The sequence below is a fragment of the Schistocerca nitens genome, chromosome 2 (genome assembly GCF_023898315.1).
Source record: "Schistocerca nitens isolate TAMUIC-IGC-003100 chromosome 2, iqSchNite1.1, whole genome shotgun sequence".
NCBI lineage: Eukaryota > Metazoa > Arthropoda > Insecta > Orthoptera > Acrididae > Schistocerca > Schistocerca nitens.
The window spans coordinates 397,458,909-398,035,624 of NC_064615.1; the positions used below are offsets into that span (position 1 = coordinate 397,458,909).

The 576,716-nt window shown below is 40.4% G+C and overlaps 4 protein-coding genes and 1 non-coding gene across 8 annotated transcripts; 3 read left to right on the forward strand and 2 right to left on the reverse strand.

The window, feature by feature from the left end:
• Positions 1-30,661: 30,661 nt before the first annotated feature.
• On the reverse strand, positions 30,662-215,553 carry LOC126236246 (DNA polymerase delta catalytic subunit). 4 transcript variants are annotated; one of them, XM_049945391.1, is made up of 19 exons: positions 215,362-215,553; positions 195,336-195,450; positions 154,506-154,617; positions 154,225-154,397; positions 133,965-134,227; positions 90,104-90,318; positions 85,313-85,479; positions 85,021-85,166; positions 84,845-84,944; positions 79,548-79,684; positions 78,970-79,135; positions 54,600-54,808; positions 50,182-50,443; positions 49,365-49,460; positions 48,969-49,279; positions 48,344-48,593; positions 38,392-38,521; positions 32,525-32,789; positions 30,662-30,859 (listed from the first exon to the last, which is right to left on the reverse strand). In XM_049945391.1, the coding sequence occupies exons 1-19, from the start codon at positions 215,424-215,426 to the stop codon at positions 30,763-30,765; spliced, it is 3,279 nt and encodes a 1,092-aa protein (XP_049801348.1). In that variant the 5' UTR covers positions 215,427-215,553; the 3' UTR covers positions 30,662-30,762. The 4 variants fall into 4 exon arrangements, with proteins under 4 accessions (XP_049801348.1, XP_049801349.1, XP_049801350.1 ...); XM_049945392.1 differs by lacking the exons at positions 195,336-195,450; positions 215,362-215,553 and adding an exon at positions 155,111-155,224; XM_049945393.1 differs by lacking the exons at positions 195,336-195,450; positions 215,362-215,553 and adding an exon at positions 154,851-154,887.
• A 272-nt stretch (positions 215,554-215,825) lies between these two features.
• On the forward strand, positions 215,826-302,249 carry LOC126235047 (uncharacterized). Its single transcript, XM_049943783.1, has 7 exons — positions 215,826-215,878; positions 216,400-216,526; positions 232,716-232,844; positions 262,274-262,338; positions 264,996-265,056; positions 291,223-291,381; positions 302,051-302,249. The coding sequence occupies exons 1-7, from the start codon at positions 215,863-215,865 to the stop codon at positions 302,247-302,249; spliced, it is 756 nt and encodes a 251-aa protein (XP_049799740.1). The 5' UTR covers positions 215,826-215,862.
• Trnai-aau (transfer RNA isoleucine (anticodon AAU)) lies at positions 294,014-294,086 on the forward strand. Its single transcript has one exon. It is a non-coding gene; the product is annotated as a tRNA-Ile (tRNA).
• Positions 302,250-302,357: 108 nt separating the features above from the next.
• On the forward strand, positions 302,358-469,279 carry LOC126234423 (uncharacterized). The gene is made up of 16 exons (XM_049943114.1): positions 302,358-302,540; positions 327,048-327,128; positions 347,124-347,258; positions 351,858-351,917; positions 357,491-357,582; positions 371,743-371,800; positions 377,336-377,422; positions 377,508-377,551; positions 389,585-389,916; positions 425,814-425,899; positions 425,973-426,049; positions 438,426-438,462; positions 439,379-439,431; positions 442,911-442,947; positions 452,551-452,603; positions 467,600-469,279. Exons 1-16 carry the CDS (start codon positions 302,478-302,480, stop codon positions 467,850-467,852), a joined length of 1,548 nt encoding a protein of 515 aa, XP_049799071.1. The 5' UTR covers positions 302,358-302,477; the 3' UTR covers positions 467,853-469,279.
• A 29,707-nt stretch (positions 469,280-498,986) lies between these two features.
• On the reverse strand, positions 498,987-556,743 carry LOC126236247 (aurora kinase B-like). The gene is made up of 7 exons (XM_049945396.1): positions 556,593-556,743; positions 556,398-556,471; positions 551,229-551,420; positions 541,706-541,840; positions 539,602-539,760; positions 538,970-539,201; positions 498,987-499,251 (listed from the first exon to the last, which is right to left on the reverse strand). Exons 1-7 carry the CDS (start codon positions 556,629-556,631, stop codon positions 499,165-499,167), a joined length of 918 nt encoding a protein of 305 aa, XP_049801353.1. The 5' UTR covers positions 556,632-556,743; the 3' UTR covers positions 498,987-499,164.
• Positions 556,744-576,716: the final 19,973 nt, after the last annotated feature.

Below are 576,716 nucleotides of genomic sequence, written 5' to 3' on the forward strand. Positions count from 1 at the left end.
GACCTGCCTGACATTGGAGTTCCCAATAACTAAAAAGCCTTTCCCTCACATGCCTGTTTGGACCTTGCTGAAGGAGCGGCCTCTACCCTGGCAGAAGGTGCATTCCGATCTGGCTCAGCCCCCCCCCCCCCCCCCCCAGCATCAGTTAACACACTGAATCTATAAGCAAAGTGCATGGGATCTGTCAGGAGCCCCTGCACATCTAGTACAGCAGAGGCAGCCCCAGACACAACCACACCTCAAGGTGGCGCTCTGGAGCTTGTTGACTGTGGCCAACAAAGCGTCCAGTTGCCGTCTGGACTGTGGCCAACTCCTCATGCATCCGCACACAATGGACACAGTCCCTATCCATCTAGCTAATAGCTGATTAACTATCAGAAACTTAAGTAAACCTACTGCCACACAAGGTTAACAGCTACACTCTAGTTGGCCGAAAGGACACTCAACAACGAAAAACAATAAAAATATATGGTAGAAGCTAGATCTAGTGCTTATTTTCCTGCTAGTGGCTATCTAATAATTACTAAAGAATAAGACTAAACTGCTAGGGGATATCTAGTGAATATTATTAACAAATTAAACAGTAATCTATGGTAAGCTACACCTACTGATTATCCCTCATGTTTATAATGCAAACGAGCTTTTATGTACATGCGAAAATGACCTAATAAAACTATAAAAACTGCTACCTTAAATGTACCGAGGCTTAATGACACTAATAAACATAAATACTGAGTATGGATATAATAGAGGGAAACATTCCACGTGGGAAAAAATATATCTAAAAACAAAGATGATGTGACTTACCAAATGAAAGCGCTGGCACGTCAATAGACACACAAACAAACACAAACATACACACAAAATTCTAGCTTTCGCAACCAACGGTTGCCTCGTCAGGATAGAGGGAAGGAGAGGGAAAGACGAAAGGATTTGGGTTTTAAGGGAGAGGGTAAGGAGTCATTCCAATCCCGGGAGCGGAAAGACTTACCTTAGGGAGAAAAAAGGACGGGTATACACTCGCACACACACACACATATCCATCCACACATATACAGACACAAGCAGACATATACCGAGGCAAAGAGGTTGGGCAACCTCTTTGGGTTTTAAGGGAGAGGGTAAGGAGTCATTCCAATCCCGGGAGTGGAAAGACTTACCTTAGGGGGAAAAAAGGACGGGTATACACCACGCACACACACACATATCCACCCACACATATACAGACACAAGCAGACATATACCGAGGCAAAGAGGTTGGGCAACCTCTTTGCCTCTGTATATGTCTGCTTGTGTCTTTGTGTCTGTATATGTGTGGATGGATGTGTGTGTGTGTGTGTGTGTGTGTGTGTGTGTGTGTGTGTGTGTGTGTGTGTGTGAGTGTATACCCGTCCTTTTTTCCCCCTAAGGTAAGTCTTTCCGCTCCCAGGATTGGAATGACTCCTTACCCTCTCCCTTAAAACCCAAATCCTTTCGTCTTTCCCTCTCCTTCCCTCTTTCCTGACGAGGCAACTATTGGTTGCAAAAGCTAGAATTTTGTGTGTATGTTTGTGTTTGTTTGTGTGTCTATCGACGTGCCAGCGCTTTCGTTTGGTAAGTCACATCATCTTTGTTTTTAGATATAAATACTGAGTATTGTACACTGACAGATGCAGGTGCAAAACAAAACCTTTCAGAATGTAAAGCACAAATACGAACTCTACTTTATAGGAACTGATGGCTTACAGTACATGATCACTAAAGCCCACAACAAGCTAAGGTTGGTTCAAATGGCTCTGAGCACTATGGGACTCAACTGCTGAGGTCATTAGTCCCCTAGAACTTAGAACTAGTTAAACCTAACTAACCTAAGGACATCACAAACATCCATGCCCGAGGCAGGATTCGAACCTGCGACCGTAGCGGTCTTGCGGTTCCAGACTGCAGCGCCTTTAACCGCACGGCCACTTCGGCCGGCCAACAAGCTAAGGGATTTAAGCCTACAGCAAGGTGAGTTTCAGCTTTCTGCTAACTAAACTGTATGTAAGAAGAGCTCAGAAGTTGTATTGTAACACTGATTTACTCGGATATTGTAGTGTAACACTAATTTACCACGTATTTTACGTTTGCTTAACTGTTGACAGTCGCAGGTTGCGCTAATCAAACGTATACAAGGGAGGTTAGAATTAACTGTCACTATCACTTTTCCTAATAAAACATATAAAAACTGCTACCTTCAGTGCATCGGGTCTAAATGACACTAATAAACATGAATACTCGGTATTGTACACTAATTTAAACTGATTAACCCTCGAATTTATAATGTGAATAAATGTTTACGTACACGCTAAAAATGACCTAATAAAAGGTATAAAAACTGCTACCTTCAATGTATCGAGTCTAAATGACACTAATGAATGTAAATACTGAGTATTGTGCAGTGACTTAATTGATAATCAAGTGTATTTAACGTCAGTTAAGAATGTAAGCAAATGTTTGCATGCACATGAAGCTGTCCTAAACAGAAACTTCACTTACCTTATTCAGACACAAATAAAACTGAAACCTTCAATTTATTATGTCTATCTGACACTAATGCAGGTAAATATTATAGAATATACAGAAAAAAACGATTAATTACTAGCTAAATTACTTATCTTATAACACAGCAAGCAAAAAGCCCTCATAGTCGATGTCAAGGCTGTTACCAAAACAGCAAATCTCATCTACCACTTAGTGTTTCATTCCCTAATCTACACTACTGGCCATTAAAATTGCTACCTCTCGAAGATGACTTGCTACAGAGGCGAAATTTAACTGACAGGAAGAAGATGCTGTGATATGCAAATGATTAGCTTTTCAGAGCATTCACACAAGGTTGGCGCTGGTGGCGACACCTACAATGTGCTGACATGAGGAAAGTTTCCAACCGATATCTCATACACAAGCAGCAGTTGACCAGCGTTGCCTGGTGAAACGTTGTTGTGATGACTTGGAAGGAGGAGAAATGCATACCATCACGTTTTCGGCTTTGATAAAGGCTGGATTGTAGCCTATTGCGATTGCGGTTTATCGTATTGCAACATTGCTGCTCACGTTGGTTGAGATCCAATGACTGTTAGCAGAATATGGAATCAGTGGGTTCAGGAGGGTATTACGGAATGCTGTGCTGGATCCCAACGGCCTCGTATCACTAGCAGTCGAGATGACAGGCATCTCATCCGCATGGCATGCAGCCACATCTCCATCCCTGAGTCAACAGATGGGGACGTTTGCAAGACAACAACCATCTGCACGAACAGTTCGAAGACGTTTGCAGCAGCATGCACTGTCAGCTCGGAGACCATGGCTGCGGTTACGCTTGACAATGCATCACAGACAGGAGCGCCTGCGATTGTGTACTCAACGACGAACCTGGATGCACGAATGGCAAATCGTCATTTTTTCGGATGAATCCCGGTTCTGTTTACAGCATCATGAAGTCGCATTCCTGTTTGGCGACATCGCGGTGAACGCACATTGGAAGCGAGTATTCGTCATCACCATGCTGGTGTATCACCTGGCGTGATGGTATGGGCTGCCATTGGTTACAAGTCTTGGTCACCACTTGTTCGCATTGACAGCACTTTGAACAGTGGACGTTACATTTCAGATCTGTTACGACCCGTGGCTCTACCCTTCATTTTAGCAGGATAATGTACTACCGTATGTTGCAGGTCCGGTATGGGCCTTTCTGGATACAGAAAATGCTAGACTGCTGCCCCGGCCAGCACATTCTTCAGATCTCTCACCAATTGAATACGTCTGGTCAATGGTGGCTGAGCAACTGGCTCGTCACAGTATGCCAGTCACTACTCTTGATGAACTGTGGTATCGTGTTGAAGCTGCATGGGCAGCTGTACCTGTACACGTAATCCAAGCTCTGTTTGACTCATCAATGCCCAGGCGTATCAAGGCCGTTATTATGGACAGAGGTGGTTGTTCTGGGTACTGATTTCTCAGGATCTATGCACCCAAACTAAGTGAAAATGTAATCAGATGTCAGTTCTAGTATAATATATTTGTCCAATGGATACCCGTTTATCATCTACATTTCTTCTTGGTGTAGCAATTTTAATGGCCAGTAGTGTAATTCCGTCAGTATTGCCTGATTTAGTTTAGTTTGCATTCCCTTACCCTCATTGATATTCATATTATAACCTCCTTCCAAGGCACTATCCAATTAGTTCAACTGAACTACAAGGACTTCGCCATTTCTAGTAGAATTACAATGTTTTCATTCCTTCTTCCTGGACTTCAGTCCCTTCTGCATTTCCTGCTTGCTCGATGTGCAAATCAGATAACATAGGGTATATAGGCTCACTACCTTCTCAACTAATGCTTCTTGTTCCTGCGTACTGCACTACATGTCAGCGTAAAACGTATCACCAGTTAGTGTCCAAAGTGACAACACACAAGCCTCTGGCATGTTTTAGCATTTATATTCATGATTGCTATTGGTTTGAAACTCGCTACAGCAAGGTGCCATCCATTTTATCCAAGTAACTCCAGTAACAGATCTGACTGACGCAGTGCAGAGTCAGCCACTGTGTGACTTGACATTGCAGATATGCTACAAAATAGCATTACGTATTACAACAGCATGTATAAAGAATTTAAAGATTTAATTGGCAGTGACAGAGCAAAAAACTACAATGATATGTGAACAACAAATTAAATTCTACATCTACATCTACATCTATACTCCGCTAGCCACCTTACGGTGTGTGGCGGAGGGTACTTATTGTACCACTATCTGATCCCCTCTTCCCTGTTCCATTCACGAATTGTGCGTGGGAAGAACGACTGCTTGTAATTGATGGGTTATTACATCAACAACATCATATATTACTGTGAAGTACTTTGCAGTCGATGGGCATGCTTGGAACGATTTTTTGAGTTAATATCTGCTATTGCTGAGTTTCTGAAGGGGGAAAAAAGGCAGAAATCAAAATTAGGTCACTGCAGACCTCATTTAGTGGACTTGACTGCACACTTTATAACGCCTAAGTGGTGCTGGCTACAAAAAAAATTTATTCCATCCAACTTCAGTTGGGCAAACAAAAGAAAAAAAAACCTTGTTACATACATACAGTAAATACACAAAGAAAAATCATACATTTCTTCCAAAACATTTTCCAAAAAGAAGCATCTACACATCATTTACTTTAAGAATAACAGGTTTATCATAAAACAGGTATAGCATTCTGTAGAAAATCAAATATGCACGTACAAAAACATACATTAGCAAAACACAAAAACATCCTACATCGTACATTTAATTAATAGCAAAAACAAAACTTTTGTTCTAGAGAAGCACATAAACATACTAGTAGCTTTAATTTTTACTGCCCTCGTGTCATTACCGGACAGTAAGTTTTTGAAAAATCATAACAAATACACACCATTAATCAAGAATAATTCAGTTTATTTTGCTGCCTGCAATAGCACTCGGCAGTCCATGTATATAAACATTTAGATACACAGAAACACAATTTTGAGTAAGAACACCAAGAGAACACTTTCTGTATTAACACACTGCCCCATCATCTAGGTTTGGCAGTTCGTGATCACTTATCAACTCCTGGCCCCACATTGGCAAGTCCTTTGGCTACTGCTCACATAGCAGTTTGGGTAGTTCTCTGCTTCAGAACTACTTTACTTTTCACTAGTTTGGTTTGTTGCCCAATAACACATTTTTGGATGTTTTATTCCATTTTAGTACTGCAGTACTTTTATCACTGCAGTCTCCATTTCATCATTTCCAGTAAACATTACACATTTGGTACAATATATCTTTTTATATTATACAGAATCTGAAACTTAAACACACATATTAGACATTGGTAACAAAAAACATTTCTTTTCAAATGACATCGGGTAGCATACACATCATAAATCTGTGAATTTAAATTTCATATTTGGGGTTAAGTCAAGATTAAGTTTTTTTCTATTCATTTGTCATTGCACATATCAACTCAGAAAATCATTTTATATTTTATAGCAAGTGATTTCTATCAACTTCTGTGGTTTAGAGAAAGGAACATCTCACTTCTAACTCGTACACATATAGTAGGTACATTTCCCCTGCTTTTGACATAAATATTTTTCGTCACAATTTTTATACAAAAACTTTGTGACATAACTTATATTAGAGTATCCATTTAAACTCTTTTACACCTTTCTGCTAAGAACTTCAGTCATTCATTTCCATTACATGTTTCTACTTATCATTACAGTACCCACTTTACTTACAACATGTTTAGTCATTTTCTAGTGAGCCCATATTACTTATCCACATCCCTATCCACAAACAATTACTGTATTTTGCATTTATTTACCACATTCCTTTACCATACACACATCTCCTTATTCTGTTATCTATTCTGAAAGGGAAGAAGGAAAGATGACAGCAAAGTTCTGACTGATAGAGAGGAAGAGTGACAACACGAAAAGAAAAGGAAATAGTATTGTCAATAACTCGGGTACCTGGTGTTCGTCAGACACCTAGCATTACATAGAGTGCAATGCCCTCTGAGGATTTGACCTCTTCTAGTTATTCGTTTCTGTGGATATACAGTTTTAAGTCAACAATGTTCCTAACTCCCACAGGTTTCCTTGCTCTAGGGTACACAAGGAAATAGGCATTACACTTCAAATGGTCCATTGTAAATGTATTTAAATTTAGAAATTTCATTATTAATTTCACTTGATTTTTCATGTGTTTTCACCAGAATGTAGTCACCAATTTTAAATTTAGTTGTTTTGAGGCTCTTATCATGCCTTTTAGATCTAGCAGCCGCTTTCTCTTTCATTCTTTTCCTAACTAATTCTTTTTTTCTCATGCAAGTTAATCCCTACAACAAGTTCGGGTTACTAAAATTTGTTTTCACTGATTTCTAGACATCATCTTCATTCTGATAAAATTGCATATTCTTACAAATTTGTTCAATTCTCTTTCTACCTGGAACTTCTTTGATATATCTCATGTGAAACTTGCCATTTTCATTACAGTCTTTCGGTAGGTTGTTCATACTCTCTGGCAACTGAGACAAAGCATCAACCACATGATTTTCACTGGCTTTGATATACAAAATTTCATAATCAAGTACAGGGCCCATCGACTTAATCTGCCGGTAAGGTGACAGTCTTTCAAGAAAGTTAAGGCTCTATGGTCAGTATGGATAATGGTTTTGTGTCCCCATAAATAATTTCGGAATTTCTTTAAGCCCCAAATAATGGCTAAAGCTTCTTTCTCTTAAATAGTGTAATTTTTCTCATATTTAGTCAGAGTTCTACTAGCAAAAGCTATAGTTCTATGTTTCGTTTTCCCAGATTCTGCACTTTCTTGAAAGATTTCGATACCAATCCCATATGCACTACTGTCTGTGATCATGTGGAATGGTTCACTTAAAATAGGATGATGTAAACTATTTTCCCTTATTAATTCAGTTTTCAAGCCTTCAAAGTCTCTTTGATATTCAGGCGTCCAAACATATGCACTGTTTTTCTTTAGCAAACTATTCAAATGTGGGCTATTAAAAGCTTGTCCCTTTGCAAATTTACGATAAAACCCACAAAGACCAAGAAATGCTTTTAACTGTTTTCTGTTCTTAGATGGAGGACACTTTTCAATTGCATTTAAGGGCACTTTTCAATTGCATTTAGCTTTTCTGGGTCCTTGCCAATACCAGCTGTAGTAATTATGTGTCCTAAAAACTTAATTTCCTGTTTTACAAATTCAGATTTCTTCAATTTCAAAGTCATTCCCCCTGCTTGAAGAGCAACGAGAGTTTTATTCGACAGCTCACAATGTTCTTCTTAACTCTCAGTGGCAATCAACAAACCATCTACATAAACAGTTAATCTAGCACAAAGTTCTTTACCTAACAGAGAATATAATGCTCTTATAGAAACTGAAACGGGTACAACTTTATACTGATAGCACTTTCCTGCAAACAAGCATGCTGTATATTTCCGGGAATCTTTGTGTAATGGGATTTGCCAGTATCCCACGGTGAGGTCAAGACTAGTTAAGTACTTTACATTATGGAATTTTTGCAATAGATCATCCAAATTTTCTGGCCTGTCTACTTCTCTCCTGACAATCTTGTTCAGTGTTCGTGCGTCAATAACAACTCGCACGCCACCGTCTTTCTCATTTACTATAATAAGCGGACTATTATATTCACTATTGCTTCTTTCGATCACTCCCCATTCTAACATTTTGTCAATCTCAGCCTGTACCGCTTCTTTCTTAGCTATTGGCACTGCATAGGGTCTTACAAAGAATGGTTTGTGTTCAATTGCATCTATACAGTATTCAAGGCTCTTGACAACACTTGGTTTATCAGAGAAAACTTTCCTGTTATTATTCAAAATGGCAATTAAATCATTTTCACCCTGTATGTTGTCATCTTCTGCAAATTTAATTTCCAATGTATTAGGCTCCCTATTAATTTTAACAATCACATTACCACAATCTAAAAATACTTTTTCTTTGTCCAGCCAATCAATTCCCAAAATCATTTCAGCACGTAATTCAGGCCCCACTAAAAAGTCATGTTCAAATTTTTGCCCTTGTATTTCAAATTCAATCAGTACTTGTTTCCAAATGGGTTTACTGGACTTGCCAGCAGCTCCTACAACTTCACTCCACTCACATACATTATTACTAACCGGGCTTACTTGAAATATGGTCAAAAAATGATTCTGCTATAGCACTAATTTGGGATCCTGTATCCAAAAGTACTTGCAAATCAATATTATAAACATTAATGGGGATAATTCTTTCTCCTCCTGTTCTTCCCACAACAAATCCTGTTCGACCATAACGTCCTTCCATGAAATGTTACCTACTGATTTCTGCTGTACATCTGGTGATTTTTTAGGTTTCTTGACCTCTATGTTTTTAGAGATCTTAAACAGTTCTTGTCCCACTATATTTTTATCAGGTAGTTCTTCTGATTTCTGTAATTCAACTTCTTTCATAACATTAAGTAAAACTTGTCCCAGTGTAGTATCATCCAGTGGCTGTTTCGGTTACGTATTCTGGACTTTGTTTTGAAAAGATGTCATTCATTCTTTCATATCCTGTTTTAGTAAACGTTTACTCACTTTTGTCTACCTCTGAGAATTCATCTTCATCTGAATTTACAGACTCCTCCTCATCTGAGCTATCACTATTCTCTTCCTCATCATCACACTTGAGCAAGAATGCAACTTTTAGACAGTGGGGCAATTCATCAATAGATGTTTTTGTCATTTCAGTTTTTTGATCGTTTTCTGTATACTGCATTTGGTTGAAATATTTGGGCACTTCTGTGGTATCGCTTCGTATAACATCAGCTTTAATTTCATACTTTGTATAATCATCATATACTTTGATAATCTTCATTACACCTTCCTCCCCACTATTTTTTACAAAGGATTGTGTGAAATTCCTACCTGATTTCATTTGGCCTGTCCATGACGACATATTTCCTATTACTCCCCTTTACCTCATTTTCCTCTTTTATTATTTTTGCACACATATTTTGCATGGCACATCCTGCCTTCCTTCCATTTCTACTCAACACAGTCTCCTCTACCTTTACGTCTTTTTCCTTATTTACATCACTGGCAGCACAAATGTTTTCTTTTCTAATAATATCTTCCTGCGTCCTTTTATTCCTCAGTAATGTTATTTTTCGTATGATTCTGCTTTCGGATAACCTTTGTTGTATAACCTATTAGTTTTGTTCTTAGTTCTGCACTCATTTACTATTGAAACTGGATTACTGAAATGTCTGGTACCACCTATCATGCCTCCCCCCCCCCTCCCCCTCCCCTACAGCAGTCATCTTCTTCGCATGTCGGCCATTTGTTGACTTCGTCGAGTGCAATGTACGGTGCTGCCTGGATTGCAAGCGGCAGCTGTCTGACTCGCCGCCAGATTCCAGCCTGCGCGCGCCACTGTCTATTACTCCACGCGCTTTAACTAACGCAATACTTTTACTCTTAGTGCCCCACTAATTGCATTCATCACACTCAAAATTCCTAAATGATTTTTTTTTGCTTCGGGCCTAAAACCGCCCTCCATGTGAATCTGGCCCTTAACACACGGTTTTTAGTTTTCCAAATTGTCTCTTGTTTTGAAAATTCCGCAGTATGAATCCTCTGCTGCAGGATGCAAAATTGCCTCTTCCCCTGCCACGACCACTCTGTATCATGTTTCCGAGAAACCTGTCGTTTTCTGTCCCCTGGTTTTCTCACAATCGGTTATTATTATTTGGATGAGACTCAAGATTTCCTCGCCAGTGATCTTCGTCCTCTACCCTTTCCAAGAATGCAGAAAAATTTCTATGGCTACTTCCGACATATCGTTTAGAATCCTCAGGCAGTTTCTTCCAAAGTTCCCAGACGGTTTCAGATTCAGTTCGTCTGGTTTTCAAGTGAATTAGTTTTTGGCGCAAAGATTCACAAAATTCTTTCATAGTTTGTCTACGTCTAATGTCATACAACCTGGCCAGTATGAATTCGCGACACAAATGGTCTTGTTTCTGTTCTGACCAATATTCGTTGATGAATTTCTGTTTAAATTCTTCAAAAGACATCTGATTTGTGTCCAAGTTTAGTCCCCACCTTTTCGCGACACCTGTTAAAGCACTAATCATAATATTGATCTTTTCCTGATCTGTCAAATATTCAGGGAAATTCCTTTCGCAATTCTTTATGAAATCAAGGGGGTGCCAACCATTATACCTTTTGGCAGGGTCGAATTTTTCTTCACCCTCTAAGATTTTACTGTAAACTACTTTCTCAGTAATATGATTAGGATTTTCTCTGAATTTCTTTTCCCAGTCATTCACTTGGTATTGGATTTAGGAGGTTCTGTGTTCACACTTCTTTTTGCAAGTGGCAATCTGTTTGGACAGTTCCCTGCCTGTTTCTGTCACTGACTGTTTAATATATGCAAACTCGGTGTTGCATTCTGTTAATATTTCGGATTCAATACCGTCCACTTTGTTAATAACTAATGGCTCTACTTGATCTTGAATTTTTAGCATTCCTGAATCAAATCTTTCATTAATGTCATCGATCTGTTTTTGTACATTGGCAATATTACCACTGATGACATTAATTTCACTTTTAAGGTTTCTGATCTCATTACTCACTGTGCCTACCCTTGAGTTGACCCCTTCAATTTGTTTACTGAGTTTGGTCCCTTGCATTTCGATCTGCTTACTCTGTGTTTGTTCAAGAGTCCTAATTTGATTACATTGTGTTTTAATTCGGTTATTAATGTCACTTCCTTGTGCTGCAATTTGGGGCAGACAGCATTTTGAACAAATCTGTCATATTTGGTGCCCTTTCACTTTTCGATTCTGTCGCATTTCAATTCTGCTTCCCTTTTTACTTTTGGTGAGTCAAACATGTCTCTTGCCTCATTCGCATAACCAATCTCTTCAATAACATCGTCTGTCTTATCTTGTTTAGTACGAGCAATATTCATGGCTTGGATCTGTACATTTACGTTAGAGTGAAATTCTATGTACTTTAGTTTGTGCCGTGGATTCATTTTGAGTTTCTTGTCCATTCTAGTTACTATTATATTAAGACATCTTTCACTTTCAATCTTAGCTAACTTCTTACTATTTATTCCTTCAAATTGATTGCAAGTTTGTGCCGCTGGACGTTTTATGTTCACTTCACTTATGTAAAACACTTAATACTTATGTTTTTTTCCAGTCTCTAGCTGTAAAATCAACAAATGTTCTTGGTTTGCTACGAACCATGCCCCAACAGAACAAATAGTCCTGTACTCTGCACTGTTTGTGTACTGATACTATATTTATAACCAATTATGGTATTTAGATGCTGTATAGTGTTACCCCCAGTGAGGATTTTTGCAAAATTGACTGTGAAATGCCTAAAGGGTTTTGCTTATGGGGCATGAAATTGAAGTTACGTAAACACACTGAAGGCAACTTGTCCAATTTAAAAACTGTTTTAACTAATCAAACTAGCTCAGGTGCAATAGAATACGGTTGCCAGCATATTTAGTCATAGAAATGTGTAACATTTCCTTTAAAGAAAAAGTAAACAGTCTTAGTGGAAAAACACAGCCTATACTTCTTTCCCACAAAAGTGCAATGAACCCAATCACAAACAAAAAAAAGTGGTAAAGTGGATACTAACAGTTATTGTAAAACATGCCTGTCCTCCCAAACACAAAAGACACTGTTACACTCATCAATTTTAAATACTTTGTCAAACCTGAGTAACTTCATCAACACAACAAATGCAAACCAATACTAAACTGGAAATTGGGCATGGGTCTAGTCTTATTTTGTCAGATATTTTCTACACAGCACAAATTCAATTAAATTTCACTTGCATAAATATTCACACTTTTCTTTAAAAGCAAAGAAGTAACTGTACTCATGGATAATGTTACCTTCAGTGAGAATAAAACAGTAAATGGGTGCACTCATAAACTGATATTACAATTTTTAGCACACAGTGTGCACAAAACTCAACATAAATTTCAAGAGCAGTGAGAATATTCATTAATCCAGTAACCCAGAGTAACTTTATGTATTTTTATATCTAAAAACAAAGATGATGTTGCTGTTGTTGTGGTCTTCAGTCCTGAGACTGGTTTGATGCAGCTCTCCATGCTACTCTATCTTGTGCAAGCTTCTTCATCTCCCAGTACTTACTGCAACCTACATCCTTCTGAATCTGCTTAGTGTATTCATCTCTTGGTCTCCCTCTACAATTTTTACCCTCTAGGCTGCCCTCCAATGCTAAATTTGTGATCCCTTGATGCCTCAAAACATGTCCTACCAACCAGTCCCTTCTTTTTGTCAAGTTGTGCCACAAACTCCTCTTCTCCCCAATTCTATTCAACACCTCCTCATTAGTTATGTGATCTACCCATCTAATCTTCAGTATTCTTCTGTAGCACCACATTTCGAAAGCTTCTATTCTCTTCTTGTCCAAACTATTTATCGTCCATGTTTCACTTCCATACATGGCTACACTCCATACAAATACTTTCAGAAACGACTTCCTGACACTTATATCTATACTCGATGTTAACAAATTTCTCTTCTTCAGAAACGCTTTCCTTCCCATTACCAGTCTACATTTTATATCCTCTTTACTTTGACCATCATCAGTTATTTTACTTCCTAAATAGCAAAACCCCTTTACTACTTTAAGTGTCTCATTTCCTAATCTAATTCCCTCAGCATCACCCGATTTAATTTGACTACATTCCATTATACTCGTTTTGCTTTTGTTGATGTTCATCTTATATCCTCCTTTCAAGACACTGTCCATTCCGTTCAACTGCTCTTCCAAGTCCTCTTATATCCTCCTTTCAAGACACTGTCCATTCCGTTCAACTGCTCTTCCAAGTCCTTTGCTGTCTCTGACACAATTACAACGTCATCGGCGAACCTCATAGTTTTTATTTCTTCTCCATGAATTTTAACACCTACTTCGAATTTTTGTTTTGTTTCCTTTACTGCTTGCTCAATATACAGATTGAATAACATCGGGGAGAGGCTAAAACCCTGTCTCACTCCCTTCCCAACCACTGCTTCCCCTTCATGTCCCTCGAGTCTTATAACTGCCATCTGGTTTCTGTACAAATTGTAAATAGCCTTTCGTTCCCTGTATTTTACCCCTGCCACCTTCAGAATTTGAAAGAGAGTATTCCAGTTAACATTGTCAAAAGCTTTCTCTAAGTCTACAAATGCTAGAAACGTAGGTTTGCCTTTTCTTAATCTTTTTTCTAAGATAAGTCGTAAGGTTAGTACTGCCTCACGGGTTCCAACATTTCTACGGAATCCAAACTGATCTTCCCCAAGGTCCGCTTCTACCAGTTTTTCCATTCGTCTGTAAAGAATTCGCGTTAGTATTTTGCAGCTGTGACTTATTAAACTGATAGTTCGGCAATTTTCACATCTGTCAACACCTGCTTTCTTTGGGATTGGAATTATTATATTCTTCTTGAAGTCTGTGGGTATTTCGCCTGTCTCATACATCTTGCTCACCAGATGGTAGAGTTTTGTCAGGACTGGCTCTCCCAAGGCTGTCAGTAGTTCTAATGGAATGTTGTCTACTCCCGGGGCCTTGTTTCGACTCAGGTCTTTCAGTGCTCTGTCAAACTCTTCACGCAGTATCTTATCTCCCATTTCGTCTTAATCTACATCCTCTTCCATTTCCATAATATTGTCCTCAAGTACATCGCCCTTGTATAAACCCTCTATATACTCCTTCCACCTTTCTGCCTTCCCTTCTTTGCTTAGAACTGGGTTTCCATCTGAGCTCTTGATATTCATACAAGTGGTTCTCTTCTCTCCAAAGGTCTCTTTAATTTTCCTGTAGGCAGTATCTATCTTACCCCTCGTGAGATAAGCCTCTACATCCTTACATTTGTCTTCTAGCCATCCCTGCTTAGCCATTTTGCACTTCCTGTCGATCTCATTTTTGAGACATTTGTATTCCTTTTTGCCTGCTTCATTTACTGCATTTTTATATTTTCTCCTTTCATCAATTAAATTCAATATTTCTTCTGTTAGCCAAGGATTTCTATTAGCCCTCGTCTTTTTACCTACTTGATCGTCTGCTGCCTTCACTACTTCATCCCTCAGAGCTACCCATTCTTCTTCTACTGTATTTCTTTCCCCCATTCCTTTCAATTGTTCCCTTATGCTCTCCCTGAAACTCTCTACAACCTCTGGTTTAGTCAGTTTATCCAGGTCCCATCTCCTTAAATTAGCACCTTTTTGTAGTTTCTTCAGTTTTAATCTACAGTTCATAACCAATAGATTGTGGTCAGAGTCCACATCTGCCCCTGGAAATGTCTTACAATTTAAGACCTGGTTCCTAAATCTCTGTCTTACCATTATATAATCTATCTGATACCTTTTAGTATATCCAGGATTCTTCCAGGTATACAACCTTCTTTTATTATTCTTGAACCAAGTGTTAGCTATGATTAAGTTATGCTCTGTGCAAAATTCTACCAGACAGCTTCCTCTTTCATTTCTTCCCCCCAATCCATATTCACCTACTATGTTTCCTTCTCTCCCTTTTCCTACTGACGAATTCCAGTCACCCATGACTATTAAATTTTCGTCTCCCTTCACTACCTGAATAATTTCTTTTATCTCATCATACATTTCATCTATTTCTTCATCATCTGCAGAGCTAGTTGGCATATAAACTTGTACTACTATAGTAGGCGTGGGCTTTGTGTCTATCTTGGCCACAATAATGCGTTCACTATGCTGTTTGTAGTAGCTTACCCGCACTCCTATTTTTTTTATTCATTATTAAACCTACTCCTGCATTACCCCTATTTGATTTTGTATTTATAACCCTGTATTCACCTGACCAAAAGTCTTGTTCCTCCTACCGAGCGAGGTGGCGCAGTGGTTATCACACTGGACTCGCATTCGGGAGGACAACGGTTCAATCCCGTCTCCGGCCATCCTGATTTAGGTTTTCCGTGATTTCCCTAAATCGTTTCAGGCAAATGCCTGGATGGTTCCTTTGAAAGGGCACGGCCGATTTCCTTCCCAATCCTTCCCTAACCCGAGCTTGCGCACCGTCTCTAATGACGTCGTTGTCAACGGGACATTAAACACTAACTACCACCGCCACCATCTTGTTCCTCCTGCCACCGAACTTCACTAATTCCCACTATATCTAACTTTAACCCATCCATTTCCCTTTTTAAATTTTCTAACCTACCTGCCCGATTAAGGGATCAGACATTCCATGCTCCGATCCGTAGAACGGCAGTTTTCTTTCTCCTGATAACGACGTCCTCTTGAGTAGTCCCTGCCCGGAGATCCGAATGGGGGACTATTTTACCTCCGGAATATTTTACCCAAGAGGACGTCATCATCATTTAATCATACAGTAAAGCTGCATGCCCTCGGGAAAAATTAGGGCTGTAGTTTCCCTTGCTTTCAGCCGTTCGCAGTACCAGCACAGCAAGGCCGTTTTGGTTGATGTTACAAGGCCAGATCAGTCAATCATCCAGACAGTTGCCCCTGCAACTACTGAAAAGGCTGCTGCCCCTCTTCAGGAACCACACGTTTGTCTGGCCTGTCAACAGATACCCCTCCGTTGTGGTTGCACCTATGGTACGGCCATCTGTATCGCTGAGGCACACAAGCCTCCCCACCAACGGCAAGGTCCATGGTTCATGGGGGGAAGAACAAAGATGATGAGACTTACCAAACAAAAGCGCTGGCAGGTCGATAGACACACAAACAAACACAAACATACACACAAAATTCAAGCTTTCGCAACGAACGGTTGCTTCATCAGGAAAGAGGGAAGGAGAGGGAAAGACGAAAGGATGTGGGTTTTAAGGGAGAGGGTAAGCAGTCATTCCAATCCCGGGAGCGGAAAGACTTACCTTAGGGGGAAAAAAGGACAGGTATACACTTGCACACACACGCATATCCATCCGCACATACACAGACACAAGCAGACATTTGTAAAGGCAAAGAGTTTCGGCAGAGATGTCAGTCGAGGCAGAAGTAAAGAGGCAAAGATGTTGTTGAAAGACAGGTGAGGTATGAGCGGCGGCAACTTGAAATTAGCGGAGGTTGAGGCCTGGCGGATAACGAGAAGAGAGGATATACTGAAGGGCAAGTTCCCATCTCCGGAGTTCTGACAGGTTGGTGTTAGTGGGAAGTATCCAGATAACCCAGACAGTGTAACACTGTGCCAAGATGTGCTGGCCGTGCACCAAGGCATGTTTAGCCACAGGGTGATCCTCATTACCAACAAACACTGTCTGCCTGTGTCCATTCATGCGAATGGACAGTTTGTTGCTGGTCATTCCCACATAGAAAGCTTCACAGTGTAGGCAGGTCAGTTGGTAAATCACGTGGGTGCTTTCACACGTGGCTCTGCCTTTGATTGTGTACACCTTCCGGGTTACAGGAGTGGAGTAGGTGGTGGTGGGAGGATGCATGGGACAGGTTTTACACCAGGGGTGGTTACAAGGGTAGGAGCCAGAGGGCAGGGAAGGTGGTTTGGGGATTTCATAGGGATGAACTAAGAGGTTACGAAGGTTAGGTGGACGGCGGAAAGACACTCTTGGTGGAGTGGGCAGGATTTCATGAAGGATGGATCTCATTTCAGGGCAGGATTTGAGGATCAGATAATATGAAGAGACTTCACTGCTACAGCATGAGAGACTGCCGCGGACGCGCGCGTGGTCTAGAGTTCCTACCACGCGCGTACGGGATTCGACACAGCAATTTGAACTTGCTGTGTCGAATCCCGTACGCGCGTGGTAGGAACTCCAGACCACGCGCGCGTCCGCGGCAGTCTCTCATGCTGTAGCAGTGAAGTCTCTTCATATTATCTGATCACAAAATCTGCTGTAACTCCCACCCACCTCCCCAGGGGTAAAAACCCCTGCAACCCCATGCTTAATATCACTCTCCCAATTGTTTAACAGTTGTTTGAAATTTTTTTGAATTTTTTTTTTTTCTGATGCGAATACCGTACACTTGTGTCTGTGTAACTCCCACCCACCTCCCCAGGGGTAAAAACCCCTGCAACCCCATGCTTAATATCACTCTCCCAATTGTTTAACAGTTGTTTGAAATTTTTTTGAATTTTTTTTTTTTTCTGATGCGAATACCGTACACTTGTGTCTCCCAAATATAGTGATCCAGTATTTGCATCATAAATTATTATTTACTTATCTGAATTTTATGAAAATGGTCTCAAATGAAAGAAAATAAACTGTTCTCACTCTATGGCCTCCGGTCAATGTAGCGTACCTCCATGTTCAATGTTTTTAAGCAATTTGAACTTGCTGTGTCGAATCCCGTACGCGCGTGGTAGGAACTCTAGACCACGCGCGCGTCCGCGGCAGTCTCTCATGCTGTAGCAGTGAAGTCTCTTCATATTATCTGATCACAAAATCTGCTGTAACTCCCACCCACCTCCCCAGGGGTAAAAACCCCTGCAACCCCATGCTTAATATCACTCTCCCAATTGTTTAACAGTTGTTTGAAATTTTTTTGAATTTTTTTTTTTTTCTGATGCGAATACCGTACACTTGTGTCTGTGTAACTCCCACCCACCTCCCCAGGGGTAAAAACCCCTGCAACCCCATGCTTAATATCACTCTCCCAATTGTTTAACAGTTGTTTGAAATTTTTTTGAATTTTTTTTTTTTCTGATGCGAATACCGTACACTTGTGTCTCCCAAATACAGTGATCCAGTATTTGCATCATAAATTATTATTTACTTATCTGAATTTTATGAAAATGGTCTCAAATGAAAGAAAATAAACTGTTCTCACTCTATGGCCTCCGGTCAATGTAGCGTACCTCCATGTTCAATGTTTTTAAGCAATTTGAACTTGCTGTGTCGAATCCCGTACGCGCGTGGTAGGAACTCTAGACCACGCGCGCGTCCGCGGCAGTCTCTCATGCTGTAGCAGTGAAGTCTCTTCATATTATCTGATCACAAAATCTGCTGTAACTCCCACCCACCTCCCCAGGGGTAAAAACCCCTGCAACCCCATGCTTAATATCACTCTCCCAATTGTTTAACAGTTGTTTGAAATTTTTTTGAATTTTTTTTTTTTTCTGATGCGAATACCGTACACTTGTGTCTCCCAAATACAGTGATCCAGTATTTGCATCATAAATTATTATTTACTTATCTGAATTTTATGAAAATGGTCTCAAATGAAAGAAAATAAACTGTTCTCACTCTATGGCCTCCGGTCAATGTAGCGTACCTCCATGTTCAATGTTTTTAAGCAATTTGAACTTGATGTGTCGAATCCCGTACGCGCGTGGTAGGAACTCTAGACCACGCGCGCGTCCGCGGCAGTCTCTCATGCTGTAGCAGTGAAGTCTCTTCATATTATCTGATCACAAAATCTGCTGTAACTCCCACCCACCTCCCCAGGGGTAAAAACCCCTGCAACCCCATGCTTAATATCACTCTCCCAATTGTTTAACAGTTGTTTGAAATTTTTTTGAATTTTTTTTTTTTTCTGATGCGAATACCGTACACTTGTGTCTCCCAAATACAGTGATCCAGTATTTGCATCATAAATTATTATTTACTTATCTGAATTTTATGAAAATGGTCTCAAATGAAAGAAAATAAACTGTTCTCACTCTATGGCCTCCGGTCAATGTAGCGTACCTCCATGTTCAATTTTTTTAAGCAATTTGAACTTGCTGTGTCGAATCCCGTACGCGCGTGGTAGGAACTCTAGACCACGCGCGCGTCCGCGGCAGTCTCTCATGCTGTAGCAGTGAAGTCTCTTCATATTATCTGATCACAAAATCTGCTGTAACTCCCACCCACCTCCCCAGGGGTAAAAACCCCTGCAACCCCATGCTTAATATCACTCTCCCAATTGTTTAACAGTTGTTTGAAATTTTTTTGAATTTTTTTTTTTTTCTGATGCGAATACCGTACACTTGTGTCTGTGTCAATGTAGCGTACCTCCATGTTCAATGTTTTTAAGCAATTTGAACTTGCTGTGTCGAATCCCGTACGCGCGTGGTAGGAACTCTAGACCACGCGCGCGTCCGCGGCAGTCTCTCATGCTGTAGCAGTGAAGTCTCTTCATATTATCTGATCCCAAATACAGTGATCCAGTATTTGCATCATAAATTATTATTTACTTATCTGAATTTTATGAAAATGGTCTCAAATGAAAGAAAATAAACTGTTCTCACTCTATGGCCTCCGGTCAATGTAGCGTACCTCCATGTTCAATGTTTTTAAGCAATTTGAACTTGCTGTGTCGAATCCCGTACGCGCGTGGTAGGAACTCTAGACCACGCGCGCGTCCGCGGCAGTCTCTCATGCTGTAGCAGTGAAGTCTCTTCATATTATCTGATCACAAATACAGTGATCCAGTATTTGCATCATAAATTATTATTTACTTATCTGAATTTTATGAAAATGGTCTCAAATGAAAGAAAATAAACTGTTCTCACTCTATGGCCTCCGGTCAATGTAGCGTACCTCCATGTTCAATGTTTTTAAGCAATTTGAACTTGCTGTGTCGAATCCCGTACGCGCGTGGTAGGAACTCTAGACCACGCGCGCGTCCGCGGCAGTCTCTCATGCTGTAGCAGTGAAGTCTCTTCATATTATCTGATCACAAAGTCAGCTTTGGCACGGCGCCAGAGCCAGATGCCTCGCTATGAGTCACCACTCAGAGTATATTGCATCACATTGTTCCAACTCTATGGAGTGATCAGATAATATGAAGAGACTTCACTGCTACAGCATGAGAGACTGCCGCGGACGCGCGCGTGGTCTAGAGTTCCTACCACGCGCGTACGGGATTCGACACAGCAAGTTCAAATTGCTTAAAAACATTGAACATGGAGGTACGCTACATTGACCGGAGGCCATAGAGTGAGAACAGTTTATTTTCTTTCATTTGAGACCATTTTCATAAAATTCAGATAAGTAAATAATAATTTATGATGCAAATACTGGATCACTGTATTTGGGAGACACAAGTGTACGGTATTCGCATCAGAAAAAAAAAAAAATTCAAAAAATTACAGCAGATTTTGTGATCAGATAATATGAAGAGACTTCACTGCTACAGCATGAGAGACTGCCGCGGACGCGCGCGTGGTCTAGAGTTCCTACCACGCGCGTACGGGATTCGACACAGCAAGTTCAAATTGCTTAAAAACATTGAACATGGAGGTACGCTACATTGACCGGAGGCCATAGAGTGAGAACAGTTTATTTTCTTTCATTTGAGACCATTTTCATAAAATTCAGATAAGTAAATAATAATTTATGATGCAAATACTGGATCACTGTATTTGGGAGACACAAGTGTACGGTATTCGCATCAGATTTTGTGATCAGATAATATGAAGAGACTTCACTGCTACAGCATGAGAGACTGCCGCGGACGCGCGCGTGGTCTAGAGTTCCTACCACGCGCGTACGGGATTCGACACAGCAAGTTCAAATTGCTTAAAAAAATTGAACATGGAGGTACGCTACATTGACCGGAGGCCATAGAGTGAGAACAGTTTATTTTCTTTCATTTGAGACCATTTTCATAAAATTCAGATAAGTAAATAATAATTTATGATGCAAATACTGGATCACTGTATTTGGGAGACACAAGTGTACGGTATTCGCATCAGAAAAAAAAAAAATTCAAAAAAATTTCAAACAACTGTTAAACAATTGGGAGAGTGATATTAAGCATGGGGTTGCAGGGGTTTTTACCCCTGGGGAGGTGGGTGGGAGTTACAGCAGATTTTGTGATCAGATAATATGAAGAGACTTCACTGCTACAGCATGAGAGACTGCCGCGGACGCGCGCGTGGTCTAGAGTTCCTACCACGCGCGTACGGGATTCGACACAGCAAGTTCAAATTGCTTAAAAAAATTGAACATGGAGGTACGCTACATTGACCGGAGGCCATAGAGTGAGAACAGTTTATTTTCTTTCATTTGAGACCATTTTCATAAAATTCAGATAAGTAAATAATAATTTATGATGCAAATACTGGATCACTGTATTTGGGAGACACAAGTGTACGGTATTCGCATCAGAAAAAAAAAAAAATTGCTTGTTGGTGGGTTTGATGTGGACGGACGTGTGAAGCTGGCTGTTGGATAACTTTTGCTTTGTTTCCATTTCCATTTTTCTCACATCACTGATCATTTTTAGCCGCTTCCCACAGGTTTTAATGTCATTTCTGTCCAATGGCCAGCTTCACACGTCCGTCCACATCAAACCCACCAATAAGCAACAGTACCTCCATTATGACAGCTGCCACCCATTCCACATCAAACGGTCCCTTCCCTACAGCCTAGTTCTTTGTGGCAAACGAATCTGCTACAGTCCGGAATCCCTGAACCATTACACCAACAACCTGAAAACAGCTTTCGCATCCCGCAACTACCCTCCCGACCTGGTACAGAAGTAAATAACCAGAGCCACTTCCTCATCCCTTCAAACCCAGAACCTCCCACAGAAGAACCCCAAAAGTGCCCCACTTGTGACAGGATACTTTCCGGGACTGGATCAGACTCCGAATGTGGCTCTCCAGCAGGGATACGACTTCCTCAAATCCTGCCCTGAAATGAGATCCATCCTTCATGAAATCCTGCCCACTCCACCAAGAGTGTCTTTCCGCCGTCCACCTAACCTTCGTAACCTCTTAGTTCATCCCTATGAAATCCCCAAACCACCTTCCCTACCCTCTGACTCCTACCCTTGTAACCACCCCCGGTGTAAAACCTGTCCCATGCACCCTCCCACCACCACCTACTTCACTCCTGTAACCCGGAAGGTGTACACAATCAAAGGCAGAGCCACGTGTGAAAGCACCCACGTGATTTACCAACTGACCTGCCTACACTGTGAAGCTTTCTATGTGGGAATGACCAGCAACAAACTGTCCATTCGCATGAATGGACACAGGCAGACAGTGTTTGTTAGTAATGAGGATCACCCTGTGGCTAAACATGCCTTGGTGCACGGCCAGCACATCTTGGCACAGTGTTACACCGTCTGGGTTATCTGGATACTTCCCACTAACACCAACCTGTCAGAACTCCGGAGATGGGAACTTGCCCTTCAGTATATCCTCTCTTCTCGTTATCCGCGAGGCCTCAACCTCCGCTAATTTCAAGTTGCCGCCGCTCATACCTCACCTGTCTTTCAACAACATCTTTGCCTCTTTACTTCCGCCTCGACTGACATCTCTGCCCAAACTCTTTGCCTTTACAAATGTCTGCTTGTGTCTGTGTATGTGCGGATGGATATGCGTGTGTGTGCAAGTGTATACCTGTCCTTTTTTCCCCCCTAAGGTAAGTCTTTCCACTCCCGGGATTGGAATGACTGCTTACCCTCTCCCTTAAAACCCACATCCTTTCATCTTTCCCTCTCCTTCCCTCTTTCCTGATGAAGCAACCGTTCGTTGCGAAAGCTTGAATTTTGTGTGTATGTTTGTGTTTGTTTGTGTGTCTATCGACCTGCCAGTGCTTTTGTTTGGTAAGTCTCATCATCTTTGTTTTTAGATATATTTTTCCCACGTGGAATGTTTCTCTCTATTATATTTATGTATTTTTAGCTACTTTCAATTGGGGGGGGGGGGGGGGGTGCTTAATCTTGACCACTGTTGTAAAGCAAACTAACACACTTTCATGAACAATTTAAAGAATGCCAACTTTTGGAATTCTCCTGTTGAAATTTTGACTCACGTTGTATGCATTTTTATAATAGATTTTACAGTAAATATGTTCACCAGGTATTGCATTTCAAACCAATCTTTAAGAACATTTACATTAAAGCTAACCTCAAAATGGTTTGTTGTCTATTAGTTATCATAATAGTTCTTTGCTTTTGAAACCAGAAGTTAAGCAAGTAATTTTAAAAGTCCTCAAAACTTTAAAATAAATTAGTTCAATCACTGGGAAGCTTTCAAAAAAGCTACACTTACTTCCTCCTCAACTTTACCAAAACGCACAGTAATTTTTGATAGCCTTTTTCACTCAGTTTCAAACAAAATTAATGAAATAATTGTCTTTCTTTTTGATTATCATTTCTCACAATCTAGATACTCGGAAATCATAGTTCAAAAGATGATCCTGATACGTGATATGATAGGGGAAAAAATCAAGGTAGGTACATAAATTTTGGTATACGTTACCTTGTATTTGCACATACTAAATGTGCTGATCCATCACTTAAGAAATCTATGATTCCTCCTCTCTGTTACAGTGATTGTGCAATATTGATGGCGAGTATACGATGGCAAATGGACTTGCAGTTTTAATTGATATGCTCTGTTATTTTCCTCATGGCGACCAGATTTTATAATACTTTCAGGCCACAGAGCAGTATGAAATCCATTCATCCACTCGAAGCTTTGGCGTAATAAACCCAAGCACTAAAAGCCTCACTCGGCACCTGCACAATGCACCAGCTGCCAACTGTGCGGTAGCTAGTCTCCACTGACTCTCATATCCACCGTTTTTACTCACACCAACCGCAATTTGCACTCTAAATAACTTCTGTTTTAGAGGGTAACCACTCCATCTTTTACCACAACGTGAACCAAGAGCCCTAAGTGTGGATCAGCAGTTACAAAGTAGCAAGTTAACATTTTTAAGCAAACATTGCATTTACCCATAGTAACAAATCAATACAAAATTATTTAACCAAAATCATCCATTTCTAAATACAACCAAAGCTATTAGTCATTAAAGAGAAAACATAGTACAAGACATCAAAGAGCACATATTAAAGAAAATACCCTTTATGCAAGGCACAATTAAGAAGAAGAAAAAAATTACATAATATCTTACTGTGGTGTTAAAACTTGAATGCCTTCATTAAGATGTTGCAAGATAAGAAGCAGCTTTTTTCTGATTTGATGGGAAAAGTGGATGCATTTAAAAGAAAGTCACAGTGTGGAAAGGGCAACTTCTGACAAAGAACACCGTCCATTTCCTTAAGCACTCTGCTGTTAAAGAAAATGTGAATTTTGGTGAATTCTTTGCATTGGTTTTCTAAAAGATTTCAGGACATACCTGTTTTTGAGAGCATCTGCCATTTCAGCAGAAAGTACCACTGTGCAAATTCTGATGGAACTGATGTATCTCTGTAATTCCTCTTAAAAGACAATTCTTTTACATGAAAACTTCGGAACTCCTGAAAAATTTTAATCTCCTTAAAGAGGCTGCACAAGCGATTAAAATATCTGTGTGAGAGATGTTTTTATTCATTTTTTTTATTATGAGACTAAATAAGCCCTGATTACTTGGCAACCTTGATGACAAAAATAGGCGAAACTATTAGGTTGGTGCATAGTTCATTTATTGACGGTCATTCTTTATTTGTAATTCACCATTGATATTTGAGTTTACATGTTGTCATTTGGAGATAGTGAACGGAGCTGTGAACACTAGAAAATGGAGTATCATGTGGAGCAATTGGAACATTTCTGACATGTTCTTTTGTTTGAGTCCAATAGAGAGGTGACAGCAGGCACCCAGAAACATTCACACAGAGTATGCCATTCAACAGAGCAGGGCAGGAAAATGGTTTTCTCATTTTGAGGAGGATTGTTTTGACATTAGTGACTCTCCAGGTTCAGGAAAAACCTTTCGAAGTTTCATGGAGATCATTTAAATGCATTAATCCACAATGATCCACATCAGTATAAGCGAAAACTGGCAAATGTAATGAACTGTGATCATCCCACCATTGTGCGACATTAGTATGTAGTGGACAAGGTTCAAAAATCAGGTGGAGGGGTACCATATGCTCTAAGCCAAAATAACAAAAATCTGCAGGTGGCTATATGTCCATCTCTGCTTGCTCATTGGCTCTCATGAATAACAGTGACCATTCCTAACCTGTATCCTTACTGGTGACAGGAGGAAATGGTGTCTTTATGGTTGTTGTTGTGGTCTTCAGTCCTGAGACTGGTTTGATGCAGCTCTCCATGCTACTCTATCCTGTGCAAGATGCTTCACCTCCCAGTACGCACTACAGCCTACATCCTTCTGAATCTGCTTAGTGTATTCATCTCTTGGACTCCCTCTACGATTTTTACCCTCCACGCTGCCCTCCAATACTAAATTGGTGATCCCTTGATGCCTCAGAACATGCCCTACCAATCGATCCCTTCTTCTAGTCAAGTTGTGCCACAAACTCCTCTTCTCCCCAATTCTATTCAATACCTCCTCATTAGTTATGTGATCTACCCATATAATTTTCAGCATTCTTCTGTAGCACCAAATTTCGAAGGCTTCTATTCTCTTCTTGTCCAAACTATTTATCATCCATGTTTCACTTCCATACATGGCTACACTCCATACAAATACTTTCAGAAACGACGTCCTGACACTTAAATCAATACTCGATGTTAACAAATTTCTCTTCTTCAGAAACGCTTTCCTTGCCATTGCCAGTCTACATTTTATATCCTCTCTACTTTGACCATCATCAGTTATTTTGCTCCCCAAATAGCAAAACTCCTTTACTACTTTAAGTGTCTCATTTCCTAATCTAATTCCCTCAGCATCACCCGACTTAATTCGATTACATTCCATTATCCCCGTTTTGCTTTTGTTGATGTTCATCTTATATTCTCCTTTCAAGACACTGTCCATTCCGTTCAACTGCTCTTCCAAGTCCTTTGCTGTCTCTGACATAATTACAGTGTCATCGGCGAACCTCATAGTTTTTATTTCTTCTCCATGGATTTTAATACCTACTCCGAACTTTTTTTTTTGTTTCCTTTACTGCTTGCTCAATATACAGATTGAATAACATTGGGGAGAGGCTACAACGCTGTCTCACTCCCTTCCCAACCACTGCTTCTCTTTCATGTCCCTCAACTCTTATAATTGCCATCTGGTTTCTGTACAAATTGTGAATAGCCTTTTGCTCCCTGTATTTTACTCCTGCCACCTTCAGAATTTGAAAGAGAGTATTCCAGTTAACATTGTCAAAAGCTTTCTCCAAGTCTACAAATGCTAGAAACGTAGGTTTGCCCTTTCTTAATCAAGCTTCTAAGATAAGCCATGTTCCAACATTTCTACAGAATCCAAACTGATCTTCCCCAAGGTCGGCTTCTACCAGTTTTTCCATTCGTCTGTAAAGAATTTGCGTTAGTATTTTGCAGCTGTGACTTATTAAATTGATAGTTTGGTAATTTTCACATCTGTCCACACCTGATTTCTTTGGGATTGGAATTATTATATTCTTCTTGAAGTCTGAGGTTATTTCACCTGTCTCATACATTTTTTTGCTCACCAGATGGCAGAGTTTTGTCAGGTCTGGCTCTCCCAAGGCTGTTAGTAGTTCTAATGGAATGTTGTCTACTCCCGGGGCCTTCAGTGCTCTGTCAAACTCTTCATGCAGTATCATATCTCCCATTTCATCTTCATCTACATCCTCTTCCATTTCCATAACATTGCCCTCAAGTACATCGCCCTTGTATAGACCCTCTATATACTCCTTCCACCTTTCTGCTTTCCCTTCTTTGCTTAGAACTGGATTTCCATTTGAGCTTTTGATATTCATACAAGTGGTTCTCTTTTCTCCAAAGGTCTCTTTAATTTTCCTGTAGGCAATATCTATCTTACCCCTAGTGAGATAAGCCTCTACATCCTTGCATTTGTCCTCTAGCCATCCCTGCTTAGCCATTTTGCACTTCCTGTCGATCTCATTTTTGAGTCGTTTGTATTCCTTTTTGCCTGCTTCACTTACTGCATTTTTATATTTTCTCCTTTCATCAATTAAATTCAATTATTCTTCTGTTACCCAAGGATTTCTATTAGCCCTCGTCTTTTTACCTACTTGATCCTCTGCTGCCTTCACTACTTCATCCCTCAAAGCTATCCATTCTTCTTCTACTGTATTTCTTTCCCTCATTCTTGTCAGTTGTTCCCTTATTCTCTCCCTGAAACTCTGTACAACCTCTGGTTTAGTCAGTTTATCCAGGACCCATCTCCTTAAATTGCCACCTTTTTGCAGTTTCTTCAGTTTTAATCTACAGCTCATAACCAATATATTGTGGTCAGAGTCCACATCCACCCCTGGAAATGTCTTACAATTTAAAACCTGGTTCCTAAATCTCTGTCTTACCATTATATAATCTATCTGAAACCAGTCAGTATCTGCAGGTTTCTTCCATGTAGACAACCTTCTTTTATGATTCTTGAACCAAGTGTTAGCTATGATTAAGTTATGCTCTGTGCAAAATTCTACCAGGCAGCTTCCTCTTTCATTTCTTACCCCCAATCCATAGTCACGTAAGACGTTTCCTTCTCTTCCTTTTGCTACTATCGAATTCCAGTCACCCATGACTATTAAATTTTCGTCTCCCTTCACTATCTGAATAATTTCTTTTATCTCATCATACATTTCTTCAATTTCTTCGTTATCTGCAGAGCTAGTTGGCATATAAACTTGTACTACTGTAGTGTGGGCTTCGTGACTATCTTGGCAACAATAAGACGTTCACTATGCTGTTTGTAGTAGCTTACCCGCACTTATTGACTATTAAACCTACTCCTGCATTACCCCTATTTGATTTTGTGTTTATGGTAATATAAGGAAAAGAAGGAATAGTTGAGCCCAAACAAAGCAGCAGGTCATCATATAAAGCCCTGTGTGCATCCATGCAAGATAATGTTATGCATCTGGAGGAAGAGCAAGAGTGTGCACTATAAATTGCTTCCCCATGGTGTAACCATCACTACTGACATTTCTTGTCAACAACTGAGATGTCTTGGAGATGCAGTCCAAAAACAACGATCAGGAAGAGTGCGTGGAGTGGTGCTACTTCGTGGTAACACCCGACTGCATTTTGCTACACTGACAAAAAAAGTTGCACAGGTGTTGGGTTGGGAAGTCATTCCACACACACCTTATTCATCTGATCTTGCACCCTTAGATTTCCGCTTTTTCTGCTCCCTATCGAACAACCTCCAAGGAATTTCCTTTCTGGATAAAAAAATGCTCTCCAAATGTGACTGTATGAGTTCTTCAACTCAAAACCACCCCAGCATTGGCAGAATGTTATAAATAGTGAACGAGAATACATTACTGATAACTAACCTCTCTTTTATGCGTATCTGTTATGTTTATTAAACTTATGGAAAGTGCTACAAACTTATGCACCAACCCAATATCTGCGTCTGTCGGGATGCTGATCTTTTGTGCCAGATGTAAATTTTATTGTGTCTTCAGTGAACAAAAAATAATTACATAATGGTGAAAATTTGGTTTGGTTTGGTTGTTGGGAAATGCAGCTACTGCAATGTTGGTAGAGTAGTTCTAGATAGTACAATTTGATTCTAATTACACATGAAATAAACATTTATTCTGCCCCCAATGGAGGGCTCAGACATTTTATTTTCTACATAAAGGCTTAAATGTTACAGAGAAATGTAACATACACAGTATTGCTAGTGTAAAGCAGTTAGAAACCCAGTTATTATTTTTTGAAGTCTATTCTCTGGTACACACAATGAGTGGCAATGTAACAGTGCTTTTCACTGTGAGATGTTTAGAGCTTTAGGTTTTTGAATTTACTAATACAATATGAAACCAAGCCACATGCAAGCTGTTGAATGTTCTCTATGTGACTGCATTGCCAAATATTACAGGTTTGCAGTTTTCTCATCTTCTCATTTAGACAGTGTGGGAGCTGTGTAGTCATATATATATGAGAGAGAGAGAGAGAGAGAGAGATATCTGTGTGCATGCAGAGTTCTTTGTTGTCCCTGCCCTTGTGGTAATACAGTATGACACAGAATCTACAAGTTCTGTAGGAAGAGAAAGCAATTTCACCCCAGAAAAGCTGATTGCAAAGTGGAAGGGATCTGTGGAGGGTACCTGCAACATGCTGCACATAATTCGGGTCAGAGGGCTGGCCCTGATCACCACATTGCACAGAATTATATGTTAATTTTTTATAATTCCCCCACCCTGCCGCCACTGTTCATAACCATCAATGTCATAACCTCTATATACGTGCACTGCCGCCATTTAGCAGCATACAATACATGGATCTGTTCATAGTGTGATGATATACTTTTCATGGTCTAATAATGGATTACAGTTTGTCAAATCAAAATATGGCTGTTGTCACTTTGCAATCTTCACTGATGTGTTGTCCAGTGTACTTGTTATAGTGTGCCTTGATGAGACTAGCAGTTAGTTGTACACACAAATGTCTCTTGCACATTCCACTTTGTTCACAGAACTGGATAATGTGCTTCTGTTTGTGGTTGCCAGACTAGGAACATTAAGAAGCACTATCTTATCATCCAAGCTGTCTTCTTTCTGAGTGGCAGCCAATGCAGCTGTATGCTGAAGCTTTCATGTTGTATACCATTGCTGTTGATTTTGATACGCTTTTGTGGTGCTCTGTAAACCTTTCTTCAACAATCTGGTGAAACAATTAACAGGCTAGCATGCCTTGCAGTATTTGAGCAGACTTGTATGGTGAAATAAACAGTGCAGCTTTTCAATCTCTCTCTAATTTTATCAGAGGTCTGAAGTACCTTTTTCCTAAATGAATAATGTAGCATATCTTGTTTTGATACACAGTGTTAATGATTGTTAATTACATGTACAAGCTGCTGATTAATGCATCCCAATTAAACATCACAACTGTGTAGTGATAAACAACTTTTTGAAATTCTGTACACCAGAGAAATTAACTTTATGTGCTTGCAAAATTGTGATGTTTGAGTTGACCTGTGAAACACAGTATGTGAGAGGAAGCAATATTACATACAGTGAGGTCCCAGACACAGTTGCAAGAAGGCAGTGTTGGAAGTGTCACATAAGAGAATGAGTCTGGACTTTTAACTCTGTGATGAATTCTTGTTAGAACTTTTGGTAAACATGTCATTATAATAACAGCAGCTAAACAATTGTGTAACAGACATTACCCACACTGTGGTACAGTTGTTTTGTTTCATCAACCATACCCTGGACACCAAGGCAGCTATCGAACTTTAAAAATCAGTTACAGCCTTTATATACAAACTGTCGAACCAAAAAGGTAGCAATGAACGGAAGAGGGATGCAACCAATAACGAAGCTGTTAGAAATAATTCAAAATAAGTCACTTTAATAAATGTTACATATTATACAAACATATTTACAATATTCAGTCAGGGTGACACAACATTAGTTTATGTTGCCATCAACATCACCAAGTGGGGTTTCCAAATCTCTGAAGTGCCCGGTCTTGAGTGACGAGATCCATTTGTACTTTCTTCCTCATGTAGAATATGGGGCAGTCTCGACTGGAGGAAAAAATAAATAAATAAAATATATATTAACAATGGTGTTCATACAAATATAATCCAATTCAATGTTATGAATATGGGTAATGTATGTTAAACATATGTATTTCAAGGTTTGACACAAAACTGGGAAAGACCTGTGAAGTACAAATGGATATGCACTTAATGACATCAGTAGTCTTAATTAACACCTTACAGTTGTTTTTTAATTATTCTTCAGTACCAAAATTTTATGATATGTAACTGACAGTGAGACAGCTAACAATACACAGGCTTTAGGCACTTGCTCTATTCTTTCCAAACATCAAAATTAGCTGGAACTGATTGCATATTTGTAATCCATTGAAACCATTATGAAACAGAATTTTGGGGTTAACATCACTACACCAGGGTTCATGGGAACAAGTGGAGTTACCTGTTAGAAAACGAATATCACAAGTCATACAGGCCCATGAATGTTGTTTATGATTTAAATAAACACATTTTCATAATTAAAGCTTCCTCCACCTCTTTGGTTATCAACTGGGCACTTCCTGCTCCAAGAAATCCAGATCTTACTCTTTCAAATGTTAGATGGCTCATTGTCAGTTACATTGTTGGGTTGAAAAATTTCATTGCGAAGTCTACATACTTTGCAAGCCACCTCTGTCACTTCCCTGTTTCAGCTGCAAATGATGTGTGGAAAAAATGACAATTGGTATGCCAACGTCTGAGCTAAAAACTCTTAATTTTACATTCTGTGTTGTATCAAGATATATGTAAACCAGTGCCCCACTGGAGTTCGATGAAGTTCTCTACATGGTTTTGTGCTTATTAAATTAACCTATGATGAGACATGCTGTTGTTCTTTGTATTTTCTCTATTTCCTCTAGGTCTCAGACTGAGGTGCAGTACACAAGTATTGGCCAAAAGAGGTTTTGTAAGCTACTACACTTGTTGATGAGCTAGTATTCTGAAGATTCTTCCAATGAATCTGTGTGGCATCTACCTATCCTACTGCTAGTTTTACGCCATTGTTCCACTTTTATATCTGTATGCATACACTCAGATATTTAGTGGACATGACTGACTGTAAAACTGCTTGGCAATTGTGTAATCAAACAATCATGGGTATTTACATGCAATGCATTAAATTTGTTTGTCTTGAATAGCAACTGCCAATCCCAGCACCAGGCGTCAATTCTCTGCAGATCTTCCAGAATTTTGATACACTTTATAGCTTCTCTATATTATAACGGTGGCAATAGTATGTACTGATTTATTCATATATAGTGTAAACAGTTTCATCTTATAACACTCGCCCGAGGCATTCACAAAGCTACTTTTATGTTTGACTATTTTTCTTAATTATCAAAGACATCCTGTGTTCTATTGGCCCACAGCTTGTAAAATCCATTCTGTGCATTCATATTTTTCAGGTTCTACACAGGATATTTTTAGTTTTTAGAAAGGTCATAATACACGGGGAAAAATTATGTTGTGCTTTATGCTAATGAATAAAGTGGGGTAAAAAATAATCAATATGAGTATTATGTATAATCATTGGGAAAGGAAGTCAACAGGGAGATATCCTAATGCAAAGTCAATAAGGTATCAAATGATATGTGAATACGAAATATGAAATTAAATATCACTAAGTTTACATTGTAGTTGCCTTTTACAAACCTTGTGCAAATGACTTCTTCATGCAAACTTCCTTGACATCGCTGGCATTGAGTCCACAAGCGACAAAACTGTTCCTCTAGTGATTGCAGACGAAACAGTTCTTGCTGGTACAGTTTCACTTCATCTTTCCGACAGTGGCTGCATAAAGCGGATGTATCTTGCAGAACTGCCTTGCAACCAATGCAAGTTTCTTTACGGCGTGTGAAAGCTGCCAGTGCTCCAACACGAGATGTTACCAAAGCCTTTGTTCGAGTGTGATCTCCACCTGGGGGAATATTAATTTCCTTCTTAGCACATGAGAGTAATTAATCCTTAATTTTTAATGTGTGTTTGTTTGACTGAAGCAATTTCAGATAAATTTTTATTATAAATAATATAAACTAACACCTGAAATCAGTAATTCAAATAATAAGAGGAACTGCGAAATCAATTAAGGAATGCGAAGATTTTGTTACAAAGCAAACAACCAAAATAATAAATCACAGCATTCAAGCAGGTAATGTGTTTAATATTAATCACTTCCTTGAAGGGCCTCAGAAGTTTGGCATGCACAATCCAAGGGATAAACAATAGAATACATACAAGAAAAAATGTATTATACATACATTGCTCTATGTTCTGCCAAGAAATTAAGACTGAAATAAACTTCCTCAAAACCAATCTTACCAATATTTCAAGTAATTAACTAAAATCCTGTTCCTCACAGATAAACAATGCATTTAGTCCAATATGCAACGCATCGTATCACAGGATATGCTGTTTTGTCTGACCACTTTAAAAGCAAGGTAGTGAGACATTAATAATTACTGAAAAGTCTCACTACCTACCTCCTTAATGAAGGTACTCTAAAAGATTAAGTGTGCAAGAATCATAACACATCTATCTGAACCTGGGTTCAAAACGAATCTCTCCACATAATGTTTTTCTTTTAAATTCATCAATCAGATTATGTAAAAATTTAAACGACACAATGTTGTCAACTGGTGTCTTATGTGACATTGTTTAACCCTAAAGCGGTAGAGTGGAGTGTTCAGAACACCCCAGTCATCCTTATCAAGATTATTGCATAATTGATAGGAGTATAACGTTGTGTTCTTTGCTACCTTTCTAGGACGTAATACGAAAGCTTTGAGTAACAATAGAATCTACAATGAAAGTGCAAGTTCCAAGAAAACACACAATGAGCCTTGGAGTGTTGTCGGCACCCTGCGCGACTCTATGTTGCAGTGCTGTGAGAAAGTGCACAGTTGTGTTCCGTAGAAGCTGCTTGTATTTTGTCGCTTTGTGCAGCTAAAACAGGTATGTATTGTTACGAAATAGAACAAGAAAGAGTACGGAAGCTTCTGGAAGAGGTCTTGGACAAAACTTTTGTAGGAGGAGAAGAGAAAACAGACAGTTGTGAAGTTCTCTCTCATCACAGTGACACGGAAACGGAGGACAAAGACAGCCTGGAACTGGAACCACAAGTAAGTGCAGAGGATAGTGAAAACAAGCACAACTTTTTTTATTGGAAAGGACAAGGTTACAAAATGGATGAAAAATTGTTGTAGTCGCAACGTAAGAACTAGAAGTGTGGACCTCATTATTCATCTCCCTGGTGTGAAATCTATCGCAAAATCTGTAAAAACTGCTGTGCACTGTTTCTTGTTGCGTTGTTTGAGATTCGAGACGGACTACAGCGTAAAGAACTTGATCGCCTAACTGCGTTCAGAGAAGTGTTTGAATTATTCGTGTCAAACTGTGTCAGTAATTATACTGTGTCTAAATATACAACAGTGGATGAACAACTGGTTGCATTTAGAGGCAAATGCATTTTCTGACAGCAAATACCAAGCAAGCCAGCAAAATATGGTATGAAAATTTTCACCTTGTGTGACACAAGAACATGGTATTCTTTAGGGATGGAAATCTGTGTTGGGAGCTAGAGGGTCCCTTTGCACTGTCAAACTTACTTAAGGACAAAGTAAAAAGACCTGTACGGCCTATCGAAGATACAGGACGCAATGTGACACAAGACAACTGGTTTTGTTCCATACCACTGGCTGAAGAGCTCCTGAAAAAGAAATTTACAGTAGTAGGAACTCTTAGAAAGAATAAGAGGGAGCTCCCTCCAGGCTTTGTTTGCACGAGAGGTCGTGAACTTAGAAGCAGCCTTTTTGGATTCAGAAAGGATATCACTATAGTTTCATAAGTGCCAAAGAAGGATAAAAACGTTAATTCTCCTTTCATCTTTGCATCATGACAGTGCCATTGACACTAATACTGGGGCGGAAAAGAAATCAGAAATTATAAGAATGTACAATAAGACCAAAACAGGTGTGGACACAATAGACGAAATGTTCACTACTTATTCAACCTCATGAAAAACTAGACGCTGGCCACTTGGCCTATTTTTCCGAATGATCGACATTGCTTGCATTAACGCCTTCATCATATACACAAATAATAACAATGAGAGGACTTCCCAAAGAATGTTTTTATATGATGTCGGAAGGTCATTAGTAAATCCCATAGTGTGCAAGAGAGCAGCCACTCGCTCCCTGCCTAAACAAGTTAGACCAGGGTGTATACGTGGATGAGGGGAAAAAATTCTCGGATTTCCCGGTTAAAAATACACTTTCTCTCGGATGAAAATACACTTTTTCTGTGTTAAGTAACAGTATAATTTTTGCTCGGAACTGTAAAACTTATCAATCCTTTCAATGGTTGTGGTTTTATTCACCAGCGTAGAATTTCCTGGCACTTTAGAAAACTAAACTCGGGGGAAAAAACACGTTTTGGAAAGATGTCTGACATGCAGCAACATGTACACTGCATATTTCGTATGACGAAAGTATAAATTCGAATTCCACCAAAAACCGCATGTTACTTTCCAAAGGATTGAGATCGAGATTGCGATGCGCTTTTGTAAGCCGGTCGTAGCTCATGTCAAGCGATCTCGCCAGCCGATGACAGCGAATATTCAGAGCATACGACACGTGATGTAGTCAGCCAATAGCGACATCTCTGTTAAGTAGCGCCAACACACAAATAGGGAATGGTAATGGTTTAAATTTATTTATATATATATATATATATTGTTGCTAAAAGAAAAGAAATGCTTTCATGTACCCTTTAATATTGGCCTCTAAGATTAATAAGCTGTAAGAGAAGCTAGGTTCTCACACGTAATGTTGATCTTTTTTGCGCGTGTTACACTTCAAGATACATCACAGAAATGTGCCAGTAAATTTTTTGACGACGACATAAATGTCTGATCTAATGGGGTCGAAAATATTCTAAATGGTCGTTCTCAAAGATCTGAATTTTGAATGAGAGTCAAACGCTCTGTGATTTAAGAAATCCATCAGACATTCGCGCCCAGAGTTAATATTGTGTAAAAGGAAATTTACTTTACTTGAAAGTAATGTTTTTCAAACAACCATTCGGAATATTTTCCCCGCGACCTGTTAGATTCGTTTCAGCAGTTGCGCCAGAAGACAGTCGTCCTCATGCTTGCGCAGCTACGATGATGCAGGAAGCCCGTACGTGTAAAACATTAAAAGATCTTATACTATGTCATAAAAGAAACAAGACGTTAGAGGATAATCCAAGAGCATGGGAATTTTGTGAACCCTACTAAAATGCACAATTCGACATAAAGTGCACATTCGTATGTTCAGATTCAGATGTACCAGTACCGCATTATCTCATGTTTGGTTCTTTATTATGGCATAATGCCATATGTGCATTTGAAATGTAGCGAACAGTTGAAACTAGGCAATAGTGTGGAATTAAACACTTCGTTTCAAATAAATTGACTGCCTCAGCAGAAAAGATTTATAAAAAAGTCAAATTTCTTTAACAAACCGACAAAGATAACTTCATTGTTCTGCAAGGCGATTAACGCTTGACTGTCAGAAAAATGGAAACAAAATAAAAATGGAAACAACATAAAATCTGAAACTGATAACTTATTTTAGCCTTCCCTAATTATGAGTATGTATTTTAAGTCGCTTGATAGCTGCCGACCACAGAAAGCCGGTTTGTTTTCATTTGATGTGAGAGCAATAAACAAAGAGGAAACAGCAAAATTACTTAACGTAAATACGGGTCACGTGGAGGCTACCCCCTCCCCACTACAGCTTAGACTGCTCTGTGCACCAGGTCTGGATCTACGATATTTCCGAACCGAGCCAATATTAGGTAGTGGCGCTACCCACCCCTCGAGCATTTGATGTAGGACGCCAAAAATTAAAATTGACTTTTCAAAAATATCTTCATATTGTAGCGCACGTCTTTCTGAAGTGTCTGATAAATAAAACATATATGATCAAGGCAACGTAAGACGTTATTTGGTCTTAAGTGTGCCAAAGTGCAGTGCCACGCCCCTTCACACAACATTTTTCCATCGCACTTCTCTGTATTTCGCTCTGTGGAATTCAAACGTGTAATATTTTGTAATGGGTGCCATCAAACTGTATTCAGGCCAGTGGAAATGAAAATGTACTGTGGTGCCGCTCCTGCTCCCAGTCGGCCGGTTTGACACCTGCCCCGCTTAAAAAAAAAATCTCGCAATTAATAGTGGATGGGATTATTTGTAACCGGGAGAACAAGAACTCTTCAGAAAATTTGCAGTCTTTACAATCTTGTCATCCCTAATTCTGTAACTATTCCTGCCAGTGTCAAAATTATTTCTCTGGTTAACTTCACTAACCCTGCCACAATCACTGGTTTAGTTATCCCGCATTTGTTCTACGGTTACGCATTATTAAGTGTTTGTACAACGTGTTTTCCGTGCTACTCCCAGAATAGAACTTTAGCAGCTGCTAGTCGGCGACTGTGGTGTACCGGTCTGGCCAAAAATTTTCTGTCAAAATTTCATATTCTTGGATACACGGAGAAGACAACACGTAATCTTAGTTGCCTGTTATTCCTGTTAGTCATTTATTTCCACTCTCGTAGCCTGAATCTATGGAATTCGCTAGTAATTATAAAGCTGATGATTTGCAAACCCTGTCAACCACATAAACAGCAACTGTCATTCACCCTTTCGGCTTTATTTGCTCAGCTCGTATAGACCCGTCCCCTTTTGTCTGCAGGAAAGTATTTTTCTAGATGCAACGGGGATTCCCCTGGCAGAGACATCACATACACTATGCATGCATTCAAAAATCAATTTACAATTCATTCAGAAATCAACTTAGGATTTGATCAAAAACCAACAGGGATGCATTCAAAATCATATGAGTAATCAATAGACCAACGTACGATGGATGCTAGGCGCTTTGTGAAACAAGGTCTTTTTCCTCAATATACTCTCACTGGTACTCTATCACATATACCCATCACTATGACTCCACCATATATCCCCCACACTGCACCAAACATAAAAACCAAAGGGCTGTTACCTAAAGTTTCTCATAAACAATGATTAGGTAAATGTCTATCCATGAATCAAATCTGTGCATATTATGCAGAATGGCATACAACACTTTCTGCAGATAACGCTTCTGACTTTGCTTATGAGTATTAAGGCTAGCACATACCATCAGGGCAAAGTGTAATCATTCTCATCCTCCCATTTTTGATTTTTATTTCCTACTTCATAAATATATGCCTCCTTAAACTAAGAATCACTACACACTCATTCACTCCACTGTAAAATTATAGGAAGAAACTTAATGTGTATTCGGCATAAAGTTTATATGAATTACCATTGTGGATACACCCAAATTTAGATTTGTTAGTTACAAAAGTAATTCTATTTAAAACAGTTATTTTGACGAAACCATTAAGTTATTCTGCAGTACATACCAGCTGAATGGCTGTAATTACAAGTGACCAATGTATTTTGCTACATAACTCAACAGAAAGACTTTACTCACGCAATAATATAGATTCAGCTTTATCTCCCAGTATCGGAGCAAATATTCTCAGAAGTGGCTTTGACAACTGGTTTTCCAAATAATAACTTGAATCTATAGGTATATTGTTCTCCAGCACATAGATTGGGTCCTGGAGCAAAAAGGACATCATTTTAAAAAATTAACTGTTCTGCGTAAAAAATACACATTGATAATTTAAAATTTTTATCATCAAAAACATAAGAGAATCAAAAGAAGAGTACTACTTCAAAAAAGTATAAGATTACATTGCATGATAATATTCCTAAAGTATTACAGTCTCAACATACTTTAAGATTAGCTGAATTTATGAGCATGCCATTGAGACAAAGTTTCATTCAAATTACATTAAATGAATAAACTATTTTAGTAGGACACAAAAACATTGAGGAAACAACACATCATTTGTCAGTCATACCTCTCTTTCCAAAAAAATCTCCTACCTGTTGATTCCTTGAACTCTTCAATTTGTCTAAATTGTACTATGATAGAGTGTGCAATCTAATGAGTACAATATGGGCTATGCAGTATTTATATGAAAAGCCTCCCACCAAAATAAAACAGCCCCCCCCCCTCTCTCTCTCTCTCTCTCTCTCTCTCTCTCTCTCTCTCTCTGTGTGTGTGTGTGTGTGTGTGTGTGTGTGTGTGTGTGTGTGTGTCTCGTTTTCCAGAGACAGTGGCCATGTGTGTGTGAGTTATTGTTGTTTGAATTTATGAGAGTTCTACATCTAAAGGGCTTTGTCTGAATGCTGAAATGTTTTAAGCACTCTTTTTCATTGTGCCCAACTGCAACTCAACACCTCCTTTATATGTTTGAAAGCTATCCTTTCCATATTATTGTTGATTCTTAAAATATCTACCTGTATCATTTCCATTTCTACCATTGGATTTAGTAGTTTGCATAGTACCCTTGCAATCTAATATTACATTAATTGGCATTTTCCTTTTGTGTGACAGCTCCTGCTGAGGAGACCCTGCCTTGAGATCCTAATTTGGGAGGTGTTCTATATTAGATCTAGAATATTTTAATCAGGGGAAACTATCATGACATTTTTAGCAGAGAAATGCCTTATTAGAGAAAGATGGTGTAGAGGTTTCCACACTGAAGTACTGCATCTGCTGAAGGCTGTACCAGCCACGCAAACAGGTTCAAATGGCTCTGAGCACTATGGGACTTAACTTCTAAGGTCATCAGTCCCCTAGAACTTAGAACTACTTAAACCTAACTAACCTAAGGACATCACACACATCTATGCCCGAGGCAGGATTCGAACCTGCGACCGTAGCGGTCGCAGGGTTCCAGACTGTAGCGCCTAGAACCGCTCGGCCACTCTGGCCGGCTCCACGCAAACAGGTAACGTAACAGTTGCCGTACCTCTCTCTTATTACCAACTGACAACTAGACGAACTGCAGCTCCAGGATGACATATATCTGTGTACCATCCCCAACAATGAGGACTTGGTGTTTCCACTATGGTAATCATGTTGATGATCTGTAATCATGTTGATGATCTGTAATCATGTTGATGATCTGTTCTCATTTACCTCACAGACCATGCAGTCATTCATATTTATTAATATTTCTAGCTCTCTAATCTTATTTCAGCTTTAATGTTTACTTTACTAAGTCCTATTCTTCCCTATAGTATGTAGAGCTTTTCCTCTTCTCTTTGGCAGTTGCTCTTAATTTCACACCTTTACTTTCTTCTTACCCATAAGGTCAGAGTTTAGTTCTAAAAATCTTACAATTTCATGTCATCTCCTACAGTTATAACTAATCTACCATAAATTAGGTACATATAGTTATTTTATCTATAATACTGCCCATACATTATATATCAGACAATTTGGAGGGAAGGTAACAATGTTAAAGTCCATGACCAAAACAATGATCAATGTAAGAGGTATAATCTTGCAGCACTGTAAAAAGGATGAGCATTACCAATATTTCTCTTTTCTCACCTAATAGTGGAAGTGTGAATATAAAACTAGGACCAAAACAGCAGCACAGGGAGATGTCAAGTAATTGGACACACACATTCAACAGCCTGCCACAGAACATTATGGCCCAATTTTATAAACACTGATGACTGGAGGTTAATTTTGACATTAGTTCAGAAACTGAACTCGTGTTCAGGAGTCCATTCTTTTGCATAATACTAAACTTGGATCCACCAAACAAGGTACACGGTTAATGTAAGTTAGCACAAAATATGGCATGATAATCGCAGTTTGTTTGCAAACATTAATTGTACAGGGTGTTACAAAAAGGTATGGCCAAACTTTCAGGAAACATTCCTCACACACAAATAAAGAAAAGATGTTATGTGGACATGAGTCCGGAACCGCTTAATTTCCATGTTAGATCTCATTTTAGTTTTGTCAGTATGTACTGATCAAATTGTAAATTTTCACAATCAACATGTGTGGGCTGACTAGAATCCGCACGCAATTGTGCTCGCCAGGTTTCGAGAGGGTGCGTTTCTGGATGAGGTATCGAGTATATTGCTTCCCCCTACTTATACCTCCCGAGGAGATCACGAATGTAAAATTAGAGAGATTAGAGCGCGCACGGAGGCTTTCAGACAGTCGTTCTTCCCGCGAACCATACGCGACTGGAACAGGAAAGGGAGGTAATGACAGTGGCACGTAAAGTGCCCTCCGCCACACACCGTTGGGTGGCTTGCGGAGTATGAATGTAGATGTAGATGTAGAACACAGATTTTCTGTGAACGTTTGGGCAGGCATTGTTGGTGATGTCTTGATTGGGCCCCATGTTCTTCCATCTACGCTCAATGGAGCACGTTATCATGATTTCATATGGGATACTCTACCTGTGCTGCTAGAACATGTGCCTTTACAAGTACAACACAACATGTGGTTCATGCACGATGGAGCTCCTGCACATTTCAGTCGAAGTGTTCGTACGCTTCTCAACAACAGATTCAGTGACTGATGGATTGGTAGAGACGGACCAATTCCATGGCCTCCACGCTCTCCTGACCTCAACCCTCTTGATTTTCATTTATGGGGGCATTTGAAAGCTCTTGTCTACGCAACCCCGGTACCAAATGTAGAGACTCTTCGTGCTCGTATTGTGGACAGCTGTGATACAATACGCTATTCTCCAGGGCTGCATCAGCACATCAGGGGTTCCATGCGACGGAGGGTAGATGCATGCATCCTCGCTAACGGAGGACATTTGGAACATTTCCTGTAACAAAGGGTTTGAAGTCACGCTGGTACGTTCTGTTGCTGTGTGTTTCCATTCCATGATTAATGTGATTTGAAGAGAAGTAATAAAATGGGCTCTAACATGGAAAGTAAGCATTTCCGGACACATGTCCACATAACATATTTTATTTCTTTGTGTGTGAGGAATGTTTCCTGAAAGTTTGGCCGTACCTTTTTGTAACACCCTGTATATCATAGATACAATACTATTATGAAAAGGATAGACTGCTGCTCACTATAAAGATGACACACTGAGGTGCAGACAGGCACAACAAAAAGACTATTACACATTGATCTTTCAGCCAGTGCCTTCTTCAGAAAGTAAAACACACATACATTCATACAAGTAAGCATGCACACATGACTCCTATCTCTGGCTGCTGTGGCCAGAATGCAACACTGTCTGGCCAATGGAGGCAGGAATCCAGAGTGGGGTGTGGAAGGGAGACAGGTAGCAGGGTGCAGATGGGGAGAGACAAGTCAGCACAGGCTGGTGGAGTGTGCAGGTACTAGATGGTGGCAGGACAAGGCTGCCAGGTGCAGCATCGGGAAGCTGTGGGGGTGGGTGGGGGAATGGGAAAGGGAAGGAGCAGAGGAAGGGCAAATACAGGTGACTGCATTGGCAGACATCAGTGCACAATGAGAGTATATAGATGTGAACTGGGAGGAGAAGAAAGGGCAGAGGTGGTGGAAACTGATGGGTGGAGGCTGTGGGGACAGTAGGTTACTGTAGGTTAATGCTGGGATGAGTTTGGGACTGGAGAATGTGTTGTAAGGATAACTCCATCTACACAGTTGAGAAGAGCTGGTGGTGGAGGCGAAGATCCAGTAGACCAGGTTTGTGAAGTTGCCATTAAAATCCAGCATGTTATCTTCAACTGCATGTTGTGCCACTAGATGGTCTACTCTGCTTTTGGTCACAGTTTGACGGTGGCCGTTAATCCTGGTGGCCAGCTGGTTGGTAGTCATACCAAAATATAAAAAGCTATGCAATGGCTGCAGCAGATCTGGTATATGACATAGCTGCTTTCACATGTGGACCAGCCTCTGAAGGGATAGGATAAGCCGGGCCTCTGATGGGGTGGGAGAAGCCTGTGGTAGGACTGGAATAGTAAGTGCTGGGTTGGCAGATTGAGCAAGTCTTGCACCTCAGTTTTCCACAGGTATACGACCCCTGTAGCAAGGGGATGGGACTTGGGAGTGATATAGGGATGCAAAAGGATGATGTGGAGGTTGAGCGGGTGATGGAACATCACTTTAGAAGGGGTGGGAAAGATCTTTGGTAAGTTGTCCCTCATTTCAGCGCATAACGATAGATAATCAAAAGCCTGATAAAGGATGTGATGTAGCTGTTGCATTCTAAGGTGGTATTGGGTCTTGGTCAAGACATCCTATCCTCATTCCATCACAACCTCAACACTTTCTCTCCCAGCTGCTTCACCTGGTCCTCAACACAGTGTGCCACCTGCCTGGACACTGACTTCCTCCAATCTGATGGCCCCATCCATACTTTTGTCTGCATTAAATCCACCATCCACCAACGGTATCTGCTTCTTGACAGCTGCCATCCCTTCCACAACAAAAAATTCCTCCCATACTACTGACCCAAGGATGGTGTATATGTAGTGACAAGAAGTCCCTTACCCAGTATACTGAAGGCAGTATTCCTCAGACTAAGTCTGCTAACAGATTTCCTGTACCCAATCCTCCCACCACCCCCAAGAACTAACTACAAAGAAGAACCCCCTTTGTCACCCAATACCACCCAGGACTGGAACTGAACCAAATCCTTCGTCAGGCCTTTGATCATGTATTACCGTCTCTGGAAATTGGGGTCATTCGCCCTAGATCCTTCCCACACCTCCTAAAGTCGTGTCCCGTCGCCCACCCAACATCTGCAACACCTAGTCCATCACTCCCAATCGAAACCACTTGCCACATGTATCATATTCCTGTGGAAGACCCAGGTGCAAACCTGGCCAATCCACCAACCAGCACTTTCTATTCCAGTCCTGCCACAGGCTATCTTATCCCAACTGCACAGATGGGAGTTATCCTTACAACATGTTCCCCACTCTTGAAATTGTCACAGCGTCAACCTACTGTTCCCACACCCTTCACCAACAATTTCTGCACCCCTTTTCACTCTCAACTCCCCCCCCCCTCTCCCCCCCAATTCACATGCCCTCACCTACACTACATGCCACTTCCTGCCAACACACCCACCAGTCTTTTCCTTTTCTCTGCTCCTCTCCTCTTCCACCTGCGGGACACTGGATGGAGTATTAATTACACTGATGAGAGCCAGTGTAGAGCAAATCGTTCCATAGACTTTGGGTGGCAGGAACAAAAACTGGCTTATGCATCAGAAAATGTGTACAATTATCACAAAGGATATGTTTAGGAATGGAATGACTGGAAAGGAGGAATTCAAACACTATCTGGTTCTAGAAAAAGGATTATAATGTGCCACATTGGGAGCGAAGGTGAGTTCATGCAAAATGCTGGCTGATGTTTTATTGGAAAAAAGGATGTGCAGATTATCATTATAAAATGAATGCCAGACACTAAAAAGAGTGGTTTAGAAGCAATCTCGAAAAATTATCAAACAGATCTGTGATTATTTGAGATCAGGCTCCACATCACATGATGATAAATGCGGTATCCACGAACTCCATCTACGAAATGGCGAATGGATTCTATTACTGAAGGGATGGAAAGCAATAATGTAGAGCTTCCATCCAATGCGCTATCATATTAGGGATTTACTAGAGCTGGCCTACTGCAACACATGTGACCACACTTCAGGGCACAGGAATACCTTTTGGAAAGTATACTGTGATCAGTGGACAAGGAAATTTTGCTTCTGTGGTTGCCCATACTGTACTGAGAATTGAACGCCATTGAACTTATTCGGGCATTTGTCAAGAACAAGATAGCAAAGGAGAACAAGAATTTTAAAGTAAATGATACTGTACAGTGTGTCTCTCCACTCTGGAAGTGTTCTCCAAAGTGTCTAGAGGAATTCAGTTAGTCATGTACACAAACTTGAAACCAGTTATGCACGAAGAACCTACTGTCTTAACATAGCAATAGAACTGTTGCTGAGCCAAGTAGACGACTGCAACAGCAGCAGCGAGACCTCAGCCAGCAGCAAAAGCAATTAAGGTAAGTTTTACTTCAAACATCATTTTCTACTGCAAAATTTATTGATATAATCAACTTTTCCATTTCCTGTTGAATTGTGCTAAACTAATGTTCATTTATTGTGAGTTGCTTGCATATTGAGCACTTATTTGCAATTTCCCATATTATTTCCCTCCACTTGCAACAAAAACTGAACACGGCAATGGCATACTGTAATGCAGCAACTATGAAGTTACCATTCTTCGCTGATGAACAGGCGCTTATGGCACACTACAACAGTGGCAGCGCACTGATGTGACAACTACACTCCACCACAGCCGCGCATATACTTCATCTTCTCAAACAATTGCTTAACAAACTCTTTACTGACAAGCACGAGAAGTATATATTAGTGAAGACTTACAATGTAACCAACAACAGTTCAAGCTTAACACCAGTGCCTTCTCTGTTGCAATAGCTATGATTTTAAGCTCAACTGCAGTGTCTTGCGTTTGATGCTACAGCAATGAAATGAGTTATCAGAGAATAACGAAAATGCACAAGTGAATAGGACAAGGTTGTACCTTTAAACTGCGCTAAGGAAAGTTTTTTCTCGTAGTTGCAGTCTGGTTTTTGTGTGTCCTTAAAGCTGACACACGCTAGAAAAAGCACAGTTCCTCTTAAATATTACATTATATGCCACCCCCATTTCAATTATGATTTAGTATTCACACACCAAATAAAACTAGGCATTTCCACGATTCCAGCAACGTATAACATATTGGTTTTCACAATGCAATGTGACCAGAAAATGAGCTCAAAGTCAGAGGTCAATCATTATGAAATGGGCAATAATCACATTAATTACGTGTCGTCTCCACGAATTGTTATGAGATCTGTTGTTATAGCCTATAGTTTCTTTATCCAACTTCACAGATCAAAAAAATATGTCCAGCTTCAGCAGTGTGAGTGGCATATTCACATATTTATTTACAATTTTTTGTGTTAATATTAGCTTCTTTTATTATTTACCACTTTTTAACCCTTATTTCTGTTGCAGAGGAATGGGGAGGGGGGAGCATGGTTCTATAATGTCACTAGGTTGTGAACTCTCAACTGCAGTTCAACTTGGGCCTGATTGGCACAGTTTCACCAGTCAAAGTGGATCCTACTTTTTGGTGAAACAATTTGAGATTAATGTTTATACAAAGAACATTTCTGGGCTCACTTGATCTGAGGTCATTTTCTGCATGAATCGGAGTTCAACTGCTTTACACAACCAGTCCTAAATGTCACATAAGCAATGTGGTGGAGCTTAACACTGAATTAAATTGGGAAACTACTACTACTATACTGAAGACTATCTCCACAGTAATTCTATTGCACTATACTGGATTTAAATTGACTGTACATCTTTTACTTCTTTCCATATCCTAGACACCACTATCAGTGCAATCCATAGAATAAGACTGACCAGTAAATACCAACCCCTGAGTCTTTAAAGAATCAAACTCCCATGTGCAAAACAGCTCACACATTTGATTGCTTCACAAATAAGTTAACCATGAAAAGGTTTGAAATTATGTTTAAAGTCTGTTTGGAAGTTGCTAAGCGCTCTCATTATGAAATCCTAATAAGTACACCCTGGGTAATTTGTGTTCTGTTTTAAGAAAAGCTGGTTTCTCGCACAACTCAATGTTTATTATGTCAAATCTTATGAACTTTGTTTTGTACAATGACATAGTTTTGCAGGTATATTCAGCAGTGTATACGAATGCCATGTGCAAAATGTCTTGCAGACAGAGTAAGTAGTAAAGAAGTGACTAATTAAAATGTCACGCCTGATGCTACATTTTCGCTGTTCATGCAGTAACTTTCAGCAAGCAATAAACATTTTTCCTTTCATCATTTTGTTCGGGATGTCAGAGAGAATAAGTTCCGTACAGGTTTGAAATTACATGTAAAATTTTTTTTAAGTTTGTAAATGCTCTCATTCTCAAGTATTGGATGAATATATCCTGGGTAATATACAGGCTGTGTATGAAATACTGAAAATCACATTTCTGTTGCCCCTGGAAGACACTAGATAGGTAACCTGCAGCTGAGACTGTGCCCCAAGTTAGCCGCTTAGTAATAGAGTTGTTAACATGGACAGCCAGAATTTTATTGAACAACATATATTAATTTTATAGGAAAGGTCTGGTGGAATGTAAATATACTTCTAGATTGACTGAGACCACTCACCGAAAAGTGGAATTGTTAAGTTGTTGGCAGGCTCACACAGAAAAGAAAAATAAATTGATAGGTTTTTAAGTGAGCCTTTTTCGAGCTTCTTTTTTTTTAAATAGTAATAATAATAAAAAACCACCACACATGCAAACACACACACATTGCACACTGCTTTACCAGCAGCATGTAAAAGTAAAGGTGTGTGTGTGTGTGTGTGTACACTCTCACTTGAAAAGTATTACTCTGAAAGCTAGCAAGTTTTCTTTCTTTTTTGTGGGTGTGCCTGTCAATGACTCCACACTTTTGAAACTTCCTGGCAGATTAAAACTGTGTGCCCGACCGAGACTTGAACTCGGGAAGTTTCATATCAGCACACACTCCGCTGCAGAGTGAAAATCTCATTCTGCACTCCACGCTTTTGCTTTCCAGTGAGTGGTCTCCTTTAATCCAAAGATGCTGTAACTTACCAAACGAGAAAGTGCTGGTATGTTGATAGACACAATAAAAAACACACAAATTTCAAGCTTTTGCAACCCAAAGTTGCTTCATCAGGAAAGAGGGAAGGAGAGGGTAAGGAGTCATTCCAATCCTGGGAGCGGAAAGACTTACCTTAGGGGGGAAAAAAGGACAGGTATACACTCACGCACCCACCCACCCACCCACCCACCCACCCACACACACACACACACACACACACACACACACACACACACACACACACACACACACACACATATCCATCTGCACATATACAGACACAGGCAGACATGTGTAAATGCAAAGAGGTTGGGCAGAGATGTCATTCGAGGCGGAACTACAGAGGCAAAGATGTTGTTGAATAACAGGTAAGGTACGAGCGACGTCAACTTGAAATTAGCGGAGGTTGAGGCCTGGTGGGTAACGGGAAGAGAGGATATACTGAAGGGCAAGTTCCGATCTCCGGAGTTCTGATAGGTTGGTGTCAGTGGGAAGTATCCAGATAACCCGGACGGTGTAACACTGTCTGCTTGTGTCTGTGTATGTGCGGATGGATATATGTGCGCGCGCGCGCGAGCGAGAGAGTGTGTACCTGTCCTTTTTTCCCCCTAAGGTAAGTCTTTCCACTCCCGGGATTGGAATGACTCCTTACCCTCTCCCTTAAAACCCACATCCTTTCGTCTTTCCCTCTCCTTCCCTCTTTCCTGATGAGGCAACAGTTTGTTGCGAAAGCTTGAATTTCGTGTGTATGTTTGTGTGTCTATCGACCTGCCAGCACTTTCGTTCGGTAAGTCACATCATATATATAAACTTAATAATGTATATTGGAACAAGGTGTGTGTGCTAAGTGAGCATGGCGTTAGCTCACCTCGGCCTTCATGTACGCTGGTGTATTTTTTGCAGCAGTTGTTAATACATAAGGCACTCTGTCACCAAGTTTTGGAGCAGTTCCTGGATCACGTTTCTTCATCTTTGCAGCTAGTTCCACGTGAGCCTGTTTGGCTGCATAATCAGATTTGGTTAACTCTTTTGTTATAACCAACTGTGATATGTCTATCCTGTTACATAACAAATCTGAAATAATTTGCTTTGCATATTCAACTGCACCATCTGGATCTCTGAAACATAATGTAAAACATACTAAAGCTAGCTATACAGGAAAGAAACATTCAGACAGACACCAGTACTGTTGTGGATGCAGAATAAATATCAGCATCTAGGGTTTTCATTAACTTTGGCACAGTACGTTCATTTTTCAATAGCATTTTCAAATGCCATATGAGATCTTATATTGCTTTGCAATTATTACTCTTTTTACTTACTTTCAATTGTTAATCAATATTAATATGCACGAAAGATGTTAAATAGTGCTGAAAATTATAATGTTGTTTATAGCTGTTAAGAACTTTTTTTCTGTTAATAAGTCATCCTAGGATATTAGCTATTACTATAACTACACAAGCTAAATAGCTTAAACATGAAAAGTACTGTACCTCTCAATAAGTAGTTTCTGCAGACATGTGTTCATCATGTTAGCAACAAGAGGGCAGTTGTCTCTGCGGACTGTTTCAATTCCTTTGCAGTCCATTTTGTCATATTTATCAGGTTGTGTGAAGTACAGCCCAGCATAGCGTTTTTTGTTTATCAATAAGTAAGGGAAATAAACTTTCTCAAATTCCAGTTTTATGGGCTTAACAAACTTTGAGCTAACATATTCAGCAGCCTCCCTTCCTAATGCCATAGCAGCTTCAAGACTCTTCACTCCAAATTTTACCATAACAGAGTCAGTATCTCCGTAAATTACCTAGAAAAGCATGCCTCATTTATTCTCAAAGAGATGCAGTAAGATCAAAGAATAAGTCATGAAAAATATAAACTGAAATACATACTTCGGAATCATGTTCATACCCATTAGCAATATTATAATGCTGTTCAACTTCCTGCTTGGTTTGTTCAATCATTGTACGTCCGTATGCAGTAACACTCTGTAACAATCAAATCAATTTTTGTTAGGAATAGCTTAATTTGAAATACAGCACGAATATCTAAAAGAATCATATATATTCTCGCATGCTCTGTTCTCAGGAAATTATTATTTCTGTTTTATACCCATGATCAGAAAATCAAGAAATGGAGAGACAACACAAGTGCAGGCAAACATAAAATCACATTACGCATGATTTAGTAATTATAGAACTTTCTGAAAAAATGATATGCTTCTAAATCTCAGATGAAAATCTAAATCTCAGATAACAACAATGTACAAAGTGCACAGTAGTGTATTTGCATAAGCGAAACCTAAAAAACTCATGGGTGCAATGAAAAAGACAAAAATAACTTTCATGATGTGACTTACCGAACGAAAGCGCTGGCAGGTCGATAGACACACAAACAAACACACAAAATTCAAGCTTTCGCAACAAACTGTTGCCTCATCAGGAAAGAGGGAAGGAGAGGGAAAGACGAAAGGATGTGGGTTTTAAGGGAGAGGGTAAGGAGTCATTCCAATCCCGGGAGCGGAAAGACTTACCTTAGAGGGAAAAAAGGACAGGTATACACTCTCACACACGCACATATCCATCCACACACATATACAGACACAAGCTATATATATATATATATATATATATATATATATATATATATATATATATATATATAAAGATAACTGTGAAACTAGAGTTGTAAATTTTCAGATTCACATACCCCGGATATTTCAAGACATGGAAGTTTCCCGACTTGGGCCCCGGTGAATCCATACACAGAATTTGCACTTATCTTAAGTGCCAGCTGTCTGCCATCCAGCACCTTCTTTTTAAAAGGGTCAGTTTCGCGTTTTAACTCCTCCTTTGCTCTTTTGCGGGCACTTAATAAGTTTTCCAAAATTTCAGGTAGGAGGCCCTTGCATACTGATTGTCTCACAAAATAATTTCCTGCTGGAGTCTTGGTGTATTGATCTGGTGACAATCTGTTACAAGATATATAATAAATGTGAACGTCTTATAAACATTACAGTGCAAGCATAAACACTATTACTTCAGCAAAGAACAACATGTAACCATTTTATTTCACTTTAAGAAACTCACTGGAAAATTTTGTACTTGTGCTTTGGTCTCTTTAATAACATTATCTAACTATTTTGTTACATAAATTGATATCTTTTGGAATATGTTATGTGTACAATGAATGATTCATCTCAGGAATGATGATACTGAACAAAGACATAAATCTCTCTAAAACTGACTGAAATGCTATTTCCCATTTTGTATGGGACATCTGCATGTGCCAAAATTTGACAATTCACAATTTACTTTTGCGGCACTGTCTGTTTAAATACAGTCAGTTAATGACCATTTTCCCACTATAATGAAGTATTGATGAGTTGGTGGCACAGTCTCTCAGAAGAGACTTTGGTGATTATACTTTCATTTGAGAATCATTCAGCAGAGTTTGGCTGAAAGAAAGAAAAAATGCATTACAACTATCATTTTTCTTGAATAATTTAGAATTGACCTTTTTTTTTGCAAAAATAGAAATAAATATAATGTTTGATAAGTATAAAGTAAACTACAGATAAATTTTCATAAAAAGATACTGCCACCTGTATGAAAGCACATGAATTCTTTTCCCAGTTGTTTCCATTGTTTTGCAAAGATCTTCGATAGTGTTATTTTATGACATGTGCACAGCACATAAAAATCTCAAACACTGAAAGGGTTTCTTCTGACTTAACTTTAGTATTTATTACGTTCCTTTGGTTATCAGGTGTTAATGAGCTACTTAGCTTACCTAAAAATTGTGCTAATTACAAATACTAGTAATTTTAGAACTTATTGTTCATATAAAAATACCCAATAGCTAACTTCCTGATAAAGTAAGTCAAAAGTATATATAAATAAGTGAAATATCCATATAGCTAATGTTGGAATATGTAAGCAACTTTTGCACTCTTTTAGTTTCACAGTAATTGCGTTTCACAGTTAAAACAGTGTTACTGAAATACATATTATGTTTTGGCAAGCTAAACAGCGTCATTCAGTAGCAATTATTGTTGTTTCTAAAAGTTCGCATTTACAGGAATCTTCCTTTACTATTCATTTGCTCAAAAACGTGAATTTTCAATTTCAACACATCAAAATACAGCAACAATAGGAAACTTCAGTTTTAATTATTGTAATCTTACGATAGTATTGGACAGTGAATACAGGACATCCACAGAGTCTAATATGGAGCTAAACATTTATCCATGCACAAATTATAATAAATGAGATTCGATTTGACCATAAACAGTAGGTTATTAAGTATCAAAGTGCAATTCGAAGTGTTTGGACTGCGAACCTGGTGTGTGTGTGTGTGTGTGTGTGTGTGTGTGTGTGTGTGTGTGTCTATATATTTTCAAACATCATTCTGCTCTCTCTTCCCTGCTTTAAAACTATAGCTGGTCAAATAAAGCAGTCCACAAAGGAAGAGTATAAATGAAATGTAAGCACAAGAGAAGTGAAAATAGCAATGCTGAATGGAGGGAGAATACTACAAGAAATACAATGGCAAATGAATATAACCACAAGACACTGGATATTGGAAAATAAGTACCGACAGATAAAATTAATTATATTGATTTATTTACATTGTCAAGAATTGGGCAATAAGGCCCTCTCTCAGGTCTAATCAATCAAAACAAAAGGAACTTAACAACTTTCACAGTATTTGAGCAATTGGGCTGTAATGAATGTCTCGAGACTTCATGTATGATTTAAAGGAGAGTTGTTGAAAGATGAATTACAATTGTACAAATTTTGGACTTAAGTAACAGTTAGGGCAATAATGTATGGGCACTTTAAGGTGCAGTTTTAGGTGTGGGTACTTTGAATTCGGCTTGTATAAGATACCAGTAGAAGTTGTGGCGGTTCAACCTGCTTTATTTATCTTTGTTTGTTGATTATTTTCCTCAGTGTCGACGTACTGCATTGCTACATTGGCTGAAAAATGGGTCGTGGATTCCGACACCCACACTACTGTAAATTATGTAGCAGACAGGTGCTCAGTTGCGTTTCACAGTACTTTAGTTTTCACTTTACACAACCCCCAATACCACACAGTTATATGGCCAGTGCACTATTATTTAACCTTTGATAAGCCTCATTAATAGTTAGCAGACAAAACTCCACATAACTGCTACAATAGTTTCTTGTTGAACACCTACGAGTTCACAGTTCTTGAAGAATAATCGGGAACGTAAGGAGCAGACACTGTCACTGTTTTTCACATGGTCTCATTGTTTAACACTTATTCCACAGTTAATTTAAAGCATAGTTGTTGTTCTAACTAGCACATGTTACTCGTCAGAGACTCGGCCATGGACTGACTGTCTCATGACCAAAAATCGGGCCCTTATATATCATCACAATAATCGGTAGTGAAACTACGTATTGTTCGAAGTTAAATTTACAGAAATTACAATTAAAACTTAACTCACTAAATTAACTGAATACATCTATAAATTGGTTGTTTTTAGCAGTTTCTTCTACTACGAGGGTTATGCTAAATTATTTGTTTAAATCATGAAATTAATATATATAGTTACATAAACAATTCTTTTGACAAAACACAGCTACCTCATGGTTGATTACTCATTAAATCTAAGATGAATGTACAGGAAATAATTTAATTCACAAATTTTGAATTGACCACAACTGTCTTATGAAATTACCTAAAATGTCTTAAAATAATACTAAGATACAAGCACTTCATGGTTCTGTTTGATTCCATTTCAACTGTGATTCGGATCTTGTGGTGTAACTGACTTAAGGATGTGGCTAGACCTGAAATGTATGCCTGTGTACCATTATCTACAAGGAGAATATCGGCAACGTATCTTTCCACCTGGGTAGGAATGGACTGTTAGCACTTTTGTTTAATGTTTGTTAATTATTATTGCATAAAAAGTTAATTATTTTTGTATACAAATTTGTTTGTTATATTTCTATTTTAGATCAAGAAAGTCATTCTTCTCCTGCTGTATGACTTTTAATGAGACATAGCCAGCTTAATGACGACATAATATCCACAGGCTGATTTCACCTGAACAGACAGAATGAATAATCCAGTAAATATATACAAAACTACTATGTAATCGGTTGACTTTTTTCATTCGGTTGCACCCAGAGACTTCTTTCACTCAAAAGAATGAATGAATGATTTAAGCAATACATGACTCTAGCACTGAATGAGACAGTTGTTTTCCAACAACTGACTGAATCAATTATTGTCATTCGGTGGTGGTGGTGGTGACGACGATGACGATTGGTTTGTCGGTCGCTCAACTGTATGGTTACCAGCACGTGTATAAATTCCCAACCTTTGCTTAGACCAAACTTGCCACTTTCATGAATGATGATGATGAAATTATGGGGACAACACAAACACCCAATCATCTCGAGGCAGGTGAAAATCCATGACCCTGCCAGGAATTGATCCTGGGACCCTGTGTTCGGGACGCAAGAACGCGACTGCGAGACCACAAGCTGCGGACTATTGTCATTCGGCTGCTGTCATCACTACTGTTATGATGCCATCTTTCAACAAGACAATGCTAATCCACCCAGATGTGGCCCAGCTTGCCTTACCAGAGGTCACAACAGCTTTATGACACCAATACACAGGCCATAATGGGTGCAATGTCATAGTGAAAAGTGAGCTGTATTTGCCAAGCTTTTTGTAAATTTGACTCGATTTTGTGCTCACTTACATAACATTATCCTCCCTTTTAACTTGTGAAATTTCATTTTGTGTCCTACTCCCCATCTGGGTACTTCACTTTTTTTGTCAGGTAGTGTAGAGAGACTGGACATACTATGATGACTGATAGGGTATGGATAAAACAAATCATATGTAGAATGTGTTCAGTACCCATGAATTGGGAATAACATCAATGTATAAATGGTTAAAAGGACTGCAGAGATAAGCAGAAGGCTGGAAGAAAGCAAATACAGGTAAGTCACTGGGAAAAAATATCAACAGATTTTGCCAAACAAAGGTGCAGAGAAAACAGGTATTGAATTGTAATTACTTCTACATAAATGGCAGTTATCTTAAACAACGACGATTTTCTTGTAATTACATACCCTAGCCTATCTTTGGCTACACCTTGCAGCAAAGTTGTGTAGCACAGATTGTGAGCCATCATTATACTAGGATATAGAGAACTGAAATCAAGAGTTGCTATTGGATCACTGTAGTAACCCTTTTTTGGTTCAATGACAGTGGCACCCTCAAACTGTTCTTCTTGTGCTCCTCCACCATATGCTGGCATTAAGTAATTCCTTTCTCGAGCCTGCAAGGAATGAACACAAAGATTATTTACCATGAAATGAGGAAACGAAAAAAGTTATTAGAAAGAAATGGCTTTTATATTTTACAATATTTTTCAGTGGACATGAAGTGTTTAATTGTGGGACGGGGCAGAGGGGAAGGAGTAAGAGCTGTGATTATATGGTCTCCTCTAGAGTGTCTTCTAGTTGTTCCATAAAGAAAGGACATTCCTAAAGGCGATCAAATAGATCGACAATTGCACATTCCATTGCCTGGGACATTCCCCCAACTTCACAGACCAATTATCTTCAAGGCTTGCTGAAGAAGAAACTAAAAATGGAAGGAGTTACGGTAACAATTAACTATATAAAGCCCGCTACATAGTATCAACACTGCTGCTTTATTAGAGTGGGGAGTGGTTTCAGGTGGAATCAGCAGGGGGAAAAAAGGGGATAGGAGAAGAGAGGCTAATGGCTGGGAGGGACAGTTGGAAGGCAAGGGATGCTGATGGTTGGGATGGAGAGTTGGAAGGGAAGGGTGATTGATAATTGGGACGAAGAGGCAGAAAGCACACAGGATAGGAATGGGGCACTGGCAAGCCTGCCCTGGTGTAGGGGAGTTGCATGTGGAACATAAAATGATGTGGAGGAGTGTACCGCCTGGGGAGATATAACAGCAGAACATGGAGATGCAAGTGTAAACCGCGTGAAGTGGGGCAAATGGGGTGGGGGGATGACATGGAGACAGCAATGGAGGTTGGCATAGCACAGCAGCTAGTGGAGATTGACACCACAAGGACTGTGGGGTTGGAGGATGTGTTGTAAGGACAATACCCATCTACTTAACCCAAATAACGCTGACATCCTTCTGCAAGTACGACATCAGTCAGTGTTCAAATTATTTATTTCTATGAGTAATGCATTGCTGTGCTGGACTGTAACATGTATTTAAATGAAGTACATGGAGTCAGGAATGCACTGTGACAGTCATTTTGACACTAATATGTATAGTCACTGAGAGACTGTGTCTTGAACGTAAGTCCAGTTTTACCATGAACAAATTGACTGATCTTGTTATCGATAGGTACGAATATTTTCTTCCATGTTGTGTCAATAATTCTGATACTATTAATATAACATCTTAGAGGAATAAACTATATTATTTACATGGTTACAATACAATTGGAGGTTTTCATCAACTGTAATTCAATGATACTTCCAGAAGGATGTCATGGTAATGTGATGTCATTTTATATTGACAGAAAACAGTGTACACTGCAGGAACTTTTGGATATTTTAGAAACCAACAATGGTGAGGTGGTGTGGATGTAACATCACATCCACCTCTAAATTAAGTTGATCATGTAACAGATGGAGATTCTGGTGCAAAGGAAAATCAAAGTGTAGATACATTACCAGCAAGTCAATGCTACTGCACTTTGTGATTTGGACATTTCAGCCTATTGTAATGTGAATACAACACAAACAAATCCTTAACCTGTGATTTGGTTCCAGGACCCTCCAGCAGTACAACAACAACAACAACAACAACAACAACAACTATCAAGCCAAAAAGTTCAAAAGCTCAAGAAAAAATATAACTGGAATAGTGGACAAATAGGTAATACAACACCTGAATGACCTCAGTCCATTTTGGGAACATCTGTCCATTACTGTGTATGCTGAATGATAGATTCACATAATTTGTGCCTCAAGTGTGGTGCACATCTGTCAATGAATCGATGGTTTCTTATTTTGGAAGTAAACAATTCATAAAAGGGAAACCAAACCGATGTGGATTCAAATTCTGTTGTGGAGGCATCAGTGGTGGATATATTATTTGGATTAAACCTTACCAAGGAGCTGGCATGTGTGGTAAGGATTATGAAACCAAACGTATGGGTTACACTGTGGTAATGACGCATGTGTACCAGTTACTTCCTGCATGTTCCATATCGAATTTTCTTTGATAACCTATTTACCAGTGTTGAACTACTACATGACCTAAATTGGAGGTGCGTGGAAACAACTGGAACAATAAGAGGAAACAGAGTTAAGAATTATACTCTATCTACACATAAAATGATAAAAGAAAACAGTGGATCAGATAAAGTTTGTTCTGACTTAGCATTAGGGATTTCCACTGTCCACTTGTAATCTCCCCGCGGAAAATTACCCTCTACCAAGCAATAATTAATAATTATGAATCAAATCATCCACATTTATTCACTTTTGGAAAGTATCTGATCGGATTTTCTAGTAATATATGCGCCGACAGCTCGTCGACACCAAGGTATGTTTCTAGTACGTTTATTCTTTGGAAGAACAGAGATACATATATGTATTCTCCATGGTTGTTAGGGAGGAATAACTAGAACAGCTTCGGAAGTATCTGTTGGAAGATTGTCGGGCTGCTAAAAGAGGCATATTTGCTCTTCTTCTCGCTAAAGTGAGCTATTAACGTTTGTGCCACTAGCGGGTTATTTGAAAAGAGAGAAAAACTGTAAACGCAAATTAAGTAAGACTTGGAATCAACAGAAAACGGAACATGTACTGGAGATGGATTGAATATACAATTTTTCCTCAGAAATAAGGTTTGTGACCCTTTTATTCTAGAGTGAATGACGAATGAGTTCTCTGTCTGAATCATTGACGATTGTCTTGGCCCTGTAATTAGTGGGGAAGTTTCAGTTGTGACGAAGAGAGCCTGCAATCACCGCTATTTTATAAAATCGTCCAAAAAGGCTTCGGACACATCTGAAATTCTAAATCTGTCGTAAAATGAACGAATTGCTCAAACGATCGATTTTCCCAACTGAATGCAGCGCTTAACAATAATAATAGATATAAAGATCTTTTACAGCAAGCCAGCCGCTGAATATTAAGACGAAGGGCTCCACCAGAGATTCTATTGGGCTGAGTTCACGTAATTAAATAATATATTTAAAACTGTATATAGGTAAAGGGCAGAGAGAGAGAGAGAGAGAGAGAGAGAGAGAGAGAGAGAGAGAGAGAGAGAGAGAGAGAGAGTGAGTGAAATTAGAGAAAATACGCAGAATCCTCCGTTAGTATAATTGTGTGTCTGTCTTATCACGGATCAGCCCAAAGATAAAACAGGAGGCCCTTACTTTACTGTACAGGTTTATGTGTGAGAGACATTACACCAAGTTAGCGGCAAGCTGCATTCACATACTATCATCATTTACAGTATAATCCCATTATACACTGTAATGGCAATAATGTTGTTACCATAGCAAACAATTTTGATAAAGTTCAACCATTGCATACTGTAGCAAGATTTCCCAGAAAACAAAAGAAAAGTATTAGTGTGGCTCGGCCTAACCTATTACATTTCTACAATGCTCATATGGCGCACACACAGATCACACTGATAAAAATGTACCACTGTACAGATGCTCTATAACAGGAAAACAGTGGTATTTCCCCATCATTGCATATTTAGTAGACACTGCAGAGCCAAATGCCTGGGATCTTGACAAGAACAATGAAGAAGCCATAGATCATGTAACACATTCTGCTCTCAAACTGTCACTGCAATACTTGAAAGCAACAAAAGAATGACTAGCAACAGAGTACATCCTAGTAATAGTAATAGTAGTAGTAGTAGTAGTAATAATAATAATAATAATAATAATAATAATAATAATAAAATTTTTAACAGAACAACGACTAGCTGATCAGATCCGTGTAATAATCAAAAATAACAGGATACCCCAGTCAGAATTAGAAAACATCAAACAACAAGTACAACAAATACTGGAACAAAATAATGTGCAAACAGAAGAAGAAGAAAATAGAGTAATGGACTCAAACATCCCAGAGCAAACAAACAAAGAACAACACGCATCAATTAAACAATCAGAGGAAAACGAAATCTTGCGACAGCCACCAGAACAAGCACAAACAGAACACGAAGTGACACACATGTTAGATATAGAAGAAAAATTTCAGCTGACATATACTGAATACAAAGACACAAATACAGACATTAGACCATTCTTGCATAGACTGCCAAGTAACCCACAAGTCGAAACAACAATAAAAACTATCAACACAATCATACACAACAAAATAAATGAATATACAACTATGGAAGAGTTACAACTACTAGTTTATATAGGAGCACTCACTACACTAAATATACACACTAGGCAGAGATCAGAACCAACCAACACACAGAAGAAACCCACAAAACCAGCATGGCAACACAGGCTACAGATCAGAATAGAAAAACTGAGAAAGGACATTGGACAGCTAACACAATTTATAAGAAATGAAATGTCAGAGGGGGGGGGGGGGGAAAACAACAACAACGTTAGGTAAAATCTCACAACAAGAAGCGATAGAACAATTAGATGAGAAGAAGCAGAAATTACAAGAATTAGCCAAACGACCTAGGAGATACAAAAAAAGTGAAAATAGAAGGAAACAAAACTAAACATTCAACGCAAACCAAAAGAAATTTTACCAGACAATAGATAACACACACATTAAAATAGACAATCCACCAAACATAACAGACATGGAACACTTCTGGAGCAACATATGGTCAAACCCGGTACAACATAACAGGCATGCACGGTGGATACAAGCAGAAAGAGACACATACAAGATGATACCACAAATGCCTGAAGTGATAATTTTGCAACATGAAGTCACCCAAGCTATTAATTCTACTCACAATTGGAAAGCCCCTGGAAAAGATAAAATAGCAAATTTCTGGCTAAAGAAGTTCACCTCAACACATTCACATCTAACTAAATTATGTAACATATCTAAAAACAAAGATGATGTGACTTACCAAATGAAAGTGCTGGCAGGTCGACAGACACACAAACAAACAAACAAACAAACACAAACAAACACACACACACACACACACACACACACACACACACACACACACACACTTGTGTGTATGTTTGTGTTTGTTTGTGTGTCTGTCAACCTGCCAGCACTTTCATTTGGTAAGTCACATCATCTTTGTTTTTAGATATATTTTTCCTTCGTGGAATGTTTCCCTCTATTATAACCATATCATTAAATTATTTAACAGTTACATTGCAGACCCATACACATTCCCTGATACACTTACACATGGAATAACTTATCTGAAACCTAAAGATCAAGCAGACACACCAAACCCAGCTAAATATCGCCCCATAACATGCCTACCAACAATATACAAAATATTAACTTCAGTCATTACACAGAAATTAATGACACATACAACACAGAACAAAATTATAAATGAAGAACAAAAAGGCTGTTGCATAGGAGCACGAGGATGTAAAGAGCAACTGATAATAGATGCAGAGGTGACATATCAAGCTAAAACTAAACAAAGGTCGCTACACTACACATACATTGATTACCAAAAAGCTTTTGATAGTGTACCCCACTCATGGTTACTACAAATATTGGAAATATACAAAGTAGATCCTAAATTGATACAGTTCCTAAACATAGTAATGAAAAATTGGAAAACCACACTTAATATCCAAACAAATTCAAATAATATCACATCACAGCCAATACAGATTAAGCGTGGAATATACCGAGGAGACTCATTAAGTCCTTTCTGGTTCTGCCTTGCTCTGAACCCACTATCCAACATGCTAAATAATACAAATTATGGATACAATATCACTGGAATATACCCACACAAAATCACACATTTGCTATACATGGATGATCTAAAACTACTCGCAGCAACAAATCAACAACTCAACCAATTACTAAAGATAACAGAAGTATTCAGCAATGATATAAATATGGCTTTTGGAACAGACAAATGTAAGAAAAATAGCATAGTCAAGGGAAAACACACTAAACAGGAAGATTACATATTGGATAACCACAGCGACTGCATAGAAGCGATGGAAAAAACAGATGCCTATAAATATCTAGGATACAGACAAAAAATAGGAATAGATAATACAAATATTAAAGAAGAACTAAAAGAAAAATATAGACAAAAACTAACAAAAATACTGAAAACAGAATTGACAGCAAGAAACAACACAAAAGCTATAAATACCTATGCTATACCAATATTGACCTACTCATTTGGAGTAGTGAAATGGAGTAACACAGACCTAGAAGCACTCAATACACTTACATGATCACAATGCCACAAATATAGAATACATCACATACATTCAGCAACAGAAAGATTCACATTAAGCAGAAAGGAAGGAGGAAGGGGATTTATCGACATAAGAAACCTACATTATGGACAGGTAGACAATTTAAGAAAATTCTTTATAGAACGAGCAGAAATCAGCAAAATACACAAAGCAATCACTCATATAAATACATCTGCTACACCACTGCAATTTCATAACCACTTCTACAACCCTTTAGATCACATAACATCAACAGATACGAAGAAAGTAAATTGGAAAAAGAAAACACTACAAGGCAAGCACCCGTATCATCTAACACAGCCACACATTGATCAAGACGCATCCAACACGTGGCTAAGAAAAGGCAATATATACAGTGAGACGGAAGGATTCATGATTGCAATACAGGATCAAACAATAAACACCAGGTATTACAGCAAGCATATTATTAAAGATCCCAATACCACAACAGATAAATGCAGACTTTGCAAACAACAAATAGAAACAGTAGATCACATCACAAGCGGATGTACAATACTAGCAAATACAGAATACCCCAGAAGACATGACAATGTTGCAAAAATAATTCATCAACAGCTTGCCTTACAACATAAACTTATAAAACAACACGTTCCTACATACAAGTATGCACCACAAAATGTAATGGAGAATAATGAATACAAATTATACTGGAACAGAACCATTACAACAGATAAAACAACGCCACATAACAAACCTGACATCATACTCACCAATAAAAAGAAGAAATTAACACAACTAATCAAAATATCCATACCCAATACAACAAATATACAAAAGAAAACAGGAGAAAAAATTGAAAAATACATCCAACTGGCTGAGGAAGTCAAGGACATGTGGCATCAGGATAAAGTTGACATTATACCAATTATACTATCAACTACAGGAGTCATACCACACAATATCCACCAGTACATCAACGCAATACAGCTACATCCAAACATATATATACAACTACAGAAATCCGTAATTATTGATACATGTTCAGTTACCCGAAAGTTCCTAAACGCAATGTAACATATACCGTACAGTTAAAAGGAAGTCACGCTTGATCAAGGTCCGCGTCACTTTCCATTTTTGACCAGACATAACGTCTGAGAAAAGAAAGAAAGAATAATAATAATAATAATAATAATAATAATAATAACGTCTGAGAAAGGACAGAAATAATAATAATAAATTTGATGAAAGGGAACACTACATTGCTGTATTACCAAAGGACGAGAAAACAAAAATGAAGAAGCAGCTGAAATGTTGAAATTGTTACAAAAAGACTACAAGTGCTTAAAATGTGATGAACCTGTTCATGTTTGTGGCTTTTTATCTTATCATAAAATTGCATAAAACAGGTTTTTAAGATTATTTTGCTTATTTATGATATTTATTCCTCCCCATGAAAAATGGACCTGGCTGTCGGTAGAGAGGTTTGCGTGCCTCAGCGATACAGATAGGCGTACTGTAGGTGAAACCACAACGGAGGTGCATCTGTTGAGAGGCCAAACAAACGTGTGGTTCCTGAAGAGGGGCAGCAGACTTTTCAGTAGTTGTAGGGGGCAACAGTTTGGATGATTGACTGATCCGGCCTTGTAACGTTAACCAATACGGCTTTGCTGTGCTGGTACTGCGAACGGCTGAAAGCAAGGGGAAACTATAGCCGTAATTTTTCCCAAGGGCATGCAGCTTTACTGTATGGTTAAATGGAGTCCTCTTGGGTAGAATATTCTGGAGGTAAAATAGTCCCCCCCATTTGGATCTCCGGGTGGGGACTACTCAGGAGGACGTCGTTATCAGGAGTAGCAAAACTGGCATTATACGGATCGGAGTGTGGAATGTCTGATCCCTTAATTGGGCAGGTAGGTTAGAAAATTTAAAAAGGGAAATAGGTAGGTTAAAGTTAGATATAGTGGCAATTAGTGAAGTTTGGTGTCAGGAGGAACAAGACTTCCGGTCAGATGAATACAGAGTTATAAATATCAAGTCAAATAACAGCAGTGCAGGAGTAGGTTTAATAATGAATAAAAAAAAATAGGAATGCGGATAAGCCATCATGTACAGCATAGTGAATGCATTACTGTAGCCAAAATAGACACAAAGCCTGCATGTACAACAATAGTACGAGTTTATATGCCAACTAGCTTCACAAATGATGAAGAGATTGAAGAAATGTTTTATGTGATAAAAGAAATTATTCAGGTAGTTAATGGAGACAAAAATTTAATAGTCATGGGGGACTGGATTTCGATAGTAGGAAGAGGAAACAAGAACAAGTAGTAGGTGATTATGAACTAGGGGTAAGGAATGAAAGAGGACGCCACCTTGCAGAATTTTGCACAGAGCATAACTTAATCATAGCTAACACTTGGTTGAAGAATCATGAAAGAAGGTTGTATATGTGAAGAGGCCTGGAGACACTGGCATGTTTCAGATAGATTATGCGAGGGTGAGTTAAATGAGAACCTTAAATATTTTTTTAAATATTATTTATTGTGCAGAAGTGGTACAAAGCTGTATCACTTTTCAACATTATCTCCCCCATGCTCAATGCAAATCCTCCAGCGCTTACAAAGTGCATAAATTCCTTTAGAAAAAAATTCTTTTGGTAGTCTGCGAAACCACTCATGCGCCACGTGGCGCACCTCTTCATCAGAATGGAACTTCTTTCCTTCCATTGCGTCTTTGAGTGGTCCAAACATATAGAAATCACTTGGGGTAAGGTCTGGTGAGTATGGTGGATGAGGAAGAAACTCAAAATGCAGGTCTGTGATTGTTGCAACTGTTGTACGGGCAGTGTGGGGCCTTGCATTGTCATGTTGCAAAAGGACACCTGCCGACAGCAATCCATGTCGCTTTGATTTGATTGCAGGCCATAGATGATTTTTTAAGAGATCTGTGTATGATGCAATGGTGACTGGTCCCTCAAGGCATGTAATGCTCCAAAATGATGCCTTTTTCGTCCCAGAAGAGAGTCAGCTTAACCTTCCCTGTTGATGGTTCTGTTCGAAACCTCTTTTGTTTTGGTGATGAGGAATGGCGCCATTCCTGGCTCGCTCTCTTCATTTCCGGTTGGTGGAAGTGAACCCAGATTTCACTCCTAGTAACGATTCTTGCAAGGAAGCCATCACCTTCTCATTCAAAGTGCCGAAGAAGTTCGTCACAAGCATCAACACGTCTTTCCCTCATTTCAGGAATCAGCTGCCATGGCACCCATCTTGCAGACACTTTGTGAAACTGGAGCACGTCATGCACAATGTGGTGTGCTGACACATGACTAATCTGTAAACATGCTGCAATGGCATTCAGTGTCACTTGGCAATTCTCCTTCATTATGGCTTCAACTGCTGCAATGTTCTGTGGAGTCAACTCGTTCTGCCTGATCTGGACAAGAAGCATCTTCCACTGAAGTCACACCATTTGCGAACTTTCTACTCCATTTGTAGACTTGCTGCTGTGACAAACATGTCTCACCATACTGAACCTTCATTCGTTGATGAATTTCAATAGGTTTCACACCTTCACTACGCACAAACCGAATAACAGAATGCTGTTCTTCCCTGGTGCAAGTCACAAGTGAGGCTGCCGTCTTTATACTGATACTGCGACGGTATGTGTGTATCTGCAATATGCTACCACCTACAGGCCATTCTGCATGCTGTTTGTACCACACTTACCAACTTACAGGATAACGGCGCGAAATTTCTATTTGTTATTATAAATTTAAGGTTTTCATTTGACTCACCCTCATATAATGGTAAGACAGAGGTTTAGCAAATATGTTTCAAACTGTAAGCTATTTCCAGGGGCAGATGATTGACTCTGACTACAATTTATTGATTATGAGCTGTAGATTAAAACTGAAGAAACTGCAAACAGGAAGGAATTTAAGGAGATGGGATCTGGATAAACTGAAAGAACCAGAGGTTGTAGAGAGTTTGAGAGAGAGCATTAGGTAACGATTGACAGGAACGTGGGGAAAGAAATACAGTAGAAGAAGAATGGGTAGCTTTGAGAGATGAAATAGTGAAGGCAGCAGAGGATCAAGTAGGTAAAAAGATGAGGGTTAGTAGAAATCCTTGGGTAACAGAAGAGATACTGAATTTAACTGGCAAAAGGAGGAAATAGAAAAATGCAGTAAATGAAGCAGGCAAAAAGAAATACAAACGTCTCAAAAATGAGAGTGATTGGAAGTGTAAAATGGCTAAGCAGGGATGGCTAGAGGGCGAATGTACGGATGCAGAAGCATATTTAACTAGAGGTAAGAAAGATACTGCCTACAGGAAAATTAAAGAGACCTTCGAAGAACATAGAACCACTTGTATGAATATCAAGAGCTCAGATGGAAAACCAGTCCTATGCAAAGAAGGGAAAGCAGAAATGTGGAAGGAGTATATGGAGGGACTATACAAGGGATATGTGCTTGAGGGCAATATTATGGAAATGGAAGAGGACGTAGAAAAAGATGAGATGGGAGATATGGTATTGCATGAAGAATTTGACAGAGCACTGAAAGACCTAAGTCAATACAAGGCCTCGGGAGTAGACAGCATTCCGTTAGATTTACTGACGACCTTGGGAGAGCCAGCCACGGCAGAACTCTTCCATATGGTGAACAAGAAGTATGAGATAGGCAAAATACCTTCAGACTTCAAGAAGAATATAATAATCCCAATTCCAAAGAAAGCAGGTGCCAGTCTATCAGTTTAATAAATCACTGTTGCAAAATCTCAACAAGGATTCTTTACAGAAAAATGGAAAAACTAGTAGAAGCCAACCTCAGGGAAAATCAGGTTGGATTCCAAAGAAATGTGGGAACATGCGAAGCAATACTGACCCTACGACTTATCTTAGAAGATAGGTTAAGGAAAGGCAAACCTACGTTTCTAGCATTTGTAGACTTGGAGAAAGTGTTTGACAATGTTGACTGGAATAATCTTTTTCAAATTCTGACGGTGGCAGGGGTCAAATATTGGGACTGAAATGCTATTTACAATTTGTACGGAAACCAGATGGCAGTTATAAGAGTCGAGGGGCACGAAACGGAAGCATTGGTTCAGAAGGGAGTGAGACAGGGTTGTAGCCTGTCCCCAATGTTATTCAATCTGTATATTGAGCAAGCAGTAAAGGAAACAAAAGAAAAATTCGGAGTAGGTATTAAAGTCCATGGAGAAGAAATAAAAACGTTGAGGTTCGCCGATGACATTGTAATTCAGTCAGAGACAGCAAAGGACTTGGAAGAGCAGTTGAACAGAATGGGCAGTTTCTTTAAAGGAGGATATAAATTGAACATCAACAAAAACAAAACGAGGATAATGGAATGTAGTCTAATTAAATCAGGTGATGCTGAGGGAATTATATTAGGAAATGAGACACATAAAGCAGTAAACAAGTTTTGCTATGTGGGGAGCAAAATAACCAATAATGGTCGAAGTAGAGAGGATATAAAATGTAGACTGGCAATGGCAAGAAAAGTGTTTCTGAAGAAGAGAAATTTGTTAACATCGAGTATAGATTTAAGTGTAAGGAAGTCTTTTCTGAAAGTATTTGTGTGGAGCGTAGCCACGTATGGAAGTGAAACACGGACAATGAATAGTTTACACAAGAAGAGACTAGAAGCTTTCGAAATGGGGTCACTGCTATCTCCTGGGACACAATCTCACCTTTCTGATAAACTTTTGACAATCATCAATACTTTAGGGTTGAAGGAGACCACTAACTGAAAAGCAGAAGCATTGAGTTGTTGATAGACACACACAAAAGAAGGAAAACTTGCTACTTGTCCCAAAGCTAGCAAATTTTCCTTCTTCTGTGTGTGCCAATCGATGACTAACTGCTTTTGCTCTTTGGTGTGTGGTTGCCTTTATGCCTAAAGTAATTTATATTCTGATACTTTACTTTTGTCATTAACTGTAATTTAAATTTTGATTCTACAGATTGCATGAGAAACATAGATACTACAGCAACATAGAAGTCTGCACCGGTTGTAAAGTAGTAATTTGAAAACAGATCAATTTTAAACACGCCAATAACTGAGCTACCAAGCTTATGACAATGTGAACATCAAAGTATTAGAAAAAATGCTTGTTTCAACTGGATTACCTCCCTACAGAGCACCTGTGAGCTAGAGACAGTGTCTTTGATTAGTAATCAAAACGTCCTCAGTCCCGGGTTCGAACCCCACAACTGGTTAAATTCTGAATAAAAATCATCAGCGTTGGTGGCTGAAGACTTTGGCATAAGAAGTCATCCTCACTTAGTGAATGGGCCTTGTCAAAGATGGAGGAGGAGTGGACAAATGTTCAGAGTACTCTCTTGCCCTAAGGTGGGAAACTGCCCCTAAAGGCAGAAGAATCAGCAATGATCAACAGCATGAGGATGCAGGAGGCAATGGAAACAACTGCGTTAAAAACACACAATGTGTATCCACAGGACATGCGGTCTGTAACTAAAGAAGTGTCATGATCATCTCTCCATTGGCAAAAGATTCTGGAATTGCCCCCATTAAGATCTCCTTGAGGGGACTGCCAAGGGGGAGGTGGCCATGAGAAAAAGATTGAATAACCAATTAAAGGATAATGTTCTTTGAGTTGGGGTATGGAATATTTGAAGTCTTAATGTGGAAGGTGTAAGGGGTCCGTAGGCCCTTACTATAAGTTTGCACTCGGCACAGGTCGATAGGGCAAACGATTGATAATGTCGTGTTGCGAGAGCGAGTGTAGAGTTGAAGTCAGTTCCAGGTTGCGGGCCGAGCCGTGTGGAGGCTGGTTGCTGTAATGCAAAGCTTTACCGACAAAGGGAGTGGCCATCGCCGCGGTTTAACCCCTTTGTGTTAGAATAATATGGGAAAGTAAAAAAGTATAATTACGAGAGTGATTAGTGATATTTCAGTGCCGATATTTTTGGTTTCGCATCTACCGCGCCGGCATTATTTGGATTGCAGTGTTGGATTGCAGTGATTGAATTTGCGTGTGACAATAATGAATAGCGAGGAAACCTGTGCTGAGATTAGCCGTTATTAAATATGTATGACGAAGGCAGTGGCTGTCTCCTTTTTCTTGTGTTTTAGAGACGAATATAGGTTCTTGATTAGTGAAGCTGTGTTGTTGTTGTTCTTGGTACCAGACATTTCATTATTACAGCATTGAGAAGGACAAAATGGAATGTAACAACTCCGTAGCAGTCAAATCCGATTGCCAGCCCCATTAGGTACACGGTCACATTAATTAATTATTATTTGGGCTGCTATTCAGATCCCGAACGAGCGGGATACGTAAAAATCGAAGGTGTTACACCCTTGGCTTACCGTGAAAGGACTAGTGCAATTTTCGGACGAATCGTAAAGAACAATAGGTAATTTTATCTTGCTTAACGCAAGAAAATATTTTTCAATGTTGGATCGGGACAGAGTATAAACTTTAAAATCGCGACAAGACACAGTGCCTTTTGAAAAATACGAAGTAGTAATATCTTACGATTGTGACTAAACTTTTTCCTTGCAATATTAGATAAGAATAATAGTGTCAATAAACTGTGTTATAATGTGCAAATGCGTAAATCCGCGCGAAAAACTGTGAAAAGTGAACACTAAAGAAGGACACGTGTGAACATTAAAATAGCAAAACGAACTAAGAATTCGTCACGAAAGCCTTAAAGAAGTGTTTAATAGTAATATTGTGACTGGAATTGATTTTTGAATAGTGAAAATCGGGCAAATTTATGTGGACCTATAAACTGTTATGCAAGCGACAATTTATGTGGCGACGCAATTGTTGAGTGACGTCACGCAGACCCGTGTAGCAGCCGCGCCAAAGAGCTTCGATCTGCGAGCTGATTTCACACGTCATCCCAACTACCCGTGCAAGGAATAGTTCAAGCACAGACGCACTACACCGACAGTCTTCAGCGCGACTTCGAGACACCGAGCGTCGACCCGGCATCTAGCGGCCGAACGGCATCTAGCGGCCGAACTACAAACTATGCCCGCCTGCAACGCCACGGAGCGGCCGGCTGATAACGACGACGTCCCGCCACAGCGAGCAGCGCGACTTCGGAACACCGAGCGCCGACCCGGCATCTAGCGGCCGAACTACAACTACGCCCGCCTGCAGCGCCACGGAGGGGCCGACGGAGAACTACGACGTCTCGCCGCAGATCTTCAGCGCAACTTCACGCGGCTCCGGCAGCAGTACAGCGCCACGCCCACTTCAAACGTCAAAACATCGCGACTCGTGGTAACGTCAGTTGGTGAGTGAAGACGACTGGTTGACATAACATTTAATCGTAGGGTGCAGTCTTCGCGGTAAATAAACAATTGTAAACCGAATTGCACATTAGGAAAAAGTGCCCAATTACAGTAATTTCCGAAAAGTTTGCGAAACATACTCTGAAATATAGCATGCTTATTTATGCATACTGCGCAGTCTAAATGGTGATTATACAGAGATGCTTATTGTTTTTGGGGATTTTACATTTATAGATTTTATGAGTGGTGTGATTTATCTTATTTAGAACATTTTACATAAACTGTGTATGTGAGAATTGATATTTGAAGTTATTAGGTTTTGAGAGTTGTTATGTTCGGTATTCATACGTATTGTATCAATTTTGGGATTAACTGAAGATACTGCAGTTACTGTTTGATTAGTTTCATGATAATTAGGAGTGTTTTGGGTTACTAGAAGTTATTTTATATTACTTGCCTGTGCATTAAAGATAAACCAAACATGTCTACTGAAGATAAGCAGGTTTGTGAGGCAGTAGTTGAAAGGAAAAGGATAGGACAGGAAGACAGAGATGATTCAGGAATCAGTGGTTATGGATTGTCATTAGATGGCCCATTAGCACATTCAACTAGTTATCCCGAGACACCGGGACAAACGACGAGAGATAAGTCAGTTTCAAAGGATCACCGAGGTGATGCAGATATACGGTCGATGTTAGCAGAGTTGCTAAAGGAGGTTAAGGAAACTAGAGACGAGGAAAGAATATTCTACAAATCATTAGAGAAAGGTCTCAGAGAATCATTAAAGGAAGGTTTACAAGAGATCAAAACATCGCAAATGAAGAGGGAATGTATTCTGAAGAAGGAAATGCAAGAGTTACCAGAACGACTGAAAATGAACGTCGACGAGAGAGAGAGTAAGCTACAGAAGAATATAGACCAGGTCCAGGGAGACGTGGAGAAGATGGAAGGAAAGTTAACAAAGAAGATAGAAGACGATGTTGAAGAAACTAAAGCCGAATTGGGAGAAAGGATCACCGAGGTGACGCAGATGCAGAAACAATGCAACGATGCGATTAAGGGGATAGGAGATAGGCAAAACCAATTGCCTGTCCATCTGAGAAATGCTATAGCCGTGCAACGAGAAGAAGATAACCAGAGGGTTGCAATGGAAGGTGAGGCCTTTACTTGGGGAGTCAAGAAGAAGGAAGGGACTACTAGTTATGATCAGTTTGAAGGAGAATTCTTGAAGAAATACTGGTCCAAGAGTCGTCAGTGTGCAGCACTTGAGGACCTACTACACCGCAAGTCACTTAGTACATGGAAAGGAACGTCGAGAGAGTTTGCCGAACATTTGTGGGAATTGAACAGACCTTAGAACAACCCCTGAGTGATGACGTAATGGTATCTGTGATAAAAGAAGATTGAATCAGAGAATGCAAGAAACTGTATCTGGGAGCCTAATTAAAGATAGGGAGGCCTTGATGGAGATACTGGAACAGTTAGAATCTGTTCGATCACAGGAACACAATCAAACTAATGATCAAAACCGAGAGGGAAGTAATGACCCAAGGAATCATTTTAATCATTCGTCTGATTATAGAGGAAGAGGTGGAGGGACCGGAAAACTGAATGACACTCCAAGTGAGGTCCGGTCAAGAGTGAGGGCTACAAGGACCCGAATAAACCTGCTAAGATATATTTAGGACATTTAGTTGTAAAACACACATTTGAAAAGGGGAAACGTTTATTTGCATTGTATTTTCTGATGTATTGTAATTAGAATTGCATATTTCATATCGACAATTACCTGAGAATGGGTATAAAACCTGTGACAACTAATTTGTAGTATAATAATTCATATGTCATGTGATCACATAATAATTTTTGATTGTATGTTGTGTGTTTCATTCAATATGGACTATAGAGGATTATTGCTGCTTGATAAAAAAAAACTGTAATTTGGACAATGCCATGTTTATGAGATGTAATAACCTTTTGTAGAAATTATTGTGGAGGCAGCCCACTACCGGAGTCGAGGGATTTTTTTTGTGAATTATACTTTCATTAATTATTTACACTATGTGTTTTGTTCAGATGTAGCAATGTTTAATTCCCTTGCCAATTCTTTTACGCCAGTGGCTCCAAAGAAGTTTTCGAGGGCGGGGATGTAAGGGGTCCGAAGGCCCTTACTATAAGTTTGCACTCGGCACAGGTCGATAGGGCAAACGATCGATAGTGTCGTGTTGCGAGAGCGAGTGTAGAGTTGAAGTCAGTTCCAGGTTGCGGGCCGAGCCGTGTGGAGGCTGGTTGCTGTAATGCAAAGCTTTACCGACAAAGGGAGTGGCCATCGCCGCGGTTTAACCCCTTTGTGTTAGAATAATACGGGAAAGTAAAAAAGTATAATTACGAGAGTGATTAGTGATATTTCAGTGCCGATATTTTTGGTTTCGCGTCTACCGCGCCGGCATTATTTGGATTGCAGTGTTGGATTGCAGTGATTGAATTTGCGTGTGACAATAATGAATAGCGAGGAAACCTGTGCTGAGATTAGCCGTTATTAAATATGTATGACGAAGGCAGTGGCTGTCTCCTTTTTCTTGTGTTTTAGAGACGAATATAGGTTCTTGATTAGTGAAGCTGTGTTGTTGTTGTTCTTGGTACCAGACATTTCATTATTACAGCATTGAGAAGGACAAAATGGAATGTAACAACTCCGTAGCAGTCAAATCCGATTGCCAGCCCCATTAGGTACACGGTCACATTAATTAATTATTATTTGGGCTGCTATTCAGATCCCGAATGAGCGGGATACGTAAAAATCGGAGGTGTTACAAAGGGAAGCTAGAAAATCTGAAAATTGACACACAGATGCTCAATCTAGATACAATTAGGCTCAGTGAAATGAAATGGAAAGAAGACAAATACTTCTGGTCAGGTGAGTATAGTGAAATACCAACAGCAGCAGATGGTACAACAGGAGTAGGATTCGTTATGAATAGGAAGGTAGGGCAGAGAGTGTGTTACTGTTAACAGCTCTGTGATCTGGTCAATCTAACCAGGGTCAACAGTGAATTAACACTGAGAACAGGTATACATGCTGACCCTGCAAGCTGAAAACCAAGAGACAGAGAAGGTATATGAGGATATTGAATGGATAATTCAGTACGTGAAGAGAGAGTCATGATGGACTGGAATGCAGTTATTGGTGTGTGTGTGTGTGTGTGTGGGGGGGGGGGGGGGTTGGCAGAAAAAAGGTTAGGGGAGAAGATGGGCTTGATAATAGAAATGAGAGAGGAGAAAGACTAATTGAGTTCTACAACAAATTTCAGCTAGTAATGTCAAACACTGCTCAAGAATCACAAGAAAAGGAGGTATACTATATTGAACGGGAGGTACGGGAAGATTTAAGTGATTGCATCATGATCAGGCAGAGATTGCAAAATCGGATACTGGATTGTAAGGTGTACCCAGGAGCAGATATAGACTCAGATCACAATTTAGTAATGACAAAGAGTAGGCTCAAGTTTAACAGGCTAGTCAGGAAGAATCATCAATACAGAAAGAAGTGGGATACACAAGCACTAAGGAATGAAGAGAGATATGCTTTATGTTCTCTGAGTCTACAGATACTGTGATAAGTAATAGCTCAGTAGGCAGTTTAATTGAAGAGGAATGGAAATCTCTTAAAAGGGCAGTCATACAAGTTGGAAATAAAAACCCATAGATACAAGGAAGGTAACTGTGAAAAAAACCAAGCATAACAGAAGATATACTTCAGTTGATCGATGAAAGAAGGTAGTACAAAAAAATGTTCACAGAAATTCAGGAACACAAGTTGTTAGGAATGAAATAAATAGGAAGTGCAAGGAAGCTAAAGAGAAATGGCTGCATGAAAAACATGAAGAAATCAAAAAATAAATGATTATTGGAGTGACTGACTCAGCATGCAGAAAAATCAAAACAACCTTTGGTGAAATTAAAAGCAAGATTTGTAACATTAAGAATGCAATGGGAATTCTTCCACTGTTAAATGCACAGGACAAAGAGCAGACAGATGGAAAATGTACGGCGAAGGCCTCTATGAGGGGAAAGTCCAATGACATGAGAGAAGAAGAAGAAGAAAGAGGAGTCGATAATGAAGAGATAAGGGATCCAGTTAAGAATAAGAATTTAAAAGAGCTCTGGAAGACTTAGGATCAAGTAAGTCAGAAGGCATAGAGAACATTCCATCAGAAATTCTAAAATCATTGGGGGAAGTGGAAACAAAATGACTACTGATGTTGATGTGTAGAATGTATAAGCCTGGCGATATACCACTCAACATTTGAAAACAGCTCATACATCCAACTTGCTGACAACAAAAATATACAGAAGAATGGAAAAAAATTCAAGATGTGTTAGGTGACTATCAGTTTGGCTTTAGGAAAGGTAAACGCACCAAAGAGGCAGTTCTGACATTGTGGCTGACAATGGACGCAAGATTAAAGAAAAATAAAGATACGTTCATAGGATTTGTCGACCTGGAAAAAGCATTAGATAATGTCAAATTGTGCAAGATGTTCAAAATTCTGAAATAAATAGGCATAAGCTATAGGACAAGACAGGTAACACACAATACATACAATAGCCAAGTGGGAACAATAAGAGTGGAAGACAAGAACAAAGCACTCGGATTAAAAAGGTTGTAAGACAAGGATATACTCTTTTGTCCCTACTGTTCAATCTATACACTGAAGAAACAACGACGGAAATAGAAGTAAGGTTCAACAGAGGAATTAAACTTCAATGTGAAAGGATATCAATGATTCGATTTCCTGGTGACATTGCTATAGTCAGTCAATGTGAAGAAGAATTAGAGGATCTGCTGAATGGAATTAACAGTCTTATGCATACAGAACATGAATTCTGACCAAACTGAAGAAAGAGAAAGTAATGAGATGTAGCACAAATGAGAACAGTGAGAAAATTAACGTCAGGATTGATGATCATGAAGTAGATGAAATTGAGGCATTCTGCTACCTACACAGAAAAATAACCCACAATGGGAAAGCAAGGAAAGACATCAAAACCAGACTAGCACTGGCAAAAAAAGGGCATTTCTAGCTGAGAGAAGTCTACTAGCATCAAACAAAGGCTGTAATTTCTGAGAATGTACATTTGGAGCACAGCATTGTATGGTAGTGAAACATGGACTGTGGGAAAACTGAAAAGAAGAGAAACAAAGCATTTGAGATGTGTTATAGAAGAATGTTGAAAAATAAGTGGACTGATAAAATAAGCAATGAGGAGGTTCTCCACACAATCGGCAAGGGAAGGAATATATGGAAAATACTGACAAGAACAAGGGACAGCATGGTAGGACATCTGCTAAGACATCAGGAAATAATTTCATGGTACCTACAGAGGTAAAAACTGTAGCAGAAAAGACATATTGGAAAACGTGCAGCAAATAATTGAGGGCATAGCTTGCAAGTGCTACTCTGAGATGAAGAGGTTGACACAGGAGAGAAATTTGTGGTGGGTCGTATCAAACAAACCAATCAGAAGACTGATGAGCCCCCCCCCCCCCTCTCCCCACACTAAATAAAAAAAATAAAATAAAAAAACAAACAGCGCGTGCACACACACACACACACACACACACACACACACACACACACACACACACACACACACGCTTATCTGTGGTATCAAATCTTTGTTGTCAGAAAGAAGAATCTATGTCAAGTATAATGAAAGCACCACTGGGCCTCATAGATGGTTGACAATGGTCTCTCCCAAGCAGCCATACTGAGCACCCTCCTACACATAGTCTGTTACTCCAAACAGTTTACACTGGATAAACAAAAAATTGAGAAACATTAGGGTGGTTTTAGTGATTCAGCTGTTCTCCATGTTCTCCTGCCACTTGAAGACAATGCACAGAACATTCACACCAACCAAGTGAAACAGCCAGAAAGTCCTCCTTTGGGAAGCTGTTCAACTTGTGTATAATGTTGTCTTGAATACTGGTTATGTCATCAAAGCATTGATCCTTCATGTAAATTTCTGCTCTTTGCCATTTTGTGGTAGGTTTGTATTGACAGCAAGAAGTATTGTCACCTTTGGTGATTTTTTCCTGAAATAGAGTTGTCTGCATTTTTCATTTCAATCAAGTTGCAGCAGGCAATCACATGTCATAGTTTTTGTCTGGGAGTTAAGATGTGCAGGCCAAATTTTGCACACATTATTCTCTTTTTAAAATCAGTCAGGATAATGTCCTCGACACCTGATTTAGAAATATTCAGTTCATTGTTCCACTGCAATTTGTGACAATATTGTTGACACAAAAAAATGGTTCAAATGGCCCTGAGCACTATGGGACTCAACTGCTGTGGTCATAAGTCCCCTAGAACTTAGAACTACTTAAACCTAACTAACCTAAGGACAGCACACAACACCCAGCCATCACGAGGCAGAGAAAATCCCTGACCCCGTCGGGAATCGAACCCGGGAACCCGGGCGTGGGAAGCGAGAACGCTACCGCACGACCACGAGATGCGGGCATTGTTGACACACTTCGGCTGCTTGTACATTACTTAGCGTATAATTGACTGAGCAAACGTACATCTGTTCTTTACAGTTATTGGTTCAAACTGCCACTTCAGTTATTGTGCTGACATTACTTATACGCCAGGAATAAAATCTTAGTCTCAGAGAAATTTTTGGACGAGATAGTGTAGTATATATGCAAGATCTTGAGGAAAGTTTCTCGTGAAGGGTATCTACCTAATGGTGAGCTGCTGTTCTCTGTCTGTATTCAACAGCTTTTCTGTTGAAACAGCAAGAGAAATTATGGAACATACTGTATCAAACCTTAGAATTTGATTGAAAGAGACTAGCCTGCAGATATTACCGGTAGCTATTTTTACATTAAGAACAGTTCTGCATTGCCCGGATAGTATGAACTTTGTATAATAATTACCCCATCCATGAATCAAGCTGTTTCTAGGTATGAGAACTGACTGAAGGTCAATATGGAGAACTCACATAAATGATACTTCTAAGATAGAAAGGAAGATGAAGGCACTGAAATTTGAGACTGGAAAATGGCGGAGAGCTCACATGAAAACTGTTTGCTTCATAAACAGAAGAAAGCCATTGATTATGAAGTCTCTTGAATGGTAGACCTTGTATGAAAATAAAATACCAAAATACAAAATCTATCAGAATTCGTAACTCCATTCAGCTACTGAGATGAAATGTACTAATCTTCACTAATATCATTCTAACCTTCAGTAATATATTATATACAATTCTCCAGATTTGAAGACTGAAATCAACATTTTGCTCAATACTATCTTCCTGTATTTGATAAATACTTGTATGGGTGGATCAAAGACATTAACAGCAACGAAGTACAATGCACAGTATACAACCACACGGAAAATTATCATATTCCCTACCTACAGAGGCAACCATCTACTACGGAGAAGACACTGCAGTTACAGAAGCAGTAAAATATGGCATATCTTGCACACAAAGCAGTGTAGTGCTACTAACCAATTCCCTAAATGTGCTAAAGAGCCTCAAAAATCCAAAATAGAACAGAAATGTATTGCCTATAATTATAGACATTATTAAAGACGTTTCTACAAATAAGCAAGCAACAATATTAACAAATTTCTTATTGATTCCAGGGCACAGTGCAATCTTTCATAAAGAAATATCAGACAGCCCAGCAAAGCGAGCAATGAGCTTTGGGAATGAAAAGGTGAGAAACTACTGGCAGACACAATGACAACAATTTCAAAAGGAGTGCATTATCACCCAGTGAAACCTAAAATAGCATTATCTCCTTAGTTTACAGATTGGAACAGAAGCCATCTATTCATAACAATGATACACAGGCGCACTTATGTTATGGCCAATTTCCAACCTGTCTGTTCCAAGGAGGATTGAAGGAGTATCCTTTATCTAACTTATGCAACGAAGAAGAGGACACGAACCAACTATTATTCTCGTGTACAAGTACCAACACATTACAAAAATCTTACCTGAGAATTGGTTAATGCAACGGTTCCCCTACCAGCATCAGCTGCAGTATTGTTGTCTACCCCAAAAAAGTGAACTAGTATTAAATGAGATGATCAAGCACTTAAATGTGTGTTATCCAACTATCTAAGATATACTGTGAACAAAATGTGTGGATATTTTAGACAATGCTTTTATTATTATTATTATTATTATTATTATTATTCTGGTACAATTACTTTATGAGTAGTTTTGAGTTGTGTCATAAATCAATACCCTACTTTTTTTTTGTAAATATCAACTAACAAAGTGCATAGCAGAATAACCATTAAGAACGATACTACACAAATATGATGGATGTCTGTATGATGATAGCCAAATACCAATTTAAAAAAAAAGTAATACATATGAGGGTGGTCTGAAAAGTTCTTGGAATCACCACGAGAGGTCAGTGCCAGCGCAACAAGTTGTTCACGAGATATTCAATTGGCTGTTGCCTGTAAACATGTGCCATGTCAGTGCTCTTGGAAGAGAGCTGTGTCAGTGACGTGGCTCTGTTGTTGTTCCTGTGTAGTGATTTGCGAAGATGGAAAAAAATTGAGATTCAAGCAGTGATTAAGTAACTTGTAAAGAAAAGTATGAAACCAAAGGACATTCATGCCAATTTCCAGAATACACTGGCGGACTCTGCTCCTTCATATTCAACTGTTGCCAAGTGAACAAATGAATTTAAATTTGGTCGGAAGAGCTTAAATGATGATCCGTGCAGTGGTTGGCCAAGATGTGTCACTCACCACTCCAGAAATCATTGCAAAAGTGCACAAAATGGTCTTGGGGGATCGCCGATTGAAAGTGCGTAAAATTGCTCATGCTTGCCAGATGTCATCTGAAAGGGTATATCACATTTTAACTGAAGAATTAGGAATGAAAAAAATTATCTGCAAGATGGCTGCCGCGACTCTTGGCGCTGGATCGAAAATGAATGAGAATGGATATATCGGAACAATGTTTGGTCCGTTATGGGAGTAATGAACAAGATTTTTTGCGCCGGTTTGTGACTGCAGATGAAACTTGGGTGCACTACTATACCCCACAGACAAAACAACAATTAAGGCAGTGGAAACATGCTGATTCTCTACGACCAAAGAAAGCAAAGACAATTCCTTTGGCAGGAAAGGTCATGGCATCAGTGTTCTGGGATGAGAAGCGGATTCTGTTTGTAGATTATTTCCCCACTGCACAAACAATTACTGGAGAATGCTAATCTAACATCCTGGACAAATTGCAACAAAAGATACACGAAAAAGGCCAGGTTTAGCAAGGAAGAAAGTAATCTTCCATCAAGACAATGCACACCTGCACCCACGTGCCGTTGCTATGGCGAAATTACACGAACTAAGGTATGAATTGTTGCCACACCCTCCTTATTCACCTGATATGGCTCCGTCAGACTTCCACCTCTTCCCAAAACTAAAAATTTTTCTTGGTGGACGAAGATTCACTTCAAACGAAGAATTGATAGCAGGAGATGACAATTATTTTGCAGGCCTGGAGGAAACTCATTTTTGAGATGGGATCAAGGCACTGGAACATCAGTGGACCGAGTGCATTAATCTACAAGGAGACTATATTGAAAAATAAAAAAAACGTTTCCATGATGTAAGTACTTTTTTTCTATTCTGTATCGAGAACTTTTCATGCCATCCTCGTGTTATACAACTTACATAGCAGACCAATTTAATTCTTATTAATGAACTGTCCTCACCTTGCGCAGCAATTGGGACACAACTTTGATCTGCTGCCCTCTAGTTAACAGGCTTGCAAGAGAAACTCCAGTTACCCTTGCCATCTCCATGTAGTTGATTATACACATAAGTTTGTCTAAAAGTCTTATTGGCAAATAGGCATCCTTCAAACAGTAGACAGCTAACCTAAACAGAAAAGAAACTTGACAGACTTCTGCAGTTATTGGGAAGAACACAAAATACGCTTCAAGGCAAACCACTTGGCAAAACTCAATTAGATACCGTGACTACCATACATGCAGTAGAACTAACGAAAGCATTTGCTTTTTAACTAGTGTTCTACAACAATAATTTAGCAAGATATAAGGTCCATCTGTACGGTATAAGGATTGGATACTGGGTATTCTTATAGTTTGTTGTTATTTATCTTGGCTAAAATAGTGCAAAAGTTTTATACTGGGAACCAAGCATCAGTTACTTAGATAAATCACTTAAAAATGAAGGTAAAAGCAATTAACAACAATTTTTTAATACTTCAATATTTACAAACACTTTATTCGCTTTCGCTTAGAGTGGCCTAATGGGAGCTCAGACTTACCTTCGCCTGGTCTGAGGATTCCCATTTTGAAGGTCTGTAATTATATTGTGATGCACATCTTCTTTCTGCTCTTGCAGAAAGTGGTAACTCACAGCATTTAGTGTATATGACCGCAGTTTGTACTCTCTCAGAAGAACCTGCAATTACATGAAGAAAGGACAATATTAACAGAATTGTTGGGACTCCCACAAATATATTTTGGAAGTTATCCCCATAATTTCTTATGAAAATTTAGGAAGGAACATCAATGACAGCAACATACACATAACAAAAATCACATGGAAAATGATTTACTAAATAAATTTAAATTCCAGGCTAAAATCAATGGAATCTCCAGATACGAATATCAGCAATGTAGGAAAGACAGACTGCTACTTACTGTAAAGAAGACATGTCAAGTTGTGGACAGGCACAATTAAAAGGCATGCACATAAAGCTTTTGGACAGCCTTCATCAGTAAAAGATGACACACATCATTCACACACAGACAAGCAAGCACACTTCACATACACACAACTGCCAACTCCAGCATCTGAGACCGGATGAAACTATCGTGGGATGCAAGCAGCACTCTGGAGGGGGCAGGGAAGGGGAAGGGATAGTAGTGTATGGGTAGGGAGAGAGAAGAACGCTGTCTGGTGGAGTGTTGCAGGGACTAGACTGCCAACAGGCACAGTGTCAGGAGGTTGTGGGGAAGGGAGGTGGGGAAAAAAGGAGAAAAAAAGGAGAGGAGTTGGGAAGATGGGCGGATGTGTTGGCACAGGGCTGCAAATAAACAGAGTGGGAGATGAGAATGGGGAGGAGATGATAGGACAGAGGGGATGGAAACTGTTGGGTTGAGGATGTGGGTACAGTATGTTATCATAGGTTGAGGCCTATGTGTAACTTTCCTCAATAACCACTTTACTGGACAATTACTTCAACACTGTTCTCATACTGAAAAGAGTATTCTAAACACACACACACACACACACACACACACACACACACACACACACAGAGAGAGAGAGAGAGAGAGAGAGAGAGAGAGAGAGAGAGAGAGAGAGAATATTAACAAAGCTCATATACTTTTATGGAAAAATGGAACGGAAGTTGGGGAAAAGGAATGGAACATATGCAAGAAGCAATGCTAAACACAGGATGGAGCAGAGGAAACATTTTTTTGAAACCGCTAGTACTCCGTGCCAAATAGGGGTACTAATCTTGAGTGACCATTAGCAGACAGCTCAGACAATGCTGTTTCAGTCGCTATGGGGCATTGGAGCGTACAGCATCATGTGCTTATCGTCGAGCAGACCTTTAGAAACAATGATTCTGCGGTCGTGGTCCCACATATTTTCCATCGAAAGTTTAATGTCGGAGGTCGAAATACTGTCCCAGATGAAACCCTATACTCTGATGGGTTGCAGTGTTTAGAAGCACGGGATCCATGATGAAAGAGAAACCACTTGGTCTTTGCAGTCCAGTTCGAACTTCAGAAAACGTAGACAGGGTGAGAATGGCAGTTCTTGCTAGTCTGAAATGATCAGCTAGGTGGCAAGCTGTACCACTGGGTATGTCACGTCATTACACTGTGCTAATTTCTTTGAAATCCTGTCATTTGTTGTTACAAGAGGATGTATAATGTAACTGATACTCTTCTTAATTTGCTGAAAGTTGTATGCAAGATTTCTTATTGCTTCTGAAATTGTTACTTTATCAATTCTAGCTTTTTTATGCTTGCATGGGATTTAATGTCATGATTTATTTGTGATGCTTGTAATGAAAACCACATTGTATTCTAATTATAATAATTTTCATGTAATAACTAACTGTAAGTATATATAACAGCACTTCAAAATTTAATCTTTCTCCTTGAACATTTATTCTCTTTGTTGTGAAAATACCCAAACTTTTTGCAGTGGCTTTTAGGAATCTGGGTCACTCGTTAGTTGTTTTTTTACATTATCTTTGAAGTAAATTGACAGAGGGGGCGGGGGTGGGGTGGGGATGGGGAGCTGACACCAAAGAGGAGTTATGCAATGCAACTCAAGGCGCGTATCTACATCTGAAAGAAGACGGCTTTCAAATTTCATGCCAGCTGCAGAACAATAGTGCTAGTAGTGCCACCAAGAGGATGCAAATGAGGTTTGCTTTAAATACATGCTGTAATGGTCATGAGTGTTAGTAACCTTCGAGACCGGATGTAGTGAGGTGATAGTAGCAAGAATGTCTTTCAGACGACGAAGGCATGATTATCAGCAGCTCACCGAGTTTGAATAAGGTTGCGTAATGGGGCTATGAGAAGCTGGATGTTCCTTCTGAGATGCTGCAGAAGGACTAGTCAGAAATGTGGCCATTGTACATGACTTCTGGCAGCGTTAGCCACGAGAATGTATGTTCGTTAGAAAACTGGGCTCCGGACAGCCAAGTGGCACTACCAAAGACCATTGAGTTCTGTGTGGCTCTGGCACTTTGTATGGCATCTGCAGTAGCAATCTGAGCAGCAGTCAGCACCACAGACACCCAATGAACTGTTACAAATCAGTTATTTCAGAGACAGCCCCGAGCCAGATCCCTGCAGCATGCACTCCACTGACCCCAAAACAACCGCCATATGAGACTTCAGTGCTGCTCGTTCAAGGGCAGAGATGAGATCTTTCATGTTTTCTGATAAAAGCTGATTCTGACTTGGTGTCAGTGACAGCCATGTGTTGATTAGGAGAAGGCCAGGTGAGCACCTGCAACCAACCAATCTGCGGCCTTGACAAACACCTAGTTATTATTTGGGGTGCAATTTCATATGGCAGCAGGAGCACTCTCATGGTTATCCCACACAACCTGACTGCAAATTTGATGTCAGTCTGGTGAGTCAACATATTGTGCTGCCATTCATGAACAGCATTATTTACCAACAGGACAATACTCTTCCATGTAAACCACTGTAACCCAATATGCTCTTCAGAGTGTCACCTTGTTGCCTTGGCCTGCAGATCTGTCTCCAATCAAGCACATATGGAACATCATCGGGTGACAACTCGTGTCAACAACCAGCATTAACCATCCCTGCTCAAGATGATGAGCACGAAGATGTAGTTCATCGTCAACTGGATGTCTTCCTCAATGCTGAGGAAGACCCAGAAGACGAACTCCCACTTTCCACCCCTGAAGCCGTGGTGAAAGTAATTAGGTCCATACCAACCAAAAAAGTGCTAGGATTTGACAGCATCACCAATCAGTTAGTTAAAAACCTCCCACCTTTGGCGATCACACACCTCGTGAATATCTTCAACGAGTTTACTTGTTCTCAGATTGCTGGAAACACCCGGAAGTGGTCGCAATACACAAATCAGGGAAAGACCCTCTATTCCTGCAACATACAGGCCGATTAGCCTCTTGCCAATCCTCAGCAACGTCTATGAGTTCCTCCAACTAATACCCATACAAGGACATATTACCAGGAAGCAACTTCTGCTGGATTTAGAATTCGAATTCCAGCAGAACCACTCTGCCCCACAACACATCATGAGAGTGGTTGAAGCAGCCACAGAGGGCTTCAACCACAGAGGTTACTGCGGGATAGTGCTACTAGACATAGCTGCAGCCTTTGACTAAGTATGGCATAGAGGGTTACTCAGCAAGTTATATACACAAGGGTTCCCTGGAAGCATAGTTAAGCTAATTAAAAGCTATCTCATGGACAGAAATTTCTCTGATAAAATAGAAACACCCACCTCCATCAGAAGGCGTATCCATGCTGGGGTGCCTCAGGGATCAGTTGTGGGATCCATATTGTACAGTTTGTAGACTGTGGACACCCCCACGGTCCCCCTGGTGCACACTGCACAATATGCAGATGATAGAGCCTTCTACGAATGTAATGCGAACAAGGACCTGGTCATCCGTAGGCTACAAAGGGTTTTAGATGACACAGAAACTTGGGCCCATCGCTGGCACATCACCATCAACTCTGAGAAGATGCAGGCTATGCTGATCACCCGGAAGCTCGGAAGGTGGAAGGTGTGGACCCCTTCAACCCCCCCCCCCCCCCTCAACGTTTACCTAAACAGAATCCAACTCTCCTGGCACAGACCCGCCAAGTATCATGGTGTAACCTTGGACTCTCATCTTACGTGGATGGCCCACATAGATCAGGTCTACGGGAAGGTCTGTGCCAGAATGTCCCAAGCATCAACACAACCAGCTCCCTTTCCCTGCTCTGTAGGAGTAAATGTGTACCAGGTGCTTAAATGGCCAATAACGGAGTATGCATGCCCTGTCTGGGGAAAAGCCGCCAAGCAGCATCTGGAAAAACTCCAGAGGTTCCAGAACCACGCGCTCAGGAGGGCACTGCACCTACCTCTGGGTTTCCCCACTGGTAATCCTAACGCCGCATCTGAAATCCCCTTCCTGAGAGAGAGTTTCCAAGAAGTGGCAAGGGCCTTCTATGAGAGCTCTTTCAGATCTGGAAATGACCTCATCCGCTCCCTAGGTCAGTAAGACATGTCCCCAATAATGATCTTCAATGACTAAGTTAAAGGGAAAATTCTCATCTCCAATTCCTAACCCTATTCCTTTCCCTCTAAACTCAATCGCCTCGCCAACCTCAGGCAAGTACCAGACACACGCAGAACATTCCTCACATTACACACATCCAAAAAATCATAGGGGAAAAAAAAAATCTCACACACAAGCAAAGCACGTGGAGTAAAAGCCAAAAGGCTACAAATTCCTCAAAACACTTCCCCAAAGAGGTAAAAGCATCAGATAAGAGAAAGAGAGAGAGAGAGAGAGAGAGAGAGAGAGAGAGAGAGAGAGAGAGAGAGACCAAGTGCAATATGCACGTAACTCTTATCCCACAAACTGACACCCAGCACCTGTATGACACAATGCCTGCATATTTACATGCTTGCATTCAACATTCTGGCGGTTACACCGGTTATTAATGTACCAGCATTTCACATTTGCAATGACTTTTCTCATGCTTACATTAACCTGGGGACGTTTAACATTAAAAACTTAAATATGTTACCTAGACAAACATATTCCCAAAATTTCATTACCCTACATTAATTATTTCTTGGTCTTGTTATTTATTTTTCGTATTAAAAAAAAAAAATAATTCTGTCAGTGTATTTAAGTTTAAATCCTATTATACCCATTCCTTGTTGAAATTAATACTAGCGACAATTTTTACCCATTTTCTTTACAGTCAAGCATATGTAGACGATTTTAGCATCTAACTGGACGGATTTTATTAATTTTACCTACACAGAAGTCTCATGTAAATCAGTGACTAAATAAAGAATTCAACTCACCAAGAGAAGATCGAAAGCGACTCGACCCTCAACATTGATATTTTTGTTTTCCCGTCGCCCCATCTGTTTGCTCTGTAGAACTTGTTCTTTCACAACAGATCTACAAAAGTTTATGGTGAAAGAAATGCATGTTGTAACACAGGGTACAAAACTGAAGAACAATTGCATTTACTTACTTTATATTTTTAATCCTTCCAAGGTAATTGAAATTTCTTGCATTCAAATGACTAGCTCTACTAATTAGATAATAAAAGTCGAAGTTATTAATATTGTAGCCAGTAAATAGATCAGGATCCACTTCCCGCACAAATTCTGCCCATTTCTATAAAATTTAGAGACATACCAATGAACAACAATTTTAATATGACAAAATAAAGCAAATCCAAAAACATGTAACTTCCATTACAACATCAATGCAGAAAGCCTGAGTATTGACAGGTACTGTTATTAACAGCAAACTTCACTTACTTCCAACATCTCTGTTTCTTTGTCGAAGCTCAATACTTTACAACCTACTATTGGAGCACAAGTATCAAGAGTGAAAACAATACGCAAAAATGGCTCATGTTCGCCTTGACGAATTACCATGTTAGCTATCTGGATGACTGGGTCATGATTTGGTTCCGGGAATACACCTGTTGAATAAATAATTATTTTCACATCACAATCCAATTTATTTAAAGCAAAAAACGTAAATAGGCCTAGATATAGATATCTGGGTACAGATAAATTATTTGAGTGTTGTAAATCAGACATTATGGAACTGGTGCATCCATTTCACATACACAAATACATATGATAAACTAGGTACATATTATGATGATGGTATTAGGGGATCAACACTCTCCTGACAAACCATCTGATAGGATAAAAACAATCAAGCAGCTGAAACACTGCTCCCCATGGAAGAACAGGAAACAATCAGCAAACATCCTTTTAAATCTCATTTGTGACAGTTGCTATAGCAGCAAGTGGTGACGTATGCTTTATTCATATGAAAAAAGCCACCAACTAAATAATTGTGAAATAGGATAGACTGTGTGAGATTGAATGTCACAGATGTGTTAAGCATTTTCACCTGTGGCACTGAATTATCTGCCAGTTTTCCACTAAAAGGGATGGGAATTGAACCCTGGGACCTCCGTACACACACTTCTCTCTGTTACTTAATCAAAACATTTAATTTTTTATCAGGGGATGTGCAAAATTGTTTCCTATTTTTGTAAATCAAGGTCTTTAGATTTCCCTTGATATATATATATATATATATATATATATATATATATATATATATATATATATATATAGAGGGAAACATTCCACGTGGGAAAAAATATATATATAACAAAGATGCTGTAACTTATTTTTCACAAGTGGGGCACTTTTGGGGTTCAGCATCGTTGTTTTTTGATGCTGTGACTTACCAAACGAGAAAGGGCTGGTAATAGGACACAATAAAAAACACACAAACACAAATTTCAGCTTTTGCAACCCACGGTTGCTTCATTGGGAAAGAGGGAAGGAGAGGGAAAGACAAAAGGACGTGGGTATTAAGGGAGAGGGTAAGGAGTCATTCCAATCCCGGGAGCGGAAAGACTTACCTTAGGGGGGGAAAGGAACGCGCGCGCACACACACACACACACACACACACACACACACACACACACACACACACACACACACACACATCCGCACATATACAGACACAGACAGACATATGTAAAGGCAAAGAGTTTGGACAGAGATGTCAGTCGAGGCGGAAGTACAGAGGCAAAGATGCTGTTGAGTGACAAGTGATGTACGAGGGGCGGCAACTTGAAATTAGCGGAGGTAACGGGAAGAGAGGATATACTGAAGGGCAAGTTCTGTCTCCGGAGTTCTGACAGGTTGGTGTTAGTAGGAAGTGTCCAGATAACACGGATGGTGTAACACTGTGCCAAGATGTGCTGGCCGTGCACCAAGGCATGTTTAGCCACAGGGTGATCCTCATTACCAACAAACACTGTCTGCCTGTGTCCGTTCGTGCGAATGGACAGTTTGTTGCTGGTTATTCCCACATAGAAGGCTTCACAGTGTAGGCGGGTCAGTTGGTAAATCACATGGGTGCTTTCACATGTGGCTCTGCCTTTGATCGTGTACACCTTCCGGGTTACAGGACTGGAGTAGGTGGTGGTGGGAGGGTGCCCTTCAATATATCCTCTCTTCCCGTTACCCACCAGGCCTCAACTACGCTAATTTCAAGTTGCTGCCCCTCATACATCACTTGTCACTCAATAACACCTTTGCCTCTGTACTTCCGCCTCGACTGACATTTCTGCCCAAACTCTTTGCCTTTACATATGTCTGCCTGTGTCTGTATATGTGCGGATGTGTGTGTGTGTGTGTGTGTGTGTGTGTGTGTGTGTGTGTGTGTGTGTGTGTGGGCGCGCGCGCGCACACAAGTGTATACCTGTCCCTTTTTCCCCCTAAGGTAAGTCTTTCCGCTCCCGGGAGTGGAATGACTCCTTACCCTCTCCCTTAAAACCCACATCCTTTCGTCTTTCCCTCTTTCCTGATGAAGCAACTGTGGGTTGCGAAAGCTTGAAATTTGTGTGTGTCTTTGTGTGTTTTTTATTTGTCTATCTACAAATGCTTTCTCGTTTGGTAAGTCACAGCATCTTTGTTTTTTAATATATTTTTCCCACGTGGAATGTTTCTAAGGGAAAGGCACTGGAAATCACCACCCAAATATTTCAATCTGGGAACCTCTATGCCTTGGTCTCATCTTGCAGGGGTTTCACAAAGTAGAAGCTCTACAACATGCCTCCTTGTCCTCCTGGTAGAAAAATAAGGAGAAATATGCTACATGTGAAGAAGGTTGGTTGGATACAATTCCACTTGAAATGCTTTATTTCATGTATAATTGGCTTGCTTGATCAGTAACACAATACAATACAAATAAAAACTTTTTAGAGATTCTATTAACAGCTCATTCATTTGGGTCATAAATTCATAACATGAAGTGATATAATTGCTAAACTTATTTGACACATTCAAAAAAATATTTGTAAGCAGCTGCGGTATTTCAGTTAACTTGTTTCATCTAAAAGACATTGTTTTGAAATAATATTACTAAATTGATAAAAAAAAATGCATGGATTATTTTCAAGATATCCTCGCCTATAAAAATCCTGATTCCAAATTTGTAATTTATTAATCAAATGCAATCATTTGATACACATGTCAACAACAATTTTTATTTTGGCATTTTTGTAATGATTTTCATTTTTGTATGTTTTTAAGTCCTTCTATCACTATGTTTTGTTCCATCAGCGTGTTACTAACATGACTTGCTTGTAAACAGAACCAGCTGTCTGTGACAGACCCCAAGCTCTGTTTTGGTGCACTAAATCCTACTCAGAATTAGCCTTCCACCTGACTTGAAACTATATAAATGATGAAACTTCCTGGCAGATTAAAACTGTGTGCTCGACCGAGACTCGAACTCAGGTCCTTTGCCTTTCGCGGGCAAGTGCTCTACCATCTGAGCTACTGAAGCACAACTCACGCCCGGTACTCACAGCTTTACTTCTGCCAGTATCTCGTCTCTTACCTTCTGGCAGAAGTAAAGCTGTGAGTACCGGGCGTGAGTCGTGCTTCGGTAGCTCAGATGGTAGAGCATTTGCCCGCGAAAGGCAAAGGTCCCGAGTTCGAGTCTCTGTCGGGCACACAGTTTTAATCTGCCAGGAAGTTTCATATCGGCGCACACTCCGCTGCAGAGTGAAAATTCTCATTCTATATAAATGATAATTTGATTCAATAGACATTGTGTACTTGTGATGTGTGGCTTAGCTCATGCCATAAGAATTTAATGAAGAATCTTTGTAGAAATGCCTGCCTCAACAGAGTGGGCAGTTAGTGGTGGAGTGATGTGAGCAACAGTTGGTGGTTTGGTTTGAAAAGTGCAGGTAGTACTTTATTTTGGTTTCTGGTAATAGTATGGTGGCAACACTGAGGTTTGTCATATTATATTGCAGCAGATAAATGTTTTTATTTACGTTGAAGGCTAATAATTATATTAAAAAATTATTCAAAGTTTCTGATTGTTATTTAAACCTTCAAGGTGATATCAGACATTATGTAAAGCCATGGACCTGGAACCCTGGACAAAACAGCAACAATAAAATACCTGCAGGAGCTGGAGGCTCAACCATATGCCAGAGAGCAAACACTGGTGACACACAAGCACAACATGCCAGAAAATAAAAAGTAAAACACAACAGCCAACACAACTACATATGCACAATAGTTGGTTACAAGTGTGGTCTTGGAGGGAAAAAAAATCACACACAATTCCCAAAAAGGATATTGTTTATCTATCTGAAAAGATAGTGTGTGTACTGTTGAAAGTGTGTAGAGTATGTACAAAGTTGAAAAAAAAGAAGAAAGTATCTTGTGGACATAACTTAAAGCTTTCTGTGTGCAATAGCTGGCCACAATCTGAAGTACAAATATACATTACGACACTAGAGGAATTTGTATTTTTCCTTCATGTTTTCATGATTGAAAGATATTAGATTTAAAGGTAGGCTTTAAGCAACTGGAATGGTGCTCACTACTTATTACAAATGGTACACAGGTATAAGTTATAATGATTTTTCTGTTCTTTCCATCTGTATGCCTTTCTGTTACTTATCTGACAGCATCTCTCTGCCCTGATTTGAAAGGGTAAATTACACACGGTGTAACAGATCAGGTGGAATTATCCCACTTGTTCTTATACCACTCCTGACGCTAATTTTAAAGTGTGCACATTAAAAATCAATACTGCTAAAATAACTTATTTGGGAGCCCTCATTCTCCTCTTTCTAGCAAATTTTTTCTTTTTCTGAAAAATTAATATTTCAAATGTTATGCACATTCAACTTTTTTCCCAGAATGTTCCAATATTAAAATGCAATTTTTTCTGAAATCCAGTGTACTATAATTTTGTAGTCCTGATTCATCTGTTTCCATGCATAACTTTACTGAAATAATTTGTTAATTTAATAATTTATCATATAATTTGGTCAAAGAAAGAGCAGTCAAGTAACTGTTTAACTTGTGACAAAACGTCAATACACGATATTAGCGTGCAACTCATATGAAAGTGCTCTACAGAATACTTATTATGGAGCAATACTATAAATATAAAATAATGCATATAGCCATACACTATATGGTTACATAATATATAAATACTGTATGGTGAATGAAACTGAGAAGAGTCAACCACTCACCTTTTCTTCCTGCACATTCAATGTCAAAACTTAATATTCTAAAAGGGGCTACTTTGCTCCACTCTCCTTCAGGGGGATGTGCTACGAGATCCTCCCACGATATGTCAACTTCAATCTGGCAACGGGACTGCACATGTGCTGTAGGGCGGGGACGCCACTTGCCTGCTGGAAGCTGCACCCAGGAACATCCAACCATGTGTGTGTCCACCATAAACCTGAAACAATCAATGACTGATTAAGGAAATGCACAAGGAACTATATTTCTTGACAAAACAGAGGAAAAGTGAGAACAAAGTAAAAATTACAATATGTGAAGAACACTGTGCTACTGCACTCTCCAGACATGTCTTCACTGGTCATTAGGTCGCAGTTTGAAGCGGAACTCATTACTGAAGACAAATATACTCCAGTTAATGGGAAGCACCCTGGACAGTAGTGGGATACCAACTAGACTGTTGCCTGCCATATGGCCCGACAACCAGGAGTGATGGTCAGAGGTGCCATTTCTTTTCATAGCACGACCACTTTGATTATCACCCATGGCACCCTTTCAGCACAGCAGTACATTGCTGATGTTCTGCACCCCGTTTTGTTGCCCTTCATGACAAGCCATTTTGGACTTAAAGTAAGATAATGCCTACCCGTACACGGTAAGAGTTTCTACTGGTTGTCTTCCTGCTTGACAAACCCTACCTTGGCCAGCAACATTGCTGAACAATCCCCAACTGAGACTGGAGCATTATGGGCAGCGCCCTCCAACCACATCGGGATTTTGACAATCTATGGTGCACTTTGATATAATTTGGCACAATATCTCTCAAGAGGACATCAAAAATTCTGTCAACCAATGCCATGCCAGGTAACTGCTTGTATATGGACCAGGGATGGACCAATGCATTACTGACTTGCTCAATTTGTGAAGCTCTTTTGCTTGAATATTACTAAAATTGTAATCGTTTCTTTGTCTGTACATGTACATCACATCTGCCGACTTTTGTCACATCCGGATAATTGCTTTGTGGTGTGTCTCCAGTCCCCCCCCCCCCTTCCACAGAGTGTATTTACCAAAAGTATGTACATTGTGATAATGTTTGTAAACAAAGATTGCTAGTAGGTCTCTGTGTGCACGAATACCAAGTAACAAGTGGTGTACTCCTAAATTGTTTTTTGGGGGATCAGCAGTATCAGAATTAGATGTGATGCCCCAGGAAATCAGCTTTTGAACTAGTCCGGTGGGGTAATTGCATCCTATGAAGGCTAAGGTGAGAATGGTGGTGTATTGCTGTATGAAGTCTGCATCTGCACAAATATGTTTGCCTCTGATACCAAGGCTGTATGGTAAGGAACATTTGACATGGAAAGGATGGCAACTGTCCAAATATAAGTATGGTTGTTCGTTATAGCTTTAATGTGGATGGAAGTGTGCAGCTGGCCTCCAGTGAGGATGAGAACAATATCAAGAAAAGTGGCATGGGATTCGGAATAGGACCATGTGAAATTTAATTGGGAGATTGCATTTAGAGAATTTTAACAGATCAGTGTCACCATGAGTCCATATGGCAAAGATGTCATCAACATATCTAACCAAACCAGGGGCTGAAGGCTTATGGATCACAGGAAAGCCCCCTCCAAGCAACCCATGAAAAGGTTAGCATTGGAAGGAGGTGTCATCCTGGTTCCCATGGCCATACCCCTGACTTGTTTGTTAAGTCTGCCCCTCAAATGTGAAGTAGTAGTTGGTAAGTATAAAATTGATTAAGATGAGAAGAAAGGAAGTTGTAGGTTTGGAATCAGGTGGGTGCTGTCTGAGGAAATGTTCAGCAGCAGACAGATTTCTGCCCATGTATACAGGCCTACTGTTAGTGACAAATTTGCATGTAACAATTCCACTGTGATTTGTGAATTTGTCTACGACAATTTGTTTACTGTTCACTACCTTCCAGGCCTTTTCCTGATGTCTTTCACTGATTTAATTGCAAATTTGACAGCTATTTTCTTTTCTACCCTCCATCTACCTTCTTTATATGTAATTCTTTCACATTTTTTTGTGTTTATTTTTTGCCTAACTGCTCTGATTGATTGTTACTGCTGTCTCCTACATTACTTTATTTGCCAAACACAGTAGTTTAAATTTTCTGCTATGACTTCCTCTTTCTTTTAGCCCAGTTTTTAAAATTTATCTCTTTTCATAACTTTCCCTACCAATTTTTTTCTTATAATTTTTTCGTATCATACAGGCCACATATCTGCTGAGAAATTCTCACCCACTCATTATCTCTCTTTAATCCTTGCTGTTCTCACAAATTTCATACAAATTTTTTCTGATCCTTTTCTTGCTTCTCTTCTGCTTTTTTTATCTTTTTCCACACTCTGCTTCTCTTTTTGCCACTCCCACCATGCCTTACACTCCTCTCTTGCCATAAACTACATCTGTTATTTTCAAAAACATGATTTTGCACTATCAAAATTGAGGTTCCACATTTGTTTCTTGAAACTTGCTTGCCCCTTGATGTTACTCCCAAAGACCTAACATTGAAAGTCCCTGTTTCTGGATGTAATCTTACTCTACAACAACCTCTTTTACAGTTTCAAATACAGCAATTCTTGCATTTACCCAGCTAATCTGTGACCTATATATGCCTCGTCTGCCTATTTCCACTTCACCAGACTTCTCTCCTTCTACAACATCCTGCAGTTATCTGCCTCTCTTGTTTCCCTGGGTGATATCTGCCAAACCAACTTCAAACTGCAACAACATATCAGATTCACATAAAATATTATCCCACTTTTTCCTAAACTACCCGAACATGGTTTTTTTCTCTTCCTGTCCTTCTGCAGCACTGTCTCCTACAAACCAAGCTTGGCCAACCTCCTTAATGTCACACAGCCTTAACACCTGCCTCCCAGACCAGTAATGACTCAATCACAAGAACCAATTACAACAGTGCAGTGTTCTCAACCTCTTGTCTAAAGCAAACTCCCTCCTGAATCATCTGCATTATCTAAGAGTCTCACTGTCAGCATTGAACCTGCATTTAATCATGCTGCTTTGGCGAAGAACCTACTTTCCTTTGCATGTAATGTCAACTGAAAATATCACTTTGCTACCCAATCTCAAAACCTTTCCAACCACAAACCTCACACTGAGCCCTGCCTTGAACATTTACAGTCATGATCCCAACTTGATCCACCATCACTCGCTCAAAATCATCCCTTACAAGCCTTCCAAGAATTCCTCAAATCCAGCATTCCCTCACAAACCTTCGTAAGGTCCTTACAACATGACCCTACCTAACCAGTCTTCTGCTGAACTTCAGCCTCTTCACTCACTAAAAGCTGATGACTTCATCATTATCTTCCCAGCAGAAAAGGGATCTACCACTGTGGTACTTGATAAACAGGAGTATGTAAATGAATGTCTACATGAGCTGTCTGACACCTCTACATATAGCATCTGCCATCAAGGTCCCATTCCTGTGATTCAAACCGACCCACAGCCCCTCCTTACAACCTCAGGCCTCTCACAAGGATTAACACCTCAATCCAAAGAACTCCTTGCCTCCGCCCAAACCACACACCCCCACCTTTTACCTTCTTCCTAAGCTCCACAAACCCGTCCCGAGGGAAACATTCCACGTGGGACAAATATATCTAAAAACAAAGATGATGTGACTTACCGAGCGAAAGCGCTGGCAGGTCGATAGACACACAAACAAACACAAACACACACACAAAATTCAAGCTTTCGCAACAAACTGTTGCCTCATCAGGAAAGAGGGAAGGAGAGGGAAAGACGAAAGGATGTGGGTTTTAAGGGAGAGGGTAAGGAGTCATTCCAATCCCGGGAGCGGAAAGACTTACCTTAGGGGGAAAAAGGACAGGTATACACTCGCACACACACACACATATCCATCCGCACATACACAGACACAAGCAGACATTTGTAAAGGCAAAGAGTTTGGCCAGAGATCTCAGTCGAGGCGGAAGTACAGAGGCAAAGATGTTGTTGAAAGACAAGTGAGGTATACTGAAGGGCAAGTTCCCATCTCCGGAGTTCTGACAGGTTGGTGTTAGTGGGAAGTATCCAGATAACCCGGACGGTGTAACACTGTGCCAAGATGTGCTGGCCGTGCACCAAGGCATGTTTAGCCACAGGGTGATCCTCATTACCAACAAACACTGTCTGCCTGTGTCCATTCATGCGAATGGACAGTTTGTTGCTGGTCATTCCCACATAGAAAGCTTCACAGTGTAGGCAGGTCAGTTGGTAAATCACGTGGGTGCTTTCACACGTGGCTCTGCCTTTGATCGTGTACACCTTCCGGGTTACAGGACTGGAGTAGGTGGTGGTGGGAGGGTGCATGGGACAGGTTTTACACCAGAGGCGGTTACAAGCTTCAAGGAGCTTCAAGGAATCCTCAGAACCTTAGGCCCCCTACAAAACCTTTCACCTGACTCCATCAACCTCCTGACCCCACCAACATCCCGCACCCCTATCTTCTACCCTCTTCCTAAAATTCACAAACCCAATCATCCCGGCCGTCCCATTGTAGCTGGCTACCAAGCCCCCACAGAACGTATCTCTGCCTACATAGATCAACACCTTCAACCCATTACATGCAGTCTCCCATCCTTCATCAAAGACACCAACAACTTTCTCGAACACCTGGAATCCCTACCCAGTCTGTTACCCCAGAAACCATCCTTGTAACCATTGATGCCACTTCCTTATACACAAATATTCCGCACGTCCAGGGCCTCGCTGCGATGGAGCACTTCCTTTCACGCCGATCACCTGCCACCCTACCAAAAACCTCTTTCCTCACTACCTTAGCCAGCTTCATCCTGACCCACAACTTCTTCACTTTCGAAGGCCAGACATACCAACAATTAAAGGGAACAGCCATGGGCACCAGGATGGCCTGCTCGTACCCCAACCTATTCATGGGTCGCTTAGAGGAAGCCTTCTTGGTTACCCAGGCCTGCCAACCCAAAGTTTGGTACAGATTTATCGATTACATCTTCATGATCTGGACTCACAGTGAAGAAGAACTCCAGAATTTCCTCTCCAACCTCAACTCCTTTGGTTCTATCAGATTGACCTGGTCCTACTCCAAATCCCATGCCACTTTCCTTGACGTTGACCTCCACCTGTCCAGTGGCCAGCTTCACACGTCCGTCCACATCAAACCCACCAACAAGCAACAGTACCTCCATTATGACAGCTGCCACCCATTCCACATCAAACGGTCCCTTCCCTACAGCATAGGTCTTCGTGGCAAACGAATCTGCTACAGTCCGGAATCCCTGAACCATTACACCAACAACCTGAAAACAGCTTTTGCATCCCGCAACTACCCTCCCGACCTGGTACAGAAGCAAATAACCAGAGCCACTTCCTCATCTCCTCAAACCCAGAACCTCCCACAGAAGAACCGCAAAAGTGCCCCACTTGTGACAGGATACTTTCCAGGACTGGATCAGACTCTGAATGTGGCTCTCCAGCAGGGATACGACTTCCTCAAATCCTGCCCTGAAATGAGATCCATCCTTCACGAAATCCTCCCCACTCCACCAAGAGTGTCTTTCCGCCGTCCACCTAACCTTCGTAACCTCTTAGTTCATCCCTATGAAATCCCCTAACCACCTTCCCTACCCTTTGGCTCCTACCCTTGTAACCGCCCCCGGTGTAAAACCTGTCCCATGCACCCTCCCACCACCACCTACTCCAGTCCTGTAACCCGGAAGGTGTACACGATCAAAGGCAGAGCCACGTGTGAAAGCACCCACGTGATTTACCAACTGACCTACCTACACTGTGAAGCTTTCTATGTGGGAATGACCAGCAACAAACTGTCCATTCGCATGAATGGACACAGGCAGAGAGAGAGAGAGAGAGAGAGAGAGAGAGTGTGGGGGGGGACATTCAACATGGGAAAAATATATCTAAAAACAAAGATGATGTGACTTACCGAACGAAAGTGCTGGCAGGTCAATAGACACACAAACAAACACAAACATACACACGAAATTCAAGGTTTCGCAACAAACTGTTGCTTCATCAGGAAAGAGGGAAGGAGAGGACAAGACGAAAGGATATGGGTTTTAAGGAAGATGGTAAGGAGTCATTCCAGTCCCGGGAGTGGGAAGACTTACTTTGGGGGAAAAATGGACAGGTATACACTCGCACACACACACACATATCCATCCGCACATACAGTGGGAAGTATCCAGATAACCCGGACGGTGTAACACTGTGCCCAGATGTGCTGTCTGTGCACAAGGCATGTTTAGCCACAGGGTGATCCTCATTACCAACAAACACTGTCTGCCTGTGTCCATTCATGCGAATGGACAGTTTGTTGCTGGTCATTCCCACATAGAAAGCTTCGCAGTGTAGGCAGGTAAGTTAGTAAATCACGTGGGTGCTTTCACATGTGGCTCTGCCTTTGATCGTGTACACCTTCCGGGTTACAGGACTGGAGTAGGTGGTGGTGGGAGGGTGCATGGGACAGATTTTACACCGGGGGCGGTTACAAGGGTAGGAGCCAGAGGGTAGGGAAGGTGGTTAAGGGATTTCATAGGGATGAACGAAGAGGTTACGAAGGTTCCACAAACCACCTTCCCTACCCTCTGGCCCAACCATTTCCTAGATTGTCTGAAATCTGTGTCTGTCCCACTCCCACCCCACACCTCACTTGTCACCACTGATGCCACCTTCCTCTATACAATCATCCCCAATGTACATGGTCTACCTGCTGCTGAATATTTCCTTAGTCATTGCCCATATTGTTCCAAGCCTATGACTTTCTTCCCGCTCTTCCCAATCAACGTTATACTTGCCAACCATTACTTCACCTCTGAGGGAGGGACATACATACAAACAGATAAGGGGTTCAACCATGTGAACCAGGATGACTCTTTTGTGTGCTAACCTTTTCATTGGCCACTTGGAGGGTGCTTTCTTGGGATCCATAAGCCTTCAGCCCCTGGTTTGGTTTAGATACACTGATGGCATCTTTGCCACATGGAGTCATGGTGAGGTTGACCTGTTAAAATATCCTGGAATCTCTATAAACATTCACCCAATTAAATCTCACATGGCCCTATTCTAAGTCCCAGGTCACTTTTCTTGATTTTAATCTCAACTTCACCAAAAGCCATTTACACACTTCTGTTCACATTAAACCCTAGTAACAAACAACATTACTTACATTTCGACAGTTGCCATCCCTTCCATATTGGATCAGATGCAGACTCATCACCATACTCAATTCAGTCTTCACTGGATGCAATTACCCCACCGGCCTAGTTTGAAAGCAGATTTCCCAGGCCATCACAGCTAATACTGATACTGTTGATCCCTCCAAAAAACAACTTATGGAGTACACCACTTGTCACCCACTATTATCCTGGTCTTGAATGTATCAATCAGGTACTTCAACAAGGCCATGACTTCCTAAAATCAGCGTTGAAATGAGGTCCATTGAGTCTGAAATTTTGCCCACCACACCTAGCATAGTTTTTTATTGTTCTCCCAATCTCTACAATATCCTTGTCGGACTCTATACTGCCCCTGCACACATCTCCCTGCCCTGTGGCTCCTACCCCTGTGACAGGCCATACTGCACAACTTGCCCTGTGCACCCTCCTACCTGCCCTGTAACTGGCAAAGCATACTATCAAAGAGAGAGCCACCTATGAAACAACGCGTCATATATCAGCTGTTATAACATTGTTTGGCCTTTTACATAGGCATGACAACTACCAAGTTACCAATTATGATGAATGGGCATAGGTAACACACATGGCAACACACAATATCCTGTTGCAGAGCATACACCACAACATGACAGTCATGGCCTTGGTGCCTGTTTCACCACACGAGCCATATGGATTGCTCCCCAGACGCCAGTTTCTCAGTATCCGCAGGTGGGAACTGGCCAGAATGTGATTTGAAACACACACTATAGAGAACTGAATATGGCTTGAAACAACAGCTAGGTTGCAGATACTATTTACACTGTTTGTGACTCCAATTTGTTACATTCTAACTTCACAGCATGAAAGATCGCACCTGTTCTAATCGTGAGCAAGACCCTGAGCTGACGCAAGTGCCTTCACTCAAAACCTCAAAATTAGTGAGTTGTTCAGCCCTGCACTAGGTTATGCTATAACACTCCCTAGGGTTTACTCAAGTCTCTTTTCCATCTGAAGATTTCTCTCCACTGAGAATGACATACTGTGTTCTATTTGCTAGGAACTCATCAATCTACTCACAAAGCAGGCCCAATATTTTGTATGCTCATATTTTGTTCATCAAGTGACAGTGGAGAATTGTTCTGAATGTCTTTTGGAAAATGAGGAACACAGCATCAAGCTGGGCACTGAAATTTACTGCCTTCTGGATCTCACAGATGAACAGAGCAAGATGGGTCTCACTCGGTCTTTGTTTGCAGATGTGCTGTTGGTCCCGACAGAGGAGATTTTAGGTCTCCACATAAGTGATTATATGAGAGCATGAAATGTATTTAAAAAATTCTAAAACAGAGCAACATAAGCAATATAAGCCTAAAATTGGGCACATCTGTTTGACAAGCTTTCTTGAAAATAGGAATGCCCTACACTTTTTCCTATCATTTTGAAAGTTTCGGCTTCAGCAACCTATAGTGTGTGTGTGTGTGTGTGTGTGTGTGTTTTAGAGATAGATAGATAGATAGATAGATAGATAGAGATAGAGAGGGAGAGAGAATGTGCATGTGTGAGCAATGTTTATAACAAAGTAAAGTAACTAAAAAGAGGATACACAGAAGTTACTATTGGCGGGAAGAGGGCAGTCTAAAACAAACTATTGATGATGTAACAGATATCTCAAACAAGCAAACTATCTGTTTGAAGAATGATAGCTGTGTATTTAAATCATGACCTCAGAAAAACTGAAACACCAATAACTTCACTGATTCCATATACTGACCATGAAAAAGTTATACACTCCTGGAAATGGAAAAAAGAACACATTGACACCGGTGTGTCAGACCCACCATACTTGCTCCGGACACTGCGAGAGGGCTGTACAAGCAATGATCACACGCACGGCACAGCGGACACACCAGGAACCGCGGTGTTGGCCGTCGAATGGCGCTAGCTGCGCAGCATTTGTGCACCGCCGCCGTCAGTGTCAGCCAGTTTGCCGTGGCATACGGAGCTCCATCGCAGTCTTTAACACTGGTAGCATGCCGCGACAGCGTGGACGTGAACCGTATGTGCAGTCGACGGACTTTGAGCGAGGGCGTATAGTGGGCATGCGGAAGGCCGGGTGGACGTACCGCCGAATTGCTCAACACGTGGGGCGTGAGGTCTCCACAGTACATCGATGTTGTCGCCAGTGGTCGGCGGAAGGTGCACGTGCCCGTCGACCTGGGACCGGACCGCAGCGACGCATGGATGCACGCCAAGACCGTAGGATCCTACGCAGTGCCATAGGGGACCGCACCGCCACTTCCCAGCAAATTAGGGACACTGTTGCTCCTGGGGTATCGGCGAGGACCATTCGCAACCGTCTCCATGAAGCTGGGCTACGGTCCCGCACACCGTTAGGCCGTCTTCCGCTCACGCCCCAACATCATGCAGCCCGCCTCCAGTGGTGTCGCGACAGGCGTGAATGGAGGGACGAATGGAGACGTGTCGTCTTCAGCGATGAGAGTCGCTTCTGCCTTGGTGCCAATGATGGTCGTATGCGTGTTTGGCGCCGTGCAGGTGAGCACCACAATCAGGACTGCATACGACCAAGGCACACAGGGCCAACACCCGGCATCATGGTGTGGGGAGCGATCTCCTACACTGGCCGTACACCACTGGTGATCGTCGAGGGGACACTGAATAGTGCACGGTACATCCAAACCGTCATCGAACCCATCGTTCTACCATTCCTAGACCGGCAAGGGAACTTGCTGTTCCAACAGGACAATGCACGTCCGCATGTATCCCGTGCCACCCAACGTGCTCTAGAAGGTGTAAGTCAACTACCCTGGCCAGCAAGATCTCCGGATCTGTCCCCCATTGAGCATGTTTGGGACTGGATGAAGCGTTGTCTCACGCGGTCTGCACGTCCAGCACGAACGCTGGTCCAACTGAGGCGTCAGGTGGAAATGGCATGGCAAGCCGTTCCACAGGACTACATCCAGCATCTCTACGATCGTCTCCATGGGAGAATAGCAGCGTGCATTGCTGCGAAAGGTGGATATACACTGTACTAGTGCCGACATTGTGCATGCTCTGTTGCCTGTGTCTATGTGCCTGTGGTTCTGTCAGTGTGATCATGTGATGTATCTGACCCCAGGAATGTGTCAATAAAGTTTCCCCTTCCTGGGACAATGAATTCACAGTGTTCTTATTTCAATTTCCAGAAGTGTATTTGAAAATGCATTGACAGTATATATACACCTGTAACAGTTTATTTTTACCAAATAAAATTGACTTACACTTTTTTTTAGCAAGCAAGAATTTACAGCATTTGAGTTCTAGAATAACATCTCCACACTTTCAAACAAAGATTTTGTAGTTCATAACAAATGGGCTGTGCTTTGTTTTCATGGCAGAAAGAGAAACAACATTGTAGACACATAGCACTCTATTATTATAGAAAAATTTGTCCATTTGCAACTATGCCACACACTGTGCGTAATCATCTAAATTTAAAATGTCAATACATTCATTTTGCAGACAATGACAACAGTCTGCATCTTCAACAGCTCAAATTTCATGAACCAAAGTTGTTCAACATCTCTGTTTCTATGAGAGTCCCTACCAACTGGGACAATAGTTGTTTAGAGGCTGTGCAGCCTGGTCCAGATGTACAAGGAAGTAGATATGCCAATAATGAATGTGTGATGGTGCTGCCTCTTCAGAAGGTGGGGCTGAGGAAGACAAGGAAGAGGAAAAATGCCTGTAAGGCTAATGACTGGGCTGACAAACTGAATCCTTTCAGGATCAGGTGGTGTATAAAACGGATACCTGCAGTGTTATAATGTATTTTTAATGACTGTAAGACGTTATGAACCACGCACCTTAATTTTTAAGCAACTTTCTACCAATTTATTATTAGATTGCAAAGCCAGACAAAAAATCTTAGTTAATAAAGTCGAAGTGACTTTTAAAATTCCTGAAAAATTGACACCTGAACTTTCTCCTTCTTCCTCTTCCTCTTCGTCATCATCCTTGTCCTCCTCATATATACGATGGTCTTCATTGCCATCGAGAGTTTTACTTATGCCACAATTCTTGAAAGATTTAACAATAATGTCTTCTCCCACTCTAGACCATGACTGTTTTATCCACTGACATACTTGTTTGATTGTAGGTCATTTTAAAAGCTCACTTCGGCATGAATTCATGTTGTATTTTATCCATCATCCACTTGTTCCATTCCTCTCTCATACACATTTTAAATGGTTTATTTATCAAGACATCAAGAGGTTGCAATTGTGATGTAAGTGCTCCTGGAGTAACAACAAGTTCTATATTTCCCTGTCTCAGTTTATCTTTCACAGTATTTTTCAAACGACTAATAAACTGATCTAGCACAACAAGCAAACTCTTCTTCAATAAAGCACCTTTCCTTCTCTCCCTCACTTTGTTAATTCATAATTTCATACCAGCATTGCCCATAAAACAACAGCACCTGCCCGTATTTCATAAGGCTGGCTTGTTTTGGGCTTGAAAATGAGCACTGGATTAAGTTTATTACTATCTGTAAAACATGAAAGGACAACAATTTCATGTCCACTTATTTTTATAGTTACAGTTTTAGCACTTTTCACGGCAACAGTTCTCTTACTCGGAACATGAAACGTTGACGGAGTTGTGTTCATATTCGCTATCTCGCTTCGTTCAACAGTTTTTCTTTTGACACTGAATAACAAAATGATGGAAAGATAACATTTTCTCTTCATCCTCTTGTGACATTTTCTGAGGTATTTTCGTTTTGGTTCACATGCTAGATCCATGACACTTCATAAACCTGTAGCACAAACCAACACCACCTGTAAAGTCTGTTAAGTTCCACTGCAGCGCTAGCTTATGAGTGTGTATTTGAATCACCTTTGTATTAATTCCAATGCCACTTTCATGGTGTCCTTGAATCCATTTCAATATGTTACCTTCTAATTTTGGCCATTTTGCATTCAGTCCTCTGCACAATTAGTCTTCCTCATTTTTTTTGGTTCTTCTTTACTCAGCCACCAATTGCGAATTGTGAACTTTTATTTGTGTAATTATCATATTTAAAGTTAGTTTTAAATGATTACAGGAGCTAAAGCATTTAAAAGTATGGAAAATTTACAAGTTGGGGAAACTCAGGAACCGGCTATGGCCATGAAAGTTAGCAAAGAGGTTCCTGACTGGGCTGAGTTGATAAATTTAATCAAAGCTCAGAGTCTGCAATTAAATGATCAAAGTGCAACTCTAAGTCAATTACACACCCAGACTGAAGCTTTAAACGCCAAAGTCGACTCTCAAAGTAAAGAATTTAGTAATCTATGTGAAGGCATGGGTGCTTTGAAGACTGAATTTGACACTGTTAAGTACTAAAGTAGAGAATTTAAAAATAGATTTAAAAAACGAGATGACAGATTCTTTAAACACTCATATAAATCTTATGTTTGCTGATCTTAGTCAGAAACAGAATGACAATTTGCAAGATTTATCAAAAAGGTTAGAACTGGACACTGAGAACAAATGTAACAATGTAGAATCAGAACTTACTGGAAAGTTAGGATCTTTTGAAAATACGTGAAACATTAAATATAATGATGTAAGACATGGGTTGTATACTTTGCAAGAGAGTGTAGATAAGCAGAATGAGTTAATGCCAATCATTCAACCGCAAATTACAGGTGTCAGTACACGGGCAGACAATGTAGAAAGGAATTTCAAAGAGAAAATAGCAAACTCTGATATTATAAATGTACACTACTTTACTGTATGATTAAATGATGATGGCGTCCTCTTGGGTAAAATATTCCGGAGGTAAAATAGTCCCCCATTCGGATCTCCGGGTGGGGACTACTCAAGAGGACGTCGTTATCAGGAGAAAGAAACCTGGCATTCTACGGATTGGAGCGTGGAATGTCAGATCCCTTAATCGGGCAGATAGGTTAGAAAATTTAAAAAGGGAAATGGATAGGTTAAAGTTAGATATAGTGGGAATTAGTGAAGTTCGGTGGCAGGAGGAACAAGACTTTTGGTCAGGTGATTACAGGGTTATAAATACAAAATCAAATAGGGGTAATGCAGGAGTAGGTTTAATAATGAATAAAAAAATAGGAGTGCGGGTTAGCTACTACAAACAGCATAGTTAACGCATAATTGTGGCCAAGATAGATACAAAGCCCATGCCTACTACAGTAGTACAAGTTTATATGCCAACTAGCTCTGCAGATGATGAAATGTATGACGAGATAAAAGAAATTATTCAGGTAGTGAAGGGAGACGAAAATTTAATAGTCATGGGTGACTGGAATTCGTCAGTAGGAAAAGGGAGAGAAGGAAACATAGTAGGTGAATATGGATTGGGGGGAAGAAATGAAAGAGGAAGCCGCCTTGTAGAATTTTGCACAGAGCATAACTTAATCATAGCTAACACTTGGTTCAAGAATCATAAAAGAAGGTTGTATACCTGGAAGAATCCTGGAGATACTAAAAGGTATCAGATAGATTATATAATGGTAAGATAGAGATTTAGGAACCAGGTTTTAAATTTTAAGACATTTCCAGGGGCAGATGTGGATTCTGACCACAATCTATTGGTTATGAACTGCCGATTGAAACTGAAGAAACTGCAAAAAGGTGGGAATTTAAGGAGATGGGACCTGGATAAACTGAAAGAACCAGAGGTTGTAGAGAGTTTCAGGGAGAGCATAAGGGAACAATTGACAGGAATGGGGGAAAGAAATACAGTAGAAGAAGAATGGGTAGCTCTGAGGGATGAAGTAGTGAAGGCAGCAGAGAATCAAGTAGGTAAAAAGACGAGGGCTAATAGAAATCCTTGGCTAACAGAAGAAATATTGAATTTAATTGATGAAAGGAGAAAATATAAAAATGCAGTAAATGAAGCAGGCAAAAAGGAATACAAACGTCTCAAAAATGAGTTTGACAGGAAGTGCAAAATGGCTAAGCAGGGATGGCTAGAGGAGAAATGTAAGGATGTAGAGGCTTGTCTCACTAGGGGTAAGATAGATACTGCCTACAGGAAAATTAAAGAGACCTTTGGAGAGAAGAGAACCACTTGTATGAATATCAAGAGCTCAGATGGCAACCCAGTTCTAAGCAAAGAAGGGAAGGCAGAAAGGTGGAAGGAGTATATAGAGGGTTTATACAAGGGCGATGTACTTGAGGACAATATTATGGAAATGGAAGAGGATGTAGATGAAGATGAAATTGGAGATAAGATACTGCGTGAAGAGTTTGACAGAGCACTGAAAGACCTGAGTCGAAACAAGGCCCCGGGAGTAGACAACATTCCATTAGAACTACTGATGGCCTTGGGAGAGCCAGTCATGACAAAACTCTACCATCTGGTGAGCAAGATGTATGAGACAGGCGAAATACCCATAGACTTCAAGAAGAATATAATAATTCCAATCCCAACGAAAGCAGGTGTTGACAGATGTGAAAATTACCGAACTATCAGTTTAATAAGTCACAGCTGCAAAATACTAACGCGAATTCTTTACAGACGAATGGAAGAACTGGTAGAAGCGGACCTTGGGGAAGATCATTTTGGATTCCGTAGAAATGTTGGAACACGTGAGGCAATACTAACGTTACGACTTATCTTAGAAGAAAGATTAAGAAAAGGCAAACCTACGTTTCTAGCATTTGTAGACTTAGAGAAAGCTTTTGACAATGTTAACTGGAATACTCTCTTTCAAATTCTGAAGGTGGCAGGGGTAAAATACAGGGAGCGAAAGGCTATTTACAATTTGTACAGAAACCAGATGGCAGTTATAAGACTCGAGGGACATGAAAGGGAAGCAGTGGTTGGGAAGGGAGTGAGACAGGGTTTTAGCCTCTCCCCGATGTTATTCAATCTGTATATTGAGCAAGCAGTAAAGGAAACAAAAGAAAAATTCGGAGTAGGTATTAAAATTCATGGAGAAGAAGTAAAAACTTTGAGGTTCGCCAATGACATTGTAATTCTGTCAGAGACAGCAAAGAACTTGGAAGAGCAGTTGAATGGAATGGACAGTGTCTTGAAAGGAGGATATAAGATGAACATCAACAAAAGCAAAACGGGGATAATGGAATGTAGTCAAATTAAATCAGGTGATGCTGAGGGAATTAGATTAGGAAATGAGACACTTAAAGTAGTAAAGGAGTTTTGCTATTTAGGAAGTAAAATAACTGATGATGGTCGAAGTAGAGAGGATATAAAATGTAGACTGGCAATGGCAAGGAAATCGTTTGTGAAGAAGAGAAATTTGTTAACATCGAGTATAGATTTAAGTGTAAGGAAGTCGTTTCTGAAAGTATTTGTATGGAGTGTAGCCATGTATGGAAGTGAAACATGGACGATAACCAGTTTGGACAAGAAGAGAATAGAAGCTTTCGAAGTGTGGTGCTACAGAAGAATGCTGAAGATAAGGTGGGTAGATCACGTAACTAATGAGGAGGTATTGAATAGGATTGGGGAGAAGAGAAGTTTGTGGCACAACTTGACTAGAAGAAGGGATCGGTTGGTAGGACATGTTTTGAGGCATCAAGGGATCACAAATTTAGCATTGGAGGGCAACGTGGAGGGTAAAAATCGTAGAGGGAGACCAAGAGATCAATACACTAAGCAGATTCAGAAGGATGTAGGTTGCAGTAGGTACTGGGAGATGAAGAAGCTTGCACAGGATAGAGTAGCATGGAGAGCTGCATCAAACCAGTCTCAGGACTGAAGACCACCACAACAACAACAACAACAACAACAACAACTACTACTACTACTACTACTACTACTACTACTACTGGCCATTAAAATTGCTACACCACAAAGGTGACGTGCTATAGACGTGAAATTTAACCGACAGGAAGAAGATGCTGTGATATGCAAATGATTAGGTTTTCAGAGCATTCACAAGGTTGGTGCCGGTGGCGACACATACAATGTGCTGGCATGAGGAAAGTTTCCAACCGATTTCTCACACACAAACAGCAGTTGACCAGCGTTGCCTGGTGAAATGTTGCTGTGGTGCCTCGTGCAAGGAGGAGAAATGTGTACCATCACGTTTCCGACTGATAAAGGTCAGATTGTAGCCTATTGCGATTGCGGTTTATCGTATCGTGACATTGCTAATCGCGTTGGTCGAGATCCAATGACTGTTAGCAGAATATGGAATCGGTGGGTTCAGGAGGGTAATACGGGATGCCGTGTTGGATCCCAACGGCCTCGTATCACTAGCAGTCGAGATGACAGTCATCTTATCCGCATGGCTGTAGTGGATCGTGCAGCCACGTCTGAATCCCTCAGTCAACAGATGGGGACATTTGCAAGACAACAACCATCTGCACGAACAGTTCGACGACGTTTGCAGCAGCATGCACTATCAGCTCGGTGACCGTGGCTGCGGTTACCCTTGATGCTGCATCACAGAGATGAGTGCCTGCGATGGCGTACTCAACGACGAACCTGTGTGCACGAATGGCAAAACATCATTTTTTCGGATGAATCCAGTTTCTGTTTACAGCATCGTGATGGTCGCATCCGTGTTTGGCGACATCACGGTGAACGCACATTGGAAGCGTGTATTCGTCATCGCCATACTGGCATATCACCCAGCGTGATGGTATGGGGTGCCATTGGTTACATGTCTTGGTCACCTCTTGTTCGCATTGACAGCACTTTGAACAGTGGACGTTACATTTCGGATGTGTTACGACCCATGGCTCTACCCTTCATTCGATCCCTGCGAAACCATACATTTCAGCAGGATAATGCACGACCGCATGTTGCAGGTCCTGTACAGGCCTTTCTGGATACAGAAAATGTTCGACTGTTGCCCCGGCCAGCACATTCTCCAGATCTCTCATCAACTGCAAACGTCTGGTCAATGGTGGCCGAGCAACTGGTTCGTCACAATACGCCAGTCACTACTCTTGATGAACTGTGGTATCTGTTGAAACTGCATGGGCAGCTGTACCTGTACACGCCATCCAAGTTCTGTTTGCTTCAATGCCCAGACTTATCAAGGTCGTTATTACGGCCAGAGGTGGTTGTTCTGGGTACTGATTTCTCAGGATCTATGCACCCAAATTGCGTGAAAATGTAATCACATGTCAGCTCTAGTATAATATATTTGTCCAATGAATACCCGTTTATCATCTGCATTTCTTCTTGGTGTAGCAATTTTAATGGCCAGTAGTGTAATTAGTTTGGAGGAAAAATTCGGGGAAATTATAGATAAAAAGTCACCGAGAGAATAACATCCGGGAACGTATCACCTATTCCTTCTTCCAAACTTTATGATACCAGGAAGGGTATAGAAGACCTGTGGAGAGAATTTAAGCTTATTCAAGACAAAGTAGAAAAAAGGGTAACTTCACCTAATGTGGTAGTAACTAGTGAAGCAGTGAATGATTTGCAATGGGGAGCTAATGCAGGGTTATTGATACAATTCCCTAAATTTAAGCCGGATGGAGACGTACATCTGACGCATTTCTTAAAAAGGTTTAACCAAGCGTTACCAAAAAATTGGGAAGATCCTAAGACAATCGAATTTGCTGTGGGGTACCCTCTAGGGGAAGCCTCAGAATGGGGAACAGTAAATATTGAGAATTTTTCCTTCTGTGAAGACTTTCAAAAGAGATTTAAAGAGAAATACTGTCAGTGCTCAAGAGAAGTTGATACGAGATCTATGGGACCCAAAATATTATAATAATACTTGGGGTACTATGAGGAAATATTTCGATTGGCATTTAACACGAGCAAAGTATTTAGATAAGCCAATGGAAGAAGAAGGGTTAGTACACATTTTAACTAGGTGATTACCCATCTATGCGAGAAAAGACATCTTATGTAGCGGTTGGAAAATGGTAGAAGAGTTGTTGTCTTTTGTTGACACACTTGATGCAATAAATAGGGACAGCAGGGGAACTTTACACCAAAGTGAAAGTTCGAACTATAAAAGGAATAGTGGAAATAATTTTAAAAGGCACGAGGTAAACTTAGCGAAAATACACCAGTTTAATAAGAAACGTTGCAACGGTAATTATCAAAAGCAGCATCCACATTCAAATTTAGGTCCAGTAACTTCTCAAGAATTTGTACTGAGCAACCAAAAACACAAAATGGGAATGTAGTATCTCAATTCGGTAACCAACCCGTAATTAGTAGTAATGAGGAAAACTTAGTTTGGCCTGGATCCAGAGCCAGGGACCAGGCCGTGGAAATACATTAGGAGGCCGTATTCCATATAAGTATGTTAACTTTACGCACAAAATACCCACAAAGGAATGGTTGCTGCTTGAAGAACCAAGCTTAGCTACAAACAACCCACAACCTATAATAGCAGGGACAGTGGAAACTTCTGAGGTTAACATATTTACAGATTCGGGAAGTGAGGTATCACTCATCTCAAATGCATTTTTTAACTCGCTGCAGAATAAACAGGACTTACCGTTATTGCTGGTGACTGGAATATGCATAATAGGGATAATGGGAACAAAAAGTAAACTCAGGTGAACTGCAGTATTGGAAATATGGTATTTTGTCAAACACTGTTGATAGTAGAAAATATTAATAGAGACATAATGTTTTGTTTAGACTGGTTGTTACAGTTTAAAGCCATCTTAAACTTTGACGAACATCTACTTTGTTTTGGTAAAGGGGACAGTAGATGCTGGACACCTTTTGTGACAAATAGTCACTTTAAGGAACAAACAACTGAATGCCAGTGTCTGTGATTAATGGATACAGCACAATTATCACCAATAATCAATAACGTTGATCAAGGAACACATCGAAATGGTATACAAGACAAAATTAATGAATCCCCAAGATTAACCGATCAACAAGGGTGAGATTTATATAAAATTTTAATAGATTATGAAGTAGTGTTTTCCGACTGTCCAGGTAATATCAGTGACTATATCTGTAAGTTCAAAATCAATGATGTCGCTCCATTCTCTAGCAAACCGTATCCCATACCAATGAGTTTGAAGGAAGCAGTTTGGGATGAGATTAACAAAATGATTGATGATAATATTATAGAATGAAGTTTCAGTGTAATGAATAATCCTCTGGTCATGGTGAAGAAAGATACAAGCGGGGTATGATTAGTCTTATACTCTCGTACATTGAACCGACATATACAGACGGAGAGAGATAACCTGATTAATATTGACAAATTGTTATCCAAATATGAAAAGAAAAGATTCTTTAGCATGATGGATTTGATTGCGGGATATTGGCAGATAAAATTACATCCAGAATCCAAAAAGTATACAGCCTTTTGTTTGATGGAAAATCGTATTTCAATGTACTGTCATTTGGACTTAGTATCTCTGTGTCCGTATTTATGTGTGCATTAGATGAAGCACTAGGGAGAGACTTACTGAAGGATTTGATAATATACACAGATGATATTGTAATAATATCAGCTACTTGGGAGGAACATTGTCTAACTTTGTGCAGACACTGAAAAAATTTAAAGAGAAAGGTATTATGTGAAGCTGTCAAAATTGTTTTTTGGGCACCAAGAATTTGAGTTCTTAGGGCATATTGTAGGGGTACAGGGAATTAGACCAGACCCTGAACGCATAAAAGCTATCAAAGAATGTCCGCACCCCAGAAATGTAGGACAATTAAAAGGATTTATAGGTATGGCCGGATACTATCGACAGTATGTAAGAGGGCAGGAGTTAAATGACCCAAGAATTTTACGTATATTAAAAAAGGGAGTACTGTGGACTTGGGATCAAGATGCAAATGATGCATCTGAAAACGTTAAAAGAGCGCTTGTTGAGGCACCCATATTACATCATCCAGTTACGGGCAAACCGTTTAAAATTTCAACAGATGCATCTGATTATGGTGTTGCTGATTAACTTTTTCAAGGAGAATGGGATCCAAATAATTCAGAACACAGAACCATAGCTTTTGCTAGCTGTAGCCTAAATAACCACAAACTAAATTACAGAGCTACCGAAAAGGAACTATTGGCGATTGTATGGAGCATTCAAAAGTTTCAAATACTAGTATGGGAATCAGATATCCACATTTATACAGATCATCAAGCTTTATCCTTTCTGATGAGTAGTCAATTACTACACAGTAGGTTGATGCAATGGATGGTTTTCCTACAGGAGTACGATATTAAGATACGATATGTAAAAGGTTCCGAAAATATTGTGTCTGATGCTTTACCGAGGCTACCCATAGGAATGGAAGAACTGAAACGTACGGAAGGGTCCGGCGTTATTTTTGCCATTAATTTTATGTCAGCAGAATATCCAAACATAAGGGTAAAGGAAATGGCTCAAAAAATAAGAGAGAATATCCATCATGATCCTTACTTCACAGAAATATTTTCTATGTGTATCCGGAACTCGTTATTTCCTAATCAGTTATGAAAATGGAAAATTATAGATCATAACTTGTTTTGGAGAGACAGCGTAGAATCACAGCGTTGATGTTTATGTATTCCAAAGGTAATGGAAGACGAACTTGCATTGTATGTTCATATGGTATATGGACACTTCGGAATCAAAAAATGTATATCCAATATGAATAAGTTTTATTATTTCAAGAAGTTAGGTCGTAAAACAGCATCTTTGATTAGAGTCTGTGAAACTAGCCAGCAAGTAAAAAGAGAGTAATCCTCATGTGGAATACAGAATGTATCCTGTTATCTGTAAATCATTACACGGCCTTGCAGCAGCAGATTTCTTTGGACCAATTCCACAAGGAAAGGGAGGAGTATCATATATTTTGGTTATCATAGAATGCTGGTCAAAATATGTTAAACTATATCCTACTAAAAGAGCAAATACGCAGATGGTTATACACTGTTTACAACAATACTTTCTAGAAGTAGGTAAACTAAAATGGTTTCTTACGGATAACGGACCACAATTTGTGAGCAACGAATTTAGAGAATCCCTAGTACGGGAAAGTATAATAATCTGTCATCAAATCCGAGTGAATGAGTAATGAAGGAAATTGTGAAATTATATTGTACATACTGCCATGAAAAACATACTTCGTGGGCAATGAAAGTTAAAGACTTTGAACTTATCCTAAATGAATTACCCGATTTATCGACTGGGTTGACACCTTTAGATATTATAGGCAAACCTTTTGTAGGAGAACCTATAATTAAGTATTTTAATTGGCCTGAACAACCCAGTGTCAATTACGAAGTAAATCAGGAAATAGTTTCTAAAAATTTGACTGAAAAGGTTCAACAAAGAGTAAGTAAGCATAATGAAAAAGCTGTGGAACCTCAGTACCAACTCAATGACCTGGTTCTTATAAAACAACATCTTCCCAGCTCGACTCTGAAGAAAGAGACTCTTAAGTTTTTTCAAAAATACGAGGGGCCATAACGGATACAAATGGTGGTCCATCCTAAGACGTTATTTTTCGTAGATCCCCCAACTGGATTAGAAAAGGGGAAATACAATGTAAAGGATGTAAAATTGTATAATCCCCAGGGACGTTGCTTTCGGTGCTTTTTCCAAAATTTCCTGCACCAAATTCCTTTAAAATCTAAAACTATCCTAATAATCTTCCTGCTTTAAAAAAATTGAATATGACCATAAAATAGAGACCAACTTAAGAGAATCATAGAAAATAAAAGTGATATCTACACGAAATAAACTGAATCAAGTACTGTATTTGTGGAACATACAATAAGATGTGACCAGCCGAACAACTGTTATACCATAGTGTATAGATTTTCTATTTTGTGTAGAGTATTTTATATCTTTCATGAGATGTGATATAGATGGGAGGGTTTGTATAAAATTTGAAAGGGGTGGGTATTGTAGCTAAAAGCAAGATTTACAAGAACAGATACATCACAACTAACACAAAACACACATCACACCTTTCAAAGAACTCTCACAAACAAGTGTGTCTGATTCTTCTTCATTTTCTGTTTCCACAAGGTTGCTAGGATTTCCTTTGGGGATCTCAAAGGATGTAGGTGGGACAAGTCCATTCTGTAGGAGATGATTCAACACCAAACCACCTTCGGCGTCTTACTCAAGTAACTGAGAGGTAGGATCTTGGGGAAGGTGGTTGGGAAGGGTTTCCTGTCTTTGGGGCTATCTTCTTTCTCTTCTTCGATCCTGGCAACCCCATCTATCTTTTCCTTTCTTACTTCTCATCTTGAGGACTTTTTTATCTTTTCCCTCTTTCCATAATCATAAATTTCTATCGCTTAAGTCCTTCCTTATTTCCGTGGTTACTAAGGACCTGCATCTTATCTTTAGATAAGAAGGCCAAAGAATCATACTATACAAACACACGTCCGCATATACACAAATATACACTTCTACGCAAACATTAAATTATATAAGACAAAGCATATCACGATGTGAGAACCTCCTGGTGTTGTAGGGGGGAAACGGTGTGTACATAGGGAATTATACAGACATATATATGGGGAGTTGTGACGGTTCTACATCGAATATACATAAGGAGAGGTGCCCATACATAACAAACAACTATAAAATAGTAATGAGTAATGGATAAATAAGAAAAAGGTGTGAACAATGTCAGTGAAATTACAACTCTGATGAACTGAAGGATAGGGGGACGTAAGTGGTACATATAAACATAATATCTATTGAAAGTGTAGAAGTTGAAAGTAGAGGAGGACTCTAGGGAGTGAATGATATATTACAGAATGAATGCAAAGTTTAAAACAGATTTATACCTTTACCAGAAGATCGCCCCCTCGACTGTCACGCTAAAACACTTAGTGTGGCAGGCTAGCAAACAATAGAATAGATACACCTAAATGTCAATTATACATATTTTCTTAGGAAAGGCCACGTGCATACTTAGAGGATTATCTTTGTCAATACTTGGTTTCTAAATCTATATACTACATTCAATAGTTACAGTTTTAATCCTTTTTACACAATTAATATATATTTACATACAGTTTGTTTGAACAAGCTGCTCGCCAGCGCAGTTAATGTCATGCCCATTCCAAAGCTAACCGCATCCACAACACATACACCTTTGGAAGAGAAAGTAAGACAGGCATACACTACGTTGTGCAATAAAGCCAAGATCAGGAAAGAGAAGTATGACAAACATGTTACAAATACACAAACCTATCAGGTTGATGACCTTGTTCTTTTGCGTTCACATCCCAAGTCTACAAAGTTAAAACAACTGAACAGAAAATGGCAGCTATTATATTCAGGTCCTGTCACGGTCGCCAGTTGTATTAGTTAATAAAAAAAAAAAAAAAAAAAAAAAAAAAAAAAAAAAAAAAAAAAATTGTGAGAAGAGTGACCGTGAAAATAGGGGAAAAATGAAACGCAAATTGGACTTTGTATAACAGAAAAGCTATCGGACTTCGTTATTCGGAAAAGCTATTGTTGGGGTGGTCCTTGTGGCGTTTTTGAGCAAAAGTTAAACCAATTTTCACTACAAAAGTTATTGAAAAGAAACAGAGAATAACAGAATGTAACTGACAGGGGGAAGTGGCGTTGACGAGAGATCATCCTTTACCAGATTAACTTATCTTCTTTAGGGCGGCGTCCACGTCTTCAAAAATCTCCTTCATTTCAGCGTGAAAAAATCTGCTCCGAAATCTTGCAATAGTCCAGGGATCACTAATTTATACCAATTAAAATCATCTTGATACTGTATGCAATTTAATTCACTTTGATACTTCCATCCACCGAATTTCTTAATAACTTCCACAATGTCTACACATTACAATCAGATCAAGATTAGCCATTAAGTTTTTACGTCAGCATCCGATCACGTCCGCCTTAAGCTACCGCTATCAAGAGACAATTGAAACGGAATAAAAAACAAAAAAGAGTTAACAATTTTAGTATTTTCTCTCTGCCGTCGAGCGCTCATACCGCTGTGACGGGATATTTTTATCTGAGGGAACGAATGTAGCGCGGCGAAATTCAAAGTCCCGCTACAGAGTGAATGATATATTACAGAATGAATGCAAAGTTTAAAATAGATTTATACCTTTACCAGAAGATACTTAATTATGGTATACATAGAAATGTATATTAGGGTAATGAATCGTGAGGCCTACTCAGAAAGGATAAGGAGGGTGTACCTGGCATTCACTAAGTATAAAGGGCAGATGAACCTACATGGTGATAGGATGATCTGTGGCCTAAAAATAGAGATGTTTTGTACGGGGCGTACCAGCCAAAATGGAAAGAGGAAGTGTTCTCATAAGGTCAACGGACAAGCAAGGAATAGGTGCTGATGCTAGGAGATGGGGACAGTATCGTGACAAGTCACAAATTTTATAGGAATTATTCTTGAAAGTGTAAATCCTATGAATGACTAGCATTATTATGGTTCGCGAAAGTACACGAGTGTCAAAAGAACACTTTCATTTCGCCCAGAGTTCCTCCAAGCTACAATAATGCAAATAGTACATACTAGGAAAAAGGTAGTACAAAAAGATAAGAATAGAAAACAGATTACTCATGTGTCATAAACATCTGAAATTTTCAATTGAAAAAAGGAAATAAAGAAAAGAAAAAGAGTTCTCACAATTTCTAAATATCAGTAAAGCTGACTTAAAGAACGAATAAATGCTCATGTCTTCATAACAAAGTAAAATAAGAAAAGAATAGAGGTACAATAAGCGAAAGATTGTTCCAGACAGGGCAGAGAATTGTTACAGAAAGGAGGGATATGTTTATAAACAAATGTAAAAAAGTAAAGTGTTAACATATGAAATGTTATTATGAATGATATCATTTGAATAATGATTATGTATAAAATATCGCGTGTTCGATCGGGGAGGGGGATGATAAAATCCTACCTACTGCACGCCACGTTTGTGGGTGCACATTTAAAATCAGTCGCGGGAAGAAGGTAGACGCGGCGGTCGAACGGCACCGACAATTACCGCATTTACTCGAATCTAAGCCGCACCTGAAATTTGAGACTCGAAATTCAAGGGGAGAGAAAAGTTTTAGGCCGCATCTCCAAATCGAAACAAAATTGGTCCATTGTAATATGAGACACAATTTAGGTCGAATGAATGACGATACAGCTACAGTAGTTTGGTTCGAGTCGTAAGCTTAGCAGTTAAGCTTTACCAGGTAGCCATTGTTATGCGTCAGGCACTCCGTCCGTATTTATACGGGTACCCTTCTGTAGCGGGACTTTGAATTTCGCCGCGCTACACTTGTTCCCTCAGATAAAAAATATCCCGTCGCAGCGGTATGAGCGCTGGACGGCAGAGAAAATACTAAAATTGTAACTTTTTTTTTTTTGTTTTTCTATTCGTTTCTTGTTTGTCTCTTGACAGCCGAAGCTTAAGGCAGACGTGATCTGATGAAGACGTTAAAAAAGCTTATTAGCTAGTCTTGATCTGATTTTAATGTGTAGACATATTGTGGAAGTTGTTAAGAAATTCGGAGGATGGAAGTAGCGAAGTAAATTAAATTGCATACAGTATCAAGATGATTTTAATTGGTATAAATTAGTGATTCCTGGACGATTGCAAGATTTCGGAGCAGACTTTTCACGCAGAATTGAAGGAGATTTTTGAAGACCTGGACGCCGCACGAAAGAAGACCTGTTAAAGAATGAACTCAAAGCTACGCCATTTCCCCCTGTCAGTTACATTTTGTTGTTCTCTGTTCTTTTTCAAAAATTTTAGTAGCGGAAATTGGTTTAACTTTTGCTCAAAAACGCCACAAGGACCACCCCAACAATAGCTTTTCCGAATAACGAAGTCCGGTAGCTTTTCTGTAATACAAAGTCCGATTTGCTTTTCATTTTTCCCCTTTTTCACAGTCATTTACGATTATAAAACCCCTTTTTTATTCACCATTTCTTCCCACATTTTTAACCTTTTCTTTTTCTTTTCTTATCATTTTCTTTTTTTGTATTAACTACTACAATTGGCGACCGTGACAGGACGCAATTTTCGGATGTGTCGTTTTTGAGCAAATTTGAAACTTTAATTTGTATTTTTTCCCAACAGGGAATAACCAAAAATCCTGAAGTTTAAAGGGTAACGAAAACACCAACTTTATTGTAAAGAATTTTTGTAACTAATTCAATCTGTTTTCTTTTCATGGCATATATTGATGCAAAACTGTTATTGTGAGACCTTTTGGTGATTATCCGATGGAGGTGTATTAAGAAAATCCATATTTTGACGAATAAGATTTACGCAGAAGTGATTGACCAGCCGCTGCAGGACAGAAAATTTAATGGTGAGTCACACAATTATGTTTCATTCAAGCATTCAATAGCCAACTGCAGAATCCATTTTTTCCTTTCCACACATCCTGTAGTTATCTTCTAGACTTTTCAAAATTATGTATCTCTATTGTAGTTTGTGGTAATTATAGTATTGTTGTAGCATGTGAAGATCGTGAATTTGACCGCAAAACAGTCATTTGTTATGAAAAATTTTTGCCCTGCTGCATCTTTCCCAACCATTGTTTGTAATAGAGCAATCATTTACATTGACGAGAAAATATTTCAACCTAAATTTGAGTCAAATCTTTATTAATCAGACTTATATTTTTCCCTTTTGGACTTATGATTATACATCCTATTACAATGGAACGCGGTAAGGTAGAGATAGTTTCAGCAGATGAGTTAAGTGAAGTAGATTCATCTTTCAACCAACAAGAAAGTCCGCATTTCCCTCCATAGACCAGTTCACAGATCAATGCAATGATTTTGCCTCAAACTCGCAACATTTGTGATAGTACACAGATGGCGACTTTAAATGACGAAATGTGGAATGGATGCGAGACTAGACCGTCAGCGTCATTGTTAACATCAATGTCAGAACCGAATATGAGACAAATTCAGCAATGTGGCACAAATCGGACACAAGAGACTGACAAACTGGACCGACTATTAGAGTTATTTGCAGACATGAAACGAGACGTTAGTCAGAAAATTGACGCAAAACTGGACGCACTTGGTCAGGACTTTAAACAAAGGCTAGAGAAAAGCGACGAAAAATTTAACGTATTAAACCGTACTATGAGCGAAAATTTTCAGCGAACGACAAAACAGATGACAGAATTAAATAACACCACTAAAGAGCTCAGCCAGCGAGTCACTAAACAGGAAGAAATTTTGGTTACATTCACACATGAAACAAAAAACAATATCACCCGATGTGAGAATCAGTTAACTCAAATAGTTCATGTGCAGCAGGAAGTGAACACCCGTGTGGAAGAGTTAGCTCAGGCCCACACTTCAGCTAGCTCCACCCAAGAAAAGCTGACTGAAGAAGTGGGAAATATTACCAACAGCTCACAATGGTAGTTCTTGAACAAACCCACCTCAAAGAAAAGATAGAAAAATTAGAAGATCGAGCGGACCTCGCGTCACTAAACAACGACACCAACATGGCCGAAAGAATTGTACACGAATGTAAATTGTGTGACGACTATCTGGACAAAAAAACTTGAAACAATTACACAGGACATACTTTCAAAAACAAAGACACATGTTAAAAATGAGACAAAACACATTGAAGACGAAGTGACAAAATTACGAGACAATGTTGTGCCGTGTTTGGCGATTGGTGCAAACGCATCGTCAGGGAATGACAGAACAGCTAAAACCATGGCTAATGACACAGACAGAACACCTATTGTGGAATCACCTATTTCCAATCAAAATTACAATGTGCCGCTTTCTTTTCCACCAAACGAGCAATATTACGATACGACACCTAGAGTAGCAAGTGACACAAACTACCGTCAATACAGTTATGCCAACCGGCATGGCTGATGACACGTTTGTAAGACATGGGCATTTCCAGACATTTTCCAGTGAGGACAAGCACAAAGTCCACCCTATTGTGTTTATTAGATCATTTGACGGTGTTTTTCCACGTAGTTGGTCAGAAGTCGATAAAATCAGATACGTCACCAATCTCATGAGAGGACGAGCAGCTAAGTGGGGTGCCGCTATGAAACGGCGGTGCCTTACGTTTGAACAGTTCGAACAAGCCTTCTTGGACAAATTCTGGTCGGAGCATGAGCAACAGAGTCTAAGGAGAGAAGTGTGCAACCCCGAGGCCTATGACCCTAAAAAAGAGACATTAAGACAATACTTTGAGAGGTACCTAGACAAGACACTGTACTGGTCCAAACCAGCCGACTTGCCAGCGATAATTGACACTTTAAAGACCACTTACCCTTTCCATACCGAGACAGATTAATAGGAGTACCGGAGAATGACGTTAAGACTTTCTTAAACTTCTTAGATCAAATGGACGTAGTTTACAGAGGCGATTCACGCCACTCAAATTTTACTCATATTAGTAACCAAAATCAGCACCCACCCCAAAGGAACCGTAGTGACGGTGGTTGGTGGAACCATCCGTCTGCGCCGCGACACAATACAATGCCTGCGCGCGAAACATACTCAAATGGAAACGTGTATGACAGTAGGAACAACCGCAGAAATTCGTGGTATAATAATAACAACAATAATTATCACCCATATCAAAATGGTAACTACAAGCAAAATGAAAATTACAGACAGTACAACAACAACAACAACAACAACAACAATAGGAGACGTGAGAATAACCGGTACAACCCGGGCTACTTTGACAGGAACATGACACATAACAGACACAATTACCACCAAAACAATAACAATCCCAACAATCACCGACAGAATATGTGGAACACACAAAATTCACGCATGACAAATCATAACCCTCCACGGAATCCGCCGTTCCCCAGTACAGTTATGCACTCCCCGCCACGAAGTAGCAATAACAATTGCGGCGCGCCATCAGCTGACGCGTGGGCGCCAACCGGCCAGAATGTAAACATAGTGGAACTGGTCAATGAACCCGGACAAACACAGCAGACGACTGAAAACAGTCGACGACCGAGCTAAGCGCTCGTGCTTCGGTCGTGAGGTGTTATAAGAGCGCAACGGCCGAGACGGTTTGTTTCCTCAGGTACGACGACAAAATGACAGCAGAACAGGAATTAACAAACCTATCAGGTTGATGACCTTGTTCTTTCGCGTTCACATCCCAAGTCTACAAAATTAAAACAACTGAACAGAAAATGGCAGCTATTATATTCAGGTCCTTTCAGAATAGCAAGCATGCCTCACCCATGTTGTTACTCCCTAGAATACCCGTTACCTCACAAGCCGAGGGGGCTGCATCCCCACAGACATTTGAAACCCTTTGTGCACGAAAACAACATAATATAATGATAACTAAGTTGAACATGAGCAAGTTGCTGTGAAAATGAGATCATAAATATTTGTATTGAATACACGAACATTAATTTATACAGCCTAAGAACACAAACATTAATTTATGGAAATTATATACTGCAGTTACACTTGTACACATAATTATGAAGAGAATGTAAACCCAGGTGAGTACACTTACTGAATGAGAAAAGATATTCATATAGGAATGAGGTCTACGTAGGTTACATTGGTTGTTAATTGTAAATTATAAGGTGAATCAACAACTAGTTAGTTATTTCAAGGCACTATAATGAGAGGAAATAATAGCTATTGAGATCAGTAATGATGTAGGTATGTAGCAGAATGAATGAGGACGTAAGAATGAATGATCAGTATGAATGAGTTAATATTTAGGTTATATAAGAAGGTAAGTTACTGTGAAGTAGTTGATGGAGACAAGAGATTATTTGAGGAAGATGATATTGGAGTTTTATGAGAATGGAAGTGCCAGATGGCCCCACGTATGTAATATATTAATGTTTGATGAGGAATATGTTTAATGTATAAGGATATATATATTATGATGAATATGTCAGTAAGGAATGAGTGAGAATGTTTTGGTAATATTGTGCTACATAGAGAAGTGAGTAAACAGTCTACATCTTTTAAGATTACATAAGAATTTCTGTTTGAAAGAAAACATTTGTGATGAGTTAGAACACGTGAGTACAAGACGTTAAATGTGAATCTATTTACAGTGCCCTTGAAAATGAACGAATGCAAGAAAAGCAGAGTGAAAATAATGATGATTATAGCTGTTGAAAGAAGTGTAATAAGAATGTGACTCGGAAACACATAAGCTTTAATTTATTTCAGAAATGTAACTTAGCAACCTTTCGTTAAGTTTTGTTAAGCCATTGTGCGGAAGAAAACATTTATAGTTCGTGATCAGACAGGAGAATGATATTTTAAGGAACTTAAGTTGAAATATAGTTTTTACACTGCCCTCATGTGAATACATTTGTATAAAATTTTTTTTACGAAAGTGGAATTTTGTGGCACGTTAGCCTTTATTATACTTACACACAACAGAAAACCCTGAGGAAGCAAAAGATAGGAGTGTTATTAAGGCTGTTTTTGTGACCCGTACAACACCTCCACTTAAGCGAACAGATGACAAAATTACATCTACATTGAAGACAACATTTGACTTTTCAGGTAATGCAAGGTAAGTGCAAAGGAGCAGTGACCACCCGTGCAACCAACGTCGAGCAACGGACACTGAGAAAGAGAGATTTTACTGTCATTTATAATAGGCTACTTTTCTTTATTTATGTTTTATAGAAAGAAATGATATATATACACAACATACATGATGTTTAACCTTCATTAAAGTAGTAGAAAGTTCATGGTTGAACTCTTGAGAGGGAATTTGACATGTTATTATATGATACACATTATGAGAGAGAATCTCTGCGAGATATATTTTCCATTTGTATAGACGGTATCCACAAGAAGTGGAGATATTGAGGAAGTACTGAGCAGATATGCGATTTACTCATGCAAGGATTTGTTAAGGTATAATACACTAACAAGGGAACCTCCCCATCGCATCCCCCTCAGATATAGATATAAGTTGGCACACTGGATAGGCCTTGAAAAACTGAACACAGATCAAGCGAGAAAACAGGAAGAAGTTATGTGGAACTATGAAAAAATAAGCAAAATATACAAACTGAGTAGTCCATGCGTAAGATAGGCAACATCAAGGCTAAAGTGAGATCAGAAGCGCCGTGGTCCCGTGGTTAACGTGAGCAGCTGCGGAACGAGAGATCCTCGGTTCAATTCTTACCTCCGTTGAAAATTTTAATTTCTTTATTTTCGCAAAGTTATGATCCGTCCGTTCGTTCATTAACGTCTCTGTTCACTGTAATAAGTTTAGTGTCTGTGTTATGCGACCACAACGGTAAACCGTGCGATTAGTAGACGAAAGGACGTGCCTCTCCAATGGGAACCGAAAAAATTTGATCGCAAGGTCGTAGGTCAACCGATTCCTCTACAGGAAAACACGTCTGATATATTCTATACGACACTGGTGACGGCATGTGCGTCACATGACAGGAATATGTTGTCGACCCACCTAACTTGTACACTTGGCGAATGGGTAAAAAGATTCTTCTACCTTACCCGATTTCGGTTTTCTTGTGGATGTGATAATCACTCCCAAAAAAGTGATGAAAACATAAGAGTTTGTCACATAAACTGAAAAAAATATTAAACTTTTCGCTGGATGGAAGACTTGAACCAAGGACCTCTCGCTCCGCAGCTGCTCACGCTAACCACGGGACCACAGCGCTCGTGAGCTAACAACAGCCTTGATGTTGCCTATCTTGCACATGGACTACTCAGTTTGTATATTTTGCTTATTTTTTCGTAGTTCCACACAACTTCTTCCTGTTTTCTCGATTGATCTGTGTTCAGTTTTTCAAGGCCTATCCACTGTGCCAACGTATAACTAAATCTGAGGGGGGTGCGATGGGGAGGTTCCCTTGGAAGTCGTATGAACAATCACAACACAAACAGAGAATCTGTCATGACGTTAACACTACACAGACTTGACGTAAGGACACTTACATTTACCCATGATTTGGTAAATTGTAAGCACCTCCTTTCACACACCCCTTGAAGGTGATGCAAACATTATAATGTATTGTGTTCTCTTTTTATGTAGTAGCTGTAGGATTTGGTAGTTTATAGGTAGTGAATAGTTTCTTCCAGTCTATCTTTCTTTCTTTCTCCATTATCCTACCACCTCCTGCAGCCGGGTATTGTTTGTTTGTGGAATGTAAGAATATATTTTGTGACAGTAAACTTTCAGGTATGAATAAAAAGACATGAATATTGATGGCATTACAAGCCTGGTCAACCACTAGCCAGCCAAGATATGGAATCAAAAGAAAGAAAAAAAATAATAAATGAAGGAAAGTCCTTGCGTTAAACATTAAGTCTTATATCCCTTGGCACGTCAAAGCCTTAATAAAGAAAATCAAATTGACCATAAACCCCAATAAAAGAAAGTAGCCAATGGGACTTAGTATAATTTTTAGTGTAAATATTTCACATGCATACTCTTGTAAATTTATATGTATTTGTATATGTGTTAAAACTTTGCATATTGTCAACATATTTTGAAATGTGGCCACGAAATGTAAGCTTTCATAATTAACTATGTAAACATGCTGGGACACAGTGAACTTCGTTAAAATGTAAATATGGCAAAAAGTGTTGCAAACTGTGTTAAACTGTGAACGTTATAAACGACGAATTTTGTGTTATTGTGAAACTTATGTTGCATAAACCAAATAACTGTTTGTAAACCGATATAAACTGCAATTTACTTCGACGATAATGAGGATTTTCACACTGCAAATGAACATTTGTTGGCAAGTGTAAACAACGTGGTGAAACACACCTACCTTTGCGAACATCGACGCCGTTGTTCCTGGCCGGCCTTCAGATGCTTTGGAGACAATAAACTCAGCACCTGTCGTAGGCGATGTGGAGGCTAAAAACTACATCGACCATATATGCCCCGGGAACAATAGTCATGAAAACGCACAAGGACCTGGAGTGTTGTGTCGTAACAGAAGACATGGACGTTGCTTCAGATCATGCACACGCTCAATCTTATGGTGTCACCGGACTTATTACGCCAATTATGCTGGAATAACAACTTGTAATGAACACTATGTGAAAGTGAATACTGTGCAAGATTGTCATAACACAGCGATTTTGAAACTGCCGCACGCGAAATTCAGTGATGCTATTGTGCATGCGCAAAGACTACGTGCTGCCAGAGATGCATTGGGAAACCAACACTGGAAGCGCACAACATTAATTGCGCTGGCGAGCAGCTTGTTCAAACAAACTGTATGTAAATATATATTAATTGTTTAAAAAGGATCAAAACTGTAATAATTGTATGTAGTATATAGATTTAGAAAGTAAGATAATCCCCTATGAATGCACGTGGCCTTTCCTAAGAAAATATGTCTAATTGACATTTAGGTGTATCTATTCTATTGTTTGCTAGCCTGCCACGCTAAATGTTTTAGCGTGACAGTTGAGGGGGCGATGTAGCGGGACTTTGAATTTCGCCGCGCTACACTTGTTCCCTCAGATAAAAAATATTTGTTTTTCTATTCGTTTCTTGTTTGTCTCTTGACAGCCAAAGCTTAAGGCAGACGTGATCTGACGAAGACGTTAAAAAAAAAACTTATTAGCTAGTCTTGATCTGATTTTAATGTGTAGACATATTGAGGAAGTTGTTAAGAAATTCGGAGGATGGAAGTAGCGAAGTAAATTAAATTGCATGCAGTATCAAGATGATTTTAATTGGTAAATTAGTGATTCCTGGACGATTGCAAGATTTCGGAGCAGACTTTTCACGCAGAATTGAAGGAGATTTTTGAAGACCTGGACGCCGCACGAAAGAAGACATGTTAACCTGATAAAGAATGAACTCAAAGCTACGGCATTTCCCCCTGTCAGTTACATTTTGTTGTTCTCTGTTCTTTTTCAAAAGTTTTAGTAGTGGAAATTGGTTTAACTTTTGCTCAAAAACGCCACAAGGACCACCCCAACAATAGCTTTTCCGAATAACGAAGTCCGGTAGCTTTTCTGTAATACAAAGTCCGATTTGCTTTTCATTTCTCCCCTTTTTCACGGTCATTTACGATTATAAAACCCCTTTTTTATTCACCATTTCTTCCCACATTTTTAACCTTTTCTTTTTCTTTTCTTCTCATTTTCTTTTTTTGTATTAACCACTACACTTCCTTTTTCACGTGCTTCGTCTGGTTTGAATTGATTGCTTATTGCATGGAGAGCTGCATCAAACCAGTCTCAGGACTGAAGACCACAACAACAACAACATTTTTCTTTGATCTGATAAGCGCCGTTTTCTTTGTTATAGCTGTTTACGTCACTCTAAGCTGAAAATTCATTACTGTACTGCATTGTTTGTCGCATTCTGATAGTGCGTGTTTACGGCCTGTCGCCGCTCGCAGCATGGCTTGCTTTTGTGCGTGCTACCGCCGCTTACAATAAAAAAAAAAATTGTTACTTACACTGCTGCTTCTATGATAATGATTAACAAGAACCAAATAATAAACTGCGTATGATAGAAGATGTTCTGAACGAGAGTTTAGCGAAAATTTTTCTCAGTTTGAAAATCTTTGCAGGCGCCTCTTTAGTACATTACATTCTGCACAGAAATTAGCCATCTTAGATTTAAAAATCTAGTCAATTGCTGTGCTTCATTTCTGACTGTATCACTATTAGGCATAAGAATAATACGAATATAAACACGACTTGATATGTATATTATTCCGCGTTTGCTGTTGTCTCACTATAGTTTCGTAGTTTATTAGGCAGACAGGATTTAAATGAGATAGCAGCAAACACGAAACAATACATGGCAAAATGTTTATATTCGTATTATGGTGAAGAGAATACTGCATGTGATTCACAATTCATAAAAGTTCCTATTAGCAACCATCTCTTCTCACAGGTAGGAAAAAATTCAGAACGTAGAGTTGGCCATATTGACAAACATCCCTAACAGTCTTGCCAGTCGGATTTTCGTAGTACATTGAAATGCTGCTACATTCGAAGATGAACAATACAGAATTTGTATTTACTTCGTTGGATAATGTATGAAAATGCAGTGGTCAAAACTCGGGGCAGAGAAAAAAGCTCGTCTTCCACCTTTTTTTAAATTTATTTACTGATGCAGAGGATTTGGTGCCAGTATTTATCTTTGTGCCTACAAAGCATGTCTGTGTAGCGCTAGATATATTCGACGGCAGAAGTTAGTTGTGGCGGCACGCACCAACATTTTTCAGAACTTCCGCTTGCTTTGCACTCGATTCTAAGCTGCAGGCAGTTTTTTGGATTACAAAAACCGGAAAAAAAGTGCGGCTTAGATTTGAGTAAATATGGTACCTGTCAGACAATCCACAGATGTGTTCAGTGAGTGCGTAATGAAGAACCATGGAGTTTACATGCCACTCTGTGCTTATTGTGTCATTGACTATTGTTAATTATAACAAGAACAGTTGAAAAAGTACTATTATATAGACTCTTGACTCAGCATTAGAAGAGGCAAGACGTATTTTCGGATTCATTTTAAGAAAGTCATGGTAGTCAAGCCAACTTTCTTTTAACTGTAACACATTTTGTTTCTAATGTTCGACGGTACAAGGTACTTACAGAAAGTTACATATGTACGTTGAAAGTTTTTTTTTGTTTTTCTTTTTTTTTGTTTTTGGTTTTAGGGCGCAAAACTGCTATGGTCATTAGCGCCCGGTCCGTGACTGAGGAAATAATAAAAACTGAAAATGGAAAACAGCAAAAATGGGAACGAAACTCAAAAAATTGGAGACACTAAAAGCAGAAACAAGGCTTAAAAGTCCACTACAGAGAGGGGTTGATAGTCCCCGATAAAACTTCAAATGACTGACGTCATTTCACTGTCACTAATAAACTGGAGAACGCGGTCGGCTGAGCGCGTGTCATCTGCTAAAATCGACGATAGATCAGGCGATAGCTGTAGACGGGAGCGTAACGGATTAAAATAGGGGCATTCAATTAAAAGGTGTCTTACCGTCCACAGCTGAGAGCAGTGGGGACAGAGTGGGGGAGGATCGCCGCTTAAAAGATGTCGATGGCTAAAAAGACAGTGCCCTATCCGGAGTCTAGCTAAAATTACCTCCTCCCGACGACGCGTTCGGGAGGAAGAGGTCCAAGCGCAAGGAAGGGCTTTCACTTCCCGCAATTTATTTCGGGGAAGTGTTGACCAATGCGCATGCCATAAATGAGCAACTTTGCGACATAAACCGCTCCGTAGAGCGGTGAAGGGAAGCGACTGAATAGCTGGCCGAGGAAGAGAAACTGCAGCCTTGGCTGCTATATCAGCCGCCTCATTCCCACAGATACCAGCGTGTCCCGGGAGCCAGAGGAACGCCACCGAGACGCCCCCCAGGTGGAGCAAGCGCAAACAGTCCTGAATCCGGTGGACCAGAGGGTGCACAGGGTAAAGAGCTTGGAGACTGAGGAGAGAGCTGAGAGAATCTGAGCAGATTACGTACTGTATCCGCTGATGGCGGCGGATGTAGTGGACAGCCTGGAGAACAGCGAAAAGCTCCGCAGTATAAACCGAACACTGGTCGGGAAGCCGAAAGTGATTTGGGGCGTCGCCAACAATATAGGCACTCCCTACACCCAACGATGTTTTCGAGCCGTCGGTGTAAATAAAGGTGGCGTCCGTCATTTGTGCACATAGAGCAGCAAATGCCCGACGATAAACAAGTGAAGGTGTACCATCCTTGGGAAATTGACATAGATCACGGAGCAGACAGATCCGGGGACGGAGCCAAGGCGGTGCTGTACCCCAAGTTGTCAAGAAGGTTTTAGGAAAGCGGAAGGAAAGAGAATGGAGCAGTTGACGGAAGCGGACTCCCGGGGGTAGTAGGGAGGAGGAGCGGCCTGCATACCCTACATCAAAGGAGGCGTCGAAAAAAGGGTCATGGGCTGGATTAGCAGGCATGGAAGACAGATGGCTAGCATAACGGCTCAGAAGGACCGCTCGCCGATTGGACAGCGGAGGTTCAGCAGTCTCAGCATAAAGGCTTTCCACAGGGCTAGTGTAAAAAGCTCCAGACGCTAAACGTAATCCACGGTGGTGGATAGAGTCGAGACGCCGAAGAATAGACGGCCGAGCAGAGGAGTAGACTATGCTTCCATAGTCCAATTTCGAGCGCACTAAGGCGCGATAGAGGCGGAGAAGGACCACTCGGTCCGCTCCCCAGGAGGTACCATTCAGGACACGGAGGGTGTTGAGCGTTCGCAGACAGCGAGCCGAAAGATAGGAAACGTGGGAGGACCAGCACAGTTTTCTGTCAAACATAAGACCCAAGAATTTAGTGACGTCTGAAAACGGAAGGTTGACAGGACCTAGATGTAAGGAGGGCGGAAGAAACTCCTTACGTCGCCAAAAATTAATACAAACAGTCTTACTGGGAGAAAAACGGAAGCCGGTTTCGAGGCTCCAAGAGTGGAGGCGATCGAGACATCCTTGAAGACGTCGTTCAAGAAGGCTGGTCCGTTGAGAGCTGTAGTAGATCGCAAAATCGTCCACAAAGAGGGAGCCCGAGACGTCAGGAAGGAGACAATCCATAATTGGATTTATAGCGATGGCAAACAGTACAACACTCAGCACGGAGCCCTGGGGTACCCCGTTTTCTTGAGAGAAAGTACGGGAGAGAGTAGTGTTCACCCGCACCCTAAACGTTCGCTCTGCCATAAATTCGCGAAGAAAAAGGGGCAGCCGGCCTCGAAAGCCCCAAGAGAACAGTGTGCGGAGGATGCCTGTCCTCCAACAGGTATCGTATGCTCTCTCCAGATCAAAAAATATTGCTACCGTTTGGCGTTTCCGGAGAAAATTGTTCATGATATAAGTGGAGAGAGCAACAAGATGGTCAACTGCAGAGCGATGCTTTCGGAATCCGCATTGGGCAGGTGTTAAAAGACTGCGTGATTCCAGCCACCAAGCTAAACGGTAATTCACCATACACTCCAAAATCTTACAGACACTACTCGTGAGAGAAATGGGGCGATAGCTAGAGGGGAGATGTTTGTCCTTTCCAGGTTTCGGAATGGGAACGACGATAGCTTCCCGCCATCGTCTGGGAAAAGTACTGTCGGTCCAAATTTGATTATAAAGGCGAAGGAGGTAACGCAGACTATGGGTTGATAAATGCAGCAACATTTGGACGTGGATACCATCCGATCCAGGGGCGGAGGAGTGAGAAGAAGAGAGGGCATGTTGGAGTTCCCGCATGGAGAAAACAGTATTGTAGCTTTCGCGATTTTGAGAGGAGAAAGCAAGAGGTCGCACTTCCGCTGCACGTTTCTTCGGGAGAAACGCTGGCGGGTAATTTGAAGAGCTCGAAATCTCAGCAAAGTGCTGACCCAATGAGTTAGAAATTGCGACGGGGTCCACTAAGGTATCATGCGCGACAGTAAGCCCAGAGACCGGGGAGAAACTAGGCGCGCCTGAGAACCGTCGAAGCCGACTCCAAACTTCCGAGGAGGGAGTGAAGGTGTTAAAGGAGCTAATAAAGAATTGCCAGCTTGCCTTCTTGCTATCGCGGATGACGCGACGGCATCGCGCACGGAGTTGCTTATAGCGGATACAGTTTGCCAAAGTAGGATGGTGACGGAAAATGCGAAGAGCACGTCGCCGCTCACGGATTGCGTCACGGCATGCCTCGTTCCACCAAGGAACTGGGGGGCGCCTGGGCAATTCGGAGGTGCGTGGTATTGAACGTTCCGCAGCTGTAAGAATAACGTCGGTAATATGTGTGACCTCATCGTCGACGCTGGGAGAGCGACGGTCATCGAATGTCGCTAGAGACGAAAAAAGTGTCCAATCGGCTTGGGCAAACTTCCAGCGTCGCGGGCGCATATATGGCAGTTGAGGCTGCAGCCTAAGGACACATGGAAAGTGGTCACTCGAGTGTGTATCATCAAGGGCGAACCACTCGAAGCGCCGAGCAAGCGGAACAGTACCGATCGCAAGGTCCAAATGAGATAAATTTGTCGTGGAGGCAGACAAAAACGTGGGGACCCCAGTGTTGAGGCAAACTAGATCCGCTTGGTGGAAGACGTCTAGCAATAGGGAGCCACGTGGACAAGGATGTGGAGATCCCCAAAGCGGGTGGTGGGCATTGAAGTCCCCAACCAGCAAATAGGGGGGTGGAAGCTGACCAAGAAGATGAAGGAGATCAGCTCGTGCCATTGGTGTGGATGATGGAATGTATACAGTACAAAGAGAGAACGTGTATCCAGAAAGGGAAAGACGGACGGCGACAGCTTGGAAGGAACTGTCTAAGGGGATTGGATGATAATGGAAAGTATCATGGAGAAGAATCATGAGTCCTCCATGGGCTGGAGTGCCTGCCACAGAGGGGAGGTCATATCGGACGGACTGAAAATGAGGGAGAACAAAGCGGTCATGGGGACGCAGCTTTGTTTCCTGAAGACAGAAGATGACCGGCGAGTAGGATCGTAAGAGGATCGACAATTCATCCCGATTGGCTCGAATGCCGCGGATATTCCAGTGGATAATGGACATAGGGTGAACAGAAAATGGAGGAATGTGACCAAGGGTGCTGTCAACTCAACGACTGCTCAGAGCTTGCGACCGACAGCATGGAATGGCATTCAGCCGAAGGCAGAAGATCCTGATCCATAGGTTGGTCAGGAGCAGCTCCTGCCACCAGCGATCGGCCGGTTGACCGGCCACCAGCAGTGCGCCTCGGCGACACAGAAGACGGCCGAGGGCGATTTCCGCCAGGTGGCGCTGTGGATGGGACACGCCTTGGCGGAGAAGGAGAGGAACTGGGTTTCTTTGTAGCCTTCTTGGAAGGATGAGGTTTAGAGGAAGGAGGAACCGATGGTGGTGAAGTTGCCGTACGTAAAAACTCTTCACGAGTATGCTCTTTCTTCGAAGACTTGGTGTCTGACTTTTGGGCTCGAGATTTAGCAGAACCCGACGAAGGGTGAGCCAAAGAGTGGGCAGGCGAAAGTGGTGAAGTTTAACGGGCGATCTTAGTGCTGGCCGATCGGACGACCGTGGCACTAAAGGTGAGGTCGCAAGTCTGCGTGGCCGCCTCCTTTGTTGGCCGAGGAGAAGCAAGGACAGTGCTGTATTTGCCTGTCTGAGGCACGGTGGGCTGTCGACTGGCGAATAATTTCCGAGCAGCAAAGGTCGACACCTTTTCCTTCACTCTTATTTCCTGGATGAGCTTTTCGTCCTTAAAAACTGGGCAATCTCTAGAGGAAGCAGCGTGGTCACCCATACAGTTGATGCAGCGAGGGGATGGAGGTGGACAAGCATCCTCATGGGCATCCCTGCCACACGTAACACATTTGGCCGGATTAGAACAGGACTGGCTGGTGTGATTGAATCGCTGGCACCGATAGCAACGCGTAGGGTTTGGGACGTAAGGACGAACGGAAATTATCTCATAGCCTGCTTTGATTTTCGATGGGAGTTGCACTTTGTCAAAAGTCAAAAAGACAGTGCGGGTTGGAATGATCTTCGTGTCAACCCTTTTCATAACCCTATGAACAGCCGTTACGCCCTGGTCTGACAGGTAGTGCTGAATTTCTTCGTCAGACAGTCCATCGAGGGAGCGTGTATAAACAACTCCACGCGAGGAATTTAAGGTACGGTGCGGTTCCACCCGGACAGGGAAAGTGTGTAGTAGTGAGGTACGCAGCAATTTTTGTGCCTGGAGGGCACTGTGTGTTTCTAACAACAGGGTGCCATTCCGTAATCTGGAACAAGACTTTACAGGACCTGCAATTGCGTCGACACCTTTCTGAATTATGAAAGGGTTGACTGTGGAGAAGTCGTGACCTTCGTCAGACCGAGAAACAACAAGGAACTGTGGCAACGATGGAAGAACTGACTGTGGTTGAGACTCAGTGAACTTACGTTTGTGAGTAGACATAGTGGAAGGTGAGGAAACCATTGCGGAAGAATCCCCCATGATTACCGGCGTCTCCGATGGCGCGCTCCTCCCTTGTGGGGGCCCTCCCTGAGGGCACTCCCGCCTTAGGTGATTGTTCACACCTCAGGTCACACCTCCCGACAAACGGACGGAGGGACCAATCGGCACTTTCGGAAGGTATCAGCTCGGGTAATCACCCCTCCCTGGGCCTGGCCGTTACCAGGGGGTACGTACGTGTCCTACCTGTCTACCCGGGGTGGGGAATTACGCGTTACCCCGTCACCGGCTACGCATGGAAGTGCGTGGGTCGGCCTTCAGACACGCACAGGGAGGAAGAAAGAGAAAGGGAAAGGAAAGAAGAGGTCTCAAACGCCGCAGCGGAGAAAAGGGTAGAGAGAAGAGGTAAGGAAAAGAGAAGGACAACGGGAGGATGAAGACTTACAAGTAAGGAAGGCGAAGAATGTGGTACATTTACAAGCGTCCGTCTCCGGACGTAGGCACAAACCATTCCCCCAGAGGGGGAGAAAAGGAAGGAAAGAGCCAGAGGTGAGGGGGGGGGGGCGAAGATGGGGGATGGGGAAGGATGCGGAAAGGGAAGGTATGCAGCCCGGAAAGGAAGGAAGGCCACATCAGCTCGGGGTCCCGTGCTCGCCACGCACGTATCCACAAAAGAGTTGTGGATCCCCTGGGGGGGGTACGTTGAAAGTGTGAATTATATTGTGCATGAAAGTCAAATTCATCGTTAACTGACAAAAATGAAAGTTTGTATGTCTACTCATTTTATAAGTAGAAAGAGGCTTAAAAGTTCCTGCACCAAACGCTATTCGATGGAGAAGAAGTGAAGAGATTTTCTAGCACCCAACTATCCCGTAAAGAGGAGGGGCTGCAAAATTCTGAGTAAGTCACCTCGTAAAGAAGTGGAATGTGGTTTGGAGAAGTAAATCAGTACAACCCACACCCCCACTCACTCACACTTTAAGTCATCAGAACATTAGAACTTAAGTATTATGAATGGTAGTACCAAACATAGTTATTGTGTGAGAGTAGCTTTAAGGATTTGTTTTCTGAGGAGAGGTGAAGGGAAACTTCTGTTTCAACGACGAAGTGCTCGATGATGTACGAAAACAGCAGGTTAAGAAGCACCTGATAAACAAGGAGAAGTACCAAATGTGAGAAATTATTGAGTGGGTTTAATTGGTAGGATACGACTGCTGAAGAATTTTTCAGGAAGAAAGAATTTGGTAATGTTATTGTATTAGGCTGTAAGTGATGTAAAGTCTATGTACTATACGTAATTGTCAACTTATAATATATGACATGCAGAATTGCCTGGAGCTGGATCCAGTGGGCTGGATTTTATTACAAATGGAGGTGTTGCTCTGCAGTTAATTTACTTGCCACAATTGAATGAAATAAAGATACCTCCATATGTAATGCACAACCCTCATGGTAGCAGGACCAACCGCGGCCAGCAAAGCACTTACATCAGGACCAACCTATTGATACAGCAAGTATGTCACCACAGCATTGAATGGCCCAGCAGAGGCAGCAGTGCTGTATTACTGTTGGCAAAGCATAAACGCAGAGCCACTGTGGCGTGATTGACCTTCATGTCTGAGCTGTTGCTCAGCTGCAGCTTAAATGACGAGAATTGATACTCCAGAAAAACAAGGATTGCCAAGCCCGTACAAATAGTACTTATTTCTAGACAGAAGTTTGCAGTCTGACGCCATTAGCTAGTCACCATCCCTGGACTCATGCCGCCGCTAGCTGCAGTTCTGTGTTCACGCTGAGTCTGATACTGCTAACTTAGTGCCCTCCAACCATCATCACTTCACCAACTGACTGACAGTATGACCGACCACAGACAAGCCACTCACTGACCACAGCACCTTTTCACTGATTGTGTATAGTTTGTGCTTTAGGGGCATAGGCTTCTCCTAGTTTGCTGAGCAATAAATGAATGTCTCAAAAATGATATTTTCATGATGAAGCATTGGATGACAACCAGACGTCCACTCACTGCTCTACTGTTATCATGCCCAGGGTGGTGAACTCCTAGCTTCCTGACCTCTGCCAACCTTGTTCCATCACCCACCATACAGGACAACCACCCCGGGGCTCTACAGTATACAGATTATCAATTGTTACAAAAATCGACTCTGTTAAATAGATATATGATATTCTGTCTTCCAACTATTGTCGATTCAAAAGAAATTTATGACTGGAAATCGCTTTTAGTGCAATGGTGATATATGGCAGTCAGGTATTTCAGGATCTTTCAACAAATTCAGTAATGGAGTATACCCACTGGAAAAAGGAGAGTAAGGGCCCTGGCCTACTAGGGAACAAAAATGAAAAGCAAGCACATTGTCACCTAAAGTAAACAGACTTTCATATCAGCTTAAAAACTGGTTATGTTTCTTGCACAGGCGCAATAAAGACATGGAGTGTACAGTAGAATATGAGTTTAAATACACAAGCAAGAATCTGATTAATGGCAAACTATTTAACTTGTTGATGCCTAAGCAGAGCTTTCTATTCCTGACACTGGATGTTGATAAGTTGGCACTCTTCCAATCATTGAGTTACTTGGGCAGCCAATGTGTTAACTAGCTGCTTTTTATGCCAACTAACAAACACTCTACATATTACAAACATCTAGAATATAAGGGCATGCAGTAAGTCAAGTACACTTACATGTTCATTACAACATGAATTTTTTTTTTTTTTTTTTTTTTTTTTTTTTTTTTTTTTTTTTTTTTTACTTACTGAATAGCCATTTGTCAAGGTTGTAGAATAATATGTCCTGTGAATTTCAAAATGATAGTCTATAACAACTGGAAAATTAACAAACCTGATGTCAAAATCTATGTTAGATTCATATGCTTGATACTGATGAGGACCAAGTGCTGGAAAAATCACTTCTTTCTCCAGGAGTCGTTTTGCTGGAGCAATTAGACGTGGAAGTGCCACAGTTATCTTGATAAAAGTTTGCAAGTCCTGACCATGATAACCAAAGAGCGTTTGGCGTTTAACAATTTCAACGGCAAGTACAGCTTGTTGCACCTCTTCTCGATTTGAACGCATGTCTGCCAAAACAGCCTTGTTTAGTGCCTCCTGGAACCGTGTAAAACATAATTTGAAGTCTCCAACAAATGTAATTATTATCAAATAAGAATATATAGTAATCACATCAAATAGATATTGTTTACAGATGTTGGATTGACAATAATTAAAGAGCCACTTTTCATATCTCAACTGCTGATTCATCAACACAGTATTATTACGCAGTGAAGAGCCAAAGAAACTGGTACACCTGCCTACTGTTGTGTAGGTCTCTTGTGAGCACACACAAGTGCTGCAACACAACACTGCATGGACTTCACTAATGTCTGAAGTAGTGCTGGAGGGAATTGACACCGTGAATTCTGCAGGACTGTCCATAAACCTTTAAGGGGCTCCGGAAAGGCTCAAATTCATGAAAAGTTCAATTTTTACTTTTTTGCGTTTTCTGAATCTGCAGACTATTACCTTTTCATAGATATATAATTTATTCAATTCCGAAGACTACAACTATTTTTAAATTTTTTTTGAAATGTGTTCTACATGGGCGTGACCCACTGTGGCGCTGTTAAACTGCTGTCAAATGGTGTTATTATTAACGTCTGTGTTCATCAGGTACATTTTAGTGATGTGAGATAAAGTATGTGTTGTGGCTAACCTGTGATGGTTCAATATATATCGCTGGTGTGATTGTCGATTGTTTCATGTTTATTTACTCTGTCGTTATCTCGAAAATATTCGTAATTAATTCTGTTTCTTGAGTCTCTGTTTTGTTGAAGTATAATAATGAGTAAAAGTAAAGTTATTAGAAATCCTCTGAAGGCTTTTAAGAAAAGGAGAAATGTTGGAAAGCCAAAGGTATGTGTTATTACTGTAAACAATAAAGACGATAACCAAGTGAGTGAACCTAACCTCTCAAGTACACCTGCCCATAGCAGTTAAAGTGGGAAAGAAAATACTTCACAGAAGAAGCTTGGTTCAATGAGTGAAAACTATGAATGTTTTATGGGCGAATCGGATGTGAATGAAATATTTGATATGTCGATTCTCAAAGGAATTTTTTCAAACTGTGTAAGATGTATTCATTGTAGTGAAGTTGGTCTGGAACTCTCCATAATAAAGCACGTAGGACTTGCTAGTGAAATACAACTGAACTGTGGTAAGTGTTCATACATGACCACCTTTTGGAACAGTGTTGCAGTAACTGCAACTGAAGAAAATGGTAGCAAAATCTACGAACACAACATTAGATTTGTTTATTCCTTGCGTTCAGTTGGTAAGGGTGCTACTGCAGGTGCAATTTTCTGTGGCATCATGAATCTTCCAAATCCCCCAACCAAGTTTATGACCTATAATAAATTAATAGGGTCTAAAGTAGAAGATGTCTGTATAGAATCTATGAAGAACGCTGTGGAAGAGGCAGTAATGGAAAATAATGGTAACAGAGATTTGACTGCAGCGTTCGATGGTACCTGGCATAAACGGGGACACACATCTCTTCATGGTGTAGTATCTGCCACCAGTATGTATACAGGGAAAGTTTTAGATGTAGCAGTAATATCAAAGTATTGTAGATGTCCACAAAAATATAAAGGTACACATGAAAATAATTGCAAAGCTAACTATAGTGGCAGTAGTGGAGGAATGGAAGTGGCAGGTGTTGCCAGTATATTCCAGCGTTCTGAGGTGTGTGATAAAGTGCGATATGTTAATTACCTTGGTGACGGTGATTCTAAAAGTTTCATACATGTTCAAGGACTGAAGCCCTATGGTGATGATGTTGTAGTGCAGAAATTTGAGTGTATTGGACACGTACAGAAGCGAATGGGAACAAGACTTCGGCGACTGAAAGCTTCGTACAAAAAACAAAAACTCAGTGATGGTAAAGGGTTGGATGGGAATGGAAGGTTAACTGACAGTGTAATTGACAAAATACAGAACTATTATGGAATGGCTATTAGGCAAAATACACAAAGTGTCGACGAAATGAAGAAGGCTGTTTGGGCTCTTGTTTTTCATACTTCTTCAACCGATGAAAATCCCCAACATAGCTTGTGTCCCAAAGAAGAAGACAGTTGGTGTAAATATAACAAAGGATTGGTAACTGGTGAAGTGTACACTCATAAGCATAGTCTGCCTCAAGCAATAATGAAGGTGATAAAACCTATTTTCAGAGACTTAGCAGCACCTGAACTGTTGAAAAAGTGTATTCACGGAAAAACTCAAAACCCCAATGAAAGTGTAAATAGTGTTATATGGTCGAGAATCCCCAAGACTGTATTTGTTGGAATAGAAACACTTCACTTTGGTGTGTATGATGCTGTTGCGACTTTCAATGATGGCAACATTGTAAGGTGCAAGGTATTTAGAAATATGGGAATGAAGATAGGTTCTAACATGGTACGAGCGATGCTTGCTTTAGACAAGGAACGCCTTCGGGCTGCAGACAGGGCTGTAAAGAGTCTAGAAATACAAGCAAGAGTAAACAGGAGGAGGAACAAGAGGAAGCTGGAGGAGGAGTTTGCAGAGGATGAAGATAATCCATCCTATGGACCTGGAATGCACTAAAAAGTTAATCCAATCTTTGTCGCTCAATTCCCAAAACTTTTCTTTTCTCATACTAATTACATGTTTTCTAAGGATCTTCCAAACATATTTGTTTCAAACTTTCAGTAAATGTTACACAGTACCTTCTGCATAATTTAACACAGCCTTTTTCCAAAAAACTGTATATTTTTGAATATATAAATAAAAAATTGCAAAAAAATGTTGTGAATTTTCATTACAATTGAAAAAAAAATCATCTTTAATAACTGAACTAAAATTTTGTAAAATCCCTGTGTTAAGTTGTAGCCCATATTCCAATAAATAACCTGTAAAAAATTCAACTTCCTACCTCAAATACTTTGTGAGGAAAGATGTAATTTATAAGTGTTATTTTAACATTGCAAGTATAGGGCGTTCCGGAGCCCCTTAAGAGTACGAAGGGGTGGAGATCTCTTCTGAACAGCACCTTGCAAGGCATCCGAGATATGCTCAATAAGTTCATGTCTGGGGAGTTTTATGACCAGCAGAAGTGTTTAAGCTCAGAAGAGTGTTCCTGGAGCCACTCTGTAGCAATTCTGGATGTGTGGAGTGTCACATTGTCCTGCTGGAATTTTCAAAGTCCATCGGAAGGGACAATGGACATGAATGGATGCAGGTGATCAGACAGGATGCTCATGTACATGTCACCCATCAGAGTTGTATCTAGACGTATCAGGAGTCCCATATCACTCCAACTGCACATGCCCCACATCATTACAAAGCCTCCACCAGCTTGAACAGTCCCCTACTGGGTCCACGGAGTCATGAGGTTGTCTCCATATACACACACATCCATCCGCTCGATACAATTTGAAACGAGATTTATCGAACCAGGCAACACGTTTCTAGTTGTCAACAGTCCAGTGTCGGAGTCAGTGTTGAAGGGCCCAGGGTAGGCGTAAAGCTTTGTGTCACACAGTCATCAAGGGTAACGAAAGGGCCTTCGGCTCTGAAAGCCCACATTGATGATGTTTCATTGAGTGATTTGCATGCTTTTTGATGACCCAGCATTGAAATCTGCAGCAATTTGCAGAATGGTTGCACTTCTGTCAAACTGAACAATTCTCTTCAATTGTCATTGGTCATGTTCTTGCAGGATCTTTTTCTGGCTGCAGCGAAGTTGGAGATTTGCTGTTTTACTCAATTCCTGATATTTGCGATACACTCATGAAATGGTCGTATGGAAAAATCCTCGCTTCACCGCTACGTCGGAGATACTGTGTCCATCACTCGTGCACCAACTATAACACCATGTTCAAACTCACTTCAATCTTGATAATCTGCCATTGTAGCAGCAGTCACCGATCTAACAAGTGTGCCAGACAATTGTTGTCTGATATAGGCATTGCCGACCACAGCTTTGTATTCTGCCTGTTTACATATCTCTGTCTTTGAATACGCACGCCTTTATCAGTTTCTTTGGCACTTCAGTGTAATACGTTAGTGGAGTACAGTCCATTAAATGCAATATATGATTTGGACAATCTCTAATGTAATGTAACTGCAAAACTGATTGGTTTGAATGAGCAGACTATTTAACAAAGCAACTGCATTAGCAATACATTAATACAAAGAGGCAAATGATTAACCATGGTACAACAAAGATTGGGAACTCAGTTCACCCACATAGAATATATCAGCATTACATTTGTGGATTCATGAGAAACAGAAATCAATTAAACAGGTTTCTTTGTTTGTTGTTGGACTAATATGGTATGTAGAAATGCAAATAGTAAGTAAAATTAGTATGAATGCATTTCTAACAAGAAAAAATTTCTCAAAGCATACCTTACTGACAATACACTATAGCATCATTTATCAAAATGTATCATATCCATATGACACGACATCTCAAGTGGAAGGAGACACACCAATTTGTGTAATTTACTAAGTTTAAATGAACTTAATCACAATATAATGTAAATTACATAATAATGTAATACTGTTACATAATTTTGCAATTAAGACCACTAAAATTTATAAAATATCCTTTCTATCTTCAACAGGTATGGGTAAGGCTGGGTTAGGGGGATGGGGAGTAGAAGGGGTGGGGGTGGAGGCAGTTGAGTGAAACTGATGGCCGCGAGTGTGGAAGTGTGTGATTCTAACTTGAGAAATAGTTATAGTTATGCTGTTAAAAAGGGAGTTTGTAAGAATTGTAACACTGAAATTACAACGCTAAAAGAACGAACTGCGAGCTTACAATTCATAGTCAGTTCCTTAAGAAGCGATATTGACTCACTCAAGAAAGACAACCAGGATCTACGATCGAAGCCAACACTAAGTGAAGTGATGCAAGACAAAAGTAATATATCATCCGAGTGGGTAAAAGTGTCGCACAGAAATAGTGTTCCAACTACAAAAAGAACAACAAAGTCTCCTAAAACTGTCACATTTTCAGAAAAAAACAAATATCATGTTTGGCAAACAAGTGACTGTGATAACGACTCTCCAAATGATCGTGAACTTGAAAAAGTCAGTGAACTGAAAATGAATAGCATTTTTTCAAATAATGTCAACAACAAACACAGATCATCACGGAAAAAGAGTAATGTACTATTACTGACAGACAGTCATGGCAGAAATCTTTCCAGCATGCTCCGTGAGAAAAATCGCGACATAGCAGTTACTAGTGTAGTGAAACCGGGAGCGGGATGTAAAAATGTTGTAGACATTAACTCTCAGACGAAATTAATGCAAGATAATGACTTTATCGTCTGTATAATGGGTTCAAACGATGTGGCAAAAAATGAAGCAGAGGTTTGCGTGAAAATGCTGCAGAATTTTTTACAAGCTAATAAATGCAGAAACACAGTAGTTGCCACACTTCCTCATAGGCGTGATCTGATTTATAGTTCGTGTGTAAACAAAGAAATTCGGAAAACAAACATTAAAATAAGGAAACTGTGTTCTCAATACGCTAAGTGTGATGTACTGGACATAGGCAAGCTGCATCGAAATCTGCACACAAAGCATGGAATACATTTGAACTATGAAGGGAAAAGGTTTGTTTGTGATTGTGTTAGTGAAATAATTAAAGACAGACTTGTAAGGGATAGAACAATCTATCAGCTTCCTGAACATCCTTCCAACAACAGCGAGGAAAACAAAATAAACAAGAAAGAAGAACGAAAATACAACACTGCTGACGTTCCTAATTTAAACTAGAGGTATGTGATGCTGTAAATATGATTCCCAATTACCAAATCGTGAATACGCTCGAACTAAAAATTTATGACCATAATGTGCAATCCCTGCGTAATAAGATCGATGAAATTAACGTACTATTAACACATGAACTTAGTGATATCTCAGTGTTATGCATTTCTGAGCACTGGCTTAACCCAGAATTAATCCAGAATACGAAAATAAACAAATTTGTCTTGGCTGCTTACTACTGCAGGAAAAACAGCAAGCAGGGTGGGGCAGCAATCTACACAAATGATAATGTAGATTTTATTACACTACCTGACTTAACTAGGGCAAATGTCGAAAAGGATTATGAAATTGCAGCTATAAAAATTACTCAGTTCAACCTGGTTATTGCTACAGTTTACTGATCACCATCCGGGAATTTTGAACTTTTCTTAAACAAAATGGAGTCATTGCTAAATAAAGTAAATAAAATGGATTGTGAATTGATAATCTGTGGTGACTTCAATATTGACTTCCTCACGAATAGTGGAAATAGGGAGACCATTTTGAACCTTGCAATGTCCTACAACTTAAAAGCTGAAGTAAAAGCTGCTACCCGAGTATCAGAAACTTGCCAAACAGCTCTTGACCAGTTTCTAGTCAAGAAGAGTTTACACAACACCTCACTAAAAATTTTCAATGCAGGTTTTAGTGATCATCTTGCTCAAATATTAAGCATAAAAGTACAAGGCAGTATTATTAACAACATTTCTTTCAGAATAGCATATCGAAGTTATAATCAGCATAATGTAAACTACTTCAACAACTTATTACAGAAAGAAAAATGGCTAGGAGTGTACAAAATGAACGATATAAATGAAAAATTCAACAGTTTCATTGATACATTAACCCATTTCTTTGAACTTGCATTCCCACTGAAAACATTAACCATACGGGGGAACTCTAGAACAAACAGCTGGATCACAAAGGGAATAAGTGTTTCATGCCAGAAGAAAAGACTACTTCATGAAATATGTAACTCGAAAAATTCCTCACCTGTAGTACGCGCATACTATAAAAAATACTCCAAAATATTAAGAAAAGTAATAAATGCAGCAAAAATAATGCATAATGATGAAATCATTTATAATTCAACTAATAAATCAAAGGCTATGTGGAATGTTATAAAAAAAGAATGTGGAGAATACAGACAACCTTGCAAAAATATAACACTATCACATAAAAATAAGAAAGTAACAAACCCCTTAGAAGTAGCCAACACATTTAACGACTTTTTCACAGGTGTTGCTGATAATATGTTACAATCAAACTTTAAGAGCACCCAGGCAAATGAGTATAAAATAAGTGCATGTAGAGGATCAATGTACATCAGTTCTGTTTCAGAAGATGAAGTAGCTAAAGCAATAAAAGGACTAAAAAATTCCAAATTGGCACGTATTGATGGTGTACCAGCAACAATGTTAAAGAAGAGTGCATCAAACCTATTTAAAGTACTCACACACTTATGCGACTGCCCACTTCAGGCAGGCACTTTCCCCGATGTGTTGAAAACATCAGAAGTTATTCCTGTATATAAAAAAGGGGATAAAGACAATGTAAATAACTACAGACTCAGCACAATTTCCTCCTGCATCTCTAAAGTACTGGAAAAAGTTATGTATGAGAAACTTATGAAATTTATAAATAAAAACAGCATCCTATGTAATGAACAAAATGGATTCAGAAACAAGAGGTCAACGACAACTGCTGTCTATGAGTGCATCAATTCCATCCTAAACCTGATGGACAAAAAACAGGAAACAATAGGAGTCTTTATTGACTTGTCAAAAGCTTTTGAGATGGTGGACCATAAAATTCTGCTATCAAAGCTAGAAAGATATGGTATTCGAGGTCTGTCCAACAAGTGGATCAGTTCCTTCCTGACTAATCGTATGCAGGCAGCCTGTATCAAGCACACAAATATTGAACTAAAAACTGTATCTAATCACTTATCTGACTATAAACAAATTAAATGTGGTGTACCCCAAGGATCAGTATTGGGACCCCCTCTGTTTCTTCTGTACATAAATGATCTAAGCTTAAATCTTGATGCACACAAAACAATCATATTTGCAGATGACACCACGATTCTACTAAAAGGAGACAACAATGAACAGTTACAGCAGACAGTAAACACGGTCACGAAACAACTTAGCAGCTGGGCACAAAGTAATCAGCTTGTAATAAACAGTAAGAAAACCATTGCTCTAAAATTCCACAATGTTTCTAACAAGGACATGTTTATCCCATCAGTCTCTATCAATGACGAACCAGTTGGTAACAATACTGAAACCAAATTTTTAGGACTTTGGCTGCAGAGTAACATCAGATGGAATAAGCATATTGAATATCTCAATGCAGAACTGAGCAAAACATGTTACCTTCTTTGTTCATTAAAATCATGCTGTAGTGAGAAAACAGTATTGAATGCATATCATGCGTACTTTCATTCTCGTCTTAGATATGGGGTCACCTTCTGGGGAAACTCTAAAACAGCTAATAGCACTTTTAAACTACAAAAAAGGGCCATTAGAATCTTGTTTGGGTGCAAGCCTAGAGACTCTTGTAAACCCCTGTTTAAGAAATCTGGTATTCCTCCATTACCATGTGTATACATTATGGAAACCCTTTTGTTCTTTAAATTAAATGTAATAGGCAAGGACCGGAGACTGCAAAAAACCTGTGATATACATGAGCACTTTACCAGACAAAACAGAAACTTACATATGACTCAAATCAGCACAGCACTGTGCCAAAAAGGTACTTTTCACATGGGAGTTAAGCTTTATAACAAACTTCCTGAAAACATAAAAGCTATCACTGAGGTCAATACATTTGGAAAATCTCTTAAGACATATTTACAGCATCACTGCTTTTACTCCATTGAACAATATTTAAATTTATGAAATGTGTTATATAAATAATTACGTGTAAAGTGTATTATTGTAACCTTAAATATGTATGCCTTGTAATGACTTTCAGCCTGTATATTTATAACTTGACTTGTCCAATGTCTTATGCATAACCTGCTATGTAGACAACAGGACCAATAATAAATAAAATACAATACAATACAATACATTTGAACAGAGAAATAGTGTGGAAGCAGATGTTTAGGTTAAAGGATTGCTTATGTGTGTCGGGTCAAATCCTCTGTACTTACTTTATACTGTATAAGCTGAAGTTCTCCAGACACTCAACGCTGTTGTCAACCTATCTTACATGAAACTGATCCCTGCAGATGTTTCACAATTCTTACAAGACCTCATTTTTAGTCCTAAAACCAGGTTTTTTCATGTAAATAACCTGCTTTCTCTTACTCATTCCCTTTAATGGAAACATTTCTTTGTCACTATCTTACTGACCACAGGAGAGTCAGCTGAAAACTAACTGTTTAAAAAAAAGTTTTGCACATGATACACTATTTGCAAAGTTTGTGTATTTCTGACCAGAAACTTCTTTCCCAATACTATTCTCGCCACATGAAATCGCTATGTACAGACACCACTGGAAAGGACATAAAGGTGGATGAGCATTCATTCTCAGCATAGTTGATTAGAGCACATTGTTTCTTGTGTACAGTGTCAGTCTGTCTATGTGCCTAGGAGAATCATTTCAAGGTTAGACCAGGCCGATGTGCATTGTCACTTTATGAGAAGCAAGGTTGTCAGTATGAGAGGTTGCTTGCCCAAAAGGTGTACACAAAAGTGATGTCAACTGAACATTCAGTTGCTGTTGTGAGAGACCTACTAGTGATGATCTCTCATATAGCAGTCAACAATACAAGCTGAGGACCACTACCAACAAATTATAGCTTGTAGGTATGTAACAGAATTATGTGCTTCTTTTCAGGAGTCTAGTGGGACAGCTGTAGTAACCCAGACAGTGATGATGGTGATGATGATGATGATGATGATGATGATGTCCCATACTCCAAGGAGCATGGCGATGATGCGGGAGACCCGCACCACCGACTAGGCAAGGTCCTAGCAGAGGTGGTTTGCCATTGCCTTCCTCTGACTGTAATGGGGATGAATGATGATGATGAAGATGACACAACACCCAGTCATCTCGAGGCAGGGAAAATCCCTGACCTCGCCGGGAATCATACCCAGGACCCTGTGTGCGGGAAGCGAAGAACGCTATCACAAGACCACGAGTTGTGGACAACCAGACAGTACACAATCAAACTTGGCATCAAGGAATCTATTACAAACATCACAAATCCCCTGGAATTGTGTCACATGAAGATGGTGGACAAGGGAACACCAGGAATTAAATCTGGATCGATGACATACGGTTCTCTGCAGTGACGAGTGCAGGATTTGTCTGACATCTAACAGCTATTGGTAAAAGCTTAGAGGCAACCATGTATCAATGAACGTATCAGGTATGCAGTTCCATAGGTTCAGCAGGGACACCAGTAAGTTGTATTTCAGCTCTACAGTCAACATTTCAGTGATGGGTTTGTCTGTCAAGAAGGTAAGTACACTACATTTATTTTTTTTAAGAATAATAGAACAGAATAATCATTTCAGCTAATATGAACCTGATGAAGTGAACTTGGGATCAACTGAAATTTATAGTGCTTCATGACAGGAATCCTCTTCATAATTTCCTAACACAGTGAATGCCCTAAGGACAGCTGCCACGGAGGAGTGGGGTAGGCAGGAGGAGCAACTTCTCGGCCACCATGTACACAGGTTGCCTAGAAGGACCCAAGTATGTTACAATGCTCAAGGTGGAGCAACGATGTATTACATGTTACCCAGTAGCATATTTTCACACTTCACAGATTTGGAAAGGTGTGCCCTTTCATAGAAACTTTATTTTGGTTATTGTTTTTACAGTAAATTTTCTTTTTAGGTTCATAAGCCATACTCTTTCACTCTCTGCTCCCTTGTACCTACACTGACACACATTTGAATATGTGCAGATGGTACAAACCTTTTCTTTGTGCAGTTTACATAGAACATTCTCAGTTTCCACATTTCTCAAGCTCTGATCCTCTGTACTTTTCACCCAGCACATCCCTCGCAATCTTTCAGAAATTTTTCACCTTCAGCCTGGCTTGACTCCATTATCCAAACCATTTCCCAGAAAGTCATGACATTACAGGTATTCGTGACCTTAGCACCTATTCTGATATGACTATTATGCAGATGAGGTTCCACACAGTGGTCATTAATTGTAGTACCTATGTGGCTGAATGTGTCTTCCTGTGACCCCAATCCCAACACGATTCCCAACAGATTCTCAGAACATTACGTTCATCTCAAAATCTTGTACCTGTCCAGGTCTCCCTCCTAACACTGGTACCCCTTCTACTGCCACCTTTCACCTGCTCCCAAAGCTCCACAATCTCAAACCTGCAGGTCTGCCTACTGGTTGCCTCTTTTGTTGCTCATTATGTAACTCATACAGAAAGATCCTCGATGAATGTTGACAAGTGCCCCTAATCTGCTGTCTGCAATTCCTCATAGTTCCTATCCCATTATCACCCAACTCCTTTCTTGACATTGAGGATGCTACATCCATGTACACCAAAGTCCTTCATAGGTAGTTAAGATTCACCGGACAATTTCATGTCTTGGAGTCATGTCAAGGAGAGCCTGTGCTCTTTCCTCCACAATCTCAACACCTTCTGCAAAATCTATTTAACATGGTCCTTCTTGATTGAATGAGTACCTTCCACTCAGGTGGCTCTCTAGTATCTTCTGGGTATATCAAATGCGTCTAACGCCAACAGTATCTCCGTTTTGACAGATGTCACCTGTTTCACATTAAGAAGTTATTTCCTTACTGCCTTGGAACATTTGGGTTACACATTTGCACCGGGAAGCAAGAGTTAGCCAAATTTAACCATAAACTCATCAGAGTCTTCAAAGACAAGCAATGTCCTGGTTACCTGTTGCAAAAGATTATTTTCCATGCCATCTCTTCCTGTAACAACAACAAAGCTGTAGCATTGCCAAGCAGTTGCTGAACGATACTTCTTTCATCACCCAATATGTCCCAGGGCTCAAAAAACTCAACAACATACAAGGGATGAGGAGTATCTTATTCAAAATCCAACCCTCATCACACCAAGTAATATTTTCTCATCCACCCTCCTTTAAAAAATATTGTACACAACCCTAATGTAAGCCCAGTTCCCAGTCCTTTGGTTGGTTGGTTTGTAGGATTGAAGGGACCAGACTACTACGGCCATCAGCCCCTTTTTCCACGAACTTGAAACACCCACAAGGAATAAAAACAAACAATGGAGATGACAAGAGACGACACAGGACAAGAAAGACAGAGACCAGACAAAAGGAATTAAAATCACACCGAGTGCGACAGTGGTTGGCCGACAACAAAAAACGCCAACCACCAAGAAATGCACAAAAGCCCCAGCCAAAGGCCAGACTCAACACAAAAGAAAAGGACAAACACTTAAATCAAGTGATAAAACCCCCCAGCATCAATAAAACTCAAAACTAAATCTGCCATCACAACGTCATCTAATAAAAGAGCAGGAAGCGTATAAGGCAGCGCAAACGTCTGCCTGACTGGAGTTAAAAGCGGGCTGTCCAACAAGATGTGGACCACAGTCAAAGCTGACCTGCAGTGACATAAAGGTGGGTCCTCGCAGCACAATAAATAGCTGTGCGTCATTGAGGTGTGGCCAATGCACAGCTGGCAGAGGACAACAGGGTCCTTGCGAGAGACCCGCAAGGAGGAGCGCCACGAACTGGTAGCCTCCTTGATGGCCCGAAGTTTGTTGGGTGAAGGAAGGGCACGCCATTCTTCACCACAGGTGCGAAGTACCTTCTGCCGCAAAACTGACCTGAGGTCACTCTCCGAAAGGCTAATCTCCAAGGCTGGTGCACCGACAGCCTGTTTGGCCAGCGTGTCAACATGTTCATTTCCCGGGATGCCTACATGACCCGGGGTCCACACAAAGACCACAGAGCGGCCGCAATGGGCAAGAGTATGGAGGGACTTCTAGATAGCCATCACCAGATGAGAGCAAGGAAAACACTGGTCGATAGCTCTTAAACCGCTCAGGGAGTCACTATAGATAACGAAGGACTCACCTGAGCAGGAGCAGATATACTCTAGGGCGCGAGAGATGGTGACCAGCTTGGCAGTGAAAACACTGCAGCCAGCCGGCAATGAGTGTTGTTCCGAATGATCCCCTAGAGTAAGAGTATAACAGACACGACCAGTAACCATCAAACCGTCAGTATAGACAATGTCAGAGCCTTGAAACGCAGCAAGGATTGAAAGAAAGTGGCGGCAAAGGGCCTCAGGAGGGACCAGTCCTTTGGGCCCTGTGCCAAATCGAGCCAAAGGCATGGGCGGGGCACACACCACGGGGGTATACATAGAGGGACCCGGAAAAGAGGTGGAAGATGGAAAACCTCAAGCCCAGAGAAAAGAGCTCTGATGCGAAGCACAATCGTACACCCTGACCAGGGCCGCCATACCTGAAGATGGACGACCGACTGAGGGAACAGGAGATAATAATTGGGATGCCCAGGCAAGCTACAAACGTGTGTAACATAAGCAGCCAGTAATCGTTGGCACCGGAACTGCAATGGAGGGACACCGTCCTCCACAAGTATTCTGTTGACAGGGCTTGTCCCGAAAGCTCCAGTGGCGAGTTGGATCCCACTGTGAAGGATGGGGTTCAGCAACCAAAATGTGGAAGGGGATGCCGAACCATAAGCCATGCTCCCATAATCTAGACGGGACTGAATTAATGCCTGCTACAGCTGTAAAAGGGTAGACTGATCAGCACCCCAGCTGGTGTGACTCAAGCAACGAAGAGCATTAAGATGCCGCCAGCATGTTTGTTTAAGCTGCTGAATATGAGGCAGCCACGTCAACCGGGTATCGAAAACCAATCCCAAAAACCGATGTGTCTCCACCACAGCAAGAGGTTCGCCGTAAAGATAAAGCCGTGGCTCACGGTGAACAGTGCATCGCCAGCAGAAATGCATAAGGCAGATCTTGGCAGCTGACAACCCAAGACTGCGCCTTTCGGTTAGCACCCTGCAGCATCTGCAATGGCAGTGGAGCTATAGTATAGACAGAAGACGTCTGCATACAAGGAAGCTGAGACAGATGTTCCCACCTCTGCAGTGAGCCCATTAATTGCATTCACTTAAGACAGATCCTTGTGGTACCCCATTCTCCTGAACGCGGGAGGAACTATGGGAGGCCGCAACTTGCAAATGGAAGGAACGAAGCGACAGAAAATTCTGTATGAAAATCGGGAGCGGACCCCAAAGTCCTCAACCATGAAACGTAGAGAGGATGTGATGTTGCCATGTCATATCGTATACCTTCCGCATGTCAAAAAAGACGGCAACCAGATGCTGACGGCAGGCAAAGGCCGTACGGATGGCAGACTCCAGGCACACCAGATTATCGGTGGCAGAGCGGCCTGCCATTGCGACGGGAACTCATCTTCAACCCAGATACGGTTAAAAAGGTCTAGGAGGCATCGCTGGCAGTCCACTGAGAGGTGTTTGAGCATCTGACAGTGGATGTGATCTGGCCCAGGAGCTGTATCAGGGCAAGCGGTCACTGAATGGAGCAGTGTACGATTCAGGGTGGCGCGTGTGAAATGAAAGACTCCGACGTTCCAACTGCTCTTTCACTGAGCGGAAGGCCACTGGGTAATTCGCAGAAGCGGAACTCTGAGCAAAATGCTCTGCTAAGCAGTTTGCAATTGTGTCGGAGTCAGTACAGACTGTTCCATATAGTGAAAGCGCGGGTACGCTGATTGGGGTCCAATAGCCATAGAGTTGCCTCCATCTGCGATGGAGAGGTGCAGGGGCCAATGGTGGAGACACCCCTTTCCCAGCACTCCTGTTTGCATTGGTGAATGAGGCGACGGGCTTGTGCATGGAGCCGTTTAAAGGTGACGAGGTGTTCCAATGATGGATGCCGCTTGTGACGCTGGAGTGCCCGCCTGCAATCTTTAATCGCCTCAGCGATCTCGGACAACCACCAAGACACAGTCCTCCGCCGAGAGGACCCAGAAGAACAGGGAATGGGAGTCTGCGGCAGTAATGATGCCGGTGGTGACCGAGTGAACCACCGCATCAATGGTGTCACTGGAAAGAGGCTCAATAGTGGCAATGGAGGTGAACAAGTCCCAGTCAGCCTTATTCATAGCCAATCTGCAGGGGTGCCCAGAAGAGTGACGCTGTGGCAGTGACAGAAAGTGGTCACTACCGCACAAGTTGTCAAGCACAATTCATTGGGCAGATGGTAACAGGCTAGGGCTGCAGATTGAAAAGTCGATGTGTGAAGGCACCATTATTTAGAGAGGAAGGTCGAGCTGTGCCAATACTTGCTCAACAATACTGCCTCGACCTGTTGCCACTGATCCACCCCACAGAGGGTTATAGGTGTTGAAGTCGCCCAGTAACAGAAAAGGTAGCGGCAATTGGGTTATAAGCACAGCCAGGATATGCTGCGAGACATCACCATCTGGTGGAAGATAGAGACTGCAGACAGTAACAGCCTGAGGCATCCACACCCGAAGAGCGACAGCCTCATAAGATGTTTGTAGAGGGACAGACTCGCTGTAAAGGGAGTGAAGGATGTAGATGCAGACGCCACCAGATACCCTCTCATAAGCTGCCCGATAGCCACGGATGGCGGGGGGTTCACATTGATGGAAACCAAGTTTCCTGAAGAGCAATGCAGAGGAAAGGGTGAAGGCTGAGAAGTTGTCGCAGCTCAGCAAGATGGTGGAAAAAACCGCTGCAGTTCCACTGGAAAATGACATTGTCCATGGCCGAGAAAGGCGTGATGGGACCGAGGAGGCAGATTACGTCACTGGGTCACTTGCTGCCACCGATTGAGTACCTGAGCTAGTGACATCCATCGTGTCTGAGAATTCGGCGAGCTCTAGGTCCTCAGCCAATGCCAGAATCTCTATGTCGCCCTCAGATGCAGAGCTTGTAGGTTGCGGTGGGGTGGGTGCCACCACAAGTTCCTTTGTCTTAGAGGTCTTCTTCTGGGACTTTTCTTACTGCTCCTTGGGTTTCACTGGCTGGGAAGGCTTCACTGATTCAGTTTCCGGGACAGAGGAGGATCACGAAGCCCTACAACCAGCTGCTTGTGGGTTCTTATGCCACTGCCGGCGTCATTCTTCCCACTTGTGGAAACCTCGGAAGGGAGGGACTCAAGGGACCCCTTGTGAGCAAGAGGAGCCAAAGAAGTTGGACGTTTCTCCGGCTTAGAAGCGGGGACGGACGTCCCCGATGGGTGGGGGGGGTGTTGCTCCCGAGGTAGGTGGCACAGGAGCAACAGGGTAGGCAGTGCCCTCCCCCATGGGCAAGGGGGCCTGTGGAGTTGTAGGGCTCAGTGTGCCGACTGGAATTCGCTGAACTGATGGGGCCATCACAGTTGTCGTAGCGGCGGCGTATGAGAAAGTCATTCGCACAGGATTGAGTCATTCACATTTCCTCTTAGCCTCAGTATAGGTCAGTCGGTCCAGGGTCTTATATTCCATGATTTTCCGCTCTTTCTGTAAGATCCTGCAGTCTGGCGAGCAAGGTGAATGATACTCTCCGCAGTTGACACAGATGGGAGCCAGGGCACTTGGAGTATTGGGATGTGATGGGCGTCCACAATCTCGACATGTGAGGCTGGAAGTACAGTGGGAGTCCATATGGTCGAACTTCCAGCACTTAAAGCACTGCATCGGCAGAGGGATATAGGGCTTGACATCACAGCGGTAGACCATCACCTTGACCTCCTGTAATGTATCACACCCTCGAAGGCCAAGATGAAAGCACCATAGCAACCTGATTATCCTTCGGACCCCGATGAATGTGTCAGACGAAATGAACACCTCAATGCTCTAAATTGGCGCATAGCTCATCATCAGGTCCCTATGGAAAATAATACCCTGGACCATATTTAAACTCTTATGGGGTGTGATGGTAACTGAAACATCCCCCAACTTGTCACAAGCAAGTAACCTTCATGACTGGGCCGAGGATGCCTTTTTTATCAATACTGATCCAGAGCGCATTTTGGAGAAGCCCTGCACCTCCCCAAACTTGTCCTCAAAATGCTCTACGAAGAATTGAGTCTTTGTTGACATGAAAGACTCCCAATGAACTCTCGTACAAACTAGGAAGGGGACGAATATGTGTCACTGCCATCCTGAGCCTTACACTCTTCCCACGGTGTGGGCAGGGAGGGGAACGATTTGGGATCATATTTCTGAGCATTGAATTGAGCCCGAGAACGCTTCGAGACTGCTGGCGGCTGGCCGCCAGCAAGAGATGATGTACCGTACTTCACTGCGGGTCATCCCCCCAAGGGCCCTCCCCATGGGCGCCACCCAGCCTCAGCAAGAGCCACCTGGCAGGATGGCCATTGCCGGGAGTCCCAATGCCCCAGGGAGATAGGCATCTACTCCTTGGCATACGTGGGGAGTTAACGGTGCAGGCATCAGCAGAGCAATCCCTGCGTTGTCAGGGGGCTACAACCAACAGGGTACATGGCAGCCCCACCACAACGGACTGGCTACCATGCTGGATATGAGGTGCAGAGAAGACCACGGTCATCATCAATGCAGAAATCAGCAATGAATAGTGCATGGTGGAAAACGCACCCAGGAAGGTGTACTCACCCAAGAGATGGAGAATAGGCAGGACTGCAATGCGACGATGAGAAAGTGGGCTAAAGATCTCAATGCACGATGGACACAGTGCATCTTGTAAGGCGCCCTTGCCGAATTGGCTCGCTCTTCAGGAAAATTTTGAAGAATGGAGGTCAAACCCTACAGGGGACCATCACATAAAGGCCAAAACATGTGAAACTCCCTTTTAGTCGCCTCGTACGACAGGCAGGAATACCTCGGACCTATTCTAACCCCCTGACCCACAGGGGGGTCCCAGTCCTTTATTGCACATATCATTCTGCAGTGGTTGACCCAGATGCAGCATTTAAATGACACACACACACACACACACACACACACACACACACACACACACACAAATTATCTCCTGCTACAGGGCTGTCACAGTCATTTCCAATACCATAAAAAAATACTGGCAAAGTGAAAAATTGCTTCTAAGAATAAAATTTATAAACCGTCAAGTTTTACCTTTGCTTGCATGCCTATGACTTTGTTCTAATGTAACAATGAAAACAATTAATTATAGACAAAATTATTTTATTTGACAGATAAAAAATCTACTCACCAAGTGGTGGCAGAATAAACACATAAAAGACGGTTGTAATTGGCAAACTTACAGAGCCAATGATTTCTTCTTCAGGCAGAAGGATTCAAGGGGAAGGAAGAGGGGTGAAGAAAATGGTTTGGAGAGGTCTAGGAAAAGGGGTAGAGTTCGGGAAAGCCACCCAGAACCACCGGTCAGGGGAGACTTACTGGACAGAATGACAAGGAAGTAAGTCTCCCCTGACCTGCGGTTCTGGGTGACTTTCCTGAAATATACCCCTTTTCCTAGACCTCTCCAGACCTTTTCCTTCACCCCTCTTCCTTCCCCTTCAACCCTTCTGCCTGAAGAAGGAGCCACTGGCCCCGAAAGCTTGCCAATTACAACCCTCTTTTATGTGTGTGTTCTGCCACTGCTTGGTGTACTAAGTTTTTCTATGTTATAGTAACAGCAGCAAACAATTATTACTGATTCATTCATTTGTGAGTCACATCAGATTTTTTTTTTTTTCGAAGTACACTGGTGTGCAGAAACTTATAACACAGCTCGATGAACCTTTGACCATACATAGAAAGAACTAATACAATATAGCACAAAAGATATCTGAAAGAAATATACATTTAACAAAAAATGACACTTTTATTCAAAGACAATTATTAGACTGAACTCACTGCAATTCCTCTTGATATTACAAAATGTGGAATGTGGTTATCAATAGATTGTACGATCAGCACTGACAGCAATCCATGCTCTGAATGCGCTACCATGTTGGCCCAAAGCTGGTAAGGAGTTCTTGTGGTAGGGCATTCCATTCCTCCTGACAATTGTTGGAGTAGTGTTGGTCCATATGGATGGTCTGCAATACATCTCCCCAATGCATCCCATACACATTTGATGGGATTTAAGTTGGGAGGAAGGACAGGGCAGTCCATTCACTGAATATCATTTCGCTCCAAGAGCTGCTCCTCCAGTGCAGTTCAATAGAGTCGCGCACTGCCATCCATAAAAATCAAGCAAGCACCAAATGCTCTTCTGAAAAGATGTCATGGGGGAGGAATACAGCATCACAGAAACACTGACTGGTGAGAGTACCGCCTTTAAATATTCGTAGGTTGGTAAGCCCATGCAACATTATTCACCCCACACCATAACAACTGGACTGCTAAAACAATTATATTGGACAATGCTGGATGTACCCTCATATGGTGAGAGGTGGGAAAAAGTAATGTACCCAGGAGCACTGTCGAACACAATCTTACTTTTTTTTTTTTTTTTTTTTGCCCAGGTGTTAAAGCATGGGGAGGCATAATGTAGTATGGGTGTACTGACCTCCAAATCTTTGAACATGGTACACCCACCAACCAATCTTATTGTGATGCTGTACTCCTTCCATACACAAGCCTTTTCATGGATGGATTTGGCCCCTACTCAATCTTTATGAACAACAATGCGCGACTGCACTGAACACTGAATGCGGACCAGCTCTTGGAACAATAGGCCATTAGCAAGACTTAAATCTCATTGAACACGTGTGGGATGCAATGGAGAAATGTACTGCAGCATGTCTGCATGCACCAATGCTCACATAGCGATTGTCAAACTACAGAGATAGAGGAATGGAACACCCTTACACAATAACTGCTCTCTGTGGTGATCTCACACCCTAATTAAGAACTGTGTCCTGCCATTTGTAATGTCCAGAAATCATCATTAATCACAGTAACTTCAGTGTAATTATTGCCTTTGAATAAAAGTGTCATTTCTTTTTGTTTCATTATGTATTTCTTTCAGTTACCTTCTGTACTGTACTACAGAGTAGCAGTACTTTCTATCTATGGTCCAGGGACTGATGACCTAAATTATGTGCACCAATACATATGCAAATACAACATACATAGCAAGGAACATATTGTCTAAAATAAAAAAGTGAATTTAGAAATACTGCTACACAGGCACAAGTGCTATCAAATAAAGCATATCTCTCAGAAGAAAGTTTTATGTGAATCATAGGTTCAAAATTATTTCACATTACATGAATGATATGGAAATGACAAGTAACTTTCTTACTCTGAATGAATGGCAGTGAGTCTCCTTAAATCCATCTGGAGCAGATACAAAGAAATATGGAGAGAATCCATGTACATGACAGCATACAGAATTTCTATCCATTGTAATACCATACATTCTCATTACTGGAACAGGACCTAGTTGTGAACCTGGCATTCCAGTTAATGGTTTACCTGGAATATAAATTCTAGATAAATGATGAAGAAAATATCAGGAAATAGAATAGAAAGAACTGCTAATGAACATCACTAAATTGTCAGTGACAATACTGATTTTGGTACCTGTGTAATGATCAATATCTATTTGTTGAAATTCTATGGTATCTGTGCTGGGATCTAATTGAGGTGGCGGAGGACGACTCCATTTCATGTCTGTGTGTTCTGTTTCTGGGCCCTGGAAAAGTTTTATTTTCAGTTATGGAGTATATAATGCTTATCTTACAATAGTATCATAAATGAGGTTGAGTTTTCTAATTACACAATTGAACATTTGTCTACTATGCAAAACTGTATAGACTGTTTGGGAGCAATACAAATATTACAAGATTCCACAATTGGATCAAAGAGAGGATCCACTTGAGAAAACTGCAAAATTACAGGAAGACATAACGTCTGGCCAGTACTTACCTTCTGGAGGTAAATATTGGCCAATCATTCTGTCTCCATGTAAAAATTTACAACTGTAAGAAAAATCCACATTCAGGTGATATCATGAAATGAAATGCTTGATATCATGAACTGAAATGCTTTTTTGTCAATTTTTTTAATGTAAAAATATTTTAAGCATTTCTTTTATGTTTGATAGTGCTCAGCTTTTATTAACCTAGGTGAATAAGGTAAATAAATAGAATAAATGTCTATCATATTCAAGAAGAAATGGAAAGCACCTTAACTGGAAATCCAAACATTGCAATTATTAGAAAGTAATCTGAAAAAGTATGGCAACAAAGATAGCAAATGAAACAGATAAATCTGTAATAATTTTATTTCCAGGGGGACTGCAGAAAAAAATGAAGATATAACAAGCAGCTTGAGCACTTATCAAAACAAATTAACTTCCTTGTGATAACAGCAAAGTGACGTAATGGATAACTACTGAGAGATAATAACTGCTGATAAAAGCCACCAATTCAGAATGTAAACACACTGCAACCAGGAAAGATTCTACAAAATGTAGCCACAAAACTTGAGCTGCTACAAATAAAAATTCATGAAGTGAGGCCAATATACCTCATGCAATGAAGAACGGTGTATCTAATTAGTAGATTTAACATTAGTAGGGCATATGATGATTGTCAAGTTAAGTAATGTTTATATGGTAAGATATATTAACAAAGTGAAACAACTATTACAAACTAATACTAGTTCACTACTGTTAGGTTCCAGAAAATTATTTGTTCTTTGGTAAAAGAAAAAAAAAAAAAAAAAAAAAAAAAAAGGAAAAAAAAAAAAAAAGAACAACATAATATAATTAACAGACAAGCAACAGATTTTTCATGGAACAACAATTACCTTCTTGCTTACGAAATAGTGTCCAATAAGAGTCTTGGTTCCAATGAGCATTGTTACTTGTGCAGTCAGCAGGTACAGTTTATTCATGAATATAGTCTGTTATTAATTTTACAAGGATTCTCAATCACTTTATTTTTTATTTTTTGGAAGATCTCTGCACTGAATTGTGAACTGCTTTTATTCATCTCATGATGTACATTTGCAATTCAATTGGTCTGTGTACATGAGCCATGCCAAAAATTTATAATACAGTTACAACGATTTTTACATTAATAAATAATAGCACTACAATTAATAATAACACTAAGGATATTTTTTGGAATGTGTAACACATTGTACCCAGCTCAAATTTCCAGTTTGTCCTGCACGAATTCATACACTGAGTAATAACATTTCAGTGTCAGTGTCTCAAATAGCCTTCTTTTAAGTGGACCTTTTTATTACAAATTTTCATTCCCATGTATTGAGGTCCCTGGCCGTACAGTCTGTGGTGGTGGGTGGGAGCATAAAATTTTCTTTGTTTTTAGTATCATGTGAATGGACAAAATGGATTCCCTCAAATAATTCATGCCTGTGTACAAAAATATAATAATCTCATATACGTATATGGGTGGCAGAGATAATATTTTAAGTTTTCTAAATAATGGATGACATGGTTCTTTTATGATTTGCAGTGCTAATATTTCGAATGTTTTCTTTTTTGTATTTTTAGTATCTGCACTATGTTTGTCAAGTTATCCCAAAAAGCAATGCCATACCTAATAATGGATTCAAAGTAGCTAGTATATGCTACTTCTTGTGTGCCCATGTCAGTTGCAGTTGATAATATTTGCATTGCAAATGCGAAGCTGCTCAATTTGTTTGCTAAGCATTCAATGTTTGCCTGCTCGCTCAAATTTTTATCTACATTTAAACTTATGAATTTGAATGAATGAAGTTCTTCTGTATCTTGCTTGTTGTGAACAATCTTAATCCGCTCAAATTTTTACTGTTTGGTTTTGAATTGCATCATGTGAGTCTTAGATATGTTTAGATTAAATCCATTTAACTGAAACATAGTTTCTAAGGTACAGAGGGTACTGATCACTGATATGGGAATCTTTTCCAATCCTGTTCCTCAACTGAGACAGACGTATCATCTGTGAACAGAAATGATGGGAAGCTGACATTTAATAATAAGTCATTAACATAGAAGAGAAATAGGACTGGGCCTAATATGAAGCCATTTAAAGAGATGCTAACTCTGCTTTCCGTTTGATAAATAGAATTTAAGCCATTGTAGAGCACTGCCGCTAATGCCATACTTTTCAAGTTTGTAAATTAGCAATGCACAGTTTACAGAATCAAATGCCTTTGTGAGCTCGCAGAAAATTCCTACCACCTTATTTCTCTTGTCTAATGGTGAACCTATTTTCTCAATGAAACTGTTCCCTGCATCTATGGTGTTTATCCCCTGAAGTTTTGGAGTTGGGCAACAGCAAGTTCTTCAAATATTTCAGATATGACTGGGAGAATTGAGATAGGGCAATAAGTTCCCATGATATCTCTTGATCTCTTCCTGAAGAGTGGTTTGACTTCAGCATATTTCAGTACCTCTGGGAAACAGCCATCATTAAAACATTATTTATTACTTGAGCTAGTGGGTTCGCAATTTTATTGTCTGCCGCTTTAATAACTTTGGTGGGCATTCCATCCCAACCTGCAAATTTTTTTGTTTTTTAATGTTAGAATAGCATTTTTTACATCCTCCAGAGAAACTTTTAAGAATTTTGTAAGGTTTTTAGAGTTTTCACTCAGGTCAAAGGGATTTATTTTGTTGCGACAATCAATTACACTTACATCAGACTTTGCTACATTAATAAAGAATTCATTAAAGTACTCTGGTATTTGAGTTGGAGTTACAATAGTATTTCCTTCAATGTCAATTTTTGAAATTTCTTGGTTACAGGCTTTAACACCTAACTCAGATTTAACGACTGGCCACACAGCCTTTGTCTTCTTTTTACAATTTAAAATTAGCATGTTATTTGCCAGTTGTTTTGCTGCCTTGACATCTCTTTTAAATATGGTTTTATAGTGTCTAACATATTCAATGAAATTAATATCTTTATTATATTTTAGTTATCTATATAGTTGCCTTTTTCTTACACTGGAAATTTTTATGCCCTGGATAATCCACATCAATTTATTTGTCATTTTATTGCTGCAGGGTCTAGGTGGAAATGTATCATTAAAGACACCAAGAAAACTGATTACTCACCAAGCGGCAGCAGAACACACACATAAAAATGTCTTTCCTCCTCTCCCCTGACATGCAGTTCCAAGTGAATTTCCTGAAACCTACCTCTTTTCCTAGACTTCTCTAGTACTTTTCCTTCATCCCTCTTCCTTCCGCTTCAACCCTTCTGCCTGGAGAAGGAGCCACTGGCTCCGAAAGCTTGCCAATTATAACCATCTTTTGTGTGTGTGTTCTGCCGCCACTTGGCGCATAGACGTTTTATCTATATAATTTTGTCAATAATTGATTGTTTTAATTGTTATAAGAAAACTATTTAGGAATTTCTCTAAGTTTTCATCACCTGAGTTATAATGATTAAAAGGTCATGTTTTATTTTTTTTATTTTAGCTTGTTACTAAATATTAACAAGTTTTTTTTTTTTTTTGCTAAAGTTCCTATTCATACGGGTTCTCATACGAGAAATGTTCGTGTCTATCTGTGGCAGCTCAATGAACAATGCATAATAATTTGAAATACCTAGATCTAGACAAAATTTACACACATCTTCATACACATAATTAGTTAGAACATTGTCAATACAGGTTGCTGACTGACCATTGCCTCTGGTAAATTCAAAGAAATTAAATTTGAAACCTTATTTATTTATTAAGTCTGTGAGCCTTGAAGCATAGCTACTATCACATGTGATATTAATATTAAAATCAGCAGCTATTACAATTTTTTTTCCCTCTACAAAGATCTTCTAGCATAATTTGAAGCTTAGATAAGAATAGTTCTGTTGTTGACATCCCTGGAATTCTATATATTGAGATTATTAAAACATTTGCTAGTGAGTCCACTATTTCTACACAACAGCTCCAAACATACATTCTTCATTGAAATAATTAAAACAATTTCTGGTCTCATAATTAATATCACTATGTGGAAGTATACATGAGCCTCCTACAATATAGAATTCTGCTCTGAAGCACAGCCAAGAAGGAAGAATCTCTTTGGCAATTATTCACCTGTCTTGCATTGCAGTTGTTCAAAATTCAGCTGAACAGGTGTTTACAATTAACAACAAATATTGCTAGAGCATCATTCAACAGGAAGAAAAAGAATGAATCCCTAATACTTGAAAAGACCAGAGCAAGTTTAACAACTTGCATCTACTTAAAAAATATTATTTCTCCTTAAAATGGAAGATGATAGTCTCCCAAATAAGCTAGTGCCCTATTGCAGCCAACAAAATATACTACATGAGCTTCTTAATCAGTTTGTATGTTGACTGCAATATAGCTTGTCACTGAGGCGGACACTCAGAATTTTTACACATAGGGTAGTTTCTTTAGTGTGTCACCATTAATGTCTATTTTTTGGTAAAAGCAGGTCTTTTTCAGGAGGGATAGTCAAACTTTTAATTATCACCTTGAAAAATTAAACTGTGACCATGAAACTTAAGAGACAATTTTAAACCTTCCCTACGTATTCACCTTTCACAGACTGCACTTAGTGTTATCGTGGTCAGTGTCACTGCCTCTAGATCGCTCGGTCCCGGTTTCAGTTCTCGGCTGGGCCAATTTTCTTCACTCAGGGACTGGTGTGTGTGGTGTCTAATCAAGATACAGAGGGGCTGGCCAGTACTTACCTCAGCTCAGTACAGCCGATAGATACACAAAAACAGAACCGAAAATTTACGTTCCTAGCTTTCGAAACAAATGTTCCTTCATCAGGGAGGAGAGAGGGGAAAGAAAGGGAAGAAGGGAAAGTGGATTCAGTTACTCACAACCCAGGTTGTGAAGCAACAGGGAAAGGAAAACAGGGAGGGTAGCAAGGATGGAGGCATGGTTGTCAGAGGGAAGCCAAAGATATTCTACTGTAAGTACTGTGCCAGCTTCAAACCAAAGAGGATGCATACAGAAGTAAAGAGGTATATAGTATAAAGATAAACACAACTATGTAGGATGAAAAGATGCGTGAATGGCTAAAGAGGAAAGGGAAGACTGAAGAGTAAATGGGAGTTAGGTTGTTTAACGTAGGTTCAGTCCAGGGGGATGGCGGGATGAAAGGATGTGTTGGAGTGCAAGTTCCCATCTCCGCAGTTCAGAGGGACTGATGTTGGGTGGGAGAAGCCAAATGGCACATACGGTGTAGCAGGTTCCTAGGTCCCTAGAATTATGCTGGAGGGCATGCTCCGCTACTGGGTATTGAACATCTCCTAGGCGGACAGTTCGTCTGTGTCCGTTCATGCGCTCAGCCAGTTTAGTTGTTGTCATACCGATGTGAAAGGCTGTGAAGTGCAGGCATGTCAGCTGATAAATGACATGTGTAGTTTCACACGTGGCCCTGCCTTGAATTGTGTACGTTTTACCAGTAGCGGGGCTGGAGTAGGTGGTTGTGGGGGGATGCATGGGGCAGGTTTTGCAGCAGGGTCGGTTACAGGGGTAGGAACCGCTGGGTAGCGAAGGTAGTCTGGGAATATTGTAGGGTTTAACAAGGATGTTCCGGAGGTTAGGGGGGCAACGAAAGACAACTCTGGGTGGTGTGGGGAGAATTTTGTCAAGGGATGATCTCATTTCAGGGGTTGACTTGAGAAAGTCATATCCCTGGTGGTGTAATTTGTTGCTGTATTCGAGGCCAGGATAATATTGGGTGACAAGGGGGATGCTTCTATGTGGTCTGGGGGTAGGAACATTGTTGTTGGACGGGGAGGAATGTATTGCTCGGGAGATCTGTTTGTGGACAAGGTATGCAGGATAGTTGCGGGAGAGGAAAGCACTGGTCAGGTTATTGGTGTAATTGTTGAGGGATTCATCACTGGAGCAGATACGTTTGCCACGAATACCTAGGCTGTAGGGAAGGGAGCGTTTGATGTGGAATGGATGGCAGCTATCAAAGTGAAGGTACTGTTGTTTGTTTGTGGGTTTGATATGGACAGAGGTGTGCATGTGAGCTTCAACAAGATGAAGGTCAACATCCAGGAAGGTGGCTTGGGTTTTGGAGAAGGACCAGGTGAAATTCAGATTCGAAAAGGAGTTGAGGTTATGGAGGAAATTAAGGAGTGTTTCTTCACCATGAGTCTAGATCACAAAGATGTCATCTATAAACCTATACCAGGCCAGGGGAAGCAGCTGTTGGGTCTTCAGAAAAGCCTCCTCCATGCGGCCCATGAAGAGGTTGGCATAGGACGGAGCCATCCTGGTTCCCATGGCCGTTCCCCTGATTTGTTTGTAGGTCTGGCCTTCAAAAGTGAAGTAATTATGGGTGAGGATGAAGTTGGTAAGCGTGATAAGGAACGAGGTTTTTGGAAGATCTTCAGGTGGGCGTTGGGAGAGGTAGTGCTCAAGGGCAGAGAGACCATGGGTATGTGAGATGTTTGTGTAAAGGGATGTAGCATCTATGGTGACAAGAAAGGTTTCAGGTGGGAGAGGAGTGGGAATGGATTTGAGGCGTTCTAGGAAGTGGTTTGTGTCTTTGGTGTAGGATGGGAGTCTGCGGGTGATAGGTTGGAGGTTTTGGTCTACCAGAGCTGAGATACGTTCTGTTGGGGCTTTGAAGCCTGCTACAATGGGACGGCCAGGATGGTTCTCTTTGTGGTAGGGGTACGTGGCTCAGGTGGAGTGAGTAAGTCTATGGAAGCCGTTGTGAGGCCTTGTGAGGGACCTCGGATTTTTAGGATTTTCTGCAGCTCAGTCTGGATGGAGGGAATGGGATCCTGGGTAACAGCTTTGTAGGTTGAGGTGTCGGAGAGTTGACGCAGTCCTTCTGCCACATACACCACACGGTCAAGTACCACAGTTGTGGAGCCTTTATCCGCCGGGAGGATGACAATAGAGCGGTCTGTTTTCAGCTCCGTAATGGCACGGGATTCAGCTGGGGTGATGTTGGGGGTTGTCGGGATGTTCTTCAAGAAGGACTGGATGCGAGGAATTCCTGAAATGTCTGCAAGGGATGGTTTTGGGGGAGGGGAGGAGGATCCCTTTGAGAAGGCGGTTGGAACTGTTCTAGACAGGGTTCAACACTGGGTCTAATATTTGGGGGCTGTGTTTGGGTAGTGAAGTGATATATCCAGTTCAGGTTCCGTGTGAATGAGAGGAGATCTTTAACCAGGGCAGTGTGGTTGAATTTAGGCGTGGGGCTAAAGGTTAAGCGTTTTGATAGAACAGATGTCTCTGGAGGAGAGAGGGATCTGGATGAGAGGTTTAGAACTGAACTGGGACTGGTGATACGTGGCATTTGACTGTGGTTATAGTTGAGATTTGGTCTGTGTGGGGTATGTGCTGGGATGGGGAGACTGAGTAGGGTGGCTAGGCTAGGTTTGTTGGCTATGAGGGGGGTTTGTTGAAGTTTCTGTTGTGGTTGGTGTTTGTGACGGATAGGGAGAGGGACCTCAATTCTTAGGTGTTGCACTAGCACTGTGGATAGTTTTTCCAGGTGGTGTGTGGCTTCTAGGATGATGTTCCGGAGTGTGTTCTCCAAGCAAGGGTTTGAGAGGTGGAGGACTTTGAAGAGAGATAGGAGCTGTTGGGACTGGTGGTTACCTGAAGTAGTGTAGAGATTCAGGACAAGTTGGGTAAGGGCTAAGGATTGAAGGTTCTGGAAGTCCAGGAGAGACTGGTGGAAGGAGGAATTGCACCCAGAGATGGGAACTTTTAAGGTAAGTCCTTTAGGGGTAATTCCAAAGGTTAAGCAGGACCGGAGGAAAAGTATGTGGGATTGCAGTTTGGCTACAGTGAATGCATGTTTCCGGAATGAATGTAAATAATGTGGTATAGGATTACGGTACATAGTGGGTAACTGGTGGGTAGGGAAATTAAATAGCTAAAGTTAAAATAGTAATAGTAACATGATTACTATACCTTGGGAGTTAACAGGAGTGGTAAAATTATAAGTGAATGGGTGGGGAGGGGGGGGGGGGAGAAGAAGAAGAAGAAGAGAAAAACTGAATGGTCACCAGCCTAGTTAGGCACATTAACTTGGAAATATATATTTCAGAAAATTGAAATTGGATATTAGTTATTGAATTTAATTTTGTTGAGATTTCCCTTTGAATAGCAAACAGGACACAAACTGACACAGTGCTCTCTGTACTGTGTATAGCAGCAGTTATCAATAACACACACACTGGTAAATTTTGGGGAGCAAAATTGCACCGAGCTCATACTAATGATGGCAACAATCATTAGCATTACTTAATCAAAATACTGGAACATCACTGCATGAAGTGCAGAACTAATTTTGGACATGAGATTCCCTCTTTTCTTTAGTAACAGTAATAGTTCATTTTTTTCTTAATACGAGGACAATATGATGGGGACCCATAAACTGGTATAGTTTCACTAGCCAAGGTTCTTCGAGTATTGCAAAAGTAAAAACTATCCCTAAAAGCTAATCATTCACTTAAATTACTTTGCAAAGTAATAAAATGCAATGCTGAGCTTAATTAACTTCAAAAGGAACAATTCATGATGGGCACCACAACTACACTATCTGTGAAAATGTGCATAACTTCACTCCTAGTAGTACTACTACCACAAATCGGTTCATTAAAGATTTATATGTACTTGTACAGGGTGTAAATAAAGTCTGGGAACACATACAATTATTTATTGCACAAGAACTAAACATTGTACAGATGTGATACATATTGCATTTCGAAGAGAAACTCTGAAAGTTTTTTTACAAATATTTGATATGTGAACCACGAACAATCCACAGACGTCAATACTGTAGTCAAATTCTTGCCATACCCATTCCAGAATGGCATCGTTGACTGTGGCAGGCAGTTCCCATATTCTCTCCCCGGAGCTCTGCTACATCATGTGGTAGAGGCGGTACATACAGCTGATTATGTGTCCCCAAAGAAAAAAGTCACACAGAGTGAGATCTGGTGGTCTGGGAAGCCATTTCATGAAACAGCTGTCTCCTTCTGTAGCACAGCCTATCCATCGACGTGGCAGCTCTGTGTTCAGGTACCCACGAACTTCACGATGGAAATGGGGACTTTCCACACTGTCATTGGAGCCATTTCGAGTTCATGGGACCGAGCGAGGTGGCGCAGTGGTTAGACACTGGACTCGCATTCGGGAGGACAACGGTTCAATCCTGCGTCTGGCCATCCTGATTTAGGTTCTCCGTGATTTCCCAAAATAGCTCCAGGCAAATGCCGGGATGGTTGCTTTCAAAGGGCATGGCCGACTTCCTTCGCCGTCCTTCCCTAATCCGATGAGACCGATGACCTCGCTGTCTGGTCTCCTTCCCCAAACCAACCAACCAACCGAGTTCATGGGATGCACGACGCACCAATTTCTTTGGACTCCTTATGAATGTCTTGTGTATGTGTTCCACATTCACTTCACTCACACTGGGACGTCCGCTTCTCTTTCCTGGGCACAAGCAACCCGTCGTAACGAATTTGTTGTGCCTGTGGTAAATGGCCTTCCTTGTTGGTGGCTTCTTACCATACTTGGTTCTAAACGTCCAGTGCTTCTAAACACCCATTTTGTAGCACACTTGTTTTTGTCGACTCCAACACACAGAAATTTCGCTCTGCACTTGAACGCACCATGTTTGCCACTAGCGCTGACAATCAGCAAATTACCACACTACACTGTGGCGGTATACATGAAAAAACTTTCAGGGTTTCTCTTCAAAATGACATATGTATGATATCTGTACAATGTCTGGTTCTTGTGCAATAAATAACTGAAAATGTTCCTGGACTTTATGTACACCCTGTACTTTAATCACCTGTGAAGCAGGTATTCCTGGCAATAATATTTACACAGCCTTGCACTGTAATCCCACAAAACTATATTTTATAATAAACTAAAGACACTTTAGCAAAAGCTTATACAACTTCACTTTTATGATTCTAGTTTTTAAATAATTAATGTTTTCACTTTCCTATTGATTGATTTTTAAAGTTTTGTACTTAAACTTCCTACTTTAACAATTTTTTTTGGAGCAGTCCATAAACAAAGCATCCAAATTTTACTCTTTACCTACTCCTTTTACTTTAGGCAAAAAATCGCTTTTAAACACATAAATGGCAGAACTGTTCATTTAAATCAGGATACTCAGTTTTAGTAGCACTTAGATGAGGACCCTGTGTAGGTTTGTGATCAGGGTTGAAGTTATGGTTTCGAACACGAATTGACATTTTATGCAATTATTATTGAAACAACACACAAATTAACTTGTCCATGCCATTATACATTACGTAACTGAATGTATGAAGTCTGCGAAGCAGTGACGAAGATTAGTGGCAGGTGAAATGGCGGCTAACTGCACTCACGGCTCTTGATATGCAAATGCTCTATAAAATCTCTTTTTGGCATCGGATTTTCAACTTATTAGAGCCATTCCATTATTCAATGAATACCAAATAATAGCCAGATCCACATCCGAGGCAAATCCCTTCTAATGCAGCTTCCAATAGCCTCTCTTAGCACTGTCGAAGTGTACCCATCTAAGACTAGCAACACACTGCTTGTTGATCACACAAGGAGCCATTCAGTTTGACCACCAACCCCACCTTTTACATCGTACCATGCCACTTTCATTGCGTAAGGACTTCCCTACAGTGTTTACATGTTACAAATACAAGTGTCCTAAGCATGAACCAGTTTTTAACAAACATACTTCTTTTATAAACTTATTCATATTACAATAATTTAAAATTTCAAGATATTCTTTTAGTTTTTTCATATATGTGGGAAAAATATATTTAAAAACAATTCAGCTTTCGCAACCAACGGTTGCTTCATCAGGAGAGAGGGAAGGAGAGGGAAAGACCAAATGATGTGGGTTTTAAGGGAGAGGGTAAGGAGTCATTCCAATCCCGGGGGCGGAAAGACTTACCTTAGGGGGAAAAAAGGACAGGTATACACTCGCGCGCGCGCGCACACACACACACACACACACACACACACACACACACACACACACACACACACACACACACACACACACACAAGCAGACATTCCAGTGCTTTCGTTTGATAAGTCACATTACATATATATAATAACTAACACCGGGACTGGATCAGACTCTGAATGTGGCTCTCCAGCAGGGATACGACTTCCTCAAATCCTGCCCTGAAATGAGATTCATCCTTCATGAAATCCTCCCCACTCCACCAAGAGTGTCTTTCCGCCGTCCACCTAACCTTCGTAACCTGTTAGTTCATCCCTATGAAATCCCCAAACCACTTTCCCTACCCTCTGGCTCCTACCCTTGTAACTGCCCCCGCTGTAAAACCTGTCCCACGCACCCTCCCACCACCACCTACTTCACTCCTGTAACCCGGAAGGTGTACACAATCAAAGGCAGAGCCACGTGTGAAAGCACCCACGTGATTTACCAACTGACCTGCCTACACTGTGAAGCTTTCTATGTGGGAATGACCAGCAACAAACTGTCCATTCGCATGAATGGACACAGGCAGACAGTGTTTGTTGGTAATGAGGATCACCCTGTGGCTAAACATGCCTTGGTGCACGGCCAGCACATCTTGGCACAGTGTTACACCGTCTGGGTTATCTGGACACTTCCCACTAACACCAACCTGTCAAAACTCCGGAGATGGGAACTTGCCCTTCAGTATATCCTCTCCTCTCATTATCCGCCAGGCCTCAACCTCCGCTAATTTCAAGTTGCCGCCGCTCATACCTCACCTACCTGTCTTTCAACATCTTTGCCTCTGTACTTCCGCCTCGACTGACATCTCTGCCCGAACTCTCTGCCTTTACAAATGTCTGCTCGTGTCTGTGTATGTGCGGATGTATATATGTGTGTGTGTGTGTGTGTGTGTGTGTGTGTGTGTGTGCGCGCGCGCGCGCGCGCGAGCGCGCGAGAGTGTATACCTGTCCTTTTTTCCCCCCAAGGTAAGTCTTTCCGCTCCCGGGATTGGAATGACTCCTTACCCTCTCCCTTAAAACCCACATCCTTTCATCTTTCCCTCTCCTTCCCTCTTTCCTGACGAAGCAACCGTTGGTTGCGAAAGCTAGAATTTTGTGTGTATGTTTGTGTGTCTGTCGACCTGCCAGCACTTTCACTTGGTAAGTCACATCATCTTTGTTTTATATTCAATTTTGGTTTAATTTTCTTTCTTGCTTCATCTGAATGTCGCTATCTTGTTCTAAAGATGATTAAAAGGCGATTAAGCTTTTACTCGGTATCCAACATGAACAGTGACTGAATTTCTCATTTGCAACTCAGTTGATAAATGATTACATTAGCAAATAAAATACTGATTTGCATTCAGAATCAAGTAACGAATTTGAAGAACAACATGTTCACCTTACAATATTAGCATTATTCAAAAAGCACCATAAATTTTTGTTGTCAGTAGCCATAGATTTATGATAACTTTTATTGCAAACATGTTCAAATACAACAAGAGTGTATGACACGATAGAATTTGATGCTATGTCCTTTTGTGTTTCACAAAATGTCAAATTTTAAGCAGAGAAACAGACTGTTGTGATGGCTAATTCACAGTTTCTCATATATTCCATGCACAGTTGCACTAACATTACACAAGTCAAATGTCATGTAACAGTTTGAGCAAGGTCGATACTGTGTTGAGCATTTCAGCGTATTGGGAAATCTTGAATCAGTTTCAGCACAAGTATCGTGTGCCGGAGCAACCCTTCCAAATTCTTAAAAATTAAATCTGCACATGGCCTCAGTAACCAAAGTTTCATCATCTGTAAAATTAAATGCAATAGTTCAATCTGCAGATATACGATCATGCTGTATTCTTTGACTGACGATTTTGGGGAAAAAAACCTTGTTTTATAATCGGGTAAATACGGTGAGTTGAGGGAATGGGCAGGGCAGCCCATTCACTGAATATCCTTTTGTTACAAGAGCTTCTCCACCTGCACTGTCTGATGTGGTCACACAATGTCAACCACATAAATGGAATCAGGACTGAACGCACCCCTAAAAAGATGCACATGGGGGAGGAGTTCAGCGTTACAGTGTTGTTGACTGGTGAGTGTATCTTGTTCAGATATTTGGATGTCATTACACCCATGCAATATATTGCCTGGGCCACGAAAACTATCGTGTTCAATAACGTTCTTGGTGGGATTGTCTCTTTCCCCTCTCACCATATGAGAGTATGTCCAGAATTGCCAAACATGATTGTATTGGTGGTCCAGGTCTTATGGCATGAATGGTTGTACTGACTTATCTTTGAACACAATGCACTCACTAGTCAAAGTTATTCTGATATGGCATTTCCTCTCCACATGCCCCTTCTCAGGGGCACATTTGGTCCAGACTTCATTCTACGAAAAATAATGTGTGACCGCATTGAACTGTGCAGGAGCAGCAGCTCTTGGAATGAAAGAATATTTGGTGAATGGACTTACATGTACATTCCTCTGACTTTGATTACATCAAATATGTGTGGCACACATTTGGGAGATGTATTGCAGCACATCCACATGCACCAAAAACACTCCAGCAGTTGCCAGGAGAAAGGGAACACTCCATCAGAACTCCTTACTAACCTTGCAGTCAGCATGGGAGACATTTCAGAGCATGCACTGCTGTCTATGCTCATCTTACAATCTATTAGGATCCATGTCCCGAATTTGGTAATGTCTAGGGGACAATTGTGAATCTTAGATACTTCAATGTAATTCTTATGTTAGAACGAAAGTTCCATTTCTGGTCATCACACTGTGTATTTATTTCAGCTACCTTCTGTACTATATTGTAATAGTTCTTTTTGTGTATGGTCTATGTTTCATCGAGCTATGTTACTTGGCAGTGACACATCTTGTGAAAGTTGTTTTCATCCTTAAGTTTCCACACTGTGTGTATGTGTGTGTTGTAATCCAAGCCATTATACAAAAGGATCAAAAGATAAAGAAAATTATTATTCTGTGTCTATACTATGAAAAAGATAGTTGGTACTCACCATACAGCGGAGATGTTTAGTCACAGATAGGCACAAAAACAGACTGTCAAACAAAGCTTTTTTTCAACCAAACATGCCTTCATTAGAACACACACACACACACACACACACAAAACACACACACACACACACACACACACACACACACACGACACCAGTCTCTGGCTGCCACAGCCAGAATGGTAGCAGCAGCATATAATAGGAGAAGCGAGCTGGGTGGGGAAGGGTGAAGGACAGTAAAGTAGAGACGGGGGATGGTAAAATGGTGCTTGTGGGCATACAGGGGCAAGGTAGTGAGAGGGTAGGGCAGCAGGGTGTACTCGGGAGGTTAGCTGGAGGGCTAGAGTGCCGAGTAGAGCTGGAATGGGAAAAGTGGGTAAAGGACAATGATTAATGAAGTTTGTAGCCAGGACGGTTACGAGAATGTGTTATTTATCGTAGGGTGCACAGTTTACAAAAGCTGGTGTTTGTGGGAAAGATCCAGATGGCACAGGCTGTGAAGCAGTCATTCACCCCTGCTCTCAACCCATTGTCTTATGGCTCATATCCCTGTAAGAGACCTAGAATGAAGAACTGTCATTTACAACCTCCCACCACGACCACCTCCACCTACTCCAGTCTGGTCACAAGCATCATCTTTCCCATCAAAGGCAGGGCTACCTGTGGACCAGCCATACGATCCACAAGCTGAGCTGCAAACACTGTGCTTCATTTTACATGGCCATGACAACCAACAAGCTCTTTGTCCGCATGAATGACCACTGGCATACTGCGGCCAAGAAACAGCTGAATCATCCCATTGCTGAGTACGCTGCCCAACACAACAGTCTCGATTTCAATGACTGCTTCACAGCCTATGTCATTTGGATCCTTTCCACCAACACCAGCTTTTCTGAATTGTGCAGGTGGGAGCTTACCCTACAATGTACCCTACATTCCTGTAACCCTCCTGGCCTCAACCTTTGTTAGTCACTGTCCTTTACCCACCTCTCCCCATCCCTGTTCCCATTCAAGTACTACACAGCCCTCAAGTTCACCAATGCACCCACAGTCTTTTTATGGCTCTGCTTGTCCATTGCCCCCCCCCCCCCCCTCACGCCATTCGTCCAACTTCCCGACTGCACCTAGTTGTCCTGCCCTCTCCCTGTCTCGTCGCTATATGCTCCCACAAGCAGCACTTAACCATCCCCCATCCCTACTGTGCTATGCTTCCCCCTCCCCACCCCTGCCTCCTCCCTTCTCTTACCTCCACCTAGCAGTTTGCTTTTCTCATCATGCGCAGCTGCTCGCTCTCTGGCCTTGCCCGCCTGAGACTGTGGTCATGTGTGTGTGAGTTGCTTTTGAGTGAGAGTGTGCGTGTATATTTTCTATTCCAATGAAGGCCTCTTAAGTCGAAAGCTTTGTTTGGCAGTCTTTTTGTTGTGCCTATCTGCGACTCAGCATCTCCACTATATGGTGAGTAGCAACTATTTTTTTCATAATATTGTCACGTAGAAGAAGGTGTAATTAGATGAATGATGAACACTATCTTCACTTAACGAAGGTTTATTCAGCACTTGTACATACAAGAGTGCGGAGCGAACTGCCTCCAGCCAGAACAAAAAAAATGGTTCAAATGGGACTTAACTTCTGAGGTCATCAGTCCCCTAGAACTTACAATTAGAACTACTTAAACCTAACTAACCTAAGGACATCACACACATCCATGCCCGAGGCAGGATTTGAACCTGCGATCGTAGCGGTCATGCTGTTCAAGACTGTAGCGCCTAGAACCACTCGGCCACTCTGGCCGGCCGGCCAGCCAGAACACATACAGTATATATACAGCTACAGAACATTCCAGTACAATGATTCTTGACATTTGTAGATGCTTCTAGAATGTACTCGAATCAAATATAGAAATTAAAATTGTAGAGTCTAGGAGAGTTTTGAACTCATGACTCTCCATGGAACAATTTAGTATCACAACCCCTACACCACGGTGCTACTCAGCTTCTTCTGTGACATTGCTCCCTCCTTAAGAGAACAGCGCCTCAGTGTTATGTCTACCTAGTCTGGGAACGAGTCATTGGTCCTGCAAACTCCGACTCCTGATTACTGATTCTTGCCGCCCTGGCGGTGAACTTTTTAGAACTTCTTTTTCCGCTACGCTCTTCGCCACCTTTACGCTTGTTGTCTGTCGCTGGGTTGCAGGATCCTTCATTCGAAGGACGTGGACCGTATACCACATCTTTCATAGTCTTGTGTCGGGGTCGAAAACTTCAACTTCATAAGTAATATTAGACAACTGTCTTACAATCTTATAAGGTCCAAAGTAGCACCTGAGGAGCTTTTCAGAGAGACCAACCTTCCAAACAGGAGAGAAGATCCAGACAAGGTCACCAAGCTTGTGGACAACAGGGCGGCGATTGTTTTCTTGAGCCTGCAGCATGTGGAGTCGAGCTAACTGCCGAGCTTCATCAGCTCTGGTTAACACCTGGCCGATGTAGTCGTCATTCATGTCATCAGGATGTAACGGAAACACAATGTCCATCATCGTAGTCGCCTCATGCCCATGTACCAGGAAAAATGGCGTAAATCCTGTGGTGTCCTGTTTGGCGGTGCTGTAGGCAAATGTCACAAAAGGTAGCACCTCATCCCAGTTGCTCTGCTAAACACTGACGAAAACTGATAGCACGTCGGCCAAGGTCTTATTAAGGTGTTCAGTAAGCCCGTTAGTTTGCGGATGGTAGGCAGTCGTCATGTGATGAATAATGCTGCGCCAACGGTTTATCTCTGTCACAAGATTTGATTGAAAAACTTTCCCTCGATCCGTAAGTATCAATCTTGGGGCACCGAGTTTTAATACAATGTCTTCCACGATCAATGTGGCTTCCTCAGATGCTTCGGCTGTTTTCATGGCTTTTGTAATGGTGTAGCATGTCAGATAGTCAGTGCAAACAATAATCCATCTATTGCCACTAGCAGATGTTGGAAACCGTCCGATGAGGTCAATCCCAACACGCGGGAAAGGCGTTTCGGCTGGTGGAATTGGTATGAGTCGGCCAGGTGGTTTCTGAAGAACTGCCTTTCTCCTCTGGCACTCTCGACAGTGCGACCCATACTCTTGTGGATTCTATCGTATGTCTTAATAAATCCTAAATGTCCAGCCTCATGTGTGTCATGGAATTTCTGTAGAACATCTAAGTGCATGTGTTCAGGAATCACTGGTAGCCACCTCTTTCCAAAGGCATCAAAGTTTTTTTTGCAAAGTAATCCATTAACTGCCTTAAATTGTCCTTTCACATCCTCTGACCTATTTAAGGCAAGTATAATTTGAGATATCTTGGCATCCTCCTCCAGCTCAGCAGAGAGATCCTGGAGTGCAGTGAGACAGTCACTATTTTCATCAAAGTCTTGATAGTCTTGCACAGGGTTTCTTGAGAGGCAGTCAGCATCTTAGTGTTTTCTTCCATTTTTGTACACTATGGTAATGTCATACTTGTAGTGCCCACCTGGCGAGTCGTCCTGTTGGATCCTTAAGACCTGTCAACCAACAAAGTGAATGATAGCCCTTAACAACTGTGAATGGCCTTCCATAGAGATACTGTCAAACTTTGCACATGGCGCAGATCACAGCAAGACATTCTCTTTCTGTAGTTGAGTCGTTTCTCTCAGCTTTTGTAAGTGTCCTAGAAGCATAGGCTATAACCTTCTCTTTATCATCCGAAATTTGCACCGGAACAGCACTGACCCCATACCCGCTGGCATCTGTGTGTAGTTCTGTAGGTGCTCTCTCATCATACAGACCAAGTACTGGGTCAGTCATCATCAGAGCTTTTCGCAGCACATCAAAAGAATCTTGTTAAACTCCACCCCAGATAAATTTAGCATCAGCTTTTAACAACTCTTGGAGTGGCCTGGCTTTGATACAAAGGTCTTTGATAAAACAACGGTAATAAGAACATAATCCGAGGAAGCTTCTTACATTGGAAATTCTGTTATAGATCTCACCTTTTCTGGGTCTGGCTGCACCCCTTCATTTGACACAAGGTATCCAAGTATTTTGATTTCTTTTGCTCCACAGAGACACTTTCTTTGATTAAGTTTCAGTCTGCCTTGTTGGAGACACTTAAGAACAGCCCCCAGTCTTGTTATATGTTCATCAAATGTCTCTGACAACACTATAATGACATCTATGTAACAAAGACACATCATCCACTTCAGGTGCGTTAGAAGATTATCCATCATCTGCTCAAAATTTGCTGATGCATTACACAAACCAAACGGCATTACCTTAAACTCATACAGGCCCTCAGGGGTGATAAATGCAGTTTTCTCATGATCAGCCTCATCTACTTCGATTTGCCAGTATCCCGAGTACATGTCCATGGTTGAGAAAAACTTAGCCCCCTTCAAACAATCTAGTGTATCGTCAATTCGTGGAAGAGGGTAAACGTCCCTTTTAGTTATCTTATTAAGCTTCCTGTAACCAATGCAAAAGCGCCAACTGCCATCCTTCTTCCTGCCGAGAACCACTGGTGACGACCATGGGCTCTGCGAAGGCTGAATGATGTCATTTTTCATCATTTTCTCTACCTCGACGCAAATTATTCGACGTTCCATTGCTGACACATGGTATGCCCCCTAGCTTATTGGTTGATGGTCTCCAGTGCTAATCCGGGCTTCACCGTCAATTTGTCTAATTTGCTCCTCACCTGTGGATTGAAGCATTCAGAGAACTCTTGAAGAATGGCAAGTAGCTAGTCCTGTTGTTCCTTAGTGAGAACTAGTGACCTTGTAAGATCTTATCCTGTAGTGATAGTGCTAATTTGGCCCACAGACTCGGCATGGGAGGTTTCTATGATGCTCAGCTGTTCTTCAATTAACGGCTCAGCGTTTGCTACGCACATGCGTCTTGGAAGGATCTGCGTTTCTCGGTGACAGTCAACTATCCACAATTCAGCAAATCCGTTCTTAAATGAGATGTCAGAAGCTGGGATGAGCAAGTTATTCTTCAGTGGTATGCTTCTCTTACATTCCACCACAAGATCCATGGGTTGATGCATGTTATGACATGTGACAGTTATACCTTTCTAGCGCCGAATGCAGGAATGATCACTTCAACCAGCACACACGGTCTCCACACGCTTGGATGGGCATCTTCCTGTTTACAGTATCTCATCTCATCTAGCATAATCTTCAAGCGACCACAATCTATAATTGCCTGAGAAGCTTTCAAAAAGTCCCATCTGAGAATGACATCATGACTACACTCTTGTAAGACAATGAATTCTAAGGCCTGTGTATGGCCACTTATATCCACAGGAATAGTACATCTTCCTGTAGGTATTACATATTTTTCATTAGCTACCTTCAGCGGAGATGTTTTGTTGTCAACAAATACAGTTTTCTGCAACTGGCGACGGTACTTCTCCGAAATGACTGAATATGATGCTCCAGAGTCCACAACAGCTTGGGCTGCTCGGCCATCCATGAGGATATCGACGTAGTTTCCTATCATTTTTGTAGTGATTGATGGCAAAGGATTTTTCTCTTTGGAGGCCTCACCTCCAAGGAAGGTCGCACCCTTTAGTTTTCCAGGTTGCGGCGGCCAGGTGATTGGCTGGAGCTTCTAAACGGCGATGGAGACCTTGATCGACATGTTGGGGAGCATCCTCTCCAGCAGCTAGCTTGCGGCGATGGTGACCTATGTTGTACTGCACCCACATCATCTTATTCATCTTCATCGTCCCGGAGTTGGCATCGGCTAAGATCGGTCTGCTGTCTTCTGGCGCGGGCGTCATCAAATATCGGCCACCTATCTCGACAATGGCGCACCACATGTCCCGGTCGTCCACAGTGGAAACATACTGGTTGGTTATCCTGACAAATCTATACTCGATGTTAACAAATTACTCTTCTTCAGAAATGCTTTCCTTGCCATTGCCAGTCTACATTTTATATCCTCTCTACTTTGACCAACATCAGTTATTTTGCTCTCCAAATAGCAAAACTCATCTATTACTTTAAGTGTCTCATTTCCTTATCAAATTCCGTCAGCATCACCTGATTTAATTAGACTACATTCCATTATCCTTGTTTTGCTTTTGATAATGTTCATCTTATATCCTCCTTTCAAGACACAGTCCATTCCATAAAACTGCTCTTCCAGGTCCTTTGCTGCCTCTGACAGGTGCAAAAAATGATACTGCTACACCCAATCTTACTTTTATACCTGAAGATTTCCCACCACTGAGAATAATGTACCGTGTCCTATTTGATAGGAACTCAACAATCCAATCACAAAGCTGGTCTGATATTTTATATTCTCAAATTTTGTTAAGTAAGCGACAGTGGAGAACTGTAATGAATGCCTTTTGGAAATCAAGGAACATAGCATCAAACAGGGCACTACAATTTTCTGCCTTCTGGATCTCATAAGCAAACAGAGCAAGCTGGATCTCACAAGATCTTTGTTTGCAGATTCCTTATTGGTCCGTCCCCCCCCCCCCCTTCCTTTTTTGTCATCAGTCTTCTGACTTGTTAGATGCGGCCTGTCATGAATTCCTATGCTGTGCCAACCTCTTCATCTCAGAGTAGTACTTGAAACCTACGTCCTCAATTATTTGCTGGATATACTCAAATCTCCATCTTCCTCTACAGTTCTCTATAGTATCATTGAAGTCATTCCCTGATGTCTTAACAAATGATTAGATTAGATCCTACCATCCTGTCCCTACTCCTTGTCAGTGTTTTCTACACATTCCTACCTTCTCTGATTCTGCGCAAAACCTCCTCATTTCTAACGTACAGAGGAGATTTTAGGTATATAAACACGTCATGATACAAGAGCATAAAAAGTATTCAAAAAATTCTCAAACAAACTGACATCAGTGATCTAAGCTTAAAGTTGTGCGCATGGTTGTTACACTAAGGCCTTCGATTCTCAGTAGAAACTTTACACCTACATATATACTCTTCAAACCACTGTGAAGGGCGTGACAGTGCGACAGTGCATTGTACCAAATATGTGGGTTCCTCCTCACCATCCCAATGATATACAGAGAGCTGGGAGAATTCCGCTGTATGTGCTGTAAATAGTCAAATTTTGTCTTCCTATTCCCTACAAGAGTGATATATAGCGGCTGAAGAATATCTGTAGAGATTTTTCTCTTAACCCCTTAACTTAGAACCCCAATTTATCTCGTTTTTATTATTTTTACAGGAACTAAAAATTCTGAGTATACTCAGGCAGCTTAAGGAAAGACCTTTGAAAAAATAAAATCCTGCTTATATCCATTGCAGCACTGATAGTTAAGTGTCCACCACTAGAAAGCATCTGCTACTACCATTTGTAGCCTGGCTGTCATGTTCTGGTTGAAGTGTTGCCACTAGATACTGTCTTTACTGTGTGCAGCTTTGGATACTTGACAACAAAATACGCACTTTCAGATTTTCTTCTGTATTGTTGTTTAGGCAATGCTTTCAAAGATTGATGACAACAGTGATACCGAATTTGACATTTAATTTTATGGCTCAGAAAGTGAAGACTAATGTGCTGTTACTTCATTAGAGACTGAAAGTGATGACATTTCATCAGGTGAGCAACAAATGGTCGCCAGTGGTACGAGATAAATGCATTAACGAGTATACTTGGGATTTTATTATTGGCTATCTTTGAAAGCTGTCTTCATGTGTCTGTATGTCACGTCATTCATTATAGAATATTTGTCATTAATAAAAAAATACTTTTTTTAATATAATTTGAAAAATCATTACTTAAGGGGTTAACATTGGTTCTTGACATTTTGTAAGCAGTCTTTCTGTGGGATAATTTACATATATCTTAAAGGGTTGTCGATTCACATTTTTCAACATTTGTGTGACACTGTCTTGTGAGTCAAACAACCCTGTAACCATTTGTGCTGCCTTACTTTTGATATGGTCAATACCTGCTGTTAGTCATATTTGGTACAGGTCCCACATATCAGTGATATTCTAATATGTGAAATATCAGTGATATTCTAATATGTGAAATATCAGTGATATTCTAATAAGTGAAACACAAGTGATTTTTAAGCAGCTTCCTTTGTGGACAGACTGCATTTTCCCAATATCCTACCAATGAGCCAAAGTCTGCCACCAGCCTTACCTATTACTGAGTGTACATGATCATTCCATTTCATATCCCTCCATATTGCTACACCTAGGTGTTTGTATGAGATAGCTGATACTAATTTTGAAAAACTTATGTTGTAGGTGTAGGATACTGTTTTCTCATTTAGGGAAGTACTCACTTTTAAATTTGTGAACATTTAAAATGAAGTGTCAGTCTTTGCACCACTTTGCAATCCTATTAAGATCTAAGTTCTGACTATTTGCACAGCTTCCATCAGACACTACTTCATTACAGACACTTGCATCATCTATGGAAAATCCAAGGTTTCTATTAATATCGCCTATAAGGTCATTAATAATATGACTTGAGCAGCAATTGTCTCAATACCCTTTCCTGCAATAAACCCTACATTGGCAAATAATCAAAATCCAGATATCAACAACTTTGACCAGTATTTATTATACATTAACATCAGTTTAGTGACTTTGGCAAATAGTAACTTTGCTTTATTTTAAACTTATGGCCTTCCACTATAACTTAATTCAGTCTAATCAGCAAGTATGGAACGTTTACTTATTAGATACACTACAGTTGAAATGAAAAACAAGGAAGGTTTAAAACTGCTAATGACCAAAATCTATACTAGTGAACTTGATGGATAACAAGTACTCTTAATGAAAATTGACACTGTCACTTGGAATATACTATCTAATCTATTCAAATAAGTTTTTGCTAAAACTGCCAGTAAGCAGTCATAATCCAGGGTTTCCACAAGTTTCCTCGAGGTAAATTCCTTGATATTTCCCTGATTCGTAGAACAAGTTTTTGCAATGTTCTCTAACAAATTTTGAGATCTCAAGGGTAAATAAAGGCATAAGTTGACAAAACAATGTAAGGACTTCTGTATCTCTCTCTTGTGTGAGCAAAAGTCTTAAGTACTAACACCAACATCTTTTGTAGTGAACTGTTTCTAGATTGAGAAAACAAGCCCAATGGTATATGCTTTTAATTAAGGCCACTGCTGTTATTTTATTTCAATAAAACAAAACACATCAGGCAACAAATACACGCATTTCCTTGGAGTCGCAAGATTTCAAATACCTTTACTGATTTCAGAAATAACCTCAGAAAAAGTAGGCCTCTTGAAAGGAGGATATAAGGCAGGGAAGAATTCTATAGGTGACCGCCAACAAAATGTTGGTTCTACTATGTTCGTCATTGTCAGTTATTACTCACTGTGTTAATGGTTCAAATGGCTCTGAGCACTATGGGACTTAACATCTGAGGTCATCAGTCCCCTAGAACTTAGAACTACTTAAACCTAACTAACCTAAGGACATCACACACATCCATGCCCGAGGCAGGATTCGAACCTGCGACCGTAGCAGTCGTGCGGTTCCGGACTGAAGCACCTAGAACTGCTCGGCCACACCGGCCGGCACTAATCACTGTGTTATGTCCATTATATTACAGGTATTGTGTGATTTTTGTTCAAGAAATATACAAGTATAAAGCGCACAAATTGCCAGCGACTGCCAAAATTTTCTTCTTCTTACTGTCTGTATTTTCTAATATATCAACTACTTTCGAAGTGCCAAAATGTACTACAATAAATAAAATGTCTATAAAACTGTACAGAGTACTTGCTGTGAGACAGTTGCAATTCCTGGAATCCATCGACCGTGGCCTCTAGCCTACCAAGGAGCACCTCGGTCCTGGGTCCATAGATAAACCACAAAAATCCATCACAATCAGACTCAGCCTGCAAGCAGTTAGGTGAGACTACACATGACGTGCAGGGCCTGCACAACAGTGGGAATGATTGGCTTCAGTTCGGCAGGCCCGATCCATTAGAGATGCCCGCAGAAATGGCTTACGGTTTTGGCCCATCATGGGAATCCACTCGTCACATGTCACAGACAGCATGTTGATAAGATGATGATTATTTGGGTTGAGGGAGTGCTCAACATCATGGTCATCAGCGCCCTGATGAAAAGTCTGCATGCCAATCTCATGGGTTGGGACAAAGGCTGTTCCCACATGTGGAGAAGTTTATAATTTATTAATGTCTGCCGTCTTTCCCCACCAATTTAGGGCTGAGGCCTGACAGTTCACAAAATGTCACCACTCTTGTAACACTGGCATCGGTATCTGCAAGGATGGTGGGATGCCCTAATGTCAATATATAGGACACACAAGGCCACAATGTGCTGAACTGAAAATGGCACACCACGAACTTCATAGAGTGGTGGATCCTCCCGCCGGAGGAGAAAGCCATGTGTGAAAGGGCTATGCCTGATGCACAGTCTGGTAAGCTGCCCGATGCGCAGTCTGGTAAGCATAACCTCCTTCCAGCGGCGAGGCTGACATGAAGTCCACTAAGCCTTTGTGGTCGATTTGAGGGACCGCAGTTTGTTGTCTGTCACTCTGTCACCTGCAACTATTCAGTCTCCCACTGACGCATGATGCATCTGTCAGAAAATGCAATGATAGCATGCAATGGGATGGGACACTGATGGACAGCACTATCCCAACATGCTTCCTTGGCAGCTTTGTCGGTCATACTGTTGCCCTGTATCCCAATGTGGCCAGGTAACCAGCAAACGATCACCACCTTGTCACGGTGTTGGAAATGATGAATGAGCTGAATCAGTGAGTCTACTGGATACATTTGGTGAAGTGCTTGTAGAGAGTCAGAACAGACAAGAAACCTTGTACGGTGATGTCTGTGAACCCTCTCCAGTGCCATCAGAATGCCATATAACTCAGCATCATAATTTGCAAATTGTTCTGGAAGACACTAAAAATCCTATCAGGGAAAACAGCAGTACAACCAAGAGCATTCCCCTGCTGGGATCCATCTGTACAAATAACGATAAAACTGTGGTATGTACTTAAAACAGACAAAAACAAAGTTGTAAAAACAAAATCTGGAGAACCAGTTACCTTGTACTGTGTCAAGCTTGAAATCACTTTGGGCTTCTGAAGACACCAAGGCGGCAGTGCGTTCCACCCCTGGGTGTGTATTTTGATGCCTGAGAGATCCAGATACTTGAAACAGTCTGTAGCACGTATACCAAATGGCTTGGTCGCTTGGGACCTTTGTTTGTAGGTCTTTCAGATGTGGGAGCCAAGTTAATTTCAAGTCAAATAATAAACCCAAAAAGGGCACAGTGTCTTGATCACTTAAAATACTGTCCCCCATTGTGAGCATTGGTTGGTTAAAACTCTGATGAGCATGGTTAAAATTGACACGTACTCCCTCTTAATGGTCAGCTGTAGCTGCCTCATCATTGTTGTAAGATCAGAGGAAGAGTAGAAGACTGCAAAGCAATCCACAAACAAAGAGCACTTGACAGGACTCCTGATTGGTTGGTTGGTTTGTGGGATTAAAGGGACCAGACTGCGATGGTCATCGGTCCCTTTTTCCAAAAAAAATAAAACCGCCCAAAGAGAATAAAAAACGAACAGCAGGAAAGACGTCAGACGACACAGGACGAGAAAGACTCCGACAGAGATCAGACAAAACAAATTAAAACACACAGAGTGTGACGGTGGTTGGCCGACCAGAGAGAAAAAAAAAGAGGAAAAGCCAACCACCAAGAACACATTAAAAACTCAGTTTAAAATCAGAGGCTAAAAGCCAGAATCAACACTAAAAAACATAAACACTCAGATTAAACTATAAAAACCCCCTGCCCGAATAAAACGCAAAGCTAAGTCCACCATGGCAGAGTCATCTAGTAAAAGGGCAGGGAGCGTATCAGGCAGCGCAAATGTCTGCCTGAGCACAGTTAAAAGCGGACAAGTTAATAAAATGTGCACCACCGTCAAAACTGCCCCACAGCGACAGAGAGGCGGGTCCTCACGACGCAGTAAATAACTGTGAGACAGTCGGGTGTGGCCATTGCGGAGCCGACAAAGAACAACTGAATCTCTGCGAGTGGCTCGCATGGATGACTGCCACACACGCGTCGTCGCCTTGAGAGAACGGAGTTTGTTTGGCGTGGGCAGATTGCGCCATTCAGTGTCCGAAAGCGAGAGAACTTCGCGGCGGAAGACTGCCCGCAAATCAGTCTCCGGGAGGCCAATGTCCAGGGTGGGTTCACTGGTGGCCTGTTTGGCCAGGCGGTCAACACGGTCATTGCCCGGGATATCGACGTGACCGGGGGTGCACACAAAGACCACAGAGCGGCCGCAACGCGCAAGAGTATGCAGGGACTCATGGATAGCCATCACCAGACGAGAACGAGGAAAACACTGGTCGAGAGCTCGTAAACCGCTCAGGGAATCGCTACAGATAACGAAGGACTCACCTGAGCAGGAGCAGATATACTCTAGGGCACGAAAGATGGCGACCAGCTCAGCAGTGTAAACGCTGCAGCCATCCGGCAAGGAACGTTGTTCGGAATGGTCCCCTAGAGTTAGCGCATACCCGACACGAGCAGCAACCATCGAACCGTCAGTGTAAACAATTCCAGAGTCCTGATACGTGGCCAGGACGGAATAAAAGCGGCGGCGGAAGGCCTCTGGAGGGACTGAGTCCTTCGAGCCCTGTGCCAAGTCGAACCGAAGGCAAGGGCGAGGAACACACCACGGGGGTGTACGCAGAGGTGCCCGGAAAGGAGGTGGAACAGGGAAAAACCCAAGCCTGGAGAGAAGCTCCTTGACGCGTACGGCGATCGGACAATCCGACCGGGGCCGATGGTCTGGCAGATGGACGACTGACTGCGGGAACAGGACACGGTAATTTGGATGCCCGGGCAAGCTAAAAACATGGGCAGCATAAGCAGCCAGTAATTGTTGGCGTCGTAACCGCAGTGGAGGGACACCTGCCTCCACTAGTATGCTGTCCACAGGGCTGGTGCGGAAAGCACCAGTGGCAAGGCGTATCCCGCTATGGAGGATTTGGTCCAGCACCCGCAACGCAGATGGGGCAGCTGAGCCATAAGCCAGGCTCCCATAATCCAGACGAGACTGGATTAACGCCTGGTAGAGCCGGAACAGGGTAGATCGGTCGGCACCCCAGCGGGTGTGGCTCAAACATCGCAGAGCATTGAGATGCCGCCAACACGCCTGTTTGAGCTGCCGGATATGAGGCAGCCAAGTCAAACTCCCAAAAACCTGTGTGATTCCACCACTGAAAGAAGTTTGCCGTTAAGAGAAAGCTGCAGCTCCGGGTGGACAGTACGTCGCCGGCAGAAATGCATAACGCAGGTCTTGGCTGCCGAAAACTGGAACCCATGAGCTACAGCCCAAGACTGCGCCTTGCGGATAGCGGCCTGTAGCTGACGTTCAATAGCTGCAATGCCAGTAGAGCTGTAGTAAAGGCAGAAGTCGTTAGCATACAGGGAAGCGGAGACAGAATTACCCACGGCCGCAGCGAGCCCGTTAATGGCTATTAAAAACAGGCAGACACTTAAAACAGAACCCTGTGGCACACCGTTGTCCTGGACGTGGGACGAACTATACGAGGCCGTGACTTGCACGCGGAAGGTACGATACGACAGAAATTTGCGGATAAAAAATCGGCAGAGGACCCCGAAGACCCCATCCATGAAGTGTAGAAAGGATGTGATGACGCCATGTCGTATCATACACCTTCCGCATGTCGAAAAAGACAGCGACCAGGTGATGACAGTGGGCAAAGGCAGTACGGATGGCCGACTCCAGGCTCACCAGATTGTTGGAGGCGGAGCGGCCTTTACGGAACCCACCCTGAGACGGAGCCAGAAGGCCCCGAGACTCCAGTACCCAATTCAAGCGCCGGCTCACCATCCGTTCAAGCAACTTGCAAAGAACGTTGGTGAGGCTAATGGAATGGTAGCTGTCAACCTCCAGAGGGTTCTTTCCAGGTTTCAAAACGGGGATGACAATGCTTTCCCGCCATTGCAACGAAAACTCCCCCTCGACCCAAAGACGGTTGTAAAGATCGAGGAGGCGCCACTGGCAGTCCACTGAAAGGTGTTTCAGCATCTGACAGTGGATGCCATCTGGCCCAGGAGCGGTATCAGGGCAAGCGGCTAGGGCACTGCGAAATTCCCACTCACTGAATGGAGCATTGTACGATTCTGGGTGGTGGGTGCGAAACGAAAGGCCCCGACGTTCCATCCGCTCTTTAATGGAGCGGAAGGCCAGTGGGTAATTGGAAGAAGCGGAACTAAGAGTAAAATGCTCTGCCAAGCTGTTGGCAATTTCGCCGGAGTCTGTACAAACTGCTCCATTCAGTGAGAGCGCAGGGACGCTGACAGGGGTCCGATAGCCATAGAGGCGTCGGATCTCGGCCCAGACCTGCGATGGAGAGACATGGAGGCCAATGGTGGACACATACCGCTCCCAGCACTCCTCCTTGCTTTGGCGGATAAGACGGCGGGCCCGCGCACGTAGCCGTTTGAAGGTGATGAGGTGTTCAATGCAGGGATGTCGCTTGTGACGCTTTAGAGCCCGCCGGCGATCTTTAATCGCTGCAGCGATCTCAGGCGACCACCAAAGCACAGTCCGCCGCCGAGGGGACCCAGAGGAACGGGGAATGGCAGATTCGGCGGCAGTAACGATGCCGGTGGTGACCGATTGAACCACCGCATCAATGTCATCATTAGAGAGAGGCTCAAGAGCGGCAGTGGAGGAGAACAAGTCCCAGTCAGCCTTATTCATAGCCCATCTGCTAGGGCGCCCAGAAGAGTGACGCTGTGGTAGTGACAAAGATCGGAAAGTGGTCACTACCACACAGGTCATCATGCACACTCCATTGGACAGACGGTAAGAGGCTAGGGCTACAGATTGGAAGGTCAATGGCGGAGTATGTGCCATGCGCCACACTGAAGTGTGTGAAGGCACCATCATTTAAAATCGAGAGATCGAGCTGCGACAATAAATGCTCAACGGTGGCGCCTCGACCTATTGCCACTGACCCACCCCACAGAGGGTTATGGGCGTTGAAGTCCCCCAATAGCAAGAAAGGTGGCGGCAATTGGGCTATCAGCGCAGCCAGGACATGCTGCGAGACATCACCATCCGGTGGAAGGTAAAGACTACAGACGGTAACAGCCTGTGGCGTCCACACCCGAACAGCGACAGCCTCTAAAGGTGTTTGGAGAGGGACAGACTCGCTGTGCAGAGTGTGAAGGACATAGAGGCAGACGCCACCAGACACCCTTTCATATGCTGCCCGGTTCTTATAATAACCCAGATAGCCACGGAGGGCGGGGGTTCGCATTGCTGGAAACCAAGTTTCCTGAAGAGCAATGCAGAAGAAAGGGTGAAGGCTGATAAGTTGGCGGAGCTCAGCTAGATGGTGGAAGAAACCGCTGCAGTTCCACTGGAGGATGGTATTGTCCATTGCGGAGAAAGGCGTGACGGGACTGGGAAGGCAGATTACGCTCCTGGGTCACCTGCTGCCTCCGATGGAGCACCCGTGCAAGTGCTATCCATTGCGTCTGAGGGATCGGTGAGATCGAGGTCCTCAGCGGACGCAAGGATCTCCACCTCATCCTCAGACACAGAGCTTTTAGGTAGCGGTGGAGTAGGTGCCACCGCAGGTGTCTTGGACTTACGGGTCTTCAAAGTCGTTTTCTCTCGCTGTTCCTTTGGTTGCCGTTGTTGAGAGGGCTTATCGGAGTCAGTCTCTGGGACCGAAGAGGATTGTGAAGCCCGTCGACCAGCGACCTGTGGCTTCTTCAGCCACTGGTTGGTGTCTGCTGTGCCGCTGGTAGGAACCTGGGAAGGGAGTGACCCAAGGGATCCCTTCCGAGCGAGAGAAGCCGAAGAAGACTTACGCTTCTCCGGCTTAGAAGTGGGGACAGGTGTCCCCGGTGCTTTAGTGGGTGCTGCTCCCGAGGTAGATGGTGTGGGAGCAACAGCGAGAGAAGGGGCCCCCATCGTCAAGGTGGTAGGTGAGGTCCTCTGACTCTGAGAGCTGACTGTGTATCTTGCAGCTGAAGGAGCTGGAGCAGGAGTGACAGTGGAGGCATAAGATGACATCATGCGCACGGGATGTAGCCATTCAAATTTCCGCTTAGCCTCAGGGTAAGTCAGTCAGTCCAGTGTCTTATATTCCATGATTTTGCGTTCTTTCTGTAAGATACTGCAGTCCGGCGAGCAAGGGGAATGAGGCTCTCCACAGTTGACACAGACGGGAGGCGGAGCACATGGAGTATCGGGATGAGATGGGCGTCCACAATCCCGACATGTGAGGCTAGAAGTACAGCGAGAGAACATGTGACCAAACTTCCAGCACTTAAAGCACCGCATTGGGGGAGGGATATAGGGTTTGACGTCACACCGGTAGACCATCACCTTGACCTTCTCTGGTAAGGTATCACCTTCGAAGGCCAAGATGAAGGCACCGGTAGCTACCCGATTGTCCCTCGGGCCCCGATGAACACGCCGGACGAAGTGTACACCTCGGCGCTCTAAATTGGCGCGCAGCTCATCATCAGACTGCAAAAGGAGGCCCCTATGGAAAATAACATCCTGGACCATATTTAAACTCTTATGTGGGGTGATGGTAACGTGAACATCCCCCAACTTGTCACAAGCAAGTAACCTGCGTGACTGGGCAGAGGATGCCGTTTTTATCAAAACTGACCCAGAGCGCATTTTGGACAAGCCCTCCACCTCCCCAAACTTGTCCTCTAAATGCTCTACAAAGAACTGAGACTTCACGGATAGAAACGAGTCACCATCAGCTCTGGTACAGACAAGATACCTGGGCGAATAGACGTCACTGTCATTCATTGCCTTTCGTTCCTCCCATGGAGTGGCCAGGGATGGGAACGATTTGGGGTCATAAACGTTAGCTTTAAAATGAGCCCTCGAACGCTTAGAGACTGCTGGTGGCTGGCCGCCAGCGAGAGATGATGTACCACGCTTCATTGCGGGTCATCTGCCCTGATGCCACCTACTCCGACCAAGGGCCCTCCCCACGGGCGCCACCCAGCCGCAGCAATAGCCACCTGGCAGGATGGCCATTGCCGGGAGTCCTGATGCCCCAGGGAGATGGGCATCTACTCCTTGGCATACGTGGGGAGTTAACGGCGCAGGCATCAGTAGAGCGATCCCTGTGTTGTCAGGGGGCTACAACCAACAGGGTACATGGCGGCCGCACCACAACGGACTGGCTACCGAGCTGGATCTTAGGTGCAAAAACGTCCAAGGTCGTCGTCGCAGTTAAAAGCAACACTGCAGAGTGCAGCGTGGTAATCGCACCCAGGGACGTATCCTAGCCCAAGAGATGGAAAACGAGCGGGACACCATTGCAACGACGAAAAAGCCGGCTAAAGGTCTCAATACACGACGGACACAGTGCACCATGTAAGGCACCCTTCCCCAATTGGCTCGCTCTTCGGAATAATTTAGAAAGATGGAGGTCAAACCCGAGAGGGGACCATCACATAAGGGCAAAACATTTGAGACTCCTTTTAGTCGCCTCTTACAACAGGCAGGAATACCGCGGGCCTATTCTAACCCCCGAACCCGCAGGGGGGGGGGGGGGGGGGGGGGGGGCAGGACTCCTGACTGCAGAGGAAATGCCACTGATAGCGATGGCAAGCAATGTGAAACTGCCCTGGGGCACCCATTCTCCTGAACTTAGCAATCAGACATGGCATCACAATGCGATAACGAAAATGCTGGTCCTCAAGAAAGGATTGGATCAGAAGTGGCAAGCGTCCACGTAGTCCCCATTCATGAAGTTGGCAAAGGACATTGTACCTCTAAGTAGCGTCATTTGCTTTTTCGAGGTTAAAAAACACACAAAGCAAATGGTTTCAGTGTAAGGACTCCTGTATCACCGTCTCCAGTAGAATTAAGTTGTCAAGGGTTGAATGGTAGTGCCTGAAAACGCACTGGGAGTAAATCAGGTGTCCTTGGGACTTGAGAAGCCAGACGAGGCGCCGGCTGACCATCGTTCAAGAGTCTTACCCATACAACTGGTAAGGGCGACACTCCTATAACTGTTAGGGGCACTACCGTCCTCGCCTGGTTTCAAGAATGGAATTAATATTGCCTCCTTTCAAGTCATAGGGTACTGTCCATCAAACCAGATCTGATTGAAACAATAGAGGAGCTGTCCTTTTGCTTCAGGGCACAGATGACAAGGCATGGCATAATGCAGGGCTTCCCAACATGTGGTCCACGGACCCCTTAGGGGTCCGCCAGCTCTTTCTAGGGGATCCGCAGCCATCTTTCACCAAATTGTGTAAAATAATGAGTAAAATTATTGAATAAAAATTTGAAAATCAAATTCATCACTATTTTTTTGTGTGTGTGAAAAACATGTGTACTTTTACTTCAGGTCGTATTCCAAAGCAGCCTTTGCGGTTCCTAAGTGAGAACACATACAAAGTTTAGTGCCGGAGAATGCGGCTTCTCTGATCGCCTGTTTTGCAACAATACGGGAGTTGTTTGTGCGCTGGTTCATGGCGCTAGATGCACTGAAACCTTTTACACATGTGCGGAGCGAGCTTTGTCAACCAATCACAGCACTCGCTGGCAAGTATGCGGCCCCAGTCATTATTAAATGTTAAACTTGCTTTGTCAGTGCACTACCTATTTCATAAGTCGATTTTTGACCAGTTTATTACTTCTAACATGGCTCGGTGGCTGAAGTCAGGATCATTGAAGAAGGGTGCAGTTTCTCCAACGCCTTCACAACAAGGGAAGTTTCCAGTTGAAATGAAGAGGAGGGAGGACGACCAAAGGAAGAACAATCACAAGAAGCTCCACAGCTAGATTTATTATGTGAAAACGCTGCAAGTACTCCATTGGTTGCAATATCCTGTGGAAGTGGAATAACCAAGAAGTGTAAGTACAATGAAAGCTATTTAGAGATGGGCCTTATGGAGACAAAGGAGGGTAAAGCTCAGTGTGTAATTTGTGCGAGAGTCCTTCGAAACAGTTCAACGGTTCCAGTTAAATTGCGCTGTCATTTTGAAGGTACTCACCCGGATTTCCAGGCTAAAGACTTCAATTTTTTTCAAAAGGAAGAGTGCTGAACTAGCTGCTTCTCAGCATTGCATGAAAACTCATGCAAAAACAATTAATGAAAATTCATTAAAAGCTGCTTCCTTGGTTAGTTATCTAGTGGCGAAAACAGGCAAAGCTCATACCATTGCAGAAAATCTCAAAGCTGTGTGTTAATGATATTGTTTCTTGCATGCTAGATGAAAAGGCTGTAAAGCTTGTATCTTCGGTGCCATTATCAAACAATACTGTCAAGAGACGCATTGTTGCCATGTCAAATGATGGGAAAGACACTCTTGTTTCTCGCATCCAACACAATTCATTTTCTCTGCAGATAGATGAATCCACTGATGTTGCAGGATTGGCGATTTTCTTGGCTTTTGTCCGTTATGAATATTCAGGATGTTTTGAGGAGGACCTCTTATTGTGCAAACCACTACCTGCCAACACAACAGGTGCTGAAACATTCCGTCCATTAGATGATTTTTTAAGGACTAACAAAGTTTCATGGTTTAATTGCATAGACGTGTGCACAGATGGTGCAAAAGCTATGACAGGTCCTACAGTCGGAACAATAATGAAAATAAAAGAAAACGCCAAGAATTGCAGCAGTAGTCATTGTGCTCTCCACAGATACGCTTTAGCTATGAAACAAGTGCCTGTTTCGTTCAAGAAAGTTTTAGACGAATCCATTCAAACTAATAACTACATAAAATCAAGGCTGTTGAAGTCAAGACTTTTCACAATACTGTGTGAAGATATGGGAAGCCTTCAGCGTTCTCTGCTTCTCCACACAGAAGTGAGGTGGCTCTCACGTGGAAATGCACTCTCTCGGTTGTACGAATTAAGATTGGAAGTCTTAGCTTTCCTTTTGGAGCATAACACCAAATTAGCAGACCTTATTAATGATGAAAATTGGCAGTGTATACTTGCCTATTGGTCAGATATGTTCTCCAAAACGAACGAAATGAATATTTCACTCCAAGGGCAAAGGGCAAAGTGAAACAAAGGTCACTGCTATCAACAAAGTTTGAGCATTCAAGAGGAAAATCAATTTTTGAGCAGAGAGTATTGAGGAGGGGAAGGTCGAGTGCTTTCCTCTTCTCAAGGAGTTTTTGAAAAACAAAACATTGGCGCTTGGGAAGAATTTATTTCATCAAATCCTGGGACATCTCCGAAGCTTGATGTCATTGTTGGAGCATTATTTCCCAACAGCTGAAGATGAGAAGCTGCAGAAATACGAATGGGTGGTCAACCCATTCACTGTATCCAAAAAGCTGAACATTCTATCATCAAATGAATACGAGTTGTTGATAGAAATTGCCACAGACCCTACCTTGAAATCAAATTTTGACACTGACGGTTACTCACACTTTTGGATCCATTTGGTAACAAGAAATACTACCCCCTTGTTGAAAAGGCAAACGTGTACTTCTTCCATTTGCCACAACACACATGTGTGAATCTGGAATCTTGATCTATGCTGCCCACAAAACTAAGTACCAGAGCTGTCCAGATGCGGAATCAGACATCTGTCTCCAGTTGTCAAGAATTGAAGACAACGTTTCAAAATTGTGACACCAGAAGCACCCTCAACCATCACATTAGAATTCCATTATTATTCCTACAGACTCATCTATAGTAAAGAAGAACGCATTTTTCTTTGTAGATGCTCAGTGAACGTACCTGAACTATAACTCTGTAGGAATTTTGTTTCTGTCTTCTATCATTTACAAAATAATTATTAATTGAATTCTGTTGGCATTGATATTTTTGTTATTACTCTGACTCTATACTGTGGCAACTGGCTGCGAGCATAAACAAATGAGGACTTTTCACATGCCACCTTGTAAAAGGTAAACCTCCTCTGCCAGAATTGTTTCCTTTGAGAGAAAAAGTCTTACGTTTTGTGAAATGCTTTGTCTTCTTATATAGAAATAAGAGAGAGTGTTTGTTTTCCTAATTTGTTTACAGTCGAGGCTGGCTGCCACGATATAGTGTCTCAGTAGTAGTTGAAGTTGTCAGCTGTGTCTAAACTGTTGCCATGTCGCCTGCCAGATGCCAGCTACCAACTGACAGTACACTGTTGCAACGCCACCTGCTAGCTGCCAGCTATGGACTGACAGCTGCCGTTCAATAAATACGCAAAGACGTAAAAATAACTAAACTTTCTGAGCTGTTTACATGGGCACGAAAATCGATTGCGGAACTGGAAAACGGCTTTATAAAAGCAGATTTCCAGAATCGATTCTGAAGTGTTTACCTGACCAACCAAAAGCGGAACTGGGACATCGGCTTACCAAATCCACTTCTGGAAACACATGTAAACTGGATGAATGTATTCCCACACATTGCACAACAGATGTCACAATAGTCCTTTAAAGGCAATTCCTTGGCCTCTTTTGTGATGTGTTTGTATCCCGAATCATGGGTCTGCTTCTTTTCTTCACAGCCACGCGGAATGGCCGTGCAGTCTAAGGTACCATGTCGTCGTGGATTGCGCGGCCGCTCCCGCCGGAGGTTCGAGTCCTCCCTCGTGTGTGTGTGTGTGTGTGAGACTGTTACGAAATATGCATGCTCCTTACACAACAGCAGCCAAACAGTGGAAGCGAACAGACCACAAGTGGCAGCTTGTGAAATGTAAATTACCAAGTAATTTTAATCAGGCCATAGTGTGTTGAACATAGGGACTAAAGCCACGAGTAAGTGTCTGGATACAGTGGGAATTCAAACTGGATCGTTAATTTCAAGTTGTTTTCATTCATATCGAAATCAAAGACTATTGATACTTCGGGGGCGGGGGGGGGGGGGGGGGGGTGTCTTTGGAACATGGCACTTGCATTAAGAAGCTTTCAGTTCCCATGGGTTTTGCTCTGAAATTTAAAGTTACTGTTCTCTTCACTGACTAGGGGTCCGCCATGGATTTTTCGATTGAAGAAGGGGTGCGCCAACTGAAAAGATTGGGAAGGCTTGGCATAATGGATCTCATCAGGTCCTGGAGCAGTGTCTCTGTCAGCAGACAGAGCTGATTCCAGTTCCCACATGGAGAATGGAAGGTTGTACACTTCCTCATTATGCGAGAAGAAATTGAACTTCCTCATCTCTGCAGTCCTACTGAATACCTGAACAGCGGGAGCTTGTCTGGATGACGTAGTGACAGTAAAGAAGTGTTCAGCTAAAACGTGAGCCATGTCTTCTGGTGTGTCCACCGAGACCCCATTATTTGACAAGGCCATAAGGGGACGTGTACTACCCTTGCCAGAAATCCATCTTATCGATTCCCAAACTTGAGCAGTGGAAGTCGTGAATTCCCTCCAGGAAGCCCTATTCCGTTCTTTGATCACTCATCTTGCATGTGCTCTCGCAGACCTGAAGGCACGAAGATTGTCTGTAGTTGGACAGTGTTTGAAGTTCTGCAGAGCTGTTCGTCTGGCCCTGATTGCCAATCGACAGGCATCATTCCACCAAGGTACAGGGTGTTGTCATCTGAAGTGGTTACTAGACCTGGGGATGGACTCTGCGGCAGCCCATTGGATCTCACAAGTGATATGGGCCACCACCTCCTGTGCACAGTCCTTTTGTTCAAAAATAGCCTGTCGACTGTACTGTAACCAATTTGTCCATTGAATCATCCATCTGCGTGGTCTCCTGTTGGCCACCGTCCTAGCCGGCAGATGGATCCACAATGGGAAGTGGTCACTAGAATGTAAATCTGAAGCCACTTTCCACTGAACTGAGTCCACAACAGCTGGGGAACAAAAACAAAGGTCAATGGCTGAAAAAGTCCTGTAGCTGTTGAAAAGAGTCACCTGACCCGCGTTCAGGAGGCAGATATTCTCAGAATGGACGAGTCGCTCGATCATCTGACCCCTGGAGGAAATGGTAGCTTAGCCCCACAGCACATTGTGGGCACTGAAGTCCCCCACAAGGAGGAATGGATGTGGAAGTGCCCGGAAGAGTTCTGCCCGTGCGTCTGCATCCAAAGCATCATTAGGGGGGAGGTACAAAGAACACACTGTGATAAAGGGTGCGACAGCTTTCACAGCAATTGCTTGCGTGGTCGTGGTAAGAGGGACAGGATAGGAGTGGCATCTGTCATCATGGAAAACAACCACTCCACTTTTAGCCCTATCTCCAGTAGTATTGTCCTTCATGTATGCCCTGTAATGCAGGTGTGTCAGTTACTTTAAGATGCGTTTCTTGTAAGCAGATGCAGAAAGGTTTCTCCTGGACCAGTAGCTGCAATTCTTCTAAATGTGAGCGATATCCATTCAAATTCCACTGCAGCACAGAAGCCCCTGTGGAAGCCGTTGGTTAGCGATGGTTGTTCTTTTGTTTCTCCCTCGGAGGCGGTGATTTACGGGAGAGGTCAGGGGGGATGTTAACCGTTCCATGCTCTCTAGTTCCTTTGACTGGAAGTCCATTTCCTCAGGAGCATAGTCCCCTTCAGAAAGAGAGAGAGCTCGCCGATTTGAAGGTTTAACTACTGCTTTCTTGGACTTGGAACTACTTTTCAAAGGACATTTTTCTTTACTGACAGGAGGAGGTGGTTGCTTGGGTTGCTGGGACGGCTTAGTTTGCTTCTGATGTTGGGTAGTGGTATGTGGCTTGGGTGGTAAGCCTATTGCTGACGGCTTCCGAACAACATCAGTTGCAAGTGCAGCACTTCCCCCACAAATACATCAATATGTGCATGTGCTTGTACTTGAATCTGTGGTCTGATTTTGTTTGGAGGCATCACACTTAGCGATTGGTGTCTTAAGGGCTGATGCAAAAGAAGTAGCAAAAACTGGTGGTTGCACAGTTTTGAAAGCTTTTTTAGCTTCACCTTAGGGTATGCGTCTCTGTATTTTCAACTCCTTAATTTTCCTTTCGCCATCGTAAACCCCACACTTCCTGCTCCACAGTGGGTGATCCCCAGAGCAGTTTACACATTTTGAAGGAAGTGTACAAGAACTGCCGACTCGTGAGCTAAGCCTCCACAATTTCCAGATATAGCCTACCCATTACATCCCATTGTGGTATGTCCAAATCTTTGACATTTGTAGCATTGCATTGGGTTAGGAACAAACGGGCAAACCTTAAGACAGATATCGCCTAGAAGGATATGTTAAGGTAATTCTGGAGTACTAAACGTTAGAATAAATGTTAACGATTTTTCCAATTTGCCATTGACTCTCCTCATATAATTCTGCACTTCCGTGACACCCATATTTTTCCATTCTTCATTTAACTCCACAGGGTCTATGTCCATTATATCGGAGCAGGTAACCATGCCCTTACTTAAGTTAAGGGTGTTATGCAGCTCAGCCTCGAATGGGTAGTCACCTACGGCCTTACATCCCAGAAGCTTAGATATTTGGTTGGAATTAGCTGTTTCAACTAAAAGTGTTCCATTACAAAGTCATCTGACATTTTTCAGAGACACAGCAATACCTTCCAATGCCTTGTGAATACAGAAAGGGGATATCTTCTCAGAGGTTCCCCTGTTCGCTTGATTACAATGAAAGTGTTATAACACACTAATGTCTTGTTACTATGATTCTGAGACTGCTTTTTGGGGGGACTGACCAACTGAGCTCTCTTTGAGGAGTGGGTGTAGGTACTGCCTGATGGTACACCCATCCCATCAGGATTAGTAGTTTGACGAGTTCGTTCCATAGGGATCCCACCAGACGCTAGGGAAACAACTGTCAACCCAGGCAGAGCCCTGCATGCCTGAGCAAGCCTTATACAACTGGGGGCAGCAGGTGCTCCAGAGGTTGCCGGCTAAAGACTGTTTTACCTCAACAGCCATTCACCTCATCAGCAAGAAGCACACCTTGAGGTTCAGTTTTTTTTTTTTAACGTAGGAAAAATATATCTAAAAACAAAGATGATGTGACTTTGGGGGAGGTCGACAGACACACAAACAAACACAAACATACACACAAAATTCACGCTTTCGCAACAAACTGTTGCCTCATCAGGAAAGAGGGAAGGAGAGGGAAAGACGAAAGGATGTGGGTTTTAAGGGAGAGGGTAAGGAGTCATTCCAATCCCGGGAGCGGAAAGACTTACCTTAGGGGGAAAAAAGGACGGGTATACACTCGCACACACACACATGTCCATCCACACATATACAGACACAAGCAGACTGCTTGTGTCTGTATATGTGTGGATGGACATGTGTGTGTGTGTGCGCAAGTGTATACCAGTCCTTTTTTCCCCCTAAGGTAAGTCTTTCCGCTCCCGGGATTGGAATGACTCCTTACCCTCTCCCTTAAAACCCACATCCTTTCGTCTTTCCCTCTCCTTCCCTCTTTCCTGATGAGGCAACAGTTTGTTGCGAAAGCTTGAATTTTGTGTGTATGTTTGTGTTTGTTTGTGTGTCTGTCGACCTGCCAGCACTTTCATTTGGTAAGTCACATCATCTTTGTTTTTAGATATACACACACACAAATATGATGTGACTTACCAAACGAAAGTGGAATGCTGCTTTATGTCTACATATCTTGGCGTCACTTTAGACAGGTCTTTAACATACTGAAGTATCATTGGGAAAATCACTGGTAGTAACTGAGGAGCCAACATCAAGGCAGTAGAACCTCTGCCATGTTACTCTGTTTCCCTACAGGGGTGTTTGCATGCCCTGTGAGGTGTATCTCTGCCCATGCAGAGGAAATGGATGTCACATTGCAGGGAACTGCATGATTGACCACTGGATGTCAAACTGACACCTACAGACAAAGTTTATTGTTTGGCAGGTACTGCACCACCTGATACACATCATAAGGTAGGTGCAGATGTTGAAAGGAAAAAGATAAACTAACTCATTAACACCCTGTCTATGCTCATCAGCTACCAAGATCTAGGTTGAAGTCTAAAAGCAGTCCTTCAATTCAACGCCAGCAATCATTATTTCTCCATGTGTTGCCTGAGAACAATTTCAAATGTGGACGAAACCTGCTCAGTGTCTACCACCTGGACTACTTTAGATTTGTCAACCTAGAGATAAGTGAACAGGCTAATGTCAAGTGTTTGTAAATCCAGGAACAGCCTTGTCAAATGCTTATTTTCCAACAGACCAAAACGATGTGAAAGCACAGAACAGAAATGGAATCACTGATGCTGCCATCCATACCACCCTGAGGCATGAAGTGATGAAGAGCTGACGAAGACTGAAGGTGGTGCAGTTGCTTTGTTCAATTATGAGCACAGATCATTTTGCTTTTTCTTCTTTTGCTCTATTATGTAACCTATGTAAATTGTAATTTATGTAAATTGTTCTTTTAGCAGTATCCTATAATATGGTAGCGTTATTTGATGCAGAATTTTGTGCAGCTTCTGGCTCGAGTAAATTAATAAACTTGTAGATATTTGTATATAAATATTACCTGTCCAATGAGTTCTTGGCTGTCAGCTTGTTGTTCAAGTTCCATCTGCTCCATAACAGCCAGCTCTGACTCGAAGCCACTAGGAAAGTCATCTTCGTCTTCATCAGCTGCACCCCTGAAACATTACAATTATTGTTAAAGGTGTTAATAATCCATTCCAATGGGTTGTCACAGATATTCCATTATAGAGAAACAATCTCTATATGAGCATATGTTGCTCACTGTTATGAAAAAAAATGCTTAAGTCAAAAGAATTGTGACAGACACAAATACATCAACAGACTGAAACACAATTTAAAGATTGGCTATACATATGCATAATGGGATGAATGTAATGTGAACAGTGCATTAATTTGTTTGGAAGCAAGACAAAACAGCTGTAAGGCTGCAATATCTTAAGTTTTACAGGTCAGAAACAGGAAAACATGCAGAGACAAAAATAGGGCAAATAATGGAGGGTATTCAGAGAAAACACAACTGTAAACATGGAGGTCACGAGAGTTAAAATCTCAGGCATGTAAATAAGCTTAAAATGGGGGAACATAACGTGTGGAGTGATACAAGGATTGATGCCGAGTCCACTCATTTCTAACCTACATAAATGACCCTCCAGTGGCTTTAACAGGGCAGTTTAACATATATATATATATATATATATATATATATATATATATATATATATATATATATATATATATAATGATTGCTGATGACACAGACACACTCATCTAGGGTCAAGTTTCAAGCTTAGCAGACACAGCTCAGATGATGGCTAAAAGATCTACAAGTGGGTCACAGCTAGCAGTTTAAGTTTTTATCTTCCGAAGACTCATTTCATGTGATTTTAAGCCATGAGTGGGCCTGCCTATGTACAAAGTGTGTCAACCTGCTCTATTGTTGTTTTAAAACTAAGAGCCCATACCTATTCCCTCATTATTGCCTCTGCTAATTTAGTTATGAATTGTGTTGTCATCCATCCAAATGAGCAGTAGTATTATGAAATGAACAGCAAGCTAGGTGAGAAAAAATTTAAGATTTGTGCAACAAATTGCCACAGAATCCTAGCTAGCAGCACAATCCCACAATGAGACAATTGTCTACAAGATAATTAGTAAACAAATAAGCGTTTGGTTGGGATCCAAAGCAACTGCGCTGTATAACGTTCAGAATGGGTCATTACTATGAGGTAACACTTGTACGCAGCAACAAAATGATACAAAGAAAGTATTTTATAATTATTTGATTAAGCACTGCTTTAGCTCATACAATAAGTTTATTTTATCGATGTTTAATTAAACAAAGACTAAACTTTCATGTTGCTCACATATGCTTACTTTTATAATATAAAGACAGCTGTTCTTTACGTGTGCACAAAGTACACTGTGCGACCGCTTGTGTTACACAATTCAGCACGCCCGCTCGAGGGTTAAGCAAACAATAACAATCTTTTAGCACTAGATGTACACATGAGTGATTATACACTGAATGATGCACAGTGTATAAAATTTCTTAGAGTCATGTTGGATAACTGTTTAAAATGAAGTCACTACATAGATAAACTAATCAAGAAGTGCTCTTCAGTGTGCTATGCACTTTGAAGTGTGTCTCACTTTGACCTAAAGACAAGAGTGCTGGATTATCTTGCAAATTTTCAATCCTTATTCTCTTACGGAATTATTTTTTGGGGCAGCGCATCTACAATTAAAAAAAAAAAAAGTTTATGCAGCAGAAGTGAGCAGTAAGACTATTGTCTGAAGTAAATAACTGTACATTTTGTAGATGGCTTTGTAACCATATTGGAATTCTTACATACACTTCCAAATACATTTACTCTTTAATAGCTTTTGTTTCTGATCATAAAAATCAGTTTCAGCAGAACTCTGATACATACAGTCACAAAAATAATCTTCATATAGACTTTGTTTCCTTATCCAGAATCCAGAATAGTGTTATGTACTCTGGTGATAAGACGATCAACTAACTCCTGCCTGGCATAAAGCAAGAAATTGGTAATCACTGTGAATTCAAAAGAAAATAGAAAACTTACCTCATTATTTATTCTTCCTACAAATTATCTGAAAAACTAGTTCCAACGATAGAAAAGTTCTGTTAATTTCATGGCGAGGAGCAGGGATTTTTTTTATATATGTATAAATCTGTATGAATACTGTAAACAGGACTCTTTATTTATATATATATAAAAAAATTGTCTTTAAGAATATAATTGTAATCAAGTAAATATGAAGCTACTAATGACAGATAAACAGCAACTATAAATAAAACAAAGTCACAGTGGTTTAGCAGGTAGAGTGCTAGACTCTGGCACTGGAGGTGCCATGTTCCATGCTGGATCGGGTGGTGATTGATCCTCATTCCAGTCCTTCCAGGATGGCCCCAGGTCCACTCAGCCCTGTATCAAATTAGTACCAGGGATCTTTCTGGAGGGGTAAAGGGCGGCCAGTGCACTGAGTTCATCACCTTGTCCCTCCTTGTGCTGCGCAAAGAAAGGCTGCGTTCTGTCAACAGCCAGGCCAAAAACATAGCTAGGGCTTGTGGCACAGATTTTACTTTTTTGTGTATAAGAAAACAGAGGAGGGAGCAGCTCTTCTACAGTAATAGCTTTCTTATTAATTTCTCAGCAGTATATGGTAGTTCACTGTTAGTATTGTAAACAGATAAAGTTTTTATGATGTCTGTCTTATGTTATGTATCTACACCTACAGCTTCCAAAAGCCACTATGTGGTATGAGGAAAAGAGTACCTTGTACTAGTGTCATTTCCTCTGCTGTTTCACCTGCAAACAGAGTGAGGCAAAACCAACTCTCTACATGCCTCTATACAAGCTTTATATCTTACCTTCGTGGCCCTTGCGCAAAATGTACACTGGTGACAGTAGAATCATTCTCTAGTCAGCTTCGAATGCCAGCTCTAAATTTTCTCGAAAGTGCTCTGCGAAAAGAATGCTGTCTTCCCTTCAAGGATTCCTACTTGAGTTCATGAAGCATTTCCGTAATACTCGTATGTCGATCGAACCTACCAATAACAAATTTAGTGGCCCACCTCTGAATTGCTTAAATGTCTTCTTTTAAACCAATCTGGTGGGGATTCCTTACAATATAGCAGTACTCAAGAATGGGTCACACTAATCTATGTGCAGTCTCTTTTACAAGTGAATCACACTTGCCTAAGATTTGCCCAATGAACCAAAGTTGAACTTTTGCCTTCCCTACTATCGCTCGTAAGTGTTCATTCTTTTCATATTAGTCTGTGATGTTACGCCTAGATATTTAATCAATGTGACTGTGTAAAGCAGTACATTACTACTGCTGTACTCGACCACCACTCATTTGCATTAACTTACATTTTTCTAAATTTAAAGCAAACTGCCATTCATCTCACCAACTAGAAATCTCATCTAAGTCTCCTCTTACAGTCACTCAACTATGACACCTTTCCATGCACCACAGCATAATCAGCAAGCAGCCACAGATTGCTGCTCACCCTGTCTGTCAGATAATTTATGCATATAGGGGATGATAACAGTCTTATCACACTTCCCTGGGGCACTCCAGATGATACTCTTGTCTCTGATGAACACTCACCATCAAGGACAATGTACTGGGTTCTGTTACTTGAGAGGTATTCAAACCTGTGAAAGCTACACAATAGTAACTAATGAGTCATTTATTATCCTTTCCTGGTTTTAGAGAGGAAATTAATATAAACAGTTTTCCAGTACCCAGAAGTTACATTTCTGCCTATGTGCACTAAAACAGCGCAAAAGAAAATCTGCCATCTTCGTTAAGTGTTACTATATGTTGCAATGGCTCCCTATCATGTCTAGGTAATGTGTCAAGAGATATGGATGCGATATCCAGCTTCCTGATGGAGAAAGGGCAATCAAAAGCACAACTACTAATGCTTAGGTCTCAGTTATGAAGTTCTGCTGTCTTTTATTTTTGGATTATTCCATGTCAAGTCACCCAGGTTATCTCACCCACCATCTCAGATCTGGATGTGACTTGGCTTATAAGCCAAGTCACATCCAGATCTGAGATGGTGGGTGAGATAACCTGGGTGATTATATATATATATATAATAGAGGGGAAACATTCCACGTAGGAAAAATATATCTAAAAACAAAGATGATGTGACTTACCAAATGAAAGTGCTGGCAGGTCGACAGACACACAAACGAACACAAACAAACACACAAAATTCCAGCTTTCGCAACAAACTGTTGCCTCATCAGGAAAGAGGGAAGGAGAGGGAAAGACGAAAGGATGTGGGTTTTAAGGGAGAAGGTAAGGAGTCATTCCAATCCCGGGAGCGGAAAGACTTACCTTAGGGGGAAAAAAGGACGGGTATACACTCGCACACACACACACATCCATCCACACATATACAGACACAAGCAGACATCTCACAAGCAGACATATTTAAAGACCAAATATATATATATATTGATACCAAAAGTGACTTGTTTACACTTCAAAAATAAATTAACATATTTTTATTTATCATAAAATCTACGTTAAATTTGGTAGTTATATAACCTATACAATAAGGGGGTCAAGAGCAATTTGCAATGCTAATCGTCAGCTCTGACAAATTCTTGGTGCAGAGTTTGATTTTCAATTCTTTATAGCTTTAATCTTTGCTGTACATGAGAAACAAAATATTGCCTGTTCTGTTTTGGAGGGAATAGTAATATTTAGTTGATTTATCAGTCTTTTTTTTTCTTTACTGATGTATATCAGGTCCCCACTAATGCTGAAATGTTTTGTTACGATACCTGGTTTATTTTCATTCAGATAGATAGTTAAAGATTCTTGTGGGACAAATCTTTCAGTTTACTACCAAAACATACATATCTTTGTACCTAAATATTGCAGTTTCCACTTTAAACTGTATTTTCAGCACTACCATTTATTTATGATAAATATTTTTTTCTTGGTTCATACTGTGTATTGTGGTTTCCATTACAGCTGTTCTTACAATACTTGATTCAGTTTCTTTTGGACAAATAGTTAAAGTGCTTCTTGTTCCTAGGGTTTCAATTTCCTCCTGAAAAGTTCATACATCTGTGACTGTATATCACACTCTCCTCTTGAGGTATATACATAAAGTGTATGTTCCAATACTAGCCGACAAATATTTAGTTTAAGTTCATACTGTGTGTCACGGTGGTATGCTGGTTGATTGGGAGTTAAGGTCACACAAGTCCCTCGATCCAGGTGCAGTGATGTTGGCAAACTATGTTTTCTGATGATGGAAGTCGACAGGAGCAGTGAGATCTAGGCTTTGAAGGCACTGCTGATGCCACAGTTGAGGACGAATTTATGGTGAAGTGTATGTACAGGCCAGCATGTAGGTTAGAGCAAACCAGTGGTATCCCAGAGCCCCACCCCGCATCCAACCCCTGCCATGAACAGTGAAGAGAATTATACAGCTAAGAATGTTCCTAGTCAGCTCATTCAGAACAGTAAAAGTGTGAATGCTAAAAATGTAATGGTCACTAGTTGGACCATCAATAATAAAAACAAGAGCAAAGTAACAAGTCACCCAGCAGGTGGGTGTCCCCAAGGCTCTGCATGTGACGAGAGATGTCTCATCCGCAGCTGTCCTAGCTGTGCTCCAGTAGTAATGTTACCCTATTTACCTGTGCCAATATGCCATCAGTACTTGGGCCTCCATCGAATGTTGCTGAAAAGTGTCTCAAGCAGGCTATTTCGAATGACTTGGTCCACACAACTTTTACATTTCAAATATTTTAATAGCACTTTTATGTGGAATCGCCTACAGTTTATGGCCAGATTGAGTATCATTTACTATAATATATGCATACATAAATGGTAAGCCACATACTGCACTCTGTTGACGTCCTACAACATGACAGAGTACAGTAACCTAATATAGACCTAGATTCACAATAACTAATGTGTGACAAGTACATCATTAACACATTTGCTAATTACACTGTCCTTCGAATTAGACAATCATATCAAAATGAAAACAATGTGCTTAGCAAGTATACAGGGTGTTCAGGAATTTCCGTTACAGTCTTTTAGGACTTGTAAAGGGCAGTAAGAGCATAATACTTTGAACAGGAACCCAGGTCCAGAAATGTATCGTCTCCATTCTACGACAGTTTCAATTAAGATTTAATGCTTCCATGGCTGCTGAGGGAAAGAAAGAAGTCTCAGGGTTGCTAGTTCTGGTGTGCAACAGGAGAGACATGATGACGTATACATCAGACGGTCACATCATTTAACGCCTAAGTTTAATTTATGAGACTCCTTTAGAGACAGACATGCTGGCACAAGTTTTGGCCGCTGTACTAGAAACTCAAGAGACTCCAGGTAGGACTGAGACTATATACCAGAACAAGCTTTGTAGGTACAATGCCTTTAAAGAGTTCGTGGTCACCACCTCAAGCCACTGTTGTAATGCATCATTACTATTCCACATGTCTGATACACTTGGTTCTTGTCTGTTTTGGAATAATGTAAACACACAATGTTCAAATGGTAATACAAAAAAATGTACTGAAATGATAAATGGATGTGTCATTATGTTTCCTTGCGAGTCGTTACCTAATAACTGTACTGCGGCAAGCCTAATTCAATTTCTGAAGCAGAAATCAGTAAGTTAATCATCTGAATTGAAATCATCATAGAATGGAAATGGTACTTTCCAGACATAAGAACAATGATAATGAAGTTTGAAATTACTGGTGTTCATAATTAGCACAGCTTTTAGGTACACAAATTATGCCAATGGCTTCCAATTAAGCAAATTAAAGTAGTGGCTATGACTCGAATTAATATTTGTGATTTTTTGTATTATGTACTCTGTCATAAAAACACCACCATTGAAAATATCTGCAAAAAAATTGGGGGGGGGGGGGGGGGGGAGTAAAACATAACTGCTGGAAAGAATATACCTACTTTATTACACAGAGTAGTCAAGGCACTCAAAAGCACCCACTGATCAACATGGGGCTGGGGAGGGTGCTGATGGCAGAGAGCATGGGTCACATCTCAGTGGTGCCAGCTGGGTCTATAAGTAGATCTGGTTTCACTAGGCATGGCCTGCATATCAACAGGTATGGGAAGGGGAGGCTGGCTAAGCTTATAGGTGACAGTGTAGTGGGTGGTGGTGGTGTCACTCATGGAAAAATTCCTGTAGTAGTTGGTGTTAGAGCTGTACCTTTTATACACTCCTGGAAATGGAAAAAAGAACACATTGACACCGGTGTGTCAGACCCACCATACTTGCTCCGGACACTGCGAGAGGGCTGTACAAGCAATGATCACACGCACGGCACAGCGGACACACCAGGAACCGCGGTGTTGGCCGTCGAATGGCGCTAGCTGCGCAGCATTTGTGCACCGCCGCCGTCAGTGTCAGCCAGTTTGCCATGGCATACGGAGCTCCATCGCAGTCTTTAACACTGGTAGCATGCCGCGACAGCGTGGACGTGAACCGTATGTGCAGTTGACGGACTTTGAGCGAGGGCGTATAGTGGGCATGCGGGAGGCCGGGTGGACGTACCGCCGAATTGCTCAACACGTGGGGCGTGAGGTCTCCACAGTACATCGATGTTGTCGCCAGTGGTCGGCGGAAGGTGCACGTGCCCGTCGACCTGGGACCGGACCGCAGCGACGCACGGATGCACACCAAGACCGTAGGATCCTATGCAGTGCCGTAGGGGACCGCACCGCCACTTCCCAGCAAATTAGGGACACTGTTGCTCCTGGGGTATCGGCGAGGACCATTCGCAACCGTCTCCATGAAGCTGGGCTACGGTCCCGCACACCGTTAGGCCGTCTTCCGCTCACGCCCCAATATCGTGCAGCCCGCCTCCAGTGGTGTCGCGACAGGCGTGAATGGAGGGACGAATGGAGACGTGTCGTCTTCAGCGATGAGAGTCGCTTCTGCCTTGGTGCCAATGATGGTCGTATGCGTGTTTGGCGCCGTGCAGGTGAGCGCCACAATCAGGACTGCATACGACCGAGGCACACAGGGCCAACACCCGGCATCATGGTGTGGGGAGCGATCTCCTACACTGGCTGTACACCACTGGTGATCGTCGAGGGGACACTGAATAGTGCACGGTACATCCAAACCGTCATCGAACCCATCGTTCTACCATTCCTAGACCGGCAAGGGAACTTGCTGTTCCAACAGGACAATGCACGTCCGCATGTATCCCGTGCCACCCAACGTGCTCTAGAAGGTGTAAGTCAACTACCCTGGCCAGCAAGATCTCCGGATCTGTCCCCCATTGAGCATGTTTGGGACTGGATGAAGCGTCGTCTCACACGGTCTGCACGTCCAGCACGAACGCTGGTCCAACTGAGGCGCCAGGTGGAAATGGCATGGCAAGCCGTTCCACAGGACTACATCCAGCATCTCTACGATCGTCTCCATGGGAGAATAGCAGCCTGCATTGCTGCGAAAGGTGGATATACACTGTACTAGTGCCGACATTGTGCATGCTCTGTTGCCTGTGTCTATGTGCCTGTGGTTCTGTCAGTGTGATCATGTGATGTATCTGACCCCAGGAATGTGTCAATAAAGTTTCCCCTTCCTGGGACAATGAATTCACGGTGTTCTTATTTCAATTTCCAGGAGTGTAGATTGCAGTCAGCTGATAGGTATACCTGCTTGAAGGAAGTCCCTCTAAGGGCTCACCTTCCAAGGATGTAATGTTTCCAAGTAGAGGAGGAATTGGCATATTTCATCAAAATACAAGAGGTATAGAGATAAAGTTAGTGAACTGCTTATAGATGTTGATTCTGAAATTATTGGTATATCAGAGCATGCTTAAATAATTTGACAATTCAGAGGCCTCCTTTACCAGCATACAGATTAGCTGGCTGTTTCTCAGGGAGTTCCTTGTGGGGTGGGAGAGTGGCTATGTACGTAAAAACCCATATTCCATTTGAGTCCATACACACATCACGACACTGCACTGAACAGATATCCGAATGTAATGCAGGGGCAGTTGAATTTAGTGAAATTAATTTCTAATTGTTGTTGTTGTTTATAGGTCCCCTAACACTGACTTCAGAGCATTTTTGCTCAAGCTAGAGAGGGTTCTTTATTCACTTTGTAGGAAATACCAGAAATTATTATATGTGGTGACTTCAATATTAATTTTGTATATGATGGTGCAAGAAAAAGGATGTTCGTAGATCTCCTAAATTCATATGATCTGATGCAGACTGTTTTTTTTCCAAATAGGGTGCAGGGAAACAATAGCACAGCCATAGATTATAATTTTATTTGTTCTTCATTACTAGATGGGCATTCTGTTAGTAAAAGCGTGAATGGCCTTTCAGACCATGATGCACAAATTTTAACACTAAAAGGCTTTTGTACTCAAACCAATATAATATTTAATTACAAACTATGTAGGAAAGTTAATCCACAGCAATAGAGAGTTTTTTAAACCTTGTCAAGGAACAAGAGCAGCAGGATGTTTATAGTGCCAATAACATAAATGATAAATACAATGCTTTACTTAACAAATTTCTCATACTCTTTGAGAGTTGCTTTCCATTAGAACATTCTAAATGGGGTATTAACAGTAATAGGCAGCCCGGGTGGCTGACTAGTGGGATAAGGATACCTTGCAGAACAAAGTGGGAATTATATCAAAATGTTAGAAGTAGTCACAATCAAGCTACAGTAGCCCATTACAAACAGTATTTTAAGGTGCTTAAAAATGTTATTAGGAAGGCAAAGAGTCTGTGGTATGCAAAAGAATAACTAATTCACAGGATAAAATTAAAACCATATGGTCAGTTGTGAAGGAAGTGTTTGGTCAGCAGCACAAGGTCAATGATATAAAGTCACTTTGCAGTAAAAATATTTCTGTTACAGATAAATGTACAGTATTTAACAATCATTTTCTGAGCATTGCCGGTGAATTAATTAAAAATTTAGTTTCTACAGGAAATCATATAACGTTCTTGGCAAATGACTTTCCGAGACTGATGTCTGAAATACTCCTCTGTGATACAGACAAGAGGGAGATTGAGTCAATAATTAAATCACTGAAAACTAAGGAGTGTCTAGCAGAATATTAATGCTGCACATGTTAGCCCTGTATTTAGCCATATTTTTCCTTTAGGAAAGGTCAATTTCCTGAGGGATTAAAGTACTCAGTAGTAAAGCTGCTTTATAAAAAGGGGGAAAGGGATAATTTAGATAATTTTAGACCTATTTCTACACCATCAGTGTTTGCTAAAGTTATTGAAAAGGCTGTGTATGTAAGGATAATTGATAATTTCGTATCACAAGATTTCCTATCAAATGTACAGTTCAGCTTTAGAAGTCGTTTAACAACTAAAAATGCTACATTCTCTTTTCTCTGTGAGGTACTAGATGGGTTAAACAAAAGGTTTCGAACACTTGGCATATTTTTTGAGTTAACTAAGGCATTTGATTGTGTTGATCACAAAATATTGCTCCAGAAGTTGGGCCATTATGGAATACAGGGAGTAGCTCATAACTGGTTCACCTCTTACTTTAGCAACAGGCAGCAAGAGGTCATTATTCACAATGTTGATAACAGCTGTGATGTGGGGTTTGAGTGGGGTGTCTGTCAAGTGTGTGTGTGTGTGTGTGTGTGTGTGTGTGTGTGTGTGTGTGTGTGTGTGTGTGGGGGGGGGGGTGCCCAAGGGATCAGTGTTGGGGCCACTCCTGTTCCTTATTTATATAAATGAAATGATATGCCCTCTAGTATTACGGGTAACTCTAAAATATTTCTGTTTGCTGATGACACTAGCTTGGTAGTAAAGGATGTTGTGTGCGACATGGGCTTGGTTTCAAATAATGCAATACATGACCTAAGTTCATGGCTTGTAGAAAATAAACTAAAGCTATATCACAGCAAGACTCAGTTTTTACAGTTTCTAACACAAAATTCAACAAAACCTGACGTTCTAACTTTACAGAACGAACATATGATTAGTGAAACTGAACAGTTCAAATTTCTAGGTGGTCAGATAGGTAGTAAGCTGTCGTGGAAAGCCCATGTTTAGGATCTTGTTCAAAGACTTAATACTGCCATTTTCACTATTCGAACGGTATCAGAAGTGAGTGATCGTTCAACACGAAAATTAGTCTACTTTGCTTATTTTCATTTGCTTATGTCGTATGGTATTACATTTTGGGGTAACTCTTCCCATTCTAAAAGGATATTTTTGGCTCAGAAATGGGCGGTTCGGGCAATAAGTGGTCGAACCCTGTTCATGAGTCCGGGTATTTTGACATTGGGCTCTCAATTTATATACTCCTAAGTGTCATTTCTTGTTAACAATATTAGCTTATTCCCAAGAATAAGCAGCTTTCACTCGGTTAATACTCAGCAGAAATCAAACCTGCATTTGGATCGGACTTCCTTAACTATTGTGCAGAAAGGTGTGCAGTATACTGCTGCATCCATTTTCAATAAGCTACCACTCAAATTCAAAAATCTTGGCAGTAATACACGTGCTTTCAAATCGGAATTGAACGGTCTACTCACGGGTCACTCCTTCTATTCTGTTGAGGAGTTCCTTGAAAAAATTAAGCTGATTCTTATTGTATTGTTGATTGTGTTTACTCAAACTTATGGACTGACCTTTTTTGGGTTTATATACATTTATTTTTTATCTGTTATTGCTTTTATGTTGTAATTTCATGTACTTACACAGTCCATGACCTTGGAGATTTGCTACTCAATTTGGTCCTACAGAACTTGACACGTAAATAGATAAAAATAAATAAAATCAACAAAGTGCTACCCGCAGAATTAAAAAAAGAAAGAAAGAAAGAAAGAAAGAGTGTGGTGGAAAAGGAGACAAACCGCATCTAAAAGCAACTAAAAACACATGCAGAGGGAGGCAGCTCAAACGCAACCAACCTGAACGTGCCCCAAAAGTAACTTAAAATCTTATATTAGAAAATAAAAACAACCATTTTCATGGGGAAAAATGCAGAACCAATTGAACCATCCAAGAATATGTCAATATTTGAGGCAAAAAATTTGGAAAGCCACACTCCACATCGTGGGCCACAAGAAGGGGGCATTCCACCAGGGTACGTCTGTAAGGCTCCACAACTACAATGCGAGAGTGGCTCATTACGTAAAATGAACTCTGGATTAGCCTGGCATGATCAACAGGAAGGTGACATAAGATGACCAATCCCTTCCAAGAGGAATGGAAAGGAGAGCACCGTGCAGCAGTAGTCTCCTTGACAGTCTGGAGTTGATTAGATGGGGCAGTAGCCAACCAGGTGTCATTCCAAGTCTGACTGAGCAGTCTTACTTGCACCCACACATCTGCAAATGGGATCAGAAAAGCGAATTGGAAGCAAGTAATCACTCCTCGAGTCAAACAATCTCCTATTTCCTTCCCTGGGACATCCATGTGATTGGGGAACCAAAGGAGGACAACTGAGCAGTGAGTATAACCAAGTACAGTGAGAAGATCATGAATAGCAGAGACAACATGGTGACAAGATTAACATCAATCAATGGCCCGAGGACACCTCAGTGACTCACTACATATGAAAATTTGATCAAAGGAGGCCTGTTTAATAAAGCTCTTAATGGCTCTGCTGTAAAAACATTACATCCTCCTGGGAATAAATAGTGTTCTTGACCAGTAGGGGATGTAAAACCATATTCCGTCTCATCCACTGTTTTAGACCTGTCAGAGTGAAAGATGGCAGCACTCAGAAATTCCAGAAGAACTGAATGTAGCAGATGCCGAAAGGCAATGGGAACTACAAACTTTAGGGTCTTGCATTAGATTGGTTGTAATTCACAGGTTGGACAACAACCAAGATGGGTTGTACAAGAAAACACAAGAAGTAATTTGCAGGGAGGAGAGGTGGGGATCCTGGCAGAGGGCTGTGAGGCACATTCGAACTGGTAATCCCACCCAAGGGCAGGTGTCAAGAGGTTGATGACCCTCATATGCATAAAGAATGGGATACGCTGGCTGATCAGGGCATTTTTGAATGGTGATAGCACAGGAGACCAAGAGGTGGTACAGTTGGAAACGAAGAGGTAACATTTTTTGCTTCAGTAAGAAGATTAAATAAAATATGGTGTTTCAGTCTTCGATCCCTATTCTTTATTCCCATTGAGACAATCATGTCTAGTTTTGATAAAGTAAGAAGATTGTCTGCAGGTCTAGTCAGGATGGCGCCAGTAGCCAAACAATCTCCATGATAATGGACCGGATCTAACAACTTCAAAGGCAAAGGCTCCCTCAAACTATCATAGTCCAGTCAGGATGAGAGCAGGGCCCAGTAAACAGAGAAGAGTAGCATGACCTGCACCTCAAGAGCTGTGGGTAAGAAAGCAGAGTGCATTAAGCTTCCATGTGCAATGAGTCTTTGAGGAATAAGGGGCAAGATATTCAGCTTATTTATCAAAATCTGGACCAAAAAGCACGACTATGCTACAACTTCGAAGTGCTGGGTACCCAAGAGGAGTTTTGGGTCAGGATGGACCATGGAATGACGACAAATGTATGACCCATGTTTTTGCAGGAGAGAACTGGAAACCATGGAAAGTGTCCACACAGAGGCCATTCGGAGGTGCCTTGAAGCTGTTGTTCAGCCAAGGCTACTGACAAGGGAACCTCCCCATTGCACCCCCCTCAGATTTAGTTATAAGTTGGTACAGTGGATAGGCCTTCAAAAACTGAACATAGATCAATCGAGAAAAGAGGAAGAAGTTGTGTGGAACTATAGAAAAAATTAGTAAAATATACAAACTGAGTAGTCAACGCGAAGATAGGTAACATCAAGGACAATGTGACTCTAGGAGCGCCGTGGTCCCGTGGCTAGCGAGAGCAGCTACGGAACGAGAGGTCTCAGGTTCAAGTCTTCCCTCGAGTGAAAAGTTTAACTTTTTATTTTCAGTATATGTGACAAAGTCTTATGTTTTCGTCACTTTTTAGGGAGTGATTATCACATCCACAAGAAAACCTAAATCGGGCAAGGTAGAAGAATCTTTTTACCCATTCGCTAAGTGTACAAGTTAGGTGGGTCGACAACATTTTCCTGTCATGTGACGCACATGCCGTCAGCAGTGTCGTATAGAATACATCGGACGTGTTTTCCTGTGGAGGAATCGGTTGACCTATGACCTTGCGATCAAATGTTTTCGGTTCCCATTGGAGAGGTGCGTCCTTTCGTCTACTAATCGCACGGTTTTGCGGTGCGGTCGGAAAACACAGACACTAAACTGATTACAGTGAACAGAGACGTCAATGAACGAACGGACAGATCATAACTTTGTGAAAATAAAGAAAATAAAATTTTTAGTCGAGGGAAGACTTGAACCAAGGACCTCTCACTCCGCAGCTGCTGACGCTAACCACGGGACCACGGTGCTCCTGAGCTCGTAAACTCCTTGATGTTGCCTATCTTGCGTGTGGACTACTCAGTTTGTATATTTTACTAATTTTTTTCATAGTTCCACACAACTTCTTCCTGTTTTCTCCATTGATCTGTGTTCAGTTTTTCAAGGCCTATCCACTGTGCCAACTTATAACTAAATCTGAGGGGGGTGCGATGGGGAGGTTCCCTTGTGAGTAGTCACTGAGCACATGTAAAAGCAGTTGACTATGTCGTAGGTGTGACCCGCAGTCCGACACATGTCATTAGCCCATTGATGGGGATGAGGAGGAATGTGACATTCAAGATGAAGCCTTGGGGAGTGACGTTCTCTAAGATGCATAGAGAGCTCATTGAAGAACCAACTCGAACACAGTACAACTGGTGGGATAAAAACTGACAAATAAGAAAAGATAGGGGGCCACAAAAGACCTAGTCATGTAAAATGCGATCATGCCAAACAATGCTTTATGTATGTCAGAAACGACTGCAATTAGAAAAAGCCTCGGGGATTATTGTTTCCAACCAGATGATCAGACATGGATCACCCCTCCTGGAAATCACACTGATAGAGGGACATGAGGCTTTGAGAACTGAGAACCCACCATAATCTGAAAGTCTTTCAAGCATTTTGCCGAGGCTAATCGATTGGTAGCTGTTGAGAAACACTGGTTTATTGCCTGCCTAAGGACTGGGACAATGATACTATTTTGCCATTGCAATGGGAAAATACCTTCAAACCACATATAATTGAAGTCCCTGAGTAGATGTAGCCATTAGGTAACATTCAGGTCATGGCTCCTCTGATTATGAATTGAATCAGGGCCTGGGGCTGTATCATGAGACGAGGTAAAAGGTTCATTGTATGATTCAGATTGGAGAGAGAGCTGTTTGAATTTGTGAAAATGTGTCTCCCAAAACCATTCACGGGGGGTGGGGAATAATCAACAAGTAATGTATAACAGGCATTGTTGGAAAGTATGAAAGTGCTTGAACTTGAGATCTGGCCATCCTGATACAACTTCTGCACAAAAGTGGACAAAAAGTGTATTGAGTGAGCAGAGCAGTGGATGAAAGAAGCTACGAAAGAGGGGAGGAGGACTTTCTTTCTGATTTGGAGGGTTGCTGTATGGTCCAGGGACTGCAGACTAGAAGTACATTTAACTTAACTACAAAAAACTGTAAACCATAACTTGAAATGAATTTTTTCTTGAAACTGTGTTTCTCAAATTGTCAGGAAACTTAACATGAGAACAGTATAGCCTATACGATTCTGATTAGAATTTGACGCTGGTATTGTAAATTGAATTCTCTATCAGCATACAAAATGGTTCTGCAATATCTTCACAGTCTGCAAATGTTTGTACAACTGGCACTGCATATCCACACACAGCAATAGCTCCTGGATATCTGATGGTGGATAAATTCAAAAATGCGTCGTATGAGTAATAAAGTTGCCTGATAATGGGCAGCTTGTATGCAGAACTACTGATTATTATAACAACGGTCGCCTGTCTCCAGAGTGATTTTATGTCACATTTATAAAACTGCAAAGTATCTGGATAGCAACATCAAATATTGAGTGCTGACGACACAGGTGTGGAACACAAATGGATAAAATTCAAATGTGTCATTCTGTATGACTTGACAAGTATGTTGTGAGCAAGGTTTTAATGGATGGCATACACCCACCACGGTTTAATAGCTGTGTTAGAATATTGCTGCATATGCAAAGAGTGCTTTGTCTCAATTTTAAGTGAAGTCAGAACCTAGCTGACAAACAAAAGGTGTAGGCCTACAAAGCAAAAATGAGTGTTAGGAGAGCAATGAAATAAGCATTCAATTAATTTCAAAGTAAAATTCTGCTACTGACCTGACTAATAATTCTAAGAAGTTTTGGTCTTCAAGAGGATGGAAATCATCTACTCAGTGATCATACTTGCATCGAAATGGAAGCTGAAATACTAAATTTCGTCTTCTGAAACTGATACACAGCACAAGATTGTAATACGATCCCTCCTTCAATCATTGCACGAATGTCAAAGTGGCAGTGAAACAGAAAAGCAAGTACAATTGCTTACTAGTGGGAAAGAATCTAGACCAAATGACATACCTGTAAGATTACACAGAGAGTACGTGGCAGAACTTGCTCCTCTTTCAGCAGAAGTTTATCGTAGGTAGCTGGAGCAACGGAGGGTACCTAGCGACTGGAGAGAAGCGCAGGTGGTTCCCGTTTTCAAGACCAGTCTTAGGACAAATGCACATAATTATAGGCTTATATCGTTGACTTAAATCTGTTGCAGAATTATGGAACATTTATTACACTCACATATTATAACATTTCTGCAAAACGAAAAGCTCCTCTATAAAAATCAAAATGGATTCTGCAAAACAAGATACTGTCAAACTCAGCTTGCCCTGTTCACTCACGAGAGCCAGTGCATCACACACGTTGGCATTCAGGTTGATGCCACGTTCCTTGACTTCATGAAGATGCCCGACACAGTTCCGCACTGCCGTTTAGTGAAAAAAGTACAAGTCTACAGAGCATTGGACCAAATATGAGTCTGGATTCAACAGATCTGTTCCAACAGAATCAGTATGTCAATCTTATTGGAATAACATTAAGGAGTACTCTGTGAAGTGTAATAGAACCGTTGCTGTTCACAATTATATGTAAATGGTCTAATGGATAATGTCAGAAGCTGCATTATGTTTGCAGATGATGCTGTCTATGAGAAGGTAGCAATGTCAAAAGACTAGCGAACTGCAGGAAGATCTGCAGAGGACTGATGAACAGTGCAGGGACTGGCAGTTGACCCCGAGTGCTAATAAATGTAACATACTGCACAATACATAACAAATCACTTGAAACAGTAACTACCATACTGTAAAATATCCAAGAGAGAGAGAGAGAGAGAGAGAGAGAGAGAGAGAGAGAGAGAGAGAGAGAGTAGGAAAAGCAAATGCCAGACAGATTCATAGCAAGTCTTAAAGAAATGTAACTCAGTCATGAAGGAAGAGGCTTACAAAGCACTTGTTCAACCCATTACTGAGTACTGATTATGGGTCTTCTCAGACTTTTATCAGGTTGGACTGACAGACAACAGGGACAACATTGAATGAAGAGTAGTGTTTTTTGTCACAGGATCATTTAGTTGGCATGAGATCCTTACTGAGATGCCCTACACTCCAATGGCAGGCACCACAAGAGAGGCATTGTGCATTATACAGGTTTACTATTTGAAATTTTGAGAGAGTACATTCTGCTATGATTTCAGGAAGCATATTACTACCTTCCATACAAAATTTCTCAAAATGATGACAATGAAAAAATTTGAGAAATTACAGCTACTACACAGGTTTACAAACAATCATTCTTCACACATGCCATTTGTTAATGGAACAAGAGAAAGGGGGGGAGGGGGGGACGATGACACAGGGACAGATAGTCATACTGGTACCAAAACTACACTCTGCCACACACCATAAGGCGGCTTGAGGAGTACAGATGTAGATGCAGATGACAGGAATCAAGCCAATTTATAAGGTAAACAGAGAGAAAATATACAGTAAGAAAATAAGATAAACATGTCTCACAGTTTCATTAAAGCTTTTGAAACCTTAGAAAATACATTTAGCCAAGAAAGAATATTTAGACGTTCAATAAGTGACCAATTTCAACCAGCACTACACAACAGTAGGAGACAATCACATGTCACAAAAACAAAATGAGTGTATAACACTGTAAATTTATCAATAATTATTTCTAACCCTAAAAAATTTAAGTACACTGAAAAGAACACGTATGAAAGGTTTAGATGGAATACAGTAAAGGACATCAAGTATTGGTCTCAGTAGGACTACTGGTAAATTTGATGATCCAAAAAAAATGGAAGTAGTAATATTTTCTGGATATCTGTAAAAGAGAAAAGTGATTACCTTTTACAGAGGTGATATGTCAAACCCACAAAAATATAGACCATGTACAACACTGAAGCACCAAAGAAATTGGTTTAGGTATGTGTATTCAAATACAGAGCTATGCAAATAGGCAGAATATGGTGCTGCAGTCAGCAACGCCTATATAAAACAAGGGTCTGACGCAGTTGTTAGATTGGTTACTGCTTCTACAATGGCAGGTTATCAAGATTTAAGCGAGTTTGAATGTGGTGGTATAGTTGGCGCACAACTGATGGGACACAGCATCTACGAGGTAGCGATGAAGTGGGGATTTTCCCGTTAATGACTGGAAACACGTGCCTGGTTGGATGAGTCTTATTTCAAATTGCATTGAGTAGATGGACGTGTAAGGAGATGGAGAGAACCTAATGAATCCATGGACACTGCATATCAGCAGGGGACTGTTCATGTTGGTGCAGGCTCTGTAATGATGTGGGGCGTGTGCAGTCGGAGTGATAAGGGACTCCTGATACATCTAGATGTGACTGACAGGTGACACGTATGTAAACATCCTGTCTGATGACCTACATCCATTCATGTCCATTGTGCATTCCGATGGACTTGGGCAGTTTCAGCAGGACATCCACAATTGCTACAGGGTGGCTCCCGTGTCCACCAAACTCCCCAGACATGAACGTTATTGAACATATCTGGGATGCTTTGCAATGTGCTGTTCAGAAGAGATCTCCACTCCCCTGTACTCTTACAGATTTATGGACAGCCCTGCAGGCTTCATGGTGTCGATTTCCTCCAGCACTACTTCAGACATTAGTAGAGTCCATGCCATGTCATGCTGCGGCACTTCTGCATGCTCACGAGGGTCCTACATGATATTAGGCAGCTGTACCTGATTTTTTCCTCCCCCTCTCTTCAGTGTATAACCTACTGTTTTGTCAAAAATGCTTAAGACAGTCATAAAAGGTGAATATTACAGTTCATAGACATGTATATCTCAAGTGACAAATATTGTTGAGCAAGACCGCAATTGCAAAATTTGTTATACACTTAATGATGGCTTTGACTGATTGTGTGTCATAGTAACCTCCATAGCTCCACAGTATAAAAAGAAATATGACTGACATTAAAGATAAAAAGAACAATGACTAGAAATTAAACAAGAAACTGACACGCAAGTTTTAAAGTTATGGACTACCAATATACATTCAAGGAGATTGCTAAAACATCAAGAGCTGTCCGGTGCATTGTATTGCACACAACGAGTTAACCATCACTTAGCAGAAGGAAAATTAAAGAAATTTAAACACTGCATAACAGGCTAAGAAGAAGCGTATTACACAGCTTTCTCAAATGTACAATTGCATAACTAACATGGGAATGATTATTAAGCAGAGTAAACACCAATGATCAGAGAGGCCACAGGAGAATGAGGCAACCGATATTAATGCAAAATGATCCCTGGACGAATAATATACTCACCATATTCCGTGATGGAGCACAATTGTGCAATGTTTTGAGTGTATGCGGACGTCACAGCAAATAATAATAATTATAAGAAAACAGCAATAAAAGATGTGTGTCACAGCAAATAATAATAATTAAAAGAAAAAAATGCAATAAAATATGTGTAAATACTATTCATATAACGCGAGAGGTTGAACCATTTAGGTTGGAATCAGATGTTGACACCTACCGGGGCTTTTTAGGACCTCTATATGGTACATTTTTATTTGGAAACTGTTTCCGTTTGTTCTCCATAAGTTTGATGCTTTATAATAGATACGCTTGGTGACAACAAAGCTCATTCAACCCGCACTTACACAAAACACACAGTTTCTACACTTGTTCAGAATAAACACGCGCCAAATGCTTTTTACCCGGTACCGCGTTCGAAACGCAGTACTGCCAACAATCTGTCACTTTGATAAAACGAAAAAGCGATCCGTCAGACAAAAAAATTGTTTCAAATAGTAATCACCGGATAAAGTAAATGGAATACAGCGCTATTATCTATTAAAAATGAAATAAAATTAATAAACATGTCGCATAACATTATTTGCTACAGTAACAATACATTATCAAAATTATTATGAAACTCTGGTGTTGCTGTTGAAACATCTGTGTTAGCGAGGCTAGTTTGATTTGGAAATATGAAGTTAATGTGAAGGAAATAAACGGATATGTGAAAACGAAAATGATTGTCGGCGAAGGTACATTGCACAGATACAAAAATTAATTTAAGTGTTATTTATAATCTTTATAAGCTCTTCATTGCGCGGGAGGACATTTATTGAGTTACAAAGTGCCCCTTTTCATTAACATTTTCAATATGAATCTGCATTATCATAATATTATGTCATTCAATCATAGTTTACTAAAAATGAAACATGGGAACTGTTTTGCTTCGGAGTACTGTCGTTACAGACAAACTTCGAGTATGTTCTTAAAAGCAGATTCTCAACTCAGGCTCGTGTAGTTCTTCCCGAGAATATGCGTAGGCAATGAACGTAAATGATCTATTAATGATCTACTTGCCATGTGAACATTCACAGCTGAGTGATATTAGTTGGAGAAAATTTTGGCGGTTCAGACTAAATGAGTTCTTACCGTAATCAAGTTATAGCCCTGTAGTTATAACAACTATTCACAGTTAGTGAAATGAAGAAAACAAAGTTTTTAAGGTTAATTTCAATATCAACCTGAGTTAATGTCAATCTTTTTTTCCGTACAGAAAGCCCTGAACACATTGCTGATATCATTTACTCCGCTTTGGATCATAATGGAAACGGCTGTGTTCCAGTCTCAAAGGTCTTGGAATATATCCAGAATGAAATACCGAACTCGGATATTTCTAATAGGTAAGGAAATAATAATATAATAAATATGAAGTCTGTGGGCTTAAGGATTCCCTTCACTGTGAAGCTTCTCTCTCCTCCTTCCCCTTCACTTTCTGTATAATACACACAATAACTAAATGACAAATACAACAGTGTGCATTGCATTCCATTACATTAAGATGATGTAATATTCACTGTAATTGTTACATTGCATAGCGACATCATCAATGTGAGGTCAGAGGCATAGTGTTTGTCATAGTCGTTATCACCATTAAAATGACTGAAACAAAAATAAAACAAACTTTAGTTAAAATAAAATCTCTATAATGTAATAGTCTGTTTTTCAGGTGGCAATGGCCATAGTCAAAGTGAGTCAATACTAGGTTTAATAGCCAAACAGCTCTACATGTGGTGGTGAGAGTGTTAAGAGATTAAGTGGTAAGCAAAGCTGAACTGTGGAATGGTGTGAATTAATTTTCTGCTTGCTGTATCCTGTTGCTTCTTGAGACCATGGGGCTGAGTGACTTTGAGTTTATTGATATTCCTCTCATCCTACTTAACTTTCCTCCTCAATCCATGAACAGTGATTGACACAAATCTTCGTCTCCTTTTCTATGAGGCTAGCAGGCTCATGTTGATAAACCACCATCACTCAGATGAACTCGGACAGATATCAATGCAAATACTTTCATAATTTTGGACTAAAGGTGAGAATTTAACCACCCCTACCACCAGTCTCCCAAAAAAGTACTCTTGAGGGAGAAGTTCGGGTTGGTTACACCAAACAACACCCATTTAGCAGTAGTTCATTTATTCACCTAAACACATGCAAGGCTCACAAAGAATTGAACATGGCGGAACAGCCCAAAGACGATGCTCAGAGTCCAAAGACGAACGCATATCAATATATCAATGCTGGTGTCGACCTCATCAGCGCCACATAGCACATAGCCCCCTCCCCCCCCCCCCCCCCTGCAGTACGGTGTACTCTTGTGAGGCCGTGATGGGGGGGGGGGTGACTAAGGCGTTGGCAGGGGTGGTCCGCGGGAGCCGGACCATGGTCAGCTCAACAGCGTCGGCAGGGAGCTGTGTGGGTAGACGTGAAGGGAGGTTCGGCCACCAAACCTGGAAGTCGTTGAAGCGAGCCGGGCGTCGTACTGGGTGTGCTGGTCGTGTGGCGACAGGTAGGCTGGCAGTTTGCGACGATGTCTCTGGTGGGCGTGATGAACACACGAAGCATGTACAGGTCGACGTCGGGTGGGAGGGGAACACATTTCACCAGGTGGCAGGGAATGGCGGAGGTTGTGTCATGAGCATTGGATGAAGAGAAACACATGACTAACAGTGTATAATTGCGCAGTATTATTGAGATGTCATGGATTATGTCCGGGGGTACAGGCACAAACACCTCGAGCGAGGGCACGTTCAAATGGAGGGGGGGGGGGGAGGGGCGTGAGAAGAAACTTCGACAGGCGACGATGGAGAGGTCGAACGGACCGGTGAAGGGCCCATCGGCGAGGGCATAGTTGTAAGTAAGCTTGGCGTGGGGAGCATGTGGCCACTTGACGGAGTGCGTGAGACCGGAGTAGAGGGCGAGGTCGGAGGAGAGCTCGATGATTGGAGCTGGAAGTCACTCGATTGAGTGTGTGAGTCCAACATGGGGGGAGTGGTCGGAGTGTCATGAGCCACACGACAGTGAGAGGCGTGGTCGTGACCTGAAGGGGTTAGAAGACGACTCGACATGAGCAGGTTTAAGTCTGTTGAAAGAGACTGTGACACCTGAATCTTTCACCTGGATGTCATTGGTGTTGGCTGAACAACGGAGAACTTGGTATGGGCCGGTATATGGAGGTTGGAGGGGAGCACGAACAGTGTCATCTCGGAGCATGACGTACTCGCAATTGTCCAGAGATTTCGGGACGTGAACCTTAGGGCGGGAATGGCTGGCAGGCGGAGTGATGTGGAGGTTGATGAAGTGGCGTCTGACGAGGTCCATGAAGGAAGGTAAGTCAGACTGAGGGAGAGAAGCAGAAGGTCTCACGAGTTCGCCAGGGAGAACATGTTCTGGCCGTATACGAACTCTGCTATTGTGCCTTTGAGGTCTTCCTTATAGATCGCATGAATGCCGAGTAGCACAAGGGGAAGGGCCTCCGTCCAAAGAGAGTCGTGGCATCGAAGAGCTGCCTTGAAAGTGCGGGGCTAGCGCTCGACTAGCCCATTACTTTGCAGGTGATATGCTGTGGTATGGATGCACCGGATGCCGCAAATGTTACAAATCTCATTAAACAGGGCCGACTCAAATTGTCTGCCCTGGTCAGTCGTGATGATAACTGGACATCAGAAGATTGAGTGTTCAGATCACGTCAAGGTCACCAGTGAGGGAGAAGTTCGGGTTGGTTACACCAAACAACACCCATTTAGCAGTAGTTCATTTATTCACCTACACACATGCAAGGCTCACAAAGAACTGAACATGACGGAACAGCCCAAAGACAATGCTCAAAGTCCAAAGACGATGCTCAGAGTCCAAAGACGAACGCATATTGATGCTGGTGTCGACCGCATTGGCGCCACACTCGTAATGAAATCAATTGTTACTGGTTACAAGTGTTAGCTTTTGATGCCTGTGGTGCACAATAACTTTAGCTGTCGCTCACTGTGGTTAAGTTATCCAAGTTCAACAACTGGAGGAAGACAAGGGCATATCACTTTAAATCTGACCATGCCTAGTAAAGCCCTGCGGTGTTCAAACAGACCTTTGGACTACATACAGCTTTACTTAATTAGTTGTAAAGGGTCCTACCCTATCAGTTGTGAAAATTGCAATGTTGGAGAGGATACATGTGACCAAAAAGAAACAGATACCACATATTTGACTCGGAGCTATTTGTACAATGTGAAGTCTCCAGATGTTGCAGTCACAACCTGTAATAATTGCAGTGTGGAGGAGTCAAAGGGAATATCTGGTACTAGTTGATGGCTTTGACCAGTGAGCTAATGTAAATGGCTGCTGTGGATGACCTTTTGGTACATATTTTCGCAGTTTGGTTTTTAGCTGCTGAAGCCAATGAGTGTAGAAACGAAAATGCTGATTGTGGTGACAGACTGATCTGTAGCTTAGCTTATGGTCTAGGTTACTTTGGAAGGTGATAATTCATTGTGAGTTGGCCAACAAATGTGTGAAAATAAAAACCTGGTTGTGATCATGGACTGATCAGTAGCATTGTCCATTTAAAAAAAATCGCTTCTGATATAACGTTACAGCCGCCATTTTGTTTACTACAGCTATTGCATGCTTTCTACATCACTGGTCAAAGTCGACAACTAGTATTGAATATTTCTCACTATCTGTGTGGATCAAACTGGGCCTAAATATGTTCCTACAAAATTCTTTTCCATCTTCTCCACATGTTTTCCACACGATTCCAGAAATTTGGACAGCAATGAGAAACAAGTTGCCGACCAACCATTCCTTGGACAAATATAAGTGATATCAGATGAATGTGCACGGCATGAAAACAGTAGTCCTATCATTCTTGGAGCGTGACTTGCACATATATTGCCGCATGTTGCTAGGCATAGGCCCATGTGCTAGGCATTGAACTACACATTAGCTGTGAAACCTTCATGATGATGTGGTTGTTCTTCAGATTGCCCTCAACGTATAGTAATAGGGTATTTGACTATTTTCTGGAAATCACCGTAAATAATTAATTATGCCCTTTTATGCTCATAATATGCTTTTTTCCTTTTGAATTTCAGTATTCTTTTTATAAAAATGGAAACGAAATTTAAATAATTTGAAAGCCTGCAAAAGCGTTTCATTTGAGCCACGATGCCTGTGACATCACTGGTTAGCTGGTTGCTCCTTCTGTCATAAAGCTCATTCAGTGTGATGTCTTGTCTTGGAATTTGCGTTTCAGAAAATGTGTTACAAATAGTGTGTAAATGCATCTGTAAAATCTCGTGAAAAATTGTTTTTGACTGTTTCAAAGACTGAGAAGATGCGTAAAATGTGGTTGCCCTGTACTGGCGAAATGCCACCTCGTCGATACACAAGTTCCCTACCTTAATAAAAAACGCCTCGCACTCTGAAGTTAACATTGCTTTACCTCTGAGATATGCTCTCCCATTGTTACTAGGAAGGATAGTGTCATTCAGTGAAGTTAAACTCATAATGAAAATTGTCACTTTACCCATTTCATGTACATTGTTCGGTAGCTCAGTTGTTAGAGCTAAGAACCATCGAACTATATAAATGATATCCATATATCTCTGATTCGAGTCCAGCTCGAAAGGTAACTCATTTGTGAAACAACTCAACAATCCAAAATTGTTGAGGCTTTCGTGGCCACTTGTTGACAAACTGCCTATTGGCTTCTGTCTCGGGTTCTTCGGCCGACGTTCATCTAATGATTTTTCTGACGTTTCGCCAGCACGAGTGGCTGGCATTGTCAAAGCTTCACCCTCCATTGCCGGCAATGGAGGGTGAAGCTTTGACAATGCCAGCCACTCGTGCTGGCGAAACGTCAGAAAAATCATTAGATGAACGTCGGCCGAAGAACCCGAGACAGAAGCCAATAGGCAGTTTGTCAACTCAACAATCCTCTCGTATCAAAACCAAATCACAATTACAGAATTTCATGTCACTGATCAAAAACAGATTATTATTTTGTTTTTCTTGCCATTTACATACTCTTTCATTTGCAATAGCCGCTCACACGTCACATTCAAAAAGATGCTTTTAGTTAATGTAACTACACACTTTTTATTTTATTAGAAAACATGTTTGTTTATCTTCAAATTGTCCAGTTAGGATCCTTATTGTTTAAACTTTTGAAGCTTCATCATCTTACATAAAGATGAAGTAAGTGTGTGTCAGACACTGACTTTAATTTACACTCCCGAGCATAATAGCCCTTTACCACCTTATACCTCATTGTACTGTGGGTGTATGGTGACATCTTCACTACTGCAATGCTTTCCAAAAAAAAGTGAATTGTCTGTATGCATTGTAAATGCATTCATCATCAGCTGTCCATTGCTCAGACCAAGATTAATGTAGATACATATGTAATACAGCCCACTATTTAAACAACTGCCAGAATAAATTCTTCCTATCACTGTTTTCTTTTTTTGTGTAAAACTTTTAAAAATACACACATCAAAACAAGTTTTGCATCACCCCGGTTCCCAGAACTTCTAAAGATAGACATTGACTGGATATTGTACCGTGGACACAGTCCCATTGACTGGCAGAATTTTAGTGGCCATTAATGGTCTAGCAGCAGCTGTAGGGCTGTCCGTTTCACCTTCTCTGTATGCAGATGACTTATGCATTTCATACTGCTCCACCAGTACTGGTGTTGCTGAGCGGCACCTATAGGGAGCCATCCACAAGGCGCAGTCATGGGCTCTAGCCCATGGTTTCCAGTTTTCGGCCACAAAGTAGTGTGTTATGAACTTCTGTCGGCGTTGTACTGTTCACCCAGAACCAGAACTTCACCTTAATGATGAACCACTCACTGTAGTGGAGACATGTTGATTTTTAGGGCTGGTTTTCGACGTCCAGTTGACTTGGGTTCCTCACATTCGTCAGCTTAAGCGGAAGTGCTGGCAGCACCTCAATACTTTCTGCTGCCTGAGGAACACCAACTGGAGTGCAGATCGACTACACTGCTGCAGCTCTACAGAGCCCTTGTTCAATCCCACCTTGACTATGGGAGTCTGGTTTATGGTTCGACGGCACTCAGCATTGTGTTTACTCGACCCAGTGCACCACTGTTCGCCTAGCGACAGGAGCTTTTAGGACGAATCCAGTGACCAGCGTCCTTGTGGAAGCCGGATTGCCTCCATTGCTGGTTAGGCATGCACAACTTCTGCCAGTTACATAACACATGTTCGTAGTTCTCCTGCGCATCGGAATCGTCGTCTCCTTTTCCCACCCAAGGCAGTTCATCTCCCGCATCGGCAGCCCAGGTTGCAGTTCGTGTCGGATCCCTTCTTTCTGAACTGGAGTCCTTGCCTTTACCACCTATACTTGAGGTCCATTCACGTACACCTCCATGGTGTACACCTAGGCCGCAGCTTCGCCTGGACCTTTCACATGGCCCTAAGGACTCCGCTGCCAATTCCTCTTGATTCTTGGCAAGTACCGAGGCCACGAAGTGGTTTACATCGATGGCTCGATGGCTGGTGGTCATGTCAGCTTCGCGTATGTCCATGGAGGACATATTGAACAGCATTCCTTGCCCGATGGATGCAGTGTTTTCACTGCTGAGCTGGTGGCTATATCTCGCACTCTTGAGCACATCCGTTCATGCCTTGGGGAGGTGTTTCTTCTGTGTACGGACTCCTTGAGCAGCCTAAAAGCTCTCGACCAGTGCTACCCTCATCATCCTTTGATAGCGACCACCATCCAGGAGTCCATCTATGCCGTGGAATGGTCCAGTCGTTCAGTGGTATTTGTCTGGACCCCAGGTCACGTCAGAATCCCAGGCAACGAACTTGCTGACAGGATGGCCAAACAGGCTACCCAGAAAACACACATGGAGATTGGCATCTCTGCAACTGATCTGCATTCCATACTATCCCGCAAGGTTTTGCGGCTTTGGGAAACGAAATGGCATAACCTCAGCACGCACAACAAACCGTGCCATTAAGGAGTCTACGAATGTGTGGCAGTCCTCCATGCGGGCCTCTCACAGGGACTATGTGGTTCTCTGCCAGCTCTGTATTGGCCACGCTTGGGTGACATACCTTATGCGCCGTGATGACCCACTTCATTGTCGGTGTGGTGCCCGGCTGACAGTGGCCCATATCTTGGTGAGCTGTCCTTCTTAGGCTGCCCTGTGATGGACTCTTCAGTTAGCAAACTCATTGCCATTAATTTTAGCTGACAACGCCTCATCGGCCAATTTAGTTTTACGTTTTATATGCAACAGTGGGTTTTATCATTCTGTGTAAGATTTAGTGCATGTCCTTTCCCTTTGTGTTCTCCACTCCAATGCTTTTAGGGTGGATGTTTCAATGTGTTGCAGAGTGGCTGGCTTTTCCTTTTTATTCTCGTGGTCAGCCAGCCACAGTCATCTGCTGTCTTGTTTTTACCCCACCAGGAAGGAGGTTCACTGCTCGTGTTGTCTGTAGTTCAACCATGCCTAGACCGTCAATACCGTAGTACAATCGTGACCGCAATGTTGCTTTGTGCCAGGAAGGGCTGTCAACAGGGGAAGTCTCCAAACGTTTCGAAGTGAACCAAAGCGATGTTGCTCGGACATGGAGGAGATACAGAGATACAGAGAGACAGGAACTGTTTCTTGCTTCTCTCTGTGGTTTTCTTTTCCTGTTTTTGTCCATAGTAGTGTCGGTTGTCCTCCTGTCGTTCTTCTGGTTTTTCCTTTCTCTTGTTATTATGCTCTACATCTCCTTTCTTTTCTTCTTTCCATTGTGTAATTATTTTACTGGCAACGAGGGACCGATTACCTCACAGTTTGGTCCCTTTACCCCCTGTTTTAAACCAACCAAGCAAGCAACCAACCAACCAACTGTTCAGAGATGTCACTAAACCCGCTCAAAGATGTAATCAACCATACATGGGCAGCATCTATTAGACGGAGAGGGTCCAACAGCCAATCAGTTCGTCATTCCACCAGGAAGGAGGTCTACTGCTCGTGTTGTCTGTAGTTCAACCATGCCTAGACCGTCAATACCATAGTACGATTGCGACTGCAATGTTGCTTTGTGCCAGGAAGGGTTCTCAATAGGGGAAGTCTCCAGACGTTTCGAAGTGAACCAAAACGATGTTGTTCGGACGTGGAGGAGAGACAGAGAGACAGGAACTGTCGATGACATGCCTCGCTCAGGCCGCTCAAGGGTTACTACTGCAGTGAATGACTGCAGTGAATGGCTCGGAGGAACTCTGACAGGAAAGCCACCATGTTGAACAATGCTTTTCGTGCAGCCACAGGATGTCGTGTTACGACTCAAACTGTGTGCAATAGGCTGCATGATGCACAACTTCACTCCCAACGTCCAAGAGGAGGTCCATCTTCACAACCACGACACCATGCAGCGCGGTACAGATGGGGCCAACAACTTGCCGAATGGACCGCTCAGGATTGGCATCACGTTCTCTTCACCAATGAATATCGCATATGCCTTCAATCAGACAGTCGTCAGAGATGTGTTTCGAGGCAACCCAGTCAGGCTGAAAGCCTTAGACACACTGTCCAGCGAGTGCAGCAAGGTGGAGGTTCCCTGCAGTTTTGAAGTGGCATTATGTGGGGCCGACTACTGGTGGTCATGGAAGGCGTCATAACACCTGTACGATACATGAATGTTGGTACGATACGTGAATGCCATCCTCCGACTGATAATGCAACCATATCGGCAGCTTATTGGCAAGGCATTCGTCTTCATGGACGACAATTCGTGTCCCCATCATACACATCGTGTGAATGACTTCCTTCAGGATAAAGACAACGCTCGACTAGTGTGGCCAGCATGTTCTCTAGACGTGAACCCTGTTGAACATGCCTGGGATAGATTGAAAATGGCTGTTCATGGACGACGTGACCCACCAACCACTCTGAATCATCTACACCGAATCGCTGTTGAGGAATGGGACAATCTGGATCAACAGTGCCTTGATGAACTTGTGGATAGTATGCCATGATGAATACAGACATGCATCAGTGCAAGAGGATGTGCTACTGGGTATTAGAGGTATCAGAGTGTAAAGCAATCTGGACCACCACCTCTGAAGGTCTCGCTGTATGGTGGTACAACATACAATGTGCGGTTTTCATGAGCAATAAAAAGGGCAGAAATGATTTTTATGTTGATCTCTATTCTAATTTTCTGTACAGATTGCAGGACTCTCTCCGAACCGAGGTGATGCAAAAGGTGTTTTTTTTTATTTATTATTTTTTTTTTATTTTTTTGTGTGTGTGTATACGACCCTACCAGGATTTGAACCCACGTACTTCTCAACTACAATCAAATGCACCATCTGTTGCACCAAAGAAAACCTGATCACAGGTGTGTGTCTGCCAAGTATCTTGTACAGAGAAAATCAGCTCTAAGATTTGCCAAGAACAATTTTATTGTGCTTTGGGTCTTAGGTCATGACCGATAGTCGATGATCTATAAGCTACGGATCCATTAGCAAAACTTTTACAATTCCTTAGTTTTGAGTGAGGTAACTATGTTGCAGGGATAAAGGAAAGAATGTCCCTTGTTGCACAAATCAACGCTCTAAATGGGTGGAGCATAAACACATTAACTATCAGAAGGTTTCCACGTCACCAGAGAGTCAATCATTAACAGAGCGTTTACGATCAAATGACCGACCTTGATATTTTATTGTTTTTAAGTTTTAATTACATAAAAGTGACAGATCTTTTGTAAGAATATTGACTGTAAATGCTACTTGAATGTTATAATCAGAGTAACAACAAATGAGTGATGCCCCAAATATGCTTAATTTTTTCCGTTGTGCCAGCCAACAAAGTAGCTGCCATAGGGAATGTGAATGTGGATGTTGTCATAGAACTTGTTGAAATGGAAGTAGTCCAAAAACACTACATGTTACCACTGAGCATGCCAGTAATGTTTAACTAAGCTAGCATTTCCATTAAAATTTAACTGATGGATATTTGCATTAAACCTCCACGGTCATGTGAAAGAGTACTGCTAGGACTGCATGTACACTAAATCTGTGAGATCATAATCACTTATTGGTAGTACACTGTTCTACGCATTCTCTGAGTTTCCATCCATCTGGGCTATTTTTTCTGGTTGTAGCAGTTTTCACAGATGTTATGCTGCTGTCTCATCAGAAAGTGATTGCACAGGGAGATAGAGCTTCTCAAAGTTAACAAAGTATTGCTGCAGATAGCAATAAAATAAACTGTATCACCATTGAAATATGGTATAACTCAGTTTCAAAGAGAGCAGTTATCACTGCCCAGCGATGTTCATGCAAGGTGACTGTTAGCAGACTAGTTCTCTTTGGCATTCATTCATTCATTCATTCTTTGTGTTCCGTAGATCCCCTGAAGAAGGAGAAACTTCAGGGATGTGGAATGAGACAGGGTATGCATTAACATAGGAGACACACATCATTGAAATGTAATACGTATTCAGTATTAACAATAAACCATCACTATATTGCTCTATGCTGTACTTGCTTATATCATCTAAATGTAATGGAATAAATTAATAAGAAAGCTGCTATGTTCTGAATTACTTGTGACTGATGTTTATATGCCATTAAATAGCTTAATATTTATTTGTTTATAATGATATTTCTCAAAGAAAATATTTTTCAGACCTATAAATACTTAGTTCCGTTTACAGCACATCAATGCCCGTCATACTGCCTTATAATAAATGCTGCTACTTACCATGTAGCTAACAGAAATTTGAAATCTGTGAATTTGGATACTCATGCTCAACTCTGCACCGAGGACTATGCCAGGGTGAAATGAGATCTGATTTATGGTCTGGCACTTAGTCGGGAGCAACTTCCGGTGCAAACTTCTGCTTGGTTGGGTGGCGTCCTTTATAGACAAACAGCAGATGAGTATTTCCGTGATGATCAGCAGGCCTGCACATGATTTGTGTAAAAAGAATCAGTGCCTGCAGTGGCAATGATAATTGCTGTGTCTTTTGTGTCTTTACCAGCAAAGCTGGCACCACATATTACCAAGGCTGCTGCAGGAGATTAGGCTGACACAAAATATGATGTTCTTACGTTATGGTCATACTGTTTATCCCGCTTCTCCCACGGTGGAGACAGCAACAGCCTAAAGAGGCATAACAGTGGATTGCTGGGGGAACAATACCCAGCCCTTCTTAAAAAGAAGAAACAGCAAGGCCAGTGTGGAGGCAAAGGGCGCCACCAGGAGGAAGAGACAGCCCGGGATTGGCGAGCCAGCTTTGACAGGTATCAGTGGCTGGTGAGAGACAATGCTCGAGCAACAGCAGCTGACTGAGATGCGACAATGCCAATGGTCTGATGATGCATCCAGTGTGACACCGAATGTGGCCAACAAGAAAGAGCCACCATGACTGGGGACCTATGCAAGGTCATCATGAAGTAAGGCAAACTGGTCACCAGATGGTGGTGATGGTGATGAAACCAGGTGCAGCCCAGGGTGTTTTGCATCAGTACTTCCATGAGTGCCCCACCATGTGCCGGAGCAAAAAAACATGTAGTGGTGTCGAAGACTTAACCCATGGCTATATGGTAGGAGATAACAATGCAGGAGTGGAAGAAGGAAGTGACACAGGAAAAGTGACCATGGCATTGAGAGGGCTGGCAGCAGGGAGTGCAGTGATGACGACCAGTGACCTGTTGGCACCTGCTATGGCATTGGAGAAGTCGTCTTTTACAATATCTGGCCTGACTCCAGGGCAGTGACAGTGGTGGCTGTGGAGGAGCCTGTGATGGTAAGACTGGCTGCAGTGGAAATTGTGGCTGTGGGTGCTTGTTGGAACCTGCTAGTGACTTTAGGAATGAAAGAGGAGAAGTCCGCTCCCTGGGCACCTGACAAGGGGAGCTATGAAGGAACTGTTAGAGGCAGATGATGGAGCAGTGGGTCTTCAATAGGACATAGATGCACTTGACTAGGAAGATGGTGGGCCGGTGGGATGCCTGCAAAGAAAGAATGGGCTTGGTAGGATGAGCAATGGAGTGGTGGGAAGTAGGCAAGGAAGTGACAGTCTTGTCCAGCTGAGTGACAGGCTGGTGGGATGTCGGCAAGAAGTGAAGATCTCATCCAGATGAACAGTGATGACTTCACTCTTCAACACCCTATACATACCACCACCACCACAATAATTTCCATCGTGATACCTTCCTCACATTGCTGCATTTTAATGATCACTAAATCCCTAGAGCAGAAATCCATCATTGGCATGAAAGAAACATTTCTTACATAGATGCATATTCTGGAGTTTCTTGGATGTATAGCATAGATCAGCTTACCTCCAGTGCCACCGAGGCCTGGTACACCCCATTTATATAAATAGGGTTCTTGTATCAGGCCCACGTCCACTTTCTGCCTCCACAGGCAGTGACTCAGGGCAGCAGAGGCTCCTTTACCGTTCTGCAGATTGAGGTCAAACCCCGACGGTGACCTGCGAGAACTCTAAAAACTGTTTCAAGTCCTGCTCCCACATCGCCTTCAGGGACTTTTCTCCGACCTCCACTACCAGGATTTGTCCTTACAGTGCAACCTTCTGGTTGATCACCCTCCAATCTTGTGTCAAAACTTTTGGGTTCTGGGCCCCTATTTTCCAGAACAGTGTCTTAGAAGAGACTTCCTTAAGGATCTTTGGTACCCATATTGATATCTTTGTGGTCTTAAGAAGCTCCGCTGCCATCTGAACCAGCAGCTTCGCATCTTTCCACGGGGATAACATGGGCACCTTGTCCTTAAGCCATTCCACCATGTGCACCCACTCACAGACAAAAATGAGGGCACCACGATCTTGATAAACCCTCCTGAAGTTGGGTCCTGGGCCAGCATCCCCCCCAATCTTTTCAAAGATGCCTTGATGTACATTACCTTTCCACTTACAGGCAATGATTTATACAGAGTGGACAAGACATTGGATAAAATGTCACTGCAGTCAGCATCTACTCTTACATATATTGCCCCACCATCACAGTAACGGCAGCAGCAACGGCAACAACAACAACCAAAAATAGCCGTGGGAGAAATGGTGACACTCTCGAATCATTGGCCACTACATCTACATTTACATCTACAGCTACACAGATACTCCGCAAGCCACCATGCGGCCTGTGGCGGAAGGTACTCTACACCACTACTAGTCATTTCCTTTCCTGCTCCACTCACAAATAGAGCGAGGGAAAAGCTACTATCTACATGCCTCCATATGAGCCCTAATTTCTCATATCTTAACTTCGTGGTCCTTACTCATAATGTATGTTGGCAGTAGTAGAATTGTTCTGCAGTCAGCTTCAAATGACAGTTCTCTTAATTTTTCAATAGTGTTCCTCGAAAAGAATGTTTCCTTCCCTCCATCAGTTCCCATTCGAATTCCTGAAGCATATTGTTCAAACCTACGGCAACAAATCTAGCAGCTTGCCCCTGAATTACTTTGATTTCTTCCTTTCATCTGACCTAGTGTAATTCCCAAACACACAAGCAATACTCAAGAATGGGCTGCACTAGTGTCTTATATGCAGTCTACTTTAGAGATCTGTACCAATTTCTCCTGCTGCGAGGTGATGGCCACCAGTGGATAACCTTCCCGGATAACTGCCATCCTAAAAAACCGAGACTGCAGTACTATATGTCTGTTTCCCTATTTCTTGCCTTGGTTTTTTCTGGACTTGCTTATCCAGGGAGTAGAGAATCTTTGATTCCCCCCTTACCCGCTTGCTACTTATCTTTGACGTAGTGGGGGTCTGCGTATCCCCTTCAACCTGATAGAGTTTCTTCCTGGGGGTCTTAGGTTCAAGTCCCTTAAAATCCCCCCACTTGTCTTTAGGAAGCCATTCTTTCTCTTCGTTTTCCCTCTGTTCTCTGAGTAGTTTCCTCCTCTGGGACCCAGACAAGCCTTTGACCTTAATCTGGTCTAGCTTCTCGGTTACAGTTCCCACTTCTGGCTCAGGTCTAGACCCTGATTCAGTCGTGGGAATGCCTTCCATTGGTACTAACCCCGATGTTTGGATATCTGAGGTCTCAGTTTGCCCCTCAGTTTGTTTTTCTATGTTTTCTTTAATCGTGTCCATATTGGTCCCACAAGATTTGGGGGTCTACAAAGTCCACACCACGAATACCCCGTGCGTTGTAAGGCTACTTACTCAGGAAGGTCACCTGGTGTCCCTGAGGCTCTGTTTGCGACACATCTTCCCATGTGCCACGCACCCCTCGGCACGGATTGCATCACACCTTGGGTTGGGTCCGGGAGTTGGGTAGGACTAGGAGTGGATAGGGAAGATGGGATGTTGTAGGACACTCTTAGTCTGATCTATTGGCTGAGACGTTTGCGGCAGTAGGTCCTCTACCTTCGGCATAGCCTCAGCTTCACGCAGATACACAAGCCTCTCCACCTGCACGGACAGTGCTTTATCAAGGTGGTGTCCCCCGGAGAGGCTCTGTTGCATAATCTGAAGGTTTTTGATTGCATATTACTGGTTGCAGCGTTTACAGTTGGTGTGAAGCAGCAGCCTGTTAACGAAGGTAGGAGCATATGTGATAGGTTCATTGATACGTGAGTGGCTTGAAGACTTCTTGAGTTGTAGAACCTTGAATGCTATCCTCGACTGTGAATGTTCATCAGGACAAGGGTATCATCAAGAGTGCCCCAGGGAAATCTGATAGGACCACTGTTGTGCTCTATACACATGAATGATTTGGCAGACAGGGCAAGCAGCAAACTGTGGTTGTTTGTTGATGATGTAAGGTGTCAAAGTTGAGTGACTGTAGGAGAATACAAGATGACTAGAGAAAATTTCTAGTTGGTGTGACGAGTTGCAGCTAGTTATAAAGGTAGAAAAATGTAAGTTAATGTGGATGAGCAGGAAAAACAAATCAATAATGTTTGTATACAGAATTAGTAGTGTCCTGCTTAGTACAGTCACATAATTCAGATGTCGGGGCTAACGTTGCAAAGCAGTATGAAGTGGAACGAGCATGTGAGGATTGTGGTAGGTAAGGCAAATGGTCAACTTCAGTTTATTGGGAGTATTTCAGGAAAGTTAGATTCATCTCTAAAGTAGACCGCATATAAGACAGTAGTGCAGCCCATTCTTGAGTATTGCTTGCGTGTTTGGGAATTACACCAGGTCAGATGACAGGAAGAAATCAAAGTAATTCAGGGGCAAGCTGCTAGATTTGTTGCCGTAGGTTTGAACAATATGCTTCAGGAATTTGAATGGGAATTGATGGAGGGAAACATTCTTTTCGAGGAACACTATTGAAAAATTAAGAGAACTGTCATTGAAGCTGACTGCAGAACAATTCTACTGCCGCCAACATACATTATGAGTAAGGACCATGAAGTTAAGATATGAGAAATTAGGGCTCATATGGAGGCATGTAGATAGTAGTTTTTTCCTCGCTCTATTTGTGAGTGGAGCAGGAAAGGAAATGACTAGTAGTGGTGTAGAGTACCTTCCGCTACAGGCCGCATGGTGGCTTGCGGATTATCTGTGTAGCTGTAGATGTAAATGTAGAGGCCAATGATTCGAGAGTGTCACCATTTCTCCCATGGCTATTTTTGGTTGTTGTTGCCGTTGCTGCTGCTGTTACTGTGATGGTGATGGGGCAATATATGTAAGTGTAGATGCTGACTGCAGTGACATTTTATCCAATATCTTGTCCACTCTGTATAAATCATTGCTTGCAAGTGGAAGGGTAATGTACATCAAGGCATTTACATTATTTATTTTTATTTGCCTTATCAAAGGTTTCAAAATTTTGTAGTGTTACAGCATTTTTATAATAATTTTGGGTGCATTCATCAGTGTCAAGTTTATCACATTCTACAGAATTTCTTTTGGTAGCTTAATCATGGTTGTGAAATGTTTTGTGTTGTTATTACTGATACATTCCCTTTATGGCTAAGAATATGGTAACTCAAATATTATGCTATGCATACTTGTGTGCACTCAACAGTCACAATAATTTTGAGACTATCACTGTCTACCTATTTTTAGTGAACTTTTGTGGCATTGACATCACAACTTAAAACTAGTATCTTCACAGACACATCAACAGTTCGTTTACAATGTTTGTGCTTGTCTGACTATGTTAGAGTAAAACTGTGACTTTCATCAATCACCAATACCTAAGTAGTCTTTTTCCTCATATTCCCTCCCTCCGTTCCTCCTTCACTCAATTACTCCCTCAATGCACTCCTTCCTTCCTTCCTCAGCAATGGCACATAGATGCTGATGTTGGGAACAGTATTTGGATGTTTGATGTTTTATCTACCAACTAGGGGACAGGGCAAATTTTATGCTATGGTGTCATTAAAAATACTGTATAGCTGTTTAAATACTATTAAAAAGTCTGAAAAGCAATAAAATCCTCTTGGCTTTGAAGCTGCTCCAATTGAGGTACAAAACTGCTATTATTGACTCTAATGACATCATGGGAATTAAATCTGATATTTTTGATTGATGTCTTTCAACAAAAGTTTTTTTATTGCTTTTTCTCAATTTCAGTCTTCCTCTGTGTGACCTAGAACATATGCTAACAGCACAGAAACGGAAGTATATTGATAGATTAGAACTTACTTCAGTGATGAAACTGTGGACAGAGAAGATTGAACAGGATGCAAAATCAGAGTTACAGTGAGTAAATTATAAGAATTTCATTTCTTTTTTATTCTCATTTTTTTGTGGCTTAGTCTTTGATATGAAATCTTTGATGCAGGGTTTGAAATTAAAATTTGATTATACACTGGCAAAATGTGCTGTTATTTCAAGATGGTATTACAAATGCTAAAAACCTATTCTGTAGATCAATTTTTATACAGGGTGTTTCAAGAAGAACGGTAAATATTTTAGGTGATGGTAGTGTAGTCAAATCGCAATAAAAATGCCATATAACATGTGTCCAATTTTTATTGCGTACAGAAATACAGCTGAGTTCAATGAATTTTCATTTCATGTGTTTGTACATTGGTTACTATGGGCATATTTATCGAATGTCAGTAGTAGAGTGTTGAAGTTCACATTGTGAAGTTGTGCTTTAGTTTACATTGAAGTTTTTGTTGTGATTTGTTGGACAAGTCTACTGTACTTAGCATGTAAATATGCTGCACACATTTACACATGAGAGTGCCAATGTGGTATTTGTGTGTGGATTTTTTAATGGAAATGCTGCTGCTGCTTATAGAGAATATGGCATATGATTTCCTAACCACAGACTACCAGATTCAAAAGTGTTTACTTATATGTTCAATACACTGTGTGACACTGGTACAGTGCCCAGCAGTCATATTGCATCAGAAAATGTAAATAGACAGACTGTGGATGAAGTAGAAGACATTATTCAGTCAATAGAACGTAGTCCTTCAACAAGCACACGTAGAATTTCTGCACGTATCAGTGTTCCACATACAAGAGTATGGCTGACATTACATATGCACGGGTTCAATTCATATCATTTACAGTTCATTCTACACCTTTGAGCAGGAGGTGAAGGTAGACAATTGGAATTTTGTCACTGTATACTTGAAAATCGCCATGTAATCCCATTTTTACTGTTCGCTGAAGAAACAACTTTCACTCGTGACAGCATCAATAACACTCGCAATTCACATCAGTGATCTGAAGAAAACCCACATGCCACTGTGGAGACACATTTTCAAGACTGCTTCCTTGTAAATGTTTTGTGTGGTTTGATAGACAATCAGTTGATTGGGCCTGTTGTGTTACTGCATTGTCTTACAGGACCCTGTTATCTACACTTGCTTGAAAATGAGCTACCAGCATTATTGGAAGAGATTCCTTTGGCTACAAGAATGCATATTTTCATCCAGCAGATGGGGCTCCTGCACACGTAGTCGTGGGGTGACCCATCATCTAAAAATAACATTCCCAGAAGATGGATTGGTAGATATGGGCACATTTCTTGGCCACTGAGGTCCCCAGACATTACCCCTTTGGATTTTTGCCTGTGGAGAAGGTTGAAAGGTAAAGTCTACAAGGAAAAAGTAACCACAAGAGCCGAGTTGATAGTTCAGATTATGAGTAGTGCAGTCCTCGTAAAAGAACACTGAAAAGCGCATTGAAGTTGGCGGTAGAATTTTTAAAAATCAACTGTGAACCTCCTCATGTGGCTCTGCGTTAATTTGTTTGGGTTACATACTAACAGTTGTATGTCTGTACTCAAAAAAATTGGGCTCATGTTATATGACTTTTGTTATTGCAATTAGTCTCTATTATTGCCTCCTAAAATATTTACATCCTGTATACAAAAACATTTTGATATTAGTGAGAACTGCAAGATTGTGATGACAACAAAGATCTGTAGACTAATGGGACCTCCACAGAATAGGGGTCTCTGGACAGAGTTTCTATTGTAATTAACACCTTAAAACATAATTGAAAACATCAGACCTACATGTAACGATGGAACTTGCAGCACTGCAGTCGTGTGAGTGATTTTTTTTTGTGTGTGTGTGTGTGTGTGTGTGGGGGGGGGGAGTTGTTGTTGTTGTTGTTGTTGTTGTTGTTGTTGTTGTTGAGGAAGGCCTTGGCCGAAAGCTTTGTGAGAGTCTCTTTGTTGTGCCTATCTGCGACTCAACATCTCCGCTACGTGGTGAGCAGCAACTTTCCTTCTCATAATATTGTTACATTCCATCCCAGATTTTCCATTATGGAACTTGCATATATATAAAAAAATGACATCTTTCTGTTATTGACTGTATTGTTTATTACTCACAACGTGGTTGCAATTTTAGTAGTTGGGTCATTGTTAAGTGCTTAAAACAGTGCCCTAGCATAAATTACAAATGAATAAAACTATGCGGCCATTCTATATACATCACTATATTTGAGGCTGTTGTCAAGATGTCTTGGAAGGGACCATAATTTGACCTTTAAATAAAAATCATGTTAAAGAGAAGTATCTGTGTGTTATTACATCACAACGTAGAATATTTTATATTGTGACATGATGGTAATAACACACAGACACCAGATTAATAGGAGTTTTATTTAAAAGTCATACTATAATGACACTCAGGTTTTCTTGACAATGATCTTTAATATCTCGATTTTTATAAAATGGCCTGACGTTTTTATTTATTTGTAATTTGTGCTAATGATTTGGAATTTGTTGCTTTTATTCCAGTCTATTTCTTTCACACTCCACTGTCCTGTCTTCCTAATATAATCTTCATATATAATTACTATTGCATTCCCATTTTCTGCTGTATTGACCACTGCCTTCTCCATCTCTTACTTTGAATTGAGATTTTTTAAATACCACTCACACAATTAACACCTTTCCAAGAACTACACTGAGTACATAAAGCTTTTTGGACTTTAGCAGATGTGTCTCCAATTTCAAGTATTCTCGTCTTTGCTGCTTCCATGCAATTTTAGTCTCAGCTATGACTCCCTTAATATTTTTCTTGTTAATATTTGAAGTGATGTGATGTAAACCTTTATTTACCAGCATATTTGCATCATTATTCAGTTCGATATTTGTTCCATTTGTTACCCTGTCATTAAATGGCTTCCAATGCCATCTTTACTTTTTACAATATTGGCATTCTGATGGTTGATCAGTTTATCTAACATTTTGCTATGCCTTTTCTTCGATTTTTATCGGCATTACTCCTGGCCTTATCAAAAATCGTTTGTTACATGAACTGATACTGAGTACTAGAAAGTATGATACTCAATTCCAAGTGTAAATTGAAGCTCTTGTATGCATGAAATTGTCATGTTAATACACGCCACATAACTGGGCCTTAATACACTTTTGATTTTGCTTGACAGTGCAAAGGTTGAATGCTGTTTAATTTTCACTTTTGTGTAGTTTGGTATGTCATCTACTGCAAGGCACTCTGGGTGTACACGACCCGGGAGATCCGGGAAAAACCCGGGAATTTTTTCATCCGGAAGAAAACCGAGAAAAACCCGGGATATTTTTAGAATTCCGGGAATTTTTCATTGTTTTAGTTTTCAGTTAAATTTCTGCAATTTTGACTGGTAAGAACCAATACTCTAACAAAGGATATTACCACAGTCTAACATAACAGTCGCGACACTCACTGCTGTGAAAGTAGTTGCCGTTTGACAGATGGAGCGACACTAGCGCTCCAAGCGGCAGGTAAGGTGAACGTCAGACGCGTCGTAAGCATAATGTTTGTTTGCATCCATTTCCTACGTAATTTCCGAATTATTAGAGTTATTTTCTTGCCTCCAAGAGTTTGTGTAGTATCAGAAGGCATATATGTTTCTAAAAATGATTCTAAAATAAGCGCAAGTATGGACAAAAACCATGAATAGAGTGGCAAGCTACAACACATTTGTGAAGAAACACTTGTGACATTGGACAGAATTGCAGCTTACCATGTTGATATCAAAAGAATATAAACACACAGGTTCACATGTAAGAAGCACAGACATGTACCTCTACATGCAAAAGCGATCGACAGCTCGTTTATCGTTCTGTAGGCCTACTGTGTTTGTCATTGCCGCCAGTCCCCCACAAGTACGACCTTCATCTTTATATTATTCTAAGTGGGACAAGCAACTGCCAAATAGTGGGAGAAATATATTGAAAACATTATAATGAGCTGATTACATTTCACAAAAAACCAAATGAATAATTTTCAAACAATCTGTCTGTAGGCATTTTCCTTGTCCCATAATAGTTTCGCTCGAAGTCTAGCGATCTGCACATTCTGACACTTCACACGCTTTTGTAAGACACGAACAGCTGCACTTAATCTGACCACTTCATCGTCAAAGCAGGTCTGTGTTGATGATTCACACGAATCTGGCACTGATACATGGAGAGTTGAACTGGATGCTTCTGTGTCATACGACAGTTTTACAGCTTTAGATTGACTGTAGAATCTTTGTGGCAGTTTCCTCTTCATCGTCAGCTGAGGTGGCTTATTTGGAATGTCAAACTCTGTGGGTACTGCATTCCACACGAGTTTGTTATTGTCTGCGTTCATGAACTGGTTTTGTTCGAAATGTAGCGAACAAAACCTAATATTATTATACAGGTAAACTGGTTCTTTCTTCATAAGGTCTTCTTGTCTGCTATTAACTAGCCAATTTCTGCTCCTAAAACGAAACAGTCATCGTTTATACACATACAGTTTGCAAGTGAATCCTGACGATACAGTTTAGTAACATGATAGTATTTACCTCTCAGGATCCTTAGGAAACCTAAAAAGACAGCTGTGGTGACTTCTTCCTGTTGCTGCTGCAATTTATTGCGCTACAAAGGCTCCCGATGATAAAAACCATTGTATAAATCAAAATAAACAATCACTATTCGCTTTCACGATCGCGCCGAACTCACAGTTCAACCTACCGGCCGCTTGGGGCGCTCTGGCGCTGAAGGCAACAAAATCGAGGCGAAGTGTCGCGAGTGTTATGTTAATATTACTGTATCCCGCTACTGCAGAATAATACTTCAACAATAAAACATAAACGAGAGAAAAAAACGAAAATAAATTGCAACGGAAAAGCGCCATATACATCTACGACACACAGTGCTCATGCAAGCGCCTGCCAACTGAAAATGTGTCAACGGCTTTAGGAAGACTTCGCAGTGCATCATAACAACATATGCCTCCAATGAACGTGAAGTCGCAACTGTTCACATTCGATTTGTTTTAGCAGTTACGCGCGGACTCATGCGCATGCGCAGTTGAGTAACGTTTGAGTAGTAGATTCTCCCGCTTCTGGCTACAGGAATGTGGCTGTTGCAAGCAGCCGCAGCAAGGGGGGCGCCAAATTCATATTCTTGAGGGGAAAAAAACTTATTTCATAAAGCGCCTAGCATTCGGCGCACGTTTTTCTATCGATTATTCGTATGATTTTGAAACGCTTCCCTGTTGATTTTTGAACACATTTTAAGTTGATTTCTGAATTAATCATAAGTTGACTGTTGAATGAAAGCATGCGTAGTGTACGTGATGTCTGTCAGGAGAATCCTCGTCGCATCTAGAAATAAGCTTTCCGCAGACAAAAGGGGACGGGGCTACACGAGCTTGAGGGAGTGGAGGCGAACGGATGAATGTCAATTGGTGTCTGTTTATGTGGTTGATTGGTTTTGCGAATGATCGGCATTGTTATAATTACTAGAGAAACCCATAGATTCAGACTACCAGAATGTAAATAAACGACTGACAGGAATAACAGGTGAGAAAGATCACGTATTATCTTCTCAGTGTATCCAAGAAAATGACATTTTTGACAGAAAATTTTTGGCCAGATCGCTACACCTGTAAGGACCAGTAGTACAGTCCCTGGCTAGCAGCCGCGTAAGTTCTATTCTGGAAGTAACGCGGAAAACGTGTTGTTCAAACACGTAAGAACGCCTAACCGGAAAATAATCGCGGGATAACTAAACCTGTGATTCTGGCAAGGTTAGTGAAGTTAATTGGCGAACAGATTTTGACAGTGGCAGCAATAGCTACATAATTGGTGATGACAAGATTCTTTGTTAGAACGAGGAAGGAGAAGAAACGGGGACATCACACAAATTATGGAAGAATAAGACGACTCCTAATTTATATAAAAATTTCGTAATACTACTGTTCGATCTCATGCTTGAGAAGCTGGTGCGTATGAATGAAATGTGAAACTGTTTCCTAACATAAAACTTTTTGCTTGTAGTAGGTCTAATAGGCATTTCATATTGGTACTTCGTGGATTATATTCTGTCGTGTTATAAAAATGGCCATTTGTGCCAAAACAGTCTCGTTTATTTGGTGTGTTACAAAATTGCTGCCATATTAGAAAGGCCTATTTTGTTTTATCCAGCAGACAGTGATAAAATAGACGTTATCAGATCGATAAACCAAACCAGTCTTGGGTAATAGTTGTATTTACAGCTTTTTCAGTATTAGATAACGACATTTCGATTTTTCATGTAGCAAAATGTTTGACAAACTTTGATGAGGTAATATATTCTTTTGCAGAAAGGAAAGCACGCCATGTAAAGCTGTAGCAAGATTAGAGAGAAAAAATGCTAGGAGCTAAGGTTTGAAGAAATGTGTAATTTATTTCTTATCTCTTGTCGGTATTGGTTTTATATATCCTATATTTAATTTTATGTCACACAAAACAGCAAGTTATTAACTAATAGGCAATAAAGAGTTCAGATTTTCTGAAGAGTTCTTGTTCTCTCGATTACATATAATCACATCCGCTATCAATTTCCACTCTCCTGAATATAGTTTGGACGTGCGGTAGAAAAATGCTTTATGAAGAGGCGTGGCACTGCACTTTGGCATACTTAAGACCAACAAATAATATGTCGTACATTTCCTCGAATACATATGTTTTATGTTTCAGACTTTCCAGAAAGATGTGCGCTACAAGATGAACATATTTTGAAAATTCGATTTTTTTTCTTAGGATTGACCCGGTTCGCAAATGTAGATCCGGGGCTGATGCGCAAAGCAGTTTATAGTGGGTAGCCTTCACGTGACCCTTGTTCACATTTAGTGATTTTGCTGTTTCCCCTCCGTTTACTCTCACGTCAAATGAAAACAAAACGGATATCTGTGGCCAGGAGCTATCAAGTGAATTAAAACACATTCACATAATTACGGAAGGCTGAAATATGTCTTTGGTTCCAGATTTTATTTTATTTCCACCTTTCTGACAGTCAAGCATTAATCGCCATGCGGAACAATGAAGTTATTTTTGTCTGTTTGCTAAAGAAATTTTTGTTAACCTTCTCCGCAGAGGCAGTCAATGTATTTGAAACGAAACGTTTAATTCCACAGTACTGGCGAGTTTCAACTGTTCGTGCACGTTTTCATTTTCTAGCACGTATGGCATTATGCCACAATAAAGAACGAAACATGATATAATACAGTACTGGTGCTCCAAGGAAATTTACATCCCGAAAACCACACTGAAAAGCTTAATATCAGGTCGCGGTCTACTTCATTGGGAATCTGCCCTTTAAGTATGCACTTTAAATGTGCACATTTAATTATATGGTTCACGAAATTCCGATGCTCTTGCAGTATCCTCTGATGTCTTGTTTCTTTTATGACATAATGTATGATCATTCAATGTTTTACACGTATGTACATACTTGTTTCCTACGTCATGCTAGCTACCAAAGTGCGGTGTCGCCTGTTATCTGCGCTCTCTGGCAACTGCTGAAACGAACCTATTTCTAACAGGTCGCGGGAAAAAATTGCGAACAGTGGTTTAAAAAGCGTTACTTTCAAAGAAAATATCCTTTTACGTAAGTTATGTTCAAGAATGTAACATGAATTTATTAAATCACAGACCGTTTGACTCTCATTTAAAAATCAACTCTTTTATAACGAGCCAGTTAGAAGAATTTCGAACCCTGAAGATCAGACATTTATGTCATTATTAAAAATTTTACTGGCACATTTGTGTGATATATCTTAAAGTGTAAACGCGCGAAAAAGATCAACAGTATATGCGAAAGCTTAGCTTCTCTTGCAGCTTGAGACCAATAATATATGTGAAAGCTTTGCTTTTCATGTAACAACTCTATGTATATTAATCTAAACTATTAACTTTCCATGTTTGTGTGTTCGTGCTACTTAACAGTGATGTTGCTATTGGCTGACTACATGACGTGTCCTATGCTCTGAATATCCGCTGTCATCGGCTGGCGAGATCACGTGACATAAGCTACGAACGGGTTACAAAAGCGCATCGAAATCTCGATTTCAATGATTCGGAAAGTAACATGCGGTGTTTGGTGGAATTCCAATGTATACTTTCGTAATACGAAAATACGCAGCGTACATTTTGCTGCACATCAAAGATATTTCCAAAACGTGTCTTTTTCCCTGAGTTACTTTTTCTAAACTGCCGGGAAATTGTACATCCTTATACAAAACCATAACCATTCAAAGGATTGATAAGGAAAAATATACTGTCACCCGGGAGAAAGTGTATTTTTAACCGGGAAATCCGGGAATTTTTTTTCCTTGTCCACGTATACACCCTGACACTGCTTATTAATCTAAAAATTTGTGGCACTTACATCACTGGTCAGAGCAATCTAAGGCACCACCTACAAGAGCTAAATGATGCAAACTAAACATACCAATGACATCTACAACTGAAACATACGATTAAAAACTTCAAAGATGGCATCTACCCAAAATATGCTCTAACTCCTCAAAGAACAATCTATAGGCTCACATTGATCACTAGACCACCAATTTATTTTAATGAGATGAGTACCTATTGACAAGCATAAAGCAGCGAAATAAATAAATTTTGTAAACTAAAAATCCAGACAACATAAAAATAGTTGTCAGTGATGTTCAAATACACTGATATTGACACATTGCTGGCTCCTCAATCAAATGATGGAGCATTATTCTCTATGATCCTTGTCCTTTATAAGCTTGTAACCTCAGTGTCAGTGGGATGCTAATAACTCTTCCTTTTTATTTTGTTTTACACTGTCTGATTTATTCCCAGTGATTATTTGCATCTCTCCTTCATAAAGATTGTGGCAGACTTGGTTCAGAAGCATTTGGAGCAAGGCAGTGTGTTAGCAGTGTAGTTGTGAAACAGGCTTCATTACTGTAACCGTAAGTGCAACAGTTTTCGAGAATCTAAAAAAATGTATGTCATTATAACTTGGGAATTTTTCTTGAGTTACAATGTAATAATTGAAGAATGTACTGCTTGAGAGACCAGTATTATAATTGTCAAAATATCACACTGACAGAAATTCCAAGATGGAAAGAAGAAGCAAAAAGGAAGGAACCTGTAACTGATAGATGTATGATGTCACAGTACAGAGAGGTTACTAGTTTTCTAGCTGTCATCTAGTTTCAAGTACACACATTCCACTCCATGGTGAGAGGTTGCAATTATGAGCCATGGAACATATAACATGTCTAAATTGCGCACGCACACACACACACACACACACACACACACACACACACACACACACACACACACAGTGTGGAGACCTTTCGTCGCTATCTCACATAACCTTTTCAGAGGAACATTTATCATCATTCGTATGAAAACCATAACACTGTAGGATAGTTTGATGCATCTAGGGGCTACAAAATTAATACTGTATCCTTGCTGATACATATTTCTGTTTGCCTTACATCAGTCGTCTACAGGTAAGTGGTTGCCTTTGCCCGTTTTTACTATTACTTTTTTTTTTTTTTTTTTTTTTTTTTTTTTACCAATGCTGTAATGCTGAATGATTCAATCAGCAGTGACAAGTTGTCATTCAATCACCAACTTTTTTTTTAACATTACTGAAGTGTGTACAGTGAAGAAAGAGTCATGGTAGTTGAAATGGGCTTGGAACAGCTGCTCTGAGAATTTACCTCTACCTGTCACGTATTACAGTTTTGTATATGTATATGTGGTGATATGTTTTCTGTTATCGCAGCTCTGTAGAGTACCATCAGCAGTCTTTTGCACATAGCAGTTGAAAGATTTCAATAGCACTCCTAGTTGCAAGGGCTCTTCTTTTCCCACACAAAGTGTTGTTAGCTTTTACGTTTTTTCTCTGTTCTTGTAATACTGTAGTTTGAGCGTAGTATCTTAAAGTTGCCGTTTTGTCCTGCTCCAATTCATCATACACAATTTTATTTTAATAACTGTGTAGTTCATTAGATTATTCTATTGTTCCTGATCTATATTAACGACATAGGAGACAATCTCAATAGCTGTCTTAGATTGTTTGCAGATGATGCTGTCATTTCCCGTCTTGTAAAGTCATCAGATGACCAAAATGAATTACAAAATCATTTACTTAAGATATCTGTATAGTGTGAAAAGTGGCAACTGACCCAGAATAAAGAAAAGTGTGAAGCTATTCACATGACTACTAAAAGAAATCTGCTAAATTTCGGTTACGCGATAAGTCACACAAATCCGAAAGCTGTAAATTCAACTAAATACTTAGGGATTACAATTACAAATACCCTAAATTGGAACAATCACATAGATAATGTTGTGGGTTGAGCCAACCAAAGACTCTGATCCATTGGCAGAACACTTAGAAGGTGCAACAGGTCTACTAAAGAGACTGTTTACACCACACTTGTCCGCCCTATTTTGGAGTATTGCTGTGCACTGTAGGATCTGCATCAGATGGGACTGACGGATGACATTGAAAATGTACAGAGAAGGGCAGCTCATTTTGTATTATTGCAAAGTAGGGGAGGTAGTGCAACAGACATGATACGTGAATTGGAGTGGCAGTCATTGAAACAAAGGCGTTTTTCGTTGTGACAGGATCTTCTCATGAAAATTCAATCACCAGTTTCCTCCTCCGATTGCGAAAACATTCTATTGACACCCACCTACATAGGGAGAAATGATCATCATGATAAAATAAGAGATATCAGGGCTCGCACACAAAAATTTGAGTGCTTGATTTCCCACGTGCCATCAAGAGTGGAACAATAGAGACACGGCTTGAAGGTGGTTCATTGAACCTTCTGCCAGGCACTTTATTGTGAATAGCAGAGTAATCACGTAGCTGTAGATTCAGTGATACTGGAGACTTACATCCTTCAGTTTATTTATCCTGATAGATTAGCATGAGGAGCAGCCTAGCAGTTGGACATGAGACATAACATGTTGGAATTACTCCATATGCTATCAGGACAATTAATTTTTTTCTTATCTTCATTCTATTATGACACAGTAACTTACGCAATTTAGATGTGGCATGTACATAAATATTTCAAAATGTTACCTAGGTCGAACTCACTTCAATTCATTGTTCAGGTTATCATTTTAATATGTTGATTTTTCTTTTGCAAAAGCTCTGTTAATAAAATCAAAAAATGCAAAATCCATGATGGAATGTAACAATATTATGAAAAGGAAGGTTGCTACCCACCATATAGCAGAGATGCTGAGTCGCAGATAGGCACAACAAAAGGACTCTTACCATTATAGCTTTCGGCCAATAAGGCCTTCCTCGACAATAAACACACACACACACACACACACACACACACACACACACACACACACACACACACACACACAAGTGCAACTCACACACATGATGACTACAGTCTCAGGCAATTGAAACCCCACTGCGAGCAGCAGCACCAGTGCACGATAGGAGTGGCAACTGGGTAGGGTGAGGAGGAGGGTGGGGAGGGGGAGGGATAGTATGGTGGGGGTGGCATACACTGAAGTGCTGTAGGTTAGACTGAGGGCAGGGGAGAGGTGGGAAGGGGGAGGGGGGGATTGGAAAAGGAGAGAAATAAAAAGACTGGGTGTGGTGGTGGAATGACGGCTGTGTAGTGCTGGGTAGGGAACAGGACGGGGGCTGGATGAGTGAGGACAGTGACTAATGAAGGTTGAGTCCAGGAAGGTTACGGGAACATAGGATATATTGCAGGGGATGTTCCCACCTGTGCAATTCAGAAAAGCTGATGTTGGTGGGAAGGATCCATATGGCACAGGCTGTGAAGCAGTCATTGAAATGAAAGACATCGTATTTGGTAGCATGTTAGGCAACAGGGTGGTCCACTTGTTTCTTGGGCACAGTTTGTCAGTGGCCATCCACACAGACAGACAGCTTGTTGGTTGTCATGCTTACATAGAACGCAGCACAGTGGTTGCAGTTTATCTTGTAGGCCACACAACTCGTTTCACAGGCCTTTGATGGGATAGGTGATATTAGTGACTGGAGTAGAGTTGGTGGTGGTGGTAGGATGTATGGAACAGGTCTTGCATCTAGGTCTATTACGGGGGTATGAGCCTTGACGTAAAGGATTGGAGGCAGGGGTTGTGTAAGGACGGATGAGTATATTGTGTAGATTTGGTGGACGGCGAATTACCACTGTGGGAGGGGTGGGAAGGATAGTGGCCAGGACATTTCTCATTTCAGGCCACAATGAGAGGTAATTGAAACCCTGGCAGAGAATGTAATTCAGTTGCTCCAGTCCTGGATGGTACTGAGTTACCAGGGGAATGCTCCTCTGTGGTAAGATGCTGGGATTTTGGGATGTGTTGGGAGACTGGAAAGATAAGGCACGGAAGATTTGTTTTTGTACAAGGTTGGGAGGATAATTACAGTCAGTGAAGGCTTCAGTGAGACCGTAAGTATATTTCGAGAGGGTCTGCTCGCCACTGCAGATGCGATGACTATGGGTGGTTAGGCTGTACAGAAGGGACTCCTTGGTATGGAAAAGGTGGCAGCTGTTGAAGTAGAGGTATTGCTGGTGGTCAGTAGGTTTGATATGGATGGAGAAAATGGTGCAGCCATCTTTGAGGTGAAGGTTGACATCTAGGAAGGTGACTTAATGGGTTGAGTAGGACCAGGTGTAGCAAATGGGGGACAAGTTGTTAAGGTTCTGGAGGAATGTGGATAGGGTATCGTCACATTTGATCCAGATAGCAAAGATGTCATCAATGCATCAGAACCAGGTGAGGGGTTTGGGATTCTGGGTTTCTATATTGGATTCCTCTAGGTGGCCCATGTATAGGTTGGCACAAGATGGTGCCATGCGTGTGCCCATAGCCGTACTTCGGATTTGTTTGTAGGTAATGCCTTCAAAGGAGAAGTAATTGTGGGTGAGGATATAGTAGTTGGTCATGGCGACCAGGAAGGAGGTTGTTGGTTTGGAATCTGACAGGCGTTGGGAAAGGTAGTACTCAATAGCAGTAAGGCCATGGGCATTAGGGATGTTAGTGTACAGGGAGGTGGCATCAATAATAACTAGCAGGACACCATTTGGTAAAGGAACAGGAACTTAGGAGAGTTGGTGCAGGAATTGGTTGGTAATTTTTATACAGGATTGTAGGTTCCAAGGAATAGGTTGAAGGTTTTGGTGTGTGAGAGCAGAGATTCTCTCAATGGGGGCATGGTAACCGGCCACAGTGAGTTGTCCTGGGTGGTTAGGTTTGTGGACTTTAGGAAGCATGTAGAAGGTAGGAGTATGGGGAATGATAGGGATGAGCAGAGAAATGGACTCCGGGGAGATGGGCCTAAGGATGTGAGTAGTGACTGGAGATCCTGCTGGATTACTGGAATGAGATCACTGTGGCAAGGTTTGTAGGTGGAGGTATCTGGTAGTTGACGGAGTCCTTCTGCCAGGTAATCCTTGTGGCTCTAAACAACAGCAGTGGAGCCTTTATCCGCAGCTGGGATTATAAGGTCAGGATCCGTTTTTAGATGGTGGACTGCATTTCTTTCTAGGGATGTAAGGCTAAGTTGAATCTCGTGGGATTTGGGGAATGATAATGAGGCAAGGTTCGAGGTTAAGAAATTCTGGAAAGATAACAAGGGGTGGTTTGGAGGCAGTGGGGGTGGATCATGGTTGGATGGAGGACCGAACTGAATCACGCAAGGTTGAATATGGGTTTTTGATTGATTCTGTTTGGTAAGGTTGGTGTCGAAAAAGTGTTTCCACTGTACGGACTGGGAGAAGGAGAGAAGGTCTTTAACAAGTCCTGCATGTTTGAATTTTGGAGTGCGGCAAAGATGGCCATTGGCAAGGATGTCTTCTGGAGGAAAGGTTCATGACTGTGTTGCATTTATGTTTAGGTTCTAGATTCTGTGTGGTGGTGGGAGGGAATTTTGGAGGCTGGGGTAAGTGTACTAGGTCTGTGAGACAGGGTTTGTCAGCTATGAGGGGACGTGAGGGAGGTTTGGATGTTGTTGTATAGGTGATGGACCGTGGTACTCCAAGCCGGGAGCAGGAAGTGAGCAGGACGAGAGCTTTTTGAGGTGGCATTGTGCATGTTGCTCTAGTTCCTGCTGGGCAAGAGTTTGTGTGTGTTATGGGTTCCAGGAATTTGGGATTGCATAACAGGAGAATTTTGCAGATGGAGAGAAGGTACTGCAAGGTGGTTTGGACTGGGTTGATATGGGTTTCCATGACTAAGTTGGTGATGGCTAAGGATTGGCGGAATCTGAACAGTTGGAGGTCATTGTAGGAGGAGGGGTGGCAGCCAGAGATGGGTAATTTGATGGTAAGGCCATTAGGGGGAATTCCATGAACCAAGCAACAATGCAGGAACAGTATGTGGGACTAGGATCTGGCTAGGGATAAGGAAGCTCCTGGTCCCTACAGTGTAAACACTTTTTCGCCACCAACCCTAACAATCAGACTCAACCAAAGATCAATATTGAACCTTGCCTCACTCAGTTCGCTCCTCCATCCAACCGTGATGCACCCCCACTGCCCCTAAACCACCCCCTCCAAACTTTCCAAAATTTCTTAACTTTGAACCTTGCCCCGCCATCATTTCCCATATCACTCAACAAACAAAATAATCTTACATCCATAGAATGAACCACAATCCACCATCTAAAAACTGATCCTGACCTTATAATCCTACTTGCGGACAGAGGCTCCACCACTGTTGTTTTGAAGCACAAGGATTGCCTGGCAGAAGGACTCCACCAGCTGTCAGATACGTCCACCTACAAACGTTGCCACAGTGACCCCATTCCAGTAATCCAGGAGGACCTCCAGTCACTACTCAAATCCTTAGGCCCATCCCAGAACCTCTCCCTGGAGTCCATCTCTCTGCTCACCCCTACCACTCCCCATACTCCTACCTTCTACGTGCTTCCTGAAGTCCACAAACCTAACCACCCAGGACGCCCCATTGTGGCCGGTTACTGTGCCCCCATTGAGAGAATCTCTGCTCTTGTAGTACAACACCTTCAACCTATTACTTGGAACCTACAATCCTGTATAAAAAATACCAACCATTTCCTGCACCTACTCTCCACAGTTCCTGTCCCATCACTACATGGTGCCCTGCTAGTTACTACTGATGCCACCTCCCTGTACACTAACATCCCCAATGCCCATGGCCTTACTGCTGTTGAGTACTGCCTTTCCAAATGCCCGTCTGATTCCAAACCTACAACCTCCTTCCTAGTCCCCATGACCAACTACTATATTCTTACCCACGATTACTTCTCCTTTGAAGGCATTACCTACAACAAATCCGAAGTACAGCTATGGGCACCAGCATGGCACCACATTGTGCCAACCTATACATGGGCCATCTAGAGAAATCCTTCCTAAAAACCCAGAATCCTAAACCCCTCACCTGGTTCAGATTAACTGATGACATCTTTGCTATCTGGATCAAATGTGAGGACACCCTATCCACATTCCTCTAGAACCTCAACAACTTCTCCCCCATTTGCTTCACCTGTTCCTACTCAATCCAACAAGCCACCTTCCTAGACGTTGACCTCCACCTCAAAGATGGCTACATCAGTTCCTCCATCCATATCAGACCTACTAACCACCAGAAATACCTCCACTTTGACAGCTGCCACCTTTTTCATATCAAGAAGTCCCTTCTGTACAACCTAGTCACCCGTGAATTGCCCATCATCTCCCAAAGTCCATCTGTCTGACTACATAGGAGCATTCCCCTCATAGCTCAGTACCACCCAGGTCTGGAGCAACTGAATTACATTCTCTGTCAGGGTTTCAATAACTTCTCGTTATGGCCTGAAATGAGAAATGTTCTGCCCACTATCCTTCCTGCCCATCCCACAGTGGTATTCTGCCGTCCACCGAACCTACTCAATATACTCATTCGTGCTTACACAACCCCTGCTCCCAATCCTTTACCTCATGGCTCATATGCCTGTACTAGACCTAGATGCAAGACCTGTTCCATACATCCTCCCACCACCACCTACTCCACACCAGTCACTAACATCACCTATCCCACCAAAGGCGGGGCTACCTGTGAGACGAGTTGTGTGGCCTACAAGATAAACTGCAACCACTGTGCTGCGTTCTATGTAGGCATGACAACCAACAAGCTGTCTGTCTGTGTGGATGGCCACTGACAAACTGTGCCCAAGAAACAAGTGGACCACCCTGTGGCCTAACATGCTACCAAACACGATGTCCTTCATTTCAATGACTGCTTCCCAGCCTGTGCCATATGGGTCCTTCCCACTAACTCCAGCTTTTCTGAACTGCATAGATGGGAACATTCCCTGCAATACATCCTACGTTCCTGTAACCATTCTGACCTAAACCTTTGTTAGTCAGTGTCCTCACCCATCCAACCCCTTCACAGCCGTCATTCCACCACCACACCCAGTCTTTTTATTTCTCTCCTTTTCCGCTACTTCCTCCCTCCTCACCTCTCCCCTGCCCTCAGTCAAACCTGCAGCACTTCGGTGTCTGCCACACCCATCATACTAACCCTCCGCCTTCCTGCCCCAGCCTCCTCCTTACCCCCATCCAATCGCCACTCCCATCATGCACTGGTGCTGCTGCTCGCAGTGGAGTTTTACTTGCCTGAGACTGCAGTCGTGTGTGTGTGTGTGTGTGTGTGTGTGTGTGTGTGTGTATTGTTGACAAAGACCTTAATGGCTGAAGGCTGTAATTGTGAGAGTCTTTTTGTTGTGCCTATCTGCAACTCCGCATCTCAGATATATGGTGAGTAGCAACTTTCTTTCTCATAATTTTGTTAATAAAAGATATGGATAATTGAACTTCTTAATGCAGCAAGTGAGAGTAAATTTCTAGTGAGCTAATCGGTAGATCTGATCATTCTGACAAAACTCATTAGAAAGATTTGCATTCCAAATTTTCAGTAACATATTTTAATATCTGTGGAACTAATTAATTTATCAGATAATTAACATTAAAATTCAGAAGCAGTCACATTTTCCTTTGCAGATTTTGCCTCTGTGCTTTTAAATTCTGACCTTTGCCATTATACCTTTGTTGATCTGAATTTTATGCACAAAGTGGCATATTTAACCAACTGATTAAGCCATTAGTTAAGATTTTTGCAGAAGTCAAAATGACACATCTACCTGTAAGTAAGGTAGTCCCAAGTGGATGTGTTAAATGGTTTCATAAACTTTTCAAATTTCCTAAACCACCATATAATTCATAAACTAAATTAGTGTTAACACTTATTGCCCATCTTGAGTTGCAAATTGTAACCTAGTAGTTTTTCAAATAATTATTTAGTTTCCTAAATAACAATTTGTTCAACACCAGTTTCTACTCAGTCACCACCTAAAATCCTCAGTCTGCTCCTGGTAATGGCTCATGTAACATCTGTGTGCAACCTTTTCATAAAAGTGTACAACAGCCATTCACTATGCTACCATTTTCAAAAAAGTCTGCATATCAGCATTTGAAAAACTTATTACCATAATCTTGGTACCTGGGAATCCACTACTGAATTCCCTAATTCAAATATTTAATTGTTTTGACTAAATTGTGTTGTAAATAATAGGAAAGTTATACTATCGCTTTCAATGGAATGATTGACTGCTGTACATTGCAACCTGTGCAACTTTTCTGATGGATTACTGCAAGACACTCTGTTTACTCTAATACATGATGTAAATATTATCTGTCTTCTTTACTACACTCAGTATTTTGTTTTGAAGAATTTTATAACAGCAAACGATTCACTGATAGTGTTTTTAAAAATTGTTCTTCAACAGTGTTATAAGTAGTGTGTTAAATTCTGCCACTGGACTGTAGTTGGATGTGAGGGGTAAGATGACTTAGGCAACATTTGAGTTGCACAGTCAAGAAACTGGTCATCATCTGAACAGTATGAGCTCAAGTTCAATAAATGTGTGAAAAAATGAATCCAGAATTGTAATGTGGCATACATTATTAAATAAACACTATCTGCTATTTGTTAAGATTTTTAGTTTCAAGACTACAGACTGGTGTTTATTCCAAAGAGGCAAAGAATAAGAGATAACAAAAAACAGGTTGGTTAGTTTACGGACAGTGCCTTCTACGAGGAGTCAGTGTGCATTTCCTATTCTAAATGATAGTCGGTGCATAGCCTTACTTAAACATCAAATTTTTACACCTGTTTAGAACTAAATATGTTCCATAAAACATATGGGCTTCATAACATGTAAATAACTAAAACTAATACTCATTAACCCTTATGGGCTGGTGCACTGTTCTAAACATTAGTACTGGTGTGGGGCGTTGAAAACACAGCAAGGTATAAGAGCCTAAATAATGTTATAGTGCAGAAAATCTATGTTGTAATGTTACTGTATTGAAGTCTTAAACTCGTCCACAGGTTTCTACACTTCATATGCACAGGTAATACCAAAAACGATGGTAAAAACAGTAAAATTTCTTTCTTTCCATGTTCAGCTGATATGTGTCTATCTGTTCTATAAGTTTCAACATTTTCAGCATAATTTTGTGTTTCGTTCCCAATTAGAAACAGGATCTCATCAGATTATTCTGAATCTGATTATCATATGTTTCTTCTGCTTCTGCTTCTTCAAGTAATATATCTAGTAGTCTTTTGTTTTCTTCATACATACACATACTGTAATTTGGATTGTTGCCATACAGTGACAGAAAGTAGACTGACTCCAAGACTTTCATTTCACTTCCAAAGCAGGTAGAATTGTGGTACAACTAGTAGACAAAAGTGGATTCCCTTAATATAACAATTAAATTAAAAACATGGCCCTTTGCATTATTTTTATTTTTGTTATGTTAGATCTGTTGTGTAGTGTCGTGAACAGCCCAGTGTATGTTTTTGGCAACTGAACAACAATGACCACTGAAATCTAGTATGTAGAAAATAATAGCAGTCCTGTCACCTTTATCTCAGATGAACACTTGAAGTTGAGGACAACATATTGGGCTCCTATTGCATAAGAGGTATTCAAGCCACTCATGTACCTGGGAATCTATTCCACATTCTTGTACCTTCTGCAGTGCAGCACCATGTTAAATTTTTTGGAGGACAAGCTGCCCTAGTACTGTGGAGTGATTGAAGACAGTTTTAAAAGAATGATTTTATATACAAAACAAAACTGAAGTATAATGTCCTTCTCTGAATATCCATACAACTACATGAAAAAAAAACCCTAGGGTCATAATAGGCAATGGTGTGAAGATGATGTGGAATGTTAATTGGCCAGTACTACCGGCATCTGATGAACGACATGGTGCTGGTGCAGACCAGAACAAACTGGGCCGGGTCTGCTGGCATGGAGTGCTGAGATGAAACTGCTGGCACTGCCAGCTTTTAGCACTGTGATTGAACTGCTGATGTGCCTGAACGGAAGTGCTGGTAATGCTGGTTCATGGCCCAGGGCGTAACTGACTTCGCATGGTCCGGCGGTGACCGAAATAGTCGGGAGCAGATGAATATCTGCATGGCACTGGGAGGGCACACGACTTGGTGTAGCAAAACTGAGCTCTGCCGACAGTGCTCTCTACTGCAACAAGCACGCTGCCTGTTGGTGAGGATGGTGCCCCCAGACACTGTGGCTCGACATGGAATTCTATGGTAAACAGCCCAGGCCGTAGAAGGAAAATATCTCAGTGTTTATGAGAGCTGTTTACACACTCCCTCCTGGCAGGGCACCTACCCCCTGGGCCTGCTTCGTGTGTTGAGGAAACGACTACCAGGTGGATACAGGGTTTGTCCAGAAAGTAAAGTCACTGCTGCCTCCCTGCCCTCCCTTCCCTTGTTTTTCTGTGGTAGGTTTGACAACTTAAATTCTTCGAAGTATAACCCTTCTGCATCAGTACATTGGGTTTTTTTTTTTTCCCATGCATCATAAGCTCTCTGTACTCCTCAGTTGGGACACTCTTCAGGGAAGGTGTCGAAGTAACTTCATGTTGTCCACATATGAGAGATACTTTCTTTTAAGGTCCCTTTTTAGCTGATGAAACGAAAAAATGTCTGCTGGAGCCAGCTTGGGACTGAAGGACAGTTGGGGTACCGTTGTTACGCAGATTCACGTCAGGCAGTCTATGCCAACAAAGGTGGTATGAGCTGGCACGTTGTCGTTATGCAGTTTGCATGATGCGCAAAACTCCTTTTGGACGTATGCAACATTGTGATTCACACTGAAGCACTACCTTGTAAAATAGATCATTGATGGTCTGGCCAGGGGCTACAAACTCTTGGACTTCACCCAGCACTTGCTCATGCGAGCCTTATTCTGACACGGCAGTGGCGTCATGTCGTTTCACATTCTGCCTGTTTTACCCCAGATTGTACTGAAAGATCCACGAGTCATCCTCAATGTTCACGTTGTCCAGGAAATTGGAATCATCTTCACAGAACCCCACACTTCCACTGGATGTTGCTTTTGCACGTTAGCCAAAACTCTGGGTACAAGCTTTGCACAAATCATCCTCGTGGCCAAGCCTTCTGACACAATCTCATGAACAACTGTTTTGGGCAGATCTGATAATTCTGACTTCCAGTGAACACCCTTCGACTGTCTGAATTAGTAACTGGCGCACATAAGGCACATGGTCATCTGTTTGTGATGTTGATGGATATCCTGCGCAAGCCTTGTTGGCATTCGGAAGGATGACAGTTCAAACCCATGTCTGGCCATCCTGAATTAGGTTTTCCATGATGTCCATAAATCGCTTCAGGCAAATGCCAGGATGGTTCCTTTGAAAGGACATGGTTGCCTTCCTTTCCCATCCTTCCCTAAGCCAATGGACCAGTGCACTCGCTGTTTGGACCCCCCACCCCCCACCCTTGCCCCCTGCCCCCTTTCCGAATCAACCAATCAACCAACCAATGTTGTCAGCAACCTCCTCCTGACCTTCTCTATACACATCTTGTGCCATCTTTTTGACTGTGATGTGGATAGGCAATCATCTCTGAAGGCTCCCTGAAGCATTCCAAGAGTGTCTAACAGTGTCATGTTGAGCTTCACCCAAAGTATTATCGCATAGCATTGCTCAAAAGTTTTCTCCGTCATAACATGAAACCAATCAATTATTCACAAAATTATTTAGTTGGATGGATAAAAAATTTACTCACCAAGTGGGAGCAGAACACACACATAAAAGATGGTTGTAATTGGCAAGCTTTCGGAGCCAGTGACTCCTTCTCCAGACAGAAGCGTTGAAAGGGAAGGAAGAGGGGTGAAGGAAAAGGACTGGACAGGTCTAGGTTAAGCGGTATATTTCGAGAAAGTCACTCAGAACTGTGGGTCGGGGAGACTTACCACACAGGATGAGAAGGAAAGACTGAACACAAACACTCTGTGTGGATAAGAAGAAGACTGCAAGAGACAACTAACAATACTGCTGAGCATGGGGTGCAGGACCTGTGACTTTTGACACACAAAAACAATACAGAAACTTTACAAAATCTCAGTGTCAGCCATATGACAATACAGACGTGAAACACTAATTAACACAAGAAAACAGACATGCCATATCTGTGTCCGGGAATGGCAACTGGCCTCCATCGCAGGCGGTGATGGGGAAGAGCTGGTCATCGGCGGGGCTCGTGGTGAAACTTCCAAGAAGGTGCAACCTGGGGCCTGGCAGGAGACACAGTGAGATCAGCGGTGCCAGTGAAACTATTGGTTGGGCCGGCAACAACAACAGTAGCAGCCGTGGCAATGCTAGGTGGAACAACTGGGCCATCTGCAAGGATGGTGGCAGTGACAGGACTAGGCCTGACAGGGCCCTCAGCAAAACTAACTAGCCCACAAGGATTAATGCGAAAGTGAAAGCTGCTGTAGCAAACAAACCAATATACAGAAAAACTCTTAAGACCAGACTGAAAAAACACTGAAACATGAAACATGTGGTCGAAGATGACGTCAGAACATATTTTTTTATTGTAACCATTGAAGTATGGCAGACTGAGAGGAGAGAAGCCAACAACAACAAAAACAAAAGAACATCAACAACTTACTTATACATGAACACATACTCATCACCAATAATGTGGTGGACAAGAGGAGGAGAATACAGCAGCAGTCCTGTAGGCACTATAGCTCTGTAATGCTACACAAAACCTGTTTCCTTGTTGCCAATATAGTATCCTCGTAATGCAGAGTGGCTGAAAATACTTTTAAAAGAATAATGTTATTTACAAAATGAAACTCAATTTTAGTGCTCTTGGATCAATATCCACACAAGTACATACAACAGAAATAGCTCTGCTGTGGTATTGTCTGCAATGTGCATATGCAATGAACACTCGCTATTGAGGGCAACATGCTGGGTTCTATTACATGCAAAGTATTCTAGCTACTCATGTATCTAGGAATCTGTTCCATATGCTTGTATCTTCATTAACAGTCTGCAGTGGAGCACCGCGTTAAATGTTTTTGGAAATCTGGAAATATGGAATCTGTCTGTTGCCCTTCGTATATAGTTCACAATATGGAATCTGTCTGTTGCCCTTCGTCCATAGTTCACAGTCTATCATGAGAGACAAGGTAAGCTGAATTTTGCATGACTGATGCTTTCTATAGTATCCTCCTATTGTGGATATTCTTTTAAAAGAATAACGTTATATATAAAATGAAACTCAGTCGTAATGTCGTTCTATGAATAGCCACACAGCTACATACATTGGAAACAAAGACCTAGAGTGATGATAGGCAGTGTGGTATAGACATGGGGTGTTACTGGGTCAGTGCTGCCAGGGTGTGATGTCTGACATGTTGCTGGTGCAGACTAGGATGACCTGTGCCGTAGAGTGCTGAGATGAAACTGCTAGTACTGCCAACTTGTAGTGCTACGATTGGACTGCTGATGTGGCTGGACAGAACTGCTCGTGCCGCCAGGTTGAGGTGTAGGGTGTAATTGACTTCACACTCTCTGGTGATCTAGATAGTTGGGAGTGAATGGATATCTGCTTGGTGCTGCAAGGGCACATTGCCAGGCATAGCAAAACAGTGCTCTGCTGACAGTGCTCACTTCTGCAACAAGCATGCTGCCCGTTAGTGAGGTTGGTGCCTCCAGATGCTATGGAGGTGATGTAACTCTGTGGTAAACAGCCCAGGCCATACAAGGAAAATATCTCGGTGTTTATATGAGCCATTCATACATGTCCTCCTGGCAGGGCGGCTGCCTGCTTGGCCTACCTTGTGTGCAAGGGAAATGACTACCAGACAGATACAACACTTTCTAAAACTTTGATTCGTGGACATAGGGTTTTTGGTAGCTAGGAAATTTATTGTAGTTGACCTCAGAATATGTTTAAGAATTCTGCAGCAAACCGATGATATGGATATTGTTGTGATTTTGCCTGGTCCATTCTCTTACACGCCTTATATACACGAGTCGCCTGCACTTTTTCTAGTTGCTCGGGACATTGTGCTGGTTGAGAGATATGTGATAAATGCAAGGTAAGCTAGGGGCCAATGCCTTAGAGTACTCTTTGTAAAACTGAATTTGGGATTCCACTAGGACCTGACAACTTGCTTGTTTTTAACTCTTCCAATTGTTTCTCTACACCAGGTATGTTTATTACTACATTGTCCATACGGGGCATTGTGTGATGATCAAACGATGGTATGTTTGTACAATACTTAAATGTGAAATTTAAAACTTCAGCTTTCAATTTGTTATCTTCTACTGCCTCACCAAACTGGTCAAATGACTGTAGGGAAGCCTCAGGCTCACTTAGTGATTTTACAAAGGACCAGAACATTCTCGGATTCCTTGCCATATCTTTTGCAATGGTGTGACTGTGGTAGTTATTGTGTTCTTCACACACAGTACTTTTTATGGATGCACGAATCTCTACTAACCTTTGCCTGTCATCATTTATGCATTCGCTTTTGAACCAAGAATGCAACAGCCTTCGCTTCCTCAGTATTTTCCAAATTTCATAGTTAAAATGTGATAGGCATTTTCCATCTTTAATCCACTGACTAGATTCATACTTGTCCAGAGTATGATTCAGTCTCTTTAAACTTTGCCCATAATTCCTCTGTATCCATCATACTGGAACTAAATCATGTCAGTTCATTGTCTAAGTGAGATACTCACAACTGCTTATCTGCTTCTTCTAGCAGGAACACACTCCTAGGCTTGTTGACTGATTTATTAACTTTCATAAGCATAGTCACGATAATATCATTGTCACTAATCCCCATCTCTATGATGACATTATCATTAAGGTCCTCTCTGTTTATAGCTATGAGCTATAAGATATTTCCATTGTGTCTGAGCTGTCGAACTAGCTGCGCAAAACGGTTTTCAGAAAATGTGTTCAGAAGTACTTCACGAGATGCATGCATGCCTGCTTGCCTGTCTGTTCGTTTGTGTGTCTATCTTGTACCCCCTGCAATGAATCCATAGATGTCCGCCTATACTTGCTAGATTAAAGTCGCCTACAACTAGTATTGCATGATCTGGGTATTTACACACTACTGAGTCTAGACTTTCTTTGAATGACCCTAGAACTCTAGTTGAACTAGAGGGAAAAATTTTGTCCCCTTGCAGACCTCTGACAAATCTATATGACTACAGTGGTACACTGGTTTTCACGATGCATAAATTGCAAGTTCTCACGAATAGCTGGATACATTGTTTCCCATGTCAGAGGAGGACAAATAATACAATCTGAGCTATAACCATGAGGAGAGACTACCCCTGAATTTGAAATATTCCCTCCACTCTTTGGAGTTTTTGTAGTGTCGCACCAATTTCTGCTTGCAGCTGTGGCGAGAAGTCACACACTCTTAGCAGTGTGCAAGACATATTACATGATACACTTGTTTTGTAAATTAAACCCCCTTTACTTGCAGCAACTTAATTTATTTTTTCCAGATGCATTTTGCCTTTTTCTCGCTGTAAGTCATCTTCAATGGGATCTAAAATGATACAGTTATGTTATTTTTAGATTATCAAACAGTTCACATCACGTGTTGTATGTAAATAAGTAATTACTTACAGTTTGCTGTGATCAGTGTTTCCTCTCATCTGTCTGGTCCAAATGCGTCTAGAAACAATAAACTAAGTTGCAGCCAGAAAAAGCGGATTTATTTACATAATAGGTATTTCTGTGCTTGCTGCGTAGGGTGGCCATGAAAACAAACTTGATATTACATGATGTACTGCTGCACAAATTTAATCTGAAACATTTATTGGTGGACCTAGATTAATTGACTGCACTGCTACCCGTGTGAAATCAGTCTAAATCAGGTCACCAGCCTCGCTTTGACCCATGAGACAGGGTTAAACTTGTCACTATCCTGAAGACAGTAATTAAGAGGTCTGTAGCTATCTGACAACTCTAAAAAAGATGCAGAGATCTGACCATTGGACTGGAATCCGTATGCCATGAACGTATACACGATATCCAACTGTCTCCTAGAAACTTACTGTGGTAATCTCCACAGCAGCAAAACAAGAAAACTTGTGGTTTCTGAAGAGGGGCAATTGCCTTTTCAGGAGCTGGCATGGGCTACAGTGTGTGCGATTGACTGAACTGTGCTGGTAATAATAGCCAACATGGCATTGCTGCGTTAGTACCATTAACAGCTGAAAGCGAGGGGGAACAACAGCTGTTATTTTTCCTGATGATGTTAGCTGTACTGTTTGGCTTAATGGTGTTAGCACCTTCTTGGCTGAAATATTCTGGAGATAAAATAGGTTCCCAAGTGGATCTCCAGGTGGCGACTACTTAGGAGGATGATGGATGTCATGAGGAAAAATTTTCTGGTCGGTGCATAAAATATTGGATCACTTAATTGGATAGGCAGGTTAGAAAATTTAAAAAGGGAAATGTACAGGTTTTAGTTAGATATAGAGGGAATTTGTGAGTGTAGTGCCAGAAGCAGAAGGAGTTCTGGTTTAATGTGCATCATCATACCAAGACAAACATGAAGCCAACACACACCACAGTAGTACAGGTTTGATATGGCAACTAGCTCTGCGGATGATGAAGAATTGCAAGAATATGGTTGTTGTTGTTCAAGTTTTCAGCCCAAAGGGCAGTTTGATACAGTTTTCCTCACTACTCACCCACACTGTGCAAGCCTCATAATTTCCTAATGACTGCTGCAACCTACATCTATTTGAACCTGCGTACTGCATTCATCTCCTGGTCTCTTCCTACAGTTTTACAGCACACGTTTCCCACCATACTAAATAGATGATTACTTCCACCTCAGAATGTGTCCTATCAACCGGTCCCTTCTTTTAATAAAGTTGTGCTACAAATCTCTTTTTCTCCCAGTTCTATTCAGTGCTTTCTCATTAGTTACCTGAGGCACCCATCTAATCTTCAGAATTCTTCTATAACATCACATTCCAAAAGCTTATATTCCTTTCTTGTCTGTTCTGCCTGTGTCCACATTTCACTTCTGTACAAGGCTACACTCCAAACAAATACCTTCAAAAAGACTTCCTAAATTTAAATTTACATTACTGTTAACAAATTTCTCTTCTTCAGAAATGCTTGTTATGCCATTGCCAGTCTGCATTTTATATCCTGTCTGCTTCAGTCATCATTATTTATTGTGCTATTCAATAGCAAAGCTCACCTACTACCTTTAGTGTCTGATTTCCTAATCTAATTCCTGCAGCATCCCCTAATGTAATGCAACTAGATGAATGTGTGATGAGATAAAGGAAATTATTCAGATACTTAAAGGATGATGAAAATTTAATTGTGACAGATGACTGGAATTGTATGGTAGAGAAAGGAAGAGGAGGCAAAATACAAGATAAACATGGAATGGAAGAAAGTAATGAATGGGGAGCCACATGGTAGAATTTTGCCCAGAGCATAATTTAATCACCACTAACACTTGTTTGAAGATTTGTGGAAGGTTCTTGTATACATGAAAGGGACCTGGGGATATAATGCTAAAACAGAGATTTATAAACAAGATTTCAAACAGTAAGACATTTCCAGGATACAGATGTGGATGCCTACCATAATTAATTGGTTATGAACTGCAGATTAAAATGTAGAAACTGCAAACAAATAGGTATTAAAGACGATGGGACCTGGATAAACTGAAAGAACCAGTGGTTCTTGGGAGTTTCAGAGTCAGTATTAGGCAATGTTGGATTGACACAGTGGAAATGAATACAGTAGAAGACGAGTTGGTAACTTTGAAGAATAAAATAGTGTAGGTAGCAAAGGATCACAGGTAAAAAGAAGAGGCTTAATAGAAATCATTGGGTAACACAGGTGATACTTAATGAAAGTGACAGAAGAAGAAAGTGTGAGAATGTAGGAAAAGAAAGACAATACAGTCATCTTGAAGATGAGATTGATGGGCAATGCAAAATGGCTTAACAGGGAATGGCTAGAGGACAAATGTGACACTGCAGAAACATGCGTGACTAGGGGAAAGATAGATGCCAATGACAGGAAAAATAAGAGACCTTGGAGAGATAAGAAGCAGATATATCAACATCAAGTGTTTAGACGACAAGTCAGTACTAACCAAAGGTGGAAGGAATATATAGAGGGTCTGCATATGGAAGAAAAAACTTAAGGACAATATTATAGAAAGGGAAAAGGAAGTAGATAAGTATGAGATTGGAAATATGGTACTGCAAGAATACTTTGACCTAAGTGGAAACCAAGGCTCTCGAATACAGAAGACGACATTCTCTCAGAAATATTGAGTTCCATGGGAGAACCAGCAATTACAAAACAACTCCACCAGATGTACCAGTTATATGAGACAGGGCAAATATCTTCAGACTTCAGAAAGAATATAACAACAACATTTCCAAAGAAGGCAGGTGGTGACAGATGTGAATACTACTGAAACATCAATTTAATAATTCATGGTTGCAAAATATTGACACAAATTTATGGAAAAAAGGAATTACTGGTATCTTATCTCAGCATTGGTTAGTTTGGATTTCTGAGAAATGTAGGAGTACATGCAGCAATACTGGTGCAATGTCATACCTTAGAATATAGGTTGAAAAAAAGGCAAATGACCATTCTTAGAAGTTGTAGATTTAGAGAGAACTTGTGAAAATGTTGACTGGGCTATGCTTTTCAAAATTCTGAAGGGATCAGGAATAAAATACAGAGCATGAAAGTTTATTTGCAACTTGCCCAGAAACCAGACTAGTTGTAAGAGTTCAAGGACACGTAAGGGAAACAGTGGTTGAGATGGGAGTGAGGCAGGGTTGCAGCTTATCCCTGATGTTATTCAATCTGTACATTATGCAAGCTGCAAAGGAAACAAAAGAAAAGTTTGGAGAAAAAATTAACGACCAGGAGAAATAAATTAAAACGTTGACTTTTAAGGATGACATGGTAATTCTCTGAGGCAGCAAAGGACAGAACAAATGACCTGGAAGAGCAGTTGAATGGAATGGGTGCTTTCTTGAAAAAAGATTATAAGATGAACATCAACGAAAATGTAATGGAATGTATCAAAGTTAAATCAAGTTATGCCGAGGAATTGGATTAGGAAATGAGATACTAAAAGCTGCAAATAAGTTTTGGTGTTTGAGCAGTAAGGTAACGAAGGTATGAAATGTAGACTGACAATTCTGAAAATGATGAATTTGTTAATATATAACACAAATTTAAATGTTAGGAAGTCTTTTGTGAAAGTATATGTCTGGAGTGTAGCATCATACAGAAGTGAAACACGTATGATAAGCTATTCAGACAATAAGTGTGGTGCTATAGAAGAAGGCAGAAGATTGGATGAATAGACTGAATAACTAATAAGGACAAATTGAGTTGAATTGAGGTGGATAAAAAGACACATTTGTTGCGACTTGACTAGAAGTAGGAATACATTGTGTGGTAGGACACATCCTGATGTATCAAGGAATATTAAGTTTGTTAGTGGAGACAATTGTGGGTATTAAAATTGTAGAGGGAGACATAGGCATGAATACAGTAAGCAGGTTCTAATGCTTGTAGGTTGCCGTAGTTATGTAGAGATGATGAGGTGTGCACAGGCGAGATTAGTGTTGAGATCTGCATCAATTCAGTCTTCAGATTGTAGATAGTGATGACAACAACAACAACAACAACAACAACAATAACGGAATTTAAATCTGCTGCATTTGGGAGCAAAATTTATGTTTCACTAAAAAGAAATTAAAGAGAGTTGATTTGTGGAAATTAAACAGCAGCATAAAAGAATCGGTTACACTGGAAGAATTTTCACATAACCTGGAGATATTCATAACAATAATGGCAACAAACAAACAAAAGCACTAAAGACTGTTTATGCCAAGTATTTTGTGAAATTATCTGTAACTTTTATTGCAACTGTGTAGTTGTTGTTGATGTTTTTTGGTTTTATGTATTTATTTATTTATTTTCTCCAGAAACCTAGAAACATTGGATGAAAGCAGCCCAAGTTCCCTTCTCATAGAAGAGCTTCCGCTTTGCGGTAAGTGTAAAAAAGTAGCATCTCTTCATGTTCCAGTACATTGTTTGAAGTTGTGTTATATACATGGGATGTATCATAATTAATGGCGTAGACACATACAGTTAAAAGTACACAATACTAGAAGCAAAAAAAGTCTCAGTAAATATGGGGTCAAAAATGCATACCATAAGAGCTACGAGCAATTTTTCATCTTCGATACTGTGAAGCAAATCTCTTCTACTGCAAGCTCTTTTCTTTCCACATTTTGAAAAGTAGTAGTATGGACCAAAACAAGAAAAAATGTCCAGTAAACATTTGCTCTGTAAACAATATCATATAAATTATTATTGATGACTAATTACAGTTTCAAATATTGAAATGTATTCCTGAAATTTAACTAAACTGTAATAGGTAAAGAAGTATTACATAAAGTGGCATATGAAAATTTGCCAGACTGGGACATGAACCCAGATTTCTCGCTTATCGTGAGTAGTCGCTTTACCGCTTAGGCTATCTGAGCATGCTCCCCAGATATGTAAATATATATAAAGCGAAGTGGGCCTGTGATGAAAATTATAGTGATCGTCTGTGACTTCTTATTGTCTTGATTCTAAACCCTGAACAGGAATCGAGATCTGCGAGTCTGGGTAAATGAATCAGTAACTTATGAGACGATACGTGCGTGACACATGGAAGTTTGGGTCAATCCAGATAGCCTAAGTGGTAAGACAACTGTACCTGATAAGTGAGAAATCTAGATTTGAGTCCTGGTCTGGCACAAAGTTTCAGATGTCACTTTAGGTAGTATCTATTTCAGTTAACTTGAATTTCAGGAATAAATTTCAATATGGTTTAAACAAAAGAAAATCCAGGCTGGAAAAATTGCAATATTATGAAAAGAATAGTTTGCTATTCACCATATAGAGGAAATGTTAAGTCACAGACAGGCACATCAAAAAGATGGCTTAACATGTGAGATTTGGTCAAAAGGACTTCTTCTAAAGTACAAGACACTCACATTCACGCAAGTGCACACATGACCACTGTCGTTGACCTCTGATGCCAGACTGCGAGCTGCTGAGAGCAGCAATCTAGGTGGTGGGAATGAGCATTGTGTGTTTTCTACTTTGGAAGAAGGCATTTTGGCTGAAAGCTCACATGAATAGAAGTCCTTTTGGTGTGCCTGTAAGCAACTTAGCATCTCTTCTGTATGGTGAGTAGCAATATATCCTTTTTGTAGTATTGTCAATATGATTTAAAGATATTCAGGAAGAAAACAAAACCATTGCTATAACAAGAAGGAACCTGCAAAGAACAAATACTGCTGTAAATGATAAAATAATATGATTAATTTATCCTTTCTAATTTTTAGGCAGGAATTTATTTTATTCATATTAAAATTACTTATAAAAAAGCTGCAGTATAGTTCAGGATTACAATTGTAATAATAAGTATGTAACAGACAAAACATAAATGCAAACTAGGACTGGATACAGTCCCATTCTAGTTTTGACAGTGAAATCACTTAGATTAATCCAAGGCTGTAGACCAGACTGGTGCAGAAATTCTGATATTAAACAAAAGCAGAGCATTTATAGCATGAGGAATAAAATTTGCGGCAACAGAAGAAAATAAAGTGAGCACATTATAAAAACAAACATAAGTGTAATATTTGAATGGTACTAAGAAAGAGTGTAATAAAATTTTAGCATAGTAAGAATTGATGTTTTGCAGTTAGGTGTTGTACCTGTAGTGATGATGTTTAAAGATAGTGATGATGTTTAAAGGCTTTTATATATAATTTCCATACATCAGAATGTAAGTGTGCAAATACCTAAATGTTTAGGAATGTTGTATTTTATGTTCCACTTTGTTCACTTGAATATTGGTGCTGTTGAGTTAGCTGTTAGGAGGTCACTTTGTTTTGCATGGCTTTTTATCTGATGCATTAGACATGATACAAACTATGATACCATGAAAGGAACAGTGATTACTCACTTTTAATATAACAACACAACCTAACTAATTGGAGGAATTTGTTGAGCTTTGTGTGTACATATTCCTCAGGGTGTTTCACCTTTGTCTTTTGATAATCGTGGACCGTAGCTTCGTATTTGTGTGATGAGCATCCTTGTAGCTTTTACCTTTATTGGAATAATTGTGTTTACGGTCTGTCTTGCATGTTAAACATACGGTATTTGTTTGTTATATGGTCTGTATTAATATCTTCCTCACATCGCCATGAATCACCAGTGACATTGCTAAGTATGCTTGTAAAAGTGTACTAGTGCTTGATATTCATTTCTGAAGACATTTTGCACTATGTCTTGCATTCTTGATCCATAACTGTTACCCAACAAAAGGACTTAATTTATGTTTTTGTGATGAATTACTGAGCTTGCCTTACAATTTGTAATTAGTCCTGTCAGGCTGCATTTGATGTCTCTGGATTGGCTTTATATTTTTACCAAAGGTTTCAAGCATACTATAGTTGTTTGAAGTAGCAAAAATAATGTTAGAAAAATTATAGAATTTAAAATTTTTCATGGTTTGACCTGGATTTTTACCCTTTATACATGTTTATTCTATGGATAACACTTTATTACAGTAATATGATCTGTCCATAACATACTATGCAGAGTTGAAATGTGCTGTCTATTCCTGACGATTTTTTGCAGAATCTGGGCCACTTAATATGTCAACTCATAGTTCTGACAGTCCTGAAAGGATCACCAAAAGGTAAGCAATGTTGCTCTGTTTTCAGTTAGTCATATAACAATCATCAAAATGGTGGTCCAACATTCATATGGTATATCCGATTTGGGGTTTAATGTATGGCAGTGGTAAAGGTATATTTGGTTTTAGAGTTAAATTAGATACAGTGTTCCATAAACCATAGAGAGATCATCAAGGACATAAAAATGTTAGAAAAGCAGAAACATGTAATATACATATATATTTCCCTCAAAAGATCCTAAGGGGGGGATGTGGGAAAAAAATCACATTTGTTGTCTACACACCAATTATAAAACTTACCGCAAATATTTAAAAGTGTAAATAGTTATGCACATAATTTAATACCAAGACTACTGTAGCTAAGCATCATCTGAAACAAAATCAGTTTGCAAGACACAGAGGCAGCATTGCTGTACTGAAGCTGTGCTAAAATCCTGTGTAGTTCTGTAACGTAGCAAAACCAATTCATGTAATTACGGGTATTCGTAGGTGGACGAGTAGGAGTTGGCCACCAATAAATCCTTTATCCTCCTCTCAAACTGCAATTTATTACCACCTAACTTTTTTTAGCTGCTTGTAAGCTCTTGGAAGAGTGTATTCCTTGATAATGGGCACCTTTCTGGACCAAAGTAAGCAATTCAAGTCTCACTGAAGACTGTTCTTATTCTTGTTGATTACATGAAATGGGCTGTTGGTTTGAAAGAGAGAGATTAGTTATGGAAAATTTCAACAAGGAACAAATATACTGAGAAGCAGTAATTAGTTCTTTGAATAGGCTACTTCAAGTCATTCTTGAAAGTGCACAACAAATAATTTGTATTACATTATTTTGGTCCCACGAAACTTCAGCTTGGCATTATGAGTATCTGGTACACAAAATAATGTATTGTATGACATTGTGGAATGGAAATAAGCAAAGTATGCCAGCTTTTTTATTGTTACATTGCAGGAGTGCATTTGCAACAAAAAATTGTTTTGACATTTCAGCAATTTTATTAGATGCCACTCCAGCTGAATTTGTCATCAAGTTTTAATTCCTTGAATTTAACACTGGCAACCTCTTCTATCATTATTTCCTCATATTATGCACATATGCTGGGTGGAAATCTCTAGCAGCCTCTGAAAGGCACATAGTGAGTCTTTTTCATTTCTTAATGGCAGCTAATTGTTTTCAAACTGTTTGTCAATATCCATGTAAGTATCAGTAGCTGCCCTTTCTAAAACTACATTTGATTTGCTGCTTATTGCAACAGTTCTATCATCTGAAGAACAAATCCCTTATTCATCTTTCTTTAGCAGCTGGATAAAAGCACCAGTGTGGAGGGAGGTGTCTGAGTGTAATAGAGAGATATGTGAAGACAAGAGAGCCAAGGACATCATGGAAGTAAGGGTCTGGGTAAGAATGTGATTTGGTCACAGGAAATAGATATGAGGGGAATGAGACACAATGGCACTGATGAAATGTTAGTGGAATAATTTGCTGGTGGTATCTGACTGGAATGATCAGATCTGTTCGACAGACATTAACAAGATAAAAACGTTTGTTAAATACAGTTTGTCAGGTTAAAACAGTGTGTTCATATTTAGCCCCAGCAACACAAAAGGTTATTTAACAAGTGAGACATCTTATATTATAACAGCAGATGATGTTGAGGCTTTGCCAGAAGTTTTGTCATCATGTTTGCCAGCATTTGGTCTGAAGGTATGTACTCCACAGTGACTTGGGATGACTATTTTTTCTCTTATAAAGTGGTCTCTTGTGCCTACTTGTTAGGTTTGGCTTTTGTAACCACTAGTCTTAGGCAGGTCATTGCAACTTTGTTGACACATAGTAATTTGATAGGATCATTCTTGGGGTTTGAAGTTACTCCACTGTCTAACCTCCTAATATTCTGAGGTCTGAGCCATATACCATATTCTGCCTCAGTTGTGGATACAGATACTGTTGGCTGTGTCTTATCGGCCAGGATATCATTGCTCCTTGATATTTAAACAGATACCCAGATGTTCACTTTCTGTTTTCTGAATCTCTAGCACAGTCTGCATCACAGTAATGTATTATGTGGCAGTCCCCTGCTTTTGAAAACAATAGCTTCATATTTTTGATATCTTTTAGATATTTAAAAATCCTTTTAACTACCTGCCTGTGCAGTATGCCCAGATTATTACAAAAAATGGCTGACAATTCTTATTAAATAAGGTAGGTCCAGCCTTGTTTCTGACTGAGCATAAATTAAACTCCTTGTTGCTTTGAAATAGGATATATTACAAATAGCTTCTTACTCTTTCTCTGTTTTTGGACTCATATCATGAATGAGCACTTGGTTATTGTCCAGTGGTGTAGATATCAGTTTATGTTCTTTCATACTGAATCTGTTGAGTATTTGCTTCATATAGAGTATGTGGTCTCTCTAAAATAACCTTCTTTGCTGTTCCTTGTGATTTGGATACCTAATCAATTAGGTAGTAGTTTCACCAATATCATTTTTGTAATAGATACAATAGTCAGCTGTCAATCTTTTGAAATTTAGATTCAACAGTGTATTGTCTGATTTCAAGTTCCATCAGCAACGACCATGTTTCAGCCCATACCCTACCTTTTTAGTCTTTTAATACCAGCATCTTTCACCGTATTTGTAACTGGATATACTCCTGGAACTTTCATACAAATCTCTTCATTTAAGTCACCTTGTAAGAAAGCTGTGACATCTAAGTGATCAATGTAAAGATCATGTTTAGCAGTCATAGCAGATAAATATCTTAATGAGTTATATATTACAATTGGTACATATGTTTCATCATAGTCCAGCCCTTGCTTCTGAGCTCAGTCTTTTACTGCTAGCTATGCTTAATAGCATACAGTATGGCCTTTCAAATCTATCTTAGTTTTAAACTCCCATATGTGGTTCTCTTTGTGAGGCTGAAACTCTTCCTGTATTCCTTTCTGCCAGTTTTCAGCATTGCCTGACATGCTTGCTTCTTCCAGTGACAAGGGATCAGAGTCAGTTGACTGTTTAGACTGGTAAGTTACTAAGTGATGCAACAACTTTGGTTTTGGTATTTTTGATGACTTTCGAATTCACTCGAGGCACTGCAGTTGCTTATAATAATAATAATAATAATAATAATGATAATAAATAATATTGACCAACTAGAATCATGTTAACTTCAGTTCCTCTTCTTCCTTTGTTGTTGTTTCTTATTTTTCCAGTATCCTCTCATTTCCTCCCCATGAAGTCTCCTCCTTTTTTCTGTCCATGTTGTCCTCGATTTTTTATTTCTTCTGCTTTGAAAGCCTTCCAAATTAAGTATTTAATTTTTGAAACTGTTTCTTTCTGCTATTTCTGATTCTTTGATGTTGTTTCTTTCTAGATCTTTCCTCACTTCTGTATTCCATGCTATTGTCGATTTCTTCTTCCAGAAATATAGGAGTATTTGTTTTGTTAGTCTATTTTCATCCATTCGGTAGGGGTGTCCGAGAAAGATTAATCTTCATTTGGCCATTACTTTCGATATTTTCTCTATATTTTTGTAGATCTCCTCATTACTTCTTATTTTTCAACCATCTGCAGTTTTTATTGCACCCATTATTTTCCTAATAGCCCTTCTTTCCAGTACCTCTATAGTATATCTTATAGTTCATCGTAAGGCATTCAGATCCATATAAACATTCTGCTAGTACCACTGTGGTGTAGTGTTTTAGTTTTGTTTTTGTAGGTATACATTTCTTGCTGTAAATATTTTTGGTCAAACCATATCCTCTTTCCATTTTGTTAATTCTTACATCTATTGCAGATTTTTCTAATCCATTCTGTTATATAGTTTCTCCAAGATATTTAAATTTATTTACTTACTGTATTTTACCTATTTGTGTGTCCCTGAGTTTTGGCACATTTTTTATATTTGTCATTAATTTTGTTTTATCTGTTGAAATTTTGAGACCACTTCTATTTGCTATTTTTTCTGGAAGCTTTATTTGAATACCTGCTTCTGTCAGGTCTTCTGAAAGTATTGCAAAATCATCTGCAAAAGCCAAGCAGTTTACCTTAATTCTATTTGTTTTTCTTCCCAGAGTTATTGGTTCAATTTTGTGATTTTTTTTTTAGCTCTTAATTCCAGACCTTTACATTTTTTTCTAGAACACATCTGAACAGTTAAGGTGACAAACAATATCTAACACCAGTTTTTATTTCAAATGGCTGAGATACTTCTCTCATAAATTTGACTTTAGATATTGTACCTGTTAGTGTTTCATGAATTATATTTGCTAATTTTGATTTAACACCAAATTCTCTAATGACCTTATCTATTGTTTCTCTGTCTATATAATCAAATGCTTTCTTGAAATCAATACATAACACTATCATTGATAATTAATTGAAACCCTCAGCTGCCGACAGGTGTTGTTGACATACTTTGATGGGGACAGCTGAAAATGTGTGCCCCGACTGGGACTCGAACCCGGGATCTCCTGCTTACATGGCAGACGCTCTGCCCATCTGAGCCACCGAGGACACAGATGAATAGTGCGACTGCAGGGACTTATTCCTTGCACACTTCCCATGAGATCCACATTCCCAACTGTCCACAATCTACATATGTAATGTTCCTAGTAGACGCTTTGCCCATCCACTCATTACTCACGCCCACTAAGGTGACGATTCCCGTAAGAGCTTGGGCAACCTGTGCGCATTCGCACAGACGATGGTCAATGGCCGGGAAGCCATTTAACTATATATGAATATAGTAACTGTTCTCGAAAGAACAGATACCATTACGAGCTCTTACGGGAATCGTCACCTTAGTGTGCATGAGTAATGAGTGGATTGACAAAGAATCTATTAGGAACATTCAGTATGTAGATTGTGGACAGTTGGGAATGTGGATCTCATGGGACGCATCCAAGGGATAAATCCCTGCAGTTGTGCTATTCATCTGTGTTCTCGGTGGCTCAGATGGATAGAGCGTCTGCCATGTAAGCAGGAGATCCCAGGTTCGAGTCCCGGTTGGAGCACGCATTTTCAGCTGTCCCCATCAAAGTATGTCAACAACACCTGTCAGAATCTGAGGGTTTCAATTAATATCATTTATTCTAGAGAAGCGGCACACTCATCAATGGTATGTGTTCTTTCGAGAACAGTTACTGTCTTCATATATAGTTAAATGGCTACACGGCCATTGACCTTCGTCTGTGCAAATGCGCACAGGTTGCCCGAGCTCTTACGGGAATCATCACCTTAGTGGGCGTGAGTAATGAGTGGGTGGGCAAAGTATCTATTAGGAACATTACGTATGTGGATTGTGGACAGTTGGGAATGTGGGTCTCATGGGAAGCGTGCAAGGAATAAGTCCCTGCGGTCGCTCTATTCATCTGTGTCCTTAGTGGCTCAGATGGATAGAGCGTCTGCCATGTAAGCAGAAGATCCCGGGTTTGAGTCCCGGTCAGGGCACACATATTCGGCTGTCCCCATCAAGGTATGTCAACACCTGTCGGCAGCTGAGGGTTTCAATTAATTATCATTTATTCTAGAGAAGCTGCATGGTCATCAATGGTATCTGTTCTTTCGAGAACAGGTACTATCTTCGTATAACACTATTATTGGTTTGCTGGTTAACACTCTATGGCGAATTATTGACTAAGTTAAAAATTTGTTCTGCACAGGGTCTTCCCTTTCGAAAACCATCATGATATTCTCCCAGTTGTTTGTCTAAAGTATCTACCACTCTGTTCAGAGGAATTTTTAGATAATATTGTATACCACTGGCAGAAGTGACACTCCTCTGTAATTATTGAGATTTTGTTTGTCTCCCTTTTTATGTAGCAGGTAGATTAATGCTGTTTTCCATTCAACTGGAATCTCTTCAGTTTTCCAAATTTTCTCAAGAACCAGCTGTAGATCCTTTATGATTTTTGGTTTCACTGGAAATTGTAATTTATCTGTTGGAAATGGACAGTTTAACAGCTTTAAAAAAAATTGCAAAAATTTCACAATTTTCTTCGTTATTTAATCTCATTTTGCCATTTACATCTTTGAAATAAATACTTGGTGCCTTATATCCTTTAAGTAAGTTTGATGGAATTTCAACTATTATTTTTGGTGAAATTTTCCTCTATTTCAATAAGCTGAGAATTTTCCAAGTTTCTTTTGATTTTCCGGGTTATTTCTGATGTTTCTTTTCTTTGCTGTCTGAATCGTACAAGGTCTACCTCTTTTTTCGAACATCTCCAGTTTCTCCGTTTTCGAGCTCTTTGCATTAGTTCTCCTTCACACTCCTCATTCCACCATGGCTTCTTTTTATTCTTAGCCAATCCTAAAGTTTTCTCTGCTGCTTGAGTTATTTTCATCCAGGGTTCACGCCAGTCACCTTCTTTACTTGTCTCAATTTCTTCTCTAAATTTTTCTATATTTTCTTTTGTAATATTAGCTGTAGTGGTGCTATATCTGATCACTTTCTTGGTCACCCTTTCGTTTTAGATAGGAGAAATTTTATTTTAATCTTATAGAGATAATGACCTGAAATGAATCCCCCATTTCTGACTATTTTAACGTTCCTAATTTCCGAGATATACCTTTTAGATATGGCTACCTGATCCAGTTGAAATTCTCTTAGGTTTGGATTTGGATGTCTCCAAATTTTGGCTTTTCTTGGTAGTTTGTGGAAATGTGTGGACATGAGTTTTACCTGGAACATTTTACACACATTGATCAGTCTTTCACCATTTCTGTTTTTTCTTGAGTGTGCTGGATATTCACCTACATCATCAGTGTTCTGCCAAAAGACAGGTTTTCACATGGTAGTTCTCCAGGCTGTCCGGTCTCCTGCTATCCTCTTCGGGTCTGCATTATTTCCTCTTCCCTTTATGTCGTCTATCATCTTGTATCTCCTTCTTCCTCTCAATCTTCTCCCACAAACCCGTCCTTCCAAATCATCTGCTAGGAAGCACTCCCTTCTCAATGAATGTCCCAACCAGTTCATTTTTCCTTTCTCGTACAACCCTCAGCAGACATCTTCTCTCACCAGCCCTTTTCAATACTCTTCCATTACTCACTCTTTCCATTCAGCTTATTCTCTCCATTCTCCTCCACATCCACATCTCAAATGCTTCTAACCTTTTTTCATGCTCTCGTCTCAGTGTCCAAGTTTCTGCCCCGTATAGTGCCACACACTAGGCAAAACATTTGCCAAGCCTTTTCCTTATACCTTTTTCTTATTTGCCCCATAAGAGTCTCCTATTTCTGTTGAATGCCTCGTTTGCTATGGCAATTCGAGTTTTCACCTCCTGGTGACATCTCAAGTCTTCTTCAGTTATTGTGCTTTCAAGATATTTAAATGCACTTACTTGGCTAATACTGGACAGTCTGCATCTTGTACTGATGACCATAGTCTTTGTTTTTGCTGTGTCTATTTGCATCCCATATTCCACACAAACTTTATTCAGATCTTTCAGCATGTTATTCACTGTCTGCTCACTTTCTGCCACTAATACCATGTCATGAGCAAATCGTATGCAGTCTATTCTCTTTTCACCAATACATATTCCTTTTTTCCCATCTAAGTCTTTCGCAATAATCTCTTCAAGGTATGCATTAAACAACGGTGGGGAAAGGCAAAAACCTCGTCTAACACCTCGTTCAATGCTGCTTCCTTCTGACATTTCATTTCCAATCCTTATCCTTACTTTCTGGTGTAAATATAGATTCTGTATCAGTCATCTTTCTTTCAAATCCACTCCTTTCCTCTTCAAAATACCCATCGGCTTGTTCCACTGAACTCGGTCAAAAGCCTTTTCTAAATCTATAAACACAGCAAAGATTTCTCTACCTTTTCCCTTATATCTTTCCCCTATAGTTGTTAACAGGCCAATGGCATCTCTTGTTCATTTTCCTCTTCTAAATCCGAACTGCTCCTCTGCAATCCCTCTATCCAGCTTGCCATAAAGCCCTCTATTTAACTTTCTCAGCAACACTTTAGCTGCATGAGAAATTAGACTGATGGTCCTATGCTCTTCATATTTTTTAGTGTTTCCCTTTTTCTCTATTGGTATCATAACTGTTGCAAGGAAGTCCTCAGGCCATTCTCACTTGTCATATATCTCGTTACAGAGGTAAACTATTTCTTTTCTTGCCTTGTTTCCTAGACTCTTCAACAGTTCTGCTGGCAAATCATCAATCCACATGCCTTCCTATTCTTCATCTCCTTGAGTGTCTTTTCTATTTCTGCTTCCAAGATGGTGAATCCCTTTCCATCTTCGGGCACATATTGCTCCTCTTCAACCTTAATTTCGCTTTGTATTTAATCCCCCTTATACGGACATTCATTTTATTCTTGCCATCTGTTCAAAACCTGGAAAATGGAGAAAGAGGGAAAGTATGAAATAATGTATTCACCTAAATTAGTCCTAAATTTCTTTTCCCTCCCAATTTACACATTGAAGTCATAGCTTCACTCTTAGATTAAACATGATGCATCTAATAGTAAAACAAAGCAGGTGCAGTCATCAAATCTACAGTGCTTATGAAGAATGTGATTGATTATTATGGATGGAATATGTTGGAATAGCCAGCAATTAAGAACTAGAACAATATTTAATTTAAGAGCACAGACATGAAAGTAGGGAGTTTTCCATGAATTGTTGAGCTGGAAACCCTCGCCTTGGTTGCGCAGGTTGTCTGCTAATTGCATTTCCACAGGTTCCTTGACCACTAAATCTCAGTAGTATGAGGCTGTATCTTAACTTTCCCATAATCCATGGACTGGCCAATAGAAATATAGTGTTCAGCCACTGCTGATTTATTAGGCTGTAGAAGGCGTTTATATCACTGGTGTTCAATGCAACATTCTTTTATAGTACGCGCTATTTGTCTTTTTTACTTGTCACCACATGCATATGGATTTTCATATACAGGGTGTTACAAAAAGGCACGGCCAAACTTTCAGGAAACATTCCTCACACACAAAGAAAGAAAATATGTTATGTGGACATGTGTCTAGAAACGCTTACTTTCCATGTTAGAGCTCATTTTATTACTTCTCTTCAAATCTCATTATTCATGGAATGGAAACACACAGCAACAGAACGTACCAGCGTGACTTCAAACACTTTGTTACAGGAAATGTTCAAAATGTCCTCCATTAGCGAGGATACACCCTCCGTCGCATGGAATCCCTGATGCGCTGATGCAGCCCTGGAGAATGGTGTATTGTATCACAGCCGTCCACAATACGAGCACGAAGAGTCTCTACATTTGGTACCTGGTTTGCATAGACAAGAGCTTTCAAATGCCCCCATAAATGAAAGTCAAGAGGGTTTAGGTCAGGAGAGCGTGGAGGCCATGGAATTGGTCCGCCTCTACCAATCCATCGGTCACCGAATCTGTTGTTGAGAAGCGTACGAACACTTCGACTGAAATGGGTAGGAGCTCCATCGTGCATGAACCACATGTTGTGTCGTACTTGTAAAGGCACATGTTCTAGCAGCACAGGTAGAGTATTCTGTATGAAATCATGATAACGTGCTCCATTGAGCGTAGGTGGAAGAACATGGGGCCCAATCAACACATCACCAACAACGCCTGCCCAAACATTCACAGAAAATCTGTGTTGATGACGTGATTGCACAATTGCGTGCAGATTCTCGTCAGCCCACACATGTTGATTGTGAAAATTTACAATTTGATCACGTTGGAATGAAGCCTCATCCGTAAAGAGAACATTTGCACTGAAATGAGGATTGACACATTGTTGGATGAACCATTCGCAGAAGTGTACCCATGGAGGCCAATCAGCTGCTGATAGTGCCTGCACACGCTGTACATGGTATGGAAACAACTGGTTCTCCCGTAGCACTCTCCATACAGTGACATGGTCAACATTACCTTGTGCAGCAGCAACTTCTCTGACGCTGACGTTAGGGTTATCGCGAACTGCACGAAGAATTGCCTCATCCATTGCAGGTGTCCTCGTCGTTCTAGGTCTTTCCCAGTCGCGAGTCATAGGCTGGAATGTTCCGTGCTCCCTAAGACGCCAATCAATTGCTTCGAACGTCCTCCTGTCGGGACACCTTCGTTCTGGAAATTTGTCTCGATACAAACGTACTGCGCCACGGCTATTGCCCCGTGCTAATCCATACATCAAATGGGCATCTGCCAACTCCACATTTGTAAACATTGCACTGACTACAAAACCACGTTCGTGATGAACACTGACCTGTTGATGCTACGTACTGATGTGCTTGATGCTAGTACTGTAGAGCAATGAGTGGCATGTCAACACAAGCACCGAAGTCAACATTACCTTCCTTCAATTGGGCCAACTGGCGGTGAACCAAGGAAGTACAGTACATACTGACGAAACTAAAATGAGCTCTAACATGGAAATTAAGCATTTCTGGACACATGTCCACATAACATCTTTTCTTTATTTGTGTGTGAGGAATGTTTCCTGAAAGTTTGGCCGTACCTTTTTGTAACACCCTGTATACCCTCATTCTACTGGAATTCAGTGGTCAAGGGAGCTGTGGAAATCTAATTAGCAGACAACCTGCTCAACTGAGATGAAAGTTTACAGCTTAACAAATCATGGAAACCCCTCATTTCTTGTTAGACACACAAGGTTTGGTTTGGTTTGATTTGATTTGAACAGGGAAGCTTAAACAGCTTAGGTGTAACCCGCCACTGCCTGCACCGAAACTAAGTTTATTGTGCGGTATCACTCCCTTATATCTAGTAAAGCCAACCAATGCCCTTAAATAGTGCAAGGAGCCCCTCTACCAGTTTTTTGTCAGACGCAATTTCTTCAGGTCTAGTTGTCCCAAAGATTCTATATCTTTTACTCTCCAATGCCGTGCATTTGAAGATTAGGTGTGATGCAGTTTCCTCACCCTCATCACATTAGGGTCCTCTTCTGTTATACCCATTGTGTGTAGGTGTTTTTTGAAATTCCCATGGCCAGTCATCAGTCCAGTCATGAGTTTGATCTCTTTCCTGTTCAATCCCAGGATTACAGAGCTTCTTTTGAAACATGGCTTGGGGATCATTACCTTACCATGTTTTTGTTTATGGACCTTGGTCCAATATCCTATGTGGTGTTTCCTAAGCCAGTTCCGTAGTTCTAATTTGATCATAGCCTTGGTGACTGTCAGGACAGGTTCCGGTCCAATAAATGGAGTTTTTGCCGCCATCCTAGCCAATCTGTCGGCTTGTTCATTGCCACAGATCCTTGAGAGGCCAGGGACCCACACTAGGTTTGCCCTATTGCTTCCCCCTAGCTCCACCAGAGCCCTGTCACATTCTGCAACAATCTTAGCTCTTGTTGCAGGAGCTGCCAACGATTTCAGGGCTGCCTGGCTGTCTGAATAGATGTAGATGCTATGGTCCTCGTAGCACCTACACATATTCTCATCCACACATGCCCTGATTGCAGTAATTTTAGCATGGAATACAGAGGCCAGTTTTCCTAGAGAGATGATGCCCTCCAGTCTTGGCTGAACCCCATACAGCCCTGCCCCCAATGCCTTGGTCTATTTTCGACCCATCAGTGAACCAAACGATGCCCCCCTACGGTGTCAAACTTTTTTTTTCCCACTGCTCCCTGCTTCGAATTATTTTATTGTAAGGCTTGTCGAAGCAGTTGGGAGTTATTATATAGTCGGCAGGCATTTCCCCAGCCATTCCTATATTTACTTCACTCACTAAGTTAGTGTGTGATTCTGAATATCCGAATGAGACCCAGTTTTTGCCAGTTTTAAGTCTATGTGCTCCATCTGTTGCCTCCATCTTGACCCAAAGGTGTAGTGGACGCATGTCCAGCATGGCTTCCATTCCAGTGTTTGGTGTGCTGCTAATGCCGCCTGTTATGGCTAAGCAGACCAATCTCTGCACCTTAGCAAGCTCCAACCTGCTGTTGTACCTTCTTCAAGCACACTACAGTCCTGTAGGAAATCCTAGGTCTGACCACGGTGGTGTATATCCAATGCATACCCCTGGGGCTTAGGCCCCAGTTTTTGCCACAAGCCCTTCTAGTACTCACTAGAGTACTTTTTGCCTTGGAACAGATACTCTTAATGTGAGGGGTCCATGTTAGCTTCTCATCTAAGGTTACCCCTAGATATTTCACTATCCCACTCACAGGTAGAGTTTCATCGAAGGGATTTAGATTCCAACTTGAGTGTTGAATATGTCCCTTCATAAATGGCACCACAACAGTCTTCTTAGAATTAACCCTCAGATCCTGTTCAATGCACCAATTTTGTACAGTGTCCAAACCTCCTTGTGCCATATTTCTAACTGTGTCAGTAAATTTGCCGAGTATTACTATGACAAGGTCATCTGTGTACCCTTGGCAGAAGCATTGTCTGGAATTTCTCTGGCTCTTGAGCTAGTTCCTGAAAAAGTAAGTCTTGTTTGTTTGCCCTGTAAGCAAATCATACATGGAGTATTAACTGGTGCCTCATATAAAACTGTCACTAACCAGACCTTTGTGCAGTGCATGCATAACTTCAGGGTGCAAATGGCCTAGTCTTTAATGCCACGAGTCTGCTCTATTTGGTTACAGTACTGTGTTTGCTTCAAAATTCCAGTCACATGGTTGGTCTAGTTGGTACATTTCACATGCTTGCCTGTGAAATAAAATCAAGTGACCTTTTTCTACTAACTACTACTAACCTTTTTCTACTAACAGGTAATAGGCTTGTTCTTAGTTTAGGTGCATACAGAATATATTCTACCTCTCTTGTTAACTGTGAGAACTTCTGCAAATGGAGATCCAATTCCTTTTACTGGTAAGTTGTCATAATTTACTAGTACAACATGTGGGTCTATAACTGTTATAACATTATTTTTATCCCATTGGTATTTGGACACCTAAGTCTACATACCATTTTGTCCATATGTCTTTGTAGCTGCTTTGAGAACAGTGTCTGGTAGCGTGCTGTTGTAGCCAAAGTTTTAAAATTGTTTTTGCTCTTTTTGTAATAGTTTATAGCCCCCTGCCCATACTTCTTGCATTTACATCACCTGGGACCTTTTTGAACCTATCATCACAATTCTTTTTCTTTTTGATTTGGAGAGCAGCAGTCCCAGTCAATGATTTATTATAGATGTCACATCTGTTTCATGGAATAATTTATTTTTCATGGAGTGCATTGTGATGGGCATGTTTGAATTTTCTAAGCTCACAATCATTCATCTGGTAGCTCTGCATATAGTATACATCCAGTCCATTCTTCTTTCACTTCAAATCTCAAGCCATTTAATGTTTGTGACATAGAAATTATTTTTGAAGCCTATTCTACTAATGAATGATTTTCAGTCTGGTTGTCAGTAGTGTCTTTATTAACTCTATTCTTCGGAAGAGCCTAGAATCTTTTTAGACTTGCTTTGCCTTTCTTTCTGTTGCAGTTGTTGAAGGATCATGCAAATGGATGTATATTAACGGATGAATGGAGAATATAATTTTAGCTCTTGCTGTGAACAGTTTAGTTAGTTCTGATATTTTGCCCCTAACACAGATCCAGAATTGTTCAAGTTCTTGATATGTTCCGGTAACAAACTGTCACATACTATAACTATTTCTTCCCATCAGTTTTTTAATTGGAGGCAATGAATTGGTATTTAGAGAAATAATTGTATTAACAATTATGCCTACTAGTGTTTCTTATTGGAATAATGAGGTTTATTACACACACATTAACAAGGTAAACTCTATACATGAACATTTGTACAATTACAGCATTATGAAAAGGATAAATATCTACTCACTCTATAGAGGAGATCCTGAGTCGCAGACAGGCACAACAAAAATATTGCTATACATTTGAACTTTCAACAGAAAGGTCTAAACTAGAAAACATACATATTTCTCCTTACACCCCCTCTCCTCCCCCACACCATACCACCACCCACAGATTGCTTCTTCCATCATTCACAGTTGCTGTATGCAGTCCGCCCTCATTGGTAATCTGTGTCTGCATTGTGGTTGTGTGAATGTGTGTGTATGTTTTCTACTTTAGAAGGAGGCCGAAAGCTTAGGTGAATAGCAGTCTAGCAGTCTTCTCCCCCCCCCCCCCCCCACCCCCACCCCCGTCTGCAACTCAACTTCTGCTCTGTACGGTGTGAGCTGCAATGTATCCTTTTAAAAACGCTGTTGTTATTCCATCCTGGATTTTCCATTACCTAACTTTTGTATAATACAGTTTCACAGAATAAAAACATAGAACATTCATAGTCACCCTTAGCAATGCAGAAGATTGTTTAACAAAATTCTGATAAACAGATGTCCAACAAAGTATCACAATACCTTTTGCAGGGTAGTTGTAGTGAAGAGTATTTTCTATAGGGTTTATGCATGGAGAGATTTTCGTTGAATCACTATTCTTGCCTCCTCTCAGTAGTATCATGTATCACTTAAAACATCCTGTGGTAAATATCTTCACTGTCAGGCATGCTCAAGCAAGATAAATTCTGATGCATGCGCTAGTATTTTTCCTACCGTATTTCTGTTACTAATCTAACTTCTGCAGAAGAGGCTGTGATGTTGAACTACTTGATATGTAGTTGCCATTTGAAATGGAGCAGAAAGAACATGCTGGAGATTTTAGTTACTATCTGTGGAAGAAAAATTGCAAAGGTAATGAGACATTCCCAAATGAAGTTCTCCATTATTTGCATAAAATACAGTAGATCTACTGATTGCATGATGCACGATCACTCATCTGTTAAGCAAACCTATATTTTACCACCAGTTTCAGTCTCAGAATTTAACAATCATCAGGTATATCCGTAAAACAAATTATAGAAAATCTACTCATAAGTCTAAGACCATGCTAGAGCATACAGTAAATACTTACACAAAGATTGTTATTGAATGTGCTGCATTTGTTTGTATATGATTTCAGAAACAGTTAATAATATAAATGTGACAGGACAAAATCTAAGGAGAACTATTAATATACGAAAGATGCCGGATGCATTTGAAATGTATAATGATCTTGTCTCATAGAGACTTCAGTAAAATGAACATTATTCTCGTGTAAGGCCATTCAAATTGATGAAGATGTTAATTGTCATTTGGTCTCCTATAATGCTGCCTAATATTATATTCAAAGCCAGTTACCGAGTAAGATCTGCTTTGTTTTGTGTGCAGTAGTAATCAGTGCTTGCTATATCAGTGTCTAATATATTTTACAATGGAAAATCCAGGAATGTAACAATATTATGAAATGGATAGTTGCTACTTGCCATACAGCAGAGATGCTGAGTCGCAGATAAGTACCACAAAAAGACTGTCACAAGCTGAGCTTTAGGCCAACAAGGCCTTTGTTGAAAGCAGACAACAGACACATACACACACTCACGAAAAAACAACTTGCACACAGATGACCGTAGTCTCTGGCAGCTGAAGCCAGACTGGTTTGGCTCCAGCTGCCAGAGACTGTGTATGTGTGCGCGCGCACGCATGCTTGTGTGTGCGCGCGTCTACTTTCAACAAAGGCCTTGTTGGTCGAAAGCATAGTTTACGACAGTCTGACAGTCTATTTGTTGTGCCTATCAGTGACTCAGCATCTCCGCTATATTGTAAGTAGGAACTATCCTCATCATAATATCATGTAATATATTTTGTCATATATTAAGTCTATGTGAATGCACAATGTCATCTGTATTAGTAGACTGGTGAGGGTGTAATTTTTATGTGAATATTTATAACACTGTATAAAGTCTGCTATAATATATAGATTCTGAGAGATTTGAATGTTCCCAGTGTAATATGGTGATGTGGTGATGACCTTCTCATCATTGCATGATGTGAACTAATGGTATTTTGTACAGTTTTCACTCTTGGTTCATTGCATAGTACAAGTCTGGTTTTTGTACAAATCACTAATGTTGGCAATAGGGTTACAATTTTTCATAGTAACGGTGACAAATTACACACATCCTGATCAGCCACAACATTACGACCCCCACCAAACTACTATGGATATAAAACCATCGAGGCAATAGCAGCATCACCTGGCAAGAATTGACTGCTAGTCAGACAAATGCACAGAGCATGTAGTCTCAGTAAGCGTGCTGCCTGTATGTAGAATGGGGAAGGCTTTCAATCTATCTGAGTTTGACCAAGAGCAGAGTGTGATGGCCCAGAGGTTCGGCACAAGCATTTCAGAAACTGCACGACTTGTCAGGTGTTAAAGGAGTGCTGTGGTGGTCTTCAACTTGTGGTGAAACCATGTCCAGACATCATGGGGATGGGAGGCCACTTTTCATGACATATGTTAGATGTCATAGTCTGGGCAGATTGGTAAAACAGCACAGGCACAAACTGTGGTGGAACTAACATCAGACCTTAATGCTGGGCAGAGTACCAGGGTGTTTGAACACACAGTGCACCAAACACTCCTAACGATGGGCCTCCGCAGCTGACAACTCGTGCATGTGCCAGTGTTAACACCACGACATGGACAACTATGACTGAAATTCACACGTGACTATTGGCCCTGGGCATTGGTGCAGTGGCAGAATGTTGCATGGTCTGATGAATCCCGGTGCCTCCAGTATCATGCAGGTGGGAGGATGCAAATCTGTTTTCCCAGGGGAACAGCTTTTAACACCTGTACTGCGGGATGGAGACAAGGTGGCTGCAGCTTCATTAAGCTCTGGGGAACATTCATGGGGGCATCCATGGGTCCAGTGGAGCTCGTGCAAGACACCATCATGGCCAAGGAGTATCAAACATTGGTTGCAGACCACGTACAACCTTTCATGACGATCATGTTTCCTGATGGCAGTGGCATTTTCCAGTAAGACATGCGCCATATTACACGGCCAGGAGTGTGATGGAGTGGTTCGAGAAACTCCGTGGCGAATTCCATTTGATGTGCTGACTCCCCCAACTTGCTAGATCTGAACCCAATCACACACATCTCCCCTCCCTGAATTTTCCGGGAATTGAATGACTTGTATGTTGTACTCCCTCTAGCAACCTTGATAAGATTTCGGATTGGTTCAAAGGTAGGCAACTTGCTTTAATTGTTCAGAAATGTAAAAACTTACTATCCTATGACTTTAATATCAGTGATTCACTGTTGAAATTGGCCATATTATGCAAAAACTTGGGTGTAGCAGTTTACAGGAATATGAAATGGAATGATCATATAGTCTCAATTATGAGTACAGCAGGTGGTAGACTCTGGTTTATTGGTAGAATACTGGGGAAGCACAATCTGTCTACAAAGAAGATTACTTACAAATCACTCATGCGACCGGTTCTAGAATATTGCTCAGATATATGGAGGCCGTAGCAAATAGCACTAACGGGGGATATTGAACATATAGAGAGAAAGGCAGCACAAATGGTCACCTATTTGTTTGATCAATGGGGGAGCGTTACAGCGATCCTGAAAAAACGTAACTGGCAGACTCGTGAAGGTAGAAATTAACTATCCCAAGGAAGTCTGTTAACAAAGTTTAAAGAAAGGGGAAAAAAAGAAATCCAAATGAGTAATAGAGTATGTGATGAGTGTTGGAACCACTCGGTACAAGAGAAGGTAGATTGGAAGAAAAAAGCTTATAATAAATGGTTGAACTCAAGATTAGACAATGATTTATGGGAATAAAGAGGGTGGAGAAAAGATGCACAGAAAACAATAATTAAGGCAAAAAATGAAGCCTGGTAGAAAACAGCTGAAGAGACAGAAAAAAGCATGGGGAATACATGAGCAAATAAAGCGTGGAAGGTGTTAAAAACAATGAGAACACAGAATAAAGATAAATCAGATATAAACCTCATTAGCATGCAGGAATGGGTACAAGACTACCAAGGACTACTAACTGAGAACAGAGTGGCATTCACTTAGAACCTATCAGACACTGAAATCAGTAATGATAATATACCACCGATAACCCCAAAGGAAGTCCAAAATGCAGTTAATGCCGTGAAAAACAGAAAGTCACCAGGTCCAGGATTAATTTATATAAAACTGGTTAAAGCAGCACTGTCAAAACTCTTTGAGATATTGACAGTGATTTTTGACAAACGCCTTAGAGGTGATGAAGACAAAAAGGAGTGGAAGAAATTACATCAATATTTAAGAACCGGGCAACAGGAGAAATTGTGCAAACTATTGTGGTATTAGTATGATGCCACCCATGGCGTGTGTCTGTGGCCATATCCTAAAAAAGAGGATAGAAGAAGAAATAACTGACTCTGAAGAACAAAATGGATTCAGATCCGGTCTCTCCTGTACTGATGGAGTATTTACCCTCAAAACCTAGTGGAGAAAAGGACAGCAAGGGGCCTTAATACTCACTTTGTCTTTGTAGACCTCCAGAAAACTTATGACACAGGTCTACAGAACAAGCTATGGACAAGTTTAATTGATATTGGCGTGTCACTGAGCTATGTGAAAGCTGTCAGATTTCTCTGCCAAAGTTGTACAGCAATGGTCAAAAGTGAGAAATCAACTATCTCAATAGTTTGAGGTGACAAAGGGACTACGCCAGGGATGCACACTCGCCTCTACACTCTTTAAGATCTACCTAGAGGAGGCACTAAAATCCTGGAAAAGGAAATGTGGAGGAATGGGTATCCCCATAGATGATGAGATCTTGTTCACTTTATTTTTTGCTGACAACCAAGTGTTAGTAGTTGGAGATGAGGAATATGCAAATTACATGGTCTGCAAATTAAAAGAAGAATATGAAAAAAGGGTCTTGTCATAAATGTATCTAAAACAATATCTAAAAGTGGGAGAAAATGCTGTTAACGACTTACAACTCAGTGCCGATACTGTTAAAGGGTGTCATAATTTTAAGTACCTGGGACTGACACTGTCGTCCAATGGTGGAAGTATGGTTGATATAAACAATAAAACTGACCAGGGCAAGTGAGCCATAAAACAATTAAATGGTATTCTCTGGAACAAAAACATAATGTGCAGAACAAAACATACCATCTACCCCGCAATTATTGAAAGTATCACAACATATGGTGCAGCGTTGTGGGAACTGACTACGAGGCAGAAAGATTGCCTGCTGGCTTACAAGATGGATTTCTGGAGACCGAGTTGTGGATTTCTGGAGGCTGAGTTGTGGATATTCCAGGCTTGATCATATTATAAATGGTAGGATGAGAGAGGTTATGAATGTCAAAAGCACAATCCTAGACTACATAGAAAGGAAGCGCCTACTCTGGTATGGTATGCCAGACACAAGATGGCTAAAACATGTATGGCAATGGACTCCACATCAAAGAAGAAAGCATGGTAGACCTGCGAGGTGCTGGCAAGATGACATGAATGAAGCAATGGCGGCGAGAGGTCCTAATGAAGGAGACCAGAATGACTGAACGATGGAGATTGGGATGCAAGAGGCAGTGGCAGCCTTAGAAACCTCGCTCATATATATAAAGAACTGGCTTCAAAAGATGAATCTATGAATATACTACAACCTCCTACGTATCACTCACATAGGTATCATGAGGATAAAATTAGAATAATTACAGGCATTCAAACAATCATTCTTCCTGCACTACATACGTGAATGGAACGGGAAGAAACCCTAATAACTGGTACACTGGGACATACCCTCTGCTATGCACTTCATGGTGGTTTGCAGAGTGTAGATACAGATGTAGATTTGACTCTTCTTTACTTTTGTTTGCAGAATTAAAATTATATTGATTAGAAATATTCCCATTTTAAATTCAGATCTGTCCGTTATATCATGCTCATAATGGGCCTCCAGTCATTAGGACATCTTTAATGTCATTTATACACTCCTGGAAATGGAAAAAAGAACACATTGACACCGGTGTGTCAGACCCACCATACTTGCTCCGGACACTGCGAGAGGGCTGTACAAGCAATGATCACACGCACGGCACAGCGGACACACCAGGAACCGCGGTGTTGGCCGTCGAATGGCGCTAGCTGCGCAGCATTTGTGCACCGCCGCCGTCAGTGTCAGCCAGTTTGCCGTGGCATACGGATCTCCATCGCAGTCTTTAACACTGGTAGCATGCCGCGACAGTGTGGACGTGAACCGTATGTGCAGTTGATGGACTTTGAACGAGGGCGTATAGTGGGCATGCGGGAGGCCGGGTGGACGTACCGCCGAATTGCTCAACACGTGGGGCGTGAGGTCTCCACAGTACATCGATGTTGTCGCCAGTGGTCGGCGGAAGGTGCACGTGCCCGTCGACCTGGGACCGGACCGCAGCGACGCACGGATGCACGCCAAGACCGTAGGATCCTACGCAGTGCCGTAGGGGACCGCACCGCCACTTCCCAGCAAATTAGGGACACTGTTGCTCCTGGGGTATCGGCGAGGACCATTCGTAACCGTCTCCATGAAGCTGGGCTACGGTCCCGCACACCGTTAGGCCGTCTTCCGCTCATGCCCCAACATCGTGCAGCCCGCCTCCAGTGGTGTCGCGACAGGCGTGAATGGAGGGACGAATGGAGACGTGTCGTCTTCAGCGATGAGAGTCGCTTCTGCCTTGGTACCAATGATGGTCGTATGCGTGTTTGGCGCCGTGCAGGTGAGCGCCACAATCAGGACTGCATACGACCGAGGCACACAGGGCCAACACCCGGCATCATGGTGTGGGGAGCGATCTCCTACACTGGCCGTACACCACTGGTGATCGTCGAGGGGACACTGAATAGTGCACGGTACATCCAAACCGTAATCGAACCCATCGTTCTACCATTCCTAGACCGGCAAGGGAACTTGCTGTTCCAACAGGACAATGCACGTCCGCATGTATCCCGTGCCACCCAACGTGCTCTAGAAGGTGTAAGTCAACTACCCTGGCCAGCAAGATCTCCGGATCTGTCCCCCATTGAGCATGTTTGGGACTGGATGAAGCGTCGTCTCACGCGGTCTGCACGTCCAGCACGAACGCTGGTCCAACTGAGGCGCCAGGTGGAAATGGCATGGCAAGCCGTTCCACAGGACTACATCCAGCAGCTCTACGATCGTCTCCATGGGAGAATAGCAGCCTGCATTGCTGCGAAAGGTGGATATACACTGTACTAGTGCCGACATTGTGCATGCTCTGTTGCCTGTGTCTATGTGCCTGTGGTTCTGTCAGTGTGATCATGTGATGTATCTGACCCCAGGAATGTGTCAATAAAGTTTCCCCTTCCTGGGACAATGAATTCACGGTGTTCTTATTTCAATTTCCGGGAGTGTAGCTATGAAATATTTCTTCTGTAAATGTACTCTTCGAAGGTCATCTTTCTTGTTCTTTGTATTTAAATATTGTACACTACCTTTAGGATAATGTGACAAATAAAGGTTTCATCACTGATTATCCCAGATTAATTACATCAAATGTTTATATTATAAATATTTATTTCTGTGCCTTTCATAAATTAAATGGTTTCCTCAGATTTTAACCTGACACATTTATGATGATATCAAATGTTTCTGGAACCATGTATAAATGAGTGGAGTGTAGCTAATGTCAATCTACATGTAACTATCTGCTGTCTACCATGCCATTGTACTGAACTTATGTAGGTATATATTTTCCATGTTTTGATGTGTTACTTTTCAGAGACACCAGATGAAGATCAACTTATAAAACTGAAACTGGTTGTGTATGTGAAAAAAAAGAAAAAAGAAAAAGAAAAAAATTGTTTGTGGTACAGCAGAGTGACTGTCCCATGAGACTCACAAAATTTATTAGAACTACTGATCATTTTGTAGTGCACTAAATGACTTTCATTTTGGCCTCATAATAAAAGCTAACTCAAATTACCATTTTGAACACAGTTAATTATTGAAACTTAACTTCATTAAGTTAATTATTACTTATAATAACTTCAATTGCTGAGTCAGGTTAAACAAATTGATCCAATAAGTGAAAGTGAGGGCTATTCAGTGAAAAAATTCAAGATTTTCTGTAAAATTTCTTGTTTATTATCAGTCTGTTTACTGTGCAAATCAACTTTTTTTTGCATCAGAAAGGCTAGCTGTTTACGTCTTGTTAAAGAAAAAATTATTAACTTACTTTCAGAAAATACCTCTTCATTGATAAAACTTAAACTGAAATGTTCTAAGATACCTACCTTATTTGCTAACCATATAAACAGATATAAAATCAAACAGTATAAAGCAATAATTCTCCAGATTTGGCATAATTTCTTTTGTCCTTCCTTGAGTTAGAGTCCCTAATAGATTTCAGAACTCAGAAAATTCACATATGCACAAATATTGGTGTAAAAAAACTATGTATACAAACCTGTATAGAGTTTAGAGGAGATTAAAAGCAACATTTTTATTATGTGGGAAAATGTCACACATGCTCCATTTCTCTCCCAGGAGATCATGAGGGTTTTGATTTTAGTGATGGTCAGAGACAATGTTCAAACAGCCGTGTGATGAATATTGTTTTAGAGTTGTTTCTGGCCTATGATTTCTTTTTGTGTGGCAGTTTAAATGTTTTGTGTATGAGACACCGATAGACAGTACAGAAGAGCTTAATTGCCCATTTGGCTGAAGCAGCAGCCATAATTCATGTAACACCTGGTTGATTTTAGTGTGTTAATCAAACACACTAGCATACAGATGCCAGTTGTACATTAAAGTAAATGGGCATTTTTCAGCACCATCGCTAAAAAAAAAATATTGATCACATGGCAGTTGCAACACTGTCTCTGAACATCACTTGCTTCATGGACCTTTAGCGAGGAAATGGTGCTCCTGTGCCATTTTTATCAAATAAAAATGTTTCTTTTTATCTCCTCCAAACACCTTAATATTTGGTATAAGTAGTTCTGTACACCTTATCGAAACAATATGTTCATAATAATTTCTTTCACCTTTACGTTGTACTTAGTTACGAAAATGATCTTTTTTTATTCATCACATGACGTACATTTCCAATCCATTTGGGTTGTGTACAGGAGACATGTCAAAAATTTACAATACAGTTACAATGATTTTTACATTAACAAATAATAGCACTACAATAAATAATAACACTATAAGGATATTTTTTGTAATATGTAACACATTGTATCCAGCTCAAACTTCCAGTTTGTCCTTCATGAATTCATTCACTGAGTAATAGCACTTCAGTGTCAGTACTTCAAATAGCTTTCTTTTAATTCATCTGCATCAACTTGTTCCCTTTTAATTTATTACAAATTTTGATTCCCAGGTATTGAGGTCCCTGGGCATACAGTCTGAGGCGGTGGGTGGGGAGCATAATTATTATTTTTTTTTTTTCTAGTATTATGTGAATGGACAAAATGGTTTCCCCCAAATAATTCATGTCAGGTGTACAAAAATATAATAATCTCATATATGTATAAGGATGGCTGAGCTAATATTTTAAGTTTTCTAAATAATGGTCAACATGGTTCTTTGAGTTTTGCAGTGCACGTATTTCGAATGATTTTTTTCTGTATTTTTAGTATCCGCACTATTTTTGTCAAGTTACCCCAAAAAACAATACCACACCTAATAATGAATTCGAAGTACCTTGTATATGCTACTTTTCGTGTGTTCATATCAGTTGCAGTTGATAATACTTGCATAGCAAATGCAAAGCTTCTCAGTTTGTTTGCCAGGTATTCAATGTGTGCCTGCCAGCTCAAATTTTTATCTACATTTAAACCTAAGAATATGACTGAGTCAACATCTTCTATATCTTGGTGGTTGTGTCCAATCTTAATCCGCTCACATTTTGATTGTTTGTTTTGAACTGCATCATGAGAGTCTTAGATATGTTTAGATTCAACCCATTTAGCTGAAACCAAGTTTCTAAGGTACTGAGGTTTCTGATTGTCGAAATTGTATATTTGAAGGCACGAGAATATTTAAAACAGGACAGACGAATTTCTTCAAAACTTTAAGTAAATAACCTTTGTTTAGTAGATGATGAAGTCTAAAAGAAAAGCGGAACATTATGTTTGTTCCATTAGAGGCAACTTATTCATGAGGACATATGAAAGTGAAGGAATAAAACACAAGAAATAAAAGAATAGCAGCTACACATTGCCTTAAGTAACAGGATGAGGACAAAATATGAGGGGAAGGATGTTGTACAGCGAAGACGGGGACTGAAATTGATAGTAGCTAAACAAAAGCCGAAATGATCAACTCTGTTTTCAAATGGTCCTTTACAGAGGAAAACCCAGGAGAATTGCCACAATTCAGTCCTCGTACCACTGAAAAGAAACTATAATCTACTGTAGATCCCTCAAACAAAAACCGTGCTCAGTTCTTGGAAAAAGGCACAGGTCACACCTGTCTGCAAGAAGGATAGTAGAAGTGATCCACAAAACTACCGTCCAATATCCTTGACATTTATTTGTTGTTGAATCTTAGAACATACTCTAAGCTCAAACATAATGAGGTGTCTTGGACAGAATGACCTCCTAGTGCCAACGAACATGGGTTTCGAATATATCAGTCATGTGAGACACAACTCGCAATTTTCTCACATGACATACTTAAAGCTTTGGATCAAGGCAACCAGATATATACAGTGTTTCTTGATTTTCAAAAAGCATTTGACTCAGTGCCACACTTACACATATCGTCAAAAGTATGGTCACATGGGGTATCAAGTGAAAGTTTACTTGATTGAGAACTTATTGGTAAGGAGGATACAGCATTTAATACTGGATGGAGAGTCATCGTCAGATGCAGAAGTAACTTTGGGTGTGTCGCAGGGAAATCTGTTCATGTTCTATATTAATGACCTACCAGACAATATTAATAGTAAAAATCAGGCTTTTTGGAGATGATGCAGTTATCTGTAATGAAGTACTATCTGAGAGAAGCTGCATAAATATTCAGTTAGATCTGGATAAGATTTCAACGTGATGCAGAGATTGTTAACTTGCTTTAAATGTTCAGAAATGTAAAACTGTGCTCTACACAAAATGAAAAAAAACATAGTAGCCTATAAATAAAATATCTGTGAGTCACTGTTGGAATCAGCCAACTCATACAAATACCAGGGAGTAAGACTCTGCAGGGATGTGAAATGGAATGATCATATAGGTTCGTCTGTGGACAAAACAGTTGGTAGACTTCCATTTATTGGTAGAATACTGGGAAAATGTAATCAGTCTACGAAAGAGATTCTTACAAATCACTCGTGCGACACATCCTAGAATATTGCTCAATGTGTGGGACCCATACCAGATAGGACTAACAGGGGACATTGAATGTATGCAGCTCAAATGGTCACAGGTTTGTTTAATCTGTGAGAGAGTGTCACACAGATAGTAAAGGAAGTGAACTGACAGACTCTTGAAGACAGATGTGAACAATTCTGAGAAAGTTTGTTAACAAAGTTTCAAGAGCCGACTTTAAATGATTACTCTATGGAGATACTACAGCCCCCTACATGGGGATCATGGGGTTAAGATTAGAATGATTACTGTGCACATAGAGGCATTCTTCCTGCACTCCGTATTTGAATGGGACAGGATGAAACCCTAATAACTGGTACAATAGCATGTACCCTCTGCAATGCACCTCACAGTGGTTAGCAGAGTATAGATGCACATGTGGAGACTGTATAAGCTCCTTTTCGCATTATACAATGAATTATTGATTGAGTCTTTAAAATTTACATTCCACATCCGCATTAGACGCGTTCTGCTTTATGCAAGTAATTAATGTATCAAAGTGTACGGAACGCGGCTGGACTGAAGTACTTGTATGGTTTGGACAGATTTTCGAATTATAACATTCCGATTTGATGTGGTTTTACTGGAATTTCACTATCAATAACGTTTGACATCAGTTATCGTGAGTTTGTGATGGCGGCAGTGTTTATAGTGTGTGTGAGTGTTATCTTTCGAGAGTTTCTCTGAAAAGTGAGGTTTTAAATTCCCTTCACAGTGCTTACTTGCTGCAGTTATGCCTTGAAAATGCCAGTGTGCTTCTGTCAAAATAATTGCAGTTGTTGATGACATCACACAGCTGTATTCTTCTAAGTTATTTGAATGTGTATACACCAGGAAAAACCAAGATCTCACAATTTTGATATATCTATTTCTTTGGAGCCATTTGTTTACATTTAGTCCTTTTGGAGAAAATTTCTGTAATTAGTGTGATCTGTTTTGCTATGAATATGTTACATAAATGTGAATTGCTCGATTTGTTTCCATCTTTTCGCATGGAGTTATTTATTTTTCAGGGAGTATAATGATATGGTAGATAAACTAGCATCTTTGTCCCAAATAAAACGTGGTCTTGAAGAAGAGAATTTTTCACTGCAGTCACTCCTTAAAGAACACGAAGAAAACTATAATGCGGTATTGGCAGAGAATGAGCACCTTAAGAAGACTGTTACTGTGTAAGTGGTGATTATTTTCTTTGTTGATTGAACTAAATGTGGGTATTAATTACCAATAGTAATAATAATAAATATAAATTTCAAAAGGTAACAAGTCCTTATTTTTAAAAAAATGTTCAGTTTCTGAAATCTTACTGTACTTGTCTCTGTAGCCAGTGTTGTTGATAACTAGTGTTGCTACACTTGACATAAAGGGGGTAATTTTGAATTCTGACTGTAGAAGAAATGTTCATCACCAATATTTCGTCAGGAGGGAGAGGAGCTATTGTGACATTACAATCCTTAATCAGCATCCATGCATCAATAACCTGGGCAAAATTACAAACCTCTCCACAGTGTCTCATGGGATAGGAAATGAGTTCTAGTTGATGATACTTGATCCATTTAATGGGGATGTTAAGCTCGGTGTCCTCCTTGGTGCCATTCAAGTGGATTAAGCTGCAAATCACCATTGAGATTCATCCTGAATCTCTCTTCTATTTCGTACTTATCTTTAACAGTATACAACCCATATTATTTACGTGGTAAAACTATACACACAACTCTCATAATCAGGACCTCATCCAGGACAGCAGTGTATAATATCTGTATTGCTCTTAATGTTCCCTGATTTATGAGACTAGTTTTTACTTTGACACAACTCAGATTTTGTTTAATTGTTACCATGATTGCTATGCCAACAAGATCCACATAACAACAGCAGCAGCAACAGCAGCTAACAACATTGGATGTTAACGTTCCTGGCAGATTAAAACTGTGTGCTGGACCTTTCGTCTGCCATTACCTTAGCTCCTACCTCCCAAACATCATAGAAGTTCTCCTGCATAACTTACAATACTGGCACTCTTGGGAGAGAGTATATTGTGGATACATGGCTTAGCCACAGCCATTGGTAACTCTGTTGATAGAGCACTTGCCTGTGAAAGACAGAGGTCCTGGATTAGAGTCCCGGTCCAGTGCATAATTTTAACCTGTCATACCTGTTGGTAGCTTGACTGGTAGAGCACTTGTCCACAAAAAGACAATGGTCCCAGACTCGAGTCCCAGTCCGGCACACTGTTTTAATCTGTCAGGAAGCTTCACATTAGCATACAATCTGCAGCAGAGTGAAAATTAATTCTGGAAACTGGAAACCCCCATCCCCTGCAACTGAGCCAAATCTCATCAGTATCCTTTCTTCCAGGAGCGCTAGTCCCGCAAGCTTTGCAAGAGAATTTCTGTGAAGTTTGGAAGATAGGAAATGAGGTACTGGTGAAAGTAAAGCTTTGAGTATGGGTCTTGAGTTGTGCTAGGGTTATTCAATTGGTACAGCACTTGTCTGTGGAAGGCAAAGCTCCTGTGTCCCAGTCTGGCACACAGTTTTAATCTGCCAGGTAGTTTAACATCTAGTGCTGTTAACAGCAGCCGCTGCTGCTGTTGTTGTCGTGTTATATGCGTCTTGTTGATTGTAGCAGGAGTATCCTGCTACTAGTGCATGTGAGTGTGAGTGCACCGAGTGTAGTATCGCTATGCATGTTTACTTAAATCAATTATCAAATGTATCAGTGCGGGCCAGCCACTAGAGGCCACCTGTAGGAAGCATGCACAAGACATGGGCTCCACCATGCCATCTACTGCCGACTTGCACCTACATATGCGCAGAGCAGCTCTGATTAGTTCTCACTATGTTCTTTTAGTTTGTAGTGCTCACATCAGTTGTTCTATGTATCGCTTATATTGCACCTTCTGTATGATTCTTTTGTCTCGTTATGTGTGGAGCCACAAGAGGCTTATTTCCAATCGTGTTCAGCGGTTTATGAATAAAGATATATTTGTGACACTTTGATCAGTTTTGTGTATTACTTGGTTATTACATGATTGTATCCCATCCTTGTCACCAATCATGCAGTAACCAAGTAATACACAAAACCAATCCAAGTAACACAAATATGACTTTATTCATAAACTTCTGAACAATAACAGAAATAAGCCTATCGCGGATCTGTATGTAACAAGACAAAAGAATGATACAGAAGGCGCAGTATAAGCAATACACAGAACAACTGATGTGAGCAGTACAAACTAAAAGAACATAGTGAGAATTAGTCAGTACTCCTCTGTGTATATGCAGGGCAAGTCGCTGGTAGATGGTGTGGCTGAGACTGTGCTGTGTGCACGCTTCCCACAGGCAGCTTCTAGCGGCCGGCCCATGCTGGTACAGTTGTTGGTTGAGTTACGTACACATGTGTGGCGACACTACAGGCGCACTCTCACACTCATGCACCAGTAACTGGATACAGCAGTAGCAACCATGGCCACTGTTAAACAAAATTTGATTTAAGTCAAACTAAAAATTAGTCTCATAAATTGGGGAATGTTAAGACCTGTGTGTGTGTGTGTGTGTGTGTGTGTGTTTGTGTTTGTGTTTGTGTTTGTGTTTGTGTTTGTGTGTGTGCGTGCGTGTGTGCATGTGAGTGTGCGTGCGTGTGCGTGCACACGTGTATTCTTTTGGACACATTTGCAAGAATGGATGCCATTTTGATCATTATGAATTAAGACACAAAGGAATTAAGGCATTGGTTGCAAGTGGTCATTGATTGGGTCTCCTGCTTACTAGCCATATGCTCTGACTATTAAGTTGAGATGACCACTATGTCTGGATAGCTTAGTGATCAGAGCATCTGCCTAATAAGCAGGACACCTGGGTTCGAATCCCAGTCCAGCAGAAATTTTCAACTTTCCCCATTGATTTCAGTCAGTGCCCACTTGCAGCCATTGTCTGTAATTCCTTTGTATCTTAATTCATAATAGTTGCTGGATCAAAATGGTGACTCTTCATTTGGACATGTCTGAAAGAAGACACACCACATATGTATATGATTAATTATCTATTGAACACAGATGCATGCCAGGCTCCAACTCTTATGGGAATCGGCCAATTGCTATTCAGGTGTTGGAGGTGTCTTCCTCCAATTAGAGCGCTCAACATCATGCTTGAACTGTTCGACATCACCAAACTTCTACAACAAATGGTTAGTTAACTTTCAGTTCCTTTTCTGAACTTTTTTCCGCTTGTGTTTTGATCCCAAATCCAGAGTCCAACCCTTTTATTTCGCATTTCGTCTCATGATAAACACTCCCAGAACAACACACACTTAATGACGGTAATGAAATACGCGCATTTTGTACACACCACTAGCCAAACACTACTGGATTCTTTCGCATGGGACATGATTTGGGTTTTATAGATAGATAAATATAACAATATAATCTGAAAGTTTTCAGTAACCCAAAGGTAAGGTCACAGTCTGCAGTGCAAAATTATGTTAGTTCAGATATTGCCAGGTCATGCTACATATATTTTTTTTCTTTTTTAAATCTGTACCAAAATATCTCTGATTATTAGGATTTTCATTTAACTGGTTTTAGTGTAATTTTTTTTTTAATTTTTGATCTTTTGTTCCATCATTTTCATCATCATATTGATTTTTTTATTAGCTCTTATTTTTCGTCCTGGCATTCTTTTTACTTTTGGAATTTGCTTGTGTTGCCTCTAAGCTGTAAATGAGTTCCAACCAGCACTGCTCATCAGTCGCTGTTGCGTGAGCTCACGTAACAAATGCAAGAAGCACTGACATTGAATTTTTTTCCACCTTGAGTTTGCTCATACAGGTCAGCTTTAATTGTCATGAACAAAGCAAGTGTGAATAATAGCTCTGCCACAGGTTGCTGACCTCTGTTTTCTTGGATACATTGCACATCAAAAGGTTGTGGTTAAGACAAGACATGAGTGAAAGATTCAGGGCTACAAAGCACATTATATGCCACAGTTCAGTCATTGGTCATTTAAAATCACCTGTGGACAGAGCATCTCACATTCCTACCATACCTGATGGTAGCAGTTTCCAACATTGCTCCTCATTACATGAACAGCATTTTAGCACTTGTGAAGTGACCTACCATGTTTGCATGCCCCCTTTAACAGAGCAGTAGCTGATGTGCCAACATGTCAACATGACAGGATGTCAACTATCAGGTAACTTTAAATGGACTATTTATTAGTAGTGTGTGCATAAGTTGAGAATTTGTGTCTGACAGGAGGCATACTAGGGTAGTCTGTGCAGTTGTGATGAACACTGTGTTCAGATGGCTTAGTGTTCAGAGCATCTGCCTAGTCAGGAGGTGGTGTGGGTTCAAATCCCAGTCCACCACAAATTTTCAACTTTCCTCATTGATTTCAATCAATGCCCGCTTGCAGCCAATGTGTGTAATTCCTTTGTGTCTTAATTCATAATGGCTGCTGGATCAAAATAGTGTCTGTTGTTTTGGACATGTCCAAAAGAACGGACACACACATCCAGTATACATAATCAAGATGAGAGGGCCAATGATCTCTTCAATGCAGGTGCACACAAGGCTCAAACTCTTACGGGAATTGTCAAAATGCTGTGAGTAATTTGGAGGCTTGTCGGGGCATTCCATGCAGTTGTAATATATATTGTATCCAGACAGTTTAGTGGTCAGAGGATCTGCCTAGAGAGCAGGATATCCAGATTCAAAGCCCAGTCCAGCACAAATTTTCAACTTTCCCAATTGATTTCAATCAATGTCTTAATTCATAATGGCTGCTGGATCAAAATGGTGTCTGTTCTTTTGGACATGTCTAAAAATATAGACTTTTTTTTAAAAAAAGAAAAAAACGTGAGACTGCCAATGATCTCTTCAGTGCAGATGCACACTAGGCTCAAACTATTATGGGAATCAGCGAAATGTCATGAGTAATGAGGATAATAGGCAAGGGGCAACACATTAGTAGTGTGTAGCTAAGTTGAGAATTTGGGTGTGATGGGAGGCATGCGAGGGCAGTCCATGCAGTTGTAAAGACCATTGTGTCCGGACGGCTTAATGGTCAGATAGCAGGAGGGGTTTGAATCCCGGTTCGGCACTAATTTTCAACTTTCCCCATTCATTACATTCTGTGCCTGCTTGCTGCCAATGTCTGATTCCTTTGTGTCTCAATTATTATATACTAGCTGTTATGTAAATACTGTTTGGCCTTTTACATCAGCATGACTACCACCAAAATATTAATTAGGATGAATGGGCATAGGCAGAGGGTGTATACTGGCAACATGCAATATCTTGTTGCAGAGCATGCTTTACAGCATGACAGTTGTGGCCTCGGTGCCTGTTTCACCACACTCGCCATATGCTTTCTTCCCCCAGATACCAGTTTCTCAGAACTTCGCAGATGGGAACTAGCGCTACAACATGTCCTTTGTTCTCGCCACCCACCTGGCTTTAATTTATGTTAATTTTTTCTGTTTCAGCATTTCTTCACAGTAACTACCCTTTTCTTTACTCATTTTAGTTTTCTACATCTTTCATTGTCTTACCCGTCCATTTTTCACCACCACCTCCCATCTCTGTTACATACAATGCACTTAGTTTTTCAGTCTTATTAACTAATGCATTATGTTTAAGTAGTAATCTCAATCTTGCATATTACCCTGTCGTCCACCTTTAAGCACTCAGGCTTCCAAATCTCACTCAATGCAGCCCCAACAATCAGCCTTTCCTTCTTATCCTGTGTGGTAAGTCTCCCCTGATCTGTGGTTCTGGGTGACTTTCTTGAAATCTGCCCCTTTTCCTAGACCTCTACATTCCTTTTCCTTCACCCCTCTTCCTTCCCCTTCAACCCTTCTGCCTGAAGTAGTAGTCACTGGCTCCGAAAGCTTGCCTAATTGCAACCCTCTGTTATGTGTGTGCGCTGCCGTTGCTTGGCGAGTAGACTTTTTATCTATTCAATTAAAATATTTTGTCAATATATTTATTACATACTGTTGTCCTCAATGAGGCCTGGGTGGAGTTCGTATCATGAGAGTTAAGTGTATAACTTTACCATGCAAATGGCTGATCAGTGCTTCTATATTGCAATGATATGTTGTGTGCTATTACAGATCAGTGCGGAATAGAGTAGAGTTAGAGACTGAAACACAGTAGTGATACACAGCATATTCCACTTGAATAGCACTAAGGAGGCCACGGAGCTTAACATCACTATCCAATTTATCTAGTATCGTCAACTACGACACATTTCCAATCTCCACAATACAACCTGGAGAGGATTACAATTTAGCTGAGAACATTGACACATGGTATGCTGCTCAAGGACTATAATGCCACAGTAAGTTTCAGCACACACTCTCTTGCAGAGTGAAAATTCATTCTGGAAATACAGAATGTTGCCATCCCAACTCTCCTCTCCTCTCTTCCATTTTCTCGCAAGAAGCAACTTGTGAAAAGATCACTGGAACTGTAGTTGGTATATTGTCACGTATCCAGTTTTAGATTATTTCAAACAATGGAAAATCCAGGATGGAATGAAACAATATTATGAGAAGGAAAGTTGCTACTCACCATATAGCAGAGATGCTGAGTCACAGATAGTCACAACAAAAAGACTTTCACACTTAAAGCTTTCACCAATGGCCTTCGTCTACAATAAACACACACACACACACACACACACACACACACACACACACACACTCACTCACGCAAACACGACTCACACACACATCTGCAGTCTCAGGCAACTGAAACCACACTGCAGCGCGCGCGCGCGTGTGTGTGTGTGTGTGTGTGTGTGTGTGTGTGTGTGTGTGTGTGTGTGTGTCTTTGTTGTGCCTATCTGCTACTCAGCATCTCCGCTTTAGATTATTTCATTAACTTTTAGTTTTCATACACTTGCTGTAAAACACCTGATAATGAGTAAAACTTACTCCAAATGTGTTGCAGTGTGTTAAATTAGTCTAATTTTGTCTTTGCAATCATATGGGAGTGGTAGTAAGTGGTTGTAGTATATTCTAAGTTCAGCACTTAAAATGGTTTCTAGAAACTTGGTAAGTAGGCTCTCACAGGACGGTTTAAATTTCGGTTTCTGTCTCAAAGTATTTGCCAGTTCAGTGTCTTCAGTATCTCCATGATGCTCACTCATTACTGGGGACAAGAAAATTTTGTTGAAACTATAAAGCACCAAACACCACAAAATGGTGGATTTAAACAAAATAATATGGCGTCTTTAACAAAATTTTACAGAAAATAATGTTTTTTTCCTCTTTGCAGGTAAAAAAAAGTCACAAATCTGAGAACATCAATCATAAGTAATAGCTATATTATGCTGAAAATAGATATTTTCATCAGGTCTGATTGTGACATACAACCTAGTTTAATGTAACAGTTCATTTCCTGCATTAAGAAATGAAACCAAATGTGTTTTGCGTCCACTTATTGCCACCCTTCGTGATTAAACAATATTGTATGCAATAGCATTGTAGTGATCATGATTGAATGTTGTGGCAAACACTCTTGGTTTCAATGTAAACTCAGCTTGTAATATGCAATTGGTGCATAAGTTTGTAGCGTTTTTCCTTAAGTTTAAGAATAACAACAGACGCACATGACAGAGACATTAGTTGTAAATAATTTTTCTCTTTCACTATTTACAACAGTCAGCCATTGCTAGGATAACTTTTCAATTCTGCCACTGTAGAAATTGCGTGTCTTTGAGGCGAAGAACTCTTTGAGCCATTTTCACGGTGCATTTTCATCTGGAAACGAAATATCTTTAAGCTTGTTCCATAGGAGAGCAGAAAAGTGAAAATCAGAGGGTGCAAGATAAGGTGAATAAGTTGGCTGCAAAATGTCTTCCCAACCCAACTCCTGTACAGTGTTTTTTGTCAGTTTAGCAGAATGCAGGCAGACCCTACTGTGGAGTAGCATCACTTTCCACAGTGTTCCTGGTCATTGTTCTTGGATTGCTTTTGCCAGATGTCTCAGTTGCTGACAGTAAATGTCAGCAGTGATGGTTAACCTCAGGGGAGCAGTTCATAGTACACCATAGTGTTGCTGTTCCATTAAATACATGACATTATGTATTGTGGAACAGCATAGATTTTTGTGCAGGGAGTTGCTGCTTTGCTTGGGCTCAACCAATCCTTTCTTTACTTGATGTTAGGAAAAAGACACCATTTCTTGTCACCAGTAATGATACAGAATAGGAATGGTCGGAGTTGTTCACAAGCCAATTGGTGACAAGCGAGCAGAGATTGCCCTCATGGCCACCTGCAGATTTTTGTGGTTTTGGCTTAGAGTATACGTTACCCGTACACCAGATTTTTGAACCTTGCCCATTGCATTCAAATGTGGCACAATGGTGGAATGATCATACTTCATCACATTTTCCATTTTTCGAGTACAATAAATGGTTCATTGTGATTAATACATTTAAATGATGATGATCTACAAACCCCAAAGGTCTTCCAGAACGTTGAGAGTCACTAATATCAAAATGATCCCACTAAAAACGATAAAACCATATTTTTTGTCATGATCGTCCAAGGGCATTATCCACCTATGGGGCACAGATGTTTCTGGCTGCCTCTGCTGCTGTCGCCCCTCTATTGAACTGAAACAGAAGAATATGCCACAAATGCTTTGATTTCTCCACTAAGCACTCTATTTTCTAGTGTCCACAGCTCCACTCACTATCTCCAAATGACAATATGTAAATTCAAATAGCAACAGTGAACTATGAATTAAAAATGACGATTGATAAATAAACCCACAGCAGTCGAAATAATAACATGCAAATTGAAAATGGTATGAACCTATGTACCAATCTAATACAGACTAATTTATGAAAATATTAATTAATATTGTTTAAATTATTCACATGTTGTTTTAAAAAGTTATTGGAAGAGTTTCTGCATTCAGAGACAAATCTACATACCTTGAATAAATGTGTCTTGGAGTTCTTATTGCATCAGATTCGTATTCGAGCTCCAGCTTTTGAAGCCTTCCTCCATCATCATTGTAGAGAAATTTCAGTTGCACGTTAATTTGTTTGTTTGGTTGTCGTGGAAACATCACGAAGTGACAGTGGGGTGATTTCATCTCAAATCATACAAGTCAACAGTGAGTGTGTCACATCACTATTACAAAGTTTGCTGAAAAAAATATATGTTGAAGTTCCATGTGATACCTCTTGAAAACTACAATATTTTGATTTTCTGATGATTTGTTAAAACAGACTTCTTTAAATGAGAGAATTTGTGAAAATGTCATTAACAAACAGGAAAATTGACAAATGCTTCCAATAGAGTGAGACATGATTAATACATACACACTTCTGAGCCTTTTTTATATAAACTATGAAAATTTGTAACTTTTTCAAATTTCAAAATTATTTTTTGAAAATATGAGTAGTCACAGGACGTTAACAGCCTTCAGAAATGATAAAGTGAAAGGACTGCTAACTGTCAGCTATGACAATAATGCATGAAATTCTTAAACTGTCAAAATATAGTACATAAAAATGAAAGAATCTGAAATTTTTTGGTTATTTAGAAAGAATTATTTCCTCCAAAACCCTCATCCTAAATATTTTAAAAATTTCATGGTACATTAGTTGGTCATTATACTTAGAGAATGTACGTTCAGAGTGGGCAATACTTGTTTACACAAAATGTGAGAAATATTTTAGGTGGACCTAGCTCTACTCTTAAGGTCAAAAAGTCATGGACACTTAAATATTTAGATTTATCAGTGATTTTAAGTAAATGTCATGCAAAAATGGTATTTTTGAATCAAAATAATTACTTTACAACATTATAGGTGGGTGGGAGAACAAATCAAAATTTTGTTTGAAAGCATTTTATTAAAAAATGAGATATAGAATATTTATATCCATTTTTCTTTTTATGATATTATTCACAAATAATTGTCTGCTGTCATAATTTTACTTCTTCACGATTCAACATGAATTAAAATTGTCTACAATGTAACAGTCAACACTGCACTGTTGAAAAGAGTTAATTTTTTTTTTTTTTTTCATCTGCTTCTCGTTGAACTTGAATAGCCAAGCTGAATTTGAACACGGACAAGTATCATCCAACAAAAGCAGTTCTTAGGAAATGGGAACTGCACACTGATCTTTTGATAATGGCCATTTTGAAAGCATTAGCAGGACCATGAGGTGTCATGAAGGTGACAGTTATACTATGCAGCTTATTATCTGTCCCACCCACCACTAATAGTCATACACACAAGAAAAGAAGTGGTTCACTACAAATTCTTCTAATGTATACTATGGTCTCTGCACACACAGTGACAGGCTGCATATCATGGAGAACCGTTCTTGCAATGTATGTGCCACTCCGGGATGCAACCCAGTAGTGACTTGATTGAATTCCTACCACGAGCTTCATAGAAGACCATTTTTCTCTCATTTTTAAACAGAATTCCCTTAATGTACTTTCATTTAGAATGAAGAGTTTCATGTTTGTTATTAATGTTGATATGGTGTGTACAAATCCAGTAGCATCTCTTATAGCATCAACTGCTTCTTAAATCCTGTTGCAAGATGTTTACAGAGACCTCCTACCCCACATGCACCTTTTCCATGACCTATTGCTGAAAATATCGATTTTTTTGTCTTAATTCCTGTACTACAGTGTTGACCAGGCTCATAAAACTGAAAGCAGTTTTTAAAATGAGATGCTGGACCATCAGTCACATACATATGTTTGGGAAATGCATGGTCTCTAGATGTCATCAATTATCATGCTGACATAAGTTTAGTCATATGTGTAAGTAAATATGTCTAAAAAAACAATTTTTTTTGCAGCCATGAAAAGAAGTTGGAGGGTTTCCAGACTTTACAGCAAGAGTATGTGGAAACTAACTGTGCGTTCCAAGTGGCAGAATCACATAACAGGGACCTGAAGTTAAAGCTACAACAGTCTGAGAAGATTTGTGCAAACCTTCAGCAAAAACTGGATGAGACTGTGGAACAGGGGAGTTATTCATATGAGTACATATGTTAGTCTAACAAGTCAAAAAGAACTAGAAGGATTTGTGTGTGTGTGTGTGTGTGTGTGTTCTGAGAAATTTATCCAAAGTTTCAACTTGATTTTTTTTATTTATTGCAGAAATGTGAAACTGTGGCAAGTCTTGAGAAAGTAGGTAGCTCCCTTAGCGAATGCCGTAAAGAACTTTCTGCTCAAAAGGAAGCATATGAGAGGCTCAGGCTTAAAAATGAAGCAGATAAACAAATGCTTTGTGAAAGGATAGTGGCACTTGAAGATATGATAACTGGTTTAGAAAGCAAGAACAAAGTAAGTAGTGAACTTTGTGTAATTACAACTGTAATAATAAGCAGCATGTACAGGAACAGTCTTATTTTCTGGATTTAGCAGTCGTACAAATTTAATAGCAAATGGTGGCTTATCAGATACCCTCACTTACAATGGTGTACTTTTATAAAGTCAGTTGCTCATCTTACAGAGTAACAGAAGTGCTCTTACTGTCAACTAATTACGATTTTGTTGAAGAATACTTCTTTCTTAACTCAATGATTGTACTGTCAAGCATGGGCAGAATTGACTTGCACAAGTGTGTTTTGTGTATTACATTCTCTGTGGATTTCTTCCACGTCTAATAGTGGAAAAGGGGATTGATTAATATGTATGGTTATCACAAATGTGACCAAATATCTGGTAAAATAAGTTGATCAGGGTGGGAGGGAGGGAAGGAGTGGGGCGGGGGAGTGAGAAAGAGGGGAGAGAGAGAGGTGGGGGGGGGGGGGGGGTATTAGAATAAACTGGAAAACTCCAGTAAGCTTTTTCTGGGTATTTGGCCACCCATTTTGCTAAAACCCCAATGTTTTGACCAGTGTTGCACGTGGCCTTCTGTGTGTCATGTGTACTACTGATCAAGTACCAGGAAACCTCTTTGCACGCTGTTTCTCTCCCTTATCCTGTTTTTTCTTGTGAGAATAGCCATAGCATTTTGCCTCAACAATCAGAACAGGAGAATGGTAGGGGGAAGAACTTAGGTGCTACTTCATGACAATTTCAGTTTATTATTGGGCATTGTTGATGAATAAGGAGATAGTCACTATTGAGATGTAGAATTGCACCAGTGAGCTGTGCTGGCTGTTGGGTAATGTCAGTGTGTCATGCCCCTTGAGCAGTTATCATTTCAGCTGTGCCTGATTTGGGTAGCAATACGAGTGCAGCCAGCGTGTAGGCTAGTATTAGTTGGCAGCTTGAGTCCATCATTGTGATTGGTGCTGACTGATTTCTTAAATATTTTATTCTGGTCTGTTAGGGCGGCTTAACAAGAATGTGTATACTGAATGTTGACTGCCCTAATTTTAAACTGAATCCTGTGCAACAAGTTAGGTATGAGTGAGTGTAGTAAATACTTTAAATTTTTGTGTATTGTAAGAATTACTTCTAAAACATTTAGGAGGGGATTTTAATGTGTTGCTAAGCAGCTTATTCATCATGAGTGTCATGTGAACTATCTTCCAGAGACAATTACAACTTTAGCTCTTTTATTTTTTCATTTTTATCTCTATGTTGAAAGCTATGTAGTGTAGAATATAATCATTGACACATGAAGATTTTTGTGTGTGCATAGACTCATAGTAATGCATGCACGTATACTCACATATTTTAGATACTTGTGTGTGCATATGTGTGTTTTAATGATTAATTTTAATATTGGATAAGTATGAAATATAATTGTTCAAAAACCACCCATCCAGGTATAGTTGAGTACCAGTGCTGCTGTTTTTTATATTGAGTGCTGTAGGAGACAAGAGCAACAGAACATGTGTTGTTGCTGTTTACATTTTTCCGCCACAGACTGTATGGGCCTTAGATAAAGGTCGTACTAAACTAGATACATGTGAACAGACATACTCAACTTACCAGTATGAACTAAACTGTACTTGCAGCTGGCATCATAAGCACCTACTCTGTCCTGAGTATTGACAACATTGTGGATATTCGTTGACCTCAGGCTTTTTGCCACTGTGCCTTGATTGATTACTGCTTGATGATGAATTTTCTAAGTGTCACTGACTCCCTATGCAGTTGATAGGATGGGACAATCGAATGAAAATGAGACATGTGGAAAACATTGTGAAAAGGAAAGTTGCTACTCACTACATAGCGGAGATACTAGGTCACATATAGGCACAACAAAAAGACTGTCACAAATATAGCTTTCAGCCAATAAGGCCTTTGTCAGAATTAGATGGCAAATACACACACACACACACACACACACACACACACACACACACAAAAGCACAACTCTCACACACATGAATGCAGTGTCAGGTAACTGAGGCCACACTGCGAGCAGCAGCACTAGTGCATGATGGGAGTGGTGACTGGGGTGAGGGTAAGTTGGAAAGAGGGTAGGGACACTATGTGCAGTCGGGAGGTTAAACGGAGGGAGTGGAGAGGTGGGGAAGGGGGGGGAGGGGATAGCAGGAAAGGAGAGAAGTAGAAAGATTGGGTGTGGTTGAGGAATGGGGTCTCTGTAGTGCTGGAATGGAAAAAGAGAAGAGGCTAGATAGGAGAGGACAATGATTGACTAAGTCTGAGGCCAGGAGGGTTACGGGAATGTAGGACACATTGCAGGGAAACTTCCCATCTGCACAATTCAGAAAAGCTGGTGTTGGTGGGAGGGACCCATATGGCACAGCCTGTGAAGCAGTCATTGAAATGAAGGATGTCATGTTTGGCAGTCTGCTGAGCAACAGGATGTTCCAATTGTTTCTTTGCTACAGTTTGTTGGTGGCCATTTATGCAAACAGACAGCTTATTGGGTGTCATGCCCACATAGAATGCAGCACAGTGGTTGCAGCATAACTTATACATCTCATGACTGGTTTCACAGGTAGCCCTGCCTTTGATGGTATAGGTGACAATTGTGATCGGACTGGAGTAGATGGTGGTGGGACGATATAGAGGACAGGTCTTGCATCAAGGACTATTACAGGGGTGTGAGCTATGAGGTAAGGGGTTTGGAGAAGGGGTTGTGTAGGGATAGACGAGTGTATTGTGTAGGTTCCTCAGAAGAGTGAGGACGCCCTGTCCACATTCCTCCAGACCCTCAACAACCTCTCCTCCGTTTGCTTCAACTGGTCCTACTCAAATCAATAAGCCACCTTCCTAGATGTTGATCTCCACCTCAAAGATTGCTACATCAGTATCTCCATCCATATCGAACCTATTAACCACCAACAATACCTCCACTTTGACAGCTGCCACCCATTCCATACCAAGAAGTCCCTTCCATACAGCCTAGCCACCTGTGGTCATCGTATCTGAAGTGACGAGTGACATCTGAAGTGATGAGCGGTCCCTCTTGAAATATTCTGAGGGTCTCACTGAAGCCTTCACAAACCATAATTATCCTCTCAACCTTGTACAAAACAAATCTGCTGTGCCTTATCTTTCCAATCTCCCACCACCTCACAAAGTCCCACCGTCAGACCCCAGAGGAACATTCCCCTCATAACTCAGTTCCACCCAGAACTTGAGCAACTGAATTACATTCGCTGCCAGGGTTTCGACTATCTCTCATCAAGCCCTGAAATGAGAAATGCCCTTCCCATTATCCTTCCCACCACTCCCACAAAGGTATTCTGCCATCCATCGAACCTACACAATATACTCGTCAATCCCTACACAATCCCTGCTCCGAACCCCTTACCTCATGGCTCATACCCCTGTAATAGACCTAGATGCAAGACCTGTCCTATACATCCTCTGACCTCAACCTCCTCGAGTCCGGTCACGGACATCACCTATCCCATCAAAGGCAAGGCTATCTGTGAAACCAGTCATGTGATCTACAAGCTAAGCTGCAACCACTGTTCTCTGTTCTATGTGGGCATGACAACCATCAAGCTGTCTATCCACATGAATGGCCAGCTACGAAGTGTCGCCTAGAAACAAGTGGACCACCCTGTTGCTCAGCACACTGCCAAGCATGACATCCTTGAAACTTCATGATGGATTAAAAATGTGCACCGGACCGAGACTCGAACTCCGGACCTTTTTCTTGTTGCGTGCAAGTGCTCTACCAACTGTGCTACCCAAGCACGACTCATGACCTGCCCTCACAGCTTTACTGCCACCAATACCTCATCTCCTACCTTCCAAAGTTGGAAGTGGGTAGCTCAGTTGGTAGAGCACTTGCCCGCGAAAGGCAAAGGTTCAGAGTTCGAGTCTCGGTCTGCCACACAGTTGTAATCGCCCAGGAAGTTTCATAACTGCACACTCTTTGCTGCATAGTTAAAATTTCATTCACCACATCCATTTCAATTACTGCTTCACAGGCTGTGCCATATGGATCCTGCCCACCAACACCAGCCTTACTGAACTGCGCAGGTGGGAACTTTTCCTGCAATATATCCTAAATTCTCATAACCGTCCTGGCCTCAACCTTAGTTTGTCATTGTCCTCTCCCATCCAGCCCCTTCTCTGTTCCCATTCCAGCACTATACAGCCCTCATTCCTCCATCACACCCAGTCTTTTTACTTCTCTCCTTTTGCGCTATCACCCTCTCCCAACCTCTCCACTCCCCCTGTCTAACATTTCAAACAAGGTAAGCTATTGTTTTGTTACAACCAGCTCCATAAGTAACCGATGTGATTCCTTTTTGTGTCTGTGGTTGCCAAAGTATGTGTGATGGTGATATGACATTGTAGTTCTTCACTTCCAAAATGGATGTGTAAGAGTGCAACAGCTGTCCTTTCTTTTTAAAGACATAGCTTAAATATAAAAATTAAGAAAGTATAGCCGATTGGAGAAGTTAATATGTGGGATATAGGTAAAACATTCATGGGAAATTATTAATTAAGAATGGCTTATCCTTGTAAAACCAAACTTTAGTTAGCCATTTAAGCAAAATAATTGTAAATTGCCAGACCAGCTAATCACCTCTCTAAACGGATTCCCATTTCTACTTTCATTCCATAAAGTGTGACACCAATAGCACATTTAATTGAATATACCGTAATGTTGCAAATAAGGGCGGGAAAACTGCCTCAAAAGTCCTGGCTGTTAGTTGGAGGGAAGCTGTGAGTGCCAACAGGCTGGGGCCAAAGGTACAGAATGCAATGCAGCTCTACTGCCTTCAGTGCTATATGGCCACATCTTGTCAACTGAGGGAGATTCTTGACCTTGGCTTTGGCAAAATAAGAGTGGATGTCATTCTTTCATGTCACCTCCGCCTGAAGTGGCATACCAGTGGGGGACCTGCTCAATGGCAAAATTTAAACTGTGATGTTATAAAGCTGCCAGCATCCTGTTGTTAGTCCTCAGTGCTCAGTCGTCAGTTGAGTTATGTTGTCATGCTTGGTCCGCCTCCATTGTCATTGCTGCACCATCATGTGAACTGATTTATTCAAGGTGAGCCTGTCTCATCATTAATCGTGTTTACTGCATACTCCTTTGTTGCCACACTAGTGAGGCCCTTGATAAAGTACTCTCTGGGGTGATTAGCTGCAGTAGAGCAACATGCTGTATCTAGGATATCCTTTTGATTTTGTGTCTGAGTGTATGTCATTTGTGTGTGTGTTTGAGGAAGGGGGGGGGGGGTAGGGGTGCTCTCTCATTGCTAAACTCCTTGTATTTGTTTCTTCACTGATGAATATATCTTTTTGTTGTGTTGAGTAAATAGGAAATCTTCCATCAGCAAAATTACAGAACATGAACTTCTCCTGCAAGCAGGTGAAGAAGTCCAAATAGCTTGTTCAAGTGGTAAATTACTCTTTGTTGTGTATGAATTAATTTCACATGCATGGCAACATCTCCCTGAAAGACTATCTTTCCCAACCAGTTATCACCGCCCTACTGACTACTCACCCATGCCATACCACAACATGAATTCTAAGGAGGGGTTGTGGGTAGCAGCTGTGACCGCATTTCAGTGTGACAATGTTAATTGTGAATTGGCTCTTATTCCCTTCATTAGTGGAGTTACATTTCATATCCCAATTCTCAACGTACAATTGTACCTTCAATAAGTGTGAGTTGATTTGTCTGCACCAGGAGTTATTGTGTAGATCTCCAGTTTCCCACTCCTTGTCCAATTTTGCTCCGCCATGTCTTTGAGCACAGTGCTTAGATCCCGGCTTGAATGTGCCTCTTGTATTCCATTCTTTGCTAATTGGTTGGACTTCTTACTTCCCATAATCCCAGCATGGCTCTTGGTCCACACAAATTGTACTTCTCTGCTGCATACCACCTTCTTAAAATATATGCCATATTTACAAGACTCTCACAATGGAAAATCCAGGACGGAATGTAACAATATTATGAAAAGGAAAGTTGCTACTCACCATATAGTGGAGATGCTGAGTTGCAGATAGGCACAACAAAAAGCCTGTCACAGAAAGATCATCAAGGCCTTTGTTGAAAATAGACAACAGATGATGTATGGGTCTGGTCTTGTATCTAAGTCTATTACAGGTATATGAGCCATGAGGTAAGAGGTTGGGAGCAGGGGTTGTGTAGGGATGGACAAGTATATTGCATAGGTTTGGTGGACAGTGGAATACCACTGTGGGAGGCCGCTTGTTACTGGTTACTGTGCCCCCACTGAGAGAATCTCTGCTCTCGTAGACCAACATTCCAGCCTATTACCTGCAACCTACCATCCTGTATAAAAGATACCAACTATTTCCTTCACCGACTCTCCACACACTTCCTGTCTCTTTATCAAACAGTGCCCTGCTCATCACTATTGGTGCTGCCTCCCTTCACACTAACATCCCTAATGCCCATTGCCTTACTGCTGTTGAACACTCTCTCTCCTAATGCTCCTTGGATTCCAAACCAACAATCTCCTTCCTAGTCACCATGACCAATTATATCTTCACCCACAATTACTTCTCCTTTGAAAGCATTACCTACAAATAAATCCAGGGTACGGCTATGGGCACTCACATGGTCACCATCCTACGCCAACCTATTTGTGGGGCATCTAGAACAATCCTTCCTAAACACCCAGAATCCTAAACCCATCACATGGTTCGTATTCATTGATGACATCTTTGTAGTCTGGATCGAGGGTGAGGAAAACCTTTCCACATTCTCCCAGAACCTCAGTAGCTTCTCCCCCATTTACTTCACCTGGTCCTACTCAGCCCAACAAAACCGCCTTCCTAGATGTTGACCTCCATCGCAAAGGTGGCTACATCAGTACCTCTGTCCATATAAAACCTATTAACAATATGCAGTACCTCTACTTTGACAACTGCCACCCGTTCCATACCAAGAAGTCCCTTCCATACAGCCTAGCCACCCATGGTCGTTGTATCTGCAGTGACAATCAGTCCCTCTTGAAATATACCAAGTGTCTCACTGAGGCCTTCACAGACCATAATTATTCTCCCAAACTTGTACAAAAACAAACCTCCCCTGCCTTATCCTTCCAGTTCCCACAACCTCCCAAAATCTCACTGTCCGGCCACAGAGGAGCATTCCTCTCGTAACTCAGTACCTCTCAGGACAGGAGCAACTGAATTATATTCTCCGCCAGGGTTTCGACTACCTCTCATCGTGCCCAGAAATGAGAATTGCCGTGCCCACTATCCTTCCCACCCCTCCCACAGTCGTATTCCGCCATCCACTGATTCTACACAATATACTCGTCCATCCCCACACAACCCCTGCTCCCAACCCCTTACTTCATGGCTCATACCCCTGTACTAGACCTAGATGCAAGACCTGACCTATACATCCTCCCACAACCAACTACTCCATTCCGGTCACAAACATCACCTATCCCATCAAAGGCAAGGCTACCTGTGAAAGCAGTCATGTGGTCTACAATCTAAGCTGCAACCACTGTACTGCATTCTATGTGGGCATGACAACCAACTAACTGCCTGTTCACATGAATGGCCACAGACAAACTGTGGCCAAGAAACAAGTGGAACAGCCTGTTGCTCAGCACACTGCCAAACATGACATCCTTCATTTCAATGACTGCTTCACAGCCTGTGCCAAATGGATCCTTCCCACCAACACCAGCTTTTCTGAAATGCACAGATGGGAATTTTCCCTGCAATATATCCTATGTTCACGTAACCCTCCTGGCCTCAACCTTCATTAGTCATTGTCCTCACCCATCTAGCCCCTTCCCTGTTCTCATTCCAGCACCACATAGCCCTCATTCCACCAATGCTCCCAGTCTTTTCACTTCCCTACTTTTCTGCAACCCTCCCCCAACCCCACCTCTCCCCTGCCTGCTGTCTAACCTCCCAATTGCACCTAGCTGCCTCACCCTCTTCCACCTCATCCTTGTGCACTCCCCAGCAGCACTTTACTGTCTTCCACCCCTACCCTGCTATCCCTCCTCCTCCCTGCCCCAGCCTCCTCCTTACCCCCACCCAGTTGCCACTCCCATCATGCACTGCTGATGTTGCTCGCAGTGTGGCTTCAGATGCCAGAGGTTGCAGTAATGTGTGTGTGTGTGTGTGTGTGTGTGTGTGTGAGAGAGAGAGAGAGAGAGAGAGAGAGAGAGAGAGAGAGAGTTGTGTTTGCTTGGGAGGGTTTCTTTCAACTTCAGAAAGAGGTCGAAGTCATAAGATTGTTTCAAGACCTCACAGTGCACTGTTTCAATAAGAGGTTGACATTATTTTCAAGATGACAATAGTGGTTGTCATGCAACCCAACAGGGTGCTTGTCTCAAAATAAATGTGGATGTTTGCACCATATACCTGTATGCAGATTTTTCTCCAGAATTGTACAAACAGAGCAGCTATTACATCAAAAAGAACATTGAAGTGTAAGAAACTGGATGTTGTGCAAGTACGTAAAAATTTAGAACAGCAAATGCTGAAATATGTCTTCTGCAAAAGCAGATCACAGACAGAAAGTGTAAGACAGGGTTCCTCTGGGGTCTGACGGTGGGACTGGACAGCGTGCTCTTAAAAGTTAAGTTACCCAAAGGATACAGACATTGTGTGAAGCATGGATTGTTGCACTTTCTTCCGAAACACATCTATGCAATTTAGTAAAGGGTCTCAGATGCTCGTGTGGAATCAGTTCGCGCACTGTGGAAGCAATTAAGAATTGTTTTCGGGAAGAACGAGATGGAAACAAACACTCAAGTGTGCCAATTTTTGATGAATTTAAGCTCCAAGAAGAAGTGCAATTCAAAAACACTTTGTTCAAAATTGACGGTTTTATCAATTCAGGGGCATGCACTCCTGACAATTGTAAGAATAAACTTGGAAATTATGCTCTGGTCTCTGTTTGTTTGCATAACTGGATCCAACCTGTTACTATGTATGCTAGTTGAAATGAAACTCCTGGTTACATCGTCTTGCAGCCATTGATTCACGTAATTATCCAGCTAGAGAAAGCCAGAACAAGAATTATTGCATTTGCATCTGATGGCAGTCAACCGAATAAAAAGGTCAGACAATGTCTAGGAATTAGTGGCATAATAAATAAATTTACTTCTTCTCTGTCAAATCCAACTGATGAAACCAGAACAACTGGGGGCATTTTCAAATGCTATCCATGTAATAAAATATGTAAGAAATCATTTTTGTGTTGAAGCTGACTACATCTCAATGACAAGATCATAAGCAACAATTTTTATCGAAGAGTTTATGAACAAGAGAATACACCAGAATTTTCTGGGTTAAAAGTTTGCCACAAGTTATCTCAAAGCCATTCGGATCCAACATCATTTCAAGGAATTAACTTAAGATTAACTCTGCAGATATTAAGTAACTCAGTAGCCATTGGAATAAAATACTTTAGGGAAACTGAAATGCAAGGATTCAAAGGCAGTGAATCAGCAGACTCTTAAACTAGAGGTATGAACAACTTAGGGGATGCACTTAACTCTTTGTTTCATAAGGATGCTTTGTACAAAAACTCAGAGCTCACAAAACATAAAAGCATTCTTGCCATTAGAGGTAATAGCGTTGCTTCTGGAAGAACTCTCCAGTCTCTAAGAGTAACTGTTGAAAATATGTTAGAAATAACAGTATTTGGGAAAAGTGGTTTCAGCTATGTCCTGACAGCAAAATTTAATCAGGATTCACCTTAACATGATTTCACTATCATAAGGCCTCTGAATGGCAATGACCATCCATCAGTAAGAGACTTCCTGAGCTTGCATATGTTACAGTGTGTTTACAATCCTCATAAATTTTCATTATTCATTATCTTCTGGTAGAAAACTGTGAACATAAATGTGAATTTTCTGTGGCATCATACATAAGCCAGATGTGGACATTAGCTAGAAATCTGCAGCAAAAGAACAATGACAGAGTTCTGGAACTAGAAGACATAATTTAAAAAATGCTTTGTGTTCCACGTAACTTCAGATGCTCAGCCCAATCCACAACATTTTCTGAAGAGACTTGAAAGCTCCTCAGCAAAAAGAATGTTTAGTTTATCATCTGGCAGGTTTTGTGCTGCATCAAACAAAAAGAGTCACAAAATACCTAAAGTATTTGTGCCTTTTAAATGGGAATTTGTCTGATGTGCCACTCTCTTTACTGCCATCTATTAGATATTACAGCTATTCTACAGAATAGACATTGGTCACGTACCCATCGAAATGTGTCTTCCGTGTTCTTATCCAGGTGGAAAATATCATTGCGTAAAACTATGTGAGGACAGTTTATGGGATGACATTTTATATGAATGTTTCAATAGTTTTGGTAACGTTAGTGTTGAAACACTGAATGTTGGATGCTGTGATGACAGAGTAGTGGACATCATTCCTAAGCTGATTCTTTATTATACGAAATCCCAGTTTTTTACGGGCTTTAAATAAATTTGGAAGAAGCTGAAATCTTCAAAATCTTTCAAGACTGCAAGGAAACTATCTAAACTAATGGACAACTGATGTCCACTAAGATAAGTTAACTATATCGACGTACTTTTCATTTCATTACATAAATTTCATGAATGAATCAGTTCATATGCTGTGTTTGCCTGTACTTCCGTGGGTCACAAGCAGAGCAACTGACATCTTACGGGTGAACTAGGAGAGTCAACATGCTTTCTCATCTACTTGCAATGTACATGATATACATTTCCATGTTTGGCAGGATGACAAAATTTGTTGCCAGCTCACCACTCCTCTCCCCATAAGTATCCTAGTACTCAGTCAATATAATGTCGCAGTTCCCCCTCCAATCCTTCGAATTCTTGAAATAAAATCTAACTGTGATCTCAGTTGCCAAAGCCTCATCTGTAAATGTAAGACAACCCCTATATCAATTTAATTAACAATGTTTTTACATTGACCTCAGCAGCAATAGATAGTCTGAGAATATAAGATTACCATAGCTTTCTCGAATAATGAATTTGGGGGAAAAATTCATCTCATAATCTGGTGAATACAGTATATATAGTGTAATTAAATAACAAGTTAAGTATGTGTGCAGAGGAAACTAAAGATTCGAGTATATAGACAGGATGTTTCAAAGTCTTTGCATCAAACTTCTATGGCTGGTAGGTCACTCCATGAGGAAAACTTTTGTTAGAGATGAAATGATTGCTGACAGTTTCCGTGAACTAGATGTTTTTTGTAATGGGTTTGAACTAGATGTCTTTTGTCATGGGTTGTGCCCCTGAGAGGCGGCAGGGTATAGGCACTATGTGGCACTAGTATGCAATGTGTGTTGCCCGTAATCTGCTCATCTGCTCTGTGTGAGAGAGGGTAGACCAAGCTTCTAAAATATCTTTCTCCATTTAAAGACACTCATTCCTAAAGTTCTCTTGTTGAAAATCACTCTATCAATAAGCTGGGGTTGATAGTAAGCAGATGCAGCACATCAGTTTAGTGGACCCTGGTTGTTCGATGAAATCTCCACATCCCAGGGCCGGCAAATTCTATAAAAAGAACACCTGGAGTCACTGAGAAGCATCTGTGAATTTTGTTTTCTAACAAAAGTTATTCCACATAATGTTATTTGTCACTCATAGAAGTTTGATGCAAACACTTTGAAACACACTGATGATGTATCTCTTAAAGTACATTGTTTAGTGGGTAACACTACTTGTTGATATTAAGTATGCCTCATATTCAGTGTGTTTGAAACTTGAAGAATTTCCTTTTTTTGATTTCTTAAGCAGAGGTTACATTCTTCTAAATATATTACCACAGGATCTCTGTAAGTTGCAGGAGATTTCGTTTTAACCTTACCTATTGATTAGGTTTGAGATTCATTCTGTTGGGTGTAAGGCTGCATTTGATACATTATTATTATTATTATTATTATTATTAACATTGTCATGAAATATGTTCTTCTCAGTACATAGTTACACTTTTTGAGTAAATATTCCCATCTTTGGTTCCTCTGTACTTGAATCTAACTTGTTAAATATCCCATGCGTCAACACACAAAACATAGCTAAGTGTGTCTGTCTTTAAACCAACTGTCCACTGCGGATTGATAACTGAGATGGTACACTATCTGATCAAAAGTATAGGGTCACCTATTAGTGGACATTTTATGGGTGTGTCCACCATTTGACTTTATGATACCTTGAACTCTGCTGGTGGACTTTCAGTAAGGTGTTTGAATGTGTGTGGAGGAATGGCAGCCCATTCATCCTCAAGAACCAAACCAGAGAAAATAGTGATGTTGGATTCTGGAATCTGGAGCAAAATTAACTGTCTGAGAGGTCCCAAAGGTGTTCCAAGGGGGTCAGTTTGAGGTTCCCAGTCCATTTTGAGAATATTAATTGTCCACAAACCATTTCCTCACAGATGCTGCTTTATGAGAGGATACAATCAATCATTGTCTCCTAACTGTTCATCTACTGCATGCTGTACACAGTGCTGTAAAATGTCGTATCCTTCACATTTAGTGTTGGGGGAACATGTCCAAACTACGAAAACACTCTCATACTGTAATACCACCTCTTCCGTACTTCACTTTATGGCAAGTAATGTTTGCCAGGCATTAGCCAATCCCAAACTGTTCCAGGAGGCTATAACAGGGTATAACATGATTCATCACTCTTTATCATTCATATCCTGTCGTCCACTACTTATACCACTTCGGGCATTGCTCAGTACTTTTAAGTGTAGTTGTGTGAATAATACTAAGAAACATTGTTTTCATTAACCTTAACACTGTTCATGTATACATATCCTGTAACCTAACTCATTCCATGCCATTTTGATGAAAGAATGATCTGTGGTACTTGTAACTAATTAACTAACTAACTAACTAACTGGCAACAGAAATGAATTACATATGAGGAGATTTTTGTCTATTGTACTCCATTCTTTTTAACTCCGTACTCACAGCCATTGTGCTAGCCGGACTGATGGTAGCACTTTGGAACTCATGAGTAATCTTTCCACTGATTTCATGTGATTATTTAGAATCACCCTACTTAATGTATGATGGGCTGCTCTTGGTTTAGCTGTGGTTGTTCGTTTGCATTTCCACTTTAATCACATCACAAGGAGTCGACATGGGCAGCTTTAGAAGAGTTGAAATGTTCCTGATGGATTTGTTGCTCAGGTAACATCCAATAACTGGTCCATGTTCGAAGTCACTGAGCTCTCTCAATCAATCCACTCTGCTGTTGCTGCTTCTCTACTGAGAAAGCAATACTCCCCAACTCCTTTGACAGTGGTAGGTCCACCTCTCACAACATATAGTGATGAAGGCTGTATTACATAGGGTGTCTGGATACATTTGATCAGATAGCATACAACCACAAAAAATATACAAATCTTAACTAAGAACAGAATGTAAAGAATACTAATCTCAATACAACTGAAGACCAGAACTTGGTAACCTCAGTAGCACGGATGATAACTTTTGTTATGGCCTCCATAGTATACAAGATGGAATATAAGCTACATTGTAACATGGAGGGCTGTGACCAGCCTCTATTTATGAAATACAGACTCCACACCAAAACTCCAACTCGGAAAATTAGTTTTGCTGCCTGTGACATCAGACCAGATTTGTTTGAGTGATTTAACAAGTTGTTCACTCTTGTGTGTGATCATGAGTGTGCCCTCCTTCAGCTCTCTACCACCTTGTGCCATGACTGCAGTCACATTTGCTGTACTTGTGCTACATGTGCCTCAGTTTTTGTTAAGTCATCATTTCTTGGTGTTAATCATGAACATGCTTGCTGGTAACTAAACAGAGGATGAACTTCAGGTCAATTCCAGCAAGCCAGTATGACTTTTCTAGTGGGGTGGGCAGCAGAAGGGTTGTAATAATACAGATAACTCATTGATGGCTTCATCCACACTTCCATAGTACACATTATTTTGACAGCCACTTTCAGTTTGGTGTTCATATAGCTGAAAGTGGCTGTCAGAAACAAAGTTGTACACAGACTTATAGGAACAATTTCTAGATTACAAACAGAATCTCCAAGGACTTCCGCAATTGCGTTTTGGATTGAAATTTATTGAAACTGACTCAGGCTATAAGTTGTGTGACTTGGTAGTCTATTTGTAGAATTTCCAGTTTTTGAAAATTGTATTTTTAAATGAAAGCACTGTGTGATGTCGTCATAAAATTATAGGAATCATTATACAAAGTAGCACTTTCTTTTTAAAAATAAACAAGACCTTATTCTACATCAGGGATAATCATCCTTTTTTCCTACCACCCATTCTTGTATCTCTATTAGTAGTAAAATTTTCTAACCATCCACGGGTTCCACAAAATGATGATTTGTAAAGTAGAGAAGTAACTTTACTTTATGAAATTTATAAAGCAGAGTTACAGTGAGTTAAAGCATATAATAATCAGCGCAAAAAACTTCTGTCGAATCACAGAAAAGTCGAACATGCTCATCTTTATTAATAGACTCTGACTGAAAAGTGGGGTACCAGCTGCCTCATTCTACCTTCCTCAGCATCTTTTCACAAAAATATTAGCATGCAAATATATTTTCATTCTTTTTTAGCATGGAAGTCACATCTCACTCCTACAAGCTGCCTTGTTCAGTCCACCATTCTCAGCTGTATTTTGTAATAATATGCATCTAGCAATATACAGGCAAATACAAAAACCGACTAGTCTTAACAGCTACTTACGGGTGTAGTTTTCCTGCTCAGCAAAAAACCAAAATACTTACAGAGGCAGTAATATTTTAAGATGGGCTTCATCCTAATTGATGGTTGTGAATTTGGCCATGAGCAAAGTAACATTCGTCAATTACCTGCAGGCCTTAATTTTGGCCGGAATGTGCTGGAATGGCATTCTGGCATCTACCAGGATTGATATTATTTTAAGTCTCGGGGACAAGTCAGCACCAGAGATTTAAAACAGTGCATACATATGAAATCCAAATCTTCTATCATGTGGAGATATAAATAATATTCATTGAGCAGTTACAATGCCACTATTTCAGTGTTGCGTCTGACAGCAGTTGAAAACATGACAGTATAATTATGAAAGCTACTGACTTGTGCCAATATGCATCAAGCAGAGCTAGGTGACAGATGGTAGCACCTGTTTTTTATATTAAGTCTTGCATCTTCATTATTTTTGTTATAAAAATGATGTTTTAAAAACATGAATCTTTAAAAAAAAGATGTCTCATATTAAGTTTTAATCATGTTGTTGTTGTTGTTGCTGCTTCTGCTGCTGCTGCGATCTTCAGCCCAGAGGCTGGTCTGATGCAGCTCTCTACGCTACTATCCTGTGCAACCATCTTCACCTCTGAGTAACTACTGCAACCTACATCTTTATGAATCTGCGTAATGTATTCATTTCTTGGTCTCCCTCTATGATTTTTAACCCCCCCCCCCCCCTTCCACGCTTCCCTCCAGTTCTAAACTGGTGAGATGCCACAGAATGTGTCGTACCAACCGATCCCTTCTTCTAGTCAGATTGTGCCACAAATTTCTCTTCTCCCAAAACGTATTGAGAACCTTCTTATTATTTATGTGATCTACCCATCTAATCGTCAGCATTCTTCTGTAGCACCACATTTCAAAAGCTTCTATTCTCTTGTGTGAACTATTTATCGTCTGTGTTCCACTCCATACATGGCTACTCTCCATACAAATACTTTCAGAAAGAACTTCCTGACACTTAAATCTGTACTGTTAACAAATTTCTCTTCTTCAGAAATGCTTTTCTTGCAATTGCAAGTCTACATTTTATATCCTCCCTACTTTGACCATCAGCAGCTATTTTGCTTCACAAACAGCAAAACTCTTCTTCTACTTTAAGTGTATCATTCCTAATCTATTTCCCTCAGCATCACCTGATTTAATTTGAATACATTCCATTATCCTTGTTTTGGTTTTATTGTTGTTCATCTTATATCCTCCTTTCACGACATCATCCATTCTGTTCAACTGCTCTTTCAGGCCCCTTGCTGCCCCTGACAGAATTACAATGTCATCAGAAAACCTCAGAGTTTTTATTTCTTCTCCCTGGACTTTAATTCGTACTTCATATTTTTCTTTTGTTCTCAGTATACAGATTGAATAAAATCTGGGATAGACTACAACCCTGTCTCACTCCCTTCCCAACAACCACTGCTTCCCTTTCGTGCCCCTCAACTCTTATAACTGCCATCTGGTTTCTTTACAAATTGTAAGTAGCCTTTCGCTTCCTGTATTTTACTCCTGCCACCTTTAGAATTTGAATTGGTAATTTTCACACCTGTCAGCACCTGCTTTCTTTGGGATTGGAAGTATTATACTCTTCTTAAAGTCTGATGGTATTCTACCTATTGCATACATCTCGCTCACCAGATGGAAGGCTATCAGTAGCTCTAATGGAATGTTTTCTACTCCCGGGGCCTTGATTCGACTTAAGTCTTTCAGTTTCGACTTAGGTCTTTCAGTGCTTTGTGAGATTCTTCATGCAGTATTATATCTCCTTTCTCATCTTAATCTACGTCCTCTTCCATTTCCATAATATTGCCCTCAAGTACATCTCCCTTGTGTAGACACTCCTTCCACCTTTCTGCTTTCCCTTCTTTGCGTAGACTGGTTTACCATCAGAGCTATTGATATTCATACAGATGGTTCCCTTTTCTCCAAAGGTCTCTTTAATTTTCATGTGGGCAGCATGTATCTTACACCTAGTGATATATGTTTCTACATCCTTACATAAGTTTTCAAAAATCAAAAATTGTCATTTTTGTGGCGGGGGAAGTTTGTATGGTTCAAGAAGTGTGTTCTGGCACCAAAAATTTTAGAAATCAAGCACTGCTTTTTCTTTGTTTTCTGTTAGAGACAACTCACAGGCATGCACTTCGTGTACCACTCAGTTGCTACTGTAAAAATTTCAGATGGAAGTACCATGCCTCCATGACTGAGCATTACACAGACAATCATCTTAAAATGGGGTACATATTTGTTGGAAGGGATGTGAAATTGAATGAAGGCTGCTGTAATACAAAGCAGTGAGTATAAGAAAAATGACATTCAAAATATTTAGTACAAGAACATTAAATTATATATTTAATATAAGAACATTAAATATGAGAACAGTTGCTGGTATTAACCAGTTAATCATCTGCTCATATAGATAACACCACAACACTTCGTTAGGCAATGTCAGTGTCACAACTTTGGGGTCACTGCTAATGGCGGCAATCTGAAGTACCACATTTCACAGGGTTGATGCACACACTACATAGAGGGTTTTTAAGACAGTTAAGCAGAGAACATGTAACATCAAACCTTGAAATAATGAAAGTAACTTCTAAGGCCGCCAGTCTAGTGGTCATAGATTTCACTATACCCAAACTATGTAATGCCCAGCTACAGCTCTCCTACAACTGCTTAGTCTCAATAACTATGGTATCACTTAAAGTAAGGCATCAAGTTCACTTAGTTCTTATAATTTACAACTAGCGGGACTAACACTTTTATTTCTACTGACACTAGCCGTTGCTTAATTTAGATCTCAACACTTGTTGGGGTTTAGCCTCTTATCATTAAGACACAAGCCAGACTAGGTGATGAACAACATTGTCACCAGTTAGCAGAACATACAACAACAACACTCAGTTGGAGTGTTCCAGTTAAGCAGTTATGGTTGAGTGCAAAAACCCTTCTATGCCCTAAAGCCAACTGCAGCAACTAAGCTTTGTTTTTCTCAATCATACACAAGGAAACTAAAAGCCATCACAGCACAAACTGACACAAAAATATCAGCAAGCACTCCGGCAGTGTGTGCTTTCAAAACCATTGAAGTAATACAAGATCACGACAGTTAATACCATTGACAGTGCCTCTGGAAGCTTGCTCAGATTCTGTAGTGTCACATCTCACATCATCGGCCAATACAATTGAGAGTTTCAATCCATGACTACTTAACCGTATGTGACAAGCCTAGAGACGACAGCCAGTCTTTCTGAACATAAATGAACCAGTGACTTAAAATAATAAAGGGTCCAGGCATATGTGTTGTGTCCTTTTGGTGACTGACTTCAGTTGCCATTATTTGACTGTCTGGCCGAACAGTGTCCTCCTCTTGCAAGGTAGATGACCCTTTTCTCGCTGTAATTTAATGAAATCAAACTCAAAAATACCACTGACAGAACAGGGTATTAAACAAACAATCATAACTTGTGGAGAGCACAATCATTTCACACACAGAGAGAACAAGCGTCTCCCGCTTAGCAACAATGCGTTAAAAAGGAAACACTCACACAGGAGCAGAATTCAATTTCTCATATGCATAATGAATTGTTCAGGAGTGCACACGATCAACATGTGAAACTATGTAAACCTTGAAAGACCACCACCAAACGCATTGAGCCAAAAAAATAAGCACATCCACATATAACCAACGGCATGATCGAAAAGACTGCCCTAACATCGACATACAGTGCCCTCATGTCTTATGTGCGCCAGGCAACAACAAACATTACCTGAAAACCAGTAGACATTGTTTCCACTAATCTCAACACTGCTCAACCCACAAACCAAAAATACAAAACCGTGTTTGCTGATCATAGCCTGTAATAACAAGCTTCAAGCAACCAAACAACTTTGATGAACACATAATAATGGAACATCCATAATAGAGCAGGCATGAATTCTGTAACAAGCTATCAAAACTACCTTGACTGATCACTAATCATAGTAATGGAACGCTCACTGTAGAGTAGACACTGTTCTACAACAAGCGATTAAAACTGCCTCAGCTGATTGTAACTCATAGTAACAGAACACTCACTGAAGATTAGAGACAATTCTGCAATGAGCTCGCAAAACTATGCAATACGGGCGAATGATTTGAGTCATAGCAACAGGTTTCTGTGAAGGTGTGTTTACACCTGTGCTCCTGGCAACTAGTTGCCAAGCGTCTGTGCTTGCTCCATTTGCAAGTAGAGGCAAGTGTCTCCCTGTTTGGTATGGGGAGATTCCTGTGCTCCCATGTGCACAGTTCAGAGGCATACACAACTTTGCATCGGTGCATGCACTTCCTTGTGTCTTCGTACAACAGCTGCACATGCCTAGTGTGTATGGACAGTCTCAAAGTTGTAAATGCACCTTGAGGCTCCGAAGTGAGAGTCCACAATGCGCGCACTATCACTGTGTATCAACACAGGATCTGTACCTGTCAACGAGCCAGAAGTGCCCTCTTTGCAAGCAGGCCAGGTACCCTCTCTCTTGCCTCAGTCCACATGCTGCAGCTTCCCAGTGCTCGCACTGGCTGCCACCCCAGGGTGGGAGTTCAGATCACTGCGGCAGACCGACAAATCAGCACAGTGTATGGCAATTGGATGTACATCTTAATAACCTTCTCTCCTCTCTCTATGTCCATCTCCTCCACCCCCTCTTTCTGTCCCATCTACTCCTCCACTTTCTCCATCCATCAACTCCTCGCATCTGTCTGTCCATCCCCTTCTCCCCCTCTCTTTGTCTCTCTTCTCCTCTCCCTCTCTTTGTCCCTGTTCTCCTCTCCCACTCTTTATCCACCTCCTTGTCTTTCTCCCTCCCTCTGTCCATCACCTCCTTTGTTCCTCTCTATCCTCCTCCCCCTCCTCCTCCTCCTCCCCCCTCCCCCTTTCCATATCTCCTTCTCCCTCTCCCCCATCTTCTCCTGCCTCTCTCAGCATTCCTCCTCCCCCCTCTCTCTGTTCATATCCTCCTCCCCCTCTCTGTGACCATCATCTCCTCCTCCTCCTCCTCCTCCTCCTCCTCCTCCTCCTCCTCATCCTCTCTTTCTTCTCCATCTCCCTGTCCAGGTCCTCCTCCTCCTCCTCCTCCTCCTCCTCCCCCCGTTCCCCTCCTCCTCTATCCATCTTAAAGTCCTCCCTCTTTCTATCCACCTCTTCCTCTCCCCCCCTCTCCCTCCTACTCCCACCCTCTCAATATCCTCATCCCCCTCCCCTCCCCTCCTCCCTTTTTCCTCCTCCTCCTCCTCCTCCTCTCTATCCATCTTAAAGTCCTCCCTCTTTCTATCCATCTCTTCCTCTCCCCATCTCTCTCCTACTCCCACCCTCTCAATATCCTACTCATCCTCGCCTCCCCCCTCCCTTCTCTGTCCAAATACTCCTCTTGAGCCTTTTTATTGTTATTGCAAATTCAGATTCATTAGTAGGACTCTAATCATAAGCTGATAAGCTGCAAATACAACTTTTCTGTTTCCTGTGAAAACCGACTGCATGGAAGAAAACTAAACTGCACATATTCACAGCAGAACAAAGCTGAGCATTTTCTTTCTCACAGTAGGTTTTAGGAGAAAATCTGTACAGTGTTATTAAAAAAAATTACATGGCCTATGTCCACATGAGTGTTTAATAATGTGTGCTTTAAAAATTTAGAGTAAACTGGTCAATAACTTTACAAGATTTTTTTTTCTAACAATGTTCATCTGTTATACATTATATATACATTTATATATTACTTGTATTACACAAATATATCGTGGTTTGACTACCTCCATTATTATTCAAGGGTTGTCTCAGGTGAAAACAATGCTACGAACGCAAAACATCGAATACATATTATTTGAAGTCTCCTGAGTGAGTGCACCAAGTTTTTGTCACGTCCGACAGATAGCGTAGCTGCAGGACAGTTTCAAAATTCCGTCTGTATGTGATGTACTTTGCAAGCAATGTGCCATCATTGAATTCCTCACTGCAGAGAAAGAAACTTTGGGGAATATTCACAAATGCTTGTGCAAATTCTATGGAGCATCTGTTGTCAACAGAAGTATAGTCAGTCACTGGGCACGGAAGTTAAGGTCATCAGAAGCCTGTTTGGTGGAGCTTCACGATTTGCCCTGGTCAGGGAGACCATCCACGGCTGTCACACCTGATATGGTGCAGCAAGCTGATGATGTCATTCGCGAGGACAGATGCATTACAACTCAGCAGTTGGTGCTGCATCAATCAACAAAGGAAGTGTGGATGGAATTATCCACACTCATGGATATTCAAAAGTGTGTGCAAGATGGGTCCTGCGGTATCTAACGGTAGATCACAAATTGCACAGAAAAAACATTCGTCTTGATTTGTTGCAATGTCTTGAAGCCGAGGGGGGAGGCCTTCTTGTTCCGGATGTGACATGTGATGAAACCTGGGTTCACCATTTTGAGCCCGATAAAAAAAAAAAGGTCAGTCAATGGAATGGTGCCATCCCCATTTCGCACAGAAGAAAAAAATTCAAAGCAACTGCTTCTCCCAATAAGGTCATGATCACCGCATTCTGGGACTGTGAAGGTGTGATTCTCATTGATGTGATGCCAAGAGGCGGTACTATTAATTCAGAAGCATATGTTAACACATTAATAAAACTCAAGACACACTTCTGGCGACTTTGGCACCACAACTCAGGAGATGTTTTGCTGCAACATGCTGCCCCACACAAGTCTGAGGATTACTGAACACACCACAAAACAGGGTTGGACAGTGTTACCCCATCCACCCTGCAGCCCTGACTTAACCCCCTCAGACTTCCATTTGTTTGGGCCATTAAAGGATGCCATTCATCAAAGACATTTTGAGGACAATGAGGAGGTGATTCACAAAGTTAAACACTTTCTCCACCACCAAGACAAGTATTGTTACCGACAGGGTATGCACACCCTTGTTTTACGTAGGAGGAAGGCCATAGGACAGGATGGAGATTACGTTGAAAAATAGGGTGTGTAGATAAAACGACATTCTTCATGTGTGTAATTCTCATTATGTTCAATAAAGAACTGTTGAAGAAAAAAAAGTGGTGCATTACTTTTTGGACAACCCTCGTAGATACATATAACTGATAACATTTACGTCTCTCAGGAAATATGCCTAGAGTCATTGATTGATTACAAATATAGCTGAAGTTAGGTGCTTGGCTCTTTACACTTTAGATCATATTCACATAATGTGTTGTGATGTGGAACATATCACCAGAATAAAACACAGAATAAATACATAAAAAACTTGCATAAAAATATGTAAAAAATAATATTTATATAACTACCTCCTGGCCATTTGAGTATACTTTTATGGCTAATGTTCTCCATTCAAGCATTCATCTATGATATAGAAGCAGCTGTTATGGCTAAACATTTTAATGTTCATTTGAGAACACTTCCCCTACCTGCCAGACATTTTATTTCCATGTAGATTTTCAAAGAGTCTTTTAGCTGCATTTTCACTCCTTTTTGTGCCAAAGCTAATCATTAAACAGTAATGGAGATCATTTTTCATTCATTTTGTATTTGTGAAAATCTCTGTTACTTTAAAACTTAGATGGAGTGTTGGTAACAAATTTCATAAGTGATTAGATATATTGTGAGGCTGTGATTAATACTCCCAGCTGTAGGTGTTTGAACTCCACACGTACACTAGGAGTCAAAATTTTACGATGGCCTGTCACAACTATAGATTTCTTGTTAAAACAGTGATTTCATTTTGAAAATTCGGTCATACCCCGTTCTGAAAATAAAACAAGTTTAAACATGTAAAGACAATGTGCCTCTGTTGTGTGTTTGACTGGTTGTTCACATAGAGGGGTGCTGATGAGTATCCACAGTAAACTGACATGCCTTTACTTAAGACGGTTCCATTCGAATAGGACTCATTCCTTCAGCTGTCTGTGTAGCAATCAGTTTGCATTGGTTTACAGTTACCTTGTGTGCATCTAGCACTGTGTTTGTATATGTGGTCATGTTCATACTGTGTTACTGTCTAATGGGACAGAATCCGGAGACTTCTATTGAAAAATCTGCCGTAAATGTAGCTCTGCATTAGGACGGCTGTTCTAGTAGAACAGTAGCAACGAAAGTGGCATAGCCCAATCTACAGTGGTGTATACATTGCAACAGTTCAAGCCAATTGGTGCTAATGTAAGTGTTTTACAATCTTGAAGGCCCTGAGTAACATCATACAGGAAAGGTCAGTACATATGTGTACAGACATTAGAGGACTTGTACTACACCTGAAATTCATAAGAAATTAAATAGTATATGAGCAGCTGCAATCTCTCTCTCAACAGTGCAACGCCTTCTTCATGAATAAGGTTTAAAGATGTGTATAGTGACCAAAAATCTTTATTACACCAACAAAATAACGTGGAAAGATTGAATAGGCACAGGAACATAAAAATTGGAGCATGAAGCAATGGCCCAAGGTGTTATTCCCAGAAGAACCTAAGTTTGTAGTGTTCGGAAACCATTATAAAATGTTTGTTCCTCGACTTCATGTAGAATGTATGAAGAAGAGCCAGTGTGTCACGCGAATGGTGGAGGGTTGGTCACGGTGTGGGGATGTTCTGTGGGTGATACAGTCAGTGATCTAGACAGGTTCGAGTCATGATCTGGCACAAATTTTCATATGTGCCTATTGAGAAGTTGGTCTACACCCAATACATTTGATGTCAAGGAATTCACATCAAAGAATAAATTTGGAAATGACTATGACTGCCTCCAGATTAAAATAAAATGGCAGATCATTAACATAAAGCAAGGTCAGTGGTGGGAAAATGATCGAATCCTTTCAAGTCAATGCAAAATTTTAATATTTTAGTAGAAAACCTTCATAGCCAGTATAATTATTACTTTTAGTGAGCTAATAAATTTTGTAATCTCCTGTAGGCGAGTAGTTTTAGCATAAACTAATTTCGTTGACAATTAATATGATCTTACAGTGTTTTCCTGTAATTTTGGAAACCAATTTTAACAAATTATATCTGTAACCAGTTAAGTTAAATTCATTATTTTTCACTAATAACTGAGGTTAACATGCTGTTATCCTTCCAGTCTTATGGCCCAAGGTGTTATTCCCAGAAGAACCTAAGTTTGTAGTGTTCGGAAACCATTATAAAATGTTTGTTCCTCGACTTCATGTAGAATGTATGAAGAAGAGCCAGTGTGTCACGCGAATGGTGGAGGGTTGGTCACGGTGTTTAAAGAATCTACTTCTGTTTCACTACTTAGAATATCCCAATTGTTTCAGTATAATACTATCCTCCTGGAAGCTTCTTGTGATATTTAAAAATACATGTGCATGTGTGTGTGCGCATGCATACGTGCCCAGACACACACACACACACACACACACACACACACACACACACACCTTTTTACAAAGATTGCTTTTAGGTAATCTGCTAATAAAGATGGGCCACTGTATAAAACTATTTATGCATCTTTAATTGGTTTTTTATTTGGTTCCTTCACAAACTGAAGTTTGTTTGTGTGTGTGTGTTCTTCTGTGTAATTTTTCGTTTATTGTTATTTGATAATTTTTGCATGGTGTGGACATTAAGGGTGATAATGTAGTGTCTTTGCATTACATTTATTGTTAGTTGTATTAGTTATAACCATTCCCTATGGCAGTGATGTCCAGTTCATTATGTGTGTTTATTTGACCAGATTTTGAACGAAATTAAGTCTGAATTGGAATTAAAAGTTGCCTCAATATTAGAAGAGTCTGCAAATGTGAGCAATTCATGGGTGAGTACCATAAGTGAAATTAAATAACAGTTTCTCATTTTTTTGTCACTGTAATTAAACTGCCTTGATAATTCACTATTGAATACTCAGTTGGGTAAGATTATCATCACTACCTATTGTATTCGACATTGACTGTGCACATCTCATAAAGTATGTTATGTAGATGTGTGTGGTTAGCCATAGCTTTTTCTTCACACATAATTGTCGAGGGGCAATTGATTAACAATGCCAAAAAAATTTGATTGACAGCTTTGGACAAATACTGACAGTATATCTGAGACAGTTAATTCGTGAATTGCTTGCATATGACTGCGGTAAATATGTTTATCATGGCTGTACAGATAAATAATGCTTGCTAGAGCTGTGGAATGTTATTTGTAATTTAAATTAGAGAAACAATGTTATCATAAAGAAAGAAAGACAAGCTACAGAGCATCAGTCCACCATGAAAGTGAGAAAAATTGCAAAAATATGTTGAGTGGCCACTGGTCAGAAATTAGTCCTTACATCAGGCAAAATTAACAGCTCTGGGGTCAACTACAGGCAGGTCAGACCATTAGTTTTGTTGTGCTTCAAGTCGATCAGAACAACATTAACTGGTACTCTATGGAGTGTTCTCTTATGATGTATATAATTTTTGACATAGTGTTTCTTAAAAAGTGGCAATAATCTTATTTCATTATGTATATATTTTCAGTCTAGGAACAAAGAAAAATAGTTTACAATTCTCATTACCAGGTACAACCTTTGTGTCATTCTGACAGTGTAATAGCACCATAAGAACGGTTGTCTTAAAGACCTAAGTATAAACAAGGCCCTCGGAGTAGACAACATTCCATTAGAGCTACTGATAGCCTTGGGAGAGACAGCCATGACACAACTCTTCCATCTGGCGAGCAAGATGTATGAAACAGGTGAAATACCTTCAGACTTAAAGAAGAATATAATAATTCCAATCCCAAAGAAAGCAGCTGTTAACAGGTGTGAAAATTACCGAACTATCAGTTTAATAAATCATGGCTGCAAAATAATATCACGAATTTTTTACAAATGAATGGAAAAACTAGTAGAAGCCGACCTCGGGGAAGATCTGTTCGGATTCCTGATAAATGTTTGAACATGTGAGGCAATACTGATCCTACGACTTATTTCAGAAGAAAGATTAAGGCAAGGCAAACCTACGTTTCTAGCATTTGTAGACTTAGAGAAAGCTTTTGAAAATGTTGACTGGAATACTCTCTTTCAAATTCTGAAGGTGGCAGGTGTAAAATCCAGGGAGTGAAAGGCTATTCACAATTTGTACAAAAACCAGATGGCAGTTATAAGAGTCTAGGGGCTTGTAAGGAAGCAACGGTTGGGAAGGGAGTGAGACAGGTTTGTAGCTTAGCCCCGACGTTATTCAATCTGTATACTGAGCAAGCAGTAAAGGAAACAAAAGAAAAATTTGGAGTAGGAATTAAAATCCATGGAGAAGAAATAAAAACTTGTAATTCTATCAGAGACAGCAAAGAACCTAGAGCAGCTGAAAGGAATGGACAGTGTCTTGAGAGGAAGATATAAGACGAACATCTACAAAAGTGAATCAAGGATAATGGAATGTATTTGAATTAAATCAGGTGATGCTGAGGCAATTGGATAAGGAAATGAGATACTTAAAGCATTACTAAAGATGAGGAATTTGTTAACATCAAGTATAGATTTAAGTGTCGGGAAGTCTTTTCTGAAAGTATTTGTAGGGAGTGTAGCCATTACGGAATTGAAACATGGTCGATAAACAGAATGAAGAAGAATGCTGAAGATTAATGGGTAGATCACACGACTAGTGAGGAGGTACTGATTGGAATTGGGGAGAAGAGGAATTTGTGGTACAACTTGATTAGTAGAAGGAATCGGTTGGTAGTACATGTTCTGAGGCATCAAGAGATCAATTTAGTATTGGAGGGAAGTGTGGAGGCTAAGAATCATAGAGGGAGACCAAGGGATGAGTACACTAAGCATTTTCAGAAGGATGTAGGTTGCAGTAGTTATTCGAAGATGAAGAGGCTTGTATGGGATAGAGTAGCCTGGAGAGCTGCATCAAACCAGTCTCTGGACTGAAGTTCACAACAACAACAATGAGAACACCAAAGTGATTCCTATATTTAATGTCATCTTGGACCATGATGGTGAACTGTTGATGTCAGTATCAGAGTACATGATATAAATACAAAGAACTGGAGAGCTATAAGGGTAATAAATGAAAAATGAATTGGGGAATTCAGAAACAGTTCACAAAATACACACTGGAGAGATGTGCACACAACCTCTGGTGTTAATGAAAATACAACGTATTCTGTAACGTAGGTTACTTTGAAAATGTTTTTCAAGGAAATTAACCAGTGGAATCAGAATATCATGCAAAACTGAGAGAAGACTCTGCTTGTCTTCAGTGGACAAGGAAGATGACAAGAGTTAAATTACATTATAAAGTGTGCTGTAAAATTCTAAGCAAAATCATCAGTGTTTCAGATAGAGGAAGCTCATCCTGAAGTATTAGAGTCTGAAGGTGCATGCTACTATATATGAGCCCAGTTACCCGAAACAATAAAAATTTATTAAGTCAGTGAACAAACAGAACAATAGTCTCTTGATGCCTAATTGATGTACTATGAATAACAAAACTGCAGTTCTTAGGTGTGCAGCTTGGTGCCAACTTAGCCTGTCACTGTACAATGGAATGTCCTTGGAGTGGTTGGAGGTGATATCTTGTGAGACTGAGTACTTAGAGACGATATCGGTGGCTAATCCATTGTGACATGGGCTGCAGTGGTAGCTGCAATGGCCATGAGGTACTGAATCTGGGGAAGACCAGCGTCAATCGGGCGAGCCTCTGAAAGTAATGAATGACAGATCAAGGTGGCGCTTCTGATGTGCTCGATGAAGAGAGTTCCCTATTGAGGGTACTCTAGATGGTTGGAGCTTGGCCACAGTAACTGTACAGATTGGTTGAGCCATGACCTATGTAGATTGCGGGAAGTTACAGGGATCAGCACTTGGGGGCACATGACTGGCAGCAGTAGTGTAGTGCCAATACTGGCAGCGACTCTTGTGACAAAGCATGCGCCACCATGAAGCATGGTGACCGCTAGAGACTTGGAGGAAAACTATCTAGACATCTAGTTATATATACATCGATTGTTTACCTGTTCTTGTCAGAATCCGTGTAGCTAGTAGGCAAGGAAGTTAGCCACTGGTGGTTCATGGCTGTATGGAGGGTAGTAGTATCATAGGTGCTAGCCGCATGGTGATAGATCCCACCTCCATTTATGGTGACGTAATTGTAAAGAGTGTAGGACCCCTCAAGGGTGGAGACAGACAGAATGGAGGAGGTTGTGGCAGAAGTGCCAGGTCAACATTGTGAAAGATGGCCTAGACACTGAAGACAGCAGCAGAGTTGGGGTTGAGATTTGCAATGAAACTTCCGTGAAGGCAGCACCAAAAGTGCAGTGAAATCCAGCTGGCAGCCCATTGGTGGCCCTTCAGTGCAATGTAGGATGCCTGGGAGGTAGCTTGCGACTACCACAGCCAAGTACAGTGACCAGGCCAAGATGGCACAGGATGGAGACCTGCAGAAGGCATGGTGCATGCATGAGAGTTGCCTGTTGGACAATAAAGATGATGAAACCCGTAACTGGCATCGGGGAAGCATAGGACAAGGCTCCAGCTCTCGGCTGATATACATCTGTGGAGCAGCAAGTTAAGTATTTATTTTTTTCTGTTTTCCGTATACTATATTTATTAAATTTCGTTCATATTTTTCTGCTGCTGATGTTCAATCTTACGTTTTTGTAAGGGTGAATTCATTCAGTCTGTAGTGGACTAAAGCACGCATCATGTTGGAAGGGGGTCAAGTTTTCAGCCATTCTGCGCATCCTCCTCCACTAGCCACTGGCAGCCGTTAATGTTCATTCTCTTTCTGAGCAGGTAGCAGTGAGTTACAGCTAGACAGTGAGAATCTCGCTCCTGCATGCTGCACTGTTGCCGTACTTCGCAAGAACTGAATTATTCGTTCAGCTGTCAGTGTTTTTTTGTTTTCTTTCTTTTCTTGTTGCAGTGGAGGTGTGAATGTGTATCTGTAAATGTTTAAGTGTGATTTAAAAAAAGCCAGGTGACGGCAATAAATGTTATGTGCTTCACAAGCAGGCGAGGGGGATTATTTACTGCATTCACAACTTTTTGAAATGTGACTTTGAAAGCAGGTCTCCTACTGTTGACATTTTAAGACGCAAGAATGGACTCCAGAGCTATATGGTATCGGCAAGAGAACTTTAAAGAGAATTGTAAACGACAGTGTCAGAGCTATAGGAACCATAGAAAAAAGTTCATTTAGTGTCACCTGGAGAGCATTGATATCGCACGGAACCTGTAACACAAATGGATGTTTTTAACAACAAATGTTTTAAAGTGCTCCATGTGAATGATGAATGCCCAGCATCACAAAAATTTGTTTCAGTTATGCAGGAGAAAATGAGCTTCAATGGTAAGCGCTTCATCAATGTAAAGAATTTTAAAAGACGTTGGTTCCTGATATGTTGAGAAGAGAGTTTTTAGTTCAAAGAAGTGACATAGGGGCAGTATTAACTACATCCCATCTAAAGATTCAAGATTGAAGCGAAGCAGTGTATTACCTTGATGAAACATGAGCCAATTAGAATCATTCCAGGAACATCTGCTGGAAAATGAGTGAGGGTTCTGGCAGTTTCAGAGTTTTCATAGGAATATGTTCTCGGTTAATTATTCTGCATGCTGACTCTTCTTCTGGTTTTGTTTCTGAGAGTAAACTTGTATTTACATATAAGAAAAACAGCAGTGACTAGCATTCGGAAATGAATGCTGTCAGTTTCGTGACGTGATTCGCTTTTCTTGTCATACCTTGGTTCAAAGTTGGTCAATGCCAGTAATAATTCAACTGTTACAGAGAAATCACCAAGTATAAACACCAGAAAAGCACATATTTGTCTCTGGCTTAAAAATAAAAATTTTAAGCACAGTATATACCAGACTCGTGTCAATCTCCTGCAGCTCGTTAATTTGTACAAGTCACGTGACAGAATATACAAACTTGACTTCCTTACACGTGAATGGGGTCACACAGTTTTGCATTTACCCATGTGTCGCTGCCAGTGTAGCACTATGGAATTAATTTGGGCAAAGGATAAGGCCACATAATACATGATCCGGGGGGGGGGGGGGGGCATTCAAGGTAACATTCACTGAATCGCTTGTGCATGAGGCAATAGACAACATACCACCTGTAGTAGCATGGGCACAATCTATGTGGCATGCTGAAAAGCTTCAGAAAGAATAATTTGACTGGGAAGTAATGATGGATATAAGTCTTGAACCTATCATCGTAAATTTACAATAAGATTGTTCGGAAACAGACTCAAATAGAAGTGACAATGGTATTACAATGTAGACTATGGAACAAAGTAATAATATTTCTTAGTTCTAAAGACTTGTGGCTTAACAAGTGTTTTTGTCGACTTATCAGTTGCATACAAATAATGAGAACTTCCTAGCCTTTTTGATAGGACTTTGTATCCTTTGAATTATGCAGACTATAATGTTCAACATATTGCCCAAGGATAACTTAAGCTTCTCTCACCATGTTTTATCCTCTAATAACACACGAAAATGCTGGATAAATTTGTCAAAAGTCCAATATTTCCACATGCAAAAGCTTGTTATTTTCAAGATCCTAAAATGTTAAGAACTGTTACTGGTTGAGATATAGGTGGTTTTCGACGTTATCAGCATCATTCCCTGATGGTTAATTATTTGTGGATTATAACTGTAGTCTCTCACTGTAATGTCGAACGAGTTAGTTTACCCTCATAATTCCCGTTAACAAAAAGAATATGGTAACTTACTGACCATTTTTATGACAGTCTTTTCATTACTCTTTTCTGCCACTAATTCTTTTTTATGCACAGTGATTACACTTAACTATAGTCAAACACATCAACACACTTACTTTATATACATTTTAAAAATTCCATTGAGTAGAAGCAGTTGTCAAGCAAATACAGGGTGTACATAAAGTCCGGGAACTCTTTCAATTATTTATTGCACAAGAACTAAACACTGTACAGAAGTCATACATATTGCATTTTTAAGAGAAACTCTGAAAGTTTTTTTTTTACAAACATTCGATATGCGAACCATGAGTGACCCAGCAGATGTCAATACGGTAATCGAATTCTTGCCATACCCGTCCCAGCATGGCATTGTCGACTGTGGCATTCACTTCCTGTATTCTCTCCCGGAGCTCTGCTACATCATGTGGTAGAGGCAGTACAACACCAGATCTTTAATGTGTCCCCACAGAAAAAAAGTCACATGAAGTAAGATCTGGTGATCGGGGAGGCCATTTCATGAAACAGCTGTCCCCTTTTGTAGCACTACTGATCCATCGATGCGGCAGCTCCGTGTTCAGTTACCCACAAACTTCTCGATGAAAATGGGGTGGAGCCCCATCTTGCTGAAAGATGAAAGGAGAGTCTGATTGCATGTGAGGCATCAGCCATTGCTGCAACATGGCCAAGTAAGAATATCCAGTGACAGTGTTCTGGGTGAAGAAGAGTGGCCCGCACAGTTTTCGACGTGACAAGGCACAAAAAACGTTTACCATTGGGTAATCACGCTCAAATTCAATGCATTTGTGTGGATGCTTTGTACCCCAGATTTGGCAGTTATGGCTTTTCAGTTTCACATTAGTGTGAAAAGTGGCTTCGTCACTAAAAATTAAGCAGTCAGCAATGCCATCCCTAAACTCATTCAATTGTTGCAACTGCGAACAAAACTCAAAACGCTTGCCTATGTCGTCGTCATTGAGCTTCTGCGCTAGCTCCAATTTGAATGGTTTCGTAGACAGCTTCTGTCACAGGACTTTCCACACTGTCATTGGAGCCATTTCGAGTTCACAGGATGCACAACGGACTGATTTCTTTGGACTCCACATTCACTTCACTCACACTGGGATGTACACTTCTCTTTGCTGGGCACAGGCAACGCGTCTAACGAATTTGTTGTGCCAGTGGTAAATGGCCTTCCTTGTTGGTGGCTTCTTACCATAATCGGTTCTAAACATCCATTGAACAGCTTTAGCACATTTGTTGAACTCCCACACACAGAAAGCTTGCTCCGCACCTTTACTGGCCATGTTTGTGACTAGCGCTGAGCAGCAAATTACCAAACTACGCTGTGGCAGTATAAATGGAAAAAAAACTTTCAGGGTTTCTCCTCAAAATGACATATGTATGATATTTGTACAATGTTTGGTTTTTGTGCAATAAATAATTTAAAGTGTTCTTGGAATTCATGTACACCCTGTATAATGATATTGGTTTGCGCTTGAAGTTAATTTCGTTGTGTATTAAATTTTTTCTTATAATACAGTTCAAATTGCAATAAATGATAATTATTGCAAGCAGTTTCAATGATCTTGTCATTAGACAATTGTCATTTTGAGAAAAATTGTACTTCAAGTTTTCACAAAGCTGTGTCAGTTGTCCTCGCCTCCCGACGTCATGCAGAGTAAATCTGTGGAGCAGTGGATGCAACATGGTCAAGACGTGAATTAATATTTATCTCATGACAACTGATCTAAATTGGTTTTAATATTTATTGTTCCATTTTTAGATTGGAACGTATAATATGATGTACCATAGGCAAATGTGCCTGACTGTTGTCTGCTGCAATGCAGTTCGGCAATATGGACTTTGTTTGTCTGCTCTATGCAGCCGTGCATGCGCATTTCTCATCCCTCCACTGCTCCACCTCTATGCATGGTAGTTCCATCTTACGTGACATGAGAAATAGTTGCTCACTGAACAGCCAGCTACATAGCCCGCTAATGCATCAGCATCCATTGGTGACACATCAGGAGGGTAGCAGGTTGCATATCTAGGATTCTGTCTGCTTACGTAGTTCACTTCTTCAGTTAGTCTTGCTAGGATTGTGAGGATGTGACCACGCTGTGTGCAGATGGTTTAGGAGCTTGCTACAGTTCACAAACAGCTGAATGTGCTTTTGACTACAGTCAATCACCTTCAGGCTGCTGCCTTGGGTTGTAGCAGTGGCAGAGATTCTGGTGCATCATGTGGGACACATCAGGTGTCACTCATTTTGCCCACCGGCTTTGCTTCCGAGACACCTCATAGTGTGCCTGAAGCGGTATCTGCCCTCACAGCAGGGTGGGTGGTAACACATTCACATTGGCCGAGGCAGAGGGCCAATGTGGAGACTGGCCTCCTGGACTCACCCATTCACCCTGAGAGTGGATAAGTGGCCACTCCTTCAGCAGAATCCGAGTAGACACTTGGGGGGATGTGACCATGCTGTGTGCAGATGGTTTAGGAGCTGGCTGCAGTTCGCAAACAGCTGAATGTGCTTTTGACTACAGTCAGTCACCTTCAGGCTGCTGCCTTGGGTTGTAGCAGTGGCAGAGATTCTGGTGCATCATGTGGGACACCTCAGGTGTCACTCATTTTGCCCACCGGCTTTGCTTCCGAGACATCTCATAGTGTGCCTGAAGCAGCGTATCTGCCCTCACAGCAGGGTGGGTGGTAACACATTCACATTGGTCGAGGCAGAGGGCCAATGTGGAGACTGGCCTCCTGGACTCACTCATTCACCCTGAGAGTGGATAAGTGGCCACTCCTTCGGCAGAGTCCGAGTAGACACTTGGGGGACAGGTTTGCCATTTATTGGGAGCTCCAGTGTTAGGATCCGCAGCTTGTGATCTCGTGGTCGCGTTCTTGATGTGACTTACCGAATGAAAGTGCTGGCAGGTCGATAGACACACAAACAAACACAAACATACACACAAAATTCAAGCTTTTGCAACAAACGGTTGCTTCATCAGGAAAGAGGGAAGGAGAGGGAAAGACGAAAGGATGTGGGTTTTAAGGGAGAGGGTAAGGAGTCATTCCAATCCCGGGAGCGGAAAGACTTACCTTAGAGGGAAAAAAGGACAGGTATACACTCGCACGCACACACACATCCATCTGCACATACACAGACACAAGCGGATGTGTATGTGCGGATGGATGTGTGTGTCAAAAACTACACACCATGTTGGACAGCGACAACAGGTGAGGAAACGACACTGCCTGAATTTATGTCAGCGACCAGGGCAGGTAACCAGAACACTAATATCCACAAGGCAGAAAATTCCGCTGGTGCACTTGAATTTCAAACCAACAAATATAGTTAATTCCACCACATGACAGCTAAATCTTCACCAACTTGAATACTTGCTGTTGCTCCCAGGAATACTGCTGACAGTGAACCACCAACCAAGGGGACAACGTGAACAGACGTGGCTTTGATAACTAAATCACCACTCAACTTTCATGTCCTGGGTTGGTGAGCCACAAACATCGTATCACTCAGAACAGCCCCCTACATTCTCCGACACTGCATAGAGACCACCAGCAGACCCAGCGGACCCAGCCGACTGTGCCGCGTGGAGACTTGCTTGCTGATCCACTCCAACCAACCGACTGGCTGCACACCGCCAAGCCGGAACTATAAGCACCAGACCAAAGATGGTATACGGCGCAAATATCGAAACACACCCCTGCTGCCACACATAGAAAGAGGAAGAACCACAGCATAACCGCAATAACTGCGGGAACCAAATGCAGAGTAACAGCAAATTTTTAAAGCAACGCATAAGCTGGGGTCAGCATGGCTCAACCCCCCCCCCCCCCTCTCAAACTTAACCCAGGGAGGGAGTAATCCAAACCCTGAGCTACTTGAACTTAACCTGACTAAAGTGAACCTGATATTGCTTACCTGAGCTGTTCTCCTTGACCAACAGATTTACCGGGCCTAATATATGCATGATAGTGCACAGACCCAAAAAACGAGGAGTAAATTTATGTCTCCCTTGGAAATTGCGGACGTAAACCTGGCCGCCCGGCCTGCCCTGAAAGGTTTCCCCGATTACGATTATAACGCTCTACTTGCGTATTATGAGCTCTTGAGTATATTATGCCTGGCCTGGTTCCAGTTTATAACACATGGTTTAATGTCGGCCGGAATAAGATCTTGAATTCGCCACAAGTTCTAAAGAGGGGAATTAACCGGGTAGGAAGAGATCAAGGATGGAGGGGTAGCTCGCAAGGCATCATGACTGGCGGTATTAAAAGCAAAACTAAGCCAGGGAAGACTCAAGTCCCATTTACTGGGGGTTTTCTGATGATAAATAATGAGTGCGGACTTAAGATTCCGATTAACTCGCTCCACAAAGAACCCCTGGGGATAATATGGGGTGGTGGGGACATGCTTGACACCACTCTGAAAACGGAAGGCCTTGAAAGGGCCCGAAAGGAAAGCAGGAGCGTTATTACTAACTAACTGCTTGGGTGGCCCAGAAACACTGAAGATATTAGTTAATCATTAAAGGTGGTGGTAGTGGTAACGTTGCAGCTGTGAAGGAGCCAAGTAAATCTAGAGAAAGCATCTATTACAACTAGTACATATAGATGCCCTCTTTTAGTACGAGGTAAAGGCCCCAAATTGTACATGGGAGAGGACTCTCGTTCAGAACTCAACCAACCTTGTTGAAGAGCATTACTGGGGTTTGGCTACATTAAACAATCGGCATTGGGATATCATTTGTCTCACATCCTGGTGCATTGCATAGAGGGCCAAGTTAAATTCTCCTTGATTTTCTGGAGAGTCTTATAAGTCCCTAAATGGCCACCCACCAACGACTCATGAAAATAACGAAAGACCGGACGTACCAAGGTTACAGGCAAACAGATCTTAGACTACCTAGCACTGCTGACCTTCCTGCAAAGAATACCCCTCTTGACCTCATACTCGTCTGACAGCTCTCCTGCCAACACACGTTGCTTAATACTGTCCCAGACAGGGTCCCGATCTTGATGCTGAGCAATGTCTTCGAACAAAAGGGGAATTTCACCCAACACCATTCAATTAAGATTGTCTCACTCCACCTGCTTTGTTCTCTCACTAACCGTAGCTTCTATAAACTTCCGGCAGAGAACATCCACAAGGACATTTTCAGAGCCCTTCACATGTTTGACTTCAAACTGAAATGCTGAAATATGCACTGTCCACCTGGCAATATGGCCAGTTTTATGCGACCTAGCCAATACCTAGCTCAACGTGTGATTGTCAGTTCCCAATTGGAAAACCCAATGTTCAAGGTAGAAGCAGTACTTCTCTAAGGCAAATAAAATGGCCAAGGCCTCGCACTCGTAGACAGAGTAATTAAGCTCGGCATCAGTTAACCGATGAGACGCGTAAGCTAATGGCTGTCTCTGCCCCTCAAACTCCTGGAGAAGAACAGCTGAAATCCCCACATTAGAAGCGTCAGTCTGCACAGTAAACCTATTAAAATTGGGTACCCCAAGAATGGGTTAGCTATCACTGTCTTAATGTGCTCAAAGGCAGCCTCCTTGGCAGGTACCCATTCAAAACGCACACCCTTTCAGTGTAACTGATTTAAGGGTGCCGCCAAATGAGCAAAATTGGGAACAAAGTGCCTAAAGTAATTTGTCATACCTATAAATTTAGCAATTCCCTGCTTATCAGTAGGAGGAGGCAATGTCCGCAGGGCTTTCGTTCGCTCTTGGTCAGTGCGAATATTCTGACTGGACACTATATGGTCTAAGAAAGACACCTCCCGCTTAGCTAGCGTGATTTTACTAGGCTTAACAGTTAGACTGGCTCCCTGCAACCTCAAGAGATCTTGCCAAATAAGCTCCAGATGATCCTCAAACGAACGACTGTAGATAACCAAGCCTTTCAAATAATTATAGACACAGACTAACTTCAAGTCACCGAGGATATTATCCAACGAACAAGTAAGCACCGCTGCTCTGGTAGCTAGTCCAAAAGGAACTCTGTTAAACTCGAACAAGTTCCAATCAGTACAAAAGGCAGTAACATGTTTACATTCCTCAGCCAAAGGAATTTGATAATAGGCCTGATTCAAATTGAGGACCGTAAACCAGTTAGTGCCGGCAAATCTAGTAAAAGAATTATGCAGATCTGGCAGGGGTACTGATTCAAGTACAACCTTAGCGTTCAAACGGCCGTACTGAAACACAGGTCTGTAATTGCGCCCCTGATCTTTAGGTACCAAAAATATTGGAGAAGCATAAGCCAAAGTACAGGGCCTAATCACTTCTTGTTGGAGCATCTGAGAGATCTTAGCCCTGAGTATCTTCACCTTTGGAGGTGAGAGGCGATATGGAGACTGCCTAACTGGAATATCATCAGAGAGATGGATATGATATTCGAGAACGCTAGTGACGGCAAGGTTATCACTAAGGAGTTGGGGAAAACCATGCAACAGCTTGCGCAACTGAGAAGGCTGATTGGGCAAGAGATGGGCCAAATCAAATTCATTAGCTGCAACCTCCACGGCGAAGGCCCCAGAAGTCTGCCATACACTAGGTTTAGTGCACTCGCAAAGACCAAACTTCTCGCTAGGAGAAAACTTAAAGGAAAAGGTCTGTCTGTAATAATCCAAGATCAACCTGGTTTTAGGGATGAAATCATACCCCAATGTTAGATTAACAGGCAGATCTTTAACCAAGGCTAAGGCTGCAGAGGTAACCCCTGACCATTGGCAACCCGACATCTCTGCACCGGCGAAGGGACCGAATGAAGTTTGGTAAGATGCCCAAATTCCAAAAACCACTCAAAACTCAATAACAAAAAAGAACTACCAGAATCCAAGAGTGCACAAACAGGCTCACCACGTACCGGTGAATGAACATAAGGCAAAATGGGTGATGAGAGAGCGACCACCTGGGCATGCCAAGGCCTAAAGATTCGAACCCGAGTTCATGGGCGAACCCGGCATCATCTATTGGCTCTAGGAACACAAGGCTGAACACAAGAGTGTACCAAGTGAGCTGTACTGCCATATCTGAAACAACGCTGGGGTTCCCTTTTGATAACTTGAATGGATACAGATAATCCGGAATTGGCGCCTTACTCTCCTGACGTACATGGCTCTCAACGGGTAATGCAGATGCTACTACAACCGCATCACGGAACTCTCCACAGGTTTCAGTCTGCTTATGGAAAACAAAATGCGACTTACTGCCACATGCATTCCCTTAAGAACGATACAGACTAATTCTTGTTCAGGTAAATCAATCAATAAGGCCAAAGAGGCTGTCTGGACTCTATCGACATAATGATATAACTGCTCCTCAGCCCGCTGCACTTCCCAAATGTAACGACACTCAAGTTGTTTCCGAACCCCGGCGGTTAACCTTTAGCTAATTGCGAGCTCCCTTAATTGCTGCAAGGAAAGCTCTTGCGCCACGGCACGTGAGAGGAGGTTCTGCTACTCACCTCTAGCTAGCGGGTACAACAATGACAAAATTTCTTGGTGCGGAACATGAAAGGCGGCCGCGTGTTGCTCTAGACGAACCAGCAACCACAACAATTTCTCTACCTGATCAAGTCACTCTACAACCAATTCAGTAATATCCTGAAAGAAATAGGCCAGAGGATTAGGCAACTCAGCAAACACAGCATCTGACTTAACAGAAAATGGAACAGTGCCACCACCGGGCTGGCTCTCGTGCTCTCACTGATAGCGCACATCGCTATCTCCAAACTTCCTCTCACCCAACTCCAAACATTTAAGCTTAAACTGTAATGTGCTTACCGGGTTCCCTAACTCATCAGTCAATTTTTTGTATACTTGATCTGCTGGCAAGACAACCAAGAGACAGCCAGGGACCCACCAACAAGACGACTTGCTAACCACCGACCTGTATATGAGAATTCCAAAGCCAAAACGTTACAGACATAGCCGCCCACAACCAAAAATACATTAAGCTGTCAAAAACTACACACCATGTTGGACAGTGACAACAGGTGAGGAAAGGACACTGCCTGAATTTACGTCAGCGACCAGGGCAGGTAGCTGGAACACTAATGGGCACAAGGCAGAACATTCCGCTGATGCGCTTGAATTTCAAACTGACAAATTAGTAAATTCCACCACACAGCAGCTAAATCTTCACCAACTGGAACACTCGCTGTTGCTCCCAGGAATACCGCCAACACTGAACCACCAACCAAGGGGACAACGTGAACAGACGTGGCTTCAGTAATTAAATCACCACTCAATTTTCATGTCCTGGGTCGGTGAGCCGCATACATCGTAGCATTCGGAACAGCCCCCACATGCTCCGACACTGCATAGAGACCACCGGCGGGCCCGGCCGACTGTGCCGCACGGAGACTTGCTTGCTGATCCGCTCCAACCAACCAACTGGCTGCACACCGCCAAGTCGTAACTATAAGCACCAGACCAAAGATAGTATACAATGCAAATATTGATACACACCGCTGCTGCCACACATAGAAAGAGGAAGAACCATGGCATAACCACAATAGCCGCAGAAAACCAAATGCAGAGTAACAGCCAAGTTTTAAAGGAACGCATAAGCCAGTGTCAGCAAGGCTCAATCATCATTCATGAAAGTGTCGAGATTGGACTGAGAAAAGGTTGGGAATTTGTATGGGCATTGATAACCGTGCAGTAGAGTGCCCCACAAACCAATCATCATCATCATCATCATCATCATCATCATCATCAACCTCTTGGGCAAGTAGCATTCTGGGATGGAAAGAAAGCCAACATGCATTCGGTATGTCTGCCAGGGGACGTCATCTGAGGTGCAGAGATGGCCTTACCTGCGGCTGTTGAGTTTCCAGGGTGCAGTCATCTCCAAGTTTTGGCTCACTTCCTCACCAGCGACACATGTTGCATGGGTTCTGAGGCCGTCGTCATGTCATACAGGTAGTTGGTGGAGGTGGTGAAGATTGCTGGCCTCATGTGTGGGGTGCAAGCTGAGCTCATAATTTGCAGCATTGTCCCAGAATTTATTGGAATTCTTTGATTTGGAACTGAGTGGAGGATCTCAACCAAAGGGTTCATCGACTGTGTGGTGGTCTTGGCTGCAGATTTCTAGACCTGCATTATCATATGGGGATTTATAGGACTCCTGTTGGTAGTTCAGGGGTGCACTACATAAAAGAGGCAGCTAGTCAGGTAGCAGAGTACTTTTGGAGTGCACAGGAGGATATTTTAGGCTAGAAGCTATGTCGAGATGCTCTGATCAATACTCACCAGTTGATTACACTGCAAGGGAAGTCAGACAGCATTCAGAGTAAAGACACTTCGAATGTCAAAATTTTATCAGTAGACTATCGAAGTATTTGTAATTAAGTCTCGAATTTGCTGCCCTCCAGAAAGGTTCCCACTTGTGAGCGAGAGCTGGCTGAAACCCAAAGTGGAAAGCACTGGCATATTTAGCAAATCGTGGAATGTATATTGGAAATACCAATTAGAGACCATAGGAGGTGGAGTTTTCATTGCAATTGATAAATATTTGTCTCTATTGAGGTCGAAGTTGAGCGTGACAGTGAAGTTGTCTGGTGGTCGCATATAACAGGTGTAGGTGAAACCAAGTTATTTGTTGAATGTTTTTACCAGTCACCTGACTCTGCTGTGACAGTTTTAGAGTCATTCAAAGAAAGTCAATGGTCAGTAGCGTGGAAATATCCAGATCATGCAATACTAGTTGGAGGCATGTTGAACATACCAAGTATAGACGGGGATGTCTATGAATTCATTGCAGGGAGTACAGCCAGACAGTCATGCGAAATACATTTGAACATTTTTTCTAAAAACTGTCATGAGCAGCTAGCTTGGCAGCCCTTATGCAGTGGAAATATCTTAGATCTCGTAGCTGAAAATAGGCGGAACCTTATTGACAATGTTAGTATAGGAATAGGGATTATTGATCATGATGTCATTATAGCAGCTGTGGTTATGGGAGTTAATAAATCTGTCAAGTAGGCTACAAGTGTTTTTCTGCTAGAAAGAGCGGATAAACAGTTGTTAGAATCTCAGACAGTGAACTGACGTTACTTAGTTCCAGTAAGATGGACTTAGAGGAATTATGGGCAAAGTTTAAGCAGACTGTAAATCGTGGTCTGGAGAGTTATGCACCTAGTAAGTGGATAAGGATGGAAAAGACCCACTGTGGTTTAATAATGAAATTCGGAAGATGCTGAGGAAGGAGAGGCTGTTCCACTCTTAGTTCAAAACCAAACATATAAATAACAAGAAAAAAGCGCAGTAGAGATTCGAGCTTGCATCGAAAGATCTATGTGCAAAGCATATGACAGCTCGACTGTCACAGCTTAGCAAAAGGTCTGGCAGAGTGCCTGAGAAAATTCTGGTCCTATGTAAAATCACTAAGTGGGTCTAAGGCTTCTGTTCAGTCCCTTCTTGACCAGTCTGGTGTAGCAGTTGAAGATAGCATACTGAAAGCGGAAGTTTTAAATTTTATGTTCAAGAAATTGTCCACATAGGAGAATCATACAAACGTACTGTCATTTGACCGACGGACAGACTCCCGTATGAACGACATAGTAATCAGCATCCCTGGTGTAGAGAAACAACTGAAAGATTTGGAAGCAAAAAAACACCAGGTCTGGATGGAATCCCAGTTCAGTTTTACAAAGAGTGCTCCACAGCTTTGGCCCATACCTAGTTTGCATGTATCATGAATCTCTCACCCAGCACGAAGTCTCAAGTGACTGGAAAAAGCGCAGGTGACTCCAGTATATAAGAAGAATAAAATAACGGACCTGTGAAATTACAGACTAATATCTCTAACTTTGTTTTGCTGCAGAATACTTGAACACATTCTGAGTTTGAATATAATAAACTTACTTGAGACTGAGGAACCAGCATGGTTTAAAACACTTACTCGTATGAAACTCAACTTGCCCTTTTCTCACATGATATACTGCAGCACTATTATGAAAAGGATAGTTGCTACTCACCATATAGTGCAGATGCTGAGTCACAGGTAGACACAATGAAAAGACAGTCAGAAAATGAGCTTTTGGCCAACAAAGCCTTCATCGGATATATGGAGGAGGCGGGAAAAAAACACACACACATACACACACTCCTGTGTGCGCAAACACAACTCACATACATGATCGCAGTCTCTGGCTGCTGAGGCCCACTGCAAGTAGCTGCTTGTGATTGGAGATGCAACGGGTTGTGGAGATAAGGAGGAGGCTGGTGCAGGGAGAGAGAGGGATAGCATGGTAGGGGTGGGGGATGGTAAAGTGCTGCTTATGGGAGCACACAAGAATGAGGTGGAGAGAGTGTAGAGCAGCTAGATGCAGTCGGGAGGTTTGACAGAGGGGGGGGGGGGGTAGCAGAAAAGGAGGGAGGTAAAAAAGACTGTGCTTTGTGGAACAGAGGACTGGCTGGGTAGTGCTGGAATGGGAACAGGGAAGAGGCCAGAGGGTAAGGACAAAGACTAACGAAAGTTGAGGCCAGGAGGGTTATGGTAATGTAGGCTAAATTGCAGGGAGGGTTCACACCTGCACAATTCAGAGAATCTGGGCTTTCTGGGAAGAATCCAGATGGCACAGGCTGTAAAGTGGTGTTGAGATTCTGGAGCAATGTGGGAATGGTGTCCTCACCCTCGATGCAGATCATGAAGATGTCCTAAGTGAATCTGAACCCAGGTGAGGGATTTGGAATTCTGGGTGTTTAGGAAGGATTCCTCTATACTGCAAACTGTGGGTGAAGGGCAACAGGCAGATTCCATATTTCTAGATTTCTGGAAATCATTTGACATGGCACCCCACTGCAGGCTGTTCCCCAGGGAAGTGTGATAGGGCTGCAGTTCCTCTCTATATACAGAAATGATTTAGCGGACAGGGTGGGCAGTAATCTGCGGTTGTTTGCTGATGATGCTGTGGTGTACTGCAGGGTGTCGAAGTTGAGTGACTGTAAGAAGATACAGGATGACTTAGATAAAATTTCTAGTTGGTGTGATGGATGACAGCTAGCTCTAAAAGTGAAAAAATGTAAGTTAATGTGGATGGGTGGGAAGAACAAAAATCTAATGTTTGGTTACAGTATTACTAGTGTCCTGCTTGAACAGTCAAGTCGTTTTGATAACTGGGTGTAATGTTGCAAAGCAATATGAAATGGAATTAGCATGTGAGAACTGTGGTAGGCAAGATTAATGGTCAACTTCGATTGTTGGAGAATTTTGGGAAGTAGTGGTTCACCTGTAAAGGAGACAGTGTATAGGGCACTGGTGCTACTTATTCTTGAGTACTGCTCAAGTGTTTGGGATCTGTGCGAAGCTGGATTGGAGGTAGATATCGAAGCAATTCAGAGGCAGGCTGCTAGATTTGTTACTTGTAGGCTCGAACAACACATAATAGTTACAAAGATGGTTTGGGAACTCAAATGGTAATCTCTGGAGGGACGAGGGTGTTCTTTTGGAGAAACAGTATTGAGAAAATTTAGAGAACTGGCATTTGAAGCTGACTACTGAATGATTCTCCTGTTGCCAACATACATTGTGCATAACAACCACAAAGATTTGAGAAATAAGGGCTCATATGAAGGCATGTAGACAATATTTTTCCCCTAGTCGTATATGCAAGTGGAACAGGAAAGGGAATGACTAATAGTTGTACAGGGTACCCTTCGTGACGCACCATACGGTGGCTTGTGGAGTAGCTATGTAGGGGTAGATGTAGATATATCTGCACCACCTTACATGACACCAGAATGACAGCTGGTCTGGCATTGACTGGAGGCCAAGCCAATGATGAATGGGCTTTTCCAGCAGCACAGAAGGCTGTACCAGTTCCAAAGGAGTCAGACCCAGAGTGACCGGAGGCACTAGTGCCAGTGGTGGCGGTGACAGTGCCAGAGTTGCTGGCTGTGAAACAGTCAGCTGTGTTGGGGGCGGTGGAGAAATAGGTGTCTGCACAGTCACCCAACCTGACACCAGTGTGGCAGCAATTTCAGCCTCGGTGGTCAGAAACAGTGATCTTGTGTGTGTTTATGCTTGTGTGAATATGTGTGTATTTTCTACTTTAGAAAACTCATATGTGCAGCAGTCTTTTTTTTGTGCGCCTGCCTGTGAGTCAATATCTCCTCTATAAGGTGAGATGCAGTTTTTATAATATTTTTGTTATTCCAAATTACTATCATTGGACGTATTTTGTAACTTACTTAAGGATTATGATTTTATTGACTGTGATTTTCCAATGCAAAAGTTAAATAACATGGAATAAAACACAACAGATTCATGGTTTTCATCTAATCTGGATGACAGTAAGCTATGTGTATCAGTTATATCTCTTCCACAATTGCAATATCATCTGCATCATAAAACTGATTCTATACATGACAGACTATTCATTTGATGTAGGCATGCACAGTATATACCAATGATGATGGGCTAACAGCCAGAATACCAGTCTGGCAAATAAGTACTTTCAAAGTGCAGTGTACAATAGGATGTCTTTTATCAAGTACATTTTAGCTGGAGAGCAACAAATATAGGAAATTTTCTTAATTATCCTTCTCTGGTCTCAAATATTGTTTAATTTTCATGCAGACTTGAGTGTTGACTGAAAATTGTATCCATATAAGAGTCTGACAACGTTATCTGTTGTGACTAATCCATAAAATGGAAAATTGAAACTTGTTCCTTCATCTGATCTTTCCACGTTTCTTCTTATGTCCATCATCTGTGCCTGACTTCCTTACTCTGTGCAATGTCTGGTTCTCATATCCTACTGCCCTTATAGTTCTACAGGAAAGATAACATACATTCTTCCACTAAAAGAAATAAAGTCAAATTTATGTGAGCTGTGCCTCTTACTATTGTAGTGCAACGTATACCGAAACTGATTGAACACACAGAATATCTCACTATAAACCCAGTTCTAATGTAATTCATTTTTAAGCTTCACACCATTTGGGAATACTGTGAGATGTGAATTAAGCATGTGAACATAAAAGTATTCTCTTAACATTAGTCTTGCCCTAATACTAGAAGGTGATGAAGTAAAGTTATTTTGGTGTTTGATTTTCAGCGTTCATTTTTGAGTGACAGTTCCAGTGGCTCATCCATCTGTTTACAATCTCAAGGAGGACTCTGTCATCAGTTTTGTTGCACTGAGTCAGTTGAAAACTACAGAAAGACATTGTATGCTGAACTACAAGCATCAGTAAGTCTGATAAATTTTTTAATTTGTAAAAATGCTGTATTTGTTGAATAATGGTTTACTAAATAGAAAATAAAACAGATTAGTATGTAGGTTAGAGATACTCTAGAATTTTGAAATACTTCTAACAGAATGAAGTCAAACTCATTGGTAACTGGAGAATTCTGGTAGTAGATATCTTCTGCATTTCTTTAGTATTAGATGTAGTAACTGAATAAAGATAATATGATTTTAAGTGCAGTCATGGCAGTTAACCAACTTTGTTTGTTAGTTTTGTGTCCTTTTTTTCCAGTTTTCATAATTTTCAGTGAGTAAGATGTGATATCACAAAATATGAGCAAATAAAACCAAGTATCAGACTGATTCAAGATCAAACACAAATGAAATTGCTATGTTTACTCATCCCAATGAAGGCTTGTGTGGTATTTAATTGTTTGTACTCAACAGCTGTTCCATGTTTTGCATCTCCATTTAATCCTGGATAATAATTATTTCTTACTATTTTGTTATGAATATAATAGAGGGAAACATTCCACGTGGAAAAAATATATCTAAAAACAAAGATGCTGTGGCTTACCAAACGAAGCGCTGGCACGTCGATAGACACACAAACTAACACAAACAAACACACAAATTCAAGCTTTCGCAACAAACTGTTGCCTCATCAGGAAAGAGCGAAGGAGAGGGAAAGACGAAAGGATGTGGGTTTTAAGGGAGAGAGGGTAAGGAGTCATTCCAATCCCGGGAGCGGAAAGACTTACCTTAGGGGGAAAAAAGGACAGGTATACACTCGCGCGCACACACACACACATATCCATCCACACATATACAGACACAAGCAGACATATTTAAAGACAAAGAGTTTGGGCAGAGATGTCAGTAGAGGCGGAAGTGCAGAGGCAAAGATGTTGTTGAATGACAGGTGAGGTATGAGTGGCGGCAACTTGAAATTAGCGGAGATTGGGGCCTGGTGGGTAACGGGAAGAGAGGATATATTGAAGAGCAAGTTCCCATCTCCGGAGTTCGGATAGGTTGGTGTTAGTGGGAAGTATCCAGATAACCCAGACGGTGTAACACTGTGCCAAGATGTGCTGGCCGTGCACCAAGGCATGTTTAGCCACAGGGTGATCCTCATTCCCAACAAACACTGTCTGCCTGTGTCCATTCATGCGAATGGACAGTTTGTTGCTGGTCATTCCCACATAGAATGCGTCCCAGTGTAGGCAGGTCAGTTGGTAAATCACGTGGGTGCTTTCACACGTGGCTCTGCCTTTGATTGTGTACACCTTCCGGGTTACAGGACTCGAGTAGGTGGTGGTGGGAGGGTGCATGGGACAGGTTTTACACCGGGGGCGGTTACAAGGGTAGGAGCCAGAGGGTAGGGAAGGTGGTTTGGGGATTTCATAGGGATGAACTAACAGGTTACGAAGGTTAGGTGGATGGCGGAAAGACACTCTTGGTGGAGTGGGGAGGATTTCATGAAGGATGGATCTCATTTCAGGGCAGGATTTGAGGAAGTCGTATCCCTGCTGGAGAGCCACATTCAGAGTCTGGTCCAGTCCCGGAAAGTATCCTGTCACAAGTGGGGCACTTTTGTGGTTCTTCTGTGGGAGGTTCTGGGTTTGAGGGGATGAGGAAGTGGCTCTGGTTATTTGCTTCTGTACCAGGTCGGGAGGCTAGCTGCGGGATGCGAAAGCTGTTGTCAGGTTGTTGGTGTAATGGTTCAGGGATTCCGGACTGGAGCAGATTCGTTTGCCACGAAGACCTAGGCTGTAGGGAAGGGACCGTTTGATGTGGAATGGGTGGCAGCTGTCATAATGGAGGTACTGTTGCTTGTTGGTGGGTTTGATGTGGACGGACGTGTGAAGCTGGCCATTGGACAGATGGAGGTCAACGTCAAGTAAAGTGGCGTGGGATTTGGAGTAGGACCACGTGAATCTGATGGAACCAAAGGAGTTGAGGTTGGAGAGGAAATTCTGGAGTTCTTCTTCACTATGAGTCCAGATCATGAAGATGTCATCAATAAATCTGTACCAAACTTTGGGTTGGCAGACCTGGGTAACCAAGAAGGCTTCCTCTAAGCGACCCATGAATAGGTTGGCGTACGAGGGGGCCATCCTGGTACCCATGGCTGTTCCCTTTAATTTTTGGTATGTCTAGTCTTCAAAAGTGAAGAAGTTGTGGGTCAGGATGAAGCTGGCAAAGGTAGGGTGGCAGGTGATCGGCGTGAAAGGAAGTGCTCCATCGCAGCGAGGCCCTGGACGTGCGGAATATTTGTGTATAAGGAAGTGGCATCAATGGTTACAAGGATGGTTTCCGGGGGTAACAGATTGGGTAAGGATTCCAGGTGTTCGAGAAAGTGGTTGGTGTCTTTGATGAAGGATGGGAGACTGCATGTAATGGGTTGAAGGTGTTGATCTACGTAGGCAGAGAAAGTCTCCCATCCTTCATCAAAGACACCAACCACTTTCTCGAACGCCTGGAATCCTTACCCAATCTGTTACCCCCGGAAACCATCCTTGTAACCATTGATGCCACTTCCTTATACACAAATATTCCGCACGTCCAGGGCCTCGCTGCGATGGAGCACTTCCTTTCACGCCGATCACCTGCCACCCTACCTTTGCCAGCTTCATCCTGACCCACAACTTCTTCACTTTTGAAGACTAGACATACCAAAAATTAAAGGGAACAGCCATGGGTACCAGGATGGCCCCCTCGTACGCCAACCTATTCATGGGTCGCTTAGAGGAAGCCTTCTTGGTTACCCAGGTCTGCCAACCCAAAGTTTGGTACAGATTTATTGATGACATCTTCATGATCTGGACTCATAGTGAAGAAGAACTCCAGAATTTCCTCTCCAACCTCAACTCCTTTGGTTCCATCAGATTCACGTGGTCCTACTCCAAATCCCACGCCACTTTACTTGACGTTGACCTCCATCTGTCCAATGGCCAGCTTCACACGTCCGTCCACATCAAACCCACCAACAAGCAACAGTACCTCCATTATGACAGCTGCCACCCATTCCACATCAAACGGTCCCTTCCCTACAGCCTAGGTCTTCGTGGCAAACGAATCTGCTCCAGTCCGGAATCCCTGAACCATTACACCAACAACCTGACAACAGCTTTCGCATCCCGCAACTAGCCTACCGACCTGGTACAGAAGCAAATAACCAGAGCCACTTCCTCATCCCCTCAAACCCAGAACCTCCCACAGAAGAACCACAAAAGTGCCCCACTTGTGACAGGATACTTTCCGGGACTGGACCAGACTCTGAATGTGGCTCTCCAGCAGGGATACGACTTCCTCAAATCCTGCCCTGAAATGAGATCCATCCTTCATGAAATCCTCCCCACTCCACCAAGAGTGTCTTTCCGCCATCCACCTAACCTTCGTAACCTGTTAGTTCATCCCTATGAAATCCCCAAACCACCTTCCCTACTCTCTGGCTCCTACCCTTGTAACCGCCCCCGGTGTAAAACCTGTCCCATGCACCCTCCCACCACCACCTACTCGAGTCCTGTAACCCGGAAGGTGTACACAATCAAAGGCAGAGCCACGTGTGAAAGCACCCACGTGATTTACCAACTGACCTGCCTACACTGGGACGCATTCTATGTGGGAATGACCAGCAACAAACTGTCCATTCGCATGAATGGACACAGGCAGACAGTGTTTGTTGGGAATGAGGATCACCCTGTGGCTAAACATGCCTTGGTGCACGGCCAGCACATCTTGGCACAGTGTTACACCGTCCGGGTTATCTGGATACTTCCCACTAACACCAACCTATCCGAACTCCGGAGATGGGAACTTGCTCTTCAATATATCCTCTCTTCCCGTTACCCACCAGGCCCCAATCTCCGCTAATTTCAAGTTGCCGCCACTCATACCTCACCTGTCATTCAACAACATCTTTGCCTCTGCACTTCCGCCTCAACTGACATCTCTGCCCAAACTCTTTGTCTTTAAATATGTCTGCTTGTGTCTGTATATGTGTGGATGGATATGTGTGTGTGTGCGCGCGAGTGTATACCTGTCCTTTTTTCCCCCCTAAGGTAAGTCTTTCCGCTCCCGGGATTGGAATGACTCCTTACCCTCTCCCTTAAAACCCACATCCTTTCGTCTTTCCCTCTCCTTCCCTCTTTCCTGATGAGGCAACAGTTTGTTGCGAAAGCTTGAATTTTGTGTGTTTGTTTGTGTTAGTTTGTGTGTCTATCGACGTGCCAGGGCTTCGTTTGGTAAGTCACAGCATCTTTGTTTTTAGATATATTTACTATTTTGTTATCCTTTCAGTTGTTTATTTTTTCTTCTGACTTTCTCCTTCGTTCTCAGAGATGAAAGATTTTATTAGAATAGCTCAGAATTTCCCTTCTTTTTTGTATTTTATTTTATGAGTAAAAGAGTGAATTTTCTCCTACTTTTTGTGATTTAGATGACCACTTGTGGCATATGTTGCATTTTGATGATGTTTTATAGATTTTTTAATAATAAATTATGATGTGAATCTTCAGACACAGCAATTTTAGAAGAATATAATATTCTTGCTTGCAGGATCCTTATTATTTTTAATACTGATGTGTGATGTTATTTTAGGGTGACCTCTGTCTGACGCACAAACAATTGGAGGAGCAGCTGAGGGAATGGCAAGAGAAGGTGAGCTAGAAATTTCTCACTACATATTTTGTTTGTTATGGCTGCATCAATGTGAAAGTACAATTGAAATATCCCTTACTCTGCATAAAAAAGATTATAGTCATAAAGGAATGCAAGAAGAGTAATGTTTCAAGTGGATTCTCTTATTGTACTGTTTGCAGTATTCAAGAGAAGCTAACATATTATGGTATTAGAGATATTTTTGGTATCTGGTTTTCATTGTAGCTGGCTAACAGAATGCAGAGTGTCTGGGATATTACATAATGAAACAGAATCTCCAGAATAGGGAACAATCGGTACAGATGGTACAGATACCAATTAAAAATGTGTGCCAGACTGAAACTTGAACTCAGGACTTTTGCCTTTTTTGGGAAAGTGCTCTGCTGACTGAGCTACCTAAGCATGACTCACGACCCATCCCCACATATCTATTTCTGCCAGTGCCTTATCTCCTACCTTCCAAACTTCACAGAATTTCTTCTGTGAAATTCATTCTAGGAATATCATCCAGGCTGTGACTAAGCCATGCCTCCGCAATACCCTTTCTTCCAGGATTGCTAGTCCTCTGTAAGGCTTGCAGGAGAACTTCTGTGAAATTTGCAAGGTAGGAGATGAGGTACTGGCAGAAGTAAATCTGTGAGGATGGATTGAGAGTTGTGCTTGAGCAGCTCAGTTGGTGGAGCACTTGCCTGCAAAAGACAAAGTTTCAGTCTCGGTCTGGCACACAGTTTTAACCTGCCAGGAAGTTTGATATTGGGCCTGTTCTTATTCTTGTTGTCTACAAATGACCCTCAATAGTATATCCAAGAACCTGAAGTAGTGCTCTTTTTCTGATGAGACAAGTATTACAATCAAGCCTAATGGAGTAGCTTCAACTCTAGAAAATGTAAATAATATTTTCCTGAACATTTGTGAATGGTTTTCTGCAAATGGATGTCACTGAATTTAGATAAAATACAGTACATGCAGTTCAGTACTGCACAAGGCCTGAAAACACCATTAGCAGAATATGCTAAACTCCAGGATGTTTATTTTGCTAAGAACCTGAACTGGAAGTCACAGGTAACAGGTCTTCTTAACTATCGTAAGTTGTGCAACTTTTGTGTCATAATTAATATCAAATTTTGGAGATGGAAATGGTCAAGTTGACTTACTATTCTTTTTTTTTCACTGCATCATTTTTCTGGGGTAACTCGTCATCGAGGATAAAAGTGTTTATGGCTCAGAAGCATGGAGTAAGGATAATACACATTGCTTGCTCTAAAATCTCTTGCAGACAGCTCTTTAAACCTATTCCCTGTGCAAGCCACAGCAGGAGTAACAAAACCCCCTTGCATATGCAGTCAGCTGTACATAGGAGCCACAAAAAGAAGCACTCATCGTGCCACTGAAGTCACAGTACTGATTTTCTGATAGCCATCTTAGAAGGAAAGCTGTCCCTTGATGGAATAATGAATGCCACTACTTAACTGTAGAGGTGAGTGGCACTGTGTAGATTCAGGAATAGCCCAAGTGGAGATAATGGCATAAAATTTTGGATTGTGGGGACTGGAGCTAGTTTTGGCACCAGGTAAAGTACTGGAGCATGGAAAAATTTGGTAATATCCATCAGCTGTTCCATACAGTCAGTGAAGGTATTGCAGTCAGTCAGTAGGAGTCCAAGGAATAGAATCATGTGTAACATATGCCATATTGTACTATTGTGTCTTGTAAATTATACCTCAGAATGCAACTTAGACAGTAAGCAATCATAATACAGATTCAGGAATAGCCCAAGTGGAGATAATGGCATAAAATTTTGGATTTTGGGGACTGAAGCTAGTTTTGGCACCGGGTAAAGTACTAGAGCATGGAAAGATTTGGTAATATCCATCAGCTGTTCCAGCTGTTCCATGCAGTCAGTGAAGGTATATGAGTCAGTCAGGAGCAGTCCAAGGAATAGAATCATGTGTAATATCTGCCATATTGTACTATTGTGTCTTGTAAATTATACCTCAGAATGCAACTTAGACAATAAGCAGTCATAATACAGCTTTTTGTAGGTGACTGTCTGCAACTGTAAGATAACTGAAAAAAAAAAACACACTTGTGCCATCAACTGTACAACTGTGTGTTTACCAGTTTGTTATTACATTTATCTTCACTGGAGAAGATCCAGATGATTATAATAATTGAAGCCCCTGAGAATAAACATGCATTTGTACAGCTGATGGCAGAAATAAGCTATTTTCAAAGTAAGTAATAATATTTTTTTTATTTGTCTCCCTCTCACAATCTAGATCCTAGATTATCACCATCAGAAATTCATGTAGAAGACCGAGCGAAGTGGCGCAGAGGTTAGCACACTGGACTCGCGTTTGGGAGGACGACGGTTCAATCCCGCATCTGGCCATCCTGATTTAGGTTTTCTGTAATTTCCCTAACCACTCCAGGCAAATGCCGGGATAGTTCCTTCGAAAGGGCACGGCCGACATCCTTCCCCATCGTTCCCTAATCCGGTGAAACCGATGACCTCGCTGTCTGGTCTCTCCCCAAACAACCCAACCCAACCAACTCATGTAGAAGAAGAACTAGAATTATCATGAAACTATTTAGAAGTGTTGTCCAGTTTCCATGTGGGAAGTACTGCTGTGTATGGTGTAGCCATTTAATTAGATTGGATACAAATGTAATGTTAAGTGAACTAAGCATGGAATTAAATGAAGTCTCTCCAAACCCGTTCCATAAAATTAGGGCAATACTTGGTCTGTTGGTTAATTTCAGTGTTGTGTTGGGGACACATACTTTGGTCAGTTTGACCAACAAAATTGTGTACCCCATGGAAACACTGTGAATAATGCTCCTTTTGTAACATTCTTTAACAGCGGTTCCATAATACTGAAACATATTTCAGTATTCATTATTTATTTATTTCATTTTTTTTGTGTTCTCTTCTTCCTTCAGTGCTTGCTTTGAAGTTTGCTTAACATGTGAATTTGAGACCTAGTTGGCTAGAGGACTGGTCTGATAAGACTTGTTTTATATTCTCTATGTAATATATTTGATTGAGAATATTTTAATGTTTCACATTGTGCTTTTAATTTGCCAGGACTTTGTTTGAGAGGAACAATTCTAAACTTTAAAATCTCATTGAGCATCCCAGGCTTCATCTTTTTCAAGAGACAGTCATGTGTGCTCCATGTGTGTCATTTGAAGTTCGCATTACAAAAGCAATAACCATCTTGCTGTGGCTCAACAGAAAGAATTGAGGTGTATACCAAGCTATTCTGCTGATATTTTGCAAAACATACATTTTTACATAGTTTGCGCACAGTTACGTAGTCTAGAGTGTAACTAGATTTAGTAAAGATTTAGATTGTGAACTACTTTGAAGACATTATATTCTGATTTAAATTAGATGGCGTCTGATGTTTATGATCCAAATTTACAGTGTTGCCACAACAAGTATCTATCTCATAAAAAAAATGATTTAGAAAATCTGTAATGTAAAATGGTATTGGTCTCTATATTGTCCCTCAGCATGTCAAAATTTGTACTTAATTTTAATTAGGGTCAGAGCAATTTTTTTTTTTTTGACATTGTTGAAATTTTTCTTCCAGGCAACACATTCAGATTTATCGCATTATACAGAAACCATTGAACTTGCAGCAATACTTTTTTTATAATTACGGGAACACCTCATTTTCCAGTGGATATTCCAGTGATGGTTACTGCATTGTACTTACTATATTTAAACTTTGGAAAACGACTTTTTTCTGCAATTTTGTCGATATTTAATTTAGAAGAAGTATGAAGTTTAATTTCTCTGTATCTTACAAAAATAACATAAAAAGTCTGTAATTCGCATTTGGTAACCGAGTGAGGTGGCGCAGTGGTTAGCACACTGGACTCGCATTTGGGAGGACGACGGTTCAACCCCACGTCCAGCCATCCTGATTTAGGTTTTCCGTGATTTCCCTAAATCGCTCCAGGCAAATGTCGGGATGGTTCTTTTGCCTGAGACTGCGGTCATGTGTATGAGTTGCATTTGTGTGTGTGTGTGTGTGTGTGTGTGTGTGTGTGTGTGTATTGTTGACAAATGCCTCAATGGCCGAAGGCTTTAATTAAGTGTCTTTTTGTTGTGCCTAGGTACGACTCAGCATCTTCACTGTATGGTGAGCAATTTTCCTTCCCATGATACATGTCCGTACATCAGAATTGTTTTGCTTTAGTGTTATCCATTATAGTGCTGTCCAGGTTCATTCTCTTACATATGTCTTCATTTTTAATTTTATGCTAGCAAGTCATCTTACATAACAACTTCAAAATCCAATCTCCCCATAAAAATAAGCTCCACTTGATTCTTTCCGTCATTTCCCATGTTCCTGCTCTGTATGTTGCTACACTTTCTACAATAGTTTTAAATATCCTGATCTTCGTTTCTGATGTAATATGTGTTTTCCATGAAGCCTCTTTTAAATATTTAGTTGCTTGTCTATCTTGGCCATTACAGTTCTTAATCTTGCTTTTGCTGAGTCCATCCTTGTTAATAACAACTCTAACATTTTTATAAGACTCCGCAGACCTTGCTTTGCCAAAATCTAACATCAGGACTTGACTCATTTCTCCAGTAACCAAATGTTTCACTCCATTTGCTTAAAATTAATGGTTAAATTCCATTCCTGGTATTCCCCATAGCAATAAAACTGTGTCAGTAAGAGATCAGCTCTTCAAATCAGCAGGCGTCACCATAACATAAACAATGGACCCCATGTATCAGACACTGCTGCAGAGCTTAGTTGTCTGATTATTTTGGTCACATGTAAACAGAATCAAGTTTGAACTGAGAGAAATCCCTCAAAAATTAATTCTAGGTGCTTCTGGGATATTCACTGATTAAATTGTGTGAGAACGAGTCTCTGATAAATTTTCAAACACCATTTCCATTATCCAGGTCATAAATGTTTCTGGATGTTACAGTTTCACAGTATGGAACCAAATGTTTTGTGCTAATTGGTTCATCACAAAAAATGCACAGTTTCAATCACCATGTAATTATGAAGCTGTAGTACAGTATATGTTTTCTTGCACATATTTGAAGTTTTCTTTCATAGTGATGACAGAGAGGGCATAGATTTATGGGAAGGGTGTTACAAATTTCCTTGAGGGTCAAATGAATAATGGCTAACCTCTACAGTTAACATATTGTTCTTGTTCTATGTTGTTTTAGGGATTTCAATGTGAACAAACTACTTCTTACTTGTAAATGTAGCATCGTATGATTGATTTATTAGAATGAAGGGAGTTATTGTTATTTTGCTCCATGCAAGAATGTAGAGGTAAAGTACTGCCTTACTTCAGAACAATTCTGCCAGCTACAAACAAAATGTTTATACTTACTCTGCTTAGGGTGAAGTATCAAGTAACTGTGTACTCAGCAGAAAATTAGCCGTCGAGAGACTGGAAAGACTTCACATGGACTATTTTGCTATTGAATCTCTAGTAATTCTTCATCCTAAAATGTAATAATTTGACTAATCATATTTCTTTTGTTTTGATATCTTTCAGTAACCACATCAATTCTATCTTTTCAGGCTATAAAGTATAAACAAGAGTTGGATGAATACAAAGAAAATGAAAAGGTTGCGAAAGAAATTGTTAAGTCGGCAGTTGAGCATTTAGAACTGTAAGTTATTGTCATAAATTACATTTGTTACATATTGCATTAAGAGTGTGTGTGTGTGTGTGTGTGTGTGTGTGTGTGTGTGTGTGTGTGTGTGTGTGTGTGTGTTACAGAGAGTTGGGGGGGGGGGGGGGGGCTTTGTTCGTTCATTTTCCTTGGTACAAATGCGGGTGTAGAACTTCAGAATGAGGAACTACAGAGCACTATATTTGCCTCTATCTGTTTGCATAAAATATCTGCAAATATTTTTCAGAAAATGAAATTAACTTCATAAAAGAAGGAAAACACAATACACATGCATCATATTGGAAAATCATGTGTGGAATACAAACAATGGAATGAATATAGTGAAAAAGTGCTGAGTTGTAGATAAAAACCAGAAAGCTGTAGCCATGAGTGAGGTGTTCATGTAGTTACAGATTATGTCCCAGAGGACAGTATGATTGAATTCAGTGATTGCTTCATGACCTGTGCCAGTGACTGAGGTGGCATAGTGGTCAAGATGGTGGCCTCACACTCATAAGGAATGAAGCTCAAATCCCTGTCTGCTGATCAAGATTTAGGGTTCTGTGCTTTCCCTGAATCATTTGATGCAAATGCTTGGATGGGTCATTAGGAAATACCATGACATATTTCCTACCTCATCCGTGACCATTCTGTGCTTGTGCTCCATATTTAGTAATGATGATGACATCATTAGGATGTTAAATCCAAATCGTCCTTCCTCAGTTCCTGAGAGCCTGTGCTATCTCCTCTTCCTCCTCCTCCTCCTCCTCCTCCTGCTCCTCCAGCTAACCCTGGTGTCATAACACATGTCGTAGTATTGAGTCTGTCTTCAGCTGCCAGAGACTGTGTGTGTGTGTGTGTGTGTGTGTGTGTCGTCTTTTTTTTTTTGACAAAGGCCTTGTTGGCAGAAAGCTTATTTTGTGACAGTTTTTTTATTGTGCGTATCTGCAACTCTGCATCTCTGCTATATTATGAGTAGCAACTATCCTTTTCATAATATTGTTACATTCCATCCTGGATTTTCCACTGTTTGACTTGTCCTAGTATCCCATCCTCCTCCTTGTCAGTGTTTCCCACATGCTTATTGCCTCACTGGTTTTGTGGAGAACCTCCTCATTTATTATATTATCACTACACTTTATTTTGAACATCTTTCCATAGCAAAACATCTCAAATGCTTCAATTCTCTTCTTTTGCAGTTTTCCAACAGTCCATGATTCTAGAATGAATTTTTCACTCTGGAGAGCAGAAGTAAAGCTGTGAGGATGGGTTGTGAGTTTTGCTTTGGTAACTCAGTTGGCAGAGGTCTTGTCTGTGAAAGGCAAAGGTCCCAAGTTTGAGTATTGGTCCAGCACACAGTTTTAATCTACCAGAAAGTTTCTGTCCATGATTCACTTCGATACTACACTGTGCTTCATATGTTCCATCTCAGAATTTTTTCCTCAAATTAAGGTCTATATTTTACACTAATAGACTTCTTTTAGCAAGTACTATTCTCTTTAGCTATATCGTCTGCTTCTTATGTCCTCCTTGTTCTGTCTGTCATGTATTTCTATGCTTCCAAGATTGCAGAATTCCGTCACTTCGTCTACTACAATGTCCCCAGTTTTGATGTCAACTTAATCATCAATCTCATTTCTGTTATTCATCATTGCTTTTACCTTTCTTTAATTTCCTTTCAATGCATATTCAGTGCTCATTACACTATTCACACATTCTGTAATTTTTCCATTAGCGGCTCGTCCCGCAAAATTATACAAATCCTCTACAGTGTGGTGGCCTATAGCCTATTGACTTACGATGGCAGTAATCATAACTAAATTGAACATATTAATTTTATATATATAAACTGAACTGTTCAAATATATTTAAATTTTATAATGAATAGCTTAATATTTGGGGTGTAGGGGGGGGGGGGGGGCGGAATGTTGGCATTTGCAGGAATTGCATCCAGGTCTGCAAATTACCAGTCTGTGCTTTAGACCACTCGCACATGGAGTGCTGTCGATGGCACTTTAAAAATCCCTCATACTCTACGCTTACACAATCTGCTACATGCAATTTTATTTTAAACTGACCTTTTAAATTTAGTAATCTGTGGCAAATGCTTGCTTTCAGATTAAATATTTGTTCAGAACATGATCTGCCCTTCCTAAAACTACCTTAATGTTTGCCTAAATTACTTTCCAGAGTTGTGTCTACTCTGTTTAGTATGATCTTGGAAAATGATATATGCAACTGATTGCAAAGAAATTCGTTTGTTAACATCCTGTTCAGTGCCTTTCTTGTGTAATGGATGTATCAAGGCTGCCTTCCACTCCCCTGGGAGTTTTTGTGTTTTGCAAGCTTTCTCAGAGATTAATTTTAGTTCGTTGTTTTTATTTTTGGTAAAGACCATTTTAAAAGTTCTGTTGTCATAGTCTTCACCACTAGATATATAAAGTTTTAATAACTTCTTTAACTTCATTGATATGGGATGGGGGGGGGGGGGACTTCCAGATTTTCATTGATTGGTTCTGAACAGTTAAGAAGCTGATAAAAGTATTTTTCAAGTATTTCAAAATTTTCAGTGTTACAGAAGTCAAATTGGTGAGCCTCGTACCACGCTCCTCTGTTGTTAGATTTACAGAAGTACATCTCCCTAACTCTTTAAACCTCACAGTCTCCTCTAAAGGTGTACTGAAAAAGGGCCTCCTTAGCAGGTCATCTACAGGAAACAGTTCCATGCTAAATTTCCTTGTATACTCATTTGTTGTACCACCATCTAGGCTACAGCCTTTGACTTATAAGGGTAGTAATCATAACTAAATGAAGGATATTAATTTTATGTATGAAATCTGAAAACACACACACACACACACACACACACACACACACACACACACACAGTTTGCCATTTTGGGGGGAGGGGGGGGATGTTGACATCTGTGGGAATCAAATCCAGGCACACAGATTACCAGTCTGTGCTTTACACCACTTTCCCACTGTGCCGTCATGATGACAACTGTTCTTCAAGACCGTATCATACTCTACACTTCCACAATATACTACTAACAGTTTCAAATAAAAATAATGATCTGGGGCTGTGAGCAATGTGGCACTCATAGTGCTGGAAGGGAAGACATCACAACATAGCATTTGCAGTAGAAAACAGGCAGCTGCATCCCTTCTCTGAGTTGATTTTAGTGCATCTGATTGTCATTTCGGTACTTAAGCCAGGTTTCTAGTTATTGAGGAAGGTTTCTAGTTATTGAGGAGAGAGCACTACAAAACATGTTTTCATGTGTTTTATATTTGTATTTATAGCAGCACACATTCGAGGATAAATGGCATAACTGTAGAGGGATTCGTGGCTTGAATTCAAAGAGAAAGGGTGTAATTTAATGTAATTTCCAGCTCGCATTTAAAACGAAATGGCATAATTTTAGTGTGATATTTACATTGTGCTGTAGCTCATTAGCACATGACAACTGGCCACCAATGAATTTTTTGTCACTTTCACTGAGGATAGTAATGTCATCAATGAATCTTACTATTGATATCATTTCACCACAAATTTTATCCCCACTCCTGAACTTTTCTTTTTTATCATCACTTCTCAGTGTATAAATTGAGCAGTAATGGAGAAAGACTGCATCCCTGTCTTATACCCTTTTTAATCTGAGCACTTCTCTCTTGGTCTTCCATTCTTATTGTTCCATATCATGTGTTATTCACCTTTCAGCTTTAGCTTACATCTATTTTTCTGAGAATTTCAAATATTGTGCACCATTTGACATTGTAAAACACTTTTTGTTGGTTGACAAATCCCATGAGTGTGTGTTGATTTTCCTTAAACGTTACCTTATCAAATGCAACATCAAAACTGATAGGTTTTTTTATTTGAATGTGAAATAACTCATTCTGCATCATTACAATTTATCGTACAAATGAGTCATAGAATATGAAACTAACTTGTGCATTTACCTTTCCTAAAGACAAACAGATCATGAATATTCTTTTCCATTTTCTTTATATTATTATTTTCATCAATTGGTTTGAATGAGCTGTGAGGTTGATTGAGCAGTAGGTTTTGCATTTATGTGCCCTTATTATATTCTAGATTGTGTGGTAGGTCTCCAGTCTCATGGATGCTACACACTAAATTGAATAATGGTTTAGTGTCCGCTTCCCCCCAGTTATTTCGGAAATTCCACAAGAATGTTACCTATTCTTTGTGCCTTGTTTGATCACAAGTCTTCCAGACCATGTAAAACTTTTATTCTGATACTAGATCCCCATGCCGTCCAAATCAACACCTATTTAATTTCCTACTACTTCAGCGGACAGTTCCTGCCCCTCTGTCTCTTACACATTTAACAGCAGAATTACCTTTGCACTCTTAACATCCCACTTATGCATTCAGTTTCACTGAAAGTTACTTTGACTGTGTTGTATGTTGACTGTTTTCTTCCAATGACAATTTCATTTTTGATTTCTTAATGGTTTTTTATGAGGTCATTTTGCTTTAGCTTCCTTTCACTTCCTACTTATTTTTTTTGGAGTGGCTCACATTGCTGAATTATCTTTCTTTTCTTGAACAATTATTGTAATTAATTTTTTCCTCAATCGATTGATGTGTTACTTTCTTTTGTTACCCAAGGATTCTTTGCAGTTACATTTGCCTGACCAACTTCCGTGATTTCTCTTTTTACTGGTGTCCATACCTCTTCTGCTTAGCTACCTATTGCAATATTCATTATCAAAGTGTGTATATATCTACAACATTGGGAAATTTAAAATATTCATAATCATTCCTCATTCCTCATTACTTCAGTGTCCAACATCTTTACGAACTGATTCTTCCAGACGATTCTCTTAAACTTTGGCATGCTTTCCATTATGATGTGAAACTGTATTTGCTCCTGAGTATGTGCTGCAATCCACTACCTGCTTTCAGAATCTCTGCCTCATCATGATGTACTGTAGCTGTTGTAATTCATTGTGTCAAGGCCTTCCCTAAGTCTGTTCAAAAAATTCCGGAACTTCGTCCACACAATTTTCATATGCTTATCTTTTACTTATTGTGCATGTTCTACTGAAATACTCTCCTCCACAATTCATACACCACTCCCAGCATTGTTTCCATTTCCAGAAGCAGTTTTGATACGCCTGTTGCTGGACCGCATGAAGCACCATCTGCAAATTTTGTTGTATCTCATCTATTGTTGCAATAGTCATGCACAAACAAGGATGAATGTGTAGGTGCATTATCGTGATGCAAGAGCCATGAATTGTATTGCCACATTTCAGGTCGTTTCCTCCACAAATTTTGTTGCAGGCATTGCAGCATGTCCCAGTAGTACCATCAATTAACAGTTGGTCCCTGTGGCACAGATTCATGATGAACAAATCCTTAAAGAAACTGTCAGCTTGGGTTTGACATTTGACCTGACACGACAAGTTGCGTTTCAAGGCAAAGGTCTTTCTGGTCTAACTCACGAGCCTTGGGAGAAACTTGGTGGCAACACGATGCATTCCAAGATGCTGTGTCAGGAATCAATGACATGATACAACTGAAATAAGATAGATACTGCCTACAGGAAAATTAAAGAGATCTTTGGAGAAAGGAGAACCACTTGCATGAATATCAAGAGCTTTGATGGAAACCCAGTTCTAAGCAAAGAAGGAAAAGCAGAAAGGTGGAAGGAGTATATAGAGGGTTTATACAAGGGCGATGTGCTTGAGGACAATATTATGGAAATGGAAGAGGATGTAGATGAAGATGAAATGGGAGATATGATACTGCGTGAAGAGTTTGACAGAGCACTGAAAGACCTGAGTCGAAACAAGGCCCCCAGAGTAGACAACATTCCATTAGAATTACTGACAGCCTTGGGAGAGCCAGTCCTGACAAAACTCTACCATCTTGTGAGCAAGATGTATGAGACAGGCGAAATACCGTCAGACCTCAAGAAGAATATAATAATTCCAATCCCAAAGAAAGCAGGTGTTGACAGATGTGAAAATTACCGAACTATCAGTTTAATAAGTCACGGCTGCAAAATACTAACACGAATTCTTTACAGACGAATGTAAAAACTGATAGAAGCCGACCTCGGGGAAGATCAGTTTGGATTCCGTAGAAATGTTGGAACACGTGAGGCAATACGGACTCTACGACTTATCTGAGAAGAAAGATTCAGGAAAGGCAAACCTACGTTTTTAGCATGTGTAGACTTAGAGAAAGCTTTTGACAATGTTGATTGGAATACTCTCTTTCAAATTCTGAAGGTGGCAAGGGTAAAATACAGGGAGTGAAAGGCTATTTACAATTTGTACAGAAAGCAGATGGCAGTCATACGAGTCGAGGGGTATGAAAGGGAAGCAGTGGTTGGGAAGGGAGTGAGACAGGGTTGTAGCCTATCCCCGATGTTATTCAATCTGTATATTGAGCAAGCAATAAAGGAAACAAAGGAAAAGTTCAGAGTAGGTATTAAAATCTATGGAGAAGAAATAAAAACTTTGAGGTTCGCCGATGACATTGTAATTCTGTCAGAGACAGCAACGGACTTGGAACAGCAGTTGAACGGAATGGACAGTGTCTTGAAACGAGGATATAAGATGAACATCAACAAAAGCAAAACGAAGATGGTGGAATGTAGTCAAATTAAGTCGGGTGACGCTGAGGGAATTAGATTAGGAAATGAGACACTTAAAGTAGTAAAGGAGTTTTGCTATTTGGGGAGCAAAATAACTGATGATGGTCAAAGTAGAGAGGATATAAAATGTAGACTGGCAATGGCAAGGAAAGCATTTCTGAAGAAGAGAAATTTGTTAACATCGAGTATGGATTGAAGTGTCAGGAAGTCGTTTCTGAAAGTATTTGTATGGAGTATAGCCATGTATGGAAGTGAAACATGGATGATAAATAGTTTAGACAAGAAGAGAATAGAGGCTTTCGAAATGTGGTGCTACAGAAGAATGCTGAAGATTATATGGGTAGATCACATAACTAATGAGGAGGTACTGAATAGAATTGGGGAGAAGAGGAGCTAGTGGCACAACTTGACGAAGAAGGGATCGGTTGGTAGGACATGTTGTGAGACATCGAGGGATCACCAATTTAGTATTGGAGGGCAGCGTGGAGGGTAAAAATCGTAGAGGGTGACCAAGAGATGAATACACTAAGCAGATTCAGAAGGATGTAGGCTGCAGTAGGTACTGGGAGATGAAGAAGCTTACACAGGATAGAGTAGCATGGAGAGCTGCATCAAACCAGTCTCAGGACTGAAGACCACAACAACAACAACAACAACAAACAACTGAAATGTTACATTCTTCTACAATCTCTAGGACAGTCAATCGTCTATTGGCATGCACAATTTCGTTGATGTTCCCGACATGAGTGTCATCGGTGGACATCTAAGGTCATCCTGAACAAGGGTCTTCTTTAACTTCTGTCTGACAATTTTTAAACCCATGTGAACCATTTATAACACAGAGTACTGCGTAATCACTCATTACCATAAGTTTCCTGCATCATTTGTTGTGTCTCTGTAAAGGTTTTCTTTAGTTTCACACTAAATTTAATGCAGACGTGTTGGTCCTCTTAACTCTGCCATCCCAAAATTCGCAAACTGTGCAATACAATGTTCTGGTCAATACAGCACTGAACGGTAACCAGCAGACATACAACAATGAAACTTCCAGCAATTACACATTAAACACAGGCATGTGCAGGGATGGCAACCACATTTTTCTCCTACACACTACTGACACGAAATTATGAATGTTGTGGAATTTTTTGAACAGACCTTGTATACCTCCTACTCTTATTCCTTGAACAGTTTACTTACTATTTATAGCTGATATTTAGTGCAAAACTGTATTCATCTCCCCCTTGACTGTATCCTCCATGAGATCAGAATGGGGGACTAATCCAGTTTTCTGCCAATGGTGTGATCATCATCTCACTTTTTCAGTTATACATCACTATTCCTGTGGATATATATAATGTGTCTTAAGTGCACATAAAGGCAGGAAGCAGAGATAGAAATGAATAGCGTGAAGAAGAAAGCAAAAATAAGGAGGGGAGTAAGGCAAGGATGCCCATTATCTCCATATTTGTTCAACTTATTTATTGAAAAAAAACCATTGAAAAATTGAAAAGAATAACCAAAGTAATTAAAATTAACGGGGAACGAATACACTGTATCTGTTTTGCAGATGATATAGTAGTACATGCTGACTCAGTAAAGGAAATGGAGTTTGTTGCTAAAATTTGCCAAAATACTGAGAGAATTTAATCTAAAAATAAATAAGAAGAAAACAAAAACTATGGTAGTAGGGAAGACAAAAGAAAATGGTAAAGTTAATATTAAACTAAAAGATTATGTTTTAGAGCAGGTTGAGAACTTCTGTTATTTGGCAAGCACAATCACTGACGACAATAAATGTATCACTGATATAAAGAGAAGAATAGCCTTGGCAAAGCAAGCTTTCAAAAATAAAAGGAATTTACTAACAGACAATCATATAAGCCTAGAAAGTTGGAAAAAGTTTGCCAAAACTGGAGTGTCTTAACATATGGATGTGAAGTGTGGACTCTGGGAAAGGCAGAGAAAAAGAGACTGGAAGCAATGGAAATGTGGATATGGAGATGAATGACGAAAACGAGCTGGGTAGATAGAAAAAGTAATGAACAGGTCTTAAGAGAAGTGAATGAGGACAGAACACTACTAAATTACATAGCAAGAAGAAAATAAAAAATGATAGGGCACATAATGAGACACAACCAGTTCCTAAAATATGTATTTGAAGGAAAAGTTTTAGGGAAAAAACCAAGAGGCAGGCCAAGGGAAACGTATTTGAATAACATCAAAGAAGATTGTTGTTGTTGTTGTAGTCTTCAGTCCTGAGACTGGTTTGATGCAGCTCTCCATGCTACTCTATCCTGTGCAAGCTTCTTCATCTCCCAGTACCTACTGCAACCTACATCCTTCTGAATCTGCTTAGTGTATTCATCTCTTGGTCACCCTCTACGATTTTTACCCTCCACACTGCCCTCCAATACTAAACTGGTGATCCCTTGATGCCTCAGAACATGTCCTACCAACTGATCCCTTCTTCTAGTCAAGTAGTGCCACAAACTTCTCTTCTCCCCAATCCTATTCAATACTTCCTCATTAGTTATGTGATCTACCCATATAATCTTCAGCATTCTTCTGTAGCACCACATTTCGAAAGCCTCTATTCTCTTCTTGTCTAAACTATTTATCGTCCATGTTTCACTTCCATACATGGCTACACTCCATACAAATACTTTCAGAAACGACTTCCTGACACTTAAACCTATACTCGATGTTAACAAATTTCTCTTCTTCAGAAATGCTTTCCTTGCCATTGCCAGTCTACATTTTATGTCCTCTCTACTTCGACCATCATCAGTTATTTTGCTCCCCAAATAGCAAAACTCCTTTACTACTTTAAGTGTCTTATTTCCTAATCTAATTCCCTCAGCATCACCCGACTTAATTTGACTACATTCCATTATCCTCGTTTTGCTTTTGTTGATGTTCATCTTATATCCTCGTTTCAAGACACTGTCTATTCCGTTCAACTGCTGTTCCAAGTCCGTTGCTGTCTCTGACAGAATTACAATGTCATCGGCGAACCTCAAAGTTTTTATTTCTTCTCCATGGATTTTAATACCTACTCCGAATTTTTCTTTAGTTTCCTTCACTGCTTGCTCAGTATAGAGATTGAATAACATCGGGGATAGGCTACAACCCTGTCTCACTCCCTTCCCAACCACTGCTTCCCTTTCATGTCCCTCGACTCTTATAACTGCCATCTGGTTTCTGTACAAATTGTAAATAGCTTTTCGCTCCCTGTATTTTACTCCTGCCACCTTCAGAATTTGAAAGAGAGTATTCCAATCAACATTGTCAAAAGCTTTCTCTAAGTCTACAAATGCTAGGAACGTAGGTTTGCCTTTCCTTACTCTAGCTTCTAAGATAAGTCATAGGGTCCGTATTGCCTCACGTGTTCCAATATTTCTACGGAATCCAAACTGATCTTCCCCGAGGTTGGTTTCTACCAATTTTTCCATTCGTCTGTATAGAATTCGTGTTAGTATTTTGCAGCCGTGACTTATTAAACTGATAGTTCGGTAATTTTCACATCTGTCAACACCTGCTTTCTTTGGGATTGGAATTATTATATTCTTCTTGAAGTCTGAGGGTATTTCGCCTGTCTCATACATCTTGCTCACCAGATGGTAGAGTTTTGTCAGGACTGGCTCTCCCAAGGCTGTCAGTAGTTCTAATGGAATGTTGTCCACTCCCGGAGCTTTGTTTCGACTCAGGTCTTTCAGTGCTCTGTCAAACTCTTCACGCAGTATCATATCTCCCATTTCATCTTCATCTACATCCTCTTCCATTTCCATAATATTGTCCTCAAGCACATCGCCCTTGTATAAATCCTCTATATACTCCTTCCACCTTTCTGCTTTCCCTTCTTTGCTTAGAACTGGGTTTCCATCTGAGCTCTTGATATTCATACATGTGGTTCTCTTCTCTCCAAAGGTCTCTTTAATTTTCCTGTAGGCAGTATCTATCTTACCCCTAGTGAGATAAGCCTCTACATCCTTACATTTGTCCTCTAGCCATGCCTGCTTAGCCATTTTGCACTTCCTGCCGAACTCATTTTTGAGACGTTTGTATTCCTTTTTGCCTGCTTCACTTGCTGCATTTTTGTATTTTCTCCTTTCATCAACTAAATTCAGTATCTCTTCTGTTACCCAAGGATTTCTACTAGCCCTCGTCTTTTTACCTACTTGATTCTCTGCTGCCTTCACCACTTCATCCCTCAAAGCTACCCATTCTTCTTCTACTGTATTACTTTCCCCCATTCTTGCCAATTGTTCCCTTATGCTCTCCCTGAAACTCTGTACAACATCAGGTTTAGTCAGTTTATCCAGGTCCCATCTCTTTAAATTCCCACCTTTTTGCAGTTTCTTCAGTTTTAATCTACAGTTCATAACCAATAGATTGTGGTCAGAGTCCACGTCTGCCCCTGGAAATGTCTTACAATTTAAAACCTGGTTCCTAAATCTCTGTCTTACCATTACATAATCTATCTGAAACCCGTCAGTATCTCCAGGCTTCTTCCATGTATACAATCTTCTTTTATGATTCTTGAACCAAGTGTTAACTATGATTAGGTTGTGCTCTGTGCAAAATTCCACCAGGCGGCTTCCTCTTTCGTTTCTTACCCCCAATCCATATTCACCTACTATGTTTCCTACTCTCCCTTTTCCTACTGACGAATTCCAGTCACCCATGACTATTAAATTTTCATCTCCCTTCACTATCTGAATAATTTCTTTTATTTCATCATACATTTCTTCAATTTATTCATCATCTGCAGAGCTAGTAGGCATATAAACTTGTACTATTGTGGTAGGCGTGGGCTTCGTATCTATCTTGGCCACAGTAATGCGTTCACTATGGTGTTTGTAGTAGCTTACCCGCATTCCTATTTTCCTATTCATTATTGAACCTACTCCTGCATTACCCCTATTTGATTTTGTGTTTATAGCCCTGTAGTCACCTGACCAGAAGTCTTGTTCCTCCTGCCACCGAACTTCACTAATTCCCACTATATCTAACTTTAACCTATCCATTTCCATTTTTAAATTTTCTAACGTACCTGCCCGATTAAGGGATCTGACATTCCACGCTCCGATCCGTAGAACGCCAGTTTTCTTTCTCCTGATAACGACATCCTCTTGAGTAGTCCCCACCCGGAGATCCGAATGGGGGAATATTTTACCTCCGGAATGTTTTACCCAAGAGGACGCCATCATCATTTAACCATACAGTAAAGCTGCATGCCCTCGGGAAAAATCAAAGAAGATATGGGGATAAAATTGCATGAAGAATTGAAGAGGATGACAGTAGAGAGAGGGACCTGGCTAAATCGACAAGGCATAGCCTTTAGTTTATGATGATGATGATGATGATGATGATGATGATGATGATGATGATCATGATCATGATCATGATGAAGTGCAGTGGTTGCCATTGCCTTCTGCATCCTCATGTCGTGGTCATTGCCAATTATTTTGCCTCTGTGGGCAGTATTACATCGGGCTCTACCCATTCCTCTGGCTTCTTTGTCAAGACCATTGCCAATGACTTTTTATAAAAATATCTAATAAGTGAGTGGGATTGAATCCATGACCTTTTGGTTGGTAATCAAAGATGGTACCACCAGAGTTCAGTGACACTCCTAATGAGCACAAACCACAAAAATGGTCTGCTTACAAGAAATCAATTACAAGAGCCTGTAGCAGTAGAAAATTTGCATAAATATGTGAGATGAGCTACCTGCAAAATCTGCTTCAGCACATTGAATCAAGTTTGTCAAATAGCTGTAGAACTGCAATTTCAGTAACATACTCTAGGCAACTTTCTTAGTAATGTAGCTTTCCCACATTTATCAGCAAGATAATCAATACGATAACCAGTTCCAGTTTTCACAGCAAATTGACAACTATCCATGTGGTAGTGACAGAATATTCACATTATGCAATCTGATTCAAATTCAGACACAACAATCACAAGGCAGTATTAGCTTCGGTTTCTTAGTAAGTGATACAAATAAGCAGATCTTACCTACAACACTATACATAATTGTTGATCTAATTACTCACACATTGCCTTGAAGTAAGATTCATAACAGATGACACTGTTCACAAGTGGAAGTTAGCAATTTCAGAGTCACACGAGTGTACTGAATGTATGCAAACTGATGACAGTTTTCTACAAATATGGTAAATGGATACATTGTTGCAGAGACCAACCTAGATGAGGATCATGAAATAGGCAGGTTCAGAGTATATCACAACACTGACTACCTGCAACTTCCCACACTTCCACATAAATGTTGTCTTTGAGATTTCCAATCCTATACTGACTATTTTGTTCTGGGGTTGGTCTTAATAAGACGCTTAAGAACAAATTTTGATGTTGTTTCCAAAACTGTCTAGGTTAGATTTTGCTAATTCAGATGAGCTGTATGTAACTAGTCACGTAGTTCACAGAATTTGTAGTAGTTTAGAAAAATTTCAAAAGATCATGAAACTATTTTATACATTTGCTTTAGGAATAACCTATTTATGAGTACAGGTAATCTTTTTAGATTTGTAATCATTGATGCAAATTCTTAATTAATTGATTAATTAATTAGTGGAAGATGTCATCTGATTTGAAATAAGTAGGGTAAAAAAGTGTAGTGGTAAAATCTGGAATCTAACAGGCACAACGGTACAAATGCTGAAAGTAATTTTGAATGCATTCAGACTTTGATTAGAATTATTTCTTGTTTAAAACAAATTAACAAATACCATCCGTAGCACTTCTTTTAATAATGACTACCAGTTTCAGGCTGTGCTGCAGATCATCATCTGGTCTGTGCCCCAAAGTGCAGTTTGCGATGCAGGCTTGAAGGTGATCTGCAACACAGACTAAAACCAGTTTTCGGTAATACAATAAATGTTTGTTTATTCATTATAACAATAGTGATCATGGTTTCCTGTGACATGGCATCAAATATAAAATTGTTTCTTAAGTTAATTAGTTTCACTAAAGTGGAAATATGGTACTCCTAGGTCAGAATTCCTGTCTTTTTAATGAGTGGAATCAGCAAGCTCAACTTGACTGATAAGCTGAGGCAAAGCTCCCTATTTCATGCTGTAGTAAAGTTATCATTTGTTAATAAATTGTAATGAACACAGGTTCAGTGAAGCAAATTACACTAATGAGTTCAGCTTATTGCAGAAGAAAAGACGTGATAATGAATTTAAACAAGGCAAAGCATGATTTAAGTTTTGATAAATTTGGGTAGACACTACACAAGTACTTCACAGATACTTAAATGAAAAGTGAAAAATTACAAAAAAATTATTAACAGGGGTACAATAAGAGTGGATGGGAAGTTCCAGCTTGCTCTGTTTTAAGTAGTACATTTTAGTGTCTTAATTACAGTAATTTTTACTGTGGAAATTGTATCACATTTCCTTATGTGTAATGTGTTAAATATCAAGTCAGATGTCGTTATGTTGGTTACTGTTGTAAAGTGTTTTTCTAAGAGAACCAAATTATTCTTCAGGTCTGAACATTGTGGTGATATGTATGAAAATAAGTCGCAGTTTGACGTTATTGCTGAGGTAAGGTTCTAATAAACTATATTTCATTTTTAATTTGTTCCTGTCGCTTATTTTTGTTAGGTATTTTGGAAGTGTCTAGAGTTCATGTTATCAGTGACACTATAGGAAACAATTGATTGGATTCTTTGTCAAGTGCTGTGTTTTACTAAGAAGGCATCTGAGAATGGAATATATGAAACTCTCATATCATTTAAAAGTGTACCAAAAATTGTTGATTTATTTTAATAACTGAAGTATTTATTCAAATATCATCTGGAAGACATGAATATTTCCAGAACAACCAGAAATGAAAATAAAAGGAAAACTTAAGTATGAAGAAATGACAGTTTGCTCATAATTCAATACTGAGAGAGAGATGCAAGATAAACTCTAGTAAGGAAATTAGTCTTTTGAATGAAATAGATTGTCAAACTGCATTTCAGACTGGTATTTAAATTGAGACCTTTGCATGTTATCGGAAAGTGCTCTACCAACTGAGCTATCGAAGCACAAATCATGACCTGACATCACTACTTCCAGTATCTCATCTCCAATATACCAAACTCCATTTCAGCTCGCAGTTTGCTGCAGAGTGAAAATTCATTCTGGAAATAGATGGTGTTTGCATTGAGGGAATTTATTACATATTTCAGAAAAGAAGGTAAGAATTTTTCGTCCAGTCAGCTTCTCCAAACTATTTTCAGAAAGTGATCAAAGCCAGAGATAAATTACATTTCAGTTGATTCATGTGCAGCAGTCAGACATTGTGTATAAATACTGGTGGTGGTCAAATACCAGAAAGACTATGACAGAAGATAAAATTCAGTGACATTTGCATGCTTGCCAAGCAAGATCAGGGTGAGAGGGTACGAGGTTTTCTGCTATTTTATTGGCAAGGTTTTCTAAAAAGGAAACCATTTGACTGATAGGAAAATCCTATAGGAGGTTGACACAGAAATGAACAAGTGTACATAGTTGTAAACTTTGGTAAAGATAAGTAGAAGGCTCATTTTGAGAACTAGAACTTTTTTACTATGCATGAAGGTTTATTATGAAGCGCGATCTGTCGTGGTTGTTATATATATTTGAATGAAGTATTCCTTATGGACTTTGTGCGGTGATGAGAATAGTAGTGCTGCACTTGATGTCATTGCAAGTGTAGCAAAGAGACTGCTACACCATACATGACTCCAAGGAATATTTATGACACTCAAATAGTACATAACAATAACATCGATAAATGTATTGAATATGTTTATTATAGCATTTTGTTTAATTGGTTTAACTGGATGTCAGTCTAACGTATAGAGGCATTCATATATCTAAAAAGAAAGATGATGAGACTTACCAAACGAAAGCGCTGGCAGGTCGATAGACACACAAACAAACACAAATATACACACAAAATTCAAGCTTTCGCAACAAACTGTTGCCTCATCAGGAAAGAGGGAAGGAGAGGGAAAGATGAAAGGATGTGGGTTTTAAGGGAGAGGGTAAGGAGTCATTCCAATCCCGGGAGCGGAAAGACTTACCTTAGGGGGAAAAAAGGACAGGTATACACTCGCGCACACACACACATATCCATCCACACATACAGACACAAGCCAAAGGCATTCTGTTGACTAATCTCTTGTTTGATTATAGTGAACTTGTAATAAAGCCCGATTGTAACTTCAACTTATCAGAACACTGATTTAGGAGACACTGGTGTCGAATCAAATTCAAGATGATTCCATCTAGTCAGGAGTTCATTGTTACTACAGGTTAAGTATGCAATCTATTAGTAACACAACATGCATGTTTACCAATCTCTCCCAATGGAAGCCATGGATATATTTAAGAACTCAAACGACATGAACAGAGAAGATGGCTGTAGGTTTGTGGCATGCTGGCTGCCATCCATTGGAGCCCAACAGGCTGTGCATGTAACTTGAGACGTGAGCCTTATGGGTGAGAAGTCGTTGTTGTATATATGATGTCTTGCATGAGGAAAAAGGTGCTCACAGTAATCCACATCCATTTTTCAATGACTGTCGATTGTGGCTTATATTGAACGGGATAGTATGCAACTATGAAACGGCAAATCCTTTCTCCCTCAAGCATAGGAAACAATCATGTCTATGGTGGTCTAGACATGATGCCATGTCCAGTAAAGGGGCCATGACGAAGTATAACTGGTCCCTCTCTGATAGACTTCAGCAGGTTCTCCCTTAATAAACCCAAACGAAACGCAATTACAGTTGTGGCCAAAACATCAGTTTTGTCTGTCTTGTGACAGTTATTTCACAACAGAAGATGGATCAACACTAGGAAAACTTTTATTTGAAATGTTTACTGAAAATAGAATCAGTATGAATAAAATGAATGTATCTTAAGTGTTAATGGATATCCCTGTTAAGTTGTGGTCTTGTGAAACTTTAAATTCAAATTTCAAAGTAAAAAAAAAAAAAAAAAAAAAACAGATGAGATGTAAGAGTTAACAAGAGGTGTTTCTTTTCGCAACTTCATAATCTGAACATGCTATTTATACAGGTGGTGAAAAGAAGAGAAACACATTCCAAATACTGATTTAGCAGTGACACAAAATGGAGATCGGACAAGGGCCTTCTATACATGATGAACCCAAATGCAGCCAAAATTTTGTGGGCTATTCAGGGGAATCTTCTGAATATTTTGGTAAAAGGGGCCTGTGGTCTTCAGTGTCTCATTACAGACTAATTAAGATTTCATTTGATTTCTTATTCCCATTTATTTTTGTACCTGTATTGTACTTAAAATAACTGCAAAACAGTCTTTTGTTTGGAAAGAAACTTGTTCCATTCACTCATAGTAGTTGATGTTGACAACAGTAATGCAAACTTCACTCTTTGCCCTCAAGCTTCTGTACTACTCAGTTCTCTCTCGGGTTTGTTTTTCTAGTAATGTTTGTTGTATGTTAACAGTAATACACAGTTGTATGGGTAGGTTTACTGGTGAAGAGTTGGCCATTATACACCTCATCAATGGGTTCACTGAATGCAGGGGAATATTGACACATTGTCACTATGCTGAGCTGTTCCCGCAATAGCAGAAACCACATCACAACACAATTTTTCATCTGAGGGTTTTGCCATACTCCGTGTTTTGTGTTGTATATTTTGGTGATTGTGTATTACAGGCTCTTTCACTTGTATAGATACTTTCACATAAATGAATGTAATTGCCATAACAAACCAGATAAATCATAATTACACAATTACTTTTTTAATGACACACTGGAGACAGTGGGTCCCTTGTACCGAAATGCTGAGAAAATATCTCTGAATAACCTACAAAATATTAACAGTGGAGATTGTTCACCCTATATAGTCATTAAATGACTGAAAGAGACCCTGTTGTGAGTCTCCATTTGGCCAACTGTTCTCATTGTTCAGTATCCATTATTGTTGGTATTAGAATGTGACTGCCCAAAGTTGGTCTGCATGGGAACATGAGAGCAATCATCCTTGTTGTCAAGGTTCCTGGGACAGTAGAAGGTGTTGATGTGCTGGGTTGGCGAGGTGCGTGTAACCACATTCCATAGATAACAAATTTTTATTTATCAGAGTGAACAAATGTGCACTTAAGTGAATATCCAGTCAAGAGGTGAGCCCCAAAAATTACCATTTTATTATGACCATTATTATAACAACCCCCTAAATATACACTCATTTAAACAATACAAAGCACATCACTTAAGTGGCTGCCAGCCATTTCAAAAATTTCTTAAACAAGGTCAAGACAAGAACAAAACCAAAAGAAATATCATGATGTCCACATGCCCTTAAAACAAGAACAACACTTCCTTATAGTTTATCAAGTTAACAGTTGCCACAAATGCATTTCGAACTGCTCCCACAAGGAGTGTGATAAAAGGTCAAGGAAAACCCGCAGTAATCCAAATGCACCTTAACAGCAAATGATAAAAACTGGTAAATGTTAGTGAACTGACATACAAGCATGGCCAACTAATTGGCCACATAAGACAACATGAGTCTCTTAAAGTCAACTAATGAGAAATAGGTGCAGTCCGTAATGTGCATATTCACTTTGTATGATCAAATAATGATGCCAGTAGCCATTGTACATATTTCTGCCAACCTAAACATTGCATATAGATAAGACAAAACAGAGCAGGCCAATGTTCTGACATCATATAATGGCTGGAGGATTCGTTAATGAATCCCAATTCTCTTTGGATTGACACACCCGGCAAGATGTCCGCATACAGTCCAAGTTATCTCACCAATGTTAATTTTCTGGATGCTACACCAAATTGAGACCACACAAGAAGGCAGCAGTGCTGAAGTGGCCACGGAACACTCTCGCGATAGGTGCGAATGACATAGACACTTCACTGTCAGCGCACAGTGGCTAAAGTGGTGCAGTTGTGCGACCGCTCACATCGGGCATGATGGAATTGAACCATCACAGCTCTGGTCGAACACGTCTGAGCACCATAAGGGAGTATCATTGCATTGTGCACCAAGCACACCATAAGCCCTTCACTTCTTGCCATCCAAGAACAAGTAGTGGTCTCCCTGCAACATATTGTGTTGCCCCACACCATTGGTCAGAGACTAGCAGCAGCCAGACTAGGGAATTGGGTAGGATGCTGCTAACACTACAGCACAAACAGTTGTATTTGGAGTGGTGGCATGATCATAAACATGAACTGCTGATGAATGGCACCTCATTGTGTTCAGCAATGAGTAATCTATCTTTGGTGAGTATGGTGGTGGTACAGTGGTGACCTGGGAAGTGGTCCCATTCTTCCACTGTTTTGGAGAAGCACAGCAGTGTTACTCTTTGTGTGATAGCCGTCGGGTGTGACTGTAGCCAACGGGCGATAGTGACTGAGGGAACTCTGATAGCACAGTGGTATGTTACAGGCATCCTGCATGATCATGTGTTACCACTCATGCAACATTATCATTGTGCCATTTTCCAACTGAACAGTGCTCGCCCACCCGAGACAAGTTTCTTTATGAGCTGTCCATGTGATGTTGAGGTGCTTCCATGGTCAACAAGATCTGCAGATCTGTTCCTGAAATAACATGTGGGACATAAATTCTATCCATGTGCCAGTATCCAAAATATTAAGGACCAGTTACAACGATTGTGGGCCAACTTGCCTTAGGAGAGGATACCATGACTTTATGACATTCTTCCCATCTGAATTACTGCATGCATCCACGCCAGAGGGAGTGGATCATTGTATTGATAAGTGGGCTCTTATTGCCAAGTTCTTTGTAAATTTGACTCTATTTTCTAATCACTACAGTAACACTACATACTTGCTCAACACATGAAGTTTCATTTTGTCACCTCCTTCCCTTTTGGATGCTTTAAGTTTTTGTCAAGTGGCGTAGCTTTCCACATATAACATCTCTTTTTGAGTAATGTAATGTCAGTTTTTGTCACTCATTGTTCACTATAGAAGTCATGGGCTGTATATTTTCTAGTATTTCAGATCAGAATGTCCTGTTTTATAAATGATTGATATGTTTTTGATATAAATTGAATTCTGCTTTACAGGTTGAAAACATTACTGATGTGAAGGCTAAGCAGTCGTTGTCATACTTGATATCATTTGTTACAGCAGTTTCCGAACAGGAACATTCGGTATGTCACTCTTCTTATAATGTACATTCATGTAATGATTTGATTTAACATAAAGCTAATACATACATTTATTCATTTGTTTCAGTTTCATAAAATTTCTAAGCAGTGCCTTGTACATCCAAGGGAAGCGTGAGTATTCAGTTGCTATAATTTTTAGATGCATATTTTTCAATGGTTTAATTTTTAAATCTACATTAATAGTGGTACGTATTTCAATGATCAGACTGTAAGATTAGGATGGATTTTATCTAAGGCTATGATTGAATCTAGAGGTGAAAATAGTTTTTGCTACTGCATTGCCATGACCGTGGACATTGGTGATGATAGTTATCCTGTCAGTTCAAGCTTAAGTCCCTTATTTATTCTCATTAACAGAGCAAAGTGTTGATATCATGTCTCATTTCCTTTAGTGGTTTTGTTTCTGTGTCAGCAAACAGCAGTGTAAATTATGAGTTCGTAGTTAACTGTCATTATTCATCTTCACTTGCCACTTACTGTTACAATTTTGCGTATGGATAAGGGCAATACTGAACTTCATTATCCTATGATGTCAAATTTGGTTTGTACTTGGAAGCAGAAACACTAGTGGTGTCTGGACCTGCATCTTTCTTCTGATTCCATCCACATGAGGAGTCAGCAGATAATATGGTGAACACACATCTAGTGAGCTCATAAACTGGTGAAGAAGAGGGTTCTTACTGCGCAGCCTTTTCCATATGGTTCCACAATTTCTTGTAATATGGAAAAAGTCCTCATCTTTAAATCCACCAATATGGTGTTAATTAGCTATTAAATTGTCTGCTGCTATGTTGGCAGATGTGCCAGGTAAGGAACATGTAGTTTACCATTAGGCACCAATGCAAAGTGATATCTCATAGTCGCCCCTCCAAATCACTGTTGCTAGACACTGAATTGTTAAGTTGCAGAAATCAAACTGTTAAGCTGCCAAAATCATACTGTTAAGATGCAGAAATCATACCCCAACTGTTATTCAACTGTTTTATAAGCTACATAGATTGCAGGACCTTGGACTTGTCACTCACATATCAGATAATCAGTGGGAACCATCTACAATTTAAAAAATCGAAATGGTTCTATTCATATATGTGTGGATTTTAAGACCAAAGTAAATATGTAACTGAATATCAACCTCTATTCAATATTGCACGTTGAGGAGATGCGGACAAAAACAAGCTGGGGACTAGTATTGTTCCCCCCAAATTTGACCTTATGGATGAATATTCACAACTTCTACAGATACTGAACTGATACTGCTCTTTCTTAATACAGTCTTTGGATTAGAATAGTATAGTTACTTCCTATTTGGAGTGGCTAGTGTGCCCCCTATATTTCAGAGGTTTCTCAAGCAATTGATTCAAAGCATACCCAACAATGTTAATTATCTGAATGACATTATCTTACTGAAGTCCGATTGGAACATATGGCTAACGTCCCAGCATTGTTCAGCCACCTACAAAATAATAAATTGTGGTCCTTGCGCAGTAAGTATATCTTTTTCAGCTGGACATTAAGCATTTATAGCACATCCTGAATGATAAGGGTTTCAGCCACAGAAGAAAAAGTAAGAGTGTTTTGTGTCAATATACAGTACTGAGGAACCTAAGAGAAGTACAGTCTTACATGGTAAAGTAAATTACACTAAATTTATACCACAGGTATCTCAGATTGTGCACCTCCTAAATCAGCAACACTGGAAGGAGATCAAATTTGTGTGGTTCCATGCATGCTAGCAAGCAACTAAAAAAGTGTCTGCTGTCACCCTCATGCTAAGAGTGTTCTATATTAATGAACAGCAACTGTCAGTATGAAATCAAGGCATTACTATTTCATAAACACACAGATAGCACAGAGCAGCCAATTTTGTTCCCATCAAAGACAGTTACAGCCACTCACTGTCATTACTCAGCAATAAAGAAAGAAGTGTTTGCAGTCATATATGGAATCAGGAAGTTTCACATGTACCTATATGTTGCGAAATTTGGTTTGATTATGGACCACAAACAACTGATAGACTTCTTTGGCCACTGATCGAAGCTCCCAGAATGAATGGTGCTGAACCTGCCAATGTGGGTCCTCTATTTAAGTAAACACAATTAAAATACTCCTTACCAGTCCACTACATGGCTTGCAAGTGGAGGCACCATACAGGGAGTTCTTTTCTTTGCGCGACTACCTGAATACCACAGATGGTGTAATATTATTAGCTACAGAAGAAGAGGAGTCATCATCCTGCCCTCTTTCCAAATGTGTGTCCTCCAGGTTTTCTACACTTCTTACTACATCACTAAAAATTACCTGGAATCAATTCTGCAGTAGAATTTATTACCCAGGGTAGTTGTTGTCACACTCTAAACCAGCTGGTTCCAGCACAATGCTTTTCCTCGTGGTCTAAATCTGAGCATCCATTGGAGAGGGTTCACATTGATTTTGCTGCCATATTCCAGAGCTCTGTTGTTACTGGTAGTTGATTCCCACTGTAACTTTCCATTTGTGGGATGGATTTCAAGCATCTCTGCAACAGGCACAATCTGTTCCCTGCCTTCTGTCACACAAAACGTACCTTTGTGTGGGTTCCGAAGTGTGGGCTCACGTCTCTGGCTGGGTCCCAGGGTGCATTCAAGTGGTTGTGACCAGGAACATTACCTTGTTGAAGCGGCCAATAGCCAAGAGCAGATGGTTTGCCACAAGAATCGGCTTTGGTCACGACACAAATCACAGATTATGACCCCGCCAGGCTATTCAGGAACAGACATATGTAACAAACCAGAAGAACCGTTAGTTCCACTGTCCCCATTAGAGCCCCTGGCTCATTGTCATTATATTCTGTGACCCCTCTACAAGCCACAATGGTCTTCAAACACCATTAGGGAGAAACAAAGATTGCCTGTGGATACAATAGTCTACCCTCCCACTGTCTCTCCTGTCACCCACTTTTTAAGAAGCAAGCCCAACTGCTGACTCACGAACTGTGGACCAACCAGGGCAGTTCTGTGCATGATACTGCAGCTAAGTGGCCCTGCTTCCACCACTTTTGTACGGAGGCGACAGACGACAGTACTGACAGTTCTCCTCCCCCACCATCTTGGTTCCAGAACCACCATGTCTACTTATGGCCTACATCCTGATTAAGGAGGAGGTGAGTTAGTGTCCTATGATGCCTATGTAGGTTTGGACTTGGTAGCAGAGACACTAACGGTGTCCAAACCGGCATCTTCTAATCCCATCTGATGAGGTGCCAGAAGTGTGTGTGGTGGGTACGATGTCTAGTGAACCAGTAGGAGAAACATTACAACCTCCATCAAGTTCCTTTAAGTAGGCAATATAGCTTGCCATCTACACAATAGTGAAGTAATATTACTTTTCTGTACCTGTTATTCGAATAATCTCCATTATTTGAGTCATACTTCTGGAATTCTGCTCTGCTACTACAAAATGTGGCTTGCTACTGAATTTTTGTTTGTTTGCCCTTTCATTCTGGGACTCATCTCAACAGATTGGCTAGGCTGTTTTCTGCACCTGCTGTTAGTGCCCCACTTGTCTCTTAGCCTCATATAGTGATGTTTCCAGCTTTCCAGCTTCACACAGTTACTGTACTTTAGTGATAAAGTTATTACTGATGGTAGACAGACTACATTCTCTAGGTCAGCAAGGTTGTATTTGAGTGTTTCATAGGTATTGGCCAATTGTTCTGGTATAAGCAAGGAAAGTACAGTTAAATGTTATGTTGACTTGTGGTCCTTCAGTTCTACAAATCAAATGAATGTGTCTTGATTTATCTTCAGTCTTTGCAGCTGCAAAGTCAGAACTGCCTCTTTGGTGCCTTTACCTTTCCTAAAGCAAAACTGATCACCATGTAATATATCCTCAGCTGTCTTTTCCATTCTTCTGTGTATTATTCTCGTGAGCAACTTGGATGACTCCTGATGCTATGCCTGGTAGTCTCATCAAGCCACCATCTAGTCTCTGCACACTCTGCCAGACAGTGCTCTTCTCTCCACCCACCTTTACCCTGCTATCCCTCCCCCTTTCTTGCCCCACTCTAAATTGCTATTCATGTGACAGTCACATTCTGGTCGGAACTGCAGGTGGTGGCAGTCGTGTGCATAAGGTGTGCTTCCTTGTGTGTGTGTGTGTGTGTGTGTTTTCTTTGCTGAAAAGGCATTGGCCAAAAGCTATAATGTGTAATAGTCTTTTTGTTGTACCTGTCTGCACTTCGGTGGGTCATCTTTATGGTGAGTAGAAATCTATCCTTTTCCTAATATTGTTGATATTCCAAGCTAGAGTTTCCATTATTTGATATTAGATCACAAGCATTGTGAAACTTAGTGCCAAGCTTAGCTGGTGACAGAGAACTCCGGGGCCTTGTGCAGGGATTTTGGTGAAGTAGGAGCAGAAAACAGCCTGGCTAGCAAATTGGAATATAGCATTAAAGGTGACCTGGAGGAAATAGGAGCATTAGCAGCATACGCTCGTGAGTTTACAATACCATGACCAGCCGTGTTAAAAAAGATGTGAGTGGATATTATTATTGTTATTATTATTATTATTATTACTCTATTTTATTTTTGCAGTTGGGAGAAGGGGATTCTTCCTCTTAGACTTATTCTCAATTACTTTTCCTTGCTTTGTTGTTGTACTTCCTATATTATTTCTCAGACACATTAAAAAAGTGACAGTTTTTGCTTCCTTTCTGTCCATGGTGGGATTTAGGCTCCACTGTGAATTCTGGCCATTCCCTCTCAACTTCTCTTCTTCATGAGATTTATTAAGGAATCAAATTGTTGCAAGTAACTTGAAATTGAACTGACTCTTGACTATTCTTTCCTGGTCATTTTGTCCCTATGTAGGTGGGCATCGTACCGATTGCTTCTCATTAAATGGCTCTCACTTACTGATTCATCACAGAATTTTACCATTTTTAGGTGCTGTTTAATATACTTTTGTAACCCACATCATTTAGTTCCAGTAATTCTAGGGCTACTTTCTGCTGTTCTCCTTCAGATTTCTCTGCAGAGTGCTTCTAAAAAGCTTTCCAATTCTGGAATTCCTCCACATTAAGAACTCCCCATTCTCCAGCTTCTGCCCTTTGATACCCTTTTCCAAATTTTCTTTTCTTTTCATCATTCCATGTCGATGGAAAAGCATCTTCAAATATTTTCATGAAAACTATAGGAACTATTTCCCCTTCAGGCATGGAACATGGGTGTTTATTGGATAGATGACTTCCACTTTCTAGACAAAATTCCTCCCACCACTTGTTATCATTCCCTATCATTCTGGATGAGAGCACAGTACTTTCAACTCACCCTTGTCTTCAGATTCAAAAGCCGGCCACGGTGGCCGAGCGGTTCTAGGCACTTCAGTCCCAAACCGCACGACTGCTATGGTCACAGGTTCGAATCCTGCCTCGGGCATGGATGTGTGTGATGTCCTTAGGTTACTTAGGTTTAATTAATTCTAAGTTCTAGGGGACTGATGACCTCAGATTTTAAGTCCCATAGTGCTCAGAGCCATTTGAACCATTTTTTCAGATTCAACAAATTTCTCCTTCGAATCAGTAGTGTAGGTCCTACAATCTCCACTATCTTTACTAGCAGTTGTTTGAGTACATTTGACAGTGTGCAGTTAGCCATCTCTACCATCTGCTTCGTAATTTCCTATAACCCACTCTTAGTATGTTACGTTACGTGTACAGAATCTAGAGGTACTGAATGTACTTTTCTCATTTCCACAGCCAGATTTTGTTGAAATCTTTCTTTTGATTCACTGATAAAGTGACTGTTGTAGTTCACCCAGTTGTTTGTCAAACTTTGTTAAACTACCATCTAATTCAGTAAATATGTCTATATTATGTCGGTCGGAAGCTTCAGAGGCAACTGACAGGTTCTCTAACTCTCTTTATTTAAATAGTGTTTTCTGAGACTAAACTCTTCATTTTGATTTGATATCTGCAAACACAATTCCTTGTTTAAATCTACTAACTATTCTTTTTATTTCATCTCTTTCATTGTTGGCTATATGTAATATTACTTAAGCTATTAAAGTCTAATAAAGAGAGAGTTAATTTTGCCTCTTATTGCTATTTTTCCATTGATAAAGTTTCACAAACTCACTCGTTTGACTTCCTTCACTTTTACAATGGCCTTGCATCTGCTCCTCATCAGCACTGTATACTACCATAGCAGCGGTGTAGACAGCATCAGTTGGCTGCTGTACGTTGAACAACTGTGTTCACTTTTGCAATCACATTACGTAGCGGTGAGACGTGGCAATTGCTGCAAAGCAATGGCATCACTCTGTGACACCCATGGCGTTTTTTGACCTTCAAGCTTTGACAAATGGAATGTGGGAATTGGAAGTGAGGTACTTCTGGGCACCTGCTGCTGCTGTGCTGCTGTAATTATCACTTAGTTTGAAAACATTAGTTTTCTGTATTCCTAATTTCTTTTAGGTAGTGTCTTTTTTTCTTTTATCTTGTCACAGTTGTCACATATAATGGTTCTCTTTCTTGAGATTTTCTTTCAAATAGAAGGCTCAATTCTAGAAAAGAGAAGTTAACTTGGGAAAAAATTTAATCAAGATCTTTTTTCCCCTTCGCTATGACATAAAATGAAGTCCAAGTGTGTGTGTGTGTGTGTGTGTGTGTGTGTGTGTGTGGAGGGAGGGGGGGGGGGCGGTGATATAGATGATATATTTTTTCGATCTTTATTTCATTTTTGCTCAACAGAACCAACTAACAAGTCTTACTATTATTGTAATGAAGTTTCCAATCAGTCTCAAGATCAGTTAACAACTATTGTTAAAAATAAGAGTGGTATCTACTGTATGTGATGCATTATTGAGCTTGACATTTTTGGCCTGTGCAGCCGGCACCCATACGTATTACAGGAGGGACAAACCCCAGTTGTCTTGGGCACTCGCTCAGCTCACACAAAATTTTTAAAAATAACAAAAAGAATCAAATCTATGCAGAAGGAAACATTAAGTAGATGACACAATAGTCCATTAAATAAAACAGTCAAATAAGACATTACCTATGACTGTGCCGGTGGCAGGAGTATTAATGTTGGTGTCAATAATTTTAGACATTATGCTAACATCTCAGCAGGTTTTATGTTGTATTTGGAGTTACTTACATATAAGAGGGTGTTGCGTAGATAAATTATAAGCAACCTATTTGTTGAGTAATCTAGCAGTATGTTCCTAGTTGATGATGATTTTGGCATGCTCTGCAGTGTAACTTTCCCAAATTGGTGAAGAAATTTTAGGCTATAGGAAATCAACAGATAAATGTTCGACATGTTTGAATGCGTGGTCTTGTATCCATATAACACATGAAAATATTCTTGTGTGTCCAGCTGTGTCAAGTAGTTACACATTCACAAAATAATTTTTTGTGGGGTAGAGTGGCTCGATTGGATGAACAGTGTTGCGATGGAGGGCCTCTTAACTGTAACCATGGCTAACCAGTCCATAGTTTACATAGTCTTGGATACTGTTCCTGAAAACCTGACTAGATTTCACTGCTATGCTGACTATAGATTTATGGTCTGGGAGAGTTCTTGAAGCACCCCAGCTGCACCCATAACCACATCAGGTTCATGATGGAGTTTGATGTAGCGCACTGGCCTTCCTCAATATCCTTATTCTCTGAAAATCCAGAGTGGGTGTGAACCACGGTTTATACAAAAAATCCACTTGTGTCGACCAATACTTGTTTGTTTTTAGCTACCAGCACCTGGCCAAAGTATATTGTTCTGAAGACCTCAGTTCATCAAACAGAAGCCATCTCTGATGCTGAAAACTTGTTGCGAGAGCTGAACCACCAATGAAAAGTCTTCTATGAGAATGGCTATCACAAACAAATATCAGAAACAATTTCAGGAGGTATCTATAAGTAAGACACCACGAAGAAGAGGATAAAAACCTTGTGTTTTTTTTCTATCCTGTGGTTCAATGACATGGCAGATAGGCTGGCTCCTGCAGAGACATAACATCAAGTTGATCTTCAGGCCTCCAGCTAAAATATGCCGAATCAAGATTCTTGTGAAAGACAATGTAGGCCTCAGAATTTCCCAGCACTTGCAAAATAGCACTGACTATGTTCAGTATAATGTGAGGCAAATAGTGTGCACTATAGACCAACAGTGGACTGAACATGAAAGCTCAAAAATCCAGCAGTATCAGTTGTGTTGAACAAATTTTGGAAAATGAACATAAAATTTCATTCGATGACACGTCTGTTATCATGATGGGTAACAATTTCTGGGATTGTGTTATGAAAGAAGCTGTGAAATCAAAATATCTATTAACACCATTGATACAGGCAGCAGTTTGCCACTAAGCAAAGTGTGTAATCTGACCATTGTGAGGTTATAATTGGCTTGATGTGATGTTTGTAACTTTCCCGGCGTACTGATTGTTCCATAAAAACACGGGAGAACTGCCGTAAGTCAGTAACATCTTGCCACGATATTTCGGCACAAAGTCTTTTGGCCATCTTCATGTGAGTATAGCTGTAGAAGTACTGGCAAATATGCACTGAGCTCTGCTATTTAAAGCCAAAGGGGGCTGCATTGTGCATGCGCTGCGCATGTACTGTTTAGCGTGCGCGTTCACAACTCCGTGCGCTGCGCCTGGCACCCTCCGCGGTGAAAACTTGGCATTTCGATATCAGATTGATCTTCATCTTTATACCGATAACTACGTTGACTACGAAGTTTCTCTACAACAGGAATCCAAGCGGAATTTAACTGGTAACCACCATCTTGATTGATAAGAGTCTCGCTGTTTGATAATTTTATTTCTATGGGTTCATTTATAATTGAACACCAGAAATTTGATGTTTGAGCCACAATTTTTGTATCACTGTAATTCATAGAGTGGCCAGTAGAAATACAATGTTCAGCGATTGCGGACTTGATGGGTTGGAGAAGGCGAGTATGCCGCTGGTGTTCCACAATACGTTTCTGCACCGTTCTTGTTGTCTGCCCTATATATGACTTGCCGCAATCACACGGAATCTTGTAGACACCTGATTTACGTAGGCCCAGGTCATCCTTAACGGATCCCACCAGTGATGATATTTTAGGAGGAGGGCGAAAGATGACTCTAACTTGATGCTTCCTCAATATTCTACCTATCTGTGACGAGATGTTCCCAATAAAAGGTAGATAAGCCATTGACCTGAAGACATCTTCTTCTTCCTTGTTGCATCGTTTGTAGGACTGCATAGCTCTGTTCACTTGCTTAGTTGAAAAGCCATTCATTAGGAATACTTTTTGCAGATTGTTCACCATGATTGTGTCGCCATGGGGAGTCCTTTGTCCCGCCCCTGGTGGCAAATCTTTTTATGGAAGATTTTGAAGAGAGAGCTCTCAATTCTGCCACTTTTAAACCAACAGTGTTTTGGCGTTACGTGGATGACACCTTTGTAGTATGGCCTCATGGCGTGGACCGTCTCCAGGAATTTTTACATCATATGAATTCCATACATGAAAATATTAGACTCACTATGGAAACTGAAAACGATGGTTGTTTGCCAGTTTTAGATGTTCTGGTACGGCGCAAGAATGATGGCACACTTGGTCATTCGGTGTATAGGAAACCGACCCATACAGATTTGTATCTGCAAGCTACCAGTTGCCACCATCCTGCACAAACAATGGGTGTCCTTAAAACTTTAATCCACCGTGCCCATACTATTTCTGACATCGGCCGTCTTCAAGCGGAACTGAAACACGTGCAAAAAGTGTTCCTGATGAATGGCTTTTCAACTAAGCAAGTGAACAGAGCTATGCAGTCCTACAAACGACGCAATAAGGAAGAAGAAGAGGTCTTCAGGTCAACGGCTTATCTACCTTTTATTGGGAACATCTCGTCACAGATAGGTAGAATATTGAGGAAGCATCAAGTTAGTCATCTTTCGCCTTCCTCCTAAAATATCATCACTGGTGGGATCCGTTAAGGATGACGTGGGCCTACGTAAATCAAGTGTCTACAAGAGTCCGTGTGATTGCGGCAGGTCATATATATAGGGCAGACAACAAGAACGGTGCAGGAACGTATTGTGGAACACCGTCGGTGTACTCGCCTTCTCCAACCCACCAAGTTCACAATCGCTGAACATTGTATTTCTACTTTCCACTCTACGAATTACAATGATACAAAAATTGTGGCTCAAACATCAAATTTCTGGTGTTCAATTTTAATGAATCCATAGAAATAAAATTATCAAACAGCAAGGCTCTTATCAATCGAGATAGTGGTTACCAGTTAAATTCCGCTTGGATTCCTGTTGTAGAGAAACTTCGTAGTCAACGTAGTTATCGGTATAAAGATGAAGATCGATCTGATATCGAAATGCCAAGTTTTCACCGCGGAGGGCGCCAGGCGCAGCGCGCGGAGTTGTGAACGCGCACGCTAAACAGTGCATGCGCAGTGCATGCGCAATGCAGCCCTCTTTGGCTTGAAATAGCAGAGCTCAGCGCGTATTCGCCAGTACTTCTACAGCTGTACTCACCTGAAGATGGCCAAAAGACTTCGTGCTGAAATATCGTGGCAAGATGTTACTGACTTACGGCAGTTCTCCCATGTTTTTATGGAACTTTAATTGGCTTGTTTATGCTGAGACTTCTTTCATGATGTGGTCTTCTTCACCTTGAGATAATGATTTTTAAGTTCTATTTGCTTTACTTTTTATTGAGTTATCACTGATGTAATAACTGAACATTCTTCTACATTCAGAAACCAATTACACTTTTTGAGTCCATAGCCATTTTAACTAAATTAAAATCTGGCCATTTTACAACCTAGCAATGAAAACTTTGATGCCAATTTCAGCTGTTCCCTTAACTATAGTGAAACAGTCCATACCTATTAGGTCAAAATCATTTTGGACTACAGTCTTCATTCTATGTTGGTCCCTAGCACAGTTTTGCCCAGCTTCCAACTCTTAATTGGAAATGCATGAGAGCTGATATGTACTTTGTTATTCGGTGCCTTAGTTTTATCATCAAGTATGCCTGCTCTGTAAGTGCCGTCAACAAATATTTCCTCAACAGAAATAGCAACTCTTAATTAAAAATTTCTCTCACTACTTTTTAACCAAAATAAACAATAGTTGCATAACTCTTCATACTTTATACTGACAAAATGCTGTTTAGTACTACCATGCAAACTGTTCGGTAACACTATTTCTCATTACCTAACTATCAGTCCTGTTATGTTGTTAGTCCAATAATTTGTGGTCTTTGCTGACTGACCACCATAATGTCTCAACAATTCTGTTTCCTCAAGGTGTATGAGCATTTGTCTGCCTTCTGTGATAAGTTGTGCATAGACCAAATTCCTATCTGTCAATAGAAGCTGAAGTCGTTCTTTCTAAACAGCTTTTGAATACCATGACTTGTTACTGATCTTTTTGAAAATAGTTGCACATTGTAAGTGTGAAGCATGTTAGGCATTACATTTTCATATAATTGCTTAATTTGCATGGTGAATTTGCAGTGTCCTAGTCAGTGTAGTTAAAAAATACTGTAGTCATTGTAAAAGACACTGAGACATAGGAAAAGTACTACAAAATCGGTTATGAGGCTCCTTGGTAACATTACTGTGAGTTAAAATATATTTTGAATTTTTTTAATGGTTTTAGAATTATTAGATGACAAATTTAACAGAAACTATAAAGTATAATGACTTCATGACAACATTTTAAATACCTGATACAAATGTAAAATTTCATTGTTAGGTTTTTTCTTATTAAGAAGATAGAATAGGTGATGTAGTTTGTCAATTTTAATGTTAATTTCAGAAAAAGAAATATTGAGTACAGTGTTTACTTTGTGTTTCTTGCAAACAGCCGGTTCAACTTTATAGTTGCCTTAAAGGAGAGAAGCATGTGAGAAAATTACAGTGCATTCTATGCCTATACAGAGATTGGTTAATTTTAGAGGCATTCTGAAACATAGAGAGATTACTAACAGACATTTTTGCAGGAACAAAATCTTTTTGTGTGTAGCTGCTTTATAGTTCTCTTAACATTTCTATTACTATTATTGCACTGTGTGATGATTTGTCATTCCATTTATGTTTTGCATACTCTTTTATTTCTTCTTTGATTGCTTAATCAACTTGTTGCAGTTTCACCCAGAGTGATCCTATAGTCACCAGGTTGTCAGTTATGGACCAAACTGCACGGATCGCTGGCACTGAAAGAAGCACACAAGTAGATGCTGACTCTGTTTCCACAAAGGTGTCAACTATAGATCGGATTTTACAAATCTCTACCAGTGCAAAATACACACAGACTGATCATGTGGTCACAGAATTGTCAATGGGGGATCAAACTGCACAGATCTATTGCAGTGAAAATTGCACACACACAAAGGCCAATCTTAAGATGACAAAAGTGATGACAATGGATCAAACTACACAAACCTCCAGTTGTGAAATCATCGCACAGGTGCACTCGGGTAATAAGAATTTCTCTTTTGCTGTGTAATAATAACCATTATATTGTAGTTTTTCAGGGAAGTGTCACCAGGTGCTAACTAAAAAGTTGTTGTGCAAATGGGCTTTCAGTCATTTTATGGGTTCCAAACTTGCATATGCATTGTTTTGGGTATACTTGGTGAAGAAGCGAGTTACTCTTACAGGAAGCAACACAAGAACAAAAAGTTTTATTACATTAATCTCTTGTTTGAGTGAAGTGGGAGTTGATGGAAGTTAGTCTGAGCATTGGTTTCATGAATGTGTGTTGATAAACTGTTTATAATCATTCAATTTTGTGATGTATTTTCCAGAGCTTTTGTTTACTTTGCTGTAGCATATTAATCTCAGCTATGCTTCTAAGCTCACCAGGTAAAATACTAGTTATCCATTGAAAAGAACTGCTCTTTGGAATTCTGTAGATGGTGTAGAACTGGTACCAGACAGCCGTGTGTGTTCCACTTCTGACAAAAGCCATGACAGTGAAATGGTATGTTTGTGCCAGTGGCAGCTATGGAGTCATTATAGTAAAATGGCCCAACATGGAGAAGTGACATAGTGGCAGAAAATAGTTGTATTTGGATGTGCCCATGCCCACACTGTTAGTTGCTCTGTTTTTGATGTATCACTGCAGGCTCTTCAACGCATGTACAAGGAATGATGTACCATTCACTGCCACATAACACAGCATATGAACAGTAGCCGTAAAAAGACCTTGACAAGGACCGGAGAAGGCAGTCACACCTTTTCAATGACAATTTGTGTCAAATCCTACAAGAATTGCTGCCATCAGTGAATATGGTTCTATTGCAACTACTTCTGATTGAACATTGAGAACGAAACTGCATACAATAGTTATTTGGAGTAGAATATCTCATGAAAGGTCATTGCTCACAGTAGTATATAAAGCTGCAAATCTTTAACAGGCCAAACAACACAGAATCTTGATGTTATCTGAAGGGAGATGTGTGTTGTGGTCTGACAAGTTGCGATTGCACGATGTTTTAATTGATGCAAACCTATGGCCCACTTAGATATTCAAACTGCAGTGTGAGCGGGGGTGGGGGGTGGGGGGGGGGATGTAGTTCGGGTCAGATATGTTTCAGTGATGGTTTGAGGATGTTTTTGTACCATTACTTGGGCCTTGTCATTCAGGTTACTGTGTCAACATGAATAAAGAAAAGATGCCCAATGATTGTCATGGGAACAGATGTGTCACTTGGAACTTGTGACTAAAATTACCAGGAGCATTCTATAGAGAAGCTGTTGTACTAAGACTAACGTTTTGGTCGATGGCTGCTAAGCACACAGATACTGAGGATGGCGAGACACCTGCACAACTCCTATCACAGTTGGTCTCCAGCAAAGAACAGCAGCTGAATGATGTGCTGTGAACGCCACTTGGTTTTTTTTTTGTTGATTTCAACACCTCACCGCAGTGGAGTTCTGCTGGCAGAATGAGTGTCCCATAGCAAACCTGACTGGGGTAGTGGGTTACAATCTGTTCCAGCCCTTGACAGCCCAGCCTCCCAGCTCTAGAGCTGGAGAGACTGAAGTAGCACCCATTCCATGAAATCGGGTATTGTTGCACAATGAGGTAGCATTAACTAGATTTAAAAATGGTTCAAATGGCTCTGAGCACTATGCGACTTAACTTCTGAGGTCATCAGTCGCCTAGAACTTAGAACTAATTAAACCTAACTAACCTAAGAACATCACACACATCCATGCCCGAGGCAGGATTCGAATCTGCGACCGTAGCGGTCACGCGGTTCCAGACTGAAGCGCCTTTAACCGCACGGCCACACCGGCCGGCCAGATTTAAAAGTAATGGCTCAGTACCTCTACAGAATTTCACCACCTTGCAAATTATTAGCAATAATTAATCTGCAGTCTGGGAAATTTCTCCACCCCACCAATTGATAGTTATGTATTCAGGCAAGCCATTGGTAGTCTCAGGTTGCCAGGGGAAATTGATTTAATTTATTTACCTATAAATTAATTTTATTGAATTTGAATTCATAACTTGATCAATCTGTAACCAATTCATAATTTCACAAGCAATCTGAATCTTTGATTGGAAATGTATATTAAATTTAATTAGCAACTCTGTCTTTGTTAGGAGAGTGGACCAGGCCACAGTCATGGTCTCTCCATGCCTCTTGTTTGTCAGAGAAAAGTTCTGACTTCCAGGCTTCTAAGCCATCAGATGTAATTTTTTTTTTAACATTCTCCTTAAACGCCCATCGGAAAATCAGAGTTCCTTACAAGCTCTTCCTGCAGATTTCTTGGGTGACTGACCAAACATCTGTGCAACAAGATGCAGATTTTCTTCAGTAGTTACTAATTTTGGGCAGCTATTATGTGGCGAGTCTGCTACGAACCTGTCAGCTCAAAACTTTGATTTAATTTGTGGATAGCTTGCCTGCATGGTGGCTTTGTACGTGGGAACTTTTCAGCCAAAGATAATCTTACTTCTTCATAACATCAATGAAATTTTCACCACATCTGTAAAGCACACACATGCTGTTCTCTACGCAATTTTCTGTTCGTAATGATATTTTTCACACTTTTAGTGGAAGCACAAATGATGCCAAGGATCATATTATCAGTTGTTAATAACAAACCATTTTTGTCGCCATTCCTTACACAAATTTCTCAGTGCACAGTTTTCACAATTTTTATGGGTAGAACTTAATTAATTACCTAAAATTTGACCGTTGGCAGAGAAGTGCAGTGGTTTATTGATTTGTGTCATATGCTCATTGGATGGAGTCTATCATTGTTTCCTTATTCTCACAGTTAATAATTTGTAATTTTAGTAGTAGGATTGTGGCTCTGTAGCAGCCTCCTTGGCGTCTTAAGTCTCCAATTGTTTGGATTACGACCTTTTTTCATGTTGTATAGTTCAACATAGTTTTTTAGTGGTGTTTATTCAGCATTTAACAGTTCTACCTAATAATAGATAACAAGCTCATCTGAAAAATAATTAATAAATTACAGCTCTTTCACATTTTAGTCTTTTGTATGGAAATCTGCAGAAAATTGTCCATTGACTTATTTCTTAGATGACACTTTTGTAGAATTTATATTACATTTCCTTCTTTTTTTTTTTCCTTGTGCAATTTCATGTCAAAATATTATCATAAGCTTTACATATTTTAATCTTGAGAAAATTTGCTTATGTAAGTCTGTATTTAAGGAGTTACTTTCTTGTATTAATCCCATGAGTATGCGAGATACTGTGAGCTATCTGTTAATTTAAGTCCAAAAATTATGAATTGTGTGTGCCATGAGCCACGTTGTTGCAAATCACTTTGCTTTGGGAAATGGTTTCCATTCGGGTATTGTGGCATTGGAAACCTGTATATTGCATATGTCCATGCTATTGATCAGTCGAATCATGTCCCTTGCTGTGTGCCATATCTCAACAAATTTTAGGCACTCAAATAATGTTTGATTGTGTCCTCCGATTTACAGTTTCCACGTGCTACTGATGGTTTTAACTGGATAGAGTAAAGCTTGGACTTTGTCGCTATCATCTGGTTTATCACTTTTAACCAAGTCGATCTGTTGCCTTCTGGTATTATTTTCATCGCTAAATTTTCCCACACAATTTTTCAGTTGTGCTGCAGTAGTTGCAATTTCCATCTATTAGGAATTGGTATTCCTTTGAGAGCTTTGCCTTGTTTTAGGATGTCTGTTAGTATGAAGCTTTTATTGAAATGATATGTAGGAGAGTTGAATAGTGCCTGTAATAATTGTGTGCAGAAACAAGGGGAATTTGCTGCTGTCTGGAAACATTTAGAAGCGGTGTTGACAATGATCGACAGACTTCAGACTGGTGTCTTGGCCTGCAACAACATTGAGGCTTGTGTGATGAAGGCTGTGGCATCTCTAGTACCTCCATAATATCCTGGGAACCCTCAAGTCACAGTGATGTAGGATGCACAAGCCTGGTGAATTCATCCCCATCTGAGCATTTGAGGTGAACTGGACTGTGTTCGGTTCATGAAAACTGGACAGAAGGCAGATGTGGGTTGGGTATAGGCCTTGTGGCTATTCCCTCATGTAGTAGTATCAGATATAAGGTGTCACCTATTGTTAAGAGTACATCTGAACTGCCATAGCATGCTTCGTCTTTTGAGTGTGCCCCAGATTGTCTTATGAAGTCCAGAAAAGCAAATAGTATGGGTATGTTGGTTGTTGGGAGCTCTAGTGTAAGGCAGGTAATGGAACTCCTCAGTAAAACAGCTGGCAGATAGGGGTAGGCAAGTCAGTGTGCACCTATTATTTTTGCCAAAGGGATCATCCGAGACATGAAAGAGGCTCTTATGATGGCTATTGAATGTGCTGGATGCAGCCAGGTGCAAATCGATGTTCATGTCAGCACAGATGGCCCTACTTACTTGGGGACAGAAGCCATCTTCTTTTCTGAAAATAAAATTAAAACAATCTGGAATGTGATAAAGAGAGAAACAGGGACTGTAAACTACACCAAAGACAAAAATATTGTTTTAACTGTTGACAACTCAGAGATAACTAATAGTGAGGAAATTGCTGAAATCTTTAACCAACATTTTTTAACTGTCCCAACACAGATAGGTTGCCATGGTTCTGTAGATAAAGCTGCCTGTATGATGAAAAATAGTTTTCCAGAACCTTTCAGTCAAATAAGTGTGCTTCCCATTACTGCCAATGAAATCAAAAAAATCGTACAGTCTTTGAAAAATAAACATTCTGCTGGTATCGACGATATTTCAAGCAAGCTGTTGAAGGCTTGCTGTAGTGAAGTGACCGAAGTTTTGTCTCACATCTGCAACACATCCATGCAACAAGGAGTGTTTCCAGACAGAATGAAATACTTTGTTGTCAGGCCCCTGTACAAAGCAGGGGATGCTACAAATGTGTCAAACTATCGCCCTATCTCTCTATTAACAACATTTTCAAAAGTCCTAGAAAAAGCTCTTTACAACAGGATTGTGGCACACCTTGGTGACCTGAACGTCATTAACAGTCAGCAGTTTGGTTTTCAAAAGGGAGTTTCAATAGATAACGCAATTTTCTCATTCACAAATGATGTTCTAGAGTCTATAAACAGCAAGAGGCTGCCAATTGGTGTCTTATGCGACCTATCAAAGGCGTTCGACTGTGTAGATCACCAGATACTTTTCAAGAAGGCCTGTCATTATGGAATTACAGGACCTGTAGGGAACTGGTTAAAATCGTACCTCGAAAATAGGAAGCAGAAGATTATTCTAGATGTTTCAGATAGTGTATCACAATATATAGTGGACTCTGAATGGGGAATTGTGCAGCATGGAGTGCCACAGGGATCAGTGCTTGGGCCCTTGCTGTTCCTCATATATGTTAATGACCTGCCTTTATCCATCAATAAGCAGTGTAAATTTACAATGTTCACTGATGATACGAGCATTGTGGTGGATAATGTGTCAACTACTGACTTAGAATTTGAGGTCAATGATATCCTTAAAGAAGTTCTGGGTTGGTTTAGTATTAACTCCCTTTCAATAAACCTGAAAAAAAAAAAAAAAAAAAAAAAACAATTTTATCCAGTTCCAGACAACCCACAAAAACCCAAAAGAAATAGTTATCACACAGAATGATCAGATGATAAAGCAAGTGTACTTATCAAAATTCCTAGGCGTATACGTGGACAGTAGGCTGAACTGGGAACATCACGTTCTACAAACACTAAAACGGCTGACGTCGGCAACATTTGCTTTACGAATTTTGTCACGCTTCAATGATATTACCATCTCAAAGTCAGCTTACTTTGGCTATTTTCATTCAGTCATGTGTTATGGCATCATCTTCTGGGGCAATACACCTGCCGCAAAGACCTGCCGCAAAGAAAATCCTCACAGCACAAAAAAGAGCAATAAGAATCATTTGTGGTGTACCCCCACAAACCTCATGTCGAAATCTTTTTAAATGACTTGAAATACTGACAGCAACATCTCAGTACATATATTCACTGATGTGCTTCATAATAAATAACCCCACTCTGTATGAAACGAATTGCCTACATCATGAACATAACACCAGAAGAAAAGAGGATTTCCACTGTGAGTTAAAGAACTTGACACTTATTCAGAAAGGGGTAAAGTACGCTGGAACGAAAATTTTCAATTCCCTACCCAACAGCATCAAAAGTATAAGGAGTAGTACATCAGTATTTAAACGTAGCTTGAAAAATTATTTACTGGAGACCTCACTTTATTCACTAGAGGAATTCTTTCAGAGAAATAAGTAAAACCCAGATTGGAAAGATGTTTTTAAATTTTTTGACACTGTTTACTGTTAAACTAATGTAATAATGCCCTAATGTAAAAATTCCTGTTTTTCTCATTTCCATTTTTGGGTCACTTTTAAACCCAAAGTGGGAAGTTTTGATTACTGTTCAAGGTTAAAATAGATGCAATAATGCCCTAAATATGAAACTGCTATCTTCACATTTATGTTGACTAGTTTTTAAGCTAATAAGTATGACTTTTGTGCACTGTTATTAATACTATAACAATGTCTTTATTCTATGTATTTTATTATGTACATTGACACGTTCCACATCTGAGTGACTTGTTCACATGTACAGATCTATGGAACAAGTATATAAATAAATAAACAAATAAATAAATTTCCTCTGAATGCATGAAAATAGCTAGCCTCCTGCACAGGATGGAAACGTAGCTCCCAGTAGGTAAGATCTTATCCAGAACCATTGCAGTCCTCTGTTTTGAGCTAAGTGAAGTGCATAAAACAGAGGCTCAGATGATTCTGTGATTGTTCTGGATAGAAATTTCTTCACCATTGCTTCTGGAAGGAGAATGAGAAAATATTTCTGCCTTGTTAGTATGGTAGAAACTGATTTGAGATTGTACAAGCAGACAACATCAAAAAATGATCTCCGGCAAAGATGATGTGGTCTAACAGTGAATAAAATCTATGAATATAATGTCATATGATTTAGAATCACACATCAGGCAAAATCTGAGGGCTGGAACAGATCCACTATGATTCAGTAGTCAGGTTAGAAAACTGCTACAAAAATAATTAGAGCATGCTTCAGATTTAAATGAAGCCAATGCCCTGTTAGCAGTCAAAAGTAGAATGAAGCCAAAATTAATGTAAGGTAAGCAATATGAAATGTGTTGAGTGAATTATCAAGTAAAACTTTGTCCACCAATCTGATGTGAAATTTGAAGTTTTGTTCTTATCTGAAGTCATTAAATGGATCGAAATCATGTGTACCATCAGTCATTGTACTGAAACCCAAACAGGGGATGGCAAGGAGAATTTCATTTTATAAAATTATTTCACTGTGGAAGACCATTAGGTGGTTCCTCCTTTTGATCCTTGAAGAAATGCTGAATTGATATATATTGGGATAAGTGATCAAACAATAAAATGTCAGAACAGAGCAAGGTAAACTAGACTTGATGAAACACTTTGTAACATTCTTTCCCCTCTTGTCCCCTCTTGATTGAATTATTAAATATTATTTGTGTATGAAATCTCTCTGCTTATTTAGTCATTAATTATTAATACATTAGTTTAAATGGATAGAAAGCAAATGCACAAAACCACACCTGCAAACTGCCTGTATCCCTAAGTGGAGAAATAACACAGGATCATAGTCAAGTGATAACAGAGACCTGACTGGTTCTGTGTTTTTGTAGTCCAGCCACATTTCCCGAACTTGTTAAATCCTACCCATCTTATCTGATATGTAGTCATTCTTACACTGTGCCCCATCTGTGGTAACCTAATTAATTTTTGCCTTAACACTACGCAACTTGGAAACAAATACCACACTACTCTGGTAAAAACTCACTATATTGTTGAGGTCCTATGTCCTCGGATTATTTTGGTGTACTTTGATAACAAGAAAAATGCAAATATACTATTGTCACAGCACAGAATTAACAGAAACAATATGGTAGATGCTAATTCTGCTAGACAAGAACCACTTTCAAACTATATTCACTAGCAACTCCCATTTCAGGTTACAATAATATTGCTGCTGCCTCACAGAACTTGGAAAACAAAACTCATGGGTAGATTGGAATCTGCTTGGTGAAAAGACACATTATATTCCCCAAGATGAGACAGATAATAAATATTGTCCAACTTACAAATAGCAAGGTGGGAGATGACGTAACTACATGACATAAAGCTTTGTTCATTTATGCTACCAATCTAAGTCTGTTGGTATTGTCACAGTCAAAATTGTAACTTCACAGCACCATTTTAAGTCACTCTCTAAGTGACTGTTCATATTTGGTCTTTGTTGACATAAAATGAACCATTACAAAGCTTACTGCATCAGTGAAGTGGAACTGCCACAAGGCACAGGTCCTGCCTCAACCAACATCCAATGTGTCCTGTCCTTCAATGGTCTGTGACCCATGTTTATAATATTTCTGTTGGCTGTGAAGTCAGACAAATCGTCACTTTTCTGATATTTATACTTTTGACAATATCTTGCCCTACGTTGGTTCCTCCAGTGACACCTTTGTCATAGCCCTTCCAGAAGTAATGTGTACTTCTGTATGGCCAACTTTTTGTCTCCCTGGATTCGGGGCTTGAGACGTGTCAAGCTGCTTGTTGCAGAGGAGTGTCTGCCCCCCACAAACTGTGTTTTAACTTCAGTTTTTTCCCAACTTATTCTTCCACCAATATTCCAGAACCCTTCTGATGCCTCACTCTAAAGCCTGCCTGGGTGATCTGCATGTCACTGAGCCCTCATCAGCCTTCCATGCTACAGTACTTACACTCGGCCAGCATGTGCCTCAGCAAATTCTGATGTCAGCGCTCAATTAAAATTTAAGTCTCTGCTGATCCAAAGATCTGATTATACTGTCTTTTGCACCCAAAAAACTCAAATTAAATAGTCCACACATTCATGATATGTTCCACCATCATTTCTTCTCGTATTCCTCTGACTTGTATTTGTAACTTCAGTGCTGGTGAATAAGCGTGGTCAGTGAGATAGTAGAATGCCATGTCTCATCCTGTCTCCACTTGTTTTAAAAATCTAGGAGTTGTGAAAATTAGTACCTGGAATGAAATTTTCTGGCATAGCTGCCAGCTTTATCTTCTTTATATCCTCTCATTCTTTAAAAAATCCTCAAAATCTACTAGCTTGACATTTCGTCTTTAGCACTTATTGATCTTGACCTTTTTGTCCATATCCAATTACTTTACTGATGACGCCAAAAAATACACACACAAAAACCAATACAAACCACAAAAAAAAAAAAAAAAAAAAAAATAAACATTCATAAGTGCTCGACACAAATACAAAAACATTTTCAGATCAAAAACTCCTTGCACTGAACACTTTGTGACATTCCCCTGCTTTATTTCTTCATTGATAGTCCTAGGTGTCGACGTACTGTGTTTTATAATGGCTGGATATTCAACACTGACTACTGTAAATGATGTAGCCGACAGGTGCACAGTTGCATTTCACAGTTATTTACTTTCACTGTTCACAACCCCCCAATATTACACAGTTATATGGCCAGTTTGCTATTGGTTAACTTTTTGATAAGCCTCATTAATAGTTTGCAGGCGAACATCAGCATACTGCTACAACAGTTTGCTGTTGAATATCTATAAGCAGTAAAGACCTAACCACACAGTTCTTGCAGAGTAATACGGTATGTATTGAACAGACACTGTCATTGTTGTAACACACGGCCTATTTGTGTTACACTTATTTCACAGTTAAGTTGATGCTTTGTTGTTGAGCCAACCAACACAGGTTCCTCGTCTGAAAATCGGCTGTAGACTGACTGTTCGGGACAAAAAATCAAGCCTTTATATATCATCACAATAATAGGTACTGAAGCTATTCATTGTTTGATGTTTAAGTTACAGAAATTACAATTAAAACATAACTCATTCAATTAACTGAATATTTCGAAAAATTCCTTCTTTTTAACAGTTTCTTCTGCTGAAAGGGTTAAGCTGAATTATTTGTTTAAATGATGAAATTAACAGATATAGTTATACAAACAATACTTTTGAGAAACCTCGTAATTTCTTTGGAATTAATTAATGGCTGGCTTTGCTGACATATATTCAAATAGAGCCAAATAGACACTTAGAGAATAGTAGTGGTTGTTCCTCCTAAGGTGTATAATCAGTGAAGAATTTATATTTGTTTGTAACAGTAGAATTTAAGTCACAAAACAATTACTGTTTTCACCCCGTGACAAAAAATATTAACTAGGAATAGTCAAAATAAATTATAAAATCAATTACATACATAAAACTAAATACAAAATTAGATCTGGTGCTATATTCTTTTAACACTGAGGGTCAACATTTCTCTTTTATGAAAATACATATTACCCTCACGTATGTTAATGATAATTAGTCAGAAATGAAAGAATGAATTTAAGGAGGCAGATGGCAAAACAAGACGGGAAGTAAAAATATCTCAGCTTGCTTTGTCACATCAACCCCTCGTTGGACTGACCAGATAGATATTGCAAATAACTAACTAACTGGGCAATTCAATGACCAAAAGTGACTCCAGAAAGTGGGTTTAACTATCTACACACAAACAAAAATCACGTAAGAAATCTTACCCAAACTACAGTACATACGTTTTTCAAATTCCTTCTTATATGAACTGGCCATATGAAAATCTCCATACAAAATGTTTACATACAGTGCATTGTACAATGGCACAAAATATCCACAAGTTATACTTACAATAAAATTAGCCATCTTCATCATAATTGATGACCTTTTTGGGTAAAGAAGGATTACATTCTAAGATACATATCACTTTAAACATGTCCTGTCTTGCTTAAAAAAAATAAATCCTCATGCATTTCAAAAGTTAAATTAAACTGCGCATAGCAGTTCACTTTCAGGCAGAAAATTTTTGCTTGTTCAGTGTTTAGTATTTTTCACAAGCACTTTATCTCTTTTAATGATCTTTAACACACTTTCTCACCAAGTTGTCCATGTCTTCAACAGGTCCAAGTGGCAGTTAGTAAGGAAACGCACTGCTATCAGTTCCCTTTGGAGGTGGTTCTCCTCCGCCACAGTACATGAAAAAATTAGACAAAATACCCTACTTTAGTACACTTACTTTTACTTCTAACTTAAGTATAAGGAAAAAGTGTTTCACACTAAAAGTGATAGCCATTACTGCATAAATAGAAACGTTACACAGTTCTCATAACATCACAATAATTAGCACTAAAATAGACTTTAGTATGAAAGGTGGGGACTAGTAAAAATTTTAAAATCAAGTGTACATTACACTACAAAACATTACGCTAAGTCATAATTGTCTGAAACTTGTTAAACTTGAAAGACGTTTGTTTCTTTTCCACTTGCAAATTTACTAAAATGCCAAGCCCTGGTTTGAAATTCACACAACTCTAGCAAAAACTCAAGATGTGCAGTAGCATAGATTTACTAATCATTACATTATGAAAAAGGAATTGCCACCATCACATAATTTAATTACTACTCAAATCAAAATTAAGGGGATGGAAGTTGTACCAAATCATTGCCCTCCTCCTCCACTGAGTACTACTCTCATTCAACCAGAAAATTAAATCATCACAAAATCTTACAAAATAGTTGATCTGTCAAATTATTCATATCACTCTAGAACCACAGTTATCAATTAATCAGCAAAATTACTTTTCTTCATTTCAGTATTACCACTTTAAGCTTATAGTTCCTCAGAACACAAATAGAAGTTTTCACATAACCTATTGATCCAATGATATGGCATTATATGACTTGAACCTCACTAAAATATTGCTCTTTCTGCTAAGCTCTCATTCTCAGCTTCAGTGTCATGAATTGCACAATAAACACAGTACCCAATGTTGCCCAGTTCAAAATTAGAGCCGGCCGGAGTGGCCGTGCGGTTCTAGGCGCTACAGTCTGAAACCGAGTGACCGCTACAGTCGTAGTTTCGAATCCTGCCTCGGGCATGGATGTGTGTGATGTCCTTAGGTTAGTTAGGTTTAATTAGTTCTAAGTTCTAGGTGACTGATGACCTCAGAAGTTAAGTCGCATAATGCTCAGAGCCATTTAACAAAATTAGATCATCAGTATAGTTACACCACATTTGTTTGTATAAACTTTTCTTTTGCATTAATCATATCTGTCAGCTCCATTATTTTACTTACTTTCTTACCTCGTTAGCTAGTGAAGTGCATTCTTAAAAAATATCCCTACAGCAGAGTCAGGCTCCCAAACCATTAAGACTCAAACATTATTCATTATTTTATTATTTCATTATTGCTTTATTATTCATAAACACCTACTCTGCTTATCCAATGGAAAATTGATTCTACTGAAACACATTCCACCGTAACAAATCCTTATGCTAAGGCAATCTTAACTCTCATTACTGATCAGACAAAATTATCACTTAGAAAAACTATTATTTCACTGTATCCCATCAAATTGCTTAAGCTTTTAGCCTGAAGGGCGATATACATACAAATCTTGCTAATACATTCCACACAAATTACTCTAGGCAACTGCCGGCCGCGGTGGTCTCGCGGTTCTAGGCACACAGTCCGGAACCGTGCGACCGCTACGGTCGCAGGTTCGAATCCTGCCTCGGGCATGGATGTGTGTGATGTCCTTAGGTTAGTTAGGTTTAAGTAGTTCTAAGTTCTAGGGGACTGATGACCACAGCAGTTGAGTCCCATAGTGCTCAGAGCCATTTGAACCATTTGAACTCTAGGCAACTATGTTTAAAGTTGTAATTCCTTAATGTTAGAAAAGGCTGTACCATGACACACTTCTATAGGTAGATAGTTACCTCCATATACTGATTGCACCGAAAACAAACACTTCTATTATACCACAATTAATATCAAGACTTAGTATTCAAGATGGTTTTTTACTGCGTATTGCCTCTGCTGCTGCACCAAATTATACTAATTTCACACATGAGCTAATTTACTTCAGATGCTAATTACAGTTTTCAGATAATGTGCACCTTCTCCTCCACATAAGCTGACACACATCATTTTCTGTTTATGTTACCTCTTTGTTTGACAGAAATTCTTTAACCATGGTACCAATTTACTTTCTTCCATCCTCTTATGATTCCATTACTTATCACTAACACAATGCAATATATATATAAATACACTGGAGAAACCTTTTCTAAAATATTCCTGTACTAAAGTATCCTGTTGTGCAAAATCACATGAAAGTCAAAGATAAAATGTCTCTGATTCACTTATAAACTACAGATAGGGTAGGAGAAGAGTTTGACTGTCTCAGGAAACATGACAAATGAGACAGACAGCTGGGGTAAGCATTACGGCCACATAATGAATCCAACACAGAATGTTGAACCCTCTACTTGCTATTTGCATAAGAAATTAGTCCCAAATACTAAATCGATGCTGAGATTTTGAATCACCAAGAAATTGCATTCCAACAACTGTCCTGCCAATTCCACAGCTAATAGTATCTCTTGTTTCACACTCTTTGATAGCTTACCAGTAGCACCAATAATTTTTATTCCAGAAAAACGCATCACTAGTATACCCTCTGTGTTCTTAATAGATTCAAAAAGTGCCTGTGAAATGCCATTCAAATCACTATCACTATCACTGTCCAGTAAACACTTAACATGTACACCTTGTACACTTGCTGTTATTTCAGGGTGCCACACTTCCTTTTCCTTACCATGTGATCCTCTTCATACAACAAATCCTATCATCCTGCTTACCAAAATAGTTATCAGACACAGTCAAAAGACAGACAGCGTGGTCCTCTTCCTCATTACCACCCTCAAACTCTAACTCTTCATTAGGCCTAACATTATCCTCCTCTATTCTTTCTTTATGTAACACATTGCCATCATTATCAATTTTAAATTCAAATACCTTGTTCTCATCACTACTGGATTCGTCACTGCTATCATCATTAGAACTACTGTCAGAATCAAACCTACTGTCGCTTTCATTGTCCTCAAATACTTGGCTAAGTAGTTGATCCTTGTTTCCATTATTAGACCACAAAGCAAAACACATGAATTCATTATGTTCCCTTAAAAATTTACCATCCGTTTTGACACTTTGGACATCCTGAGCAACAACAATACACTCTGTTTCATCACTTAATTTTATTATAGTATCTTCCTCCTCTCTTTTTACAGGATAAACATTGCTATACACACCATCATTCAACATCTCACTAGAATTAGAATTTACACTTGTCTTAGTACCATCATTTACATTACCCATACCTGTGATTAAAGCACATTTATATACACGTGGCTCTTCATCACAACCTGCTATAGTGCACGCCAAAATTGGAACATTATCTAGTTTTATGGTTTGATCCAGAATTAAAATCGTGTCCTCCATTTCTTTTACTTGAATTTCTCCTACCATTTCCATGCCCATTGTTGGCATCCACCACAACCATTCCTTGAATTTCTACAATAATTTGTCCTATTCATCCTATTTAACTGAAATTCTCTCCCAAATTGATTATTGTCATCAAAATTTCTCCTACGATCTTCCACTGAGGGCTTCATCCTCTCCACTTTATCAACATAATTCAAGAAATCACTAATATTACCCCTAGGGGCAGGTACAAACAATTCTCTAACTTTCTGGGGCAACTTAGTTTCTAAACCCATACTTACTGATTCACTCGCTAGCTCTTTGTCCAAATATTTCAATTTGTTTATCCAAAGCTGACAGAAACCTTTCACAGTACCCTTCCTGAATTCTAATCTCTCTCCTCCCCAAAATTCACTCAAAATTCTCTGCTGCTTCTCTTTGGACCAATATTCATCTCAAAGCTTTGCCACAAAGTACAGTTACCTGAGCTGCCCATCCATAAGCATCCCCTTTCCAAAAAACCTCTCACAAATGACATTTTCTCTTTGTCATCCCATGTTTCAGGCAAATCATTAAATTCACTAATGAAATCCAGTGGATGTACTTCCCCATATGGTTCAAAATTATTAAATTTCTTACAACTAACAAATGAAGGACTGTTTGGGAAACTACATACTCTATGCTTTAGATTTTGCACCTCTTCCACCTTTTTCTCCATTTCAGCCAATTTTGAATCTATATTTTTATTTACTTTTGCCGGTTTTTCCTCTACCACTACTGCTCACATGGTTTCTACCTCCGTTTCTAAATAATTTTTTATCTGATCAATTTGGTTCTCAAGTTTAACCCTATTTTCAGCACAAAATTTCCTGGCTGCTTTGACTTCATCTTTACACTGTTTTTTGGAAGCCTCCAACCTCCTACTATAGTCATCACAAAGCTTCTTTCTCTCTTCTACACATTTACTACTCATTAGTGTTATGTACTACTTTCTTTATTTTTTCATGACAATCTTTAACTACTGCTTCAGCCTTCTTATTTAATTCTGAAACATTAGAGCTGACTTCAGTTCATCCTTTCAGTTCTAATGTTATCAGTTTTCTTTTCCACCCTACTAATGTCTTCTTTCATACTACTAATGTCCTCTTTCGTACACATACTACTCAAACTACTCATAATTTGCCTTAACATCACTTCCACTTTTCTGTCTGCCATAAAATTTTGCCCTTGCTGACTTTTGCTACTAGGTTCCTCCCCCTTAGCCTTAACAATTTCATCCACTTCAGTACTGTTTTTGTCCATTTCGCTCACATCACTATAAAATGTAGATGACATTTTTATGATTTCATCTACAATAGGGCTTTCGTTCCCATCATTTAAAGTTACATTCACGTCTGATTTATATCCACAATCATCTACAGAACCAGTCCCCTGTTGTCCATTCTCTCCCATCACACTGTCTTGTTCATTAATGCCACTCATTATGTATCATTTAATATAAAATGGCTTTTTCTGTGAAATTGCCTTATTTTTATTCACTCATCTCCTGCTGCTGTTTTCATCTCGATTCAATGTCTGCACAGCTGCTACAAGTTGTAATTTTCTCAGTGATGCATGTTGGTTATCATGGTCAGATGCATCCACCTGCATGTGATTGGCTGCTCCTGTACTCAATGGCTGGTTCCATAGAACCCACTCGCTGATTGGTTGCTGTCATACTGTGGCCATGAAACCCATGCACTGATTGGCTGTTGCACTTCCTTCGTTAAAATCACTGTACTGTAAACCGTTCTTGAGTTCACTGTTCTAAGTTCGCGAGTCCTATTTTATTGTGCCCACATACAATATTCCTCACCTGCAAGGGCACCATATGTGACTTTCGCTTGCTTTATTTCTTCATTGATAGTCCCCGGTGTTGTACTGCATTGTTATACTGGCTGAAAAATGGGGGGTGGAAGTTGAACACTGACTACTGTAAATGACATAACCGACAGTTGCACAGTTGCATTTCATAATTATTTACTTCCACTGTTCACAGCCCCCAAATATTACACAGTTATATGGTCAGTTTGCTATTGGTTAACTTTTTGATAAGCCTCGTTAATAGTTTGCAGGCAAACACCAGCATACTGCTACAACAGTTTACTGTTGAATATGTATAAGCAGTAAAGACCTAACCACACAGTTCTTGCAGAGTAATACGGTACATATTGAATAGACACTGTCATTGTTTTAACACACGGCCTATTTGTGTTACACTTATTTCACAGTTAAGTTGATGCTTTGTTGTTGAGCCAACCAACACAGGTTTCTCGTCTGAAAATCGGCTGTAGACTGACTGTTCGGGACAAAAAATCAAGCCTTTATATATCATCACAATAATAGGTACTGAAGCTATTCATTGTTTGATGTTTAAGTTACAGAAATTACAATTAAAACATAACTCATTCAATTAACTGAATATATCGAAATATTCCTTCTTTTTTAACAGTTTCTTCTGCTACAAGTGTTTAGCCGAATTATTTATTCAAGTGATGAAATTAACAGATGTAGCTATACAAACAATACTTTTTACAAACCTGGTAATTTCTTTGGAATTAATTATGGGCTGGCTTTGCTGACATATATTCAAATAGAGCCAAATAGATACTTAAAGAATAGCAGTGTTTGTTCCTCCAAAGGTTTATAATGAGTAAAGAATTTATATTAGTTTGTCAGTTAACAACGGAATTTAAGTTGCGAAACAATTACTAATTTCACCCTATAACAAAAGATAGGAATAGTCAAAATAAATTATATAATCAATTACATACATAAAACTAAGTACAAAATTAGATCTGGTGCTATATTCTTTTAAAACTGAGGGTCAAGCTTTCTGTTTTATGAAAATGTAGATTACACTCACGTATGTTAATGATAATTAGTCAAGAATGAATATAAGGAGGCAGATGGCAAAATAAGAGGGGAAGTAAAAAGATCCCAGCTTGCTTCATCACAACTACTTGAGATTATTTACTCTTTTTGGTCCATTCCATCCTGAACCTCCCTCTTTATGACCACCTGACACTTATAACACTCCTTCACAATGCTAATTTTCACGTCTGTGGCAATGTTGGTGTCATTTAGAGACAGTCAGCTCTCCACTTGTGATGCTTCTTTTGGTAGTGAGATCCCACAAAAAGATATGCTTTAAGGGACGGTTATCTTGCTCAATGCAATGGTGGATGACATTGTCTCTTCTCTTGTTGAATATGATGTCAGCAACTATGCATTAGCTTTCTCTCTTTCTGAGCTGTGGGCTACATTCATAAACATCAGAACTGGACTGTGAAATTATGTCCTAATGCCACCAGTTGCCAATGTGCATGAGAATGGTTTGCTGCAGCCTAGACCCATTTTTCTTGCTCTGGCCGCATTGCCACAATATCATTTCAGTTCAGTTTGTCAAAATCATGAAAAACTTTGACATCTTTTCCTCCTTTTTCAAGCTACTAACTCAAAAATGACTACAGGTATAAACATAAACTGATTTTACCATCGACTCCCGAGTCTGTAGAATGCTACATTTTAACTTAATGAATATCCCACTTTCTAACTTTTCCCTCCATGATCTTTTTGTCTTTACATTTATGTACATTTTTCATTTCCAACATAACTCTAGCACTTGCTCAGACCATTTAATTACACAAAAACATGAACAGTGGTTACATACTTCTAATGAAAACTAATATACACATATTCTCATGCCCATAGCTGCTGAATCTTTTTGCTCATATCTCTAATATTGCACATTATTATATATCTCTTTTTAATGCTCATGGCTGCCTAGCCTCTTTTTCTTGTCTTACACAGTAATGTCCATCATTTATACAGTTGTTTGTTACAGATTCTTTCTCACTTTAGCAGCTTATTTGTTGCAGTACGTATACCATTTGAACTGTTACTTCAACTTTTTGCTGTATTTGTTCTAAACACAAGCTTTAATACACTTTATTACCTGTATGTTTTTAATCTTATTCACACTAAAAGATCCTCTGCTGTCATTTTATGTCAGTCAGTCTTATTTCTTGCATCTCATTTATTTTTGCTTTTATAGGCACATAACTTGTTACCAGCACTCTATTTGTTCTGCAAATTCACTTGGCTTCCTATGTATTCTCAGTTAAAAACTACTTCAAATACCACTTCACTTTGAATAAATAACAATAAGAAAAAGAATGAAAGAATGAAGAGAATTGACCAAGTAAAAGAAAAATTGTTCTAAGCAGCACAGTCACTCAACTGTGAATCTTCCTAAAGATCAGGGCGCTCCTTAAGCTTTTTCCATCAAAACGCTTTCTTCACTGGCCTATCTTGTACTACCTTCGACCCAAATTTCCTTGTTCTTCCTCTAGAGGATGACTCACAATTACTCTATTGGATTTTCTTTCACTTGTAAACCCATACAAATTAATCCTTCTTATTCTGTACTCACCATTCAATTCTTTAATGCTACAAATTTCCGGAGATACCTAAAAATTTTCTTTTTCATAGTATGAAAGCTTTCACATCCAGATGACACAGCTGCTGGTAAACATTTCGGGATGTAAGGTCATGGTCCAAGAAACTCTGTTCCTGACATTTTGTACAGGGCTGCGCTGGACATACTCAGAGATGCTCCTCTGCTGAGTCTTGCTGACTGACCAGTCAGACGTCCGAGAGAGACATAAATACTGTGGGCAAGGGGGCGTGGTCAACATAACACATGATGAGCAGAGATAATCCTTCTCAGAGATAAAACTTAACTATCGATTGTCATCTTGTCTTGTCTTGGACTACGACCTCACATCCCGAAAGGTTTACCAGCAGCAATTTTCTTTTTGTTTCACAAAAGTCATCATTAGACACTTTTCTCCTACCCGCAGTTTCAGATGACACATATTGTACTCTATCTAACAACAATAAATATTTAAAAAATCAACACCTACAGTCATATTGACATTGATTTGCAAATGACTGAAATGTTGTGTTCGAACTCAACACCCTGAAATTGCACAGGCAGCAGGACTTAATGTCATATTGCTTTTGACAACTTCTCTGTTGCTCCAAAAATCTTGACAATTAATATCGGTGTAACTACCATGATCATTTGCTTGACAAGGTTTCAAAATATTCTTGCAAAAAAAAAAAGAAGAAGAAGAAGAAGAAGAAGAAGAAGAAGAAGCTGAAATCTCAGAACTACAGTCTATGAGTAACTTGGACTTAACCTACTACAACCATCTCTGCAACAAAGTAAATATCATCCTTAGTTGACATCTCCTCATCTGCTGTAATAAATCTTCAGTTACCACTTTTCTGTTAAAATCTGACTTAAGCAGTGAATTCTCAGGTTTAACTCTCCCTAAAGGCAAACATTGCAACTCTTCAAGCACATTGTTGTGAAGCAGTAGGTCACATATGTGCAGCACTTCACACCAGTTACTCAGCCTGTGTGTCTTAAAGTGATGCTTCCTTATTATCTGGCCTGAAGTGCAGTTTGTACTCAGAATCACCATTGAATACAAATGTACTATATAGGAAATATCCCTTTCTACTGTAGATAACTGCTGTTTCCTGATCTGTTCTTCAGAAGCATTCCCAATCTTACTCTTTTCTAAATTCTGTTTTGGAGCCCAGATTTCCCGTACTTGCCCAATAAATGATTTGCTTTCACCATCTGTTCCTACAGTATTATGGTCATGTTTGTTATGTAATATGGCAATGCTGTATGTGTCAAAGTTCACAAAAAATATCAGAGTGTATATAGAACTACTGCCATCCAGGTCACATAACACAACACTCAAGTTCTTCACTGCTTGTGTCTCCTGCTCACTCACCAAAGTCAACTGTGTTCTCCATATGACAAGGGTTGCTAGGATGCTTTAACAGTTGCTTTACTGAGACAACCAGCAGACTGTTTGTCCACAGTTGCAGCTGTCGCATGCCATCCAGGTCAACTTTGACATCCCTATTCTGCACTTCTTTTCTTCTCAAACCATTGGTTTTCACTGCCAGGTTTCCTCCAAATGCTGGGACCTTATACCTCAGTACCTCTGGCTGATTCTGTGCTGAGACTTTGTTTAGTTTAGCAGGTCATGTTACCATATTCCACTCCTTCAGAATGGCTCCCAGTAGGTTGTGCATTGCGTGACTTTTGCCCTCCACCGTGGCCACGCGGCGTACTAGCCTACCACTCATCTTGCCAAGGCTGTGTGTTCTTATTTCTGCCGTCTTGAACAAATAAATTTTTGCGCTCTTTCTAAGAATCTAACATAATTTTCATAATTGTCTTGTGGCACTGCAATCCACTGCCTACAAATGTAGAATGGTGACATCCAACTCAGATCCATAGCAAACAATTCTATAGGCATTCCCATGGCAGTTAAACTTAATGTGTCCGCCAGTACTTTGAGAACTCTTTCGTTGTTCTATGATCTGACTAGTATCTATTTCCATTCCAGAAATCAAGTAACAACTCCCTTTAAATTTTGGATGAACAGTGTTTCTCCAGGAATTTCTCATGAAACTCATTTAAATTGTCGCAGTCATTTGCAGTGTCATTCGCCATTTGCCCAGCAAACTTCAACCGCACTTTAATGTCCCACTACCAATGAGATTTGCTCTTAATTATTTAAATCATCAAGATAATGTGCGCTCGAGAATGTTCATACAGGCATTTAGTGATATGCTGCTGGTATCTTACCAGCAGCATATCACTAAATGCCTGTATGAACATTCTCGAGTGCACATTATCTTGATGATTTAAATAATTAAACTTGCAACATCTAATAAAAGCCACTTCCACTGACTTAAGAGAAGATTACTGTTCTACATTTGGAGACAGCTTTAATATTTCTTTTACAATTTTGACCAATTTTTCATATGCAAGTGTTTTAGCTGTGCCCGCTCAGTGAAAATGCAGTAGACACTTTCATTGGCTTCTGGCCTTATTGCAATTTGTAGCTCAGATTCTTTTGGATGTTTCACAGCTTTTGCACACAGTGCTGACTTCAGAGTTTGCCTTTGAAATAATGGACATAAACTTTGAATTTACTTGCTCATCCAATTTTACCCTGTATTAGGCAAACTGTTTTTCACTGTCTTGCTTTACTCTCAATTTCAATTTTGAAATTTCTCTTGACGAATGAATTTGCGCATTCCCAATTTCTGTTTTTGTACTGGAATTTACTTTAGCAATATTGGCATTTGTCTTTTCATTACCCTTTTGCAACTTGGACTTGGTATTATGTAACATCTTGATAATGAAAATAGTAAAACATTTTATCTATCAGGTCTGACATCTGGAGGCAGTTGTTCCTCTACTGATTCTGTCATTACATGTGTGTCATCAAGACCAATAGGTAGTGAATCAGTCAGCTTGAGTGCAGGTGATTCCTTTTTAACTTGAGCTACTGAAACAAAACTAGAAGATTTTGCAACAGTTTCATCTCCGTACTGTGCTTGCATAGAGCACATATCAGTACTGAAAACTTCTACTGCTAAGTATCCTCTTGAGGTGGGCTGCCTTCCCGCCACATTTCTCCAGAACGGCAAATCGTCACTGCCAGCATGACTCTCTTGGGCCGTAGTCTGCAGCTGGACTCCCAGCTAACAAGTTTACTACCAAACAGAGATATTATCTGCCACTGGTTGGCGTGGACAGATTGGCCTAACTCTCCCTTTTCTGCCATTAAAAAGTATGAGCCAAAATTCCATGTGTTCTTTCTCAGTGTTGATCGTAAAAAACCTTACCTTTGAAAATTCTCTAGGAATTAATTACACTTACTGATTACATGGCAGTATCCAAAATCATTTCACAGCAACATGGTACACCAATTTGTAACATTATTTCCCCTCTTCCTTGAATTATTAAATATAATTCGTCCATGGAAGAAGAACTGCTCCCCTCAGAAACATCTCATACTATTTAGCCATTATGAATCTGTACATTGGTTTAAATGGATAGGAGGAAGATGCACAAAAACCACACCTGGAACATACATTAGAACTAACTGCCTGTAGCTGTAAGCTGAGGAATAACAGGGATGAGTGGTCGAGTGATGGGGGGGACCGACCTTACTGGTTCTGTGTATTCGTAGTCCAGTTGCACATTCTCAACCTGTTAACACCTACCTGCCCTTACTAATCTGCAGTAGTTCTAACACTGCACACCATCTTTGCAGTAACACAACACACCTGAAGAATAAGTTAGTACATGATGAAATAAATACCAAACTGCTCTAGAAAACACTCACTACATTGTTGGTGCTTCTGATTAGTTTGGTGTACATTTGTAACAAGAAAAATGCAATGGTACTACCACCACACACCAGAGTCATCAGTTTCTACAGTAGATGTTAATTCTGACAGAAAGTAAACATGTTTAAATTAAACTCACTAGAATTTCCCATTTGAGATTACGACCAGCAGACCTCCCATATTCTTTGAAGAATCAAACTCACATGCATAAAACAGCTTTAAACTTCTGATTACTTTATGTATGAGTTTGCATGAAATGTTTCACGGTTAGCAAGTAAGTAAGAAAAAGTTTAGAAAAGGTTTTAGTTCATGTTTAAAGTTTGTTAGAAGTCACTAAGTGCTCTTATTGACAAACACTGCATGAGGATAGTTTGTGTAATTAGCACTCTGTCTTAAGCAAAAGCTAGTTTTTTTGTGCATCTTTGTGTTATGTTATCATATCTCCTGAACACCGTGTGTCATACAGTGATGAAAGTTTTCAGGTACATTCGGTGGTATATATGGATTCTGTATACAAAGTGTGTTGCAAATAGAATTGGTAGTAAAGAAGTAATAAATTAAAATTTCACGCATGATGTTGAACTTTTACTGCACCCTATTTTAAGTAGAAGTTAGTTTCTCAGGCCTCTGAACGTTTATGACATCATATCTCCTAAAGTATGTGTTTTCCAGTGATAAAATTTGCAGGTACCTTCAGTGGTATATATTAATACTGGCTCCAAACTGTATTGCAGATAGTCACTGTTAAAGAAATGATAAATTAAAATGTAATGCTTGATGCTGAAGTTTGATTGCATGGACAGTGAAAGTGTAGGAAGCAATAAACTTTTTTCATCATTTTGTGGGGTGTGTCAGTGAGAAAAAGTTATGTAAAGGTTTGAAATTATGTGTAAAGTTTGTTGCAAGTTACAAAGTGCTCCCATTCTCAAATACTGGATGAATAAACTCCAGGTATTTGCTTGGCTTCAGTTACATTGCCTCAAGACAAACAGCTTCTAACTGAATTGTCTTATTGTTAACTTTTTAACATAATATTTTTCCTCTTAATGAGGAGATTGTGACATAATTTTAACTTTTTAAATTAAGTTTATAATTACGAAATACTAAAATCAAAATTTTGTTACCCCTGAAAGCCGTTGGGTAGGCAACCTGCAACTGTTACAGGGTTCCGGGATAGTGGTTTAGTAATGTAAATAATACTGCTGGTGACATGTGGGATTTATAATATGAAATGCCAGGATGGTTGGAGAAAAGACACACTATATTCTCCATGCCGATAAAATTACCCATACAGTGTGACAAGAAGATAATCAGTGACAATTTCACAACTGACAAAATTCACAACCTGATATTAATCATCATTCAACCTTCCAGCAGAGAGGTGAGAGAGTGTGTAATGAAGCAACATAAATTTTCTTCATTTACGCTACCAACGTCCAAGTCTGTAGGTATCATCACAATCAAAATTATGCCGTCACAATACCAATTTAAGTCACTGCCTACATGACTGTTCATATTCAGACTTTTTAAACATAAAATGAACCCTTACAAAGCTTATAGTGCCACTGAGGTGGAATTGCTACCAGACACAGGTCCTGCCTCCACTAATACCACAAGTGTTCTGCCCTCCACAATTGTCTGCAACCTCCATTTATAACATTTCTGTTGGGTGTGGCACCAGACATGTCACCTTCCTAATATTTACAATTATGATAGTACCTTGACCTACATTGGTTCCTCCGGTGGCAACCTTTTCAACCCTTCTTAAAATAATTTTACAATCTTGCTAAATTTGTAAAAACGTGTTTTTCTGGGTGGACTATTTTCCCTCTCCCTGGCTTCAGGCCTTGAGATAGGTCCAACTGCTTGTTACTAAGAGGCGTCTGCCCTACAAACTGTGACTAAGCTCCAAAACCCAGCCAATGTGTTGCTTTACTGCCTGCCTGGGTGACTTGCATGTTATGTGACTGTTTTTGGTCTTCCATGCTATAATAGTCATGCTCGGCCTGTATGTGCCTCGGCAAATTCTGATGCCAGTGCTCAATTAAAATTTAAATAGCTGCCAATCCAAAGATCTGATAACATTGCAGTTTGCACCAAATAATTTCAAATTAAATATCTGAGCACATGTTGAGGATATCTTTCACTATCATCCCTTGTGTTAGTCTATTGACTTAACTACGTAACTTAAGTAGTGGTAATGAACATGGTCAGTGTGATATCAGAACTATGGAACATGCACTGTGTTCTATTACAGCGTCTTTGGTGACCAAAATCGCTTCTGTTGGAATAAATTTCGTTTGCGCAAACAGCTATCTTATCATACTCAGCTCACTCTGACCATTAAATATAGAAGGTGTCTAGATTGACGCCATGGTCCCTAACTTCAGGACATTCTACATAATTTCACGTTATTTCCTAGTGATCAAAATATGAGCTTGCAGATTAACAGACCAGCTTTGTGGTTGGATTCTGCATTTCCTAGCAGGTAGAAGATAATATGTTACTCATAATGGAGTACTTCAGCATATGTGAAATTAATTTCAAGTGCCCCTCAAGGAAGTGTTATCGGGTCATTACTGTTCGTAGTTTAAATAAAGGATATGATGGATAACATTGGAAGCTTCAAGGGGCTGTTCAAAAATGATGCTCTAGAGGACAGGAAAGTCATATGTAGTCACAAACGCAGTGGATTGACACTGGATGCAAGGGCTTGCAGTTGATGTCACAAACTAAATAACTGTAACATATTGCACATAAATGGTTGGAAAGACCCTTTAACACTGAATTACATAATTGGCCATCAGTCACCGGATACTGTATATGTAGAAAAACAAGAAAGTGTTTCCATTTAGGAATGATAAATGTTCAAGTTAATATCAGAAGTGATAGTGTAGAACTAATGCATACTTACAAAAATGTTGAAAGTTGTACAGTTAAAAGGCACTGAATAATACAGTATACAAGACATAATAAGAACAATGTTATGAAAAGGATAAATTGCTACTCACCATATAGTGGAAATGTTGAGTCGCAGAAAAGTACAGAAAGACTGGTAAACAAGTAAAGTTTTGGCCAAAATGCCTTCTTTTGAATTAGAAAACGCACACACACACATTCATGCAAACACAACTCTCACACACATGACCACTGTCTCTGGCTGCTGAAGCCAAGACATAATAAAAGTACAAAGCTTCAAATGATACATGCTCCTGTCCACAGCACATTTTTAACGGAGTACCTGCTAATATTTGTGGTCACTATATTCACCAATATTGTACAAAGAATTCTCACTAGTCTAATACTTAGCTGTCATCTACTTAGACCATTCAGTATGCTTGGCAAAAATCGATTGTAACATGTAGTGCTTGTATTATTTGCATTAAAATGAGTCACCAAAGCCAGAAGCAGCCATCTCTTTAAAAAAGGAAGGGGCCTGTTCAGACTGGCTTGATTACTGGAAAATTTGTTGTTAGGATTGCAGAGTTACTTTTTTGGTTATGACATAGCTCATTTAATCATCTTCAGTGAAAAATTTCTTGGTATATGGCTGTGTTGTCATGTTCTAAAGACCAATATTTTGACTATTGTTAAGAGTGGCTTTAATTAAAGTGGTGTCTTTACTACTGGCCGATAGCCACATTCCAGATCTCATAGTGTTATTTTGTCCTGATCTCAGTGTCACTTTGTCAATAATGTCATTTAAACTCGATGTTTGAATGACTTGAGTAGTCTGGCTGCAGACAGTAGTGTTTTATTTTAATTCCAGCTTACTGGAGTTAAATAGATATCAAGTCAGTGCAATGATTAAGTTCTGCAGTCATAGAGCTCAGTACTGGTGGAGGCAACAGAGTTTGTTCTCTGCATATAATCAGCGTGATTACTACCACACCATATGGTACACATACAAGTACTACTGACTCAAACGCAGGCTACTGTAGCAGCTAAGTACCCATATACCCATTGTCAACAAGGTGCTGCTTCATAGCCTCAATGCCTCTTTGTCTGTTTTTGTTCAAGGTAAACGCCTGTCTAACTAGTAAGAGAACTCCCTAAAACAATATAGTTTTACTACACTCATTATGATGTTCTGCCATCACTGATTTAATTTAGTGTCCAAGCTCACTGCACCTCCTCTGTTGTGAAAAGGTGTCTGCTAATAGGTTGCTCTGTCTCTCCAGTGTAATTAGTTACTTACGTGTTCCATGATCAATTTCATGGTAACCGTTATGATATGGAACATGTCGAGTGCATAAGAAATGCACACATGACTCAAGTTGTTATTGCATTTTTTATTACCTACCCCATTCCCTTAAATGGCACAAAATGCATATGTTATATCTATAGATTTATTTATTCCTATTCAAGAATTCATCTGTGGTATAGAAGGAGTTGTCAAGGAGATAAGATTTCAATTTATTGTTGAAACTATTACTGCTGTTTGTCAGACATTTTATTTCCTCTAGTAATTTATCAACAAGTTTTACAGCAGCATATTTTACCCCTTTCTGCACCAAAGATAGGTTAATTAGAGGATAGAGCAAGTCTTCCTTTCTTCTGGTATTATAATCATGAATGTCACTATTGTTTTTAAACTGGTCCATGTTGTGGAGAACAAATTTCATTACTGAGTAAATGTACTGTGAGGCTGTTGTAAGAATTCCTAACCTTTTAAACAGATGCCTACAAGATGTGCAACCATGAGCTCCACACATTATTCTGACCACTTTCTTTCGAGCAGCGAATACTTTTTGCCTAAGTGCTTAGTTACCTCAAAATATCATTCCATGTGACATTAGAAAGTGAAAGTATGTTAGTTTACTAATTTCTGTAGCCTCAAAATTGGCAATTATTCTGATGGCAAAAGTTGCTGACTCTAGTCACTTTAGGAGATCCAAAATATGAATTTTCCAGTTAAGATTCTCATCTATATGTACACCCAAAAACTTCTGCTTTGCTATATTTATTGAAGGAACTGTACTCCTCGCAGCAGAAAATTGGATGTACTGTGTTTTTTTAGAAGTTCAGAGCAAGCCCATTCGCAGAAAACCAAGAAATAACTTTTCCAAAGACATTAATTGTAACATTTTGTACTGGAGTTTCTTTTACAGGATTAATAATGATACTTGTATCATCAGCAAACAGTGTCAGTTTAGCTTCTTGTTTCAGATAAGAAGGGAGGTCATTCACATATATCAAGAACAGAAGGGGGCCCGTAATTGAACCACCTAATGTAATTTCACCTTCAGGTGAAGTGGCAAACTTCCATAAATCACTTAAAACATATACAGAAACTTTTTGCTTCCTGTTCTGTAGATATGACTCAAACCACTCATATGCTGTTCCATTTATACCATAGAATTGTATTTTCTGTAACATAATGTCATGGTTCGCACGGCTTTGGATAAGTCACAGAAAATTCTGATTGGTGACATTTTACTATTAAAGGACTCTATTATGTGGGCAGTGAAACTGTTTATTGTTGTCTCAGTGGGACAGCATTTTTGAAATCCGAACTGTGATTTGCTAAGTATCCCATTACTGTTGAGGTGGCTACCCATTCTTGAGTAATCAAGACGATTTTTGAAAATGCTGTAAGCAAGGAAACTGACTGATGGTTATTGACATCTGTGGTGTTGCTTTTCTGTAGAAATGCTTGACAATGGCATATTTTAACCTGTCTGGGAAAATACCTTGAGTTAGTGATCCATTACATATATGACTTAGAACATCAGCTGTAACTGCTCCATGTAATTATAATATCTTGTCATCTGCTCCAACAAAACATTTATTTCTCAAAGATCTAATGATTTTCCTTATTTTACAAGAGATTGTTAGGTGAAAATTAATTCTCAAAACTGAGTATTACATATACTGCTTGTCTTTTTCTTTTGAACTATTCTTGCCAATATTTTCATCTACACTTAAGAAATTTTTGTGAAATACATCAGCTGTTGTGCATTGTTGGTTCAGATGGTCTCATTCTTTTTAATAGTAATACTACCTACACCAGTGGTTACTTTTCCTGTCTCCCTTCTAACAACATTCCATATTCATTTTATTTTATTGCCCGAATTGTTAATTTGTTATGTAACATACATATTCCTTGATTTTATGACAATTTTTCTCAGTAGATACAATAATTTTTATAGTTTAAAATTACTTCTGAATCTTTACTAATTCTTGCTGTCTCAGTCAGTTTTCTTTTTCTTTCTGAAGACACTTTAATATCTGTAGTAATTCAAGGTTTGTTTGAAAACTGTTACATTTACTAAATTTTTTTTTGGCAACAGTGTTCAAAAAGGGATCTAAATTTATCAAGAAATATGTTGCATTTGTTATTAACATTTGGCTCATTATATACATCTCCCCAAATAACATTTCTTGAACTTTATGTGAAGTACTCTATAGATATCGCATTGAGCAACCTTACATTTTTACTTAATGATTTCTGAACTGTACACTTTGCTAGATTTTGTAAGTTAAATCAATTGTGCATCCTGGTCTGATAATCCATTTATCACAGGGAATACATGTGTTAGTTTTACAAATACATTATCTATTAGAGTGCCTTTAGCCATACATGTAGGGAAATTGATCGCAGATTATAAGTTATATGTTTTAAATAACACTTCTAGTTCACTTTTCCTATCAAAATTGTGTAGAAAGTTTACATCGAAATCACTAAAGATTAATAACTTCTTCTTTTTGTCTGACAGACAGCATAAAAGGGAGTCAAACTTTTTTTATGAGTAACTCCCAGGCTCCCAAGGGGGATCGATACACTGCTGCTAATATCAACAAATATCAACACTACGTTATCTAGTTGTAGTTCACATGCACAAACTTCAAATTTTTGAGATCATCTAAACACATTAACAGCTCATCTACTTTTTTTTTTATTCCCCTGATATTTTGATGAAGTAAATTGATACGACCGTTAGCTTTATCCCTATTTACTGTACATGAAGCTTCGTTTGTTCTATTTTTCTTGATTGTTGTCTGTCTGGACTTTGCCATTAACCTAAAAAAACCTGTCTGCCTGGCCCCATTAACCACAGGGATCATCCCTTGTGTGACTGTGGCCCCCCATACAGTATCTGCTAATTGAGAACCTAACTTATCTTTGCCCTTCCTATTTAGGTGCAGGCCATGTGTATGTGAGATTTTGCCAGTGTCTGGAGCACCCTGTTCAGCTCAGTGTTAACATGCCTTATAGCAGTGTTTACCCAGGGCTGATCATAGTGCTGAAAGACCTCCACAAGCCCCACATTTGTGTTCCTGCTTCCGTTTTATCCAGAACACTCCTAATACTACTATATGTGTGGCTTCAGCTGCCAGAGGCTGCAGTTTGTGTGTGTGTGTGTGTGTGTGTGTGTGTGTGTGTGTGTGTGTATTTTCGACAAAGGGCTTATTGACCGAAAGATTGTGTTGTAACAGCCTTTTGTTGTGTATCAGCATTTACATAATATTGTTACTAATACTATATGTTGGATTCATAGCCACGCTTTTTCCGGCTCCCCCAACTATAATTACCTGATCTTCCTTCTCAAAGTCCCTGCATAGCTGACCTTTGTTTTCTGTTACCTAACTAAGGCTAGCACTTGGTTTCACAAAACTTGTGACCTGGTACCCTGCACCTAATTCCTCCTGAAGATGCTGACCTTCACCCCTTCCATGACTGCTACCTAGAAGCAGAATTCTTCTATTCCTATTCTGATTTGATCCCGACCTGTCTTTTTTCTTTAAACTAATATTCTGCTTCAACCTACATTCAACTACATGTGGATGAGTCCCTTCCTACACTGCTTCAGATAGCAAGCCAAACTAGTTTACTGGCAGAATTTCAGAAGTTTCTTCAACAGTTTCCCTTTTTCGCTCTTTGCTTGCTAACTGTTCCCAGCACCCCATCTCTTTTTCCTTCCTTAGCCTACATAATTCCAAATTCACATTTTCTAATTCAGCCTTAAGGGCACAGATTTTTGCCTCCTGTTCAGCGATTTTCTTCTCCTTTGTACATAACCTACATTGTCATCGAAGAGCCTCGTTATCCACCTATGTTTCCTCGCCACTACATTCTCCCCAGTAAAACCACAGACCTCATTCAGATTTCCACGGCAACCACCACATTTGTCACACATGGTTTGATAGAAAAATTTACACAAAAGCAGATGGGGTTGGACGTTTTAGCTGTTAGTGACATTCGGGTAAGGGGTGAGAAAGAAGAGGAAGTGGGAGAATACAAGGTCTACCTGTCAGGAGTCAAAGCAGGAATAGCACAATGAGGTGTAGGGCTTTACATCAGGAAAGAAATGAAACCCAGTGTAGTTGCAATAAGGTATGTAAACGAACGACTGATGTGGATAGATTGACAGTGTCTAGCAAGAAAATTAGGATTGAGTCTGCATATTCGCATTGTGAAGGGACAGATCAAGATAAGATAGATAGTCTTTATGACACACTCAGTGATGTAGTTGTTAGAGTAAAGGACAAGGACAGTGTTCTGCTCATGGGCGATTTTAATGCCAGGATTGGAAATCGAACAGAAGGATATGAAAAGGTTGTGGGTAAATTTGGAGAGGATATGGAGGTCAACAGGAACAAGAAACAACTTTTGGATTTCTGTGCCAGTATGGGCTTCGTAATCACAAACTCCTTTTTTAAACATAAGAACATTCACCGGTATACTTGGGAAGGCAGGGGAACCAGATCTGTCATTGACTATATAATAACAGATCAGGAATTCAGGAAGGCTGGGAGGGACACACGTGTATTCAGGGGGTTCTTTGAAGACACTGATCACTATTTAATCTGCAGTGAAATTGGTATTGTGAGGTCGAAAGTGCAGGAGGTCAGGTCCATATGTAGGTGGATAAGAGTGGAGAAACTTCAGAATAAGGAAATCAGGCACAAGTACATAACAGTGATCTCAGAAAGGTACCAGTTAGCTGAATGTAGTCAATTAGTCATTAGAAAAGGAATGGACAAGTTACAGGGACACAGTTGTAGAAGTGGCTAAAGAATGCCTTGGAACAGTAGTGTGTAAAAGTAGGATGAAGCAAACAGCTTGGTGGAATGACACAGTCAAGGCAGCCTGTAAAAGGAAAACGAAGGCGTATCAAAAATGACTACATACTAGAACTCAGGTAGACAGAGAAAGTTATGTTGAAGAAAGAAACAAAGCCAAACAGATAATTGCAGCATCCAAGAAGAAATCTTGGGAAGACTTTGGAAACAGTTGGAGACTTTGGGTCAAGCTGCTGGAAAACCATTCTGGAGTGTAATTAGCAGTCTTCGTAAGGGAGGTAAGAAGGAAATGACAAGTATTTTGGACAGGTCAGGAAAACTGCTGGTGAATCCTGTTGATGCCTTGGGCAGATGGAGGGAATATTTTGAAGAGTTGCTCAATGTAAGTGAAAATACGATCAGTAATGTTTCAGATTTCGATGTACAATGGGATAGGAATGATGATGGAAATAGGATCACATTTGAGGAAGTGGAGAAAATGGTCAATAGATTGTAGTGCAATAAAGTGGCTGGGGTGGATGAAATTAAGTCGGAACTCATCAAATACAGTGGAATGTCAGGTCTTAAATGGCTACATAGGATAATTGAAATGGTGTGGGAGTCGGGACAGGTTCCATCAGACTGGACGAAAGCAGTAATCACACCAATCTTTAAGCATGGAAACAGAAAAGATTGTAACAACTACAGAGGTATCTCTTTAATCAGCATTGTGAGTAAAATCTTCTCAGGTGTTGTTGAAAGGAAAGTGTGAGTATTAGTTGAGGGCAAATTGGATGAAAATCAGTGTGGGTTTAGGCCTGTTAGAGGGTGTCAGGACCAGATATTTAGCTTACGGCAAATAATGGAGAAGTGTTACGAGTGGAACAGGGAATTGTATATATGCTTTATAGATCTAGAAAAGGCATATGACCGGGTTCCTAGAAGAAAGTTATTGTCTTTTCTACGAGATTATGGAATAGGAGGCAAACTTTTGCAAGCAATTAAAGGTCTTTACATAGATAGTCAGGCAGCAGTTAGAGTTGACGGTAAATTGAGTTCATGGTTCAGAGTAATTTCAGGGGTAAGACAAGGCTGCAACCTGTCTCCACTGTTGTTCATATTATTTATGGATCATATGTTCAAAACAATAGACTGGCTGGGTGAGATTAAGATATGTGAACACAAAATAAGCAGTCTCGCATATGCAGATGACTTAGTTGTGATGGCAGATTCGATTGAAAGATTGCAAAGTAATATTTTGGAGCTAGATCAGAAATGTAAGGACAATGGTATGAAGATTAGCATCTCCAAAATGAAAGTAATGTCAGTGGGAAAGAGATACAAACGGATTGAGTGCCAAATAGGAGGAGCAAAGTTAGAACAGGTGGACGGTTTCAAGTACTTAGGATGCATATTCTCACAGGATGGCAACATAGTGAAAGAACTGGAAGCGAGGTGTAGCAAAGCTAATGCAGTGAGTGCTCAGCTACGATCTACTCTCTTCTGCAACAAGGAAGTCAGTACCAAGACTAAGTTCTGTGCACCGTTCAATCTTGTTGTATGGGAGCGAAAGCTGGGTGGATTCAGGTTACCTTATCAGTAAAGTTGAGGTTACGGATATGAAGGTAGCTAGGATAATTGCAGGTACTAGTAGATGGGAACAATGGCAGGAGGGTGTCCACAATGAGGAAATCAAAGAAAAACTGGGAATGTACTCTACAGATGTAGCAGTCAGGGCGACAGGCTTAGATAGTGGGATCATGTTACACGCATAGGAGAAGCAAGGTTACCCAAGAGACTCATGGGTTCAGCAGTAGAGGGTAGGAGGAGTCGGCTTAGATCAAGGAGGAGGTACCTGGATTCGGTTAAGAATGACTTTAAAGTAATAGGCTTAACATCAGAAGAGGCACCAATGTTAGCACTGAATAGAGGATCATGGAGGAATTTTTTAAGGGGGACTATGCTCCAGACTGAATGCTGAAAGGCATAATCAGTCTTAAATGATGATGATGATGATGAAGCAGAGAATAACTTGGCACAAAATCACTGAAGTTTCATAACCTTTACTAATACGTAACTAAATGCTAATGTCAACAAACTTTTAAACTTACTTTTGAAAGTTTTAACTAACTACCTAAACTCTGTATGACAGACACAAATTAATTTAACTTTGAATCGCTAAGTCTAGTCAAAAATAATTATCTACACTCACACAAAATTCATGCCTAAAATGTAAACAAAAGTAATGACTACCGGCCTTTATGAAATACTTTCTTTTCGATCTAAATATGCCCAGAAAAGCAAAACCTTCAATACATAGCCTAGAGAAGTAATGAATGCACTAGTCTAAAATGTAATTTTAACTAAATTAACTCTTATTTCAATATTAATGAATTAACTTAGCTTCATGGATGTGCGTCTGCCAGAGATATCCCTGTATACTATTTTGCACTTGCAACTGACTTCACGTACTCCAGACGTGTGCAGCTTGTTGACAGCATCTTTCACATCTTTCATAGAGCCCAGCCCATCTCTGATTTGTTGCTGTATCTGTTGTTGGCATGATGTCAGCTTGACGGAGAACTTCAGCCACTTGTTCACTGACACCAAACATATGCATTATGTGGGTGATGTGCTATTGTTCCATCTCCTCCTCCACTGTGGTTTTGTTTTGCATACTGCCATGCATTGTTCTTTTATCATAATTATTTGGTCTGGAAGGGGATCATGGTGTCTGGAGTCCCTCTTTAGAGTGCCAGAAGATCTGAATGAGCCACTGGCCCAATAGTAAAGACACCACTCTGGTTATGGCCACCTACAACTGTGACCGAAATTTTGGGCTATGCGACATTATTTCCTGACAGTGTTTTATCAAAGATTGCAATGGCCATGGAAGCTTACACTTTCTCATTTAATCATTGCTAATGAAACCTGTCATTGTAGTACAGATCATTATTTTACCCATACCAAAGATGTCAAAAGTGTGTACTGGTCTCTCTCTCTCTCTCTCTCTCTCTCTCTCTCTCTCTCTCACACACACACACACACAAAAAATCACCTTCAATTTTTCTATTTTTGCTGTGTCCATATTCAACAAAATTTTGAAAAAGGCAACAATTTATATGTAGTTGATTGATGTGAACCCTATGAAACATGTAAAAACTCGGACTTCACCAACTTGTAAGTTAGTATGGTTTTTCTTTTTTAAGTACACACCCTAAGATATCCAGTCACACACATCCTATCTGATCAAAAGAATCCTGACACCCCTGTGTAATGCAGAATTGACTACTAGATGTCATAAGAGCCATGCCCACCAGTACAAAAGAAGGCAGGGGAATTGTTGTCAGTAGAGAAGCAGTAACAGGAAAATGGCTCAGCGACTTCGTACAAGGTCTAGTTGTTGGATGTCACCTGAGTAGTAAATCCATCAGGGACAATTCAACCCTTCTGAAGCTGCCCGGGTTGACTGTTGGTGATATGACATGTGAATGAACAGCCACAGCTAATTCAAGACCAGGCAAACATCATGTACTGATGGACAGGGACTGTCCTGCATTGCAGTGAGAGGGTGTAAAAAGTTATATGAAATCACTGGAAGGGATCACTTGTAAGTCCCAAAGCTATAGCTACTGGAAAAACAATACTAGCTCAAAAACTAGTAATGTCTTTGCTGTCACAGAACATCTTTCTATGTGCTATACATCAGCTGCAGCTGAGTGGTTGCCTTTCCTCACTTTTGTTTATTGTTTCCCTCCTACAATTTCTGATATTGTATTATTTTTGCTTTAAGTAATTCCTTGCCTGTTTTTGCCTTAAATGATTCATTGCTGTTGTGTACATGACATAAGCTGTGCTTTGTAACTACAGAACAACACTTTTGTCTCTAAGTGAAGGATTAATACATTACAATCACGATTAGTTTTTACTTGATGTGCAAATAGAAATTCATTTAATCGCTTTTACATTTTAAATTTAATACTTAATTAAATATAAGAATTTGAAAGTACTCCATGTGTATTACGTGATGTAAGAAATATAACAAATTTAATTATTTTAAACAATTACAGTGCTGTTGTTTAGTGAAAATTAATGTTCTTTTCTTCTTCATATGTGGGTTTGACATTTGCATTAACTGGTATGTAGGTTCAGAGAAATTTCTGTGTCTATGATATGTTTTTTCCACATCACATCTTTTGTATCTCTGTTATTAGGGGCAACATGTCCATACTATGCAGAGGACGGATATGCAAGGGGGGACATTTCCATTGAATCACACACAGAAACTGTGAGTACTAATGTAAGTTAGACAGAGCTTTTGTATATGTTGTCTTTTTTTATGTGCCAGATGTTAATTAAATTCTTTTCTGCAGCCTTTACAGATGGCAGGCAATGTATCACCAAAGACTGAACCACTTACACAAACATTGCAGACAGATGAAGAAACTAGGTAAGTCAACAGTTATTCAGTTAGTGAAGAACTGCAAGTGTACTACAAAGTATGGTAAAATATTACCAATTCAGCATTCTAATCTATAGATACAGTTCATAGGTACTTACAAGTGTAAAACCTCTTTGTCAGTAATGATTATTACAAGAGTCATACTCAGATTCTTTCGATATTTAGTAACTTGCTACCTTGAGGCAGAAAACTTGGTATACAATTTGTTAATGCATGCTGCTAGTCATCAGGGACAAATACAACACTGATACAAATGTAGATATCTGCTTAAACTACAGAAAAGCCTTCAACAAAAGGCCTGTCTGTTTGCTAATAACAATGTAGGCACGAATAGCATTTCCATCCCAAATGTGTATCAGGACCAAAGATGTTTCAGTACGTAGGATCCAAAATTTTGTGTTCAGCGGAGAAATTCCTTTGGACGTCTAAGTATTGATGGATATTCCATAAACATATGTAATGTGGGGACTTCAGCTCACACAATATATTTATTTGATAAGTTTGCTCATTGTTTCATGTGGCTCGCTAAGAACATGTTACTGTTAGGAATCTGCCATTAGTTATTTCGAGAGTTGTTCTTGTAGGTGTACACTAGCTTTTGTTGCTTGAAGAGCGTGTGATGTGAATTAAGGAAGATGGAGTATATAGTGGAAAAAATTAACACTTCACTATGCTATTATTGTGAATTTAACAGCAGAGTACAGACACATGGAGCTGTTTAAAACCTTTGTAACTTTTGTTCCCTTTGTGGGAAAAAAACTTTTGAGTAAAGTATGGGAAGAATTATTTGCCATATACAAGGTGAGTTCTGATGATTTTCTGAGCACTCTAAATCACAATGGTCCATATAAACCCTTCTGAGAATTTCCAGATACGTTAAATAAGATGGCACTGTGGTAAGACACTGGACTAATATTTAGAAGAATGGCAGTTCAAGTCCCTGTCTGGCCATTCAAATTTATGTTTTCTGTGGTTTTCCTAAATAATTTAAGGCAAATGCTGGAAAGTTTGCTCTAATGGGTATGACTGATTTCCCCATCCTTCCCTAATCAGAGCTTATCCTCCATCTCCAATGATTTCAGACCGAGCAAGGTGGCGCAGTGGTTAGCACACTGGACTCGCATTCGGGAGGACGATGGTTCAATCCCACGTCCGGCCATCCTGATTTAGGTTTTCCGTGATTTCCCTAAATCGCTCCAGTCAAATGCCGGGATGGTTCCTTTGAAAGGGCATGGCCGACTTCCTTCCCTGTCCTTCCCTAATCCGATGAGACCGATGACCTCGCTGTTTGGTCTCTTCCCCCAAACAATCCAATCCAATCCAATGATTTCATTGATGTGACATTAAACCCTAAGCTTCGTATCTTCTTAAATTCGTGACATATGTGGATTTGCATTCCATGCTCAGTGTTTGAAAACAGCTGTTGGGTTTGACATACTTGAAATTAATGGTACAAAATTAAACTCCATCCAAACAGGCCTTGGAAGCCCCAATGGTTTCGACTGACCAACATATCATCTTCAGGCATTAGGTGTCACTGGATGCAGATATAGAGGGGCATGTAGTCAGTAGACTGCACACACATCTGTTGTCAATTTTTGTGACCAGGCGCTACTTCTCATTCAAGTAGCACCCCCATTGGCCTCACAAGGGCCAAGTGCATCCTGCTTGTCAACAGCACTCGACAGACCCTGACAGTCACCCATCCAAGTGTTAGCCAAGCCCGACAGTGCTTAACTTCAGTGATCAGACAGGAACCAGTGTTACCACTGCAGCAAGCCTGTTGACTTATAAAAGTAAGATGATGACAATTTCTCTGTCTCTTCTGGCTTGTTGTCAGTGGGATAGGTAAAATTTTTGACTGTCTGTCTCAAAAGTTGTCACATATGATAAAAATGATAAATTGGAAAGTAAAGAATAGCTGATTGCTAATAAAAACAGTATCCTTACAAAAGTTAATACTAGTCATCAAAATAGGATGAAATAAATTTTTGAACTAGAGAAGGTGTCATATACTATGAATGGCTTCCTTCAGTTATAATCATAACTTTCTGGCATTTGTTGGCAGCATCCTGTATGTTTTGAGACTAAAATATGAGAGAAAAAAAAGAAGACCAAAGAAGAAAGAAGACTGCTGCAGTATGATGATGCATGGTCAGGAGCTGCCATAATAACAAAACTAGCAATCAGTTAGGTTGCCCATATTCTTCTGATCTTGCCATCTCAAATATCCACTATTTCCATTTTCTGCAGAAAAAAATACTGAGAAGTGGACAGGCACATATGCAGGACAGATCACTTGCTCTCTCTCTCTCTCTCTCTCTCTCTCTCTCTCTCTCTCTCTCTCACACACACACACACACACACACACACAATTTTCATGAGTAACCTGGCTTTTGATGGGATGGGAAATGCTAGTGACAGAGGTGGAATAGGTTGCATATACATCTTTCCAAAGTATGTGTCTCAGCTGTGGGACCGTTAAGTAGAGAAAGGGCATAGGGACAGGGTAATATTTTGTGATGGATTGCACTGTTTGTGGAGGATGGAGTACCCCTTTAAAAGGAGAGGAAAGTATTGTGATGAGGGTATTCCTCATTTCAGGTCACAGCAAGATGTTTTTGGAATCCTAGTGAAGAACAAAGTCCATTGTTCCAGTCACAAATGGTGTAGAATGGAAAAAAGGGTATTCCACCAGGGTTGGTCAGCAAGATTCTGAAAGTGTTGGATGCTCATGGATCTAAGGCAAGGGAAGCCTGTTTGTGGAGAAGGTGGGAAATTCTCTTTTACTAAGGGCTTGGCAAGACCTTCACTGTACTGGGAGAGGGGCTGTTTGTCCCTGCTGATGTGACATTGTTGAGTAAATATCCAGTATTGGAAGATCTTTTTGGTGTGGAATGACAGGCAGCCATCACAGTCGAGTTATTACCAGTGATTGGTTGGTATGAAACTAAGATCTTTGGAAACCATAAATAGGAAGGATGATGGCTCATTCAATTGAGCAGAACTATGTGAAATGAATTGTGAGAGAACGAAAGCTTGAAATGATGCCAAGTGAAGATATCAGTGACAACTATAATTTTAGTATTTTTATTTTAGACTATCGTCACATTTGTGTTATTAATAGTTACCAGGTTTGTAGCATCTTAAAACATCTTCAGATATTGTAGTTGCAGAAAACCTGTCAGTTATTTGTATTGTGCTCAGTCTTATGGGGGCTGAAAATGTTCAAAAATGGAATAATATCAGTAATCATTATAGGCATTGACTATAGACTAAAATAAAAAGTATTAAAATTGTGGGAGAAGATTCAGAAATTTTGGAGAGGCGAGAATTAGCATCCACACCTGTATCCGTGTAATTGAGATGAAATCAGTGAATCAGAACCAAGTAACAGGCTGTAGGAATCTGAACGACTAGCTGTGTTGTGTTAGTTTGTCCTATGAACAGATCGGTACAGGACAGTATCGTTGTTGATGTGTGGATTTGTTAGTAGGTGATATCTTTCAGTTGAAGCAGGTAAGGATAAGGATATAATGGTCATAGTTACCAGGAAGAAGGTGAGAGCTTGTAATCAGTTGGATGTTGAAACAGGCAATGTTCATAAAAATCAACTTGAAGGGTGTTGGGGTAGAGCAGGTCCATTCAGTGTCCAGTGCAGAGCAGTCAGAGGTAAAATGAATGACAGACGAGAGCAACATTACGAGTGATGGGCCACCTTGGCTGTTGTCCCCAGTTACTAGTTTATATTGCGAGATGGAAGACAGACAGCTGTTGTAAGAGCAGATCTTCAAAGCTATCTATTTTTAATACTTTGCAGGAGGATCTGAATCTTTTTGCATGATTGTAATGGTTATGCAAAATGTAAAGTGTGCTTAATATAGTAAACCCTATCAAGAAATTAAATTGTAGATGAGTATGATGAATACTTCACTGGTGAGAGTGGGGTAGTAAGCCAGCAAGGCAGTAAGTCAGCCTGTCAAACAAAATAAGTAACCACATAATTTAAAAATAGGTAATTTAAGTAAAATGATGGCAGTAGCATGAAAGAACTCTATTTTTGCTTCAACTGCAATTGGGATTTTAGTTTTGTGATCTTTTGTAACTGATATGTTTTGATAAAATGTGTCCTGTTATTTATGGGATGCATGTCATCTAGGAGAATAAGTTATAAAATTTTTTGTAAGGTAGCTGTTGATTTGAAAGTGCATAAAAAGATGACGTAATTAAAACCTATAGAATTATGTAAAAAACTGGTTCTCTTTTCTCGTAATATTGTTGAGAAAATTTACAGAACTGGCATTTGTAAGAGACTGCGGAACAATCCTGCTGCCAACAACATACATATCACATAAGGACTGAAAAGGCAAGAAAAGAGAAATCAGCGTTCACTCAGAAGCATACAGTCAGTCATTTTTCCCCTCATTCCATTTGTGAGTGGTACAGAAAGAGAATTAGTAGCTGTAGTAGAAGGTACACTCTGCCATGCATTGTAAGGTCTCTTGCAGAATGTCTGTGTAGATGGAATGTCTGCCTTCAGCTGCCAGAGACTGCTGTCCTGTGTGTGTGTGTGTGTGTGTGTGTGTGTGTGTGTGTGTGTGTGTGTGTTTTTGACAAAGGCCTTGTTGGCCGAAAGCTCGTTTTGTAGCAGTCTTTTTGTTGCGCCTATCTGCGACTCAGCATCTCCGCTATATGGTGAGTAGCAACTATCCTTCTCATAATATTGTTAAATTCCATCCTGAAGATGTGGTGTGGTGGATGAACAAGTACTTTTGTCGCATACGGGCAAGTGTTTCCCAAGAAAAGTGACTCATAGCTAGCATATGTACAGCTGTGGGCCATAAAATATGTTTGCTGACTATCAATTGACTGAAGTCTTCTCTATTACCATTTACCTTTATTGCGAGTGAGGTTTCAGTGGATGATTTTTTCAAAAGAGTGTTAGCTGACATAGAAAATGATTTAATAGCTTGCAACAAAGTTTGACTTCCTCTTGAGACAAATATGTGCTCATTTAGTTAAGTGTGAAAATGGCATTGTTGCATTGAGCAATTGTTCCTTGTGCCCCTTCCTATAATTGTGAAAAGGCAAAAACAGATATTGAATTTTTTTCTAGGGTCCAGTGCCTTTGTTGCAATAAATATTGAGGGAATGGTGTTGCTGAAGATATTTAGAGGCTGGTAATTTTCATAGTAAGTACACAGATTTGGTAAAAAAGCTATTTGATCTTCTTATTTTATGCACAAGCAAGCACTTAGGTTGCACTGAATTTTTTTGGCTATGGGTGCTGTCATGAACTTTCTAGTATTATTCATGCTGTAGCATTTAATTGCTTTGTATTCATGGAGAAATAAGCAGTTTTAATTTGTGGGGAAGCACTGATATGTACTCTGTAGAAGCAGTGCAGAAAAATGAATTTCAAACTATTCATTGGGCAAACGAATACTGCGATATGTGGAGAAGTTAATAGTGTGATACTTCAGTAATGGCCACTGATATGCCAACAGCACTAGTAGCTGGATTTAACATTCTTGCACAGTTCTTTTATTCCACACAATATGCATTTGATGGTATTTGGTTCTAACATGTGTTTCACGCTGTGCTTTGAAATTATGAAGTACCACTGTCAGTATGTTTTATGGGTATGTTATTTGGTGATACTTTTATCCAGTAACAATAACAGAATCATTTCTATACCAACTCAGAGAATTGTGTGTGTTAATTTCTCCATCACTCACAAATTTATTTCCAGTAACATACAATGGCATTCCAGACCCCTGTGGCACCATTTCCATTGCTTGGAATTCCACCTCATTCAGATGTACCCTTAACATGGTCACTTGTTTGTGGTCACTAGCGAAAAAGCGCATAATTATAAGATAAAAGTTTAGATGATGGATCAAAGAATGCATCCTTATCATTGTAACAGTGTTTATAATCGATTTTTCACACAGGATTACTGATGATCAGAGCTCTGTGAATGTGAACATCTGCTTAATATCTGCTGGGATAAAAATTAAACTTACAGTATAATTGTTACAGTTCACAAGGCAAATTTTAGTGATGTCAGCTGAGCTATGCATTGTTAGTGGTTGACATTGTTACTCTGTGTAACATGATTCTTACATTACAATTGCCTTTGTGTTAATTGACATGTGGTTCATAATATACAAATTACAGTAGCTGCAGTTGCAATGTATAACAGAATGTCTATTTATTAAACAGTGTTTTCTGGAACACCAGTCAGTATTATGAAAACATATATTTCACTTCTTTATATAGATTTGTGTTTTGTAAGCAAAAAATACAACATGAAATCTGATATGCATGAGAATGCACTCTATTGTTCTGCACTGCATACACATATCAGTTTTTGTGTGCATCAGGCTGGGATTAAAATCCAGACCCATATCATTTTTGGACAGTATGCTACCAACTGTGCCATCCCTGCCACTCTCGGAGGCTGTGTATCACCATTGTAGAGCATCTGCAGAGTTTGGAAGGAATAGAAAAAAAACCTTGGGTAGTCAGAGCTTTGTCTGTCAATGAGCAATGCTTATCTAGCACACACAGTAGGTACTCATGAATGTCAAACATCAGAGTTAATGTACTGGTTTGGCACATATAATTACCTGAAATGTTTAATTGGTGTATCATACAACAATGTTAGAGAGAAACGTAACAGATCCTGTCTAATAACTTCCTTCTTATGAAAAGTGGTAAGACATTTTATTATATTGAATACAATGGAAATTAAGCATATATAGCAATCAGTTTTATTCAGAATTATAGGATAATGAGATCTTAGTTGGTGAAACATCTTCCCTGCCTTTCAGGGTCTGTTATATGAACAGAAATCACTGTTAATTGAAATTGTCATTAGTTATGAGGCAACCGTGTAAATTCTCTTATCAGGTGAGGTCCTGCAGTCATTAAGACTGAGATTGACGTATGTGAGGATGGCAGTTCATTTTCCCGTCTGACCATCCACATTTAGGTTTTATGTGGTTTCCCTAAATCGCATAAGGGAGTGTCCGGTTTCTTTTTCCGATCCGAGCTTGTGCTTCATCTCAAATAATCTTTTTCATTGAAGGGATATTCAACTGCATTCTTCCTTCCTACTGTCAGCACTGAAATGTTATGTAATTTCAATGTTTTTGTGCCATGTGATCCTAATTTGTTAGATTTATAGCAGGAATATTGTTTATTAACCTATAATCTGCTCTACACCTACATATATACTCCACCAACAAATGTACTATGCAGGGTGAAGGATGCTTCGTTCCAGTATTAACCATTCTCTGTGTCCGCCTCAGTAGTTGCACAGTCAGCATGGCAGATTGCTAACCAAAGGAGTCTGTGTTCAATTCCTGGCTGGGTCAGAGATTTTCTCCTCTCAGTGGTTGGTTGTTGTGTTGCCTTACATTCATATAATCATAACTGACATTCAATTATTGAGATGGCTGTATAGGCATGTCCCAAAAGCCAATAATAATAACTATTACCACAACTATTCCATTCACATAAGAAAACAGTAAAATAGTTGCACACCCTATCACAGATAGCAGCTCTCTAAATTTACCCAACAGAATTTCATAAGGACAGAATTACCTTTTCCCATATTTTTTGTCAGTTATACCAACTTGATACAGTCCTATCACAGTGTCTGTGTATTCATTCCATTTCTGCTGCCAGTTCTTCTTGATCATGACCCCACATACAGGAGTAGTAGTCTAGAATAAATTGCTCTAACATCTCTGCAGCATCCTTCACAGATGCACTGCAGTTTTCCAGATTTACCACAATTAGTCTGGATCTTCCATTTGTCTTCCCTACAACTGATTTCACATTTTCATTTAATTTGTTCCCAAATATTATCCCAACTCCAGGTGTTTACCACTAGTGTTGTAATAGTTACTTATGGACGTTATCTTGTGTGTCTCCACATTTTAACAGAGCTTTGATTCAGTACACTACCTAGAAGTACTGCCTAAATTGGTCTGCATTTCCATCCAGCCACCAAGCAATGATACTTCCTCATAGACAAGAGCTTTATTATAATGATGCAAAACTAGGAAAGCAGTTGCATGATGTGCTCTATGGAGAGAAGGACTTTGCCAGTGTGCTTTCTGTCTCTGTCCCCTGCCACAATCTCCTTCTGTTGCCTGTCCTGGTAATGGACAATGCTGAGGTATACACCATCCTGGCCTGATGTTTTTGCTAATGATTCTCACTAAAATCAATTACATTGCTGTCACTTCTTAATGTACTACTTGTTGTGTTTGTTTTATACCACCCAACATAAACACTACAGTGGCTAAGCACCCTCACCATACCTAAACTAACATTAAATCAATGATAAAAATTCTATGCAGACCATGAAGAATGTGCCACAAACAACTTTGGTAGAATGATGTTACTGGTTTGAGCATCAGATGCTACACTGCTGCTTGCCACTGCCCATCAACCCATGCCCCCACCTTTTTAAGTACACATCACTACAGTGAAAAATCTGACATTGCTGATGTGACCTTATATTATGCATTTTTGTCCTTTACTGAGAACATCAGTGATCCTATTACAATTCCTCGATACATACATCACATGACTTCATTTCTGTTGAAATTCACTGGTATCAGTTAGTGACCTCTGTCAGCAAAATATTATGTGAGTTAATCGCTTATCAGATATAATATTCCATACTGATGTTCTTTTATGTGATGATGCTACTGCCAAATAGCTGTACACATATTTTTATTATTTCCACTATCGTGATTTCAGCTTTTAAGCCATTGTCACATGCAACTGAGGAATTTATTAGTAAATATCAAACGTGTCTGTGTGAAACATAATCAAAATATTACAATTCATATCTACTTATAAAAACTATATGTCTCATCTAAATTTTCACAGGTGAATCACACTGTCAGTTCTTGTTCAGACACTTTGCTGTCATATTTCATGACAATATGTCTATATATCTAGTTTTTATATGGATAACTGCCTGTTATACAGACATGTTAAGACGTGTACTGATATCTTGAAGCACATGTTACAGTAAGAAATTGGCAGAAGCTAAAACATAGAAATGAAACTCTCTCTCCTGAAATAGGCAAAATTCCTGTTGTCGGTAGATTACTTTGCGTTGCAAGCTTATCATGTTTGCAGTGAATCTGTATGATGTCACCATATGATGTGATTCTGCAAGTGCTAATGCTGTCATGATTGTGGCCATGGGCAAAGTCATCTTCTTAGATGTGATCACAAGAGATTTATCTAAATCCTGTGAACTGTTAAATCAAACCCCAGCTACTTGACATAAGTCCAAAGTCCAGTTCTGCTTATCAATGTCATGGTGGTCCTGAAAGTAAGGCCCAGAGTGAATCCTCTGTGGAGTCCACTCAAACCTCAGTGTCTCCTCTCAGTGCACTTACTTTGATCAATCAATGAAAAGGCCTTACTGTTCCTGCAATCAGGGGATTGGAATTGAGCCCAAATGCCAATCAGAAACATCCTTTTGCAATTGAAATTTTCTCATGTGCAGCTGTGGCAATATATCAGAAATTGAAGTGCTGCCCAGCAACAGTACAAAACTGTAGTTTCACTCAAACCCACTGGGGCCAGTTAGGAACTCAAGAGGCTTCCATCTCTCCATATTCCTAAGCCTTCTGCCCTAAATTTTCTGAACTCAGTGCTGAGTCCACCTGTCCTGCAGAACGCGTTTGTCCTGCCCGAACCCTGGGTTAGGCTGGCAGGGCTGAATTGTGTTTACTCCTGCCTCTGCGGTGGACTCGGTTCTGAGTTGCAGTTAATGTGCCTACCCTGTGTGCAGGGAAGATTATTCCTCAAAGTTGGAGGTTCTCATGAGCTGAAAGCAACAAGATACAGAAGCTCTTGTAAACTTGAGTAACAACATGTTTCTCCAGGATCAGAATAGAGTTGAAATAAAGGTCCCTAATCTCTCATTTAGTTAAGTGCAATAACAATTTAATCAAGAAAAGCAAATAATGTCTGAACTGAAAGAGAGAGTGTGGGTGATAGGCAAGATGTATGCAACTCATTTTTTGAATAGAAATGAAAGTGTGAGAGGACAACATGTTACAAACAAATGCGTCACAACTGCAGTTGATAGTGACTCAAAAGTCGAAGTCACAAGAGTGGAAATAATAAGAAAAACTTAGTCAAATGATGGCAGAATTATGTCATTTAAAAATATTCCATATGATAATATCTTGATTATCACAGAGTAGTGTGGTACAGTATTGATTGCTTGATGGAAATGTGTGAAGAAGAAATCTACCTGTTCACCTACATCAAAATCATTTGTGATTGAATAATATCCGTGATTGTATGTGTGTTGTTTCCTGAATCTGCATTGATTCTTCTTCATAAATGAATGTTAGTGGTATTGCTGAGCAGTTCTGTGCTTTATTTCATTTATGTTCCTCATGAACTGTGCTCTTTTCATGCTACATGGGGCTGTTTACTTTCTAAGATATTTTTATAAGTACAAGCTTGGGAAGGCTGTCCGAAAGTTATGTGATGATAGGAGCCTTATGGCTTACTTAATTTTTACATGTGTATTTTCACTTTCCTGCTTCCTATCTATTGTCTTCAGTTTCAACAATTGACTAGGCAGCCAGAGACAATGGAGGGTTTTGATCCAATATTTGTTGCATATGAGCAGAACTTCCTGGGATTTCCTGAAAAATCTTTTGTCAAGATCTCCTTTTACCCTCCTTCTCACTATACCCCTCAGATTTTATCTTTCATCTGGCAGACAGTTTCTCTCTGGGTACATACTATGTCCTCCCCTCTCCTCCCATGATCCTATTTCCCTAAGGATTTTCATCATGAATCTAAGGCTGAAACCGTATACAGTATAAGTAAGAGCCTATGCTTTCCATTATGTATCTGTCCACACATCAATCTCCTGCTTGAAAAGGAGATGCACATATGTCTGGTTCTGTCTTATTGCCTCCTGTGAACACCACCTTGTACCTCTTTTTAGGAGCACTTTAGGCCATTTACCACCTTGGTTTTTCTTTCAGAGCATTTCCGTATGTGGTTACCATCCACTAGCTGCCATCAGGCGACAGATGAGTGCCAGATCAAGGTTGTCCATGGAGCATGTAAATAGTAGAAGAAATCTGTGATCTTGACACTGTTTTCACAACATCAAGAAAAATTCCTGCTGCATCATCACTGGTGCTATTCAAATTCTGTTAACTTTTATCAATGCTGCTTTCATCCCTTTTGGACAGTATCTGGAAATATGACCTCATCATTTAGCTCCCTTTTTTCTTGTGTATTGTTTTGTTCGCAACAAATATATCTTTATTAACAGGTTTTCAAAATAGAAATTACTTCTTCTTTTGAAGATTTTTTTTCTTATTTAAGGTAATTAAGTGATATATCTGATTCTCTTGCTTGACCCAGCCAAACATAGCAACATGTCTGAATATATTGAGCCTCTTCCTTGAATCCAGTGTTTGGGACTCTTCTTCACTCTTACAGAACTGGAGAATTAATAGATCACAAGCTTCATATAATAGAATTCAGCTGTTTACTTGAAGTGGTTGAAATTTCAATGTTGTGCTTGTGTGGGACTCATTCCATGACTGCAGATTTCCTTATATGTAGGTAAAGGTTTAAAGAGAAATCTTTTATAAGGCAGTCTTTATCATCATCTTACCATTTACATCCAGTGATGAATCTTGACCACTAACTGCATTATCAATGGCGTGTATATTTTTTAATAAATCAAATGTTATCTCACCATTATTATTACTCTGCAGTGGCAGAGGTGTAACAAAACAGTGAAGATTCATATATCATACTCCTTTCCTTTACTTTCTATCCCTCTTGATATTAAGGTCAGCAGTTAGATTTCATTTCCCTCAACACCTTTACATCACTGCCTTTCTTCCTTATGTCCCCTGTCAGTATCATTCTTTAGCCCAATCAACTGCTTAAAAAAGCTATAGGCTTTGGATTAACTGTTACTTTTTTATGTGTGTTTCTTCATCCGTTCTCCAGCCATTCTTATTTCAAGTATTGGTTTGTACATTCCACTTCTATATCTCAAATATATAAATTCCATGTAAGTGCACCACTATTGCAAGCTTTGCATTACTAACATTTATCATTAATTATTTCTTTCTGTCAGGAACTACTTACGCAAAGATACCTCTATTGTAGTCCTAACAGTAAGGCTTTAATGTTCACTGTAATTTGCGAATATGGTTCAGTGCACCAAATTACCGTGTGTAAACTTCATCGAAAAATGACATTTATTTTGTGCATTGTTAATTTAGTTACTTATTTAGTTTTATTATACATATATCGATTCTCTTTGTTCTAGATGTGGTGCTCAAGAACTACAACCATCCACAGAACAGGTAAGGTATATAGTGTGTGAATCTGAAAATGCATTGCAGATTTATGGCACTGCCAGTAACTGTGGTAGTGTTAGGTTCATGGCTTGAAATGAATGCAGAAGGTGATGTAAAAATAGTTTTAATGCTGATTTGGGTTACATCCAGTTATTTCATGTAAAGCATAACTTTTCAGTGAAGTCAACAGTGAGATGTTTGTCAGTGCTGTTCTTCACTAGCTGATATAATGGTATACAAATTTCAAAAGTAGTCTTTGGATGGAAGTTTTAGAGCTAGATTCATGTATACATCACGAAGTGCCTCACATTTTATTTTAGCTTTGAAGTCACATTATGTACTAAAAGTGATTAAATTTAGATTCTTTCTTTTGAGTTTCGTGATATGCTGTGTAAATAACATTTTCATAAAAATTTAGTTGTGTTTCATTTTGATACTTTCCCATAATACAGAGAGTGTAATTGTTAGTTTTCATCACACATGAATAACACTGGTAAAGGAATGAAAGGAGTGTAATAAATTGAAATGTTCGTCACTTTGATTTACTGCAAAACTAAATTTTTCAGTTGAGCTTGAAACAGTCCTATATGCAGCTCCAAATGGTTGATCCAGTCATAATCCATTAAGATCCATGATTTTAGTGGGATAACATGCTCCATTACTAATCTTATCAATGTCTTTGCCTCTAGCAAAAACCCAGAAAATATACTAATATTTAATACTGGTGTTAACCATTTGATCCTTCTTTAGATTTTATATTTAATAGGCATCATGATTGGCATTTATCATTGTATTATATGGACTACTTTTAAGCTTCATTGTACATGTAGTCCTCTCTGAGTCAGTAATTATTTGTCATTGATAAATATGCTTCTTAAATTAATCATTTTTAACATTTTTGTTTTACACTGTGTTTTTCCAGACTTGCCTGCAGTACAGTGGAAATGAAATGCTCATAGACAAAACTCCAGAAAGGTTAGTTCAGTTAAATTGATGAATGTTACGGATTTGGGTAACACCTTTCTCTTAACTAGCTTTGAGAAGAACATTTTAATTATGGAACTCTTTGTGGTATGAGCAAAGAAACATTTTTCCTAATCCATCTAGTAAATTTCATAGTGCACCGTAATTTGAGTGTACTCTTCTCTGCAGCCATTTTTATGTCAAATTCTTTAAAGGCAAAGGATGGCACACTAATGTAGAAGGCGTCACAAAACCAGCTAAGTTCAAAATCTGTGCCTTTTACATATTGATTTTTATGTGTATAAACTGACTCTATCATTTCCTTTGTGTATGATGATATCTAGTTGGTACAGAATTTCTAGTTGGTGTGATGACTGGCAGCTAGCTCTAAATGTAGAAATATACAAGTTAATGCAGATGAGTAGAAACGCAAATGGTTGACTTTCGTTTATTGGGGGAAGGGGGGGGGGGATTTTAGGAAAGCGTGATTCACCTGTAAAGAAGATCGCATGTAGCACACTAGTGCAACCCACTGTTGAGTATGTTCGATTACTTGGGATCCGCACCAGGTCAGATTAAAGGAAGACATCATAGCAATTCAGAAGCGGGCTGCTAGATTTGTTACCACTTAATTCTAACAACACACAATTATTACAGAAATGCTCTGGGAATTTAAATGGAAAACATTGGAGGGAAAGCATCCTTCTTTCTGTAGAGCACTATTGAGAAAATTTAGAGAACTGCCATTTGAGGCTGAGTGCAGAACAATTCTTCTGCCGCCAATGGACATTTCGTGTAAGGACCCTGAAGGTAAATTTAGAGAGCTTAGGACTCATATGTAGGCATATAGATAGTCAATGATATGAATATAATAGGGGGAAACATTCCACGTGGGAAAAATATATATAAAAACAAAGATGCTGTAACTTACCAAACGAGAAAGCGTTGGTATGTTGATAGAGACAATAAAACAAACACACACACACACACACACACACACACACACACACACACACACACACATCCGCACATATACAGACACAGGCAGACATATGTAAATGCAAAGAGATTGGGCAGAGATGTCAGTCGAGGCGGAAGTACAGAGGCAAAGATGTTGTTGAATGACAGGTGAGGTACGAGCGGCGGCAACTTGAAATTAGCGGAGGTTGAGGCCTGGTGGGTAACGGGAAGAGAGAATATATTGAAGGGCAAGTTCCCATCTCCAGAGTTCTGATAGGCTGGTGTCAGTGGGAAGTATCCAGATAACCTGGACAGTGTAACACTGTGCCAAGATGTGCTGGCTGTGCACCAAGGCATGTTTAGCCACAGGGTGATCCTCATTACTAACAAACACTGTCTGCCTGTGTCCGTTCATGCGAATGGACAGGTTGTTGCTGGTCATTCCCACATAGAAGGCTTCACAGTGTAGGCATGTCAGTTAGTAAATCACATGGGTGCTTTCACACGTGGCTCTGCCTTTGATCGTGTACACCTTCCGGGTTACAGGACTGAAGTAGGTCGTGGTGGGAGGGTGCATGGGACAGGTTTTACACCAGGGGCAGTTACAAGGGTAGGAGCCAGAGGGTAGGGAAGGTGGTTTGGGGATTTCATAGGGATGAACCAAGAGGTTACGAAGGTTAGGTGGACAGCTGAAAGACACTCTTGGTGGAGTGGGGAGGCAGTTGTTCCTCCTAATTTCAGTGTGTACCTGCATGAATAAATGTATATTATTGAGAATGGCATGAAATTTATGTGTGTAGTATGTAACACATTTCATAGTAAATTGACAATTGCAAGTTAACAGTTATGCATGTTACAGTTCAACTGGAAAGTCATTTCTCGTAAGTGTAATGTTTCCATCTTCTCTCTCTCTCTCTCTCTCTTTCTCACTCTCTCTCTTTTTTAAAAAAAATCTAAGGAAATAGTTGAAAGTGTGTGATTATGACGAAAATATAGTTCTTACAAAATCAATTGCTATGATGTGTAATAGTGTTTCCTGTACTTACTGTAACTGTCATATTGTACTTGATTTTGTTTTCCCTTCCAACAGCGGCATACATAACTTACATTTTTGGTACTCAAGATTTGGTTTGTAGGACATGAACAAGTGAGAGGGATGATAATTAATTTGAAGAGTCTGCTTCAGTTATGCTAATTATTTATTCAAACCATATCTGGTTTCAGAATTTTAGAATCCCATCTTCAGGTGTATGAAGTTATTGTGTTTGGTAACACATAACAAGTGGTTGGGTTAGTCAATGTAAGAGATGCAATATTACATGTAGGTGGAAACTATCCACTGCCGGGCAGCTGTGCACTAGGAACACCAACTAAAAATCTGAATTGAAGCTGATATCTCTAAATTAATTAACGTTTTTGGTAATTTTGAGTTTGTTATGTGTTTGCTTAGTGAAAAAACCTGAAGTTTGAGACTCAAAATGCCAAGTAGTTCCATAGAACAAGTAAATTTATCCCAGGTTTTCTCTGCTTACAACAACAATATTTTTTTTGTGTTAACTGCTTCAGTTCTGAAAGGGAACTTATAATACTTGTAGTACAATGGATCCAGAAATTAAAAAGAGAATGAGCAAGCTTAGTTTTGTAAAACAATGCACCACCCTCAATCCAGCATGACTGTGAAGTCTGTTCTTCGATACACGATGAACTAGTAGCTGTTTGTAAGCAGCTGGTAATCACTCTGACTTCTGTCAGATCATTGAAAACTGTTGTGAATGGGTGTGTTAGGAGGGTTACCAGACACCAAAGTTACCTCAAGTACCATCTTCACCAGTGCATACTGTCTACTCTACAGAAAATACAGGTTATGTTATCACCCGTTGACTTGACCATGATTTCTTGTCAGTGGTAGGTGTAAGGTTCGTGTCCAGGGAAGGCAAGGAACAAGAACTCAGGGTATTACACCCACCCAGTGACTAACAAGTTTGAGATGCCGTATCACTCTGAGACAGAAACTGAACTGTTGAGGCACACTTGCCTTGTTGAGAAGCCTGCTGTGTCACATGCCAGAGGGAAGAAAGCACAGAAAGATATGAGGTTTGCCAATCATTAGCAGTCTGAATACACAGTAAATAATGACATCCATTAGGGAAACAGTAGCAAGGGATGGAAATGATCACCTGGTGTACTAATCGTGTATGCTTTGAGGTCTCATTCAACTTGTTAAAGAGGCTTCTTCGGCACTCAATGCCTGCATGCGAAGTTCCAAGTATATAAGCAATCCAGGAACGCACTACAGCTCCCTACATATTGCTCCTGTCGGGATTTGAAAACAGGATTTGAAAAAAAACAGAGGCATTTTAGTAGCCCATCTTTCTGTGCTACATAAGCAAATCAAATGGGAAGAAACACCAGTATGTGTTATACCACTTAGTATCTTCTGCTGTGCATTTTGCAAAGGTTTCCAGAGTATAGATTCAGATTCTGATAAATTATTTTTATAGCGCATATAGAAATAATTTTCTTTGTTGCAGTTGTGGTGCTCAAGAATCAAAGTCGTCCTTAGAACAGGTAAGTTGTATGAGTTTGTAAATATGTGTGCAACTTTGTGTAGTGTCAGTAACATTCCTGATTTGAAATGAAAGTAGAAAATGTTTGGTTTTTGTGTTAATTCATTACATCCAGCATTCATTCACACATTTTTTTCTGTATTCCTAACATGGAGGAGCGCTTTCAAGAATGTGAAATAATTCAAATTATGTATTGACATGTGTAAACAGCCATTGCAGGTTACCTCTGTAAAATGTTCTAACTGTCAGTTGTAAGTAGTGCTAATATACTCACATCGTTAAGATCTTGAAAGATCTGATGTAACTTATCAGTCAAGCCAACTGTGAGATGGCTGTCACTATGGTGCTTCTTCACTTAGCAAAAATTTGCATGAGTTGCGACATAAATAATATTTATTTTAAAGTATTTATACACTGATGTGTAATGTACTTGATACCTTCTTGTTGAGCTGCGAATGTAGTTTGTAATCAGTTATGACTATTAAGATGTCTCATAGGTGTCAGTCAAAGCTTGACAGGCCTATGCTACATATAAGGATCCTGTTGTACAATTGAATGCTGTTCATTTATGTTGCATGTTTCCTGCTGAAATTCAGTTCTGATAACATCATGTAACTAGTGTCTTCCAGAACTGCTTATCATGTTATGACTTTACCCCACTATTGCTGAATAATACTACAGCAGTTTAACATAAATGAGAGAATCACACCAAAATAAAACTTAAGTTGCAAAGAAAATGTGCTATTTACAACAACAAAACATGTTCACACACAAGCGACTGCCGACAGCAAAATGCATCAAGGACTGGGCAATACTTTGTAACAATAGACTGCTTTAAAAGCATCTTTCTCATGGGCCCCATTTTGATGAGCATGATGCCACAGCTACTTACATTTTGCGGGAAATATTGCAGATGGTGGTTTGAGAAGCATTACTTTCAACATAAATTTCCTTTTATTCAAGATGAATTACGTTACATGTGAGAATGTCTGATGAATTTCTTCAATCACGGAGTGTTAGACTGTCATTCAAAACTTAACACTGAGTACCAGCCACGTACAAAAATTTTGGGTCCAGAAGACCAGCCATTTATGATATTATTTAAAATTTTACTCTCACATTTATGTTTGATGTAAACTTAACACATGCTAAAAAAAGACCCAAGTTTCAAGGTTAGTTCTTTCAAAATTATACGATAACAATGGCAAAAAGTATAATTGTCAAAAGAAAATGCAAGTTGAGTTCTCGAGCAGTTTCACACATAATTTGCTTTTCTATGGAAAAGTCTAAGTGCTCAACAAAACGTGTTCAGCAAGGTAGCTCACGAAATGTTTGTTGCACAGCAGTAGAATTTATAATCATGCTTGTCATAAGTATTCAGCTGCTGCAAATTAAATTGTGCCCTTAGGATCCTACCTAACAACACACTTCAAAAACAAAGAAGAAATTTTTGACGACCAATAATATATGTGAAAGCTGAGCTTCTCTTGTAGCTGTACTGTATGTGTATTAATTTAAACCATTAACCTTTCCTATTTGTGCGTTCGCTCTATGTAACATTGATGTTGCTATTGGCTAACTACATTACGTGTCCTGTACTCTGAATGTCTCTGTCACTGGCCAAGATCACATGGTATGAGTTATTATTGGCTGATAAAAGTGTGTCACAATCTCGGTTTCAGTGCTTCAGTGGAATTTGTGTTTATACTTTTGTAAAATGAAAATATGTGCTGTAAATGTTGCCGCATATCAAAGATGTTTCTAAAACGCATTGGTTTTTGCTGGGTTTCATTTCCTAAAGTGCTAGGAAGTTCTATGCTTGTGTATAAAACCTTAACCATTCACAGAATTGACAAGTTTTATTGCTCTGAGGGAAAGTATATTGTCATTTAACATGGAAAAAATATGCCTTCACCAGGGGTATAGTGTATTTTCACCGGGAAAAAGTGTATATTTAACTGGGAAAAAACCGGGAGTCTTTTTCTTGTCCACGTATACACACTGTATGGAGTTATTACCCATCGTAATTACACTTTGAACACATTCACAAGCACTCACTTCCATTTCAGCACTGTCTGTCATTCTTCATAAGTGAAATTTGTTCCCACCGTTTTGTCCGCAATTGTAATGGACTGGAATTCAAACTTGGCTCTGCTTATACAGAGCAGGCAGCCTAACCAAATAATTCATCTGGGCATTCTTCCTGGCCGGATCCAAATATTCACTTTTTCTTTTGTTTTTCTGAACAACCAACTGGTGGTTCTCTGTTCGAGAATAGCTTCGACAGGAGAACAATATGGTGGATGATAATTATCTCTATCATATGGACATACAACAAACAAATTAAAATAACTGGCATTTAATGAATAGTATCTATAAGAACGAAATGCTTGAAGAAGTAAATATAAGTGAAAATCTGCTAAGGGGCCACGAAAAGCTTTATCTTTCCAATGTTAAAATAGTGCTTATAAATTACATGCTTTCTCAGAAAGTATTTGAGCTGGGAAGTTGAAATCTTTACAGGTTATTTATTGGAGTATTGTCTACAACTTAACATGGAGATTATTTTAAAAAACTCGAATTCAGTTGTTACAGATTAATTTTTTTCTATTGTAATGAAAATTCACTACTTTTTGTGCTGTTATTGTTTATAAACTGAACAGTATGCAGGTGTTTGGAAAAAGTCTGTGTTAAGTTAAGCTTGTGGGAATCAAGTGATCGAGCTTAGATTATCTTTTTAGTGCATTCCAGATCCATAGGATGGATCATCTTCATCTTCTGCAAACTCCTCCTCCAGCTTCCTTTCTGTCCTCCTCCAGTTTACTATGGCATGTATTTCTAGGATATTTACAGCCCTGTCAGCAACCGAAAGACGTTCCTTGTCTAGTTCATATCATGTTGAAATCTACCTTCATTCCCATATTTCGAATTACTTTGCACCTTACAATATTGCCATCATTGAAAGTAGAAACAGCACCATACACACCAAAGTGAAGTGTTTCTGTTCCAACAAACACAGTGTTGGGGATTCTTGACCATATAACACTATTTACAACAACATTATGAAAAGGAATGTTCTACTCACCGTATAGCGGAGATGATGGGTCGCAGATAGGCACAAGAAGACTGTCACAAATAAAGCTTCCGGCCAGTAAGACCTTAGCCAAAAGTAGACAACAGTCACACACACTCATGCAAACACAACCTACACATACGACTGCAGTCTCAGGCAACTGAAACCACACTGCAAGCTGCAGCACCAGTGATGGTAGTGGTTACTGGCTGGGGGAAGGAGGAGGCTGGGGTGAGGAGGGGGAGGGTTAGTAGGGTAGGGATTGTGGACAGTGAAGTGCTGCTGGAGAGTGCGCAGGGACAAGGTGGAGAGAGGGTAGGGCAGCTATGTGCAGCTTAGGAGGTTAGACGGAGGGTAGGGTAGGCTCTCATTGACCAACACCTCCAATCTGTTATCTGAAACCTACCCTCCTATATAAAAGATGCCAACCATTTCCTCCAGCGACTCTCCACAGTTCCTGTCCCTTTACCACATGGTGCCCTGTTCATCACTATTGATGCCACCTCCCATGGCCTTACCGATATGAACACTACCTTTCCCAATGCCCAACATGTAGGCATTCCAAAACAACAACCTCCTTTATACTTGCCATGACTAACTATATTCTCACTCACAATTACTTCTCCTTTGAAGGCAATACTTACAACAAATCTGGGGTATGGCTATGAGTACCCACATGGCACCATCCTTTGACCACCTACTCATGGGCCATCTAGAGGAATTCTTCCTAAACATACACAATCCTAAACCCCACACCTGGTTCAGATCCATTGATGACATCTTTGCGATCTGGATCAAGGGTGAAGACACCCTATCCACATTCCTCCAGAACCTAAACTACTACTCCCCCATCTGCTTCACCTGGTCCTACTCCTTCCTAGATGTTGACCTCCCCTCAAAAATGGCTACATCATTACTTCCGTCCATATCAAACCTACTAACCAAAAGCAATACCTCCACTTTGACAGCTGCCACCTGTTCCATACCGAGAAGTCCCTTCCATACAGCCTAGCCACCCATCATTCTCACATCTGCAGTGATAAGCAGTCCCTCTCAAAATATACCAAGTGTCTCACTCAGGCATTCACAGACTGTAATTATCCTCTCAACCTTGTACAGAAACAAATCTCTTGTGCCTTGTCCTTCCAGTCTACGACAACCTCCCAAAGTCCCACTGTCCAGCCACAGAGGGACATTCCCCTTGTAACTCTGTACCACCCAGGATGAGCAACCGAATTACATTCTCCTCCAGGGTTTCAACTACCTCCCGTCATGCCCTGAAATGAGAAATGTCCTGTCCACTATCCTTCCCACCCCACCCACAGTGATATTCCGCCGTCCACCGAACCTACACAATATGCTCGTCCATCCCTACACAACTGCTGCTCCCAACCCCTTACCTCATGGTTCATACCTATCCCATAATCCTCCCACCACCACCTACTACAATCCAGTCTCAAACATCACCTGCCACATCAGAGGCAGGGCTACCTGTGAAATCAGTCATGTGATCTACAAGCTAGGCTGCAACCACTGTGCTGCATTCTATGTAGGCATGACAACCAACAAGCCATCTGTCCACATGAATGGCCACCAACAAACTGTGGGCAAGAAACAAGTGGACCACCCTGTTACCGTGCACACTGGCAGACATGACAATCTTCATTTCAATGACTGCTTCACAGCCTGTGCCATATGGATTACCCCCCCCCCCCCACACACACACACACACCAGCTTTACTGAATTGTGCAGGTGGGAACTCTCCATGCTATATATCCTACATTCCTGTACCCCTCCTGGCCTCAGTCTTCGTTAGTTATTGTCCTCACCTATCCAGCACCTTTCCTGTTCCCATTCCACTACTACAAAACCCTCATTCCACCATTGCACCCAGTCTTTTTACTTCTCTCCTCTTCCGTTAACCTCCCTCCTTCCTCCCTCCATACGTCTCCCCTACCCTCCGTCTAATCTCCTGACTGCACAATGCTGCCCAACCCTCTCTCCACCTCATCCCTGTGCCCTCCCCAGCAGCACTTCACTGTCAACCGCCTCTGCCCTACTATCCCTCCCTCTTCCTGCCCTGGCCTCCTCCTCACCCCACCCAGTTGCCACTCCCATCATGCACTGGTGTTGCTGTTCACAGTGTGGCTTCAGTTGCCTGAGACTGCAGTCGTGTGTGTGTGTGTGTGTGTGTGTGCGCGCGCGCGTGCGTTTGCGTGTCATCTATTTTTGACGAAGCCCTTACTAGCTGAAAGCTTTATTTGTGATAGTCGTTTTGTTGTGCCTATCTGTGACTCAGCCTCTCCGCTATATGGCGAGTAGCAACTTTCTTTTTCATAATACTGTTACATTCCATCCTGGATTTTCTAGTATTTAACACTATTTACACTTTCATTGGGGTTTTGAGCTTTCTCATGAACATACTTTTTCAACAGTTCAACTGCTGCTAACTCTCTGAAAATAGGTTTTATCACCCCCATTACCGCGTCAGGCAGACTGTGTTTATGACTGCACACTTCACCAGTTAGCAATGGTACATTAGTAATAATGGGTACTTTCATTGTTTGGAATAGTATGGGAAAAAAAGCCCAAATGTTTGTGTTTTGTCTAATGGTGATTCCATAATAGTTCTGTATTTTGTCAGTTAGACTTTCAGTTAACCTTTTCTTCTCAGCCAACTCTTTACAATCACTGAGTTTTTGTTTTTTGAATGAAGCTTTCATTCACTGTAGTCTTGATCCCATTCATATTTCTGTACATTCCAGTACACTCAGATTTCTGCACTAAATCACCACCACCATAGAGCTTCAATTCTTGAATATGTTTGAAACATTAGAATCACCGTCACCAAGGTAATTCAAATATTGCACTTTATCACATGCAACAGAACACTGAAATATGCTAGCAATACTAGTCATTTCCGTTCCACCACTGCTGTCATTATAGTTAGCTGCGCAATTACAGGGTGACACAGAAAAATGGGAACATTTCCACCATCCAATAAAACTAGAAGTGATGAAGGAAAGAAAGAAATTGCATTCATAGTAATTGAAATCTTGCAACGTAGCCATTTACAAAACATTGGTGGCCTCTATCATTTTTAAAAAATTACGTCCTTTGGATGTTGTCCTCCTGTATGAATACATTCATGAAATCTGCTGTTGAGATTCCTCATTGACCACTGCAGCATACTGCTGGGATACTGTGAATTACATCCCGAATTCTCTGTTCTAAGTCATGCAGGATTCTTGGTCAAGTCGTGAAGACTTTGCTCTTGAAGCAGCCCAACAAGAAAAAATCACAAATGGATAAATCTGGCAATCTAGGGGGCCAGGGAATGTTACCAAACTGTGAGATCACACAATTGCCAAACAATTCTTGCACATATGCCATTAATTGCCATGCAGTGTGTGATGTCGCTCTGTCCTGTTGAAACCAGGCTTCTTGAACGTTTGGAAAGTTGTTCAATGCTGGTGTAAGTTCATAACAATCGGCATTGACAGTTATTGTGTTTCCCTGTTCATTTGCGAAAAAATGCAGTCTGATAATTCCATGTGATGAAACACCACACCATACTGTCACTTAACTAGTGTGTAAACGGCGCTCATGAACATCATTAGGATGCCCAGTAACAGTAGTTACGCTTATTCACAAAATCTGTGAGATGAAAATGTGCCTCATCTGGCATCCACAACTTGTTTAGAAATTTATCATCATTGTTTATTTTTGTTATCATTTGTTGAGAGAATCCTAATCATGACCAGTAATTGTTATCCTTCAATAGTTGCACCATCTGTAGTTTGTACAGATGAAATTTTAATCCAAATGAAGAATTCTGTGAGCACACTCCTGGGACATTCCAACCACTGCTGCTTGCTTACGAATTGAATACCATGGGCTCTGTAAGACAGACTCATGTAAAACATCAATGTTTGCTGGAGAATGCACACTTCTTGCTTGTCCTGTTGGTTTCTTCTTGAGGGCGATCCATTTTCTTCAAAGTTATTAATCCAATATTTTATTGCATGTTTCGACGGAACGGCATCACGACGTCCAAAATTATAAAAACGTTGAAACTCCCTCCATGCCGCTATCAAACTATCATTGATTTTTTAAAATATTTTTATGACCAACACACACTGTTGTCCATTCCACTGATCCATGATTACTGAAATGACAGACTGTTTACTCGCTAACTGTCACGGACCCCCAGTGCTGCCACCTGCCAGTGGCTGCCACTTCTCGTTTCTAACATTCCCTTTATTCCGTGTCACCCTGTATTTTCATGTGTACCTTTATTTTTTTGTGGATGCCTACAATTTTTAGATATTACTGCTACATCTAAAACTTTCCGTGTATACATACTGGTGGCAGATGCTACACCATGAAGAGATGTCTATCTCTGTGTATGCCAAGTATCATTGAATGCTACAGTCAAGTCTCTGTTACCACCATCTTCTATTACTGCCTCTTCCACAGATTTCTTCATAGATTCTATACAGCCATCTTCCACTTTAGACCCTATACATTTATTATAGTTCATAAACATGGTTGAGGGATTTGGAAGATTCATCATTCCACAGAGAACTGCACCTGCAGTAGCACACTTACCAATTGTATGCAAGGCATAAGCAAATATAATGTTGTGTTCATAGATTTGGTTACCATTTTCTTCATTTCGAGTTACTGCAACACTGTTCCAAAAGGTGGTCATGTATAAATACTTACCACACTTCAGTTCCATTTTACTGACAAGTCCTCCGTGATTTACCGAGCGAGGTGGCACAGTGGTTAGACACTGGACTCGCATTCGGGAGGACGACGGTTCGATCCCGCGTCCGGCCATCCTGATTTAGGTTTTCCGTGATTTCCCTAAATCGCTCCAGGCAAATGCCGGGACAGTTCCTTTGAAAGGGCACGGCCGACTTCCTCCCCCGTCCTTCCCTAATCCGATGAGACCGATGACCTCGCTGTCTGGTCTCCTTCCCCAAAACAACCCCAAACTTCCTCCGTGATTTTTTGTAAGTAGTTCAGACTGACTTCACTTCACTGAATACATCGTATACAGTTTGCAAAAGTTCCATTGAGAACTGATGTATCAGATATTTCATTCACAACCGATTCGTCCATAAAACTTTCATACTTTTCACTAACTGAACCAAGCTTTCTCTGCAAAGTACCTTCTTTCTCACTTTCATTGCAATGGGCAGGTGTACCAGCAAGGTTAGGTTCACACGCTTGTATATCATCTTTATTGCTTACAAATAGTAACACACACCTTTGGCTTTCCAACATTTCTCCTTTCCTTAAAAGCGTTCAGAGGATTTCTAGTCACTTTACGCTTACCCATGATTATTCTTCAATAAAACAGATACTTTATTGAACCGAATTCACTATGAATATTTTCACGATTACAAAAGAGTAAGTAAACATGAAACACACGACAGTTGAGTGAGCAATATGTTTCGAACTATCACAGGTTAGCCACAACACTTATTTTGTAACACTTATTTTCTCTCACAGCACTAAAATGTACATGATGAGCACGTACATTCGTGAGTACAACATTTGACAGCAGTTTAATAGTGCGACCGTGGGCCACACTCATGCCGAACATATTTTAAAAATAGTTTTCATCTTCTGAACAGAATAAATTGTGTATCAATTGAAAGGGGGAAGTCTGTAGATTTTTAAAATGCAGAAAAGTAAAAACTGAACATTTCATGATTTTGAACCTTTCCGGAGCCCCTCACGAAATGCTGTACCTGCAATGTTACGGTTTTTGAATGACAAATGAAAATTTCTTCCAGGTTCAAATTTGAACCTGGAGTTACCCAAACCAGGTAGGTCATCCGAGAATGCCAGGTAGGTCATCCGAGAATGCCTCCAGGGTCAATCCAAATTTTTGGTGTTCTTATATGTCTCTCTTATTTTTCCCAGACACAGCAACGTGACTGTCTCCCATGGGAATAGCACCACAGGGTGAGGGAGGGGGGAGGGGGGATGGTTGTGGTGGAAGGAAAAGGAGATGGGGGCATGCCTGTACCTGAAGGGAACATGAACATCCATGAAAATATTGAAATAAAAAAAAAATTGGTTAATGAAATTAATTAAGACAAATTGTATGACTAGTTTCGATCAACTAGTTGTATCTTAAAGATAAATGTTACAACTGAGAAGATAAAAAAAGATTAAATTTTCAATTTCAGCACAGTTACAGAATCTCTCAAGACGAATATGTCAGCAGTAGCAGATCATTTTAAAATCCTCATGTGGTACAAATTTTCATTTGTCGCGATATACTTATTAAGTACAGATTCGACTTCTCTGAACCGATTTCACTTCATTCATTGCAGTGCATTTCATTGATGTTTTTTCCATCTCCATTCATTTAGTTTCAATGCAAGTTTTCAGTTGAATTAAAATGTAAGTTAAACCCCTTTTCAGCAATATAATTTTTTTATAGTTAATTATTACTGATACATTTTCTTCATATTTTACAGTTACTTTTGTTAGCATTTTTGTTTTAGACATTGCTGTTCCAAACATGCCTGCAACCTGCTAGAGATGAAACTCCTGAAAGGTTAGTTCAGTGAAATAAATCTACTGTAAGGCAGTTGAAAACAAATTTTTTTCTAGTCTTAAGTGTACATTAAGCAGTATAATTTTGTAAGTAAAATTGAAACAAAATGTTTTATCTGTGTTGTTATAAATGAGGGAGAAGAATCTCTCTCATACATAAACAATATGTGAAAGGCACAAGATGCCAGATCTGGTTAATAGGGTGAATATTCTAACAATTTGTTTTTGAAAACCAGCCTTTCCGCTTTCAAAGCACCATTTCCTGCAAGTATATTCACCTGATAAACATGATTTCTTACATTGATAGATTCTTCCTCAATGATTTCACATTTTTCAATTAAATATTAAACTGACAAAATCAGGACACTCACAGACAAACAAACCAGACTGCAAACGAGAATCAACAAACAGACAATAGGGAGGGTGATTTCCGATGAAGAAAGGAGGATGAGTTCCGAGAGAATGAAGAAGTACTGGGCTGACAAGAAACTGAAAAATTCATTGTATAAATTTGGTTAGAGTGGTCCAATGAAGGCCATAAAATGTAAATAAATAAATAAATAAATAAATAAATATTAAACTGTAGATGGTCTACAATAGTTGTCATCTTGTGGACTGGTTTTTGGCTGACAGTAACTAGACTTACCTGGTTTTTTAGTGGAGTCCAGGCAATGCCTGGGTTGCAAATAAGTCTGGGTTTGAGAATTCCATGACGAGAGAACTTCTTTAAAATTTTAGAACTATATGCTTGGCATTGGATTTTTAAACATTCTGTTACGGCCATGCCTTCTCTCTGCTGACTTTGGAGCAAGTGCAGACATCGATGGGGAGCCATGGCTCCTGGTTACGACACAACTTGTCACCTACTGTTAGTCTTTTGCAACACAGACGACCAACGTTTATGTTGTTATCGTGTGTGATGTAACCTGTTGACACTTTTTTGATCATTTTATCTATGTTCATGTTTGGTTTCATTGTTTAGGAACTGGCAAAAGTGTGTTTAACGTTAACATGGAACAGGAATACAATTTTTTTAAATTGTGCAATGACAATAACAAGCTACGTATTTATTACACTCTGTGTTCTGGAGAATTTTCTGTTGCATGTAAAGGAAAGAGTAATATTAAAGATGAAATCAGGTAAACAAAGGGGTTTTATTAATGGAAGTGATTCACCATACATAAGAGATTTTTAAAGCTTTAAATGTGAGTGACAGTTGTGATAAAGTTAGTAAACTTCAGTGGATACATTTATGAACTAAAATTGCGTGGTTCTAAAATATTTCATTAATATTGATGACCTTATGGCCGATACATAACATGGTAATCAATAATAACTTATTCTAACATGTGAGAACAGGCAAATTTATTTCTCTTTCTCGTAAAACATAAAAGTGAGTAATCAACAATTGAATATCCTAACTCCATAGAACAAAGGCAAAGAATAAACAGTATTCATATAATTAACATATTTGCTCTCGAGTGATGCACTATGCGTAACTGTTGATTTATTTTGCCTATCTTTCCACTCCCACACAGTCCCCTCCCAGTACAGCAGAGTCTTAGGTATGTGATGAAATTTGTATGAGACCTTTCGACCCACCCTTATATAAATCACTGGTTGTGTGTCTTGTTCTTCCACTGCCATATCTTCCACGAGATTCGGTTCATTTTAAATTCTGGTAGATGCTTGCTCCTGTTGTGGCACCATATGCCGTTGCAAGTCTTTTATGTCTTTCTACTTTAAGTCTTCAGGCCTTAAATAAGCAGGCTTCACGCAGTAACCTGTATATTGTGTATCTGGAGCTGTATTCTGTGTGTGTTAAATTGCAGTACTTTGTAAGGTCCAGCATATGGTGGCTGCAATGGGGCTCTTACTGCATCAGTTTGTAACATCACATGTGAACACTTGCTCAAACCTTTGTGCACAAATGACGGAATGTTACCATGCCATTTCGACGGTTGTGGCTGGAGGTTCTCTGTACACAGGCTCTGCCGTGGATGCTCCTAGGTTTGGTTTGAAAACAGTGTGCAGACCCAGTAATGCTAGTGGCAATGCTGTAGACCAACTGTCAACATGGGACATCATTGCAGCTTTAAGTGTTCTGTCCAGTGCCCTGTAATTCCATTACTTTCTGGATGATAACTTGTTGTACGGTGACATCGGAATCTGCAAATGTTCACCAGTTCAAAAAATAATGAAGATTCGAACTGCCGGCCCTGGTCAGTCATGACCTGCACTGGGCATCTGAATCTTGCTACTCATTCTGCCAAGGAACTTTGACTGACTGTCTCCACTGATATGTCTTGAATCAGTGCAGCTTCTTCCCATCTCATAAACCTGTCAATTCCTGTTAGCAAATAACGGTAACCTTCAGACATTGGCAGTGGGCCAGCAATGTCAAGGTGCACATGTTCAAAATGACCGGGCAGGGCATGCCTGTGTCCACCTTCAACTATCATTCCTATCTCCAGGCCAAACTGTTCTGTCGGCAACTTGATACTTACTCATGTACCTGGATGATCCAGATTATGTATACTTCCAAATATCTCTCACCGTAATTGCACAAGCATGTATGGTCTAGGTCTTCATTGTGAGGTACCACACCATATTTTAATGGCCTAATCTTCTGGACATTTTTCCTGCAGTTTCAACTCAGTGTGCGTCTTCTCTTTGCTCTCTTGCCTATCTCGCATAATTCACAGAATTGGTTATTGCTGCAACCCTTGAGAAATAGCCTTCTGCGATAGTCCCCACTCCTTTCACAGGACATAAGTCAGTAGTGAACTGCTTATGTATTCTAGCTATCTGAACTGTCTAGGTGACAGAGCATCCGTACACTTGCTGAATGCAAAGGTCTGAGAAGACTGTAAATGGTCTACTGTCCACATAACGTTGCAAGTGCCTTATTGCATCATATACCGCTAACAGTTCTTGGTCGTATACACTCCTGTTCCTTTGCGCTTCTGTGAGAAAAACCCTAATGGCTGCCAGTGCCCAGGAGACCCTTGATGTAACACTGCTCTAATGGTTATCTGACTTGCATAGACTAGTATAGCTAGTTTCGCATCTCTCTCAGGATCCACGAGTGAAACCACTTGCTTCAGACTTATCTTGATCTGTTCAAAGGCTTGCTACAGTCCAGTGTAGCTTCTGATGTTTATTGGTATTAGGGCCTATCAACACCTGTATAAGCAGTGCTTGGAAAGCAGCTGCTCCTGGCAGATGTAAACAGTAAAAATTTACAACACGTGAGAATTTAAGTAATTGTTGCAAATCCGAGGGCTGAGGTATTTGTTGTACGAGTTCCACTTTCTGTTCCAATGAGCGGATGCTGTCTGCTGAAACTGTGTGACTCAGGTATGTCACGTGGTTTTTTCGCAAGCTGCACTTGTTTTCATTAATTATTGTCCCATACCTATGTAGTCTGTCAAAAACTGCTTTAAGGTGCCCCTCATGGAGATTTTGTGTCACTGAAAACACTATTATATCATTGAGGTAGGCGAAGGTGAAGTCTAACCCTCGTAACACTTCATCGATGAAACGTTGCCGTGTTGGACCCACGTTTTTAAGGCTAAAGGGCATATGCAAAAATTCAGAGAAGCCAAAAGACGTAATGACAGCTGTCTTCAGTATGTCAATCTCGGCGCCTGGTATCTGATGGTATCATACAATGCAGGCTTTCACGACCAGATGTTTCAGCTGCTGAGAATTTTTTCCAGGTTGTATGGCAGTGGTCCATGGAACTCTTCAATCCCTGACGTTTCGTCCAAGGCTACGTTGGACATGATGGTATGAATTTTGACGATCTATGATGATATATTTTGCTTCTCTATAGTTTGCTTCATGTAGGAAGGCGGTCCAATTTTCAGTCATTCTGCACATCCACTTTCATTGACTGCAAGCACCAAGTAAGACTCATTCCCTCTCCAAACTGTTAGTCACGGTTTACAACTAGAGTTCGAGAATCACTCTCCTGCTTGGTGCACTGTTGCAGTTCCTCGGACAGTGCAGTTTCATTCACAGAGCGTTCAAATTGTTCATTCAGTTGTCAATGATACATTCTTGTGCAAGTATGACTGTGAATGTGTCCCTGTAACTGTTTTAGTGTGACTACCAAATAAATATGTCAAATGACGGCAATAAATATGAAGTGCTTCACAAACAGGCGAATAGGTTTATTTACCATATTTACAGATTTTTCAAACGTGGATCTGAAAGAGGGACTCCTATTTTTGTCATTTTGAAGACACAAGAGTGAACCACAGAGGCATGTGTCGGCAAGAGAACTGAACACATAATAGTAAATGGGAGTGTCAGAGATAAGAAACATCAGGAAAATTTGGTTTTGTGTTGCCCAGAAAGCATCAAAATCGCAGGAAACCTATCTACATCTACATCCATACTCCGCAAGCCACCTGACGGTGTGTGGCAGAGGTTACCTTGAGTACCTCTATCGGTTCTCCCTTCTATTCAAGTCTCGTATTGTTCGTGGAAAGGATTGTCGGTATGCTTCTGTGTGGGCTCTAATCTCTCTGATTTTATCCTCATGGTCTCTTCGCGAGATATACGTAGGAGAGAGCAATATACTGCTTGACTCTTCGGTGAAGTTATATTTTCGAAACTTTGACAAAAGAGTGTACCGAGCTACTGAGCGTCTCTCCTGCAGAGTCTTCCACTGGAGTTTGTCTATCATCTCTGTAACGCTTTCGCGATTACTAAATGATCCTGTAATGAAGCACGCTGCTCTCTGTTGGATCTTCTCTATCTCTTTTATCAACCCTATCTGGTACGGATCCCACACTGCTGAGCAGTATTCAAGCAGTGGGCGAACAAGCGTACTGTAACCTACTTCCTTTGTTTTCGGATTGCATTTCCTTAGGATTCTTCCAATGAATCTCAGTCTGGCATCTGCTCTACCGACTATCCATTTTAAATCACTCCTAATGTGTACTCCCAGATAATTTATGGAATTAACTGCTTCCAGTTGCTGACCTGCTATTTTGTAGCTAAATGCTAAGGGATCTACCTTTCTATGTATTCGCAGCACATTACACTTGTCTACATTGAGATTCAATTGCCATTCCCTGCACCATGCATCAATTCGCTGCAGATCCTCCTGCATTTCAGAACAATTTTCCATTGTTACAACCTCTCGATACACCACAGCATCATCTGCAAAAAGCCTCAGTGAACTTCCGATGTCATTCACAAGGTCATTTATGTATATTGTGAATAGCAACGGTCCTACGACACTCCCCTGCGGCACACCTGAAATCACTCTTACTTCGGAAGACTTCTCTCCATTGAGAATGACGTGCTGCGTTCTGTTGTCTAGGAACTCTTCAATCCAATCACATAATTGGTCTGATAGTCCATATGCTCTTACTTTGTTTATTAAACGACTGTGGGGAACTGTATCGAACACCTTGCGGAAGTCAAGAAACACGGCATCTACCTGTGAACCCGTGTCTATGGCCCTCTGAGTCTTGTGGACGAATAGCGCAAGCTGGGTTTCACACTACCGTCTTTTTCGAAACCCATGCTGATTCCTACAGAGTAGATTTCTAGTCTCCAGAAAAGTCATTATACTCGAACATAATACGTGTTCCAAAATTCTACAACTGATCGACGTTAGAGATATAGGTCTATAGTTCAGCACATCTGTTCGACGTCCCTTCTTGAAAACGGGGATGATCTGTGCCCTTTTCCAATCCTTTGGAATGCTATGCTCTTCTAGAGACCTAGGTATACTGCTGCAAGAAGGGAGGCAAGTTCCTTCGCGTACTCTGTGTAAAATCGAACTGGTATCCCATCAGGTCCAGCGGCCTTTCCTCTTTTGAGCGATTTTAATTGTTTCTCTATCCCTCTGTCGTCTATTTTGATATCTACCATTTTGTCATCTGTGCGACAATCTAGAGAAGGAACAACAGTGCAGTCTTCCTCTGTGAAACAGCTTTGGAAAAAGACATTTAGTATTTTGACCTTTAGTCTGTCATCCTCTGTTTCAGTACCATTTTGGTCACAGAGTGTCTGGAAATTTTGTTTTGATCCACCTACCGCTTTGACATAAGACCAAAATTTCTTAGGATTTTCTGCCAAGTCAGTACATAGAACTTTACTTTCGAATTCATTGAACGCCTCTCGCATAGCCCTCCTCCCACTACATTTCGCTTCGCGTAATTTTTGTTTGTCTGCAAGGCTTTGGCTATGTTTATGTTTGCTGTGAAGTTCCCTTTGCTTCCGCAGCAGTTTTCTAACTCGGTTGTTGTACCACGGTGGCTCTTTTCCATCTCTTACGATCTTGCTTGTCCCATACTCATCTAACACATATTGTATGATGGTTTTGAACTTTGTCCACTGATCCTCAACACTATCTGTACTTGAGACAAAACTTTTGTGTTGAGCCATCAGGTACTCTGTAATCTGCTTTTTGTCACTTTTGCTAAACAGAAAAATCTTCCTACCTTTTTTAATATTTCTATTTACGGCTGAAATCATCCATGCAGTAACCGCTTTATGATCGCTGATTCCCTGTTCTGCGTTAACTGTTTCAAATAGTTCGGGGTCTGTTTGTCACCAGAAGGTCTAATATGTTATCGCCACGAGTCGGTTCTCTGTTTAACTGCTCAAGGTAGTTTTCAGATAAAGCACTTAAAAAAATATCACTGGATTCTTTGTCCCTGCCACCCGTTATGAACGTTTGAGTTTCCCGGTCTATATCCGGCAAATTAAAATCTCCATCCAGAACTATAACATGGTGGAGAAATCTACTCGAAATATTTTCCAAATTATCCTTCAGGTGCTCAGCCACAACAGCTGCTGAGCCAGGGGGCCTATAGAGACATCCAATTACCATGTCTGAGCCTGCTTTAACCATGACCTTCACCCAAATTATTTCATATTTCGGATCTCCGTCAATTTCCTTCGATACTATTGCACTTCTTATCGCTAGAAACACACCTCCCCCTTCACTGGCCAGCCTGTCTCTGCGGTGTACATTCCAGTCTGAGTTTAGGATTTCATTACTGTTTATGTCTGGTTTCAGCCAACTTTCTGTCCCTAGTACTATATGGGCATTGTGACTGTTTATTAATGAGAGCAGTTCTGGGACCTTTCTATAGACGCTCCTGCAGTTTACTATTAGCACATTAATATTGTTATTCCCTGTTGCATTTTACCTACTCCTACCTTGCCGCGTCTCAGGATGGCGTCTTGTCGGGCCTAGGGAGGGAATTTTCTAACCTAAAAAACCCACATGTGCACTCCACACATCCTCCGCTACCCTTGTAGCTGCTTCCGGCGTGTAGTGCATGCCTGACCTATTCAGGGGGACCCTACATTTCTCCACCCGATAGCAGAGATCAAGAAATTTGCACCCCAGATCTCCGCAGAATTGTCTGAGCCTCTGGTTTTTAGCCTTCTGCTCGGCTCCAAACCAGAGGACCGCGATCGGTTCTGGGAACAATACTACAAACAGTTAGCTCAGATTCCACCCAGCGAGCGAGGCTTTCCGCCTTCACCAATTCCGCCAACCGCCTGTACGAACTGAGGATGACCTCTGAACCCAGACGGCAGCAGTCATTGGTGCCGACATGAGCAACAATTTGCAGTCGGGTGCACCCATTGCTTTCTATCGCCGCCGGCAGGGCCTCCTCCACATCTCGGATGAGCCCCCCGGCAAGCAGACAGAGTGAACACTGGCCTTCTTCCTCGACCTTTCCGCTATTTCCCTAAGGGGCTCCATCACCCGCCTAACGTTGGAGCTCCCACAAACTAGTAAGCAAATGGAGGGTTTTGACAATGATATTTTAAAGCGCTCCATGTTTGAAGTGTATATAAGTAGTGAATACCCGACATCACAAAAACTTGTTACAATATTGCATGAAAAAATTGGTTTCAGAGGTAGCACATCATCAATGCAAATAATTTTAAAAGACTTTGATTTCAAATATGTTAATAAGAGAGTTTTATAATTGAAAGAGGTGACATAAGTGGAGAACGAACCTCATCCCTTATAAAGATGTACAATACAACCGGAGGAAGTAGTTCAAAATGTATTACCCTGATGAATCGTAGGTGTGTCAGAATCATTCCATGAATACTTGCTGGGAAACGAGTGATGGTACTGGTGGTTTTAAAGTTCCCATAGGAATAGGTTCTCACATAATTATTCTGTATCTCGGCTCTTCTTCTGGCTTTGTTCCTGACAGTAAACTAAAATGTAGGCGTAAAAACAATAGCAAAAATCGGAAATGAACACTGTCAGTTTCAAGTGGTTCGCTGAAAAATTCTTGCCATACTGTACTTCGAAGTTGGTCATTGTAATTACTATGCCAGTTATCATTCACCTGTTACAGAGAAAACACTAAGTACAAAAGCCAGGAAATTGGATATTGTGCTCTGGTTTAAATAAAATATACCACCAGACTTGTGCCAAACTTTACAGCTTGTTAATTTATACAAGTCATGTGACAGAACGTACAAATTTGACTTTCGTGCATGTGAATGTAGTCGCAAAGTTTTACATTTACTTGCATATCATTTTCATTATAATCTGTCAGAATTAATTTTGGCACAGATTAAAAGATATGTGTGGAGGGGGGGACAAAACATTCAACATAACAAACACTGTTTCGCTTTTGTGTGAAGCAATACACAACATCCCCTTTCAGCATGGGCACACCGTTTGCAGGAAGCTGAAAAGCTTGAGAAAGAAGATTTTGATAGGGAGGTGAAGATGGATATGAACCTTGAACCTATCATCAGATGGTTCAGACACAGACTCGGTTAGCAGTAACGATTGTATCATGGTGTTGAGTTTGTTTCAAATTAAAGTAATGATATTTCTTGGTTTTACAGACTCGAAGTTTAAAAAATCTGTTTGTCCACATTTTAATTGCTTACATGGTACATGGGAACTTCCTAGCCTTTATTGATTAGGAATGTGTATCTTGTGAAGAATATAGACTGTATTGTTCCACATATTGCCCAAGGAGAAGTTGAGCTTCGTCCAGCGTGTTGTATGCCTTAACTACTTGTGAGAATGTGGCTGGACGAAATCGTTGAGAACTACAATATTGCAACATATAAACCTCTATGATTTTCAAGGTGGGAATTGGAAACACCTTAAAATGATAGTACAAATTAAATGTCGAAGTATTGATGGTTTTTGACTTTATCGCTCAGCATTCCCTAGAGTAATTTGTAGAAAATGGTTGGTTATTTGCCTGTTCAGTGGACCATAAATGCTGTCTGTCACTATAATGTCAAATAAGTTAGTTCACACTTGTAGTGCTCGTTGACAGCGAAAAATATGACAACATACAGACAACTTTCATGAAAGTGTTTTGCACTAGTCTTTGTTACCAGTAATTCTTTTTTACTCACAGTAATTTACATTTAACTACAGTCTCTCTCTCTCTGTGTCACACACACACACACACACACACACACACACACACACACACACATTTTTCGTAGATTTGAACATATACCATAGGGGTATGACAGCAGCAACACTGTTCGGCAATGCTGCCTTTATGAGCCCGCTCTCTGCCATTACATATGCCCAGATCTAATCCCCTCCATGCTTGCCTATCACTTCATCTCTACACGTGGAAGTGCCATTTGTAAAATCATGAATATTTTGTACAGGATATTGATTGGGTATCATAGGGGCATTCAATTCTTTGTAATCACCCCAAGGTCTCCAACACCCGTGTTGTTGTTGTTGGTTGTGTTTTTTGTGTTTGTGTGTGTGTGTGTAAAGGTAAGAACCATGTACTATCAGATCTTCGTATCACTCCGTTTTCGTGCAAGTCTATCTCTGTCACTTGTACCGAGCCACCGTCTCTTTTCCTAGAAGCCCAGTTGCCTTTTATTCTCCTTTCTTGAGTTGAGCCAACTGAATGTCAATCGTCCTACTGTATGCATACAGAAAATTCACCCCTAAGATTGGTTCCATCACATCCGCTATTACAGACATCCAGGGATAGTGTTATAAAAACCTAAATTCACTTCCTTGCTGCAGCTGCCATACTTCGTTATCGCCTGTTTATTTGCTGCCATGAGGTGAACAAACGAACTGTTCTTGACTGAGAAATTTCTCTCTACTGGCCAGGTGCTTACATTGGACTCGGTGTCAAGCAGATAATAACACGAAGTCTCCACATCTTATACATAGAGTCATTGTGATAAAGGCAAAAAGGAAGTGCCTGTACTTACAGTCTACGTGTTATTTACATGGGTGTGCATAACTGCAGGGTAGATTATACCCGGCAGTTCATTCACTGAACCGTTTGTGATACCGGCATAGTTGTTCCTGTTTCTTCTGTCCAATGTTCAAGTGCACTACAGGACCCTCAGAACTGGTGGTCTTCCAACCCTCGATATGTCTCTGTATCACATTTAGTTGTTTCTTTAATGTCTGAAATTGTGCCTCTTCCGACTTCGTCACTGCTTCTGTGATGCGCGGTGCACTTGCTTTCTCAATTGTTGGATAAACTCTTGTCAGACAGCTGGAGAACAGTGGTCACATCACACCCATCCTTCATAGCCACCACTCTTTTAGTGCCATGGGAAGCTGTGATGTCCAAATGTACTGGAGTGTAGCATCCGAAAAGTCTGCCCCTGTCACCATCCTCCATAACTGCCGCAAAAATTCTGAGAGGGAATCTTTCATCTCGTCACTCACTGTGTACAAGGTGTATACATTCATCTAACGGTTTATTAAGCCTACTTATCAAAATCTTCTTTAGATTTGTATAATGCTGTATTGTGGGATGCTTAATTTCATTTTGTACAATGCCACTGCTCTGGAATCCAGACTGCTGCTTGCTGTAATGAACTTTTCTTGGTCATTTGTTACTTTATTATGAGTGAACAGCAACTCTAACATCGAAAACTAGAGTTTCAGTTTAGCGGGAAGGAACTGAGGCATGCACATCTTCATATGCCCTCTAGATTAATCACCATTTCTTATAGTTTCATTGATTGCGGAGCCTTTCGTGCACAAATCATTAATTAATTCCGTTGAAATGTTTGCATGCCACGCAATTTCATTCCACAAGTCTTGTATCTGACAGTGGATTACGGAGCCTTTCATGCACAAATCATTAATTAATTCCATTGAAATGTTTGCATGCCACACAATTTCATTCCACAAGTCTTGTATCTGACAGTGCAACATACTCTGTAGCTCTACTAAATGTGTTGTAGGACTTCTGTCATTTGTCGCTGCCGTATGCATTGGTGAATTTGTGTCATGTAGCTTATTTGTTTCTTGCTGTGTGAGTTCTTCTGAGTCTGGAGTCGCCACTTTATGGTCACTACATAACATCATATTAATTAATAACTTCTTATACGCACGTGCGAGAACATAAACTTTATTTCTGTTTCTCGTGAAACGTAAAAGCGAATAACCAATAACTGAACTTCTAACTCCATAGAACAAAGGCTAAAAATAAACAGTACTCAAATAATTAACATCATTGCCACCGACTGCTGCACTAAGTGTAACTGTTTATTTATTTTGTCTGTTTTCCCACTCCTGCAACCTATTTCATGAATGTACATTATTGAACAAGATACATCAAAAGAAAAGAATAGGTTGTGGTTCAAATTCTGAAAAAGCACCACATAATATTGAAAAGAAATGCAAAGCAATTTTTAAGGTGTTTCAAAACAGTTTTCTAAAATGGTTGAGTTTGCTATTTCTTACCTGGGACATATGTTTCAAAAGAGATTTTTTTCAGTTATGGGGAACATTTGGTATGTAGAAAGGTGTAGACTTTCAGTTTATACTTCTAAATATCTCCTAAATGTTAAAATTGATTCAGAACTTTCTTGTTGTGATTTTATTATGTAACTAAAACAAACAAAACATTTCTGAAAAAAAGTCATGTCTAGTGAAAAATAGAACTGAATAAAGTTTAATATTTCAGAAAACTGTAAAGACTTCTAAGTAATTTCAAAAATATGCCCTGGGTTTGACCCAAAAAATATGGTAATATTGGTAATATGTCCTAGGTTGGTCCTAAAACATTGTTATAAGCAGAGCAATAACTGACATGTGTTTTGTCATCCCCATAAAGTTAACACATCTAAAAAAGTTAGGCTTGCAGATTCAGACCTTTGTCATCAATATGTTGAGAGCTTTCCAGGTAGTGTTGGCTGTTTCAGAGTTGGTTGACATTTTCTCTGTCAGAATGTAGTGTTACCTGGTACTACAGTTATACACTCTTCAGTTACATTAATGTGATCACTTGTCAAAAGCCTGAATGACCATATTTTGCAATGCAGACAGCTGCAACACTTGCAGGAAGAGAGTCAGTGAGGTCCTCTAAGGCACCGACGAGGGTGTGGAGTCATGACAGCTCCAGCACCAAGCTCAGCCGCACTAAGTTTCTTGCTTTAGGATCCATGGCACAAATGGCGCGATCGAGGTGGTACCACAGATTCTCGATTTAGTTTAAATTCAAGGGATTTGGTGGCCATGGGAGTACGGTAAACTCATCATGGTGCTCATTGAACTACACACACACACACACACACACACACACACACACACACACTCACACTCACACTCACACACATTGCAAGCTGTGTGACAGGTTGCATTGTCCTACTGGTAGAAGTTGTCATGCCGAGGAAGAACAAACTGCGTGTAGGGGTGGACACAGTCCCCAAGGACATATGAATACTTGTATTGATCCATTCTGCCTTCCAGAATGACAAGATCACCTAGGGAACACCACGAAAACATTCCCCAGACCACAATGCTCCTTCCTCTGACCTGGACCCTTCCAACAGTTGTTGCAGAGTATTTGCTTTCAGATGTTTCATGCCATACATGCCAACATCACTTGTCCAATGGAACATAAAATGTGATTCATCTGAGAAAGCCACCTATCACGACTCGGTGAATGTCCAGTTGCGGTACTGGCATGCGAATTCCAGCCTTCGTTGCTGATGAACAGCAGTTAGCATGGGTTCATGAACCAGGTGCCTGTTGTGGAGACTCACATGCAGCAACACTCACTGAACGGTCATTGAGGAGAGACTGTTGGCAGCCCCTTGATTCACTCCGAGTTGTGCTTGTAAGCTTGTGGATGATATTTTACCACATATTTTCATCTTAGTGTTCAGACAGTGTTGTTTGAAGATTAGAGGTCTGAAAAATTGATCTCTAGACATTTTACAGTATTGTCCTCGTGAAGCTTTTATTAACACCATCCCTCTTGAAGTTTTCTTTCATCTTCTCTGTTTCTGAGATCAAGGCAAAAACTTGGGTCTTGCTCGAGTTTGGTTCATATCATTTTGGCCATAGTACACAGAGAGATGGTCCAGAGAGTTGAACATTTTGGCTCTGTTTCTTCAGATGTATATCCTGATTTGCCAGTGAAAGAAATGAAAGTGATTCCTGTGTTTTGTTTCCTTCCATATCTATCTTCTATAAGGCTAGATTAGATTGAGAATATGCCTGCAACATAATCTTCCAAGTATGAAATCATCTTGTTCTGGTACGATTACTTCATAAACTTATCTTGAGATCTGTTCCGAAGCTTTAAGTAGAATAAAGAGAGGTGTCAGCTGTATTTTTTTCCCCATTCTATAGCTGGCTCCTACCTTAACTCCAAAATAGTAATGGCTGTTTTTCTTTTTAGCAGTGCAGTTTTCAGAATCTTGTTTCTTAAATAAGAAGTCAGAAAGATTGTGAAACATTTGTTCAGTATATAATTTTCATATAACATACTTAACAAAATGTTGTTATTGATGCCATTAAACGCTGTGGATGAGTCACATGAGATGCCTATGGATGATATTTTATCATTTTAAATTTTTGTCACGTGCTCAGTGAATATATAAATTGCTTTTTCAGTATCGAAGACTTTTTGAATTCCAAAGTGTGATTTTTTGAAAATGTCATTTTTTTCACTGGTAGGAGACTGTGTAGTGAGAAGAGAGTGAGAAGAGGTGTAGGTTGGTAGTTAATGGAATATTTAAAATCAGGCATCATATGGAATAACATACATATTGACATTGCAGAACTACAAGAAAAAATTGTGTTGAAAGTGATTTTCATTTTCCTTATTTAAATGCCATCAGTGTTAGAAAGCCATCCTATATTCAGGGTGTTACAAAAAGGTATGACCAAACTTTCAGGAAACATTCCTCACACACAAATAAGGAAAAGATGTTATGTGGACATGTGTCTGGAAACGCTTAATTTCCATGTTAGAGCTCATTTTAGTTTCGTCAGTCTGTACTGTACTTCCTCGATTCAGCACCATGATTTCATAGGGGTACTCTACCTGTGCTGCTAGAACATGTGCCTTTACAAGCACGACACAACATGTGGTTCATGCACGATGGAGCTCCTGCACATTTCAGTCGAAGTGTTCGTACGCTTCTCAACAACAGATTCGGTGACCGATTGATTGGTGGAGGCGGACCAATTCCATGGCCTCCACACTCTCCTGACCTCAACCCTCTTGACTTTCATTTATGGAGGCATTTGAAAGCTCTTGTCTACGCAACCCCGGTACCAAATGTAGAGACTCTTCGTGCTCGTATTGTGGACGGCTGTGATACAATACGCCATTCTCCAGGGCTGCATCAGCGCATCAGGGATTCCATGCGACAGAGGGTGGATGCATGTATCCTTGCTAACGGAGGACATTTTGAACATTTCCTGTAACAAAGTGTTTGAAGTCACGCTGGTACGTTCTGTTGCTGTGTGTTTCCATTCCATGATTAATGTGATTTGAAGAGAAGTAATAAAATGAGCTCTAACATGGAAAGTAAGCATTTCCGGACACATGTCCACATAACATATTTTCTTTCTTTGTGTGAAAGTTTGGCCGTACCTTTTTGTAACACCCTGTTTATACATACTGATAGTTATTTGTTTGACCTTTTTATCTTCATAATTTATTGAGAAGATTATTTATAGTTTCTGTTCAAATAAAAATCTTAGCTTTCTGTATATTGCAGCACATTTCATTCTGAATCACTTCAACACACGAAGAAGTTTTTGAGAAAAGCTGTGTCATGTAAGAACCTGAGAAGAATTTGTACATTGGCAGTCTCTCTTCTTCTCATATTTTTGATTGGTTCTTCATTTTTGAATCTATTTGTAAACTGTTGTCTATACAGTCATACATTTTATGGAACTCTGTGTTCTGTGATGGAAGATGTATTCAAGCCTTATGTAACACTGAGGCATCTTTCTCCGCCTCCTACATGATGATAAATTTAAGATATATAATACAATTGCCATAGATCTGAGGTAGAAAGTCACCACATATAATAACTCGTCAATGGTTGGAATAGTGATTTATCTTAAATAACCAGTGTGTGTTAGAGGGTGCAGTGACAGTGAAACAGAAGATTCAGAGCCACTAAAGTGGTATTTCAGTTAAAATAACTCTCCATTTGCAATTGTGTTACTTTTTATTGTACTTGCAATGCATTAATTTGAAAGGGTGTGCTGTACATACAGAGTATGTGTTTCTCAACGATTTAATTAATTAAATTAATTAATGATTCATCTAATGTAAACTGAAATGTATTTTTTGTAAGTACAAGAAGGAATCTGCTTGTGCAAAAATATGTGAAGATAGCTATGTTCTAATAGTTTAAAAAACTGAAATAGTTGATCAAGTCCTGATGTGAAAGGACTGCCGTGTTTTGTAAATATTAATTTCTGTTTCTGCTGCAGTTGAATTTATGAACAGAATATCTAGTAAATATGGTATCTGGATCCAGATTTGGATCTTGTCTAATTGTAGCTAATACAACAAACATTGGAATACTGATAAAATTATGTAAGAAGGAACTCAAAAACTTTTGTTTTTGAAAGATAAAGCAATATTAGAGCAGGATTGGCAACTAACATAGAAATTAAACTTTATTTGATGGATCAGTATAAATGCAAATCTATGGCAGTTTTCTTAAGTGCAATACTATTAATTTTTTTGCCTGTGGAATGCTGTTGTGTCCTTCCCCTTTTTGTATTCTCATTGTATAGTTTATTTAACAATAAATTTTGTGATACTGCATGACAAAAGCAGAAAGTTGATTAATTCAATTTTTAAATCAGCTTTTTTTGGTTAGTACTCTTTTATGAGTATGTTAAAATAAATATTCTCCCAACCTTTATTGTAGTTTACAGTTCAGCAATAGAAAAGAACGGCAATAACAATGTACTTTGTAATGAAATGTAGTGTGCCTTCTGTCCTGGACCATTTCAATGGAGTAGATACATTTGAAGTAGTTTTGTATTATATACATTTATAATATAATAACTTATAGTTCCGCTAAATATAAAAAACTCTTAGATATTCCATTGCATTATAAATGTAATTTAACCCTTTAACTTCTCTGGAACATGTTTACGCACGCCACCAGGCCTTCTACCTGGTACTCTGATGAATGTGTCTACGCGTAGACACGTTTAGGGTACCAGGTGGGACTGGTGGTGCACGTTCAAAGGTGCATGCATTAACACGTCCAGAGCAGTTAAAGGGTTAATAACAGCAAATTTGTATGTTTGTACAGTAAAATTTTTGCAGCAGAATTCTAAGTTATTTTAGGTTATGCACCTAATCTGATTCAAGCCATGAAGATAGTGTTTTAATTGTACATGAGAAATGACTCGTCTTTTCTCTTCTGTTGCTCTAATATGATATCTTAATTTATTTTCAATGAATCAATGCATTATTTGTGTTCTGAAGATGAAACTCTGCTTGTTAAGACTTTTTCCTGTTATGTACAAAGAATACAATTATTGTTTACCTTTGCAGACAATACACATTTAATGTCATCTCCTCCTTCCTCCATATCTCTTAAACTATGTATTGTACAATGATATAATTTCACAGGTGCATTCCATGGTAAATGTGAACAGCATCTGTAAAATCTGTCACAAATAGTTAGCAGTAAACAAGTAATACATTGTCATGCCTATTGCAAAAATGAACAGCAAAAATATAATAAACAATAAACTTTTTTCCTTTCATCATTTTGAGGAGGGAGTCAGTGAGAAAAGTTTGATAAAGGTTTGAAATTATGAGTAAAGTTTTTGCAAATCAATGAAGTCTGGGTATTCCTGTGTCATGGCTTATCCTTCTTTTTCACTCCTACTCCCAAGCTCTTGATAGGTAGGTGGTTCTTACCCCCACAGTGGTTCTTTCCAGACAGTAAATGATACTTGTATGTGTTCCAAGTTTGGTTGAAAGCAGTCCAGTGGTTTCAGAAGAGATGTGGAACATACATACATACATGCATGTTTTAATCTGTATGAATATCCTTTTCCCCATGATCTGATTTTGATAATATGAAGCCAATACAGTGCACCTAGCTATGCTGAAGTTACCAGTGAACCCTCCATAAAAATCCGTCTAGTGTTTTTGGAGATTACTGTGTTCAGAAAAACAGTCAAGAAAGTTTCACTAAAACATTAAACCACCATATTTTTTTTTTTTTTTTTTTTTTTTTTTTTTGTGAGATCTTATTTTGATGAACTAAAGCCTACACGAGCCCCAAACCGTGCTCAAATCACATGCAAAAATCCTGTGAAAATTCATATTGTAGTTTTGGAGATAAGCATGTTCAAAGACAGTCAGACATCACTGTTTTACAGATTTATTGTTAGTACAGAATAGTAATACATGAATTTTCATGGCAGTAAATAGTCCAAAAAGACACAATACTTAGAAAACAGTTTTCTAAATATTAAGATACTTTACTGAAGAATTTTACCATCCAAAGTCAGTTGCAGTTGTTTTACATCCAACTACTGGGAAGCTTTGAGTCTGCAAAATGGATGAAAGCTTCTGGTAGTTGGCATGACTTTTTTAGATAAAAGAAGAATATGTTTCTAACATATTTCTGATGGTAATTCCAGGATGGAAGCAGTAAACAAAAATGAAAATAGGTGGTTGACTGATGCTTCACGATTTCACTAGCTGATGGTTACAATACTCCCACTGAAAGATTGACAATCTTAGTTGACCACAATCTCACGCCAGCTATCTGCAGTCATTCTTCATAGCTTCATAATATTGATACGAGTTTGTGTGTGGCAATGTTATATACACTTAACAGCACCTTAAACCTACGTCTGGATCAGATTTTTTTAGCTTCATCTTCACGATCTGATTCCATGAAAAGCATAACCTGTGTTATTTTCTACAGACCTTCAACACCTACCTTGAAATCAACTTAGCTGGTCTCTTTCAATCAAGTAAGTTATCTTAGATGTTGATCTCTGGCTCTTTGTAGGCTCTGTGGACCACTCTGTCCATTTCAAATGTAGCAACTGTCAACAGTTTCCTTGTGAAATCTGTCACATATGTCATGTGCCTTCTCTAGAGCCTTTGACCCTATGGGTGCCACATATGCAGTGGGAAGCAGGGGTTAACCAAATATACCAATAACCTTGTCAGAGTCTTTACAGAGAGTGTTACTTGCTGTGGTTATAACTACGTCATGTCATGTTAAAGTCGCCTTCAGGGGCTTAGCCTTCATTTGCTGGGTACAGGCTTGGTGGCCCTGGGGCTCCTGAGCTGGGGACTGGTAGGCACTGCCAGTCTTCTGCCACAGTAAGCTCTGGGCATTTTTCAGTGACCACCATGCCACGCAGCAGTGGATCATTGTGAGTTAAGGGGAACAGGGGTCTTGACTTGACTGCACAGATAGGGAGGATAGTAAAAGCCTCTATAACAAATACCTCAATCTCAAGATATGCTGTGCCCCAATGAGATAATGGCAGTTGAGGGGAACAGTTGTAGTGGGCATCCTCTGGGGAACCTGCTACACCTCAGTTGCATAAGGTTTACCTAGGCATGTGGAGTTCTGTCTAGGTGGACTTTTATTTCCCTAGCTGCTCATGGGACTGAGGTGGAACCCTTGAGATTCTCTCTTCCTCCTCTCAGCAGAAAGGGTAGGCTGCTGGCAGGTACCAACACCCAATCAAACAAGAGGGCTCACGTAGAAAGTACTTCTGACTCATGAGTTATCTTCAGAAGTGTTGCCTCTGGTAACAGAATGTGTGCTGGTAATCAGAAAGTGTTTTTAATAATAAAAAGGAAAGAGAGAAGCTTCGAGAGATATTTGCCTTTCTATACTCAAAAAGACTTAGAAGGCTTTTCAGGCACTTTAAAATTAACCAGGGTGTAATGGGACACTATTGGTAGAATCATCTAGTTCCCAGTAAGTTAAGAACCTACAGAAAGCGCAGTGCCTTGGGGAATATGCCATTGAAATTGAGCTGCACACCACCTTGAATTACAGCAAAGGTGTTGTGATGTGCAAGGATCTGATGGACATTCCAAAGGAGGAACTGAAAGATCAGTGGTCTCCAGAAGGTATGGTTGACATGCAAAACACCATGAAGAGGGTGTATGGGGATCTTGTAAAATGAGATTCCTTTATCCTGATGTTCAGAAGCATGAAATTTCCTGAACACATTGAGATAGATTTCCTTTGCCTGCGGATGCAGCCTTATTTCCCCAACCCAGTGAGCTGTTTCAAATGCCAGCACTTTGGGCATACTATTCTTGGGTGTCAGAGGAGCCACTTGTGGCAAATGCCTTTAGGTTGCCCACAAAGGAGTCACTTTTTCATCTCCTTTGAAGTGTGTAAATTGCTCTGAGGCTAACTCTGTCTGCAATCGGGATGCATCATATATCTTGAAGAATGGAAGATAGAAGAGTTTAAGGCTGCAAAATGTATCCCGTATGGTGAGGCCAAAAAGATTTATAAAGCCGTGCTGCCTCCAATGTTGACCACCCCCTTTGCTTCACTTCTTAAACAGCCAGTGCAGACAGCTGATACTGCTACACAAATGGATGTTGCTAGTGACAGCACTAGTACCTGCATTTATCAATGCACTTGTGCTGCTGGAATTACTTTGACACCTGTACTTCCCCCTAGAACTTCAGAAAATGCTGTGGTTGCTGCTGTTTCAGAATTCTCTGCCCCTCCAAAGATTCAGTATGGTATGCCATCCAGTGCTGCCACTGCCACTGCCACAGCCACAGTTGTTGCTTCAAAGCCTACCCAGGGCAAAAGATCAAAGGCAAAGCATCCATCACTGACAGAATTGGGAAGTAAACAGTCTGAAGATGTTGACATTGTCTTGTTTGACATTGCTAATGATTCTTCTGTAGAGCCGGTGGACCTTGATGTCGGACCGGGGCCATCATCTCGCCTCGAGACTGAGTCCTCACCCATTGCAGGCTCCCCTCCCCACCAGAAGGATAGGTTAAAAGTGCCAGCCCCATGATAGATGGCTCCCATATTACAGTGGGACATTAATGGGTTCAGGACATGTGGAGCAGCTGAAACTCCCGACACAGGCACATTTCCTGTGCTTATGTTTACAAGAAATGCATTTTAAAGCCTTTGATGCCCATGTTCTATGGTACCTATACCCTCCACTGAAAGGATGACCTAACTGGGAATAGAGATGAGGGACGTTTGCTACGTTTGTCAATAACATGCATCAACCCTCTGTTCTCTCCTTGGTTAGGGTCAGAAGATCACTATCTGTTCACTGTACTTTTCTCCACAGGATGTGATAGATTCTGAGGCTCTCATTGACCTATTGAACAACTACCCCGCCCATTTCTACTACTGGGTGATTTCAATGCCCATAACGTATTATGGGGCTCACACTATACAATGCCCTAGGGGTCGAGTCTTGGAGAACCTCATAACTTCTCAGAAGCTGTGCATCCTCAATACAGATGGTCCATTTCATTTCTTGGCTGCTGCTGGATCGTCTTCAGCCATTGACGTCTCTTTCTGATCTCTTGCTCTTGCAGACTCCACTCAATAAGAAGAAGCCAATGACCTTAATTCCAGTGACCATTTCCCACTATGGATACACCTACTGGAAGAAGCATTACCTGATCAGAAGCCACCAAAATGGATGGTCAGCTGGGCTAACTGGATGCTATTCAGCCAACTGGCTGTGTTTGAACACTGGGACAGTGTGCAGGGATGGGTAGACCACATTACATGAGTGATCCATCATGTCATTGACTTATCATTCCCAAAGACCTCAGATAATCTTAGGAGGCAACCCGTACCGTGGTAGACTGATAAGTGTTGGTGCTCAGCGATCTGGGGGTGGCATGTGCCTCTTTGATGGATTAAGTACCACCCAACAGCAGATAACCTCGCAGTCTTTTGGATATCAAGAGCTAAGGCTCGACGTGTAATTAGGGAGAGCAAGAAAAGGTCATGGCAACCATTCTGCTTGTTCTACTAAAATGTCGGAAGCCATCGGTAGCATTTCCAGTAGACACAGTCTTTTTACCAATAGCACTAGTGCTGTAGCAGGGCTGTCTCCAAACAATGCCTGGAGACACTGCTCAGACAATGGTATACCATTTTTCAAAGACTACTACCAATGCCAGCCAGGATCTAGTGTTTTACCACTACCATGCAATTGTAGAGAGGGGCAAGTTGGACTTCAGATCCAACAATTTTCAGTCTTACAACCACCCTTCCTCCATATGAGAACTGGAGTTGGCACTGTTTGATACTTGTGATACTGCACCTGGTCATGATCAAATCCAGTACTGCATGTTTCAACATGTGCTTAAAGTGTCAAAGTAAATCCTCCTTGAATGTTTTAATTTGATATGGCAGGCAGGTCACTTTCCCAACTTTTTGACAGAGAGTTTTGATCTCTTACCTCAAACCAGAAAAGAAGGGCACATGTCCCAGTAGTTATTGGAGTACTGCGTTTATGGGCGGTGTTGGAAAATCCTTGGAGTGATTGGTTAACCATTGTCTGGTCTGGTTATTAAGAGACAAGGTGACTTCTTACCTGCTCTCCGTGTGCATTCCAGAGGTTTCTGTCCACTGTCAACAACCTGACACTGCTAGAGGTGGATATTCAGCAGACTTTTCTAAATAAACATCACTGTCTCAGTATATGCTTTGACATTAGGAAGGTGTGCGACACTACTTGGAGACACAGTATTCTAGGGCACCTCCCCATCTTCACATGGTCTTTCCTGTTAAACTGTTTTTTTATTCTGTGCATTGGTGACACGCTGTTGGATTGTTTTGAACAGGAGAGTGGTTTCCCCAAGGCAGTGTTTTAAGCGTTACTCTCTTTGCCATAGCCGTAAACACTATCACGTCTAGAGTGAGGAGTCCTGAACAGTACTCCTTATTTGTGGACAGTTTTGCTGTTTTCTGTTCCTCCTCCATTGTTGCAACAGCAACTCACCAGTGGTGACTTACAGTGCAGAGATTAGAGGGTTTCCAGTTCTCTGCAGGTGTGTGTGTGTGTGTGTGTGTGTGTGTGTGTGTGTGTGTGTGTGTGTGTGTGTGTGACAGAGGGAGGGAGGGGGGGGGAGAGAGAGAGAGAGAGAGAGAGAGAGAGAGAGAGATATCATTTTAACTATTCTCTCCTTATTTTTAATTTACCTAACTTGCATATGAGGGACACTGTTCTACATTTTAAAGATTCAGTGATGTTTCTGGGCCTCGTTTTTTACTCCAAATTGTTGTTGTTGCCACACCTTGAGGGATCTGAAAGCCAGAATCCTGAAGACTGTATTTCATAAAGTGCCTTAATAACAGGTCTTGGGGAATGGACAAAACATGTCTGCTCCAGTTTTGTAGGGCTTTCATGTGTTCATGGCTATACTATGGGTGCACAGTGTATGGGTCAGTAAGACCTTCTTATCTGGAGGTTACTGACGCTGTCCACAATGAGGAGATTAGGTTGGCTGTGGGTGCTTACAGGACCAGCCCAATACCAAGTCTCTGTGCTGAGACTGGTGACCCACCACTTACGGTCAGATGGCAACTCCTCATGGCATGTCAGGTGTGTGAGTACCATGCAGCTCCGACTTCACATGTATAACACACTATTGCTCATCCACCTCTCAAACACTTTTTCTCCAGGCCGTTTGGGATCCATGTGCGGCATTGTGCTGGAGGCACGTGGCATGTAGCAAGTATAGTGTCAAATCCACGGTTTTAACTGTCTGCCATTTGCAGAGAGGCCGAGAGTAATTTTAGATTTACTGCAGTACAGGGAAGATTGAACACCTGCATTGTTTTAAATACATTGTTTAAGGAATATTTAGTTGAGCACTACTAATCTACAGTTGCCTTTACAGATGGATCGAAACAAGGGGACTCCATCGATTTCTCCTTTGGTTTCCTAGATCGTGTCCTCAAGACCCGACTGCCTCAAGGTCTTTACTGTCTTCAGCATGGAGTTACATGCGATCTTGTAGGCACTGAAGCATATGATACGTGATTTGAGTACTAAATTACTATTATGTTCCGAATCTCTGAGTGCCCTTCACACTCTACAATTCTTGTGCCCAGCAGATAAAGTAGTCCAAAATATCCAGGATGCCTTCCTCTAACTACAACAGCTGGAGAAGGAACTGTCTTTCTGCTGGGTGACAGGGCACATGGGTATTGTGGGGAATGAAAGAGCATATGTAGTAGCCAAAGAGGCATATCACAATCATCAATTAGTTCAGTGTGCCATCCCCCTGCATGCTATTGCCCCATTGTTGAGATGCAGAGTCTTGTGTCAGTGGGAGGATGAGTGGCTGGAAGCAACAGACAATAAGTGCCAGCTACAGGGTGTCTGACACTCCAATTTTTAAACAGTTATAATTTCTTTATTTATAAATCAATTTTCTTAGAACTACTTTTGTTAGAAACTGCGCTCCTTGAGGTTGTGTTTAACATCATTTTAAACCTCCACATAAGCTCCAGCATCCTCTGCACTTTTTTTAAAACAAACTGGTACATGCGATACTGATGCCTGCAACATGTTAGGTGGAACATGGGCTAACACATCAGATAATCCTGCTTCCAATTCATGCAAGTTCTGTGGTTTTCTCTCTTAAACCTCTGTGTCAGCCCAAAACCAGAGAAAAAAATTGCAAGACACTAAATTAGGGCTGCGGGCAGGCCACTCATGTGCACCACATCTGTCTATCCAATGACCTGGAAAATGATCATGCTACATTCAAGGACATCATTTGCAAAATGTGCAGGTGGTCCATTCTGCATGAAGTGAAGCTGTGGGTTGTTCCTTTGTGATATTACTGGCCTTACACGATCTTGCAGCATTTCCAGGTATCTTTTGCCATTGATTGTGTTCCATAGAAAGAAAGGACCAAGAACTTCAGATGACGTGATATCACACCATACTGTCACCTTCGGACACCTGTCACCTGTGCTTTTTCAACCCATTTGTGTGGGTTTTTGTCTGCCCAATAATGGCAGTTACACCTATTAACAAATCTTGCAATGTGGAAAACTGCCTCATCAGTCCATGGAATGTTCTCAAAAAGTTCAGGTCAATCATAGTTCCAACCCAAGAAAATTTTTCAAAGGTCATTCTTCTGCCACAGTCATCAGGCAACATTGCTGCACATAATGTGGCTTTCATGGTATAAAAGTGAGATATTTCTTAAGAATCTTTGAAACTGCATAACGTGAAAGACCACTTTCACAAGATCCTAGACGCAGTGATTTCATGGGACTGCTCGTAAACATTTCACATACTCTGTCAACATTCTCTGGTGTCCTTGAAAGTCATGGTCTTACTGACCATGTTGCAACCATGATATTCCCTGTTGTTAGTAATTTGGAATGGCAATTTTTAACGGTTTTTGCATCCAGTGTTACATGGATCCCTCGTTTAGCCCTCTATCATCTTTGCACTCACACCAAAAAACCCCAGACCTAATAATGAGCTCCTATTTTGGCTGGTTCTTCTGCAGTGAACACAGGCAGCATTTTCCAGCTGAAACAAAAGAAAAAAATGTTAAACACAGTCTCAAGAAGTGCTGTTTTTAACAAAAGTAGTTCTACGAAAATTGGTTCATAAATAAAGAAACTATAACAGTTTAAAAATAGGGAGTGACTTATCAGATCCCCTGTAGTAAGGCTTGCAATGTGACCATGGCGTACCTCCTTTCAGTCACATCAATGGGACGAAGTTGTCCTTACTCATCTTCGCATAAGCCACAGCCCTATGATGCATGGCTTCTTGCTCAGATGAGAGGACCCTCCAATGTTTGGTATTTTTGGTGTACAGTTCACTGTGCACCACATTGTATTAGACTGTTTTATTCTTAAATCAAAGGGTAGAGTCAGATTTGACACAACAGACCTGGCCTGTATTTTAAGCGACTTTCCAACTAATGTGGTTAGAGTTAAAATTCTGTGAATTGTACAGCATTTTTCCCAAGATTTTAGGGAGACAGTCTTAATGTGTTAACAGAGTGACTGGTTCACACAGCTTTTTGGAAGTGGTCAAGCGGTCACATTTAACTATGCTGTTGTTTTACTTGTGTTTTAATACATGGTATGGCACCTTTCACCCTTTGTCCATTGTCTTAGGGCATTTAAGATAGAGTGATTGTGTGGGCCATGCAAGTGAGGTGGGAGTGAGTGCATGAGTGTCATTTCATAAGTTTCATTCTCATTGTGTGGTACAATTTTAGCAATTTTATCCACATTCTCTTTTTTTTTTAAAGCATGCTTCGGGTCACTGATAACCTCGCCATTGAGTGCCCATCAGCTTTAAAAAAAAAAAAAAAAAAAAAAAAAAAAAAAAAAAAAAAAAACCCTCTCTCTCTCTCTCTCTACAATGTTGTTCACCCACTGTGATATTCATCACCCACAGAAGTTACACAATGTCATAGTCTAATTCATATGTCACACCTAATCCCGATACTTCTCCAGTGTGTGACTTAAGTGCAAGGTCTCTTTGATACACCCACTTAAAGCTCCAACAGTTATTCAGCCAAAGTCAGTAACTAATCTGTTAAAGCTGGTGCCATGTGAGAAAGCACCGATTTGTACACCAGCTGTGATACAGTTGCTTTGCAGGATTCTGTATAGGTATGACAAAAACCAGCTATCTACTCTAGTCTCACAATTCTCCTGGCCCAAACCTCTAATATTGTTAGTAATATAATAAATTTCTGCTGTCATAATTTTTGTATATTACTGACAATACTGCAATTGCTGCACCCCAGTATCATCTTGGCAAACGTAGCATTAGGTACTTATACTCATGAGTAGATTTAGCAGTGTGTGCCAGCTGTGAGTTTCCTTGGAATTATATTATATAAGATACTGCAGTTGTTGAGAAGTATTACTGATTGCTGATGATCATGTCACCTGCCATACAAATGTCATAAAAATTGGTAGTAATGAGGTACCACATTCTGATAAATTAAATCTTGACTTTTAAGAAGCATGCAGAGAGATATGTATATCCTTGAACTCAAATCTACTAGAGTCAATAGATAATTTCATTCTGCTTTTGTGTGAAACGAAGGAAGTTCCTTAGAGTCCTATTTACTACAAACACTTTTTTTCTGTCTAGATGCCATTTAAAATCACCATGTTTGTAGTCAAAGTTATTTATGAGTAATTATCTTTCTGTTGAGTTAAAATGAATTAATGGTTGTTGAATATGTAGCTCAAATATCACTAATTGTCTGTACAAGTGTGTTCCATGTTTCAGCAGTTTAATGCCGCTGTGAAGCGAAAGTTTATCACATGCATATTTGCATCTTTTTTCTTAGAATGTGCAGTCTAAATTGTTCATTGTATGAAGTCTGATGATCCTTGCTGCGCATTGCGAAATATTTCATTGCATTGTGCTACATTTTAACATGGTCAGCCATCGCTCTCCTTCAGTGATCTCTGTGCCTGGTTTCATCATAACTGGAAAAATAATGGTACCAACACACAGACTCAGCTTCAGGAAGGAGTTTGTTCAAATCCTATCTTAACTGCTAACTAAACAATCATTTCCACTCATTCTGCAACCTTTGTGATTCATTCCACCTCAGAACAGTTAGTATTCTGAGGTACAATACAATCTTGCATTCCATCATTATTTTGATGTGATTTATGGCATAAAAAAAATTTCACTGGCTACTTTTAGACAGGATATTGTATAAACTGTATGGTATTATATGTATATTACACACTGATAAGCGAAAACATTACGGGCACTGCCCACTGCAGCATTGGATGCTGTCTGGTGACATTGCGAGCACATGATGTGGTAGCAAAAGTATGTAAGCGGAGCAGACACGGATGGGGGACCACCCTAGCGAAGATATGAGCTGCAAATCTGGAAACCCATTGAGGCAAATGACTTTGACAAAGGGGAGATTATTATTATTATTACGCAGAACCTGTGAATGAGGATCTCAAAAACAGCAAAGCTGGTCCAGTGTTCATGTATTACTTTTATGAGCATTTACGGAAAGAGGTAGGAGAGAGAACCACCACTAGGCACTAAATGGTTGGAGTCCATGACTCTTCACAGAACGTGGGGTTCAGAGGCTTATCTGATCTATAAAGTGGAATAGATGCTGATCTTTGACATCTGTATCAAAAGAACACAATGCTGGTACATGCGCAAGTGTTTCGAAGCACACCATTCATTGCGTTCATTGTACATTGTTGAACATGGAGCTCTGCAGCAGGCCACCCCTACATGTTCACATGGGGACCCAACAAAATTGTCAATTATGACTGCCGTGGACACAGCACCATTGGGATTCGACCATCAATCAGTGGAAACATGTTGGCTCTTTGGGTGAATCACATTTTTGCTACGCTAGGTTGATTATCCATCTCTACAAACACTATCATCCAGTTGAACGGCGGCTTGAAATGTGCAGCACACCATGGATGCAGGCTGGTAGGAACAGTATTATGCCGTGGGAAACATTCTCTTGCACTTGCATGGCACCTGTGGTTACAATTGAAGACTTACTGAAAGCTGTGAACCACCTGAATTCCTTCATGTTTGATATTTTCCCCGACGACGATGTCATCTTTCAGCAGTATAATTGTCCATGACTCACAGCCAGAACCATGCTACAGTGGTTTGAGGAGCATTATAGTGAACTCGCATTGATGTCTTGGTGACCAAATTTGCTTGATGTAAATCCTATGGAACCTGTCTGGGCCACCATCAGGCTCCACCACCACGTACGCAGATCAGCAGCCTGTTATTTACGCGAATTACATGACATACTTCCATAAACCTACCAACAAACTGTTGGATCCCTAATATGCAGAATAAGTGATGTATTTCATTCCAAAGATGGACCAACAAGCTACTAAGCAGGTGGTCATAATGTTTTGGCTCATCAGTGTATGTTATTTTGTTATAATCTTTTTGTCTTTATTTAATGTGCAAATGCTGTCACATAACATTGGAGGAAACTGATAATAAGTATGAAAATAGATTGTAAAGAAGAATAAATGGTAAATAATGACAAGTTTAATTGGAGCAGCGAGAAAAATTATATCAAAAAAATTGCTAACTGCGCTCAGCGTAACAAAACAGATAAAGATGATATAGTCTATTACACTAGCCTACGTGTAGAGTGGTTTCATCCACACTGGGTACTCATTCAACAGATTCATTTATCACAGTAGAACTGATAATTTCCATAGTAACATCTAACAATAGAGAGTAATTAGTTTGTACAAGATGGCCGAATTCATGTCATGGAGCATGTAATGGCACAGCTCTGTTTCAGCTTAGCCATATTGTACTCTGAGAACAGTCATGCTCAGTAGAATTAATTACTTGAATAAAACATGTCAATTCAGTTGCACTGTTAAGGTAAAGACAGGAAAAAACAAATGCTTCAGCATCAGGAATGATTCATGAGCTGAAGGCTAAGTGTTTAATCCTACATTTAATCCTGTTGTGAAACTAACTGCCAGCAATATACAACACCAAAGGACCGTAATGCTTCACAGTTTAGCTGATGTATTATAACAATCATCTTCTGAAGTATGTGGTGAAATATCCACCGTAAAAAAAGAAATGTTAGACCAGTCAAATCAAATGTCAACTAAATTGTCATATGTAATATCCACTAAATTATATCATCTGAAATGTCCACTAAATATAATGAATTATCATATCAGTTGTCAAACAAATACGATGAAATGTTAGTGAAACTATTTCCACAAAATATGATGAATTCTGAGGTGACATTTCTGCTCCAATAACGAATCTGTTATGGATATATCAAAGTTAACATTACAGTGTAATACCCTCACAACCGATGCAGCAAATATGTCATTGCAACAAACTACCATAAATGCTGAAGTTGGTGTATTGAAGGATGCAAACAAGGATTTGCCTAAGTAAATGAAGCAGTTGTCTGATCAGCATACACTTATTGAAGAACCTGCATGTAAATCAGATTTTAAAGTAGAAATTTTCACTACAGAACAGCAAGCTAACATTAAACTACAGTCAGCTGCACAGTTAGGGAATTTTGATACAGGCTATTCTGAGCATCTTTCATGTAAAGATAAGTTTGTAAATCAATATGTAGGTTTTGAACTGCCACACATAGTTCAGCAATCTGTTAATGAGATGATGTCACAAGGAGGTAGTCCAGGGCAGGTTATTAACATAGGGTTAAAACAGTTAAAAACAACAGCAGACAAAGATTTACCACAGTGGTGGAGAATGTTGCATCACACTTTAAAGAAATTCAGTGAGAGTTGTCGAAGATTAAGTGATGGTTCGTCAACCACAATTGTTAAGCAGACGGACATATTAACCCTGTGACTTGTGGCCAAGGATACAGGAATGAGTTTAATCACAACGGCATGTCACCCGACCATGTGTTGTATGGTATAGGGAAAAGCCACAGTTGTTATCCATCATACTGGATGAAAGCCTGCCTAAATATAGGCAGTATCAAGTATTAATTCCTGGGAGGGGGGTGGGGGGAGTATACATCCTCTTGTGTTCATCAAGGCTTTTAAAAATATGCTAACCAGCTCATCGACTGAGAAACAAAGAATTCAGTACATCACAGGATGAAACAGCCAAGTATTGTCAAGATTATGCTCAATCTGAGTGGGCATTTCCTAGCAAAGTATTGATCTGGGTTTGTGCGTGGAACACTAAGGATGGAGGTATTTAATCTGGAGTCTTTTAACAGCAAACAGTAGTTTCTGCAAGTATTTTCAAAAATATATAAACAAGATCAGATACTGGGGTGAGCCTATCTCTAACCAGGACATTCTCAAAATTTTAAAGCCAAATTACCAGTGGGTCTTTGGATAAATTGGAAACCGACCTTGATCACTTTAGATGAGTCTTGGATTTTCTTGATCTCCTAAAAGGGGATTCAAGGGAGAGCAACCGCAATGATAACAATGCGGCACAATTTTCTCAGTCGCAGGTGCAGTGGTACAACCACAGTAGCCCCATGAAACAACAGAATACATTATGTGATGCAGCTGGGATCACCTCCATGTGAAATTCGCAGCATATGGATTGTGGCCCACCCGAGTTTAATAAAAGAAAATGGTGTGACAACTGATATTCTTTGGGTATTATGGAAATGGCTACTGGGAAAACCACCATAATAACCAAAATAATAACAGATGGGATTCCCCATCGGAGGTCATAACCAGCAACACACACACAACTAGCACAATAAGCAATCGGGTTTAAGTTAGGGAGAACCAAACAATAGTCAAAGTTATGGAGTCTACCACTATTCACTCATCACAATGAGCTGAGCTAGAAAATGTAAAAAGTATGTGTGTGTATTTAGTAAAACTTGGTATCATAAACACTTACAGTATCGTATGGAAGTCTGCCCACATGAGATCTATTGCTACAATACCTATTACATCCCATGGTCTAAGAGAGCAGTAGTTAATGGTGAAATAAAACATGCTCGAGTGACATATAATAGAACCACCTATGTCGCCCTATTGCAGCCCGTAGTTATCTGTGGCAAAACCTGGTGGCAATGTTTATTTAGCTTTAGATGTGAGGGCAGTCAAGAAGATTACAATCCCTGTATGAACTCATCCAGAGAATATGGGTAAACAATTACAGGAATTTCTTAAGGCTACATTTTTCACTAGCATTGATTTACAAAGTTTGTACTGACAATTAAGACTTACCAATGAATGTAGGAAATACGTTGTCTTTATTTTTGGCGGAAGAAGCTCTCAGCCATGTGTCTTAAATGTGAGTTCAGGAGTATTTATAATTGCCATAAATACTGTGTTAGGACCTGAACCATACAACCAAGTTACACGGCATGTTGATGATATACAAGGTGTGACTGGAAAGTCTTAAGAATGGGCTTGTAATTGTACAATGGTGGTAGTTACAAGCTACTGTGATGCATCTCCTTCAAAATAGTCCCATTCTGACTGAACACAGTGACTCCAACAGTGTTTCCACTTTGGGAAATATTCCTGGAAATTTTTTTCCTGAAGTGTGTTAAGGATACTCTCCTTATTTGCCTGGGTGTCTTCAATCGAGTCAAATCACTTCCCTGTCAGTGAAAATTTCAGTTTAGGAAACAGATAGAAGTCCACAGGGGCCAAATCAGAGGAATATGGCAGTTGTGGAAGCACAGGAATTTTGAATTTGGTTAAAAATTCAACGATGGAGAAGACACGATGAGCCAGAGCATTGTCATGGTGTAGCACCCAACTCCTATCTTTCCACAATGCAAGCCTTTTCTTCTGCACCTTTTCGCGCAAATGCTCAAGGGCACATCTGTAGTATTCCTGGTTAATTATCTGTCCTGAAGGGGTAAATTCATGATGCACAATAGCAGCAGAATCGAAAAAAATTATCAACATTGTCTTCATCTTCGACCAACTTTACTGCACTTTTTTCGGTCGTGGTCTGCGAAGACTGCACTTTGGTTTCAGAATCATTTCCATATACCCACAATTCGTCACCTGTAATTACCCTATTTAACAAATTTGGGTCATTTTTAGTCTGATTAATCAGTTCTTGGCACACTTCAAGTCGGTATTGCCTCTGGTCACTTGACAACACTTTTGGAATGAATTTTGCGGACACTCGACGCATGTTCAGATCTTCAGTTAAAATTGCCTAAACTGCATAGAAACTTAAGTTCATCAGCCATCTCCCTAATTGTAAGTCTACGATCAGAGTGCACTAAGTCGTGAACTTTCACAACATTTTCATTCGTTTTTGAGGTGGAAGGACAACCGGACCATGGTTCATCTTCAAATCATTCACAACCATTTTTAAATCTGTTGAACCAGACAAAAACATCTGACTGGCTCATACAATTATTTCCAAAAGCTGTTTGAATAGTTTGTAAGTCTCAGAAGCTGATCTGCTGGTTTTAAAACAAAATTTCACACAAACTCATTGCTCCATTTTTACATCCATTTTCACACAGACAGAATCCAGCAACAAGCCTTAACAGACCCGCACTCAACCAGCTGCCACGGGGGGGGGGGGGGGAAGCATTTACTGTCAGATAGCGTTCAAGGACAAGGCAATGACTCACTCCCCACCCTCAGTGTACCTGCCTGCCAAACCAGTAAGCAGTAGCAGATCCATTCTTAAAGTTTTCCAGTCACACCACTTATTAATAGCTACTCATACAAGGGCAGACACATAAAATTATTAGAAAAGACAGTCCACAAATTCTCAGTGGCAGGTTAAATTTATTGGCCGCATTATTACCACTACTAGAATAACACCTGACTCTGATAAGATTACTACCATAAAAAAATTGCTGTGCCCACATACTAAGAAATAAATTAAAGCATTCTTTCGTTTATTCTCATTTTTTTGTCAATTTGAACCCAATCAGCTTTCAAACAGCTCACAATTACTAAGTCTTCTGAAGAAAAATACACCATGGATTTAGACGAGTGGTTTGTGAGAATGATTTTAATACAATAAGAGAAGCTTTAGTAAATTTTCACATTCAGCATCATCCTGATATGGCTAAATGTTTTTGTTTAGTTACTGATGCATACTTTTTTGGATTAGGAGCTTGTTTATTTCAGGTACTTTAAGAGGGAAAACTAGACATTTGAGTCATAAGTTTTGCTAGTCACACCTTATCTGAATGCAAATGCCCATACACTCTACTGAATTAGAAGCTTGAGCAGTGATTTGGATGTATAGAAAATTTACCTGTTACATTTAAGGAAAGAAAATTAAAGTTTATTGTGACTATGAGGCACTAAGCTTTCTCATGTCATGCAAGCTATTGCTCCCTACTCAGCACAATGGTCTTTGTTTCTTCGTACAGTTTTGAGGTAATGTACATATCCAGAAGAGAGAACATTATAGCAGATACACTGTCACGATTACCACAAGGCTTGTCTGAATACACGAGACTAACTGAACAAACCAGTGACTATCAAGTACTGTTAATGCAAGATTGTTATTATCACAAGTATTACTTAGATGTGTAGGAATGTGGGTGATCTACAGAATGCAGAAGATAAAACATAGCTTTCACAAAATACATCAAGGAAACTGAATCAGCACTACTTGATACAGAATGATATCATGTTCTAGTGACGAAATCTTAATTCTGACCCTTACTGTATCTGCATTCCTGGTGTATATTAAGATGCGTTCCTCTAGTATACTCATAACACTTGGGGACATTAAGGCACATCTGAGTGTATACAGAAGATTAATTTATACTGTTACTTTCCTGACATGAGAAACTAAACACAACAGCTGCTAAAAACATGTCCTATTTGTCAAAAATCCAAACCCACCAATAAATCTGATCTCTCAGAGTTATATCCTATTATACTAACATAAGCACTTAAAATAGTCTGCGCGATATTGGAAGACCTCTTCCCTCTGCTAGAGGTGGAGTTAAATATTTTGTAGCCTTATATGATATATTCCACCATGTATTTTCATTTATACACTGCAAAATCTACAGCAGCAGCTGCAATCATCAAGAGAGTAGTAGACCATTATAACCCAACCTGCTGCACTGCTATCTGACAATGCATCTAACTTTATTTGTCAAACTTGGAAAACATTTCTACGTGAACATGACATTAAACAGATAATAATTTCACTTTTTATCCAAAAGGGAATCATGCGAACATCTCTTTAGAGAGTTTAAGAGATTCATTAGGACTTATGCACACAGCCATTAAATGAAACAGATCAAGTATTCAAAATTCTTTGAACAGGTCATAAACAATCTTCCTCTGTATAACACACAATTGGGCAATTCCATGTCAAATCAACAAGTGCTACAACCTGACCCTCTCAGATTTTATTGAAATTAAGTATGCATATACTAGTCATAAATCATGACACAAATTAATTTTTTCACATTTTTCTGACGAAAAGTTACTGAGTAATGGACCTTCAAAAATTGAAAAGATGACAAATTTTTGACTCTCAGAACAATGTTTTTTTCTTTACAACTCATTTTCTAATTAAGCTAGAACAATAAAATTTACTTCATTGGAAAGCTCTTTTAAAGAGCTTTTATATGATACCAAACATCATTAGTTTAATATATACATACACATTGTTTATAAAAACAACATTGTTGAATTTATCGAATTTTGAAAAACTGTATTTTTAAAATTCTCAAAAAAAAATATATGTGAAAGATACACTTTACATCTACATATTCTGAAAGTTTCAACTTGGGATGAGCATGGGATCACTATCAAAAGCAATTTTACGTTAAGGGTGGTGCTTTAAAAATTCCAAAAAACTAAATAATTTTAGATATTAGGCCTACTTCTCACCAGCTGTGTGCAGTTGTAAAATGTGGAAATTAAAAATAACTTAAAATTGACAAAAGAACATATGTTTTATGCTTCTGTAATTAATAAATACAAAATGAAAACTTAAAAAACACAGAAAAATGAATACCTGAGATCAGACCTAAATTCAGTTAGTAATTACTATTATTTACAAATAGGCGTCCTATTAGTGCACTTCTTCATACTTCGAACTAATCAGTCTGTTGCACATCAACATTCCTGCACTGGATAAACTTATATGTTCACCCTATAGCAGTTTCAGGGTTCACGATTGCCACTACTTCCCTACTGCTTATGGAAAGAATATCTGGATGACTCGGAAATGTAAAAGATGGTGATGGTCCATGTGGATGTAAGAAACTAACTGTGTTTTCATCCTTCTCCTGATTTTTTTTCAAATACACAGGTTAACCACCAGTGTCCATTATAATCACAAGCAACATATCCTTTTATGTCTTTGAACAGTATTGTATCACTGTCAGAAACTGTCACCAGTTCAGTTTTACTATCATCAGAGTTTGAATACACTTTTGTTATTATTTTGTCCTTGCTAAAAGGAATAAAAGTGAAGTTTTTGTGACCCTACAATTTTGCAACATTTCTCAAATCTCTCCATAAGTTTCATTTCTTCATTTTTGTGATCTTCTTTAGTAGCATACTTGAAGTTCATTCCTTCTATGTTGTCCTTGGCAAACACATAAAGTCGTTTTGGTGTCATTATTTGATCACTGTATGGTCTTTGCACACTTGCTCGAGCTGCAAGTCGTTTAACTGTTCCACGAACACCATCACTAGCTCCCTTCCCATGCGAGGTGGCTGAAAAATGCCATTCAGCTTCAGTTTGGAAATCTTCATGATGGCACAGGTTGATAAAGTTCTTCCTATTTTTATAATGAGCTGCTGCTCCATCAGAGAAATAATATATTTTTCTTGGTTTTCCACCGAACTTAACAGTCAGGAAGTCCATCAAGTACGACTGGAACAAATGCACAGCAACAGTGTCATGTGTTACGCATTCTGATATGATTACAAGACTTGGGTGCTTGAGTTTGTTCCCATCCTTGTAATAAGCAACAATTGGGATGAATCGTTGCTTGCATGTTTGTCCAGTGATAGCCTTGAACTTCGTCCTGAATGACAAAGGAGTAATTCTCAGAAAAGTCACAGATCGCTAAGACTAAGTTCATTTCTCAGTCTCTTTTGGAAGGTTGATTGTTGACTAGCAACAAATGAATGTCGTGTAAGCGATTTTAATTTATCAAAAAAACAATCAATAAAGTTGTCAGATGATTTTATGATTGTTCTAGAGATGTGTGATCAATGGAAACCCATTGCTGATAAGTTATATTATCAATATCATTAGTATTCAACATGTCTTAAATGTTTCTGGGCCAGGGCAGAATTTACATTCACCAAAATGACAAGCAGGTAATGACGGATTACATACAACTCTTGCAATGCAGTCTTTCTAAGTTTTTATTGGATTATCTTCATCCTTTGTCAGCTGAGGAATGTTACATCCAGTCAGCATGAGTTTGAAGTTTTGATGGGTAGTACACACAGACACTATGTGTACCACTACTTCCAGCTGAAAAACAATTTTTGGGACGTAGGTCTGCAAACTTCGAAAATCCAATGTGGAGCTCTGGATGGTTGTCTTTAAAGTTCGCATAAATTTCTTACAAATTACTTAAAACTAGCCGTTTTTGCACTTGCAGTTTTTCTCCGTTATCTCTCACAAGCACAAAATCTTTTTTCCCCCGGTATTTCCCTGCTTATCTCATTAGAACAATAAAAGTTTCTAACAAAATCAGCAGTTGTTTGACTCCAGGTTTTGGGTTTGGAGAAGACAAGATTCCATTGGCCTTCACCAAATCTTTTACCCTTCGAGACATGTAATTTGTTATGTTAAATTCATCTTGAAGCTTCTTAACACTCCAGCTTTTAGGTAAAATGGTAAGAATTTCCATCTGTTCACTTCGAGATGTACATGTACGAAATGTATCTTTCAGCTGACTGATCATCTCAGATTCTGCATGATCATATACCACCTCTTCTTTTTCGGAAGGAAGTAATAATAACTTTGCCTGAATTGTTGAAGTTAATTTAATTAGTTTTTCCTTAGGATATTTTGCTTCACACAGTCGTTTCTTCTTAATTGGCGATTCACCAACGGACTGCAAAGAAGCATTCACAACCTTTGTAAGGCCTCACTTGCTGCAATGTCTTGTACGTCACTATCACATAAAACCTTTTCACTTTCTTGTTTCACCACAGAATACAGTAAATCAATCATTTTCTGTGTTAGACGTATCACAAATTTCTACTCGTGCAATTTTTTTATGGCAGCTGTCACACACTTTTTGATTTAAAGTTAAGAAAGGTTTTCTTGCTATCATCTATTGTGAAACAGGCCGTAAGTTTTTTTTTCTTGTGGTTATTGTGGCCCTTTTCATTAAGTGGATTACAGCACAAATTTTAGGCATTTTATATTTCTCAAGTGAACAAATTAATTAAAAAAAATGTTTTTGAAGTTGAATGCCCTAGCTTTCTATATTGAATACTACACAATATTACTTCTCTATTCTTTCACTTCCTGTAAAAAAAATTTCATTATGTTAATGGTATGCAAACACTAACAGGTTGTAGGCATACAAACTTACAGACTCTTGTGAGGTTTGTACAAAAGTACCTTCAAGCTAGATTCAAAACACATTTCATAGTTAATCACATAATTTCACTACAGCTGCCTCACAACAAAAGAATGTGTGGGTCACTCAACAATAGGTGAAAATTGCTGACAATATTAACCAGAGATAAAATACTGAATAGATTGCAGATAGTAACACCAAAGAATCATTTTATATATAATCTTTAAAATGAGAGATAGCTTCCTTCCCCCCCCCCCATGGTTTTACAGCTATTAATAAATAGTTAGCACTAAAGTTTAATAACCAGTTATTTGTTTCAAAAGTACAATTTGTGGACCATATAACAAAATCTAACACTGTAATGTTTTCATGTGTAGCAAAATAATAGAAATTCACCTATCTGACTGTTATTTTGGAGAATCGTGGTAAACAAAATTGCTTTTGATAGTGATCCGATGCTCATCCCAAGTTGAAGCTTTCAGAATATGTAGATGTAAAGTGTATCTTTCACATATATTTTTTTGAGAATTTTAAAAATACAGTTTTTCAAAATTCGACAAATTCAATAATGTTGTTTTTATAAACAATGTGTATGTATATATTAAACTAATGATGTTTGGTATCATATAAAAGCTCTTTAAAAGAGCTTTCCAATGAAGTAAATTTTATTGTTCTAGCTTAATTAGAACACGAGTTATAAAGAAAACAACATTGTCCCGCGAGTCACAAATTTGTCATTTTTTCAATTTTTGACAGTCCATTACTCAGTAACTTTTTATCAGAAAAATGTGAAAAAATTAATTTGTGGTACTATTTATGAGTACTGTAGGCATACTTAATTTCATTTAAATCAAAGAGGGTAAGGCTGCGTTCACACTGCCGGCCGGGCCGAGCCGAGCCTGGCCGTGCCGCCGCCCCGCTATGATATCAAACACATGGTTTTGAATTGCGGTGTTCACACTGGCGGCCGGGAAGACACGGCGTGAGCCTCCCGGAGCCGAGCTGGCGACATCCCGAGTGTTTAATATTGCCGGCGCGAGCCTGTGGAGCAGCACTACAGCTTCTGCAGTACACGTATCACACGTCTCCCTTCTGCTTTCGTCACAAGTGTGACTGCACACATTTTTTATTTTAAGATGTTACCTCACATTTCACAATCAGTGAGGAAAAAATTACGTTTATTATAATGATACATGTGAAATTACCTTTATTTCATTTATTTAATCTACTGTATTTACATGCATTTCCAATAGCTTGCCAGCAATCGCGGCATTGCCGCCACTGAAATAGTTCGCATTTACTTGTAAACGGAGACAGATACGAGTGTCACTGAGGGACGGAAATTTGTCCCTACCAGATAATGCATTGTAAAGTCATTATGTGGCAGTACAAGATTTGTAAATCAAGTGCACAACATTGACAAACAGCATCATTTCACAATGACTGTTAAGAAATATGGAAAGATAAATGATTCAATACGAAGCTAAGATGTTACACTACCACGTGTACAAAAATCAGATTCTTTAGCCGCATACTTTCTTCGAAATCGGTTGGGAAGCGTTACGAAACTAATAATCACGCGGAACGAAAAGTAGACTTTTCTTTTTTCACGATGTAAGTAACGCTTTTAAGGAAAAAATAAGTTCATAAAACGATGTGGGAAGTCTTATATACCGCTAAGAATTTTTAAAACATGAAAATCGAAGTGAATTTTCCCCCATTTCGCCGTCCCGACTCGGCGGAGCCAGTACGCGTCATCTCGGCCCGGCCGTCAGTGTGAACGCAGTCTAAGGTTGAAAACGATGGTTTCATTTGTTGATTTGACATGGAATGACCCAATTCACTCCAGTTGATCTGGCAAGTAAATCCAAAGAGAAGTCTGAATGGATAAATCCACTTCTGACAGTGTGCAGAGAAGAGTGTTCCTGTGTAATCTTACCCTCCCACACATTGTTTGTTGCTTATCACTCTCCAAATTATTAACTCTTTCAATAAGTTTCGAGAGGAGTAAGATTTACAAATAACTTCTTATCTCGTAGGTTGCTCCAGTTCGTCACGTCTTGGGGTTAATTCTTGAGGCTGAAATTTTTTGACTTTGTAGGTTCCAAATGGCATCATAATGTTCTGAAGAATTGCCTGTTTTTATCTTTAATTTTATTTTGTCACGTTTTTCAATATCACACCATCTTTACAATCTCTACCTTCAAATAGGAAATTACATTGTTATTGCCAAAATTAAAAACACGTCCGATTCCATCAGAGGCATTACCCCTACTACTTCATTCTGCGGTACTAACAATATCCCAAAGTGTCTACAAATTTTCTTGACAAATGAATATCGACCAATTTATATCATTATTTTATAAATGAATCCAGAAATAAATTTAATAAATATCATTAGATTGCGCAATTAATAATATGAATTTAAAGTGTGCCAGATATGCCGTAATTTCAATTTTTTTAAGGCAATATTAACTGTACATATAGAGGTAGTATATATTTATTGTAACAACAAAAATAAAGCAATTCCTTTTTATACATTTTACGCTGAAATACGCCACATCATATACAAAATCATATGAAAATCTTTTAGTTCAACAGCTGATATAAAATTTACCTGTTTAAAAGGTAGAAAGTACTTTTGGTATTGCTCACAAAATTTGGAACCAATGTATTTACAATATTTTGTGACAGACTATAAGGTTTGCCAAACGGTGTACAGAGTAATACCAAAAGATAGAATACAGATGTATAGAAGTATGTGATACCTAATATATTACAAAAAACATAAGAATAATATCAACAAGAGAAGTCATAATCTATATATATATATCAGGATATGGCATTCAGATCTGAGGAACGTACTGTCACAAGACAAATAACACAAAGTCAAAACTACTACATTACAACACTAAGCTACAGAAATAAATACAGAGACCATGTAAATTACTAGAAATACAAATTGTAAGTTTACACCCATAAAATCATACCTTCAAAATCTTCAAAGAGAAGAGAAAAAACTCAGAGCCTAGGTATACGATGAGTAAGCCAACTCTAAAAACTCACGACGACGGGTACAGACCAGAAGAATACACTCGATCATGAGTAGGAATATAGCACAAAATCAGTCAGCCACATAAACCAGAGTATTTAAGGATATATTGACTCATGAAAGGACAAAATAATGAAAAATATTTAGGCCTAAGCTTATGATGTGGGGACCGACCCATGAATCCAAACCACACCGGACACAAATCACCAAAAAATGTTTTGACAGAACAAATTGAATAAAGTTCATAATCATATCAATAAGTTCAATCATATGTAAAGAGTAATTATAAGAAACATCTAGCCTCAATCAATAGTTCTACACTCTCCTTGAGTATACACACACAGTTGTGATGACCAAGGGTAATCAAAACAGAGTTAAGCATGAGTCTGCCCACAGCTCAAGTTACAGTCAGACACAATATTGCAGTACTCAGAATGAATACATGTAAACAGAGTCATAAATAGCTTGAATGATGACATAATCCAGTAGCTTGAGGACCAAAATCAGAGCATGAAAGCAGACATCTATACATCTCGTTATATTGTCTGTACTTGTAAATGTCCTCCACACCACTTGCTAATCGTCCATACAAACTAACATACATATATAAAGGCATAGAAGATCCACTGACAAAAAATACATACTGATTTAAAGTTACATAATGTTTTGGGAAGTCAATCCCCCTACTTCAAAAACATACATTTATGTGAAACAACACTGTCTTCAGCAGTTTTGGCTAACAATTTACAAATCTCAGTCATAACACTGATGTAGTTGACAGATGCTTGAGTACATTACCCAGCACCTATGATCTCTTGCAAGTCGACTGGTCCAGCAGAGTACAGACATACAACTGTGTGGGGAGTCGATACACCCACATGTTTCTGTTTCCTCTCTAGAGTTCTCATCACATGCTCCAGCAGAGAGGTAACTTCCTGTCTATCATTCACATCAAATCGGGAAACATTGTTTTGTGTACTAAATATGCTGTTCAATATCTTCTCACATAACACGGCATATGCTCTACCTATTTATATGCCAAAAGCAATTACACTCCTGGAAATTGAAATAAAAACACCGTGAATTCATTGTCCCAGGAAGGGGAAACTTTGACACATTCCTGGGGTCAGATACATCACATGATCACACTGACAGAACCACAGGCACATAGACACAGGCAACAGAGCATGCACAATGTCGGCACTAGTACAGTGTATATCCACCTCTCGCAGCAATGCAGGCTGCTATTCTCCCATGGAGACGATCGTAGAGATGCTGGATGTAGTCCTGTGGAACGGCTTGCCATGCCATTTCCACCTGGCGCCTCAGTTGGACCAGCGTTCGTGCTGGACGTGCAGACCGCGTGAGACGACGCTTCATCCAGTCCCAAACATGCTCAATGGGGGACAGATCCGGAGATCTTGCTGGCCAGGGTAGTTGACTTACACCTTCTAGAGCACGTTGGGTGGCACGGGATACATGCGGACGTGCATTGTCCTGTTGGAACAGCAAGTTCCCTTGCCGGTCTAGGAATGGTAGAACGATGGGTTCGATGACGGTTTGGATGTACCGTGCACTATTCAGTGTCCCCTCGACGATCACCAGTGGTGTACGGCCAGTGTAGGAGATCGCTCCCCACACCATGATGCCGGGTGTTGGCCCTGTGTGCCTCGGTCGTATGCAGTCCTGATTGTGGCGCTCACCTGCACGACGCCAAACACGCATACGACCATCATTGGCACCAAGGCAGAAGCGACTCTCATCGCTGAAGACGACACGTCTCCATTCGTCCCTCCATTCACGCCTGTCGCGACACCACTGGAGGCGGGCTGCACGATGTTGGGGCGTGAGCGGAAGACGGCCTAACGGTGTGCGGGACCGTAGCCCAGCTTCATGGAGACGGTTGCGAATGGTCCTCGCCGATACCCCAGGAGCAACAGTGTCCCTAATTTGCTGGGAAGTGGCGGTGCGGTCCCCTACGGCACTGCGTAGGATCCTACGGTCTTGGCGTGCATCCGTGCGTCGCTGCGGTCCGGTCCCAGGTCGACGGGCACGTGCACCTTCCGCCGACCACTGGCGACAACATCGATGTACTGTGGAGACCTCACGCCCCACGTGTTGAGCAATTCGGCGGTACGTCCACCCGGCCTCCCGCATGCCCACTATACGCCCTCGCTCAAAGTCCGTCAACCGCACATACGGTTCACGTCCACGCTGTCGCGGCATGCTACCAGTGTTAAAGACTGCGATGGAGCTCCGTATGCCACGGCAAACTGGCTGACACTGACGGCGGCGGTGCACAAATGCTGCGCAGCTAGCGCCATTCGACGGCCAACACCGCGGGTCCTGGTGTGTCCTCCGCTGTGCCGTGCGTGTGATCATTGCTTGTACAGCCCTCTCGCAGTGTCCGGAGCAAGTATGGTGGGTCTGACACACCGGTGTCAATGTGTTCTTTTTTCCATTTCCAGGAGTGTATGTACAGTTAATGTCAGATAGGAATAAAAAAGTGTTCACATATGAAACATTAATAAACAGAGTTACATGGAGGGGGAAAAAAGAAAAAAGAAGGAAGAAAAAATCCAAATTTTTGCAGTACAAATTATGAACATTGTCCCATTTCAAAATTGCAAAAGGATCTACTCATTTAGTCTCATGGCCTATATGAATCAAATTCTAAAGCACAAATCTATTACAAAATGTAATTATACAGCATATCATTGATTTTAACTCAATCAATAGATACGGTAAGATAGAACTTCGAAAATCATGTCACCATACATGCTACAGATTAGATTAGATTAATACTTGTTCCCTAATCATGAATACGACACTTCGTAATGATGTGGAACGTGTCAGGTTAATAAAAGGTGCCTATACAAGATATTACACTACACCAAATCACATTTTTTTGTGGGTGTTGGGGAAATTACCCACTTATTATATCCAAAAATGCATTCCTGATAAGCAAAACACAATCATATAGTCTTATAAATTTACAAATAGATTTAAACTCAGGCAATAGATAAGACCAGAACTGTAGAAATAGCATCATCTTACTTACTAAATTCATGACAAACAATACAAAATTATATAGTCTTATAAATCTACAAATGTAGTGTGTATTTTCTTCCAGACTAGGGATCATTATGCATCTGTGTTCAAAGGCCTCGTGCTCTATACTAAACATTAACAGTGCTTGACATTTTACATACTTGCTTTGCTTACCAATAGCTCCTCTTACCTTTACACGTGCAATGGATATTTCCACAAAATTCTTACTATACTGGATCTTGTCTAAATTATTCTGATTTACCACAAATTGGGCTACCTGTATCAATGAAACAATTCCCTTCCCACTGATGAATCTTAATGTAAGAACACCCAAAATCTGAATCATACTCTATTATTGAACACTTCATGTAAAAGATCAGTTTCGGTTTCATCAAATGCTACATTCACACTGTCTGTGCAGAGTTTTATCAACTTTACTGGTATCATATCATTACTTCGGTTACTCATGTTGTCAGGTAAGGATTGAACAGAATGAATGGATTTCATAGCACAACTAGCTTCACTTATTACAGAAGGAACACAAAATATGTTACTGCCAAAATTACACTTCCTGCTTAGATCTCCTTTCACTTCATTCCACCAGTTTTAACTAGCCACAGTTAACTTAATCCAGAATGCACATTTATCTGTGTTACCATCAGTCTGGTCCCAGACAAACTACAAAAAGTTCTCATCTTTATTCCCTAGCCTTACAGATAACTCACCTTTACAGTTTGGATCATGACTCTCACTTATAGTATCACTTGCCTTATCTGTACTGTCAACATCATTCACAAATAACTCTGAAACTTCATTATTCTTGAATTCCACAAATACCTGACATCATCATCATCATATTTTTCCAAAATTACTTCACCAACAACATAATTAACATCACAAATCTCACCTCCATCATAATCACTTACCTCGCCTGCATTTATTCACAATAAGCTAGCAGTCTCAGACTTACCAACCTCGGGGAGCAGTCTCGGACTTACCAACCTCAGTTATTTCACAGCTCTCATTCACATCTACATAAAAAATGCCACTTTTTTCAGATCCAATATAGTCATCACGTAATTTACATGCATCAATAACACTGTTTTCTGGCCAAGAGGAGAAATCACTAGTACATACTACATCAAAATTCTCATTACTCTCACCTTCTGGTTTGTGATTAGCACCTACATCACTATAATTAAGCATAGTATCCCAAAACTTTTGATCAAAACATAAATGAGAAATCTGATATTCCTTCCGTTCAACTTCAGATACCTGTGCCATATTATTAACACTGTTATGACTGTCTAATTGCTAGTGTAAATTGGGGGTCCTGTGCTTCTTGTGTTTCCTCGGCCCAGAACTGTGGACCTTCGTTGAGGCAGACTGCCGTTTCCAGAGTAGTTACCTTTATGATTATTCTACTATTAAATTGCCCATGGTTATCCCCATTATTCCTATTCTGCTGATGTTCAAAATTTCCATCTCTCTTAACATTTTGACCCTGATAGACGTTACCATTATCTCTGTTTCTATAGTTAATACCATTGTGATCTCTCTCACTTTGATGGTTATGGTACATACTTCTTTATACTGCCCTATTCAGCCTGTCAACATATCACAAAAATTGTTCAATACAATTTCAGGTCCCACTGTAATCTTTCCAGTAATCTTCTTTTGAGTGCACCAATCAATGTTATTTCGACAAATGGTTTATCAAGGCATGTTAATTTCTCAAGTTGATTCTTACAAAAATATCTTTCAGAGTACCGTCCCTATTCCTATAATTAGGACCATTCAAAAATTCCCTTTCGATTCTCCCTTGTTCAGCTTCTGACCAAAATTTATTTAAAAAACTTTTTTTGAAACTTTGATATATTTTCCACTGACTTAAATTTACCCAAGACAGAGCTTCACCTTCAAGACACCTTCTAACAAATTTAATTTTCTGATTGTCACTCATGCCAGACACAAAATTGGTGCATTCCAAGATGCTGTGTCAAGATTTCGTGACAACATCCAACTGAAATGTTACATTCTTCTGCAGCCTTTAATTGGTGCACACAATTTCACTGATCTTCCTGACACGAACATCATCAGCAGACGTCTAAGGGCATCCAGAATGAGCGTCATCTTTAAATTCCTTGTGGCCATTTTTGAACTGTATGAACCATTCGTAACACCGAATATGCCTTAATCCCTCATCTCTGTACACTTCGTGCATCATTTAGTGTGTCCCAATAAAAGTTTTCTCAAGTTTTGCGTAAAGTTTAATGCAGGCACACTGCTACTATAAATCTGCCAAATCGAAATTCGCTAACTGTGCAACAACGTTCTACTCAAAACAGCGATGAACAATAACAGACACGCAACAGTGAAACTTCTGGCAGTTACACATCAAACACAAGAATGTGCAGGGATGCAAACCTTATCTCGCCACAACACACCATTGGCATGAAATTATGAATGTTCCTGAGATGTTTGAACCCACCTCACACGTGCACCTCCCAGAAACATTCTCCCTTACCTCTCTCTCATTCTCATTCTGAATATTTATTGCTTACAGTATTTTCCCCCAAGTGCAGCTGGCATCCCCGTGGCACCATTGGCTGAACAGATTCCTTCTAAATGACCAAGCACCTGACATTTTATTATAGCCTGTTATGCTCTGGTGCTGCCTGCTTGCCTATTAATTTTTCCTGTTATTTTAGCGAAGCTTTCCCCAGTTATTAACATTCAAGACTTAGCCGTCATTTCTACTGATGCAAGACAATGACACTTCTAAATATTATTAATCTATTTGTTTGCATCAAGAACATTACTCTCTTTGTACATAACCTTCAGTGTTCATAGTTGGTAATTATTAAGTGTTGATAGTCCACATAAACTTGTTAATGTGTTACTCTTTTGTAAATGACCCATTGTCTTTATTAGTCACCTCCACTACCAACATATCACAAATAATAAAGCTCCATACAGAAAATGCACAAGATTAAAATTATTCTTTTATTAGTGTTGAGAAGTTACTTAAAATGCTATAAACATTCACAAACATATAAATATTTCATAAAAATAAAAAAATGCAGAGTATATACAAGATTCTACATATATGATATACAACAGCTCTCTGATATGTACAGTAAAAGGAACAAATACAATTTACATTTACATTAAATGTCTTTAACATGGTTCTGTATCCAAGGATGTGTCATCACATGCTTTAATGGGAGACGCTGCTTTGGATTGCGTTGCAGGAGCTGTAAATAAAAAGAAAACACTTTAACTGACTCTCACTAGAGGAGAAAGGACTTTTTCAGAGTCCTCTTGGTAGACAAATCAACAGGCAGAATATACAGTCTAACTAACGAAAACAATCAAAATGCATAAATGAAAAGTTGTTTCCCATAGTTACTGTCATTCCTCTCTTCCTCCATTACACAGATGTATCAGCATTTGATGGTATTTTGGAATTACAATGTCATTGGCAAATGTCAAAGTTTTTAATTATTCTTCCTGAACTTCAACTCCTCCTCCAAATTTTTCCTCTGTTTCCTCTACTGCTTGCTCAATGAACAGATTGAAGATCAGGAATAGGCTACATTCCTATCTTAGTCCCTTTTCCAAATGTTGCACCCCTTGATTCGTAACGGCCATTTGATTTCTGTACAAGTTGTATACAACTTTCCACTCCCCATATTTTACCCCTGCAACTTTCACAGTTCCGAAGAGTGTATTCTAGGTGACAAAAAATCTCTCTCCAAAAAATGCTATAAATGTAGGTTTGCCTTACTTTAATCTGTATTCTAAGGTAAGTCACAGGCTTGTACTGCCTTGCTTGTTTCTACTTTTCTCTGGAACCCAAACTTATCATCCCCAAGGTCAACTACCAATTTTTTCCATTTTTCTGCAAATAATTCACGCTAATACTTCACAAACATGACTTACTAAACTAACAGTTTGGTAGTACTCACACCTGTCAGCAACTACTTTCTTTGGAATTTGAATTATTATATTTGTCATAAGGACTAATGGTATTTCACCTGTCTCGTACATCCTGCACAAGGTAGAATAGTTTTGTCGTTGCTGTTCTCCTACAGAAATCAATAACTCTCACGTAATTACCTCTACTCCTGGGGCCTTGTTTCAACTTGGGGCTTTCAGAGCTCAATCAAATTCTTTTTGCATATAGTATCTCTTTTCTTCATCTATGTTCTCTTCCCTTTCTGTAATACTGCCTTCAAGTCCGTTTTCATTTTGTTGTTGTTGCTGTCTTCAGTCCTGAGACTGGTTTGATGCAGCTCTACATGCTACTCTATCCTGTGCAAGCTTCATCTCCCAGTACCTACTGCAACCTACATCCCTCTGAATCTGCTTAGTGTATTCATCTCTTTGTCTCCCTCTACGATTTTTACCCTCCAATACTAAACTGGTGATCCCTTGATGCCTCAGAACATGTCCTACCAACGGATCCTGTCTTCTGGTCAAGTTGTGCCACAAACTCCTCTTCTCCCCAATTCTATTCAATACCTCCTCATTAGTTATATGATCTACCCATCTAATCTTCAGCATTCTTCTGTAGCTCCACATTTCGAAAGCTTCTATTCTCTTCTTGTCCAAACTATTTATCGTCCATGTTTCACTTCCATACATGGCTACACTCCATACAAATACTTTCAGAAATGACTTCCTGACACTTAAATCTATACTCGATGTTAACAAAGTTCTCTTCTTCAGAAACGCTTTCCTTGCCATTGCCAGTCTACATTTTATATCCTCTCTACTTCGACCATCATCAGTTATTTTGCTCCCCAAATAGCGAAACTCCTTTACTACTTTAAGTGTCTCATTTCCTAATCTAATTCCCTCAGCATCACCCAACTTAATTCAACTACATTCCATTATCCTCGTTTTGCTGTTGTTGATGTTCATCTTATATCCTCCTTTCAAGACACTGTCCATTCCATTCAACTGTTCTTCCAAGTCCTTTGCTGTCTCTGACAGAATTACAATGTCATCGGCGAACCTCAAAGTTTTTATTTCTTCTCCATGGATCTTAATACCTACTCCGAATTTTTCTTATGTTTCCTTTACTGCTTGCTCAATATACAGATTGAACAACATCGGGGAGAGGCTACAACCCTGTCTTACTCCCTTCCCAACCACTGCTTCCCTTTCATGTCCCTCGACTCTTATAACTGCCATCTGGTTTCTGTACAAATTGTAAATAGCCTTTCGCTCCCTGTATTTTACCCCTGCCACCTTTAGAATTTGAAAGAGAGTATTCCAGTCAACATTGTCAAAAGCTTTCTCTAAGTCTACAAATGCTAGAAACGTAGGTTTGCCTTTCCTTAATCTTTCTTCTAAGATAAGTCGTAAGGTCAGTATTGCCTCACGTGTTCCAGTGTTTCTACGGAATCCAAACTGATCTTCCCCGAGGTTGGCTTCTACTAGTTTTTCCATTCGTCTGTAAAGAATTCGTGTTAGTATTTTGCAGCTGTGACTTATTAAACTGATAGTTCGGTAATTTTCACATCTGTCAACACCTGCTTTCTTTGGGATTGGGATTATTATATTCTTCTTGAAGTCTGTGGGTATTTCGCCTGTCTCATACATCTTGCTCACCAGATGGTAGAGTTTTGTCATGACTGGCTCTCCCAAGGCCGTCAGTAGTTCCAATGGAATGTTGTCTACTCCGGGGGCCTTGTTTCGACTCAGGTCTTTCAGTGCTCTGTCAAACTCTTCACGCAGTATCATATCTCCCATTTCATCTTCATCTACATCCTCTTCCATTTCCATAATATTGTCCTCAAGCACATCGCCCTTGTATAAATCCTCTATATACTCCTTCCACCTTTCTGCTTTCCCTTCTTTGCTTAGAACTGGGTTTCCATCTGAGCTCTTGATATTCATACATGTGGTTCTCTTCTCTCCAAAGGTCTCTTTAATTTTCCTGTAGGCAGTATCTATCTTACCCCTAGTGAGATAAGCCTCTACATCCTTACTTTTGTCCTCTAGCCATGCCTGCTTAGCCATTTTGCACTTCCTGCCGAACTCGTTTTTGAGACGTTTGTATTCCTTTTTGCCTGCTTCACTTGCTGCATTTTTGTATTTTCTCCTTTCATCAACTAAATTCAGTATCTCTTCTGTTACCCAAGGATTTCTACTAGCCCTCGTCTTTTTACCTACTTGATTCTCTGCTGCCTTCACCACTTCATCCCTCAAAGCTACCCATTCTTCTTCTACTGTATTACTTTCCCCCATTCTTGCCAATTGTTCCCTTATGCTCTCCCTGAAACTCTGTACAACATCAGGTTTAGTCAGTTTATCCAGGTCCCATCTCTTTAAATTCCCACCTTTTTGCAGTTTCTTCAGTTTTAATCTACAGGTCATAACCAATAGATTGTGGTCAGAGTCCACATATGCCCCTGGAAATGTCTTACAATTTAAAACCTGGTTCCTAAATCTCTGTCTTACCATTATATAATCTATCTGATACCTTTTAGTATCTCCAGGGTTCTTCCATGTTTTCATTTTATAGCCACTTTATATACTCCTGCCTTCAGCTGTCTTTTCTTTGCTTAGTACTGGTTTTGCATCTGAGTTCTTGACACTACTGGTTGTCTTTTCTCTAAAGGCCTGTTATTTTCCTATAGCCAGTATCTAGCCTTCCCCTACTTATATGTGATTATACAGCCTTGCAAGCTTCTTCTAGCCATTCCTGCTTCACCACTTAGCACTTTGTCAGTCTTATTTGTACATGTCTATATTCCCCTTTTCTGCATTTTTTCTTCTTTCATCTATTAAATTAAACATCTCCCGTGACATCCAAGGATTTCTACTAGGACTAGACTTTTTACTTATGTGATCCTTCCTGTCTTCACTATTTCATTCTCAAAGCAACCCATTTGTCTTCCACTGTATTCATTTGTTTCAGTCAATTGTTACCTAATGCTCTCCCTGAAACTCAACAAGCTCTGGTTCTTTTAACTTATCCAGGTCTCAATTCAATTTGCAACTTTTTTGTAGTTTCTTCAGTTTTAAACTGTAGTTCATTACCAATAAATTGTGGTCAGGGTCTATACCTGCCTCTAGATATGTCTTAGTTTAAAATCTGGTTCCAGAATCTGTTTCTTGCCATTGTACAGGATGACTCAAAGGACTTTACAGCTTGGGAATGACATGAAAATTTATTGAGATAACTTACAGAATCAGTAAAGGTGTCATTTTGTAGCAAACAACCTCAGGTTTGATTCAAGCAGTGCATCAGGAACCCATTCCATCACCAGGAGTTCCAGCATAGAGCACAGGTAAAATGGCTACTTTCACTGGTGCAGAGAGTGAGTGCTCAGTGTGTTTTTGTTTCATGAAACACACTCTGCAACAATGTTCAGAGTAAATTTTGCACAAAATACATTGCAGAACCTATATGCAGGTCTACAATTTACTCTTGCTACCAAGAACTTTGTTGGGACGAGTTGTTCACTGCACTATGATGAATCACCGGGTCATCCGCCTGTTGATGATTCAAGTCTAACAAGTTAGGGAGAGCTTTGCTCGTAGTCCACAAACATCAACATGATGTGCATCTCGCGAGACTGGCATTCCGCAAAGACTGAGTGGCGAGTACTGCATACAAGTTTACATTCGAAACCATACACATTCCCAATGACACAGCACATTAGTAAGGCAGGTAAGGTTACTCATGGGCATTTATGTGCAGAAATGTTGCATCAGATAAAGGACGAGATATTCTTGAACACAATAATCTTCAGCAATGAGTCATTTCATATCAGTGGCACAGTGAACACCCACAAGTGCAGAATATGGGGCAGTGAAAATCCACAGGCAACCCTGGAACATGTTCATGACAACCCCAAAATTAATGGGTTTTGTGCCCTTAACAAACAAAGTATGCGGTCCTTTCTCCTTTCTTGAGAAAACTGTCACTGGTATTGTGTATCTGGATATGCTTTAAAACTTTTCAATTGCACAAACCAGTCAAGACGAGAGACAGGATGATTTATAACAGCAAGACATTGCATCATCTTATTTCCTCAAGGAAGTTTAAGGTTTCCTCGATAATTGCTTCCCAGGCCAGTGGACTGGCCGTGAAGGGCCAACCGAATGGTCACCTCGCTCCACAGACTTGACACCATTGGATTTGTTTCTCTGGGATTTCATTGAAGGCCATGTGTGTGATCCTCCTCTACCAAACAATTTAACTGACCTAGAAAATCAAATTTACGCCGATGTTGCATAAGTTACGTTCAATTTGCTGCAACAAGTGTGGGAAGAAATTTATTACCAGTGGTCTGTTTGTCGCATCACAAAAGTTAGTCACATCAAATCAAAATTACACTTGACACTTTATGTTGTTTGGTACAAAGTGACATCTACCGATTCTGTAACTTAACTCAATAAATTTCTATATCACTCCCAAGCTGTAAAGCCTTTGTTTCACTCGGTCTTATTAATCTGAAACCTTCCAGTGTCTCCAGTCTCTTCCAAAATACAAATTTCTTTCATGAGTCTTAGCAATAATTCAATTACGTTTTATGCAAAATTCTACCAGGCAGCTTCCTCTCATTCCTTTTCCCCAGTCCCCATCACATTAATGTTTTCCTCTCCCTTAAGTATCCAAATGATTTCTTTTATCTGATCACACAGTTTTTCAACCTCTCCGTCATGTTCAGAACTAGTTGTCATATGAACTACTATCATGGTGGGTGTTGGCCTTATGTATCTTGTCTAATAATGTGTTAACTATGCTGTTCTAGTGGCTTACCCACATTCTTATTTTCTTATTCATTTAACACTCTTTCCTGTATTACCCTATTTGATTTGTAATTACAGCCCTACACTCACCTGACTACAAGCCACATTCATCCTTACACCAAAGTTTGAAATTCCACTATTACTTCAACCTATTCTTTCCTTTTTTAAATTTTCTACCCCAGCTGCCCAATTAAGAAATCTAACACTCCACACTCCAACCATAGAATGCCAGTTTGGTTTTCCTGGAGACATCCTCCTAGTAGTTCCTGCTCAGAGATCCGAATGGGGAAATATTGTACCTCTGAAATATTTTACCCAAAAGGATGCCATCGTCTTCACCATACAGTAGAACACATCAAGGCCATGTTTTGATGTTACAAGGCTGGTTCAGTCAATCATCAAGACTGTCACTACCTGAAATTAGTGGAAGGCTGTTGTTCCTATTCAGGACCTAGATGTTTGACTGCCTCTCAACAGATAGCCCTCTGCTGTGATGGCAACTATGGCATACCTATTAAACATGAACAGTACAAAACATATTAACATGTTTAACTCACTAGTAAGAGAAGAAGCTGTGATAGATACAAGAAATGTTTGTAACTGAGTAGGATATTAATGGAGATGGTACCAATATCAGAGAAAACAATACTGCATAAGGCTTTCAACGGCTGCTAAAGAGTAGAAAATAAGAGTCTATGACACTGGAAGTTATACAGAATTTACAGAACTGAATAAATCCATCTGAGTGTAATGAGAACACTAAATCAACCAAATCTGCCAAACAGATGCAAACAAAATGAGCACTTATAATGGTCAGTTATCATATGCCACCTGTCAGGAAGAGTGACAAAGTAACACTAAACATCTGAAGTGTTCCTTTTAATAATGTTCATCTCATCAAGTGAACTTTTCCTGAAATATTTCCAGAGGTGGAAAAAGGCAACCCATGTGTCAACAACAAAAATCTGAGAGCCCGAAAGTTTGATATGAAAAAAATCTGGAGATTTTGTCGAAGTGGAGCTTGTGCAATTATCTACAGAATGTCTGCATTAAACTATTCTGACTATCTGAAACCACAATATAACTGCTTTAATTCACAAGACCTGCATGCGTTTTTGTCAGTGGCACATGAGATTTTAACCAGAACTTTAACAGTAGACTGACTAGAGCAAGAAAGATGCTAGTTTCAGGACTGTTTATGGTGGTACAGGACATGTGCAGGGTCATATGAATACCCTTCAAATAACACTTTCCATATTGCCATCACAGAGGGCAATCCATTGCTCTGCTGAAATATGGAGTGCAGAGTTGCCTAAAGGGGGCCACCACTATCTCTGGCTGTCCAGCTTCCAGAGGGTCTTGTCCTGTCCAGAATGCACCTAACTTTTCAATAGCCTAGAGCACATTTCATCTAATGGCAGCCCTCAAACCACAATTTTGTTAACCCACTACAGTGCTCAACAATTTTAGTAATAGAAGCAGAGTTCACAACCTGGTATGCGAGTATCATTGACTTAACTTTGAGACTTGCCAGCAGCTAAAAGTTCCATATAGTGATATAAACTACAGATTTTGTCTGTCAGTACAGTTGTGTTCTCTCATACTTACTTTGTCAATTTCTTAGAAATGATCCTTGTGGAAAGGAAACTGTTTTAGTCTTTTGTAATAAGTATTCACAACTTTTCCAGTATGCCAAAGGAAATTTATCTATAATTTGACACTAAGGTAGAAATTGTGCAGTGTACGTTTGGCATTTAATGCTGTTTGTTGGAGTAATCCAAAATGAAGTATGGCAAGTCACTATTGAAAGGAATTGCTGCAAGAAACGTAAACTGGTTTTCTTCGCAAGTATAATTATTTTGGATCTACTGAAGTAACTGTCAAATGCAGATATAATCAATATTCTCAGAAAGAAGGTTTATTCAACAGTCTCCGAAAGACAGTGCAATCAAATGTTCATGACCACCAGTTTACTATCAAATGAATATTTGTTACATGTTCAAGATACAGCTGCTTCATACACAACACAAACTCATTTTGGAAAATGAATCATTTGCAGCTGTAATGTATTGTTTTGCATTCAATGCTGGATCATTTGGACTAGATAGAACAATGACTTATAACTGAATTGACTGTTCTGTTATTTAAACATCATTAGTATGCTTCTAGTTATTCTTGTTTTTGGGTTAGTGAACTTGAATTATTATGATAGTGTTATTCATTATTGTTTAGACAGAGCACACACACTGAGGACACATTCTGATAGAGCTATTTCCAGCCAAGGGTACTGGCGCGCACACGCACACACACACACACACACACACACACTCTACTGTTACGCGAGTGCTTAGGAGGCATTATTAAGGCTAACACTACAATTACTTACTTATACCAATGACTATTCATGAACTATTGGGTTGGTGAACAGTTTTGTAGCTTTTTATGTAAGTTCAATAAACACAACTGATACACATAACAGGCTTCAGTCATCAATAATATACTCTCCTTCACTATTTACAGCAGTCTGCCAATGCTTGGATAACTTTTTGAATTGAGACTGTAGATATTACATGGTTTTGAGGCGAAGAACTTGTCGAGCCATATTTGGAGGGCATTTTAACCCGGAAACTAAGTTCATTGAAGGTTGTTCAAGGGAGAGGAGAAATGTTGCAAATATGAGGGGACACAGATGAATAAGGTGCAAGCAGAATAATGTCCAAACCCAATGCCTGTAGTGTTTTTTGTAGGTTTGGCAGAATGCATGCGGGCATTATTGTGGGATAGCATTACTTCATGCAGTCTTCCTGGTTGCTGTTTTCCGACTGCATCTGCAAGATGTCTTAGTTGTTGACAATAAATATCAGCAGTGATGATTACACCTCAGAGAAGCAACTCTTAGTACACCACACCATCACTTTTCCACAGATACACAACATTATCTTTTGTGGATGCACACAGGTTTTTGTACAAAGAGTTGCTGCTTTGTTTGGGCTCAACCACTCCTTTCGTTTCCCGTTACAAGATGGAATGGTTGGTGTTGTTCAAGAACCAATTGATGACGAGTTAGCCGAGATGCACATATGGCCACCCACTGATTACTGTGATTTTGGCTTACTGCATGCCATACACATAACCCAATTTTTTTTTAACTCCCCTTCTACATCAACATCTACATCCATACTCCGCAAGCCACCTGACGGTGTGTGGCGGAGGGTACCTTGAGTACCTCTATCGTTTCTCCCTTCTATTCAAGTCTCGTACTGTTCGTGGAAAGAAGGATTATCAGCATGCTTCTGTGTGGGCTCTAATCTCTCTGATTTTATCCTCATGGTCTCTTAGCGAGATATACGTCGGAGGGAGCAATATACTGCTTGACTCTTCAGTGAAGTTATGTCCTCAAAATTTCAACAAACGCCCGTACCGAGCTACTGAGCGTCTCTCCTGCAGTGTCTTCCACTGGAGTTTGTCTATCATCTCCGTAACACTTTCGCTATTACTAAATGATCCTGTAACGAAGCGCGCTGCTCTCCGTTGGATCTTCTCTATCTCTTCTATCAACCCTATCTGGTACGGATCCCACACTGCTGAGCAGTATTCAAGCAGTGGGCGAACAAGCGTACTGTAACCTACTTCCTTTGTTTTCGGATTGCATTTCCTTAGGATTTTTCTAATGAATCTCAGTCTGGCATCAGCTTTACCGACAATCAACTTCATATGATCATTCCATTTTAAATCACTCCTAATGCGTACTCCCAGATAATTTATGGAATTAACTGCTTCCAGTTGCTGACCTGCTATTTTGTAGCTAAATGATATGGGATTTTTCTATGTATTCGCAGCACATTGCACTTGTCTACACTGAGATTCAATTGCCATTCCCTGCACCATGCGTCAATTCATTGCAGATCCTCCTGCATTTTAGTACAATTTTCCATTGTTAAAACCTCTCGATATACTACAGCACCATCCGCAAAAAGCCTCAGTGAACTTCCGATGTTATCCACAAGGTCATTTATGTATATTGTGAATCGCAACGGTCCTACGACACTCCCCTGCAGCACACCTGAAATCACTCTTACTTCGGAAGACTTCTCTCCATTGAGAATGACTTGCTGCGTTCTGTTATCTAGGAACTCTTCAATCCAATCACACAACTGGTCTGATAGTCCATATGCTCTTACTTTGTTCATTAAACGACTGTGGGGAACTGTATCGAATGCCTTGGGGAAGTCAAGAAACACGGCATCTACCTGTGAACCCGTGTCTATGGTCCTCTGAGTCTCGTGGACGAATAGCGCGAGCTGGGTTTCACACGACCGTCTTTTTCGAAACCCATGCTGATTCCTACACAGTAGATTTCTAGTCTCCAGAAAAGTCATTATACTCGAACATAATACGTGTTCCAAAATTCTACAACTGATCGACGTTAGAGATATAGGTCTATAGTTCTGCACATCTGTTCGATGTCCCTTCTTGAAAACGGGGATGACCTGTGCCCTTTTCCAATCCTTTGGAACGCTACGCTCTTCTACAGACCAACGGTACACCGCTGCAAGAAGGGGAGCAAGTTCCTTCGTGTACTCTGTGTAAAATCGAACTGGTATCCTATCAGGTTCAGTGGCCTTTCCTCTTTTGAGCGATTTTAATTGTTTCTCTTTCCCTCTGTTGTCTATTTTGGTTATTTTGGTTTCTACCATTTTGTCATCTGTACGACAATCTAGAGAAGGAACTACAGTGCAGTCTTCCTCTGTGAAACAGCTTTGGAAAAAGACATTTAGTATTTCGGAGGAGGAGTAGATTACTGTTTAACGTCCCGTCGACAACGAGGTCATTAGAGATGGAGCACAAGCTCGGATTAGGAAAGGATGGGGAAGGAAATCGGCCGTGCCCTTTCTAAGGAACCGTCCCGGCATTTGCCTGAAGCGATTGAGGGAAATCACGGAAAACCTAAATCAGGATGGCCGGACGCGGGCTTGATACGCCGTCCTCCTGAATGCGAGTCCAGTGTGCTAACTAGTATTTCGGCATTTAGTCTGTCATCCTCTGTTTCAGTACCATTTTGGTCACAGAGTGTCTGGACATTTTGTTTTGATCCACCTACCGCTTTGACATAAGACCAAAATTTCTTAGGATTTTCTGCCAAGTCAGTACATAGAACTTTACTTTCGAATTTATTGAACGCCTCTCGCATAGATTTCGCTTCGCATAATTTTTGTTCGTATGCAAGGCTTTGGCTAAGTTTATGTTTGCTGTGAAGTTCCCTTTGCTTCCGCAGCAGTTTTCCAACTCGGTTGTTGTACCACGGTGGCTCTTTTCCATCTCTTACGATCTTGCTTGGCGCATACTCGTCTAACACATATTGTATGATGGTTTTGAACTTTGTCCACTGATCCTCAACACTATCTGTACTTGAGACAAAACTTTTGTGTTGAGCCATCAGGTACTCTGTAATCTGCTTTTTGTCACTTTTGCTAAACAGAAAAATCTTCCTACCTTTTTTAATAGTTCTACTTACGGCTGAAATCATCCATGCAGTAACCGCTTTATGATCGCCGATTCCCTGTTCTGCGTTAACTGTTTCAAATAGTTCGGGTCTGTTTGTCACCAGATTTTGTTATCGCCACGAGTCAGTTCTCTGTTTAACTGCTCAAGGTAGTTTTCAGATAATGCACTTAAAAAGATTTCACGGGATTCTTTGTCCCTGCCACCCGTTATAAACGTTCGAGGCTCCCAGTCTATATCCGGCAAATTAAAATCTCCACCCAGAACTATAACATGGTGGGGAAATCTACTCTAAATATTTTCCAAATTATCCTTCAGGTGCTCAGCCACAGCAGCTGCTGAACCAGGGGGCCCATAGAGACATCCAATTACCATGTCTGAGCCTGCTTTAACCATGACCTTCACCCAAATTATTTCACATTTAGGATCTCTGTCAATTTCCTTCATACTATTGCACTTCTTATCGCTATAAACACGCCTCCCACTTCACTGTCCAGCCTGTCTCTGCGGTATACATTCCAATCTGAGTTTAGGATTTCATTACTGTTTACGTCTGGTTTCAGCCAACTTTCTGTCCCTAGTACCTTCATGCAAATGTCGCATGATGGTGTGATGATTACATCGCATCATATTTGCCAGTTCTCTAGTACATTACAAAGGATCATTGTGGATTAATGTGTGTAAATTATCACCAAACCCAAAAGGTCTTTCTAAATGTAGAGAGTCAGTAATGTCAAAACAATCCTCATAATGAGAAAACCATTTTCTTGCCATAAAAAACCACTCCATCTACAGGCCACAAGTGGTCCATCAGGACCATCCGACCACCTTATCATCCTCAGAGGAGGATGCGGATAGGAGGGCATGGGGTCAGCATACCGCTCTCCCGGTCGTTATGATGGTATTCTTGACCGAACCCTCTACTAATCGGGCGAGTAGCTCCTCAATTGTCATCATGAGGCTGAGTGCACTCCGAAAAACGGCAACAGCGCATGGCGGCCTGGATGGTCACCCATCCAAGCGCCGACCACACCCGACAGCGCTTAACTTCGGTGATCTCACGGGAACTGGTGTAACCATGAGTGTAAAGTGCCTGACGTGCCGTAGAATCGTTAGCTCCGGGGTCTGGTGTGATGGATGTAGTAACTTTTTTCATTGGGGCGATTGTAGTGGTGTGGGAATTGGGAAAATGAGCGAGACTCATCAGTGGTTCTGTAGGTTATGCAGCAGAGATAGAAAGATTGTGGAACAGGAGGGGAAAATTGCTGCCCTTCAGGCTGAGTTAGATGAGGCTAGGCGAGAACTGGGCAGGTTAAGGGGGGAGAAGGGTAAACAGGGGTGGGAAGTGGCAACAGGCATAAGGAACAGGCCAAGAAATTCTTCTGACAGCTTTGTTATTAATGTACAAAATAGGTTTGACCTGTTGCCTCAGTCAGAAACTGATGAGCCTCTCACAGATGTAGATGTAGACAGGGCTCAACAAGCTTTCAGCAGCAAATTGAATAAGAATGTAGGGAAGTCTGCAAAGAGAAAGAAAGTCTTGTTGCTAGGTAGTTCACATGCTAGGGGTGTGGGCCAACTTCTGCAGGATGAATTAGGGTCAGAATACCAGGTCACAAGTTTTTTCAAACCTAGTGCTGGACTGAGGCAGGTTACAGAGGATTTAGGTTCACTATGTAGAGGCTTTACTAAGGAAGACATTTGAGCTCTTCTGTCAAGAGAGTTAATTTGGAGTTGGAACGGCTACTTGCATCTGGTGCAGGGTCACACATTGGTGTGGTTCCTGTTGATTCACTCTGTAGGTGGAACTATACTAGACATGGCCTACACCTCAACAAGAAAGGGAAGGGTAAACTGGCTGGGCTGATAGCAGGAAACTTAAAGGGGGGAGGAACTACATCTCATGGTGGAAACTCTTTTTTAGTGTAAGATCAGTTTCCAGTGGGAAACTCAGCCAGGCAAGTACTAAAGATGTTAAAAAAGTTCAAGATACTCACAAAAGTAAAGTGAAAAATAATGTTAGTATATTTCATCAAAATATTGGGGGATTGAAGAATAAAATTGATGAGCATCTGCTTTGTTTACAAGATATAGAAACTGAGAATGTAATAGATGTACTATGCCTGTCTGAGCATCACATTGTCACTGATATGCAAAAGGTTAGCATCAATGGGTACAAATTAGCTGCACATGTAAGTAGAGATAATATGATGAGAGGAGTTGCCATATATGTCAAAAGCTTCCACAGTGTAAAAAATTTAGAAACTAAAAAATTTTATGTAGAGCAACATATGGAAGCATGTGCCACTGAACTTAAACTAAATGATGGCACTTTCATAATTGTAACAGTGTATAGGTCCCCCTCAGGGAACTTCCAGCTATTTCTAGAAAACTTGGATGCTTTGTTGTGCTATCTGTCAGACAGGGGGAAGCAAATTATTATTTGTGGGGATTTCAATGTTGACTCCCTGAAAGAGTGTAATAGGAAGAATGACCTTGTAGTATTACTCAGTTCTTTCAATTTGAGCTCAGTCATTGACTTTCCTACTCTGATTACAAAGAACAGCAGTACATTAATAGATAACTTTTTTATAGACCAAGATAAGTTTAAGGACATAAATGCTTATCCTGTTGAGAATGGTCTTTCAGATCACGGTGCACAGCTAGTTACAGTACATGACGTAGCTCCATGCAGTATATCAAATCAGACTTTCAAAGCAGTGCGTTCAATTAACAATATAAATATTGCAAACTTTAGGGAAAGCCTACAGCAACTAGACTGGGATGAAGTGTATAAAGAACCTGATGCAAATTTGAAATATAACTTATTTCACGGTACATTTTTAAGGGCATTTGAAAATTGTTTTCCCAAGAAAATAGTTAAACATAATTCCAAGGAAACATATAAAAAACCATGGCTAACTAAAGGAATATCTTGCAACCGTAAAAGAGAACTGTATCTAACAGCAAGAGGGAGTACTGACCCCGAAATTGTTCAATATTATAAAAACTATTGTGTGGTACTAAGAAAAGTTATTAAGAAGTCCAGAAGCATGTGTATCATGTCTGAGATCAGTAACTCTGATAACAAAATTAAATCAATTTGGAATATTATTTAAAGGGAAACAGGGCAACCAAGAGCACAGGAAGACTTTAGTGCCATAAAACTGAATGACAAGTGTACTAACAAACAATCAGAAATTGAAAATACTTTCAATAATCATTTTTTAAATGTTGTGGAGAAAACAGGATCTAGATCTTCACTGGAAGAGGCAAGGCTACTAATAGAAGAGGCCATAACTGTGCAGTTTGAAACAACTGTAATTCCACCAACCTCTCCCTCTGAAATCAGTAAAATAATAAACTCACTGAAAAGTAAAAGCTCTTACGGAATTGATGGCATTTCCAGCAAGGTACTTAAAGCTCGTTCCCCACAGATAAGTAGGATTCTCAGCCACGTATGTAATAGCTCTTTGGAGCAGGGTGTTTTCCCCGATAGACTTTTCAACAGAAAATGCTATATACGCTTTCACTGATCAAATATTAAATGCTCTGAATACCCGGACATCACCCATTGGTATTTTTTGTGATCTCTCGAAGGCCTTTGATTGTGTAAATCATGGAATTCTTTTAGATAAGCTAAATCATTATGGTTTGAGGGGGGCAGTGCACAAATCGTTTAATTCATACTTAACTGGAAGAATGCAGAAAGTTGAAATAAGTGGTTCATGTAATGTTAAAACAACAGCTGATTCCTCAAACTGGGGGGGCTATCAAGTACAGGGTCCCACAGGGTTCGGTCTTAGGTCCTTTACTGTTCTTGATATACATTAATGACTTACCATTCCACATTGATGAATATGCAAAGTTAGTTCTTTTTGCTGACGATACAAGTATAGTAATAACATCCAAAAACCAAGAACTAAGTGATGTAATTGTAAATGATGTTTTTCACAAAATTATTCAGTGGTTCTCAGCAAACGGACTCTTTAAATTTTGATGAAACACAGTATATACAGTTCCGTACAGTAAATGGCACAACTCCAGTAATAAATATAGACTTTGATCAGTAGCCTGTAGCTAAGGTAGAATTTTCAAAATTTTTAGGTGTGTCCATTGATAGGAGGTTAAACTGGAAGCAACACATTGATGGTCTGCTGAAACGTCTGAGTTCAGCTACGTATGCTATTAGGGTTATTGCAAATTTTGGTGATAAAAATCTCAGTAAATTAGCTTACTATGCCTACTTTCATTCACTGCTTTCGTATGGCATCATATTCTGGGGTAATTCATTGTTGAGTAGAAAAGTATTCATTGCTCAAAAACGTGTAATCAGAATAATTGCTGGAGCCCACCCACAGTCATCCTGCAGACATCTAAGGATCCTCACAGTATATATATATTCACTTATGAAATTTGTTGTTAATAATCCAGCCCAGTTCAAAAGTAATAGCAGTGTGCATAGCTATAACACCAGGAGAAAGGATGATCTTCACTATGCAGGGTTAAATCTGACTTTGGCACAGAAAGGGGTAAATTATGCTGCCACAAAAGTCTTTGGTCACCTACTAAACAGCATCAAAAGCCTGACAGATAGCCAACTAACATTTAAAAATAAGTTAAAAGAATTTCTAGATGACAACTCCTTCTACTCATTGGCTGAATTTTTAGATATAAATTAAGGGGGAAAAAGACTTAAACATTAGTGTCATGCAATATTTTGTGTAATGTAATATCTTGTACAGACATCTTTTATTAACCGACAAGTTCCACATCATTACGAAGTGTCATATTCATGATCTATGGAACAAGTATTAATCTAATCTAATCCACTGCGGCAAGGCCGTTGCCTATTTTCTTGCCATGCTAAAGCGTCCAATGGCATTATCCCCATACACGGTGCTAATGTTTCTGCCTGGCTTTGCTGCTGTCACCCCCTTTATTGAACTCAAGTAGAAGAATATGCTGGAAACATTCAGATTTCTCCACTTGTAACAGCATTTTCTAGTGTCCACAAATTCACTCACTGTCTCCAAAAGACAATATGTGAACACAAATAGCAAAAGTGAACTATAAAAAGATGACAATAAATAAATAAATAAACCCATAGCAACTGGAATACCAACTTACAAAACAAAAATGCTGCAAACTTATGCACCAACCTAATAAATTCTCTAAATCATGAGCATAGTATGTGGCTGACTAATAACCCCAGTCATAGACCAATGTCTTAACACTTATGTAGGTTTGTACTTATTATACTTATCAAATGAGACATAATACCTGATAAAGATCAATTTTATTTATCATTGAAACAAGATCAGACTGGAGGGTACAACACAATGCACAGTAAAAGAATGCAATCAGTAATATGACATCTAGTAGTCACTGGAATCACTATACGGCATACTGAAGAAGGGGTCACTCAAACTCAACATTCTGTTACTCAGCATGCCAGAGAGAACTTTTAGGTGCCCATTGTAGTAGTAGTAGTAGTAGTAGTAGTAGTAGTAGTAGTAGTAGTAGCAGCAGCAGCAGCAGCAGCAGCAGCAGCACTACTACTACTATTTCATGACAGCCAGGAAAACTGAGTATCTGCTATGTTTCGTGTTTGCAAAAGGAAGGGTTCATCAACAGACATGTCCACAACTGTAACAGAACTCCAGTGTCAAACCAACACTGTAGACCAAGTATTAGTGTGATTATAGCAATGAGAACAAGATGAGAGTTATCTTGCTGTGGTCACATTGTACTGTGTAGTAGCCCCACTTTTAGCACACAACTTTTCAGCCATTGGTTCTGCACATGAATCCGCCATACCATCAGGTCCAGTATTTGATCATGTGTAATAATAAAGTCCCCCCCCCCCCCTCCCTAGAGGGCAATCTGCCCCCATTTGTAATCACACGCTGACAAGAACCAATTAAATCAACAAGATGCATTGGAACTTGCATCTGCATTTCCATTTTTACAACTTAGTGTATGCAGAGAATTAGAGGCAAGTAAGAACTTCACGGACAACATTGTTATAAACTGAAATGAACAATTTCATGTGCCTCAATGGCCTTGCGCTAGTCTTCAATTTTGGCATAATCTTACTGGAGGAAAGTAGGACCTAATGTGGAATCCAAACCATGTGTCAGTCATGTCTGACAAATCTTCACATTGTTGAGAGCTGAAGGCTAGGGTAAAGGCAGACAAAAAATGCAGTGTGATTAGTATTTGAAGCCGTGACTTTTCTGTTACCTGGACTCTATTTACCAATAGACTATGAAGCCCAACAACACAAGCAGAGTATCACATCAGAATTTATTTTCAAAATAATTCACTTAGATAAGCAACGATCTTTCAAATTACTGAAGTCCAATGGGATTATCACATCCACAAGGAGACTACTGAATCATGGCATAACAAAAACGAGGCCCACAGCATAAACTGTCAAACCATTGTCTGCACAATGATTTTGCAGATTCCTCCCTTTTTGCTGTTAACATCCAAAGAAGGTCTATTACTGTGAGGGCTATATTTGATTTTTCTAATCTGGCAACAGAATTTCTAACTGTACAATGGTATCAGTATTAATCATCGTAATTTATATTATTCTTTACAAGACATTGTAAATTACAAATTCTAAATTTAGTTTCCTCATAAAGATTGACCCATTAAAATAAAATTACATTCTCTACCCGTCTCTTTCAGCTGACTGTTCTTAAGTATTTGGATGCTATCGAATCCATATGCTTACAGTAATAATGGAGCCTTCATCAGCTGCCTGACAAATACTAATTATTTTTCCATGACATTTGTTCATGAAACCTGTCAATAGAAACACAAACACACGCCTACAATTCCTATTATCCATTTCCTTTTTCACAACGACTGACCCCTGACTTTAAACATACGTTCTGGTTACTTCGCACAACAAATATCTATGTATTGTACCTTGCCAGAACGGTGGAAATATTTGTTTTCTGGTGTATGAATATTATGTAGTCCATGCTACAAAAAAGATGACTGATATGATATAAAATACAAGACGTTGGTTGTTTGCAGCGTACCTGTCTTTCTTATTCAAAATAGTCTCCTTGTGATATTGGAAGTGTTGGAAAAATGGTTAAAAACAATTCTGATAGTCAATAATTGGAATTGCCTTCAGACTGTTAATGTAGCCTTCTGGATATCAGAAATCTTGTCTAAACACTGTCTTTTCATAGCCACTTTCAGTTTGGGAAATGGCCAGAAGTCGCACAGAGCCAAATCCAGCAAATAAGGAGGGCAGCCAAGCACAACGATACCTTTTTTAGCCAAGAAATGGTGTACGATCTTGCTTTTGTGCACCAGAGCATTGTCATACAACAAACACCATGTTTCTTGGTTGTGGTATTCAGGACTCACCTGAACAATCCTTGCCCACAAGAGGAGTTAGAACACCCAAGTAATAATGTTCATTACAATTTGATCTTCTGGATCAAATTCTTTATGGATAATTCCTATGGAACAAAAGGAAATTGTGAGCAGTGTCTTGACAACTTTTCTACATTCACACTTTTTTGGTTTAGGATATTCTGGACCTTTCCGTTCCAAGTTCTGGTGCTCTGTAAGTGACCCGTACTGAAAACACGATGTTTCACCACCCATTATGATGCTTGACAAGAAGTATGTGTCCCAATCAGCCAATTGTTTCATCTCTCTGCAGTGTTCCACTGTTAAATGTTTTTAATCATCCGTGAATGTGTAGGGCTCAAAGTGACAACAGATCATCTTTTTGGCCAAATTTTCAGTTACAATGCAGTGCACAGTTGTTTTAGGAATTCCCAGAGAGCTCCTTAATTGTCCTGGTAGATTCACAAGGTCATTTCGAAGAATTTCAGCCACTTTTTGATCATCATCTTCGACCGTCACCAATGATCCTGGAAGTCTATCATCTTCAATGATCTATCTGCCATCACGAAATCTTGCAAACCCCTTAAAAACGTTTTTATGGCCCCCTGCTGCACTACCGTGAATGCACTGTATAATTTCAATAGTTTCTGTGGCATTCTTACCCATTTCAAAACAAAGCTTAATGTTGGCACATTGCTCCATTGTTCATTTCATGTCTGAGGGTGAAAACATACTGCTACAGTTTTGTTTACTATGAGCGGTCAGTGATACCAGCACTCTTCCTTTTAGAACAGCAGCTACACTAAACACTATGCTAATTAATTCCTGCATCATATCACATATGGTAGTAGTGATTCCGCAAATATAAAATCTGTCACCTTTTCTGTGGGACAGACTGCGTATTTTGATTGAAAAGAGGGCAACATACTTGGTAATATTTAAGAGAAACTATGCTTTCTCGAGCATTTTTTTTTTTTTTGGCAAGTTTCAACTTTGAGGAGTCGTAGAAATGAAACCATAATTATAAGCAAAATTTCTTTTGCACAGTTTAAAGATAATCATTTTCTATTTGCAGGGTGATTTTCATTATTTTCTGATTAGTTGTTTCATTGCTGTAATGTAAAATTCACAACTCTACAATTAAACTACTGCGAGAAAGCACCGTTGTAAAACTTTAACTTTTTAGTTGCTTTGTATGTCATTACCAATGAATACTCCCCATTTTCGTCAGATTAAGAGTCTGTTAAGCAATTGCTTTAGTAGCTGCAATATACACAAGGCAGCAGTGGAGTGTAGTTGTCACACCAGCATGCTGCCATTGTTATAATGCTTGATAGGCCCCTATTCACCAGCAAAGAATGGCAACTTCGTACTGACATTCAAATATAGAATTGCTGGATTAAGTAGTTGTTACAATTAGGGGACAATAAAGTGGGAAATTGTGGCTGAATGTTCACTACCAACTCTAAAATTAACAATGAAAGGTAACATACATTTTAACAGCAAATGTGAAATCTATTAGTTTGAATAAATTTTGTAGGAAAAAATTATGAATGGAATAAAACCTACCATAACTGCTTTTGCATCTGTCTGAGGCCTTCCTGCTGCTATTTCAGTCATCTAATAGGATCAGCAGTAGCTCTAGTGCAAAGTAGAAACAGTGGGCCCTTTGTGCACATCAGTTTTCAAGTTTGCGCACCTGACTCCCCGGATTCCTTCAGGCACTTTAGGGAACACTTCCCGGAGCAGAATGACATAGCTGTCAATTACAATTTATCTTAAAATTCTTGTTCTTTGCTACATTGTTCTTGACAAAGGCACTGAAGACAGAGGTGTTCATTTCACAGTGCAAAACGGGCAACCACAGAACTTGAATTTCCTTGTCAGCTGAGCCCAATATACTTTCCAGAAGGTATTGTGACCTGATGTGCAATCCTGTGTATTCCAGCAGACACGCTTTAGTAAATTCCATGTACAATATGACATTGGGTGTATTTCACAATACTCTATTTACCACCCTGTAGTACAGAGCCTGATCTATAACAATTGCAGACCTGTTTAGCAATTTTTAAAGAACACTCCTAAACCACTTTTTATAGTGTGTTACCTCAGGAAGATGATCTGCACCTCCTTTTTGCCCAATAAGACAAGCCACAATTTTAAATGAACCCATCTTCATTCCCAATGTGCACATTATAAGCCCCCCCCCCCCCCCACACACACACACGGAGTTTGAATTCTTCCTTACAAGCCATTCACTTTAACACTTTCTCCAAGGTAATTAAGTACATTTTCTTATGCATAAGGCAATTTTTGTTCCTGACAAAAAAAATGGTTCAAATGGCTCTGAGCACTATGGGACTCAACTGCTGAGGTCATTAGTCCCCTAGAACTTAGAACTAGTTAAACCTAACTAACCTAAGGACATCACAAACATCCATGCCCGAGGCAGGATTCGAACCTGCGACCGTAGCGGTCTTGCGGTTCCAGACTGCAGCGCCTTTAACCGCACGGCCACTTCGGCCGGCCTGTTCCTGACATCCAAAGTTCTTAGAATGGTTTGTACCACACCAATTCACCTCATTGTAGCAAGTCAGTCCAATGATCACAAGTATTTTATTTTTCCATAGAAATTCTTCCTTTCCTGTTACTCCATTATTTTCCCTCAGCACATGCTTTTTATTAAACTGTTTTATCTGAAGCCCAATTTCCAAGTAGCATGCCAAGGCATTGTTTACTCATACCAAAAAGTCTTCTACTTTAATCTTGAACTTTTCCAATACAACTGCTATTGTTGGAAACTGCTCTTCCACATCAAAGTCTTTGATTTTCCTTCTTATGACTCCCTATGTAAAAATGTCCAATGCAAACTTCTGTCACCTGCCAGTACTCTTGTTCTGATTATACCAGACATGAAGTTTCTCTATATTCCGTCAAAAGAATTTTCACTGTACTTTTACTAAAACTGAAACGTTAAAGTAATCTCCTTGCTGGCTGTGTAAAGCAAACATGTGTACTGATGACCATGGACTTTTCACACACTGGCAATGCTGCACTGTTTCACACAAGTACATAGCAACTAATTACATCACAAAGACTGTTTCATATGAGTACATAATAACAACTGGGGCTATGACTGTTTCCTATCCGATGCACAACTCTGATGTAAATACTTCAACATTGAACAGTGTACTGAAATTTTGTTCAGAGGTCCAGCAACACAGCATACATAAGGATGGAAAAGCAAATAATTTAAACATATGATATTAGCATTTTATGTAGAGTTAGTACCAAAAACATAAAAGCTGTGAAAGGCTACAACAGAGCTAGCATTTGCACTTTTCATCTTGTTAATACACATCGGCAATAGGCAAATTGCAGCAATCTACCTCAGTCATTATTATGACAAAACGAATATTTGGGAATCAACGAAAATCTGTAAGCAGAGAACGGCTGTACCTTTAAACTGTGCAAAGGAGTTCTCTCTCTCTCTATTATGGTCTGGATTCCATGAGTCTTCAAAGTTGTCACTTGTCTAAAAATTTTCAAAAGCATGCTTTCCCTTAAAGCCCCATTTCAACTAAAAGTTATTATTCATACACCAAATGAAAGAAGACATTCCACAATTCCAACAAGGTACTGCACATCTACGTACGTCATGCAGCACACCCAGAATAAGAGCTCAGAGTCAGGGGTCAATCATAAAATGGATAGTATTGCTTTTAAGAGATTTCGATGAAATTATTAATAGCAAGTACTTGAGCCTGACATGTTTAACAGAGTAACAAGCAGAGAATGTTCATGCAGCACAAACACTAAGGAATTTTTAATTTTAGACAGTATAATCAGTGTAATCACAGATGTTCGTAAGTTCATAGGGTTGTCTCAGGGTTCAAGATGCTGAAAAGAAAGCACACCAGAAGAGTGCCTTGCCTGAAAAGCTGGAACTGCAAGCTAAAGATGTGACTGACTCCAGAGATTAATGAGGTCCACTGCAGTCTTCATGACTATTCACAATTTTAAGCAGACCTCAATATTGTGATGGTAGCAACAAGTGCTTATTTATCCCAGTCCCATTTAGAACCGTTGTAAAGCAGATGTACTTGCTATGAACTAGCCAGAAGCCACATGTGTGGTTTGTTTAACAATATATGATCAGGGAGATCAGAAACTACTTTAATGTTTGTTTTGTTTTAGGGCGCAAAAACAACTAGGGTCATAAGCGCCCATGTCAAAACTGAAACGTGAAGACACAGAGAGAAGTTAAAAATGACTATACATCAATCCCAATCGACAGAAGATAAGATAGCTAAAAACAGGGATGTGGAGAAAGGTCTATAAAATACACCATAGAGAAACAGAGCTCCAGAACTAAAAATTAAACGGCCTTCACCATATTGCTACGACGGATAAAAAGTAAAACACAGTCAACAGCCCGCGTGTCACTCACTAAAATGGATAACTCAGTTGGCGAACCCAAAGAGGAACGTTAACAGTTTAAAAAAAGGCCATTCTGTCAGGAAATGGCTGACAGCTAAAAGTTGGGCACACTGTGCACAAAGTGGTGGGGGAGCACCACTTAACATATGGCAATGGCGAAGCAGGCAGTGCCCAATACGCAACCTAGTTAAAATGACAACCTCACAACAAGAGGGCCGAGAGGTTGTCCGAGCCACTAGGAGAGGCTCAATAACCCAGAGATTATTCCCATGAAGGAAGGACCAGTGGTGACGCCAAAGTGACACCTCCTGACAGACGGCAACTTGGAGATCAACAGAGGAAATATAAGAGCTAGTGTCCTGAGGTATGAGGACTTTAGTTTTGGCAGCAGCCTCATTTCCTGACAGACTGACATGACCAGGAATACTGAGCAGTATGCCAGAAGCCAATACTGAAAAATGTCAGAGCCAATGACGAAAGTGTACCCGACACCATGGTCTGTCTCAGAATCATCAGTGTACACAAAGGTACTATTCGCGAGGTTCGATGTGAAGGTCGTGAAACTGAAGGCAGTAGAGCAAAGCTGGAGTAAGTCCTTATGAAGGAAATTTAGGCCAAGGTGAATACGGGTCACCACACGAAGCCAAAGTGGTGTAGGGTTCATACCCACCGGGAAAGTTGCAGGCAGTGTGCAGCTAATCTGCTGGAGCAAGGGCCGAAAGCGTACTCCAGGAGGTAACACAGAAGAGGGATGTGCCCCACGCTGGCAATCAAAGGAGTCATCGAAGAATGAGGCATAGGATGGGTGGCCACGTGTGGCAAACAAACAGCATGCATATTTGCCAAGGAGAAAGCCACAGCGGTAGGACGAAGGTAGTTCAGCAGCTTCTGCATACAAACTCTCAACCGGGCTAGTGTAAAAGGCACCAGTGGCCAAACAGATGCCACAATGGTGGATAGTATTGAGACTGAGTAAGAGGGATGGATGTGCAGATGCATAAACAAAGCAAACAGTCTGGTTTCGAACGGATAAGGGACTGGTATGAATGGAGGAGGGTGGTTTAATCTGCACCCCACCCCACGAAGTACCAATGAGGACAGGTAGGACAGTGAGTGACTGTACAGTGGGCTGCCAGGGAAGACACGTGGATCACGAGTTTTCTATAGAGCAGGAGCCCCAGGAATTTTGTAGTTTCAACAAATGCACAAGCAACAGGCCCAAGATGTAAAGATGGAGGGAGAAACCAATTGCACTACCAGAAATTCATACAAACTGTTTTATAACTGAAAAACAAAAGCCATTATCAATGCTCCATGAGTAAAGACGATTGAGACATTGCTGAAAACGCCGCTCAATGAGACAGGTCTGTGTAGAACTGCAATAGATGGCAAAGATGCCATGCGGGAGACACCATTATAGGGTTAATGGTGAAAGCAAAGAGGATGACATTCAGGACGGAACCCTGAGCCACACCATTTTCCTGGATAAAGGTGGCCAACAAAGCAGAACCTACATGTACACTGACAACTCTGTCTTAAAAATTCCTCAAGGGAATGGGGCAGGCAGCCATGGAAGCCCAACGTGTAGAGAGTACGGAGGATTCCAGTCTTCCAGCAGGTGTCTAGGGCTTTCTCCAAATCGAAAAACATGGCCACTGTCTGGGATTTCCACAGACAACCATTCATCACATGGGTGGACAAAGTGACGAGATGGTCAACTGCAGAACAGTGCGCTCTAAATTTACAAGGAGACTGGAATCTTGCCACTGGTGTGGACGATGGAATGTATATTGTACAAAGAGAGAAGGTGTATCCAGAAAGGTTTGATTCTGGTTTTGCTTTGTTTGAGGGTGCAAAACCAATTGGGGTCATACATGCCCAAGTCAAAACTTTAGAACACGAAGACAGGAGTTAAAAATATGATTATACGTCAGTCCTAATTGACATAACAGAAGACAGCTAAAAACACGCATGTGGACAAAGGGCTAAAAGACACACCATACAGAAACGGAGGTCCAAAACTAAAAATTAAATGGTCTTTGCCATGCTGCTTTGGCATATAAAAAGTAAGACGCGGTCGACAGCCCTCATGTCATTTGCTAAAATGGATGATAATTCAGACAGCAAACCCAAACGGGAACGTAAAAGGTTTAAAAAAATGGACATTCCATAAGGAATATGGCAGACAGTTAAAACTTGAGTGTAATGTATACAAAGTGGCGGGGTAGTGCCTTTAGCAAATGACAATGGCTAAAAAGGCAGTGCCCAATATGCAGCCGAGTTACAATAATCTCCTACTGGCATGAGGGCTGAGAGGAGGTCGTCCAAGCTGGTGGGAGAGGCTTAATAAGCCGGAGCTTATCCCGTGAAGGGAGGACTATTGGCAATGCCAAAGGGACACAACCTCCTGACAGACGGCAACACATATATCATTGAAGGGAATATACATACGCGAGGGCTGAGGTACAGGGACTGCAGCTTTGGCAGCAGCCTTGTTTCCCGGCAGACTGACATCACCAGGAACCCACATGAATATCACTCTGGCTCCACCAAGAGTGAGCAGTTGATAGTTTTCCTGGCCTCATTGCACTAAGGGATGGTCGGTGTACAGTGGACACAAACTTTGAAGGCCACTCAGTGAGGCTGACCAATGGACACAATAGAAAAGGCTAAAAGGCTGTGTCGCCGGATGTACTCCGTGGTCTGTTACAAGGCAAAGAGCTCGGCTGTAAATACTGAGCAGTGTGGCGGAAGCCAATATCGAAAGACAAGGATGCCAGTGACGAAGGCATACCTGACTCCACGATCAGTCAGAGCCATCAGTTTACACATAGGTACTATCGCCAAGTTCCATGCGAAGGTCGTGAAACTGAAGGTGATAAACCGAGGCTGGAGCAGTGTCCTTAGGAATCAAATGAAGGCCAAGGTTAACATTGGCCGCTTCAAGAACCCAAGGTGGTGAAGAGTTCATACCCACCGGAAAAGATGCAGGCAGTCTGAAGTTAAGCTACTGTAGCATGTGCCGAAAGTGGACTCCAGGAGGCAACAGAGAAGAAGGATGAGCCCCATACTGATGATCAAAGGAATCAAAGGAGGCGGCATAGTATGGGTGGCCAGACGAACGGCATACATACCTGCTGAGGAGAAAGTCAAGGCGGTAGTACAGGGGTAATTCAGCAGTTTCAGCATACAGACTCTATACCAGACTGATGTAAAAGACGCCCAGGGCCAAATGGATGCTGAAGATGATGAAGACAGTGCTGAAGGCGCTGCTCAGTGAGACAGGTCCATAAAGAACTGCAATAGATAGCAAAATCGTCAACAAAAAGGGAGCCGGAGATGCCTGGTGGAAGACAAGCCATGATAGGGTTAATGGCAATAGCAAAGAGGACGACACTTGGGACAGAACCCTGAGGCACACCATTCTTCTGGATAAAGGTGTACAACAAGGCAGAACCCACACGCACCTTGAAAACTCGATCTTGTGAAAATGCCTTAAGGAAACAGGGCAGGTGTCCACAGAAGCCCTACGTGTAAAAAGTCATAGGTCTCTCCAAATTGAAAAAACTGCCGGTCTGGGATTTCCGCAGTAAACCACTCATGACGTGGGTGGACAAAGTAACGAGATGGTCAACTGCTGAACGCCGTACTCTAAATCCACACTGTGCACTTGTCAGTAAATTGCGAGACTCGAGCCACCACACCAGCTGGGCATGAATCATATGGTAGAGCACTTGCCCGCGAAAGGCAAAGGTCCCGAGTTCGAGTCTCGGTCGGGCACACAGTTTTAATCTGCCAGGAAGTTTCATGAATAATATGTTCCATCACCTTGCAAACGCAACTGGTAAGAGAGATTTGGCAGTAGCTAGAAGGAAGGTTTTTGTCCTTACCAGGATTAGGTATAGGTATGATGGTGGTTTCACGCCAGTGTCCAGGAAATGTGCCCTCTGACCAAATGCGGTTGTACATGTTAAGCAGAAAGTGCTTGCCCGGAAGAGAAAGGTGCTGCAACATCTGAATGTGGATGGTGTCCGGCTTTAGGGCGGAGGATCAGGATGAACTGAGAAAATGATCTAGATTCCTCACAGTAAAGGTGGCATTGTAGCACTCACGATTTGGAGAAGAGAAGGGTATCCCTTGAGCCTCCTCCGCTCGTTTCTGATGGAGGAAGGTAGGGTGATAATGCGAAGAGCTTGAAACTTCTGTAAAATGGTGTCCCAAGATGTTGGAGATAAACAATAGGGTCCACGATAACATCGTCAGATATGGGGGAATCGATCTTGGTCCCACAGAACTGTCTGAGGTTGGCCCACACAACAGAGGAAGGGGTGGAACTGTTAAAAGAACTAGTGAATGAAATCCAGTTAGCTAGTTTGCTATCCTGGAGAACATGACACTTTGCACGCATCTGTTTATAATGAAATAATGGATGCAGTTTGCCATCATAGGATGACTGTTAAAAATGCGGAGAGCACATCTGTGCGCGAATTGCATCACAGCATGCCTCAATCCACCAAGGGACTGGGACACGACGTGGTATAGAAGAAGTGCAAGGAATGGAACGTTCTGCAGCAGTAAGGATAATGTTGGTGAGATAGTCCACCTGGTCATCACTACCGGAGAAATCTTGTCCTTCGAAAGTCGCCAGGGAGGAGTAAAGCTGCCATTAAGCCTTAGTAAGCTGCCATTTGGGCATGCACATGGATGGGATAGGAGTCAGCAAACAGGAAGCACATGGGAAATGGTCACTTGAATAGGTGTCAAAGAACAGACCACTCAAGACGATGGGCAAGCTGGGCAGTGCACAAGGATTGGTCCAAATAGGAATAGGTGTGCGAGGAGTCGGAAAGGAAAGTGGGTGCTCCAGTGTTAAGGCAGAAGAGGTTAAGAAAGTCACCCAAGAGGGCACCTCTCTGACAGGTCCTGGGAGAACCCCAAAGGGGATAAAGCACATTAAAGTCACCAAGTAGCAAAAATGTACAAGGGGAGGGGGGCGGTAGCTGCCCAGTAAGCTGCAGGTAGTTTGCCATGGTGACATCGAATGACGGAGATACACAAATGGTACAGAGGGAAAAAGTCAGGTGGGGAAGGAAAAGGCAAACTGCAACAGCTTGAAGATGGGTAGTCAGGGAGATGGGTTGACTATGAATATCATCTGTAGGAGCAGCATGAAGCCCCCATGAGATGGAATGAAGACCTCAGGGGGAAGGTCAAAACGAATTGGTAAGTAATGTGAAAGCTCAAAGTAGACATGAGGGTGCAATTTCGTTTCCTGAAGGCAGAGTACAAGGGTATGCTGCAATGCTAAAAGCAGCCGTAAATCCTCTGTGAGACCAAAGGCTGCATACGTTCTATTGGAGGACAGTCATGATGAGGAAGAGATGTAGGGGTGTCAACTCAGCAGCTGCCAAGTGACAGCCAGTGCAGAGTCGCTACTATAGGGCACAGAAGCAGGAACATCCTGCTCCATGGGGTGCACAGAAGCATCGGCTTGTGTGGTCAGTCCATGGAGCCCAGTTAGCTAAAAAAACGGTTGGGGGGTGTGCACCGGCGTAACAAACGACTGCCGGGCTAAGGCACAACATCTTCGAGTTGACAAAAGAGAAGACCATTTGCCTTTCGTGGACTACTTCGAGCCTTTCGTGTTAGAGGAAGACTCTTGTGTTGTTTGGCTGGAGGGACAGAGGAAATCTTCACAGGAGTACTCCTCCTGTCCTTTGCTGCCTACTGGTTGTGTAGCTGGTGGCTTTGCTCCTTGAGGTGAGAGTTTGATCTTTGTTGCACAGTGGGACGCCAGAATGGCAATGCTACCTTGACACTGCACGATTTCAACCTCAGACCTGAACTTGAGGTCGCATGTCTGCGTGGCCATGTCCTTTGTGGAGCGAGGGGTAACAAAAACAGAACTATAGGTGCCAGACGGGAGAACACAGGGTTTGAAACTGGCCAGTAACTTGCGAACTACTGTGTATGGCACTTTTTCCTTTACCCGAATCTCTGACACTCTGCTCATCAAGATACACGGGACAATCCTGAGAGGCGGCAGCATGGCCGCCATTGCAGTTGATACAGCGGGGAGGAGGTGGCGAACAATCGCCCTCGTGTGCATCCCTACCACAGGTCACATCTTTGGCTGGGTGTCGACCAGACGTTCTAGTGTGGTTGAAACGATGACAGTGGAAGCAGCGCATCGTGTTTGCAATGTACGGCCAGACTGTGTTAATTTCATACCCTGCTTTGATCTTGGATGGCAGCACTACTCTATCGGAGGTGAGGAAAGGAGTGCGGGTGGGCACTAAGGAAGAATCTACCTTTCTCATTATATGATGGACAGCAATGACACCCCGATCAGAGAGGTAAGATTGGAATTTGGCCTCTGTTAGACCACCGAGCAACCTGGTGTAAATTACACCACGGCAAGAATTCAAAGTTCTATGGGCCTCGACACGAACAGGGAAGCCGTGGAGAAGTAAGCAGTAATTGTGCTTGACAATCAGAAGCAGTCTGCAAAAGCAAAGTGCCATCCTGTAAATGAGAGAAGGATTTCACAGGACTGGTAACTGCATCAACACCTTTCTGAATAATAAACAGATTTACCATGGCGAAAGACTGACTGTCTTCAGTACGTGAGACGAGGAACCATGATGCTGCGGGAAGGGTCTTTGAATCATTAGCCTCATAATGTTTACAATGATTGAGAAGATGACTGACTCATTATGAGAAAATCCCCATCATTGCCAGCATCTTCGATGGCACGCTCCTTCCAACTAGGGGCTCCTTTCACAAGGGGGTGCACCCGCCTTAGGTGATTGTTAACAGATCAGGTCACACCTCCTGGACATCTGACAGAGGGACCAATCAGCAATTTGGGAAGGTTGCAGCTCAGGAAATCACCCCTCTCAGGGCCTGGCCTGTACCAGGTGGTATGTGCGAACCTTATCCATCAATCCAGGGCCGGGAATTACGCGTTATCCTATTATGCGTCAGACGCATGGGCCAGCCTTCAGGAGTGCACAGGGGCGAAGAAGAAAAAGAGGAACCTCAAACTCCAAAGCGGAGGAATGAGAGGAGAAGGGAAAGGAAAAGGGAGCAAAAAAAAGTAGTGAGACTTCTTACGTCAGTGACAGACAACACGGAACATTCCCGATAACATCCTAGACATGTTCCCCAAGGGAGGGGAAAAAAGAATAGGAGGACGACAGACATGCAACACAGAAGGGAAAAAATGTTGCAAAGGCTGGAGCCCGTGGTAGCCAAGCACAAACCCGAGTGGCGAGCACCCTCGGGGAGGGAGGAGATCCAGGAAGGGAAAGATATACAGTGACAGCTTGGAAGGAACTGTTTAAGGGGATTGGGTGATGACGGACAGTATCATGGAGAAGAATCATAAGTCCCCTGTGTGCCAGAGCACCATCAACAAAGGGGGGATCAAACCAGACTGATTGGAGATGAAGGGAAGGCAAAGCGATTATGGGGACATAGCCTTATTTCCTGAAGACAGAAGACAACCGGGGAGTAAGATCATACAAGGATCGACAATTCATCCCGATTGGAGTGAATTCTGTGGATATTCCAATCGATAATTGACATAGCGTGGACAGAAAAGGGAAAAATCTCACCACGGTTGCTGTCAACTCAACAACTGCTGAGAGCCGGCGGCCGACTGCATGGAATGGCATTCAGTCAAAGGCAGAGGAATCCTGTTTGGGGTAGCTCCTGCTGCCAGCGATCGGCTGGTTGATCGGCCACCAGCAGTTCGCCTTGGTGACACGGAAGATGGCTGGGGGGGGGGGGGGGGGGGGGGCGACTGCTGGGTAGTGCTGTAGAAGAGAGATGCCATGGTGGAGAAGGAAAGGAACTTTGTTCCCCATGAGCCTTCTTGGCAGCAGGATGTTGAGATGAGTGAGGAGTCAATGGTTTTGAGGTCTGGGTAAATAAAAAAATCTTCACAAGTAAGCTCAGTTTTGAAAGTCCGGGTATTCAATTTTGGGGTCTTGTGAGTTAGCAGGAGCCGATGAAGGTTGAGCCTTAGAGTGAGCGGGTGATAGTGGGGAGGTTGAATGGGCAACCTTTGGGCTGGCCGATCTGATGACTGGGGCACTACAGGTAAGACCACAAGTCTGCGTGGTTATCTCCTTAGTTGGTCAAGGAGAGGCGAGAACACTGCTATATTTACCCGCTGTGAACACAGTGAGCTTTCTACTGGCAAGTAACTAACAAGCAGCAAAGGTAAACACCTTTTCCTTCACTCTGATTTCCTGAATAATTCGTTCATCTTTAAAAATAGGGCAATTTCTGTAGGAAGCAGCATGGTCGCCCATACAGTTGATGCAATGAGAGGATGGAGGTGGACAATCACCCTCATGGGCATCCCTGCCACAGGTAACGCACTTGGCCCCATTTGAACATGACTGGTATGATTAAACTGCCGACACTAATAGCAACTCTTAGGATTGGGGATGTAAGGGCGAACTGAAATTACCTCATATCTCGCTGTAATGTTGGATGGAAGTTGAAATATGTCAAATGTCAAGAAGGGAGTACAGGTCAGTACCAGTTCTTTGCCAACCCTTTTCATGAATATGTACGGCCATTAAGCCCTGATCAGACAGTAATTTTGAATGTCCTCGTTGGGTAATCCATCAAGTGAATGGGTATAAACCGCCCTGCATGATGAATTTAAAGTACGGTGTGCTTCCACCTGGACAGGGAAGATGTATAGCAGTGTAGTTAGAAGCAATTTTTGTGCCTGGAAGGCACTGTTTGTTTCTAACAAGTTGCCATTTCATAACCAGGAACAAGACTTTACAGGACCTGCAATTGCATCGATGCCTTTCTGAATATTGAAAGGGCTGACTGTGGAGAAGTCCTTAGCTTCGTCTGACCGAGAAACAACTAGGAACTTTGGCACTGACAGAAGAAATGTCTGTGGTCGACACTCTTCTAGTCTTTTCTTGTGGGCAGAAGTTTTAGAAGAAACCGTTGCGAAAGTATCCCCATGATCATCTGCATATCCGATGGCATGCTCCTTCCTAGTGGGGGCCCTCTCTGAAGGCACTCCTGCCTTAGGTGATTGTCCACCTCAGGTCACACCTTTCGAGAAACAGACAGAGGGACAAATAGGCACATTTGGAAGGTACCAGCTCGGGTAATCACCCCTCCCTCAGCCTGGCCTTTACCAAGAGGTATGTATGTGACCTACTTGTCTACCCAGGACAGGGAATTACGCGTTACCCCGTCACTGGCTATGCATGGGAACGCATGGGTTGGCCTTCAGACACGCACAGGGAAGAAAAAAGAGAGGCACAAAGAAGAGAAGAATTCTCAAATGCCGCAGCAGAGAAGAATCAAGGAAAAGAGAAGGACAAAGTGCTTATTTCTATACTTTCCAGGATAGAGATAAAAGAAGAGAAACCAAGTTTTACAGTCACAAGCGTCTGTCTCTGGATGTAGGCACAAAACATACTCCCAAAGAGAGGGAGAAGGGGGGGGGGGGGGTCAGGGACAGGGAGGGATGTGGAAAGGGAAGGTATGCAGCCTGGAAAGGGGGGAGACAGAGAGAGAGAGAGAGAGAGAGAGAGAGAGAGAGAGAGATGCACAAGCTCAGGGTCCCGTGCTTGCCATGTACGTATCCGCAGAAGACTTGAGTGGAGGGGGATGGTTAGCTTCCTTTATCTAGGAGTACGCCCTGCATTACTATTATTCTGACCTCTTCAGTGGCAGAGCTGAAAATTTGATAGGTGACCAGAAAGTTTCCATATACAGATTGAAGCAGTGGCTGAAAATGTGTACCAAGGCCGGGGATTGAACATGGGCCTAGTTTAAATTCCACCTTACACCAACAGAACTACAGTTGTGTGAACTGCTGTGCCAAGGTGACTTACTGGCTAGCGCACCTGTCTAGTAAGCAAGAGACCCGGGTTCAATTCCCAATCCTCATGCAAATTTGCACCTTATGCTTCAGTCTATACTTACAAAATCTTATCTGTATATGAGCAGTAAAGTCTCTGAAATTACGTCATTTTATTTTACAAGAACTTTCTGTTCAAAGGTCGTACAGTACAGAATTTGTATGCCAATTAGGAAAAATTGGCATAAGCACTGAGACAATCATCCCACCAACAGATCAGACTGAAGATACTCATTTGGTAAAACACTGTGTCCTTCTGTATGAAGAAGTCTGTAACAGGCTGCTGCAATTCCTCTTCTACATCTACACGATTACTCTGCAATTCACATTTAAGTGCTTGGCAGAGGGTTCATCGAACCACAATCATACTATCTCTCTACCATTCCACTCCCGAACAGCGCGCGGGAAAAACGAACACCTAAACCTTTCTGTTCGAGCTCTGATTTCTCTTATTTTATTTAGATGATCAATCCTACCTATGTAGGTTGGGCTCAACAAAATATTTTCGCATTCGGAAGAGAAAGTTGGTGACTGCAATTTCGTAAATAGATCTCGCCGCGACGAAAAACGTCTTTGCTGTAATGACTTTCATCCCAATTCGCATATCGTATGACACTCTCTCTCTCCCCTATTACGTGATAATACAAAACGAGGTACCCTTTTTTGCACCCTTTCGATGTCCTCCGTCAATCCCACCTGGTAAGGATCCCACACCGCGCAGCAATATTCTAACAGAGGACGAACGAGTGTAGTGTAAGCTGTCTCTTTAGTGGACTTGTTGCATCTTCTAAGTGTCCTGCCAATGAAACGCAACCTTTGGCTTGCCTTCCCCACAATATTATCTATGTGGTCTTTCCAACTGAAGTTGTTCGTAATTTTAACACCCAGGTACTTAGTTGAATTGACAGCTTTTTGAATTGTACTATTTATCGAGTAATCGAATTCCAACGGATTTCTTTTGGAACTCATGTGGATCACCTCACACTTTTCGTTATTTAGCGTCAACTGCCACCTGCCACACCATACAGCAATCTTTTCTAAATCGCTTTGCAACTGATACTGGTCTTCGGATGACCTTACTAGATGGTAAATTACAGCATCATCTGCGAACAACCTAAGAGAACTGCTCAGATTGTCACCCAGGTCATTTATATAGATCAGAAACAGCAGAGGTCCCAGGATGCTTTCCTGGGGAACACCTGATATCACTTCAGTTTTACTCGATGATTTGCCTTCTATTACTACGAACTGCGACCTTCCTGACAGGAAATCACGAATCCAGTCGCACAACTGAGACGATACCCCATAGGCCCGCAGCTTGATTATTAGTCGCTTGTGAGGAACGGTGTCAAAAGCTTTCCGGAAATCTAGAAATACGGAATCAACTTGAGATCCCCTGTCGATAGCAGCCATTACTTCGTGCGAATAAAGAGCTAGCTGCGTTGCACAAGAACGATGTTTTCTGAAACCATGCTGATTGCGTATCAATACATCGTTCCCTTCGAGGTGATTCATAATGTTTGAATACAGTATATGCTCCAAAACCCTACTGCAAAACCGATCGAGGTGACGCAGTGGTTAGCACACTGAACTCGCATTCGGGAGGACGACGATTCAATCCCGCGTCCAGCCATCCTGATTTAGGTTTTCCGTGACTTTCCTAAATCGCTCCAGGCAAATGCCGGGATGGTTCCTCTGAAAGGGCACGGCCGACTTCCTTCTCCGTCCTTCCCTACTCCGATGAGACTGATGACCTCGCTGTTTGGTCTCTTCCCCCAAACCAACCAACCAACCTACTGCAAACCGACATCAATGATATAGGTCTGTAGTTCGATGGATTACTCCTAATACCCTTCTTAAACACTGGTGCGACCTGCGCAATTTTCCAATCTGTAGGTACAGATCTATCGGTGAGCGAGTGGTTGTATATTATTGCTAAGTAGGGAGCTATTGTATCAGCGTAATCTGAAATGAACCTAATTGGTATACAATCTGGACCTGAAGACGTGCCCGTATCAAGCGATTTGTTTCGCAACCCCTAAGGTATCTACTTTCAAGAAACTCATGTTAGCAGCTGTTCGTGTTTCAAATTCTGGAATATTCCATTCGTCTTCCCTGGTGAAGGAATTTCGGAAAACTGCGTTCAATAACTCCGCTTTAGCGGCACAGTCGTCAGTAACAGTACCATCGGCACTGCGCAGCGAAGGTATTGACAGCGTCTTGCTGCTTGTGAACTTTACATACGTCCAGAATTTCTTCGGATTTTCTACCAAATTTCGAGACAATGTTTCGTTGTGGAACCTATTAAAGGCATCTCGCATTGAAGTCCGTGCCAAATTTCGCGCGTCTGTAAATTTTAGCCAATCTTCGGGATTTCACGTTCTTCTGAACTTCGCATGCTTTTTCCGTTGCCTCTGCAACAGCGTTCGGACCTGTTTTGTGTACCACGGGGGATCAATTCCATCTCTTACCAATTTATGAGGTATGAATCTCTCAATTGCTGTTGCTACTATATCTTTGAATTTGAGCCACATCTCGTCTACATTTGCGTAGTCAGTTCGGAAGGAATGGAGATGGTCTCTTAGGAAGGCTTCTAGTGACACTTTATCCGCTTTTTTAAATAAAATTATTTTGCGTTTGTTTCTGGTGGATTTGGAAGAAACGGTATTGAGCCTAGCTACAACGACTTTGTGATCACTAATCCCTGTATCAGTTATGATGCTCTCTATCAGCTCTGGATTGTTTGTGGCTAAGTGTGTTTTCGCAACCATTTACAATTCGCGTGGGTTCATGGACTAACTGCTCGAAATAATTTTCGGAGAAAGCATTTAGGACAATCTCTGAAGATGTTTTCTGCCTACCACCGGTTTTGAACAAGTATTTTTGCCAACATATCGAGGGAAGGTTGAAGTCCCCACCAACTATAACCGTATGAGTGGGGTATTTATTTGTTATGAGACTCAAATGTTCTCTGAACTGTTCAGCAACTATATCATCGGAGTCTGGGGGTCGGTAGGAGGAGCCAATTATTAACTTAGTTCGGCTGTTAAGTATAACCTCCACCCATACCAATTCGCACGGAGTATCTACTTCGACTTCACTACAAGATAAACCACTACTGACAGACACAAAAACTCCACCACCAATTGTGCCTAATCTATCTTTCCTGAACACCGTCTGAGACTTTGTAAAAATTTCTGCAGAAATTATTTCAGGCGTTAGCCAGCTTTCTGTACCTATAATGATTTTAGCTTCTGTGCTTTCTATTAGCGCTTGAAGCTCAGAGACTTTCCTAGCACAACTACAACAATGTACAACTACAATTCCGACTGTTCCTTGATCCAAGCACGTCCTGTATTTGCCATGCACCCTTTGAGATTACAGCCCACCCCGTACTTTCCCGAGGCCTTCTAACCTAAAAAACCGCCCAGTCCACGCCACACAGCCTCCGCTACCCGTGTATCCGCCAGCTGAGTGTAGTGAACTCCTGACCTATTCAGCAGAACCCGAAACCCCACCACCCTATGGCGCAAGTCAAGGAATCTGCAGCCAACACGGTCGCAAAACCGTCTGAGCCTCTGATTCAGACCCTCCACCCGGCTCTGCACCACACGTCAGCAGTCGGTTCTGTCAACGATGCTGAAGATGGTGAGCTCTGCCTTCATCTCATAAGCAAGACCGGCAGCCTTCAACAAATCAGACAGCCACTGGAATCCAGAGAGAATTTCCTCAGATCCAAAGCGACACACGTCATTAGTGCCGACATGTGCCACCACCTGCAGCACCTTCCGACAGTACTGGACACCACAAAGCCTTTTTAAAGCACTGGAGGTGTGATGATTGTAGGGGGAGAGATCAGGACTACAGGGGAGGTGCTGAAGTGTCCCAGTGTCAAGTGCACAGCCTCTCAGATTGACCGGCATCTTGGGTCGAATCGCATCAGTACAGAAAGTTGTACACACCTGCACAACGATGGTTTTAGACAGACATTGCCCAATACACATTCTTGATTCTCTAATGGATGTTTACCAGTGTTTGTCCTTCAGCAGCCACGAAAAGAATAATACTGCTAATATTACGTTCGTCCTGTTTGGAAGCTTTTGGTAATAATGTCACCTTAATTCACATTTCCGCATTTACTGTACACACGTCGGAAAAGACAAATGTCACACTAATCCCTTCCCTACAGGTCTGTGCTTAAATACCTTCATCAGAATCGTGCTCCATTGTATATATGTTGCAGCAATGCCCACAAACAAACTTTTTGATTGCCCCTAACAGAAGCAGTAAACACATTTACATTGATAGTAACATCTGACAGCATGTGAAAAAGTGGCATCTGATTGGTGTTGCTTATATGGGCAGCAAATAGTTACATTTTACTTTCACCACATGATGTTGATAAGTAAATTGTTTCATCCAGACCGTGGAAGTCACTGAGCTAGCATTATCATGTGCTGTAGCACAAGACCTGCTGCTATCATCATCAACATTGTCGTCATCATCCACCAGCCTGTTTGCTCTGAAATCCTGTCATGCATCTGAAATATTCCTTATTATCTCCAGCACCAGCTTTTGGATAATTTCTCTATCTGGAAGCCTTCATTACATTCCACTCAAATAGTGAAGTACAGGGTGGCCCAAAAAGGATGGTCACATTTTAAATAACTATAACTCCATCAGTTTTACAAATTAATTTTATTCAATTACGTAACTAAATGCTCCCAGGCACCCAATTACAAGAACTAACCACAAAAAATCATGTACGGAAAATGACTTCCGGAAGATGGTGTCCTTCCTCGGTGATGCATTCCACAAGTCTTTCCTCGAAATTTTCCATCACTTTCACTACTGTTTCTTCTTGAATTGCCATAATTTCCGCACTGATTGCCTCCTTCAGATCAATTAAGTTTCGGGGCTTCTGTACGTAGACTTTTGACTTTAGGTATCCCCAAAGAAAAAATCACAGGCTGAGAGGTCAGGTGATCTCGCGGGCCAGTGGACATCTCCAAAACGCGAGATGATGTGGTGGGGGAACATCCGCCTTAAAACACACATGGAGTCATTGGCTGTGTAGGCCGTGGCCCCGTCCTGTTGAAACCAAATTCGATCTCGATTTACATGTAACTCTCGCAGTTTCGGCACCAAAAAGCTACGTAGCATGTTAACGTAACGTTTCGAGGTCACTGTGACTGTAGCGTTGTTCTCCTCAAAAAAATAAGGACCAACAATCCCCAATCTTGAAATTCCACACCAGACTGTTACCTTAGCACTATGAAGAGGCTTTTGGTGCAATTCTCTGGGATTATCTGCTGCCCAGTACCTGCAGTTTTGTTTATTGACATAGCCGTCTAAATGGAAATGGGCTTCATCTGACATAAGAAGCACAACATCATTATTAGAGTACAAGATGTCAAGCATTGATTCACAAAATCGTCTTCGCTGCTCAAAATCACGATCATACAGCTTTTGCGTGATCATAATTTTGTATGGGTGAAACTGTAACTCACGGCTTAAAATACGCTGCAACGAACTACGGATGAGGCCTAAAGTTTGAGCACGACGCCTAGTGGAACGACGCGGGCTTTGCAGCACTGACGCTCTAACATCATCAATGTTCTGTGGAGTAACTGCCGTACGTGTACGCCCTGTAGATTTACCACTTTTGACAGACCCTGTTGTCCGGAATGCAGTCACCCAACGTGATATGGATCTGGAATGGGTCCATCACGCGCTACACCAAAACGTTGTCGAAACAATCGTTGCACAGTAATAAACGATTCATCATTTCTGAAAAACTGTTCCACAGCAAAAACACGATGCTCGACCGTCCACTGCGCCATCTCGTGGCAAACTGGGTGTAATGGCCGACTTGCAGACGGCTGGCAGTGGTCCCCCCTCCTCACCTTTCAATGGTACTACGCAGTTCAAATCCGACCATCCTTTTTAGGCCACCCAGTACTTTCTACTCTGATCCATGAAACTTTCCCCGCTTTGGTACACAGGAAGAACTGGCCTTTTTTTGTTTATTCATTTGAGCCCATCACAAACATTTGCTTCTCTGATGCCCAATTTTCTTCCTCCTGCACAGGTGTGTGTTACATCTGCTTCAGTAACCACCATTAACATAAAAAATAGAGCATTGTTGTCTACGTGAACCAAATATGAGCAGCAAACTCGTACATCCACAATTCTTTACAATCACTGTTGTGATTTGTCTCTCTGATCTATTGCTATACTTTACTGTTCTGACAATACTAATGATCTAAGCAAACAATTACAGGAACAGGTTGTTCTCTTGGGCCCCTATTGCTGAATCAGCAGAATTCTGATCACCTCGGCCACACAGCGAGCACCATTTGTTGCCAATCTACAAAATCAACAGTGCTGCGGAGCAGTAGCCACTTTAGTACAGTTGTTAAAGCTTGTGCTTCATTTGCTGTGCCAAGTTTCAAGTGTTCTGTGAAAACTCACCTACTGTAGAAATGTATACTATTGTTAATTTGTCGATTTATTACGTCACTTCTGTTCCACTATGATTCTGGCAACCTGTAGTTTAAGCATGGTATTTGCTCATAAAAAAGCAGGTGCATTGCCATGGCTGGCAGCCTAATTAAAAACTTGCTACCCAATCCCACACCAGAATTATCCTAGTGCTCAAGTTGGTGCCACTGCTACCCCCCCCCCCCCCCCCCCCCAATGCAATTAAAATCTGCATGTGACCTGCACTACCAAATCTTGGCTTACAACCCCAAAATTAAGCTATTTTAGATAGTAAAAGTGTTGACCTCAGTAACAACAGCAAAACCTACAAACTGAAGATGGCCACCCATTTTTCAAGACGAATCTGGAGAAAAACTCATCTGGTGAAAAGTGTATTATCAAAGATTTCCTAAGGTGCTACTTATTTCCTGTCAGCAGGTAAGTATAATCATATAAAAATGGCTTGAATGTACAATACATACCTTACTTATTAGATCCTTAGCCAAATCAGATACGTGGTCTGGTATTTTATATTTGACTTCTCGTATCAGACTGTATGTTTTTTTTGAAGAATCTGTTTCAAAAGGTGGTTTCCCAACAAGAAATTCATAACAGAGGACACCTATGCACCAGTTATCTACATTATGATCATAAGGCTTTCCTTCTACCATCTCCGGGGGCAGATAGTCCAGGGTGCCACACATCGTCTTTCGCCTAGGACAAAAAGAAAATGTTTTAACATCAGAAAGTGATCATCAATTACTGTCCAACAATACCTAAAGGTAAAGCAATGATTACACAAAAAACAAATATGGTAATGTACTCTCAACAGTAAGTGAGGCCAGTAACTATCCTCTTAACTCAAAAATGGAAATATTCAGATATCAATGAAAGTATGTAATATGAACCTCATTGCATTCAAAGCAATTCTTTGTACTGTTCTTAAGTGTTCAAAAATTATCACTCGAAATGGCTGTCAATGTTCTTGACTAATTGAAGTCAGGAATGATGAGCTATTGTTACACCCAGACTATGTATGCTACAGAGGCAAAATAATATGCAGAGTAATAATCACAATGAACAATTTAAATGAATGCTGAAGTGAGATACTAACCGATTGCTTGGTGCGTGTACAGACCAACCAAAGTCTGCCATTTTTATTTTATCATCAGAAGTGAGGAGCAGATTTTCAGGCTTTATATCACGATGAATTACATTATTTTCATGGCAGTACTGCAAAGCGTTTGCAACCTGGTACATGTATCTTGCCGCTCTGAAAATTGAGGAAAACATTAAGGCATATCAAAGGACCGAAAACCGACACCATAGACCAAAATACCAAAACATCACTGGACTAGGAACAGAGCACCCAAAATTAACTCTAAAAATGTGAATAACGTGGAAATCTGCAGTCTGATGACTGCTACCATCTGAACAACTAGTGCAGTTGTATGTACCAGCACTAATTACTATGTCAAAACTGGCAGGTTTACAAAGGACAGGGCACAGTTCGGCCTAGAGAAATAAATAAGGGAAAAGAGTAATGTTGAAATAGACAGAATACTTATCCAGGAGTGATAGAAATATCACAACAAAGTTTATTCTTTAGTTTGGTGTTGGCAAAGGAATTAGAATGAAAACACTGCTCGAACAATAAGAAAAAATCATCATGAACTACCAGCAGAATTTGCAGTAGCAAAGTGAAGAACAGCAACTTTATGACTGATCAGATTCCACGAATAAGCTACAATCATCTCCTACAGCCCAAATGGAGTTAAGATAGTGACACTGCCAATTACTACATATCTCTAAGAGGAAATAGGTGAAGGTGAGACAGAAAACTTACTATAATCTTCGACTATAATGCTGTTAAGTCAAGGGGTAGACAATGGATGAATTACGACGTACACAGCAAAATATATGGTAAAAAGATGGCCCACTTTTTTTTTTTAATACTTTAGGTATTAGTGCCCTCATACTTTCATAATTTGGCGGTACCTGAATCGGAATCATGACTGGAAGAAAGAAACCAACTACAAAGAAGAAAATTTCTTCTTTAACTGAAATCATTTCTAGTACAGAAAAGCAGGCATCAGCATAGCAAAGTTCCTCCTCTTCTTCCTTCAGCACAAGTGCAAAATAGAGGAAAGAAAATGTGGATGGCGCACCTTTGCAAATGTTCCATGGGTGGAAAGCATCCAGAAAAGTTCAGATGTTTTCTTTTGTCTGTGAAACAACATTCAGAATAGCTTTTGTAATAGCCGGGGGTGAATGACCATTAGGGTGGATGGTGGAACTGAGCTCTTTGTCAGGAAGCTAGTGGTACACTCCTGGGCAGTATAGCAGTGCAGCAGCAGATGGAAGCCTGGTAGTCATCTGACGTGTAAACATGAGAGCATCATTTTTAGAACACAACAGATCACAGTTCGGTGGAGAGCCTGTGACCATCGTACGTTGGCTGGGGCGAGGTAGCACACACAGGATTGAGATAAGTATATGACTGACTTGGTACATATGTACCGTGTATTTGTAAACATTTTTCATGGGGTCTTGCCACTGTAGGTGTTGATTTTAGCCTTTGACTATGCCTATTTAGGCAAGCTGTTTTATATTTGTTCTGAAGAAGGCGTGGTTACTCACGCTGAAACCTAGGTAAACACCAGGTAGTTTGTGCAATCGAGGCGGATTTCATAATTATTTCGATACTTACGATTGCTGACGCGCTGCAATGCTGAAAGTTCTTAACGTCTGTGTGGCTCCGTTCTGGCCCACTTCCATGGTCTGTTGCATTAGCTTACTGACCCAAGTCAAAAAATGGTGGTGGTGTTACACTTTGTTTTAAATCTAAGTATGTTTCAGATCGAAGACAAATACATCTGAAAGAGCTTATACAGTTTTCCTGTTTCAATTCAGTAATTTGCGGTTTTTCTGTCAGTCTGCCAAAGTGCACAAAATAGTGCCGATATATACGGTGTAAATTAACTGGGGGTCTTTATGACCCCAGTGGTAGAAACAAACAAAAAGTTCTAGTAGCACGAGGGTAAACTTTATGTTTTATAAACATTCTCCATCTCCCTCTGGTAGACTATTTCAATCATGTAATAATAATACCACTTTAATATGTACAAAAAAGGAGAGGGGGAGAGAGAGAGAGAGAGAGAGAGAGAGAGAGAGAGAGAGAGATAATCCAATACTATGTCCTGATGAAAGAAACTTACACAGGTTCGGTGAAACGTCCATTTGGGCACGCACGAAGTACTTTGTACAATTCTCCTTTAGCAGCGAACTCTAAAATTAAATATATCTTCCTCTCATCATAGAAGTATGTGTGCAGCTGTAGGATGTGAGGATGCCTGCAGAAGGGAAAAAGACAAAAACAACACATTACAATGAGCTTTATCTGAAGCAAGCACACTTTTTTGGTGGCTCTAGTAATAAGTTAATAATGACAGTGACTAACTTACTAGTTAAATAATTTCATTTATAGTTGGTGTTAATGATGAAACTGATAATTTCTGCAGTTTTAACTCTAATGCATGAATAAATTTCTCGATGGAAAAAAAAAAAAAAAAATCGTGGTGCTGTAGTGAAACCCGAAACACTCAGGAGAACGCAGCACTTGCAGTTATGGTAGCTTAATGAAGAATCAGCATCTATCACCACTGGCATTCAAAAACAGTTAACCTTCCAGTTATTAGCACAGCATTGGTGTGACGTGAATTCACGACACCCAGCGTTATGGGGTTTAATGATCAAGTTAATTCTTAGATTTGGTATGTATTGTTTAACACTTTAAAAAACAAAACTGTAGCAAATTAACACTGCTATATGGTTGAGGCAGCAAACATATCAAAACCAAACATCCATCATTTTCCAAGCATTCCATCATGAAAACCCTTCAATGCTGTGATATGAATCAAGATACACATTATTAGACTGAACGGTAACATGAACTGTGAAAGTGCCAATTTGGGGGTGGGGGGTCACAGGATCAAATTCCTAATGAACCATGAACATTTTCATGTCTGTCTATAATATAGGCTTCACTTTTTCAACAATGTGAGATGTCACCAGGAATGATACACACTTTGGACTGACAGTCCCCTTTCCCAGGTTGGGGCCCTGTGGTCATGTAAGTGGCACCTCCCCTGGAATTCTTTCTGTCGTCACTTTCTTTTAAATTTAACACAATTTTAGTTACAAGCGTTATTAGTCAGCGAATCTTTTCTTGCCTGAAAGTAGCCTAATAAGTCAAACTTGTACCAAGTGGTCAGCGGAAGGAAGCGCTAACCCTCAATTCAGCATTGACTAGTCAGATCTTACTGTGTTATCTGATTCACCAAATGCTGGTAACAAGTAGCCCCATACCTGTGCCACTAAAAAGTAGTACATAACACACTTTTTTCCTTATTGTATTTATGTTCTTTTCTCTGAAGTCAATCGAACATATAAAACTTAAAAATCCAAAATGTCTGCTTGTGGGTTCAGTACGTGGTGTGTATGATGGTTTCCTAGCTTACGCGCATTGATATCAAGTGTAGCTGCCTTTGATTATTTAAATACAGTTTTCATTAAATTTATACAAAATTTATTGTGTCACAAATACAATGCCTCTGCCAGCAATAGGTACATCCAAAGATATTACCACAAACCTTTTCAATCCGATAATTTATCATTACTGTATCATCTTTGATTAAATAGCTGTTAATTTTACAATATTTTCAATCACAGTTTTCTTCATGCGAATGAAACAATTTTCTACTGTAGTGATACAAAAGTGGTATTTGAAATGTTCAGGAAGTCACAGTTCAAATACTGTCCACAAGCAGTAGCACCACCAGTTATATTGTTTGCCCAAAATATACATGGAAGGCAATTGTGACCTATTACAGTGTGGCACAGAGAAACAGGAACTTTTGAAGTTTATGTTGGCATCCCTGTAGATGTTCAACACGTGGTAGGAAAACTCCCAACTGTCGACCAGTAACTGACATTCAGTTGCAAAGGAGCAATATGTAGTGTGCAGTTGCCATGAGCACATATAACCCCCATGGCAAGTTTGACAGCTTCACAGTGTTTCAGCATCACTATGTGGTCCCAACTCGGTCTCTTTCTTTCTTCACATACAGTCAAAACCTGCGTTTGTACATTTGAAGAGACTGCATCAACTTTGGAAAAAAAAGGTCCAGTGAGCACATATTGACTGTACATACCCCAGAAAGCATTACTGCTGTCCAAGTTGCAGTGGTAAGGAGTCCTCATTGTTCAGGGCAAAAAGTTGTACTGTCATTGGTGTTCAGCTTTCAATCTCATTGTTACAAGCTTCAAATGGTTCTAGATATAAAACCTAATGATTCTGTACTGCAAGTACAATTTTGTGAAAACCCGTTGGCTAAAATCAATGAGGATGCTAACTCCCCGGAAAATTTTTTGGATGTCCGATGAAGCTCATTTTCACGCAAGTTGAATGATACATGAATAAGCGAAACACGCATTATTAGGTACAAACAAATCCTGCTGCACTTCATCACTGTCTTTTACACAGTGCTCAAGTTACTGCAGGGCATGCAGTGTCACAGCTTGAGACAATACACCTTACTTCTTTTAAGATGAATGCTCTGTTGTCAGAGTGATGTCTCAATGCTGAGATATACAACAGACATTCTGGCTCCTAGGTTACAACCTCTTGCAAATCTTGACATTCAGAGCACACCTGTTTCAGCAGGATGAATCCACTTCACAAGCCGCATGACTATAGCTGCAGTGAAATTTTTGTTTGTGGGATTGCATAATTTCAAGGCATCCTGTTGTCACTTGGCCGCAATGCTCTCCGTCTCGCAGTCCGTGACTGTTTTAAGAAGAAATCTAAAGCGTGTTGTGTACCAGACTGAACCAGCAAACCCTGCCCAGCTCAAGACTCAGGTTGAAGAAATTATTGTTGAACACCCTGGAGACATTAATTTTTTTCTGTGCAGTGCAAAATCTACAGAATCAACTAACTGAATGTGTCACAAAATGGACAATTCATAAATGAATAGTTTTTAGAAAGTCGTGTCTAATGAAATTTACATTCTTTTAGAACACTCATTTCAGTATCAAAGTTTCATAAATTTCCTTCATTTTTCTTATACGACTCCTAATTTTAACAATGTAGGGAAAGACAGATTGCTGCTTACCATAAGGAAGACACGTCAAGTTGTGGACAGGCACAATTAAAAAACACACAAAGCTTTCAGCCACAGCATCCATCACAGAAACACACACACACACACACACACACACACACACACACGTGCGCGCCAACTCCAGCATCTCAGGCCAGAAAGCAAATATCACATTGGATGCAAGCAGCAATCTTGAGGGGGGCGAGGAAGGGATAGCAGTGTACAGGTGGGGAGAGAGGAATGCTGGTTGGTGGAGTGTGCAGGGACTAGACTGCCAACAGGTACAGTGACAGGAGGTTCTGGGGCCGGGAGGTGGGAAAAATAAGCAAAAAAGGAGAGGTGTGGGGAAAGACTGACAGAGGACTGCAAATAAACAGAATAGGCGATGAGAATGAGGAGACTATGATGAGGTGAATACTGTTGGGTGGGACAGTATGTTACCATAGGTTGAGGCCAGGCGCAGAGAATGTGTCTTAAGGATAACTCCAATCTGTACAGTTCAGAAAAGCTGGTGTCGGAGGGGAGCATCCACGTGGCTTGGTAGTGAAGTAGTCATTTAAATCAAGTGTGTTATGTTCAGCTGCATGTTGTGCCACAGGGTGGTCTACTTTGCTCTTTGCTACAGTTTGGCAGTAGCTGTTCATGCTGGTTGGTAGTCATACCAACATAAAAAGCTGTGCAATGATTGCAGCAGAGCTGGTAAACAACATGATTGCTTTCACAGGTGGCCCAGTCCCTGATGGGGTAGAATAAACCTGTGACAGGTCTGGAACTGGAAGTGCTGGGTGGGTGGATTGGATAGGTTTTGCACCTGGGTGCTGCGCTGCAGGTAGGATGATGCCAGGATATTTTAATGTTGTAAATGGCTGTTCTTTCTCCTACAGAAAGGTTAGTGTTCTGAGGAACAGATCTGGGGAAGGATGGTGAGGCTACGTTGGAGGTAAGGAATTCCTGGAAGGAGTGGTTGGGTGGAGTGGTAGGGGAGTGGACAATCACAGTTGTATGGTGATATGAACTGAACTGGAAGAGGTGGGTTCAATGTTGGAATTAGAGTGATTTTTGTTGTAGGGATTGGTGACAAAAAAGTGCATCCTTGGTAGAGATTGGGGGAAGTGGAGAAGGTCTTTGAGAAGTCCAGCATGGTTAAATTTTTGTGTAGGGTTTAAGGTGAGGCATTTGGATATAACAAACTTCTGTGAGGTTGAGGTTAACAACAGTGTTATGGGGATATTTTTGCTCTGGAGTAGGTGGAGAGTTGGTAGGGAGTTTTGGAGGTGTGGCAAGTTGAAAAGGTCAGCTAGGCAGGGTTTAGCTGCTGTGAGCAATGGATGAGGAAGAACACTTTGGGTACGATAGGGGTTGGATAGTGGTGTCTTAAAGTGACAGTAGGATGTCTGCAGGTTGGATAACTTGTGGAAGTGGTATCTGAAATACTCCTCTGCGTGATGGAGAGCAAGAGATTAAATTTCAGAGATGTGATGCATGGAGTAGGGATTGCAGAGTAGTAGTATCTTGTAGAGGAAGCAGAGGTAGTTCTGGGATGTCTGTACCAGGTTTGTGAGGGGCCAGGGATTGGTGTAATCTGGAAAGCTGTAGGTCATTGTGAAAGGAGGGGTGGGATCCACAGAAAGGAATCTTTACAGATAGGCCATTTGGAGGGATTAAATGGTTTAGGCAGCATTTAAGGAACAGGACCTCAGGCTGGGTTTTAGCCAAGGAAAGGGATACTTTTCTGAAATTGTGCAGAAAGATGGAGCAAAGGTTCATAGTGGCAGGGATGGCGTAAAGGAATGGGCAAAATGTGCGTTGATGGTTGTGAGAGGAGCTGGACAAGCAAAAAGATGCACAAAGATAAGTAAAAATACCTAAAGACACACAGAAGCATCCAAAGATACAGATATGTAAAAATACGCAAAAGTATGCGAAACCACAAAAATATGCACAAATATGTTGAAAACCTACAGAAACGTGGGTGAATAGGAATTATTAGGTATGGCAGTGTGTGAATGTGTGTGTGTGTGTGTGTGTGTGTTTTGTAATAACTGAAGAGGGAGGGGGATGGGTAAGGTTGAGGATCAAAGTTCGTGTGGTATGGGGAGATATTGAAAACAGAACACTACAGTACGTCAGGATGAGGGATGATGTGGGATCAATGGAGTAAATCCACACGGTCACTGAGTATGTGCTGTGCGCAAAAATGTGTGTGAAATCTTAAGGGACTTAACTGCTAAGGTCATCAGTCCCTAAGCTTACACGCTACTTAATCTAAATTATCCTAAGGACAAACACACCCATGCCCGAGGGAGGACTCGAACCTCCGCCGAGACCAGACACACAGTCCATGACTGCAGCACCTTAGACCGCTAGGCTAATCCCGCACAGCTGTGCTGTGCACAGATGATCATTGATACATTGTGGCTCGGAAGTAAATGCAGTTTGGAGGGCGGTACATAAACATAGGAGAAAAGAGAAAGAACGGACACTGATAAGAGTAATGCTGTAGAGAGAAGTAACAAAGGAAAATGTCACAGGGCTGCAAGATGGATGAAAGCCATTCAGCAAAAATCAAACAATGAAAACTCCAGGTAGGAATAACAACAACAACTTAGGAAAAGACAGACTGCTTCTCACCATAAAGAAGAGACGTCAAGTTGCAGACAGGCACAATTAAGGCCCTTACAAAAGACTAAAACACACACACACACACACACAAACACAAAAGCCACTAACGCCAGCATCTCGGGCCAGAATGCAACATCATGTCAGATGCAAGCAGCAATCTTGAGAGGACAGGGAAAGGATAGTAGCGTATGTGTGGGGAAAGAGTGACAAACACCGTTTGATGGAGTGTATAGAGACTAGGCCACCAATAGGTGACTGTGTCAGGAGGTTGTATGGCAGGGAAGAGGGATAAAGAAAGAGCAAGAAAGGAAAGCAGCAGGGAAATAAGAAGAAAGAATAGCCACACACAACCTCAAAACAAATCCTGACCGCATCATCCTACTTGCAAGACAAAGGGTCCATCACTGTTATAAAACACAGTGACTTCCTAGCGGAATGCCTCTGCCAGCGACCTGACTTCCATCTATAAACTCCATCAGAGTGATCCCATCCCAGAAGTCCAACACAAACTCAAATCCCTGCTTAAAGTCTTAGGCCCTCCCCAGAACTCCTTCCCTGAATCCATTTCCCTCCTCAGCCCTATGACACCGCACACACCCACCTTCTACATGCTCTCCAAAATTCACAATCCCACCAATCCTGAAGACCCCATTGTAGCTGGTTATTGCGTCCCCACCGAAATACTTTTGACCAACACCAACTAATTGTTGCCCGTAATCTGGCCTCCCATGTCAGAGAGACCAACAACTTCCTTCACTGACTTCACTGCCAAACTGTGGCCAATAGCAAAGTAGACCACCCTGTGGTGCAACACGCAGCTGAACGTAACACACTTGATTTAAATAACTGCTTCACTATCTGAGCCATGTAGATCCTTCCCTGTACCACCAGCTTTCCTGAACTGTGGACATGGGTGTCATCCTTACTACAAATTCTCTGCAATTATCCCAGCCTCATCCTACGGCAACACACTATCCCCACACCCTCCGCTCAACAAATTCAAGTCCCTCTGTCCTACCACTTCCTTCCCAATTTCTTCTCCCACCCAGTTTATTTTGCAGCCCTCTGCCAACACACCCACCTGTCTTTCCCCACTCCTCTTTTTTTTGTCTGTTTTTCCCCACCTCCCTGCCCCACAACCTCCTATCACTGCACCTGCTGGTGGTCTAGTCGCACTTCAGGATTCACCGACCTAGAAGAGAAATATGGTTTCAAATTTAATTTCTTTGAATCTACCAGAGGCAATGGTCAATCAGCAACGTGTACTGACAATGTTCTCATTAATTATGCATATGAAGATGTGTGTAAATTTCGTCTAGATCTAGGTATTTCATATTGTGCATTATTCATTGAGCTGCCACTGACACACAGGAACATTTCACATATGAGAACCCATATGAGCAGGAATGTCAGCAAAGAAAACTTGCTAATATTTAGTAAGAAGCTAAGAGAAAACATGGCCCTTTGATCATTGTAACTCAAGTGATGAAAACTAAGAAATTCCTGAACAGTTTTCTTGGTGTCTAATGAAACATTTCCACCTATACTCCGCAGCAATAAAATTACAAATTAAAGTGGATTACCCAGGACATAAAAATTTCCAGTGTATGGAAAAGACAACTGCACAGAGAACTAAAATTTAATACAGATATTGATTTCATTGAATGTCAGACTCTATAAAACCATATTTAAACGAGTGGTCAAGGTGGCAAAACAACTGGCAAGTAACAGGCTAATTTTAAATCCATAAGAATAAGACAAAGGCTGTGAGGCATTAAAGACTATAACCAAGAAATTTCAAAAATTGACATCGATGGAAATACTTTTGTAAGTCCAACTCTAATACCAGAGTACTTTAATGAATTCTTTATGAATGTAGCGCAGCCTGATGTAGATATAACAGATTATCACAACAAAGTAAACCCCTTTGGCTCTAGTGAAAACTCTGAAAACCTCACAAAATTCTTAAAAGTTTCTGTAGAGGATACAGAAAATGCTATTCTAACATTAAGAAACAAAAACTCTGCAGGTTGAGATGGAATACCCACCATAGTTATTAAAGCAGTACACAATAAAATTGCAAACCCACTAGCTCAAATAATAAATCAATGTTTTGAAGAGGGCTGTTTCCCAGAGGTAACAAAATATGCTGAAGTCAAAACACTCTTGAAAAAGGGATCATGAGAGATCATGGGAAATTGTCATATTTCAATTCTCCCAGTCATATCTAAAACATTTTAAAAACTTCCTGTTGTCCAAATCCAAAACTTCATTAACAAAATATTCTGTTATTCTAAACAATCAATTTGGTTTTCAGCAGGGGAGAAACACCATAGATGCAGTCAACAGTTTCATTGAGAAAATAAGTACATCATTAGACAAGAGAAATAAAGTGGTAGGAATTTCATGCGACCTCACAAAGGCATTTTATTCTGTAAACCATGCATTGCTTATTTACAAACAAAAATATGGCACTAGTGGCAGGGCCCCACACTGGCTTACATCCCACTTATCAATCAGAAAGCAAAGAGTTACCATATCTTTAAATGGCACATAATATTTTTCTGACAAAAATATCTCAGAATGTTCCACAAGGTTCCGTATCGGGCACAGTCCTATTTCTCTTCTGTCATTACATATCAGCTCACCACCAGTTCTGTTTGCAGACGATACTTCTGTCTTAGTTTAAGATTAGGATTCGGAAAAATTCCCCAAATTTGTGATCAGTACCTTAGAAACTTGGTTTCGGCTAAAGGGGTTGAATCTAAACATATCTAAGACCCACATGGTGCAACTCAAAAGCGAACAGTCAAAATTTGAGCAGATTAAGATTGTTCACAACAACCAAGATATAGAAGAAGCTGACTCAGTCAAATTTGTACGTTTAAACGTAGATAAAAATTTGAGCTGGCAGGTACACATTGAATACCTAGCAAACAACAAACTTGGCAGCTTTGCATTTGCAATGCAAATATTATCAACTGCAACCGACATACGACACATGAAAAGTAGCACATACAAGCTACTTTGAATCCATTATTAGGTATGGTTCTGTTTCTTGGGACAACTCAACAAACAGTGCAGATACTAAAAATACAGAAAAAAATCGTTCGAAATATGTGCACTGCTAATCATAAAGAACCAAGTCATCCATTACACAGAAAACTTAAAATATTAACTCTGCCATCCCTATACATGAATGAGATTATTATACTTTTGTACACCAGACATTAATTATTTGATGGAAACTGTTTTGTCCATTCACATGATACTAGAAACAAACAAAATTTTATGTTCCCGCCAACCACCCCAGACAGTATGGTTCAAGGACCTCAATACACGGGAATGAAAATTTGCAGTAAATTAAAAGGGAACAAGTTGATGCAGATGAATTTACCTACACTTAAAAGAAAGCTTTAAGAGGTACTGACACTGAAATGTTATCACTCAGTGGATGAATTCAAGCAAGACAAACTGGAAGTTTGAGCTGGATACAATGTGTTAGGCTACATATTGCCAGGAATATCATTTTAGTATTATTATTTACTGGTAGTGCTATTATTCATTAGTGTAAAAATCACTGAAACTGTATTATAAATTTTTGACATGCCTCCTGTATGCAAATCAAATGGATTGCAAATGTACATCATGAAATGAACAAAACAATTCACACAATTCAAGTTTTTACTTACCACAAATTTATCAGGGCTAAGTAGCAAAACTTAAAAATAAATTAATGTTTTTTAGTTTGGTACCATTATAAGCTTCAGTTTCACTCTGAATACATCACTATTGACGTTTGTATATCTGAATGAGTTCTTTTTAAGCAATCCCATTTTTTTGGAGTACGATGACATTGTTTTTAAATTTACTAACTTAAGTGCCTCAGTATAAGCTCATCAGCAAAGTCAACACTTATTGTTTAGTACATTTACACAAAAACAGTACAGTGTACCTCAGATGGGTCTGTATCTCTATCTCTCTGAGAACTTGTCTTTCAACTCTGCCACGAACAATTTCTGATTTTAGCATTACTTTCAGGGCAATTATAGTCCCGGTTGTCTTCTCTCTTGCCATGTACACATGTCCAAACTTCCCTTCACCGAGGGGGCAGCCTATTTCGAAGTCATCAAGACACCATTCCTTCCTGTGGAAAATTACATTCCATAAACAAAATCTGAGAATAGTTTTACATCATTTACCGTGTCATAATGAATGTAATAATGTTAAAATGCAATGAAACACATCAGTAATGAAAGAAGTTAAATGAAAATCACTATTTTTATCATGTGACAAGTCAAAGTGTTTCCAACTGTCTTGATAAATCATAGCAATCTTTTAAATGATACGCCATGCCATCTTAAAGCAACCTTAAACACACCAGTACACAAGATGTGGATGGATGGAGAGGGTTATATGGGTGCATGACGGCAAGGTCTTCAGTGCCCGCTCAGTAACAGATTGAGATGGGTGTAAAGAAAAGACTCAGAACAGTAAGATAAAACAGAATGTAAAACACAGGTAACAAGCTAGGAAAAATATGTGCCTACCCACAAAGAAGTGTGGGAAGAAGCATGCCACCAGCAGTAAAACATGGACAACACAGGAAAACATGGTAGAGGGAGCTAAAACAATATACCAGATAGAAGTGGCTGGCTGACCGCAAGGAAAAAAGGGAGGAGCCAGCCACTTTGCAATACACTAAAACCTCCAGCCTAGAAGTTTAGGCTAGAGTCCAGACACATCACAAAACTTTAAAACCCTAGACACACACATCTCATCATTAGCTAAAACACAGGGCAGATCCCCATCAACTTGTGCTTCTGCCCTTGCATCACGGTATAAAATGTAGTCTGTTAAATGTGGCGGACAGAGATGTGCACACAACAAGCATGCAGAAATGACAGACTGCAAGGGAATAGGACACTGGGAAATACGGAAGCGTCCAATCCTGCCCGTCTGCTTTGACCCATGACGTCACAAATATGGCGGAAACGACCATAAACCACAATTCCAATATGGCGCATATAAAGTCAGTAAGTACACATTATGAGGACGAAAATACATTAAAAAACAAACACACACACTTTACACAAAAAGCCTAATGACACTAATGGGACAAGCATGGGAAATGGGGTGTTTTTGGGTGGGGGCAAACTAAATATAAACAAATTTAGTCACCCACACAAAACCACACCACACACACACACACACACACACACACACACACACACACACAAAAACCTACATCACAAAACTCTCCAAATACCACCACTAAACACAATATCATCTGGAATCTGACACTTCCCTTGACCTATATACCTCAACAGCAGCTCCCGATCCCATAAATTAGGATCAAACACTTCCCTTGGCCTATACAGCTCAAAAACATCTCCCGATACCAATAACAACATACACAGCCACACACTGGGATCGAACACTTCCCTTGACCTGCGCACTGTTAATTTTATCCGTCATATCCATTCCTGAACAAAAACAACAACCGATTAATTTTACTAAAATTACCACCCGATGTACAGCGAACAACACTAAATTAACCTTCACACAAAATCGTTAACTCACTGAAACGAATTCCACTACAAACACAGCCAACACTAACAATTCTGGATAATGCGCAAAAGCAAACTGAGCCCATTACACCACAAATGAAAACTCTTAACATACCACCAGAGAGCACAACGAACCACAACATGACATCTACAAACACGTCACACTCACAAACCAAACTCCGCACCGTCATGACGTCACACACGACAACACCCTTACGTCACGGGTCAAAGCCGACGCGTGGGATCAGACGCTTCTGTCGACCTGGACACTGGATCACATCCTGCTCTCCGCAGGCCTCCTTGGCAGCCTGATCGGCCTGTTCATTGGCCCATATTCTGACATGACCAGGCACCCAGCAGGACATCTCCTTACCCCACCGATGGAGCAAGTACAGTTGGTCATATATCAAATGGACCATCTCCTCAGTTGGGCACAGATTCTGCAACGATGGTAAGGCACTAAGAGAATCGGAGCAGAGGAGAAATCGATTGCCCCAAACACGATTCATCTGCACCAGTGCCTTCACGATCGTGTGGAGTTCCGCTGCGAAAACTGTATATTCATCAGGGAGGCAAATCCGGGTAACATGATCAGGGAACACCACAGACCAGCCAATGAAATTCTCCTGTTTGGAGCCATCAGTGTAAACGATGGTAATACCATGATGCACATCTAAAATGTTAAAAAAACAGAGATTGGAATGTAAAATCTGGTGTACCATCTTTCTTAAAATTAGTCAAGTCTAAAATAAGTCTGGGTTTCTGGAGGAGCCAAGGTGGAAATCTGCTCCAACTGCAACGGAATACCACAACATAGCTCATATGCTTATTTGTGTGCTAGACCCTCTATGCTCAAGCAATTGAAAGAAAGTCACTGAACAAGATCATGGATTATGGTATACCCTTAAGTGTTTTAAGGAAACCTGGGTCGACAGAAGCGTCCGATCCCACCCGTCGGCTTTGACGCGTGACGTAATGGTGTTGTTGTGTGCGACGTCATGACGGCACGGAGTTTGGTTTGTGAGTGTGGCGTGTTTGTAGATGGCATCGTCTTGTGGTTTGTTGTGCCCCCTGGTGGTATGTTCAGGGCTTTCGTTTGTGTGGTGTAATGGGCTCAGTTTGGTCTTGCTCATTGTACAGAATTGTTCGAGTGTTGGCTGTGTTTGTAGTGGAATTCGTTTCAGTGAGTTAACGATTTAGTGGTTTTGAGTGGAGGTTAATTTAGTGTTGTTCGCTGTAGGTCGTGTGGTAATTTGAGTAAATTAATCGGTTGTTATTTTTGTTCAGGAATGCATATGAAGTATAAAATTAATAGCGCACGTCTGTGAGAAATGATGAGAAATACCATGTTGAAGCTGATAATGTTTTTACAGCTGTTTGGGAAGTGTTCGATCCCAATTTATGGGTTCGGGAGCTGCTGTTGAGCTATATAGGGCAGAGGAAGTTTTCGAAACCAATTTATGGGATCGGGAGCTGCTGTTGAGCTATATACGTCAAGGGAAGTGTCCGATTCCAGATGATATTGTGTTTAGTGGAATTTGCGGAGTTTTGTGTTGTCAGTTTTTCCGTCATTTTGTGTGGTTTTGTATGGGGGTGGGTGTCTAAATTTGTTTATATATAGTGTTTCCCACCCAAAATCCCCAATTTCCCGCGCTTGTCCCGTTAGTGTCATTAGGCTTTTTGTGGAAAGTGTGCGCGTTTGTTTTTCGATGTGTGTTCGTGTTTATAATGTGTACGTAACGACTTTAAATATGCCATACTGGAATCGTGGTTTATGGTCGTTTCCACCACATTTGTGACGTCATGGGTCAAAGCAGACGGGTGGGATCGGACGCTTCTGTATTTCCGGAAACCTCAATCTGGGCGAATAAACAACTTCAGTCCTGTTCCTCTGAATGCAACTTCAGTGTCTTAACAACCAGGCCATCTTGCTCAGTTTGATAACCTGGGCCAACAGAAATAGACAGCACTGCAAAGCTAATGATCTGATTATTGTTACACAATTGCTCAGTAAGAACAATCACAATAAGTAGTACTGAAGTGAGAGAACATTTTACTGACCCATTTTGGAGTAAGGTGGTGGGAGTGGCTGTAACAAACTCCAAAGTGTACGGTAGGTGTAAAGAGCATAAGTGCTGTATTTTTCATAGAATTCATTATGAAAGTTGTTACTTTGCTTCACTGTGGATTGTGAGCTTTTTTCAAGGATAAGTCCTTGGAATACTGAAATCGACAAGGAATGTGTGAAATATTCAATCCAACAAATTAAAACATCACAATTAAAGGAAACAATGTCAGTGGCTACTATTAACTGTTCATAAACACTGGTAATCACCACAGAAACATCAGCTACCATCACAAACACTGTATGGTTTTACACACTACAGCATAGGACGCCATGATGTCAAGAAAATATCCATACAGTTTTTAAGAAAACCATACTGAAATCACCTTTTTAGTTTGTGGCCTGTAAGAAATTAAGGACACAGGCAGTACTTTTTACATATCAATACATGAACCAGTACACAAAATGCATTGTAACACTCAGACTGAGCAAGGTGGAGCAGTGGTTGGCACACTGGAATCTCATCTGGAAGGATGACTGTTCAAACCCGTGTCCAGTCATCCTGATTTAGGTTTCCCGTGATTTCCCTAAATCACTTCAGGTAAATGCCAGGATGATTCCTGTGAAACGGCGTGACCAACTTCCTTCCCTAATCCAATGGGACGGATAACCCCACTGTTTGGTCCCCTCCCCCAATCAACCCATCCACCCTCAGACTTGTTCATTTTCTAAGTTTTCACAGTTTACCTTACAGTTTTATAATGAGAAGGGACTTAAGCATGAATGCAGCAATCAGGCTATGCAATGGATCAATTGTTACAAGAACCTTTGACTTGCACTCACATGAATTAGTATTGTCAACTCAAAACTAAATCATCACTTTCCTTAATAACCTAGGCCTCTGGCTGAACACTGATCAGTCTCTCACTACAGTTGGGACTTCAGGTGGAGTGGCTGGTGTTCACCATCACTAATCCAGATTATTAATAACAAATGTAGCTGGGGGAGGGGGGTAGCAGTAATTTCATGCACATCTGACTAAATGTGCAGCAAATCGTCTTCAAGAGGATTACATACAAAATACATCCCCACAATGTGAAAGTATTGCATTATAGGACTAAATATAACCATCAGACAAACTGAAGATAGGCGAAGCTCAAATTTCACAGTGAATTACGTTACTTGTTACACAAAGAAAAAAAATTTCGGTATGTCTCTCGTATGCAAGCTTGTGAGTTGAAAAGGTTAGCAACAGGTGCTATATCACTTCAAAAGTGTCTACACCAAACAACATTTTAAATACTTCGAAGTGCAGCAGGTTTACCGAGACAACTATAACTTTCATGAGTGACTGAACTCCAGACGTTAACTACGAGTGCTAGACCCTCAACTTTTAAAGCACATCATTAAACTCAACTTCTGACCATCTCTATAAGAGCACCTAGCTTAAATAAAACTGGCTTTACACGCGAAAACAAAAAATACTTACGGTTTTCCCTCACGTAGCGCTATTTGGTCCTTCAGCTTCTTTACGTATGCATCTAAAGCTGTTTGATGCGTCGGCTACAAAAAAAATTAAAATCGTTAGCATTCAGCCTAAAGCCAACACGAAAATACTAAACTTTATTACGGATGAGCCCTTTCTCGAGTGTAGAATCTCTGTTACACATCTTACGATACTTACATCACAAGCGATATACGTCTCATTCATATTCGTGCCCATCCTCACGAACCAACATGCGCACAAATTTGAATTTGAACGTCTGACCAAAGATAACGGCCTGACACTCACAGTATAGGCCAAAGACCTTGTAAAAAATAACTAGACTCACTGATGGCGCTGCAGTCGCAGGATAATTTGAACCTTCGGCTGGACGCCATTATAGCGGTTGTAGTCTGATGTGTTGTGTAGTATTGTTGTTTATGAAGACCCTGATTCAACGTTGTATATTGGTTGGGGCGTACATACAGTATTTGTTACTCGTAATTCTACTGTCTGTACGTTCCAATCAAAAGAAGTACAATGGTGAAGAGTTGTGCAGCGATTAATTGTACAAATAAATTCGAGAAAGGAACGAATATTACATTTCACAGGTATGTGGATATTTTAAGTTGCTTTGTATGTCAGTGCACTTGCTTAATAAATGTTTTTGTAACACGGTATTAGCATAATGTCTGTGCATCTATTTGCAGGTTTCCTTTCTCAAAACCACAGCTGTTACAAAAAATGGTTATACGCTGTCAGGAGGCAAGATTTGCGACCGACAGAACACCATTTTATATGTTCTGATCATTTTGAAGAAAGTTGTCTGATCGGTAGTGTTTTCATGGTCTAGGTTAAGTGGATCTTGATAATTTGGTCGTGGGTTGCCAAAGCGCTATGCCATATATAACGCACTTCTCGTCATAAAATCTAAACCAAGGTAGAGTCAGAAAATATCCATATAGTGGGCAAATCTTCGAGTATTTTGATGCATTTTGCGTACATGTATCGTAAAGGAACTACGAAAAATGCTAGGGGTCCAGTACATAACTTTTAGCTACGGCAGATACCATGTAGAACGTAAGATAAATTCATAAACAGAGACTAGTTGCTGTTTGTTTATAAATTAAAAAGTATATTGTAGTAACGTATTTAAATGAGGCATAATGTTTGTGACCTAACTCGAGGGAAGGCATTTTATAACCAAAAGCGATGTATAAACATTCGAACTCCGTGCGTCAGTTTACCACTCTAATGGCCGCCGGCCAGCTGTTCAATTTGTCCGCTCTTCACAGTCGACCACTCGTGCGGTTGTGGGGGCCTGGTATAGGCCCGTCCACACACAACGATCTGTCTGCGCAAATGTCTGCGCACATCACATCTGCGCAGACAGACCGTTGCGTGTGGACAGAAGATTGCACCAACCTGAGGAGTGTGCAAACCTGGAAGTTGGAGCTGGAGGTTTGAGCGAAACCTCTCAAATCTGTGAGTTCAAACCACATCTGCGCAGACAAGTTGGAGCGTGTGGAGAGGGGATCGCCGCAAATCTGGCGCGAAACAGCTGTTTGCTCAGTCTAGTGTTTGTATTTATGCGCACAGGTCATTAAAATGACTGATACTCGTCAGTGTTCTCGAGAGTTTATAAGTGAATTCATTGAAATATATAGAAACCACCCTCGTTTGTGGAAGATTAAAAGTAAAGAATATAGTGACCGAGACAAACAGACAGCAGCATACAATGCTCTAATTGAAAAATTGCGGGCAGTTGACGCCTCGGCAAACAGAGAAACAGTAATAAAAAAAATTCGTTGCGAACTGTTTACCGAAAAGAGTTATCCAAAGTTCAGAAATCTAGAAGATCTGGTGTAGGAGTAGATCAAGTATACCAGCCAACGTTATGGTATTTTGATCTGCTTGGCTTTCTTAATGATGAAGAAACGCCAAGACCTAGCAGGAGTATTACCTGTAACGTGACAGACTTAATTTACTTGACTTGCCTTCATGAACTCATCCTTCAGGACAACGTAAATAGCTTCACATGTGTTGGGTATTATTTCACTCAACGCTTATTTCGATATTGCTGTTGAAAATTCCAAATCCTTGTAAATCCTTCCTGTTGCTAGGAATCTTAATGTTACCGCCAGCCGTTCAAGAGGAGAAATTGCCCTTCTCATACAAGTATTTTTTTCTCATAATATGAGAGGTTACAAGCTTTAAGAGATAATTATAAGTTTCGACATCCATCCGCAATTAATTTCGCCAGTCGTTAGGTTCGCCCTGCAACTCTCGCAGCAAATTTACGTGAGAAAACTGCTTTCGCTTTAGCAGCCACAGTCTACACCATTTATTTTGACCGCTTTCTCTGTTTCCTACGGTTGGTCTGAATGTTTTTTTGCAACACAAGTTGCGAACACAGACCAAAACATAACTTCCTCCATTTCCATATTTCAAAATAACTGAATTAAATTTTTGACGTTTACGGGGAGTGTAGTCGCTTGCCACTGATATTTCTTTTCTACACTGACAGATGGCGGGCGAGTAGTAAATCGGGGTTTGTGTCGTGTGAACACACCACATTTGCAGCGATCTTTTGCATGTACAGACATCTGCGCCGATGTCTGCGCAGACAGATCGTTGCTTGTGGACCGCGCTTATCACCAACACAAAATCCTTAATACAAAAACGCAGAAAAAATTGTGGATAGCCGACATGTAAGGTTGTGTCTGTACAAATAACGACATACAGTGAATCTGCGCAGAAGGATCGTTGCGCCCGCATCTCGTGGTCGTGCGGTAGCGTTCTCGCTTCCCATGCCCGGGTTCCCGGGTTCGATTCCCGGCGGGGTCAGGGATTTTCTCTGCCTCGTGATGGCTGGGTGTTGTGTGCTGTCCTTAGGTTAGTTAGGTTTAAGTAGTTCTAAGTTCTAGGGGACTTATGACCACAGCAACTGAGTCCCATAGTGCTCAGAGCCATTTGAACCATTTTTGGATCGTTGCGTGTGAACGGAAGATTTGTGCAGAAATGAGATATGAGCAACACTGCAAGTAGTAGCTGGAGGTTTGAGCGAAATTTCTCAACTCTGTGGGTTCAAATCACATTTGCGCAGTGAAGTTGAGCGGCGGACAGCAGATCGTCGCAATTCTTGCACTAAAACGTGTTTGAGTCAGCTGTTTGTTCAGTCAGGTGTCTCGTCTGTGTGTGGACAGCAAATCTTAAAAATGGCAGATACACGTCAATTCGCTGCTGGATTTAACGAAATGTGTATGTGTTTGTGGGAAATTGAAAGCAGGAAATACAGGGAGAGGGATAAGACGGAAGCTGCTTGTAATTCTGTAACAGAGAAATTATGAGAGATTGAGCCGACGGCAAACAGAGAAACGGCACATAAAAAGGTCGATGGGGCCTGTTTACCGCAAAGAGTAACGAAATCTTTTCGATCCGGTGCCAGGAAATTGCTAGCATAGTTTCACTCAGTACTGTCCTATGCCATAATTTAAAGTGACTTGCGAGAGCACAACAAATGATGGAAGATATTGGAACAGCGCCTTCAAGTACATCGTTATTATTATACTTCTTTTACTTCCTAATACAATATGTGATTCATAACAAGAGTGATTTGGGGTTGAACCGTAGAATTCACTATCACAATACTAGAAGTAAAATTTCCCAGATGCACAGAATGGAATTTTAGATTCTGGTGCAAAAATTGCTGTGGACTTCAGTCAAGGAACTAGAAATCTCTATTTAGAAAAAGACTGTACTATAGCTCATTGGCCACATACATAAATTCTAAGAATATACGGTGCCTCAAACATGTCTAAAACCTGCAAAAATATTATTTGAAACTTGGCACAATTGAAGTACACTACTTAACTTGCTTTCATGAAATCATCCTTCAGGAGACTGTAAACAGCTTGTTCGTAAAAAGTTGTTGGTAGACTTCAGGCAAGTAACTGGAATAAGTGAGGTGGGTAGGATTTCACTAAATGATTGTTCCGGAGCCTTGTTGCTCCTATTGCCAACGGTTTTAACATCAGCATCAGCCGCTCAGGTATTTCATTTACTGGGAGTTAGGAGCGTAAAAGATAATTACACATTTCTAAATCCATCCTTAAATAATTACACCAGTCGTACTTCGCCCTAGGACTCATGAAATAAATTTATGTGCGAAATGCCTTTGCTTAAGCAGCCACTGTGTAGATCATTCTGATCTGTCTTTCTGTTTCTCGCATTTTGTTTGTATTTTTCAGCAACACAGAGTTGTGAATACATAATTTTTGGCGAGAGCAACCTAAAAGTATGTTCAAACTGAAGAAAGCAGTAAACAGCCTAATGTGGCAACTGTGATAACAACTAAGTGCTCAGTTTTCTTAATTGATCAATCTTCTTCTAAAGATAATCTTATGTGAAAATAAATTAAAAGTCGTTCATTAAAGAAAATAAACGATGCTCTATGTAAAGGCCAACTCACACTGGGCCTCACATGATGTCAAAACATTCCACAATTTATTTTAAATAACGGTGCTGACACAGGCCGTCAATGGACCCTCACGTCACGTTAAGTCATGTCAAGGTTTCTCTGGAAGGAAGTTTTGACGGTTTCGTCGTCCGTTACCGCGCTCACTCAGGTTGTACTCGTGGATTTTGTGCTTCTTCGTCTTCTTAATCTTTATTTTTATTATTGTGGTTTCTTTTCGTGTCAATTCGCAAATGTTCCATGACGATTAGGATATTTTTTTACATTGAGTGGTCATCCATAATCGAGACTATTTGAGAGTGGAAAGTGGCAGGTTTTACAATAACAGGTCAGAGCTGAAGCATACTTTATGTATACATAAGAATATAAAATGATAAAGAAATTTTTATTAAATAACCTTTTGTTACTTCAGAAAGTCAGATCTATTGAAGGAGAAAAATACAGTTGTTTATGGCGTTATTTGCTACACAGGAAAAAGAGTACCATAAACTGTGGAGAACTTGATCAAAACCAGCAGGTTTTTTAAAATATCATCCATTCACTGCTGCGATAGCACAATGCAAATTTGAATTGTTAACTGTACAACCTTGTTGATGGTATATTCATGTATTAATTTATTTCTAAATCATAAATGAAATTATATTTTAATGTCATTGCTCATCAGTTTCACCCACAAGATGGAGTGATTCCAGCCACTAATTTATTTTGTGTACAAAAATAGATTCATACTTCCAATATAGCGAATTTGATCACTGTTTCGAATTTAAAAAATACATATACAGGGTGAGTCACCTAACATTACCGCTGGATATATTTCGTAAACCACATCAAATACTGACGAATCGATTCCACAGACCGAACGTGAGGAGAGGGGCTAGTGTAATTGGTTAATACAAAACATGAAAAAATGCACGGAAGTATGTTTTTAACACAAACCTACGTTTTTTAAAATGGAACCCCGTTAGTTTTGTTAGCACATCTGAACATATAAACAAATGCGTAACCAGTGCCGTTAGTTGCATTGTAAAATGTTAATTACATCCGGAGATATTGTAACCTAAAGTTGACGCTTGAGTACCACTCCTCCGCTGTTCGATTGTGTGTATCGGAGAGCACCGAATTATGTACGGATCCAATGGGAACGGTGATGGACCTTAGTTACAGAAGAGACTGGAACAGCACATTACGTCCACATGCTAACACCTTTTTATTGGTCTTTTTCACTGACGCACATGTACATTACCATGAGGGGTGAGGTACACGTACACACGTGGTTTCCGTTTTCAATTACGGAGTGGAATAGAGTGTGTCCCCACATGTCAGGCCAATAGATGTTCAATGTGGTGGCCATCATTTGCTGCACACAATTGCGGAATGTGCAGATGCACCATCATGCTGATACCAAATACGTCGACGCGTTTCCAGTGGGACATTTTCGAGCAACGTTGGCAGATCATTCTGTAGAAACGCGATGTATGTTGCAGCTGTTTGGGCCCCTGCAATGAAGTGAGGACCAATGAGGTGGTCGCCAATGATTCCGCACCATACATTTACAGTCCACGGTCTCTGTCGCTCTACCTGTCTGAACCAGTGAGGATTGTCCACGGACCAGTAATGCATGTTCCGTGGATTCACTGCCCCGTCGTTTGTGAAACCCGCTTCATCGGTAAACAGGTAGAACTGCAACGCATCCTCTGTTAATACCCATTGACAGAATTGCACTCGATGATTAAAGTCATCACCATGTAATTGCTGATGTAGCGACACATGAAATGGGTGAAAGCGGTGACGATGCAGTATGCGCATGACACTACTTTGACTCAGTCCACCGGCTCTCGCAGTGTCCCATGTACTCAAGTGTGGGTTCATGGCAACAGCAGCTAACACACCAACTGCACCCGCCTCTCCTGTGACGGGCCTGTTACGGACCCGTTTGCGTGCTATGACCATACCAGTTGCATACAGTTGGCGGTAGATGTTTTGCAATGTGTGGCACGTTGGATGCTCTTTGTCCGGGTACCGTTCTGCATACACCCTGCAGGCTTCAGCTGCATTTCGTTGACACTCGCCATAGATGAGTATCATCTCTGCCTTTTTAGAGTTCGAATACACCATGGTCACTGTTCCTACAACACTACACTATCACAGACGTCTGGTAACACGGTGTACTACATTTGGTCTGCGTGCGGAGACGAATGCAGAATAACAATACCAGCAAGCGCTACATGCGGACACTGCGACAGCTAGACCAAACCACAACAGTGCACTACAGCCACACTCGTAACACGGTCGTCATCGTAAACATGTCCCTGCAGTTCTGCTCCCTGACCGTGGCCCGTGTTTGTTACAACACGTAACTGAACGTCGGAGGTTTCAAGCGTCAACTTTAGGTTACAATATCTCCGGATGTAATTAACATTTTACAATGCAACAAACGGCACTGATTACGTATTTGTTTATATGTTCAGATGCGCTAACAAAACTAACGTGGTTCCATTTAAAAAAACGTAGGTTTGTGTTAAAAAACATACTTCCGTGCGTTTTTGTATGGTTTGTATTAAACAATTACACTAGCCCCTCTCCTCACGTTCGGTCTGTGGAATCGGTTCGTCAGTATTTGATGTGGTTTACAAAATATAGCCAGCGGTAACGGTAGGTGACTCACCCTGTATATTGACGTATTTACAAGAACATATTAAATTTTCTAGCCTAAACAAGTTTAATAGCTACATTAAATTCCGACATAACTGCTATAAAAACACTTGCATTCTGGGGAGATAGCATACAAATTTCAGTTTCAGAAATTCTTTGACACTATCAACATGAAAGATATTTACTCAGTAACATAATCATTTACCCTTCAAATTTATATTTACCTCACCTTCTACGTTCTGGCAGAACTTTTTAAAAATATGGCTCTTTCAACATCTGTACCATCTACAGTTTCTGGAAAGACAGTGCAAACTTATCCATCAAGGACGCTGTTTCTCAGAAACGTCATTTCATGAGGTTCATTATGGATAGTATCAATTTTACTAATAAAAAACCTGAACCTTCTTTTCATACAAAATTTCATTATAATGAAATCATTTCTATTGAATTCTGGGGCATCTTCATCCTTCCCCTTGTCCATTCCTTTAGTTGCATTTGACTTGTTTTGTTCTACATTTCTGTCAGATGATCTGATATAATATGATATAATATGAAAAGATATGGACTTCCTGCTTTCAGCACTCTCGCTATCACTTTCATTGAAGTCTCCTCGAGTTAATGATAAGCTGTTTGCTCAGCATAACATTCTTTTTGCTTCGTTAGAGCGAAACAGTTCCAACTGCATTTGTAATACTGTTGACAAAGCAACTTGTGGTGAATCGATTTCATGTGTATCTGCTTCTTCTACAATCTGTGAAATGACTTTATCAGAACAGAAAGGAAGAATTCCTTCGAAGTGATAGATAACTTTCGAAAGGCTCCTTTCAAAAAGCTAGAAAATTCGGATTTGGCTACATCTTCTCTAATCTTTCTTTCTTAGTCATGTAGCAGGTTGCTCCACCCAAGTTTTAGAGATCTAAAAAAAATGCCATATCAAGTGGCTGACACAAATGTGTAGGCATATTTAGTGGCATGTCCCTGGCACAGTTCAATCAAGTTAAGTGAGAGGTAACTTGAGAGATTCTAATCTGTAATCAATTTCGGCCCCTATAAATGCTGGACATAATACAAGGCAATTTGAATAACTCATGGCTGAAACATTGTTAGGTCAAATCGAACTAGGAAAGTCTCCTTCAGTCCAAGAATCACAGAGCTGTCTTGATTGATAAAATATGTACAGTAAGAGGACTGCGCTATCAGCGGCCACTGCTATTATTACATCGATAATTGACCTAGAACTATACACAATCGTTTCAGGATGTCTTGTACCTAGCTTCACTATGACTTTCACTCATCCAGTATCGTAAAAAGCTAGTCTTGCCATAGTTTATAGTGTTGAATGGAGGAACACAAAACAAGGACACTTCAAGATTCTTAAACACTCACTCTCCACTATCTGCTGTCCTTGTACTCTTTACATTTTCATGTACTCTAACTGCTAATTCCTTAGTTCTTTTATGAAAACAATTTACCCACGTCACAAGGTTCCCTGTCACAAAATCTTTCTTTAGTCAGTTCTGCTCGATTAAGGGGTGCCAGCATAAGGTCGCTACCATCATTTTTGCTCAAAGGAAACCCCTGTTTTGCAGAACACAATATTCCTTCAACCAGATTTTTCCTGAGAATTGGTCAGCTCTGGTTGGCCACCTATTTTATATTTGTTTCTGTTCTCCAGTTTGTCATTTAATGTTGTATAAGGGACTGTGTATTGTTCTGAAGCTTTCTGACTGCTCAATTGTCCTGATTTGACAGCCTTCCCTGCATTTAGAAGAAATTCTGGGTTATAATTGAATTTCTGGGTTAGTCCTAGACTCTTCTTACATATTCACATCACTGGATTTACCATATGAAAACACAGTTTTGTAGTTAGGCATGTACAATGTCTAAGCAGTACTAACAATGAACAATAAATGAAATAGTATCACTTCAGATGTTCATATGAAAGTAAAACTATTGCAACTTACCAATTACACACTTGAAATCCCTGATGTGAGCAGAAATCATAAGTGCAACACATGAATTACACATCCACTGACAATGCCATCTCTTGGCACTGCACACTCCAAGACGCCATTGTTGTAAACAAATCAGTCAAGAACTGACTAATGGTTAGCTGCTGTGTTTCTGTTAAGATACTGTGCTCAGATATCCACATATTGAAAATAGGTTGGTTGGTTGGTTTTGGGGAAGGAGACCAGACAGCGTGGTCATCGGTCTCATTGGATTAGGGAAGGATGGGGAAGGAAGTCGGCCGTGCCCTTTCAGAGGAACCATCCCGGAATATGCCTGGAGTGATTTAGGGAAATCATGGAAAACCTAAATCAGGATGGCCGGACGCGGGATGGAACCGTCGTCCTCCCGAATGCGAGTCCAGTGTCTAACCACTGCGCCTCCTCGCTCGGTATTGAAAATAGGTAAATGATCAAATTCACACTGCCTGATCGAATTCACCCCCTTCTGCAGTAATGAATACAGTAAACAAGCTCTATGTATTCCTTTATAAACATTGTTACCGATGACCGTTGCAGTCTGGTCCCTTTAATCCCACATAAACATTGTTGGATGTGTTTCTGTGTGTGAAGCTTCACTAGCGAGTAAACTTTGATGTTTCGGACATCTGTTTCACTTTTCAGCCGTCTTCCATATTAAATTGATCAAAAACATCCATTATAAAATTCGCTTTGGCCATTAATAAACTTATCATTTTTACTTCCTCAATTCCAAAACTATACTACAACTTGTTGTGCTACATATGGTAACTCGATTCTAGAGAGTGGCAAACCAACAATTGCAAAGTTCTCTGTTCCAAAGAGGTCTCGAGAACTGACAACAGTTCTAGGTTTCCAGTTCTCAGTTTGTAGTTTTATGCTGTTGATGCATATGTTTATAATCCTAGCACTGGCACAATCACATTTAATGTGACATCTAGCTATGATTCATCTTAATAAGCTGAAATTAACAGTATTATTGGAAATGGCGACATAGTGTAGGAGATTAAACTGTATTGTGAAGTTTGTCATCAATAGAAATTGAAAGATATTCGTTATCCACACAGAACCACTGACTTAAGGTAGATGAGGAATAGATCAAAAGAATGAACACAGAAAGAAAAAAGAAAAGAAAAAGATTTGGAATTTTTATTTTTAAATCTTTATCAAGATGACTTTGATCAATATTTTTATTCAATTAACTAGTTTAAATGTATTTCTTTCCAAATCCTTCACCATGTAAAATTTAATCGGTATACTAACTGTTCTATTTGCTGTCAGTTCTTCTTATCGTCCTTTTTCCATTTTGTATATTTCCCACAAGATTTTGCTTTTTTATATATTAACTTCGATTTAATTTCTTGTTTTGTCATCTTATATTTTCACTTGTGCTGAAGCATTCTGAAATAAGCCAGAGATGATTTTGGAAATTAGTATTGTGTGGGTTGACATTTGGAAGGAGTACAGTTTATACACTCATATTAGGAAAAAATAGAACATCTTGAACAAGTAGAGATAGGACGTTAAAATCCACAGAACATGTACATTAGTATGTTCTACAGAAATGATTAGCATTTGAACCATGTCAGCCCACGCATTCGAGGTCAACACCGGTAAAATGTGCCTGCAGCTCTCCTTGTCGCTATAAACTGAAGGTAATGGATCAGGGTGATTTACGCAAATATGCAAGATGCCTCACAGATGTATGTGCGAACTCTACTGTCAATTCAGTGACTTTGAAAGAGAGCATATTATTGGTATAAGAGTATGTGATACATTCATCTGGGAAATTGCAGCTGCTTAGGCAGTGCAATTGGTGCGTGCAGAATGATTCACAACAGAAGGCCATAGAAAACGAGGTGGATCAGGTTGCACCATCCAAATCCCCCCTCCCAAGAAGACTGACACCCCATCTGAATGGCATTGCAGGACAGATCTGCATCCTCCTTGTCTCTGGCACAACAATGGAACAGTGTAAAGCACTGTACATTAGCAGGGACGACAGTCTGTCGCTGTTAATTAGGGCATGGGGTAAGCACACATCTCCCACTTCTGTGCATATGTTTGATGAATGTGCAAAAACAAATTATATGGCAATGGTGTGTGGGACAATGTCACTCAGGACAGGAATGGCATCACACTGTTTTGGTTAGCCCTGGACAGGGGGAGTGGCATCACATGACTGCATTCACACAAGACATACAGCACTAACTCAAGGCCTTATGATGTGGGGTGGTATTGGATACAACCACAAATCACAACTGCATCGTGTGGGCACTGTGAGCAGTGTGACTTACATGAATGACATCCTGCGACCTGTAGCCATATCTTTTCTACACAACACCTCAGACCCATTTCTCAGCAAGACAAGCATGACCATATGTTGCTGCACGAACACATGTCTTCTTGGTGTCACAGGATGTCAGCCTTTCAGCTGATCTGTCAGATCAGCAGTCTTGTCACCAATCGAAAATGTATGGTGAAAAAAAGGGTGCAGTGCTGTGACCTAATGCCAACCACCACAGATGAACTTTGGAATCAGATGATTGCAACGTGGGTGGCTATACCACAGGACGCCATTCAAGCCTTATACACATCATTCCCATCACAAATGGAATAAGTTATCATGAACCATGATGGACCATTTGCCCTGTACCTAGGGCAAATGCTGAATCGAGACTACTGAAATGCTAATCATTTCGGCAGAAAATACTAATGTACAAGTCCTGTGAATGTGAATGTCTTACCTCTAGTCATTGAAGATGTTATGTTTTTTTCTGAACATGAGTGTAGATATATGGTGTGGGAGCAGAACCTGTGTCACAGTTGGGTGCTAAAGAAACTTGGAACAGTATGCAACAAGAATATATATATATATATATATATATATATATATATATATATAGGGGTACATACTTGTACATATACATATAGACTAGGGAAAATGTGAAAAATATGGAAAAATATAAACAAATTAGAAAAGAAATATGGGAAAAACGGAAAAATTATGGAAAAATGTGAACAAATAGAAATTTGTGGAAAATATGTAAAAACAGGAAAACGTGTGTAGAATATGGAAAAATCCAGAAAAACCCAGATACAAAATGGTAATATATGTGTATTTATGCAGACGGAGTAGTCGAAATTTTTGTCATAAACACTGTATATGCAATCATGTAGGAGAGTCATGATGTCAGCCATATTCTTAGAAAAAATTAAGCATTATGCAGATGGAGTAATCAGAGCATGTGGTAGAGAGGGGACCTAGCAGAGGAAATGACAGTATGTATGCATATATGTACATGTGCTTCAATAGTGGAAAGATGGAGCACTCTATACACATGGTGACTGGATGAAATTATATTCCCACTAGTTCTGTGTGTGAGAGGAAGTGGTAATGTTATTGTCTATCAACAGTAGTTATAATACATGATGAGGTCGTTAACATGCATGATACAAAGCTATTCTATGCTTTTTTTTCAAATTACCTAGTAGTATTTGCAGTACATTCCCAGTACTATTAATCTGGATAATACATAAGCTGTGCTATGTAATCGTATTTTTCAAATTATGTAATAGTATTTACAATACTTTCCTAGTTATGAGATTCTCTTATGGCATAAACTGGTAGGCATATGTTTGGTTACTTTTGAATACATTTTGGGAGGAAACATGGTTAATGTTATTACAAATATTTACTATCAAAAATATTACTAGTGATTTACCACCAGAAGGAGGTTCTTGCTCATTGATCTGAAGATGACCACAGCTGTGGTCGAAACTGGTCACAGGAATAAATAATTTGTGATCAAGACTGTTTTTGATAGTAAATATACTTTTGGTTGCTAAACTACTAGTTCTATATATCGGAATATAGGGTGAAAAAAGTTGCTGACATGCACTAAGTCCTCTTATCACAATCCATTTTATTACTGTGGAATGTGACTTGTATGATATCCTTTATTTGAATCTGGATGTTTTAGTATTCTCTCTCAATACATACAAGTTGCAAGTCATGTGTATTTGGAGTTTTAAATTGTATGGATGCAATGTAAAGCAGAATGATTCCACAAACGAAGAGAAACACACATATCAACACTACTACAGATGAAATCACGAGAAGTTGACTGATAGAGGACAAAAGTGCGCTGTGCACAACATGAGCAGCACATACTTTTTATCTACATGACTTAGATTAACAACTAATACCATTCCACAGCATTTTCCTAACTACAAGCCATTTGTCATACTTTCAATCATTTTTTGTTGTTGTCCTCTCTGGCAGTATCAGTGATGTGAAAGTTATTGCTTTTGATACATATACAACTAACCGCTTTGGAGAAGAATTAACAAACATTGGGGAGAGACAGCTGGTTAGCAGGTTATCGGAAGTAGACCAAACAGTGAGGTCATCTGTCCCATCAGATTAGGGAAGGATGGAGAAGGAAGTTAGCTGTGTCCTTTCAAATGAACCATCCCAGCATTTGCCTAAAGCGATTTGGGAAATCATGGAAAACCTAAATCAGGATGGTTGCACATGGGTTTGAACCATTGTCCTCCTGAATTAAAGACCAGTGTAGTAAGCACTGCACCATCTTGCTTGGTCATAGAAATAGCAGGAGGTATGGTTAGAGTGTATACCTTTCATATCACACCATTGATTGGTGGAAGGTTAGGCCCGTTCTGCCATCATGGCCCCCCAGTATCGTTATCTGTCAGTCAGTGAGCGCTTGTCATTGTTCTATTGTTTTAATGTTTAACGTTTTACAACAATGCATTATTATTATTATTATTATTGTAATAAACAAGTACACTCTTGCTATAAACTGGAAATGGCAAATGTTAAAAACAAATGAGTGTTCTTATAGGATATTGTAACAGCTTTGTGTAGGCAACATTGTATTATCTGTAAGGGTCGTATTGTAATTAAAAAGCTGGCAAAATACACTTTAGGCTGCATCTACACCACACCATGGTTTGTAAAGCAATAACTGCATGTGACGAAACTGTGTGTGACAGGTGGGGACCTAATGCAAAGTACTGTTTTCCTTTCTACAGTTTTAATTGTTTAACATGGGAATCAATTACACAAACTGATACTGTTGGTGTACTCATATAAAATAATATATTCCGAGATGTTTACTACAAAAGATGCCTCTACAAAGGATGCATAAGTGTGGGTTAGGTAAGGACTATGGTCCAAAGTCTAGATTATCCATACTATTTTGACAAAATACTCGTCTTAGTTCTACTTAAAACGATATTAAAGTCATCCATACATTATGACGACCCTCCATGCTCGTATAATTTCCAACATTAACATTACCTCATTCTTCCAACCAGCTGTCTGAGTTGGGAGTCCGCAGCTCGTGGTCGTGCGGTAGTGTTCTCGCTTCCCGCGCCCAGGTTCCCGGGTTCGATTCCCGGCGGGGTCAGGGATTTTCTCTGCCTCATGATGACTGGGTGTTGTGTGATGTCCTTAGGTTAGTTAGGTTTAAGTAGTTCTAAGTTGTAGGGGACTGATGACCATAAATGTTAAGTCTCATAGTGCTCAGAGCCATTTGCCATTTTGTTCACTAGGGAGTAGCATCTCACATTTTATAGACTTCAGGGTTGGTACTTTAATAAATATATGCCACCACATTTCCTCCCTTAATATGTATTTTGGTATGTAGAGAAACATTATGCTTACAAAATAACAATGCATGCATGTTGCTTGTCATTTCTGGATCTATTCCCACACCCTATAGCTGTGGCATTCATGTCGCTGCATACAAAAAAAAACAGAGTAATTGGGCTAGAAGTTTACAGCAGATTGCAATTCCAATCAAATTTATTAGGTATAAGCAGAAGAGCATGTGAATGGAAGTGTTACCATCTTGGACTTTACCCAAAGGTTTTTTTTTCTGTTGGTATGAAAAATCGTCTTCAACAAAAAGCATTTGTTGTAGGTAACATGATGATTATACTGTTATGCTAAAACATATTCCATTGCTTGTCCTACATGTATACAAACATTAAGACAGTCTGACATGGGATTTGAACTATCATCTTCTGGAGAATTACGTTAAAAACATACAGGTTGATGGTGGACTTGTGTGGAAGTACACACATTCCAGCTAATCAGGACCTACAATGCATTAAAAATGCTCTGTATGTCTATAGTTTTAATTATTTAATGTGGAAGTCGATTACAGAACCTACGAAACAGTGATACTGACAGTTTTATTGTGGACTACACCTTGGTTGAACACTGTGTCACACAGCTGGATGAATGTCTATTCGTCAGAAGCAAATTACACTTCAGAATCAGTATGGGATGCATGTGCATTAAAGAGTGTAGGTTTAATGAACCATTTGTCAATGAAGGGAGGGAGTGGATGCCTGGCTAGTCCTCTACGTGGAAATATATTGGTAAGCCAAGTTAATGACGTCAGGTACTTGCTGTAGAACCAAGACTGGGTAAGATAATGATACCGAGAAACATGTTTATTGTTCATGGATATGCACTCCCAACTGAGGCTCGCATGAGCTCCACCTTCCCAGAGATTTTTGCTGGTGTTAATAATATGGAAAAATCTAGTGAGAGCCTGTAACATCCACGTGATAAATTTTTGGCTACAGTGCGACGAGAGGAAAATTATGCCTCTAACAGTTATAAACATTATCTATTTGACGTATGAACAAACAGTGAAAACTTATAAATATTAATTATTTATATAATATTCTATGATGTAATTGGACATATCGATGTGTATCATACAAAGACAATGATGATTGTAATTTCCTTCTATGATCTGCGTTTGTCTTCCTTTGTTTTTACCTTTTGTTGATTGGCTTCTGTAGATTGCAGACGCATATCAAACTGAGGTCTGTTAAGAAATTGTAATTATTTGTTAATTATTAATTGAAAATAGAGTTCATTATTATTATAAATATGAGTGAATAATTATTTGTAACTTTAATTCCTCTCTCAGTAAGCATTATCTGTGTTAATTATTTCTTTCCGCTGCAAGGAGCGCAGCCATTGATGATAGCGATTTGTATCGCATTTTTGTCTGTGTTTTCCTTAGAAACAAATCAAATGTTTGCTTGATGAAGTCTAAATAGTGCACAATACGAAAGTAGAGTTTCTGTAAAGTTTAATAAGCATTTAAAATACTTATTTGCTCTAACAATAGAAAGTCTCTATCAATTGTCTGCCGCCATCTTAACAATTGTCTCAGTGGCAAATTCAAATTACGCAACTCTGCAGACAAAATGCTGAACGTAATACAAATGTGTAAAAATAAATGTGCGCCAGTGGTCGCGAACTCATTTGAATGAAAATGATTCGAATCACATTGGTTATTTAAAAACATTGCTCATAGCACGATCGTTATAACAAACTTTTCTAGCTGATGCATGGAGCCGAAATTAATTACGCATGAGTTGCGAAGAATATTGTTTCAGGTAACAGACGTCAGTGTTGTGCGCAGCTGATATTCGGTGGTTTTAATGATCATTTTGCTGAAGATAACTGCTTCCATCTTAATCAATAGTTGTAAGGAATCTGTTGTATGAACTGTGATTTAGTGACACTTACACAACTTACAGACAACACTTTAACACGACGTTAACTTGGAGTCTTTAGCAACTTGATCAAATATTTAGCCGGGAGAAAAATTATTTAGTAATTACTCAATGTAATAAAATAAGATTATCATTTCCGTTTACATATTAGTTAAATACCAAACCACTGAATAACCCAGCGAACGCTACAAGCCATTGTCTCCATGCTGTTAATGCAGGAATGCAAAGGACAGCTTTACTGTCTTTATTGTAGTATAGGGAAAGCACACAGGATATGGAGATGAGCAATGTTATACATCAAGACAGTTGACTCGTCAATACAAATCACCTGCCTGATATGTATAATATGTGCTCCAATCGCCCCACATTACACTAATGATAGTAAGCCACCACAGGCTTTTATGTACCCAACTGGGTCTATCTAACCTAAAATCACTTATCACTTGCATACCATGTTTTGGTAAATGATTCGTATTTTGAAGTGCTTTGCTCAAGGATGTGCAATCTATAACCATCTACCAATCAAAAGTATAATTATTCTCAAGATGGGATCTGAAGGATTTCGTGATTCTCATCATATGGTGGACAAACAGGAAGAGCAAATTTCAAGAAGTTTAAGAACATAATGGAGGCTGATTTATAAGATTACAGACTAATGCCTTCAACTGCATCTCTAGCATTATAAACAGCCATGTATGTATTATAAGTTGATCACGTGATCATGATGTGCTTGAGGCTATGACTCATAAAAAATTGAAATATGTATAAAAGCAATCGCATATCATGATTGGTTGGTTCATGATATTTTCGATTTGTGCTAGGTACTTCTCTCCTACTGCAACAGAAAACATTACATGTGAGTATGTGTGTTACAGTTACACCACCCAGTCCTACTGTCAATATGCCATTGTAAAATACTTATGATTATCAGCCATTATCAATCTAATCTATATTTATTTATCACTTTCATACCACGTTTTGGGAAATGATTCGGATTTTCGAATGCATTTTATGTTGCATGTTGCATAAAGATGCATGAGATTACAGGGTTTACTCAAAACTGAGACTCTTATCATGCTGGATTAATGGATGCAATGGTGTGGTTTATAATTATTGTGCAGTATATCTTGACTCTAAGTTCCCTAAAAATTACGCAACAGAGTGTGTACTATAAGAGTACTGCATTTAGCAATGCACAAGAGAATGAAGAAAATTTTAACTTCTCCTCTCTGCAGTATTAGGCACTGAACTTGAGTCCGATATTAGACAATTTGTGATTTGTCATCAATGTCACTGTCATAGAAGGGACATAGTTGGTGTTCTTACTGCTCAAACAACACATGAGATCACAGGAGAGGAGGAGTCGTGGTAAATCTTAAAGACTAACGCTTTAAACCTGATGATTTTATTTTAGCGAGGGGATATTGGGAGCAAATACAGGTACATACTTGTTATTAAATAATGCATTTGTTTAAGACAAGAAATCGACATATTTTGTTAATATGACTGTATCGGCAAATCCAGCAACTAACAGACAAATTCAACAGTGTGCATAAGTCATGCAATAAAAATAATTTCTGAACATTTTTAGTCAGCAGCTTATTGCGTTTGGTGGCTGCTACTGATACGACACGTGCAGATCTATCACTGTAAGTGGGTGATACTCCTGAGTGGCATGCTTAAGAAGCTGTGTGAATCTTACCTGCCAGAGACAGGTGCCCACTTCAAGCTGGTTTATAAAAAGCTTGACCATTACCGATCTCATATACATATGACGTCAGTGATTTCTGAGTTAAGGCAGACCAGCTATTGAGCTTGGGCTGTGCCCAGGCAGCGTCAGCCCAGGGCTTCCCCATGGCCAGTTGGGTTGTGTTTTCTGTATCTCAAGCGACGATGGTAGTATCCCTCCAGGCAACTATGTTGTAGTGCGCACCTGGCATGAAGGGGATTAAACATTCACTGTTTTAGTTAATAAAATAACAATTAATAAAGTAATTGTTTAGTTAATAAAGTATATTTGTCTGCTATTCCTGTCCAATGGCGGGCGTTCTACGTTTATCACATGTGTGTAGGATTTTTTTTCCAGCAGTTACTGTCAGCCAACGTGCATGTGTTTTCCGCAAGTTCTCTTAGTTTGTGAGCTAACTGTTTGGGTTGGTATTTATGGATGTGTCTTTGGAATGTTGCTGGAGAACTCATAAAACTGTTATTATAATAAAGGGATGAGATCTTTACCAGTGTTTGAAGTTGTACTAACAATGAGATGTGGTAATTGTTTGTAGTGATGTGTTGTAAGGGTACATACTTAGATTTTTCCTTAGCTATTTACAAGTCTTATAGTGACATCACACCCTAATAATGTAGGCATGAAGCAAGAGTTTATTTGCTTAAACATTGTGTTGTGGAAGGTTAATTGTAATTAAATGTCTTTTTATTTTGCCTTGGATTGTTGGCTGGACAAAAAATTACATCACCCCATGCATATGATCTAATATTAAAGTTGGACAGTTGGAGGAGGAATGGGAGCTTGTTTCTTACTGGCCCAAAAGGAAAGGGGTAAGGGGAGGAGAGTGCTTAGTGCTTAAACTATTAGCAATGTTTATTTGCAAAGCTATCCACAGATTTCCACTGGCAAAGATGTAGGCTCCAGCGGGTTATGACAAGTTTTCTGTTATAAGTGTTGACTCGATGCCACTTACTGAATGCTTGATTTAGTAGCAGTACCTTTTTTGCCAATACCGAGGTTGATCATGCCAGAAACGATTACACACGCTGTTTAAATAATGTACATTTCCATGCCATTGCTGGGGAAATGGGTTAACATAGTATTAACTGCCTGATTTGTTTCAGTCAGATAGTGTAAAAAAGCATTGGGTGTGCTTACAGTAGGGTAAAGTCAGCACTTTGAACATTATTATGATTTCTATGGCTTGCATACATACGTTCTTGACCTAAGCCTTATCAAATTTAGAAACAGTGCCATGGTTTGCAATGAATATGATTTATTTTTCCACCTTACTGTACAAAATTTTCCACTACTTTGCATAGTATGTAGTGATGTCATGAAATTAGCCACGCTGTGCATTTTGATAGAGTCGTAAACCATAAATTATGCTTTACACCAAAAATTACGCTATTCTTTATCGTCACATTGCGTAATACATCGTGGCTTCATTCATTTAACCATGCAATGCATTGTCAACATGTCTTATACCATAAATTACGTCAATATTAACCACCATTTTCCATGATATATCGTGACATCATCAATTTACCCATATGCTGTCAAAGTATCTTACCTCGTAATATTTACCACACTTTCCTGAGAGCTTCATGACACTGATGTGGCATGATGGTTACACAAGACAATGCTATGTTGACATGAAGTGACGTAGATGTGAGATCGTAACAAGTACCCACACCCCAACTGTCTCACTACAGTGCCGCGGGACTGCTACGGTCGCAGGTTCGAATCCTGCCTCGGGCATGGGTGTTTGTGATGTCCTTAGGTTAGTTAGGTTTAAGTAGTTCTAAGTTCTAGGGGACTTATGACCTAAGATGTTGAGTCCCATAGTGCTCAGAGCCATTTGAACAATTTTCTCACTACAGTGTACATACCTCAAATGACGAAATTCG

Coding starts and splice junctions, on each gene's coding strand:
- LOC126236246 (XM_049945391.1), bottom strand. CDS start 215,426: ATGGAGAACAAACGGAAACAGTTTCCAAATAAAAATGTACCATATAGA. Junction 154,398..154,505: donor AGATATTGATCATTACACAG/GTACCAAAATCA, acceptor TTTATATTCCAG/GTAAACCATTAACTGGAATG. Junction 49,280..49,364: donor GGTATGAACATGATTCCGAA/GTATGTATTTCA, acceptor ATGCTTTTCTAG/GTAATTTACGGAGATACTGA.
- LOC126235047 (XM_049943783.1), top strand. Junction 232,845..262,273: donor GATGCAAAATCAGAGTTACA/GTGAGTAAATTA, acceptor TATTTTCTCCAG/AAACCTAGAAACATTGGATG. Junction 262,339..264,995: donor AGAAGAGCTTCCGCTTTGCG/GTAAGTGTAAAA, acceptor GATTTTTTGCAG/AATCTGGGCCACTTAATATG.
- LOC126234423 (XM_049943114.1), top strand. CDS start 302,478: ATGCTTTGTGAAAGGATAGTGGCACTTGAAGATATGATAACTGGTTTA. Junction 302,541..327,047: donor GTTTAGAAAGCAAGAACAAA/GTAAGTAGTGAA, acceptor TTATTTGACCAG/ATTTTGAACGAAATTAAGTC. Junction 351,918..357,490: donor TGAGGGAATGGCAAGAGAAG/GTGAGCTAGAAA, acceptor CTATCTTTTCAG/GCTATAAAGTATAAACAAGA.
- LOC126236247 (XM_049945396.1), bottom strand. CDS start 556,631: ATGGGCACGAATATGAATGAGACGTATATCGCTTGTGAT. Junction 539,761..541,705: donor GGACGTTTCACCGAACCTGT/GTAAGTTTCTTT, acceptor CTCAATTTTCAG/AGCGGCAAGATACATGTACC. Junction 539,202..539,601: donor GTACACGCACCAAGCAATCG/GTTAGTATCTCA, acceptor TTTTTGTCCTAG/GCGAAAGACGATGTGTGGCA.